This window comes from Felis catus, chromosome B2 (genome assembly GCF_018350175.1).
Source record: "Felis catus isolate Fca126 chromosome B2, F.catus_Fca126_mat1.0, whole genome shotgun sequence".
NCBI lineage: Eukaryota > Metazoa > Chordata > Mammalia > Carnivora > Felidae > Felis > Felis catus.
In genome coordinates this window covers 128,859,926-129,436,641 of record NC_058372.1, presented here as the reverse complement: position 1 = coordinate 129,436,641, position 576,716 = coordinate 128,859,926, and the positions used below count along the sequence as shown (strand labels likewise).

Sequence of the window (576,716 nt, the reverse complement as noted above, 5' to 3'; positions counted from 1 at the left end):
ATTTTAAGCCCTCTGGTGGATGTGAGGTGGTATCTCATCGTTTTCTTTTCCATTCCCTCATTGTTAATAATGTCGAGCACCCTTTCAAATGTTTCAGATAATTTGGATTCCTTTTTTTAGGCAGTACTTTTTCATGTCTTCTGCATATTTTTATTGGGTTGTTTGTCATCTTATTGATTTGTAGGAATTCCTTATATTCTGGATAAGAGTCCTTTGTTGAATATGTGTATTACACATAGCTTCTCAGTCTGTGACTTTATTGTTTTCTCTTTTAATGATGTCTTTTGACAAGCAGAATTTCTTAAATCCAGTTTATAATTTTTTTGAATACTGTGTTTTGTGTCCTGTTTAAGAAATCTTTGCCTACTCCACAGTCATGAAGATACTAATTATCCTTCACATTCAGATCTGTGTTCCATTCTGTGATTTATCTCAATAGTTTTTGTATGATGTGAGATAAGAATCTAGATTACTTTTTGTTTTTCATTATAGAAATCCACGTGCTCTACAATCATTTTTTGAAAAGAATTTCCTTTCCTTCATTGAATTGCAGTGGTGTAAACCTAGTTTCCATCCACTTGTGTGGGTCCATTTCTAAACTGTTTTTTACCATTGTTCTTTTTGTCTGCCTCATGGTTAAAGATGGCTAGCCAAGCTCTATCATGTCAGTATTCCAGCCAAGAAGGAGGGGAAAATAAGACTATGCTCCTTCTCAGAGTTTGCTATTTTCAGAATTTGCATGTAACAGTTAAAGTGCCTACATCTTGTTTGTCAGTAATATGACAACTCTTATCTTCAAGGAACATTGGGAAATGTCCTCATTCTGGGTGCCCTTGTGTCCTTTTAAAATTCAGAGATTATATCACAAAGGAAGAGGGGAGGAATGGATATCAGGAAACATTTGTAGTCTTTGCCGTAACTTCTGTTTGGAGCACTTTGTGGGTGTGTTTAATAAACATTTTATTTGATTACCTACCCCTCATAGGAACCTCATAAGCGTGCAGATGTCACAGCCCTGTGATAAAAAACTCTCCCAGAACTACTTAACAAGAAGTGTACCGAGCAGTAATAGAATCAGCTGCTTTCTAGTGAGACACATGTCCATGTCTTGTTAAAGTTCATCTCAAATCACCCAGTATTTCTTTATATGGTATTGGTGCCATCAAAACAGCTGGAAGGGAATAAAAGCCTAAATCAGGAAAGTCTAAAGAAAGAGATGGCTTAGTAGGTCTGATAATAGTGTGGACTGTGGTGGGAGGGAGACCAGTGAAACATCTGTGGGTCTTCTAAATGTCCCCTTATACTTTACATTTTGGAAAAGAAAACGTAGAGGTCTAGGTTCCAGTTTTATTTGTTTTGATTTTCTTGTTGGCTGCCATTAGTGCAGTTAGTTGGTATAGATTTTTCATTTCAAAGGATTTATTTAGTATTTCTAGACCTTGAAACAAAAGGTCTCTGATGGTTTGGGCCAGCCCAGTGTTAAATGTCCTTCCCTTTTCATGTCCTTCCCTGGGAGAGATACTTGGAAATATCCAAGAAGGGTAGATGTGTTAGTCTGCTTGACTAGTCTGCCATAACAAAATGGTACAGACTGGGTTGGATTAAACAACAGATTTACTTACAGTTCTGGAGTCTAGAAGTCCAAGATCAAAGTGCCAGCAATTTTGTTTTCTGGTAAGGCTTCTTTTCCTGGCTTATAGATTGCCGCCGCCTTGCTGTGTCATCACACAGCCTCTCCTCTGTCATGTGTGGAGAGAGGGTAGTCTCTGATGTCTCTTTCTCTTCTTGTAAGGACACAAGTTCCATTCTTATTCAATCTTAGTTACTTCCTTTTTAAAGGCCCTGTCACCAAATACAATCATGTTGAAGATGAGGGCTTCAACATAAGAATTTTGGAGGGACACAGTTCAACCGATAACGTTATGCTCTCTAGCCCCCTTAAATTGATGTCCTTCTTGCATGCAAAATACATTCATCCCATCTCAACAGGTCCAAGAGTCTTAACCCGTCCCAGCATCAACTCAGAATTCTACATTCCAAAGTCTTACCTGAATATCATGGGGCACCTGGCTGGTTCAGTCAGTAGAGCCTGTGACTCTTGATCTTGGGGTCGTAAGTTTGAGCCCCACATTGGGTGTGGAGCCTACTTAAAAATCCTCTAAATTAGGTATGTATGAGACTCAAGGTATGATTCATCTTGAAGCAGAATCCCTCTCCAGCAGTGAACCTGTGAAACTAAACTGGTTAGGTGGTTCCAAAATACAGTGGTGGGATGGAAATAGGATAGATACTCACATTCCAAAAGAGAGAAAGCAGAAAGGTCACAGGAATGTTGGACCCCAAAGAAGACAACATCTAGCCAGGCAAACTCTATTTGATTTTAAGGCTTAAGAATAATCCTCTTTGGCTGCGAGATCTGCCCTCTGGCCTGGTAGCCCTAGGCAATGGCTCCACCCCTAAGGCACTGGGTGGGGGCAGCCTGACCCACCGAAACCAGGGATGGGAGCACCACCCTCTGAAACGAAGGGAGGAAGCAGCCTTTCTCTCTGTAGTGGGAGTAGAAGTGAGGATGTCTAAACTGCCCTGGGGTTCTTTCCTTTTCATGAGAAATAAAACATGTTTGCAGCCAAATAGTTCAATGTCTAGTCCTGTTCGATCTCAGAAGTCCAAAAGCCTTCCTTTATTTCATCCTAACTGTATTCTGTTTGGGCCAAACTGTCTGTGTCTCTGTTGGTTAATCCCATCTCTATTCCTGGTTTCTGTTGATTAGGCTGACTCATAATTCCAAGGATAATCTCCTCATGGAGCTATTGTCCAGCCACAGCCTTGGTGTTTTCTCCTGGACATACTTTCTCATTTTTTGCAATATGGATAGGCTGAGAATTTTTCCAGATCTTCAAGTTTTCTCTTTCTCTCTCTCTCTTTCACTTAATGATTCCTTCAATTTATCTCTCTTCTTGCATTCTACTAAAGCAATAAGGATAACCCAGGCCACACTCTATACTTTGATTAGATATCTCTTCAGCTAAGGGACACCTGAATTAGGTCATGATCTCACAGATTCGTGAGTTTGGGCTCTACACTGATAGTGTGGAGGGTGCTTGGGGTTGTCTCTCTCCCCCTCTCTCTACCCCTCTCGCACTCACTTGCTCTCTCTTTCAAATAAACTTAAAAGAAAAATCTCTTTAGCTAAACATCCGTGACTTACAAGCTCTTCCTTCCACTGAACCCTAGAACACAATTCAGCTGGTTCTTTACCAGTTTATAGGCAGGATCATCTTTTCTCTATTTCCAATAGCACACTCTCATTTACATCTGAGTTCTCACCAGTCACCTTTGACTTCCTATTTCGTCAAGGCAGTCTTGGCTTTTTCTAGAATGCACCTCAAAACTCATCCAGCCTCTACTCAGTTCCAAAGCTGCTTCCACATTTTTAGGCATGTGTTACAGCAGCGTTCCATTTCACGGTACCAAACATGTATCTGTAGTTTGGACTGCTATAGCAGAACACCATACTGGGTGGCTTAAACAACACAAGGGTGTTTTCTCACAGTTCTGGAAACTAGAAGTCCAAGATCAAGGTGCCAGCAAATTCAGTTTCCGCAGAGGCCTCACTTCCTGGCTTGCAGATGGCTGCCTTCTTGCTGTGTCCTCACATGGCCTTCCGTGTGTGTGTGTGTGTGTGTGTGTGTGTGCGCGCGCGCGCGCACACACCTCACTTGTATATATACCTGATACATATAAGGGTAGGATGGGGCAGTTAAATGTAGTAGACTATCCCATCTAGAAAAAAGGTAACATAGGCACACTGGAATTACTGGTCCATAGCAATTCTGAAATCCCTCATGATGGATATTGGGACACCCTGGAGGAACAAAATTTGCTGGCCTGATTTTATCTTCTTGTTCATTGTTTTCATGAGGCTCTGTTTTTTTCCTCTGAGTAGTTCTTCCTTTTCTCTTCCTTGGCTCCGTATGAAATGGAGAGTGGAGGATTTGCTCTGCTTGGAACTGAGCAACCCTTTCTTCCCACTGCTTCCATATAGAAGGAGCCAAAGGGTCATTTTCAGACTTTAGCTGGTAGACTGGTTCTCTTTGGCAGCACAATTCTCTCCAAAATCTAAAAGATTTCTGTTTGTTCTATATGCTGGTAATTACATCTGTTTTTTTTTTTTTTTTCCTTTGTTGTGGTACCTGGTTCTCAGCTCTGCTGCATTGATTTGATTTCTCACCTGTATAGTTCTTTGTAGACCAAAAGAAAGTTATTTGAGGACTGACTGACTTCTATGGGAAAACCATACCCTTAATCTGATCTTTTTCCTCGTCTTATCCAACTAAAATGATTTAATGAACATGTTAATCTGTCCTTTCCCTGAGGCAGTTTAATTTTTTTTTTTAATGTTTTCCTGAGCCTATGACCTTCATTCAATGTCTCTGTTAGTATGGGAAGTAGTTAGTCCATATAACATTGCAAATTGAAAATGTCTGGAATCTTACTTTTCACTTATTATTGAAAACTGGATAGTCCTTTTCTCAGCTTATCCCTTGAATACTTGCCATATGCAGCCAAAAATAACGAATTCACACTTCAAGTGTTCCGTTTTCTTCTCTCTTTTAGAGCTGCAAGTTTATTAGGTAATATGTCTTGTGAGGTACTGGGAGTATTATAATTTATAATAGGAGTATTATAAAATACTAGTATTATAATTTATACTAGGGGTGTTGTAAAATACTTTGTCATTGTATAAATATAATACTTGTCTTTCCAGCCCTTAAGATTAATTTCCTCACTGCTTCCTGACCACTAAATATATTTTAAGTTTTTGCTAGAGAAGCATCCTATTTCTGGTACCAATTTCTAGTTAGGATGGGTTAAACTTACACTGTGCTGACAAGCTGTCCCCAAACCTCAGTGGCTTTAGTGAAGAACAGATGATTTCTTCTCCTGTTAAAAATCCATTGTGGATTTCTGGGAGACTCTGCCCTATACACTCAGGCTAAGGACTATGGGTGCACCTCCATCTTGTATGCTTTATGGAACACCTGACCTTCTTGATTGTCATGGAGGAAAAGAGAATATTAAATGGTCTTGTACCAGTAACTGTTTAATTCACAGTCTAGAACTATTTACGTGGCTCTGCCTAACTATAAGGAGGTAGAGAAGTTAAAGCAGAGATATTAGAAGGAATTGTATCATATATCTGAATAGTTAAAAGTTATAAGTTAAGCTAATAATTAACTGTAAAACATATAGTATATCATTCTTGGGCACATTTATCTTCTGTGACCTGGAAAACTAGATTTGAATGTGGAATTTTTGGAGTCTTGAGGTTTCTGCACCTCGAGAACATGGCAGCGTAGGAATGCTGGCCCATTTTCCCTTCTCTTCATGTTTCAGGCCCAATTCTGCACGATGGAGGGCACACGTGGAACCTATCTCCACACCCTTGCAGATAGCTACCCATTGGCCACTTCTTGGAGCCTAGGGCTGAATACACAGTGGCACAATCTATCCTCATAAACACAGGTCTGGGAAAGAGGCTTTCACAGTCCCTGATAGCAGGGTTGGAGTTCTTTGGACAAGAAATCCCTTTGTTCCAGGAACCTACGGCATGGTCTAGGAGGGGGAGTCTGGGCCTGAGTGGATATGTCCCCTTAGACCCTTGGCCTTCTTGCTCTCGAGGGAAGGGTTTACTGGGAACCCCTCATGTCCAACTTTAAGGGCAATACTGAGCAAGTGTAATGTCTATGTGCTTAGAAAAAGAATAGGATATGGGTGAGCATACAAATCTGTATCCTACCTCACGCTTACTGAATTCGCTTCCTAGATAGAGCTATGGAGGGAAGATGCTGTAGTCACCAAAGTTGAGTATCCTGTGTTAACAACTGTGATTCTATTATAAAGTCCAATTATGATATATAAATCAGTTTCTTACATGTTTGCTCATAGCAAATTTGCCTCAACCCCACGGTGTCTGACTTGATGGAAATATCGGGGTATGGCACACTTCTGAGTGATGCTCTTACCTTATTACCATGTAATAGGAACGACTGGGAAGCTGTGAGATCTAACCATCATGAAGGTCAGGCAGCCTGGGGTGCAAAATCTAGGTGATGAGGTCAAATGCTGGCTCTGATACTTTTCAGGTGTCTGATATTGAGAAAGGTTTCTGTTTCAACGTTTTCTTATTTGTACAAAGGGAATAGAACTACCTATTTTCAATTAAATAATATATACCAAGTGATCTACAGAAAATATTCATAGATCAAGCAAAATTCTTTCTCAATGAAAAATGATTTAAAACAATGAGGTATGTTGGAGCGTAAGTCTGAGATTTAATGCAGGGAAGATGACCTAACAGAAGAAGGAGGTGGGGTCCCTGGAAGATGAAGTCCTTAGTCTAATATCATGAAAAGAGAGCTTTGGGGCAGCTCTGGGCTCTTGCTTATCTCTAAGGGAAGATATGTCTTTACTATCTCAACCTAGTAATCTCTCTTGAGCTTCAGTGCCCTGATTTTTAAAATGAGGATAATAAGAATTGCTTTGATGACCTTGATAAGGATCTTTTGATAGAGTGGTGGAGATCAGAGCCAGGGGAATGGGTTGGAAAGTGAATAGGTGAGGAAATGGGGATTATCTACTTTTTAAATCTTTTTCAGAAATTTGAGAAAGATAGTCTGGGAATATAGTGGGAGCTGGAGGGCAGTGCAAGGTTAATGAAGGTTTTGTTTATTATAGGTTGAGAAATACCAGATCATGGTTGTATCTTGGGGAGCAGTATCTCTAGTAGAAAGGGAGAAAATGACAATGCAAAGGATGTTTTGAATGGAGAAGTGAGATTGCTGTGGTGCTAGAAGGGAAGTTTGTAGCGTTAGCATTGAAAAGATGAAATGCTCTATCCAGTAGCTTTTTTTTTTCTTCCCTCAGTGGAGCACAAAGTGGGGGTGTTAGCAGAGACATATGTGTATGTGCAAGTGTCGGGAGTGAAAACACCAACTGGAACATAACGGGCAGGGAAGAGTTCTGGAGTTGTAGCCGGGCTTTAGAACTCTGGAGTTGACAGAGTGAGTGAAGTCACTCTCCTTGTTTGTGAGAACCCTCCATCTCCATCTCTACTGCAGTAGCTTTTCCACTCTATTGTTTCTGTGCATTTTTAGTATCCCCTGAGGCCCTCTCCAGTCACACCGATGCCTACCTGGGCTGTCCAGATTAGCAGCAAGATACCATTTGATTACAGAATTGCATAGGTTTTTAGTAGTCTATCCCTATTTTTTCCCCTAGATGTGAGATTCTGCAAGAGGTTTTTACGAGATGACTATATTATCTTCATCTCCATATAAGGTCCTTGCAACGGATTGAGTGTTTATGTCCCCCAAAATTCATATGTTGAAATCTTAACCCCAATGTGATATTTAAAGGTGGGGCTTTGGGGAGGTAATTAGACGATGAAGGCAGAGCCTTCACGAATGAAATCAGTGCCCTTATAAGAAGAGACCAAAGAGCTAGCTAGTTCGCTCTTTTTTCCACCATCTGAGAATACGGTGAGCAGTTGGTAGTCTATGAAGAGGATTTTCACCAGAGCCCATCCATGTGGCACCATGGTCTAGGACTTCCAGCCTCCAGAACTGAGAGAAATAAATATTTAGTGTTTAAGCCATCAAGTCCATGGTACTTTGTTACCTGAGCTAAGAATGGCATGGTTAGTTTTTTGCATCCTAGAATTTTTAAAACTTTAGGTTAATAAGTTACATCATATTTCTAGCTGGTAAATGAAGTTTAAAGGAAAGTGCCCACTGTATTCTCTGATGCAGGGTCCTACCTTCCAGTGAAGGTCTTGACTCCCTTTCCATGTCAGAGTCCAGGTTTCTAGAAACCAGAAACTCTGGTGGAGTAGAGCTAACCTGACGTTGTCTTTGTGCTTATGATTGTGCTCATCAAAGGCTTTTCTTGGATGTTTGTGTATAGCTATTTACAAACCTACTTGTACAGGTATAGTCTCTATCCATTAAGAATTTAACAATTTTAGAAAAACAGTGAATATGAATATCAATGTTATTGCTCTGGTGACATGCAAGCAAAATAGATGTAATATTTCACTCAATTTTGTGGAATGTTTTAGAATGGAAAACCATACAAATATTGTGCTTATACTGTGTCTGCCAATGTAAGCGTGTTTAGCAACAGTGAGTAAAAAGGACATTAGTGCTTAGGAGTAATTACTGTTGCCAAGACTTACTAGGAAAATTTTCATTGTTCATCATAAAAATTAATGGTAACACAAAATGCCTTGATTTCATCATCCTAGGTTTCTTTGAGCGACCCTGTAGCCTAGATGCTAAAAGTCTAGACTCGGGTGTCCAGATCAGCTGTTTGCTAATTGTGTGACCTTGGGCAAATTACTAAAACTTTTGGTGCCTGAGTTTTCCTATGGGCTAAAAGGGATAATATGGTACATCCCTCATAGGGTTGTTAGGAGGATTAAATGAGAAAATGGTTAAAATGCCTAGATCATGCTATGGTAAGCACTCAGGTTCCTGGTTAGAAAATATTATACTCTAAAAAAAAAAAAAGAAAAAAAGAAAATGTTATGTACTTTCTATAATAAATAGCTCCATTAGGCAGAAAAATCAATAAAGACATAGTTGAACATAATATCCCATCAGTCAACTAGATGTAATTGACATCTTTAGATCACTTTATCCACAACAAAGAAGTATATATTCTTCTCAAGCTCACATAGAACATTCACTAAGACCACATTCTGGACCATAAAACACAACAAATTTAAAAGAATACAGATCATACATTGTTTGCTCTCAGGCCACCATGGAATTTAACTTAGAAATCAATAACATAAAGACAAGTAGGAAATTTCAAATTACAGAGGTTATACAACCCAATTTAATTTTTTTTAGTGGTTTCTTTTCTTTTTTTTTTTTTTTGTATATAATTGTCAATTTGGCTTCCATACAACAGCCAGTGCTTATCCCAACAAGTGCCCTACTCAGTGTCCATCACCCACTTTCTCCTCTCCCCCACCCCCCATCAACCCTCAGTTTTTCCCCTGTATTTAAGAGTCTCTTATGGTTTGCCTTATACAACACAATTTATAAATAATAGGTCAAAAAAGTATATCCGTAGAAAATTTAAAATACTTTGAGCTAAATGAAAACATGACATCAAAATGTCAGATGCAGAGACAGTGTTGCTTAAAGGAAAATGTATAGTACTGAATGTGTATATAGAAAAGAAGAAAGTCCTGACCTCAATAATCTAAATTTCCATGTTAGAAAACCAGAAAAAAAAGGAGAGCAAACTAAATCTGAAGTAAACAAAAGTAAAGCAGTAATGAGAATTAGAGCAGGAAAAAGGGTGCCTAGCTGGCTCAGTCTGTGGAGCATGCAAGTCTTGATCTTGGGGTTATGGGTTCGAGTCCCATGTTGGGTATAGAAATTACTTTAAAAAATCATTAAAAAACAGAGGGGCGCCTGGGTGGCTTAGTAGGTTAAGCGTCCAACTTCGGCTCAGGTTATGATCTCACAGTTCATGAGTTCGAGCCCTGCATCAGGCTCTGTGCTGACAGCTCAGAGCCTGGAGCCTGCTCTGGATTCTTTGTCTCCCTCTCTCTCTCTGCCCCTCTCCCACTTGTGCGCTCGCTCTCTCTCTCTCTCTCTCTCTCTCACACAAATAAATTAAAAAAAAATTTTTTAACTTTAAAAAGCAGAAATCAGTGAAATTGAAAAGAAGATATATATCAGAGAAAAGTAATGAAACCAAAATCTAGTTCTTTGAAAGATCTATAAAATTGATAAGCCTTTAGTGAGGCTGAGAAAAGGAGGAGGATACAAATTCTTAATATCACAAAAAAGAGGTATCACTTCACATCCTTTGGACATTTAATAATAAAGGAATAGTTTGAACTCAATGCCCATGCCTATACTATTAAAGAAATAAAATAATTGCATTTCAAAACAGCACCATGCCAAGATGGATTTACTGGTGAGTTCTGCCAAACATTTAAGGGAGAAATTATGCCGTTCTCTACAATCACATTCAGAGGATAGAAGCAGAGGGAATATTTACTAATTTATTCTGTGAGGCCAGCATTACTCTAATATCAAAACCAGACAAAGACATTACACAAAAACTACAGATCAGTATCTCTTGAGAACATAGATTCAGAAATCCTTAGCAAATCAAATCCAACAATCCTTTTTTTTTTTTTTTTTAATTTTAGAGAAAGGGCATGAGCAGGGGAAAGGGGCAGAAGGAGAGACAGAGAGAGAGAGAGAGAGAAAGAAGTCTGAAGTAGACTCCATGCCCAGTGTGGAGCTCAAAGCAGGGCTCGATCCCACAACCCTAGGATCATGACCTGAGCCAAAATCAAGAGTTGGACATTAAACCCAAGTGCCCCAAACCAACAATCCTTAAAAAGTCATATACCATGACTAAAAGGGGATTATCCCAAGTATGCAAAATTGGTTCAACATTTGAGAAAATCAATTAATGTAATCCATCACATTGAACAAGCTAAAGAAGAAAAAGCAGATGATTTATCAGTAGATGCAGAAAAAGCATTTGACAAGATCCAATACCCATTATGATCCACACACACACACACACACACACACACACACACACACACACACACACACTTCCAGTAAATCAGGAATAGTGGGGAACTTCCTCGACTTGATAAAGAATATCTGCAAAAGCCTGCAGCTAACATCATACTTAATGGTGAGAAAGTAAAAGCTTTCCCATTAAGATCGAAAACAGGCAAGCTGGTCTCTTATTCCTTTTCAGTATAATACTGGAATTCCTAGCTAACGCAATAAGACAAGGAATAAAAGGTATACAGATTGGGAAGAAAAAAACTATCTTTTTTCACACATGGTACAATCATCTATATAGAAAATCCAAAAAAAAAAATAACAAAAAAACCTGGGACTAATAAATGAGTAATAGCAAGGTTACAGACTATAAGGCTAATATATGAAAGTGCATTGCTTTCCTATATGGCAGCAGTTGAACAAGTGGAGTGTGAAACTAAAAACATCTTCCCCTCAATTTTGCTGTGAACCTAGAACTGCTCTAAAAGAATAAAGCCTTTTAAAATATATTGTTGAAAATATGGAATCTGAGTTCAGACAACACTCTTACCTTTCACCTTTTGATTTTTGAAGCGAGTAGTTTATGTCATGGTAACAACAAGCAAACAAAATTTTCTCTCCAGAGAATTTGTTGCTTTAAATCTTATTCTTTCATGTAGAAAAATAGAATTCTTTATTTATGATTTGACATATAACTGGGTAGTAGTCTTTTATGCACAATGAGTAAAATACTTATCACTCACAAATGGATGTTGTTTATTTTTAATGTTAAAAAGTAGATGTGTAAGAGGTTTGGGGTGCCTGGGTGACTTAGTTGGTTAGGCATCAGACTCTTGATGTCAGCTCAGGTCATGATCTCATTGGCCATGAGGTTGAGCCCCCCTTTGAGCCCTGCACTGGATGTGAAGCCTGCTTGGGATTCTCTCTCCTCCTCTCTCTTCCCCTCCCCTGCTTGCATGTGTGCCCTTGCGAACATTCTTTCTCTCTCCCAAGGGAGAAGCAAAAGGATATATAAGAGGTTGGGGACATAAGGGGGTTGTGAAAAAGGAGGTGGGGTGTGCTTATAAAAGGACATGAGGGATCCTTGTGGTGATGGAACTGTTCGGTATCTTGTATGGTGATATATGCATGAGCCTAAGGTAATAAAGTTCTGTAGAACTAAATACGTACACAAATAAGTATAATGAATCTGGGGAAATCTCAAAAGATCAGTGGATTGTATTAATACAAATATGTAGTGATTGTGATATTCTACTTTAGCTTTGTGAAATGTTATCATTGGGGGAAACAGTAAAGGGACTCAAATCTCTCTTAAAATTCACGTGGGAATCTGTAGTTACCACAGTAAAATTAAAAATGCATGTACAACTGTTACATAAAACTAATAAATGACTTTTGTATATTTATTTTTTTGTTTTTAGGTTTCTGCCTCGTTGATAAGTCATCATTGGCTTTGTAAGTTGACATTTTAATTTATTTATTCTCCACCCTCAACATTCTGTATTTTCTGATTATAAGAGTACTTTTCAACGTTTTTTGTTTTTTTTGTTTTTTTTTATTTTTATTTTTGGGACAGAGAGAGACAGAGCATGAACGGGGGAGGGGCAGAGAGAGAGGGAGACACAGAATCGGAAACAGGCTCCAGGCTCCGAGCCATCAGCCCAGAGCCTGACGCAGGGCTCGAACTCACGGACCGCGAGATGGTGACCTGGCTGAAGTCGGACGCTTAACCGACTGCGCCCCCAGGCGCCCCTATAAGAGTACTTTTCTAGAGAACCTGGAGCAAAACTTCATCATTTGGTTCTTATATTATTTTAAGGGCTGTTTCACTTTTTCTGATACCATTAGGTGATAGTTATTTTGAGGAAGTTTGCATTACACATCTTGGGCTAGGGCCTTCTGTGTCTTTGGAGTGACTTCCTATCAGGGTTATGATTAGAAGGAGTAAAGTGCCATCTGTGGAGTTGAGGTTGTGTGTATATCTCTCCCATTAGACATCACAGCCTGCACCCAGAACATCTTTGTGGCGGATGATAAGAGGGGCACAGCACCCTGGGAGAAAGCCACAAGTGTAAGTGGTTTGACTAGTGAGGAAAAATAAATTCTGCTTCATTTACCTGTGAAAATCTGGCAATTTGATTAAATGAGGGCAGGATTCTAGACTGGGAATCTGAGAATATGACTTTATTCCTATTTTATCGTTTGAAGTAGCTCTCTTGCTGTTCTATAACTTTTTCTTTGTTGTGTATTGGAAAAAAAATTGAGAGCTCCTGTTAAAATGGTAGGTTTTGGGTTTTTTTAATTCCATGAAATGCAAACATTTGAAATAGGAAAATTTGAATAAACATTTTTAACCTGGAAAAGAAATTATTCTCTGTGTCACAGAAAACATTTGACGTTATTAAATGGGTTTTACTTGGCCAATTTCTTAGAAAAGAGACTGTGTTGCCAGTATGGAAAAATAAGGTTATGAACCATAATGTGCAATCAACAGTTTTGATTTATGCATGTTGTCATTTTGATGAAGAACTGAAATATGTTAAACTAATTTTAAAGACCTCTTTGAGAAACATTGTGTGAAGATGATTTCATTTTTCATAATGTTAGCAGTGGAGGATGATATTGTTACAAGGTAACATACGGGGGATTTGCATTCTCAGACGGTGTCTAAATTAGTTTGAATCTTGTTCTAACAAGTTTTGTTTCACCTATTTTCAGGCCACTAGGAAGACATACACCTCTTAATACAGTTTTCCCCAAAGTATATGCCTTAGTATACTCATTCCTTTGGATGTTATATGGGAAAGGGACCTATAGTCATGTAAATTCAGGGGAAAAAAACCTTAGTAAAAATTAGACTTACTTCCGAGAACTGATTATCTAAAAGAGCCTATGGTCTGTGTTGTTTTTCAAACATATTTCCCAATATAACTCCATATATACTGTAGGATTGGGGCTCCATGAAACATTTTTGAGGAAATAGTGCTTTAAAATTTAGGAAATTGATAACAATGACAGGATCTATTGTACATTTTTCACAATGATAGCGGAAGAGAATAAGGACATTTGAGCTAGAACAGAAGAAATAGAACATAAAAAGACTGTTGAAGTATCTTAAAACAGTTGACATACAATTAACCATAAATAATTATAAATATAGTTATAAAACATAATTTCTAAAAATCTTGAAAGTAAAAATACGTATTTTTCCTTGTTGTAGTCACCTAATTCCCACATTACTCTTTCTCATTCCTTGAGGATTTAGCTCCTGGCTCACTGTCCTCCTCTCCAAGACTCTTGTGTCCTAATTCTTGGTGATTTTATGGCCACTTTGGGGTCCTTCCAATACTTGATTTCTCAGTGCCTTAACTTTCTCTCTTTCAGTGATCTTGTCTCCCAGACTACTTTGGTCCTGTCCTCCCCTCCCATGGTGATATTGCAAACTTAGTCATTAGCAATAACTGTTTCCCTCCATGATCTTGAGTTCAAGAATCCCATTCTCCACCAGTCCCTGCTCCCAAATTTTTAATTCCATCTAGATATTTGCTTATTCAGTGTAAATAGCCTCTACCCTGTCATTAAAATTACCTGTTTATCCCCTTCTCTTATCCTTCCTTCTTTGCTTTACTTTACCCACTTCTCTTATCCCTCCTTCTTGCTTTACTTTTTAGATACTTTGCTATCTAAACCCCAAAGTCTTTGTCTCTTCCATGCCTTTAGCTGCACAGCTAGTCATAGCTGGAGAAAAGTGATCAGCCATGCTCACTAGTCTTATTTTAACTATTTTGATTATTAACCTCAGTGGTCCCCTAATGTTTTCAGGCAATTTGGAAAATTCCTAGGAAGACATTTAAAACCTATTTCTTTATAAACTTGCAGTTCCTCTTCTTCTGTTTTCCCTTTCACCTGATGACTCTGTTTTCTTTATCACTGATAAAATAGAAATACTCAAAAGAGAACTTCCATAACTGCCCATCGTCACACATACCCCTACTACCCGCACCATACATTCTGCATTCTCTTCTTCCTCTCTGGGTGAACTGCCCAAATCCAATCTAAAGCTTACTCTTCTACTTATGTTCTTATATTCTATTTCCTTTCACCTACTCAAGGATATTGCTGTAGCAGTTGTCCCTTCACCCCCCTGAGTTATGGATTTCCTGCCTCTTTTACTTAAAAAAAAATTATTTACTTCCCATTCTCCCTAGTTACCAATCCATTTCATTTCCATTTTCTTCTACACAGTTTTTCAGTCTTTCTGTCCATTCTGTCTTGATCCCATTTCAGTCTGGACTGATTCTCATCATTCTACCAAAACTGTCTTAAATGTCACCAGTGACCTCCATGTTGCAAATCTCACAGTTCTCAGCCCTCATTTTACCTGAACTACCAGTATCGTTGACCCTGTCAGTCATGCACCTCCCTAGCGTTCTGAGTCTCCACACTTTCCCAGCTGCCTTCCAGTTACCATGACCACTCGTATCAGTCTTCCTTGCAGATATCTCTTCATTGTCCTGACTTCCAAACACTGGGTGACCCAGGACAGTTCCTACACTGTTTCTCTGCCTACACTTACTCCTAGCTAAGCTGGTTCAGTTTCATGGCTTTAACTACACATATATGCTGATATCTACCAAATTTATATCTCCATTGTGAACCTCTCTCCTGAACTCCAAATTTAAATACCCAATTGCTGAATGTCTAACAGGCATACCAAACCTAATATGTCTACAGTTAGGTTCCTCTCCACTCTCAACTAAACTTTCCTCTTCCTTAGTCTTTTTCATCTCTGTAAATGGCAACTCTATCACTCATAAATATTAACTCTGTTACTCTATTTTCTCACACCACACTCTTTGACACCATTGTCATTTCTTCTTTATCTCACCTTCTGTTTAGCTGTCAGGAAATACTGTTAGCTCTACCTTAGATATATCCAGAAGATGACTGCTTCTCACCATTTCTTCCACTCTCGTACTGGTCCAAACCATCATCATTCATCATCTTTTTATTAAAATAGGCTCCTTGCTGTTCTCCCTGTCTTTTTTTTTTTTTTTTTTTTTTGAGAGAGAGAGAGCTCAAGGGGGGAAGGGCAAGTGGAGAGAGGGAGAGAGAATCTCAAGCAGGCTCCACACTCAGTGAGGAGCCCTATGCGGGGCTCAGTCTCACAACTATGAGATCATGACCCGAGCCAAAATCAAGAGCCGATGCTTAACCTTCTCAGCCAGGCACTCCATGGTCTTTCTGCTTTCATACTTTTTCTCCTATAATCCATTTTCCAAAGAGCAGCCAGATAAATTATTTAAAACTCTAAGTCTGGTCACGTTACTTTTCTGCTCCAATGCCTCAGTGCCTCTCTTTATAGAGGTTTATCATCTTCTACATGATATGGGCCCCCATTACCTCTGACCTAACCTTCTACTGCTCCCCCTCACTCACTGCTTTACCCATATCAATATTCTTCTTCCAGGTTAGGGTTTTGCAGTTATTGTTGCCACAAGAAGCCATAAGACTTGCTTCTTTACCTCCTTCAGGTATTTGCTAAGTTGTCATCTCCTCAGCTAGGCCTTCCCTGACCAGCCTGTTTTGTTTTTGTTTTGTTAAACATTTTTTAAGTTTATTTATTTATTTGGGGTGGGGGCAGGGAGAGAGAAGGAGAGAATCCCAACAGGCTCCTTACAGTCAGCACAGAGCCTGACATGGGGCTCGATTTCACAAACTATGAGATCATGACCTGAGCCGAAATCAAGAGTTGGACGCTTAACCAACTAAGCTACTTAGGTGCCCCAGCCTATTTTGAATTGCTGTTATTTCTCCCTCCCTTTACTCTCTTAATGGTCTTTTATCTCTTAAGTACTTTAGTTTTTAATCACCATCTAATATATATTTTGTCTTCCCTTCATTCAAAGATGAACTCCACAAGTGGAACAGGGGAAAGGGATTATGTAGTAGTTACTGACTTTGTCTAATATGCCCTTCTGTTGTTGCCTCCTGACTCACAAAGATGGGTAAGTGACTCGCATTGAGGCAGTTTTTGTATCTTGTCCTTCTGCTTTTCTAGTCCTAGGATGGGCATGTGATCCAAGCCAGGCCAACTGGAATTTTTCCATGGGATTTTGATTTTTTCTGCTGGAAGTGGCAATAAATAAATAATTCATATCTTGTCATGGATCCCCTTAACTGTTAACCATTAGACGAAAGATAAGTACAGCCATACACTATAATACCTTTGGAAGACATACAAATATTGCCCATATACTAGGTTACCAAAATGTGTGTATATATGTCAGAGAAATAGAGAGGAAAATAAGAAAAATTTAAGTGAACATGATATAAAGTTCTATATAAATAAGCTTTAAAACTTTGAGTGATTAAGATGCTAAAGGTTATTTTGACTTGGTTTGCCTGTCAGATTGATTCTTCCTAATGTTCATGTAATAGTTAACTTCCATGCTGCATAACTTCCACAGCTCAGAAAGGTAAAATAGATATATTGATTTATATAACTGTCGTTAAAATGTAATGGCCAACACAAAACTTTTAAAATATTGCCAGTTAGGAGAATAAATGTAAAGTCTACAAATAAGATTTTAAAATGAACTGTCTAACCAATTGGACTTGCCCTGAGTACAAAAATGATTCAGTATTTGGGAATCTTCTGGAAAAACTACACCATATTAATAATTTTTTCAAATGTGAACTTAGAGTTTTGTGGGACATTTGACAACATTAAACACCCATTTCTGGTCATCCCTTAGGAATAGTACTTTCTTATTTTGGATATAAAATATTTGTTTTGAATCTTAACACATTTATTAATAGCAAAGGTCACAAACATTTCCATCAAAATCAAGAGTAGTGACATGATGTCTGCTAACATGGGTAGTAGAAGTTCTAGCCAGTCAGTGAGACAGACAAGTAACAAGTATAGTTATTAGAGGAGGAGATAACGCTAAAATCTGTAGGCAATATGATGATAGACCTATACAGTTCTGAAAATGAGTTATGAAACTTCTGGAATTAATGCAATTACATAAAGTAGTCAGAGATGATAAGTATACATTTAGTGGCAATAATTGGAAGCTTAAGATAATAGGTTCATTTCTTATGGCTAGCAAGAAACTGACATACTGAGAATAATGCAAATAAAAAATGTGTATTTTCAGAATTTCCTACAGTAAGTATATATAGCTTTGTTACCAGAAAATAAGTAGTAATATCTTAAGAAAGCTGAATATATTTTCAGTATTTAGAGGTAAGAAAATTCTGTTGCAGGAGCTCAAGCTCAACTGCGTTTTGTTCAGTTGTAGGCTTTCCCAGATAACTCAGGGAATTTTAAATGCTTGATTTGAGAACTTCAGTTAGATGAAACATGATTAAAAAGCATCCAAAATCTCAATCATCTATATGTTTCTAAGTATTACAGGGAGAAAAACTAGGTTTGAAATTTCTTCTAAGAACATACTTCATTTTCTTTTTCAATGGTTGTTTGATTAAAAGCTCTTTGGTAAAAATGAATAGATCTTGATACTTTTAATAAATGGCTCCTAATACCAGTTTGTTACTGAGGACTTGGAGTGTTCTATCATAATTTAGTTCCAAAAGCTCCCTTTTTTTTAAGAGCTATAAATTAGAGAGCAGACAGCATGGAGAGCACAGATTTTAGAATGAGTGTAGCCTGGCTTGAATTCTAGCTGTAATGTCAGTAAGTACATGATTGTGAGCAAGTTAACCTTTCTTAGTCACAAGTTGTCTTTTATAAAACCGAAATAATAATAGCTATGAGGATTAATTGAGGTGATAGACCTGGTCATTAGCGACATTCAGTAACAATCCTTTAATTCTATATTTTTCAGTATTATAATTTGAGATACTAGTAATTATTTTACAATGTACTTTATAGAGAAGGCAGCCTCTTATTATTTATATCCCAAATTTTGAAAACTACTCTATTTCTATGGAAGAGAAAATGACTAAGAGACATGGGCTGCTCTGTAATGTGACCCCAGACAAGTCACTTTTTGTAGTTTCTGAGCTTTTTGGTAATATCTATATCTTAGTGATGTGGAGAGGATGAAATGAGGTAATGCAGAGTTTTCAGTACTTATTTGTAAATATAAAACACTAATACAAATGTAAGCAATTGGAACTTCAAACTGAGGGGACTTTCATGACTTCCAGCCATGAGGTAGTAACAGAAACTTGATTCATTTTCCAGCCTTAAACAACCAAAAACCAAAATGGAACCAATAAAAGCCCATAAAAATTTAAAATAGGTTTTCACACATTGGGCAACTAGCCGTATACTATCATGAACACTGAGAGAAGGAAAACAAATGATGTACCCACAGCCACAGTGTAAGAAGAGGAAACCAAACACAGCTCGGTGGTCACCATGAATTGAAGTAATAGAGTTGGGAATTCAGGGAGGCAGGTGCCGCTAGAATTTGTAGGACAGAGTGCCAGAAAAGAGAGTTGCACAAAGAGAATACGGAACACTGGAGTCTTTAGCTGAGTGCTGATTAGTGCATGCATGTAAGAGAAATACCCAAGGCTGAGAAAAGAACCACTAGGAAGGCAAATGTAGTTCACAGCATAGGGAAGAATGTGTCCCAGCAGAGTAGAAAACCCTTTGTAGTATAAGTGGCATAAAGTGGAGTACTCAGAAGAATATTGCCTCAGTAGTAAGGGAAAATTAGCTGTAGAGTAAAGGTTGCTTTGATCCTTTCTTTAAAAAAAAATCCTGAAAGTAAACCATTAAAGAGGAATCATAAACTTTTTTGGTAAAGGAAAAGATAAAAAATATTTTAGGCTTTACAGGCCATATGATCTCTGTTGCAGCTTCTAAGCTCTGCCATTGTAATGTTAAAGCAGCCATAGACGATACCTAAGTGAATGAGGATGGCCAAATTCTAGTAAAACTTCATTTACAGAAATAGGCTGTGGGCCAGATTTGGCCTGTGGGCCACAATTTGCAGACTCTCCATTCTTAAAGGTCAAATTGTTTTTAGTAGTTTAACTTCATCCCAGAACAAAGCTCAAGAATATTTAAAGAAATACAAAATATCTGGCACCTAAAAAGGTAAAGTGTGCAGTATCTAGTATTCAATCAAAATTTACTAGATATGTCAAGAAACAGGAAAATTCATTGGTGAAGAGAAAAATAAGTCAATACAAATAGACTCATAGATGATAGATTTTAATAAAGATATTAAACAGATTTTTAAAGATTTAGTAAACAGCTTTACTAAACAAAGATATTAAAGTTATTTTATACATATGCTCAAGATTGTAGAGGACAGCACTGGTTTAAGGAGAGATACAAAATCTATAAAAAAAAAAAATACAAGGTGAACTTCTAGAGGCAACATAAACATCTGAAATGGAACATACACTGGATAGGAGTAATAGCAGACCAGACATTGAAGAAAGACTGTGAACTTGAAGATAAAAAGCATTAGAAATTATACAAAATAAAACACACTGTAAACACCACATCAGTGAGCTTTGGGACAACTTCAGTCAGTCAAATATATGTATAAGTGGAGTCTCCAAAGGAGGAAGGTAATAGAAAAAATATTTAAAGAAATAATGACTGAAAGTTTGCTAAATTTTATGGAAATGGTAAGCCCACAAATCTTAGAGGTTTGGTGAATACCAGCAGTTACCAAAAAAAAGGAAGAAAATTACATCAGAGTACACCACAATCAAATACTTTAAAACCAATAATAAAGATTTCAAAGGAGAGAACAGGACACTATACATTTAGAGGAACAAAGAATGACAGTAGACTTTTCACCAAAAGCAATGCAAGCCAGAAGACAGTGGGACAACATAATTTAAGTAATGAAAGAAAGGTAGTAAAAGACTGTTTTAGTCCTGTAAAAGCTGAAGGAATTCATTGCTACTATACCCACACTATAAGAAATGTTACAGGAAACCATAAGGAAGAAGGAAAGTAATACTATATCGAAACAAAGAACATCAGAAATGAGTAAATATATAAATTTTTTTCAACTTAAATATTTTTTAAAAAGATTGTTTTAACCAAAAATAGTAACAATATAGCTGAGGTTTATAACATGTAAAATGTATTGACAACAATTGCACAAAGGTCAGAATTGGAAAAATTGAAATGTAATACAAACCTTTTATACTCTATGTGAAGAGGTATAATATCCCTTGAAGGTACATTGTGTTAAGGATGTGACTGTAAACCCTAAATCAACCACTAAAACCTCAAAAGAGTTATAAGCTAAAGGAGATAAAATTAAATCAGAAAAAAATAGTCCGAAAGAAGACAGAAAAGCAAAGGAAAGGGGAAATGGAGAACAGATAGAACAAATACAAAACAAACAGCAAGATGAACATTTCAGCCTACCTATATCAATAATCATATTAAGTATAAATGGTTTAAACACTCTAGTTAAAAGACAGTGAATGTCAGCTTAGATTTTTTTTTTTTTAAAGAAAATGAATTAACTATATGCTGTCTGCAAAACAATGTACTTCATATAGCTAAAGACACAATTAGGTTATAATGTAAAGGATACAAAACAATAATACTAACCTTTTTTTAAGTCTTGACTTAAAACCTCTAAGTAGAAATGAGAGCAAAAAATACTGCCAGGTATAAAGGTGATTTTCATAATGATAAAGTGCTAAACTGAGGACATAATCTTAAGTGTTTATACACCTAATAATAAAGTTTTACTATACATAAAGAGAAATAGATAAATCCACAATTACAGTCCGATTTCAATACCCTTCTCAATAGATGATAGATCAACTAGATAGAAAATCAGTAAGGATAGAGAAGACTTGAACAGCACTGTCAACCAACTTGACCTAATTTACATTTATAGAGTACTCTACCCACCACGTTTAAGTACACCCAGAACATTTATTAAGATGGACCATATTCTAGGTAAGAAAATGAGTAAATTAGTTTTTTTTAAAATTCTAATCATACAAAGACTATCTCCTGCCCATAAAGGAATTAGTACAGAAAGGTATCTGGAAAAATATTTTCGAATGTAACAACACACTTCCAAACAACCCAGGAGCACATTCTAGGCCATACAAGATACTTTAAGTTTAAAAGAATAGAAATTATACAAAGTATGTTCTCAGACTACAACAGAATTAAACTGCAAGTTAATAACAGAACAATAGCTGGAAAATTCTCCAATAGAACACTTCTCCAATAAATAGCACACTTCTAAATAATCCATAGGTCAGAGAAGCCTCATGAAACCTTAAAAATATTTTAAACTAAAAGAAAATACAGCTTATAAAAATTGGGGGTAGGGAGGAAGCTAAACCAGTGCTTAGAGGGAAATTTATAGTATTAAATGCATGTATTAGAAATAATATCTAAAATCAATAACCTAAATTTCCACTTTGTGAAACTAGAGAAAGAAGAGCAAATTAAACTGAAAGCAAGTAGAAGAAAATAAATAAAAATTAGGGAAGTCAATAGAGTTGAAAAATAGGAAAATGAGAGAAAATCAAAACAAAAAATGGTTCTCTCAACAAGATCAAAAAAATAAAACTATAACCAGATTGGCCAAAGAAAAAAAGAAGACCTAGATTACCAGTGTCAGTAATGAAAGAGGGTTCATGACTACTGATCTCATGATATTATAGGGCGAATAAGGGAATACTACAATCAGTCTCTGCCTACAAATTTGATAACAGATGAAATGGGAAAAACCGAAAAACAAAAAAACCCACAACTTTCCAGAAAAGAAAATGCACCCGGCCCAAATGGTTGGGCTGGTGACTTTTTTTTTTTTTTTTCAAATTTTTTTTTTCAACGTTTATTTATTTTTGGGACAGAGAGAGACAGAGCATGAACAGGGGAGGGGCAGAGAGAGAGGGAGACACAGAATCGGAAACAGGCTCCAGGCTCTGAGCCATCAGCCCTGAGCCTGACGCGGGGCTCGAACTCCCGGACCGCGAGATCGTGACCTGGCTGAAGTCGGACACTTAACCGACTGCGCCACCCAGGCGCCCCTGGGCTGGTGACTTTTGCCAAATAACCCATGTGACAAAAAATGAAAAAGGAAATTGGAAAGTATTTTCAACTGAATTGGAATGAAAACATATTTCCAAATAACTAGGATGCAACTATCGCAGTGCTTAGAGGGAAATTTATAGCACTATGTGCCCATGTTAGAAAAGAACAGTCTCAAAGTAATGGCTGAAGGTAAGGGATTGTCACAATTGTCTTCAAATTTGTGGATGTCTTTTATTAAACATGTTTGTTTCATGTTGGAGGAGACAATACTGGTGGTTATAAAAAGGCAACTCTTGGCCCTTCATAGGGAAGCAATAACCATTAGACTTCCCCTGCTGGGAGCTGAGTTTCTTTAATGAGGCATGTTCCCTTAGATATACTCTATTTTGTTTTTTTTTTTTGTAAGTAATCCCTGGGTGGGGCTCAAAGCCACATGTATATCAACTGAGCCAGGTGTCCCTCCCTTAGATATTCTTAAAAGCTCTTCCCAACTATTAATTTCTGAGATAAATGGTAGTGAAGTAAAAAAGCATATATATTTCTCAATGTTAATAGGCTATACATTAACATGCACATTTAAACTGATGTATTATATAGTAGGTAATATAAGAATGACCAGTAATTTTAAAAATCACAGAACTGTAGAATTAGAGCCTTAAGTGGTGTTTAGTCAAACAGCAGTGGCCTCAACTCCCTGCCTCTTTTAATATATTAAAAAAAAATTTTTTTTTAAAGGGAAATGCATTTAAGTTTGCAAATAAACAAAAGCAGTGCATGAGAACTAAGGTACTGAAAGGCATATTCAGAGTTCAGAGAAAATTTCATCAAGCTCAGGGACAATCACTAACATTCTAGATGTGATTTTGTACTAGGTAAAATGTTGGATAAATGTCACTTCTCTCCACAGCCTTTTCTGGCTCTACCAGACTTAGTGGCCTCTGTCTTTCCACAGTATTCTGTACACTCTGTACTGTAACATCTACATACTACCAACTATCGATAAGGTGTTATGAAAAATGAGACCAAGAGTTTAAAAAAAAAAAAAGTTTACCGTTTATCACTGGCAGTCTTTGTGCTTAAAAAGTCCATCTGTTTTCTTCTAGTGAGCAGAGCAGTGTGAGGGTCAAATGAAATAATATACGTATTCTTTGAAAACTGTAAAGCAGTAGCTCTGTGTAACAAATATTCCTATTATGTATTTTTCTCTTCATGTGGCAACTGTCTGCATTTCTGCCTAGCACCAATACATTCTTGCTTAAAATAGTTAAATGGCAAGAAGTAAAGCTGATTGTACAAAAAAACCACATTGCTGCTTTATAACAGCCAGGGATTTTCTTCAATCAGCTTTTTAAAACACAATTCAATTAGTGCTTCTATTTTGTGTAGTAGAAAAAATAGTGTTTCTATTTTGTGTAGTTATCTTTTATGACAGTTTGATCTGGGTTTATTAGTTGGCCACCTTAAAATATTAGATGCGAGTGGTAAATTTTTAGTGCTAAAGAGAGCTATGTAATCCAGACGCTGTAAGTTAAATTTTATGTCTTTTTGTTGAAAAAGGAGACATGTTTTTCTCTTTTGACAAGTTTTACATTGGTTTGATTTTCAGCACCATTGATAATAGGTACCGTTATTAAGCATTTATTATATGCTAACACTGCTTTAGGGGCTTTATACTCGTTATTTGATGCTTCACAAACCCTATCAGAAGGTATTATTTATGTCTTACAGATGAGGAAACTGAGTGTGCAGATACTAAGTGCTTAATTTACACAGTTACTAAAAGGTGACACTAAAATTTAAATATGGATCTGACACCATAATCCATACTCAAGCACTGCGTCCTTGAATGAGTGGGCCAGTGCTTTGGGCTTAGGAGTAGATTGTGATTATATAATATAGTTATTGTGAGAGAAGTTCAGTGAGCAGTTGTATGCACATATGGTAGCTACATGCAGTGGAAACTGCGTGGGATTGAGAAACTGGATACTTCACAGTGACTCTTCTCCTTACCAGCTCTGTGACTTTGGCAAGTCAATTTATTACCTTTCTTAAGCCTGTTTTCCTCACTGAAAAATAGAAACTAATAAAACCACCTATCTCAGGTGGCTGTGATGAAGAGCAAATTGATGTTTGTAGGTGCTTTCAATGCTTTTGAAAGGGTATACAAATGAATTGAGGGGTGTATTTTGTCATTTGCTATAGACTTTCATTTAAGTAGTAAATTTTCTGAGTGCTTTTAAAAAATAATTTGATTTATAGGAACTTAGTGAGTTTCCAGAGCAGCTCTATTGAATTTAGAGTGATTACATAAGGAAGTTCTACTCAAAAGACTAGCGTTCTTCGATGAGATACTTTGTTTTTGAGGAATGGTTGTTTCACAATACCTCGTAATGGAATTCTTGACGGATATTTCTGTCTCCATTTTGGAAGAGTAGAAAGACAGAGGCCCAAAGTAGATCAGTGCCAGAGTCAGCTTTGAGGTTCCTAATATAGCTGTCACACTGTGCCTACTAGGAAGCCACCTTTCCTGCGCCATTTAGACTTCTGTATTTTCTAAGCTCATTTCTGTCCCAGCTTGAGAGAAAGTGAAAGTCTTCTCTTGGAGGGCTGTTCAGTACCATGTACAAAATGGCATCTTTGGCAGTCAAATGAATAATCAGTGAACGGATCCCCCCCCCCCCCCCCCACCCCGGTCACACTGAAGCTCATAAGATGGGCACGTGGGAAGGTTGTGTTCTGTGTCAAGGAATGAGTTCTCCATACCTTTCATTCCAATATTGTTTATTTTCTTTTTGGTTTAGGAATTTTCAAATTTAACCCATCCACTCCCATGTTTCCTCGGGATTAGTGACAGAAATGGAAGGGGGCGCAACAAAACAAATGCATTTTGTTACAGGCTTTCGTGAAGGTTGTGTCAAAGAAGCGGCTCAGAATTCAGCGGGGACTTTAGAAACCTTTTAATCAAATCTGTTCAACAGAGGTAACCAATCAGGAGAACCCATCTTCCTCTAGCCCCTCTTACCCCCGCCACCCCCCACCCCCAGTCCTCTCACTCCCACAGAGCTGCACAGGGCTCATTCACACACAGACTGTCACATAGGGGTTTGGATTAGCGGTTTGGGTGATTACTCCGTTCACATCAAAAGCTAACCCTTCTGTCTCTGTTCACGTTTTTTGTTTCGCAAACAGAATTTACGCAAACTGACTCTTTAGGTTGTGTGGCCTTCACTGGAAATGAGGCCTTGAAGGAAGCCCTAGTAATTACAGCTGTAAATTCACCCTATGGTGGTAGTTCACTAGGTGTGAACCGAGAAGGGCTGCCCACAAAGCCATGTTCCTATCATCATTAGAACTATTAGGTTGAGAATAAAATGTCCCAATAGTTTGGGTACGGTGACACGAAAGAAATTGCAGATTAAGTGAGACCATTGCTTGTGGGGTTGCAGGATGGAAAAAGAAAGGGAGAGTGAGCAGGCGAAGTTTATTTATGGAATGTCAGGGGGCCATTGAGGCTCAGCAGGCCCTAGAAGTGGAGGACTTCCCTCGGTGCTTGTTTTCTCCCTCTGACCTTGGATGAACTAGCGAGCAGTATATTATGCCGGGCGATTGTGCTGGTTTGTCATGGTTAGCATTCTGGACTGTCACTGGAATGTAGGAAACGGATGAATTTGAATTGAACCATGAGGTGGTCTGCCGGGCCCTCTCCTTGTCTCAAGGAAACCTGTCGCTGTTTGTCTGGGCCTGGCCTGATGGAAGCAGTGGAGGGAAAGAGAGGTGGGCCTTTGATCTCTTTGTTGCAGCTGCTCCCTGGGAACTCGCTGAAATCAATGCCCTGTTTTCCTGAAGGAATGAATGGCTCTGCCTAACTAGCTTTGTGAAGCTGTGGGGGAATTCACTGCCTCTGTTTATTGACAGCTGAAAAGGAGCACATGGGGTGGGATGGACCTTCTTGTGAAAACCAGGCGCAGGGAAAATTAGACCTCAATTTAACACAGAGGAATTTGGAAATTCACCCCAAAGGAGACGGTGGTTTCTCATGCTTACATTAGAATTACTCGAGTTTGGGGCTAGTGTGTAATGAACAATGGAGGTTCTGTCACAACTGTGTTATAAGTAGGAATATGGTATGCATAATAAATGATGTTAAGTAGAAGTTGATTCAACACCCTCCTTCTATTTTAAACACAGAAGTAGAGAAAGACAAATATTACCCATGATATAATCGAGTAATTCTTTTATTTTTGCATTCAGAAGAGGAAGAAAAAAACTGACACTTGAAATCAGCATTAATGTCATATTACTGAGTATAAAGAATGTCATTCATTTATGTTCCAGAACATCTTTGAACTTTGTATCTAAATTTCACTCATGCTGCCCATTCCTGCTGCTCTGGATAGTGTGCGTTGTGTGGAAATACATTTATTTTTAAAAACTTCTATTTGAATATTGTAACTGAAAGTCTATGCAAAGCATAAATGAAACTAATAGACCACTATTAGCACTTGCAATTAATGCATTTCATAAATCCTAAAATTACTACCTAACTTTTGAGAACACAGCAAGGAAAAAATCTTGAGTTTATCACAAGGAAACATCACCATACCTTCTTTTACATCTCCCCTCGCTTGCTTGATTTCCCAGGAAGAATTTGTGGCGTCTTCCTTTGGCCCTGAGCCCTTTGTGCACACCTCTATTCTCGCACTTAACACATTGCCCTGTAGCTCTTTGTTTAGGTGTATTCTTTTAGCTGGAAGTAAAGCAGCTGTGTCGGATTCATTTTTATATCTCCAAGCCCAGCAAAGCTCTTGGCTCAGTGAATGCGAGCTGCATGAATGGGGATTGATAGCTCCCTGTACGTTAGTTTGAATGTAATTACTTATCCAGGCTTCAACTGCAAATACTACGTTTTAGGAAAACTTGATTGATCTATTGTTACCTGATTGGTGCTATGGCTTTTTAAAATCTGTGCTCTATGGAGAATTTCATTAAACACTTTTGATTTGGCAAGTTTGTTGAGCAGTCCATCAGCCTCTGAACAGGAAGCATTAAAAAAGTGGATGGCATTGTCCTTTTTAAGTCTAAGCTCTGTTGTCTAATATTCTTTCCTAAAATTAAATCTCAACACAGGGTTTATGTATTTTCAGTATAATGAAAAAGCTTTTAATTTCGAGTTTTGTAGACTTCCACTTGACCACATTTAGTGATGGAGATGGATAAAGCTTCCATTTTACATGATTTAATTCTATGATGTAATGTTAAATAATGCAAAACAAACCATCCTTTGACAGTTTATTTAACCAGATTTACCACTGCTGTATGTTATGAACCCCTTATCAAAGGAAGCCAACACCTTCATTTGTCAGTGAAAAGTGTAAGGGAAATTTTGAGTCTAAAGGGCTAACTGCTATGATTTCACAGGGACCCTAGAACAAGCCCAATTCTGAGCTCTTCGCAAGTTAAAACCTATTTCTTTTTAAACCACAGCTTTAAGTGGGAAATAGTTGTCAACATTCTTTGGGAAACAACATCTTAAAATCGTAATGGAAAAATTTAGTAAATGGGGATGGGGGGTGGTAAGTCATCACAGAAGTATGGTAACTGGCTAATATTTTACTCTCCATGATATTTTTGTTTTTACCACCAAGATTATTTTTTAAAGAAATCTATTTGGTTGTCTGTTTTTGATTAAAGGTAAGGGTGAAGTTTAAACAGGTTTGCAAATGTGCGAGTTGCGGTAGGAATCTTGTAGAGGAATGGGTATTTGTATGGGTCATACGAATGTGGTGGACTCAGCAGTTTGTGATTCTGCTGAGATTTCAGATTTCTTACCAAATAGGAAAATTACCATGGCCTTGATCATCGATAGACTCTCGCCCCCATAAGTATTAACTTGTAGATAAGAAAGCAGTAAGCATAGCACTTAGGTTTTATAACTTGGCTGCTCTACCCTCTGTTTCTGGAAGTAATTTCATGTGACATCATACCAAAGTAGGGAGGGGTAGAGGGTGGAAGGAAACATAGGAAATCAAACCACACTTTTTCATTTTAGCAGTGAGGCATATCTTTGTCCACATTGATAGAACTACTTACAGGCCAAGGAAATAATTTCAGTAAGAATTGTGTTCTAGCTAGGTCTATAGAATCAGGTAACTCCAACTACATGATCCTCCATAAAAGCGCCTTTTCTCAGGCCTGAAGAATGCTATAATGTCTGAGAAGAATAATTTCAAATAATGTGAGTCAAATCTCCAAAATAGGTTTGGGGATCAACACATATTAGGTGTTTGTATTTGCGCGTGTGTGTTTATCTCCATAAGCAAACTTCCTTGTAGAAAGACACCAGATACTTCCCTCTTAGATGGCTTCCCGTCCATCGAGACTGACCAAATAAAGCAGCCCTAATACAGGCTTATCTAGTCATTGAAAGGGAAACATCCTCCTTCTTCATTAGATTGAATTACAGGAAAGACTGTTCTGAAATACAGATTTAAAATTACCTTCATTGGGTATGCTTACTGTCAACAAATTCCGCCTTTCAGGCCTCTCTTCTCACAGCAGCCTTGTCTTCAGGGGGTAAAAATGGAATCAAGGAAAGGAGTTTTGTTTGTTTTGTTTTGGGGTTTTTTGTGTTTGTTTTGTTTTGGTTTGGTTTGGTTTTTGGTGTTTTTGGTTTTTGTTTGCCTGTGCTTGTTTTGGGCCTTTTAATGATCTTTCCTTGCTCCTTAGAATATTCTCCTCTCCTCCCTACTTCACCTTCAGTCCTGCTCAGGGGCTGGTTTCCTTTTCCCAAAGGATAGGGTTCACGTGTGATACTTTTTAAAAGGTTCTGATTATTGTCTAATTTCTGCCTGAGGCTGTGAGGTATTTTCACTTGAACTGAGGCCTCTGGAATACAGTTGCAAATACATGCTTGCTCCTTGCTTACCAGGCAGTACTGTTAAGCACTACTCAAATTAATTCATCTAATCCTCAAAAGGCTCTTGTGCCGTAGGTACGGTTATAGTCTCCATTTTACAGGCGAGGAGGACGAGGCAGGGAGAGACTAAACAAATTGCGTGAGGTTTCTAAGTGGCTCCGGTGGCACAAGGATTTGAATCTAGGCATTCTGACACCAGAGCCCATGCTCCTAACCACATCACTGCACTGCCTCTCTAAAAGTAAGACTCCTGTAAAACTTAAAGGCACACGTGTCTCTGGAAGGCTGGAATATGGCACTGTGGCGTGTTGACGAAGAGACATGTTTGATCTTGGCATACCTGGACTAATATTCTGTATATAAATGTCTACTTACTTAGTACCAGTGTGGTTTTTCTCCATGCTTTTTTTTTTTTTCCTAACCTTTTGATTTCTCCTCTCTCCCCCCACCCCCGTTCTAGGCTTGCTCTCACGTCTGATGTGGCCTCTGTTTCATGTCACATCTAAAACTTCTCTGTACCTCAGACTTAAAAAGGTAAGTATGTCTCTGCTAAGCCCTCGGACTTCTGCCCAGTCTGCTCTCCCATGGTCAGTCGTGAGTCTGTATTCTCGTTCTTTCCTATGGTAGAGCACACACCAAAGCCTTCTGCTTTTTCCACAGTAGAGGGGGTTATGTTCCCAAAAATGCTTGCTCTCAGAGAATTTGCACTTGAGGAACTTGAGGCTTTGAGGGAAAAATAAGGTTGAGGGATATGAAAACCTATTTTTCACTGTTTAGAAAAAAATCAGGAGAATATGCCAAGAACTATCATTGATACTCATATTAATTTAGAAATAAGGGATATTATACAAGTGCTTTTTATTTATCATGACTTGCTTACTAGAAATTTGTGATCTCCCTCTCTCACATTTTCAAAAGATGTTTTAAAATTATCTTAAAAACGGACAAATACATATGGGGGGGAGAATTTGGTGTGTTAGCCTTCATGTAGAATCATACTTAATCTGTTGCCTTTGTTACAATTCAGTTTCTAAATCATGCTCTTAAAGCCATAATATGAGGTGATTCTCCATTTGCATCTATTCTGTCCGGATTCCCTAAGTTATGAAATAAGTGTGCTTCTAAATCCAGTGTTTATTTGAGAGAACTTATGGTTGGCAGGATCCTCAGTATTTATCAGGCGTTTTTATTTCTTATCATTCCCCATCATACATATGGAGATTATAATTTGTTCTAACCACCTATTTCAAAATAGCAACCTCTAATTGCAGCCTTAAATTTCATATCCAACATTTTGATGGTTTTTCCCTGTAACATGTATTAATTTTCCGTGTGAGCCCATTGCCTTCCCCCCCCTAACGCTACCCACCCACTGTTTTGTAGCTTCGGTGCTAACAGTGTTGTTTAACCATAATTCTTGGCCTCTGTCCACACTTTTTGTGTGTGTGTGTGTGTGTGTGTGTGTGTGTGTGTGTGTGTGTGTTTGCAAAATGTCCTGGACTGTAATATGCCATATTTTTTTTATTCCAGTGTTCTTTGTAAGTTTTCTTACATTACATCTTACACTTTTTTTTCCCCTAAACCCCTCACTAGATAAGTCACTTCCCAATTTATTTTGCTCTTGGGGCTAACTTCTAGAAGGTTATCCACAGCTGCCTGAGGTGGAAGGCCAGAGTGAAGAGAATGTTAGATATGTGTGTGTGTGTGTGTGTGTTTAAATTCCTGTTCTCCAAATGATTCTTACTGAAACCAGTCCACTTCCCCACCAACACATTCAAAAAGAACAATTTATCAAAATCCAAAAATGCCAGAATCACTTCTGTATATCCTTAAGTGACTTTATAGTACCTGTACAACCAATTCATGCCAATTATAATGGTTTTCTCTAGTTAAACATGATATTACCATTTAAAGCACAGCAATAATATCACACTGCTTAAGAATTCAGGAATCTTTCAAAAGTACACAAAATCTACACAAAACTTTGTAGCGTGCAGGAAATAATAGAAATTTATTTTACAAGCACATGTTAGGAAATGAAATCATGTCATGATGGTCCAAATGAAGGCAAGGTTATGGAAGTGAATCAATAATTTTTATTCTGTCACATATATTGCATTCTGAAACAAGTTACTAATGTTTCCTAATTGTGAATTTACCCAGTGTGTAAAGTCCTTCTTGAAACTTACAACAGGCCACCCATCTCTTTTGCACGTACACTTTAGACTCTGTATGAGTCTGTGCTTCTTTAGGTACATACATAATGTGTGATCTTGTAACAGCTCTGGAAAGTACATAGATGTCGCCAAAAAGGGAAGTTAGGGAACTTGCGTGAGATTCCATACCTGGCAGGTAGCAGAGCCAGTCATCACCTGGTCTTTGCGTTATACCACACCATTTTTCTATGTTGTATCTAGATGAATGCCATCATTTAATCGACTCTTTTTTTTTTTTTAACTAACTGTAGGAACACATCCTCGTGTTAAGTAGAGTATGCTGCTGACACAGTAGAATAAGGGAGGAGTGGTTAAAATACATTATTGTACCACTTTTAGGTAAGAAAAGTTATCTAAGAATTATTAAAATTTCTTTGTTTTCTGACTTCTTGGACAAACAAAAGGTTAAAATTAAGGCAGTTCAGAGATGAAGGGAGTTGGGGGGTGGTCATAATATAGGATAGTATTAAATATAAAAATAGTAAAGCACAGTTTATCAGTATGTTTAAAATAGCTCTAAGAGTTATGCATATTTATACTTTAACAAAGTGTACTTTATTGGGGGAATAATTTAATTGGTCCATTATGTGGCATTTACCAAGGTAATTTTTTCCTTTTTGTTTGAACACAGGAATTAAAAGTGATTCATAAAACAGACACACACACACACACACACACACACAAAATCAACATGTAAATTAGAACCACATTAAGATGATCATCATTTTATGTTGTTTCCCTAAAATGGTTCTCATTTGCCCTGTATGTTCAACTCAGAGTGCTGTGACGGTGTTGTTAGTTCTGATTCACGGAAGACTTAGAAGTCCCTGTGAACGGCTTTATAGAGCAACTTCAGCGTGCAGTTATTGCGTTTATTCTTTCTGTGCACATTTTTTGGGTTTTGGGTTTCTTTTCCCCCAAGGGAATTACTATTATATTGATTTTAGTGTATATGATGGTTAAATCCAGGAGCATAATCTGTACATCTGTCTGAGGTCTCTTTGGAGAACATAAGCCCGAGCATACTGCTCTCCTGATTAAAAACTTTCAGTGATTCTGATTAGTCAGGACTCTTGGTTTTAACTGACGGAAACTAATGGGACCTTTGAAGAATTCCAAATAGCCAAGTCATGTCGTGTATTTGCATGCTAGAAGAATCACTCTAGCAGCAGCATTGTGATTAGAATGAAGGGGGCCACTCCAAAAACAGAGACAGGAGCCCGAATGGACCTAGATCTCTAGCACGCAGAAATGTCCCTTTGCACTGACCTAGCTGCTCAAGCTCTTTACTCACCAGACTGGTAGCGAGTGTAAGGGAGCCACATGAAAGTTGAGTTTGGGCCCATAAAATGGGCTAGTCCTCCATTCTCCAGCATATCTCCCCACCTTCCTCCTACCAGGTTTTTAGGCACCACAGTTTGGAAAGCAGTCTTCTGCATGTGGTTGCCCACACTGGGTGATGGGGGTTGGGGATAGGCCATGTGAATGTTCATGAACTGCTTGTTACTCTCTTCCCTTCTGGGCCTCACCTATCTGGTGTGAGAAGGGAAACAATTGTCAGCAGAGGCCAGAGTGGCCCCATGCTGTGGTTGCTTTGCTTTTCCAACCCTCTGCCTGCTGGCTCAACATACCTAGCTTCCATGTTTCCTGTGAGTTCTCTTAGGTACAATTTAATATGAAATTTTCCCCTTCCTTATAACCAAAGCCAGGAGGGGGCACTGTCTTGGCACACTCTGCATGTATGACAGAGCACTTGCTCCCTAGGCAACTCCCCCTCTCCCAGTTCCGTCTTCCCACCGTCTGTGCCCCACGTTCTCGGCAGACTTAGTGGGCATCTGGGTGGCAGGAATATGGGGCTCCCTGGTTGCTGATTCTTGTTCATCTGAAGTTCTTCCAGCCAGGGCTCTTTGTTCTAAAAACTCTGATCTCTGCAGGATGGATGGTATATCTTGGCTTATCTAGAATCCTCTCCAGTTTTCATCAGGGCTTTCGGAAACCTCTTCTGAAGGTCTCAGATATTCAGCCACAGAACTGAAATGGATGGAATGTGCTTTGAGGATGTGTGACTAGTTTCAGAGTCTGAACCCCTCTTAGACGTTTCACTTGGTGTCACAGTACCCCAACATGTTTGAATCAGCAAATTTGTTACATTAAGAACTTACAGCCTTTCCCCCGGGGGGAATCTCCTCTCCCGAAAACTCCTCAGTTTGCCACACAGTCTCATTTCCATCCTATGGAAATCAGCCATCCTTCTCCTGTCCCACTTGCTGACCTGGGTGGGAGGCATGGCCAGGCTTGGGAAGCAGGGATGTCCTGTGCTTCGAGACCAACAGCACTGGGCTGTCTCTTTCCTCTTCCTGGTTGACATTGTTACTTCCTTTGGTTTTTAAGCAATTCAGAGTTTAAGATAAAGGCCTTAAAGACAACTTTCTCTGCCTCTCCCTTTCTAGGTATTTGCATAGGAATCAGAGGAGTTAATCTTGTGAGTAAACTCTCAACATCTGCACAGTTTCCTTCCTTCCTTCTTTCTCTATCCGCCCCAGGATTCTAAAGCACAGGACTGCCCCCAGGTCACCAGTGCCTTTGCAGAGACCACACTCCTGTCTGCAACAGGGGGTGGCCTTTTTTAAAAAAAACATTCTGGCTCCAGTTTTAGCAATTGAGGCTAGTCGATAGCGCAGATACGTATGAGTCTAAGGTTCTTGGCACCTTATGCAGGCACCCCGCGAGTCTGAATCTCCCTGCACAACTTCAAGTATGCAGGAAATCTTCCTTTTTTTTTTTTTTTATTCCCTGTAACTAATTCAGACTCCAGCCCCCAATCTGCTAACCTACAGGGAAATTTCATCTCAGTCATTTTTAGGTGTCTCTCCTTCCCCCATGGGGTGTGTTCTAGAACCCAGAGATTACCATGGCACCTGGTAGGTAAGGGACTGGCCTCTGACCTTTTGTGTATCTGCGTCAGGACTGAGTAGAGGCTGGAAACCGTGCCATGGGTCTGGTCTCCCAGAGCACATCCCACACTCTTGAGGGCTCTGCTCACCGCCCTGGGGAACAGAGCTGTGCAAGGGACACCTGGCTGGTGCTGACAGATCTCCTTCTCTTTTACAGGCCCCGGGGTGGGGGGTGGAGGGAGAGAGAGGGTCTTTTTCTCACCCTTGTATGTGCCCTCTGCTTCTCCAGTCTCAGGAGTCAGGCAGAATCTCCTCATTGGGTTTAGAGGTTAACAAAGACAAACTGCCTGTGCCGTCATCTGAGCTAAAATACAAGGAATTACAGAGCCTGCCACCTGTTTTAAATGAGCTAGAAAGAAAAGCTGTTGGGAGGACAAACAAAGCGAAATTCCAGAGTTGTCCTGCCGTGCTGATTTGGAGGCTGTAATGAAGGCAAAACATCGCCCAAACAGTGGTAACTATGGAAATTAAGAGAAGGAAACAGATTTGAGAGACAGTAAGCTTGCAGAATCTGTATAGCTTAGTCAGTGAGAAAAATCTAGTATGACTCCAGAGTTTCTGACTTCAGAGAGACCGGGAAGTAACACAGTAAAGAGACTGACCTGTTGATAATGTGGACTCACACCACACACTCTGGATGCAGGTCTCAGCTCCACTGCCTGCTGGTCATGTGAGCATGAGCAAATTAGTGCAACTTTTAAGCCTCAGTTTCCCCATAAGTAAAATGGGGCTAATACTGCATACTCATATGGTTGTGAGCATGACTAAAATGGTCATGACCTTCTGAGCATCCAGTAAATGTTAGCTATTATTATGTGGTGGTGCCAGTAGCTAAAATCTGTAATACTAGAGGAGGAGCCCCTGCTTTAGGGCAGGTGACCCTCAGGGCTGTGAGATAGCCAGGCTGAGAGGTGGTAGATGGATTCATCTGGACTTGGAAAGAAAGCTCGGGATTGCAGACAGATTTGGGAGACCTTTGCCTCCAAGGAGTAGTTGACACCTTGGGGTATGAATGTGGTCCCCCAGAAATGGTGCAAGAAGGTAGAGGGGCAGGTGTCAGGCCCACGAATGTATTCAGACATCGCCCCCCTATGTCATCTTTAAACTGACTTCATTGTTTTGAGATGAACATGAATATCCCATTTAGGGTCTTTGCTTCAGAGGTATAATCTCATTGTTTGCTCGGTAAAATACAAGTTAGTTGTCTGTAATCTCCCATGTTGGGTGGGCTCCTTTCTATCTGGAATTACAGTGTTTAGAAAAACACACGGACACACCTTTTTTGAAAAGCTTTTCAAAAACAAACCTTGCAATCTTCAATCGAGAGGAGGCTTTCACTGAAAACTAAGACAATTCCCAGTGTTTGGGGCTTTCCCAATTCTTTCCCCCTCAAATCATTAGAAATAAAAGAGTCAGTTTGAAGAATTGACTTATGAAAAATCAGGAGTAGCCGGAAGTGAATGAGCTGAAAGTGGAGGAGAATCCCTTTGTTTCATGGGGGTTTCAGTGCAGGCTCAGCAGGCAGCTAAACCAGGACATTCATAGAGAAAAGGGCATGTTCTTAAATGCTCCCAGAGGCAAACGCCTAGAAAGACCTACCGTGCCAGCAAAAAGTTATTCTACAAATCATATGTTCTGTATTCAGGAAATTTTACTTTTTGTCATCGAAACATCTGAGTAAGCAGATGTAAACAGATCATTTTCCAAAAAAAACATTTTCCCTTTTATTTAAAACAATGATCTGTTTACTGTGCGCCGATTTCATTCCTAGAAAACTGTGACTTTCCTTGTTACTTTGGAGCCCAGAAACATGTATATTTAGGAGTGTTTTCACCATATACTTTAAATATATATTTACATATTAAATATTAAAAGATTCTATATACATGTGTATATATACGTATATACATATATATATACATACATATATATATGTATATATATATATATATATGAATGATTAAAGCCCTTTTGTCAGATTTGAAATCTAAGTTCTGACCTGAAAAGCAGTCTGCAAGGAGCATCCTGTCAAACTTAGATGTGTTATTTTTCCTGTCTCTTCTCTGCTTTATTAAACTGTCACACACCGCGCACGATTTTTCCCCAGGGCCACGCATGCTTTCGGGTTCTCTGTTGCATTGTTAACTATTTAAGCGTTTGGCTGGTGCCGAGATGGCAGGTGGGAGAGGCAGAGGAACTTGGCCTCCTCCCCGCCAGAGTTCTCCTCTTTCACTAGTGCTGCTTACATTGAACAGCTTAAGAATAAGCTCCTGTGTGAGCCCTCGGAGGCCAAGGAGTATTGTTGGATTCAGAAAGGAATCGCTTTCTTTTAGTGATCATTTGAATATTTCGACAATGAAGCTAAGCCACTCCACTGCCTGGTTTGCGTACCTCGTGTCATGTGTGCCCTTCCTTGGGAAGAAGAGAGCCCTCGCCTCTCTGAATTTGTAAATTGGTATTGTCCGTTGGTGAGATGAGTAGAAGCAAAGGAAGAATCCTCCAGAAGAATTTTACTCTCTTGCTCAGTGTTTTTTTAAAGCTCTTTAAAAAAAAAAAAAAAATTAATACAGGCCTTTGTAGACCACCCAATTAAATCACCATGATAAATGGTGGGTATTTTGAGAAGAGAGATGGGCCATGAGATGATGTGTTGAAGTGTTTATACATGCAAAGTGAGGAATACATTTAAAACAAATTCTCTGGATAATTCAGAGGTCCTACTCACCTCTGGTTTTTTCCTGAATTGTGATGGGTTATTTTTCAAATTTGGTTGTCTAAAAATGATCTTCATTTTTCCATTTTTAACTTAAAAGGAATGCTCTCCTACAAAATAAACAGACCTAGCTTTTTTTTTTTTAATCAAACTAAGAGAACAGGCGACCAAGTGAATAAACCACATAGGTAGGATATAATTGGCTTTGTTTCATAGTAAGCTTACCTTTGTGCTGGTTAAGAAAATCCTAACAAGCTTTCCCCCTATGAGAATTGACTGGTTGGAATAGTCCTAAATTGGAAGAAGCCAAGTTTTGTAATTAATTGGTGAATAGAGATACTGGTTTCCGAATGCTCACCAGAGATCAGTGGTACAAAGCTGGCCATGGACTTGGCTCTGGAGAACTTGGTGAAAATGTGAACGCCCAGTGCCAAAGTGATGTTACGGCATTCTGTGCTGCTTTGTGCTGTGGCCTCGGAATCTGTATTTTTAAAAGATGTCTCTGGCAATTCTAATGCATAGCCAGGTTTGGTAACCACTGAATTGTGTATTCAATTTGGAGACCTCAGCCTTTTCACCATCTGATGAATCTGTATGTTTATTTGAAGCTTTTGTTGAAAATGAATGCCTGCTGGTTATTGCTTTTTTCAGTTCACAATTTGTTTCCGGTTCTGTTATTGCATAGATTTGCATACCTGTTTTATAGTATTCTAATACCGTTGCTTTAAAAAAAATACCATTTCCTCTCTGTGCTCTTTTGAATATTTGATGTAAACAATTTCATGTTTTGTTTTGTTATTTTCCCTACTTGCAGAAAGTAGGGGAAAACTCCAGGGTTTTTCTAACCCAATTGTAATATAAATACTTAAAGATCTTGGTCAAGGTAATATAAGGTTGAAAATCCTTTAAGTTACAGCATTATGAACTTCATCATACCTTTAAAATATGTCAGATGAGCTAAATGTTTAAGACTTTGGCCAGATGGTCGATCTGAGACATTTAAAAATTAATGGTTGTGTGTCTGTTGAGGTATCCTACTACAGGATTTTAACACTTAAAATTGATCTGTGAATGAAAATGCGTGAAAGGGCAGTCAGAAATCTCTGTCAGTCATCAATTGTGTGTAGTGCTCTTGAAGTCAGGCTCAAGCTGCAACATGATGGGGGGAAATGTTTTCCTAGCTTCATTCACTGAAGGTGTGCAAGATCTCTTCTTACAGGTTTGAGTCGTCAGACAAACTTCCGAGGGGACTCCATGACCACCTGGAAGCTGTTGTTTCCTGTCACCGAGTAGGTATGCAAACAATGAAAGCTTCTTCAAATTATTTCTGCCTGGGCATGTTTATTAACAATTACTTGGAAACACATAGTAAAATCAGTCAAGGAGATTCAAGGTACTTCAAAAAGCTTCTAGTATAAAGGTGCCTGGGTTGGTTAAGCATTTGTTTCTTGATTTCGACTCAGGTCATGATCTCACGGTTCGTGGGATTGAGCACAACGTGAGGCTCTGTGCTGACAGCGCGGAGCCTGCTTGGGATTCATTCTCTCTCTCTCTCTCTCTCTCTCTCTCTCTCTCTCTCTCTCTCTCTTTCTTTCTTTCTTTCAAAAACAAAGAAACATTTTTTGTTTTTAAACTTTCTGGTAGGGAATAAATACATTTCTGCCTCAAACTGCCAAATACCTTAGAACAGAATTCTAACCTTTTGTTTTTTGAGGAGCATTAGTATGCTGTACAATTCAGGGAATCAGATGATGCAGTCAGCAACTTTTCATATCCTCTACTGTCCCCCATCCATGGACTGTGGTAATACATACAAATCTGTGGAGTTTTCTGCGGGGCGCCTTGTCAGCTCAAAAGTTTTAAAGGTACCTTGCCCTAACTTGTGTACCTAAGAAAAGTCCTCTTTGTGGAACATGTTAACTGATTAGCTTGAGGACGATGCTGGTCACATACCAGTGGCACCAGGGGATCCAGTCACAGATTCCAAGGCTTTACTTGGAAACGCTGTAGTAAAATGCTGAAGTCCGCTGCTCATGCAGACAGTGTCACTAGGAAGGATGGCGAGGTATGAGTAGGAAGAACACTCAGCTCAGACCATCTGGGTTTGGCCTCTGGTCATCCTCGTCATTATTGTCAATAATGGTATTGAGGGAAGCTAACACTTCTGGGACACTCACTCTGTGCTAGGCACTCTGCTTAGTACAGAACATTACTTGCAGTATCTTGTCAGGGCCTATGGACAAACAGTGCAAGTCTCTAAACCTCAGTTTCTTCATCTATTGGATGGGTATAAAGGTGCCCTTCTATCTAGCAGGGCTGACAGAGGGCTTTAGGAGTTTGACCTAGAATATCGTTCTGCTAGGTAGTATTTTGGTTCCCTTTGAAATATAATCTGACTGAATGCTATTTTGACTTATTGGCCAAGACATTGAAATTCATCCCAACGTGGCCAATGTATCTACTAGGAACTGAGCAAGGCACTAACAGTTCCAGCAAGGGCGGGGAGGGGGACTCTTGCCATTGTGTCTTCTGTATACCGTGTGATTGACGTCGGAGGGCTGGGTTGGAAGTTGGGCGTGATGACCAGGAAGACCCTGGAATGTGTGGGCTCTGTGTCGGTGGTGAGTCTGTGGGCTGAAGAAGGTAGGGGGTGGCTGCCACACCAGGCAGTGCCTGTCTCAGGCTGAACTGGACAAGCCCGGACAGGACGGCCAGTACAGTCGCTAGGCAAGGGGGAAAGGAGGAACAACTTGGGACATCGCTACAGGCTACTGGGAAGGAGCAGCAAGCATGCGGCCGGGGAAATTGGGCTCATTGTGAGCAAGGTGCCTGGCCTCCAGGGGCCGGGAGCACAGAACCGCACACTGAAGCCCCTGGGATGGGCTGTGGGCTGGACCACACATGTGGATTACGAGGACAGCTACTTAGAGAGTTCACATTCCTCCCCATTGAACTGGGTATGATTGTAATGGTTTGTTAAACAAACAAAGGACCTAAAGCTGTGAATGGGGGGAGAGAAAAGACTTAAGGTGAAAAGGAGAGGCGGCCCTGCTTGCCAGTGTTCCTCTCTTCTGAAGCTTTCGCCCCCATTTCCCCCGACATTCCTTTCTCCCTTTCAGAGAGGCCAGTGCAAGAACTGGGACAAGTTGCCTTGTCTGTCCAGAGCCCGCGCCTTTTAAAATGGAAACCCGATGAAATGTGTATCATCTTAAAAAGAAAAAAGTCAACAACTGGAATCATTTTAAAGGGCCAGTGATACATTTTTTTACATTTCAAATTAAGTATTTCTGGATGAACAGTTTGCTCTGCATTGTTTGGATCTTTTGGATGTGATATGGAAAGGCAAAGAGAAAATTCTCACTCTGGCATTGTGGGGTCATTCTGTCTGATAAATATAGGGCATGTGTCCTCACAGGTGGGCAGACACCCTTCTAGAAGAAGGAGGAGTGAGCTCCGGAGGAGGTGTGTCGATTTTACCTTTTTCCCTGAAGTATGAAGACAGGTCATAGTAAAGTGAGTTCTGGATGCTCATTTGTTGAAAAAGCTTAGGGGGAAAAAGACTGTATGCTATCATTTGTCAACTGCGTTGTAAGCAGGGTGCCTTACGTTCGTGTCCATTTGGGTAATCACATTTGGTCCCAGGCTCATTGTGTGTAAAAAGAGCCAGGTAGAGTTTCCGAATAGTACTTTTAACTCTGCCGTTCCCCCAGGGTAAGGGAGTTGCCCCTGGTGGAGAGGAATAAGTGAGTACTTGTGAGGCTTTTCCTGTGTGAAGGAATCGCTGATGGAAACATCCTCACTTTCACCAGCCCCCAGCTCCCTCTAGGACAGCCCCTGTTGTTCTTCGGCCTGCTGCTCAGGGCACTGCCTCCTCCCTTTATCCTCATACCTGCCTTCCTGCCGAACTTCGAGCCAGGCTGCCCCTGTGCTGCTGCAGGCCTCTGCTTAGTGTTCTTCCCTCTGTCTAAAGGCCACCTCGCCCTCCTCATGTGCTCCTAGGTTCGCCTGACTGGCCAGTATCAAAATTTAGCAAGTACAGACTTTCAGAAAGAATGAACTGAAGCCATGTCTAAGTCTTCCACCCAGAGATACTTTGCTGACACGTAGGTACCTGTTTGCAGGCCTTTTTCTGTTTATTTAGAGATAGTGCTGTTTCAGGATCAAATAGTCCACCTAAGTCATGAGCATCTTTTCCAGACCTCCTGTAGCTTTTATGTTGCCCTCAAGAGATTTTTAACTCATGGATCTGGCTTCCCGTCATCAGTGTAACTAGTATGCTTTTCTTCTTTCTTTTCTCAGTGTAAGCCTTTACCCTCACACACTTCCTGGGAAGGGACCAGGCTTTTCTTTTCCCTAGAATGGTAACCGTATTAGGACAATAGGCCCTGCTGCTAATTAGGTAAGTTTTGGTTCCTCTGCGCCCTCCTCTTAGAGATCCAGGAAAAGAGATCACTGGCTGTCAGCTGTAGAAGCATACCCTAAAAAGGCCTAGCGGCCTGGCGCAAAGGGTGTGTTGGGAGGGAGGAGGGGGATCTATTTTCAGCTGTCAAAAAAGAATAGTCCCCACCGCTGACTTTAATGACTAGAAAATCTTCTCCTAATCCCAGAAGCTCTCGTCTGGATTTCAGGACTGCTGTCCGCTTCTCATCCCTACCATGCTACCTGGAGTTCGTTAGTAGTCTTTGTGAAATCAGGTCTGTTCCGTCTATGCTTGAGAACCATCCCTGGACCTCACACTGTCTCTCTGTATACACATGCCTGTTCTGCTTGTTTGTGGACATTTGATGTTTCTTCCTAAATGTTTGAATTTAAAAATACCATGTATGTGGTGGGGAGAGGAAGGGAGTGGAAGATTTAAGTACCATGCACAGTGACCCATTCTGGGGAAGTGCTTTGGCCCTGTCTGGGGAATCCCGAGCTGTGCAAGCCCCCTTTCCCCCCGCCCTTCCCCCCCCCCCCCACCCCTTTACTTGCCCTGCCCCAGCTTCAGAGAGGGGCCTCTGCAGTGATGGATCCTGGCTCCCTGGTCATCGGTCCTTTTCCCCATGGTAGTGTGGCTTCTCTTCATCTTCTGTGGCTCTTTGAGGCTCATGTTCCTAGGCTTCTGCCTTTTCCATTGCTGCTTGGGGCTTCCTCCTAGTCCAGCTGAGACAGAGTTCGAGTGGCATTTTCTACTTACTTCTACACCTTCTCTTCCCACCTTCTTCACCCCATTCCATGTAGACTCAGAAGGGTTAGCCTTGACTGTTAAATAGGTTAGATAGATTTTTAATCTGCCAAACACAATATAACAAGGAAAGGTTCCCACCTCTAAAGAACCTACTTTCTTTTAATACACTGGGCAACCAAAGACTTGAGCTATTGGGGTCCTTACAGAAGCCAGTAGCCAAAGGGTGTCATTTGCTGTTAATTTGGTCTAGAAAAGTGCCTCAGCTCCTCCTTCATGTCCTAGGTCTCCTCACGAGCCTGAATGCCCATTAGGCACCAGGAGATTCAAGATGTTTGAAACCAGTGCTCACTTCGGCAGCACATATACTAAAATTGGAGTGATACAGAGAAGATTAGCATGTCTAATACTAAGGATAACATGTCCAAAACTAAATTCCTGACGCATATGTTTTGCTGGGCTTTTCTTCTGGGACTCCTCCTTCCTTTCCTTCACCACCGCCACAGTCACCTCTTTCCTCTGATGACCTCACCTAAATCCTAATCTAACCAGTCTGTTTACTGTCATTTCAACCTACCTTCTCTTCTTTCCAGGTGACTGTTATCTCTTCTGAGATGCGGCAGAAGCTAAAATGGCCTCACTACTCCTGGTCTCACCACTCTCCAATAGATCTTCCATATCTCTGCCATTATTATTGTCACAAAGTATGATCTGATGACAAGTCCACTGCTTATAATGGGTTCCTGTTGCTCAGCCCCCTGGTATCAGCCCTGGGTTGTCCTTACTTCTTGTGGTTTGGCTCCTCTTGGTCTTCTTGAAACTTAGATTCCTATACTTATGCCCTTCCCGGTGTGAGTGGGGGAGGGGCAGAGAGAGAGGGAGAGAGACCTAGAATCTTAAGCAGCTTTAGGCTCTGAGCTGTTTTTTTAGCACAGAGCCCTATGGGGGGCTCAAACTAAGGAACTCCGAGATCATGACCTGAGCCAAAGTTGGATGCTTAACTGACTGAGACACCTAGGCGCCTCTTATTTTTCATTCCTGATTGCAGTTTTAAAGTTTTGTTTAAACATTAAGCTTATAACCTGTCAAGACTTTTTATATATGATGTATGATAGGAATCCAATTTCCTTATTTTTCCTATGGATAACCAATTATTAAGTAGTCTATTCTCTCCCCAGTGATTGCAGTCCCAGCCCTGTAATATACTGTTTCCATACAAGGGTGGGTCTGTTTCTTGGCTATTCATTCTACTCTATTGGTCCACTTGTCTAATTCTGTGCCTTAGTAGGTCATCCTGCCTTAATTATGGTAGCTTTAAAAAAAAAAAAAAAACAACTTCCATTTGTTGTATTTGTTATCTCCTACCTTTTTCTTCTTTGGGAGATACCGTGGTCTGTTTATATGTTGATGAGTATGATCCAGTAGGACTGGGAAGTTCTTGGCTGTTCTTGGACTTTTCTTTTTCCATATAAAATTTAAAATGGTAAGAGTTCTAACAAAGAATCCTGTTGAATTTTTATTAGCACTTCTTCGAATTAATAATATGGAAAGAACTGATGTTACAATAATTCTATCTATATTTCCCTATTCATGAACATGGTATATTTCTCCATTTATTTAGCTCTTCTGTAATGTCTTTCAGTATAGCTTTATAATTGCTCCATAAATATATGGTACATTTGTGATTAGACTTATCCCTAGATCTTTGTTTTGTGGCAGATGTATATGGTATTTTTAATTTTATTTTTGTTTGCTGGCATTTAGAAATAGTTCCTTTTGTATTTTGATTTTTTATAACTGAGTATCTTGCCAAGCTTTCTAATTCTATTCTGTGTATGGATTCTTTGGAATCTATGTAGACAGTCATCTATAAATAATGAAGGATTTTACTCCATTCCAATTTTACACCTGTCATCTCTTTTTATAGCTTTATTATAGGTCCACTTCTAGTACAAATGTTTAACAAGGTGCAGTGTTTAATAGGTATTTATCATATAATGAAGATAATCAGCTGTTTCATTAACTTAAAAATTACCTCCTCTTTACTGTTTCTAAGTTTAACAGTGCATATTTCAACTATTTAGCCTATGAATGGTTTTACTGTTAATTAGTCTCTGGGTTATATTAGCTGGCTTATAAAAGGTTGCTTCATGGTGTTAATCACTAGTGAGCATTAGGAGGAGCAAACATGTAAAAATAGCAGGTACCCTCAAGATAAGCCACACTGGCAAACATAAAGATATCAGAGGAGTTTCTGCAGATTCTCAGATGCTCCCCTAGCAAGTTTGACTCAAATCCCTGCCCCTGTCTGGCTCTTGCTACTGCCTTTTCTTTTGTTTTCTTAAAAAAATGTGTTTGTATCTGTGTATGTGTATTTCTTCTTTTAGGGATCTCTCTCCCTCTCTCAGGTATTTATAGTTGTTTTTTAAGTTTTCTTTTCCCCGTAGAGTCATCGTCTTCATCCCAGCTGCTTTTTTCTATTTATTCTGTCAGTTTTTCTTATTAGATGTTTTCTTCTGGTTTCTGGTGATCCTCAGCTGCCTGCTGATTTATGAGTGGAGCCATTAAAAAGCTGATGGAAGCTTTGTGTACTTCACTAGGGCTTGTTGTAGGTTAATGCAGGTAAACCTGGGGCCTGCCATTTGTCCTTGTAATTAGCTCTTTTCTCTTGGGCCGGTCAGCTTTCCCAGAGAAGACTCCTTCAGTCTCCTACCCTGGAGGGGATGGGCCTGGTTGCCAAATAGGGCAAATATACAAACTTCCCTTCATTCCCTCTTTCCGCAGAGTGCCCCGCCCCCATGCCCTCTACCGGGAGGGGGTCAGAGTGCTGCATGCTTCCCCACAGACGTTCCCACTCTTTGTGTTTGTACACCCACTCTCATCCCCACCTCCAGAGTTCCCTAGTGCCCACATTTCTGAGACTCTTAATGGGTTCTGCAGGGTCAATCAAGTTGCTTCACAGCTTTTCATGACTGGCTTAGCACTGAGCTTTCTTAGGACTGTAAAGCCAGTTACTGCTGGTTTACCTGCTTTCCAGCTTCCCATATTTTGTGGTAGTTTTCTCCTTTCCTGTTATCTTAGGCTGTATTTGAAAAACTCTCACTAATACTGTTTTAGTAGCGTTTCAGGAGAGACTAGAACTACATACTTTTATTCAGTTTGCCATCTTCCACTGGATTTTTCCCAGCTATCTGTAAATAGAAAGTTAGCACCCTGTCCTTATTGACATTTTCTTCTTCTTTTTTTGTTAATGTTTATTATTTTTGAGAGAGAGACAGAGAGCGAGCAGGGGAGGGGCAGAGAGACACACACACACACACACAGAATCTGAAGCAGGCTCTGGGCTCTGAGCTGTCAGCACAGAACCCTAACGGGGGCTCGAACCCACGAACTGTGAGATCATGACCTGAGCCGAAGTCTGACACTTAACCCACTGAGCCACCCAGGAGCCTCTTATTGACATTTTCTAAGTCTAGTGCATAGATTTGATGTTCTAAAGCTGTGGTATAGTCGACCAGAGAGCTTTCTCGTTTTTTTTTCTCTCTGAATATTAAATAAGTCACTTTGGCTTTCTTGTTTATTTTAGGCCTTGTTTCTAAGAAAATAAGAGCTGAGTCATTGAGTTAACAAAGCTAAGTCTCTCAAGATAGCAGTTTAAAAGTCAGTAGGCAGCAAACTTGATTGTTCAGCAGGTGGCCGGTGGTGCTCCCAGAACAGAACAGAGGGGCAAGGTCAGTCAGTGGGTGCTTCCCACCAGATGAGAACAAATGGTTTCCAATGTGTTAAGGTGGAGATGTCTAATATCTAATAGGCTGTTGAATATGTAATTCTGGAAGTACACAGAAGAACTTTTTGTGGAGGTAGGTTCTCACCAAACAGATTTTGCTCTCAGCCATGGTTTTCAGTGATCTGCTTTTCTCTCCACCGCAACCTCCTGAGCCCAAGTCTGTAGGGTTTCAGCTGGACTTTCAAATCCGTTCCTCTCAGGTCCACCATCTCCCTATGCAGGAAAGGAGCTCATTCCTCTGCCTGGGAGTGACAGGGAGAAGGAAGAGTTTGCCAGGTGCCAGGTGGGCAGGGGGTGGGAGGACCATTCTAGGAAGGGGCATCGTGTGGAAAACACAGAAGCGTGACAGAACGGGGCACGCTAATGAAATAGCATGTGAATCGACCTGCAGTCCTGGTAGCCATTGGGCCACTGTGGGAGAGAGGTGCACACACAAGGGGGTGACAAGCCTGTGGATCCTCCTTATGAGTTCATTCCATGTACTGGCAGCTCAGGTGTTAGTGGATTTTAGTGATAATATATTACAACATTAATGAAGATAAATACACATATTTTTTATATGAAAGATTTTTAGAGATGCTGACAAATGAACCCCTATAATTTTGAGGGTAGTCTGCCCTGTATTCAAAATGTAGCCCTGTCTTACGTGATAGTTGAATTTATCATCTGTAGCCATATTTGTTTTTTTTCACCTATTTGTTTTTTAATTTTTTTATTTCTTGAGTAATCTCTTTGCCCAACATGGGGCTCAAACTCACAGCCCCAAGATCCAGAGTCACGTGCTTTACTGAGCCAGCCAGGTGCCCCTGAGGCCATATTTGAAATGAAATTTATACAAGTTGTTTACTGCTTGAATTTTAGAAGAACATTATTATAGGACCTTTTTGGGTTTGTTTTGTTTTTGTTTTTTTTTTTTTACATTAACCTGATAACATGCAGTGATTGAGGCACAAAATATATGGCCCACGGATTAGGAAATATCAATGACTTTATGAATAAACTGAATTGATAGCACCAAGAGGGATTTCCTCTGTTTTCATCTAAGTCAGTGACCTTTAACCTGTTTGAATCTAGGACCCCTTAGAATATCTGAAGAAAGCCATGGCCCCTCCCCCCATAAGAACTCCAGCATACATGCCTCCTAATTTTATACAGAATTTCAGAGAATTCAGAGCCACTTATAACCCCCTGCTGTAGGTTAAGAGTGGAAACCCAGCCACAGCCATGTGGTGAGGTACTTATCAAGGCCTCACATCTGTCATCCTCAACCAAGTTAGTCCTGCCCCATGAGCACCTGTTTTGCTGATCAGACATATACTGAGCCCCAACTCTTCTGTCGTGCTTGCTCAGATACAGTACCTAACAAATTCTACAGTGCATGTGCGTAATAAGCAATTAACGACTACCCAGAGGTTCTGAGAATCTTCTTTATCTTGTTGATGTTTATGGATAGTTTTGTTCATTGAGGTTAGAAACTCACTACCAAAGTCCTTCAAAGAACTGATACTAAGAGAAGCGCACTCTCTACAGAGGGCTCTTAGAGCTCAAACAAGCAATGAAGTTCCACTTACCCTGCTCCATGATGGGCTGTTTTCATGTTTTGCGTGTATAAAAAGAAAAGAGAACGTTTATAGAAGCCCTTCTAAAACTGGTTTTAACTCATTTGTATAAAAACAATCCCAAGTTAGGGGTGTATGAGACACAGGGAAATGTTTGGAGCAGAACCTTCTTATCCACAAGGAGTGATGATGAATGGAGTCAAAAAAAGAGCTTGGAGTACCCATGTTAGAAGATTAAAAATGGAAATTCAGTTTCCTCTCAGAAATGGGTCTTGCATTGTGTCACTGGGGACAATGGAAATAGAAGCCAGAAGTCATAGTTTATTTTGAGAATGTTGTAGAACATTTGTCGTCCCCTATTAGATGCTTGTGTTACGCAGCACTGGGGACATCCTAGAACTACACTTGTGCTCTGACCTCTACTGTAGTATACCACTCGCTCTCAGGGAACACAGTCTTTCCTAGCTGTTGCCATATATATATGTTCTTATTCCAATCTGATCCTCACTCCTCCCCAAAATAATCAGCATGAACAGAATGAAGCAGATGGCACAAGCCTTCTTTGGCATAGTGGCAGATCTGTATCACTCACGCAGTATTTTTAGAATCAAGGGGATTGAAAATTATGTCCTGAGATGTTTTGGGGGAAGACTTACTATCTTTCCAGGGTGACAGGTGTTGAAATATTACCGTATTTAAGACTCAAATGCCATCTGTATTTCAGGTCACAGAATATAGACTGATTATCATCAGGACCATCCCTTTGTCAGTTCTGTTAGGATTGTTGGTGGTTTGCCAGATAATAGAAAGTTAATCACGAGTCTGTTTCAAGGATGTGGCCAGAAAGCGCATCAGGTTTCAACCAAAGATTGGAATCAGCGGCAGCCAGCCCGTACTGGTCAAGTACATGGTGATGGGGGACGCTGTATTATCCACACGGTTTATTTTTTTAAAAATAGCTAGGCTTTGATCCTCGGCCACAATGAATTTATAGTCTGTTGAGAAAGACTATTTTTATAGGAGTTTGTGATAGTATCATGAACACAGTGTAAATATTTATATTTGAAGGTCCACATTAATGAAATACACAGTTATGGTGAAAGAAACGTTAAAACCATTTGTGAATTTGAATTCATCGTTCAAAAAGACTTAAAGAATGTTAATTATAGTATAATTAATTCAGTTCGACATTTGAAGGCCAGTTAGTGTTGGGCTAGGCGTATTTAACACATGGACCTAAAAACACATCAGGGATTGTGAAGAGACAGTCATGAAATGAGTTAAATGTGTATAAAAATGTTTAAGTGATGTTTGTTATTGTTTGAAAGTTCCACGTGGAACAAAGTGAGGAAATGTGTGTCACATTTAAATAAAATCTGCTGTGTCTGTAAATCCCTGATTATATACCCACTGTCTTCAAAGGCCCAAGGGAAATGTAGGTAATGATGTCCATGACTGTTGGACTTTGGAATCTAGGGAAGTGGCTGGAAAGTTGATCTGGGAAAATTTTATTTAGTGCTAAAGGGCAGTCACTTTTTGTTAAGTCTAAATGGAATAAATACTACTTTTCCTTCATATTCTTGGTCTGTTGGTAAGCCATCAGTCAAAGTTGGTATCTGTTGAGGAACAAAGAATGCCGATTTTGACTTGCCAAGGTCATAGGTCTTTCTGCGTGTGTGAGCATGTTGTGTTATCCAGACTACTGGTTCCTCCCACTGTGAATAGCGGATGGTGGCTCACACAGAGGGAGAGAACGTGAGTTTTTCTATCATGGCCGTAGCTGAGTGGCTAGAACCCTGTGCCACTTGTGCAGCTGATGGCTTCTGCTCTTAATCCCAGTGTTTCATAAACAACTTATACTTGTGTGGTATGTTTTTAGATTACTGCATATTTCAGATCCCTGTTGTTCCAGTTGGTTGTTCCCAGCAGCCCATTATATGCATCAGGTGGTATCACAAATAAGGAAACAGATTCAAGATGTAGCTGACAAGTGGACAAGCTAGAATTTGAACTGGGGAATCTTTCCACTGTATTCATAGAACAAGTGGCTGGATCTACACGAATCGCTCCCACACTTCAGGGAAACACCTGAGGGTGAATCAGCACAGTTGTGTCTGAAGGAAAGCAGAACCTTGCCTTTCTTGCTCTCAAGTGTGGAACTGAGTTGTGCCGTCTCATACAGCAGCCACTAGCCACACGGGGCTATTTACATTTCAACAAAAATTTCAGTTTCTCAGAGTCACGTTTTGAGTGTTCAGTAGCCGACATATATGAGACACTTCCGTCATCACAGAAAGTTCTCTTGGACGTACTGGTCACCTCTCAGCAAGAATGTGAAGAATGAATTTAGTGTACATGCAGGGGATTGGCGGGGGAGAGAGAGAGAGCAAATCCCTCCACCACACCGGCTCTCCTCCTGAGGGACTGGTGCTATTTTGAGTTCAGCCGTCATGAGAACAGGGAAAAGATGAATTTCAAACTTCATATTATGTTTACATTTTAATCTTTTTTGATAGCCTTGGAACACAGAAATTTCAAATGAATGAGGACATTTAATGGTGTTGATAAATTCTATGCCTCTTATAGCTGGGCCAGTATTGCAGCCAGACTTTGGCTGGATGAGAAGTGGGACACGTCATGAGACCTGGCAGCAAAAACTCGGCCACGCAGGATGGCATTCCTGGAAGGAATCATTTTGTCTGTGGCCACGCTCGTTGGGGATGCCTCAGAGTAGGGCCTCAGGCATGAGCTGCAGTACTGCGCGGGAACAAGGAGTTGGGGAAGACGGGCTCAGTTCAAGTCACACTTGGTGACAGAGGAACGAGGCGTGTGCGTGCTGCCATCAGAAGGAAGTTTTGGTGCCAAGATGCTGGCTGAGAGCGCCCGCGTCCCCAGTTTTGGATCAGCGCTGAAGCTTCGGCTCAAAGCCTGCGTGTCAGCTCTGAGGGTTCCGAGCAGGCGGGGCACAGGGGGAGGGCTCTCTGCCTGGTGCTGGCTCCTGCCGAGCTCTGAGCAGTGTCTGCAAACGTCCGAGCTAGCTGATGAGGGACACAAGAAGTCTGCTCTAGGTTTTGTCCGCTGGAAAAGGGGTATCTCTCTTTCTGTGTATGTGTGCTGTGAGCTGGTAGGTTTAAAGATGGTTAGACTGTTGTTGTAATAAATTTGACCTAGCTAGACTCCAGCCTTCTTACCTGAAAGTAACTGTGAAAAGGTAAGTAAAAACTTTTAACAACAAGGAGCATCTCCAAAGACTGGGAAGTAAATGAATGCATGCAGGAAACGGGCCCTTGAGGACCTGCTGTGATTGGTCACTTTGCTGCGGGTGCCCTGCTTACTTGGCAAAGCTCAGAAAAGACTGGCCTGCATACAAGCTACTCCAGTGTGTTTAATGTAAACATATAGTACCTTTTTTTTTTTTTAAAGTATGGCAACTGAAAGGTTAGCATCCACTTGCCTGAGAATTACTCTCTCTAGAAAAGCACAGGATTCTAGGTAGCCAGGCTTTTTTTCTGCATTGTTCATGACTGCCGGAGACTCTTAAGGCTCCTCAAATGGTGGCGCATTGGTGGAAGAAGAAGAGCATGGATTTGGGTGACTTTGCCTGGGTTGGAAGGTTGGTTTGAGACAGGTTGAGGCAGCAGGCCCACCTTCTAGAAGTGGCCTTACTAACGAGTAGTTGGCCCTCCAGAGTGGGGCTGGGGAATGAGGAAAGGTCCCCAGAAACAAAAGGGGAAGAGATCAGTAGAACAGTTTACAAGAGGATGCTACCTACACCTCTGACTGCAGCCTGAGCCATCATTTTTGTTTCCGTGGGAATATTCTGTCTCCCCTCAAAGGCACATGAGTGAACTAAACTGGTTTTATTCACATTTTGTTTACATCATGCTGTTGAGATCTTCAGCATGGTAACCTTATAAACAAATTAACTTGGATGTATACAAATTATTTCATCTCCTCCCCTGGAAGTTTAAACAGGTGTGATAAACAACGTATGTTATGCTAACCATGGGTGAAGACAGCCCAAGGTTTGAATAAGCAGAGATGACTTTTATATTCTGTACCGATAAAACACTCTAACACATGGGGGAGATTTTTGGTTTTTTTTTCCTTTGAATTGGTTGGCTGAGCCTCACACTGACCTGAAGTCATGATCTGAAGTAGGTAACGCACACCTTAGTCAATGGAAAGAGCTGTCTCTGTCAAAAGGAAAGTGTGCTTCACTTACCATCAGAACACTGTGTGCTTGCCTCCTCGCCACTTGGGAGGATTTATGTGCAGAAGGACCTCCCGAAGCACATGAGGGAGGACAGAGACTCGGGTGCTGCATTGGAGCCATTGAAAGTAATATGTGGATTCTGGGTACTCGATGCTGAGCTGGGAGGAGAGGAAGAGCACTCTTGTCCAATACAAGCTAATACAAGAACACTGTTGTTCTCTCTGCAGCCAGTCTGGCGATCCAGAAGATGCCCCAGCTCTGGTGATGCTCCTGGAACCTCATCTGTGCCTCCGACATTCTCCCAGCCTGAGACTGCATCTATAAATTGGGATGTGGGAAAGCAGGAAGCAAAGCTCATGGTAACTGAGAGGCCCATGTCTGGGTAGAACCAGGCCCAGGACCACGACGCTGCCTCTCCCCTGGTCTGGAGTTCAGGCTGCCGTGGCTCTGCTCATGTGCTCAGCACCATCCTTCCATTTGTGCTTAAATGGCACAGCATTTGGTCAGCGCATCTGAAAAGGAAGGTGTGAGAAGTAAAGCCCATGGCCACCTATCCCTGCCAATTATGTGGCAAGACGTTCCTCACCCTGGAGAAGTTCACTATCCACAATTATTCCCACTCCAGGGAGCGACCTTACAAGTGCTTGCAGCCAGACTGTGGCAAAGCCTTCATTTCCAGATATAAATTAATGAGGTGAGAGGCTCTAGAAAAGGTATGTACTTTGACACATACCTTTAAGTGGCTTTGCTAGCCCTCTGACCAGAGACCGCAAGGGAAAATGGATGCAGAATGTGGATGCACATTAGCCTTGCACACTGCAGGGTTTAATGCGGTTTTCTGTGACAGTTTTGCATGTAGTGTCAGTTCGTTCATTCAGCGAGTATTTCCTGTGGTCCTACAATATGCCAGGCATAAAAACACAAAGATGAAAAGACCCGTGCTGGGGAGATAGTCATGCAAACACAATTAAAATGCAGTGCAGGTGCTTGGACAGAGGTGTACAGGTGGAGGAAGCTGTTCTCCGCTGCTCGATGAGGAGCGTCGGTAGGGCTTCTCAGAAAGACACAGCCATACGCTGGACCAGGAGGCGGACAGAGATGAGGTTCTGGGGAAGCCCGAAGCCTTGGCCTTAAGGCGCACAAGTCTAAAGGGTAGTAGTGGAGGAGGAACAGGTGAGGCTCAAAGTGGAGGCAAAAAAGGAAAGCAGCTCGTAACTGGCCTTAGCCTCTGTCCTGAAGGGTCTGTTTATTGTAATGAGTCTGAGCAGTGGAAAAGGTGGTTTTGATCAGGGTGTTAGAGGACTCTGGTAGTAATTCGGAGGCGAGAGAAGAGGCAAGTAGACTGAGTGGGGAGGTGTGAAGTAATAGTCCAGTATGAAATACGGAGCGTGTGTTCGCATCCTGACAGTAAGGATGGAGGGGAGGGAACATCTCCCAAGTGCCAGCTTTCGGAGCAGTTTCTCAGCTTGCGAGGAGTTTGTCCAGCCTCCCAAGTGGAATTCTGTTGGGAATACAGGTGTTGAGTATGTGCATTTAATCAGATTTTCAAAGGCATCCATGATACACCAAAGGATAAAAACCGTTATTTAAAAAAAAAAGTATATTTAGTCTGAATTATTTTTTGAATGCCTATTAGGTCCTCATTTCTGCAAGGGAAATGAATATACAAGTTGAAGCTTCTCCCTCTAAAGGATTTTCACATCCTAGAAAAGATAAAATACACACGCACACACACACACACACACACACACACAAAGTTGCTAAATTGCACAGTAGTCTTGAGAACTGTTGAGAACAAAGGCCACGTGTGCTATGGATGTGGTCCACATGCAGAATCTGTGCTGTTGTGTGCATCTTTTGACACCCGGTTAAGGGAAACTTATTTGCCTTTCATCTCCATGAAATGAACATTAGAGCTTCAACTTTCAGACTACTCACCTATAAATGCACAGGCGAGAGTCGAAATTTGGCAAGAGAGGATGTCCATATGAGTGGCATTAACATGGACCACATTATTATTACATCTTGGAGTGCCCTTGAAGAGAGGCACCTGAAAGTTTTAAAAAGATCTACATTATGCTCCTGGCCCCTCAGTATACCACTGTCATAATGTAATAGAATCGGGTTTAAAATAAGCCTATAAACGCTTAGGTATTTTAAAACTCAAATGGGTTCTGTACACAGGCCAGTCTTTAGTTGCCAGAAATATATAAGTACCGAGTGCCTATTGTGTGCATCAATTTTGTTGCAAAGCCCTCCTGTTTTGCAACAAGCTTCTTATGTGTGCACAGTGATTGTTCTTACCCAAACACTGAAAGCAGCATTTGCTGCAGTTAAAACCCACAGGGATGATATTAGGCTGTGAATAAAGATCAAAACACATACAGGAGGTAAATATTTGAAAAAGACTGGAGCTAACAGATTATTGGAATGACAGGAATTAGGTGGGATTACTGCGGTAAACCGCGCTGAGGAAGTTGCCTTAAGCAATATTTGGGAGGTGGTCGTTTCAAGCAAGGGAAACAGCTTGCTGGGCGAAGGGGGCAAAGTGCGGCCAAAATGGGAAGCAACGGGCTTTATGCAAGAACCGCTCGCCCTGCACGGCCCCCCGCACCTCACACCTCTCTGGCCTGAAGGAGAGTAAAGAGTGGCAAGGTGAGGGGACGCTTTAGGTTTTGTGGTTTTCGTTTTTACGGTGGGGGTAGCATTTCATCCCATTTCCCACAGCTTCAACATAAGCTCTGTTTTAGAAGCAGAGGTTGGAGAAAAGAACTTGCTTAAGTAGAAAAGAGAACGTGGGCCCCAGTACAGCAAACGGGGGATGCAGGTGGAAACAGCAAAAGGCAAGAAGAAAAGAGGATTCGGCAAGGCCGGTCAGAATTCCTGGTGGGAAGTCTTACTGTAAGCAGTTACACTTGGTGCTGCCTGTAGCACAGACTGAAACTGATGGTGTCGTGGACTGTGAGGCAAGGCGAGAAGTTGAGGGAAGGAAACCACTTGTTGAAGTAATTTCAGCTATAAGATGATCGTGTTCTAGATTGTGACTATTGCATGAGTGAGTAAGGGATCAATTAAAAGGGGAAGGGCTGGATACCAGGCAAAGGAAAGAGTCAAAAAATTCGGAGGAATGGCAGCTGGTAAAATGTGAAAAGTGGGATTGTTGCTCAAGTAGGGTTTTGTCAACCTGTGCCTTTCTCACAGGTAGTCAGGAGTAGGACAGTCCAGAGTCGTTAACTTGGCACTGACCTACCCATGGGTGACAAACCTAATCCGATCAAAGTCCTCCACAAAGAATAAAAGGGAGAGAGGCAAGAAAGAAGAGCCAGGGCAGAGCTCAGGGGGTCCTGTTCACTAGTACTAGACCACATTGAAAACTGTTTAAATGCCAAGTTTGCAAACAGTTCCCCCTCACATCTATTGCTGATGATGTATCTGTGGATATCTTGTGTAAGAATGGGGTATAAGCCTTGTATAACTTGGCTTGCAAAACCCTTTCTGCAGTCTGTTTCAATACATGCAGAACTTGGGGACACACTTCTGCATGTCCCAGGTGCCTGTCGCACTGGCTCCTGTCTCTCCACAACTGTGTACCATTACACGTATCCCTGTGTATGCTGAGCTCTGGTGTCCTGGAGGGAAGGGACGGAAGGAACTTCCTTTTCCTTCTATCCCCTGCACTTAGTTGGCTTTTTGTTTTTAAAGGAGAAAGGGAGGTGACCTAAGGTTTTGCTTTATTTTTAAGAAAATGACAATTAGACTCAAATCACCTTTATGTTTTTGAACTGGCTTCCCAACAGCAGCTACTATAGACCCCTTACCAATTCTAGAAAAGGATCAGGAGTGGACAATGTAGGTTAGAAGGTTGGGTGAAAGGTATGATGAGTATACTTTTGACTTCAACATATGGTCTTTAAAGAAATTCTTTTTTTACAGAATGAGTTGTTAGAAATTCTTTTGTACCCAAAGCCACAAGTTCAATTGCATCTCAGAGGCGTGCAGCCCGTCTCCAGTTCTTCAAGATCCCACTGAGACACCCTCAGCCTGCTTCGTGAAGGTCACTGGTAATTTCATTGGCAAAATTCAAAAGGGCTTTTTCTAGAAGGACTAAGCTTCTACAACAGTTCAACGTTTTCCTTTGAGGGGCGCGCCTGGGTGGCTCAGTCGGTGGAGCATCCGACTCTTGATTTCAGCTCAGCTCATGCTCTCATGGTTTGTGAGTTCAAGCCTGCGTGGAGCTTGCTTGGGATTCTCTCTCTCTGCTCACGCTCTCTCTCTCTCTGCTCACGCTCTCTCTCAAAATAAAAAAATGTTAAAAAAAAAAAAAAAAGTTTTCCTTTGAGCTTCAGGGACAAGCCATAGTCCTCTTAGTCGGTCTAAAACATCAAAATACCTGTATTATATTTGTAAAGCACAAATCCATTTTGGAAAACCATCACAATTCCATTTGTTGTAGTTCCACTGAGCTCCTAAAATCTAAACTCTGTTGGTTTTTTAATTTTTATTATTGTTTTTTAAATATAATTTATTGTCAAGTTGGCTAACATACAGTATATACATCACGAGAATCTACCCCTAAACTCTGTTGGTTTTAAAAAAACAAAACAACCTCGATGAGGAAATCCTGTTTGTCATCCTTAAAACTTTAAAAAGGTTCATTTTAATAACTGAGTGTATCCTGTGAAACGCCAGGTCCTGTATGTTACTTGTACTTCCAGAACAGCATCCTTAATTGCAGCTTGTGGCTTGAAGTACAACCTAGGCTGCTTCACAAATGTTGTCGTTCGAGCCTCTGGAGACAGGGGCTGCACACCTCTGAGATGACAGCTGATAGAAAATCTTAAACGGGGCCGAGGCTTGAGCATGAGGCTCAGGCTCACAGCACAGGTGGTGGGGTGGCATTCTGGGTTTTGGGTCCAACTGAACACTCTCTGAGGTCAAGGATAGACTTTTCGTGTTATTTCTACGGCCTGAACTTTTTGCCTCAATTAATGAAAACCAAGCAGGAATTGTACATAGGATAAAAACCTAAAATCTGGGAAGAGGGTGTGAGGGGGCGCATGGGGTTCTGTGTAGAAGGTTAATTGGGTCACTTTTGAAAATTGAGTAATTTCCGGAGAGTATAGAACATCCATTGAACCCCTTCCTGAAAATGACATATTTTTAAATATTCGTATTTGCTTAGAAATCTTTGCCTATATGAGGAAAATAGGTTCTCAAAGAGTAATTTTTTACAGGTATGAAAATTGTATGATACCTTTAGTGGTGCCTATTTTTTTTTTTATCACAGAGTTATATATTTGTAGAATCTGGAAAGTCATGGAAAAGTTTTTTTTTAACGAAAATAATTTCTTACACCTGCACCTAGAGAAAACTATTAACATTTTAATATTTTTCCTACACCTTTGTTGAAATTTCAGAATGGACTCAATTTTTTTTCCTTCTGTTCCTAGGCACATGGCTACCCATTCGCCCCAGAAATCTCACCAGTGTGCTCACTGTGAGAAGACGTTCAACCGGAAAGACCACCTAAAAAACCACCTCCAAACGCATGACCCCAACAAAATGGCCTTTGGGTGTGAGGAGTGTGGGAAGAAGTACAACACCATGCTGGGCTACAAGAGGCACCTGGCCCTCCACGCGGCCAGCAGTGGCGACCTCACCTGCGGGGTCTGCGCCCTGGAGCTAGGGAGCACCGAGGTGCTGCTGGACCACCTCAAAGCCCACGCGGAAGAAAAGCCCCCCAGCGGCACCAAGGAGAAGAAGCACCAGTGCGACCACTGTGAGAGATGCTTCTACACCCGGAAGGACGTGCGGCGCCACCTGGTGGTCCACACAGGCTGCAAGGACTTCCTGTGCCAGTTTTGTGCCCAGAGATTTGGGCGCAAAGACCACCTCACGCGACATACCAAGAAGACACACTCGCAGGAGCTGATGAAAGAGAGTCTGCAGTCTGGAGACCTTCTGAGCACCTTCCACTCCATCTCTCCCCAGTTTCAGCTGAAGGCCGCCCCGCTGTCTCCCTTCCCTCTGGGGGCTCCCGCGCACGCGCAGAACGGGCTCGCCAGCGGCCTGCCCGCTGAGGTACACGGCCACGCCCACAATCCCTCGGATCCAGCCTCCCAGCCTGTACAGGCGCTGCCGGAGCCCCTGGCCCCCCTCCACCCCGTCACCTCTCCCAGCTCCCCTCCCGCGCCCCTCCAGAATCACAAGTACAACACCAGTTCTACCTCATACTCCCCACTTGCAAGCCTGCCCCTCAAAGCAGATACTAAAGGATTTTGCAATATCAATTTGCTTGAGGACTTGCCTCTGCAAGAGCCTCAGTCACCTCACAAGCTCAACCCAGGTTTCGATCCGGCTAAGGGAAGCGCTGGTAAAGTGAGCCTGCCCAAGGAGCTACCTGCAGATGCTGTGAACCTAACGATACCTGCCTCTCTGGACATTTCCCCCCTGTTGGGCTTCTGGCAGCTGCCCCCTCCTGCTACCCAAAACGCCTTTGGGAATGGCACTCTCACCCTGGGGCCTGGGGAGTCTCTGCCCCACAGGTTAAGCTGTCTGGGGCAGCAGCAACAAGATCCCTCACTAGCCATGAGCACTATGAGCCTGGGCCAGCTGCCCCTCCCCCCCATCCCCCATGTTTTCCCAGCTGGCACCGGCTCTGCTATCCTGCCTCATTTCCATCATGCATTCAGATGACTGGTTTTTAAAGCGTCCTTTTCTTATTCTGGAAGATGTGTTTTAAGGAGCATGTAAGCATCAGTTATGCTACAAGGAGAGATTTGGAAAGCGGGACTGGAAATACGGCTAATTCAGTGATGACTGGCTTGAGATAAGAGAGTTCTCGAACTGCATGTATCGTGCCAATTGTCCTGAGTGTTCATGCTTTGTACCAAATTTGATAAGCAAGTATTCTTTAATGGAACTGCAAATATTGTCAGAACCGACATCCAAACGAGGGCTGCTATATATAGGTGTTTGTCAAATTGAATTTAATCGTAAGCCATGATCATAATAATGTTAACTAATTTTATGTGGCACTGCCTAGTAAAGGGAACTATGGGAAGGTTTGGCTTTCTCCAAAATGGGAGAATTTTTAAAATACAAAATAACCTTTATATTGCATATTATAACTAGGCTGTGTATTTCTTTTCAGGGATTTTTCTACCTTCAGGGTTGGATGTAGTTTAGTTACTATTGCCATAGCCAACCTGTAGTTTTACAGAAACAATTTCTTGTGGAATAATAGACGTCTCCATTTTAAAAAAGCATTTTAAATGTAGTTTGAATATTTTCCACAAGATGCTACAATGTGAGTTATCACTTCATGTATCTTAAAAGACTAAACTGGTTGTCAGTTACATCTGACAGAAAAAAAAAAAAAATCACTGTGTAACCAGGTTAAGTGGTAAAATAATCCAGGCGTCAGTCAAAAGAAAGCATTTTGCTGACTTTAATATTGATTATATTTTTAACAGGAATTTAAGAAAATATTACTGGAATTTTAAAATATATATATATATTAAACAAGAATTTTCTTTGCTCTGTCTGGCTTAAAATACTACTCTGCTTAAGTATTATTTTTAATCACCAATAAATGCATTTAAATTCATCATTTAAGTCAATATTAGTTTTTTTCAAAAGGATAACATTTGCAATGTAACTATAATCTATGTCTTGAATTTGGTATCTAATGAGTTTAAGAATATAAAAACCTAACCTTTTTTTTTTTTTAAAGCTCCTTTGTCTTTTGTGTTTAGAGGCTTTCTATATGAAGATATATCTTACATATAATAAACTCTACAAATCCTGCAGACTTGACTGATTTTTTTTTTTACAAACTACACTCGCGTAACCGTCCAGATTGGGATATAAAACATTTCCAGCTCCCTAGCTGGCTCCCTCATGCCCCCTCCTGGCCATTACTCCCCCCACAGAAACTACTATTGTGACTTCTATTCAGCATCTGTTAGAAACTACCTTTTTTGGAGTAAATTAGGATTTAAGGTGGAAGCTTAAATGCTTCAGTTAAGTTCCCACCACTGTGACTTTATTTCTAAAAATTACTGATAAAACATTTTGAATTCTGCCATAATATTATGTAATTTATTTCTGATGCGGATGTCAGAGTACTAGCTACTGAAGTGTAGTCTATCCTGGACGACCATGTTCCAGTTTTACAATGGTCCTTACCATTAATTTCTAGTACAGATTAGAAATTTGCCTATTCCTTGTTGGGATTTCTTCAGAAAGTATTAGGACCCCTCGAATCTGAAAAGCCTATTTCTGCTTTGTCTCTGATTAGGATGGGGTTGGGGGGTGGGCCGAGAAAAGGAAGCCGTGAGAACCTTTGTCCGTCAGAGAAGCCTGTTAGCCAATGTGAGAGGCCCTGGCCCGTAGCCCTTAATGGTGATGCTGATGAACACAGGGCACCAAGTGACCCAGGGCTTGGCTGCAGTATGGGGAACCCACATGGTGGATCCTTAGAGTTTAAGCTGTGGGTAGGAAATGAGAAAAAGGGGTAAAGTTTCTTCAGTAGGACTCCAGTGGGAGACCTAGCTCCATTCCTATATCCACTCTTACCTGAGAGAAGGCAATCTGCCAGAGCATGACGAGAGTACTGGCTCACCTTAGCAAAATCTCCCAAGATCCTCTTACGGAACCTTCCACAAATACTTTTACATGGCTTCGTAGTCTTCAGTCCAATCCAGAACACATACTTGATACACCTGAGCACAGAACATAGCGTTTGGTCCCAAAATACAGATCAAAACAGTTCAGGTGTTGTACTTGCCATACTACGAGTGGGAGTAGCTTAGGATTCTCCTATTTAAATTTAGACAGGAGGGGTGCCTGGGTGGCTCAATTAGCTAAGTGTCCGGCCTCGGCTCAGGTCATGATGTCACAGTTCGTGGTTTCAAGCCCCAAGTTGGGTTCTGTGCTGACAGCTCAGAGCCTGGTGCCTGCTTTGGATTCTGTGTCCTTCTCTCTGCCCTTCCCCTGCTCATGCTCTCTCTCAAAAATAAGCATTTAAAAAATAAAAATAAATCTAGGAAAAATGGGCTAATTCCTAATTTAAATTCCCTGAGTTCAAGAAGAAAATAGGAGTGCCTGGGTGGTTTTGTGGGTTAAGCGTCCGACTTTGGTTTTGGCTCAGGTCATGATCGCACAGTTCGTGAGTCTGAGTGCTGCACAGGGCTCCATGCTGTCAGCGAGGAACCTGCTTGGGATTCTCTCTCTCCCTTCTCTGCCCCTCCCCCACTCAAAATAAATAAAAGCTTTAATTAAAAATAATCCTTGGGGCACCTGGGTGGCTTGGTCGGTTCAGCGTCTGACTTCAGCTCAGGTCATGATCTCACGGTTCATGTCAGCTGTGCTCACAGCTCAGAGCCTGGAGCCTGCTTCAGATTTTGTCTCTCTATGCCTCTCCCCTACTTGCACTCTGTCTCGCTCTGTCTCCAAAAGATGAATAAAACATTAAAACAATTTTTTTAAATAAAAATTCTTACATGAAAAAGCAGGAGTACAAAAGACTTTACAAAAAGAGTGTATTCACCCAGAGGACGGCAAGGAGAAGGAAGAGTTGAGACACCACCTCCCCACAGAGCCATAGAAACCGGAGGCAAACTGAGCAGGTGACTTCTGACCTGGCCATGAGAAACAGCCTGAGGCCTCTTAAGAGCATCCTTCCCACAGGACGGGAAGGTTCTTGTATCTTGTTCCTCCACTGCAGCGTTTCCCCCGAAATTGTGTGCACTGGTGTGGGACAATTCTTCGTCGTATACAGATGGAAACTTAGGATATTTACTAATTAAAGTTTATCAGAAGAAAATATCAAAAATGGGATTTCACATTATATAGACTGAAGCTGGATAAAAAACCGATTCTCCTAGTAAGTAAATAATGCCAGTAAATAGAACTCCAAAGACTGTTTCACCAGAAAGTTCTAACACCAAAGTAACATTTCTTTAAAGACCTATTAAATGTCCGAAAAAAACCACCAAAACTTCAACCACTTTCACGCAGGCTGATATGTTGTTTAATGATACTGTTTTGAAAATTTTAAAGGGAGTAAAGAAGAAGAAAATCTGAATCTGGTTTTTACTTGTTCTACATGACGTCTCAAGAAGAATCGTGGGCTTATGGAACAGCTGTCTGCCTTTGCCCCCCCTTGGTGGCATTCCTGGGTACACAGCCACGCAGGCTGATGAGGGGACCGTCTGAAAACAAAAAAAGGCATTTACTTTAGAACTTCATTGTTTCCACATTGAGAATGTTAAATAATATAGGCCTCATTACAGTTTTAACAACAAAAATCACAATATCAAAAAAAAAAAAAAAAGTCTCCATAGCAGTCCGATTCGGTATCAATCTCAGGGAAACGGCCTTTTTGGGGGAAATGCGTGTGGAAGAAGGGACAGGGCTGTAGCCTTCCAGGTCAAAATGAGGGCTCATTCCCCTTTCCTGTGGTTTACCAGTCAGAAGCTGAACATCATTTTCAAACTATATGTTTAACAAAAGAGTATGTTTCAAGAGCATATATTTTGTTAATCCAAGGGAGGGTTTACCCAAATTTCTCTTTGGTTTGCCTGCTATGGATTCATTCTCTTAAAGGCTCAGTAACAGGATCTTACACATTAAATGATTAGCAACACCTGGATTAGAGGTTAATTTTTTTTTTTTTCCCCTTACCTGGCCTCTAGGAGTTAATCTTTTTTACAAGATTTAGTAAATCCTTGTCTGAGTTTTGCTCCAGAAGCAGGGTCCACTGCTAATCCTTTGCAGACATAAACAGATTTGTTATTATGTAAAAGCAAACATTAGCAAGAAAAAAAAAAAGGAATGATTATGAAATCCTCACATTGGATTCAGAAGTCTCTCCTTCCTTTTTGTTTTGTTCTGTTTTGTTTTGTAGCTATAGACAAGTAATCAGTCTCTATCTTGGGCCAAATAATAAGGGAAACAGGGACAGTCCCAGGCACCTTCTCTATCTCTGCCCCTGGCGCTTCCCTTTCTCGCGGTTGGGCCCTCTGGGACCAGCACCTCAGGCGGGCCACCACTTATACAATCCGACTCTCCCCACTGCTGTCCTGGCTTTCGAAATGTTCCCTGAGCATATCGTGTCTTCACAGTTCTTTGCCTGCTCTCATTCCAGAAAGGGTTTGATAAGCCTTATGGAAGCATGAGATGCCTTTCCTCCCAGGGCTTATTTTCATAGCGATGGACTCATTCCACAAACAGGATTCTTTTCCTTTGTGCCCAGCAGCATTATTAGGTATCAGGGTGGAGGAGTCTGTAGATACAAGCCTGCCATACCATGGTCTGTTTTGTACTGCATGGTATGGGACAGGAGTCTCAGATAAATCTTTTTTTTTTGTTTTGTTTTGTAAAATGGAACAATCCCCTTCTGTCCTACAGGCCTCCTTTCCACTCCGTGTTTTATGAAGGGGAGTTACCAAACAACCCAAGGACATCGTGAATCAAACTAATCAAAAGACATGGGAGTAGAGTTTTCAGTGTTCCTTTTACTGAAAGTCCTACAAGTTTTAGGTCTTCCAAAGACGCGGCAACTGACCCTTTGATACTCGTTACATCTGCTACATAATTAAATTAGTAAGGAGGGGATGCCAGTGCAGGGAACATGCTTACCTTCATCAAATCCGCTGGATCCAAAAATAAAAGCAGAGCCCACCCCAACAAAGTCGTGCAATATGATTCAGTGAATACATGACACAATATAGGTCTAGCGCCCAGAACTGTATTGACACAGTGATCTTAGTTGCTCTGTATGAAAGTCCTGGAGAAGCTTCGTTCAGCAGTACCTTCTCAGAAACCCAGTCCCTTTTACACCCAAACCCTCGAGCAAATAGCCACCGGTTGTATATTCGCTAACTAGGCTATAAACTCACTTTGTAACTGAACATCAGAATCTTCGTGTGAGTAAAAGATCTATGTGTCTTTTTCCACAACAATTTCCATACGTAAGTATTACAGGTAATGATTACAATATTATCAATGCCTATCTCCTTAATGTTTTCATTTTTGACCCAGTTTTCCCAAAGCAGACAAAGGTCTGGTCGGCTCTACCCCTTTCGATGAAGTGGCTTGAGCCAGTTCCTTAGGCTTTCTGTGCTTCCCTCACCTGTAAACCAGGAACAGGACGATTACGTGTGCGCTGTATTACTGTGAGGTGTGAGCGAGCTGATACATGACGTGCTCAGAAGACTGCTCGACGTCAGTCTGGGCCATCATCCATGAAGAAGGGAATTACTTAGCACAGCAAAAAAGTGGATACAACCTAGCTGCTCACTACCAGGAAAAGAGCTAAATAAGTAATCTGTGATACAGTGCTCGAAGACAAAACTCTTTTTGCCATAGGGAAATCTTCAAAATGTGTTAGTGAAAAAAAGTGAGGATGAGTAGAGGGGCTATGATCCCAAACTTTGATAAAAGGGGAAAAAAAAAAGAAAGTGTAAGTAGAGGAAAATGGAAAACGGTATCGGTGTTAACAGTGGTCATGTCAGGATATGGAATTATGAGTGTCTTTTATTTTCTTCTTTTTCTCCATTTTCCAGTATTTTCCACACTAAGCATTAATTTCCTACGTGATACTTTTTAAAAAATGCTCCCTCAAAAGAATTTTCTGCAGACAAACAAAATAGCTCGAAATGAGAAATCCCAGGCCATCGTGATTGCCTAACTTATGCAGCCACCAGTGACGGAGGAGGCAACATCAGCGTCTGCGTTTATCACATCCAGTCTGGGTGCCTCACTGAGCATTTATGACCCTCCTTGCTCCAGGGCCAGTCTTCCGTTCTAACTTGATTTTCTGTTCACACCCCAACTCGTTGCTATGCTTTGGGCCATTTGTTTCTGAAGTATGTCTTCTGCATTTTCCTTTTCTTATCTTTGTTTGTTCCATCTTCAATTTTTCTCCACTGGTCAAAATCTAGCTCACCCTGAAAGCTCATCCTGAATGCCTCCGCCCCCATGAAGCTTCCTCTCTCTCAGGCTGACACGTCCTCCATAAAGCCTCCTGAGCAAAGATGATTTTCTTGTATTCCCTTAGGACTTTCACTTCTAATTATTAAATACTTGACATAATTTTTAACTGCCTCTTCTCTTAGACTTTTAAGAATCTACGGGCATAAGAAATAACCATGCATAATAATATGTTCAATGAATGAATCCTCTGAACATCCACGGCAGCTGCTGTGTCAACTTCATACATCACATGCTTTCTTGAATCAGAGATCTTCCCGCACACGCTTATCTTCTCCTAAGATTGTGACTTTTGCACACGTATCTCCCCTGACTGAATTTAGAACAAAATGCTGTACCTGGAAGGTACTACATGTTTATTTTACTCAAGAGAGGTTAAGAATGAAAGCCAGAGTTTTAGAGAGTTAACCGCCAGCTACATGAAAGACAATAATAGGATTTATGTGGAAGGCGAGTGACACCAAGTGGCCTAAACTACTGATTATCAATCTAGAAATAGCAAAGCCCAGCAACCACAATTTTTTAAAAGATTCTCCTATTCTCAAATACACTGAGACCGAGCTGAACAGAAACAACGGACAGTAAGATGCAGATCTGATTCATATCAGAGCCTCTTTATATTAGTGAAAGGCAATGTTTTTCTCTAAGCCTTAAACATTTTTAAGAATTCATCTCCCCTGAGATGAATATACTTCTTATATATTCAGCATGCTTTCTCCCCAGAATGACTCCAAATGAAATGTTAACTAATTTAAAGGCATACCAACCGGAGACTTTATATTTAAATGTAAGCAGGTGACACTACAGGAAAAGACAAGGAATTCAATTTTTTTTTAAATGCTTATTTTGAGAGAGAGTGCCTGTGCACATGGGGTAGGGGAGAAAGAGAGGGACAGCGAGAATCCCAAGCAGTGTCCAGGCCATCAGCACAGAGCCCAACACGGGGCTCGATCTCACAAGCTGCGAGATCACGACCTAAGCTGAAATGAGGAGTCAGAGGCTTAACTGACTAAGCCACCCAGGCACTCCAAGAAATTAAAATTTAAAAGCATCTTAAACCTGAAATAAAACAAAAACTACCTCTTTTTTTTTTTTTTAACATTTATTTATCTTTGAGAAACAGAAAGAGACAGGGCATGAGCAGGGAAGGGGCAGAGAGAGAAGGAGACACAGAATCCGAAGCAGGCTCCAGGCTCTAAGCAAGCGGTCAGCACAGAGCCTGATGCGGGGCTCGAACTCTCAAACTGTGAGATCAAAACCTGAGCCGAAGTCGGACGCTCAACCGACTGAGCCACCCAGGCACACCAAAACAAAAACTACCTCTTAAAGCTAATTAACATGACAATTCTAATTCACATGCCAATAATTTAAGTGGGAAATTACAGAATCAAGATATCTACTTTTCTCCCATATATTTAATTCAAAAAAGTGTTTCTCAAATAGCTCATATGTGCTCTAAACAGTTCCAACAGGTAGAGATACAGCAGAATTAAAAATAGACAAAGGAGACAGATCCTAGCCTTCTTGAAACTTAAATTCCTTTTTGGTGGTGGGAGAAAAATATATATAGAATATTAAATGGTAATAAATTCTATATTAAAAAACTACAAAGGGGGAGAGCACATGGGTGGCTCAGTAGGTTAAGCATCTGACTCTTGGTTTTGGCCTAGGTCACGATCTCATGGTTTGTGAGTTCGAGCCCCATGTCAGGCTCTGCGCTGGCAGCACGGAGCCTGCTTGGGATTCACTTTTTCTCTCTCCTCTCTCTCTCTGCCCCTCCCCTGCTAGAGCGTGCATGCTCTCTTTCAAAATAAATAAATAGACACTAAAAAAGTTTTTAATAAGACTACAAAGGGAATTATGGAGGGTTTAAGTTTAAACACAGAGGTTGGGGGGGGGGGTCACTCTGAAGACGACACTCACTAAAGACCCGAAGGGAGTGAGCAGTGCAGGTCAGTGGGGGACTGTTTTGGTCTTCAGCTAAAGGAGCAACAAGAGCCCTGGGTCAGGAGTGTGCAGGCCTGTTACCGCCTAGAACAACACAGGGGCGCCTGGGGGACTCCGTCAGTTAAGTGTCCGACTTCAGCTCAGCTCACGATCTCAGTTTGTGAGTTCGAACCCCGCGTCGGGCCCTGTGACGACAGCTGGGAGCCTGGAGCCTGCTTTGGATTCTGTGTCTCCCTCTCTCTCTGCCCTTCCCCCACTCATACTCTCTCTCAAAAATAAATAAACATTAAAAAAAATTTTTGTAAAGAACACAGAGGTGGTGGTGGTATAGAACCCAGTGTGAGCCATGTTAAAAAATGTGCCTTTTACTTAGCCACATCACAGTGGTCATAAACCACCACAACTCGTCGAGAGCAAACATAATACTATTTTGCTTAGACCTACTGGCTATTAACCTATTTTCTGATATATTAGAATGGTGTCTATAACATTCTGCCTAATGTCAAGTGCTGGGACATATCACATCCCAAGACATATTATGGGATGTGTCACATACTGTGACATGAGACTTCTGAGTTGTAGTTTAGGACTTTTTCACTTACGCCTTGCTGCTACTTTGAAGAAATTACTTAGCCCAAGCCAAAAAAACCTCTTCCTTTATTTTCAACACTGTTTCATCCTGACACACTGTCTTCTCGAACCATTCCCAATCGTTTTGCAAGTTTACTAGACCAAGGAATGAAGGCCCTATCTCCACTGCTGTACTCAGACCGGACTTTGCACATTGTCAGAGTTCTCTAATCATGATGAATTTAGAAATATTCCCTCCTGGCAAGTAAGGTTCAAGCTCAAACTTAAAAGAGGGCTTTTCACTGGAAGGGAGGCAATATAATCTTTGGAAAAATTAAGGAAAGAAACTATAATAGAAAGAATTTGTCTCTCCTGAAGGACACTAATCTATAATTTAGAAAAATAGCAAGTTTTACCAAATAAACACACGTACAATTTGAATTTATTTTTCTCTAAGTGAAAACTAAAACCCCATTGTTAAGTTTTCACAGATCAGGAAAAAAATGAATGGATTGGGCTTACAGGCCTGTAGGGAATCTTTTTCAAATGTCCCATTCCATTTTTAGCTCATGATAAACAACTCATGAGGAATTTCAAAACTACAAAAGCTTTCTGGTGTGGCGACTTTATAAGCTTTAAGACTGGCAGTTCCTGGTCTGATTCTGAGAACTTCTTCAAAATATGACTTCTGGTCAGAGGCAACAATATGGTCATGAGTGAATTCATATTGCCTTCATAGCATAATGTTGATCATAAGAAGAATGCCACATTTATTAAGGCAGCTCAGTGCAGAGGGGAAACACATGTAGGTTTACGGGTCGTGTGCCTTGAACAAATAACTTCTCCTCTCCGAGCCTCTTTCCCTTTCCACAGATTAAAACATTCGGGAGATTATTAGGAGGATAAAATGAAATGGTTCTAGCACATAGGAAGTGCTTTAATGGTGGTTATGCCTTTCTGCTACTTGGAAGAAATTGTTTAGTTCTAGCAAGGAAAATTTCCCTTTTTTTTTTCTTTCCCAGCTTTATTGAGATGTAATTGATTAGAACATTGTGAAGGTTTAAGGTGCACAACAGGATGGTTTGATACACATGTATCTTGCAAAATAACTACCACAAAAAATTTTTACACATCCATCACCTCACATAGTTACTTTTGGTGGGTGTGTGTGGTGAGGATATTTAAGATCTACTCTCTTAGCAAGTTTCAAGTATATAACACAATATTTTTAACAAAAGTCCCCATGCCGTACATTAGATCCCCGGCACTTACAACTGGGAGTCTGTACCCTTTAACCATCATTTCCCCAACCCCACCTTCACCTAGGACAAACACCATTCTACTTCTGTTTTTATGAGTTCAACTTCTTTTAGATTCCATATGTCAGTGTGATCACATGGTATTTATCTTTCTCTGTCCGAACTATCTCACTTAGGATAATGATCTTAATGTCTGTCCGTGTTGTCACAGAAGGCAGAATTTCCTTCTTTTCTATGGCTACATAACATTCCATCATGTCTATATGCAACGTCTTTAACTCTTCATCCAGCAGCACTTAGGTTGTTGCCATGTCTTGGCTCTTCCATTTTCTTCTCTTATTTTCCACACCATACCTGACACACTGCTATATCCCATTCTTAACCTCTTTTCAATTTCACAAGACCAGAGAAGGATGGCTCTAGACCGTCCTGTTGTAATCGTATCTGACTCTGTATATCAACAGAGTTATCAAATCCCGATAAATTCGGAAACGCTCCTTCTTGGCAAATAAGTGTTAACCTCAAACAAAACCACATATCTTTACACCCAAAAGCAACACTGTATTTCACAGCTTTCTTTAACCGCCAACAAATCCCAAAGCCAACAGTGGTTCCCCTCTGGTCCCTCATCCGATAGCCGACTCGCTCGCTCCGACTCACCTGGCCTAGCTGGGACCACAGTCGGGGATCCCAGGGCCCTGTTCTGCAGCAACACTCTCACGGCACTGGTTACAGTTGGCTCTTTTTTTGGACTCATCTGAGCCCTAGCCTACAGGAAGAGCAAGAGAGACGGGGAACAAGTCTGTAACCTCAGGTAGCACTCAGGAGGTAAAGCTGTTGCCACTTAACCAGTAGCAGATGGGGGTCAGCTCCAGGACATGCTGCACCCACGGGGAGGGGACACACGCACACCCTGTACCCTCGTTCGCCTGTCCTTCCTGCTGGTTCTCAGAGTCACGTCTGGGTTTTGGCACTTGCACTCCATAATCAACCCGAGGGGAGTGGTGATATGTTAATCCTGTAAAATTCATTGTATGGAGACATAAGAAATCACTTAATGTCAATAAGGACAGTTATGGAACATTTTAGTTGTTCATTTTACTTGAGGATGATTTTGTTTTTAAATCCACGAACGGAGAAGAAAAACAGACGTTGGCAGGCAGCACATGTTTTAAACACAGAATTCCATCATCTCCACACCACGCCCCTCCCTGCCGCGCAGCGGTAGCTGAACAGTTACATTAATACAGAATAAGGACCCGAAGGTCCTTCGGGGGCTTCCTACCTAGCTACCGGTCCCAACATCTCCATGGCAACTACTGTATAAAGATAACCTGCTACTCCAAGTGAGAGTTCTCACGTGGGCAAGGATAGCCGCGGGGCTACAGCAGGCAGCTCATCCCCATGCAGACAAAGACAGCTATTTCCAGAGGCCCGTACTGGTCTCTTTTGGTGAAGGCTATAACACATTTTTAAAGTTGATTATGTTTAAAATAGAAACACATTTCAGCTGTGCTGTTAACAGCCCTTCAGCAGTAAGACGACCCCTCCCGTCTTGCGCCACTCTGAATGGGCCCCACTATTAGCCCGGCCCCTGAGTGGCGAAGCTGGCAGAAGACAAACAAGGGCTGCTGTTCAGATACACTCTACGGGGAGTTTCCTCAGAAAGCAGCTAATTTTTCTTCTGCGCTCCCAATCACCACTTAGTTCTGGAAAACAAGGAGAGGAACAGGGCCAAGTCACTGGTTACACTCAGGACGGCCAGCTGGCCTTCTTCAGGAATAAAAAGCACTTCCGTTTGCTGCTTCCCTGGGCTCCCTTTGGCCCCACTAATGTGACGAACTTCGTGAACTGGTTAGAACATTTCGAAGAAATGTAATGCGCCCTTCCCTGCTTTAGAAGGTACAGGTAGAGTTTCACTTAGAAAACTTTTCCGGGGCGCCCGGGGGGCTCGGTCGGTTGAGCATCCATCCGACTCTTGGTCCCGGCTCAGGTCATGATCTCACTGTTCGTGGGTTCAAGCCCCACGTCAGACTCTGTGCTGACAGCCTGCTTGGGATTCTCTTGCTCTCTCTCTCTCTGCCCCTCCCCCACTAGCGCTCACTGTCTCTTACACTCTCAGAAATAAATGAATAAACTTTTTAAAAATTTAAAAAAAAAAAAAGAAATTTTAAGAAAGAAAACTTTTCCAACTCAGTTGAATTCAAGCCCAAAGCATCATATACCCCCCAGATTGTGGTGCCTGTCCCACTGACAAGAGAGGATGGCCAGAGAGGAGGAGGAGGGTGGGGCAGCGTGGAAAGAGGAAAGGCAGAGGAGACCTGTGTGCAAGCCACTTTGCTTATGTTGTCTATAATCCTCGCAACAAGTGGCAAGGTACAGATTAAAGTGAGTCTCAAAGAATTTGTCTAAGTTTACCTACGGATAATAAATTAAAGAATTGAAAGTCAAACCCTAACTAGTGATTGCAGAATCTGGGTTCCTTCCACGCCGCACTGCTCCCGTGCTATTGCAGGTATAAAGATTGAATCTCTACAACTATATTTATCATAACCACCCTGCCTGCTCCACCAACACATCTATCTCCTGCTTCCTGTGTTTCTTTATCTAGATGTATAGTATACTACCTTCTCAGGCTCCGAAGCTAAAATCCTTGTCAACCCCGATCCTCTTTTAGCCCATATCCAATCGGCGTCTCAGACCCCCCATTCTCAAATTCTTCCTCCACATACAACCCGTTAGTCCTCTTTTTCTGGACCCGCATTTTTTATCTGTTGCTGGGACTCCTAACCGTGGCCAATCCATCTGACCACTAGTGGCAAAGGTGATCCTTCTAAAACACCAATTGTGTCACTCCAGTCTGCACTATTCAACCCGTCGACACTGCCCACAGAATGACACAGGAGGCAGGTCACAACCAGACAGGAGAGCTAAGAAAGGCGATCTGCAGAGAGGGGAGCTAGCAGAAGCATGCCAGGAAGAAGGGACAAGTTGAGAAAGTGGAGAGGACGACTTCCTGGGTTCAGGGGGGACTTTCCAGTTCCTGTGTGAGGTCCTCAGATTTGAGGGCATCTCGCCACTTCCTCTTTTCCTCCTCTCTGAACTGACTCGAGTGGAAGCCCTTCTAGATCTGATGCCCCCTCACCTGCCCCTTCCCCCTCGCACACAGGCACTCCTCGGGCCACAAACTGGACATTTTGTGTGTAATATCCTCCCCAACCCCCACTCCAGGCTGCTGAACCCATCTGATATTCAAGGAGAAATGCTGCTCTTCTTTGAAGGCTCCCATGGATCTCACTGGCCTCTTCCTCCATAGCGCTCCTGCACAGGTCAAATCCTACAGCTTCCGACTGCCTCGTTTCCAAGCCCTCCTCCACCTCTGTTGAATTACAAATGCTGATCAATCAGCACCTAGCACAGTGTCTGGGACAGAATAGACACTCAGTAACTGTCCACTGTGTATGGAGACAGAGCTCAGAGTCCAGAGTCCACAGGATATGCTACTGTTGGACAAGCTCCCACCCCCTAGTACATACTGGATTTTGTGGAAATCTTTCTCAATGTTTCATACCCTCAAGTATTCAGGCCAGTTTAATCTTTCCTTGGCATCGGAGTCATGTTATGAGACTAACAGTCTCCATAGTATATCGTAAGTTATATCCCTTGGGCCGCTGACGTGTGTGAAGCTGTTTGCCGGACCTCAGTTCTGTTTTCATTAGTCTGTTGTCTTCCGGATCAGCCCGTCCATTTACTTACCCGTACCTATTTGTAACAGCCTGTTTCCATTCATTTACTTTACCTTGCTGATTCTATGGCTTTAAAGAAAAGGCTGCAGACCCCTCCTCTATCAGAGAAAAACACAGGCGACCTACAGAACAGGTCTTCCTTACGACAGCTTGCCCACTCGGCCAGCCCCGCTTCAGGTTCGCAGTGCTTTTCTGGATGACTAAGGCTGATAGTTACTGTTGCATACATGCACAGGGTTTTACCGTAACACTACAGAAACACTACTTATATATTCAAGGCTTCATCCTGAGAAGCTTCAAACACTGTAGAAATATTTTTTTCTATAATATCCAAAGGTGCTGCTAGCTAGAAAGCATGCCTCAAAAGAAGCCAACTTCCATGAGGATGAATGACAGTGAGTAGCGACCTTGATCCTTATACTTCTGGGGATGGGTAATTTAGGTTCCCTAGCAAACCCTACCTGCTCACCCCGAACACGCAAGGGCACAGAGCCAACACCTGGGGAGAGATAGTTACCTGCACTCTGGATGCCATTTTGGCTGCTGTCTGGGCTGGATCAAAGACTCGGCGAGAAGACTGATCCTTGCAGAAATTAATATGCCGGCTGGCTGCGGTTTCATTAAACCTCCTCATACAGTATGGGCACTGAATATAATCTAAATGCAAAGATAACAACAAAAGGCAATCAATGTTTTAAAAACAACTCTGGAATGGGCTATATGAAATGAAATAAATGAGATATAACCTCTGCTCCAACATAAAAGAGCAAAAGTCTCAGACTATGGTTTGAGACAGTGTTATGCCCGAGGGAAAGGTGTACAAGGGCAGAAATAAAGGACAGAGCATGGGGAGACATCTTTCTCCTGTATACATTTATTTCAATTAAATGTGTCTCTTTAAAATGTTTATGTGGTATTTTCTTTTTTTTTGTTTAAAAAAATTTTTTTTAACGTTTATTTATTTTTGAGACAGAGAGAGACAGAGCATGAACGGGGGAGGGTCAGAGAGAGGGAGGCACAGAATCTGAAACAGGCTCCAGGCTCTGAGCGGTCAGCACAGAGCCTGATGCGGGGCTCGAACTCACGGACCGCGAGATCATGATCTGGGCCGAAGTCGGACGTTCAACCAACTGAGCCACCCAGGTGCCCCATATGTGGTATTTTCTTAGACAATAGACTCATTATATTTAGGCACTTCTCAATTAAATGAGATATTCAGTGAATCCTTATGTAAAGAAAACAGTCCTAGGATCACAGACAGTTGGTTTTGATGACGGTGAAGAACACAGAAAATAAAAAGCCCAGGCTGTGGTACTGGGTGGGATGGAAGGTCACCAGAGAGGTTATGGGGCTCCTCTTGCTCTTTATAGAAGGAGGAAGGTGTTTCAAATTTGTGGGTTTGGGGGATGGGATTTGAAGTCAGTGTCGCTGGCAGAAAAACACACTACTTTTGCAGTGGTTGATTTTTTTTTTTTTTTACTCAACTCCTAAATAAGGAGGCAAATAATAAGTTCAGGAAGGAGGTAAAGGAAAAAGAAAAAGGTGGGGTTCAAAAAGGAGAAAGGGGAAAGCAGGAGGAGTGGTAGGAAAGCTTCAGGGTCAGAACCTTCCGGACAGCTCTGTGGGCACCAGGACCCTCTGTGCTGCTGCCCACTGCTCTCCGTTTGGCCCTTGTTTGTAATGACTAACCAGTGAGCGAAATGGGATGTGCCAGAACCACGGCCTTTGTAGAATGAGGAGACGTTCATGGCAAAGCCATTTTGGAGCCCACCCCTCTGAAGTGCGCGGGAACGTGAGATTTTCTTTTTGTTTTGTTTTAGGCACCGGTAAGGGATGACAAAGTGGATAGGAGCACTAGAAGAGAGTAACATTCCCCTTCCACCCTGCCAGGAAAGATCTGAGACAGCACCGACCTTACGCTTGGTACGGAAATTTGGATTAGTATATAGTCACCCACATCCACATCTACACGGGTGCATGACTGTTTGAAGCAGTGATGTCTTCAAGATTAAGAGTCTTTTTGAAGGCATCTTCTAAAACAATTTGGGAGAGTTTTGTTGGAACAAATCATTTCCTAGAATGAATACTAGTAAAGTGTAATAATCGGCATATATAAGAAATTGGAATATAACAGATGAGCACTTAGCCTAACCTTTTATTTCACATCCTAGAAGGCAGTATGTAATCATCAATTCAATCTGTATTGAACACCTATTACGTGCCCGGCACTGGTTTATAGTTGGGGGCACAACGACTCTGCAGAAACAAAGTTTTCCCACAGTGGTAAAGGTTTTTCCCTTGAACAGAATAAAATAGGGCAGCATTGGGAAATGATGAAGGCCCTGTAGCCTGCCTGACTGGTTTTGAACCTGAGCTCTTCACATGCTACATGCGCGAACATCGGCAAGTTACTCAATATCCCTTAAGCTTCGATTTCCCCAGTCCCTACACAGCACCTATTTCATCAGGCTGTTGTGAAAGTTAACTCAGATAAGTCACACTAGGGCTCAGTACAGTGGGCAGGTGGAACATCCTATTACTATAAGGAAACAGGCCCAGCAAGCTTGCGTTTCCAACTACCAAACAGGAATGAAACTGCTTATAAAAGTAAAATTGAAAGTGCCATTACTGTGCAGAATTCGTGGTGGTGATGGAGAAAGCAAACCTAGAACTCTTCTCTTGCTTTGGTGGTTTCTTGAGTTTTACCAGCTGAGAGTCAAGGCTTTGATCAGAAATGCTGCTACCACAAACCCTACTCAGTTTGTGCAAAGACAGTGATCGTGGCAGTGACTGGATGGCTTCTTCACTCCCACTTGTTCGTTCATTGATTCACTGCCACCCTTCTGTGTGGCGCTGTATGCCATCAGGGACACAACAAAGCTGAGGTGTATTTCCCTGCCAACAAAAATCTCAGAGAAAACTAGAAGGCTATGCAAAGAAGTAGACAAGTGCCACTCATGATGTAAGCTTCTAAGGAAGCACTGGGTCCTCCAGGGGCCCAGAGGAGGGACAGGAAGCCAAGACTTAAAGGGGCAGAGGAAGGGGTGGCTTGGGTGGTTCAGCTGATTAAGCACCCAACTTCTACTCAGGTCATGATCTCACAGCTCCTGAGTTCGAAACCCACATCGGGCTCTGTGCTAACAGCTCAGAGCCTGGAGCCTGCTGCAGATTCTGTGTCTCTCTCTCTCTGCCGCTCCCCCACTAGTGCTCTGTCTCTCTCTCTCAAAAATAAACAAATATTAAAATAATAATAACAATAAAGAGGCAGAGGAAGAAAACTTCAAATACTCTGAGAATGGAAAAAAAATGGTTTTGCAACAGTAGTCTGAACACAGCATGACTGGTTTACATGGTCCACCGTCATCTCAATCTGAGTCCCCTCTTCCTCTATCAATAATGGTGTCGTGGGGCGCCTGGGTGGCTTAGTAGGTTAAGCGTCCGACTTTGGCTCAGGTTATGATCTCGCGGTTTGTGAGTTCAAGCCCTGCGCTGGGCTGACAGCTCAGAGCCTGGAGCCTGCTTCAGATTCTGTGTCTCCCTCTCTCTCTGACCCTCCCCCGTTCATGCTCTGTCTCTCTCTGTCTCAAAAATAAATAAACATTTTAAAAAATTAAAAAAAAATAATGGTGTCATAAAAGTCACTATGTGCTATTTATTTCCAAAGTAATGATCTTTAAAGTCTGACTACAGATGGGTTCTTAGGACGACTATGGGAAAGGTGGCCAGATCTCAAAAACATTCAGCAAGCATCATTTTTAAAATGTAAGCATTGTGTTGAGTGTCCATGTCTATGAAGCCTGTGAAATGGGCACTAAATGTCCCACGCCTCACTGAAAATCTCAACTGCAAATATTCTCTATCATTGTTCCTATAAAGTATCACAGCATCCTGGAAAGTTGAATGATTAGCACATTTACTTAAGTTAGGAAGAATTACAATAAATATATGCATGTCACAAAAACTGAGTCATGAAATCAGGAATCATGCTGAGAAAACAAGGAAATGATCTGCAAACTCATGCATACTAGGCCGCATTATATATAACCCCAGTTATAACTGTACATGTTTTCTAGTATTTAAGACTGAGAATATATGGACTAATATAAAATCCTCACATAGTCTAATGGAATAGTAATGAAAAAATGTGCTATTTTAGATAATTGTTTTGTTTGGTGCATAAAATTATACTAAGGGCACAGGGAAGAATTTAATTATAAAGCTATGTTTTAGCATAAGAACATGAGGGCAGAAAAATAAATTGTACATGTGATGAGACCTTACAAAGAGAATTATTTATTTTAAGGAAACAATAATCCCCACATTTTAAATCCAATGTGGAAATTAGAGAAATCCACACAGCAGGACAGCTGACATAGTTTCGTTTATTTGACTAAAGAACTATAAAGTAGCCATCAACCCTGTAGCTTCTGCTATTAACAGGAAATACTGCTCATAAAAGATTTTTTTTGTTATATAAGGCTTGTTGCCAAAGTATTATCAAAATCACAGCCATAGATCTTTCTACTTTCACATTATTTTAAGCTATATTTTCATTAGCACCCAGCAAAAGTGAAGCAATTATTAAGATTATTTTCTGGCACACCAGCACGCCCACAACAGTTGTGGCCAGGCCTCTTAGCCAGCTGCGCTGGGAGCTAATCCCACCCACCAGCACGCCCACAGCAGCTGCAGCCAAGCTGCTCGGCCAGCTATGCCAAGGGCCAGCCCCGCCCAGCAGTGCACTCACAGCAGTTACGGCCCAGTCACAACGAGAGGGCACAAGCAGCCCACAGAGAGCACACTCCTGGAGCTCCTGGTTCTGGTGACCAGGGTGGATTGCACTACTGGGTCCTATAGGCCTTCTACACAAGACATCTACCTTCCTTCAAGACCAGGAAACATAAGTGACCTACCAAATACATAGAAACAAACACAGAGAATAAGAAAAAAAAGACAGAGAATATATGCCAAACAAACAAAAAAACAGACAAAATCTCAAAAACACACACAACTAAACAAAATAGAGATGAGCAATCTCCCTGATAAAAAGTTCAAAGTGATGTTAACAAGGATGCTCACTGGACTTGAGAGAGAAGAGTGGATGAAGTCAATGATAACTTCAACAAAGACAAAGAAAATGTAAGAACAAATCAGAGAATAGAATAATGAAATGAAAAATGCACTAGAGGGAATCAACATAGATTAGAGGATGCAGAAGAATGGACCAACAATCTGGAAGACACGGTAGTGGAAATCACCCAAACTGAACAGCAAAAATAAAAAATAATTTTTAAAAATGAGGGTAGGTTGGGGCACCTGGGTGGTTCAGTCAGTTAAGCATCTGACTCTTGATTTTGGCTCAGGTCATGATCTCACAGTCATGAGATCGAGCCCCATGTCAGGCCCCATGCTGGTTGTGAAGCCTATAAGGTTCTCTCTCTCCCTTTCTGCCTCTCTCTCTCTTTCTTTCTCTCTCTCTCTCTCTCAAAAGAAAAAAAAAATGAGGATAGGTTAAGGGACTTCTGAGACAACATCAAGCATTTTAACATTCGTATCATGGGGGGCCCAGAAGGAGGAAAGCAAGAAAAAAGGGCAGAAAATTTACTGAAGAAATAAATAATTTTGAATAATTTCTTCAATAATATTGAAGAAACTTCCCTAACCTTGGGATGAAAACTGACATCCAGGTCCAGGAATCACACAGAGTCCCAAATAAGATGAACCCAAAGAAGTCTACCAAGACACGTAATAATTAAAATGTCAACAATCACAGATAAAGGAAGATTCTTAACAGCAGCAACAGGAAAGCAACTAGTTACATACAAGGGAATCCTCCACATAAGGCTATCTGCTGATTTTTTAGTTTCTGCTAAAACTAAAGTCATTTAGTCATTAAAGTTATTCTGCAGAAACTTTGAAAGCTAAAAAGGGGTGGCATGATCTATATTCAAAGGGCTGAAAGGAAAAAAACCTATAACCAAGAACACTCTACCTGGCAAGGTTATCATTCAGAATTAAAGGACGGATAAAGAGTTTCCCAAACAAAAGTTAGAGTTCATCACCACTAAATTGGCCTTACAAGAAATGTTAAAAGGACTTAAGTGTAAAATAAAAGGCCATAAGTAAGAAAGTAAGAAAGTAAGAAAATTATGAAAAAAACAGTTTCACTGATAAAAGCAAACATATAGTAAAGGTCAATCACTTATAAAGCTAGTATGAAAGTTAAAACACAAAAGTAGTTAAATCAGTTACATCTACAACATGCTACTACGAAACAACCAATGGACCAACAAAGAAATCAAAAAGGAAATCAAAACACACCCTGAAACAAATGAATTTGAAAACACAATGTTTCAAAATCTTTGAGAGGCAGCAAAAGCAGCTCTAAGAAGGAAGTTTACAGCAATATAGCTTACCTCAAGAAGCAAGAAAAATATCAAATAAGTGATCTAACCTTACACCTAAAGGAACTACAGAAAGAACAAACAAAGCCCAAGTTAATAGAAGGAAATAATAAAAATCAGAGCAGAAATAAATGAAATTAGGACTAAAAAAGCAATAGAGAAGATCAATGAAAATAAAAGATGATTCTTTGAAGAGATAAACAAAATGAACAAACTTTTAGTCAGACTCATCAAGGAAAAAGGAGAACTCAAATAAAATTAGAAATGAAAGAGGAGAAGGTACAACCAACAGTATAAAGATACAAAGAATTATAAGGAACTACTGTTGAAAATTATATACCAACAAACCGGACAACTTAGAAGAAATGGATAAATTTCTAGAAGCATGAAATCTTCCAAGACTGAATCATGAAGATATAGAAAATCTGAACAGACCATTTACCAGTAATGAAATTGAATCAGCAGGGGCGCGTGGGTGGCTCAGTCAGTTGAACATCTGACTTCCACTCAGGTCATGATCTCGCAGTTTGTGAGTTCAAGCCCCGCATCGGGCTCTGTGCTGACAGCTAAGAGCCTGGAGCCTGCTTCAGATTCTGTGTCTCCCTCTCTCTCTGCCTTTCATCTACTTGCTTGCTCTCTGTCTCTCTCTCAAAAACAAACATTAAAAAAAAGTTAAAAAAAAAAAAAAGAAATTGAATCAGCAATCCAAAAACTCTGAACAAACAAAAGTCCAGGATCAAATTAATTTGCAGGTGAATTCTACCAAATATTTAAAGAAGAGTTAATATCTACCTTTCTCAAACCATTCCAAAATACTGAGGAGAAAGACATGCTTCCAAATTCCTTCTATGAGGCTAGCAACCTGATACCAAAACCAAAGCTACTACAAAAAAAAAAAAAAAAAAAAATTATAAGCCAATATCTCTAATGAAATTTAAAGCAAAAATCCTCAACAAAATATTAGCAAACCAAATTCAAATTAATTCACATTAAAATAAGTAAGTCACAGAGAGGAAAAATACAGCATAGGGAATATAGTCAGTAACACCAATAATTTTGTGTGATGACAGATGGTGACTACACTTACCATGGTGAGCACTGAGTAATGTACTGAATTGTTGAATCAATATGCTGCACACCTGAAACTAATATAACATTGTATGTTAACTACATCAATAAAAATAACTAAATAAAAATAAAAAATGTTTAAAAGATCATATACCACAATCAAGTGGGATTTATTCCCTGGGATGCAAGGATGGTTCAATATCTGCAAATTAATCAATGTGATACAACATGTTTAAAAAAATGAAGGATAAAACCCTTCATATAATCCTTTCAATAGAGGAAGAAAAAGCATTTGACAAAATTCAACATCCATTTATAATAAAAACTCAACAAAATGGGTACAGAGGGAACATACCTCAACATAATAAATGCCATATATGGCAAACAAAGAGCTAGCATCATACTCAATGGTGAAAGGTTGAGAGCTTTTCCCCTTAGATCAGGAACAAGACAAAGATGTACACTCTCACAAGTTTTGTTCAACATACTACAAGAAGTCCTAGCCACAGAAAACAGACAAGAAAAAGAAATAAGAGACATATAACTTGGTAAGGAAGAAATAAAACTGTCACTATTTGCAGATGACATACTATATACATAGAAAACCCTAAAGACTGTTAGAACTAGTAAATTAATTCAGTAAAGTTACAAGATACAAAATTAATATGCAGGAATCTGTTGCATTTCTATGCACTTTAAATGAAGTAACAGAAAGAGAAATTAAGAAAACAATCCCACTTACAACTTCATCAAAAAGAATAAAATAAATAGGAATATATTTAACTAAGAAGGTGAAAGACCTGTACTCTGATAACTATAAAATACTGATTAAAGAAACTGAAGACAACACAAATAAATGGAAAGATATACCATGCTCATGGACTGAAAAATTTAATATTGTTAAAATGTCTATAATATCCAAAGCAATCTACAGATTCAATACAATGTCTACCAAATTATCACTAGCATTTTTCATAAATCTAGCATTTTCACATATCTAGAACAAATAACAAAATTTTTATGGAACTACCAAAGACCCTGAATAGCCAAAGAAATCTTGAGAAAGAAGAACAAAGCTAGAGATATCACAATCCCAGATTTCAAACTCTATTACAAAGCTCTAATAATCAAAACAGTATAGTCCTGTCACAAAAACAGACACAATAGAACAGAATAGAGAGAAGAAGGCAAGAATATACAGTAGGGAAAAGACAATCTCTTCAACAAATGGTGCTGGGAAAACTGGATGGATACACACAAAAGAATGAGAATAGGCCTTTTTTTTTTTTTTACACCATATGCAAAAATAAACTCAAAATGAATTAAAAACCTAAATGTAAGACCTGAAACCATAAAAGTTCTAAAAGAAAACACAGGCAATAGACTCTTGGACATAGGAGTTAGTAATATATTTTTGGATCTGTCTCCTTAGACAAGGGCAACAAAAACAAAAATAAACTGGGACTATATCAAACTAAAAAATTTTGCACAATGAAAGAAACCATGAACAAGACAAAAAGACAACCTACTGATTGGGAGAAGATATCTGAAAATGATATATCTGATAAGGGGTTAGTATCCAAAATATATAAAGAACTCCCAGAACTCAACACCAAAAAAATCTGATTAAAAAATGAACTCAAGACCTGAATAGTCATTTTTCCAAAGAAGACATACAGAAGGCTAACAGGCACATGAAAAGATGCTCAATATCACTAATCAGGGAAATGCAAATCAAAACCAAAATAAAATATTACTTTACACTTGTCAGAAGGGCTAGAATAAAAAAGACAGGAAAAAACAAGTGTTGGTGAAGATGCAGAGAAAGGTAACCCCCAAGCACTATTGGTGGGAATAGAAACTGATGTAGCCACTGTGTAAAAGAACATGGAGATTCCTCAAAAAATTAAAAATATAAATACCAGGGGTGCCTGGATGGCTCAAGCTAACTCTTGAGTTTGGCTCAGGTCATGATTTTATGGTTGTGAAATCAAGCCCCGCCTTGGGCTCAGCACAGAGCATGGAGCCTACTTGGGATTCTCAGCCTCCACTCTCAAAAAAAATAAATGAACATATATATATATATATGGAGAGAAAGAGATAGAGAGGGAAGGAGGGAGGGAGGGGGAGAGAGAAAGAGAGAGGGAGAGCGAGGGAGGGAGGGAGAGGGAGAGAGAGAGAGAGACCATATAATCCAGTAATTCCATTTCTGGATATTTACCCAAAGAAATGAAAACACTAATTTAACATGGATGGACCTAGAGGGTAATAAAACAGAGAAAGATAAATAGCGTATGATTTCACTTATACGTGTAATCTAAAAAAAAAATGAACAAACAAAAAACAGAAACAGACTTATAAATACAAAAAACAAAGTGGTGGTTGCCAGCAGGGGAGGGAGGTGCGGGGATGGGCAAAATAGGTAAAAGGGATTAAGAGGTAAAAACTTCCAGTTACAATATAAGTAAATCACCCTTTCAATAAAGGATGAATCTTAAATAATAATCCTAAACAAAGGATAAAGAAAAAAGGTCACCTCACCAAAAAAATATGTTTTTTAATTTTATAAAAGGAATCTGTAAGTTTCCTCACATTAGAAAACAAAACGAACACCAGACGCAATACAAAAAGCATTACCAAAAGCATCCTATCCTACTCCTTTTCTGCTTCCTCTGGTTAGAAAGGAAGGAAGGAAGGAAGGAAGGAAGGAAGGAAGGAAGGAAGGCAGGCAGGCAGGCAGGCAGGCAGGCAGGCAGGCAGGCAGGAAGGAAAAAGGCAGATTAAATTAATCAAGGAAAACTAACACAAGAACAGAAAATTAGGACGTGCTCTGTCAATGGGTAACAGACCAACAACACCCACAATGATCGATCTCAACACTATTATAGTGGCCCAAGTAAAATATACTTTATTTTTCACATAGAGCTCTAAAATTTCATTCATTCAGTAACTGAAATAATCTCCTGTGTTAAGAATAGTCAAGGTAAGCTCTTTTCACACTGGAAAATTATTACAGCCAACATAATCCTTTACTCCACATTCCTGTGCACTTCAGTACCAAATAGTTTCATCTTCCCCTCAAAACTTAAATAAGAAGTAAATCAGTCATGGGGATAAAAAGTATAGTGTAGAGAATATAGTCAATGATATTGTAGTAAATTTGTACGGTGACAGATGTTAATTACACTCAACGTGGTGAGCATTTTGTAATGTGTACAAATGTCGAATCACTAATGTGAACTAATTTACATGAAGTAAAATACACCTATTTTAAGCACACCGGCCAGTGAGTTTTAATAAACGTACACATTTGTGTAACCACTTCATTTAAAACACAGAACTGTTCCCCTCATGCCCCTTTTCAGTCAATATTCCCCCAAACCCAGTCTCAATCAATCAAAACTCCACTTTCTGTCACTAAAGTTTTGGGTTTTTTTGTTTTGTTTTTGAGAGAGAGACAGCATGAGCACATGAGGGGGGTGAGGGACAGAGCGAGAGAGAGAGACTGAATCTTAAGCAGGCTCCATGCTCAGTGTGGAGCCCAACGTGGGGCTTGATCCCACAACCCTGGGATCATGACCTGAGCTGAAATCAAAAGTGCGACATGCAACCAACTGAGCCACCAGGCACCCTTCCTGCCACTCAAGTTTTATCTGTTGTATAGTTTCGCATAAGAGAATACCCATGTTGCTGCTTATATAGTAGCGCTTTCTTCTTACTGTGGAGTTGTATTCTGGTTTGTAAATAATTACACAATTTTTGTATCTACTCACTTGCTGATGGACGTTTGCGGGGGGGTTTTCCCCCAGTTTATGCTATATAGAGCTACTATGAACATTAACATATAAGTCTTTTCTAAGGACACGTTTCCAGTTTTTTGCAAAAATACCTAGGTATAGAATTGCTCTATAAATAAGCGTATGTTTAACTTAAGAAAATACCAGTGCAGAGTAGCTGTCCTATTTTACACTCCCTTCAGCAGTGGGAGACTTCCAGCTGTTCCACATCCTCGCTATCATTTGTATTGTCAGTCCTTAATTTTAGCCATCAAGTGGGCATGTGGTAGTATCTCACCGTAGTTGTAATTCATATTTCCTTGACAGAAACGATGTTAAGTATCTTTTTATGTGCTTATTGGCCATTATTCTGTGATGTATCTGTTCAAATACATCCCTCACCTTTTTTCTTACTGGGTTGTCTTCTTGAATTTCAAGAGTTCTTTCTATATTCTTGATATGAGTCCTTTGTCAGTATGTATTATGAGTATTATCTCTCAGCCTGTGGCTTGCCTTTGCACTCTCTTAATGGTGTCTCTCAAGACTAAAATTTTTAATTTTGGTGAAGCCCAATTTATCAATTTCCTTTTTAAAAATCTGTACATTTTATATCCTGCTTAAGAAATCTTGGTTGACTCTTAGATCAAAGATTTTTGGTTTTTCTAGAAATCTTATTGTTGTAGCACTTATAAGGTCAATGTTCCATTGTGAATTAGTTTTTGTCAGTTAATTTTTGTCGATTAATTTTTGTATAAGGATCATGACTCATTTTCTCCAAATGGATATTTATGTCAAAAATCAATCGCCCATACATAGATCTACATCCAGATACTCTTTTCTGTTCAATTGATACACCAATATCAAATTACTGAATAACTCTAACATCATAATAAGTCTTGACATCAGGTAGTGTAAGTCCTCCAATTTTTTCCCTTTTTTCCAAACTATCTTGGCTATTCCAGATCCTTTGAATTTCCATATAATTTTAAAGTCAACTGGTGAATTCCTATGTGGCAAAGAAAACTTGCAGGGGTTTTTACTGGAATTACACTGAGTCCATAGATCAATTTAGGAAGAATTGACATGGTAGCATAATACTGAGTCTTTCAAATCATGAAAATGGTAAATCTCTCCATTTATTTTGGTCTTTTTTAAATTTCTCTGAACAGTGTTTCATGGTTTTCATTTTTCAAGTCTTACACATATTTTGTTAAACATACCCCTAAGTAGGGGCACCTGGGTGGCTCAGTTGGTTAAGCGTCCGACTTTGGCTCAGGTCATGATCTCATGGTCTGTGAGTTCGAGCCCCACGTCAGGCTCTGTGCTGACAGCTCAGAGCCTAGAGCCTGCTTCAGATTCTGTGTCTCCCTCTCTCTCTGACCCTCCCCCATTCATGCTCTGTCTCTCTCTGTCCCAAAAATAAGCAAACATTAAAAAAAAATTTAAAAAAACCTTTAAAAAAAAACATACCCCTAAGTACTAATGCTTTTTCATAATTGTAAATGTATTTTTTTTTTAACATTTATTTATTACTGAGAGAGAGAAAGCATGAGCATGGGAGGGGCAGAGAGAGGAGGAGACACAGAATCTGAAGGAGGCTCCAGGCTCTGAACTGTCAGCACAGAGCCTGACGCAGGGCTCGAACCCGCAAACCCATGGAGATCATGAAACTGAGCCGAAGTCAGATGCTTAACCGACTGAGCCACCCAGGCGCCCCAATTGTAAACATATTTTTAATTTCATTTTTTAATTGTTTATGCCTAGTATATAAAAATATAAATTATTTATGTATATTGACTTTATATCCTGAAAAGTGTGTTAAATGAACTTTTAACTCCAGTAGCTTTCTTACAGTTTCCTAAGATTTTCTATATTTACTCATTCATGGTTATGTTGTCTATGAAGAAAGACAGTTTTACCTCTTCCTCTCCAATAATTTATTTCCTTATTTCGGTGGGTACTACATCTTTAGTATAGTATTGAACAGAAGTGGTCAGAAAAGACATCCTTGCTTTTTCTCATCTCAGTGGGAAAGTGTTCAGTTTTTCATCAAGTGTAATGTTAACTGCAGATTGTTCAAAAATGTCCTTTTATTGAGGTGTTTCCCTTCTATTTCTACCTTTTCTAAGAATTTTCTTATATAAACATGTACAGGGGTTGCATTTTGTCACAGGCTTTTCCTGTATCTAGTGGGATAATCATATGCTTTTACAAATATTTTGTTAATATGGTGAACTACATTTACTATTTTCTTCCCTCTACTTAACTGAGGTGTAATTTGTTCTTGAAACGTTTTAAAGAGGAAACATATAAAGCAATTGGTTTAAACGTTTTTTTTTCTTTTCTAATTATAAGCTTTTTTTTAAAGCTATAAACCTCCTCCTTGCACTGTAGTAGCTGAATCCCACAAATTTTGATGTTTTCATTACTATTCCGTTCAAAATATTTTCCCATTTCTCTTACGATTTCTTCTTAAATCCATGCATTAAGAAAAGCTGATAATTTCCAAATATTAGGAAATTTTCTAGATATATTTTCATCATAAATTTCAACTTAATTCTGCTTTGTCAAGTAACAATCTGCATGATAGCTCAATCCTTTTACATTTACTGAAACTTACTTTGTGGCCCTACACATGGTCTATCCTGGACAAATGCTCCATGTGTACTTAAAAAGAATTATATTCTGCTGTTGCTACACGTCACATTATAGCTTTAGATATCAATTAGGTCAAACTGGTTGATACTGTTGTTCACATTAGAAAATGTCCTACGTCCTTACTGATTTTCCTGTTGCTTATTTTATTAGCTACTAAGAAAGGAACACTAAAATCTCTAAATATAATTGTGAATCTATCTAGAGTTTTGTCAGTTTTTGTTTTATGTTCTCTGAACTCTGTTACTAGGTACATAAACATTTAGGACTGATAGGCCTTCTTGATGAATATGTATGTTTAATCGTTACTCTTGTTAATAACACTTGACATTTGCTTTGCCTGATATTAATATTAGCACTCAGGTTTTATGATTATTATTTGCATGTATATCTTTCCCCATGCTTTTAACATGCCAGTCTATAGTTGTTTTGACATTGCTGGTGTTTATTTCTCCTTTTATCTTTTTATCCAAGAGGGAAGGCACAGATCGTAAATGTATGTCTCCACGAAATGTTTTCAAGCTGCACACACCCATGTAATCCAGCCCGGATCAAGACACAGAACATTCTCAGCAATGTTCCTCATGTCCACTCCTGCTCATCCCCACCCCTCCAAGGAAAACCGCTGACTGACTTCCAACCTCAGAGGTTCAAACTTGAAGTTTCTAAAACATTTGAGTTTCTGGTATTTATAAATCAGGAAATCTGCATTTCTGACATCCTTTGAGAAATTAGATATGGCCACCCTGGTGTATGTCCCCTTGAGGCGGCAGCAGCCTGCTAACATAGGAGCAGCTGTCCTGAGAGTGTGGTCTCTGTAGGCCTACCTGGGTCACCTCCTTGTTTGCTCACCTGCCTGGCACATTTATTTACATCTTTCTATTTAAAGTGTGTTTCTTGTGGAAAGTATATAATTGGACCTTGCTTTATTATTCAGTCTGACAATCTGCTTTTTATCTGAAGGGTTTAGGTCATTTATATGCAACTATCCATATGGTTGGGTTTAAGTTTACCATCTTGCTATTTGTCTTTATCCCATCTTTTCTTTGTTGTCCCCCCCCCCCCTTTTCCTATCTTCTCTTAGATTGAATTTTCTTCCATTTTATCTCCACTCCACCTATTGTCTTATTACTGATATGTCAATATTTTTGTGTGTTTACTCTAGGGTTTATAATAGACATCTTTAAGATATAATATTCTACCTTCAAACAATACTACACCTATTCATGTATAATGGGTACTAAACTTATTCATGTCCAATACACAGAAAACTTTCAACAATGTATGCCCATTTTCCTTACTTAACCTTATTGTATTGTTTTCATACATTTCACCACTTCCACATGCATAATCCTCACAATATGTTATTATTTATGTTTTAAATAGCCAGTTATAACTCTCAGATAACATTTACTCAATGGAAAACAAGACAAGGATATCTGCTTTCACCACTGCTGTACAATATAGTATTGGAAGTTCTAACCAGAGGATTTAGACATGAAAAAGAAATAAAAGAGACAAACTGGAGAGGAAGAAGTAAAATTACATCAGTTCACAAATGACATAATTTTATATGTAGAAAACCCTGAAAATTCCACACCAAAAAAAAAAACCCCAAAAAACTGTTAGAGCTAACAAAATTCAACTGAGTTGTAGGATACAAAATTAATACCCTCAAATCAGTCGTATTTCTATATACTAGCAATGAACAATCTGAAAATAAACTTAACAATTCCATTTACAATAACATCAAAAATAATAAAATAGGAATAAATCAAACCAAAGGGGTAAAAGACTTGTACGTTCCTATACCTAGTCAATGAAATGTTGATGATAGAAATTAAAAAGAAAATAAATAAATGAAAAGACATTGCATGTTCATGGACTGGAAAACAATTTTGTTAAGACGATAACACTACTCAAAGCAATGTATAGATTTAATGCAATCCCTATAAAAATCCCAGTGGCATTTTCAGAAACAACAACAACAAAAAATCCATCCTAAAAATTCATATACAATCTCAGAGGTCCCCAAATAACCAAAACAATCTTGGAGGACTTTCAACACTTACTACAAATTTACTAGAGTAATCAAAACAGGGTGTTACTGGCATAAAGACAGACATATAGAAAAACAGACTAGAGTAGCTCAGAAATAAACCTTCACATATATGGTCAAATGACTTTTTATAAGGGTGCCAAGATCACTCAATAGGGAAAGGATAGTCTTTTCAACAAACAGTGCTGAGAAAACTAGATACCCACATGTAAAACTAGATATGCAACTTCCAATGAAGCTGGGATCTTACCTTATGCCACATACAGAATTAACTCCACCTGGCTCAAATACGAAACTGTAAAAGCTGAAAATATAAAACTCTTAGAAGAAAGCACATGGGGAAGGCTTCATGATATGGATTTTGCAATGATTTTTTGGATCTGACAATCAAAAGCTAGGAAACACAAGAAAAATAAACTGCACTTTTATCAAAATTAAAAAAAATTTGTGTATCAAAGGATACCATCAAGAAAGTGTAAAGACAAAAAAAAAGTGAAAAGAAAGTCTACAGAATGGGAGAAAATACTTGAAAATCTTATATCTGATAGGGATTAATATTAATATTAATCTAATAGAGTCTCTAGCCCTAATTTCCAATTTACAGAAAAACAGAGGATAGAGGAACAAGTTAAACATTAGCCTGAGTAAAAAAAACCAGACAAATCTAGAACAAGAGATATCCTAAAAGATGTCCTAAAAGATATCCTAAAAGCCTACTGGCTTAGTAAGGGTATTGTGCAAGATTAAAGAAAAGAGACAACAACAAAAAATGCATGATTCTTGGATTGTGATTAGGGAGCAAGGAGTGAGCTTTAAAAGACATTCTTAAGATAACTGGGAAAATATGAGTCCCTATATTATGCAAGAAAATGCACGCATACTTCAGAAACGCATACTGATACAGTTAAAAGTAAAGTGTTATGATGTCTGAAACTTAGTGTTAAATAGTTCTGTCCCCCCAAAAATAAGACAGAAAACATGGCACTGTAAACAACTGTCAAGTTTCAATGGAAGGTATGGTGTATGAGTGATTACTGTACTATACCTTCCTCTTTTCTGTAAATTTGAAAATTTTCAAAATGAAAAGTTTAGGGTAAAAAGCCTTTAGGCCACTAAATTGCACAACTTAAAATGGTTAAGATAGTGAATTTCATATTATGGGATTTTTATCTCACAACAAAACCCTAACCCCCTGCCCTCCCCACCAAAAACAAACAAACAAACAAACAAACAAACAAACAAACAAACAAACCCAGAGCTTGGGTATCTGACACTGTATTGGAGAAGTATCCTGCACAGCCCCATTCTCATAGACCATGATGTGAACGGTGTCCCCTGGAGTTATGTAGTGGTCTTATGTTGAAATAGAGTTAGAAAGAAACACAGAATCTTTATACGGAATTAAAATAAAATTAGGATAAGATATATTGTATGATAAAATTACTTTTATAATTTGTTATTATTAATTTTAGAATGCAGAGGATGAAGCAAGGCATGATGATCTGGCCCCAAATCAAGCACAATTGGTTAAGAATAAAATGCCCAAAGCAAACCAAACTAGCCCCACACCTGGGTTGATGGATGGAGGAGGTGGAGGTGGGAGAGGTCGGCCTTCTTTAACGGCTAGTGTAGACTGCTTGGCTGAACGGATTGCATTAATGAAATCTTCATGCTGTTGTCTCCAGTTAGATCTCCTCACAGGTTGATGCTATAAAAAAGAAAACCAATATATACTAACCTCGACTGTACATCTGTCCCTTGCAACTTTATTTTAAGCTGGGATTTAAATTTACAGGACATAGGACTGTGAAATTTGGAGGGAAAAGAAAATTTGTGTTCAAGAGTACAAAAAGAGATTTGGAAAAATACAGTAATAAAATTTGCAAGTCACAGCAGTGTGGGAAAACACAAAATAACAATCAGAAAAACAAACGACAACACTTTACAGAAAGACTTAACTGTAAGATGAAAAGGGACTTTCTTCCAAGTTAATTGCGAGATTTAATGCTACACTAATGAAAACATAAACGAGATTCTTTTTTGCCACATCTGGAAAGTATCTGAAATACATTTCGAAATCTAAGTGAGCATGATTAAAAAGAAAACAGTAAAGGTGGATTATACTTACATGACATTACACTGCACTATCAAGCAAAAATGAAACCAGAGAGCCAAAAAGGGGCTTTAATGTACTTAAGGATGTAATCAAGAAGAACAAGCACGATACTGATAGTACCTTGGACTGAGGAGCTGTTCTCACAATGAGAATGTCAGTGCCCTGTAATCTTTGTTTCAGGGAATTGAAAGGTTTACGCTTTTTGTTGAAGAGTTTCCTACATATTGGTCCATGTCTTTCCTAGAAAAGAAACAGTGGGGATTAAAATTTTTAACATGTATAGTCACAAGGTTTGTACTCAGGCAGCCCCCACTAGAATGACGGGGTTCACCTTCGGAGCCAAGTTCATTCTCTAACTCTCAAATCACAGCAGAGCAAATCCATCTGGCTCTCTCCACCCATGTTACACATCACTAGATATTGCGTGAGGGCAAGGTCAAGAAAAGGCCTCCACAGCTACAGAGACTTATTTCGAATTTGGTTTTATACCCTGAACTCTACCACTTGGGCTGCGTGAATGATTCCAGGCATTAAATAATGTTGAGAAAGCAAACATTCTAGTTTAAATCGAAATAAATATTTTTGATATTGAGCTAGGTACTCACTGAAGCCAAGGAAATTTTCCTGTCTCCTGTTTCCTGCCTCCACGGTTTCCAAATTCCACGAGCAAGGCATCCAGTAACATAACAGGGAATCTGAGTCCCAGCAATCCTAATATTCCATTTTACCGTTCTTTTGAGATAGCCCTTTGCATACAGCAGGGGGAAACTTAGCTCCTACCGATGGAACCTTCTCAAGAAAACTCTTCTTACCACTCAGCAATTTCAAAATTGAATTCAACGGGGCCACTTTTCTACATAGAGCACGTTAAACTACTTAACTTCCTCAAGGAGTGGAGAGGTTTCAAAGAAATATTTGAGAACATCTGCAAAAGACAACTGGGACAACCATACAAATAAGTGAAGAATACACCAATTCCATTTACATTATGAAGATATTTTCCTTTAATTTATCCAAACATTTCACATCCATGAAGTCATCTATTTCAGAGCAAATCTAAACTTTTAATATTAAGTTTTAAAGTGTTACAATATTTAACACTTAACAGATAATCGGCAGGGAAAACATTCTTTACTCCAGCCAAGTAATCCTTTAAGTAGTCAACATTTCTAGTACGTAAAAAACGGCACCAACAAACAGAGCTTTGCCTGTGTACCACCCTTACAAAATCTGCTAGGGCATCACTGCTATAGAATTATACCAACAACTTTCCACTAAATGGCCTCTTCCTTGGTGGATATGGAACTCATAATGGTTAACACACAGTTCCTTTGTCCAGACCCAACAAAATACGGACTCTATAAAAAATCCTTATACTTGGTTACAAACAAGCTATACCATTTTATTTTTTTAAGTTTTATTTAAGTAATCTCTACACCCCATGTAGGGCTCAAACTCATGACCCCAAGATCAAGAGTCACATGCTCTACTGACTGAGCCAGCCAGGTGCCCTCCATTTTATTATTACCTTTTTTAAGTTTATTTATTCTGAGAGAGATTGAGAGGAAGAGAGACTCCAAAGCAGGCTCCGCACTGTGGAGCCTGGATGTGGGGGCTTGAAGCCACAAACCGTGAGATCATGACCTGAGCTGAAATCAAGAGTCAGACACTCAACTGACTAAGGCATCCAGGTGTCCCCTCCATTTTAAATTAGAGGAAAGAAAGGTATCACATCATTCGACCAAATGCTCTTTGTAGCCTGGAGATAGGCCTAGAAAGTGAAAACCAAGAAGACGCAAGACCCACTTGACATTCAGTGATTCCATTTCAAATGGAATGGTACCTCCTAGTTCTGCAACTCATCCTTACGGGGTGCAAGCCTGGCTTGGCAAAGAGCAGCACACCGGTGGATTCCTGGGCCACAACAGGCCCTGTGAACTCCTGTTTCTAAATTCAGGAAGCGCTAACTATAGTTAATCAGAACAGGTATTTCATTTCTAAAATTCCCCAGAGAAACAAAACTTACAACCTTATTATATAGTCTTTTGCCCCAAATGTAGTCAGGCATATGGTCCAAAACCTTTAAGTCTGCTTATGTCTCCTTGATCTAAAATGTTCAGTCTCATAGTTGTATTATCACCTTGTTTGTTTGTTTTTTAATCATTTTTCTTGGGCATCTCTTTAGAATACCGAGGTCTAATACCTGTTTGATTCCCCAATTTTTAAATAAATTAAGCTTTTATTCCACTTTATAGGCATCAATCAGGGGACTTGACATGCAGTTAGCTTGAATCTGATTAACAATTAAATCTTGGAACAGGCCTTACATCCATTTTGTTCAAATTACATAAAACCCCTGAAAATTGAAAGGTTCTGTCTTCATACGTGGCAAAGCAGGAAACAGAGGGAGGTTAAAGGACTTGTCAGAATTAGTGACAAATTTGAGGCTAAAAGCCAAGTTTCCAGATGCTCCAAATTCAATGTTCATTCCTCTTGACTAGCTAATTTCCCTGGTGCTTTGGCCTTAAAATTTGAATTTTTGATGCTTATAGAAAAGGCAAAAGAGCCAAAAGCTCTCAAGAGACAACGAGCTGTGCCAAAACACTTTCATCTGGCATCCTTTTTCTAAGAGTACCATGTTTAATTACACTCCCTTCTGAATGGGGTGGCATCTATCCGCCTCGGTGTCCTCCGGGCCTGCCAGCCATAGGTTATCCTATCCTCTTCCCTCGCTTTCTCTCCACATCTGTCTTTAATCTTTGCCGCTACAGCCTCCTCACTGACTTGACAGTTCATTTAACTCCAACGAAACACATCTACAAAATGTCTTTATGTTTACCAGAACATCTGCTGCAAAGCGTCTTCCACAGACTTCACAGGGAAGTAACTCCTGATTGCCATCTGTATAAGATCCAAAAGCACATTATGTTAGTTTCGTGGAACTGCCTGCCCAAGAAGAAATGACTAACTGGAGGGGACCTCAATAGCTTGATCTCCTCACTCTTTTCCCTCCCCACCAACTTCTCTTAGGAAGATATTTCATGAACTCACCCATTTTCCTCTTCTAACAGAGACTTCTCACTTCACTAAACAGGTAAATTCCATATCCTTCAGGCAACCAGAGTACATTTAATATACTCCTAAACTAAGCACCTGATAGCTTTGCTTTAGACAGAAGTACAAAGTTAATACTTTAGTATAAAGTCATAAATTAACTGGGGCACCTGGGTGGCTCAGCTAGTTGAACGTCTGACTGTGGATTTTGGCTCAGGTCAATGATCTCACGGGTTTGTGGGATTAAGCCCTGCACTGGGTTCCATGCTGACAGCACAGAGCCTGCTTGGGATCCTCTCCCTCTCTCCTCTCTGCCCATCCCCTCACTTGTGCGCACGGTCTCTCAAAATAAATAAATATTTTTTAAAAGTGATAAATTATCTAACAGTAACATCTTTGAGATTCCTACTAGAGTGCAACGTCTGTGTGTGTGCTAAATGAAGGCATGGCAATTTATCATAGGTCATATGTAAAGGATCACCTAATAATCAAATTTAAGGTCAACTTTCCTGAGAATGGCTTTCTCTCTCTCAAAGAGTTTTGCAGGAAAAACTCCTACCTGAGAGAGAGTATAAAATACTGATGAAAAGGACCGAGTAGAAAGAACTGAGGAGTTCTATCTAAATCAAGAAAGATGGGACCATTACAGTGGAGAAGCATGTGAGGATAAGCATCATCCTAGGGGTGGTGTTGGTGTCAGACCTCTTACTGAGGTCAGTGAAGAACACTCACTGCTGGCATTTTATATACAGTTGTGAATGAGTGAAGGACTATAATCCAATACGCTCACTACTTGCTATTGTTATTGATATTCAACTATAGTGTTTTAAAAGTTAAATGAAGAATAAAGTCAAATATATATATATAAAAAAAAAAGGCACGAGATTGCACCCACATATGTCCCATGTCTCAAAGTACCTGACCCATAGTAAGGTGCTTAGTAAATACTTGTTGAACGTATGGGTCAAACAAGAATTGAGTTTCTACCACAAGACCAGTCATTCAATAAATATCTGCTACATGCAAGTCTGTAGAAATATTGAGAGAAACCATACATATGTCCGGCACAGAAAAGAATGTGGGCATCAATTACATTAAAGTTAGAGAAGTGTCAAAAGAAAAGGAAAACATGGAATTCTGAGAAGATTTTGCTTCATATTACTTAAAGTTCACCTGGAGTTGAATACATAAAGATTAGAAAAGCTGATCATGGAGAGGACTTTATATTAGATTAACAATCTGGGCTTTATCCTACAAACAAGGGGAACAACCGCTGACATGAAGAAGAATCTGAACAGAGCTGTGGAAGGTTCATGTGACAAAGGTGAGGAGGGCCGAATGGACGGTAGTGGGAGGGAAGATGGGATTTCAGTTAAAAAACTAAAGGTGTAGGCTGGAACTGGAAAGAAAAGAGGAAACGGGAGACACCAGGCTCAAAGAACTGACAACATGACTAGCTGTGGAGGGAGTGGGGAAGTGGCAAAGAGAGAACAGTGCTGAAGGACACAGAACATGGTCGGGCTGTGGACAGAAACAGAATTTGAAAAGAAGGGCCATCTTAGTAAGAAAAATGACCTCAGCTTTGGAAATACTGAGTTTGAGAGAGTCATCCAGCCAGCAGGATGGAAATGAGGGAGGTCAGGGCTAGAGACACAGATGTAGGCTTTGTTTGGAGAGTGATGTAAAGGCATGATATTGCCAGGGAAGAGGTCATGGAAAGAGAAGTACAGGGATGATCCCTAGGGAACTCCGTATTTAAGGGCCAAGAAGATGAGGATGATAAGCCAGAAGGAGAAACAGGAGAGAACAGGGTCATGGAAACCAAGAAAAGGTTTGAAAAAGGAAGGACTGATTAACAGGAATCAGATGGTAGCTCATTACAGACATTGTTGATTTAAATGATTTCTTCTCACATCTGCCAGATGGTATTGTATTTGCAACACAGGTCATCCATTACAGCATACAGAAATATTACTCTTCCTCTCTGTTCTTTTGGCCTTCTAACTCTGTAAAACTGGGTCTTAAAATTGTGGGTTTTTTTTTTTTTTTCAGCAAGAATATTCCACCCTTCCACACACTTACTAGTGAATAAAAGGTACTCATCTTAATTATAAAACTGCTTTTTCTAAACTGCTAATGAAGGATGATTTTTATGATTATTACTGTGACGTTTGTGTAGTGTTTTCCGGTTTCCCAAACGCTTTTCCTATGTAATCTCCTTTACTTCTCACAGCAGCCCTGCAAGACAGAGTTGGTACCACCTTTTTTTTTAACAGATAAGAAAACAGAGATGGAAAGTTGGGGGACTTCTCGAGACCACAGGTAGTAAGCAATAACACTGAGACTCAAAACTTGAGTCTCTGTCTCTACAAGTATTAAGACTATGTATCCAACCATTACCATAAGTGCAGATATGTCAGTACTAACCTGCAAAACAAATGGAAGTCCCTGAAGGATAAATAGCCTCTGATTTAAATCCATGAGTTTTAATTAGTTCAATGAGTTTAAAATAATGAGATACAATATTCAACAGAACACCTGGAATACTGCATTCTGAAGCTTGACTATAAGGAAGGGAACACGTGCCTAAGTCACTTAAACCAAACATGGAGATCAATGAGGTCTATAGTACTTGTTCCAGAATGCTGAATCACATAGAATATATGATCACTAGAACCTTAAAATAATTTAAAACAACCAAAAGGCCTTGCAGCAGGTGAATGGTTATACTGTTAACATCCAAACCCTGGAATACTGTTCAGCAACAGAACACTATTGATATATGCAACACCTAGATGGATCTCAATGCTGAGAAAAGCCGATCTCAAAAGATCACATACTGTCTGATTTCATTTGTGTAACAATCTCAAAATGACAAAATTATAGAGATGGAAAATAGTGATTGCCAACAAGGAAGGCATGGAGGTGGTTGCGACTATACAGGATACAATGAGGGAGACCTTTGGGTAATGCAATAGTTCTGTAGCTATAATGTGGTTGTGGTTATTATACATGTAACAAAATGGTCTGGAACTATAAATGCACATTGCACCAATGCATGTTTCCTGGTTTTGATATTGTACTATAGTTAGTTAAACTGGACCTTAAACTGGGGAAACTGGGTAAAAGGTGAATGGGATCCTACTATTTTGCAATTCTTGTGCACTAATTTTATCAAAATAAAAAGTTTAAAAAAACATCTAGGGGTCAGCAAATTGTGGCCAGTAGGCCAAATCTGGCACTGTATGTTTTTGTACATAAAGCTTTATTAGTAAAGAATCACACCCATTTGCTTGTTTATATAATATCTATTGCTGCTTTCACACTACAACAGTAGAGTAGTTGTTAACAGAGACCGTATGGCCTACAAAGTCAAAAATTATACTAAAAAATAGGTTGCCAATCAGTGAATGAGAATATAGTGATTAAAAATAATCTGTGGGAGAATAACATGGAAAATGTTAATGATACATTTTTATTCATATATTTACAAATAAAGACTGGAAATAGATCATTACATGTATAGATACACATACACACACACACACACACACACACACACACACACACATATATGTGACACACACACCTAAGTGATAATAAAGGTGCACGTTTAGTTTCCTGCATTTTCAATTTTTCTACAAAGAATACTCATTATTGTTTTAAAAATTAAAACACTGACATTTTTAAAAAGAACCCTTTGATAGGAAATATTCTAAAACAGTAAGTACCAACTTAGCTATTTGTCTTTACCCTAAGAGGAGTATTACTGAGTAGACTATTAAAGTGGCCACTGTTTTTATACATTGGCTATTATTTTTATACATTGGTTTAAAATCTTAAGACAATTTTTTAAATAAGGAAAATAAAGTGATCTGGAAGCCATCAACAGTTTTGTTTAGCATGTTAACAATGAAAAATAAGCATCACAAAGATCTCAGTTCAAAAATTTTATGAGAAGCCTGGAGAGGATTATGGCTGTAATGAAATTGGAAAAAATTTTACTTCTGACTAGACCTACTATTTCTGAGCTGGAAGTTAAGAATGCTCTGTACAGACACCTACCAATCCACACTTCCTTACAAAGGCATGGTAGAAAAAAGAAAAGGAAGACATTTTCTCATTCAGTTGTCAGCGAATCAAAAAACTCTCACGTTGTCCTTTGCAGTCCAGAACATACAACTACTACCAATATCAACATCTTCCATGGCCCTATGGTGAAGGGGGTAACAACTTATTAACTTATCTCAGGAACATGAGTTCTGAAAGAAAAAAGAGGAATTAAGACAGGATGGCAGAGAGAACACCCAAATCAGTTTTTGCTTTCCCCCCAAGTCCCCAAAAAACTGCAGTAAAGGAAAAGAGACAGAGAGAGCCACAAGTCATGGAGGAAGGAAGACAATAAAAAAATTGGACTCTGGAAAACTGATAGACATAAGTGACCCAGAAGACTTAAAACTACATCAACATCCACTTCCCAACCAACACTGCAGAACCCTTCAAAGTTGTAGGAATCCCCAGAGCAGCAAGTATCTCTGGAATTAGGACGAGATAAATGAGGTAGAGCCTGCTAAAATATGGAGGGCCAAGATGAAAGAGTTCTGAAAAGAGTGGATTCCTAGACGCCCCCCCCCCACCCCCGCTCCATACCTTCTGGGTGACTGCCCTCTCCAACTGTAGCCTGTCTACTCTCCCAAAAGGATTGAAAGAGGAGGTCTGCCTACCCATGTCTTCAGCAGCGCCTCATGTTGCCTGATTATTTGTGGTAGTTACATTCTATAAAGTCTCTGTGAGCACTGAATGGGCAAATACAGACTTACTACTTCTAGGGGAAATACAGTGTCAAGGTCCTGTGAGCCTCTGGTCACCCTATTTTTATCAACCTATCAACCTATTTAAAGACACCTTGTATAAATATATATTGTTGATTCAGTAACCATGAACACACATAGCCAGCAATGCTGTAACTCATGCCTGGATGAAGCTTATCTAACAGACATAGTTTCTCCATAAGGCACATCACAGACTTCCTGTACTCAGAAACACTAGAGTACATTTCAACACTGTGTTTGGGGGTCATTTTGTACAGCAAAATCACCAAGAAAAATCGCAAAAATATGAAAAATGTGGCACAGACTGTGAAAAGGACACTTGTTTACAGGATGAGAGCTGAAACAAGAAGGCAGGGCATCACTTTGTTCTAATTTTGCTGGGAACATGCATGTCGGGTGACTCACCTTTTTTTCTTTTAAATATTTGTATTTGAGAGAGCACTGGCAGAGGAGGGGCAGAGAGAGAAAGAGAGAGAAAGAGAGAGAAAGAGAGAGAAAGAGAAAGAGAGAGGGTGGGTGGGTGACACAGGATCCGAAGCAGGCTCTGCATGGACAGTAGATAGCCAGAAGCAGGGCTTGAACCCACAAACCACAAGATCATGACCTGAGCAAAAGCTGGGCACTTAACCTTAGACTGAGCCACCCAGGTGCCCTGTGACTCAACTTTTTAACTGCTATGTGCAAGTCTGCAAATGACCATGAAAGCACCACAATATTGTTTCTAGGTTTTCAAATTTTAGCAAGTAGGCAAATTTGCAAATAGGGACTCGATTAATCAAGGTTGATGACATATGTGTGCATATATGGCGATTAACCTAGTGATTACTTTCATGAATAGTGATGCTGAAAGCAGAGAATACTCCAAATCCCCTTCCTCTACTGGCTCATAGAACTCTGCCTACCAGACTCACTCTCAAGGCAGAATGAAAACTTCCCTGAGAATATAACCATTCCATGACAAAATACTTAAAGATACCAACACTGGAAAGATACCCAAAGAGCTCACTCAGACTACAATAAAGCTCAAAATTATCAAATGTCACTTATCTATTCAGAATTTCCAGTGCCTCCTTTCTCTATTCTTAATGAGCCGACAAGAATTTCCAAAGATCTGAAGAAAAACTCTAGCATGTAAGCCCAAAACAAATAAAAAAGCAATCTAAATAAAAACTAAAACTCTTAGAAATTAAAAGTCTTCTAGGAAAAATGAAAAACTCAACAAAGTCTGGAAGATACACTTAGGGAAATCTTTCAGAAAGTAGAGTAAAACGGCACAGAGATGGGAGAGAAACATAAGCAATTTGAGTACCTCTGGTCCAGCAGGTCCTACTCCAAATAACAATTCAAGAGAAAAAAAGGAGAAAACACAGGGAAGAAAATAAAAAACTTGAACGATTTCCAGAAGTGAAAGGACATGAGCCTCCATTGAAAAGACACCACACAACAGATGAAAATAGATCTGTAACATCGTGAAACTTCAGAATGCTAGAGACAGAATTCTACGGAGATGAAAGAAAATAACAACATACAAAATATTAGGAATCAGAATGGCTTCAGATTCCCATATAGTAAATTTATAAAATGGGGGGAAAATCCTCTAAACTTCAGAGGGAAAATAATCTACAACCTATAATTTCATACCCAGCCGAGCTATTTATCAAATATGAGAGTTGAGTGTATTTTTCAACATGCAGGGTTTCAAGAAGTTGACTTCCCACATACCCTGTCTCAAGAATTACTGGAGGATGTGCTCCACAATGTGAGTAAAACACACAGCAAATAGGCAATTCAACACAAGAGGGAAAGTAACTCCCAAGATAACAACTGGAAAAACTAGAAGGCAACCAGTCCATATCTGAAGGCGTGTAATGAAAAACTGCCAGGTTGAAGGCTGCTGTGAGCAAGATATTCATTGCCTTTTAATGGGAGGACAGTATGTCCTAGTGTATCTGGCTCCCATTCTGTTCTATACTTGGCTTATTTGACCATGTCCCATTGGAGTGCCTGTTCTTCCCTTCCCAGTCTGACATCTACATGAGCTGAGGACACCCATTTCACCCCACAGGAAGGTTCTGCATTGATCTTCAGATCATGGTGACCTTAGAAGCAGAAAATATAAAATGAGCATTCAGCCACTAAGCATATTTATGCAGGAGATCCAAGATGTTTCAACTGAGGGGACTTGTGTTCCCTAGGATTCACTCATCATCTGGCTCAATGACATCTCCACCTAGGGCTCTTGTAAATTCTAGACGTGGAACTCAGGCTCAGAGACCATTCAGCTCAAGCATGCCTTCATCAACTGGTAGTAACTACTACCCTCATAAAGCCAGATTAGTGTTTCAAAACTACACTACACAAGACATTGTATTTAGGAATACCATACAGGTGATGATTAATATAATCTAGACAGTACTTAAGAGTTCCTGAGGGGAAAGAGTGGAATGAAATTGAGGATGGAACCACAGGTAGCTATGTTCTATTTCTTAAAAAAAAAAAAAAAAAAAAGAAAGGCCGTTAGAATTTTTACCTTATCCTGATTCTTCATTGTAACAACCAAGGTGGATAAAACATACTAATCAATGTGCAAGAAAAAGCGACATAAATGTCCTGATAATAGTAAAGTTACAAGCTGGCTGGAGCTGTCTGTCCTTTACCTGAGATGATTTGATGACATCGCAATGGAGGTATGGATACAATGGGCCACACAACAATATACACAAGTGGTAATAGCTCTTGATACTTAAACTTGTAAATCAACAGTTTTGAAGTATCTGAAAGTGACTTTATAACAAGTAAAAAGTAAGCTCATACAAAATAGGGGCTTCCAGTACAGCAGGCAAATTCTTCATGAATTTGCCCTCTACCTGGGATGCCTCAGGCCTTTTTTCTCCTAGCTAACCTGGAGGCTTAGGTCCTAGCGTTCCTTCCAAGTTTAAGCAGTGGTGAAATGTCTTCCCTATCCATTCATTTATATACTCCTTAGTGAACATTTATCAAATGCCACAAGTTGTTTTAGACCATGCAGATAAAGCAGCAAAAATTCCCTGCCATAGTGAGAGAACGAAAAACAAGATGCCAACACATGCTATGGAGACCATAAAGCAGGGAAGGAGGGTAAAAAATGCGGGGAAGGGATGTTGCTATTTTTAAATACGGTCAGGTGAAAGCTTATAGTTGGAGGTGACAACTGAAAACCAACCTTAAGTAAGCTTTATTTGAGGTAAGCCCTTCAAGGGGAACAGCAAGTACCAAGATCCCCATTTCAAGTGGTACTTACGTGACTTCGTGTGGTCAGATTCTGCTGCACACCCTGCCTCCACAGATAATGTGGTCTCTGAAGGCAAAAGCCCCCTTATCGCTCTGGACTCAACATTCACAAGGACCTTCTGTTAAGTTCCCAACCATTGTTTATAAATAACTCAAATAATAAATACTCCAAAATTTTACACAATAACCCAAAATATGTAAATTTTGCTCTCTAGAATAGAAAGATGATCTTTACATTTGGAGGATAACCAGCCTAAGTCACAGTAATACGTCAGCAAGATTCATGGCTTGTAGTCACCTTTCCTTGACTGCAAACTATAACATGTGCTGATTTAAATGTGTTGAATCAAGTGAAGTGACATGAGAAACTCCTAAGGTGGGGCACCTGGGTGGCTCAGTGGGTTAAGTATCTGACTCTTGGTTTCAACTCAGGTCATGATCTCACAGTTGAGTTCAAGCCCCGCATCAGGCTCTTCACTGGCAGCGGAGAGTCTGCTGGGATGCATTCTCTGTCTCCCTCTCTCTCTGCCCCTCCCCTGCTCTTGTTCTCTATCCCTCTCAAACTTAAAAAAAAAAAAAAAAAAAGAAAAGAAAAAAAGAAAAAAATATATATATAGTAAAAAAAGAGGCTCCTTAGGAATCTGAATAATATCAAGTCAAAATAATATTCTAAGTCTAAGATTCTTGATGGTTTGCTGGTTTTAATACCTTCAACTGAGATAGCTACCAAAATAAATGGTCAATCTTGTCAGGATTTAATACATTCACAGAGTTATTAACATAAACCATCACTTGACCTTGTGCTTCTGCAGACTGACACTTAAACATACACTCCCCAGTCAGAGTCTATTTCTATAAAGACAAGCTCTTCTGCTGAGTATCAGTGCTGGTTGAGTACCTAATGCTACTGGTTTTCACAGCTCTTAAAAATCCTTGAGTACCCAGATTTACAATTTAAAACAAACAGAACAAAATAACACCCACCAAGTTGGGAAACGTTGTAATCAAATGAATTATAGAAAAGCCTTTCTAATAATTTAGTTACCAAACACAGCTCACCGGCTAAAAATGCTTCTGTCTCAGCCATTCTGTTCCCAACTCAGACCAACAGCGTCCACGGATTTTTTTTTTCCCCCAGAACAGTCCAGATAACACATTAGTCATGGACACAGGAACAAGGGTCACTAACAACTCATCTGTTGCAAGGAAGTCACAGTTTACCAAATAATTAACAATTGTGATGGTGTCACTGCTTGAGCCTTGAAGAAGTTTTACAGGGGAAAAAACCGAAAACAAAACAAAACAAAAACCTCACCAAGAAAACAAGGAAAGTTTTCAACTATGTCTTTTAATCAAATATGAACGATTCCAAGCATTAAATAATGTTTGAAAGACAAACTTTCTAGTTTAAACTGAAGTAAATATTTCTGATTTTGAGCCAGGTACTTACTGAAGCCAAGGAAGTTTTCTTGATTATTTCTTCTTCTGCTTCCTGTCTTCACTGTTCCTAAATTCCAAAAGTCAGTCATCCAGTAATTGAGTCCCAACAACCTTAATATTCAGTTTTACCATCCTTTTGAAATAGGCCTTTGCATACAGCAGGGGAAACTTAGTTTCTTACCAGTGGAATCTTCTCAGGAAAACTCTTACCACTTAGCATTTCAAAATGGGGTTTATTGGGGTCACTTTTCTACATACAGCAAATTAAACCACTTAACTCCTGAAAAGGAGTGGAGAGGTTTCAAAGAAATATTTGAGAACATCTGCAAAAGACAGCTGGGACAATCATACAAATAAATGAAGAATACACCAATTCCATTTACATTATGAAGATGTTTTCCTTCAACTCATCCAAACATTTCACATTTGTGACATCATTTATTTCAGAGCATATTCTACGTTTATAATATTTTTTAAATGTTACAATATTTACAAGACAGATGGCACAGAAAACTTGGTAGTATAAATACTTGCTAGTAAAAATGGCAGATTACATAGTTTTGTCTCTTTGAAGATCCTTGTACGTTACTGAACATAACAAAGAACCCCAATGGGGAAGGCACCTTTTCCTAAATGTTCTACTGTCATAGCTTGAGACCCTCAACATTATTCTTCAAGTTCAACAACTCCTTTTCCTGCCTTCTTTTCTCCAGTTTGAAGGCTAATTTGTTAGCTTTCTTCTCCACTCTCCGTTCCTGTATAAGAATACATTAGTGTTATTCAAATCTTCAAACAAACGCAGACTAATTTTACAAAAGAAAATCTCTATGACCACTGCCCCCATAAGCTCTTTGTAAATCTTCCATTTGAGAAAAGTACTTCACCTTGCGTTCCTCTTTTATAGCTTGCTTTCTCGTTCTTTTATCTTCTTTGCTTTCGTTTTTAGATCGAGGTTGGGTTGACACCTTTGGCAGATCACTGCCATTAATCATCTGCATTCTTTCAACTTGCTTTGCTGTGAGTCCTTTCTTAGGTAAGACATTGAGAGGTATTCCTGTTTTAGAAGATATTTGGATTTGTTTGGGCTGAAATAAAAACAAAAATCATACTAAGGTCATTTCCCATTCCTATTAAAAAAGAGCTCACACACACACACAGCTCACTAATGACATATCATGTGTTGCTCTTCCCAATAGTGTTTCCAGCCACAAAAGGATACAGCTACTGTGAAAAAATGATTCGTCCACTGTTTTCTGCATTGCATACTTCAAGTAGCTCAGGACACCAAGACTTACCTTTGGTTGATACTTGATAATTTGCGGATGGTTATATAAATTGGAGTATGTACCTTTAAAAAAAAACAAATAAACACGTATCGATACGAACACTTTCAATTCAGAAAACATTACTGAGTTCCTACTATCTTCCCAACTTTGATCTTTTCATACTTTAATGAAGTCTCTGTTATTATAGCATGGGGGCCAAAATGGCAGAGTCTCTCTTATTACAGATGTTTTGAAATTTTTTGCAACTTAGTAACAGGAATATTATTTTTCTAAATCATTTTCACAGAAAACATACTTTTTCAAAATACTGATGTATTTAATACTTTAAAATCACTACCATACCTTTATCAGTAAAAAGGACACCAAAATACTTACTACAAATAGATTCACAATCCCACTTCTCTTTAGCTTCTTCGAGAACTACAGTAACAATCTCTTCCTCCTCAGACCCATCCAGTTCATTCATTAGCAGGTCCTGATCCTCAAAGGGTTCCAGAGTATTCAGTTTTACACAACTTTTGATTGAGTTTTTGAAAAAGGCAGCAAAAGAGGGAAAAACAAAACACCACCCATTATTATACTGTATGTTACTAAAACTGGTATGGATGTTTGACGAGCTATGGGAACAAGAGTATTTCAAAATTGTGTGTGTGTGTGTGTGTACCTTTATTTTGAAAGACAGAGTGAGAGCGGGGAAGGGGCAGAGAGAGGGGGAGATAGGCTCTGAAGCAGGCTCCAGGCTCTGAGCTGTCAACAGAGAGCTCTACGTGGGGCTCGAACACACAAACTGTGAGATCATGACCTGAGCCGAAGTTGGACGTCCAACCGACTGAGCCACCCAGGCGCCCCAGAAACAATGGCATTTCAAAAAAATCCCAGCTCTCCCCAGCCCCAACGTTCATTCCACTGAGAGAAAAGAGATCTCTGCAAGGTTACAATAAACAAGATGGCAGCTTTCCTAAAACATGGTCTTCTTAAAGCCTCAAAAAGTTATTACCCAATCTGTCTCTCCAAAGTGATCAAACAATTCACTCAATATATGTAGCCCTTGTTCCACTGTAGGATCTGCAAGTGATAGTGATCACGGAAAAGGAGACCCTTCCAGCAGACATAAACACTTCATTAGTTTCTCGCAGAAAAATCACCTCAATATGGATGTTGATTTGCCAAATATTTGGCCATAAAGTTATACTAATATGGCTGGAGAGACAAATTCTTATTTTTCTATGAGCCATAAAAATCAACTTCTCAGAATGCCTGGCATTTCAGAAAGATGAGAAGAGCATATATAATCAGAAGTCAGAATTCTTCAACCAAGGAGGCTAAAAGCACCACCTTATTCTCCAAGTGGAATGTGATCTTGCACCTCCCCACTCTAACCCTCAAGCCCTTCAATTGTTGACTCTCAGGTCAGAGCCATAAAGAAAGTGGTTCTCAGTATGTTCCCACCCAAAGTCACAGTCAGCTTCTGAACCTCAATATCAAAATGTGAGTCAACACTGAAGGAAACAAAACATTTTCTCAATATAGATTCTGACTGGGTGATTTTCTAGATTCAGATGTTGAACTAAAAACTTTATTTGAAAATGAAAAAAAGAAAAGTCACCCTGCCTGTCATGCCTCCGAGCTCCATACCAACTTCAGGTATGAAGTCTCCTCGTTCATTAACACTTTGTTTCTCTCAATAAAATAATCCTATCAATAAAGCTCTCAGAATGTTCTTTTGACATGGGCAGTGTTCCCCGTAACCAAGATGCTCCTTTCATTCTTGTATCCTCTCAACTATGGACTTAGAACTCTGGTCCTCTGGTACCCAATATCTAATCATCACCCTTCCTTCTATAAAAAATAGAAATAAAGACAGAAAGAATCCTTACCTACTCACTCTCTAGAGAAATTCAGCTTTACTGAATCCAATAGATTTCCTCAATTTGAAAATAATGTTTTCAGAAATCTAAAGACCATCTCTCTCAAGGATCTGACCCTTGCAAAACAATTATACTTTGGTTTTCATCTTTTATCTCTGCTATGGTTTTTAAAAACTTTTTGGAACTAAGAGCTAGAAAATACTACTTTGTCTTGAGCTGAGTCTACCCTCCATTTGAGACAATAAACACTATTTTAATGATGGATGGAAATCCATTAAGACCGTAAGAAAACATGCAGAAAAATGAAAGTGAAAAAAAAGTAAGTGAACAAGGAAGAGGCACGTACTTCTCTGCCTTCTCTTTATAGTAGTCATTCAAGACTTCCTCTAAGCGATTGCTGTCTACTTGAATGGAACCTTCCAATTCAGCATTATCCAGAGCTCCAATTTCATCATCGTCATACTGCTCATAAAACTTGTATATAAAGAGAAAAGATACCATGAAAAAAAATGTTTTAAAACTACAGCACTTAAAATGTTACTTTTTTAAAGTTTTTTTAAAGGTAATCTCTACATCCAAGGTGGGACCTGAACTCGCAACCCTGAGATCATGAGTCGCAGGCTCCACCAACTCAGTCAGCTAAGCGCCCTGGTTTTTACATTAATTTCCTTTCTACACAATTACTTAAGCACCACCATGAGATCACAAGCACCATTACAATGGTATGTGGAAGACATTCTACCCAGTACTTTAAGACTTACACTTAGATGGAAAATAGGCTGCCATTTAATGAAAGTGAAAGATGATCACTCTGTCCAGCTTAGAGAACAATGCTAGGTAGAAATCTTTACTTCAGATTCTACAGATGCTTTCAAATTCAGTGATTATGCAGACTTTAAGGGGGCTTAGTTACAAATTTCATTCTTGTTTAGATGTTTACTGTATTATTCAAACTCTGTTAAGAGTAAATGGGATGATGTGAATCCTGAAGAGTGAGGTTATTTGTAGTAACAGTTCACCTACTGGTACTTAGTGAAAAGGTAGCAAAGTTAGAACCTTTAAGATTCACTCTAAAGGAAACCAACCATCCACCCATTCATCATTTGCTGAACAGTCTGAATTCCTACCATATGCCAGATACCACATTAGACTTGGGGCTATATCAGTGAACAAACATACACAAAAAAACAGAAAAGTAATGGAATTTTGTTTATGCTCAGGCCAATGCTTGAGGAAAACAGCATAATCTTGGGGATTGGAGTCAGACTCTCATTATCAAAATATCAAACCTCTCTAAGGAAAGTCAGGAAGTTCTATCAGCTGTCTCAGATCTATATGCATTCTTTCCAGAATTAAAACTAGGATGGTTTTGTGATCTGTTTTAATAAGACAGGCGATTTCTAATGTTGAAAGTTTGGCTTTGAGTTCCGATGTCATAAGAAATTTACCAGGAACCAGTATCAAAAGGTTCCTTATCTGGGAACCTTACCTTCTCAAATCTCTCATCATGAAGAGTCAGCTGTTCATTTCTTCTCATGACTGAGGATGTTATAGAATACTCAGTAAAGCGACTTTTAGTTTCCTCTTCCCAGAACAAATGATTTTCTACAGCCCCAGGAGGTTTTCCAGGGACAGACATGGCCTCATCTGATGAGCCCGCAGAGCCATAGTTATCGTCATCTCTACCTCTTTCCTTCTCATCATCCACATCTTCCCACTCACTGTCATCTTCAGCCTCAGATTTCCTAAAGTCAGAGTCATAAATTAACTGTCAAAACAACTTGAGAAACAACAGAACCAAATGACTTTACACAAGTAAAATTTGAGGGTATTTCAGGGAGGATTCCTGTTTAAGGCAGGAACAGCTGTGCTGCCTGACCTGTCTGGTATGGCTGGAAAAGTAATGAACCAGCAATCAGGCAACTTGGACTTTAGCCCCACCTATCGTCAATTTGTAAAGACCTCAAGTCTCACATTTTCTGCTCTAAAATACAAAAGCCTCACACTAAATGTTCTCAAAGGTCTCTTGCAGTTTTAACATTCTATAGATACCATCCTACAGAAGAACCAACAGTCAGGTCATTCCCAATTTGAAAGAAACAACACGTACTGTATATCCATTCCATCTTCCTCTGTTGGCTTATTGGCCTGAAGAATAAAATCATCTTCAAGCAGATTGTCTGGATTATCAAAGTCAAAATCATCATCAAGAGCCGCAACGATGTCAGGATCAAAATCCAGTCGAGGTCCTAGAAGGAAAACAAAAACTGAGCACTAATTCCCAAGAAAACAGCATTCCTTTCTGTAACATAATCTGAGTACCTATTCTATGCCACATTCTACCTATCAATGTATTGAGGATTAAAAAAATAATTAAAAACCTTAAGCTCAGGGGCACCTGGGTGGCTCATTTGGTTAAGCATCCAACTTCAGCTCAGGTCATGATCTCCCAGTTCGTGTGTTCGAGCCCCGCGTCAGGCTCTGCGCTGGCAGCTCAGAGCCTGAAGCCTGCTTCAGATTCTGTGTCTCCCTCTCTCTCTGCCCCTCCCCCACTCATGCTCTCTGTCTCTCAAAAATAAATGAACATTGAAAAAAATTTTTTAAAAATTAAAAATTAAAAAAACTTTCAGTCTAGTGTGGAACAGACATAGAGAGGGTTGAATGGGAGGAGATGGGGAAACAATACCTCTGGTTTCAGTACTCAAATCATAAAACCTCTTGCATTACAGACTATATTAAACTTCATCTACTTATAAAATTCACAGCATACACCTGCAGTTAGAATCAGGTTTTAAATTCACCTGTAAGAAGTAACTCAAATTTGGACATCTGGGTGGCTAGTGGGTTAAATGTCTAACTGGATTTCAGCTCAGGTGGTGATCTCACAGTTTGTGGGTTGGAGTCCCACATTGGGCTATGCGCTGACAGTATGGAGCCTTCTTTGGATTCTCTGTCTCTGTCTTTCTGTCCCTCCCTGGCGTGTGTGTGCTTGCTCTCTCTCAAGATAAATAAGCTTAAAAAAAAGTAACTCTAAGTATGTGTGGCCTGTTAAACTTCTGGCCTAGGAGAGTTTAATAAATCCTGTTTCTTCAGCTATGGTCTTCTGTGTGTAAAAATAGTCTATGAAAAACCTCAAGTTCAAACTTGTAAACTGACATGGCTTCCATTCCAACCCCCCCTCATAACATGGCCCCTGCTGGACTCTCCAGCCTCATTTCATACTAATTCTTGCCTCATTCTAGGCATGCTAAAATATGGTTTCCTGTATTCATGTTCTCTCAATTTTGCACATGCAGCTTCCTGTTTAGAATATCCTCTCCTTCCCACCCCCCTCCTCATCCACCTGCCTAACTTCTACTTAAGAAATAACAGACACCATTTTCTCCAGGACAACTTGCCCACTATTACCTAAACCATTTATTCACTTGCACAATTAACTGTAATTTCTTTATTATCCATCTTTCCCAACTCATAATAAATTCCCTGAAGTCAGATATTATGCTTTATTCTGGTTTAAGCCCAGAGCCCATCATATAGTGGTAACTCAAAAATCTGTGGAATGAACGAATGAATGCTACAAGGCAAATATTACTCAAGACAATTCAACAGAAAATACCAAACATCACTTGTTTGTTCTAAAATACAATGTTGGTAGTAAAAATAAATAAAACAACTTTTCAGTGTATCTGCAACAGATGGTAAAATGGACTTCCATAAAATACACTCTTGGGAGAAATTCTGAAAGCAGATTTAGTCTATCATAAGTATGTTTGGGGGGGTTGTTTTGTTGTTTTTGAGAGAGAGGGAGAGTGCATGAGCAGGGGGGAGAGGGAGGGAGAATGAATCTCAGGCAGGTTCCATGCTCAATCCCACAACCCTGGGATCATGACCTTAGTCGAAATCAAGAGTCGAATGCTCACCCAACTAAGCCACCCAAGCGCCCCCAAGTCTATATACATGTTAAGGCTAACCGAATGTCATCGTTTCCACTGCAAGAGGCTAGGTCCAGGTTAAAATTCCCCTACTGGATCTCCAAAAACAGTTTTCTTACTTTCCTCTCCAAAAAGGAACTTCAAAGACTAAGAATTTGATGGCAATGAAAGAAAAGTATCCTGTTCACTCATCCTTTCCTAATGACCGCTAATCTGAATTTACACACATCTCAAATTGTTTCATCACTTTATCAGAGACAGAAAAACTATCATTACTATGCTTTGTTTGTAAAACACAGATCAAATCACTTGAGAAGTTCAAGAAATCAAGCACACCTGAAACAGGAGCGGCTTTATTCAACAATCCAACATCTTCCTCAAACTCTGATGCAAATACTGATGAAGGCAACTGAATTCCCGTGGTCTTGAAAGAGAAATTACACAATGGTTAGATTCAGAAATACTTCTGAACTGGGTTGAAGTGTCCTCCCCCCACCCCAAATTCTTGTCCACCCAATAGCTCAGAATGTGACCTCATTTGGAAATAGGATCCTTGCAGATGTAATTAGTTAAGATGAGGTGACAGTAGATTATGGTGGGCCCTAATTCATCAAGACTGGTGTGTCCCTGTAAGAAGGCCATGTGATGACACGAAGCCACAGGGGAGAATGCCATGTGAAGATTCAAGTGGGTCTACAAAAGCCAAGGAACACCAAGGATTGCTGGTAACCACCAAGAGCGAGGAGATAGGTATGGGACAGTGTTCTTGCCCTGGGCCCCCACAATGCAAGCAATGCTGCCGAAAGGTTACTTTTGGACTTCTGACTTCCAGAGCTGTGACAGATTACATTTCTGTTGTTTTAAGCCACCCAGTGGTAATGTGTGGTAATTTGCTATGGCAGTCCCAGGAAAATACAACTATATCCTGCATTCTCTCTCACTTATGCTCCAGTTAAATAACTTAAACATGTATATTCCATCAGCTGAAGCAACAAGCAGCTTCAAAGCAATACTTCAAAGTGTTCTCCAGTATTATTCCATTTAATGCTCATGAGATATCAGCATGTTTTAGTCAACAAAAGCTAAGAAAGATCAAATGCCATGCCTGCCTCAAAGTGCTCAAGTGAAGTTCTGGGATTCAAATCCAGATTTTGCAATGCCACTGTCCTCGTCTCAAAATTTAATCTTTTCCCTCTTAAACTGAGATAACATGCCAATTTCTGGTTAATAGCAGAGCATTTCCCTGAACTGGGTATCTTAAATCCTGGGATGGTCATAAATCATCTCTCCATCCCTAGAACCCTTTGAACTCTCTTGTATAAAGTGATTTCACATCAGTCTTTCAGGCACCATCTTGCTCATGGCTAACCAAGATGTAGATTACTACCACCACTGCTTAGCTAGTCCACACCTAATCCAACCTTCACATCACTTCCAGATTAACACTCCTGTAATATTTTATAAGGTGACCTTCTCAAACTTGTAATGGGTTTTGATTTTTCACTCCTAATTTTCAGGGTCTGTAAAATCCAGGCCTATTCTACGTATCCAAATTATTGTTACTCAGTACCTCTGGTAAGATGGCCGCCATGTAACTCAGGTCCAGTTCCTCACATCATGGGATAATTCAAAGTAATTTATGGAGCACACATGTCACACACTGATCCAACTACTACCTATGCTCCTTCTAACTGGAATGTTTCCTTCCTCTCTTCAATACGACCCACCCTTTAGTGTCCAGCTCAGTTTCTCCCTCCTCCATGAAGGCCTTCTTGATCACTTTCCCAGAACTTTCCTTTGGGTGAAATCTCTTTCATTCTTCATACCACACAAATACCTCCACTTACGCTGGCACATATAACTGACTGGTCCTTATGCTCTGTTTGATCTTTTTTCAATCAAATAGTTACCAATGTGAGGGTCACATGTTATCTGTCTCATGTACCTCATCACCCACCATATCCTCAGTCTAGTAGCAGGCAGATAGCTGAGATGTTGGTTCTCGCTGGCTCATGGAGCATGTGAAACTGGAAACCTCTGAGGAGCATGAGTAAAAGCTATGGAGTAGTGCACACCAAGCAAACTTAGCTTCCAAAAGGCGCTTCTTGGTGGCATACAGTACAGGAAAAGATCTGGTCTCTGCTACAGAGTTCTTTTTTTAAAGAAAAAACAGCTTTACTGAGATAGGATTAACATATGATACAATTCAGCCACTTAAAGTGCACAATTTAATGACTTTTGATAAATCACTTTTTAAAAATTATAAAATATGTATGTAGTTTTGTTTTGTTTGTAAGATATTCTGATTATTCTTGGAAGGTGGGATTAAAAAAAAGGATCAGGGGCACCTGGATGGCTGAGTCCGTTAAGCCTCCAACTTCAGCTCAGGTCATGATCTTGCTAGTCTATGAGTTTGAGCCCCACGTCGGGATCTGTGTTGACACCTCAGAGCCTGGATCCTGCTTCAGATTCTTTGTCTCCTTCTCTTTGTGCCCCTCCCCCACTCACACTTTGCCTCTGAAAAATGAATAAACCTTAAAAAGATAAAAGGGAGGATCAGCTTGTGTTTAGTGAATTCACCTTTGGAGGTATTTTTCGAATTTTGAAAAACAGTCAAAGAATCACAATCACAGAGTTTAGGGATTACGTTCTTAAAAAAGAAAGGTGGAGGCACCTAGCTGGCTCAGTCGGTTAAGCGCATGACTCTTGATTTCGGCTCAGGTGATGATCTCAGTTTGTGATACTGAGCCTCTTGTCGGGCTCTGCACTGATATGGCACAGAGCCTGCTTAGGACTGTCTCTCTCTACCCCTCCCTGCTCGTGCTCACTCTCTCTCAAAATAAATAAAAGTAAACATTTAAAAAAACGTGTATGTTTTTATTGGTTGCAGTAGTTGTGAACTCTGCTGAGTTTGCCCAGCTGCTTTCCACCACAGCAGGACCTCCTTTCCTTCATGTGACAATCGAGCTGCTCACACAGGACTACTTCTGTACTGCTTCATTTCCTGTTTCTAGGGTTTATTCAATATTTCTGGTTTACTCAACTTTGGCAGTTTGTTACAAAATACTTTAAAATCAAAAAAGCACAAAGGACTCATCCATATTTTTGCATCATGCTACAGAAAACAGATGGCATTTTTGTTTTTAAATAGAATTCACTCACCTTTGTAAATATCACTGAAGCGTCCATTTAAGAGCATTATTCTCTTACAAAGCCAATTAGACAGTGATTACTTTTACCCAAAATTAACTGAGGATTAAAACTTAATCTTTCAAAAGCTAATCTTTTTTAACTTTTTAACAATTTATTCATTTTTGAGAGACAGAGACAGAGCATGAGTGGGGGAGGGGCAGAGAGACACAGGATCAGAAGCAGGCTCTGGGCTCTGCAGCTGTCAACACAGAGGCCGACGTGGGGCTGAGATGCGTGAACCGTGAGATCATGACCTAAGCCAAAGCCCAACAGAGCCATCCAGGTGCCCCTTAAAAAGCTAATCTTTTAAAAGCCAATACAATTCAGCCAGAAAAATGTAAGAACTTTATTAAGACTTTTCTCCCTAAAATAAAGTTGAAGCAAGGGGCACCTGGGTAGCTCGGTCAGTTAAGCATCCAACTTTAGCTCTGGTCATGATCTCATAGTTCATGGATCTGAGCCCTTCATTGGGTTCTGTGCTGACAGCTCAGAGCCTGGAGCCTGCTTTGGATTCTGTGTCTCCCTCTCACTCTGTCTCCCAAAAATAAAGAAACGTTAAAAAAAAAAAAAAAAAAAAGATAAAGTTGAAGCACTACCAGACCCTCTTCCCTCCCTCACTGGGTCATGGAAGGAGGTGAGCCAATAAGATACCTACCCTACTCCTGATAGTAATATCACCTTGGGAAAGAAGCAGTACAGAAGCTGGTTCTGTTAGGACAGAGATGTGGGAGTGGGCTGTGGGACACAGCCCAGTGGGAGTGGGACAGGGCTGTGGAGTGGACTATGCAGCCTTACAAGAGAGCTACAACTAGGGAGTGAACGAGAGCAGCTGCAGTTATTACCTTCCTTTGGGATGATACCCTGAAATGCAACCCCTTTGACTCTCCTTAAGCAACAAGCTATAGACTGAAGGAGCTATGATCACACTTCACTGAGGAAAACAATACCTAGACCATGACAGGATTGAAGAATGAGAAGCAGGAGAAATTCGTGCCCTTTCTAACTCTTCTTTTTGTCAACAAACCCAATAAATACATAGCTTTTTTTAAGTGTCAGGTGATATAAAAGTTTCACAGGAAAATTTACTATATACTAATACTAAATAAAAAGATAAAGTCATATGACACGAGTATCCTGAACATAAACAAGGAAACAGAACTTGTTAGTAGTATTAATTTCACAGAAATATGTGCTCTAGCTTATACTTTAAAGAAAAAATTAAAGTACACCGCATTTTTGTTGAGAAGAGTATCAGAAACTTCATTACGATATCTATTGCTTCTATTCTCTTCTGGTCAGCTTACAGCTTTTCACAACTGTTAAAGATCCGAACATTCCACAAAAATTAAGTTCTACCTTAGAAGACAGTTTATGACACTACATAGTTAACGCATGGAATGTCAGCTGCTTTTCCTCTATTGGAAGGTGCTTTCTAACATGACTACATCTATTAATGAAAGGTTCCAACCCTGTCAAAGGCTGCAACTTCCAACCGCTGCCACCAGAGAACAGGAAGCCTACTGTCTCCCATGCGCACACACATACATGATTTCAAGTGAGAGCGTGGCTTATTTTTGTGTTCAGATTGACACCATTTCTCGCCCTAGTTATCTTGATTTATAAATGGTGGTTTCTTCACTCGCTCCCACACGTATTGATAAAAAGCCTTACTGAAATTTCTAAACTTCCTCCTTTTTCGTCTCTTCTGTTGGGTGCACTGAAGGCACTTGTGAGAACCAGCTCTGAGGGTCCAGATGGTTCCTTCAGGTGCTGCAGATAGTCATAGCCATCATCAAAGAACACACCGTACTTCCTCTGTTCTGCTCGCCGTTCTTCGTCATTTATCTAGGATAATAAACAAAATGGAATCAGCACCTCTTCCAAGCACAAGCCACAGGAACCTTCCAGTGAACACAGCTTTCAGAATAGGAGGCAGATGGCACACGAAAGATGTGGCTAATGAGACAAAGAATTCTTGAAAACTCAGGAAAAACAGAGATTCTGAACCCAAGTGCTATATAAAAGTTAAATGGAATGAAAACAATTACTGCTTCTACTAGACATTTCTGTGCAACAATTCAAGCCAAGGTAGAAAAAAAAGAACAAGTGTTGGCGAGAATGTGGGGAAAAAGGAACACTCGTGCACTGTTGGTGGGAATATAAACTGGTGAAGTCACTGTGGAAAAGAGAATGGAGTTCCTCAAAAAATTAATTGGAATATCATATAATCCAGTAATTCCACTACGATTTACTCAAAGAAAATGAAAACACTAATTTGAAAGAAATACATGGACTCCCATGTTGACTGCAGCATTATTTACAACAACCAAGATATGGAAACAACCCAAGTGTCCACTGACAGAGGAACGGATAAAGATGTAGTGTGTATATATATATACACATACACACACAATGGAGTATTACTCTGCCATAAAAACAAAAACCGTTGAGTTCTTGCCACTGCAACACGGACAGACCTAAAGAGTATTATGCTAAACGAAGTAAGTCAGAGAAAGACAAACATATAGGATTTTACTTATGTGTGGAATCTAAAAAAAGAAAAAAAAAAAAAGCAGAAGCAGATCCATAAATACAGAGAACAAAACTGATGACTGCTAAAGGGGAGGGTGGGGGGATGGGCAAATGGGTGAAGGGGAACAGGAGATACAGTCTTCCAGTTATAGAATGAGTTAAGTTGTGGAAATAAAAGGTACGGCATAGGGAATATGGCCAATGGTACTGTAATAGCATTGTTCAGTGACAGATGGTAACTATGCTTGTGATGAGCACAGCTTAACGTACAGACTTGTCAAATCACTATGCTGTACACCTGAAAGTAATGTAACATTGTATGTCTAACTACAGTTCAATTAAAAAAATTCAGCCATTGGGGCGCCTGGGTGGCGCAGTCGGTTAAGCGTCCGACTTCAGCCAGGTCACGATCTTGCGGTCCGTGAGTTCGAGCCCCGCGTCAGGCTCTGGGCTGATGGCTCGGAGCCTGGAGCCTGTTTCCGATTCTGTGTCTCCCTCTCTCTCTGCCCCTCCCCCGTTCATGCTCTGTCTCTCTCTGTCCCAAAAATAAATAAAAACATTGAAAAAAAAAATTAAAAAAAAAAAAAATTCAGCCAGGGCACCGGGGTGGCTCAGTCAGTTAAGCATCTGACTTTGGCTGAGGTCATGATCTCGCAGTTCATGAGTTCCAGCCCAGTGTTGGGCTCTGTGCTGACAGCTCAGAGCCTGGAGCCTGTTTCAGATTCTGTGTCTCCCTCTCTCTCTGCCCCTCCCACACTGGCACTCTGTCTCTCTCTTTCTCAAAGATAAATAAAAAACGTTAAAAACTTTTTAATTTAAAACATTAAAAATTTTTTAATTTAAAAACTTAAAAAAAAAAATTTTTTTTTTTAAATTCAGGCCAAGAAACACACACACACAGAATTTTATCACGTACTTGGAGGGTTAAAAGACCAGAGGGTCCTGAAAAGTAAGTACAATTTCTTGTATTTATATGCAAAAAAAACCCTTCCCAACATACAATACAAGCAGGCTTTACTAAAAAGCTAGATACAGTCAATGTTCTCCAAGACTTCCTATCAAATTTACCAACACTTACACTCTGACAATCAAGTCAACTTTTTAAAGGTTTCCTGGAATTTTTTAAAGCTAATTCATGAGAGAAGTGATGAGGTTATCATCACTCCAAAAGGGAGTCCGTGGTTTTGAAATGACAGGAAAGCAAAGATGTGCCCTAAATAATCATGCAGCACTGTAGCTAGTTTAGTAAATATCCACTGTTACTTTATAACATTTGCTCATTTAAACATCTCAAATAAAGATGCTTTATCCTCTCAATCAAATACCCAAGACGTAAAAATCAGCACATTTACTGAAAATTAAGTCACAGATTTTGTTTCCCAGAAGATCACAGTTGTCTGAGAATAGCAGCGGTTAACAATTTATTTAAAATCTGACAGTCTGCCTGCAAACTTATTGGCTATATAACAGGACCTACTTTCTGTGTGGGCAATAGAACCCTCTGGGGTGCAGTCTCATCCGCCGCTAAAGGATCTCGCTGGCTCCGGTGGACCAGGTGAAAAGATACAGCTTTCTTCTTCTCTATAAAAGGCTTCTTCTTCCTGTGAGGCTTCAAAGCAACGGAATCAGAATGAGCCGTTGAAAAAGAATAAAAAAGACCATAATCCACATAGGCACCTTCAGGAAGTTACATAAAGGGTCAACAGATTTTTAAAACTCACATTTCTGTGGTAAGCAACATCAACAATGTTGGAGAAAATCTGTACTTACCTTCCTTCGATAAACATTTGATGGCACTTTGTGCCCAACCTTGTTATGGGTTCTGGGGATACAGCAATGAGACGGTCACAGTCCCTACTCTTATCAAGCAAACCATAAGTAAAAAAAGATTTCAAGTAAAGAAAATAAAACACAGTAACTTACAAATGACTAACAGTTACTTTAGACTGGGTGCTCAGAGAAGGTCCCCGACAGGTGGAACCAGAATGACAAGGAGGAGCCTGCCACAGAAAATCTGGGGAAGACCATTTCCAGCAAGTTATGCACGGCGCGTACCAACTATTAAGTGAAACCAGGACTGCACAACTACAGTAAGATTCATCATTTCTACACTCTTATTAACCTACCCAACTCTGACTTCCTAAACTGAGAAAGCATCATCCCAGTTGAGTAAGCCACCTTGCTTCGGGCCCAAACTTAGACTCTCCCACAAGTTGCCTATGCCGAGAACACCCGATGAGCAGACAACTGGCATTCCAACGTCTGGAGAAACCAGCCAACTCCCCCTCCCGACTGCAGAAAGCACAGGGTGATACGTTTGTGTGTTTTGCGTTCACAGGCTTTTTCAGGCCCCTTGGAATAAATGGGGAGCCATTCTCTTCTTTCCACTCCCCGGGGAGGCCTGGCCGTGGGAGAAGCACTCTAAACTGCAAAGGATGCCCAGGGTGGTGAGGGTGACCCATACGGGGCACAGGGCCGCCAAGCCGCCTCCCCACACCTTCGGGCCAGCCGTCCCAAACCCTGGCCGTAGTAGCCACTGGCACCAGAGGAAGCCGCCTGGCGTCTGGAAAACCAGAGCGCCCCGTACCCGAGACAACGAGGCTTGCTCACCATGTTGCAGCTGCGCGGCGCTCACTCCAGAGAAGAGTGACGACGGCACGCTGCCAGCCCCGGGAAAATGACTATTACCAAAACGCCAGCAAAGCCCGAATCCCCGCTGCGTCTTTAGGCCTCTCCACACGTGCAACCCCGGAACCCATACAGGAAGTTAAGCGCAGACGGTGGAAATGGGCCAATCGCCGAAGAGCTGAAGCGGTCGCGGCCGGAAGTTACCCATAGCTAGCTCCGTCGCAACGATCGCGAGAAGCTATTGGGAGGTGGAGCTATTTTCTCCCCTGGGGGCGGGGCTTTTCCGGCCAAAATTAAGTAAGCTAGGAAAGGGAGTGTTGGGCGCTTTTGTGGCGGTGAGGCGCGAAAGAGGGGTTGCTGTTTCTAGAGGAACTTGCTTTTGTAGCGCCCTCTACCGAGAATAGAGGCAGGCAACGTATCTAGCATCCCCATTGACCGTTGTATTCCTGGCCTATTCTCACCCATAACACACACGCGCACACACACACACACACAGAAGGAAGGTGGCTACCCTCCCAGGTCACACACACACACACACACACACACAAAAGGAAGGTGGCCACCCGCCGGGTCACCGAGGTTTCAGGTTCCATCTCTGGGCCAGCGCGGAGTTGGTTGCCTTAGCAACGGAGGATCAGGGCCTCGCTATTCTAGGCTGCACCATGCTTAATCAGGTCTTTGTTCAAACATCCGGTACACAAACCCCCGAGATTCTGTTGTAAGTAGAGGCATTTGAACTAAATAAATATGTCTGGAATCTCTGGTGTTTGCATACCTTATCTTATAAGAAGGAAACTAATGTTTATTTTCTTCCAAGTCGTTCCTCAAATGTTTTAACGTGGTTTAAGCAAATAGGCTATAATCACACCTTCTTAGGAAGATTTCAGGCAGGTGCCCGCGCGCGCTTCCAGCTTTTCCTGGGAAAAAGAAAGTGTTAATGCAGTCATCGTCTTATCAGCAAATCTTTCCTCAAATATGTGTTTTCCCTTTCCAATACCTGGCGTCTTTACAATGTCTGAGTTATCTTGGATTGTGTCTCTCTGTCTTCCTATTACTATTACAAATGTTTATGGAATATTGCTCTTTTATTACAATATAAATTATAGAAATAATTTAGATTAGGACCACAGAACTTGCCTTTGAATAATGCTTTGTAACAGATAGAATATCTAACACTTGTATGTGCCAGATGTTTGATATAGTTAAGCTCCATGTGCTGTTTTCATCTGTTTTATTTACTACTGTGCCTGTCTCTTCTCAGGGCCTAGAATAGTGCCTGGCACATATACTCAATAAATAATCTGTTTAAATGAATTAATATGCTGGCACTTTGCCTCAACTGTCTCATATCTTCCTTACCAAACACTTTGAGAGGCACTATCATTTTCATCATCTTACAAATACTAAAACTGAGGCACAGGAAATGTCCTACAGGTAGTAAATGGCAGAGTGGGGATTTAAACCTGAGTCTGACTAGACCTGACCACTTAACCATAACTGGCTGGTTTTTAAATTTTTGAGTAATATTCCGTTACTGTATACATTTACTGAGGTAGTAATACACTAGACACACTATGCCGCTCACTTTGTATTCATTATGTCATTTAATTCCCTTGATAAATCTGTAGTTAGATGACACTTAACCAATCTTATAAAGCCTGAAGTTCAGAGCACTGAAGTGATTTGCCTAAGGTCACACAATAAATGGAAAAGTTAGATGCGTAGCCCATCTGGTCAAGAAGGCCACACCCTTAACCATGTGCTACATTACCACCATAAAGCAGGCAGCCAGCAAATTCTGTCCATTCTACTTTTTAAATAGCCAAAGATATCACCTCATTACCCCTCTTATCAAATTTATCATTTTTAGTACTCTAATCTGATCATGTCATTTTCCTGTGCAAAACCTTTCAATGTCTATGCCCTGGCCTCAGGATAAAGTCCAGACTCTTGCATAGCAGCTGAGAGTTTCTATCATCTGGCCTCTACCCATCAATTTAGTGTTGTGTCTCCTATTCTCCACACATCACTCTATGACTCAGCCCTGTCAAACTGTTTGCAGTTCCCAGATGAACCGAAAACAGATGGACTTTCTTGTGCCCATCTGAAAATTTCTTTCTCTCGCCTTCCTGTTCAGGTGTTAGCTTAGCCATTTCTGCCCCTAGGAAACTTATACTCTTCAAAACTAGGGCCCACCCTAAATGTTTTCACTGTACCCTGTGACTACTCAATTACGCCAAATTATAAATCCGTACCATTCTCAAATGTCTTTAGACTCAAGTTGCAGAAACCCACTTGAGGGCAAGGATTTTTGTCTTACCTAATTTACTTCCCCCAGGGCATATAGCATAGTAAGGACTCAATAAGAGTTGCACTGTTTAAAGCACTTTACATATATTTACTCTTTAAATTCTTAAGGAAGGATTTAAGAGATATACTATCATTATTCTCTTGTTATATACAGATTAAAGATTGAGGAACATAAAGTTGAGTGGACTTTGGCCCAAGAACACAGAACCCTACATGATGAAGCCAGACTGTGAATTCAGGTGTAGCCAGAGAATTGCACCCTTAACCATTACAATATACCCATTTCAAAAAGTCGACACATATGGTGAGCTTGCTTGCATTAGAGCTATACTATATATGTGTGAGCTCATTTAATATTTGTTTAATACAGTATCTAGAAAATGCATTCATTAAAGTAGTATATATATACAAAACCTTGGCTTGTCTTAACACAGAAAAAAATTTCCTATCACTAATAAATAACCACCTAGTCTCTTATTAGTATGCTCTACTAAATGGCATCCATTTCAAAATAATTAAACAGAATTTTATTTAAAAAAATTTTTTTTAAATGTTTATTTTCGAAAGAGAGAGGGAACACAAGTAGGAGAGGGGCAGAGAGAATGGGAGACACAGAAACCAAAGCAGGCTCCAGGCTCTGAGCTGTCAGCACGGAGCCTGACATGGGGCTCGAACTCACGAACCATGAGATCATGACCTGAGCTAAAGTTGGACGCTTAACCCACTGAGCCACCCAGGCACCCCAACAGAATTTTAATTAACTTAATTCTAATTTCTGGTTTAGTCTAGGCTTTGAAAAATTTTGTATTTTCTATGAGAAATGAACTTTCCCATTGAACTGTTTTTACCGTCTTAACACCATTTATATCACACTTAGCAGTGGTTCTCTGTCAGTATTGCCCAAAGACCCCCAGCACTGGGAAACCAACGCACACAAAAAGTGGAGAAAACTTGCTTGAATACAGCAAACTAACTAGACAGTGATGCAGTGACTTTAGGAGTTATAAATTACGTGCTTGACAATATTAATAGAGCTAGTGGAGATAGTTAATATATAAAAAGGGAAAGAGCATCAAGATGATGTACCAGAATGTCCACAGTAGCACTGTTTTTATTAAAATTCCACTAGTAAGGGATGAATTGAAAAAAATTAATAACCATAATCTCTTATGAAGCTGTTCTAAGAAAGAGGATGTGGACACTTATTCAGTCAGAAAAAAAGCGGGTGTAGAACGCCATGAAATAAAAAGCAGGTTGTAGAACACTATGCAAATGGCATTTATTGTTGTTAAAAATTATAAATAGAAAACATTTTACACAGAAATATCATAGTGCGTGAGAGACTAGGAGAAAAATTACCAGGTGTACTCACAACTGCAAAGAAAAGACCTCCCCCCGCCCCCCCATTCCTGAAACCAGCCAGGGTGTGCTGGGTTGTAGTCTGTCATAAAGGCGGGAACCAATCAAGTTCTGCTGAATGGTTTGAAATAAAGGCAGGAACCAATCAAGTTCTGGTGAGCGTTCAAATTTAAATGTCAACCAACAACAGCTCTGTAACGTCTAAAAAAATATCCCTAACTTGTTTGTGCCTGTCTATAAAAGAAGCTGTAAGATCCTTGCTCGGGGCCTCTTGGCGTCACCGGCAAGAGTGCGCGGGGTACCGGGTTCGAACCTGCAATAAACGACCCTTGCCACTTGGCTTTGACTCTGGACTCTGGTGGTTTGTTCTGGGGGGGGGGGTCTCTCAAATCGGGGCATATCAGTGCAAGCATTGAGAACTATCTGGTTGAGTATGTACCAAACTCGCCATAGCGATTTTCCATCAGGAGCTGGGATTACAGGAACGTTAGAGGTCTATTTGACATATTTTTTCATTGTTTATAACCGTAAACAATGGAAAAAGACATGATAGTTTACATTGTTTTATGTATTTTATTGTTTATATGTTTACAGTGAAGATTTGAAGTATTACGTTTGGTATCTAAAAAAAGTAAAGATAGTTAAAAACCAAAGTGGGGCACCCGGCTGGCTCAGCAGATAGAACATGTGACTCTTGATCTCTGGGTTGTGAGTTGGAGTCCCACGGTGGATATAGAGATTATTTAAAAATAAAATCTCTAAGGGGCGCTTGGGTGGCTCAATCAAACAGTCTGACTCTTGATTTTGGCTCAGGTCATGATCTCACAGGTTGTAGGATCGAGCCCCGTGTTGGGCTCCATGCTGACAGCCAAAGCCTGCTTGGGATTCTCTCTTTCTCTGTCAAAAATAAATACATAGGGGCGCCTGGGTGGTTCAGTCAGTTGGGCATCCGACTTCGGCTCAGGTCATGATTTCACAATTTGTGAGTTTAAGCCCCATGCTGGGCTCTGTGCTGACAGCTCAGACCCTGGAGCCTGCTTCGGATTCTGTGTCTCCCTCTCTCTCTGACCCTGCCCTGCTTGTGCTCTGTCTCTCTCTCAAAAATAAATAAACATTAAAATAATAAACAAACATTAAAAAACAGAATCTTAAAAAAAACCCCAAAATGAGGTTGAATACTAGTATAATCTTGTCCAATAAACATTGTTAAAGAATAATTTTTTAATGGTAAACCCATGACTCTCATACGTATGCATAAAGTGAGGGCACCTTTGTGGCTCAGTCGGTTGAGCGTCCGACTTCGGCTCAGGTCATGATTTCACGGTTCATGGGTTCAGGTCCTGTGTCGGGCTCTGTGCTGACACCTCAGAGCCTGGAGCCTGCTTCACATTCTGTCTCTCTCTTTTTGACCCTCTTATACTCTTGTCTCTCTCTCAAAAATAAATAAATATAAAAAAAATATATGCATAAAGTGAGCACATGTAAAGATTTTATTTAACACATTTTTAATGAGGGAAACAAAAGATGTTACAATTAGTTCAGAGGATAATTCAGAAAAACGTTTAAAGAGCAGGAATACTGAGAAGAATGTGCAAATGGAGACAAAACTGGCTTCTTTCCCAGTGACCTAGGGAAGACAGTTGAACTTCCACTGGGCAGAATTTATGTATGTGTCTGGAGCCAAGAATTATTCCACATTACTGTCAGCTTTCTACAACTTACAAAGTTGCGAAATAGCTCAAAGGCAAGGATAGGCGCAAAGTCCTCACAAAACCAGAAATGGAAGTGTGTGCTGCTCTGGAAATGCATCATTTTCCAGTGAAGCACAAATTAAATGACAGCTATAGTATGCTTGGTATACTCGCTGAAATTAGACTCTGGTTTGTTTCACTTTTATTGTGTAACTTGGGGTGGCGAGTGGGCTTCTGTTTTCTCACCTGAACGTAAAACGGGAAGGATAATATTATTAATACTTACCTTATAGGAATCGTTGGATTAAATGAGAAAACACGTTTTCTGGGGCCTGTGCCTGGCCTGTGCTCAGCACTCAGCGAAGGTTAGCATTGTCCTCTTCCAGGTTAGTGTAAGTTACTCACCTAACTTCATGATAGCCTCAGGATGGCCGTGTCCTGAAATCAGGGCCCCCAGCACCTGGGATTTGTCCAGGAACATGTGCTTTGCTTCAAATCGGATTCACATCATGGGAATCTCCCAGATTGCCTTTTAACCCAACTTGTCAGCTTCCTTCGGTCCTAATCCTTTTGATTTCTCTCAAATCCCAGTACCTTTCAGGTCCTTTATATTACATACTTAGATTTTTTGCTAGCTTGTAGTCCCCAGTAATTGTATATTTTTAAAAATCCTTTTTAACAGCACAAACTCATAATATTTCTTGGCTTTATGTTTACTGACTCCTGTTCCTCGAGTTGAAAGTATATACATTTCATTGGTGAATACACTTTGGAAATACTAATCCATTTTTTTTTTTTTTTTTTTTTTACTGTGCCTTTCTAATTATAACATGGATTTTGAGTTTTCTTTGGTATGATTCAGTTATGCTCATTCTAGCTTTGGGCTATTAAAAGCTCACAAATCATTAGTCTCCTTTAAGTGCCAACGACACTATTGAGACAGGTGACAAACTTTGAAAAAATATGGGGTAATTACATCATCCATGAGTTCAACTTATGAATTTAACTGTATGTTCTCAGCAAATGAGAAAGAAATAAGATTACCATCATTACTACTGAGTGATTCTCCCTGCCTTCCATCAATGAACTCATACTGGGAATGTGGGTGAGACACTGACCACTATTTCCTCGATTACTATATTCCCTGTGCTTATGGTATGAGCATCTCATTGTGCTGAGTGTAATTCTTATGCTTAAAGGTAAGGTTCGTTTGTTTTTTTCAGGTAAGGTTTGCTTGTTTTTTCTTTTCCTTTCTTTTTTTTTTTTTTTAACACAAGATAGTACTTAAATGTAAACTAACTTCCTCATCTGTGGCTGAATTACAGAACCAGCCACGTATTTCACTGTTGAAGTAAAAATAGTCTGTGTGAACCTACTGAAATATATGTACGTTCATTGTATTTGAGGAAATATATTTTCAAATATAATTTGCTTTACAACTTAACCCTCTACATAAGACACTACTCCATTTTACTTAAAATTAAGCTAACCAGTAAAACCCAGTTAAAATTAAAAATACATATATTCTCCAAAGCACTCAGATGATGTGTAAATGAAATGATTTTATGGTCTTGGAAACAAAGTCTGGTGAAGAAAAAATAGTTCATTGAATTTCATTGTGCTAATTTATTTAGTCTTCAGCTACATTATCTTTAGGGAGGTGGATTCATTTCCAGAGTTTCTGTTACATGTGCTAATATTCTCAACTTCCTCTATGTAGGCCAGACCTTCTTCCTGACCTTTAGACTCATATATCCACTTGAATACTTACATCTACTCACGTGTGGATGTCTCAACAGGCAGACAATCCAAATTGAATTTCACGTCCAAAATTAAATGCCTCACCTCTCCATACCTCCTCCACTATCCTGGCCTGGCTCTCTGTCCCCACACTCCCCACTCACACAACTTTACCTTTGCTGCCTTCTATTTCAGCACATGGCATCACCACCATCCACCAAGTTGCCCAAGCGGAAAACATAGGTAGAGTCTTTACTTTTCCATATCCCTCATTTACCACAGGCAACAATCACTTTTATCCTTCAGCTGTCCCTTGAATTTATGTCTCTCTCTTCATTCCCTTAGTTAAAACCTTGGTTGAGGCCACCATAATCTTCCAGTCAGATTATGGCAATAGTAATGGTCTTCATGCTTCCAACATTGCTTCCTCCAGTCCAGTCTTGTCATTATAGCCAGTGTAATCAGGGCAAATCTGAGGATGTTGCCCCTGAGCTTAAAATTCTTCGTCTTAAGAATAAATTTCAAACTCTTTTAGAAAGGTTAGAAGGACCTTCAAAATTTAGCCATTGTTAAGCTCTTTAGTCTTCCATCCCTTTATTTTTGAGAGAGAGAAACAGACAGACAGAGTATGAGGGGCAGAGAGAGAGGGAGACACAGAATCCAAAGCAGGCTCCAGGCTCCTAGCTGTCAGCACAGAGCCCAACACAGGGATCAAACCCATGAACCGTGAGATCATCACCAGAGCCAGAAGTCAGATGCTTAACAGACTGAGCCACCCAGGAGCACCTGGTGTTGAACACTTTAAAGAAACTACAATGCAATAGCTGGAGAAGACATTTGAGCCCTTCCTAGAAGGATGAGTGGATGTTAATAAAGAGGAGACAATTCTAGCTCGAGGGAATGGCAATTAAGCAAAGTTGTGATGTTGGAAGAATGCATGATGTATTTATTTGGAAAACAACGAGTTTCACTCACTTAGGCCCGAGTGAGGAATAAAAGAATAATCTGGAACTGTGGTCTATGGTGAAACCACAGAAGATGTTGAGGGCTAGCTTGAAGCACCTGGGAGGCATTCAGTAGGCAGAGGGGACTCACTGGAAAGTTCTAAGAAGGAATTATATGAGGCCTATCCTTTAGGAAGAATAATGTGGTAGCAGGATTAAGAACGGATTGGTTGGGGAAGACTCAGGCAAAGACCAAGATTTCAGAGGTAATCAAGGGGCTGAACGTAAAGAGGTAACAGATTTAAATTGACAATGGAGAAGATGACTTATAACTTAAGGTTGAGCTGCTGAGTATGCCTACTTGATAATTAGGGGCAAATTCTTCCAAATGTTGAGTGCTTCCTATTTCAGAGTGACCTGGGCTAGCTGAGGTCAAAAGTCCACCCAGGAACAAATCCTTGAGTTAACAAGCATTGAAATGCAAGTTCTCTCCACCTTAGGATATTTTTCTAATTGTGAAAAGTTATCTACAGCTTTTCTCCTTAAAACCCTAGAAAAGGTACCTGTTTTTGGCAAAAGAGCAAAAAAGCCTTCACACAAATTTTAGGTTCTTAGCCTTTCTCTAGAGTTTCATGTGTTCTACTCTTAGTGACCACCTGTTAAAGGGCAGAGTTCAAAAGCCATAAAATGAGCAAGGACTTGGCTTCCATGTGGACAGCAGCATAGTGACAGCCACTCCATACAGATGTCTGAGTTGGAGTCCAGCAAAGAGACAATCACAATAAATCTGATGCCATCACGGTGTTATGTAAAATGAAAAAAAAATTATCTATTTCTTACCTCTATTGGGTTTTAGAAATTAATGCTTCAATGTAGACCCTAGTTTAGTGTGAGCAAAAATGGGAAGTACTTGTTGAACTATTATACTTACCTTGGGGATGTATAGCTAAGTTTTAATAGCATACTTAGGGACAGTTTTTCAAACCTACTTCACAAATTTTTAGTCCCAGGGCGCCTGGGTGGCTCAGTCGGTTGAGCGTCCGACTTCAGCTCGGGTCATGATCTCACTGTTTGTGAGTTTGAGCCCCACATCGGGCTCTGTGCTGACAGCTCAGGGCCTGGAGCCTGCTTTGGATTCTGTGTCTCCCTCTCTCTGTGCCCCTTCCTCACTCATGGCTGTCTCTCTCAAAAATAAACATTAAAAAAATTTTTTAAAGAATCTTTTTAGTCCCAGTCTTCTCTTATATATCTTCTATCTAGGATAATGATACACAAATTGCTTGTCAACTTTCCTCTCATACCTTTGCCCTTATCCCAGAGTTGAGGGAGGCTAAGTTACAATTTGTAACCACTGTTGAAAAAGTGATAAATATATTCCAATTCCTTTTTTGGCCAAAATATGCTGCCAACCTCTCTTTGCTTATAATACATTAAATAGTAAGCATAATGAGGAAGTTTGTTTATTTTCTGTATTATAAACTCTAAAGGGACTAGCTTTTATTTTTACACAGTATAATGTCAATAAAAACATCAACATCAAATATCCTCAGATATAAAAAAAAAAGCAAGTTTTAAAAATATACTGTAAGTTGCTGTTTCGCGCAGTAATTCTTAGATATTTTAAATAAAAAGTACAAATCACGAGACCTTACATACAGAAATCTTTGAGTTAGGTGCAGTTGGAATAATAAACAATTAGAAGAACTATCTTATTCTTGCTTTACAGGGGAGAACTCAGTGAGCTTTTAATTAAAAAATACCGAGCACTATCTCAATACAATAGAATTGGAAGAAACTAAAGTTGGGGATTTCCCAATGATTTTATTGAGGTAACTTTTCCCAATTTTATACATATATGCATTTATATATACTTAAGAAAGCTAAACAATGTTCTAAGGCACTTGGAATTGTGCACAGCAAAGTATCCTATAATATTATACAACTAAGTAGAGCATAATTTTGCTTTTTAAATAACACAAACACCAGTAAGGAATAAAAAAAGATAATACATAGTCTGTCTTTCAGGTTGCAATAGTGGAATACATATACATATCTGTGTATACTTGGAGGTATTTCTACCCACATACTATAATACAGTACAGATCAAGAACAACAACAACAAAAAGAGAAACTGTCATGTTAATCAGTGTATAGTTCCAGTTATTTACAACTCACAGATATTGTACCTGTGTCATATGTAGAATTAGATCACTCACTGGAAATCAGGAATCATTCAGTCAGTCTGATAATGATCACAGCTTACCACTCTTAACCACTTAAACCAAAGCTTGAAATAACAAAAGAATGCATATAGTGCTTTATTTGAAGGTCACTATTAACACAGAAAAAAATGACAGGTTAGGTTTTTGCTAGGTACTACATCTGGTGAAACTGGTGCAGAATGTTTGGAACACTGGCACATTTCTAAGCCATAGAAGAAATATTAAAAAAAATAAAAATAAAAATTAGTGCCTATATTTTAAGTAATGAAAGTGGTTTGACCCTAGATTTATTCGGATTGTTTTCAAATGCTAGTTAGCACTGCAATGGTGACATCTCTTTGTGAAGGCTCTTGAAGCAATGTAATGATACAGTCAAACTATAATAAAAGCATCCAGTAAGGGAAAAGTCCCCTAAATTGGCAAGTGGCACAAATATTATTGGCATTTTAATATATCATGAATTGACCTGAGTGGCATTCTGCCTCATTTACTCCCTTTAATTTATTCTTAAAAAGAAAAAAAAAAACACTGGTATTTAACAAGCTAAGAATTCTTAAGCACCATCTAAATCTTCACAATATAATCACCTTTATCGACTCTGAGTTGCTCTGTCTCGAAAAAGATTATTTAGAAATTTTAATATTTAAAAAAATTTTAGTGGCTAAATTATTCCATTCTATAAGCCACCATTCATGCATATTATTTCAGGACATATTTACTACGCAGTTTTGGTGATAGAAAGTGACAGAGAATAAGTATGTTTATGTATTGTTCGCATAGTTTAATAATGTTTCACCTAGGTAAAATTCATCTTGTTTTGTGTATGACCATCATCGAAGTAGGAACAATACATATGCCATCCAGTTAATCCACGCTTCCTTCATACTTCAGAATTTTAGTAAAATTGAACTGCATGACTGTATTTATACAGGGAGAATTCAAGCATTCGCATGTAGATTAAATGCTCTTTTAAGAGGGGAAAGAGGTGACTACTTTGTAACTCAAGGGATCTACCTTACCAGGTGAAATCTACTGGTGATTTTCATGGGCCACAGGCTTTGTTTATGTGGATTGTTAGTTGTGTATTAAGCTGTACAATTCAATCCTCATGACACTGACAAAGATTGTGATCAACAGTGTAGTTCTGAAGTGAAACTGTGAGACCAAAACCGAGAAGAAACTTTGCTTCATCTGAAATTTCTCCTGAACAGAAGAGGGACCAGCCAAGTGACTATGCCCGCTCGAACTGCCAAGGCTGCCAGACAACCTCCTCCCTGAAGAACTGGCAAACTAAAGCTTCCCTGGAGCAGAAGCCTTGAAAAATAAAAGGGAAGGAAACTATTCAGGGCCCAAAGTAATGCAAGGCAGTCAGGACGATATTTGGAAATAGGTAGTTTCCCTGTGTGTCCTCAAACCACACTAGACAGGGGTATTCATGGGAGGTGGTACGGCCTTAGGAGGGCATTTGAACACTGGGGAGGGCTTCTGACTTTTGGTTTTACAGTGACTGGGCATGCTACTGGCATTTAGTTAGCAGGGGCTTAGGATACTAAACGTCTTGCAACGTGGGGAACATTTCTGTAAACAAAGAATTGCTCAGCTCCAAATGTCAAAGGCACCCTCACTGAGAAACACTGATCAACAGTGCTCTGCACATAGGGGCACCTTGCACGAGCAACGTGACAAGCTGGATGACATTTTTTGTGCGGTAAATCCTAGCATTGCTAAAAATGACCCTCGCCGGTAGGGTTGGTTTTTGGTGAGAATAGCTGCCACAGGATTCTCTTTTTTATTTTATTTTATTTTATTTTATTTTATTTTATTTTATGCCAGAAATCTTGCAGAATGTATATGAGATTTGTTAATTTGAAATGACCTTATGAGATATGCTTCCATTGGTTTCTAGAGATGTGATGGTGGTTCCCATTTTCATATAAAGCTTATGCTTAATTATTACCGAAAGTAAAAGGAAAGTGAAAGTGAGAATGGTTTGGGAGTATTCTACCTTTGTCCCCACCAGCCTTTGGTCACTGCCAAACTCTTGGAAATCTGAATTTGAACTACCTAAAGATAAGTTTTCTCTCAGAAAAATGGCCCTATTAATTTGATGATGACTTTTGCCATGGCATTCCCCTCTAGGACATATTTCAGTTCCAGAAGTTCATTCTGCTTTGCCAAGCAAAACAGTGTGATACATCCTGCCAATAAGAAGACAGCAAATACTCAATAGTGGAACATGACCCATTTCAAGAGGCCAAGGGACAACTCTGCAAATAAATTGCATCCTAGTGGCTCCTTACTGCTCACAACATACTCCAATGATGTGAAGAAATTAATTCCTGTCACAAATTATATACTTTCACTAGTAAGGTTAGGGGTAATCATATGGCTGGAATTTAGAAAAGCTTCAGCTGCCATATTGATGAAAATGACATAATCGTATATTTCTTCCATCTCACCTATTTTTGAGGAAGGCTTCTCACTATGTTTAATGTGCTGCTGGGACCACTTAAAGAATAATAAACTGAAGAAATTTTTGAGCAAGAAAGGAGGAATAGAGCATTTTCACTCTTTAAATGTGCACCTACAACTATGTGGTAGGCAAAGTTGTCTTCTATTGCGAATACAGTATCATTTTTGCAAGCTGTGTCTGACTATTGAGTATAAACACAACGCCTGTTACGTGTTAAAACGTGGTACGTATCAGGATACGCAGCGTTAATGCAGACTGTTTTCTCTTTTAAGTGTAAGCTACTGTATGTTTTCAAAGTACCAATGCAGCACTGAATTAACTGCAGGGTGTGAAACCCAAATTATAGGTTTTAAGAAATTATCTCTCATTTTCAATATTTGATGACTTTCAAGGGGGCATTCAATTCCTTTACTGTCTTAAATAGATTTCCACTTACATTTCAGAAGTTTCTAACAGAAATATATTTACTAACGTTAGAGAAAGATAAGTGACTACAATCATTATGCTAATAAAGGAGATGAAAATGAAACCAGAAAGTCTGCTTTTCTGGGTAAATCAGAGAAGATGGATGAGTTTGCTTTTTCTTCCACTTAGAACAGCTATTCAGATACCCAAAATGGTCCTCTGAATATTATAGATTTAGTTTAAATAATTTAAGGAATTAACGTAAAGGTAAATCATATCAAACATAAAAAATGCAAGACATTTCACATACACAGGGAATTATCAGGCAGGGCTGCTTTAAATTCACGCTGATCACCAGAGGACTAATTTTGTCAGACCATGGAGAAGCTGATAAAGCCCATGGCGTCTTCTCACAACCTTAACATTAATGCTCTTTTGCTTGATTTTTCAAAAGACCGAGATGGCCCCTTTGTGTTTTACAGTCTGTCTTGTTCTTTCCTGCCTGGGATCTTCCTGGATATGGGTTTGTTTGCTTCCCTAATCATATCTTGGGGACTCAGGAAAACTCATTTCCTCTATGTCAGCCTAATGTCTCACGTTAAGTAGGGAACAGCCTGGTTTGTGTTACAACAGCCCGATTCGTGCACATATTTACTTTCTTCATAGAATTGCAGCTTATTGGTTGGACAGCAGAAGTGCTGGCACTGGGCATAGGGTGGTCCACAACTTTGCATTCTTTTGGGTCTTCCAGACAAGAGACCTCTGGATGGGCTGCCAGGTGAATATGCAGTGTTTCCGTCTCCTCAAATTAGCTATTAATATAGAACCTTATTCTGCAAAATACAGGTTAGCTCATAACCCTTCGATTGTTTCCACAGCTTTTTATTTAAAGAATCATTCTCATGACATAATTGGTGGTTCTTAAATATTAGACTAGCGGTGCTAGTATTTTTGGCTTTTTCATTTCTCTCTAACTTGTAAACTTTTCTCTAAATGTGTCAATCGGTATGAAGAAAAAGTATGAGTAGTTCATAAATCTGACCTATCGTACTAGCGAGACAGTATACTGAAGGACCAGAGTGCCATTTTTGAACTGGGTGCATCTCATTGTAGATTATTTAAAACTGCATCACAGGCACCACGAATGGGGAAAAAATTGTTCCTTTTATCAACCAAATAGAGACTTGCCATGACCTGTATCTCGAGTGCCAAAACAGTGATAAATGTCTTATATTTAGCATTTTTTGGAGGCCTTGTGACTAGAAATTAAGGTAATATTTAAAGATTAGAAAATTAAAATAACATTACATTCCTTGGACTTTTTCCCAAGACACAAAAGTGATCATCTCATAATATTATAAGGAAAGGGAGGACTTGGGCAAGAATCAGCACTAACTTAATGCCCATGGCTGGATCGAAGCACCGTGACATGGGCAAAGCTTTCAGCCAGAAAGAAAAAACACTTGGGCATGCAGAATTTTTTTTTTCTTCAAAAGCAAAAGTTCACCTTGCACTAGTACTAAAATGACAACAGTGAAGAATCTGGGTTTTTTAGTGCACACAGCTGAGTGCAGCAAGAAGTGCAACTTCTTTTCTTGGTTATAAAATGGTCCCAGCTTTTTGTAATAGGCCAACTGGGGCTAAAAGTTTTTATTTGTAAGCAAAATCATTCAATTTCAAGTGGTTCTGTAAAATACAAATGAACGACAGGATCCAAACTTATCCCCCAGATTAAATGTTTGCTATTTTGGTTGAAATTGCAAATTACAGTCTTCCATATTATGAACCAGAAACATTTCAGAAAATTCTAGCCTGAGCGCTGAGAATAAAATAAAGTCTACCATGTCCTGTCTTGTTATTATATGTCTCATGTGTTTTTAATACAAGGAGCACAAAACAATCATGAAAGAACAATTGAATGCAAGGGGTATTTACATCTGATCATATGTGTTTGGGAGCAGAAGCCATGCTGTGCCTGTGACTCCATGAAAAACGGCAAGATGGCAATTGAGGGTGTCTCAATACTGAGTGTAGACTCCCAGAGAAACCTTCCATGACTTCCAAACTTTAAGCTCACTGATTCTTTTGCACTGAAAGTCAATGCTATATTTACGGATGCAATCTGCAGACTCTCAAAATATAAAATGAGGTCCTCCTCACTTGCCACTTAGCGGAAATTCCCTGTGTTCTTTTAAGCCTTTGGACGAGTATTTTTTTGATCCATGTACTTAATTTTTTTAATAGCAGCAATCCAACTTAATGCAGCCTTGAAAATGAGTAGTCCTTTCCATGCCCACTCAGACCTAACTGCTGGCAGAACACTTGCATTTAAGTTTTAACTTTGGATTCAGAATTTTTTTTTTTTGAAAAAGGTGTTGTGATTGTCAATATTATCTTCCTTAGATCAAGCATGGTTGCTTTGACTTTGAAGATAATCAAGCTAGGGAAAGACCAAAAGATTTATTTCTAGAGCTTCCTACAGATTTATAGGGTCACATTCATCTGACTTTATTCCCAGTCCTGTTATCCTTGTAGAAGTCTGGTACATTAGATAAGGAGTATAAAAAAATAAAAAGTGTGTATATAGCTACGTTACTTGAAACATGCAACAAAATTTGGGCAGGCATGCTTGTTAAGAGTCAATAAACGTCTCTTGCATTTAAGAAAAAGATGCATGAAAACACTCAGACTTATTTCTGGCAATTGGATTCACTGGCACAACATAAAATAATGGTACTATACTGCACCAACATAACGGTGAAACGGGAAGATTCTTCTAGGATCTGGTCTTTAAGGAATCCACATTGGGTGATTAGATTCCAAAATCCCTTAGTAAGTTCTCAGCTACCAAAAGCCTACTTCAAAAATATTTATGCCTTGATTTTTTTTCTTTTCTTCATTAACATAATGAAATATTTCTCTTCTTTTCTGATTTTCAACCCCTACCCCTTTCCAGTGCCCAGCAATTCCAGTCCCCATTTCTCTTTAACCCGCACTCTACAATTTGGCTTTCTGGTAACAGGGACCCAGCGATTGTCTTCTGCTCATCTTCCTTGATTAAAACTCCTGGTGGAGAATAACTGGTATAACCATGGTGTTGCTTACCATCAATACACATGCTGGACAGCAGAGTCACTGCACCTGTCCCTTTGCTTGTTGGCCCTATCTGGGCTGTATAGGTGGGGAGCACTTTCCATACACTTACTTCCCCAATTAAACGGAAACACACACATTCAAATCCCAGTGCAATATCAGGTTTTCAGGAAGAGAGGCTTCCCCCAAAGATGACCAGTCTATGTTTCCAGAGTCTCACACTTCTTTATGGACGGTGAAACCTGACAGAAGAAACAGAAACTCTGTGAGTCTATGGTATAGAAATACACTCTGCAGTTGGTAAACTGAATAAGGTACAGCAATGTTTATATTAAAGGGAGCTCTAGACATCTCCCAACTGAATTACTGTTATAAATTACTGGCATAACAGAATACTGTTACAAATGTTAGGCTGGAAAGCAGAGACAGCCCCTCTATAAAATTTTCTGGTTATATCATCAAGGATACAGAGCAATCAGTATACAAAACATCGCAAATCTTAAGCATCATGCTGTGAGCTGTACTGAGCTGAGTGGGATGCTTCATACAGGATTTGATTACACCTGGTTCTTAGTTATAGAAGGAAACCATCAACAAATAGTCACTGTTTCATTATCTTCAGCATCTCATCACCTCCCACTGAAGACACTAAATCTACTTTCTTACCCTGAATTTCCGAATACCTGCCAGGCATTTCCATCTAAATGTTCCACTGAACATATCCACAACTATACAAATGGTCTTTTCTTATAAATCTGCCCTGGCACGTTCCATCTTGTTAAACAATCTACCTTTTAAAAGATTTTTAGTCTAAGACCCTCAGATTTGCAACTCATTTCTCTTCTTCACCCTCCACATCCCATCAGTTACCGAGTCTTGCCTCGACTGACGGTCTTCGAGTCCATTAAAGTGTCCCCATCTTTTGCTAGTGCTGTTTTAATGGCATGCTAGCTAGCTAGTTAGCTGGTTTCACATCCTTCCATGTGAGTTCCTGAACCTCCTTGTGTTTTTGGAGCCCTGTGCTTTTGTGCACATGCTATGTTCTCTAATATTGCAATCCTCTCCCTTCGTTTCCCATCTATGTTTTCATATTCCAGATCAGAGTCAAAACTCATCTTCTCTACAACATTTTATCTCATCTACCTCTTCAGCCCATTTCTGTGGTCCCACACAGAAAGTTTATGCAATTCCATTTAGTATTTCATTTGTCTTGTCTAATCTAATGTTCACTGGTCCTCATAAATGAGTCTTCTAATTCATTTTCCTGTCCCAGGCTCAGAGATGTGGAGATCAAATCTGTGCCCCACATTGTCACTAGCAATATCATCATAAACACTAATCTGATCTTTCCAGTTCTTTGTTAACATCATTGTATTGTTCACCTTCCCCTATGAAATAAAATTTAAATTTCTTACAGTAGTGATTGAAGCCTTTCAGGATGTGGCCCAACCCATGTTTCTAGCTAGATCTCTGTTACTATTTCCAAAATACCCTAACTTCCGGGGACGCCTAGATGGTTCAGTCGGTTGAGCATCTGACTTCGGCTCAGGTCATGATCTCACGGTTCCTGAGTTTGAGCCCCGAATTGGGTTTGCTGCTGTCAGTGCAGAGCCCACTTCAGATCCTCTGTCCTCCTTTCTCTGCCCCTCCCCTGCTCTCTCTCTCTCTCAAAAAACAAAACAAAACAAAAACCAACCAACCAAACAAACAAAAAAACTTTAAGCCCCCAAATACTTTCCACTTCTGTGCTCTGCCTTTTGTCCTATCTTCCTTCCCATCTCCAACTCCTGCAATCTCACTCTGTGAGTTCTCCAAACTCCCTTTCCTCCATTTCTCAAGGAAGCATTAATCACCTTTCTCTTCTGTGTTCCCATAACCCTTGGTTTATACCAGTTACTTATCACGGTATACAATCTTTATGTAGGTGTGCCTCTACTAAGATTGTGTGGCATGGAGGAAAGACTTGCTTTTCATCACTTTCAATCATGGAATACGATATCTGGCACACTGGACAACTTAAAATATGTGGTCATGTAAAATCAAAGCATGAAAAAAGTGAAAAATTAAGCCATAAGAACAGTTGAAGCAAGATTGGCTATAAGTTGATAACTGGAAAAGCTGCATTATGGATGCATGGGGCTTGCTATATTATTTTTGCGTGTTCGAATTTCCAAAACTCAAAATAAAAATAAGATATACCAAGCTTTCCAAAGTTAGCAAACTTGTTGTGACCAAAGTAGGGATGTATCCACTTTGAGTTCCATTCCTACTGCCAGCCTTGGCCATAACTTTGGGAGGTACGTGAATCTACATTGGTTACAGGGAGACAACGTTCCTGTTTTAGTCACCTGGGTGTTGTTTTTGCCTTCTGGTCATGCAAAATCCTTACCAACTCAGGCCCTTTGCACTAGCTATGCCTTTGAAATCAGCTGGTTCCCTTTGGGGGTGGAATGTTTTTCTCTCCCCCAACAGTGCTGACAGCTTCCTCTTGTCATCTAAATCGCACAATAGGTTTTATTCCCTTAGACGCCCCTTTCATTGTCATCCTATCTATACACCCGCTCTTGTCCCTTCAATAGCATCCTGTTAGATTCTCTTTTGTTTAAAAATGTTATTTATTTATTTATTTATTTATTTATTTATTTATGAGAGAGAGAGAGAGAGAGTGAGAGAGCAGGGGAGGGGCAGAAAGAGAGGGAGGGAGGGAGGGAGGGAGGGAGGGAGGGAGGGAGGGAGAGAGAGAGAATCCTAAGCAGGCTCTGTTAGGATGCTAACACATCCTACAGAATGCTCCAAGTCACGAACCGTGAGGTAATGGCTTGAGCTAAAATCAAGAGTCCGATGTTTTAACCGACTGAGCGACCCAGGCACCCTTACATTTTCTTGATAGTACTTAGCACAAACTGAAATTATCATTTTTATTTATTTGTTTACTTGTAATGGTTTGTCTTCCTCAGTAGAACATAACCATGTGAGAGTGAGGACTTTATTTGACATGTTCTAAATTCCCAGGGTTCAGAACAGAGTCTGACTCACTCTATGTGCTCAATCAATACTTATGGAATGCATAAAAACCTGAATACATCTATATTGGCATTTAGAAAATTATTTGATAAACTTTCTTTAAACAATTCTTATAAATGAAGAGTCCAATCATGAGGCTCCCCCTTAATTAACTACAATTACATTTATATTAATCTACAATACCCAATATGGTAGGACATTCCATCATGCTTTCTAGGAAGAGTCAACCATAACCTGAAGAAAAACACAGAAATTCTACAAAAATATTTCAAAAGAGTAATTGAAAACCTCTTAAACCAGGCTTTTTATATAAAATATAAAAGACAGGTAGATAATAACAGCTGAAAGTACTAATGTTTACTTTGTGCCCAGCACAAGTCCAAGTGCTATACATATTATTACCTAGTTTCATCTTCAAAACAATCCTATGAGGTATGTACCTCTGTATCCCCTCAGTACGGATGTGGAAACAGACACAGAGATGCTAAGTCATGTGCCCAAGGCACGGAGCTGGTAAGTGGAGGCTCCAGGCTTCAGACTCTATTATTAACTAACCTACATCAGACTGTGAGAACAAAACATGCCTTCACTCATACTTTCACTCAAAGGGTCTTCTTGGTGCCCTCTGGGTGGAATGTAATGGAAGAGGCAATCAGTTAGATTTCTACATCTGTCCGTTAGTTCTGATCAATTTTGACCAGAGAAAAGTTCTGTTCCCCATCCCAGGCTACACTTTGATTGCCACTGTTCTCTCAAAAACATCTGCCTTTTGCTACAGAGGGAACTCGAGGACAATGGGCTCAGCACAAACTTTTTGCAATTACTAGAAAAGCGAGTCCAGTGATGTCCTTGGGGTTGAAATGAGCAGTACAACCTCCCTCCTCACAGGACACACAAGCACTGTCCTTACCACACCAGGGAAGCGGGTGCCCTGGGGGCCGTGACAATACAAATAGACTACACCTGCAGGACCTTCACACCTTGAGCCATCAAAGTTCAGCTTTTCTAGGAATTAAAGACAAACTCATCGAAGTGAGCAATTATTTTAGCCCTCTCCTAATTTGCTGGGCTTTGTACAGCAGACATTCCACAATGCTCTCATTTTCACTGGATTCAGAGGACAAGCATGGGGAAACATGACATGACGGGCTAGGTGTTCCCACTGGTAATGCCTGTGGGATGAAGTAGGTGAATTAATAATTGAAATGCACAACAAAGTGAGTAGTCAGTGGACCAGAAGAGATGTAAAACCTTCTAAAGCCCAGCATTTTCCTAGAAAGCATTCTGCTTTTAATTTCCAGAAATTAGCAGGACACCATAAAGCTTTTTTGTTTTTTCCTGCAGGCACTATTTGCCCATGGGTCCCATTAGAGAATGAACTCCAGGTTTGCACTGCATGCAAGGTCACAGGCCATCAGCATGGCTCCCAGGTCCAGCTAAGAGAAGAAGCTGACCAACCAATTAGAGGCAATAATATGCTAACAAAGCCAGGGGTCAGAAATGTACCCTCTCTGGGGCGCCTGGGGGGCTCAGTCGGTTAAGCATCCAACTTTGGTGCAGATTATGGTCTCACAGCCTGTAAATTCAAGCCCCGCATCAGGCTCTGTGCTGACAGCTCAGAGCCTGGAGCCTGCTTTGGATTCTATGTCTCCCTCTCTCTCTGCCCCTCCCCCACTCATTCTCTGTCTCTGTCTCTCTCTCAAAAATAAATAAACATTAAAAAATTGAAAAAAAAAAAAGAATGTACCCTCTCTTCATATGGACTGCCAGATCTGGTAAAAAATAAATAAACAAACAAATAAAACAAAAACTAAAAACAAAACCTCATATATTTTCTTGCACTATCCAATCAGAAAAGGAAATTTATATTCCGGGTTTTTTTAATTTATTTTTTTTTAATGTTTATTTATTTTTGACAGAGAGACAGAACATGAACGGGGAGGGGCAGAGAGAAAGAGAGAGACACAGAATCCGAAGCAGGCTCCAGGCTCTGAGCTGTCAGCACAGAGCCCCATGCGGGGCTCGAACTCACAAGCTGTAGATCATGACCTGAGCCGAAGTCGGTCGCTCAACCGACTGAGCCACCCAGGCGCCCCCTATATTCTGTTTAAAGGCGGCATCTTTTCTTCCAATTCAGCTCCAAAATTCTCTGGTTAGAGGTACTAAAAATGCAAATTGCTCTTACGTTTGTTACAACTCAATGGTTTGCATTCATTTTTGAAATGTGAGAAGTTCAGCTTTACCTCCTGAGAAGTCTGCCTCTCTGACAAGATGACAGTTTGGCTTTAGGCTTCCAACTGATGGAGCAATAAATAGATTTATTGTGATTGTGCCTGAAGTACACTGAAACTCCTGGTCCACTTTTTTTTCTGAGCTCTCCTAGGACTCAAAATTGAAGTTACCTACATTTTTTTTCTTTTCTTTAAAAAAATTTTTTTTAACGTTTTTATTTATTTTTGAGACACAGAGAGACAGAGCATGAATGGGGGAGGGGTAGAGAGAGAGGGAGACACAGAATCGGAAGCAGGCTCCAGGCTCTGAGCCATCAGCCCAGAGCCCGACGCGGGGCTCAAACTCACGGACGGCGAGATCGTGACCTGAGCTGAAGTCGGAGGCTTAACCCACTGAGCCACCCAGGCGCCCCCATGTTTTTCTTATTAAAACTGGAATACATTTTTCTTATTTTCATACTGTTGAGAGGAAGTGAATGAGAGGGGGTGTTATTTAAAAAAATATTTTTTTAATTTTTTTTTTTAAACGTTTATTTATTTTTGGGACAGAGAGAGACAGAGCATGAACGGGGGAGGGGCAGAGAGAGAGGGAGACACAGAATCGGAAACAGGCTCCAGGCTCTGAGCCATCAGCCCAGAGCCTGACGCAGGGCTCGAACTCACGGACCGCGAGATGGTGACCTGGCTGAGGTCGGACGCTTAACCGACTGCGCCACCCAGGCGACCCTAAAATAATATTTTTTAATGTTTATTTTTGACAGAGAGAGGGAGAGAGACAGAGCATGAGTGGGGGAAGGGCACAGAGAGAGGGGCACAGAATCCAAAGCAGGCTCCAGGCTCTGAGCTGTCAGCCCAGAGCCCAACCTGGGGCTCGAACCCAACGGACCGTGAGATCATGACCTGAGCCGAAGTCGGATACTCAACCGACTGAGCCACCCAGGTGCCCCAAGAGGGGGAGCTATTTTTAAGTCATGGGATTCAGGTAAAGATCATTCTTTTCCATAAAGGTAATTACTCCACAAATTAATACATACAAACTTACTCACCTTCCTGTAAATTCATTCAGATAATAGAAAATAATAAAATTACTCACAAATGTAATTTGTGTGTACTTTTCCTATACTTCCGTGTTTGATATATACAGAAATCCTGAATAATGCATTTCTCCTTTATTTAAAAGGGTTTCAAGGTCGTGGCACATATGCTTTAAACATGAGCAGGTTCTCCTAAACCACAGCTCTTAGTTCTACCTGAGAAGCCAGATCACATGCTGGATGGGCTTTTATTGTTCCAAATACTGAGCCAATTGCTTCCAAACCTGGTGGTTAAAGCTGCATTTCTGCAGCTCTTTTTAGGTTCTGTCCAGGTAAATGGAGCACCCACGGAAGAGAACAGCACTGCAAAAGCAGCTTTCTCAATCCTCAGTGGAGGACCCCTTATTTAATTTGATTTTTATTTTCAATGTTTAGTTTTGAGAGAGAGAGAGAGAGAGAGATAACGAGCACACGTGTGAGTGGGGGAGGAGCAGAGTGAGAGGGAGACACAGAATCCGAAGCAACAACAGGTTCCGATCTGTCTGCACAGAGTCCGATGCAGGGCTCAACCTCACAAACTCACAAACTGTGAGATCATGACCTGAGCTGAAGTCTGAGGCTTAACCAACTGAGCCATCCAGGTGCCCCGCCCCTGATTTAATTTTGATTGGGGTCCCACGTGTAATTCTTGCCGTGTCACATTTTGATAAGCGTATCTAAAAGTTGAAAAATCAGTTTACTTTATCTGTAAATCTACATAGGATAGTAATCACTCAAAATGGTATAGAAGGAGATAGTCACTTTATTTTTTTTTTATTTTTTTTATTTTTTTAAATTTTTTTTCAATGTTTTTATTTATTTTTGGGACAGAGAGAGACAGAGCATGAACGGGGGAGGGGCAGAGAGAGAGGGAGACACAGAATCGGAAACAGGCTCCAGGCTCTGAGCCATCAGCCCAGAGCCCGACGCGGGGCTCGAACTCACGGACCACGAGATCGTGACCTGGCTGAAGTCGGACGCTTAACCGACTGCGCCACCCAGGCGCCCCGGAGATAGTCACTTTAAATATACATGCCCACACCCACAGACATACCTCAACCTAACCACATTAAGAGTGTTTGAAAAGTAGAGAAAAAAAAAAAAAAAAAGCCTATAACCCCATTCTGTAATAAACAGTTAAGAGTTTTTGGATGTTATTTCCTATTTTTTTTTTTGCATCTGAATTTTAAAAAAAATTTTTAAGTTTCTTTATTTATTTTGAGGGAGAGAGTAAGCAGGATAGGGGCGAGGGGAGAGGGAGAGAGAGAGAGAGAGCGAGAGAGAGAGAGAATCCCAAGCAGGCTCTGCACTATCAGCGCAGAGCCTGATGTGGGGCTCAATCCCATGAACCGTGACATCATGACCTGAGCTGAAATCATGAGGCAGATGCTTCACTGCCTAAGCCACCCAGACACCCCGCTATGCACCTGAATTTTAAATAAAACATACTATTGCTATTCATAGCTTTATCAGTATCCCGATTTTCCACTTAACAATATGCCAATGATCTTGAGACTAACTTTGATGCTAAGACTGTCAATTCAATGATTCTTTGCTTTAATAAAACAAGTAAATAATTTATAAGCTAATAAAATCACATACATGGATTTTACACTTCACACTCTAAAAAATACTCTTACTTAGTAAATTTAAAGTTTACTTTTTAAAAGTAATATTCTCCCTTGATTATAAATCTAATCCATATGGATACAAAAAAATTCTGGAAAAGAGAATACCCAGAAGAAGATTACAATGACTCATAATCTTACCCCTCAGCTAGCTGTAACTATTTTTTTTTTAAAACGTTTATTTATTTCTGAGACAGAGAGAGACAGAGCATGAACAGGGGAGGGTCAGAGAGAGGGAGACACAGAATCCGAAACAGGCTCCAGGCTCCAAGCTGTCAGCACAGAGCCCGACGCAGGGCTCGAACCCACGAACTGCGAGATCATGACCTGAGCCAAAGTCAGACACTCAACCGACTGAGCCACTCAGGCGCCCCTATAACTAGTTTAAAATTTAGTTTTCAACGACAATTTGACCTTTCATACCATTTGTCTTTATAATTTAGGAAATCATTTTAAATTTAGGAAATGCCATTTACTCTGGAAAGGGAAGCAGCTTTATTTCGCCATGGTGGTCTTCTTCCAGAATGCAATAATCCTATTAAATAATACGCAGCCCTTCAAACAGTCTTCTGGATTTTGAACAGTGACCTGGGCGGGCAGCTGCTGGTGGCAGAAAATAGACGATGTGGCCAGACAAGTAGCAAGTGTTCTAAGAAGCCAGTGTGAGAGCTTGGTACCTCTCAGGCCACAGGATGAATTGTCTCAGGGATCACTAGTCCTCCCCCTTGTCACATGGCCCCAGAAGGCATTGCAATGCCAGAGAGCCATCCAAAATACACGGGGAGAAATTTGGGGAATTAGACAAAAGAGTGAATCACTGCAATTCTTTACCACTACAGATCCAACATGTCACAGAATATATTCCATGATGGAGGTTTCAGAGGTGTTTTCTGGGTACACCAATAACAGGAATGTCACAACGAATTTAGTGCTAGCACATTATTCAAGGAAAGCTACCATGATGGCATCCTCACTTACAGACAGAGAACTTAGGGAATGGAGCTTTCATTTTTCTTTCAGGTATTTGTTTTTGATAATAAATTCTTGAATTTCAAAAATTCAGAGTGAATTTTTCCCATGCCTGCCCCTACCCACCAATCCTCCGCCCCAGAGGCAACCAATGTTATCAGCTTTTTGTGAATCTCTCCAGAGATACAGAAGCAAAGGAAGCTCTCTCTATGGGAATGGATCCTTCCAGTGTTGACTGATACATCACTGTGGGGGAGATTATCTCTGGATAAAAAGGTGCCCGGGCAGAGGGTGCGGGGCTGTCTTTTATTAACCACTCTAAATCCACAGGGAGTTAACAGATTTAGGTTTTGAATGGCAGGCTTACTTGATATAAGGAGATAATGTCTGCCACTAATAAGGAGAGCTAATAAGTGAGCTGCTCTCTATCTAGATTGCATTTAAAGGGCTAGGAAATGATCAGCAGCATGTATGCTCCCTCCAAGGGTGACTGCTGCTAAGAGTAACACCATCTTCTACATAAGCGATTTTCTAAATGTAAAACATTATCATATTTTGGCATTATTTTGATTAAACTCAGCAGTGTTTACCAAACCTTTTTCCTCTTAAAAGAAATACTGAAAACAATGTGAAAATCATAAGCAAGATTTTTTATAAGTCTTAGAGCCAAAATTTTTCTCTATTGGAATGTAACTCTAATGATGTAATACAAATTAATGGAAAAATAGCAGTAGACATTTGCTTTGCTGCCAGGTTTTAAAGAGTACTTAAGCAAGGCATATTTATCTTACTGCTATGAATATTTAATTTTTCTTTATCTGGATAGACATTTTAAAGAGCGTTAATCAATATATTTTTTGGAAAACTTTTAAAGCTTACCTTTGTTACCGTAAAAAAAAAAGCCTATAATTTTCTCTTGAAATGCAGCTCATCCCTATTTACATCTATTAATATTTGCTTAAACAATAAAGATATCGATAGACTTTTATAGTATATAATAAGTACACTCTAAATTTCTGTAGATGAGTAAATACAGCAAAGTAGCCAATGGAATTTTAAGGTGAAAAAATATGCCATCAGATATAAAAACACATCACAGATCTATTCTAATTAAACAGTGTGACACAGTGCAAAGATAGACAATAACTCACTAGAGCATAGTAAAGAATCTGGGGGCACCTGGCTGGCTCAGCCAGGGGAGTATGCAACTTTTGATCTCAGGGCTGTTAGTTCAAGTCCCACATTGGGTGCAGAACCCACTTAAAAAAAAAAAAAAGAATCCAGGAACTGATCCATGTGTATATTAAAAGAAGACTTTCACATCAAGGGGGAAATAAATGGGGCAACTGACTACTGATTTAGAACAAAGTAAAGTTAGTTACTCTCTTGAATCATATATCCAAATAAATGCCCAATGGATTAAAGATCTAAGTTAAAAAAAAAAAAAGGCATATATAAGAACTGAAGATAATAGATTTCTAATCTTGGCCTTTGTCCATAAGACACAGAACAATGAAGTAAAAGTAACAATTCAGACATATTTGAATATGCAAAGATTTAAATAAAAGACCATTAAAAAAAGTTAAAAAGTTAAGAATAAATTGGGGGAAAGTATAGTAACATATGTAATAAAGAGCCAATATCCACAATATCTAAGTAATATCTAATTACTAATCCATATGAAAGAGACACCCAAAAGAAAACTCGTAAAAGTAAATAAAAAATGTAAATGGTCAATAAAGATATGTAAAGATACCCAACCTTATAGAAATCAATGAAATAAGATATTATTGTTCATTCTTTAGACTATAGACCCCTCACCACCACCCCTGTCCTGCCCCACCAGTGCTGATGAAGGTGATACACCAGGTATGCTCATAAACTGCAGGTTACAGAATAGCATCTTCCAAAATGTAAAAAATATATCGCCAGTGACCTAGCAAATCTACTCACGGGACTATTACAGAAATACTGGCATCTATGTGTGAGGATATATTTACAAAGAAAGTCAAGGCAGCATTGCTTTCCTAATGAAACACTACAAATTCCTTAACATCCATCAATAGAATAATTGTTCAATAACTTATGGTATATTATCTACAAAAGGCCATAAAGTCATTCAAGTGAATGAGGTACACAGTAATATGGAAAGATTTTCTAGATCCTGTTTTGTGTGTGACTCAGAAGGGATACATAAAGGCATATGTGTATGTACACATAAATCATAAATATCCATACGTGTTTGCAAATGCACAGAAAAGTGACCAGATGGATCTACCTACACCAAACTTTTCCTGGTGATTACCTACGAGAATGGGAATGAAGCTGGGGAAGGATGGAGCGAAGGGAGTTTTCCTTTTTCATGGATGGATTTTTGTATTGTTTGAATGCTTAATTAGAATATATTGGTCCATGACAAATACATATGCAAAAAATAAATGACCTTTACTCTCTTTGCAGCCTCCTTTTTAAAAACTTGTTCATAGCATACAATAGAAGAGAAAGGACCTCCTTCAGTACAAATTTTTATTTTTTATAAACAGAACTTCCAAAGAAATGCATTTTTAAAATTTGGTTATTTTCCTTTGTAGTTTATTCTTCATATAATGTCATCAAATAAAAATGAGGTAATCAGGATTTCTATGATTTCTAGGAAAAACACACAGAAGTAAAGCTATCCTGAATGATAAAGAATAGGTTGAGTGTAGTCACTATATCTCGGGGGTCAGGACTCAAAAACACAAGTACATGTGCATGCTGTCCTTCCAGTTACCCGGAGGTCCCAGCCAACTAGATGTCACCATAAATATTCAGCCACCTTATTATGATCAACTTTACTGGAGAAGTATGGCCACAGGTGTCAAATATCAGCATGAACTTTCCCTGACCTCAGAGTGGAAGGGAGAAAAGGAGGGGACAAATAGGTCTGGCTTGATACGGGCGTGTGACTGGCCCAAGAGTAGATCAGGATAGGATGCAGCCCTCAGATAGAGGCAAATCCTACACATTCAGATGGCTAAAAGCCCCGAATGCATTTACAAATAAACATGATATGGGAGGAACCAAAACAAATAAACCTCCCCTAGGAGAAAGGGGGAATTTCTTCTGCACACCAGACATTATCACAGAAGCAATAGCTTTGGAGCAAGGAGGCCCCCATCAACTTTAGGGAAGGGATTTGCTATTAAATTATGAAGTTGTGCCATGACTTCCTTTATCGTAGGACATGCTCAGCATGGAACAGCACCACCGACAGGAGCCACTGCAGACAGAGCAGCACCACAATATATGGCTGTCCTGCAGAAGCTGTTCTAGCCTAGGGAACCAGTATTTGCTTTCCAGAAAGACCTACTGTGGTCTTCTTCGTGTAATCATCTGTCTTGGTATGTTTTTTAACAATTCAATTTTATTTTAATGTTTTTATTTATTTTTAAGAGAGGGAGAGAGACAGGGTGTGAGTGGAAGAGGGGCAGAGAGAGAGGGAGACACAGAATCTGAAGCAGCCAGGGGATGCTCAAACCCACGAACCATGAAATCATAACCTGAGCCAAAGTCAGACACTTAACCAACTGAGCCACCCAGGTGCCCCAACAATTCAATTTAAAAAAAAATTTTTTTTTAATCTTTATTTATTTTGAGAGAGAGACAGAGTGTGAGCAGGGGAGGAGCTGAGGGGAGGGAGACACAGAATCAGAAGCAGGCTCCAGGCCCTGAGCTGTCAGCACAGAGCCTGATGCGGGACTCGAACCCATGAACCATGAGATCATGACCTGAGCCGAAGTCGGATGCTTAACTGACTGAGCCACCCAGCCGCCCCCCAATAATTCAATTTTTAATTGGCATGCAAATTTTTACGAATATACGTGTTATAAAAAAAAAAAACAACACACCAGACCACATAAATCCATTACAGAGAAATAAACAGAACACCTGTTAAGTGGTGGTGGGGGGGTGTGGGGGAGGGAGGGCAGGTAGTCAGACTATATGATCACATTCAGGTCTCTTCTGGTTTCAGCAGAAGAATAAACTGAAACCGAGGGGGTACTGGGAGTTACAAGAGTAGGATTATTGCAATCTTCCACAGCACCAGTAAAAACTGGATTCCTAGTCTAAGTTAAATCTTCTAAAAATTGAGTTTCTATCTTCTCTAGGTTATGTCTACTGTGATCCCAAAGCAGACACAAGGTGCCCATAGTGGCTCTTTCCAGCATCTGTTCTGGGCATAAAACTTCAACTAAGTCTCTTTAAGGACAGAATAAATGATTCTAATGCGTTTCTCCTGTCCCAGAAAATAAAGCTAAGAAAGAAACCCAAACATAGCCCTTTGGAATGATTCAGACTTCTGTAGGAAAAAAAAAAAAAAAAAAAGACTTAATTTTAGAAATGTTCGTTAGATGGTGTTAGGCTCAACTGTATTTAAAAAAACTTGTAGGGCTGCCTGGGTGGCTCAGTTGGTTAAATGTTCGACTTCAGATCACGTCACGATCCCACCGCTCGTGGGTTTGAGCCCAGCGTGGGGCTCTGTGCTGACAGCTCAGAGCCCGGGAGCCTGCTTTGGATTCTCTGCCCCTCCCCCACTCACATTCTGTCTCTTTCTCTCTGTCAAAAATAAACATTAAAAAAACTTAAAAAAACTTTTAATTGTGGTAAAATACACATAAAAAATATGCTGAATTGCATTTTGCCCACCTACCTTGTAAACTGTCGACTCTCTTCATGAACTTCCATTTCTGTGCTTTTAAATTCATTTAGTTCCTTCCTTATTGCTGCCTAAATAGGAAAAAAAAAACAACAACAACAACAGATAAACAGAATTGTACTTAGGTCACATATTTTCTTAGCATAACAGCATCAACAAAGCAGACATTCTTTTAAAAAATGTCTTGCAAAAAGAGATTCCTAATTTCCACTAGGTCTTTACCTGGTAGAGGTACGATAAATGTAGTATCACACTATAGCCAAAAAAAACCCACGTCAGATTTCCTTCAAGTGTCACTGACAAAGAGGAGAGGAGAAAGGCCTTTGCTAAACTCATCCTGGGACCTAGTCTGTGAGTCACACACATCCCCCACCCTCGATGACCACAGGATAGCATAGGTCATAAGACTTTCTCAGAAACAATTATCATTTCCCTATGAAAGTTCTGCATTGCACACCATGTGCAGCGACATGGCCTTGACTAGCTGCCATAGAACTGCTGAGAAGGCAGGTGCTATTTATTCTCAAATTTTGAAAGTTCAGACAAGTAGAATGAAAAGTTTCAGCAGAGCACCTAAAGCCACTCGGAAAATGTGTACTAGAATGTCATTACTATGACTATTTAACAAACACATAACCCATGTCACGTAAATGTTGGGATTTGGAGAGATGCTTATGTCTCTCAGGTTGAAATGCTGAAATAATCACAAAAATGTTAATGTGAGTTATCTATTAACAATAGTGACTAGATCATGGATGGTTTCTGCTTTCAACTTTGTGCTTATCCTTTTTTTTTTTTCACTTTAATTATTTATTTTGAGAGAGAGAGAGAGAGAGAGAGAGAGAAGCCCAGGCAGGCTCCACACTGTCAGCGTGCAGCCCGACATGGGGCTCAAACTCATGAACTGCGAGATCATGACCTGAGCCAAAATCAAGAGTTGGACACTTAACTGACTGAGCCACCCAGGCACCCTAACTTTTGCTTATCTTTATTTCCTAATTTCTCTACAAAGAACTTGTCCCTCTTGTAAATAAAAACTATTAATAAAAATATCTCCATACCCTAACCTCTATGATAAATGGACTCTTCAGCCAAAACACAGAATGACACTACAAACCACAGAGAGTGATCTGACTGAGAGATAAGAAAATCTACTTTGTGGTTGGAAAATGATGAATTTTAAAAAGGGAAGAGACAGAAGGAAGCCTGGAGGCCTCTCTCTGGCTTTCTCCCATCACTGACTGTCTCTGCAATATGCAAGCTTTCCTCCAACAGGCTTTTCAGTGTTGTATTTAAATCCCGTAGTCATAGAGTGTCTCATCTCCCTACATGCATCCCTCAGCTGCTCTAGTTTCTACAGGGAACCTGTGGCTGGGAACTGTGGAAGTAATTCTTGCTACTGAGTTCTGAAAGGGATGAAGCAAGCAGAAAGATATTTGTGGGCCTGAGTCCCCTGTGGTAAGACCATACATCTTGTCTCACAAGAGAAATCAACACTGAGGGTACTTTGTTGTACTCACTGTAAATACTGGTACCTAAACCAGGAGCTGAAATAGTGAACATACCCTATACAAATTGCCAATTAGCATCTATCGGAAAGACTTCCTTGAAAGGAAGTATTTTAATATAGAGAGTGGCAGAGAATCCCGTCTCCATGTTCATTTTCATTTTCTCCTCCAAATTTAAGATTTCAGTAGAGGAAGTACAAAGTGGTACACTTGGTGTCAGAAGTCATGGGTTGTAGTCTTGCCCTTATGCCTTCAATAGCAGTGGCCCTCAGTGAATTATTTTGCTCCAAAACTTGTTTTCCCCTCTGGGGAATGGGAATGGGAATTCCTTACAGTATTACAAGACTCAATTAAGAGCATACGTGTGGGGCACCTAGGTGGCTCAGTCAGTTGAGTGTCTGACTTCTGACTTCAGTTCAGGTCATGATCCCAGGGATGTGGGATCAAGTCCTACGTCAAGCTCAATACTGAGCGTGGAGGCTGCTTAAGATTCTCTCTCTCTTTCTCCCTTTCTCTCTCCCTCCATCCTTCTCTGCTCATGCTCTAAAATTAAAAAAAAAAAAAAGAAAACAAAAAGTTCTGTCTTCATGGAGTTTATACTTATAGAATATACTTAAAATTATATACTTAAAAAAGAGCATATGTGAAAGTGCTTTGCACACTAAGTATTCAATAAAATGTCATTATTGTGAAACTTCTGAAAGATGAACTAAATTTTAGTTTATGACTGTGACTAACAGTTCTTTCACTGTTATTTGGAGAGTCTACTATGTGCAAGATAATGTCACTGAATGAGACTCAAAGACAAATAAGGCAACGTCCTTATTCTCAATAGTAGGTTGGCTACCGATCTAAGAGTCTGGCAAAAGTCAGTGAAAGCATTCTTTTAGAATCAACTGGGATATAGAATCTACAAAAAAGAGTACCATATGGTTTATTTTTAATTGTAAATTGTATGCTACACATCCCTTACATTAGTAACATTTACAATTCACTTATAACCATATACATATGCATTTTTCCTGAGAAATTCAGTTTGAGACTCTTGGGCATATCCCATATGCACATCTGCAATGTGACTTTGTCATTCCCCCATCAAGAGGTAGAGTCTGTCTCTCCAGCCTTGAATCTGGATGAGTCCTGCAACTACTTTAAGCAACAGAATACAGAGGAGGTGAGGTTGTGCTAGTCTGGGATGTAGCCCTTGACTGGTTTGGCATCTTTTGTCTCCTTCTTCCTGGAAGTCAGCTGCCATGTAAAAAAAAAAAAATGTGACCACTCTCAGGAGACCATACTGTGAGAAAGCCAAGGTACAGGAAGAGGCCAGGGAGATTGGGGTGCCATGTGGGTGCCTACAGAGGCCAAGAAGCAACAAGCCACAGATGTGACAGTGAGGGAGCCATCTTGGAAGTGGTGAGCAAAATAAGATGGTTAAGTCACTAAACAGTTGATAACCCGAACACTATCTCATCTTACAAATGATAAAATGGAGGCCTTGAGAGATAGGGTGACTTGCTAGATATCGAACGGATGTTAAAGGGCAAAGATGGGGCTCATACGTACTTCTTACTTCAAGTCCCGCAGTCTTTCCAATGAAACGAGCATCAGAGCCTAAGTCATCCAGATAATTGCCTCAGGTCTCTATGTTGTGTGGGCTGGTTTGTAATTAGGAATAATGAGTCAGTTATAGGCAATGGATATGATGTGAAATTCTAGGGACTGATTATTTGGAAATATGTTATCAGCAAGACATGACTACAGTCAATTAAAGAAATGCAATACTCCTTTCAAAAATTCACTGCAGGACTAACACAATTATATTCCAAGAATTGCTTCCTCTTACTATTTAAAGAAGGTTATGAGAGGAAAAGAGTGATTAAAGATGCTTTGTGTTCAGAAAATACAAGTACAATAATCTTAACTCCTTTCTATGCAAATGAGGCCAGAGTTTAGGCCTAATGGCTTCTCTCATAAATGTAAATGGAACTGATTGTGTAGAAAGATACACAGGCTAGGCTGCTGTAGTGAGATTGGAGCCTGAATGGTGCTGAGCTGGACCCAACACTGGTAAGTCACTGAGCCAAAACCAGGTATTTCTAAGACTGGAACAAAACAAACCCCAGGAAATAGCACTGAGAGGAAATACACAGCATTTTTTGGTACCATGAGAATAATAGAGAGGAAAGAGGCAACAAAAATGACTGAAATGAAGTTTAAAATTGACTAGTGATGACCAGCGATGGAAGGTCTGCTTAATCTCTTCCAGTCAGCTCCGGGGTCATCCTGGCCAGGAGCATCAGGTAATTTTTGAAAATATGGGCCCTGCTGCCTTCTCAAATAGCATGAGCGGTGAAGCCAGGATTAACTAGAGCTCCCATCACTTGATGTCTTCTGCTTATTTCTTTGGTAAAAATCTGATGTGGAACAAGGAGGGAATTTCTTGACTACTCATCAAGCTCGATGCTATGCAGAGGTAAGTGTACTCTTCTTTGCTGCCAGGACAACCAGGAACAGGCCAAGAATATCTCGGCAGAGAATCAAAATCTCAGTCTTTCCTGTGACCTGTTTAGACAGTGCATTCCTGGAAGGGTAGTACGTTCATCTTTATGTCCCCATTATCTAGGACAGTTCTATTTTATTCTCTTCTTTTATTATTTTAAGGTTATTTATTTATTTTAAGAGAGAGAGAAAAAGAGAGAGCACTGTCAGTGCAGAGCCCTATATGGGGGGGCAAACTCACGAACCATGGGATCATGACCTTAGCAGAAAACAAGAGTCAGATGCTTAACCAACTGAGCCACCCAGATGACCCTTTCTTCTTCTTTTTAAGTTTATTTATTTATTTTGAGAGAGAGAAAGCATGTGAGCAGGGTGAGGCAGAGAGAGAAGGAAAGAGAATCCCAAGCAGGCTCCTCACTGTCAGCACAGAGTCCGTTGCAGGGTTCAATCTCACAAACCATGAGATCATGACCTGAGCCAAAATCAAAAGTCAGGCATTTAACCTACTGAGCCACCCATGCACCCCCTAGGACAGTTAATTATTACAAGGGTTTTAATATATAAGTAATTACTGAGTAACTTCTAGGGCAAACCATGTACTATCTGCATTTTCAACTCTCTTTCACTGGATAATTTCATTCATCCATTCATTCACTCATTCATTCATTTATATTTTTTAAGACAGAGACAGAAAGAGAGACTCTGAAGCAGGCTCCATACTCAGCACAGAGCCTGACACAGGGCTCAATTCCACAACCCTGGGATCATGACCAAGAGTCCAACACTCAACTGACTGTGCCACCTAGGTGCCCCTTCACTGGATAATTTTCAACTAGACTGTAAACTGAGGTTTCAAAGCATAATGAAAAAATCACCAATGGGGAACAAAGCTTAGATTATCAAGCCTGCCCATGAATGTAACACTGGTAAGCACTACCATTTATTGATGAGCTAGAACTTCATGAATACATTACCTAATTCTCAAGATGGATATAATTGGCTCTACAAGTAAGGAAACTCAAGTTAAATGATTTAGCCAAGGTCAAACATCTCCCAAGTGGCCAAGTCAGAAATCAAACCCTTGAAAGCCCAGCTCTAAAACCTGTCCTCTCCTCTGTACCATGGAGCTTCATAGCCTACCCCAGGGAGATGGCAACTGTCAGGTTAACCTTGATCTTCAGGCCAAGTTGATGGCCTTCTCTGGCTCTGCCTATTCTGTCATCTTAAGGCTCATTTATCCACTTCAGCACAGATACAGATAGACATCATCTGTATCTTTATGTTTGTGTATCTGTTTCTAGTGCTGTACTCAAGTACATATATTTTAAAATTGAAAATTGTATTTTATTTAATTTTTAAAATGTTTATTTTTGAGAGAGAGAGAGAGAGAGAGAGAGAGAGAGAGAGAGAGAGAGAGAGAGAAGGAGAGAGAAAATGAGTAGGGGAGGGACACAGAGAGAGGGAGACATAGAATCTGAAGCAGACTTCAGGTTCTGAGCTGTCAGCACAGAACGTGACACAGGAGCTCGAACTCACAAGCTGTGAGATCATGACCTGAGCTGAAGTCGGACACTTAACCAACTGAGCCACCCAGGTGCCCTGAAAGTTGTATTTTAAAGGTGAATTAAGCTCAAATTCACAATTAATAAGGCATTTCTCCCACCACTTGTCTTTCCCAATTTGAGCAATTTAATAAGGCTACCGGATTTATGAGATTCTCTACAGCATTCTCCACAGTGTTTTCACAGAATGAGATTTGATTGGTTATTGACTGCCTCCCAACCCCTTCTCTTTACACACTTGAACTTCAAAGATTTTTTTAAATGCAAAGTCGTATCTTAGTGGGGCCAAGAAATAGTAGGACGAGAAGAGACAGAAGGATGGCCCCTTTAGGAGGCAGGAAGTCCAGTGTTTATTTTGAGAGCAGAGGTGGAAATACTTGATTCCAATATTTGTTTTTCTTTAAATGGGATTTACAGTTCAAAAGTGAAAAAGTAAAACTCTTTTTTACCATCAAAGTTAAATTACAGATTATTATACCTAACTGGTATAAAATACATTACTTATAGAATAAAATATATACTCGTTGAATAAAATACATGATCTTTAACCTATCATTATATATCATGAAGAGTTTTATTTTAAGGTAAAAAGCAACACAAATCCAGAAATGCTTGTTACAACAATGGTGTTCGGCACGTATTATTTTCATTCCAAGATGACAAACACACTAAGACCATTAATAGTATCTCTGGGCAATAAGTAATGTTTCATTATATTCCTCTTTTAACATGTAGAGAAAATAAATAACTATTTTTTTCAGTGTTAGGTAGGTAGAAAATAATATTCTTAGAAGTTCTTAAAAGTACCATGCACTGATACGCACTATAATTGTTGTTTCTTCTTTTTATATTTTTGAATATTCTGATTTTTGCTGACAAACATGAGTCATTTGTGTATACACAATATACTATACATTAATGGCATTTTAAATTGTTGTGTTTTTCTATCTTCTATCTTTAAAAAGCATGGAACATTTTTTTTAATCTAAAAGAAATGATTCTTATTTTTCGTCAAGGAAAAATATTTTACAATATAAATCCAGTTCTAAAAATGCTGTCCTTTAGAGCTTCACAAGTGTCAGGAGAAATGGGAGAGACAATGTCACAGGAAAAATAATGAGCCTCATATGTGAGGAGGGAGGGGTTCTGGCTGAGCTCTGGGGCTCAGAGTTTGCTCTGCAGGGGAGATGCCAGTCATGTGCCTTTAAAGTGCTCTTGAACTGACACTAGGCCTGCAGAAGAAAAACTGACCAAGTAGACCTCCCCTGCAGCCTAGAAATCCGGCACAAAAATCTATTTTTGTTTCAACACAAAATTAAAAAGAAAAATCCTCTTATTATAACTAGAGATGAAGGAGTTTAGCCTTCCAACAACAGACATGAGTTAGAAATGACTATTTCTAGGGTATGGAAAATTTAATCATTTAGACTCCCGCTGCTTCCATACTTTGTACCTGCTGTGATCTTTACTCATTTCCCAGGCCACTCCCTACCTGCCTTTGTGAAATTCAGCATTTGAATATCAAGCCAGCTGGGAATGGTGGATGTGGCAATTACATTTGTAAAAGATGGCAGCAATAACACCTCCAGCTCACATGTTCTTCTGCAATATGACCTTGCCAATCCCTCACTGAGAGGTAGAGCAAATTCCCCTCGCTCTGAGGCTGGGCTGATCTTATGACCTACTTATAAGTAATAGAATGTGGAGGAATAAGGCTGGGTGTCTTCTAAAGTAGGGTTAGATAAAGCCATACGGCTTTTACCTTGTTCTCTTGGGCCACTGGCTCTGGAAAAAGCCAGCTACCGTGCAATAAGTGTGACAAGTCTGAGGCCACTATGCAGAAGAGGCCATGTGTAGGTGTTTTGGTGGATAGCCTCAACTGAGCCCAGCTTCTCAGCCATCCTCTCTAAGATAACAGACATGTAAAGAAGCCATCTGGGACCCTCCAGAGCAACGTATCTGTCAGTTGAGTAACACTGAGTAACCAGAGTCAACCTCATGAAAAGCAGAATTGCCTAGCTGAGTCCTGACTAAATCCCCAACCCACAAAATCTGTAAGATGGAATAACATAGTTGTGATTTTCAGTCACTAAGTTTTGGGAAGTTTACTGCACAGAAATGGTGACTGGAGCAGGGACAACTGAGAGTCATTAAATAAGAGGTGAGTGACCAAAAGCCCACAACTAGGGGAGGAGAATGTAAGAAAACTTATACAACAGTGTACACAATTTCTTTCATTTTTTTAAAGATTTTTTTTAAAAGTTTATTTATTTTTTTTAGTACTCTCTATACCCAACATGGGGCTTGAACTCATGACCCTGAGATCAAGAGAAGCAAGCTCAGGGCACCTGGGTGGCTCAGTTAGTTAAACGTCTGACTCCAGCTCAGATCATGATCTCACAGTTTGTGAGTTCAAGCCCTGCATCGGGCTCCACGTTGACAGGGCAAAGCCTGCTCGGGATTCTCTCTCTTTCTGCCCTCTTGCTGCCTGTTCTGTGTGCATTCTCTCTCTCTCTCTCAAAATAAATAAAAAACTTAAAAAAAAAAAAAGAGTTGCATGCTCTTCTGACTGAGCCAGCCAGGCACCTCTATACTATTCTTACAAAACGACGTACCTTGACTAGCCCTTCTACTGAAAAACCAAGTAAAATGCTGTATATAACATTAAAAAATTATCTTAAGTGTACTAATTAGCTGGTAAGAAAGTAAAAAATACTTCGATGGAAAATAATAAATGAAGATGAAGCGCAGAGAAATGGGGTAAGCAGAGCACTGAAATTGCTTTTGACCTTGAGGGCATTTGCTATGTGGTGACTCCAAGCGGTCATCTTCATAGCTTAGTGAGATACTGAAGACCAGAGACAAAACCTGCCCAAGGTGGAAAGTCTAATACATGATCCTCCTGCCATAGAGAGGAGCCCTTATGACATAGCCTCAGTGAAGGCTATGCTAGAATGTCTGATCCCAGAGAACCGCACAGAAAGTGTCATGCTGATGCTTAGTGGGTGAGGGAGAATGAAATCTATCCTAAATATATGAATCCATAAGTAGCCCTCACATGGGTTTACAGTGTGAATTCACTGAACTAAGGTGGTCTAAAACAACTTACCTTTATGTCAAAATAATATTGGATAAAATAGTCTTTACAACAGAAAGCATTTCTTGAATAGAGTCTCATAATAAAGGCTTCATCCGGAAAATGTAATTATTCTAAACATATATATCTATTAACACAACCTCGGAATATAGGAAGTAAAATTGATAGAATTATAAAGAGAAGGGAAGATCCATATATGTATTGGGAGAGATAACATATCCCTCTCTTGGTATAGGATAGACCAGGCAGACAAAAAAAAAAAAAAAAAAAAAAAAAGCAAGGATAAAAAAGCCAAGGATACAGAAATCTGAATGAGACCAACAAGATTTAGTTTCAGACATATTTTAAATGCCATACCCCCAAACTGGACACACACAGTTTTCAAGGATATATGGAACATTTTATAATTACTGACCATATACTTTTAAAATCCCAGTATTTAAGGCCACACCTCAGACCAATTAAATCAGGATCTTTGGAGGTGGGTCCCAGGGATCAGCATTCTTATAGCTCCTCTGGGTGAGTGTAATGTGTAACCAAGGTTGGGAACCACTGACATACAGCGCCATATATAGCTTTCGGTGCTTATATCAGAAAAAAAGGAAAGAAGAAGGTTAATGATTTAGAGTCCATCTTAAGTTAGAAAAGAACAGCCAAATAAAGGCAAGAAACTTAGAAGAAAGAAGACCAAAGAGCAAACAGCAACATAGAAAACATACTAGAGATGATCTACTCTACAGAGTTAAAGGCATATCTTATATCTTCTAAAGACATCAGCTCTAGGTAAATGAAGAACTTAAATGTGAAAAGCAAAACTATACATGTTTTGGAAAACAGTATAGCAGAATACATTTTGGATTTTGGTATGGGAAGAATTTTTTCAAGAAACAAAATCACAAGCCATAAAGAAAAAGTGGATAAATTCACTGTATTAAAGGTAAGAATCTCTTTTGTCAAAACATACCATAAAGAGAATACAATGTTATAAGTCGGGAGAAGATAAATATGTATTTACAATATAGATAACTGAAATATAGGAAGGACTCCTATGAATCAACAAGAAATTGATAACCCAAAAGAAAATAGACAAAAGACAGGCACAAAAGTAGAATCCGTATGCAGAATAGGTATGACAATATGCTCAACCTCATTAGTAATTAATGAGAGGCAAAGTATAAGTGCAATGAGATATTATTTCATAACCACTAGGTTGTCAAGTAAAAAAAAACAACAAAAAAGGAACAAAAAGCCTGACCATCACATGTTGGCAAGAACATAGAACCATGGGAAGTTTTAACCTTTGCTGGTGGGAGGGTAAACCACAGCAATTATTTTGGAAAGCTATTGCCACTGCCTAATTTAGCCGAACATTCCTACATTCTAGGACCCAGCAATCCCATTGTAAGGAATATATGCTAGAAAAAAGTCCTGGATCCGTTTCCCTGAAGATGATACACGAATCTTCATAGTATATAGCTTGCGAATGTAAAATCTAGAAACTAAGTAATCAACAACTAAATGGATAATTACTTTGTGACTGATACATATGACAAAGTATTATATTTCAGTGAAAAAGAAAAATGATGGCCTAGTGCGTTAACCCAGATTCTTTGGTGTTGACTGAATGATGCAACACCCAGTACAGCATATGACGTACTTAGCCTCCAAAACTGGCAACACAGCAAATATACAGCTATTGTTTAGAGGTATAAATAAGGTGGTTAAACTCCTAAAAAGGAAAGAAAGGAAATAATTAAGACAAAAGTCAGGGTGGTGGCTATTCCTTTTTTTTTTTTTTTTTTAATTTTTTAATGTTTATTTATTTTGGGGGTGGGGTATAAAGGGCAGAGAAAGAGGGAGACACAGAATCCAAAGCAGGCTCCAGGCTCTGAGCTGTCAGCACAGAGCCCGACACGGGGCTCGAACCCACAAACTGTGAGATCATGACCTGAGCTGAAGGCAGATGCTCAACCAATTAAGCCATCCAGGTGCCCTGGTGGTTATTCCTTATGGAAGGGAGAGAAATGCAATTGGGAAGGAGCACACAGAGCTCTTTTCAGGTACTAGTAATATTCAGGGATTAATAAAACAGGTCTCTTCCTTTTATTAGTTAAATGGTACATTTGTTTCACACATTCTTCACCATGTGATATAATTCACAACTAAAAAAAAAAAAAAAAAAACCAAAATGCCAGAAGAATGTATACGACCAGAACTGAGATAGGGTTAGGGTTGAGAAAGAAATGTTATCTGTTGTTAACACTCACCCTAAAGACTGCACCTGACCTCAAGCCTCGTGTTTCTTTGTGAGGTGTCAGACAACACATGAGGTCATAAGTGAAGTCTACTGCGGCTGAACAGAGAGGGGAAAGTGCAGGAAGGAAGGCAAATAAAGCAGTGGAAACCACTCAGAATTACGTGTGAGGCAGTAAAGGGAAGAGCAAAGGGCTGCTGGTTGAGGGCTGTGATTAGGATAAAACACACTCAATAGTCTTAGCTGTGTTTCACATCAGCCCAAGAGGGGCTCCCAGGGGGAGACATGTTTTTCACACCCCATGACAACTTGCCGGAGACCTGGATGTGAGGAGTAGGCAGCAGGCAAATGGCAGGCTCCTGCTGTCCACACCGTGCTTAATGAGATACCTTCAAGGCTCACCTCAAGGGTGGGAGGGGCTTGCCCCCAAATCTTCCCACCTTTCCCCTTACCCTCTCTCAGGACTCCATGCACTCTGCACTCACAGCACTTGTGTCCATGAGTATACCCTCTGACTAGAACACAAGGCTCTCAAGGCCAGGCATTCTTCTTCTTGGTAACCTAGGGAATAGCACAGGGCTGGACTTTACACAGGGAGCCTTAGGGGTGAGGGCAAGAAACCACAGTAAGTAGTTTACAGGCAATTCTTTGTAACCCATAACCTTAACATCTCCTTCAAGAAACAAGGCACTGATTAGCAGTGAGCTTGACACGGACCTGAGTACCAATCTTCTTCATCCCCTCTGGCTTCCCTCAACCTGAGTGATTTTACCTGCCTTGGAGAAGCCTCTACGTTTAGGGCGTTCCTCAGCCTGTGCTCTCCATTCCAGCCGCAAGGGTCTCCTCCTTGCCTTTTCTACAAACATACATTCTCCTGCTGCTCCATTGATTATGCCCTACTATATCAGTTACTGGCCTTTTCTCCTATGTATTCAACCTTTCTTTTTCTTTTGGCCCCTTCTTTGTGGCATAAAAGATTGCTCAGGTATTTCTCGTATATATAAAAGCTTGCAGCCTCCACAATCATCACCGCTCAAGTGATTACCTCCTTCTATGGCTTCTCCTTCACAGCCAAGACTTTTGAGGTTTTATTTTATTTTCCTTTTCTCTACTAGTCAGGCTTCCACCCACCAGACTGCTAAAACGTCCCCTCTAGCCACATGACTAACCACTTGTGACCTGATCTTCTCTTTCCTAGGCTATTGGGCTACGTCTTCTCCTCTTTCCCTACCTCACAGACATTTCTTTTCTTCATGTTCGACTGCCTCTTCACCAATGTTGGGTCCCTTGGGTGCTATTCTTAGCCTCCCTCTACTCTCTATTCTCATTCCAAACATCCTTCCTTTGTGATCATTTTCCTCCCTCATTTTCATTTCTTCTTATGAGCAGATAATTTCTGATCTATATCTCTGATACGTGCTTGAATGCAGCAGGTGCTTTACAGAATGAAACCTATTAAAAAGCTTCAGCACGGCATATAATTAAAATACTGAGCTCTAGCATTAAGACTGAATGTGGCATGAGTTTATTTGATACCAAATTTTGCTTAGAGACAAAAATTAGAAATCATTATTTGGGATATTAGGAAAACCCTAAACTGAAGAATTTGAAAACAAAAGGTTAGCAAAATTGTTTGGCTTTGGAACTATATTACTCATAAAATAGTTTTTCTCCATGATGGGACTCACTATACATTTCAAGTTTTTCTGGACTGTGAGCTATGATATAGATTAAGAGTTGGTAAACCATGGCCTGCAGGGGAAATCTGGCCCACCACCTGTTCTTGTAAAAAAAGTTTTATTGGAACACATATACATCCATTCACTTACCTGTTGTCTATGGCTGCTTTCAGACTACGACAGAGCTGAGCTATTGCTACCAAGACTATATGGCCCACAAAATATTTACTCTCTGGCTGTTTGTAGAAAAAGTGTGTCAGCCTTCATATAGATCAATAGCTTTTTCACTATTAACATATCCCTTGAAAATGATAACTTGTATAAATTATATTTTCTAAGAGTAAGGAAAAATCATGGCTGTGGAACTACCGTGCCCTCAATCCAGGTATGAATGCAGGCAGGTTACACAGTAACTAAGAACTCATTTTTTCTAAGACTTAGCTGAAAGAACTCCATTGCTATTCCTAAATGGATCACTTAAGTGGCTCAAATAACTAAAGGCAGAAAACTTTTGAGTTATGTGGTAATACCTAGCCTCCTGGGACGACTGAGTATGTGTGTGTTTGCGGGGTGAGGCCACATGGATATTGAAGCTTTGAGAAAAGCAATAAAATCATAAATAAAATCACGGCTAAAACCATGAGGATTTCTTGCCTTGTCTGCAGGTGTTAACCTGGCCCAGGGCTTGTCTGCCCGGCGATCGTAGTCAGGAGACTCGGTGACTTCCACATACTCATTAAACCGCAGGATCCTTCGAGCTTGGAGCTCGGCCACTGTAGGTCTCAGGCTGAGCTGCAGGGGGATAGGGAAAAAAGGACAAGTTCAGGAGACCATTTACAGCCTCATGGTGGCAAGTTGTCTATAGAGAACTTCAAAGTTATGGTTAAACAAGGTCACTTTCAGATATCCAAAAGAGAAAAAAAAGGCAGCAGCATCTTGGGAGTTTCTAATGAGAACCAGAAAGCAGTGTGCCCTAATTCTGAAACTATAAAAATCATCATTGTTAGATAGGTCACAGGCGTTGGCAGCCATCTGCGTTATGCCATTTTCCCCAACTTGCCTGGCATTGCGATAAAGGCACCTGTCATCCCTGACACAAGGAACACGAAGCCACGCAGACACAATAGCAATCCAGATATAGGATGGCTGGCTTGGAGACTGAATCATCCAGACAAAAGCACTGCAACTTTTCGAAATGAGATCTCTGTTCCTATTATATTAAACCTCTATATTCAGAAATGCACAAAGTTATGACAAAGAAATGGTCCGGTGAAGGGCGAGTCTATGGTGGTCTTCTGGGAAAGACTAGAGACCCAGGCCCAGATTTGACATTATCCTGGTGGGAAAAGCTGCTGTGCAGAAATGCACAGGGACACGGAGTACATTCAGTGGGCCTTAACTGCTTAAAATAGGCTGAGACCTTTAAGACACTTCTAATAACTTGGATTCCTCCTATGGTCTTAGTCAAATTCAAATTTACAGTTATATTTAATCCACCCAGCCCTGTGTATTTGTTCTCCTCTCTTGGTCCTTTCCCAAGCCCAAGAATAAAGAGAGATGGCTCTGAGAGACTAAAGATTGCTGGGCCCTAGCTGACAGGCATGATCTACTCTCTGCTACTAAGGTTCATGCTTCTGTGGCCTCTCTCAGTCTGGAGATGCCATAGATCCAGGCCTCTTTTACCCATGGGGTCCATTTCCAGTATCTTTTTTACCCATAGATGTACTGTGTATACAGCCAAGACCATTCATTGTCTAAGTGGTCTTCTTTGGAGAGGTTCCTTACGCATACAACTTCAATTAAAAAAAACTGAGCACCTTGACACACAAAAATGATGTGTTTGTGGAAAACAAACAAACAAACAAACAAAACCCCAAAAAACCTTTCCTGAGCCTCAGTGTCCTCTTGAGTAAAATCAGAGGCTGAAGCAGGTCAATGCTCTAACATTCAAGTCACTTGAGCACTCCTATAAGGGCCTGGGTCTACACTCTGAGTTCACTTGAGCTGGGGTATGGCAACCGTGACTCCTTCTAGCTTCATAAAGCCCTGGTAGGCAATGGACAGAGGGAGGAATGATCTAAATGGTTCCCTTATACTCACATGTTGTTCAACCTATATTGCTAGCTTCTTACTGCCTCTCCAGGGCATGTGGGGGTAAGGAGGTAGAGAAACCACTGCCTCTGGGGAGTGCCCAAAAGGCAAGGGACCAGAGGCCACATGGGTCAGAAATTCTCCATCCAGTCTTGCCCTTTAGGACTGTGTTATTAGTGCGATGGAATGTTCTGTACCTATGGCAGAGAGCTCTGTAGAGTGGAGGGAAGCGGGAGTCAGGGGGTCAGGCCAGGCTCTGTTGCCTCCCGGTGGGGCCCAAATGGATTGACAAAAGATGACTGTGTATGGCAGGGGTGAGCATGGACAGTGAGGAGGGGCTATTCTTATTTGTAGCTGGTAACATAACAGCCACCGAATGCCACAAGAGCCATCTCTAGCAATTCAGTTTACAGGAACTCTGTCAGCTTGATCATTACTTGACATGTAGGATCTTTGAAAAAAAAAAAGAGATGAATTAAGGATCTTTTTCCCTAAAAATGAAAACCAAAATCTCTCAAAATAGTCTCCAACTTTTCCATGGGAATGGAGTTTCTTCTGTATGCCTTAGAGTGCTTTTGCTGTGGACTCCCCAGCCATCTCAGATAAACGTGGGTCAGGTCACACACTTCACTGCAGATGTCATATTTTACTTATCCTGCCTTATCCAGGTGTGAAAGGTATAATCTGAAGAATTATAAGTAAATCTTTATATATTTGTATAAAGATTTATAGTGAAATATAATGAAAGATAAACTCTGATAGTGCTTAATTTTTCCGAAGACTATTGTTATTCTAACACAGAAAAAGCGATGACCCTGGTGTCAGATTTATGTTTTTATGAGTGGGTGGAAACAACAGTCTGAGTTTTGGAGGTAAGCCATTTGTCAAGTTAGGTAGCCCAGCAGCAGGCAGGTTGGGTACTCAAGTTCACTTAATAAATTCCTGACCCAGCTCACACATGGACTAGTGGCAGATCTTCAATTTAATATTTATGTAATATTTCCAAGACTACACACAGAAAACGTGAGCATTGTATATTGAAAAAAAATAAAAATAAAAAAAATAAAAACTGTATATTGAAATGTTAATAATGGTTATCGCTGAATAAAAGACATTTGTGTGATTTTCTTTTCTTTTTTGTTCCTCTTCACATTTAAACAAGTACTCACACAGATTACATGCTATATTCGTAATTGGTAAATGTAATTTAAAACTTTTGATTGTTAACTTTTCAAATTAGCATATCATGCAATCGTAAATATAAACATAATCCATATTATATGCATTCCATTGATCTTAATGTCTTTGATTAGGTAGTGAACTAATCGGAGTAATTATTCCTCAGTATCAAATGTAAAGGCAGAGGGCTGATCTGCATTTAAATAATGAAGTATATCTCAAAACACACATGATCATTAACAGTCATGTTTTCATCACCTTTCTGCTGAGTCTGCGCTTAAGTTCCATTTTTGCTTCTTGTTCTTCCTCTTCATTCTTTTCTGTTTATGAATGAGGGTGGGGGAGGAAAGGCAGGAAGACTTAGTTACTATAAATGATTTTATAATCAGAAAAGTAGATCAGGCCACAACTATTGGACTTAGATAATGATCAAACACTCTGACATAAAAAGTTGTCAAAAGATTTTGCAGAAAGATCGATCATTAATTTATATATTACTTTTTCTCTTTATGGGATCGGTTTCCTTACTGACTATAAACCTTTTTGCTTCCTGACTTCATATTGTGTTCTGAAAAAAAACTATAAGGGTGTCCACACTCTGGTGAAAACCTTTCATTGCTGAACATCTCATGGGCTTATAAGCACAATTTATCAGAAGGCAGATAAAAACTTACTTCTGGATCTGGCCTTCACATAAAGATCTGAGACATATCAAAAGAGCAAATTAGAACCATCTGATGCATGTCTGAGTTGATTTCCATTCAAATCCAACCAAAATACTTGATTTTGTCTGCTTTGGTTTCCACAGTAGCAGAATGCAGTCATTTCTTTGGAGTCTGACTTCAAACCAGAATGTTCTGAATGGGGTTATTATGGTGTACTGTTGATGGAGATGATTTATTTTCTTGTGACTTGACTTTCCAAAGTCTTTTTTTTCTCTAGTGCTTCACCAAATAGTAAAATTTAACGGCCAATTTAATGAATGCTGTCCAACGGATGGGATTAAGAGAAAAATGACCAGGGATTTTAAAGAAATAAATACCCCTTCAGATCTTAATCATTACTTATTTGATGAACTTTTCTCTGTTGCTTCCAATAGCTCATCGTTTGTTTGATAACATGAGCATAGATTTTACTTCTTGGACACCAACGCGTACAAAAGATCTCTTAGAAGATGCTGTTACGAATTGTATTGAAGGAACATCACACAATACAAAAAGGCTCAACCAAAACGTTGAAAAAGAAAAGTCTGTTCTATGAAAAGATAAATTTATTTTAAAAATTCAAATAGACTTCTTACTACTAAGATTGTTTTTATAATGAATAAAACATCAGTATTCAATATTTGCACCGATTGTATTTGTTAGTTGAACAGGCTAAATTCTCTATTAACTTCCCATATCTGGACAGAGAAAAGTTTCCACATTCTTCCAAAATAATAATTTTAATTCATAAGAAAAGGAATGCTGAGTCTGGTTATTTAGACAAAGAGTAAACATAAGCTGAAATCACCCTGCGAGATAAGAACCAGGCAGTTAGTACACTTTCAGGAAGTGCCTGTGTGTCAAACAAATTTTGTTATAATTCATATTTCCTCCTATGAAAATACTGTGGGTTTTTCTAATTGCTTCACAAAATATATATCCTTTGATATCCTTAAAATATGTCCTTAGGGTCAAATATTTACTTTATATGAGTTGGGCAAGGCATGTAGGTTATAAATTATACAAAACAGACAAAAGCTAAATTTGTGGTTCATGTGATTCAAAGGAAGGCTTTACAAGGTCAGCCTTTAATGATATTACTAATAAAAAGAAAAATATAATCTTCAAAGCATTTTAGTCAATTCTTCCTATAAAGTGATTGTGCTATATTTTTAAAGGTACTTTTTTCAAAGACAGAAAAGTGGATATCTAATATGACTCAAAGCCAACAAATGCTTTAATTTTTGTGAGGGAATATTGGATAATTTCATATTATTAAGCATACTGTACATCTGAGTGATAGCAAGTTACCTATTTAAAAAAAGAAGGGCCAACTGCAGTTGAGGAAGTTAAATAAACAGAATTCTACCATGTGGGAATTTGTTTTTAACATCAGGAGCTGACTTCCTTACATATTTCCATATTTGAAATCATGCTTTTACCTTTTTTATTTTTTTAAGTTTTTTAATGTTAATTTATTTTTTGAGATAGAGACAGAGTGTGAGCAGGGGAGGGAGGGAGACAGAGAGAGGGAGACACAGAATCCCAAGCAGGCTCCGAGCCATCAGCACAGAGCCCGACGCGGGGCTCGAACCCACAAACCGTGAGATCATGACCTGAGCTGAAGTCAGATGCTTAACCGGCTGGGCTACCCAGGTGCCCCTGAAATTGTGCTTTTAAAGAAGTTAAAGAAGGTAAGAGGTGGAGGGAAGTCAACATGACTGATCTTCTGAATCTTTTTAAATACTCTTAAAATCTCTTACAAAGAATCAAGGTCAAATCTTAGTTTAAAAAAACTCACTGAGTTGAAATGAAATGAAATGAAATGAAATTTAGTTATTTCTTTTTTGAGAGAGAGACAGAGAGAGAGAGAGAGAGAGAGAGAGAGAGAGAGAGAGAGAGTGAGTACTGGTGAGCAGGGGGAGGGGAAGAGGAAGAGGGAGAAAGAGAATCTTAAGCAGGCTCCAGGCCCAGTGCAGAGCTGACACAGGGCTTGATCTCACAACTGTGAGGTGAGATCATGACCTGAGCTGAAATCAAGAGTGGGACTGACTCAGCCACCCATACGCCCCTCACTTTTCTTTTTTAACGTTTTCGTTGTTTCTCTGTTTAGTAAAGGACTAATTATACAGTAGGATGTACACCTTTCTGGTCACTCTAAATAGACTGGAGGGATATTCATGAAGGAAGTGACGTGACTCATTGACAAACCTTGCCTTTAGTAACTCCATCAAAGCAGGGGGGTGGATATTTCAGAGCAGTCACAGGAAGCATTTGCCATAAACACACAAACAACACATGTGGTTTAATAACCATGGGCACTACAGGAAACCTACCCAGCTAGCAAATGTTGCCCAGAGCATTTTAGGGATGAGCTAAAAGGAGAAGACAGAAAAGCACCAAAACATCAGCAACTGGAATATTATATTCCTGAGTCATCGATTCAGATAAACTAAGTTTAATAAAAGCCAAATATCTGCGGCACCTGGGGGGCTCCGTTGGTTGAGCATCTGACTCTTGATTTTGGCTCAGCTCAGGATCTCACGGTTTGTGAGTTCAAGCCCCACATGGGGCTCTGTACTGACACTGTGAAGTCCACTTGGGATTCTCTCTCTCCTTCTCTCTCTGCCCCCCCTCACTCTCTCTCTCTTTTAAAATAAACAAATAAACTTAAAGCCAAATATTTTTTGTGGGTTTTACATGGTTTTATATGAAACCATGAAAATGAAAACGTATTTATACACTTACTTTGAAATGCATCAAAAAAATAACATGGATCAATGTAAGGACAGATATGTGATAAAGCAAGATGTGATAAAATGTTAATAGTAGATTATAAATAGTACATGTATGGGTGTTTACTATAAAAATTTTCAACTTTTCTCTATATTTAAAAAATTTCATAATAAAATGTTGGGAAAAAATACAGCACTCAATGGCCTAATATACTTTTTCTCTAGAGAATATATAGCTATTGTCATAGCTAAACAGATCTGCATCTCCTATGCCTGCCCTGTAAAAGGTGTTCCATGAGTATCTCTTTTTCTGGTAGGCAAAAGTTGACCTTTTAAGCACCAGAACTTGCTTTCTATTTTAATAATATTAAGGACTTGGTTCTAAAATGTACAATTAAACCTAACTTTATAGTTTTGTTTTTTGTTTTTTGTTTAAAAAAGCCTAGATGCAGTAAAATAGGAAAGAGATGGAATAAGATGTGTTATGGCGACTGATAAATTAAGGAATAAAATGTGCCCTTGGTCTCCACTGAAAGTGAGATCTGCACTGACTGCCACCTGACTCATGTTTAATAAACTAATGATGAGCTTGGATTTGACAGCTGCTGAATTAGTTTACTCTGTGAATGAATTCCCTAGTCTGTCAAGAAAAGATGACCCAGTTAAAATAAGTGTCCTTAAAAACAAACAAACAAACAAACAAACAAAAATACTGGCGGTGCCTGGGTGGCTCAGTCAGTTAAGCGTCCAACTTCGGCTCAGGTCATGATCTCACGGTCCATGAGTTCGAGCCCTGCATCGAGCTGTGTGCTGACAGCTCAGAGCCTGGAGCCTGCTTCGGATTCTGTGTCTCCCTCTCTCTGCCCCTCCCCCGTTCACGCTCTGTCTCTGTCTCAAAAATAAGCAAACGTTCCAAAAAAAAAAAAAAAAAAAAAAACCACACCATCTCACACACAGACTTTTTTTAAATAGCAGTCAATCATACTGCTTTTGAACAAAAGCTGGAGATGAAATAAACACACAAAAAAGAGTCATCTATGTGGAAGAACCCAGAGGCACACAGGGGCTGAACACAGTATTGTAAGCTATGCCATTCAGTTCCCTGGGACCGCTCAGTGGATTGCTCTGGATGACCTCTACCAGTTCTCTTTTCTGCTTCCCTTGGCCATACAATATTATGTCAGGAGATCGTAAGCCAGTTATCAGCCTCTCCAGACTGGAAATGTGTCTTTTGTTTCCAGAATAAGCATGGTTAGATAAACTAAGAAGGAAGTAAAAAAAGGACTGGAATCAAATCTGAAGTTGACTTTGGCGTTTCCCTCTTCCCTGAACCTCCAGGAGAATGGGGTATAGAAGCCAAGACAGCACTTAAGATCAATGTGTGATAAATTTCTACATCTATGAAATAGTTCCTCAAATAACCAAACAGCAATGTGGTTTGGCACCATTTGTCTCACAGAAGCAGAAAAGAATTACCCAGAATTCGCTCCTCCTTTTTTTATCCCCCCCCCAGGTACTGCATCAGGCATCCAATACGGCATAATCTTTGTGTTTTAGGAGCTTACGGTCTGCTCTTGAGCTTACCTAAAATTTAGTTCAAGAAATATTTTCCAGGGACCTGCTATCAAAAGCCATGAGCTTTTTTGGTTTTGTGTTGTTGTCAAAATTAAATGTGGCTTTCATCCTTCCTCAGAAAACTAAAACACAATTTTATTTGCTTTTCTACCCATGACTTTTTCCATCTCTGTACTGGCTCTTCTACATACTGATGGTCACGTTAAGCCCTTCTTTGGGTTCTATTCCAGTTTTGCTCACAAACGGCCAGAAAAAAGCATTCCAAGGAAAGAATCCCATAGACTCAGTTCCTCTCACTGTTCAGTCTTCTTTGTTGGGTTGTCTTAGTAATGGCAAGTATAGTATAAACGTATCATTAAAATCTTTCATTCCTGGGGTACCTGTGTGGCGCACTCGGTTAAGCACCTGACTCGATCTCAGCTCAGGTCAGGATCTTGAAGTTCACGAGTCTGAGCCCCGCTTTGGACTTTGTGCTGATGGTGTGGAGGCCTGCTTGGGATTCTGTCTCCCTCACTTCTCTCCCCGCCCCTTTCTCTCTCAGAATGAATAAATAAACTTAAAAAAATTCTTTCATTCCTTAGGGAAAGAAAACAACTCAGATTGAAGAATGGGGATCATCCAGACAGGAATTACCTCTAAAAGCCTGATCGAAAAAGATTTCCAGCATGCCCGCAGTTCATTGCTATTGTAGTACTATCCGGAGCTCTGCCCAGCCCTGATGTTTTTATACTTCATACAATAAAAAGCTCTTCTGAAACTGGGTTAATAATATATAAAACTGCAGCTAGGCTCAACTTAAAAATATCCATTACTTAAGTCACTGTGGTTGGTAACCACATGGAGACAGTATATAATGACAAACTGTGCTTCTATTAGTTTTATAGCTTTAACATACGAACTCCAATGAAGTTCTACTGGACTAGCGAGTAAGAAGTAAAGTCAAAGAAAACAGAAGGGAGAAGAGAAAGGGAAAATGAAGTAGGAAAATGAATGGAGAACTCCTTAACTCCTGAGAAATTATAAATAACTCAAAAGGGAAACAGAGTTATCAAAACAAAGGAAAATGAAAAGGGCTCAAGAATTTCTTTTACCATAATTCTGTTTTAAATGGAGTCATTTGTTAAACCTGGCAACAAACTGTATTATTAATAATAATATAGGAATGTTTGATTTATTTCCTTGGGGATTCTTTGGCTTTTTCTTTGACATTTATTTGCAAGCAGACTAGAGCATTTTCTTCTATGTAACATTTGGGTAAAAGAATACATGGATATATTTCATCTTTCTTAAAAACAACTGTCACAACCATGACTCTGGTCTGGGGGATATCAGGCTCCAAGCCATAAAATGAAATACAACTTTCAAGAAATTATTTTTTTAATTCCACTTATTTATTTTTAGAGAGCTAGAGAGAGAGAGAGAGAGCGCACAAGTAGGGAAGGGGCAAAGAGAGAGGGAAAGAGAATTCCAGGCAGGCTCCAGGCTATCAGCATGGAGCCCCACATGGGGCTCGATCTCACAAACCGTGAAATCATGACCTGAGCGGAAATCAAGAATTGGGTGCTTAACTGACTGAGCCATCCATGCACCCCATTTTTTTAATTATCTGGAAATGTGATCTAAGCGGGCCATTTTAATCATTTGTGAATAAACATGGAGGTTTCCTATTGATAAATGGATCATCTCTGAAGGGAGCTTGTTAATGGTTACATGAGAAATCACCAAATAAGATAAGATACTCACGTTTTAGGATATTTCTTTGCTCTAATTCTTCAGTTGTGGGCCTCTGGCTAAGTCTCCTATGATGACAAAAAGGATATATTGTAGGTTACAAACAAGACCTCCTTGATGTGAAATGTGAAATAAAATAACAAAGAAAGCTTTATTCTTTTCCTGTTTGGGGAAACACAAATCCATTTTACACCTACAAAATAAAAGTCTCCTTTCTGTTAGTTTGGAGACTAAAGACTGTCTGAGACTGCTACCTACTCCCCTAATCCAGTCTTCCTCCTCTCTTTTAGATACAGAACCTCCTGAGCTGTGGCTGTGGTCCCCCAACTACAGACTTCTGCCTCCCCAGCCGCAATGTGCGGTTTTGCGACGGAGTCCTTGCAATGGGATATGAACAGAGTGGTATCTGTAACTTCTGCTTTTTACCCTTAAAATGACTGTGTATTTCCTTTTCTTTCTTTCCTTCTTCCATGGGCTAGAACTCAAACATGGTCATGTGAGCCAGCTTGGATCACGCAGATGAGAATATCCATGGGGATGGAAAAGCAATAGGACAGAAAGAATCTGAGTGTCCAGCTAACTATAAGGAGTGGGTGGGGAGTCCCACGCATCCTGGAGAGTCCACCTACCTCTGGACTGTTCTGTGGAAAGGAAATAAACATGTGGAAGTGTCTTATTTGGACCACTGCACTTTTTGGTTTCTGCCAGAATAGCTTAGCCTATCTCCTAATTAACATACAGATCATTAGAATATAAAGAAGTCTTCTGCTGAAGAGTTCATACTAACTCAAAAGATGGTTGATCCACACTAGACAGTGCAGTAATTCCCGTGAAATACTGCTTTTGTGACCTCAAATGGATTTATAATACATGTAGTAGAGTTATTTTAAGATATATGGACCCTTCCCACCTGCTTTTGAGAAAAGCAGGCTCATTTAAAAAAAAATTTTTTTTTGAGAGAGGGAGCGAGCGCATACATGTGCATGCAATCGGGCGAAGGGCACAGGGAGAGGGAGAGAGAGAGTCTTAAGTGGTCTCCATGCCCAGCAAGGAGCTCAACTCGGGGCTCGATCTCATGACCCTGAGATCATGATCTGAGTGGAAATCAAGAAGCAGGTGTTTAACCAAATGAGCCACCCAGGTGCCCCAAGCCAGGTTCATTTGTGACTAGTAGCTACCTATTTGTAAACAAAAGCTGAATGTCCTAAGGACTCTTTATACCTTTTCTTCGTCTTGTTTACAAGGTTAATTTGTTGTTAATTACAGAAAAAATTTCTTCCGGATGTAGGTTGAGTTTGTACAAATTAAACTAATGTATAGGAGATGTAATCTTACTTAAAGATACCATGAATTATAAATGTTCCAGCTGTGGCAGAAATGGCGTGAGGAACTGAAATCAATGTTATTTTAAAGACCTCATTAAAAATTTTGTTAAAGTTTAATTTTCATCAGAGCTACCTTGGAAGTAACTTGCATAATTGAGCTTACAAAAGAACCCAGTGAACTACCATGCCAACCAGCCATGTACCCTGTTACACATCTGCACTCTCTCATCCACCAAAGACATCATCCTTCTTTTGTTTATGGGGTTTCCTCCCTCAGGAATACCTTTCTCTCTTTCTCTACCTACAGAAATCGTACAAATGACTAAAATAGTACCCTTCGGTTGGGTGTTTGACCTGTCCTATCCTGTCCTGTGAATTCTCTGCCCCTATACAGCAGTCATACAAAGATTACACCTCTATTAGAGCACTTACCACACAAGTAATAATAAAGGTAAGATGATAATCATAGCTCTTGTCAGTTCATACTCTTAAAGTCCCAGGTGCTGTGCTAGGTGCTTAACTTACATTATCGTGGATCCTCAAAACAGCTCAGCAAGGGAGTAGCCAGTTCCCATTTTACAAATGAGGAAATAAGAGATTAAGTCACTTGCTGAATATCAGGTACTAGTGAAAGTTAGAGCAAGGTCTCACACCCAGTTCTCTTGACCTAGATGTTGGTGCTTTTCACTGACCTCACCAAGGAGTATGTCAGTCTGTCTCTTCCACGACACACGGAGTCCCCTAAGGTAGGGACTATGGGTGATTTATCTTTAACGGCAGTGATCAGATGTGTGATATTTGTAAAGAAACAATTCTGTAAAATTTACATACTTAAAACTACTCGGATAAAATATTTTCTGGATGTGGTCTACGTGCATACTTTCAGAGGCTCTCAAACTTTTAGGGGTGGGGGTAGGATCCTTTTATCAAACAGACAGAAGAGGCTGTTCTGGTTGGATGGTTAAGCCTGGGATGAAGGAGTCCCTCCCGTCCCACCCCAAACACACCCACAATGCCCTGGATCCCCCCCATAGAAGCCAGAGTGTTCCCTCCAAGAAATCGTTGATGAGGCAGTTGGAAAATCACTGCTCTCTGCTTACTTCACAAGGTTCTCCATCAGCGCCCTGTTTTTGAGCATTTGGTTTGTTTTAGTTGTCACTGCTATAAATAGCCTTGAAATAAACATCTTTGTAAAATATATAGGTTTTTTTTTCCTCTTCTAGATTATTTCCTTCTTGTATAGTCTCTCAAATGATCTCACCATGTAAAACAATTACCATGTAAAACAATAGACTGCTACACAATTCCTTTTTTTTTCTTTCACACTGTTAGGTTGTTCCTCAAAAATACTGAACAAAGTTGCCGCTTTTGGGTTTAATTTTTAAGAATGTTTTACCTGTTTAACATATATATAATTATTTAAATCAATAATAAAAATATTTAATTTTATTCAGTGCTTGCTACGATCCAGGCACTCAAGTGCCTTCAGCGTATCATCTCATTTATCTACCCCAAGCCGCTGCTTGGTCCCATCTGCCAAACAGATAACAGCCTCAGAACCCCCACATACCAGCCCTGTAGGTATGACACAGTCACAGAAGTCTTCCACTTCTAAGCAAGGAGAGGGATTTCTTCCACCTCCAAATCCTGCCCTGGGATCTCAGACTACTCCCTTCTCCCAACTGACGCAGAGTGAGAGAAGTCAGCAAAATAGCTCATACTTAAATATGCTTAAAGTGATCATGGAAAACAAGGCTTTGGCACTCGCTTCTATTAAAGCTGCCAGTTAAGGGCGCCCGGGGGGGCGGGGGGGCTCAGTCGTTAAGCATCTGACTTCGGCTTAGGTCATGATCACACAGTTGATGAGTTCTAGTCCCACATCGGGTGAGCACGAGCCCCTCTTTGGGTGAGCTTGCGCCCCACGTGTGGTGAACATGAGCCCTGTTTTGGGTGAGCATGAGCTCTGGGTGAGCTCCGCTTCTCTCTCTCTCTCTCCCTCCCTCTCTCTGCCCCTCGCTCACTTGTGCCCTCTCTCTCTCTCTCTCTCTCTCTCTCTCTCAAAACAAAAACAAAAAAGCTGCCAGTTAAATGGACTTCCAAAGTCACTGGTAGCAAAAGTAGAAACCCTACAATGGCTGGAGGCAGAAAGAAAAATCAGATAACCATTTTTTAAAAAAATTTTTTTAACATTTTTGTTTTTGAGAGACAGAGACAGAGACAGAGCATGAGCAGGGGAGGGGCAGAGAGAGAGAGGGAGACACAGAATCTGAAGCAGGGTTCAGGCTCTGAGTTGTCAGCACAGAGCCTGATGTGAGGCTCGAACCCACAATCCGTGAGATCATGACCTGAGCCGAAGCTGGACACTTAACTGACTGAGCCACCCAGGCGCCCCAGATAACCATTTATTTCAAGTTAAAAGGGGGAGGTTTTGATAGGAGGGGCTATAGTTACCTGGCTTGGATGGAGCTGGACATTGAAGCTAACTAATATTTCTACAATCTCAAGGCCCACAGGGCAGAACCTCATGGCAATCACAGGAACGCCAGAGAGTCTGTGGATTGGGCCAGGAGTTGGGCAAAATATGACCTGCAGGCCAAATCCGGCTCTCTGCCTGTTTCGGTGAATAAAGTTTTATTGGAACACAGCTGCATCCATTTGTCTATGTATTGTTTATGGCTGCTTTCATGCTATAACGGCACAGTCGAGTGGCTGCAACAGAGACCTTCTGGCCAGCAAAACCGGAATTGTTCACTAACTGGTCCTTAACTGCAAACGTTTTTTGACACTTGGCTCGGGCTTTGGTGACTCCAAAGCCACTGACTGGTTGGACCAAAGGGCAAGCTCTTTGAGTGGTTCACCATCAGGACCAAGTTTAGAAAACCACATAGGCCATGCGCGCCCTCACCCAAGGAATTCACAATGATCCCTGTCGGGCAGGAAACCGCAGTGGGGAGAAAAGTATGGATTGGTCAGTGCTGTACCAAGATTTCAGCCATTACCTGACGAGCTTGGTTCCAATCTGCTGCCGGATTTCCTGCCTCTCCTCTTCAGATGTGCGCTGCAAGATGTTTTTGTCTTCTAGTTCCTTTTTAGATGGTCTGTTGCCAAGTTTGATAGCAAGAGTATCCCTTCGTCGTATTTTACTTGCCAAAGCACCTGAGGATTGGAGAAGGAAGAAACGCAGAGAAAGAGGCTTTTAGCAAGCAGCACTCAGGTTACACATGGCGTGGACTTTAAACAGAGTCCAGAAGAAATTCTTTATCCACATGCAAGAGTGGAATTTTAATTAACCTCAGGAAAAAGAAAAAAAACAAACAAACCCAAACCCAGTTTTGAGTTGGATGTAGTTCATTTTGGAAAACTGAAGGACTATTTTTAAAAATGTTCTGAAAAAAATGTTGGGGCACCATGAAAAAACTCGCAAGCGTCACCTCATCATTTGGAAAGTGGTATTTGAAGTTTATTTTGCTGAGATGGCATATCGTGGAAATTACTGATTGCATAATGCTTTCTTTTTTAAGTCTTAAAAACTTAGCTCCTTTATTTGCACTGTAAAGTCTTGTCTTCTTGCCTCCACTCAGAAATCACGCTGGAGACGGTTTACTGATGGTAGCAGTGTCTTAATCCTTAATTAGGAAGAATCCCTAATGTCTCAACAGAGGAGAGTTAATACCAGGTGGATGACGAGGATTTTGTTGCTATTGTTGTTTAGTACAAACTAGAAGGAACTTGACAAACTGATGTTCAATCATTAATAGCTTTCCACGATGTATAAATTCAATTCCATAGTGAATTTCTCCTAAGTCATGATGCTCAGAAGTTTAAAACAAAACAAAACAAAACAAAAAAGCACTTTCTAGTTCCTGAAGTTATATATGAATGGTTGGCTTAATCTACTGTAACTGGCATTCCTTCTTAGAAGGCATCCTATCTCATCTACTGTGGAAGAGTGATTATTTTTAATTCTTCAAAGGTATTTGTCATTCTTGACTCATTCCTCCCTCCCCTCTCTTTAAACCCTAGTATAAAACTGACCGGAAGTCTCAAACACCTCCAATAAGTAATCCAGTGAATCCTGAATTTATGCTCTCTATTCGAGAAAGACCTCAGGGTGGAAGGGCCATCTCTGATCATTTGGAAACTGCCTCTGTCATTAGAAAGCTTTGATTCCTTGTACAAATACAAATGTGCATATCTTCCTCATAGACAAAGACTTGACCCTCTGGCCCCCGTGGAATCCTCATCTGGAAAGGCCTGTCATCAGCAGTTAAACCTTAGAACATGGACATTTCTAATACGAGAAAAGAATATGGGGGGAAAGAAAACACCAGATGTCTGATCGCCCATGGCTTTTGTTCTTTACAAAGTGCACCTGCTTCTGCCCATCGCTCAATTTCCTCCCCACCTCTTGAACACAAGTCTTACTTTCGCCACTGCCATCCTCGTCCTCATCCTCTTCATCATCGTCATCATCAGTGTACAAGACAGGCCCATCGGAGTCAGAGTCATTGGCCTGGTATTCCCTTTGGCCTTCATCCTCCGGGGCACTGAAGGATCCGGAAGATTCTCCCATCAGCCCAGGAGTCAGCAGATGAGGTGCCGCCTTCCCCGGCTCATCTTTGGTTGTAAAACTGCTAAAGGCACAACAACACAGGGGTGGTGTGAAGTTCAGAGCAACCCTCAGGGCAACACCAATACCACGAGAAGGAGCTCTAGTTTCCTGAGCATCTTTCGAGTTGCGAAAGCAGAAAGCAGGCATAGGCAGCTAAGGACAGTGAAATGGCAGATAGCCCTGTATCACTTCACTCTTGGGGTTTGAGATTCTTCATCTGTAAAATGAAAAGGAATGACTACGTGACATCTGACATATTTAGTACGTGAATATGGTAAAACTGTATTTTGCAAACTGATTTGGCTGTAGCAATGGGGGTTCAGCGGAAACAACAATGCACTAGAAGTTCCTGGATACCTGACTTTGCACTTCTCCTGTACCTGTGACTCCTACTCATCCTTCGAGTCTCAGCTAAAGCCGTAGCTTCTTCAGGAATCTTTCACTGGCCGTCTGTCTAGATCCTTGCCCCGCCTCCCGGCTCCTAAGGTGACCTGAGGACAACCCCATTGGAGCACTGAGTGCACCTCGATCACCATTCACTCGTCTGCCATCCCGACCCTAAGAGTTCCTTCGCAAGTGGGATTCATTCATACTGATTTGTAGCCCAGCACCTAGAAGGGTGATGACATATACCACTGATACATGAATTTTCCTACTTTTATCACAGCCAATGTGTCAAGTCAAAAAAAATCATAGATCCTCTCTGAGATGCTTTAGTTTCCCCATTTGTAAAACTGCCTCTCACAGGAATATGTTAGTAACACGAGATGGAAAAGGTGGAAGCTAAATTGACTCTATAGAAGAAAGGACTCTATAGAAGATGTGTATGGACGTAATAATTTTCTATTATTTAAGCTTGGTAAGAGTCTCTGATTTAAAGTTACTATAAATAATGCTCAATGTCGCTTCTCATCAGGGAAATACAAATCAAAACCACACTCAGATATCACCTCACGCCAGTCAGAGTGGCCAAAATGAACAAATCAGGAGACTATAGATGCTGGCGAGGATGTGGAGAAACGGGAACCCTCTTGCACTGTTGGTGGAAATGCAAACTGGTGCAGCCGCTCTGGAAAACAGTGTGGAGGTTCCTCAAAAAATTAAAAATAGACCTCCCCTATGACCCAGCAATAGCACTGCTAGGAATTTACTCAAGGGATACAGGAGTACTGATGCATAGGGCCACTTGTACACCAATGTTTATAGCAGCACTCTCAACAATAGCCAAATTGTGGAAAGAGCCTAATGTCCATCAACTGATGAATGGATAAAGAAATTGTGGTTTATATACACAATGGAATACTACGTGGCAATGAGAAAGAATGAAATATGGCCCTTTGTAGCAACGTGGATGGAACTGGAGAGTGTGATGCTAAGTGAAATAAGCCATACAGAGAAAGACAGATACCATATGTTTTCACTCTTACGTGGATCCTGAGAAACTTAACAGAAAGCCATGGGGGAGGGGAAGGAAAAAAAAAAAAAAGAGGTTAGAGTAGGAGAGAGCCAAAGCATAAGAGACTTAAAAACTGAGAACAAACTGAGGGTTGATGGGGGGTGGGAGGGAGGGGAGGGTGGGTGATGGGTATTGAGGAGGGCACCTGTTGGGATGAGCACTGGGTGTTGTATGGAAACAAATTTGACAATAAATTTCATATATTGAAAAAAAATAAAGTTACTATAAACACATGAAGACTGTCAATTTTCACAGACTCGAATAAAAAAAATGCTTTACATCAAAAACATATCATATCAAAACCAACGTAACCTTCATTTTAAGAAGCAGAAAATCCCCAAATTGCCTTCTGATATAAATAGAATCTCTATTTGGAATGTCACACTTCAGAAAGACTGCTTTGGGCAAAACACATTTACTGTTTACATTAACTTGCAAAACCAAAAAGCAGTCATTTAAGTAATAAAAAAAGGTAAACACTGTCAGAATCTAAGGTACTGACAGGTACTCTGTGGTGAGAAGTCTAAGCACTCTAAAAGTCCTCTATTTTGCACTTGTTAGAAAACTCCAACAGCCAAAATTCTCATTTTCAAAGGGGAAAATGCGACATTTCATTTTTTATTGTGTAAAATATGCATGGCATAAATTTGCCATTTGAACCATTTTGAAGTGTATACTTCGGTGGCACCTAGTATATTTACACTGCTGTGTAAACATCCCCACCGACCGCCTCCGAACCTCTGCCATCTTCCCAAACAGAGGCTGTCCCATTCAACAACAATTCCCCATTCTCATCCCCTGGCCCCTGGCAACCACCATTTGACTCTCTGTCTCTATGAATTTTGCTACTTTAGGTGCTTTACATAAGTGAAATGATGCAACATTTGTCTTTTTGTGTCTAACTTCTACTTAGCCTATCTTCCAGGTTCATCCATGTTTTCGTATATGCAAGAATTTCTTTTCTTTTAAGGCTATTCTGAATAATATTGCACTGTGCCACATTTTATTTATCTATTCGAGCACCTACTTTTTTTTTTTTTTTTTTTTGGCTACATGCACAGTAGTAAAATTGCTGGATCACATGGTAATTCTAAGTTTAATTTGTTGAGGAATCATAGTGTTTCTACAGTGTGAAATCTCATTTTAAATATGGGAAAACTTTTCCCAGCCTGGAGGTCTACTTGATTGGCACTGGAGGCCATCCCTATTTGAATGGTCTGCCATTGTGGGTGACCACAGCACATTCAATAGACATGTCAATTAATAACACATTCTGAAGAGCAGAACAAAAGATACTTTAGGGCTGAGGCTTGATGTTTGCTCATGTCATTCTTCACTAATTGTGATATCTACCTTTTTAACGTCATCATTTGTATTTTATAGTGGTTTGTAATTTTCAAAGACTTCTGCATACATTCACAACTTACAACTGTTCTACAGTATAAGGGGCCAGATAAGTTATGATTCATGGAACCCAAGAAGACCATGGGTGTGTGTTGCCCGGAACAAGGTATCAAGTCCAGTCTAGAACTCAGACTTATGACTCTTAATCTACCTATTAAATGTTATGTATACTTGATAGTGTATGTTACATTAATATCGTATTATGTAGATTATAATTAACTTAATATTAAATATTAAACTCCAAATTTGTATCAGTCAACTCATGACGTGGCACTCATTGCCCCCTAAGTTTCTTGGGCACATTGGACGAAACAGTGAAGTCAAAAAGTGTTTGTGGAAATGGACTGAACACAGTCAAGTCCCCTCTGGTTATGGGCTCCAGGTGGGCGTATTGGTGTCTGCCTTAAATTATCCCAGACCTATATGATACTAATGAAGTTGCCAATAAATAGAAATCTACCACATGGTTACTACCCAGCAATATGTGAATAGAGAAAGATATTTTTACACATAGCCACTTATCTTCCTTGAAGCTTTGATATTTGTATTCCAAACAGAAGCCTCTTCATGAGATGACAGGATTTTCACACATTCGTTGACTAAACATAACCGAGGGAAAGTTCTAAGTAAAGCAAGTGACTAAGAGCTAGAAATTCTAACTGAAATAATCAGTTAAACACAGAAGAAACAAAGAAAAAAAAAAAACGGAAGAAAGAATTTGGAAAAAAATTTGAGAGACTACTTATTCCAGGCTCATTAACTCAAGAGCAAACAAACCACCCCTGTGGGATGAATTGTAATTTAAAACTTTAACTTTGAAGAATAGACAGAGAAGAAAATCTTGATGTCCTCTTCTAGGAAAGGATTACAGTTATTTGGAGTGACAGGAAAATCTATTATAAATACCTAGATGTCTAATGATGTCCTAAGCTTGCTCTCTGATCACAGGTCCAGTGGAAATGGAGAACAGACACTCACCTCTTTTGTCTGACGGTCTTATGCATACTTGGGCTGAAGACTGACATTGAGCACCCCCCGCATGCAGCACAGTGCTTAGCACAACATAGGACCTTCCCTAAACGTTTGAGGAAGTGGACTGGACAGAGTCAAGTCGCATCTGTGTGTGCACTCTCTCACTGCCTGAGACTATCTAAGGAGTCACCTTGTTGCACCTTGTTCTTTAGTTTATTGAATAATAAACCCATACACCCAATCTATTCAGACCTGTCTTAAACAATTGTACTTCCTGTGTGTTGGACATTACTTTGGTAAAAGCTAATTTTAACTATAATGTCTTGCTTACTTTTGTGTCTTTGGTGCTGAGTGCACTGCCCAGCACATAGAAGACAAGCAGAAAATATACACCGAAAAAGAGATTCTTGAATTCTAAAGGTTGGAATTCACTGCAGTGCTGGAAAACACTCACTGTAAATAAATGAAGAAATCTACTATGTGCTGGAAGTATTAAGGACATCACAGTCTTTCACTTCAATGTTTTCTCCCATATTGTTTATTAAAATGTCCAACAAATAAAATAATTGGTAATTTAACATTTGTTTATCTTGCCTTGGCTTTCCTTCCAACCACGCTGCTCGAAAGGATAAAAACAAAAACAAAAAACAAGAAACAAACACAAATGAAACTGCAGAAGTAGAAGCAATTGCTTTGGAAACGTATGGAATTTCTTAGAGCATGGAATTTGACATGCAACTCTGAGTGTGTCTGCTGGTTTTGCCACCTACTGAGTGGGGAATCTAGGGCTAACTCTGCTACGTCTCTCAGAGTCTGTTTTCTTGTCTATTAATCAGAGATATTCAGAAGACTTATGTGAACTAAAGGTAACTTGACAGTTCCTGACATTAAATAACTATTCAATAAATGAAGGTGATTATTATCAGCAATTGAATAATTAATGCTGATAGTCTCTTGATCCAAATCAACTTAATTAATGTACTACTTTTTTTAAGTCCTAACATGACAGGTTTTTTTTTGAAAGAGAACATACTAAATTAAAATGATCACAAGAGTGAATTTAGGTCTTATTCTCAGAAATAGGAGAGAACAGTTTGGATTTAAGAGCTTTAACGCTTCCCTGGACAGAATTGGTTATAACGTCTACTATACCCAGACAGCCCTCCCTTCATACCCGAGGGACAGGAGAGCTAATGTGTTTTTTTGTCTTTAAGTAGAAAACGTATAGGACTTTGTGAGGGATTAGATGCAGGGAACGAAGAAGAATGAGGACCCTTAGGATGAATCCCAGGTTTCTGGCTTGGGCAACTGGATGACGTCATGTCCGTGGCATACCAGTTTCTGCACTGGTTGCTGGGGATATACTGGCAAACAGATATACGGTTTAGTCCTGGCCCATGGGTAGGAAAAAAGGGCTGCTGGAGGAGAGTAGCTGCAACAACGATTCTGTCTGGATGAGCACTGAAATGTGTCAGAGGGGAGGTTAACATGTGAGTCGGGCGGTGAATTGAGGAAGCAAGAAAGGGAGCCCCCTCTGAGGCTAGAGGAAAAGGAGATGGAATCTGAGAGCGTTCTTACCTGATGGTCTTTATTTTCTTAGAGGAAGAGAAGGCTAAATGACTCGTGGGCAGGAATGGGTGAGCAATCTGGACACAAGTAGTCAAGACTTAAAGTAACCGCTTTTAGGAAAGCAAAGGGAACTGTCCAAGGAAAAGAAAAGGGGCTGCTGAGCAGGGATGAAGCAGGCTCTAAATATACTTAAAAGCCAAAGATCTGAAGTGGTGCCTGTCATGAGGACAGTTGTCATTTTCTCAGTTGCCTATGACGCTCCTGGGGCAGGGCTATGAAAAACATGTGTGTTTACCTAACAGTCACCAAGTCGGTTCCACGTTCATCTCCAAGAGAGTGGTTCAGTGATCTTCAGTACTCAACTTAACAGGGGATACAGACAGAACATGGGGGTTTATGCCCCGACTCACCATTTTGCATTTTCTCTAACACTTAAGCCAGTGCCTGAGAGGACAGTGGTTCTGTTGGTTGGCTCTTCGGTCCAGAGAAGCTGACTTGGGTCTAAGGCAGGGGCGGGCAGGGCAGCTCCATCGTTGACCAGGACCACAGGCGTGTCTGGGGCAACAGTGCACTGCGCCTCGAGAGTACGTGGAGGGGCGGGGGGAGCAGGGGGTGAAGCCACAGGGGGTAGAGGCACCGCAGACTCGGGTTTGCCTGTGGTCCGCTCATCGGTCCCAGGGACGGTCTGCTCAGGTTTGAGACTCTCCACCCTCGTCTCAGAAGGGTCTCCTCTAAGGTCGGACGTGCCCGAAGTGGTTGCCTCTGAGGACGGTCGAGAGGTTGGCTGCTTGCCGGTTTTTTTCTTGCCCTTTGTGATTCCCACTGTCCCTGTTTTGCTAGAAAGTGTCTCCTTTGAAGCTCTAGGACGAGATGAGGTGGAGGAAGTCGATGGTGAAGCTGATGCTTTGGACCCAGTTGGTTTTTTTGAATGAGAGGAACCAGCTAAAATAGAGAGATTTTGCATTAAAAGTCAAAGAAGCCTTTTAAATAAACGAACGAGTTGCAATTGTCAAATCATGATGTTCTCCTCAAAATGTGAACATTTGTTGAATACAAGAAAATAGGCTAATAATGATAAGTTTTACTTTCTGCCCCCTCCCTACCTCGAATCTAGGAGGGAGCCAGTGATGCTGAAGGCAAAACCCTAGGGGACAAGAGTCCTCTCCTAAAGAGACCAAGGAGTTCCTCTAGTTTTTTTTAGCTGGGCCCAGCCAAAGGGAAATGCTCCTTGTCCTACAGGTCACCTGAATAAGCCCTTGTATGCTCCAAAGAAGGAACATTACAGTGTACAGAAGACAGACAACAGCTGTCTGGGTACAGACAGCTTGTACTCATCACAAATTATACATGTTCTGTGATGTCTATTTGGGAGTGGAGTGGCCCACATTCACAAATGGCCCCAGTATGTGCCTCTAGCTCCTTTCTGGACCAGAAACAAATGTACTCAACTCCAAACCAGTTATCCCCATGGCTCCAGAGAGAGAAGCTGGCCAGGCTGGCCCACACCTCCGTCTACAGTGGTGATGGGGCAGAGTAAAAACATATGGCCACATATGAAAAACAAGTCCTCTTCAAAATATCAAAAGGCAGAAACGATGATTTTTTGCAAAAAAAATTTCTAAATGGGGAGCATTCGAATAACGTGAAGAGAAAGAAGTGTCGTTCTCAGATCTTGTGACACTTTCACAAATCCAATCTTCCTTGCCACTTCTGTTCCTAGAAGGTCTTCAGCAGAGGATGGTTGTGGCCATTAGAAGGATAGTCTGACTTTTGGATGGGACTGCCTTCAACCAAACCATTTGCAGGAAAACAAAGCTTAACTCTGCTTTTTTTGGGTATCATTTTGGGAGACACAGTCTTCTGTTTCATGACCTTTACTATCTATAAATTTCTCCTAATTGCTTCTTCCATTGTAATGTGATGTGTTCTTTTCCGTGAGGGGTTAAACTATTGTCCGTAGAACTATTAGAAAATACCTCCTTGTTAGCATTATGGAGCCCATCCACAACAGATGTGACTGTAACTTACCTTTATGCTTATAACTTTATTGAAGTTGGCTGGGAGGGTCAAGAGATAAAGAACAAATAAGGGAATAAACAATGAGATGTAAGACGTCATCAACTCTGATATACTTTAAAAAAGTGAGTTTCACTTGGTGACAAGATCCAGGCTTAAAAGAAACCTCTATTCCTTGGGGGCTTTATTATTTTAGATACACACAACTAGAATTCATACTACCCCAAGTCTGGGCATGCTAACACTACTTCTTTGAAGCTAACAATCTTCACTTCCTAATAAGACAAAGGTATTAAGCATATTTTTACTATCTAAGTCCATTCTAAATGTATTTTTCCCAACAAAGATCTAAGGATTTGATGTCTAAACATGTTCAATTTTCTTAGGTAAACCGAACAGAATCCATTTCACATATCAATGTGTATTATATAGATAGATAGATATAAATATAGAGATAGATACCTCTCTCTCTATATATATAGATATATACACATAGAGATATATATGTGTATATATGTGTATCTATCTATCATATATATATATATATATATATATTTTTTTTTTTTTTTTTTTTTTTACAGAAACTTCTTTCTTTTGTAACAGCCAAGGTAACTTTAGCTGCACTTAAAGGAAAAGACAGGTTTTGCAATGCCTGGAGTAGAACTTCAAGTCACACTTTTCAAGATACTTCTTTATGTGTCTTCTAAAATGACAAGACTTTGCTGAAATCAACCGTGTTACAGAAGTTACCCTGAATTAAGACCATGACTAAAAAAAGTAAAGCTATCTCTCCTCCGTTAAATACTTCTGTGTTTACACTGTGTGTAACAATGAGAAAGAAAAAAATACCAGAGATATGACCTTATTTCACTCACCAAGCAGGTGAATGTGCTAAGCCAGTATCTGGTTATCTGGAGGTCTATACTAACTTAGGAATTGAAGAAGAATCTTAATTGATAGCTTTTACAGGAACTTAACTCATCTGACTACAAATCAAGAGTAGTATTTGGAGTTACTTTTCTGGAAGGCCAACAACATTATTCAAGTAAAACAAAGGTGCCATGTAGACTCTAAAGGGTTACAAATGGAGTATCAGCTGGATTCTGAAGGAGTTTAATCAGCAGTTGATGAAAGTATCCTTGCACAACTGGCTTGTTGGTATAGTTCAATGCAACTTCTGTTTCTCTGTGATGGCCTGAGAGAAGAGCAACGCTGTTATTCACACTATGGGCCGGTGGAACCTCTTTTAAAACAATGGATAATAATATGACTGTAGTATTCTCCTAGAAGATCAAGAATCTATAAATAAGCCTTCAAGTACAATATCTGGAAATAAGTCAAAATCTCTCATGCAAGCTGTCCCCTGCCCTGGCATTAGTCACCAGCTTTCTTCTGAGAGAAGTAAGTCGAGTCAGTCGTGAGCTGCTACCACATGGGGCGCAAGAAATGGCAAAGTCTGTGCAATTCCCAAGCATGGGGTGATTTGGGCTTTTCTTTAAGAAGTGGATCACTGCCTGCCTCATTTCAAGCACTGCTTGCAGGGTTTGCAAGGCAGTCTGGGAAACACAGAGATACCAACAAGAATGGACGCTGACCTGGGAAGGGCAGCTGGTGCCTGAGGAAATGGCCCATAGGCACTGTGAGCACAATGTTCTGAGACATATCATTTCAGAGCTTTTTAGCAAACACTCAGACACTCAAGGTCGAAGGCTGAAGAGAGGAGCACAGGTAGAGAAATACCTATTTGTATTTGGAGTTCCGTTATACTGTCAACTAAGCCCTTCTCCGCATTTGAGCATCATGGGTATAAACGATGGAGGGAAAAAGATCAATATGAAGGCATATTCTGGTAGCCAATGGCAAGAAAGCTGCTGCCGATTTTAAGGAAAATAAGGTTTGCTACCACAGGAGAATTTTTTGCATGTGTTAATGGGAAAACCCATTTAGCGTGTATACTTTGATGACTGTCCTTTTTAAAGCTGGTGGACCTGGAAGCTTCTTTACTCTACTTCATGGGAAAACTGGGAGCGCCACTTTGCATTGAGCGTCTCTGATTTGAACGGAAAGTGGGACACACATTACAAGCAGTTACCGTAGGTCCCCCACACCACCTCTGGCAGTGTGCTCTAGTGACTCGTAAATGGACTTCTAGGACGCTGTTGCTTACAATACACTGAAGTCTGGAAAATAGCGTGGAGGGTGGACACTGAGCCGGTGGCTCTCAACTCCACTGAAATGGCTGTGACTGCACCGTAGAGGGTGGTGGCGTGGGGCTGACCGGATAGGATCCTTCAGCATTTGTCAGTAGAGAAATGACTGTGTGTGCGGAAAGACTTAAGATACTAAGAGCCAGCAGAAACGTCAAAGATGTAAGTGTCGTATTCTTCTGTGCAACTTAAGATAATTTGGAAGGAAAACTCAAGCCAAAAGGCCACCCATAAACTGAAATAGGCAGAAGGCCAGGCGATGTGTACATAATGTGCTATCAGATCACGGCCATTCATCAGGCATATGACGCCCTGAATCCTTGCACTGGTTCTTACACAGATAGTGGATCGTTAGGATGAAAGAGGTCTCTTCACCCAAAAAGTAATGAGGTCAACTAATCAACTGGTTGACTTTCCTTTGGTAGAGATGGCAACAAAGGAAATTCCTGTGTACTGTCTATGTCAAAACTAAATCCACCGGTGTTACATTCTAAGACACCAGACACCGAAAAGTCCATCATTTCTGGAAGCAATCAGCCCCACCCAGAGCCAAACACCCTAGACTCGAGCCCCCAGGGGGCATACTCACCAGCCTCTCGGGTCGTGTTTCGGCTTGCTGGCTTGGGTGGAGGGACGGGGGCCTGCTTACCAGGAGCCTTGGTAATTTTTTTAATAGGAGGCACTTCGTCACCCTTGGGGCTTACCCCAGCAGCAGCCCCTTTTGGAGGCCCCGGTGTTTTTTTGGGTTTAGGTTTGGGTTTAGGCCTAGGAAGAGCTGGAGGAGGTGGAGCAGGAGCCGGTGTTTCAGGGTGGTTTTCAGTGTTCTCTATAAATGAGAAAGTGAACAGAAGCACACTGATACAGACAGACACCATATAAACGGAAGGAGCAAGACATATGGCGACAGAGATACAAACACGCGGCTGCTTGGCCCTTGGGAACCAGTGTGGGTTCTACACCGGGGGGGTACAGCTGGGGGGAAGAAGGACCAAAGGTACCAAGGCCGAAAGCCAAACTGGGGCGCACTGTCTGCGTACATATACCATTCCTGTGATAAAACAGGTTGCCCAAGTTACTCTGATGAAGTTGTGCTGAGGAGGAGCGCCAATGTCCACTGCCAGGGGCTGACACCTGCCGTGACACCGGAGGCTGCCGGGTGAGGATACGGGCAGGAGGGCTCAATTTAAACTTAACAAAACGGAAGGGCACCTGGGTGGGGCTGGTTAGCCCACTGCATGTGACGCCAGGGGGCTGACAGCGAGGCAATGACTGGACTCCACGACCTTCATACCCTTTGAGGAGAGACCTTCTCTCAGGAGAACTCATGCCCTCAACCAGAAAGGATTATGAGCTCTGTCTCATTGTGGTCAAACATCAGTAATTTTCTAAGCTAAGGGAGACACTGTAGAATCCTTTCCGGGAAGCACAACGCACTGAAGAATACACTACTTTCTACTATTAAAATACTCTCAAGCTCTCCCAGGAACACAATTCCCATTTCTCAGTAACTTCCTCTGACCTTTTCAAACAGTGTCACAACTACAGGTACAGAGGGCACAGAATCCCCCCAAATATCAAATTTGTTTTGACATGTAAACACAGGTAACAATTTTGAAAAGACAAAGGTTGGAATCCATTAAACGATAATTCATACCTAAGAACAGAAGCCTCTCACAAGATTTTGCCTAACTGGAGGAGAAACGGTCGGAGTCTCTCATTATCAAAAGTGGAGAGGCTGGGTGTTCATTCATGTACTCATATCTGCATTGTTTCTAATAGTGGCTGACTGAAATTAAAATAACTTAAAATACAGTTCTGGTCCAAAGAGCTAAGCAGCATTTCTTTAAAAATGGAACACAATTAAAAAAAAAAAGTAAGACAGTGTTAAGACAAGACCAAGCCTTTACTGGATATAGCCTCCCATTATTGAATGATCAAGAAAGGGCTTTGATATTAGAATGCATCCTATTTTATTATGATCTCTTTTGTTTCATTTCTCATTCTCGTGAGTAAAAACTGAGAATTCCCCCCATTTTTTGGACTACATCCCATCCATCCACATATATAACTGCCATAAGAATGATTAAAAAAATTATATATATATATATATATATACATATATATATATATATATAAAGAGGGGCACCTGGGTGGCTCAGCCAGTTGAGCATCTGACTTCAGCTCAGGTCATGATCTCACAGTTCGTGAGTTCGAGCCCCGCACTGGGCTCGCTGCTGTCAGTGTGGAGCCTACTTCGGATCATTTGTCTCCCTCTCTCTCTGCCCCTCCCTGCTTGCACTCTCTCTCTCAAAAATAAATGAATTATTTTTTAAAAAAATTAAAAAAAAAGAATGATTCGAGTTACAGTAGTTAATCAATAAAGCTTTTATTTTATCTTTTCCCAGCCATGAAACCTACCACAGTCCCCTCCTGCCACTGAACTTTTCTTATATTTATGGTCTGAGCTACTTACTCAGTATTTACCAGAGGCTACTTTGTATGTGTGTCTTTGTGTTGTATGTACAACAGTGACTCTCCTAACCTACCTGGTCTGAAGCAGAAGGCCACTTACTCACAAAAGTCAGAGGCAAGAACAATACAAGTTGATGGTACACGCAAATCACTTCATTTTAACATAAAACATATAAATCTATGTTGACTTGTGATGTGGGGCAACGGCCTACTCTTTACATACTTCTTGAGATTATTCTTTGTAAGATTAGACAGCTGCATAACGCAAAGAGATCAAGTCCTCTCCATGGTGAGAGCCCATGAACTCATCTCCAGCACCGGGCATCTCCATTCTCTCTCACGCTATAAACTTTTACAGCTCTTCGCCTGTCCGCACAGGCCTATCACCAGAGATCTGACTTCCTTCTGCCTAAGGTTTCAAATTCTAAAGCTGTGTCCCGAAGAATGCGGTTTCTGGGTTTGGGAGGGAGGAGATGGTCACTCTGTGACAGCTGGGAGTGACAATCCCACCTAGGCTGAAAGTGAACCCGCTGAGTGTGAGCTCTTCGTGTTCGTGGACAAGCACCATCCAAACCTCTGTCCTCTGTGGACTCTGCCAATGTTCTGTACGTGTTTGCCAGAGGGCCAATATTTATGTCTAGTCTCTGGAGAACCCTAAGTGGGGTGTATGTCTGTATGCAAACTGTATGCTCTTCTGACTGAACTGAAAATTCCTTTTGTCTAAAATGTCATATCCCTTGGGACGCCTGGACGGCTCAATCGGTTAAGCATCTGACTTCAGCTCAGGTCACGATCTCGCGGTTCGTGAGTTCAAGTCCTGCGTCGGGCTCTGTGCTGACAGCTCAGAGCCTGAAGCCTGCTTCGGATGCTGTGTCTCCCTCTCCCTGTCCCTCCCTCACTCGCTCTCTGTCTCTCTCTTTCAAAAATAAATAAACATTAAAAAAAACTTTTTAGGGGCGCCTGGGTGGCTCAGTCGGTTAAGCGTCCGACTTCAGCTCAGGTCACGATCTCGCCGTCCGTGAGTTCGAGCCCCGCGTCGGGCTCTGGGCTGACGGCTCAGAGCCTGGAGCCTGCTTCAGATTCTGTGTCTCCCTCTCTCTCTCTGCCCCTCCCCCATTCATGCTCTGTCTCTGTCTCAAAAATAAATAAACGTTAAAAAAAATTAAAAAAAATAAATAAAACTTTTTAAATGTCATATCCCATTAAACACAATGCTTTAAACACGAGGTCTATTCAACGAACGTGACTGGCCGATAGTTATCAACAACACCTTAGTAGAGAACAAACTCTCTACTTGTATCTGGGAGGTATGAAGGAAGCTATTGTATTTTTGATTATTACCATGTGATCTGAAGGCATGATATAAACTGATGGTGTATATGAGTATTACTTTTCCAAGAGGAGGGTAAGGATGGGGTGCCTAGTCACTCTGGGTTGATACAGATACTGTGCTTCAAAACAATATGGTCTGGAGGAGAGCTATTTACTATAATTCCAAGTGTGGCTCCTTCCACCCCATGGAACGTTCAGGTCGGCACTTAGAGCGAACCTGAGAACAGCATGTGGCCCTCACCTTACCTAGAAGTCACCTTTGCTCCTATTCCTCTCCTTCACATGACTACCTCCTTGTCTCCTTCGGCCTCAGTTTGGAAATATCTGCTTCTAAGAACCAAAGGTGGTTCTCACCGCAAACTCTTTGGCTCCCTGTACTCAGGTGTTTTGATGCTGGTCTCCCGGAGGCCACAATCTGCTTGCAGTCAAAGGGCAATTCTGACTCACCATTCTTTTTCTGGTCCCAGCAAAGTCTTACCTATGGTAGACGTTCATTCTTGTTTGTGAAACAGATGCATGTCAATCACTTGTTACTTCATTGAAAGTGCTCTCTAATACCTCAATGGATATAGTATCAAATAATTTTCAGATTTCTTACATTTAACACCAATGTATCTTTAACACAATACAGATCAGTTTTTCTTATGTATTTAAAGGCACTTACTGAGAAAGAATAATGGGAGACTAAAAGCCCTGAAGGTTTTAAGGGAAAAGTCAGCAGTATTGGGCATCAGAGGCCCAAGTACCAACTCGAGATTCTGGTGAGGATCAGAGACCCAGGAACACCCAAGTGTCCTGGGCAGAACCCACACATGGTGTAATGGAAAGGGCACTTGCCATTTATTTTGTTTTCTTTGATCTTCATGTTTCAACTATTAGAGTACGGACACATTATCTTAAAAAGGGATACAAGCATTTGGGACTGTAAAGGCACATGATATGGTTTTGCAAATATAACTAATCGATGGATCAAATAACACTCTTGGATAAATTCGTTTCATGTGAAAGCAAAGGGAGCATTTTACCCCCCAAAAAAGGAATTAAGAACAGCCAAAGGGTGAATTAAGGACATGGGATCGTGGATTTGCATGACAGTGAGACCATGAAAGGAGCAGAAGGAAAAGGGAATCTTGGGTGGTTGTTTGGAATTAAATGCTATCTTTCCAGAGAAATAAATGGTGATCTTGGCGTATGAGGTATTTTCTATTTAACGTAATACTATGTAACGTGAGTTATGAGTGACGTTCTTTTTTGCTCTCAGGAAGCAGCGTCCACACCAAATGCTTCCCCCCACTTTCAGTGTGGCTCTGGCAGGTGCACCATCCACACTGTGAGAGGGAGGCTTTGCTGCCTTATTAGTGATATGGCAGCATGTCCAGCATTTATTTCTATCTCTTTCAGTACAGACTAGCTAAGCAAGACGCTATCTTGGACCTTATTTGACCGAAAGGAACTGAATGTACTAATTCTAAGTAAAGAATAAGAAAGCAAAAACACTCTCAAACATCCGTGGACCTATGACTACGAGGTCTGCCATCTTTTTAGAACATCAGGGCCTGCTGGCTTAATGAACATAAAACTGTCAGCAACACTTTATTAGGTTGATAAGGGAAACACTTCCTTTGAAGTTAGGCCAGCCCAATGACTGACATGCCACACGGACCAGACAAGCACTAATGATGGACTGTTCCATAATGACGGGTGTGATTTTTCTTTTTTTTAAGGGTGTGATTCTTGAATGTTGAAAAGACTGTATCAGGGACAAACCACAGATGGATTTGAAATTCAACAGTTTGGTGAGACAGGACAGTTGGACTTAAAAAAAAAAATCACTATTTGCACGAATACTTTCAAATTAATCCCCTTGAAATCTATGTAGGTCTGTTCTCTCTTTATGTTCCAGGGATATTATCATTAAAAATATTAATTTCTTATAGTCAGTACTTGTAAGTTTAACCAGAGTCTTTCAATGGAGCAGGACTAAGGAAAGCCCCGAATACTATGCCTAATATTGAATAAAGCAAAACAATAAATTTCTAACAGATTGTTAATAGGGCTTCTAAAACTTCTGCAGGCTAATTAAATGCAAACAAGGGGTTATGGACTTTCAGAGAAAGTAATTTTAAGTTACAATATCTGTCAAATGCCCTTTTGTTTCTTTGTTTTTGTTCTTTTGTCTTTGAAGGATTTGGGTCAAGAACAGAGGAAGAGAAGTTTGCTTTCAGCAGTTTCTAAGAATTCTCAAAATGCCTACAGAACTTAAGCTAGGTCTGACAAGTTTTTGCCATTCAACTCATAGGCAGACATTATAGAACAGGAAACAGTCTGTCTCCTAAGGATTCATTTCTATGCTGCATGGAATCATCTAGAACCAGTGACCAGGAACTTGTGAATGTCTTGAGGGGTCCTTGTTAGTCATATATTTTGCTGGTATCTTAACTGACCATAGCATATTCACTCTAGAAACCAAGGTCTTTAAAGAAGCCTTCAGAGAATAGCATAATTGCCCCTGGCATGTTTTGAAATTTCTAATTGCACAGACAAATCATAAAGCAGGTTTCTGTGGTTAATACAGTAACCACAGTCCCTAGCATCTCTGGGAACTATTCCTGGGTCTCTCTCAGACATGTCTAGAACCTCAACTAGGACCTACAACATTAAGTATCTGGATGCCACCAGCCAAGCTCCCACTAATGGAGACAGTGCTATGCTGAAACATCTTGGTTTTGATGTCCTACCATGCTGATATGCTCACAGGGGTCAGTTCTAACCAGTAAAAAAGATATTCAGATTGATACCATTTTTTCTAAAAAAAAAAAAAATAATAAACATAATACTGACATGAAGTTTCTGAGGAGGCGTCTGGATGGCTCGGTTGGTTAAGCATCCGACTCTTGATTTCAGCTCAGGTCATGATCTCATGGTTTATGCAATCAAGCCCCACGTCAGCTCTGTGCTAACAGTGGAGAGGCCCTGCTTGGGATTCTCAATCTCTCTCTCTCTCTCTCTCTCTCTCTCTCTCTCTCTCTCTCTCTCCCCCTCTCTCTGCCCCTGCTCCGCTTGTGTGCTCCCTCTCCCAAAATAAATAAACTTAAAAAAAAAAAAAAAAAGCTTCCAAGGAAAGGATAACATTCCCAGATATGGGGCGCCTGGGTGGTTTAGTCGGTTAAGCATCTGACTTTGGCTCACATCATGATCTCACGGTTTGCGGGGTTGAGCCCTACATTGGGCTCTGTACTGACAGCTCAGAGCCTGGATCCTACTTCAGATTTTATGTCTCCCTCTCTCTCTGCCCCTCCCCCACTCATACTCTGTCTCTTTCAAAAATAAACATTAAAAAAAAATTCCCAGCTCTCTAATGATTGAAGAGAATATCCCTTCTGATTATCACTGTTAATTAATGCTTAATTGATTGTTAATTAATTAAATAAAAAAATAAATCATGATGTGCTTACAAAATGGACGCATCTACCTAAGAAAATCATCCTATTTCTCTTCACTAGTTATAATTTCTCTCTTCTTTGTATTTGCAAACCTGCTCTCTCTCTAACTAGTCCTAACCTAAGAATCACTGTTTGGAGCCTAAGACCTGGTTCTCAATATTGAGCTGTATTGAAACAAAAGAATAGGGGGTTTCTCTTGATTTTACCTTTCTTATCTTCTGCCTTTTCCTCCAGAGGTGGTGTTTTTTCAGCTACACAGCCATTACCTTCTTCAGATTTTACTACATTTTCCTCTCGGGTAGATTCCTCTCCGATGGGTATCATGTGCCCGTTTGAATTTTCAAAGTTAACTGTTACATCTCCATCTAAAATGGGGAAAGAAACACCTAGATGTCTAACTTGATGGTTTTCTTAAAACCCAGTTTTCCAGTTATTAGGACTATAGGGTTTGGGTTCATGTATCAGGCCCTGGGAACCAAATACATCCTGTATTGTTTCACCATGTTTTACTAAACATTTCATTCAAACAAAAGAGCTAGGAAATCCTTAGTCTTGGGGGAAAAACAGTAATGGTGGGGATATCCATGTGCCCTTTTAGGACAGTAGAAATTATTATCCTAATTATGAAATATCCCAGGGCAGCACAGCCCTTCTCTTCTTGCGTTTGGTTTTGTTGAAGTCAGGACTTAGGAGTCTCTGTCATTCAGACACTGAACGGTAAAAGGAGAAATCTGAAAAATGGAATAAACATTTTAACAAGCACTAAAAACACAAGGTGAATATAAGTACACAAATAACATGAAATGTAGTTACACATACAAATGATAAGAGGGATAATATGAAATTTTCCAACTGCCACTGTCTCCAGATTGTTGCATCTATGATATGCTAACTTTACATAGAAAGATAACTGCCACTCTGTATTCAGGAAAAGCTAGTAGTGAGGCTAATTTTATTTTCATTTTCTTACTTATGGAAATATTAAAATGTATTCAGATCATTGTCACATATAACTGACCAAAAGCCTTTAATGTGACCTAATAATAATTTGAAAACATTAGGGGGAAAAACATGTAATTAAAAGAAAAAGTAATTGCAGAGGAACTTTTTAAAAATCACAACTGAAAATAAAATTTGCAATATGTTATCTAAATCAGAAATAACTAATTTTAATCTCTGAACTTTCATAATTTTTAGAAGCTTCAAAAGTGAATGAGATTTTGCATAAACTCTTAACTCAGTGATACTTGAAAAGATTAACTTTAGGTCATATATGGAACATTTGAAGAGGCTTTGCTACCATTGTAAAAGTAATAATAATAATAATAATAATAATAATAATAATAATAAAGTTGAAGTTTTGACTTTGCAAACTTGAAGAAATGCATGATTACAGCTATTCTTATGCAGTTTTTTATTAATCTTATTTTGGCAATCGTTACAAATAAAACTTGAGATCATCTCTCAAATTTTCATTAAATATGACTGAAATGCTTTGGCTCAACAATAAAATCCATTGGCCTTCTCCACAAAAACAGGCATGACATTTTAATAAGAAAAATACATATCATGGAATTCTGTCATGCTCAAAATGAAAATGAAATTGTTGCTGAAGCCATATAACTTCCAAGTACGTATAATCTGATTCCTGTATAAAAGTAAAATAGACAATAATTGAAGGTAATGCCATTGCAAATAAATCTTAACTATTTCAATAAAATTAAGGTAATACTTTTCGAAGAGTATAGGTCAAACCAAAATGAAACCAAAAGACTCTTCATTCTTATTATTAGATCCCAAGGAATTCACTATTAAAAACAAGGGAGGGGAGACATAATGTAATGTCCAGGTATTAGACACAGGAAAACCAAAAACTAATGCAAGAATGGAAAATTCCAAACAAAGTAGAAAACCACTTCTTTATATAAAAAAACCCTCAATTTTTAGGCAACCCAAATATAAATTTACCTTTGAGTTCTCTGGCTTTAGTTGATAACAAAAATATGCTGAAGTTATGTTAATGAAAATTTAATTCTGTTTCAACCCTTATTAAGCTAGAATTCTATAGTAGGTTAAAGAACCGATTTTTTAAAATCTAGAACAAAAAAGCTAGAGAGAAAATTAATAGTCAAGGTGCAATAAGAAATTGGATTATCACATAAAGTCAACAAAGTGGAAAGATACTTACTTCGAGGTATGAAATAAAGCTAGCGCATATGAAAATAACTGTAGAAAAAGGAGACACATATGTGATAAATACAGAATTCAAGAATAAAACACAGTAGAGATGAAGTTATTAATAACTAACTGGCGTGTGTATTGAAAAAGTTTTCTAGTTTTGTACGTTATTGTAGAGTTAGAATAAGTTAAGTCCTTGATACAGTTTACGTATGTAAGTAAAATACACACACACGTGCTGGCAAAAGACAGCAGGGAAAGACGCTGACGTTATAGCAATAAGAGCATTCGTGTGCAAAGGCAAAAGGCAACTCAAAAAAGGTTGTAAGCTTAAAGTGAACCAAGAGATACACAGACGTCTGGGGGCTTTACCTCCTTCTGCTCAAACAAGTGTATCTGGGATATAGTTCACAGAGAAACAGAGATAAGGAGAAGGCTGTGAGACCAAAAGGTGAGTGACTCATCAGAAGGTTAAAAAGTACACCACAGGAGAGAAAGAAAGGAGGCTGGAAGGCAGGCAGAAACATCTCCTTGCCCTCGTGTTAAAGCTACGGGGAGAGATGGAAGGAAAGAACCAGAAATAAGGAAGGAACTTGGACTAGACCTTGGAATTCTCAGGAGAGAAGGCCAATTGTTGAACTTTTAGCTGAAGTTAGATCTTACTGTAAAAAAGATCATCTAAAAGGAATAATAATAATAACAATATAGCTGAGAGTGAGGGTGTGGGGTGGGGTGGGGTGGGATGGTCAAACCTAGGGGAGCTGGAGGGATTCTAAAAGCCTATCTGGCTCACTGAATAAAGGGCAAAATTGACAGTAAGTGTCAAGAGAGCTGAGGCAAGGTCAAGCAGATCAAGGCAAAGAATGAATCTTCACTGGTAGAAGACAGGAGGCTGTCACCAAGCACAGCAGCCTCCAGTCTCTGGCTAGAGCTGAAAACAGACCGAAACTCTCAAGATAATTGTTTTTGGAAAAATGACAGAAAACTATTTTTTTCCAGCCCTTGGTTGAAAAGGGGAAAAGACTGTTTACTATAGGCATCACCAGGAACTTTCAAGGTTTAGGTCATTTCTATAGGTCTACTTAGGGGCCACAAAAAAGGCAGAAAGTACAATTCAGTAACTTATGGCTTCCCAAACATTAAACCTAATACAGTATGTTTAGGTGAAAAATTGTTTTTCTTCTTTTATGTTTTAAAACTTGTAATGTTCAGCTCACAAAAGTTACAAAAAGGTCAACCAGTGTCCGATTTCTGGGAAATAAGTATATGATATCATAAGCGATCAAGTACATAGTTTACCAGATTAGGCAGAGCAAAAACCAATCAACACTAAGGATTTCTTTAAACTGGCCATTGCCACTTGTTTTTAGAAAAAGTAAACTTTTTTCTAGCTATGATTTTTTAATCAGATTAAAAAAAGGGGGTCTTTATATCTGTCTTTCATACTCGGTAATGGTTTCATCATAAATTTTTCCATTTTTCCTTTCTTTAAAAAATTTCCAAATTGGGGTGCCTGGGTGGCTCAGTCGGTTAAGCATCTGACTTCAGCTCAGGTCACGATCTCACGGTTTGTGGGTTTGAGCCCCGCATCAGGCTCTATGCTGACAGCTCAGAGCCTGGAGCCTCCTTCGGAATCTGTGTCTCTCTCTCTCTCGGCCCCTCCCCTGCTTGTACTCTGTCTCTGTCTCTGTCTCTCTCTCAAAAATAAATAAAGATTAAAAAAACCTTTTTTTTTAAATTTCCAAATAAACGATACCAAACAATTACACTGGCCAACCCCAGAAAGGGTATTACTCTCCCCAGAAAGGGGATTGATTGCTCAGTGGATTTGTAATTTTTCTCCTGCCTCCCAAGAGATTAGAGGGGAGACAGATTTTAACATTTCAAGTCTACCTTCAACTGACAATAAGTTAGGGATGTGCATTTTTTTTTAAGCCCCAGACAGGAAATAAATAGCTTCCTAGTAATGGAAAACTAGAGAAGACATAAAATTCATTCATAAAACAGAATGAGAAAAGTATAATAGGTCAGAGATTGAAATCAAATGCCTAAAACTGTGAGAGCTCAAGAAAAATGGTATTATTCATTCCAGACTTTTCCCTACGTTCTTTGAAGCAGGAGTAAAATAGTAAAGCATTCCCTAGCCCTGTTCAGGAATTATTCAGATGTTGGAAAAAGTGTGTCATTTGGGTTTATAAATAGTGAATTCCAAAAGATATTCTCTGCAAGGCACATTTATCAGAAAAAGAGAAGTAGTATGATTTCAATTCCAAATTAATAGTACTTTGTTTCATAAAAGTACAGTAATACAACTTTAGCCCAGTAAATATCCAGGGGGTGGGGCAAGGGAAGGCACGAGGTAAATCAACAATTTTGCAACAAAAATTCCCTTTAGTTTTAATAGTAGTGGGAGCAATGAAAATTATTTGGCATTACTTATTTGGAGAAATAATCAATCTCGGTGTCTTCTTCTGAGGGTCTATCTTGGTTTTTACCTAATCCTTGTCTTTTTGAGCAAGACTCCCTCTTGGGAGGGTGATAAAAGGGGGCAGGGGAAGATTAGGGGCAGGGGAAAAATACTTGGAAATAGTAATTGTTAGTGAAAAGGTGAAAGACAATTAGATTCAAAGAAATGAAAAGAGCACAACAGTAGGAAAATTACTTGAGAGAATGCATAAAGCAGATTAATTTGTCTATTCATGCCTTACTGATTGAACATTTGAATGTATTATAGAGAACAAAGGACAAGAGGTACATTGACATTTCTTTTCTCTCTCTTTTTCTTTTACTGGTAGATTGAAGAAACCCAAAGGCACCAGCCAAGCTAAAACTTTGCATTTACTCAAACAATTGAGATAAATTGTATAGAAAGACTGAAGCTCAAGAAAAGAAGAGGTGTCATATAAGCATTTGTATCTTATCTGTATCTTCAGCCAGTTCACCTTTGGAGAGCTTTAGGGTTAGTGACATACGGTGAAGGACTCACCAAGAAGGTCATTGAATTTCTTTTCTAGAATACCTTCGATCCTCTGCAGCCCACAAAGGCATTGTGAATTAAAGCAAGACTCTCAGAGGGCCATACTCACTGCTTTATCTTCCAAAGACCATGATCATCTTAAATTTCAAAAGAAAATGAAAGAAAGACCAAAGAATGAGGGATCAAGTTACTTTAAATGTATGATTAATTTCCTCACCTTGATCAGGCAACTCCTTAAGAACGCCCCTTCTTATCAGCTCCTCTCTACTTTGTCTTGTGGATATCTTCCTTTCTAATACTTTTAAAGAGAATAAGCATAAGTAAGAATCAAGTCATTGCTTAAAATAATTATGAAAAACATTGCAAGTAGAATCGAACACATTTATTCTGTTCACTTGAAGGCTCAAACCCCAGTGTTTCTAGTTGTCTCGGAAAACATGTGGTTGGAGTCAGTATCATTAGGACAAAGGCAAAGGACTGCAGCCCATGCTCTGAAACCCAGCCCCTGGGCCTGGTCCTTCAAATGACGATGTTTGGCCAAGAATCCAGACACATGATTTCCTATCAACTAAAGACCACACAGTTTGAAATATTCTTTTTTTTAGGCATTCTAAAACCGGCTTTTGTGAATATGCAATGTATGTAAAGGATATGTATGCTTACATTTAAACCAAACAAACAAACAAACAAACACTCAGTAAATATTCAGGTAATTCATCTGAATCCCAGTGAAAAAGGACTACTCTTCCTCCTGCCATCTATCACAAAAGTCCAACACATCAGATCTCTGTGACTCATTTCCTTGCCATACTCAAAAGGTCTAGCATGTTTCAGTATATCCCCTGACAAACCCCAAGTCTTAAGAGGATGGAATGAATTCATGCTTTCACAGGCATGTAAAGGGATGGGGATCTCAACACTGCCTCTTCCTTCTGGAAGAATTTAAATTCCTGTTACAACTTCAGAGTGGAGAAGCTCAGGGTGGGACTTTAATAGTATTCACTTTATGTGTATATAATATCAGTTTCCTGAACCCTGCAGGTCTGACTCTACTCCCCACTTTGAGGGGCCAAAGAGGTGTGTAAAATTAATACAGAGTCACGTCACCTACTAATCCTCTGAGCCGACATTCTCTGACGTGTGTTCTTATACAAGTCTCTTCCCTCTAGATGCCCTGTTAGAAAAAGCATCTTGACACAGCACAAAGGGGCCACAGAAAGGGCAATTTAGGTAGAAGGAAAGGTACGTTTGTGGAGACTGGGTAGCCACAGCAGGACTGGATTCTGTTTCCCCCTAAAATTCCTATTCCTGGCCTCAAAATTTGCAAATCCTGGAACCACATGAACAACATCATTTCAAGATCCAAACTAAACCCCATTACTGCAAGCCCTACTCTGACACCCAGAAACAGAACTCGTACTAACACTAAGCACATGTTTTCTGGGGGTGCCCCAGGTGGCCTAAAGTAAGGACACTTTGAAGACAGAGAAGGGAAGGGAGAGGTGTGTCTTGGGCCAAGAGCTTTGGGCCAAGCACCTGCACGTCCTCAGTAAGTGTTTAGTAATGGCATGAGTCCCAGAATACCAACACTTAGTCTCTCTTGAAGAAATTGAAATATTTTTTACCTTTTCTGATAACCATTAATTGTGTATTCCTCTTTAATCCTGGTATTCGTCTTTTATCCTGACCTTTATCCTGACAAAGGTCAGAGTAAAATTTGATATTTAACACAGATTTCATACGACAACTCCGACGAAATCTGTTTCCTCCTTCTTAGAGACCTGAATTCATTTTTATTTTATTTACCGCATATGTGCCCTTTGTTCCTGGTTTTGTCAAACATAGTTTTGGATAGAATCAGAATATAAACAAACAAGACAAAGAATAAATGAATGAGTGAATGAACAAATGGTCAAAAAAATAATCACGAACATCTTATTGGTTCCAATGGAGACACACACACACAACTTCCTGTCTTCCTTTAGATTACCACCCACCCTCACTCTCCACCCTCTTCCAGAAGCAAGTAACAACAGCTCCCGCCAATGTTGGTCATTTCAATGGACAAAGTTAACTGGGTGGGGGAAGGGGGGGCAGCCAGAGCTGTTCTTTGATGGGAGTTCTTTCATCTAAAAAGAGTGCTGTTATTTCAGTACAGCTTCGATTTGTTCAGGCTTTTGTCAATGAGAACTCCTGTCAGCACAGGAAGCCAAACAACACCCACAATGACACCATGGGGCACTGCAAAGACAGTGCAGGTGGTTCAGAAGGACCCTGACCACTGTGGTTCCCCAAGGATTGTACAAACCCATTCATGCTTGACTGGGGCTCTGAGGAGACCCAGTCCCGAGACAGATTGGGGCAGAAGACGGATGGGGCTAAATTTGTCCAGGGAAGTGACAACAGGACTTGAGGTGGGATAAGACCATAGAATGGGGAACAGATGCCAAGTTTAGGCAGCCGCACCGGGGTCTGGGCTGCTGGTCGACCTCTTTGGACCGCAGAACGGCTCCTGCCGCTTGCCCCGGCCCCCAGGCCTGGAGGTGGGCCCAAGGATTCCAAGCTTGAGGACACAGGTGGCAATTGCAAGAGCAGGTGCCATTAGCCACATTCTGAGGGGCCAAATGCAGTCGATTCAGAACATAGGCCTTGTGGCTGTCTGCCCCTTCACCTTAGGAAACAACTTTTCATTGCTGTTTCTGCAGAGTGATCTAAAACATGAAGTGGTTGTCAGGGGTCCTGGATTCTAGTCCCAGAACTTCCACAATGAGTTCTGTGAGCTGTCTCTTCAGGTTCCAGTGCCTCTGATCTGTTATCTGTAAACTGAGGGACGCGATTCAGTGATCGCTAACGGACAACTCATCCAGCTCAAATGTTGTGTGATCCAGTATCATTAATCAAAGCCATTCTGTAATCACTGCTTTGGGCGCCTTTAAAAGCTTTCACTCTTGTACTGAAAGATCGCCTGAGAGCCCAAACCTATCTTTTGTTTCTGCCTTTCCATTATGGATCCCTGAGGATGCTTCAGTTTTAAGTTTTAAGCTTTCTGTTGCTTTAGTTCTAATTTAATCTCAGTTAAAAATCCCTCATCTTTCTTCCTTGCAAATTCTGGAGCTTTGAAGCAGCTTGGCTTCCTGCCAGGAACTGAAACCGACAGCTTTGTTCTTTGCTTTACCTCTTATAAACGGGCCCTGATAGGAAAACGTCTTGGCAATTTGTTTGGTCTTTGGCTGAGCGGATTTTTAACACGTAGTGCAGATAACTGTGTACGGGGCCAATGAGAACACACTGCAGGCGACTGAGCATGGAAAGTATGTTGCTGGGGCACAAAGTTCCAACCACTGCTCTCCCAGAAGAACAAGTATCACACTCTTCATCTTTTAAAATATTTGCCTCATGTTTATATAGTGTCTGTATATTTGCAAAGCACATTCACTGGACACTTTTTCATAGGCTTGGAAGCATTCTGCATCGGAATGAGTCTGAGAGGTCACTCCCGTCCAGCATGCCGCCCAAAGCAGGAGCCATTTCAGGAACATTCCTGAGATGTGCTCACCTGCTGAAAACATTCAGAGGCAGGATGGCCCTCTCCAGGCATCTGTCACCCTCGTTTTTAGGAAGATATTCCTCATAAGGAGTCAGAATCCCACTCCCTGTAATTTCACACGTTCATCAAACCCGTGCTCCCCATAGCTCTAGAGTAAAGTAAGTCATCCATGATGGGAAAATAGTCTGAGTTACCTTTGTGTTCACTGAGAGCAAAGTGGGTTGTTGCAGCCCCCTAGAACCTGATGCCTAGTATCCAACCAGCTGTCCTTTGACTCTGAAGTTCACACTAATCTGTGCAACGATAGCAATAATGTTGGGGGCCTCACAAATACTGCTGGGGAAGAGATTTAGCAGGGAGGTCAGATCATTGGATGCAGTAGCTAGGTCTCTCCGTGAAAAGTATGGTTACCAGTTGAGTAAACAGCTCATGGTTACTTACTTTTATCCCAATTAAAAAAGCGTGTGTGGTTTTTTTATGAAGATCAAAGCAAACCCAAGGCTTCTGTTTTGCTCTCTGGATTGGGTGAATTCAAGTTCTGACAGTTCAATTCTGGTTACAACAGCACACACTTTGCTAAGCGAGGGATGCACTGTGCCCCATTTTCCTGCCTTCACGCTTATACTCTGGTGCTACAAGTATTTAAAGAGGACTGATCTTCCAAAAACATCCAATGGCTGTCCATCCATCTCACTTTGAATTCTCTCTCTACTCCTTGGCATGGTCTCCACCATGCCCCCCAGAGGCTGCCCCCCCACGATGCCTCCCCGTCCCCCCATGGGATCCTTTCCTCACCTCTCCCTCCTGGCTCTCTCTGCTCCAGCCCCTCCAGCCCTGCTTCTTGTCACCTGATGCAAGCAGCAAGCTCCTGCACGGTGGCCTCTGTCCTTACAGGATGGGATTTCCCCAGACCCCCACACGGCTCATTCCACCACTTCCTTCGAGTCTTTGCTCAAATGTCACCTTATCAGAAATCCCTCCATCGCACAGCCGTGGAATAGCTTGTTCGTCTTCTCGCCTCTATCTACCTTATCCTGCACGGTATGTCACCCCCTCCTGAAATGGGACCCACTCCTTAAATGGAGTTTCGATGGGAACCAAAGCTCTTGTTTTGTTTACTGCTGTTTCTCCAACAGTGCCTCACAGGTTGTTGGAACTCAGAAAACATGTGCATTTGTTGCATAAATGAATAAAAGAAAATAGGCTAATAATGCTAACAGTTTCGTTTTCTGCCCCTTCCCCCCCTCCAGTCTACGAGAAAGCAAACGAGGCTTGTGGCAAAACTCTACGAACAGGAGTCTTCTGTTTTCTGCCCCCTCTGCTACTTGGCTGGGCCCGCCAAAGGGAAAATCCTGAGCTGTCTGTCCTATGGCTCATCTGAAAAAGTCTCTGTGTGCTCTGAAGAAGGAAGGCTGTAGTGTGAGGAGGACAGACGGCAGCCAACTAACAGGATGTAGCACACGACCGGGCTCATCATAAATTTTAAATGATTTATGATGTCCTTCTGGGCATGAAGCCTGCATTCAGGAGAGGAGGCCGGGGCACATGCTACCAGCTCCTTGCTGTGGACGCTCGGCCAGGATTTTATATTACTCTGGAAGTATCTGGGAGAGTAAATCTTGTAGTCAACAAGCCACTTGTGTTTTCTTCTGGCGAGGAAAGAGAGTCCTAATTCTCAATTCTAACACCGTTTAATGACGGAACAAAACAGAAGAGCAATTAGACTACTAAATAAGCGTACCGTGTTATCTTCTTGGTGCTGAGTGCTGAATGGCCTTACTGTAAAACTGTGACAGAAACAGAGAACTGCTTGTCTCGTGTTGAAAGCGTTCTAGAAGAGCCTGGCTTTGCTTTACCTCTCCTCAATAGCAGTTACAGAAAACAGAATGTCAGAAAACGGCCTCCTTTTTAAAAGACCCTTCACGAAAGCGTAGCAAAGTCATTTAAAGCAACAACCACCAAAATGCCACCCAACGGGACATTTGCAAAAACCTTCCAAAACATCTCAAGAACATAAGGCGGCGGAATAAAGCCAACGTCCCCCACTAAAAATACTCAGGGGTCTGGCCATTTTCTTATTTATCCATACCCTTCTTCTACTTAAAAATCCTACTGACTACAGAACAAGCCCGACTCATCTGAACCCGGCCAGGCTTTACCACCGGTCCCGGGGAACCACTCTTCCCCTCCCTCTGTTCACCTCCCTTTTTCACAAGCCCCATGCTAAAGTCAAACCTTGCTCCTCACCATTTTAAAGACTTTCTGTACCTCCTCAGCTCCACTCCTTTGTTGTTTCTTTCTCCTCGAATCAGACCTTTGCCCTCTCTCCCTCTCTGGTGGAATCCTCCTAACATTCTAAGATCTCTTCACACAGAGGCCCCTGCTAGGGATCTCAGCATCCTGGCTGGCGAGATTCAGTAACAACTGTGTTCCTGACACACTTCAGAGTAACTTCTCTGTGCCTCAGCTTTCTCATCTACAAAATGGGAAAACAGCTGCTACCTTTTCTGGCTCTTTTGGAGGCTAAATGAGTTAAAAAGCTAACGTGCTCAGACCAGTACCTGCAATCTAGAAAGCACTGAATAAATGTTAGCTATTACCAGTACCTGTGCTCTAGCACTTCTCTACTTTTCATTGCTACACGTGTACAGGGATGCATATTGACATGACTCTAAGCCCTATGAGAGATGTCTTGTTTATCATTTCATCCTCATAATGCCCCAATACACTGCATTAAGTTTCTGCATTTGTGTTTTGAGGGGAGGGAGGGAAGACATGTCTAGCACCCTTTGCTAACCTTTTCTACTTATTAAAAAACATTTTTTTTAATGTTTATTTAGTTTTGAGAGACAGAGAGAGACAGAACCCAAGTGGGGAAGGGGCAGAGAGAGAGGGAGACACAGAATCCGAAGCAGGCTCCAGGCTCTGAGCTGTCATGTCAGCACAGAGCCCGACGTGGGGCTCAAACCCACGGACTGTGAGATCATGACCTGAGCGGAAGTTGGCTTCTTAACCGACTGAGCCACCCAGGCACCCCTGTACTTATTTTAGACATAGCTTTGAGGAACCACCTTCCTCCTCTCTCAGTCCATGTGATCTGTGTGAAGCTAACCCCAACCCTGGGCTCCAAGACTGCCAGGCTTATCCAATCAGAGCCTAGTATCTTCCTGGCATTGGTGATTGGTTACAAGAGAGGCTGTGTCCCAACTGTACCAATGACCTCCAGCATGAGAATTTCTGGAACAGGAAAAGAAGGCTTTCTCTTTCTTTTGTATCTGTTGAAACTAGCCACATATGAGCCTAGAGCCCCTAGTAGTCATTTTGCCTCCATAAAAGGAGAGTCTAACTTAGAACAAAACAAAAAAGCCAATACTGAAGAACAGGCTCAAAGAAGGAGATGGATTCTTAATCTTAGTTTTTAAGCACCTGGATCCAACCATACCTGAAGGTTGATGCCCCTGGTCTTTTCACTTTCATGAACCAATAAATTTCCCATTTGCTCAAGTCTATTATTATTCATCAGCAATAAGGAGCTTTTACTTTTGAACAGCCAAAAAAAGGTATTACGTAGATGCTTTTTTTAAAAGTGAATTTTCTCCCAACAGAAGACAAAGATTCTCTAGATTTTCAAGGCAGAAATATGAAAGAAGAACTACATAGACCTTCTTTATCCCCCTCAAGTTCAAGAATTTGAACGCTGACCAGACCTTAAAAAAGAGGAAGATGGTGAGATCTATGTCCCTCCTCCTCTTTGGAAATCGGTGCCACAACTTCCTCCAGAAACCTTATAGTAATCATCCATTTATTTGCTGCTTAAATGGCATTTTTATATTTACTTTCTCATCCTGCTTCCCAGTATTCCTGAAAGACAGGCTAAGCAATTCTTTTTAGTTCCCTCAAATAGATGAGGATATCGGGATTTAAAAAGGCTAAATACATTTTCCAATCATATACGCAGAATCCAGTTGAACCCAAGTGTGTCTAACCAAAAGCCTACTGCTTACATTCTCCAAACTGAGTTGCTAATTATAAACATTTCAACTTCCCCGTGACAGGTATCATGCTTTCCAAATTTCCCTCAAGATATGAGGCAGAGAAACTTTTTAAAGTTAATTTTCAATGAGCACTTTTTAGATGGTAGTACATTCTCATAGTTCGAATTATAAAAGGATACAATAAAAACTCTCACTCTCACCTTCCCCTCCACCTATTCAAATCGAACCCCAGCTGTACTCCACAAGTAAATAACCACGCTTATTAGTTTCCCATGTATCCTTCCAGACTTTCTTAGGCAAATGCAAATATTCATTTTTATTATTCTCTTTTCGCACCAAAGGTAAGCTGTTTTACAAATTGTTCAGCATTATGCTTTTTCATTAAACACTGTATGTAATACTTCTACAATTTCAGGCGATGGGGTGACAGACAAAGGCCAGGTTGAGGAGGAAAATGTGATGATCTTTGTCTCGTGGAAACAACAGCAGCTGAAATCAGTGCTGTGTGCAGAGGGGGCGAGCTGGGAACAGCCATGGGAAGTGAACCCCAGGGACTCCTGGATTTTATTCCCCAGGGGTAAGATTTAGGCCTAGAACAATGAGCAAGTCCCCGATCCCAGATGGGCCAGGAAGTACAAATAATCCTAGGAGACTCATCAGAGGCCAGGATGTGTGAACTACGTGAAACACTGCTTGTCTTTCTTCCAGTAGGACTCTCACCGATACGTGAGCAACACAAATGTTTAAGACAGGCGCTTCTGGATTTATCCTGTCTTTCCATTTCTTGTTTCTTCACATTAAAAGATGGTAAACTCAAAACAGGGTGACACCACAAATGTTACAGAAGTTTCGAACAAAGAGAATGATACTCATCCTTAGAGTAATTAATTCTAACTTCACACTATGAACAAGCTGGAGACCTGATATAAACACGAATCTCATCTCTAAATGGTGAAGAGGTTTTTCAAACTAGAAGATCAGACAAGAGTGGGTATGAAAGAGACCTTAGTCCTAAACGAAGACATGCCCACTTGTTTAAATATCAAATTCAACTGAGTAGGATTCAAATTCAACTGTGTCAGAAATTATTCATATCTTAAGCCAAAATGCTTTGAAGGGGTTAATATGTAACCTTTAAAAGCCTGTTTTTATTTAGTGAACCTAAAAACAATACATAATAAAACATCATCAACTCAAACCAACAGGCGTGAGTAACCAGCTGGAGTAGTAAGGCTGAGCAGGCGTTCCCCCAAATCCATGGTTACCACCTTCATATACATATCTCATCAGACTAGGATTCTTTTTTTTTTTTTTCCAACGTTTATTTATTTTTGGGACAGAGAGAGACAGAGCATGAACGGGGGAGGGGCAGAGAGAGAGGGAGACACAGAATCGGAAGCAGGCTCCAGGCTCTGAGCCATCAGCCCAGAGCCTGACGCGGGGCTCGAACTCACGGACCGCGAGATCGTGACCTGGCTGAAGTCGGACGCTTAACCGACTGCGCCACCCAGGCGCCCCCAGACTAGGATTCTTAAGGTGATTAAATTTTTTTCTGTCTTTTTTTTCTTAAAGCGGCTAGGATTTTAAATAATTTTTTAAAATATTTATTCATTTTTAAGAGAGAGAGAGAGAGAGGGGGAGCATGAGTGGGGGAGGGGTAGAGAGAGAGGGAGACACAGAATCCAAAGCAGGCTCCAGGCTCTGAACTGTCAGCACAGAGTCTGATGCGGGGCTCGAACTCATGAACCGTGAGATCATGACCTGAGCTGAAGTCTGACGCTTACCCAGCTGAACCACCGAGTTGCCTCCAAAATGTTTTCTTAAACAACCTAAGCGTCCATTGATAGATGAATAAAGAAAGTGTTTACATACACACACACACACACACACACACACACACACACACACACAAACACACGCACAAACACACACACACACATGGATTGCTCAACCATAAAAAAGGATGAGATGTTGCTATTTCCAGCAACATGGACGGACCTAAAGGGTATTATGCTAACAGAAATAAGTCAGAGAAAGACAAATATAGTATGATTTCACTTATAGGTGGGATCTAAAAAACAAAATAAACAAATGAACAAACAAAGCAGAAACAGACCCATAAGCACAGAGAACAAACCAGTGGTTACCAGATGGGTGGGGATAGGAGGATGGGCTAAGGGGTGAAAGGAATTAGAAGATACAGCCTTCCATTTATGGAACGCGTAAGCCACAGGGATGAAATGTACAGCACAGGGAATATAGTCAAGAGCATTGTAACAGCATCACACGGTGACAGATGGCAGCTACAGCTGCAGTGAGCCCAGCAGAACATACAGACTTGTCGAATCACTACGCTGTACCCCTGAAACTAACATAACATTGGGTGTCAACTGTACTTCAATCAAATAAGATTAGCAAAGAAAACATTTGGAAAGCTGGTATGAACTTTCTTGGATTAATGCAAAAAAAAAAAAGTTTTCTTGAGCATGTTAACTAAACATTCCTCTCCTACCATCTTGCCTGTATTACACAATGTACAGTATCTATAAAGAACAGTATTTCTTTGGCAAAACTGGTCCAGACCTACACTAAAACAGGATGCACAAATGATACCCGATTCCTGTTGGACCCTGCAGTGAGACGACCAAGGCTAACTCTACTAAAGTTTTTATTTTCCAAAACAAAACACCAAAAAATATTGGGGGCTTAGGGAAACGTACCTTTTCATTGTAACTCAAACTATAATGTTTAAAATTTCACAGCCGTGCTGTTTCCACTTGGACATAATCTCCCTTTCAGGAGTCTCCCCGCCTGCTCTCTATTTCCAAATCTCTGATTGTTAAGATGGTAAAGGAGTCTCATCATTCTTCTTTAAGACTGAAAAAGCTACAAAATCGGGGTGCTTGGATGGCTCAGTCAGCTAAGCGTCCGACTGTTGATGGTAGCTCAGCTCATGATCTCACAGTTTTATGAGCTGAAGTCCCACGTTGGGCTATGCATATGGACCACGAGGAGCCTGCTTGGGATTCTCTCTCTCTCTCTGCCCCTCCCCTACTTGGGCTCTCTCTGTCACTCTCAAAATAAACAAGCTTTTTTTTTTAAAAAAAGAAAAAGCTAGAAAATAGAAAATGAATCAGGAAGGATATGTTCTAGCCTTTTTAAGAATATATCTTAAGCTTAAATCCATACATTTCAACTTATTAGCAGGTGATCATATAGTCAAGCTCCAAATTCCTCCAGGCCTTTGTTTCTGTATATGAAAACAGAGATAGGAAAACCTGACTTGGATGGACAACAGGATGATTGAAACATTTCATAAAGTATTTGATACAAAGTAGGGAGCTTATAAATATTAGTTTCTTCTCCCCTGTGTTCTATTTTCTCTTGTATATATACGTAAATCTCTTTGATAATATTCTGTTGGTATTTTTACCTTGATATGGTTACTGATCTAGAAGGTGGTGTAGTACAGGGATTAAAAATGAAGACTTGGGACACCTGGGTGGCTCGGTCGGTTAAGCATCGGACTCTTAATTTTGGCTCAGGTCATGATCTCATGGTTCGTGTGCTTGAGCCCCATGTCGGGCTCTGTGCTGACAGCATGGAGCCTGCTTGGGATTCTCTCCCTCTCTCTCCCCTCACCACTCCCCCCCCCCCCCCCGCCCTTCCCCAGCTTGCACTCCCTGTCTCTCTCTCTCAAAGAAAAAAGAAAAGAAAAAGAATGAAGACTCAAGCCAGGCTTCTGAGGGTCAAACATGAGCTATGCCACTCACAAACCCTGAAACCTAGGGCCAGTTATTTAACTTTTCTGTGCCTCAGTTTATTCATTAGGGAAATGAGGGTTATAGTTAGCAACCCACCTCACAAATTGGGAAGATACTTAAAACACCATCTGGCACACAGTAAAACCTCAACGAGGGCTAGTTATTACTTATATCCATGTATCCTGTTCCTACTTTAAGTTTAATCCCAAATAAAACTTGAAATGGGTAACAGAAATCAAACTTTGTCTACTGTTATTTATTAACACGTTACTTCACACGCTCCACATATAGCAAACTATGCAAATTATTCAAAGGGAACTTCTTCAAATCTCATGGGTAGTAACTAAATGGAACATTTTATGTTTTTTAATGCTTATTTATTTATTTTGAGAGACAGCGCTCACACACACACACACAAGCAGGGGAGAAGCAGAGAGAGAAAGAGAGAGAGAGAAGAATCCCAAGCAAGCTTCACGCTGTCAGCAGGGACCCCGACACGGGGCTCAGTCTCATGAACCATGAAATCATGACCTCAGCCAAAATCAAGAGTCAGACGCTTAACCGACTGAGCCACCCAGGCGCCTGTATATGGATCACTTCAGCACTGAATTGTGAAAACAGCAAAAAGAAAGGACTACATAATGCCAGCCATATATCAACATCAGATTTAAATAGGTAACTAAATTTTAGTCCTAATGTTTTACACTTGATTCACCTAGGTGCACTTCAAAAACAAATTACAAGGGCTAAGAGTGAGACACAATGAGGAATTATTGTTTAATGGTAGAGAGTTTAGGTTTTGCAAGATGGAAAAGTTCCGGAGATCTGTCGCATAACAATGTAAATATACCTGACACCAATGAATTATATACTTAAGAACAGTTATTAAGATGGTAAAATTTGTGTCATGTGTTTTCTACCACAATTTTTAAAATAAATTACGTTGTAAGACGTTTTTGGACTACATTAATGCGAACAGCCATTTATCTAAGGTGAAAAATAGATCAGAAGGTATTTTCAAAGAATTTTAACCACACTGATGGTTACGGCGTTCACCATCTATTCTCCAGTACCCAGTGTTCTCTCCAGCCACGCTTTTTATTTTCTTATATTTCTCACGTAGCCTCTCATGCCCTGCCTTTCCGTGGGTACTAAGTAAACACTTATACTTTGGAATAAAGAAAACCTCAAGAGCATCTGTTTCAAAACCTGGAGAGTTCTGGGTTTGGGAAAGCAGGTAAAGAAAATTCAGCACAAAATGTCATATGCCTACATGAGCAGATTCTTTTCACTTGAAAAAAAGAAGTAAGAATTAAGACTGCAATTTATTTTCCAAGTGGGAAACAAATCAGGAAAACACAGAAGCCAAAAAACAGTCACTTTTCAGGACTTAGCCCTTAGCGATAAAGACCGGATTCGTATCACAGGATGAAAAAAATCAAAACAAAACCACCAAGGGAAATAATATGCAAAGGAAATAAAATAATGGACTTTCCTGACACGATTCTCTGACCCAGGCCACAAAGAGTTCTGGAGCACCTTTAAAAAGTATTTAAAAAGTGGCACCACTCCAAAGGAAAATGAAATTAGGAAATTATCCACCCAAGTAAGGCTTATAAACAATCAGACTGTCTCTTAAAGCAGTACAAACTGACTATGTCTCATCTCAGTGTAAGTTTTTTTTTTTTTTTATTAAGAGGCCAATGGGAACATAGTTCCTTCTCCTCCACCTCCCCCTGAGGAAATTAAATGTGGCAAAGAAAAAAAGAAATGCAAATTAACAATTCTATATTCCATTCTAGTGGGTGTGGCTCTTAAAAAAAAGTCATTTATAATCAAAAATCAGTAAAATCAGTAGTATGCATGGGTCACTTGGTAACAATTTCATAGGATGCTCAGTGAAAATGCCTTGCTTATCTGAGCCCTGGGAGAACCTAACTCCCCCCGGGAAAGACTGCAGGTCTGAGATCTTAGTCTGCTCTATGAGTCAACGAATTTAAATCTAAAACCCAGCTTGGTTTAAACAAACCATATCACATCTTCTAGAATGGGCCGGAAGCAAGGGAGTCTCCTCAAGTCTGTTTAGAAATAAGATTTTATGGTTTCTGTTTATCTAAGGAAGGTGGGTCCTGATGATTTGGCCATTCATTATGTAGCTGGCTAACTTAAACCCGTGCTAGAAGGTTTTCCTATTTATGAAACCACCAATTTCACTTATGAAAAATACACAAAAAGTTAGCACTCATATTACTCTTTCCCATAAATGGGTTTCATCCCTAGAATAGATCTATAATGAATAATAAATGCTCCATAAATAAAAAGGTGGGGCCTTAATGATTCTTTCCATCCATCTATATGCGGGAAGACTGAAACAAGAAAAATTCATTCTACTGGGAGAAAAAAAACTGAAGAGGAATATTTAGTCTCCTTCATTTTTAATATATAGAGAACAAATTTGTTTTAATGCCATTATATGTCTTTAGGAAAAAAAGAATAAAAGAATTAAAAAAAGGAAAATGTATATTTATGTATATGTATGTGTATATGTATATATATGTAAACATGTATAATTATTATATGGTCTCTTATCCACAGAATTTTTAACACTCATTTGGTCTAATTTGGTTAATTTATAAAATACACAGGTACACAACTGGCCGAACTGAAACACAACCCAGACCTTCTTTCTGTGTCACTGATGCCATCAAAAGGCTGTTGCCATACAGAACAGAGAGTACCCGTTACTTAAGTTTATTATTCATTCGTGAGGGAATGGGGGGGCCCTAACCTGTCCATTAAGTTTGGTGAAATATTAATTTTGTCTATTTTGGCTTCTCAATTCCTTAAGGCTCTTAAGCAGCTCTCAATGACACGAACACTAAGAAACAATGGAACCCCCCACCCCCACCCCATTCCAGCACTTTACAAATCACATTCACTAGCAAAAACCATATATATGGAATAGGATAAGGCCTATCAAGAGCCTCTCACTAATTCATTCAACAAACGTTTACTAAATGCTTTAACATAAGCCAGATGCTATTCAAGCTGCTTTTGGATTTTACCAAAGAAGAAATCAAAAATCCCAGTTCTCATGGAATTCATAATCTAGTGGGAGGGGGGACCAGTTAATAAAAAATACAAATAATTTATAAATGTTAGAAGGCTAAGATGTGCTGTGGAAAGAACAAGGTAGGGCAGAAAAAAAGGAACCAAGGGTGCCAGGGGACCTACTTTACACCCACTGGGATGGCAATAATAAAAAAGCAGATAATAACAAATGTTGCCCAGCACGTGGGGAAATTAGCACCCTCATCCACTGCTCAGGGGAATGTAACACGGTGCAGCTGCCTTGGAAAACAGTCTTGGCAGTTCGTCAAAATGTTAAACACCGAATTACCATATGACTCAGCAATTCCATTTCTAGATCTACAACCAAGAGAAGTGAAAATACGTGTCCACGCAAAAACGTGTATACAAATGTGCACAGCAGCATTATTCATAAAAGCCAAAATAGAAACAGCCCAAGTAAACGTCCATCAACTGATGATGGATGGATAAATAACGTGATATATTCATACCCTGTAATATTATTTGACAATACAAAGAAATTAAATATTGATAGGTGTTACAATATAAATGAACCTTGAAAACATTATGCTAAGCAAAAGAAGCCAGTCACAAATGGCCATATATTTCTTGCATGATTCCATCTACAGGAAACATCAAGAATCGGCAAATCTATTAAGACAGAAAATAGAGGTGGGGGGGAATGGGGAGTGACCGCTCAACAGGGTTTCTTTTCAGGGTGATGAAAATGTTTAAAATTGACTGTGGTGCTAACTGCACAGTTTGTGAATATTACTAAAAACCAGTGAATTACACATAAAATGGGTCAACTGTATGGCATAGGAACTATATCTCAAAAAGGCTGTTAAAAAAAAGAGTGCTGGAGGAGAGGAGAGATTCAGTACAGAGACTGAAAGCAGACCTCATTGAGAAGTTAGCAACTGAACATGGACTTCACTGAAGGACATGAAGTAGTTGGTTAACCATAAGGAAAGCTGGAGGAAGAACCTTCTTTCGTTTTCCATTTCAAAGCGCCAAGGGTCCTAACAAAACTCATCCAAGATAAAAGAGATAACCTTAATAATCCTATACTGTTAAAGAAATTGAATTTGCTGTTTAAAATGCTTTTATTTATTTAAAAATGTTTTGTGATGTTTATTTATTTTTGAGAGAGAGACAGAGTGCAAGTGGGGGATGGGCAGAGAGAGAAGGAGACACAGAATCCAAAGCAGGCTCCAGACTCCAAGCTGTCAGCACAGAGCCTGATGCAGGGCTCGAACTCATGAACCATGAGATCATGACCTGAGCCGCAGTCAGATACTCAACCAACTGAGCTACGCAGGTGCCCTTAAAATCCTTTTAAAAAAGAAATCTCCAGGCCCAGGTTGTCTTGTTGGTAAACGCTTTTAAACATTTAAAGAGGAAATAACACCGATACTACAGAATCTTTTTTTTTAAAATTTTTAAATGTTTATTTATTTTTGAGAGACAGAGACAGAGAGAGAGAGAGACAGAGAATGAACAGGGGAGGGGCAGAGAGAGAGAGGGAGATACAGAATCCAAAGCAGACTCCAGGCTCTGAGCTGTCAGCACAGAGGCCGATACAGTGCTTAAACTCACAAACTGCAAGATCATGACCTGAGCCGAAGTCGGAAGTTTAACAGATTGAGCCATCCAGGCACCCCAGAGAATCTTTTCATAGAATATAATGAACTCATTTTATGAGATCAGCATCACTCTAATACCAAAACCAAAAACAGTACAAGACAATAAAACCAGAGACCAATATCACAAATCCTCCACAAAATATTATCAAATAAAACCCAGCAACATATGAAAAGAATACCACATGACAACTCAATTGTGTTTACCCCAGGGATGCAAAACTGATTCAATACTCAAAAATCTATCAATGTAATCTATTATAATAACCATCCAAAGAAGAAAAACCACATGGTTGTATCAATTGATGCAGAAAAAGCATCTGAGATATTCAACATCTGTTCATAATAAATACTCTCGTAAAGTCAGGTAAAAGGGAACCTGCTCAACTTGATTAAGTGCATCTACAAAAAACCTTCAGCTAACACCACACTTCTTTTTTTTTTTTTAAGTTTATTTAGAGAGAGAGAGAGAGAGCACAGGCAATAGCGTGGGGGAGGGGAGAGAAACCCACGCAGACTCCGTGGTGTCAGCAAGGACCCCAACATGGGGCTCAATCCCATGAACTGTGAGATCATGACCTGAGCCAAGATCAAGAGTCAGAGGCTTCCCAGGCACCTCCAACTAAAACCATACTTAATGAAAGCTTCCTTCTAAGAATGAGAAAGAGACAAGCAAGTCACATTTACCAGTCCTATTTGTTGTACCATACTGGAAGTCCTAGTCAGGCAAGAAAAGATATAAAAGGCATATAGATCGGGAAAGGAGAAATAAAACCATTCCTAATCACAGATGACATAATCATCAATACAGAAAATCCTAAAGAATCTTCACTAGAACTAATAAGTAAGTTTAGCAAGGTAGCATGATACAATTGTACTTCTGTAAACTAGCAATGAATAATTGGAAAACAGATTTTTAAAAACATATATCATTTATAATAGTTTTTTTAAAAGAAAGAAAAGAAATACTTAGGTATATGGGGCACGTGGGTGGCTCAGTCGGTTAAGCATCTGACTTCGGCTCAGGTCATGATCCCACGGCTTTTGAGTTCGAGCCCCGTGTCGGGCTCTGTGCTGACAGCTCAGAGCCTGGAACCTGCTTTGGATTCTATGTCCCCCTCTCTCTGCCCCTCCCCCGCTCATGCTCTCTCTTTCTCTCCCAAAAATAAACATTAAAAAAAAAAGTTAAAAAAGATAGGTATAAACCTAATACTGTTTTCTAAAGACTTCAAAATGCCAATGAAAGAAATAAAAGGGCTAATTAAATGGAGAGACATAGCAGTTCATACACTGTGACAGTCAACATAGTTAAGATATCAATCCTACACAAATTGCAATATAGATTTAATATAATTCCAATAAAAATCCCAGAAGGATGGGAATGCAAGCTGGTGCAGACACTCTGGAAAACAGTATGGAGGTTCCTCAAAAAACTAAAAAGAGAACTACCCAACAACCCAGCAATTTTTCACTACTAGGCATTTATCCAAGCGATACAGGTGTGCTGTTTCGAAGGGACACATGCACCCCCATGTTCATAGCAGCAGCACTATCAACAATAGCCAAAGTATGGAAAGAGCCCAAATGTGTGTGTATATATATATATATATATATATATATATATATATATATGTGTGTGTGTATATATATATATATGTGTGTGTATATATATATATGTGTGTGTATGTATATATATATATATATGTGTGTGTATATATATATATATATATATATATATATATATACACACACAATGGAGTATTACTTGGCAATCAAAAAGAATGAAATCTTGCCATTTGCAACTACGTGGATGGAACTGGAGGGTATTATGCTAAGTGAAATTAGTCTGTCAGAGAAAGACAAAAATCATATGACTTCACTCATATGAGGACTTTAAGAGAGAAAACAGAGGAACATAAGGGAAGGGAAATAAAAATAATATAAAAACAGGGAGGGGGACAAAACAGAAGAGACTCATAAATATGGAGAACAAACTGAGGGTGACTGGAGGGGTTGTGGGAGGGGGGATGGGCTAAATGGGTAAGGGGCACTAAGGAATCTACTCCTGAAATCATTGTTGCACTATATGCTAACTAATTTGGATGTAAAATTTAAAGAATAAAAAATAAAATTTTAAAAAAAATCCCAGAAGGAAAATTTTGAGAATATAAACAATCTGATACCAAAATGTGTATGGAAAGGCAAAGCAACTAGTCAAAACAATTTTGAAAATGAAGAATGAAGTTGGAAATACTGTGATATCTAATTTTCAGACTTATCAAGTTACAATAATCAAGACAACATGATATTGATAAAGGATCAGACAGATTAAGAGAACAGAATAGTGAGTCCAGAAATAGACCCACACAAATGTGAGTCTTAATTTTTGACAAAGACCATGTGGCCAATTAATTTTTGGCAAAGACACAAAGGAAATTCAATGGAGAAAGCATAGTCTTTTCAACAAATGCTCTTGAAAAGTTCTTACGAATGACGCCAAAAACATGATCCTAAAAGAAAGGAGTAATAAATTGTATTTCACCCAAATTAAGACCTTTGCTCCATAACAGTCACTGTTAAACACTGAAAGACATTGCAGCGCCTGGGTGGCTCAGTCAGTTAAGCATCTGACGCTTGATTTCGGCTCAGGTCATAATCTTACGGTTTGTGAGACTGAGCCCTGCGCTGGGCTCTGCACTGAGAGCATGGAGTCTGCTTGGGATTCTCTCTCTCCCTTTGCACTTTGCCCCTCTCCCCTGCTTGTGCTCTCTCTCTTCTTCTCTCTCAAACCAAACTTAAAAAAAAAAAAAGACAAGCTACAGTGTGACAGAAAATATCTTTAATAACATATCTAATAAAGGCATTATATCTAGACTACCTAAAGTACTCTCAAAACTCAGTATTAAAAAGAGAAACAGCTCAATAAAAATTGTCCAGGGGCACCTGGGTGACTTAGACAGTTAAGCAGGTGACTCTTGATTTCGGTTCAGGTCACAATCTCAGTTTGTGAGTTCAAGCTTGGCATTGGGCTCTGTGCTGACAGTGTGGCCCCCTGCTTGGGATTCTCTCTTTCTTGTTCTCTCTCTCTGCCCTTCCTGCTTGCTCTCTCTCTCTCAAAAACAAGTAAACAAAAAACTCCAAAAACACAAAAACAAAAAAACACCCACACACAAAACTGGCCAGAAGAGTTGAACAGATCTTTATCAAAGGGGAGTACATGGAAGAAAAATATGTTTATTGATTTTTAAAATGATACAAAGGTGATTGAATGGGGGAAAGGATAATCTTTTCAACAAATGGTATTAAAATAACTGGGAACGAACCTTGACCTAAACCTTGTATCTTAAATAAAAATCAACCCAAAATTGATCATAGATCTAGATGTAAAATGTAAAACTATAAAAGTTTTAGAAGAAAACACAGAAGAAAGTCTTTGCGATCCGAGGTGAGGCAAAGAGATGAGACACAACACAAAAAACATGACATGTGATGAATAACTGATAAACTGAACTTGACCAAAATTATGAATCATTACTCTGCAAGAGAGATGAAGAGAATAACAAGACAAGCTACAGTGGGAGAAAGTATTTACAAATCACATATTCAACAAAGAACTTCTACAGAGAATATATAAAGAACTCTCGAAATTGCACAGTAAGAAAACAACCCAATCACAAAATGGGCAAAGGACTTGAACAGTACCTTTACCAGGGAGGATATACAGATGGCAGATATGTACATGAAAAATAGTTGAGCATTAGTAGCCATTAGGGAAATACAAGTTAAACCTATGACAACATGCTACTACATACCTACTAGAATGTCTAATATAAAAAATAAGGACAGCATATCCATGTTCACAGGGGCACCTTTTATAACAACCAAGAGGTTGAAGCAGCCCAAATGTCCCCTGACAGATGAATGGATGAACAACATGTGGTAGATACATACAATAAAATATGATGCAGTGAAAAAAACAAAGGAAATGCTGACGCACGTTTCAACACGAATGAAGCTTGCAGACATTTTATGCTGCGTGAAATAAACCAGTCATAATAGGATACCTACTGTATGATTCCATTTATATGAAATATACTACAGTAGTCAAATTCATACAGGTAGAAAGTAGAATGGGGATTACCAGGAGATATGGTGAGTTGTTCAATAGATATAGAGTCTCAGTTCCGTAGGGTGAAAAAGTTCTAGAGATGTATTTTATAACAGTGTAAAAATACTTTACATTTCTGAAGGGTTCATTTAAAAAGGTTTAGATAGGGGCGCCTGGGTGGCTCAGTCGGTTGAGCGTCCGACTTCAGCTCAGGTCACGATCTCACAGTCTGTGAGTTCGAGCCCCGCGTCGGGCTCTGGGCTGATGGCTCAGAGCCTGGAGCCTGCTTCCCGTTCTGTGTCTCCCTCTCTCTCTGCCCCTCCCCTGCTCATGCTCTGTCCCTCTCTGTCTCAAAAATAAAGAAACATTTAAAAATTAAAAAAAAAAATAAAAAGGTTTAGATAGTTTACATTTTAGGATATGTCTTTTTACCACAATAAAAAATAATAATGACAATACCAAGTGCTGGCAAGAAAAGGGAACAATGGAACTTTCTTACATTGCTGGTAGGAATGCAAAAGTCCAGAAAATAGTCTGTGGCAGTCATTTATCAAGTCAAACATGCACTTAATGTATGGCTCAAAAATCTCACTCCTACCTATTTTCCCTAGCGAAATGAAAACTTCTGTTCACATACAAGAAAACCTTTACATGAATGTTTATAGCAGCTCCATTCATAACTACCCCGACCTGGAAACAATCTATGTCCTTTGACAGGTGAATGGATAAAGAAGCAGGGTGATTCTTCTCAGAGCAGAGAAGACTACCCAAAAATCGTAAGGAATGACTCATACATGCAGCAACCCAGATGAATTCAAAGCTGAACTGGTGAGTGAAGGAAGCCAGGCTCAAAACATTTCACGCGAATGATTTCAATTTTTGTGACATTCTTGAAACAACAAAGTGATAGTGAAGAACAGAGCGGTGGTTGCCAGAAGTTAGGAGTTGGGGAGGTGATAGTGAGGGGGTAGGGTGTGATTATAAAAGGACAGCACAGCAGGACTGAGGAGAGATAAAACTGTGACAGAACTAATAATGGTGGCAGTTACATAACACAAACATATAATGAAAGTCACAGAACTACACACACACATACCCCATAGAAAAAGTATTAGAGTAGTGAATGACCAAGAAGATGACCTCTTTTGAGAAAGTCATGACCACAAAGGCAGTAACAATGAACTAGTTAGTAGTTCCTTTGTATATATGCTTCCAGCCTTAGCCAGTCACAACTACTTCTGAGAAAATCTCAGCAATCCAGCGTCAGACTTGTCAGGAAAGACAGCCATATTTTTCTGTGGACTATCGGCTCATTGGCCCATGGCTACAGTAAAAACGAGACGCAAGGCAGAGAAAAGTTTTGGAAAAATCAAAACCCTATTTGTGTTTTCTGAAAGGCCTAAGGTTTGACACAGCAAGCACAAGCCAGTGCTCAGTGAAAAGCTTCATCCCTAGAGCCCCAGTTTGCTGGGGGTAGTTTACAGGAAATGATTCCAAAAGGGGTGCCAATAAAAGACCACAGGTAAACTTGAGGCTATGAGGTCTGGGGGCTCCTGGGTGGCTCAGTGGGTTAAATGTCCTACCTCGGCTCGGGTCATAATCTTGTGTTTCGTGAGTTCGAATCCCACATCGGGCTCTGTGCTGACAGCTCAGAGCCTGGAGGCTGCTTCAGGTTCTGTGTCTCCCCCCTCTCTCTCTCTCTCTCTTTCTCAAACATAAATAAACATTAAAAAAATCTAAATTAGAGGCTATGAGGTCTGGAGTGTGCAAAAACCATTCCAGTCATCCCTGGGCTGTGACCTCTGCTTTTCTTCCTCAGAGAGGAGCCACCAACAGGCAAGCTATAAATATAAACCAGTTTTCCCCTTAAAAGCAAAGGTGAAAGGAGTTGGGAAACATCTCTCTTTGCTCTGATCTGGAAAAGGTAAAAGATACCCAGAAGGAATGGAAACAGTACGGTTAAGGCAGTTACAAAGAGAAATGTCTTGAGAAAGAAAAGAGGAATCAAAATGACAGTTAAGAGGTTGCTGGGAGAAAAACAGGTAACACAAGGAGAAGGAAACGGATGCTGTGCTTGATGTGGATCTGGAAACAGGCAGACAGACGGCCGAGAGGAGCGGTACGCCCGAGACACTGACGGACAATGCTCTCGAGCCTTGAAACTTTCCCCCTTTGTTAACAACTGTACCCCTGGAGCATAGAACGACATGTAGGCTCATGGTAGGAGGCTGGTGAATATTCGCTGTGCGAATGAACAGCAAGTGAGTGTCAGCAGGAAGTCAAACAGTGGTCCCTGAGGAGCGCTTACTGATGTGCGTGCTCAAGGTGGCGCCTCACATGGAGACCTGGGTGTGGTCAGAAGGAACGCTGTCTTCCCCTGTGTGTTTCTCAGGACACACAGAAGGACATGCCAAGACTCCTACTCTCCTGATTTTTAGCAATAGGAATAATTGTCTTCCCCAGAAATAATCAGACAGCCCATCTAGTCAGAAGTCCTGAGCAGGAAACAGAAAGACGCAGAAGGCTGGGCTGTGGTTTTCTTCTCTTCTGGCTGAAGGTCATGGGATAGAGAGAGTGGACAATAAAAGTGAGTGGCTACTTGAACTGATGGTCTCAAATCAAGGTCTGATTTTCTGGACCATACATTTGTACAGAAATGCTAGGCCTGGCAACTTACGGGGTCCCTTCCGTGGAAAAAGAAGTAACATGCGGGGCAGAGACTGACTGGTTTGGCCTAGTGAAGTGAACCTTAAAGCTGAATTAGAGAGGGAGGAAGGCACTTGGATAATGGTACAAAATCAGGTCCTTTGGAGGACAGCAGCTAGGACAGAAGACACAGCAGCAAAGACTTCCAGTGCTTTCAGAAAAAACAGCATCCCAGAAGTGTGAGCATGATATGAACAGGTGCAGAGGCCGAAGAGAATACATCGAGGAGAACCAAGGTGTCCACACAGTAAAGTAACTCTTTGAGATGTGGTGGGACAGGGTTTGTGATAACTGGAAAGAGACCAGTCTGACCCAAAGGGGAGGTCTAATGTAGGAGGGAGCTCACCCGGCTGGACATTGTCAAGAAAACACACAGAATTGAGGAAGACATATGTTGGAGAATATGCAGAAGGGTACAAAGAAATGACATAGAGCACATTGTTGTACGTACGTAGGGGGTAGAAATGGATCACCCAGCTTGAAGGATTTGGCTGTTCTTCTATATGTAGAACATTAAGTGAGCAGAAGATATTTAATTCCTAGTGATAAATTCTTGTCATTTTAATAACAAGATGAATTCCTATTCTGGATGCAATTCTAAATATAAAAAAATGTGGCTGGCAAAGTACAATCATAAGAATTTGGGGGAAGTCCCCATGTTATCTTGGCATTAAAATAGCCAAGAAAGGGTGGCGCCTGGGTGGCTCAGTCGGTTGAGAGTCCGACGTCGACTCAGGTCATAATCTCACACTCACGGGTTCGAGCCCTGCGTCGGGCTCTGGGCTGACAGCTCAGAGCCTGGAACCTTGCTTTGGATTCTGTGTCTCTCTCTCTCCCTGCCCGCTCCCCCCCTGCCCTCGCACTCTCTCGCACTCTCTCTCTCTCTCTCTCAAAATAAATAATAATAAAAATATAAAAATAAATAGCCAGGAAAGGGAACATGAAGTCTAGCTACACTGTGGGCTATGTGAGAGGAAGGACCTTGTCAGGCTTGTTCATCAAGTGTCCTCAGAACATGCTGCCTTGGGCCAGGTACTCAATAAAAATGTACTGAATAACCTGGACAATTTAGTATGGCCCCATGCTGAGAAACTCTGAATTGAGAATACATCGATGGGATGAAAGAACTTTAAGAAAAGAAGCAAGGACCATTATGTAACACTGTGATCAGGAGATCTGTATAAATACACATACTAGTGCCAGGGGGTAGCTGGAAACATTGGAGAGAATTTCTTTCAAGTCGACGTAAAAGAAAAGTTCCTCAATAATTAGAGTGAGGAATTAGGAGCTCAGAAGCTGAAGGAACCACTTCATCTTGTCAGGTTTGCCGGGGACAGTGGGCATTCCTGCCTTGGAGACAGATCCAGATGACTGGGAAGGCACTCTACAGCCCTAAAATTCTTAATTTAAGTGTAAAATTCGGACGATATTTTCCTATAGTTTCAAGAAGTAGTGTTTGGCTGTATGTGAACAAATCCTAATTGTAGCCAGTTTCAGGTATATTGTGGATCAAACTGAATTTTGTAAATTAGTTTTGAAACATACTTGTCATCCCAAGTAATTTAGCAAAGCAGTATTGCAGACAGCATTAGCATGTAAGCAAAGGACCATTTACCCGAGGAGATCATACATGAATTCTTTCAATTTATAGAGGCATTCTCTGAAGAACTTGATATCCAGACCCACCAAAAAAACAAAACAAAACAAAAAAAACCACCAACATATGAAGGTTCTAAACTTGGACTCCATGAAGCTCTATTTCTGATACTCTGTCAAAATCTGGCTCTTAAATTCTAACTTCAGAAAGAAAGCTGTAGGGGTGCCTGGATGGCTCAGTCGGTTGAGCGTCCTACTCTTGATTTCAGCTCAGGTTGTGATCCCGGGGTTGTGGGACTGAGCCCCACAAGGGGCTCTGTGTTGAAGGTGGGGCAACTTAAGATTCTCTCTCTCTGTCTCTCCCCTGCTGCCCCTCTCCCCTACTCACATGCATGTTCTCTCTCTAAAATTAAAAAATGAATTTAAAAAAACATAGAAAGGAAGCTGTAACAAAACGTTTATATTACGAAGTTAAATTCCTTTCCTGGATTCTCGCTTCTCTTCTAGAATTGTATCGCGTGAAATTACATGGTTTGTCAGGAGCCATGGTGTCAGCAACAGATATCAAGATTAACAACCAAGAAGTTCATGAATGTGAGGTATTTTAATTGTTAAACGACTGGATAAAGTTTATAACGGACTACATTCAGTAGGTTGACACCACTGTTAGAAGGAAATACATGCTCTCACTCCTGTGATTTCTTACTTAATAGGATTTCCCTGAGTGCGTTTCTTCCCCTCCCTTGTGTCTTTGTTCAAGTGTCGCTTTCCTAGTAAAGTTTCTCCAGGGGCGCCTGGGTGGCGCAGTCGGTTAAGCGTCCGACTTCAGCCAGGTCACGATCTCGCGGTCCGTGAGTTCGAGCCCCGCGTCGGGCTCTGGGCTGATGGCTCAGAGCCTGGAGCCTGTTTCTGATTCTGTGTCTCCCTCTCTCTCTGCCCCTCCCCCATTCATGCTCTGTCTCTCTCTGTCCCAAAAATAAATAAACGTTGAAAAAAAAAAATTTAAAGAAAAAAAAAAAAGTTTCTCCGGCCACGGGCATCTTAAACTGAAACTTACCTCCCACATTCCCTATTCCTTGCTTTATGTTTTTCCTTCGCACTTTTTAATATACTAACTTTGGGGGTTTACTTTCTGCCTCTTACCGCTACTAGAATATAAGCTCCATAGGGGAAGGCAGCATTGTCTCCTTTGTTCCTTGCTGTACCACTCTCTGTAACAGTGCCTGACACAGAGTAGATGTGGATGCTGAGCAAACATCTGTTGAGAAGACAAATGAGTGGAGGGCTCGGCAGACCTGGTCGGGCTGTGTCGTTTTTGGCTTCCTTCTGTATATAACTTCTTTCTGTAACTTCCTGTGGGGAGATTCTCTTCCCTTCCTCCAATATGGTGCTAAGGTAAATGATACACAAAAGTCCTTCCATCTTTTAGATGGAAGAAGAACAAGACAGATGGTAGAACAAGACAGATAAGATCAAAATGCTGCCATTTATCAATGCAATCAGACCAGCCCTTAACAAATATCGTCCTAGGAAAACCTTCTACTTTTGCCCTACTTTCTAGATAGAGAAAATAATCCCAAACAGAGACATTATGCTGCTATGGTTACAGAGAGCATTATCTTTAATAGGACCAAACATAAATTTTGACCCTTGTCAACCATTTTTCTGTGCCTACACTGCTGAAATTAGGCAGGTAAGTGGAACCTAAATTATTCTTCCGACCAAATCCTTCTCACAGCAAAAACTCTAGTATATGAAGCAAACCCACAAAGTAGGATCACCTTTCAGTGCTCAGTCCTCACCGATCCGGGTATGAAGTTATCTTCTAGAGATACAACATAGTGCGACGGTCAAAGGTACTGGCTGTGGCACCATATTGCCTGGGTTCAGACACCACCTTTGCCTCCGTCCGGGTGTGCCTCCTCGGGTAAGTCATCTGAATTTTCTGGCCTCAGTGTCCTCATCAGTAAAACTGGGACAACAGTAGCAGTGACACTTCATAAACTTAGATGATTAAATGAGTTAACGTGAAGAAACTGCTTGGAGCAGAACAGAACCTGGCACGGTGATATTATTATTAATAGGGAATGCAGAGTACCAGTAAATTAAAGCTTCGACCAGATGCCTCTCTACAAACCACTCTCCATTCGCAGAATGCTGATAACTTGCAACAATGTTATCTAAAAATCTAGACAGGCATTCCTTCTGCATTACTAACAACACAACTCTGGAAGCCATGGTTATGATGAAGATAAATTTCTTTATTTAGGAGTATAACTTACTTTTAAAATAAGGGCAAAAGAGAGGAAAGAGAAATTTTCCTTTATTATTTTATTGACTTCTTGAAAGTTGTACATGGTTCTAATTGAGAGTACCTGCTTTTGGTTAGTATTTTATTTACTGTCTTTCTCTTTTCATTATGATTTTTCAGTCTTCAATTTCTTTTACAAAGTCCTAAGCATCCAGTGCTGTATTTTTATAGTGGATATTCAATAAATAAGCAATTCAAGGCACATTCAAGAGTACATACTAGGTATAAACTATTATATAAAGCACCTGAAGTGAGGTAAAAATGAGGGAGCAAGTCTCTGCCCTTAAATATTTTACATAGCAAATTAAGAGCAGACACATAAATTAGAGAAGTCAAACTATACATATTTTTAAAGAATCACAAGAAAAGGAGGGAAGGTTCATATTCAGCTGATACAAAATCAAGGTGAAGAATGTGTTTAAGAGGGGCACAGTGGCTCAGTCGGTGAGTGTCCTACTTCAGCTCAGGTCATGATCTCCCGGTTTGCGGGTTTGAGTCCCACATCAGGCTCACTGCTGTCAGCAACAGAACCCACTTTGGATCCTCTGTCCCCTTGTCTCTGCCCCACTTGCACACTCTCTCTCTCAAAAATAAATAAATGTTACAAAAAAAAAGAGTATCTTTAAGAAAGAAGAGATGTGTCATGACCCTTGTATGACACAGTATTTCCCCCAGGTGTAGCTGTGGGAGGAAGAAAGGCCTGGAGACAAGAAAGCTTAGGGGCACGTTCAGTAAGTGACCCTGCATGACTGAAAGCCAATATAAGTGACTATTTGAGAAAAATTAGGGGAAATGTCAGTTTGGGTTACACTGAGGACAGCTGCAGAGTCTGGAATTCACTTAGGAAACAATATGGGGTCAGTCATACTTTTGAGCAAGAAGCAATGGGACCCAAGTTCCACCTGAGGAAAATTCCTTCATGGTGGAATCCAAGATGAGCTAGAGGAGAGAGGGCGAAGGTGGACAGTTTGCCTACCTATTTCCCCGAATCCACAAGAAGCCTCGCTCTTTCTGGCCACCTCGCTCTTGAGCTATGCCTTTCCAGCAACAGGAGCTCCTGGACCTGAGGTTTGGGGTCTGAGGGGACCCCTCCCCAAAACCCATACACTGCTTTCCACTCTATACAGTGAGTTTACGTCCTCAGTCCTCTGGTAACTTCCTGTCCTAGTTACCAGCTCTATTTCCTGGTTCCTGGAAAAACAAGGATGGGAGTTCTGTGAGTTTTTCTATTCGCATAGCCGGCACCATCTTCCCATGAATACTACCACCTAGTAAAGAACGCCCTGGCTACTAAGGCCTGCCCGGATCCCCCACTCTCACTCTCCGGGATGCTCTGTTATTCTACTTCATTGGTGGAACACGTGACATTTTGGTCTGAAATACCCACTGTTCTATTTGCCTGACCTGAGGCTTGGGAAGTTATCATTGTGGTTACTCTGGGATTCCTGGCAGCTCCCGGCATCCTGAACTTTCTGTCAGCCTCACCAGCCGGGTCAGGTCCTCCTGTGGGCAGGTTTACTGCCAGAACCTCACCTCTCCCTACCTTCTCTAGCATTCTGTAGGTTTCTACAGCTAGTACAGCTAATACCTAAATACAGCAAAGAGGCTACCTGCAATAATAGAGTGATAAGGATCAGACAATGGGGACTGAGAAGAAAGGCTAACGGTAGAGACCTTGCACTAGGAGAAAACATGTGAAAGGTTTTGGAACCCTTGGAACGTAGAAGATGGTAAGAGGCAAGGAAAAGTCAAAGGACTCCATGGTTCAAAGTCAGGATGCCAAAGAAAGCCATGTCTGCAACAGCATGGATAGCTGGGATTGGCAAGGATCTGTTTTGCATGGGAATGTATTCTGTACGTAGTACTTTCCCACTGCCTCTTCCCTCACTCTGTGTTCATTCACAGCATCTATCAGCACGTTACCTCTTTAGAATGAAAGCTCCAGGAGCGGCAGGAACCTTGCTTACTCACTCAGTGAAGAATACCCAGCTCCAGAACAGTGCCTGGCATGCATCACATTTTCAGTGATATATGTAGAACTTATGAATGGATCTGAGGTTAACATGCACTCCTCAGGCACTGCTACCCATCAAGTGCTTGGGTAGATGTGGCTAGGTCTTGGGTGGAGGCTTGGTTTGGAAGATATGAGAAGAGATGAGAAAAGCACATTCAAAGAAAGAGACGGGTTAAGACACATAGCAAATTCCTTAAAAGGTTTAGGGGATATGAGAAGGGGGCGGGGAGAGAAAAGAAGAGAGAGAAAGGAAAGTCAAAGACAACCAAGATAATGACATCTTTTGTAAATCAAGGAAGGACTAACCAGTGATGGCTAATGTTGCAGAGTTTGGAATGGATGGCAATGAAAGAATGACACTGAATTTCCTGGTTGGGAGGCTTGGAATGTCATCAGAGGAGCACTGGACACAGGGGCAGATGGCAGAGGGAAAGGAATGACCCCGTGGAGAGAACGTGGAAGCAGTGACACAGGCTGTATTTTCAAGATGTTTGGTCTTTTCCTTTTTTTTTTTTTTTTTAATTTGAGAGAGAGAGAGAGAGAGAGAGAGAGAGAGAGAAAAGAGAGCGGGAGAGAAAATGCAAGCAGGAGAGAGGGGCAACAGAGAGACAGGAAGAATACTAAGCAGGCTCCATGCTCAGTGTGGAGCCCAGCATGGGGCTCGACCCCATGACCCTGGGATCATGACTTGAACAGAAATGAAGAGTTGGACACTCAACTGACTGAGCCACCCAGGTGCCCCAAGATGTTTCTCTTGATGGTAACAGACTATGCAGAAATTAGAGGAACAACTGTGTTTAGACGGGATTTGTTTGTGTTCTTAGCTTTGGGGAGATGGAAGCATATTTAAAGATCCAGAGGGAGGAGCCTCAGCCACTACCCACACCCCACCCCCAGAGAAAGTTAGAAAAAAAAAAAAAAGGAAGAAATTATTGTGTAGGAAAATAAGTATAAATGACCTTTGGAGTTCTAAAGATACAGAAGGGATGTAACTATAAAGACCAGAGAAGGGCCCTCGCACCCAGATGATGAAAAGAGGCCCCAGGGGAAAGTAAATGCCAAGAGGACTGTTTTCCTATCCTAGAAGTTGACAGCCTACGGACCAGCCTAAACAGAGTTGAAGATACAGGTAACTTTCCACTTTAAAATAAGGCCAGAGAACATGAAGTCAGGGCACAGTCCCAAACAGGACGGCCCTCCAAAATATAGCTGACACTCAAGGACCACCAAAGCAGGCAGAGGACAGGACCCTTCTTCTTTTCTTTTTTTTTTTCTTTTTTTAGATTTTTATTTTTAAGTAATCTCTACACCCAACGTGGGGCCCAAACTCACAACCCCAAGATCAAGAGTCTCATGCCCCATGCTCTGAATAAGAGCCTTCTTAACTACCACCACCATATGATTACAATGGCATTTATTACAATGGCATTGATAAATCACTGTTGCATCCTATCCATTACCAACTAAAAATCCTACAACAGAAACCCAGACTAGGAAAAGCAGTATTAATCACTATGTAGTGAAACACAGTAAGATCCACATCCAAGCGACTATAATGCCAGGAGTTCAGAAGGAAAAACAGAGAAGATTTACTTTTTTTTGAAGAAATGCATCTTCTTTCGGATCCCGACATATTGTGGGATGTGCCTACGGTGTACTTTATAGTTTGCCAGATAGCACATGGCCTGGGTCATATCCAGACAATGAGAGCTCATTGTTTGGGACAATTTATTAAAGAAGAAAACACCTTTCTCTTGGTTATTTCCAAATGCATCAGTTTTCCTGAGGACGTGACATCTTTCCTCAATGTGAATAAAACATATGTTATACCATTTTGTGCCTCCCTGTATTTTAGCCTTTACTGATACACTTCATAAAGTTCAGCATTAAAATAAGCATATATATAAGGTGATAATAAAATACTTTATAATGGGACACTTCATAACATGAAATACAAGTAAAATATTATTAAGAATATGGGTTTAAAAAGAAAGGACAAAAATAAATGTAGCAGATAAATTCACAAAGATTTGTTAGCACATCTACTTGGCTTGTTTTTATTCTGCTATGCCACAATATTGATGCAAAAAAAAGAGAGAGAGAGAGAGAAAGACATCAAATAACTTTTTCAGGTTTTTAATGCACTTTGGTAGCTTTAGGAGCTAGGAATATAGTATCCACAAATAACTCCTTGGAGCTACATACACTTCTATAAAATCCTGTGTGAATCTGAAAAGAAAACAGAAGACAAAGATGGGGAGGCTATCCTCAATAAAGATGGGATAACATAAAATAATAATGCTGTTTAAAAGGACTAATCTTAAATATTCAGGGTTACAGACTATCTACTGTTAAAATAATTAAAAAGGGATGACAAAGAAAAGTGAAGGAGAATTTCTTGGTAGCTGCCTTTCTACATTAGGGAGAGAGAAGTTAGCAGCCTAGATTCAAGTAAAGGGCAAGCTACACAAATGAAGACACTTCTTTCCACCTTCCCTTCTCAGTATCTTCTCACTGCTACTCCCTGGAGCCCCACTCCCATCTTGGGTAGCCATGGTCGCCTGAAGAGCCATATTCTCTCAGTGCTTAGGGAAATCCAAGAGGGGGACAATTAAGAAGACCAGTATGGTTCCATTCGAAACTGAAGAACAAGGGAGAACAAGATATCCAGCCAGGGGTTAGAAGGAGACAACAGAATCTGGAACTGAAAGCACTTTAGAATTCAACTCCTTCAACTCTGATCTGACTTCCCCAAGGTCACATGGCCCCTAGGGGGCAAGGACAATATCAGAACCCAGGTGTCCTCACTCAGCACAGCACTCTGTCCACTTCCCACTGCCTCCTCATCCCAGAAGTCAATTAGAAACTACAGAAAATTTAATAACCAAGCTAATCTCATTGCCCCTAAACCAAATCTCTCTTTTTTTCTATCTTTTCGTTATAGAAATTTCGAATATCTCCAAGTAGAGAGGTGAGAATAATAAACCCCATGTTACCCATCGCTGAGCTTAAACAATTACCACCTTGTGGTCAGTCTTCTTTCATCTATACTCACCCCACCTCCAGGATTATTTTGACATGAATCCCAGATACAGTATCATTATATCTTTTTAAACATTAAGTGCTCAAAGAAGTTATAGAGCTGCAAATGCATCAGAGACAATTTTGTTAGGAATGTCCCAATTCCATACCCTTGTGCTATCTGATGTATTTTCTTTCTTTCTTTTTTTTAAAGATTTTAAGTAATCTCTACACCCAATATGGGACTCAAACGCACAACCCTGACATCAAGAGTTGCATACTCTAACGACTGAGCCAGCCAAGGGCCCCTAAGGTATTTTCTATTTTATTTTATTGCCCTAGAACTAAAGGCCAACTCTCATGTCAGCACAGAACAGTAAGATATGCTCTGTGACCCTGCACATACAATGACAATATTAACCTTGGGGCAATGAGGAATTCTGATGAAGGGACTGTATTAGACAACAAGCACAGAGAAAGTTGAACTTCTATCATGAGATAAATGGCTTTCTACCTTAAAGATCATCCCACTGATACTGGACACCTGTTTAAGTTAGGCTTAATTCTGGCCCGAGATCTAAAGCCCATTTCTTCCGTGAGTCCACATGAAGCTTTAACACGAAGGTTAAATAATGTCTAACATGAAAGGTGCTAAATAACGTAATTCTTAAAGTATAACAAATCCACAAAATAATTATAATAAATTTTCACACCAGCAGTGTTATGACTCCCTTAGGAAAGAAACCATTTACTTGTCCTAAAGGCATGATGGAAATTTTAAATTTAACAATAAATACAGCAACCTTTTTCCTTCAAACAGCCATTTAGATTTTGCCCACAGAACAAATACATTCAAAAAAGACATTAAAAAGTTTTTTAAGTTAACAAACAGGATTGTACTGCTGGAACTCAGTAGATAGACAATAGTGCGTGTGTGTGCATGGATACTTCAGCTACAATGTTGACAAATAACATTTCTGCTTCTAATTTTCTATTTCACCTCTCCCTTCCTCCACACTAGTTTTCTGTATGAATTTACAAGTATATATTTAAAAATAAGAATATATTTGAAAGTCAATGAGTGGAAAAGGAGGCAAATCAGAACTTTTAGGTTGTTTCATCTTTAAATTAATTTCATTTCAAATATGGATTTCCTTTTCTGGGAGAAAAAAGCCTTATACGACACAATTGGTTATCTTTTCAAAGATTTAACAACTCATCTTTTAACAAAGTTATGATATTCATACCTGCTGAGGTTTCTCTGAATTTGTCACTGGTCTTCTTTTTCCTCCATTTCCAAGGCTTAAAGATTTTACCGATGGTGGAGAGTTTCCCCTTTCTCTTGAAGGGAGGTGTTTGGGAGCCTGCTGTTGGGCCATCTGAATTTGCTATGGAAGCTTTGTCGAGTCCATCAACTGTATAAAGAAAAATAAAGTCAGAGAAAAGCTGTAATAAAAAGTTGAAACAACATCATGTGTTTCTTCCTGTACTTTAATAGCAAGCATGGCCACTTTAATTGGAATCTCACATAAAGTTTATTTTGCCTCACTTCCCAGGGGCATAACTCCCCTGATATCAGTCAGTAAATCAATCAATCAGAAATTACAGTCCCCTCAGATAATCATTTTGGAGAAACAGAAGAGACGCAAGAGACTTACATACTAGCTAGGGCCAAATAAAGGCCTGCAAAACACAGCTGATTTTATCTGTAGCAACTACATCGATGTTTTGTGAAGGAACAGAATATTCTAAGTAGTAAAAGCCTAGTTTGCGAGCATAATTCATTCCAGAAAGAAACATGCTTGTAATCCAAAGCACTTGTATATCAAAGCGAATTTCAAGAACCATTGGCTCAGTTGGGATCATGTGACATCTAGTGTCACATTCTACTCGTATTACGAGACATCGCTCGTTTTTCAAGTTAAAATTTATTAGAAATGTTTCCTTGTCTTGCAGAACATTCGCAGAGCAAGTTACTCGCAATCCAAGGTTTTAGTCTATTCCTGAAATTGGATGTTCCTCCAGAGGCTAGTATGGCAGTCTCAGTAATGAATATTATAGTTATGGTGTAGTAAAAACCATAGTTTCTCCTTCACAAAATAAAACTTAGTGCCAAGAAGCTAAATTCTATTTAAAAAAAATTTTTTTAACTTTATTCATTTTTGAGAGAGAGAGAGAGAGACAGAGCATGAGCAGAGGAGGGGCAGAAAGAGAGAGGGAGACACAGAATCCAAAGCAGGCTCCAGGCTCCCAGCTGTCAGCACAGAGTCCAACACGGGGCTCAAACTCACAAACTGTGAGATTATGATCTGAACTGAAGTCAGACACTTAACTGACTGAGCCACCCAGGTGCCCCTAAATTCTAATTTTTATGGTGCTAAAATTATCTTTTGCTCCTATTGCATTAAAAAAAAAAGTTTTCAGCTTCAAATAAACTGGTAATTTTCACTAACAATAAGAAATGTATGGAAAGGTGGGTATTGTGTGTGGTAGAATGTATCTTTAGTGACTTAATCATTTTATTAATCAGAAAAAAGGCCCAAAACCCTAAGTTGCCTTGCAGGAAGTTCAAAACAGAAGGAAGACAATGATGGCTTATGTTATTCCAACCATTAAATTTTAATGACAAAAAACTGGAAGCAGCCCAGAATGGATAAATTATGGTACTGTTCATGCAATGAAATAACACTCAGCAGTAATAATAATGATAAAAACCCATTGATACATTCATACAAAAAGATGAATGTGTCTCAAAAACATTGTGCTGAGAAAAATGCCAAACACAACAGAATACATACTGTGTGGTTCCATTTATATGAAGTTCTAAAGGAGCCAAAATGAATTTATGACAATAAAAAAAAAAAAAGGCACAGAGCCTGCCTGAGATTCTCTCTCTCCCTCTCTCTCTCCACTCCTTCACTCTCTATGTCTCTCAAAATAAACTTAAAGTTTTTTTGTTTTTTTTTTAAAATCACTTGACATACCAGAACAAGAAAAATCTTAAACTGAATGACAAAAGACAATCAACATACACCAACCCCTAAATCCTTATGGGCTTCTTCCAAAAATGGAATGATAAACTCCATTCTTCCCTCCTGCAATATCTATCCTAATTTCAGGTAGAAATGCAAATCCTGCAGTGACATATGTTTCCTGACCCTACTTTACCCTGCTCATACTGGCCAAACTGCAATAGGCAGGAAGAAATATGAAACAGACTGATTTTGAAGCTAAGCCACAGTGAAAATGTAAAATCCTTCTTTACTTCACTTCCTCAAAGAAGGGGTAAGCCGAGGGAGGAACTGAATGTATGGTGTTTCTTCTTTTTTTGCGATTTTATGCTGAAGGGCTTAGTTTTGAACAATTTAAATGCTGCGAAACATATAAGGGCTGACTGTCACAGATATAGGAATGAGAGTCTAAATCTCAAATCTGTCTCTGTGGCTAGAGACACACATCCACTTCCCATTTTCTTTCCAGCCACATATCCAGTTCCCTGACACTCCATAAAAATTCTGCTTTTGATCCAAACCCTTGAAGAATAATCTACTTTTTCTCCTGAAAACAAAAATAAACAAAACAAAAATTACATAGTTCTCTAGGTGACAGATGGAGAGATTGAGTGAGTGAAGAATTAAAGCCTTAATGTTAAATTCATAGCTGCATAAGAAATTAACTGCTGTTATCTTTCTTTATTATGCATTTACAGTTCCAGTCTTTACCTCTACTCTGGAAAGGGCCTGGGCCAGTGCCAAGGACCAGAGCAGTGCACACATATGCATATCTTTTTTTCTGACTGAATGAATTCACCTGTAATTTTGTAATTGTTGGGTTAGTAGAGCAAACCATATTTGCAATCAGGAACCATATGTCGGCACAGTTGGCCACACCGCCATTGTACTTCTCTTAAATCATGAATGTGTAGGGGATTTTCACTGCTTTTGAGTAGTATGCACATAACATAAACTCTCCTCTCCTCCCAACACCCAGAATACTGCCGGTTCCATTGAATTTTGCATTTCCATGTAGATGAGAACACATTGCTAGGCAAATCCCAGATGAAAGTCTAAATTTCCTGACTGTTTTAAAGGCTAATTTGGATCAACTTTCATGATAAGAAGAGTATCCTGTTCTTCACCAGAAGTTTCTTTTTCACACTTGAGATCAACATTTTAAAATATTTCAAAATATTTTAGATCGTTAAATATTTTAATATTGTGAAATACAGTCATTAGCTGTTCTAACATAGACATTTTAAATGGCACAGCTAAGTCAATTTTCCTACCGAATGAGCTCACACCTAATAGGACTTCTCCACATTACCAATTGTTGAGAATTCAGAGAATACGGGCAGGTTTTATTTTTCATTTAAACAGAAATTTACCAAATAGGCAGTTAACAGTAATGTACCAATCCTCTGTTCCATGGCTGTAACAAATTTATTCAACTCACACATGAGATGAACAACAGAAGAAATTAAGTAGGGGGATATGTGAGAACTCTCTCTCTCTGCACTATCTTTACAACTTTTCAACAAATTTAAAACTATTTTAAAGTTGTATTCATTCATTTATTCATTCATTCATTCATTCATTTATTTACAGAGCTTGCTTACAGCGGAGGGGCAGAGAGAGGAGGCAGAGAATCCCAAGCAGGCTCCCACTGTCAATGCAAAGCCCAACATGGGGCTCAAACCCATGAACCACGAAATCATGACCTGAGCCGAAATCAAGAGTCAATGCCCAACTGACTATGTCACCCAGGTGCCCCTAAAACTATTTTAAAATAAAGCATTCATTTTTAACTTAAAAAAAGTTAATTTATTTTTGAGAGAGACAGTGCATGTGTGCGTGCATGCATGCAAGTAAGAGAGGGGCAAAGACAGAGAGGAGACAGAATTGAAACAGCCGCTAGGCTCTGATCTGTAAGCCTAGAGCTCGACATGGGGCTCGAACTCACGAGCCATGAGATCATGACTTGAGCCGAAGTTAGATGCTTAACCGACTGAGCTACCCAGGCACCCCTATTTTTAACTTTTTGAGGAATTTCCATACTGTTTCCCAGAGTGGCTGCACCAGTTTGCATTCCCACCGGCAGTGTAAGAGGGTTCCCCTTTCTCTGCATCCTTGCCAACATCTGTTGTTTCTTGAGTTGTTAATTTTAGCCATTCTGACAGGTGTGAGATGGTATCTCATTGTGGTTTTGATTTGTATTTCCCTGATGATAAGTGATGTTGAGCATCTTTTCATGTGTCTGTTAGCCACGTGGATGTCTTCTTTGGAAAAGTGTCTATTTGTGTTTTCTGCCCATTTCTTCATTGGATTATTTGCTTTTTGGGTGTTGAGTCTGATAAGTTCTTTATAGATTTTGGATACTGACCCTTTATCAGATATGTCATTTGCAAGTATCTTCTCCCATTCCGTGGTTGCCTTTTCACTTTGTTGATTGTTTCCTTCACTGTGCAGAAGGTATTTATTTTGATGAAGTCCCAGTAGTTCATTTTTGCTTTTGTTTCTCTTGCCTCTGGAGACGTGTTGCGTAAGAAGTGTCTATGGCCAAGGTCAAAGAGGATGCCGCTTGTGTTCTCCTCCAGGATTTTGGTGGTTTCTTGTCTCACATTTAGGTCTTTCATCCATTTTGAATTTACTTTTGTGTATGGTCTAAGAAAGTGGTCCAATTTCATTCTTTCACATGTAGCCATCTAGTTTTCCCGACACCATTTGTTGAAGAGACTGTCTTTTTTCCTGCTTTGTTGAAGATTAGTTGACCATATAGTTGTGAGTCCATTTCTGGGTTTTTTATTCTGTTCCACTGATCTGTGTGTCTGTTTTTGTGCCATAAAGCATTCATTTTTATAAATGTGGCATTAGCTAGCATGGAGGTGCATGAGGATGAGGATTTAAGAGCTGCTTAAGGATGAGGATATCAGCTGTAGGGAGACCTTAGAGGGTACTGCCTTTTACTAACAGTAAAAATTTCTGCACAAAGGAATTTTGGAAGTTACTATGCTTTAGGATTGCCCATCTTTCTCTTTAAAATCTCTTTTTATCAATATTTTCAATTCCTAGTATTTTATCACTAAGAGGTATTTACAGGTCATTAAATTGCTATTTCAGCACTTTTTTACACACAATGGACCCAAATAAGGTAATTGATACTCAACATCTTTCAAAGGGTAGATAATGGGACTTGAAAAATGGTGTCAGGAAGTATCCACTCCCACTTACTGTGAGGCCATACAGAGAGAGGAGATCCAAACATACCCCCAATACTCTCTCTCTCTCTCTCTCTCTCTCTCTCTCTCTCTCTCTCTCACACACACACACACACACACACACACACACACACACACACACCATGCTGGGATTAGAATCATGTACTGCTAACATAGAATGACAAATCTGGGAATAAAAAGTTCTTTGTTCTTTATTTTTAAATCATTAAAGCTGAACTGTTTTCAATAATAGAATTTTATTTGGGAATCAAAGTAGATTTAAAGAACTGAAACTTATTTCATGACAACCGAGGATGTATTTCTTATCCATTTTTTCCCCTGCACTCCTGGGGATGGGACAAGAGCGAACGGCACAACTCAGGAACAGAAATCCCATGGCTCATGCCGGTGTGAAAGGGCTGATGAACAGGTACCCCGCAAGAACCAGCCACTGACCCGCCATGAGTTTCATCCCCTCCTGTAAGCAAGAATTAGTAAGCACTAACTGATAATCAATAATATTCACTGAGCATTTACTGCATGCCAGGCACTGTGCTGAGTACTTCACCTGCATCTGCTCATGCTAATTCTCACAAGAGCTCTGAGACAGAGATTATTATTAGTCCCATTTTGGAGATGAGAAAGGTGAGATTCCCAGAGACTAAATATCTAGCTCAGTATTTGGCAGTGTGTGTGTGTATGATAATGAGTAAGTGTCTTCCTCACGTGACACACTTGTGTGGGTGGCGGAGCTTGGATTTTAGGCAGAGACAGCCCGCTTCACCACGGCATGGCAAGGCCTGCTTTAACTCGGGGCTATAGAACACACCATGTAAGGTCCTGGGAGATCACAGACAGTGAGACAGGATTTTCACCCTTATGGAGCCTGCAGGATGGTTGGGGAAGCAGGTGTGATCAGTGCTCAGCGATGCCAGCAGGTGGGGAGGCAGTGAAACAAGGAAGCAGAGCCCAAATGTGGGAGCCCAGAGGGGAGCAGTAAACGCTGACTGAGGTGACGGGGGACTGTTTCACAGGGAGTAAGAGATTTGACCGGGGACCAAAAAAGATCAGTAGACATTTTGGTGGAAATCAAGGAGGGAACGGCCTGAAAGTTGACCAAATCAAGGATGGCTGACCTTTTAAAGTAAAGCCAAGAAAAACGTTCTCATTGCCATTCTGCTCTGCTCAGAATAGACCCATGATATGTCTTTATGGGAAAAAAACGAAAGCAAACTCAGAAGGTCATGTCTGAACATGTGAAATGGTTAAACGTGAACATTTTTACAAAGGAACTAGAGAATTAGTGAACTTTCTGTATATCAATGTATATACCATTACTTAAAATCATAGAATAATGCAATTTTAGAGTTAGAAAAGATCTTGATTGGTGTGGGGAAAAAATTGCTTTTCATCGGCTGACAGCTTAAAAAAATAATCAACATTAAGGTAGTAATCATGGCTAAAAATAGTTTTTAAATTATTTAGCCATCATCTTTTAAAACCCATTTAGAGCAAAAAGAATAGACTGTAAACAAGAAATTATATTTAAAGAAAAAGAATAGAATGTGAAAAATGCTGCTATCAATAGAGGAAAAAGAAGGAATATTAATCCCCCTGGAGGAAGACTGCTCTCATAACTTGACCCTGTATTTGCCAATTTCCAGAAGCTATAATGTTATGTCAAGGGACCTGGAGTAAGATTAGTCATTCAAATTAATACTATGGAGCTCTTTCAAAATAATTTTTAGGTACACATACAGGCAGGAAAAGAATTTGTATAAGCAGTCACCATCCAGATCAAAGTCTAGAATCATTTCCAGACCCGAAAACCTTTCTTGTGCTTCTTGCCAGTCAATACCCATCCTCTCCCATCCCCCAAATAACCCGTTTTAACCCCTATTACCACCGATTGGTGTTATCTATTCTTGAACTTCAACTTAGTGGAATTATGCAGCATTACTCTTCCGTGTCTGTCCTTTTTCACTGAACTTTATGTCTGTGACATTCATCTAAATACATGAGCTATCCAAAGCAAAGCTACCTAGCCACAAAATGGAAATGTGCTATCTTAGCAAGACCCAAGACAACAGAGCCCTTGACAACGACGAGCTTTATGCAAAGCTCTTCTATGTATAAAGGATATCATTACTAATTTCTTTATGTGGAAAACGCAAATAGCACCTCCTTTCCTTTACCAGATCTGCGGGAAAGCTAATCTATCTTTTTGAGATGGACCTGAAACCGCTAAATTGGAAGATCCCCTATGCAAGATTAAAGGTGGAGAAGCAGTGTATTTTCTGGAAATAATGACAGCTTTGTGTTTATTTTTACTCTGCATATTAGGGTATGCAGCAGTTCTGAGCTATGCAATCCACAGAAACACTTGAGTACAACAGTGTTCGTTCTGGGAACTACAGCTGTGTTTAACACAGGAGTTCTACGTTATCCTATGTATATTAAAAACCTATGTGTGAAAAAACTGAGACCTAGGAAGACTATGTGGCTTTCCAAATCATTAACTAATGGCAAAGACATAATCTAGGTCATGTGATTCCTGACCCAGGCCTTTGTCCCCACTCCATGATCCTGTCCTCCTTGGAATATGACTGGGGAGCCGGAAGCACCTCCTGGTAGCTCTAAAAGAGCATTAAGACTCTTTTTGCAGAACAAAAAGCAAAGACAGTGCAGAATTAGAAAAGACAATAAATTTCAGTTAACGTTCTGGGTTTCAACGATCCAACTGCAATGGTTAACTAACTGTAAGTGAAGAAGAGGGTTGGGTCCCAAGCCCTGTGACCTTCGGCAGGCACCCCAGTATTTCATTGCTGAAATTAGGAGACTAAGTTACATGATCTCTAGGCTCCTTTCCAACTTGAAAAATGCTATGATTCTCATACTGATTTGTGCTGAACGTATCGATCTTTCAGGCCACATTAAGACCAGTTCTAAGTGCTTTATGAATATTGCCTCATTAACTGTCAACGCAACCCTGTGAAGCGGGTGCTATTAGCATTCCCCCTTTATAAATAAGGAAGGTAAAGCCCAGAGAGAACCAAGTAATGTGTCCAAGGTCACAAAGCTGGTATTTGGGCTTTAAAGGAAATAGTCTGCCTCCAAGAGTATCCTTTGTACAAAATGGAACAGAGGGACATAGGTGGGAATGGAGAGCTAGTTTAAGAGAAGGCAAGACATAAACCCTAACGAACAATAACTCAGTTCTACCTCTGGCTGCTTCCCTGGACTATTCCAAAGGATGACGGCAGGTACTGTTTTGTCTCTTAAACAATCCCAATGTCTTCCCCGGTAAGTTCATGCTGGTTGCAGACAGAGTGTGCTCTTCACCGATGCTAACTATGGTCTTCTGATTGCCCGTAATCCTTATTCATCATAGTATTAGTTTTAGGAATTTGATATCATCAGTTTTTTAACTTGTTTTTCTAATGGAGGCAGCCATTATTTTTAAACCCCCACGGGGAAAAGCTACTAAAGACTTCCATCTGTCTGCAAGCACTGACAAAGAATTTCAGAGCTTAAACTTGTGGCCGATAGGCCTGAAGAATGAGTATGTTTGTGCAGCTGTATGACATCCTCATGCTCTGACATGCACAACATCCCCTAGACTTGCTACAGGATATTTAACAGATTAAATAATATCACTTGTATTGGGGCCCTGAAGAAACGTGATTGAGTAGAACAAGGATCACTTTGCAAACGGAAAATCACTTTTATTGTAAAATAAATGCATTTCAAGTTTCAAATACCACTGGTATCACAATAAGCAAAGAGTACTATGAACAGATTTGATGGCTCTACTTGGGAACAGCAAGAATGCTGCTGCAGAAGTGAAAAATAAGAAAAAAGGAAGCAATCAACATTCTACCTTCCTTCCCCTACCCTAATCATCTCCTATAACTCCCGAGTCTGAGTGGGGAGCAGGTCATGGCGTGTGGAGATTATACTGTGTTTGTTAAAATGAAGAAAAGGTTGACACAGCTCCAGTGGGCAAACCACCAACCAAGAGAATTTCACTTCCTCTATGTTAAAGATAATGACCACTCGGTTTGCTGAGCATAGGCATAAGGATGAAACTTAAGGGGGGGTGCCTGGGTGGCTCAGTCGGTTGAGCGTCTGACTTCGGCTCAGGTCCTGATCTCACAGTTTGTGGGTTCAAGCCCCGCATCAGGCTCTGTGCTAACCGCTTGCTCAGAGCCTGGAGCCTGCTTCAGATTCTGTGTCTCCTTCTCTCTCTGCCCCTCCCCCACCCACACTTTGTCTCACTCTGTTTCTCAAAAACAAATAAATGTAAAAAAAAAAAAATTTTTTTAAAAAAAGGACGAAACTTGGGGTGCCTGGGTGGCTCAGTCGGTTAGGCATCCGACTTCAGCTCAGGTCATGATCTCACAGTCCGTGAGTTCGGGCCCCCCGTCGGGCTCTGTGCTGAACGCTCAGAGCCTGGAGCCTGTTTCGGATTCTGTGTCTCCCTCTCTCTCTGACCCTCCCCCATTCATGCTCTGTCTCTCTCTGTCTCAAAAATAAATAAACGTTAAAAAAAAAACTTAAAAATGGATGAAATTTAAGGGGAGAAATTGGCGGACCTTATGTATAAGGTATAAAACCAAATCAAATGAAATTTCTTAATTATTAAGTAAGCAGCTAAATCCTGCCTGAGCAAAATTATGAAAAATTTCCCATTGTGAATGAATGTAACAGAAGTATTAATAAAATAATCCATTAAATTTGGGCCAATTATCTTTAGGTTAAAAAGCTGGTGAAGAAATAAGAGCCTTGAAAATCTACATATAATGTGATAACTCTGTCTATAGTCCAACAGTCTCCTAACAGTCACACCAAGTCACCAAGGCTGGTATCTGTGAAGAGAACGGTGGCCACATGCAGAATTCTGGACTATCTACCCTACAGGCTTATACGGTGTCAGGCAGCCTTGCTGGGAGGAGAATTTACGTCATAAAGAATCCCCAGGGCTCCCAGATTTATATCCTTGTAGTTCAGTTAAGAGGTGACTGCAACAACCAGGCATCTGAACTTGGAGAGCAGTGAAAATGAATTAGAAATGATAAATGGATCCAAGGGACATTGAGGAAAAAGAAGTGAGGAGACAGGGGAACTATCTGGAGAAGTCACGAAGAATTCTACAGCTTGAACCTCTCTGAGGTGTGGTGGAATGTCAAGAGGCGACTTGGAGAAAGACCTATGGCTTGTGTTCAGGCACCATGAACTTCAGGTGTTGGCAGGACATTCAAGGGAAGATGGCCAGTAGACAGTCAGAAATACATTATTGGCACACGAGCGGGAATTGGATGTTGAAGTTATCTGGGGGAGTCTTCCAAACAAAAGCGGCAGCTGAGGGCCAGACGTAAACTCTTAGAGAATGATTACATTTAGAAGGCAGTAGGCTGTACGTAATGAAGAAGCTTGGACTTCTCTTATACTGAGAAAAAGTTTAGTTTACTTGTTTTAAAATCACCAAGTGTGGGGGATACTCTGGCATGTTTATGGACCGAGGGGAAAGAGCCTAAAGGGAGAGAGTGTGGAAATCTAAGAGCGCGCTGACTAGCCACGTGGGGATGGGCTTCTCCTTCATCCAGGATAAGGAGACTCCAGGTGGAGAAGGAGAGCCTGACCCTCATCTGATGAATGTGAGGAAGTGAGCTAGGAGTCAGGATGTGACAGTACCAGAGACGTGAAGAGGAACTCCACAGGACAGCACGCACTTCAAGTGAGAATACACGCACTACTGGAAGCCAGGCAGGCAGGAATGGCAGTCGGGAGTGGATCAAATGTCAATGGTGAGGGGTGAGGGAGAGCAGAACCTCCATCACAGAGTTACCACGGAAGTGTTGCCAAGGAGAGGTGGGTTTCAGACCAAAAAAAAAAAAAAAAAGGAGGAAGGAGAGGTCTACAAAAAGATGAGGGTGTCAAAAACTGTGCATTGTGGAATATAGTCATCCATTCACAATTAATGTATTTAGCAACTATTACAGACAAGGTGGTGCACTGAGACTATAATGGTGAGCAAAATGGATTGCAACTCTGCCCTCAGGAGGCCTACAGTCTATGAGATGGGCTGACATTATTCAAGTAACCATTATTCCAAAACAGAAACATGGCACACAGTGAGAGCACAGGGGATGTAAGTGGCTAGAGGGGCCCAGACTGTGGCAGGTGAGCATTAGTTCTTGGGACAGGCATGGCATGAAATACTCTCTACATTCTGTGTTAAAATTCAAGGCAAGGCCATCTGAGGGTTATGGAGATTTAGTCTAGTTTCATAACGTTGCTTAAAAGGTAGAAATACCCTGTCCAAATTAGGCAGGAAACCATTTAAAAGTCACTGAAAAGCAACGGATTAACATTCCTTAGTTTGTACACCTAATTCTCTAGAGACAGAGAAAGACAGGAAGGGATTGGGGGCAGGGGGGAGGGGAGAGAATTCCATTAGCTGTTTTTTTAAAAAATAATTTTATAGTAATGATGCCTTTAGGGCTGATTTTAATTTTTTCTCCCATACAGTCACTAAGGATCTCCCACTTACAAGATGTTCTATTTTGGTTTCTTTCTTTAAAACGCCATGTGTGGCAAGCAAGCATTCTCGAGAACGAGTTGTTCTGGCGGGACGTGGGTACAACACCGCAAGGAAAGCCTCTGAATCCAGTGAGGGCCCCATCAAGCCAACCTGCTTATTCCAAAATTCTTCTCTGATATAATTTTTATTAAGATTTGCAATGCTGGCCTGAAGGAATGTTCGATGTGTACTAGAATGATGGAAAAAAAAAAAGCCCATGACCGAACTTCAGAAGTAGCTAGTTGCAATTCATCAACTTTTCCAGAAGCCATAAAAATAACTTTTAATTGTTGTTGTTCTTAAGCGAGTAGGGGGGGGGGGGGGAAAGATGGTCTCTTCAGGGAGCAAGTATATGAAGAAAAAGGAATAGTGCTCCCTACTAGATCATGAGTCCCATGAGGACAGACACCAAAAGAGTTTTATTCCTGGTGGGACCCCCACCCTGTACCCAAGGCCACAGAAGGTACTTACTAAATATTTACAAAATGAATAACTAAGTCATAGACAAATGTTTGTTAATAATGTACAAGGCCTGGCCTAACTAGGCTATGATTTATTTTAGCAGGTCTTTAGATTTTTCACACAGAGGAAATTGTTTCCAACAGGGCCTTCCTGCAGAGCTCCAAATATTTTGAAAGATAACATAACAAACACTAAAGTTTGAAATTGAGAAAATATCAAAGCCAGCAGGAAGGATGATTAACACTCATAAGAATGGTACAGACATTGTTGACAAATTTTTCAGGTGAACAAAGCCTTACTTGCTGCTTACTGTGTAATTTTAAAATGACAATCCAGCAAAGACAAACAACTGAAAAAAAAACAGTTGGAATGATTTATACGTGAAATAATCTTTGAAGAATTCTGTATTTTTAGATAGCAGCGAGTGGCGAAAATTAATGTTTTCACGAGCTACCCCTCCACACACCCCACGCTGACATTTCCTTCTTCCTTCTCTCTAAACACGTTAGGCAATTCAGATGTTTCCTCAGTCTTCACTTTCTTTCTCCTAACTGGAAGAGTCAGAAAGCCAATTTAGTTTCATGGTAAAGAAACTGGAAAGGCACCTTGTCCCACTATACTGACACTAAGTCCAAACTGCATTTGTTTTTCCATTCTTTTTGGGCATTCCATGTGAGAATTTGAATCTCTTAGAAAACATGAAACCACACAGAAAACTCTAAAGCCGTATTTTTAACCTGAGATCAAATTCTGTCAAAATATAACATTATGAAGGTTTAGCCCTGTATTGATACTTCAGATGTTTGCCTCACTAACTACATCACAAACTGATAGAGCTACAAGGCCCTTCACACAGCAGCCCAGCGTTGTGGTGGCAGAGACCTGACCACACAATGTAATGTGCTCAATGACTAGGAATCATTTTTTAAGACTGGCAAGCAGCAGCAGCAAGGTTTTGTTCCATTCTAAACAGAAAATGCCACCTCTCCTATCTCACCTTTCAACCTCACCTTTCAAGGAGAATCAAATGTCTCCTGTTATACCAGTATCTTAAGGGGAGCAAACACAAATGGGGAAATGAGTGGCTCTTACCGTGCTCTGTATTAAAGCTCTGAGAGAAGCACAAAAATGTTTTCTTTTGTCTTACTCTTTAGCTTATTTGGCACCCTGGTGACATCTAGTATATGCTAAAAGAGAGGAAGGAAGGAAGGAAGGAAGGAAGGAAGGAAGGAAGGAAGGAAGGAAGGGAGGAAGGAAGAGAAAGAAAGAAAGAAAGAAAGAAAGAAAGAAAGAAAGAAAGAAAGGAAGAAAGGAAGGAAGGAAGGAAGAGACAAAGAAAATCATTTTAAGTATAAACATAGACCTGTAAGTACCATTGAGAGAAAACATGGGCCTTGGGCTCAGAAAGACTTGAATTTAATAATCTGTTCTTCCATTTCCTAGCTGGTAATCTTGGGCAAGGTCATTCAACCTTGTTCATAGGCTCTTCCTCAACCATAGAAGGGGATAATACAATTTACCATTTGGGTTGTTGCTAGGGTTAACAGAAAAAATATCCGCAAAGGGTCATACTGAGTCACCAATATTCAAGAAAGGTGAATGTCTTCCACTACTTTTTTTCCTCCTCCTACACAATCAGGTGGAAAGGGGACTCTTAAAAGGTTTTGAGGAGAATAAATCATAGAAAGTGGGTTATTTACAATTTGGAGCAACTGGGAGAGTGAAATGTCTTTGAAAGCTATTTTCCAGGTCTTCCAGAGGGCACCAGAAAAACAAAAACACCCTGTACAAAATGGACTCCTGCACAGAGCCACCTGTGTTCTCCACTGGTCTCAGGACAATTGCTGAGAGCTGCAGAGAACCAGCATGCACCCAAGGGAAACTGCCATCAGCCCACAGCAGAAGTGCCCTGGGGGGAGTCACAAAGCAAGAAGGTTGACATCACCTACAAGACTGGGAGAGAATCACTAGAACTGGATTTGGCTCTATTTCCCACCAGCTGGGAAGTTGCACAGTTTATTTTTACGCTTGTACCTGCAAAAAATAAAAAAGTAAAGTAAAAAACTAAAAACAAAAGAACCTATTTTATTCAAAAGACCTGTTGTTTACTTGGTGAATCCTTACTGAACCATGCTGAAAATTCACTTAGTGAACTGTCTACACCTAGTTGAGCTACACGTTGTTGTTGCCTTTACTTTTTTTTTTTTTTTTTAAGTCTGTGCTGTTTAAGAAGTGTTGCTATAGTGGCCAAACACAGGAAGTTGCGTTTTACTCCTGTTTCCAAATATGCCTAATGTCAGAATCTTAGGAGAAAAAAAAAAGTTCCGTTTCATGACTCTGTTAACCTCAGATTCTTTAGTGTTAAGGCCACCTTTAAATTCAACATAGTTCCTAAGTCCTGAAGGACTCATATTTACTGAAAATCATCATCTACTGGTCTGGCTAAGAAATCACAATCAAGGGGACCTCTGTTTATTCTGCACCATCCCCTTTTTGCGATCTAACAGGAACCTTATGCTCTTTCTTTTTGCCCCTGGGACGAGATACCCAGCAATGAAAACAACGTAGGAATGGCACTACCAACACCATAAGTCATTATTCCTTAAATCCTTATTAGTTATTTCCATCGTGTATAGTAAGCCTTCATCTTTAGACCTTAGGATACTGAGCTTTGAATCTGAAATGCCAAGCTTGAATCCCACTGAAATGTTCTCACTTGGAAGAACACCATTACTCTGTGACTTGCAAACGTTGTTAGAATGAGTGTTTGGCCTATTCTGATCTGCTAACTATGTTAAAAAACCAAAGTGACAGGATCACAACCAATGGGTGTGGAGTTTAACTGAAAATTCCTGCACATCCCAACTCCTACTCCGTCACCATTTAGATTCAGATCAGGGCCCAAAAGATTATTGGATCTGGCATGCAGCTTCTTAGGAATGCCCCGTATCTCAGCCATCTCAAGGTCTAACTTACTTTTAGGAAACTCCTGCTCCAACAGCGGCCAAAAAATTAAACACAGTAATCTCTTAGGTGACTGGAGAGTTTTAAACCCTTTTAAGGGAGAATCTAGGTTTGTAGGATTCTGACGAACCCATCTTACTGGTGTGTTTACAGGGCTCGAGGGACCTGTTCCAAGTTAAATTAAAGAATTTGGGACCTCAAGGAAGTGGGTGTGTTTCTGAAGCACTATCTTCATGTCTTGTGACAAGACGAATAAGTCCACCCAGTCTGTCCATCCCAGTGAAGACTTTCCTGTGAAATTTAGCAAGAGATAGGAAGCCATTATTGAAAGCTGGCTAGGTGCTTTGCAAAGTGTATGGGACATAATATAAATGTTTTTAGTCACATGTGAATCATCCTTGAATTACCAACCTGATTCAATGGGGCTGCTGCATTTTCTGGCAAGAACATTCTTGCTCTGGCTTTACTTTGACAGGTGTTTTAACACTATCTTTCTTTAGCATCCCTATTCATTTTATTTCTTATTTTAGCAGCTTTTTGTGAAGAAACATGTCACTCTGCAGGATATCAAACACATCTAAGATAATAAAAGCATACAGAGTAAGAAAAAAAATCAAACACAGAAAAGAGGAATATATATATGTAGTGACATTTGGGAATAAAGCATTTCTCTAAATAGTGTGCCTCACATTCAGGGATCTCAAAGTAGATTATAAAAAACTAGTCAGGTGGTACTTATATAGTTGCTGACCACACTGGATTAGCATCTTCATAAGCATTTTTTTTTCTTAGCATTACTCAATCAATTTGGTACTCCACTCAAAGGTAATTATTTCTTATACAAGTATGGCAGAAACACAGTGTTCACATAGACTATTTTCTAATTTTACCACTTATTCTCTTTATATTCCATGCCTTATCTCCTAAGTGGCACTGCCTAGTGACACTGATTGGCTTCCATTGCCAAAAAACACCTTCGATGCATCCTCTTACTCGGGCCATATCTAACTGAATATGTAGCATCGTTGAAGACGAGCAGGAAAGAAGCTATAGTCTGTTGAGAAGTACAATTGAAGAAACCAGAAAAAAAGGCAATGGATCCAATGTGTTTATGGGCCACTGTGAATGGATCTCAGTTTGTAAACTTGTTTGAAGGATAATTGCAATGGCTGAATTTTGTCCCCCAAAATTCAAATATTGAAGTCTTTGTTCCAAGTACCTCAGAATGTGACTGTATTTGGATAGAAGGTCTTTAAAAATGAGGTCATATGTGTGGGCCCTAATCCAATTACCGGTGTCCTTGTAAGACAGTAAGACTGGATAGATGTGTGGGTTCACAGACCATATGGGGATACTGGGAGAAAGTGGCAAGGAGAGAGACCTTAGAAGAATCCAAACCTTGACCTTGGACTTCTAAGTGCTAAGTGAGTTCTTAGACTCCAGAACTGTGAGAAAATGAAATTCTGGTTGAAGCCAACCCAGTCTGTAGTAATTTGTTATGGTAGCCATAGCAAACTAATACAGACTTTTCCTCTTATCTGTTACAGAGTCTATTCGTACACTGAAGGTAGAGTGAAAACGTCACACAGCTTTCAACCCCATCTCTACCCCGCCCCGCCTAACAGAGGGGAAAAGAAAAGTTCTTTAAAGGCTTCTGCTAGGATCATTTTATAATGGCCTTATTAATTAAAACACCATCATTTGAAAATGAGGTGTCCATGTGTTGTGACATTCCATGGTCTGATGACTAAAGGGGACTCGGGTTTTTTTTTAAGTGTGCAGTTCTAGATCCTTCTTAAAAATCTCCAGTTTGATTTTATTCTTTTCATGTTTTCTTTAAAAAACTGGCAGCCAAGTACTTTCCAAGCGACAGAACACTAGTTGCGCACATATGTATATAATTCCATTTTAGTAGACTTGAGGAAAATGAAACACTGCTCTGTTAGGCACACAGAACATTCAACATGAGCTCAGTTAACTCGTTCTGGCTTATTCCAAGTTTCCATCCTCAGCTGTCTCCTCCAGCCTGGCAGGTCAGCACAAGTTAACTTCACAGATGTAGAAGAAATTTTGAAAAACACAGAATCCCTTTAAATAGATGGAATCGGCAATTGCGATCCTGAATCATCCTGTCACGTTGCCCTTCTCAGTCCTGTGGGCTACCCAGCTGTGTGGTCAGAAACATTCTTATTCTGGAAGGAAGGTCCAGGGCAATGCTCAGCAGGCCCTCCTCAGAACACCTTGGGCAAACAGTGGCCTTTCCCGGGGGAGGCTCAGAAACCCTTCAGAAAAAGCCTGTAAGAGACCCCAATTAAGACTGGAATTTACTTCACACTGGGCAATGTACTGCAAAATAGGCACATCGTTGAAAGGAAAAAGACCCCTGAAATAAAAACAGGCAAAAATAAAGAGTCAAACGTTTCCAAAAGGAACATATGAAAAGAATTTCTAAATAAATGATTGCTTCCTTTTGAAGTTTTCAGGATTTGCTGCCCACATTTCTAAAAGAGAAAAGGTCTCGGCCTCCTTTTTAGAAAATATATTTGACTAAAATCTTTCTTACAGTCCGTCCCACGCATTATTAAACACCTGTTCTAATGCAGCCCCTGCTCTGTCGCTTTGGTTCCTCCTTAATTAGCACACAGCCACCTCCAATGAAGTTTACAGGTGTCTTCCTAAAAAGGCAACTGACTCAAAATTCTGGGTCCTTTCCTTAAACAGCAACTGTCATTCTACCGACAGCTTCTTTCCCTTTGAATGTAACTGTATTTACCTCAAACCCAACTCTTGCGGGAAATGAATTATTTTGCAGTTTGTAATATTAGCAAAATGTATGTAAGAGCAAAAAAACTTCTGGCAACGTGATTTTGCCAAAATTGTCCTTGACAATGGGAATACTTGCTCAGGAATAGGACATATTAATGACCAAATTCATCAAGGCATTGGGTACAGAACATCAGTGTTTTTGAACTGGACATTTTGTAACCTCTACTTCACGTCAAGAGAAGTCACACATTGTTAATGAAGAGAGAAAGCCTTCATCTGAAGCCACTTTTTAAGACACTGCTAACCTCCAGAGGATGTTTCTCACATTAAGAGCCTTCTGGAATACTTGCTAAAAATGCAGATTCTGAGACCCCACTCCAAGATGGATTTTGCTATTCTAGAATATGTTGCCCAGAAGAGAGTATTTTTCCCAAGCATACTAAGTGATTCTCACAATCAGGCAAGTCTGTGAAATATCATTATTACCTCAGTAAACATATTTTTAAATTAGTCCATTCAGCTATAAAACGTTAAACTTTCATAAAATATTTTTTTAGACTATAATAACAAGAGCACGTCAAAGTTGAGTTCTCGTGTGACAACTGTTCAAGAAAGTCTTTTGCAATTAATTCAAAGCTATTTGCTGAAGAGAAAAAAATTAATCTACATAAAGAGAAAATGTTAATGGTGATTAATTATAAGTGGCAGTGGATATTTTTACATATTACAGTAAGTTTGCCTCGCTGCCTTACGACCCAGCCAAGCTACTGAGCAAGTAGAAAGACAAAATAAAGATGCCTTCTTATATAGTAGGTCTCAAAAAACCCATGCCCCATGAGCTTTTCTCAAGAAGCTACCTGTGTGCTCTGTCTAAATAAGGAAATAGACCCAGAAAAAAATAGACGTTGATCTAGGAATCTAAACGTCCAACACCAGACGTAAGTGGAAAGACTCCCCAGCCTGATGTGAAGAGAGATCCAGGGAAATAGGCAGCAAGCTTAGAGGAAGCCACAGTCCAATTTGGTTACAGTTCTTCAAGATGAACTTGACAGAATAACAAAAGTGTTTGAACATGCCGAGAAGAGATTTACATAACTGGGGGAAGATTTAGGGATGAGTACGCAGGACCCTTAGCAAGCAAACAAAAATACCAGTAAGGAAAGCAAAAGCCATGCAGGAAAGAAAAAGTAATCATGGTTTACCACAGGCTTAGCTATCATCAACTTTTTACACAGTTACACAGAATACTGTTCTAATCAAAAGTACAGTGGAAGAACGCTGGGAGGATGAGAACAGTAGAGAAATGTGTGATGGAGGGGGGTGGGTTGGCAGGGGTCAGAGAAAGGGTGAAAAACGAAGCTGTATCTTCAATTTCCAAACTGTGAGTTCAGTGACAATGTGTCAAACTGAACAATCGATAATTGACAAGTAAGCGTGCTATTTAGAGACTGGAGGTAAATACTGAAGAATCAATTTAAACAGCTGCACATTTCTTGGACACTACTTAACTTTTCACTCAATGCCTATCACTCTACTAATATCCGAACTGGCCAAAAAGGGCTGTTCATTTATTCAATAGTTGTGTCAAGCATATACGTCAGAATAAGGCAGATTAGGGAACAAGATAAGGTCCCTTAGCTTCTGGAGCCTAGGTTCTAGTGAAGGAGGTATTCAAAAAGAAACATGTAAAGAAGCAGGATAGGGGCACCTGGGTGGCTCAGTTGGCTAAGAATCTGACTCTTGATTTCGGCTCAGATCATGATCTCATGGTTCCTGAGATCTAGCCCTGCATCGGGCTCCCTGCTGAATATGCTGAATAGCTTGGAGCAGCTTGGAATACTCTCTCTCTGCCCCTCTCCAACCCCCCCCCCCGGCACCCACCACTCTGGCTTGCACGCAGGGCATACTCAAAATAAACAAATAAACTTAAAAAAATAAAGAAAAAAGCAGGATTATCTGAGAGATAAAAGCAAGGAAGGAGAAAGAACTGTGGCTTGAGGAGCTAGGCAGGCTTCTCTGAAGAGGGCTGGACAAGGAAGGTCTCCATGAAGCTGGCAACTGAAGGAGTAAGCTTTGGAAAGAGCTAGCCAGAGAGTGTCCCTTTCATCCCAGACAAAGAGGGAGCAGCAACTCCCAAGGTCACAGGTAAGAACAAGCAAGGCTTGTCTGGTGACTGGAAAAGGGAGTAAGACTGTGGCACGAGGAGGTGTGGGGGGAGGGGCAGGGGCCAAGGATCAGAGAGGATCCTGCGGCCTCGTGGGCCAGAGTAAGAAATCTGGATTTCATTCTAAGGGCAATGGGAAGACGCAGGAAGGCAGTGAGTAAGGAAGTGATGTGATTTATGTTTTAAAACATTACTTTGGCTGCTGTGTGGAACATGAATTGCAGAAGGCTGAGAACAGAAGCAGGAGACCAGCTCCAGCTCACTACGGTTGTGCAATGACTGTGGTCAGGGCCTGGATGGTGGCAGTAGAGATAGAAGTGGGTGGACTAGAGAGACATTTGGAAAGGAAAACGTATAGGACACGTGGATGGTTCGGTGAGGAGGGGAAGGGAAAACTCAAGGAGGCCTCCTCAACTTCCAGCTAGAATGCATCAGGTGGCTGGAGGTATCATTTGGTGACATGTAGAAAGTTCAGGGGAGAAGGGATTTGGCGGGTAAACCCAAGCCTTCTGTCTAGACCTCTTACCTGTAGGATGCCCATTGAGGACCCAAGCAGACCTGCCCCATAGGCTCTAGCATATCTGAGCCTAGAGTGCAAGGTGAGAGCAGAGTTGCAGATACAGATGTGGTCATCGCCCCGCTCCCATTTCTCCAGCCACCCCCCAGGTCGGGAGTTCACTCCACCTTGCTGGATTATCCTAGCGGACCTCTTGGCCGTGGGGAGGTCTCCCCCAGGAAATCCATACTGTGTGCTCGGCAGGCAGATTCATCCCCTGGGGCAAAGCTGTAATCATTTCTCATTTGATAAAAAACCTTCAGTGCTTCCCACCGCCTGTGTCCTTCTTGCCTTTCAGAGCCAGAATTCTTGTCCCCATTCTGTACTTTCTGGACTCCCTCACTTGTCCCCACAATTCTCCAGGGGTCCCTTTCCTCCCACTTTCCTTTCTGCCCATCTCCACTAAGCACAGACCCTTGTGGGCAGGGGCTATGTATGATTTCCCTTTGAATCTTCCCCCATGGCCTAGCACAGAATCTTCCGTGTAATCACTTCACTTTTTTTTAATTTTTAGAAATGTTTATTCATTTTGAGAGAGGGAGAGGGAGGCGGGGGGGGGGGGGAGTGAGAGAGAGAGAGAGAGAGAGAGAGAGAGAGAGAGAGAGAGAATACCAAGCAGGCTCTGTGCTTTCAGCGCTGAGCCCCTATGCGGGGGTGGGGGTGGGGGTGGGGGCTGGAACTCACAAAGAGCGAGATCATGACCTCAGCTGAAATCAAGAGTCAGTCCACGACTGAGTCACCCAGGTGTGCCAGTAACACCTTACAAAATGAGCCAATTTGCAGGAATATATCCACCAAGCACATACCGGCACAGCTTTCCAGGTTATTCCTAAGCAAAACACCACTTAAGTCCCTCCTTTGTCAACCAAAATTCCCTTAGTGTTAATGGCTGAAATGTTATACTTGCCAGAAGGTTTATATGAATAAAAACATCCAGCCCCTTGAAACAAAAATAAATGGAGGCGTAAGCAAATATAAACGATAACAGAGCAAACTTTTAAAAGCAATGTTATTTGCCCATTCCCTTCTGGGGAACAAAAACTGTTGTTTTTGGTTTGGGTTCCCCTGCTCAGATAGCGGTGGGATAGAGAGTGGACCAGAAGTGTTTATTTGCTTAAGACTATTTCTACCTCAAGAACACTTTTACATAAGTTGAGTCCCCACTAAATATGAATCTTTACTCCCAAGAATATAGACTCCCAAGAATGGGCAGTTAGCCCATTACACTGAAGTCCCTCAAGACCAGAAAGGGTGTTGGAACTTCTCCTTTATTCAAGTTAAAGAGGCTTATTTAGAGGATCAACAACCCAGAGTCCTTATCTCCTGCCCTCCTGCATTAAGTAGGCAAAAGGTGAAGTCTGACTCCCCCACTGATTGTTATCCTCTCAGACTTTGGAAGATAAAATATATTTAAGCTAAAAATATTTGGAATATTACTCATTGACCAGACCTGATGAGCTGTGGACCAAAGAGAAGTAAATGAAATTCAAATTTTTGCTCATTTTCTCTCCAAGTGAGGGACATTTGCATTATGATCAAACAGACTAAGAAGAAAATTAACCCCCAAGTGAGGATGGCTATAAGGACCTATATTTTTGTTTTCATCATGGAATTCACAAGAAAAAATAAAGTGGCTGCAAAACAGTCAATGATTTTAAAACGGAGTCTGATTTCATGCCAGCTAGAGAAAAGCCAATACGGTTACAGGGCAACTCATGGCTTTAATTCCAGCGGCGGTCCAGGCAGACCCTGGATATGAAATCCCTGGCCACGATCACGTCCAAAGCAGATGAAAGCAGAAGCTACCACACTATTCCTCGTAAATGAATTTCCTCTCTCTCTGTGTAGATTTTTCTTCATGCACATATTTAAAAAACAGAATCATTACTTTAAACCTGCCTTTTTATATTATGTTATTTATTATATAAATCACTTTTCAAAATTATGTTTTACACCATTTTTAAGTAGCTTATTCCATCGCATGATTGTTTCCCACATAACTGAAAACATTTCTTGGTGTTCAACTGCTATTTCCAATTTTTGGCTTTCATAAACATTACCCCAGTGAGCAAGTAATTATTTCCTTTACAATATACTCCTAAAAGTGGAACTGCTGGGTCTGGGTGTATGCACATTTTAAGGTTTTTAATCATCAAGCTGCTCTTCTGATAGGTTGTACCAATTTAAACTATCACAAGACAATCATCTGAAAATCATTCTAATCCTTGCTCAGTGCATACATGATCGATAGCATCTTTTCTTTTTTTTTTTTTTTCATTGAATTGCTAAAACTATTTCATATACCAATTGGTAAATTATGTCTCTTCTCTGGTTAAGTAATGTGGGCAAGGTAACTCTTGTGCTTTAGTTTTCCTTATCTGGAAAATGTATTAATAAAATTGATGTTGTGAGGAGATTAAAAAGTTAATTTTTAATAGTTCCTACAGTGAGTTCAGTTTCTTATTGATTTCTTTTTCTTACTGATTTTTAAGGGCCTTAGTCCATAAAGATATTAATTATTGTTTTCAATATATTTAATGCAAATATTTTGTCAGGTTTATGATTTGCTTTTTCAATTTTCTGATGATGGGGCTCGTAGCTATGCATACGTTTTAAAATATCATTAAAGTGGGGCGCCTGGGTGGCGCAGTCGGTTAAGCGTCCGACTTCAGCCAGGTCACGATCTCGCGGTCCGTGAGTTCGAGCCCCGCATCGGGCTCTGGGCTGATGGCTCAGAGCCTGGAGCCTGTTTCCGATTCTGTGTCTCCCTCTCTCTCTGCCCCTCCCCCGTTCATGCTCTGTCTCTCTCTGTCCCAAAAATAAATAAACGTTGAAAAAAAAATTAAAATATCATTAAAGCATTCACTTTAAATCAGAATAAGTTACAGAGATCCAATATTCAAATACAAGAAAAATAGAAAAGGAAAGCGTGACTCTAGTTTGTAAAAAAGAAAAGGATTGATAAATTTGACCATGTAAAAACAGGAGTTTTTATATGAAAAAAATAAATTTAAGAGGTAAGAATAACATAGAAAAATATAAGCACAAGGCTAATCTCCTTAAAAAAAATCTCCACAAAAAGCTGCAAGAAAACATAAAATAAGGCTATAAACAATTCAGAGAAAAAGAAATACAAATACCCCACTTCACTCATAATCAAAGTGAGATATCCCTTTTTGCATATAGACTGACATGGGTTTTTGCAAATTAATTATGTATAACATTGTGGTCAGGTACAGTTGTGTAGAGTGTTCACTGCACAAGGACATCTAGGCAAGGAAGTATGTTGGGACTCAATTCCTGCTAATGTTCCACTTGTTAAATCATGTGCCTGCAGGGCGGCCTCAACCAGAGGGAGGGACTTCAGTTTCTCACAAAGCACTATACGGTCTAAGAGAAACCCTGATACTCCTGTGGTGTTGGTGAAGAGTTCAAAAATGGAATTCTCATATACTAAGCAGCCTCTTTGAGAGTAATTTGGCAAAGTCTACCAAAATGAAATATACAAATCTTTTGACTCTACAATTCTAGGATTTTATTGGTACACGTAGTTCAAGATGTTCAGATAAAGATGTGCATTTCAGCATTTTTCATCATAGCACATACATAAAAGAACCCCAAAACAATCTAAAAATACAAACCTAAAGTATAAAAACATTAAGTTCTTTTAAAAAGCATGATATACCTACAGATTATAAAATTGCTTGTTTATAAGATTAAAGAGATTCGGTGCCTGAGTGGATCAATCCTTAAGCATTTGAGTTCGGCTCAGGTCATAATCTCACAGTTTGTGAGTTCGAGTCCCACACTGGGTGATCTTAAACCCCACTTTGGGTGAGCCCTGTTCTCTGTCTCTCTCTCTCTCTCTCTCTCCCTCCCTCTGCCCCTCCCCGCACCCACGCGCGTGTGCTTTCTCTCAAAATAATAATAATAATAATAATAATAATAATAATAATAGATTAAAGAGATTGATATGGAAATATTTTGAAGTTGTATTACATGAAAAGCTCAAACTCTAGAGCAGTAAATGTAGTATGTCTTGCTTGTGTTTTGATAAAGATAAATACTTGAATGAAAACTGTCTGAAATGGGGGGAAAAGAGTTGTTCATTCCAGGTTATAATTGGTAAGAGATTGAGGTCTGGGGGGGGGGAGTCAAACTCACTTTTAGCCTGAATCACCTTGTAAAGTTTGACCATGTGGCATGTTATTTTCATTAAGGAAATTAAACTCTACCCTTTTTGCTTTCATGATTTCTTCTTACAGAGATCCAGGTTTACACAGAAATGGATAAGTATTCTAGGCAGAAAAAATATAAATCCCTGACCAAAATATGAAAACCTAGAAACACAAATACATATAGATTCCATCATGGCCTAGATGCGATGTGCAAACTTTATTCACTCATTCCTTTGTCTCCCCAAAATCAAAGAGTGGCTTTCTCTGCCCTTTTAACTCAAGGGCTGAGGCGGAGCCTCAGGGGGTGGGGTGGTGCTGAAGAAACAGCTACTAGATTCAGATACCACCCTTCAGACAACAGAGCCAGAGTAACAACAAAATTCTTGATGTAAAAAACAAACAAACATAACTCTCATTCATATGATCATTGGCTTAAAGCAATTGGGCTGTCCATTGACAATATCGTTGATTCAGTCATACATTCAACAAACATTTATCGTGTCCAATCTAGCATGCCTTATACTTGGCGAGGGGAATACTGAAGTCTCAATGCTTCTAGGGCATGAGGCCAGAGGGTACTAAAACCACCCTATTTGGTGACATATCTGTTTAGCCTGTGCTTAGAAATAATGGATCTAGTCCTCAATGAGATACTAGCAAACCAAATCCTGCAACACATAAAAGGATTATACACCATACCCAAGTAAGCTTTATTCCAGGAATGCAAACTTGGTTTAACATCTGAAAATCAATTAATGCTATATTAATAGAATGAAGGACAGAAAACACACAATCATCTCAAGAGAGCCACAAAAAAAAAAAAAAAAAAAAAGTCTTTGACTCTTGCATGATAAAGATGCTCCCAAACTAGGAATAGAACAGAACCTTTTGATAAAGGGCATCTATGAAAAGCCCACAACTAACATGACACTAAATGGTAAAAACTGATTGTTTTCCCCCTTAGATCAGGAAGAAGACAAGAATGTTCACCCTTGGGCTCTGTCATGGTGGGTTTGCTATAAAAGACCATCAGCCTTGTGGGACTGGCTATATGTCAGAGTCACATGAGAGGCTAAGAATATTGTAAAGTTTCTCAATGTTCTTCAGCAAATTCCTAAAAATACAGCATATAGAAAGTATACAGAATAGATTACAAATGAGAAGCTGAATATGGTTAAAGCAGAATCAGGTGTTAAGAAATTCAAAGACCAACTTCAGGGTGGCCAACTATAGGAGTGATTCTTCAGGCTGAAAATGAACTAAGTCTGGCAAGAAAAATGATACAGTGGAAATCAAGGTAGCCTTTAGAGGAAGAGCCTCCTGCCAACCAATGCAAATGGCCAATATAATCATTATTAAATGACTAGTGTGGTGATAGAAAACCAATGTAATTAAATGTTCTGTTATATTAAAAAAAAAAAAAGAATGTCCACTCTTGGCACTTGTATTCAACATGATAGTGTATAATGAGTGAGGGCAATTTGACAAGGAAAAGAAGACAAAAGATCTTCAGATTGGAAAACAAGAAGAAAAATTATCTCTATTTGCACATAAAATCTTATATATAGAAATAATAAGGAATGTACTGAAAAACTATCGGGACCAAAAAATGAGTTCCACAAGTTTGTAGGGTATAAGATGAATGTATAAAAATTAATTTTTGTATATTATATGCTAGCAGACAACATTCTCAAAATGAAATAAGAATATAATTTCATTTATAGTGGCATCAAAAATAATAAATATGCAGGGATAAATTTAACAAAGAAGGAGCAAGAGTTCTATGCTGAAAACTACAAAACACCGTGGAAGGAAATTAAGGAAGATTTCTAAGTAAGATCTAAACTTCTAAATAAGATCTAAATAAGGTCTAAATAAGATCTAAATAAATGGAAAGATGTTCATGTTTACAGACTGAAAGACTTCACATTGTTAAGAGAACAATATTATTCAACACAATCCCCATCAAACTCCCAGCTGGCTTTTTTGCAGAAACTGACAAGCTGAATGTGAGATTTATATAAAAATGCAAGGAGATTAGAATAGCAAAAAAATCTTGCAAAAGAAGAACAAAGTTAGAAAACACTTTTCTGTTTCAAAACTTGCTGCAAAGCTATAGTAATCTAGACAGCACGGCATATTAATAGACATGTAGATCAACAGGATAGAAGTTCAGAAATAAACCTTACATTTACTGTCAGCTGATTTGTGACAAGGTGCCAATACAATTCAATAGGGAAAGAGTCATCTTTTCAACAAATGGTGCTTGACAACTAGATATCCACATGCAAAAGAATGAAAATTAGAACCCTACAATACACCACACATAAAAATTAACTTAAAACAGATCACAGATCTAGGGGCACCTGGGTGGCTCAGTCTGTTAAGTGCCAGACTTCAGCTCAGGTCATGATCTTACAGTTGGTAAGTTCATGCCCCGCACTGGGTTCTCTCCTGTTGCAACAGAGTCGGCTTTGGATCCTCTGTCCCCCCTCTCTCTGCCCCTCCCCTGTTCAAGCGTGTACATTCTCACTCTTTCTCTCTCAAAATAAATAAATAAATAAATAAAAGTTAAAAAAAAATGTATCACGGACCTAAATGTAAGAGCTAAAATTATAAAACTCTTAGAAGAAAACTTAGGTGTAAATCTTCTTGACATTGGTTAGGCAATGGTTTCTTAGATAAGACTCCAAAAATACAAAGAGAAGAAAAAAAGGTGAACTGGAAATAATCAAAATTTCAAAATTCTGAATTGCAAACCATATCAAGAAAGTGAAAAGACAACCCACAGAATGGGAGAAAGTATTTGTAAATCACATATCTGGTAATGACTTATCTCCAGTATATAAAGAATTCTTTTATCCCAATAACAGGAAGTCAAGGGGCACCTGGGTGGCTCAGTCAGTTGAGCGTCCGACTTTGGCTCAGATCATGGTTTCATGGCTTGTGAGTTTGAGCCCTGCATCAGGCTCTGTGCTGACAGCTCAGAGCCTGGAGCCTGGTTGGGATTCTGTCTCTGTCTCTCTCTGCCCCTCCCTGACTCATGCTCTGTCTCTGTCTGTCTGTCTCTCTCTCTGTCTCTCAAATATAAATAAACATTAAAAAAAAATAGGAAGTCAAATTACCTAATTAAAATTGGGCAAAGAATCTGAATAGACATTTTTCCAAAGAAGACATATGGATGGCCAACAGGTACGTGAAAAAGATGCTCAATGTCATTAGTAATTAGGAAAATGCAAATCAACACCACTATGAGATACAACTTCACATTTACCAGGACGGCTAAAATCAAAAAGATAAATAACAAGTATTGGCAAGGATGTAGAGAAACTGGAAACTTCATATACTGCTGGAGGGAATGTAAAATGGTACAGCTGCTTTGAAAAACTGGCAGTTCCTTAAAACATAACATAAACATAGGATTACTATGTGGCCCAGCAATTCTACTCCTAGAAATATACCAAAAAGAAATGAAAACATATGTTCACCAACAACTTGTACATGAAGTTCATAGCAGCACTCTTCATAGAACCAAAACCTAGAAATAACCTAAATGTCCATCAACTGATGGAAAGAGAGAGAAAATGTGGTGTATTCCTGTAGTAGGATGTTACCCGGCAATGAAAAGAAATGAAGGACTGATACATGCTACAACATGGATGGCCCTTGATAACACTATGCTGAGTGAAAGAAGTCAGTCACAAAAGGCCATGTGATGTTATGATTCCATTTATATGAAATGTTCAGAATAAGCAAAGAAGATTTGTTATTTAGGGCTGGGGGTTGAGAGGGATGGGAAAAGAGACTGATGGTTGCACAACACCGAATATACTAAAAAATAATGAAGTGTACATTTTCAGTGGGTGAGTTTGGTATGGTATGGTAATTATGTCAATACAGCTGTTTTTAAAAAATAGAAATAATGGCTCTAACTGCATGTTTTCAGAAATAATGATTAATGGTCTTCCTAAAACTTCGAGAAACAGATGCAGCCCTAAGCTGAAAGGTTCAAGAGCCTAAAATCAAGAGTGAAAAGCAAGCTAACTTGTGGCCTGTAATGATTATTTTACAAAAGCCCAAATCAAACATCTTCTATGGTCAAGCATAACTTTTTATTTTAACTCACTTTCTATATAAATCGGTTGAACAATTTCTCAACATGATTAGTCATTTTATAGGGAATTATACAATCTGGGCATTTTTCGCTATACTGGGTAAGAGCTAGAACAGTCATATTTTAAGATTCTATTCTGCTTCTTAGTGATCAGTTATGCAATATTCCTCGCCCTTTGTAAAGGCAAAATTCACTTTTCTAATATTAATCCCAACAATATTTTGCAGCAAAAGAACTAAGTCCTGGGCGTACTTTATAGCTGTTGTATATGAGTACTGATTCAATTCTATGCTTTACCAGTGCAGAAATATAAAATATAAACTCTTCCTTACAATGAAAGAAGCCACACTGTTTTTTAAAGTAAGACAAAGGAAACTAAGCGTCATTTGCACAAGATAGTTTACTAAAATTAAGATCCTAATCAACACCCCCCCCCCTTCCCCATCCCACCCATCCCATTCCCAAAGGCGTCAATACGAAGTCTCTGATGTTCTGGTGCATTGTATAACCCTTGTCATTAACAAGAAGGAAAGGTGTGATCTATTCTTGGATTTTGATTTCTCTCCTTTGTAGAGGGTTCCTCTTTTGGCGACATTAACATAAGCCCTAGTAAAGCTTATGATTTTTCAGGGTGTGAAGCAGCACAGTATAAACAAACCCATGTGGGGGTAAGTTGGAATGATAGAATGCTATCTAGCTGGAGACATCCTGGAGCTGATTAAAAAAAACCTTCATCTGTGCCCTGTCACTTCCTTTCAGCAAGATCCTGTTAATGTTTACACAATTTTAAAAGTGTATCAGATATCTCAAGGAATAACGTAAATGGCCCCTTTGAGGTTTTTTTTTTTTTTTTTAATGTTGATGGAAAAAATATCAAAATAATACTTTTAAATTTATTTCATTATCCAATTACAAATAACGCCACCAAAAAGTTGTTTATCCCTACCCTGCTGGAGAAATGCCAAACGTACCTTCCTTCCCTTTTTTTTTTAAGAAAATGGAAAAAAAAAAAAAACAACAAAAAACCAACCCAACTTAAAACAGAGGATTGTAACTTAGAAACGTTACACACGATTCCTTCCATAAACTGAACTTTCAGCCCTCGGCAACTGAGTTGGTGAGGTATGTTTCCCCCAGTTTTGTAGCTTTGGGGTCTAACATAAAACAGATTATCTTTTGAAACGATTAAGCCTTTTTAAAGTTAGTTTCTAAGTATTCAGAGTTCTGCCAGGATTAGAGGAGGCAATCAGCACGTCTACTCCGAAAACAAACCATAAATCAGTTGACAAGCTTGAAAGAATTCGGTTCTAGTCTGTTCGCAAGCCAAGCGTAAATACAGAAAAACCTGTTGGCACGTTTATCTAGCTCTCTAAGTTTCCCGTTCTAAAAACACCGCAATACGCAAATGGCGTTTCTCGTAACTTTCAGGCTCCGAAGAAATTCAGATAAACACCCAGGCGAGGCATCTCGTGTGGAAAATGGAGCCTGTGCCTTTAAGGTAAAATCGGCTGGATCCCAAAACGCATTCCACTTCTCCACGACAAAGAGTTTGGGGGAGCGCTACCTCTCGGGTTTCTCCGACGGACTTGGCGGGTTCGGGCACAGCCCGACGTGCCGCCGAGCCCTCGGCCGTCCCAGCTGCCCTGAGCAAGCCCAGCGCCCGCGCGGCCGGGGCGCTCCGTGCGCCCGGGACTCACCGCTGCTGGGCTGCGGGGACAGCGTGGAGACCGAGGTCTGGCCCATGTCTGGGGTCGCGGGGCCAGGTCCGGCGATCACGCGGCTCCTTTGGTCCTTCGATCATGGGTCCGCTCGCAGGCAGGTTTCCAAGCGCTCATTTTCCGGGCTGTGCGGAGCTGCCCGCCAGATCCCCTCACCTTCTCCCCGGCGCGGGTCTCCCAGCCCGGCCGGCCGCAGCCGGCGAGGCGGATCCTGCCCAGCGGATGCCTGTCATTCCTCTATGCAGATTAGCTGGGGTCAGGGGTCACGGGGGAGGAGGGAGGGGAGAGGGCGAGGGGGAGGGGAGGAGGGGAATGGGCGCAGGGGGACGAAGTAGTTGGGAGGAGAGAGGCCCCCGGCGGGTCCCGCGGCGCCCGCGGGGGCTGTGAGACCGGCACCCCCCCCCCCCCCAGGGTGGTAGAGAGTTCAGGCGACTCCCGTTTAACTTAAAAGGTTCAATGTCAAATGATCCTTTAGGGCTGGAAGAAAAGGAATTAAAGTACTTAGTCACGGTACTTAATTTAACAAAATTTGTTTCTTTAAAGTTGGTTTCGTCCTCACATTCTGTTAGCAGTCTTGCAGCACTGTTTGATGTCTGCTCTGTGTAGGGCTTTTCTCCTTTAAAAAATTATCTTCCTTTTAACAAACACAATAAAAAAAAGTTCGTGTCCTCAGTTATGGAGAACAATAAATCTGAAAGATGGATCTAAGTGTGAAATCAGCTAAGGATACACTTTGCTGTCTACCATCCAAGCGCCAGGATGCTCACCCCTCCTACGTTTAAAAAGAATCACTGTGGGGGCACTTGGGTGGCTCAGTGGGCTGGGCGGCTGACTTCGGCTCAGGTCATGATCTCACAGTCTGTGAGTTTGAGCCCCGCGTCGGGCTCTGTGCTGACAGCTCAGAGCCTGGAGCCTGTTTCAGATTCTGTGTCTGCCCCTCCCCCACTCACACTCTGTCTCTGTCTCTCCCCAAAATAAATAAACATTAAAAAAAATTTTTTTAAAAAAAGAATCACTGTGAACTCTCTGAAACCTTGTGGTAAGGGGTTTAAAATATACAAGGGGTATAAATATACAAGGGGTATAAAATATACAAAAGGTGAAAACACCAAAAACAATGGGTAATTTATTTTAAAAGCTAATACTGCCTAGAAGTCGAATTAAATCCTCCCATAATTAAATCTGAACCCCCAACTTCTTAAAAATATGAATACAGGTAAATACTCTTGGTATTAACAATCGATGTGTAATCTATAGATTATATGTATATGTAGTGCACTGCATATATATGTATATAATATATGTAATGCACACACATGCACACATAACCATTAGACGGGGTGTGTGCTGGTCACATAAATGTGTTCACTTTATAAAATTTCACTGAGCTGTACACATGCATAATTTGTGCATTTCTCTGAATGCATGTATTTCATGAAAGAAAATAACTGCAATACATTTAGGTCACTTGCCACAGCTTTCACTTTTTAGATTATCCTAGATATTCAACTCTAAACTATTAAAAAACGATATAACATATATAATATAAACTAATAAATTTAAGTTATTTAATACCTTAAACATGAAAATCTTTTTTTAATATTTATTTATTTTTGAGAGAGAGCACTAGCGGGGTAGGGACATAGAGAGAGGGAGAGAGAGAATCTGAAGCAGGCTCCGTGCTATGGGCCCAAAGCCTGATGTGGGGCTGAGCTCAAGAACCATGAGATCATGACCTGAGCCGAAATCGGATGCTCAACTGACTAAGCCACCCAGGCGCCCCCGAAAATCTTTTTTTCTGAAGTTTGTTTTATTAAGATCACACACAGCCGTGCTTAATTTTTTGAAAGACATTTGCTTGTCTGTTTAATCGCAATTATGTAAATTGCCCTATTTTTTTTCACACCCAAACAGCTGTCTATTGTGGAGACTCCCCACCTCCCTAGAATAGTGTGATCAATTATCTACTTCTCTTTGCCTAATGCATTCTTAAGAAACCTGAAGTTTTTTAAAGAAATTGAGGATTAACCTAGATGTGAGTTCTAATTAGTACAATGAAATCAATCAACTAAATTTCTTTATAATGTGCCAAACTGTTGTATTTTGGGAACACATCCCACCTGAGGGGCTCATCATTGAGAGCAAACAATTATAATGGCTCTTCCATTCCTTTGCCTTAAAACAACAACAAAAATCCACGGTTAAGTGTTTTCTCAACTGAAATTGAAAAGAGGGAACTTCACACTCTTCCTTCCACTAATAGAGCCTAATTGATAAGGGAGGTCATTGGTTAGAAGAAATATACAGTAAATTTTGCACATTAAAATATGTAAATGTAATGATTTTTTTTGAATTGACAAAGGTTAAATTTTGAGGCTGTTTTTGCTATCATTACTCCTTTTCCTTGAGAAACAATAATGTCTTTCTTTTTATTTCTTCTACAAATTCTTATTTCAAACATCAGAGGGGTACTCTATAATTCTCTTCTTTCAGGATTTGCTAAATCCGTCCATATTTACCTTATTTAAAACCTTTCAGGATTTGCTAGTTAATATAATCTTAGCCTCATCTGAGATTCCTATAATCCCCTGATCAGGTTACACTCTTCTCTCTGAAACTTTTCCAGTTCCATTACATTATCCTTGAAGCATGTCAACCAAAATTGCAGTGTGTATCCAGGTTTCTTTATAAGGGTGGGACAGTTATTCTATTTTGTTGCCTTTTTGTCACAGCTAACAAATTATACTAATGAACATAGAAAGTCTACAGAAATCCCAAAATTCAATTTTTAGGACATCATGTAAAGGTTATAAGTTATCATCTAACAAGAGTATTTTAAGATAATTTCCCCCCAAATTGCCTTTTTTTTTTTTTTTTTTTTTTTTTTTTTTTTTTTTTTGCCTTACTTGAGATGTGATCTATAAGTCAGCCAATTAACAGTCTGACTAAGAGCTCTGGGTGTTAATCCTACAGTTTATGGTTTAACTGTAGGAACATTTAATGTCATCAGAAAAATATGGACGTTTCTCTGTATATCACCTCTCTCCACAGAGTTTATAAAAATGCTAAACAAAATTAGTGCCAACATCTAATTCTGAGGAAACCATCTATTTTTATAATTCTCCAGCATTTATCCCATTGATCCTGCTCCTTGGTCTATATTTCTAAACCAAACTCTTATCCAGCGATATCCTGGTAAATACTCAACACTCGGGTTTGTCTGGGGATGGGGACAAGATTGATTTGTGACTTGTATGTAGTATTTGCTTATTTCCTTAATGTAAATACTCCTACAACGGCCAATTCAACAAGCAGTTGACTGGCTTGCAAAATGTATGTCAACTAGTTTGCAAAATTCCTGGAAATTTCACAACTGGTCTATATGAGCTGCCTTCAGCAAACCACTACTTTCATCTTTTATAATATGCTGTCATCAGATCACACCATGACTGAAATTGAGGGACAGTCTATGTTAAGCCTCCCTAAAAGTATAGAATGATGGCATCTACTGATTTTTCCACCCTGCAATCTAAATATCTTTCAATCCCTGAAAGAACTGTGATTTATTCATTTACTTCCAGAAAGAAGTTAAATTGAATGGATTAGTTAGATAGAATTTCCCCTTCCTGAATCTGGTTGGCCTTTTGACAAAGGGGTTATAGGTACATATTAAGGTTTTCAAGCATTTTACATTTTCACCCAGATTTCACTGGTCTGTCTGATTTGGAGTTACAAAGTTCTCCTATCTGGGCTAACCAGAGTTACACCTGCACCCCTGGTGGATGAAAATTACTATATCTACTAGACAGAAGTTAAAAGCATAAATAAACCTAAACTTAGGCACCTATTTTTTTTTTAATTTTAAGTTTATTTTTATTTTTGAGAGAGAGACAGAGAGAGTGGGCAGGGAAGAGGCAGAGAGAGATGGGAAGAGAGAATCCTAAGCAGGCTCCACCCTGTCAGCACAGAACCCGATGTGGGGCTCAAACTCATGAACTGCGAGATCATGCCCTGTGCTGAAACCAAGAGTCAGACCCTTAACCAACTGAGCCACTGAGGCACCCCAACTTTAGCCATCTACTTGTGAAAAAGTCCCTACCCTACCAGGTCAAAGTCCAAATTGTAGATGTAGAGGTACAATTTGGTGGCTAGAGAAGATGGTTTACAATTAGAACAATCACCACTACCAAATGCTATCATTTAGGTGACTGCCAGCCTTTCTAGGTGGCCTAATCTAAGCTTGGAGTGGGAGAGAGATCTCACTCTTTTTCCCTCAAGAGCACAAATGCCATGAATACACATCCTGGGTGTCTGCTTTGCCCAGATGCTGCAGGACCCATTTTGAGAACCAGCAGTTGTGGGGGGAAAGAAAGGTTAGGCAGACTCCCAGGAGATGAGATGGTTGGTCAGAGCAGTGGTGGCCCAGGAAGCAATATGGCTGATGGTGGCCATGTCAGAAGTAGATGAAGGTTCTCTTAATTGTCACCCTTATTTCTGGACTTGCCCATGAAAATCCAATGAATTACTGACATTTCCCTGAGTAAGGGGAATTATAGTCAAACAAAAACTCTTTCCTAGTGAAAAGGAAAGGAAACTTAGTAATTAAAACTTAGTAGCTTCCCAAATAGGATATTTTTTCAATGTATTGCTTTGTTTTCTAGAAGAAACAATAGAAATTCACAGGTCATCTAAAACTATTATTTTAGCCAATTATTTTCTTTCCACCTACCATTCATTGTCAGGTTTATTAAAAGGCAGAAAACTTTTTTCTCCCTTCCTCTGATGGAGGTGCTAGAGGGCATTTTTTTTTTTTTTAAGTGTATGTCCTGCCAAAGCCAGCACACTAGAAGGCAATTTTTAAAGTTAGAAGGCTATTTTAACACAAGGCATTCTAATAATCAGGTAAAAGAATACATAACTCAGAAACTAAAAACTAACATGCAAAATTTTTTAAGTATTAAGGTACTTTTTTAGTAGAATGTCTGCCAGCTTTTAAAAACTCTGTATTACTCCAAAACTTGGCTACATTTTGTGAAAGGAAGCTTACCTAGAAAAACAGAACTACTAAAATGCAGATAAAAGTTTTATTGGATCTTATACTTTCAGCTGACATTCTGTACATGTAACTAGTGTTTACTTTTTTAAATGCTATTCTAGGGGCGCCTGGGTGGCTCAGTCGGTTAAGCGGCCGACTTGGGCTCAGGTCATGATCTCGCAGTCCATGAGTTTGAGTCCCGCGTCGGGCTCTGTGCTGACCGCTCAGAGCCTGGAGCCTGTTTCAGATTCTGTGTCTCTCTCTCTCTCTGACCCTCTCCCTTTCATGCTGTCTCTCCCTGTCTCAAAAATACATAAACGTTAAAAAAAATATTAAAAAAAATAAAATAAAATGCTATTCTATAGCATTGCAGCCAAATGCTTCCTATGTCTTTTACGTGGACAATTCTGAGAGATTTTAGTGTTAACATGATAATATAAACAGACAAAGGAGAATTTTGGTTAAAAGAATGACAACTTTGGGCGTTCTAGTTATATTAAGCATCAGTAGGACAGAAAAACACATTCCACAAGTATTAGAACAGGAAACAAACCTGTAAAACAGGCTTTTCTTTCCTATTGTTCTCATATTTTTATATGTTTTATTTCCTGAGCTCTCCTTCTACTGCTTGCTCAAGCTAGGATTACCAAAATACCTTGCCCCTGCCTTGCCCAGAGCGAGTCTCTGCAGAGGGCGTGCTGTGTCTCACGTGTGCTTACTTAGTGATTGAGTCGGACAGTTGGAAGTTTTGTTCTGGAAAATAAAGACCTTATGGGGTGCTCCTGGAACTTCCTTTTCCAAAAATTTTCTCCACCCCAGGAGAAATAGTGTGAATTTGCTACACTTTGTTTCACCAGGAAAACAAATGACTCATCCACAGTATCTAAAACTCTGACAACTGCTATAAAATTAATATTCTTTACTGATCGAAATCTACAGAGACGAATTCTTAAAGACATCTTTAATAACTACTATCCAATTTACAGAAAATAATTGCCCAAAGTAAGGTCCAAATCTTTGTTTTGTTAACTGTCACATCCATCCCTAAGACCTAACAAAATATCTAGTACATAGAGGGCATTCAATACATAGGCAATGAATAAAAGAATAAGAATTTACACTACCTCTGTAATTATGGCAACTTGAAGTGTGGATTAAAAAATCCATCTAGAACTATAGGAATGAGTTTGATAATAGTATGCGGACTCCAGAGCAAAATAATAACAAGTCTGTCAATGACTGCAAATTTGCTTTTATATTCCGTTCTCTAAATAATTGCCTAGTCATTCAACTACCTCGGCTGAGCACCTCCCAGTGCATGGGATGTGAGCGAGGTGCAGAACCCACAGTGTCTCCATGTATATGTAGATGGTGGAGGGTGAGTACTGTGGCTTACAGGTAAATGATTATAACAGTGAGAACTATGATAGAGATGTGTTCTACCAGGAGTTAAGGATGAACAATGGGCTGCTACAGAGGAGACTCTGAACCTTATTAATTGCCAAAGCCGCATCTTTCTAACACACAGTCAGCAATTCATTCTGAAGTTGCCCCCAAATTGTGACATGCTTCCTAAATCTAAGAGAGATTAAATTCTGATAATATGTGGTTAGTATTAAGTGCATCTGTTTATTACTTACAGCTGTCTGAAGAATAATTTACAAACTCTAAAATCTCATCACTTTATGTAAACAGTTCAAGGAGTTTTGGTAAAAATATTGTGTAAGCACCACCACAATAAAGTTTTAGAAAACTTTGAGAATCCTCAGGAGTTCTGTTAAGTCCTGCAGTTAATCCCCATCCCGCGCCCTGGCATCGGGCAGCTACTCACCTGCTCCCCATCTCTAGAGTTTTGACTTTTCTAAAACTTCACGTAAATGGGTAACACCATATGCAGGTTTTTATATCTGGCTTCTTTCACTTAATGTTTTTGCTATTCATCTGTGTGGTATGGATCAGTATTTTGTTCCTTTTTTGTTCAGTAGCGTTCCATGGTATGGCTACACCAAAGTTTGTTTATCCATTTACCAGTTACTTGGTATTTGGGTTATAACTTTATCTCATTGTATTCCTATACTGTGAAAATATGGAAGATCTAAGATCTATATTATATTATATGTATGATAGTTCTGTATCAATAAAAATTCATGGTTCATTATTCACCTAACAAATATTTATTATGCTGCTTCTTTGTACTAGGCCCTGTTCTAGGTATTTGATGTACAGAATTAGAATCTGGTTTTAATTTATTTATTTTTATTTTAAAGAGAGAGAGAGCTTGTGTGAGCGGGGGAGGGAGCGGGGAGGGAGAGAGACAGAGAGAGAGAGAGAGAGAGAGAGAGAGAGAGAGAGAACCTTAGGCAGGATCCACTCTCAACATGGAGCCCGATGCAAGGCTTGATCTCACAACTGAGCCACCCAGGCATTCCTGATGTACAAAATTAAACAAAAAGTAAAAATAGCTGCATTCATAAAGCTTATATTTTATCTTTATTTTATTTTACTTTATTTTATTGAGAGAGAATGTGCCCACACAAGCAGGGTAGGGGACAGAGGGAGAGGGAGAGAAAATCACACCAGAGTGGAGACAGATCTCATGCCTGTGAAGTCATGACCTGGGCCAAAATCAAGAGTTAAACACTTACCCTACTGAGCCACCTAGCTTACATCTCAATAAAAGGACAGAAAATAAACAATGAACACAACAACTCAGTAAATTTTATAACAATTTAGAAGATGAAAAGTGCTATGAAATAGAGAAGAGTAAGAAAGATTGGATTAGCATGGATCAAGCAGACGAAATATTTTTAAGGTTATGGATTTGAACAATCCAGTTGACAAGCTTGATGAGAGATGTATGTGGAGACTTGTACTCAAGAAATAGCAACTATACAGTGAGTTAACACTGGATCATATGCAAAATCTCAATAAATTTTAAAGACTTCGTATTAATCCACAATCTCTGACCATCGTATAATTAAATGTATTGATTTCTTAGAAATCAATAGGAAAAAGTTAAAAACAGAAACAAAAACATCTTCCACATATTTTTGGAAATTAAAAAAAAAAATGCACTCCTAAGAAACACAAGGAAATCCATTTGTAACTTATAAAATGTTTAGGACTAAAGAACAGTGAAAGTATCACAGAACATGTGGGATGATGTTAATGTGGTAATTAGGGGTATATTAAAAGCCCTAACTGCATTTATTTAGAAGGAAGGAAGGAAGGAAGGAAGGAAGGAAGGAAGGAAGGAAGGAAGGAAGGAGGGAAGGGAGGAAGGAAGGCAGGAAGGAAGGAGGGAAGGGAGGAAGGAAACTTGGTTGTTTTAGGGAACAATAATGTACTCACACAAATAAATTAGGTAAGTACTAAACTGATGTGGCTGAAAAAGAAAAGAGAAAAGAAGAAAAAGAACAGAGAAGAAAGGGAATTTTTAAAAGGTTAAAAAAAAAAAAAAGCTGAGGGCCCAAATGAAAGAACTAAAAATCAAGAGAGGTGATTCACTGCTTTGGTATATTCAGTACCTTCATTCATCCATGTGAAAAGCAAGTGCTGACTCAAGGAGAGAAGGCTCTATACTTTTGAATGAAAAAAGTCATTGGAATGTAAGTCAAGACAATTCAAGATGAAAAACAGAACTACCTGGAAGTTGCAAGAGCTGAAACATCACTACTAAAAAGGTGAATTTAAAATTTACTATTTTGCATTCAGGGGAAAATACCGATGCATTTTTAGTATTATTTAAACCACTTTCATTATTAAATAGCTCAGCATCCTATAACTAAAAACAGATGAAGAACTCCTATCTACTGCTTATTTTTGTTTCCTTTAGAGTAAATATCTCTCTGTAATATTTTTTATTTGTAGTACAATGGTATCTTTAAAACTCCAAATGGCATCGTAAGGGAATCACAAACAAAATAAATAGTTTCCCATATGTAACAGGCTTAACTTCAACTGTTCTTTACTTTTATGCTTCTGGTACTTAAAAACAGGAAAAAACAAAACAAAACTATAAGGTTGGTTCTTTAAAATATATTTAATTTTATTGAAACTTAAATCTAAATCTAAGAAATGCCTCCAAGTAACGTAACCCTCTAGGGAAAGTTATACGTTGAAGAGGCTTTATGATATAAAATGGATTTCAGTAACTGCAAATTACTTCTCAGTTAAGGGAAGCTGACACATTCTCCAGACAGGTGATGCAGATGGAAGCTGAGAAGGTGGGTGAGGCACCTGCATGTGTTCAGACTTCATCTTTCATCAAAACAAGATTTATTCAGGGAGAAATCATACAATCACACAATTAATAAGTAGACATTCAAAATGGGCTTGGGATATTCCATTTTAAGTGTACACACCCCTCTCCCAAGCAATGAGGTTCTTTCACTAAAGTGTTATGAGAATGCACAAAGAAAATTTCTACAGAGGAAAGGAGAACTCAGTATACAAAAAGAAGCAAATTTAACCTGAAAGTTTTATTGTTATACTTTTTTTTTAATGTTTATTTATTTTTGAGAGAGAGAGAGCGAGAGCGCACACACACAAGCCAGGGGGGGACAGAGAGGGAGGACAGAGGATCTGAGGTCTCTGCACTGATGGCAGTGAGTCGGACTTGGGGCTTGAACTCAAGAACTGGGAGATCATGACCTGAGCCCAAGCTGGGCGCTTAACGGGACTAAGCCCCTCAGGCGCCCCTACTGTTATACTTTAAAAGACAAATATGTAGCAGGAGAAAATGCTGTGAATTTTGTTTTGCTGTAAAGTATTCCAAAGCCCACATGAAGCCCCCAAGATTTCACTGTTCTTCTGATTATTTGGTTTCTACTTCATAGGTGTATATGCAGTATGGTTTTGTAAATCAAGGAGTCATATGGTGATGTATTTCTTTGAACCAATGCTGAATACAATATTCAACTACGTTTATTAATAAAACAGTCAATATTAACATACATTTCCCATTTGAGTCTGTGACTTTAGGGTGATAATTCTTGCTTTGTTTCCATGTTAAATATTATTCTATTTCATCTAGACATGCAAAAGCACTATGAATATTCAGTAGTATTCCCATTACTTATGGCAGTATAGAAATACCTGGTACCTTACTCTGAAAACTGATATTACCATCTGAAGAATGGTTCTTTCATAGCTTGATAACACTGTACTTACTAAAAATTCATAGCTTATTTTCAACCCACATTCTATCTAGGCTTACCTAAAGCTTTGGTTCTCAAATCTCTGTGTGTCTCCCTCTTTTATTACTATCAGAGGACTCATCTTCCCTTCGATTTCATTTTCTGTCTCCATGGGTTGACTTAATTCTCAAAACCTCACCTCCAGTTCTCCTATATGTTATGCTCTAAGAGACATGTTGGCTTATATGTTGAATCCTCTGGGACCTTAATCTATATATTTCTATAGCAACTTTCCCATGGAATCTGTCAAGGTTCTCTCCTCATCAGTCTCCAACACTGGATTGAATGTCATTTAGAGGCCGTGTTGTATTTACCATTGTAACAGCAGCACAGAGTCAGCACATGGGTAAGTGCTCAGGAATTTTATATAGGATGTATTTTATATAGGAAAGGGAAGGAAGGAAGGAAGGAAGGAAGGAAGGAAGGAAGGAAGGAAGGAAGGAAGGAAATGGTAGGAAACTATGGAGCTGCTTCATTCATTCAACAAATATGTATTGATTGCCACTGATATGCATGGGGGAAAGATAGTAAACCAAAAAAAAAAAAAATCTTTTTCTTCATACAGCTTACTTTCCAATAGTAGGAGATATAGAGAGGTAGGTAGGTAGGTAGGTAGGTAGGTAGGTAGGTAGATAATATGAGCAATTTCACTCCTCTTGGGCTTTCCATCCATATTTTTTATTTGGGATAGTCATTAAGAAATGATACAATGGGGGCGCCTGGGTGGCGCAGTCGGTTAAGCGTCCGACTTCAGCCAGGTCACGATCTCGCGGTCCGGGAGTTCGAGCCCCGCGTCGGGCTCTGGGCTGATGGCTCAGAGCCTGGAGCCTGTTTCCGATTCTGTGTCTCCCTCTCTCTCTGCCCCTCCCCCGTTCATGCTCTGTCTCTCTCTGTCCCAAAAATAAATAAACGTTGAAAAAAAAATTAAAAAAAAAAAAAAGAAATGATACAATGTATACAACCTACATTATTCTATATTACTATATTACTCTATATCATACAATACAATAGGCACCTCCAGCCAGATATCTTATAGTTGCAGATGATAGGTCCACAGGTATTTATTTGTAGGTCAAGAATGGATCACAGGTCACAGTCTTTGGGAGCCTAGACTTACACTTTGGTCTGTCACTGATTTAAGTGACTTCCTAAGAATTGCTTCTACAGTTCAGATATGCTGGGTGGAAGTGGACAATTCAGCTTTGCCAGTATAATATATTTTTAAAGTAATCTCTATGCCCAGCGTGGGGCGTGAATTTATGACCCTGAGGTCAAAAGTCTCATGCTCTACCGACTGAGGCAGCCAGCCACCCCTCCACTATAATCTTTTTGAATGAAATATGCTATAGGTTCATAAAGGCCATATATTTTGATATACAAACTACATTTCTCCTCAGTTATTGCTATAGTGTATTTTTCTGGCGCTGGCCCTCTCTCCACTCACCAACGGGGAAAGTGTTAGTTAGCTTAACCATCTGGATTTTTTCCTCAGCGGCTAAGGACTCTTCCTGTTCCTCTTACACCTCTCCATCAATTCAAATTAAATTTCACATATATTCTGCTTCCTGTAGTTCTCCATTTTTACTGAATAGATCTTCCTTTCGAGTAATCTGTGTTCCCACTCGTATTAGTTATCTATTGCTGCATAACAATATTACCACAAATTTAGCAACTTAACACAACACAGAGTATCTCTTAGTTTTTGTGTGTCAGGAGTTAGGGCACAACTCAATGGGTCCTCTGCTTAGAACTCAGGACCTCACAAGGCTGCAATCAAGGTGTCAGCTAGAGCTGTGGTTCCTCTAAGGCTTAACTGGGGAAGGCTATGCGTCCAAGCCCGGTGAGGCCGAGGCAGCATCCCATTCCTTGTAGAATGCCAGACTGAGGGCCTCTGTGTGCTGCTGGCTGTGGGCTGGAGGTTGCCCTCTGTTCCTTACTTTTTGGCCCTCTCCACATGGCAGCACACAACATGAATTTGCTTCTTCGAAGCCCGGAAGAGAGCGTCTCCTAACAAGGCAGACATCGTAATCTTACGTAACATAATCACACACACATAATCGCACACCTCCTTGCCATCATCTATTGATTAGAAGAAAGCCCCAGATCCCATGCATTCTCAAGGAAGGGGGCTTGCACAATGGTGTGAATATCGGGGGGTTACCTTAGTATCTCTCCACCATACTCTCAGTGTTAAGCAACGTTTCTTGCATGACCTCAGTCAAATGTTTCCTTCCTGCAAAAGCAGAGTAACTGAGAACTGTCCCTTCCAGCTTGTTAACCCGTGTACAGTGACTTGTGGGTTAATGGACCTTTCTGTCGGGGCTGCTTCACAGCTTCACTTCTCCCACTGCTCAATCCTGCTGCTTTCCCCTCCCTTCCAAAGCTGTAGATCCCAAGAGGCCTCCTTAATAAATGCCCTGCACGCTAAGCTTTGTCTCTTTCTAGGGAATCCAACCTGTGAGAAACTACTGATAAACCCAACAAAATGGATGACCCTCAAAACCATTATACTGAAAGAAACCAGACACAAGAGCATATATTGTATGATTGCATTGATAGAGTTTTAAGACTGAAAAAACTAATGGACGGTGAAAGAAATCAGAACCGTGTTTGCCTCTGAGAGAGGACTGACAGGAAGGAGGCATGAAGGATCTTTTTGTGGGGATGGGAATAATCTATATCTTGATATAGGTTGCATGATGTCTGCATCTGTCAAAACTCACTGAATTGTTCTCTTAAAATCTGTGCATTTCACTGTATGCAAATTATATCCCACCCCCTCCCCCGAATGTAAAAAAGAAAGGTAACCACATCAAATTTGGTTCAAGTTCAACTATGGTCATCCAATATTCGAAATATTTAAAGTTTCACTATGCTCAATCAAGCTTCTTTTTATTTGGAATCTGGCAGTTAATTTTTTGTTTGTTTTTGAGTGACAGAGGACAGAGTGTGAGCAGGGGAGGTGCAGGGAGAGAAGGGGACACAAAATCCAGGCTCCAGGCTCTGAACTGTCAACACAGAGACTGATGCGGGGCTCTAACCTGTGAACTGTGAGATCATGGCCTGAGCTGAAGTCGGATGCTTAACAGACTGAGACACCCAAGTGCCCCTGGCAGTTAAGTTTTTGAATTGAAGTTTAGAAATTAACATGTCTGTTGTGTTCATGTTTTTGTGGATTGCAAAATTAACAGACAGGATCTTTCTGTTTGAATCATTAATTTAAAATGATACACTAATCAGCATTACAGAGGTCTGTTGAAAGCCATGAAATTGCTTCTTCCACGATGTCATTTATTCGGGAATGAAAACATTGGGTGCAATATTCATTCAACTACAGATTCATCTACCTGAATGTTCATTTAGCATTGATCTCTCAGAGAAGTCTAGATCAGCTTATGTAATCATAAAATCATGTACCTTTAGGGCTGGTCTTTCCCAGAGACTTGAGATCTGTCAATCTGCAGACAAGGAAGCTTAAGCTCACAGGAGATAACTGAGTTGCCAAGGTCAGTTGCCTTGGTCTAACCTGAAGTAGACTGACTTCCCAGGGCACATCCCACCAGGGAACCCTGCCAAAGTCTTTGTGCCCATGCTCTCTTCCACAGCTTGGCTTGGAGAAGAAAACAAATGGATTTTATCTTGTGATTTCCTCTTTCCTCCACTATGTTTCTTGCTTTAAAACAGTTGCCTCAGTAATGGGCTTAGGATGACAAGTGCAGTTGGTGGAATAAAGGACTCTTCCTTGATCTTGATAGAGACGTAATTTTTGCCAGAAAGTAGGGGAAAACAGTGCCTCTGTTGCCTCCTTGCTTTCTCCTACCTTTTATGTGGCAACTCGCTGGGAACAAGCTTGGTGAAAAGTAAACTACATTTGATTCTCAGTAGACTAGTGTGACCAAGAAACTGAGGACACTTTATTAAAAATTCCAGAGACTTTCCATCTCCAAGGAGAGATAACAGCTAGTATGTGGTAACAGGTGCACAGATTAGAACTAAGGCTGAAACATGAACAGCAGGTAAATCATAAATGTAAACACTACATTGCAATCACCTCTTTCTCTCTAGCTTTTTCTCACAAATTCAATGGCTTCCAAACAATGAGTTGTAAATCTTTGCTTCGGATGTTTTCAAAGCAACACCCAGGAAAGCAGATAAAGGCCAAGGGAGAAGAAAAATACAGAGAAAGCCTATAGTTAATGACATATTCCAGCCTCTCTACTCATCTATTTTTTTATAGTTGTTTTATTGTAACACTTTAAATGAGATCTAATTCCCATAGCTTACAATTCACCCATTTGAAGTGTACAATTGAATAGTTTTCAGGATAGTCACAAAATTGTGTGACCATCACTACAATCAGTTTTAGAATTTTTTCTTAGAATTCTTTCAGCAAGAAACTCTGTACCCATTAGTATCCCTTCCCATTTCCCCCAAATCCCTCCAGCCCTAGCCAACTACTTATGTCCTTTCTGGCTCTAAGAATTTCCTATTCTGGACATTTCGTATAAATGGAATCATATAATACATGGCCTTCTTTCACTAAGTACAACGTTTTCATGGGCCAACCATGTTTTAGCATGTATCGCCACTTCATTTTGTTTTGTTGCCAAATAACACATATAATATATATTACATATATATATATATATATACATATATATATATATGTATATATATATATATACACACTGCATTTTATTAACCCATTTGTCAGCTTGATGGACACTTGAGTTGTTGTTTGCACTTTGGGGCTATTATGAATCATGCTGCTTTGAAATTCATGGACAAGATTTTGGTGAATGTATGTTTTTATTTCTCTTGTGTATAAACCTAGGAGTGGAATTGCTAGTTATATCATAATTCTCTAATTAATTGTTTGAGGACCTGCCAGATTGTCTTCCAAAGTGGCGGCACCATTTTACATTTCCACCAACAGTGTATGAGGGTTCTGATTTCTCCACATTCTTGCCAACACTGGCTCTTATGTGTCTTTGATTATAGCCATTCGATACATGGTCTCTTACTATGGTTTTGATTTGCATTTTTCTGATGTGTAATGATGTTGAACATCTTTTCACGTGTTTACTGGCAATTTGTATATCTTCTATGGAGTTACGTCTATTCAGATCCTTTGTTCATTTTTAGTTGGGCTGTCTTTTTTTATTTGTTTTTAATTTTTCATGCATTTTTATTAGTATGCAGTCTTTAATATCCAGTTTGTAATATTTGTTAGTGGTATTTGTTGCAAGACCATGATTTTTTTCATTTGAAACTCAAGATGTCTTTCCTAAATATGATTACCAAAAGAGGGAAATAGAGGCACCAGGTGACGTCTGTTTCTTAGCTGAAATGATCAGTCCTACCCCCCAGTAAGAAGATGTATTTATGAGAATTTGACTTGGAAAGAGTCTTAGAGAGATTGCCTAATCCATTTTACATGTGAAAACTGAAACCTGGAAGATTTAAACTTGTTCAAAGTCACAGAGTGAGCTAATACTTACTGTATGACTGGATTGAAGTCTCTCCTAACTCTTTGTCCCAACTCTTTTTATTATTGTAATGTAATAGTTCTTTATATATTCTATATACAAATCCATTATCAGATAAATGATTAACAAAAATTTTCTCCCTCTCTGGATTGTCTTTTCATTTTCTTCATAGTGTCCTTTGAAGCACAAAATGTTTTCCCTTAATAATGTCCAAGTTATCTATTTTTTCTTTTGTTTCTTATGCTTTGGGTATTATGTTTAAAAAACCATAACCTAATCCAAGATCTTGAAGATATACACCTGGGTTTTCTTGGAAGAATTTTACAGTTTTCTCTCTTACATTTAGATCTTTGGTCAGTTTTGAGTTAATTATTTTGCATATGGTGCAAGTTTGGGCTCCCATCTCATTCTCTGCATGTAGATATCCATCTGCCCTAGCACCATGTGTTGAAAATATGGTTCTTTCCCCCATTGAATTGTTGGGGCAATCAATTTATCTTTGTTGAAAATCAATTTTCCGTAAACGTGAGGGTTCATTTCCAGGCTCTCAATATTCTTCTATTTATTCCATATATAAACTACTGCCCCCAAATACACTTGGCATATGGAAAGCTGCCTTAATTCTTTCAGGTCATTGGTAAACAATGTCCTCAAAGCACCATAACAAATAGCATAGAGACGTTATCTTCATCATTTTACCTTTTACCTTCATAGTCTATTAAGGTAAAGGAGTTTAGCAGTAGCAGTGCAGAAACATCCCATTGTCCCACTTCCAGGCACGAAGGTGGTGTCCACAGACAGGAGTCAGAGAAGACTTCATCCTATGAAGGTGGAATGACCACGTCCCTTTGTAACAGCTTTACCAAAATCCAGCGTGAAACCTCAGCGCAGCCGGTCTCTAAGCAAGAGTGGTCCTGTGACTGGCCTGGTCTCCAAAAGGCCAACATTTAATTATACGGGACACCTCTGAGACAGCTGGGTGCAGAGGCATCCAGGACAAATGCTTCTGTAGTGAGCAACCGTAACACCATGTGCAACCAAGGGCGCCTCTCTCCCTTTGGGAAATTTGCCAATCTCAACTTTTAAGGGAGAAGAAGATTGCTGCTGAGAACACCTGGTGCTGTTCTATTGTTTGCCAGGAGCTTCCGGCCTAAATCTGGCCGGAAATAACATGGATGTTCCTGAGACAAGGCTGGGTGCTATGCCTGCCCAAGGTTCCTGAATCATCCTACTTACACTGGCTGCTGGAAAGTAATGGAATTTCACAGTGCTGTGAGACTATTGTAGAACACACACACACACACACACACACACACACACACACACACAGTGTCTACCAGACCAGACAAACAGTCCACGTATGGCAGTATGTAGGCAGTCGAGGCTTAAGGTCAGGTGAGCATTCGGCTTTAATTCAGCCCCTGGGTGTGAATAGTCACTGTTTGTGGTAAAACCGACCTCAGCTCTGTTTACCTCCCAGGTTATTCAGGAGTTGTGAGGGCTACTCGCCTTCCCCAGCAGGAATTAGCAGCACAGTTGGATTCCCAAAACTCTAAGCTTTGTAATAAGAACTGAAAACTGACCCAGCTTAGAGGGAATCTATCTGATGGGAAAACAAAAGCAACGCACACCCATGTAGTCAGTCACAGGTAATTCGTATATCCCATGGGGAGAAACATGGCCCGAGTCAGTGGGAAGAGATTTTCGTCTGAGAAATGCTGGCTCAAATGTCCTTCAGCAGATACAGGAAAAGAAACAGGTGATCCAGTATCCTTGTTTAGCTCAAGGCTGCTATCTGATGCAGCTAGGTAGAGTTTCTTTTCCTTGGAAGAAGTTTAAAAAAAAAATTTTTTTTATTGTGGATGCTATGTTTAATCACAACAAACAAACAAACAAACAAAAACAACCCACAACAAGGTAGTTTGTTCTTTAAACAAATACATTTCAAGACATGAACACATCAGGTAGTGGCTTTTAATCTTTTTTGGTCAAATATCCTGAGGTTCTCGAGTAAACCCTCCCCCCCCCACACCCCTTACTTTTAAAAAGCTTATTTATTTATTTATTTATTTATTTATTTATTTTTTATTTTATTTTTTTTTTTTTTTGAGAGAGAGAGAACGAGCTGAGGAGGGACAGAGAGAGAGTGAGAGAGAATCCCAAGCAGGCTCCGTGCTGTCAGTGCAGAGCGGGATGAGAGGCTCAAACTCACAAACCGTGAGATCATGACCTGAGCCCAGATCAAGAGTCAGACGCTTAACCAACTGAGCCACCCAGGCACCCCACACATGCCCCTTTTTAACTATGAATGTGCATCAACAAAGTTTACCAACATTTTAAAGCCCAGGCAAAAATTTCATTCTGGCACCTCTTAAACTTTCCTTGATTCAAGCCCATTTTGCACCCTCCTTCCCCCCTCCATCCTTACCTGTTGGGCTTGAATGTCACTGTTTACAGACATACACACAAATAGGAAGGAACAAGGGAAGGAAAAGCTGCTGAGTTTGAACGGTGGTTGGTGGAGCACAGGCAGTTTGGAAGCTAGGAAGGGAGGCCGGGTCTAGCTGGCTTTCTCCGGCCCACACACGCCTACACAGGCCAGCATGCACGCACGCATGCGCACACGCGCACACGCAGGTAGGGGGCAGAGAAGCAGTTCCAGGAATGGAGAGCATCCCCAGTCGGCCTGTCTCAGGAAGAGGAGGAGCTAGAGGGCACCTTGCACTACGCTAACCTGCCACGTTTAGAGTATTAGTCTTCCGATGCTTCAAGACTCCCCTCGCCCTGCCTTCCCTACTACCCGCCCCCCTCCCCCCACTACAGCCTCAGTGAGCGCCTTGGGGTTTCCTGACCACTCTGCGCCTCCCCCTCCCGCCTCTCCTCACTCACTCCACTGATCACAGCATTCCCTCCAAACCTGCCACCTTCTCTGTACCTCCCCGCAGCCCTCCTCCCACTTGTCCCCATTTACAGACAGATCCCTTTACTATGCTTTTGTCCATTGGATCGAATTCTTTTGAGAAACCTATGAGTTACGATAACCTAAGAGTTATGATAAACTCGTACTAATGAATAAGGCACACTGGTGACTAAGCCAACCCTAAGGGAAATTCAAATGAGACTGTAACAACCTGCCCCCCCCCCACCATGTCAAAGTACCTGCTGTGGTCATCAACAGGTCAGGTCCACGTGCCCCAAACAATAGGCAGGAGAAACAGGGAAGAATTTGCAGCTCACAATGCATTCCTAGTGGGACGTTGTCTTTATTGTTCCACCCTTCTGGGGTTTATTTGTATCGTCTGCAAGATGTAAATCCCCTGAATCGTTGAATAGACCCCCATAGGCGATCCCTCACCAGTCTCCCCCACTGCTGTCTGTCCACCTAAGCCACCACTTCTCTCTGTGGGCCTGGCCACATCCTCCCTATTTCAGTTATGGCCCCTCCACTGCCCATTCTCCATACAGCCAGGGCCAGTAAACCCTGCTTTTTCCTCTAAGGCCAACTTTTCATTGGTGTCCTATCACACATGAAAAAAATAATAGTAGGGGCACCTGGGTAGCTCAGTCAGTTAAGTGTCCAACTTCGGCTCAGGTCATGATCTCACGGCTTGTGAGTTTGAGCCCCACTTCGGGCTCTGTGCTGACAGCTCAGAGCCTGGAGCCTCTTCAGATTCTGTGTCTCTCTCTCTCTCTCTCTCTCTCTCTCTCTGCCCCTCCCCTGCTCACATTCTGTCTCTCAAAAATAAAACAAACATTAAAAAATTAAAAAAAAAAAAGAAAAAATAACAATAATGTAAATCCTTCCCATGGATTAAAGCCTGCCTAAACTGTCCCTGGATGTCTGTACTCACTTTCCCTCATGCTCTCCTTCACCCTCCCCTTTCCAGCCACACTGGCCTCCTTTTGTTCCTCAAACACAAGCACACTCCCAGCCCAGGGCCTTTGCACTCGCTCTTTCTTCTGTGTCGAATGTTCTTCTCAAATATCTGCAGGGCTTCCTCCTTTCTCGTTTCATCCAAGGCCCCCCTTCCACTAATAAATTTTCACGGAGGCCTTCCCTGCCCCTAAAGTCATACCTCCCATGACTCTCTGTGTCTTTGTTTCCCTTTATTATTCCCCATTATGATTTAACTGATAATAAGCATGCATCTGTTTTATTTGAATGCATGCCCACAAAGTCAGGGTCCTAGTCTGTCTTCATCACTGTACTGGAAGAGTCTAGACTGGGGCCTGTAGCACCAAGGGAGGTATAAATGAATGAATATAGGTTAGATTGCTTCCATGTATTGTAGGAATTTGAGAGGATAAAAGGTCCTTGATTGCTAGTAGGATTTGGAGTCGAGTTGTTCTGGGTTTGAACCTTGCTGTTACTCGTTAGCTGTGTGACCTTAGCAAGGTTTTTAACCTCTCTGACTCTCAGTTTCTCATCTGCAAAATGGAGATGATGTCACCTAGTTGCTAGAGAAGGATGTAATGTGCATATTACAACAGATATCACTTAGTACTGGTTCATAAGTTCTAATATTTCCGATTACTATAGCAGTTATCAGCAACTAGTCCCCACGGAACGTTCCACAGTTTAGTGGAGATCTAGAATAATTCTATGTTTGTGCTTTTTACCCCTTAAAAAAATATTCCTGCTGACAAGCATGGTAGAAATTCAATCTTTACATTCCTGCTGAAATACATTTAAAAATCCTTTAGAAGCAAGCTTCACCCCATCGTAGGCACTTAAGAAACATTGACTATAGAGTGTAAGAAAAATGATCACAAGACTGTTATTTTAGCACAAACACTACAAAGAATAGGCAAATATTGTTCTTTGCTGCTCTGAAACTAAGCTGTGGCGTTACAGTTAGCATGCTGAGCATAACTTCATGTCAAGAGAGAATAAGGTTTTTCTTGCATATTTTGGGGGGGGGGCTATTCAGATATTAGTGCTTAGGGGAAATTCCTTAAGAAGCATGTTGAACAGCTTCAAACCCTCCATATTCTTGGTTAAATTTGAAGCTGAGGTCAGAGTGCCTCTTCCCTTCCTGACATTTCAAGAAAAGTGGAATTCTAATTATTTTTCTATTTGCTCCATGAACACAGGAAAGGGAGCTATAGTTCAATGATAAATCATGCAAAGTGGGACACCTTTCAGTTATATTGGAAAGACTAGGTCATACCTAAGACATGCTCGTATTATGTCAAAATGCTTGTATGTGTATTTGCAGGTGTCTATAAAATAAAGTTAATTAGATCTTAGAGGTCTGTCATTCGTTATACTATGGTTATGTGGGAGCTAGTTAATTTAGTTATTTTAAAAAGTCAATAAACTTTAAGGAACTATGTTACAAAATTAATGTCAAGTAATGCTTGTTCTATTTAGAGGCTTTAAGGTAGAATATAGTTTTATAATTTAAAAACAACCATTTACTGGAGCACCTGGATGGCTCAATCGGTTAAGCATCCAACTCTTGATTTGGGCTTAGGTCATGATCTCATGGTTTGTGGTTTTAATGGAGCCCTTAGGCTCCATGCTGACAATGCAAAGCCTGGTTGGGATTCTCTCTCTCTCTCTCTCTCTCTCTCTCTCTCTCTCTGCCCCTCCCCTGTTCCTGCTCTTTCCCTTTCTCAAAACAAATAAACATTTAAAAACAACAACAACAAACAACCACTTACTGACCCAGACACTCTAACAACATGGAAGTAGAACTCTAGATTTGAGGCTTTTCAAAGGACTCTAGATTTGAGTCTAATCTGTATCTCTCTGGCACCCGGCCTACGACTTCAGACATTATGTTCATTTAAACATCTGTTACAGGACTGAAGACCACACATTTTAATATAAAAGGTTTAAAAATGTGTCTATGCCTCTGTTTCTGACATGTTTACCTCTACATAATTTTCCCCCAAATTTAAAAAAAAAACTTACATTTTCTTACAGAGAATGGTTTTACATTTTTAGGTATTCATACATTTCAATTATTTATTTTATGGTTTTGGATATAAGTGTTGTATTAAGAAATGACTTCCACACTCTGATGATATAAAATTACACTTTTTTGATATTTTTCTTTACTTTTTATATTTTGCAGGTAACTCTTTAATTCATCTTTTTCCCCCATATACTACATGAGATAGGATATGTATAGCTTCCTCCAAATTGCTCAATAATAATGCCAAACACAACTTATCTGTCCTCTTCCTTCGATTTAAAGGACATAACCATAAAACAAAAACTGTATCATATAACATATATCTACATTCTCAAGAATGGAAAAGATAGAGAATTACCAATGCCTTCCCTAAGGAGAGAAAAAAGAGAGAGAACAGAAAAAACCAAAAGCAAAACAAAACAAAACTTCAAGGTAACCTGGCTATGTGCCTTCATGACAACATCCCTCATGACCTTGTAAACTGAGACTACTTAATCAGACTACATGCTTGTATGTATTACCATATATGGGAGACAAAGAAATAGAAAACAAACATATGAAAAAACTATGCCACGGGACGTTCAGGGCTCAGTTCTTTGGGTATGAACCCAACTGAGAGGTGCTGGCAGGAATAAAGTTGCTTCCTGGAAAGAAAAGCCTGGGGGTCACGACTCTCTGTGCAAGAATCCTGCTATACCAGCACAATCATTCTTTTTTTTTTTCAAGTTTATTTATTTATTTATTTTGAGGGAGACAGAGACAGCATGAGTAGGGGAGAGGCAGAGACAGAGGGAGAGAGAGAATCCCAAGCAGGCTCAGTGCTGTCAGTGCAGAGCCCAATGTGGGGCTCGAACTCACAAAATCATGAGATCATGACCTAAGCCAAAACAGTTGGAAGCTTAACAGACAGTCACCCAGGCGCCCCCAGCACAATCATTCTTAATATATTCACCAGAAGTTTTTCCCTTCCGATGAGAAATTCACCCTTCAGTAATGCAACCTTGCCAAATTCTTTCACTATATCCACACCTTCCTTTTAGCTTGGAGATGCTGGACCCATAACATAAAATTAGAAACAGCACTTGCCAACATTAAGTTTAACTTAAAATAAACAACCCATACCCTTTATTATGAAAAACCAAGACTGAAATATTCAAGGGTCCACACAAATGTCATTCAGAGTCACTTGGGTTGAAACATGTTATAATAAAACAGATTGACAAGTATAGCACTATGCAAAATGTCAGTGTATTTTCAATATTCTTCAGCAAATAACTTGGAAACAGTACGAACGTTTAATAGCTTGAAGTATCAGCTATTTAATTTAAGGAACATTAGTTCCTTAAAATTGCATTTTATTTAGAATTCTGCTGAGCCCCTCTTCTTTATTGAGAAAAAAATAATTGTAATTTGAAATCCCTGGGGTAGGCAGATGTTTATTCTTTGATCTGAAATCATGCTGCCTCTAATCTCTTTTGATATCCAGCAAGCAACATGACATGAGGTGCATATAGGGGCTTGCACAAGGGAGAAACAAGTGTAATAGATGACTCCTTTCCAGTGCTTTATTTAATAGTGATGCATCATGGAAACAGAACACTAAATTGCTACTTGTAAACTAAATGTGCATTTCAAGTAAAACATTTAACATTCTAAAGAGCTGGATTAAAGATACCTAGTGGTCTGATTTTAAATGTGAAGCAAAGGTGGAAATTAAATATCATTATCTAGATCTGATCATTTATGAGCCCCATGCACAGCAAACTCTCTACTTTAACGTCTGTTTAATCTCTAGTGATATCGCTGCTTTGTGAAACTCAATTTCAAACTTCATGGAAGGTACATCATCCATGAGTCAGATAGATATAGATGGATATAACACTTTATTATGATCAATTGATGGAACGTTGTTATAACCAATAGCCTGCCTCCCAAAAGGGATGTTACCAAACGTCACTAAATTCCAAACTGAACTGAGTTCCAAATGTTAATTATCTTTGGAATATCAATCAACCAGTTTTCATAAGGAACCTGTTCACAATGTGACACAACCTGTTGATTTTTTATTTTTTTTAATGTTTATTCATTTTTGAGAGACAGAGAGCAAACAGAGGGGGTGCAGAGAGAGAGGGGGACACAGAATCTGAAGCAGGCTCCAGGCTCTGAGCTGTCAGCATAGAGCCTTGATGAGGGGATAGAACTCACGGACCAGACCGTGAGATCATGACCTGAGCTGAAGTCAGATGTTTAACTGACTGAGCCACTCTGTTGATTTTTTAATCTACTGCCCCCTCAACCTGTTGATTTTTTAAACTACTTCTGAATTGGCCCACTAGAATATTTTCCGAATAGAAGTGATGTTAAATTTGGTTTGAGAGTGTATCTATTCCAATATATTTCTGAAGCCAATCAAGGATCAGAGGGTAAATTATTTGTGAAATATCGGCCCCCCAAAAAAGACCTGTTTGAGCAGAAATTTGTATTAATTGCTCACCAGTGTGTCTGTAAAATAATGATGTATTCAATTCATTATTATATATTCAATATATAATATTGTTAATATTAATTCTAAAATAATTTAGAACGAAATCACCTGAAATATAATAATTGAGTATTTTCCTTTCTATGTCCTGAGTCATCTTGGTGCCCCTGAGTAATCCTCAAGCAAAATAAATTTTTTTTCTTAAGATTACTTTGAGAGAGAGAGAGACTGTGCAAAAATGAGCAGGGAAGGGGCAGAGAGAGAGAGGGTGAGAGAATCCCAAAAGGACTCTGTGCTGACAGTGCAGGGCTTGATCCAATGACCATGAGATCATGACCTGGGCTGAAATCAAGAGTCAGATGCTGGGGCACCTGGGTGGCACCATGGTTTGTGGGTTCGAGCCCCACGTTGGGCTCCGTGCTAACCGCTTGGAGACTGGAGCCTAGAGCCTGCTTCAGATTCTGTGTGTCTCTCTCTCTCTCTCTGCCCCTCCCCCACTTGCGCGCACCTCTTTCTCTCTCTTTCTCAAAAATAAATAAACATTAAAAAAAAAAAGTCAGATGCTTAACCAACTGAGTCACCCAAGCGCCTCAATTCTCAAGCAAATTAATAGGGAACAGACAAAACTGTGTTAGTTTTCTAGGGCTGCTGTAACAAAATGCCACAAACAGGGTGGTCTAAACAACATAAATTTGTCTCTGAGTCCTGCAGGCTGGAGACCTAAGCACAAGAGGTCCTGGGACAGAGGACCTGTTTCCTGTCTCTCCCCTAGCTTCTGCGGGTTTGCTGACAATCTTTGACATTCCTTCAGGTACAGAAGCATCACTTCACCTTAGCCTTCATCTTTACATGCTGTTCTCCCTGGTTGCCTTTCTGTGTCCAAATTTGTCCTCGTTATAAGGACATCAGTCATAGTGGATTGGGGCTCACCCCAATGACCTCATCTTACCTAACTGCATCTGCAACAACCCTATTCCAAATAAGGCCACATCCTGAAGTATAGGGAGTAAGGATTTCAACTTGGGAACTGTGGAGGAACACAAGTCAGTCCATAACCCAGTCAATCTAACACACCATGCCCAAACCAGAACCTCAGATTACCATTCTAATAAGTGTTGTGAAGACAAGAAGGCTCAAATCCTTGACTCAAATGAAATGTTTGTTTTATTTGTGAATTTTATTCACTCATGTTGACATAACTGTTAGTCTGGCCAACTCAAAGTCCTTCCAAAAGCAAGCCTATTTGCAATTCAGACCATAAAGAACTTCTCTCTAATCAAAATGTGTTACAGAAACTAGGTCTTTAAAAATAATAGGACTTCTTTTGAAAAAGGATTTACTCTAGAATAGAATCACCACAATGCCAGTGTATCTGACCTCACCTCGGGTTTTGAGGTTATAATATGTGAGATAAAAAGACATTCTGAATCAAGGATCTCGTGACAGAGTGATGCCCTTGACTGTATGTAGCTATATTCACCTTGCCTGTGTGTAGCTTTGGCCACGCACGAGTAGGGAAAACGCTATTACCCATACACATAAGGATCTAGGCCTTCTTTAGTGCTGCAGGAAGAAAAGTAAAATGCAATTTCATCTAAGCAACATGTACTAGTTTCCTGTGACAGTTATAACAAATGGTCACAAACTTAGTGACTTAAACAACAGAAATTTTTCTTTCTGGAGGCTACAAGTCCAAAATCAATGTATTGGCAAAGCAATGCTCCTTCTGAAGGCCCCGGGGGAAATGCTTCCTTGGCTCTACCAGCCCTCTGGAAGCTCTAGGCACTTCCTGGCTTGTGGTCACATAACTCCAATCTCTGCCTCCGTTTTCACGTGACTTCCCTTCTGTGTGCCTGGATCTTCTTCTGTCTTTTCTAAGGTCTTATTATCAGACTTAGGACCCATCTGGGTAATCCAGTAAGATCTCATCTCAAGATCCTTAACTTAATTACAACAGCAATGATCCTTTTCCCAAACAAGGTAACATTTACAGGTTCTGGGGGTTAGGACATGGATATATCCTTCTGGAGATCACTACAGAATTGCCCAAGAATATCCCTTGTATTTTAAAATTCCACTAAGCTTTTATAGGCTTTGAGCAGTTCTACTAGGTCAGTTTCACCTTCCAGTGTCATCTCCTGGCTCGTCTCTCTTCCATTTCTGCACTTCAGCAAATTGTTCTCCTTGTGTCTCTCTTCAGGGCTTTTGCTGGAGAATCTTACTCCATTCTGTTAGACTCTGAGTCTCCTGGTTAATCTCACTCATCTGTCCATTCTTTGGGTTTCAGCCCAAGAGCCATGTTTTTAGGAAGTGTTCTGACCCAATAAATCTGTGTTAGATGTATTGGAACTCATGGCATATGTAATAGCAGATCCATATAGACAAATATAAAATGAGAATCAATGGAGCAAAATGAGGACATTAATAACAAGTTATCATCCTGTCTAGGAACCAGAACATACTATCATTATGGAAGCCATGTTGAGTTCTAAGCTAACTACATGGTAGTTGTCAGAGAATGTTTACTGCTCAAATCAATCTTCTAAAGTTCTGAACATATCTTTTGTGACTTAGTTAATAGTCAACATTTGTATATGTTCCATGTGTGCTTAAAAGGAACACACACACACACACACACACACACACACACACACACATATATACATATACATATATACCTATGCATGTATATTTCATCAATTAGATGAAACTTATCAATCATGTTACTCAACTCATCTCTACCCTTACTCATGTTGGAGTACTTTGTACCCATCATCAGCTGGAGATTTAGTCATCTCTCTCACTATGATTCAGGTTTTATCACCCCAAAACTCAAAGATTTTTCCTCCAGAACCATCCATTCTTTTTAAAGGGCCCAAATATCATTTAGGTATCAAAAGTAAAAATTGTTGATCTACATGGGCATAAAACAAACTGTGAATTCAAGATAATTCTCTTTTCCTTGTATCACTTATAAAGGGGCACTGAATATATTTTTACTTAGTAGTTTTTTAGATGTTTTGAGCAATGCTAACTCTGTTGGTATAAATACAAACTCCCAATGTGATGAAGCTAAATATTAAAGCTCTTTTGACTACGTAAAGTTCCATTATGTTTGTTTTACAATGTTACATTACTATAGGCACATCTCATCCATTAATTTGTTTTTGAAAGACAGATGGTACTTCAGAGTACTTTGCAACACCAGTTGTTTGAAGAGCCACATAACTGATGGCTCATAAAAGCAGAAAGACACAATGATTCAAAAGTTATTCACTTAAACAGTGGACACAGTTTTAAAAGCCATTCATAATTATGTAGATTCAAGACTGCATCAGGCCTTGGCTGAGGCTTTGGATGTTACACAGAATAATTTTACTTCTTACACGTAGGCAAGAAGAAAATTATAATGTAAGATATAGTATCATTCATAGTTGTTGGGGAAACTATAAACTGTCTAAATTACAGAATAAATTATGTAAACTACTGATTATTAAGGACAATTATGAAATCAAGCTAGGAAACGGACAGAGTAGAACATAGGGATTTATCCAAACTCCAAGAAAGAGTAATGCACGGTGATACCTGTACTCCCCTAAGCAAAAACATGGTCTGTGGATTGAGTATTCTTAATGTGTTTGGAGGAAAAGTGTGGCAATTCTGTCTGCCTAAGTAAACTTTCATCTTCTAACTTTTCTGGGCTTTTTTTATGTATGTATTTTGTATATTTTTTCTTAAGCTAATGTATATTTGAGAGGGCTACTTAATATAACGGAAAACTCAAAATTGGTATAAAACTATCTTAATCAGAGTTTTATTTGTAGCATTTGAGATAGGGGCCAAAGTATCGTGTGTGTGTGTGTGTGTGTGTGTGTGTGTGTGTGTGTGTGTGTGTGTGTATATCTCAGATGGTCTGGTGCATATTCTATCAGTTTTATGTAAGAATCTATTATAAGTGTATACTATAATCTGGGACTCCTTTTGAAATTTCTGTCACTTATTATTGTCAGAACTCTTATGGAAGCACCTCATCAAAACTTTGCAATGACTTTCCATCTTACCCAGAGTAGAAGTCAAAGACTGCCTAGTGACCTGCAAAGCCTTACGTGAACCCCCAACCCTCCATCTTTTATTCACATCTCCAGATCTCTGCTCCAGCCCCAAAGCCCTCTTTGCTGTTCCTCAAAGAACACATTCTTCATTTAGAGATTTTCCACTTGCTATTCTCTCTATCTGGGAAGCTCTTCAAATTAACAAATCACCATACTTATCATCACGGTCATTAGTGATAGCAATGATCTTTTCACCAATTTTCACCTTGATCAGTATAACTAGTTCGATCTACTTAAGCAATCGATCAGCAATGTAGCAACTGATACATTTCTGTTCCTTAATTTGTTTCTACTTGGTTTGCAAACCCAAGCGCACAAGTATAAGTCACTGGGAATAACAGCAAGTCTTCCATTCCTCTGCCAAGTGGTAGCAGATATTAAGAACAATCATAGAGCCAGGAATTTTGGGATTTCAACTTCTCTACCAAAGCATTGTCATTTGACAATTTTGATAAAGGAACGTTTAAAATACGTTTTTTTCTGCTTTCCATATTTTACCATGTAAATAGGCATTATTTCTATAATAGCCATTTTTACAGCACTAACCTTATGCAAGTCATTATTTCTAGAATTTTTTCCCTGCTCCTTTGCAAAGCATACCAGTGATTATTGAATTTGTGACTGGCTATGAAGCTCTCAAACGTATTATAACTATGTCTTTTTTTGCTACAAGGAGAGCCTCTGTACTTGTGGGTTTTTTTTTTTTTTTTTGCCACTTTACTGAAATAATTCATCAACTGTATACTAAAAATATTATTTTGACCTTGTTCTGGAAACATTTGATTATTTTAATAGAAATACCATTGTCTTTGTTTGAAATTGACATACAAGTTTTGCTGGCCTTGAACCACTTGTGGTGGATGGGTACGAAGGGGTACCCCATGATGGCTGCCTCCTGGTATTCAAACCTTTGTGTAATCCCCTCCCCTTGAATATGAGTGGAACCAGTGACTTTCTTCTAATGAACAGAACATGGCAAAGATGCTGGGTACCACTCCCATGACTATGTTATCTTTATGGCAAAGATGGGGTGTTTCTACCATGATTATGGTACGTTCTATAGGACTTCTGCCTTGACAGCAGATTTTTCTTTAGAGTCTTGTTCTCCTTACTGGCTTCAAAGAAGTAAGGTGCCACAGGTCCCATAGCTGCAAAGATCTGAGTTCTGCCAACAACCAGGTGAGATTACAACAGATCCTTCCCCATTTGAGCTTCCAGATGCAAACCAGCCTTGCCTGATGAGACCTTGATAGCAGCCTTGCAGAGGACCCGACTAAATTGTGCCTGAACTCTGGAGGCACAAAAACTTTGAGATAATTAATGGGTTATATTATTTCATTTTTTATTTTCTAAATATTTTATTTTTAAGTAATCTCTACACCCAAAATAGGGCTTGAACTTATACCAAGATCAAGAGTCACATGCTCTACTAACTAAGCCAGCCAGATGCCCCAGTGTGTGTTGTTTGAAGTTGTTCAGTTTGTGGTCATTTGTTACGCAGCATAGAGAATGAATACACTACTGTTGTGCAAAAATTTATCACTAAGAACATACTGAGGACTAGAAATAGATAGGTGACCAACCCAAGAAACTCTAAACATTATTGTTATGTTTCCTTCAATGGTTGTAAACAACAAAAATGGCTAACTTAAACAGGAAAGTAATTAATTGGAAGGATATTGGGTGGCTTATGGATCGAGGTTAGGGCAAGAACGAAGGAACAAGGCACAGCAAGGATCCCTTAGAAGAGCCACCTACTTAGGACACTGCTCCCTGCAATGCCACCACAGGACACTGCACTGATCTGTCATGCTGCTGAACTCTGCAGCCTTTGGACCCTCCTTATCCACCACTGGATGGTCAACTGTCCCAACCACCATGAAAAATCTCTAACAAACCTTTGTCTTTATGGCAACCCTCAGGGTTAAAAACCTGGAGGAGGTGCAGCTGATGGTAACAACTAGGCCACATGTCCAAATGCTGACAGCCAGAGGATGGGGGTATCTAATCCACATTCAGCTAGAATCTAGTTCCCCCCAATAAGGAAGTCACTAAGATAGAGACAGCACCAAAGACTTGAATTTATACTTTAATGAGTTACTCTGGACCCATTCATCTATTTTTGTGAATTGAGTACATATCATAGCCTTCTTATATCAAGATATAAGAGGCAAATATCATAATGAAAACAATAATTCACAGACGACCTGCAAATTCATTGTCTGTGACAATATATAGGCCTACCTCGTTTTATTGTGCTTTGCTTTATTGCACTTTACAGATAATTGTGTTTTTTACAAATTCAAGGTTTGTGGGAACCCTGCTCTGAGCAAGTCTATTGACACTATTTTTCCAATAGCGTTTGCTCATTTCATGGCTCTGGGTCACATTTCGGTAATTCCTGCAACGTTTCAAACTTCTTCCTTATTATTATATTTGTTATGGTGATCAGGGATCAGTGGTCTCTGATTTTCCTATTGTAATTGTTTTAGGGTGCCAGGACCTGTGCCTATAGAAGATGGCAGACCTAATCATTAAATGTGTGTGCTTTGGCTGCTCCACGAACTGGCCATCGCCCCATCTCTCTTCCCCTTCTCGGGTCTCCCTACCGAGATAACAACATATTGAAATTAGGCCAGTTCATGGTCTCCAAGTGTTTAAGTGAAAGGAAGACTTGTGTGGCTCTCACTTTAAACCAAAAGCTAGAAGTGATTAAGCTTAGTGAGGAAGGCATGTGGAAAGCTGAGACAGGCCAACAACTAGGCGTCTAGTGCTAAACAGTTAGCCAAGTTGTGAATGCACAGGAAATGTTCTTGAAGGAGATGAAAAGTGCTATTTCGGTGAACATACAAATAGTAAGAAAGCAAAACAGCCTTCTTGATTGAGAGAAAGTTTTAGTGGTCTGGGTAGAAGATCAAACCAGCCGCAACATTCCCATAAGCCAAAGCTTCATCCAGAGCAAGGCTCTCACTCTTCAATTCTATGAAGGTTGGAAGAAGTGAGGAGGCTACAGAGGACAAGTTTGAAGCTAGTAGAGGTTGGTTCATGAGGAAGAAAGAAGTCATCTTCATAATATAAAAGTGCAAGGTAAAACACCAGTTGTTGGTATAGAAGCTGCAGCAAGTTATCCAGAAGATCTAGCTAAGATCATTAATGAAGGTGGTTACACTAAACAATAGACTTTCAATGTAAACAAAAGAGCCTTATGTTGGAAGAAGATGCCATCTAGGACTTTCCTGGCTAGAGAAGTGAAGTCAATGTCTGGCTTCCAAGCTTCCAAGCACAAGCTAACTTTCCTGTTAGGGACTCACACAGCTGGTGACTTTGAGTTGAAGCCAATGCTCATTTACCATTCTGAAAATCCATTGGCCCTTAAGAATTATGCGACATCTACCTAGCCTGTGCTCAATAAATGGAACAGCAAAGCCTGGATGACAGCACATCTGTTTACAACATGGCTTACTGAATATTTCAAGTCTACTGTTGAGACCTACTACTCAGAAAAAAAGATTCCTTTGAAAATATAACTGCTCATGGAAAATGTACCTGCTCACCCAAGAGCTCTGTTGGAGGTGTACAATGAGATTAGTTTTGTTTTCATAACTGCTAACACAACATCCATTCTGCAGCCTATGGACCAATAAGTAATTTTGACCTTCAAATTATTATTTTAAAAATATATTTTGTAAGGCTATAGCTGCCATAGATAGTGATTCCACTGATGGATCTGGGCAAAGCAAATTGAGAACCTTCTGGAAAGGATTCACCACAAGAGATGCCCTTAAGAATTTTTGTGATTTGTGGGAAGAGGTCAAAATAGCAACATTAACAGGGGTGTGGAAGAAGTTGATTCCAACCCTCATGGATGACTCTGAGGGATTCAAGACTTCAGTGGAGGAAGTAACTGCAGATGTGGTAGAAATAGCAAGAGAACTAGAATTTAGAAGTGGAGCCTGAAGATGTGACTTAATTGTTACAATCTCACGATCAAATTTGGGATGGATGAGGAGTTGTTTCTTACGGATGTGCAAAGAAAGTGCTTTCTTCAGACGGAATCTGCTGGTAGTGAAGATACCGTAAAGATTGTTGAAATGACAACAAAGGATTGAGAACACTACATACACTTAGTTGATAAAACAGTGGCAAAATTTGAGAGGATCGATTCCAATTTTGAAAGAAGTTCTGTACATAAAATTCTGTCAAATAACACCACATACTAGAGAGAAGTTATTCGTGAAGGGAAAAGTCAATCAATGTGGCAAACTTCACTGTTGTCTTATTTTAAGAAGCACAGCCACCCCAACCTTCAGCAACCAGCACCCAGACCAGTCAGCAGCCCTCAACATGGAGGCAAGACCCTCCACCAGCCAAAAAGATTACAATTTTCTGAGAGCTCAGATGATGGTTTGCATTTTTTAAGCAACAACGTATTTTTTTTTTAATTTTTTTTTCAACATTTATTTGTTTTTTGGGACAGAGAGAGACAGAGCATGAACGGGGGAGGGGCAGAGAGAGAGGGAGACACAGAATCGGAAACAGGCTCCAGACTCTGAGCCATCAGCCCAGAGCCTAACGCGGGGCTCGAACTCACGGACCGCGAGATCGTGACCTGGCTGAAGTCGGACGCTTAACCGACTGCGCCACCCAGGCGCCCCAACAACGTATTTTTAATTAAGGTATGTACATTGTTTTTTCTGTAAATATAAAGTTACTGTACACTTTGTAGTCTAGTTTGTAGACTACAGTATAATGTAAACATAACTTTTATATGCCTAGGGGAACCAAAAAAATTCATTTGACTCACTATACTGTGATAGTCACTTGATTGTGGTGGTCTGGAACCAAACCTACAATATCTCTGAGGTATGCCAATATACCATGTTCAACACATGTTAGCCAAGATGAGCTAACATGTGAGCAATGTTTAAAGACATGACAATTATTAAGAAATAAATGAGATTTCTGTGAAAGTTATATTTAACCTTATAGTTTAAACTGGTGAGTCAGATGGTATAATCACACTTTTCTTGAAAACCAACCACTTACAGACTGCCTGATGGACCACAGATGACCTTAAGTGATATGCTGATTGCACTTTAAGAAACACTGACAAAAACCATTCAGAAATAGGTTGCAACATACACGGCAAAGTAATACATAGTAGAGGTGATATAGTTCAAATGAATCATAAAATTAATGAATGGTGTGTAGAAATATATTGGCAAAGAAAATAAATGGGGATCCTAACATCATTCTTTACCTAAAAATGCATTCCATATATATAACAAAATACATATAACATTTCATATTTAGCAATAAATATATAAAATTTCATATATATAACACATGAGAAATCACAAAAACAATAGAGAAAAGCATGGTTCAATTTTTAAAAAAATAAATTAGGAATGGGACAGCTTTTCTAAATGAGACACAAAACTCAGAAGATTTAAAAAGTGTTATGAAAGTGATTATAAAAACAAAGAAGTTCTGCATTTGCACCATTTGTGAAAAGGCATAACATCCTTAATATAAAGAGCCATTATAAATTAAAAAGAAAACACTAGAGTAAAATGGGCGAAAGCCATGAATAATGAAGAGATTGGCCACAGAAAAGAAGTACAGGTAACCAGGACTAAACGAAAACAAATTAAAACAATAATTAGAAATGATTTTTCACCTTTTGGGTTGCCAAGAGATTAAAAATTTGATAATATTAGTTGTTGCTGAGGGTGAGGGGAAAAGGGCACTCTCATAAATTGTGGAAGTAGAAATTGACAGAATTCTTTGGAAGGACAACTCGGCAGTATCTGTAAAAATTTAAAAAGAATATACCTTTTGATCTCACAATTCCACTTTGAAGAATTTGTCCTATAGACATATTTAAGTTAACAGATTTCTGAATATGTGTGCTTTGTGTAGTATTTTTGTAATAAAACCCACACACAGATATCCTAAACGCCCTCCTCCCCACTGCCCCAAATGAACTGGTTAAATTCATTTGGGAATGTCCCAGGAATGAAACAGTATTTAAAATATCCATACACCTACAGTTCTAAAATAAGTAAGTCATAGAGACAAAAAGTACAACATAGGATATATAGTCAATAATATTGTCATGACTTTATACGGTGACAGATGGTAACTACACTTATCATGGTGAGCACTGCATAATGTACAGAATTGTTAAATCACTATGTTGTGTACCTGAAACTAGTATAATATTGAATGTCAACTAGACGTCAATAATAAAAAAAATTTTTAAATCCATACATATCAATACAGATAGATAGCCAAAAGATGTTGCTAAGTTAAAAATTAGTGTTATGTGGGGCGCCTAGGTGGCTCAGTCGGTTAAGCGTCTGACTTCAGCTCAGGTCACGATCTCGCACTCCGTGAGTTCGAGCCCCGCGTCGGGCTCTGGGCTGATGGCTTAGAGCCTGGAGCCTGCTTCCGATTCTGTGTCTCCCTCTCTCTCTGCCCCTCCCCCGTTCATGCTCTGTCTCTCTCTGTCTCAAAAATAAATAAACATTAAAAAAATTAAAAAAAAAATTAGTGTTATGTAACAATAGGTATGATCCAATTTGGGCTAAAAAAAGAAAAGATATACTATATGTAAGTGAGTAACACTTGCTATTTGCAAATAAAAAGAAAGTAGAGAGGATAAATGCCGTGTGTTTGAATATATCATGACTCTGTCCACCATTTTAATGATAACAGTGAACCTTAAAAAGGCTCATTTTCCTTATAGCAATAAATGTTCTGTGCATAAAAATTACTTACTATCTAAATTAGTTTGTTTTCTCTTTAAAAACTGAGAAAAATATTTAAAATATTGGTGCATTAAATTTATGACCTGTTAATTTGTGACTATAAGATCCCATGGGGACAAGCCCATGTTTTATATCTGCTGCCGGCCAGATCCAATGAGCAAATATTTGTGGCATGCAAATCACCCAGGATTTGCCTGCAGCAATCGGCCCATGCCCAGCTGCACAGTCATCAGCTTGACACCTTATAACACAGATTCTGTTGGCCTTTATCATCTTTGGCATGAATCCAAGGCTCATTCTCCAATGGAATAGACGAGATAAATCACTGAACTGGCTCAGCCTCGCTATCATCAGACTCCTTTGTTGTGAACACTTCTCATACAGTGAACGCAAACTGATCACAGCTGGCCCCAAGACCTCAATTTAAAAATCCAACCAGTTCTTCTTCAATAGCTTCTGAGTATATAAGTACCATCTTCAAATATATAGACTATTACATATCAAAATGAAAAAATGCAAGTTTCAATATTAGCAACGTTGCTCTCTCATCAAATGGACAGGACTACGTGTTGTTATTCTAGCAAGATCAGACAGCAGGAGAATATATTTGTTTAATCTCTGAATAGAATAGTAGATTCTTAGGTGACAACTTTCTGGAAGAGAACTTAAAACATATATGAAGCCTTTCCTTTCAAAGAGTTCTCATTCAATAATTATATTGTTATTGCTGGGTTATCTGCAAGGAAAAAAGAAATCTTGTTCCTAAAATTATCACATAGAATAAGGGGAGCATGAGACTTGGAATTTACAAGTTTTTAGGCCATTTTTCTACATAAGCTTATTTTACTCTTCTGGGGAAGGCCTGTTCTAGTACAGTAAACAGTGGATCTGTAGACACCTTTGCAGTCACTAATGTTTTCTAAAAGTAAAATGAAATATAATTGTCGTAGTCATTTCATGACACTGCCATGATAGATAAAATATTTCCTTCTAAGCCAAGACTGTTCCTATTTCAATCTCAAACCTGTATTTCATCTTAAAGTTCATCCATATGCACAACAAAAAATCTAGGCACAGATCTTATACCCTTTGCAAAAATTAACTCAGAATGGATTATGGGCTTAAATGTAAATCACATAACTGTAAAACTACTAGAAGAAATATAGGAAAAAATCAAGGTGAGCTTGGGGACGGCAATACTTTTTTAGACACAGAACAAAGGTATAACCCATGAAAGAAATCATTGGTAAGCTAGATTTCATCAAAATTAAAAACTTTTGCTCTATGAGGGTCACCTGGTTGGCTCAGTCAGTGGAGAGTGCAACTCTTGATCCTGGGGTCATGAATTCAAGCCCCAGGTTGGACATAGAGATTACTTCACAAAACAAAACAAAACAAAACAAACCTATTAAACTTGTGCTCTGTGAAAGACAATGCCAAGAGAATGAGAAGACAAGCCACAGCCTGGGAGAAAATATTTGCAAGGGACATACCTGATAAAAAACTGCTATCCAAAATATACAAAGACCTCTTAAAACTCAGTAATACAAAAAAGAACAATCTGATGAAAAATATAGGTAAGAGATCTGAACAGATAACTCTCCAAAGAAGATGAACAGATGACAAGTAAGCATATGAGATGATGTTCAGCATTATGTGTGACTAGGAAACTGCAAATTAAAACAAGATAGCCTACACACCTATTAAACTGGCACAATCCAAAACACTGACAACCTTCGATGCTTTCGAGGGTGGGGAACAAAAGGAACTCTCATTTGTTGCTGGTGGGAATGTAAAATAGCACAGCCACTTTGGAAGGTGGTTTGACAGTTCCTTACAAAACTAAACACGCTCTTACCACACAAGCCAGCAGTCATGCTCCATGCTATTTACCCAAATAACTGAACACTTATGTCCACACAAAAGCCTGCACATGGATGTTTATGACAGTTTAATTCATAATTGCCAGAACTTGGAACCAATCAAGATGTCTTTCAGCAGGTGAATGGATAAATGAAGTGTAGTACATCCAGACAATGGAATGTTATTCAGTGTTCAAAGAAATGGGCTATTGGGGCGCCAGGGTGGTTGGTTAAGTGTCCAACTCTTGGTTTCACCTCAGGTCATGATCTCACAGTTCGTGAGTTCAAGACCTTCACTGGCCTCTGCACTGACAGCATAGAGTCTGCTTGGGATTCTCAGTCTCCTTCTCTCTCTCTCTGCCCCTACCCTGCCACTCACCATCTCTCTCTCTCTTTCTTAAAAATAAACAAATAAAAATTAAAAAAAAAAAAAAAAAGAAATGGGCTATCAAGCCATGAAAAGACACAGAGGACACTTAAATGCACACTACTAATTTAAAGAAGCCAATCTGGGGGCGCCTGAGTGGCTCAGTCGGTTGAGCGGCCAACTTCGGCTCAGGTCATGATCTCGCAATCCGTGAGTTCGAGCCCCGCGTCGGGCTCTGTGCTGACAGCTCAGAGCCTGGAGCCTGTTTCAGATTCTGTGTCTCCCTCTCTCTGACCCTCCCCCGTTCATGCTCTGTCTCTCTCTGTCTCAAAAATAAATAAACGTTAAAAAAAAAAATTAAAAAAAAAATAAAGAAGCCAATCTGAAAATATGACATTCTGGATAAGGCAAAACAATGGAGACAATATAAAGACTAGTGGTTGGTAGGATTAAAGGAGAGAGAGGGATGAATAGTAGGAGCACAGAGGATTTTTAGGGCAGAGAAACTATTCTGTATGACACTGCAATGGTGGATACATGTCATTACACATGTGTCAAAACCCATTGAGTATACAACAGCAAGAGTGAATCCAAATGTAAACTGTAGATTTTCAGTGATAATGATGTGTTAATGTAGGTTCATCAATTACAACCACTGTAGCACTCTGACCGGGTGTGTCTATAGCAGGGAAAGTTGTAGTATTCTGTCCTATCTGCTCAATTTTGGTGTGAATGTAAAACCATTCTAAAAATAGATCATTAATTTTAAAAAGCCAAACGCTCAAAGCTCTTTATTTGCCAATACTTATAAATTCTGGCTAAACTTTTAGTAAATTGGATAGAGGCCTAAATAGTTTTTTTAAATATAAATATTGAGGTAAACTATAGATACTCAGAACAGGGTATGAAAAACATACTTATTGTCCCCCAAATAGAAACTATCTAAAGAATAATATTATGCAGACTTCAAAGAAGCAGCCTTTTCTAGGTGAGTTTTTTAGCGAGTGCTTAAGATGGGAAAAGGAAACACTGTAAGTTTGTCCTTTTGGTGGTTAGTGTACTTTTGCTTCTCCAGTTCTGGAAAAATGCACACTGAGACATTGAGCATTGGCTTAGCATCAGGTCAAGGCAGGATCAGGCTAAGGTACTTTTGGGGGTTGGGGTAGGCCCAGGAAGTGAGTTATCTCAGTCCCTTTCTCAGGCTTCAAAGGTCCATCTGTGCCAATGTGTTTCTGGTTTAGTTCCATCGCTACTTATTTTCACATATTAGTTTTATCTTTCCAGAATAAGTGGCATTGTACCATAACAGGGATGATTCATAATCCTAGAAATGGAAGAGATTTGATAAAAAAGAAAATGGCCCTGCAGGGGCTCCTGGCTGGCTCAGTCGGTAGAACACACGACTCTTGATCTCAGGGTTGTGAGTTTGAGCCCCACATTGGGTGTAGAGATTACTTAAAAATAAAATCTTTAAAAAAAATGGCACTGCAGAATAAAGACTCTCAGGGCTTCTATTATTTTTGTCCTTTTGCACTCACTCTGTTTCTTAAAAATGCTTTATAGAGTGTGTGCCCTTTATGAGAAACTCAACATTTCTAAGATGTACAAAGAGTTGGAAGGACCAGGCTGCAAGCTTGCCTTTGTTGATGAGACCCCGTTTGTGAGCTCTGGAAATGAAGCTGGACATTACAAGTCAAGACCCCAGTAGATTCATGACCTTGTCTTTTCCCTATTACAGAGAGAAAGTCTTTATTTCAATTTAATACATCCTAAATAGGTGTACCATTGGCATAGCACCAATGCAGGTGACATGGATGGAGCCAGGAAGGAGTCTGGGACCCACTTTCCTTGTAGAAGCTTAAATCTCCTTGAAGTGATGCCATGCGTAGAGAATTAGATACTATATAAGCCCTCCCCTGCCCCCCTTATTAAAGTCTAACATGGGTGTTCATGTGTGAAGTACTTTAATTCCTTAGGGAGAGAAGGAAAGGTTTGTGGTACAACGCATTGCTACAGCTTGTTAGCTCATGTTGCTTAAAGCAACCATTAAAAACATGATTTGCATGGGCATTAATTATGAAGAAGACCTAGGAGTACCTTGTAAGAGAGACGTAGAGTTGAGAAGATCTCTTCACTGCCACCCCACGTGAATCAAGTATGATACGGAGCTGCTCCATGAGGTTTTGCTTCAACAAAGGAATTTACTTTGCCTTACCAAGAGTGTTGTATAAGTGGCATTCATTCTTACGATCTTCACTTATTTTAAAAATGATTTGTTGGGAATGGGGCTTCACAAATATTAACTCGTTTAACCTATGTAACAACCCCATTAGGGGTTAATGACAGTTATTTACTGAGTCTATAATGGTTATCACAAAATTTTTAACTTATTTTTGAGCCATAATAGGGAATAAATGTTTCAGATCGGGAAAAAAATTTGGATAAAATTAGAACTGCATACACACTATTTACAGAGATCTTTAATTTAAATATGGCACTAAATCAAAGATTTGGTATATTAATGTATTCTTTATTACGTTTCCTCTAAAAGGAGACAGACTTAATATGCTTGAGTATGGCTTCCCAAACATATATCATTTCCTGAATGTTTATGTCCACACAAAACAAGAAAACATTTTAAATGATAGTAAAATAAAGACTTCAACTGTTTAATCTTAAATAAAGAATATTTATAAAAACTCATCTTAATATAAGAAAGAAAGACTCAAGATCCCATTAGTGAAGTTATTTTGGTCATTCACCCAAGTCTCGCACCTTCCTCTCGCCACAGAGGTTAACTTAACAGAAAATGCAAACCACAGGAAGGTGGAAATGTGCCAGGAGAAATTCTCTCGACTGCTTTTCAGAGGTCAGCTCGGATCATGCTGTCTGCTCACTCACAAGGCCTGTGATGCCACGTATTACAGATGGCACACTTTACCGGTTGTTCCCGGCAATGAAGAACACATTACAGAGAACACTCCAGATGAATCTGAGCAGCAGCCTGAGCGCTCCTTTAATTTGAATTTCATTATCTCCGGGCTGAGAATTCTTGTTCTGGAAGAGCACACTGCTCTGTGTTGGGCTCCCTTTCAATAAGCGTCTCCTTGGAATTTTTTCTTCCCCCTGGCAGCACACTCAGCAAGTAAACAACACCACAGTACTTACGTGCAGTGACACAACACTTTAAGCCAAAGGCCACCTACACAAGGGAGCCCACTCCTGCCCCATAAAATGACTAGTAAACTCTTGAGTCTCCTCATACCCACAGGTCTCAGTGATTTGGATCACTTTCCATGCCAGTACTCAAGGACATTTTGTGGAGGTACCATTAGGATGCCAAACTGTATTTCTCCATCACAGAGAGGTACTGGGTACTTTGGAATAAAGCCCAAATTACCTAATTTAATATTTAGCTGATTCCTTGCCAAAAGTGGGGCTTGATATAAATTCAAATGCTGAAATTTCACTTGTTTTTAAAAATACCACTGGAAGGAATATTTAGACTGGGTACCAGAAATATATTCTGCTCTTTCTGAGATGGTAAAATTCTGTCCCTCTCAGCAGAACTGGATGGCCACCTTCTAACTTTTTCTTTTTCCCAAACAGATGTCTAGGGAAAGGATGTATAATCAATGCAATTGTCATGTAATAGATCAATATTCATACTTGGAATTAGAGAATCTTATTATTCTATGGGCATCTTTAAGACAACTATACATGAGGCGCCCGGGTGGCTCAGTAGTTGAGTTCTGACTCTTGATTTCAGCTCAGGCCATGATCCCAGGGTCATGGGATAAGCCCTGTGTCAGGCTCCACATTGAGCGTGGAGGAGCCTTCTTGGGATTCTCTCTCTCTCTCACGCATTCTCTCTCTCTCAAAAAAGAAAGAAAGAAAGAAAACTATATAATTATATCCTCCTTCATTTTATGATGCAACCGTCACCACCACCTTTTATATTGATTGAGCATGTGCCCTGACCTCTATTTTAAGCACTGGGGATAAAGAGATGAATGAAGCCATCTTTGCTCTCAAGGATTTGTGGTCCAAGAAAACTATCATGCAAAACTTTTGCCTTCTTTCCCATTGGCCAGGAAGTGAAGAGAAAAAAGCTGACTAACCAAAATACAGCCTGGTGGGGGATGACACCAGCATGGCTGAAGAAATCAGGAGCACCTGGGTGGCTCAGTCAGTTAAGCATCTAACTCTTGATTTCGGCTCAGGTCATGATCTCATGGTTTGTGGGATTGAATCTGGTATCAGGCTCTGCACTAATTGCACGGAGCCTACTTGGGATTCTCTCTCCCTCTCTCTCTGTGCCACCCCCTGCATCCTCTCTCTCTCTCTCTCTCTCTCTCTCTCTCTCTGACTCAAAATAAATAAACTTGAAAAAAAAAAAAAAAGAAACCAGATGCCTCCAGCAAGAAAGGCCACTCAGTGGGCTGAATATGCTTCCCCCTCCACTCCCAGATGTATGCATCCTAATCTCTGGAACCCGTAAATACCTTACCTGGCAGAAGACCCTTTACAGATATGACTGAATTAAGGATCTTGAGGTGAGATCATCCTAGACTATCTGGGTGGGCCCCATCCAATCACCAGTGCCCTTGTAAGAGCGAGGCGAGAAGGTTAGAGTTGGAAGAAGATACAGGGACAGAGCAGATGTTGGGATGAGAGCATGCTATGCTTCTGGCTTTGGAGATGGAGAAAGGAGCCATGTGCCCAGAAACGTGAGTGGCCTCTACGTACCATTTTTAAAAAGATTTTTTTCATGTTTATTTATTTATTTTTGAGATGGGGGGAGGAGCAGAGAGAAAGGGAGAGAGAGAATCCCAAGCAGGCTCCACAACATCACCGCAGAGCCTGGCGCTAGGCTCGAATCAACCAACCGTAAGATTGTGACCTGAGCTGAAATTAAGAGTCAGACGCTTAACCAACTGAGCCACCCAGGTGCCCCTACATGCCAGTTTTAAAGACAAGGAATGGATCCCCCTCCTAGAATTGTGGAAGGAATACAGCCCTGCAGACACATTTGACTTCTGACCTTCAGAACCATAAGATAAGAAATTTATGTTGCCTTAAGCCACTATGTTTGTAGCAATTTGTTACAGAAACATTAGGAAATGAATAGAGACACTCTACCCACCCAGAAGCCAGAACTGGTTCCCAGGACAGGACAGATAAACTGGATCCTTGCAATTCTGAGTAAGTCTTTAGCACTGGCCTATTTTAAATGTTTTTTTTAAATTTATTTTTACATTTATTTATTTTTGAGAGACAGAGACACAGCACAAGTGGAGGAGGGGAAGAGAGAGAATGAGGCACAGAATCTGAAGCAGACTCCAGGCTCTAAGCTGTGAGCAGAGAACCTGAGGCAGGGCTCGAACCCACGAACCACGAGATCATGACCTGAGCCGAAGTCAGATGCTTAACCAACTGAGCCACTCACGTGCCTGATTTGTTCATTGTAGTCACTCTGACCGGTGTGAGGTGATATCTCAGTGTGGTTTTGATTTGTATTTCTCTGATGAAGAGTGACGTTGAGCATCTTTTCATGTCTGTTGGACATCTGGATGCCTTATTTGGAAAAGTGTCTATTCATGTCTTCTGTCCATTTCTTCACTGGATTATTTGTTTTTCGGGTGTGGAGTTTGGTGAGTTCTTTATATATTTTAGATACTAGCCCTTTATCCGTTATGTCATTTGCAAATATCTTTTCCCATTCCATCGGTTGCCTTTTAGCTTTGTTTATTGTTTCCTTTGCCGTGCAGAGGCTTTTTATCTTGATGAGGTCCCAATAGTTCATCTTTGCTTTTAATTCCCTTGCCTTGACTATTTTTTGAAACTATTTCCTGCCACTCCCCTTTGAAATCATGGCACTTCAGCCACATTCAGCCACGCTGTCCCTCAAATGGGTAAGACCCTCTCCCTCACACTTTTTTTTGTTTCTTCCTGTATCCGTACTTCCTCAGAGAGGCTTTCCTTGACCACCCTGTCTCTTTGAACAGCCTTTCTTCAACAGCAGCCCTCTCACGCCCCTTATACCATGTTTCATTTTGTTTCACAAAACTTACAACTACCTTACTTATTTGCTCATTACCCAACCCCCAAAGAATGTAGGTTCTACTGTATACCTTCTCAGGGTTTATACAGTTCCTGCAACATTATGGGTGCTCAATACAAAATTTTTAAATACATGAAAGTACTGTGGGAGGTATTGGGGTTTCTCTCTCCAGATGAAGAACATTAGCCTTAGCCTTCCTTGTCCTGCGTGTTTACTCTTTGTGTTTATATGGAGTTATAAGGAAAAAGGAGTGGCAACTTCCATTGGAAATATTAGAAAGATGCCTTTCAGTTTCTAGAGAGTTTTATTGTTGGTGAGGCGGTAATATAAATAAATAGGGTGTATTGAATCATTGACATCTAAGTTCAGTATTCCGCCTACCCTTAAGACTCTCTCTAGATAGATGAATAGATACATCTAATAAATATATACAGTAAATTATATACTAGTCAAATATACACTTTATGTAGCCAAATTTTTGGTTGGTATGGAATTTATGAAACTTTATCCCAAAGGCAAAATCTATATAACGACATCTCAAAATGCTATGAGAAATGGGTAGACTATAAATCTGATTCAAATTCAGTAACTTCTTATAAGACCTGAGCTATTGCAGAAGATAAACTAATGCTTATGACTGAGAAGATACCCACAAGTTCATATTCAAACCAATTTAACAGTTGCATATAATAGTTATAATAAACATGAAATAATAAGATTGGTTTTTGACCAATTGGGCCATAGTTTACAGAACCAAATGAATACTGTCTGCCTAAAATCAGTCCTACTGTGAGGTATTTCACTCACTGCTCAAAACATTTTTATAAGTTCTTTTGTTTGGAATTGCCATCAAAGATGGGGGAAGGAAGATATATAAATGGCCAAGAAGCACAAGAGGAAAGCTCACCATCATTAGTCATAAGGGAAATACAAATAAGAACCCCAATAAGATAATACTTCATATCCACTGCGATGGCTATTATTCAAAAAACAGAAAGTAACAAGTGTTGGTGAGGATGTGCACAAATCGGAATCCTCATATATTGCTGGTGGGAATGTAAAATGGTGCAGTTACTGTGGAAAACAGCTTGGCAGTTTTTCAAAAAGTTGGAGTAATAACATATGACCCAGCAATTCTACTTCTAGGTATATGCCCCAAAGAAGGGAAAACAGGTACTCAAACAAATACATGTACATGTGCTCATAGTAGCACTATTCACAACAGCTAACTGGTGGAAACAACCCAGATACCAGTGGATGAATGGATGAACAAAATGTGGTATGTCCATACAATGGAATATTATTCATCCATAAAAAGACATGAAGTACTAACACATGCTACAATGTGGATGAATCTCAAAAACATTATACTAAGTAAAAGAAGTCAGAAACAAAAGGTCATATATTGCATGATTCCATTTATGTGAAATATTCAGAATGGGTAAATCCATAGAGACAGAAAGAAGATTGGTATTTGCAGGGTGGGGGAGGGGGTAAGGGGGTGGAGATAGGGAATGACTGCATAATGGGTGTGCAGAGTTTTCTTTGGGGTTATGAAAACATTTTGGAACTAGACAGAGGTGGTCATTGTACAACATTGCAAATGTATTAAATCCCACTGAATTGTACACTTTAAAATGACTCGTTTTCTGTGAATTTCACCTCAACAAAAAAGGACGTGTTTTTTAAAAGTTGAAGAAAGACTGTCTTGACTTCTCCACGGCATCTACATAGTGGCATAGCATACCGCCTGTGGTTAGGTGCTCGATAAATATTTATGAAACTGAATGGTGGAAAATATTCATGTCCTGCAAGTAAATTTATTTTTGGGAATTAGTCAAGATCATTCTAGGCCAAGTCAGCTGAATGAGATGGGTTATCAAACGGAGTGTAACCACAAAGTAAAAGACTGCTGTCAGAAGAAACTCACATTTCCCTCCACCTAGCAAACCAGGAGTGAACCTGGTCTTCAAACACTCCAGACTAAATGTCACCTCCTCTTGGAGCTTCCCCTACCTTGCCAAGCACAGCTTACCTCCTGGGCCTCCCACCTTAAATGGTTCCTAGCTACCTAGGCACGTCCAGTTCTATAACTTCTCTGTCTCCTCGTACCAGGGTAGGCTCGAAGGAAAGCCATGGCTCTAATTTATTGACATACACTTAACAAGAAGCACCATGTTGGCAGAGAGAAGGCTTCACAAATGTTTGTCCAACGACAGGATGAATGAACTAATGAAAAACTGAATGAATAAAGTTTTGTTCTGGCTTGTGAACTGGCTCCAAAGACAATTCTAAAATTAGGATCCCAAATTTGTTTTGAGTAATACCAACATGCCGAAATGAATGCGATTCTTGAAGGAAAATCTCTTTGGTTGTTTAAATTCTAACGTCTTTGCTAAAACCCATCCTGTCCTTCGTTCATTGACACGCCTTATACATTCTCCCTGGGATATCTGGGGTATATAGCAGTCAGACAGATGCTGTTAAGACCAAAGCTTTTTATTTTATTTTATTTTATTTTTTCAACGTTTATTTATTTTTGGGACAGAGAGAGACAGAGCATGAACGGGGGAGGGGCAGAGAGAGAGGGAGACACAGAATCGGAAACAGGCTCCAGGCTCTGAGCCATCAGCCCAGAGCCCGACACGGGGCTTGAACTCACGGACCGCGAGATCGTGACCTGAGCTGAAGTCGGACGATTAACCGACTGCGCCACCCAAGCGCCCCGACCAAAGCTTTTTAGAATGAAGGTGCTAACTTACTCTCTATAAGGGTGAACAACGGGTCTTTGTCATTAAGGAAGAAATGTTTTAATATTTTTGTAATCAAGCTGCCACCACAATTCTGGCAGCCTTTCCTTATCTCATGGGAACATCCTCTGATAACAATGTAGTTTTGTGCTAAATTTCAAACAAATCTGGGCCACTGCAGGTTTGTTGGGGGTGGGGACAGTCATGTAATTATGTGCCTTCCTTCTGTTGCCACACAAAACAAGATGAAATTCTTAGCATTTTTCTTTGACCTGGGACCACTTCTTGAAACTTGAAACAGCATGAAACTTAAAGGATTTGGGGAGACTGAAATCAGGAAAAATAGTGTTCACCTGAAACTACACCAAACTAATAAAAGAAGATTTTAATTGTTTTTTTTTTTTTAATGTTTATTTATTTTTGACAGAGAGAGAGAGGGCAAGTAGGGGAGGGGCAGAGAGAGAGAGAGAGACAGACAGACAGACAGAATCCAAAGCAGGCTCCAGGCTCTGAGCTGTCAGCACAGAGCCTGATGTGGGGCTTGAACCCAGGAACTGTGAGATCATGACCTGAGCTGAAGTGAGACGCTTAACTGACTGAGTCACCCAGGAGCCCCAATAAAAGAAGATTTTAAAAAGCTATGCTTACGGATCTCAGATGGCCAATCAGTGGGATGAAATTCGCATTACCCAGAATAGTATGCCATCAACCCTCTCAGTCACTCTGCTTTACCTTTCTTCATGTGCCTTCTCGCTACCTGGCCTTATGTCAGGTAGTTGTTTATCTGTTTATTTTCTGTTGGTCCCAATAGAATGGAAACCCCATGGTAGCCCGACTTGCTACGTTCTCTGTTCTCTGTGTTCTCTGCAGCTAGACGAGCTTAACACTGTAGGGACTCCATTCGTATTTATTCACTATGTCTTTCATCTAAGTTATATTAAAAAATTGTGCTCATTAAAGGAAAGAAGAAAGAGGTATTTCGAAGTAATTGAAAACGATTAGCTTCACCCACTGACTTCTAACAGTTGCAAAACTTGCACCCTCACCGGTGGAACTAAATCTACTGGAGGCACATTGGTATGACACACTATATCTCCTCGCCCAAGGTGAAGTAGAAACCAACACGTAGCACAGACTGATCTGACAAGGTATCAAATATTATTTGAACAAACGGTCTAGGTGGCAGTCACCAACTAAAACTGTGGTTATCTCTCAAAGTAAACACAATTCTGGCACAGAAAATATCCCATCTTATTGTATATATGTGACCATATTTTTAAAAATATTTTTAAGTGTTTATTTTTGAGAGAGAGAGAGAGAAAGAGAGAATAAGCAGGGGAGGGGCAGAGAGAGAGGGAGACAGAAGATCTGAAGCAGGCGTTGTACTGACAGCAGAGAGCCTGACATGGGGGTTGAACCCACGACCATGAGACCATGACCTGAGCCAGCCAGATGCTTAACCGACTGAGCCACCCATGTGCCCCAATGTGACCATATTTTTTAACATGGGACAAATAATGCACTCAGCATATATTCATAACACAAGATTGAGGTATTAGTCCTAGATTTGCTCTGCCCTGTTTCTTTTTTTTTTTTTTAATATTTACATTTATTCCTGCAGCAAATATTTTTTTTTAATTTTTTTTTCAACGTTTATTTATTTTGGGGACAGAGAGAGACAGAGCATGAACAGGGGAGGGGCAGAGAGAGAGGGAGACACAGAATCAGAAACAGGCTCCAGGCTCTGAGCCATCAGCCCAGAGCCCGACGCGGGGCTCGAACTCACGGACCGCGAGACCGTGACCTGGCTGAAGTGGGACGCTTAACCGACTGCGCCACCCAGGCGCCCCATGCTCTGCCCTGTTTCTTGACTCCTGGTTCATTATAGTTGTTTCAGCTCTTGACTGTGGTTCCCAGCTCATTCCCACCACTCTTCTTCCAGTCTTAGACTCAAGGACAAACAGCTTCGCCTCCTGGGCTGCACCTGAACACATCCTCTGCTCCACTTCTCTTCGGAAGCTCCTCACCTGGTTCAGTATCACCCCATGGCCCTACCTTCTGACCTGGAGCCCCTCAGGGCCAGGGTCCCCACCCAACAGACACACGGTATTTACCCATCTAAACAAACCACATACCAAGAAAAGAAGCTGCTTCCTCCAACATTAAAAACGACTGGAGATGCATTCCCAAATTGCTGATTTTACCCACAAACTTCAAGTCTACTTTCAACAGAGAAGATAGAAGACAATCCAGTTAAAGCGTTCTCATTGTGGTACTACTGTATGTAAGTTAATCACTATGAGTCCTGGTCATAAGAATTAACAACCTAGCACAAGTTCAGTAATAGTGTGTGTTGGGGCAGGGTGGGGAATGGGCGGGGAAGCAGGGCCTGCAAACGATTCATCCCAAGTTACTGTGGGGTTGGGACCCATGTCATTAGCATCTGAAGTGCACCCAGGGGGCGCCTGGGTGGCTCAGTCAGTTAAGCTTCTGACTTCCGCTCAGGTCATGATCTCCCGGTTCGTGGGTTCGAGCCTTGCACGGGACTGCTGTGCCGACAGCTGGGAGCCTGGATCCTGCTTCAGATTCTATCTCTCCCTGTCCCACTCATTCTCTCTCTCTCTCTCTCTCTCTCTCTCTCTCTCTCTCTCTCTCTCTCTCTCAAAATAAATAAATAAATAAATAAATAAATAAAGCATTAAAAAAAAAATGAAGTGCACCCAGGATACAGTGTGTCCTATGTGCTAACGCAGAGTATGTGCTGCTTTCCAGGTAATGGATTGAAACATAATTAAAAAAAAAAAAAAAAGAAACATAATTATTGGCTTTTAGACATTTCTAAAAGCAGTACATACTTACTGTGAAAACAAAAACAAAAAACCCCCACAGAAACAAACAAACAAAAACAAATAGAAAAGTATGAAGTAAAATACAAAATTCCCTCTTCCATTTTCCAGGGATTAAGATCTGCCAACAGCTTGGGATAGAACTCCCCTCAGACGTTGTTCTTGCCACACAAACCGATTTGATAAATACAAACAAGCTTTACATGCCATAATCACATTAACTTATTTTCAACAATAGTTCAGAGTTATTTCCTTCTCATTTGGGTATTATTACTAAGTGTTTTCCCCCCTCCACATTTTAAGACCAAGGAATAATTTGGGGCACCTGTGTGGTTCAGTCGGTTAAGCATCTGACTTTGGCTCAGGTCATGATCTCACAGCTCGTGGGTTCGAGCCTCGTGTTGGGCTCTGTGCTGACAGCTTGGAGCCTGGAACCTGCTTTGGATTCTGTGTCTCCCTCTCTCTGCCCCTCCCCTGATCACACTCTGTCTCTGTCTGTCTCTCTCAAAAATAAACATTAAAAATTTTTTTAATTGTTAGACTGATCCCTTTTCTGGATTGAAGCCTGGCTCCTATGTACTCTGCACTTATGACCAAATTTCAAGTGCCTCATTTCTTTAGTATAATCAAATCCTCCTTGAGAAAAAAAAAATTTCTTCTAGATATATGGTACTTCCTTCTTCATGAGATATAAAGTTCAACACACTTGTTACTATAATTATTACATGTTCTATCTTCCCCTGCAAGGAATCCCTACAAAAATATACATTTAAAAATTCTAAATTTGGGGCACCTGGGTGGCTCAGTCGGGTAAGGGTCCGACTCCTGGTTTCAGCTCTGGTCATGATCTCCCGGTTCGTGGGTTCGAGCCCCACGTTGGGCTCCACAGCTGGCAGAGCAGAGCTTGCTTGGGATTCTCTCTCTTCCTCTCTCTCTCTCTCTCTCTCTCTCTCTCTCTGCCCCTCCCCCACTTGCACTGTCTGTGTCTCTCTCAAAATAAGTGAATAAACGTAAAAAAATAAAATACAACAAAATTCGAAATTTGATTTAATGACGATCAAACAGAAAAAAAAAAAAAAGTGAGATTCCCAAGAACTATTTATGGAGGTTTCAGGACTTTATCAACATCATCAAGCAGGCAGCTGTGTTTTGCATTTTTGTATCCAACTGCGTTTCCTTCAAACCCTCTTTTTCTCCTTAAGCTTTTCAAAAGGTGTATGAGGAGAATGTACAAACGCAGCATGAACATTTTACAGCTTGGCCACAATGGTCCCGGAAGCGAGTCAGCCAGGATGGAGATTTTGTTTTTTTAAGTTTATTTATTTATTTAGAGAGAGAGACAGAGAACAGAGCGAGGGAGGGGCAGAGAGAGTGAGAGGGACAGAGGGAGAGAATCCCAAGCAGGCTCTGCACTGTCAGCGCAGAACCCGAACCCACAAACCCTGAGATCATGACCTGAGCAGAAACCAAGAGTCGGGCGCCTAACCCACCGAGCCCCCCCAGGCGTCCTCGCCAGGATGGATGTGGTACCTACTGTGTGCCACACAGTGTGTGAGGCCTTAAGGTTACGTTGCCCTTGGGCAGGTCCCTGGTGGATGGGGGAGCTCAGGGAGTGACTAACCCTGCACTGGGGTGCAGAGGGATGTCCACACGGTGATGGCTGAGCCACGTCCTGAGAGACAAACAGGAATTCTGCACGTGAAGAGTGGGGGAGGACTAGAGGGCGAGAAAAGCATGTAGCAAGTAGAACACACATAGGAGCACACAGCGCTGGGTATGAGATGAAGCATCTGGGACGACGGGGCCAGGCTGAGGCAGAAGGGGGGCCCGGCACACAAGATCTTGACCTTTCCTTTTATCCTCAGGGCACGGGCAGGACTATTGATGATTCAGTCCAGAACTAGCAGATAGAATGAGCTGCCACTTAGTCCCAAGTAAACGTAAAAAAACCCCTGACCTCCGGCTTGTACACATGAATCGCTGGAAAATGACTCAGGCCCTCACTGGGGTCACTATGATCGTGGACACAAGAATGACAATCTTGATTCTCTGGTTTCTCAGACCAGAGAAGGGCAGAAACAGCGCACGTAAGCTTTTTCGTATCCATACGGTGTGACAGGGCGTTAACTAAACCTACTTGGGGGGATCATTTCACAATATACGTAAGTCAAGTCGTTATGCGGCAGACCTTAGGTACACACAGGGCTGCGCGTCAGTTACATCGCAATCGGACTGAAGGAAAAGAAGCAACACGTGGAAGGGGAGGGAAACGGGAGCTGCCAGAAGCCAGTGCAGTGACCACAGCCGAAAGGGACAGCTGAGGTTGGAAGGCACAGACAAGAATTCGAGGCGGGGGCGGGGGCAGGGGTGGGGGGGGAGTCGGGGCAGGCTGAAGGGGGTGGGCCTCACGACCACCGGAGGGGTAGCTGTCAGGATTAAATTAGTTAATGTTTGTAACAACTTCAAATTCACGTAAGAGTGAGACCAGTTTGTTGTGACGCTCTACTTCTGTTGGAGCCGAGTGTTAATCAACCCAGACTTGGATGAGGCGAGTGGGGCCCGTGAGTAAGCCCAGGGACCCATGCCAACAAGTGGAAGGGACTCAGCCGGGAACGTATCTTCCCTTTTCTGCCTCTGCGTCTAGTTTCCCTGCAGTTTTCCAAACGGTAGAGTATATTCGATTTCAGGAGGCAGGGAACTGTGACTAAATAGAAGCAAGAGTGGCAATTTCAGAATGATTCTCACGCAAAATATAAAGTGACACGTTGGGAGTGGCAGGGTGAGTGTCCTGACGGCTGCTGGCCGCCGGGGCCGGTCCAGGGTAAGGCGCTGGGCTGTGTGACAACCTGCCCTTCTGTGCCGAAGGGGCCTGAGAGGGCTCGTGGTGTCCCTCCCTGGTCTCCTGAGTTTTCTTTGTTGCCAACTCACCCCAGATCGAATAAACCAGAATAAAATTTGCACAGTCCTCCCAACATCTTCTGTCAACCTGATTCATAAGCTAGCATCTACCTTGGTCTGTCTGTCTAATTTGCCCAAATGCCCTGTCCGATACTCCAGTCCCTACGTTGGGACTGGACCTTCACACTCAGTCTCTGCGGAAAATGCCAGGGCGTCCCTAATCCTCCTACTCTTGTCCCTTCCCTGGGGATTGTACTGTCCCTCCATCTGCTCCCCCCTGCCATATAAACATATGTCCTTTGTACACTTGGTCCCCCAATTAATGAGCCTCAACTGGAATTTCCAGTTGATTTCCAGTCCCTGATCAGCTGATTGCATATCCTAGTACAGACAGCTTCAAGATAAGGGATTGGGACAGTTGTGTTTCGTGGACACTGTGACCAAAGCCATTTGGCGGTCCTCCCCAGAGATAGCCTTTGTGGCCAGAACAAAAATAACGCATTCCCCTGAAAAACAATCTTGCATGCAACCCCAAGGGTAAATTGTGTTTGGCTTTCCTTCTGTGTAAAAGTCAATGGGAATCAGATTTGGCATGGTCCACGCCTCAAGAGTTGGCAAATGGCCAACTTTTATTGCTTTTATATGTCAATGCAACATTCTCCATGTGCAGTTAAGCTGTGCATGGAGCTACTCTCTGAAAATAAATAAACAAGTCCACTTTTTTTTTTTTTGCCTTAGTTTCCTATCTGTAAAAGCAGAACTGATCATTTCAAATGTTTACATGATTCACTGGCAAACTGTGAGAAATGAACTATATTTGCAAGCATTTTTGAAGGTGAAAGGGATATTATTGAAGTATGTACGGAATTCTAAAAAAATAAATCACTTATCTCTAGTCCTATATTTAAAACATAGTTTTGTGGACCTTGATTTTGTTTTAAAATAACCCAGGCACCCAAAAGTACATTAGAAGTTTTTATAGTTTTGAGGCTTCATGAAAACCTTCTCCGGGATTGCTGGGGACAAAGCCCATGTCTGTTAGTATAAGAGACACCTTTGTTTATAGAACCTTAGGGTTGTGACAAAAACTGACACAAGCCAGGAAATGTAAAAGTTAACGGTGGTACTTTGTGCGAAAGCGGCTGCAGGTTTTCCACAAAGTCTGGATTTTAAGGACAAAGTTGGCTTTAATTTCCAACTCTCTGGCTTTTTTCAACAGAGTCATAGTCATACAGCTATTTAAACAAATGTCTTTGAACTTCCTTAACTTAAAGAAGTGACCCTTAGGTTAATGAATGTTGTAAAATGCTTATTGTTTGAGCAAATGAGTTGGTTCCACCTACTGATGTCTGCTCTCTAAGTGCCACAGAAAGGCAGGAAGACTAACGTCTCACACAAGAAACCCAAGATATTTTCACTCTTACCCCATGCTGACTATTCTCTGAGGTCAAGAATGGCCATCTTTCCTTTGATCCCCTTATGTAAAAAAGGGATGGTTGCCAAATTTCCCTGACGGAGCAACTAACACCCAAGTACATGAAATGCAAACAGAGGCCTCCAGCAGGTGATAAATTAAAGGCAAGTTGGTGGATGAAGTTTTAAGCCGGTCCTGGTCAATGCTCTGGAACCTACGTGGATGCCTCTCCACAGGAAGTGGATGAAGGGAATACAGAACTCGCCACCACACCACACAACAGTCCCACCAAGAGACGCTTCACTTACAGGTCAAGGAAGGCCTCCAGTAGGATAGACAGAACACTTTTGTATATGACACAAGATCTTTGTGGTTCTAATAATAATGTACTTTCACAACAATCAGTTCTCTTAGTAACACATAGTAACACACAAAGCAAAGGAAACCTGCTTTGTCTGAGCAACTTCATTGTATCTCCCTCAGGCCGACTGGGTCTTAACAGGGGTGTGCGGGGAATCATCTGGGAAACTTTTTTTTTTTTTAGTTCTGCTATCCCTCTTTCCCCATGGGAGATTCTGAATTAGGAGGTGTAATGTGGGGCTGGGATGGTGATTGATAGATACATACATACATACATAAATGTATAGGAAGAAAGACAGATGATAGATAGATAGATAGATAGATAGATAGATAGTAAATGGTAGATTTTAATTCTAAAGTGATTTTGATGGGTTCTACTGCTCTCTTAAGTGATATATGGCCACATCATTCAACTGCCAATAAAAATTAATTCATACTTAAAACAATTTTTGTAACATTTATTTATTTTTGAAAGACAGAGAGAGACAGAGCACTAGTTGGGGCAGGGGGTTGGAGACAGAGAGAGAGGGACACCGGAATCCAAAGCAGGCTCCAGGCTCTGAGTTGTCAGCACAGAGCCCAACACAGGGCTCGAACCCATGAACCGTTAGACCACGATCTGAACTGACGTCAGACGCTTAACCGACTGAGCCACCTAGGCACCCCAATTCATACTTTTTTTTTTAATGTTCTGATTTACTTTTGAGATAGAGCATGAGCAGGGGCGATACGGGGGCGGGGGGTGGTCAGAGGATCTGAAGAGGGCTCCACACTGACAGCAGAGGGCCTAATTCATACTTTCTACATAATTAGAACACAATAAAAGATACACCTCGGGCTTTATTTCAGCCAGTTTATTCGTTTGCCCTCTTACTGAAAATGTATCCTCTGCCAGGTGCTGTGTGAGGTCATGAGCTCACAAAGAAGACGTGGCCCTGTCTTGAGGAGCATGTGGCCCTAGTCAAACAGGCAGACAGATAAAATAACACTACGGTTTACCTGATACGTGCTGTCATTGTGTAGGAGAGTGTTCTGTGGGAGTCGAGGGAAGGGAACACTAATTCTATGCAGAATGACAGAAGATTCCACAGATGAGGGGACACTTGGGCGGGGTCTTACTCAAAGAGGAGGCTTTTCAAGGTGGTGACAGGGGAAGAAGAGAAGCCAGAGCCTTCCACAGAGAAGGATCAGAGCGTTTGAATTGTGGGTGTTTCTAGAGTGTCTGGGGAAGTTCAGAAGGGCCAGTGCACCGGATGTGTGAGTAGGGGGATGAGAAGGGCAGTTAGGGTGGGGACTTGAGGAGGGTGTGTGCAGGGGAGATGGTAGTGGCAAACCAAGAAGGGGGCTGGACCCTTGGAAGTCCCCTTTGTCATTCTGAGGGAGGGGGGAGGCTCCACCCAGTACTTGATGTTTTGTTTGTGAAAACATTTAGAGTTAAAAACCCTGTCACTTTTCCAAGTGATCCTCACACAGCCACATGACACAGTTAAGTGAAATATTGCAAAAGATGGCTTTATTGAGTGTTATTGTTTCCATTAAAAGGTACGCATTAAGCCTAGGGTAAAAAGCACCATCTATTAACCAAAATATTCAGAAAACCAGCTTATCAAACCTTCCCTTTGCTTTAATATTTAAGATCAGCTCAAAATGATCTTAAACTCATTCTGAGGGGTGTGTGTGTGTGTGTGTGTGTGTGTGCACGTGTTTGGAGGGGAGAAGTATAAGGTGGAACAGGACCTATTTCTCTATCACTAAAAAGCAGGACGCCCGTGGTGAGTCACATGATATCGCAAATATAGCACCGGTGTCTAATAGTGGCTCTGACCCAGCCAGTCGGCACAGATACGCAGTTAGTGATGATTAAATCACAGCAGTGCTATTTGGGGTCTAATAATGTACCTCTTTTGTTATATAAAACTTGACAAGGGATGTTTAACATCTCTTATTAGTGAAAACTCACACATAAACGCTCGCTAGAAATAGTTTCTGCCACTGTAGTGAATCTTCACTCAATATTTAATTTACTTGGGAGACACTGGAGGAGACAACAACCTTCCTGATTAGGAAGTAGGTGATTAAGTCTCTCCAGAACGGCCAGATCATTCTCCAAAAGGTTGTATCACAGCAAGCCTGGATTCCGTCTGCTTTATTAGTATCCTGATATGTCATCCAGAAGCATGCTTTTGCCTCTGCTTTTTCTTTCAGCTGCATCCTTGGAGGTTTCATTCACTCTCAGAGCAGAGAAGTCCCCAGCACAAATCCTCAGCTAGACTGACCTACTCAGGGAGAGGGAGAGGGGAGGGGTCAGGGAGAGGCGGAAGGGAAGGGGAGGAGGGGGAGAGGGAGGGGGAAAGAGGAGGGAAAAGGAGGGGAGAAGAGCTGGCTTCTTACTCCTACTAGGTAGGTACTGTTGTGGATCTGTAATAGTGGTTCTCACTCCCATTTTCCATTCGAATATTCTGGGGAACTTGCCAGCAAACACCAGTGTCCTGACCCCACTCTGGGGACTCTGATCTAATTCGTCCAGGGGCAGGCCCAGAGATCGGTATATTTTAAAAGCTCTCCAGGTGATTCTAACAGGTGGCCAAATTTGAGAACAAGCACTCTAACTCTTTGGAGGACACAACAGATGGCTCTGATGTGCCAAATGGCCTCAAGATGCCTATAGTTTGGTTGGGGGAAAAAAAACAACAACCCTCAAGTGGAGAGTAATCTCACATAGACTACCATTAAGTACAAAACTGTGTGGTGAGTTCTGTTAGTGCCCTGAGAAAAGACAGGGCTCTAAGACCAGTCTGGAAGACATCACGAGGATGGCGGGGATGGCGTGTGCGCTGGGCCTTGAAACGGGGCTGAGATTTCATTAAGTTCCCTCTTCCCATCCCCACTGCCACCACCCCAACCAAGCGCCTTCTAAGAGGATTTCCTTCTTGGGAGCCTCCATCTTGCCTCTCTTCTCTCCCTTCTTCTCATTTTTATGCCTTGAAATCCTCAGTCCTACCATGCCATGCCTCTGCGTAAAACCCTTCAAAGGCTCCCGAGAACTTGTGGAACTATGTCGAATCTCAGACACTCCATGATTGGCCTGGTGCTCTTTCTCATTACCACCCCTAGCAAGATGGCCTTGCCTTTGTTCCTCAAATGTCCCGATTCCTTTCTTGCCTCGGCGCTTCTGTATCTGCCGGTCACTCTGCTTGGACACTTGTTCCCTGGCTCTCAAGGGACAGATTCCTTTTCACTCCTTAGGTCTTGGGTTACGTGTCATCTTCTCAGGGAGGCTGTCCTTGACCAGCCAGTGGAGAGCAGCCCCTCCACCCCAACTTCATTCTCTATGCATGTACCAGTTTATGAACTTAACAGCACTAATCACAACCCAAGTATCTCATCTATTCATTATTAACTTTTGCTTTCTCTGCTAGAACAAACTTCTATAACAAGCTCTGTTTCATTCCCTGGTATCCATGCTAATGAGCACAGTGCCTGGTACAGAGTGGGTGATAAAGAAATAGCTGGATTTATGGGGGCGCCTAGGTGACTCTGTCGGTTAAACGTCCGGCTTCGAATCAGGTCATGATCTCGCAGTTCATGGGTTTCGCGGAGCCTGGAGCCTGCTTCAGATTCTGTGTCTCCCTCTCTCTCTGCCCCTCCCCCACTCATGCGCTGTCTCTGTCTCTCAAAACTAAATAATAAAAAAATGTTAAAGAAAATCTTTAAGTAAAAAATTTAAAAAAGAATGATTATAAGTATTAATGATGTAACACATGTAAATACTTAAGTATTTACATAATAGGCATTCAAAAAAGGTAAGTATTCTTCCTTTCAAGATATTTATTTATTTATTGAGAGAGACAGAGAGAGGATGCTCACAAGAAGGGGAGGAGCAGGAGAGGAGGAGAATCTTAATCTTGAGCAGGCTACATGCCCAGTGTGGAGTCCAATGTGGGGCTTGACCTGGTGACCATGAGATCACGATTTGAGTCGGAATCAAGAGTCGGATGCCTAACCAAATGAGCCACCCAGGTGTCCCTCAAGACATTTAATATTTAGCTAAATATGATTTGCCTTTGTTATATATGTTCTTGATGCCTGATGTATAAAACAGAACTTTGAAGTTAACTTTTTCCATATAAAAATCTCCTAACATCCATTTTTAATATATAAAATGTTAGTTTGGATGAATAAAATTTGCACATTATTCCTAATTTCATAGATGTAATTGGATTACGAGGCTAAGTGTAGCTTCCTTTCCTTCTTTTCTGCATCTGATGGTGATGCTAATTTGCAATGAAATGCCCCAAAGCCTAGAAACAAGGAAGGAGAAATCCTGGACAGAGATGACACAGACATTTAATTTCAAAATAATCAAGCTTTGATATTTTTACAAGTGAATAGTGTGCTAGTTCCCCAAAATGGCTTATATATGAGAAAACAAAGAAGAACTCAGGAGTGGAAGAATAAGGCAAAAATGAAAAGCAAAAATGAAAATGAAGAGATTTTAAGTGGTTCCCAAATTTGAGTTATACACCTGTTACTAGGCATCCCCTTGGGGCCTATGGTTAGTACGACTGGGAAATGCTACAATTTATATTCCATCTTGGGAATTCACAACAAATATTAGCACAGGCAAGGAATTATGTGCTAATTCTATGAGCATGTTAAGAAAATCTGTTTAACAGTGTTAAACTCAGCAATTCCCCAAATTGCCTGAATACTTAATTCTCTGTGTGTGTGTGTGTGTGTGTGTGTGTGTGTGTGTGTATGTGTGTGTGTGTGTGTGTTTATGTGTGTGTGTGTGTGTGTGTGTGTGTGTGGGTGTGTGTGTGAAAAGGGACTGAGACTTAATTAATATCCTATGGCATTAATGTGCAATGGCATATAATTTAGAAAATGTTGGATTACTGATTTCTCTTCTCTGCCACAAAAATACTTTCTTGTTGTTTCTCCATAGTTTTTCCAATGCTCTTCTTGACCCAAGCAAGCCATTTGACAAGAATTCCTATTTTATCTTATGGATATTGAAAAATGCATTTTGCCTTTGGAATGATGAGTGGTTGCAAAGAAAAAAAGAAGACACTCAGACCTAGGGTGCTTGGGTGGCTCAGTCAGTTGAGCATCTGGCTTCAGCTCAGGTCATGATCTCACAGTTCCTGAGTTCGAGCCCCACCTCGGGCTCTATGCTGACAGCTCAGAGCCTGGAGCCTGCTACGGATTCTGTGTCTCTCTCTCTCTCTGCCTCTCCCCCAGTTGCACTCTGTGTCTCTTTCTCTCAAAAATGAATAAGCATAAAAAAAAACCCACTCACAACTAATTCTAATGATGGGGTGGTGAGGGGACAAAAATCCAAAACTTTGTTTTAGAAACAATGACTTTTGTCTTCCTTCTCCACGCTCTTAAGCCAAGACTGTTGGTTTATTCCCAGGAGGTCAAAGTTAATCCAAAATTAGAGTAAAAACTCGGAATCAGACCTATAAATACAGAGAATAAACCAATGGTTGCTAGAAGGTAGGGGGTAGGGGAGGGGCAAATGGGTGGAGGGGAGTAGGAGACATAGGCTTCTAGTTATGAACTGAATAAATCACGGGAATAAAAGGTACAACATAGGGAATATAGTCAATTATACTGTAGTAGCAATGTATGGGGACAGATAGTAACTGCACTGTGGTGAACGCAGAGTGATGAATAAACTTGTGGAATCACTATGTTGTACACCTGAAACTAATGTATTATTGTCAACTATATTCAAACAAAAAAATCTAAGAAAATTTAGTGCCACTTCTTGGGACTTTAATGTACATTTTATGTACATGAACCTGTATTTCCTTTGACGTTTTTGTTTTAAAGGACACTGATTTCTATAATAATAATAGCACTTTGAAAATAGACATTCCAAAAAAGCAGATTCTTTATTAAATCTTAAGCTATCCCTGAGAAAAATATCTTCATATGAATCTAAGGTGCTTTTAGACTCACTTATAGTTCACCTATTTGATGAACTATAAAATGCTACAACAGCACAATGGACTTCACAATAAACTCAAAGAAAAATACTGTAATTACCTGCTTTATAGTGAATAAAATATTCAATAATTATTTTTAGGATGTAAGAGGCATTTCAGAAAATAAGAATCAATTCCTTTTTTTAATTAAAAAGAAAAGCTATTCTAAATTTTTATTAAGTTTGTTAGAAGAGCTAGCAACATGTCCCTACATTGAAGCTTTTAATCCCAACCAAAAAAATGCATACCCAAGTACACATATAAAATGCAATATATGCATGCAAATGTATGCATTTGTATGTATATATAACATTATTATATTTCTAAAACATTGCAGTTGACAAAATTATAGCTACTAAGACCAAGATATCATGAAAGTAGGGGATTAGAGGGAACAAATTTAAATTGCACCAAATATAGTTTTCAAACATAGTCAAATGTCCTAGAAAGCATTCATTTCCAAAACAAATGAATTCACACAGAAATGTTGCTCCATTAGGTAATCATTCTCCTCAGTGACTGCCTTCAGTTGTTCAGGAACTTGGCTATGGCAGCCTGAAGTAGATTTTCCTATGAAAATTTTTTGAATCAATTTGAAATAAAATGTGTTTGTGCTTACGTTTTCTTATATAACAGCCTGGCCTTTACCAAAATTATTTCAGTGCTTAGGGGCATGTTTCTCTGGGCCTGGTCTTATCTCCATCTGTGTTGAAAGATTGTCAAGTAGCATTTGAAAGTCTCCTTTCTCTCCATCACCTATGGATCCCCCACAGGCTGGGGGGAAGGAGGCAAGGAAGCATTAGTTGCTGTTGGGTTTCCTGAGATGAACAAAAATAAACAGATTAAAATAGAAAATATTTTAAATTGGGGCAAAAAACAAAAAACCTTGCATTATCTCAAATCCATGGTTAATAAGGAATTTCGTGTGTGCACGTGTGCCTGTATACATGCATGTGTGTGTGTGTGTGTGTGTGTGTGTGTGTGTGTACCTTTTAGTGGATGAAAAAGTCATCAGTGAACAACTACTAAGGCAAATGGGTAACACAGAGGTATTTCAAACTCAGCAAGTCAAAACAGAATTCATTGTTTTTCTCTTAAAACTCCTCTGGTATTTCGTAGTATAGGATTATTACTATTATCTTAGATTCTCAAAGTAGAAACCTCAAAGTTCTGCTTTGATTGGTCTACTTCTCTCTGCCTCCTTATCCACTCATCATGTTCTTTTGATGCATATCCAATGCACTCTTCAATCCTAGTCCTGGTTTCACCACACACATCAATTTCCAGCTATGTTCTTGGGACAGCCACCTGACTGGTGTCTGATTCTAACTGCCTGCCTTCCCACTCCATCATCACACTGCTAGCTCCTTACTGCTAGAGCATATATTTATTCACAAAGCAACGTCGCTTCAATTTTTTGGTGGTTCTTTAAACAGCCAACATGCATTGGGAACTACCATATGCCGGCCATTGTACCAAATTTTACATGTAGTATCTAATTTTTCTCTTCATAACATCCTATGAGATGGATACAGTTATTGTTGGCACTTACCAATGAGAACATAAAGGCATAGGGTTTATATACCTGGTTTGTGGTTCCGGTAGGTGGCAGTGCTAGTGGTCATCTCAGATTACCAGATGCTCTTGATCAATCCATTATGAACCTTTCCTCAATGTGGTTGCCAAATGACCCTCCAGTCTTTTTCACAAGGAGCTAGCAGACTGTGAATTTCTCATATTCAGTAATTGTACACCAAGGGTCAAGAGTCTTTAAGCCCCTGGGCTAGACAGAATGTAAGGTGAGGGCACGGTGGCTCTCATAGCTTCCAGCTCCCTTTCCCAACTAGGGTGCCCCTCAGGACCCACAGATGGTAATGGAAGTATCTTGATTGCAAGCAATGAAACATTCGCCCAACAAATGCTGCAGAACTTTTTATAATACTCTGCCCCTGTGGGATATGGAATGACATTTCACAAACAATGTTTTTCAGACATAATCACACACTACGAATCAACTTTGTAACATCTCTTTCCACGACTCATTCGACTCATTCGTGAGACCACTTGAGGAAGGGTAGAGAGGGGAGCAGTGAGGGGATACAAAGGCAGGGACAGGATAACTTGGGTCACAGCTGTCGTCACAGACTTGTTTTTATCAAGGACTATCATTTGAGTTGTTACCAAATTTATAAGAAGAAATAGTTACATAAAAAACAGGAGAAGAAAAGGTTAGACATTGCTAAAACTGCCCTGACATATTCCACATATGCTGTTTGATAAATATTTTATTGTTATTCCAGGAAAAGCTTTTAAAGGAATACATAAGCCAGCAATTATGGGGAAGGGATGTCTCCTTCTCAGAGATAGTAGGAATGCCAAAGACAGCTCTTTGCTGCGAAGGAAAGGGTGGACAGACTCACAATGGCATGCTTGGGGAAAGGTGCACAGACGTACTGAAGGAGCCAAAGTCCCGGGCAGTAACTCTTCCTTGCGTGTGAACAACAAAAACCACACAAACATCTCCAGTGCAATGTTCTGTGTGATCTGGATAAATCAGAGACACTTGGCTTTTGTGTGTGTGTCCTCCTAGCTGTGTTTCTGCATAACAAGTATCTGAACCCTGACACAGAAAGCTGTGAGGGAGGAAGGCCTGGCTCCTTGAAACTGATGGTTGAATGGTTAGGACGATGCCCAGCTCTTAACTGCTAGCCTCTGATAGATATTGAAGGCCTGAACCCACTGCTGACTGGAAAAACTTAGGCAGATATTCAAAGTCATTATCTTATTTAAATTAAATTGGAGACATTCCCGTGCTCCAAGCTAACTGGGTGTCTTGGTATAATGCTAAACACGTTTCCAAGGGTTTTGTTTGTTTGTTTTTGTGGGTGTTGTTTTTTTTTGGGGGGGGGGGCTACTTATCAGTACTATCTTAAATGCCTTCCTTAGAGTCAATACAATTTATTGAAGTGTATGTGTCTGATGGATGTTTACATTTCCCTGCTATAAGAGAGGCTGTTTACGTCATCAAAAAATTACCATGAAAAGTGATCACTGACAGCCAATTGGCCATTATAAGAAGACGTTATTTCTGAAATATTCGAACAATGTAATTTAAGAGCCTGTTCTTCCACTCAAAGGTATACATGCCTAGATTGGAGATTTCACCTAAAATTCAAAATGATATGGAAACTTCTCCTTTAAAAGCCACTTGACAAAGTACACACATATTCTTCAGTGTGTCAGGGACAGAGGTATTTTATTAATGGCATTTAAAAGCATAAACGAATGTAAGTGCAAACTGAGAAAACATTTATCCCCCTAAGCTATAGTTCACCAAAAAGTAAATCATAACCCTCAGCATTTTTGAAACCTATAAAAAGGCTCCTACAGTAGCTTCTCTTCTTTTCTTAAATGGCCTTTAAATAAATATATGAGTCAGTTAAGAAAGCCATTTACTTGAATTGAAGTGATAATTCTGCCAGGACGTCAGTATAATTAATTGTGGGTAGCAGAAGTTTTAAATGAGGCTACATTAGAGATTCTAGGTTTGTTTTTTTTTTTTTTCTCACTCTACCTCTATAATTAGAGAAGTTTTGGGTGGATCTTGAAATTGTGACTTGTCACGGAATATCATGTCTACACGCACTTCTGACAAGCCTTACGGCATATTCTTTAATGACCACAATGGGGGGTATGATGCATAGACATATATATTGTATGCATATACAGCAATCCAGCCTCCTTCCTACTACTACTATTGCTACTCTACACATACACACTCACACTCACACACTCCCAACACACGCATACTCCCCCTCACACTTGTTCTGTTTCGTTCACAACCCTGAAATTTTCATCCCTAAGATTGCACTGTTCCAATTTACTTCAACGTCTTCCACATCAAATACAAAGTTATTTTAGTCACAGACTTTTATTCCTGGTAAACTATTTCATAAAAGAACTCAAACCACCCTGCCTTCAAAATTTCTGCTTGCCTATGCTACCTGCACCGAGGACTGAAATAACCACATTTCATAAACAAATACGCTTTCCTACAAATGGGTGGTCTTCCTGTGTAGGATGTGTTTTAAAGGGTGCATCCTGTCAGCAGAGCCGACCGTGTCTCGAGGCACTGTAAGGCATCACTAGAAAACTGACACCAGCTGAGAAACTGAACGAGTGAGTTTCAGGAGACAGAGAATCCATAACACATTTGGGAAAATTCTGCATTTCGTGTCAATAACATTGAAACGAGGGGTGTCTACCTTCTAAAAGTTCACTATGGCAAAGAAGAAAAAAGTTCTACACAAGGAATCGTTTTATGCTAATCATTTAGCTGGCATTAGAATATTCCAACAGTTATATCTGTCTAGCCGTCAAGTAAAGATATTGAAAACAAATACAGTTTTAAAAGGTACGCACATGATCGGCCACTAATGTCTATACTCCAAAATTAAAATCTCAGAGGATATTGAGACATTTTCTACATTTTCATCCTAATGGGAAGATAAAGCATAAGACACAAGAACGTGTCTGCTGGGACACTGGGCATATTGTAACGCTGAACAAAATGTTTGATTAGCTCATTAACTCCATCCACCTTTTGTCACCCCTTCCTAATAGTTTTTTCATTAGCCAGATGCATTTTTCACCCTCTGTTCAGAGCACAAAAGGATCAAACAGCACAATTCCTGCAGCCTGAGATATGCTAAATATGCTAAACGTAACAATGCTAAATAAAATAGCAGCACAGTCTTGGAATAGGTGAATGGGGAATTAGGATCTGCGTGCTCAATCTGAACTTCAAAGCAAACACTGCTTGCCTAGTGGACAATGCAGCAGGGTTAACACATTACACATCTCCAGGTCTTCAACATTTAAGTGCAGCACAAGACCAAAAAATAAGCAAACCTTTTGCAGCAAAGGCTGCAGATCGCAAAGGAGCCCAGAGGCTATGAAGGATTCACGCTTTACCTACCGGCATTGTCCATGTCTCAGGAGTGGCGAGGCGAGTTCTGTAGCCTGGCAGCCGGGGAGCCCCAGCTCTTCTCCTGGCTAACGAAGCACCCTGCCCTTCTGCTGATTATCAGTCCTTGCTGGCACACAGAGCATACTTCATGCACTGTCTGCAGGAGACACCGCCAGGAAATTTATATCTCCAAGGATGACAAACAGCCATTAGCTCCATTACAGGCTGATTAAGAGAGACTGAGCCTATCAAGTGGATACTTGAATCCACTGGGGTTTTCACCTCTGTTCCAAGCAAAGGCGGGGGGTGGAAATCACCGCAATGTGGAGAGTACTGCACATTTCAGAAAAGAAGTGTACATGCGATGCAGAGCACAGTGCTTTTCCAAAAGATGCCAGAGCAAACACGAGCCGGAAGAGGCACAGATAATTAAAAGGTAAAAAGGGATCTTTACAACTATAATAAATTCTCCTTTCTTCGGGGCTGATCTAAATGTGGTCCAGCCTTTATCACTGACATCACTGAATGACTGGGCAACTTTTCAATGTAGAATTTTAAAGTTTGTGGTGGTTGTTGTCCCTGTCATTGGGGTGAGCAAGGAAGAGCAGAAAAACCACCTTAAAATAAAGGCTACCTTTAATATTTCTGCACTAAATAAATGCTAAGAGGCCAAGTATTGTCATTCCATTTTGATTCTGTTTTCATCATGACAAGTGTCCCTATTTCTGGTCAGAATTTCTGCCCACCTCTCCTCACAGAGAAATTCACTAACCATCACCAAGAACACTAGAAATAACTGTCAAAAAGATGGGGACTCTATTGTATGTTACAGTCCATAGCCACCTAAGTAACAGAAAGCTGGGGATCAAGAAAAATGCATTTACTAACGCAGGAATGTGCATGACTTGTCTCTAATTTGTGCAAAGACGCACTCACCTGAAACTACCTACGATACCAAGGCATAAGGAGGGGCAGAGAAATTGTGTGCCATGCTCTGTGGCTGTTGTGACATTCGATTTTGGGGACAGCACAACTCTGTTTTCTGCATTTTCTAAGATAGATTAAACAAATTTATAGTGGCCTCATTTGACCTATGATACAAGGAATCCATACTACAGCAAGGGCCTACAGGTTTTCTAGTCGACAGGATTTCAAAAAACAGTTCATGGTGTTGTCACACCCTCAGGGTTGTTCAACTGGAAACGCAATTCATTTATTTGGCATTTCTGTATGCCGTTGGAATTCCTGATGACAAAGCACGTGCAAATTATTTATAATCCTGTCTTCCATTTTTACAGCTTTTAAGTATTTCTGTTTTTAATGTCACTTTTGGCTTTCCTATAGATTTGAGATCCCTTCATTGTTTAAATTTTTTTTAACATTTGTTCATTGTTGAGAGATAGAGACAGACCGTGAGCGGGGGAAGGGCTGAGAGAGAGAGAGGGAGACACAGAATCTGAAGCAGGTTCCCAGGCTCTGAGCTGTCAGCACAGAGCCCGACGTGGGTGGGGCTCCAACTCACAAACCGTGAGATCCTGACCTGAGCCGAAGTTGGACGCTTAACTGACTGAGCCCTCCAAGCGCCCCGGAGTTCCTCTGCTGTTTAAACAAAATACTCCATTTGTGAGATCAGCACTAGTACAAAAATATTTTCTTCAAAGAAAAGTTGAAGTTCTCAGGGATTTTACACTGAGATTTTATCCCCATTATTTTAAATTCCGTCACACAATCGTGAGGATTATTAATTTTAAAAAAGCATTCTTCACATATTTTTTAAATGCTTGGATCCCTTAAGACTGAAATCACTGTGGCTTCCATACCTCATCCGCTTGCCCTGATTAAGACTGTCAAGCACCCAGAGTGAGTGCCATCAGGAGAAATCTAGGGCAAGCTAACTAGGAGTTAACAGGGAAGTATGAATGACAAAAGGGAGAGAAACTATTTCATGAAGTCTGGGATTTTGGGAAGGAGGAGATAAGAAGTGTCACGACCTGACAGTGCACATTGACTAATATGAATATATTTATATTAGCTCTGTACACAGTTCAAAACGTGGCTCTTGATTATTTTCATTAATACAGTCACCAAATTGTAAATGGATTGTGTGCCAAACGTTTGTTTTGTCGGTCATTTGCAAAACACTTGTTCTCATAAAACACTGATTAGGTTCCAAGGACAGAGCATTACATGCTGCTTAACTCATGATGTGATTTCTATAATATCCATGATCTCCTACACACAATCCTAAAATCCAGAAGGTTCTGAAAATCTTAAGGTTCTTTCTTTTCTTAAAGTTGGGCCCCAAAATGCATACGTGGCACCACATGACTTGAAGTGATAGGAGGCTATTTGAAACATTTACTTGTCTCGTTTTGAGTGAATAACATGTTTTACAACAAGAATTTTAACGTTATAGCTCTACAAGGGATGGGCGACAAGGAAAGATGGCTAGATGTAACGAAACTAACATCGTGTCTATTAGGAGTGAGGCTATTCACAAACAGCATAAATTGCCACGGAAGAATCTGCTCTGTGTCCCCCTGCATTCGCCACCAGCCCACCGCTGCCCCTCTTCCGTTCCCACCTGGCATCAGAAGATGGCAATGTACACTGTATGTTAACTAACTAAAATTTAAATTAAAAAAATAGATAAAATAAAATAAATTTTAAAAAAGGTGGCAAAGTAACGATGGAAAAGCACAGTGAGTGGAACACTTTCCTCAAGCTCCAGGGAGAATGCACTCCCTCCCTTGATTTAATTCAGACCTATAGTTAATATGCTCTAGTTGGGGAATGTCTGGATGTAAAATGTTTACCACGCCCTTTCTAAGTGTCCCTGAGGTGCTGTGCAGCACAGTAGTAGCATCAATAAGTCTCAAGTTCTACAGCATGTTTTAAAATCAGTTTTAACGTTTATTTGTTTATTCTAAGAGAGAGAGAGAGGCAGAGAGAGAATCCCAAGCAGGCTCTGCACTGTCAGAGCAGAGAAGGATGCGGGGCTCAGTCTCACAAACTGTGAAATCATGACCTACGCCGAAATCAAGAGTTGGAGGCTTAACCGACTGAGCCACCTGGGTGTCCCGTTACAGCATGTTTTAAACATAAATTTTAGTTCCTGTTTTTATGAACCTTCTAATATGTATATTCCTTAGCTCTCTTCAAAGCACACGAATATGCTTGAGGCCACTGGTAATTTGGAGCACCGGCATCCAAAACACCCCCAGCGCGATCCCACCTACAGAAAGAAGGCTATAACCGGTCACCAGGGTTTTGTTTTTGTTTTTTGTTTTGTTTTTTAAAGGATTGTTCACCCGAGGTTGGTCTCAAGAGTTCGTGACTCCAGGCCAGACCAGCTAAGGTAGCAACTGCAAGGTTACCAGTGGGCATCCAGTACTTCCAAATGCATCACCAAGCACCTGGTGATAATCTGGCCATTATCACATCTTTCCTCAAAAAACCCTATTAGTGACTCTCTTTCGATTTCAGAGAAGAAAATATCGTGGCTTCCTAGAAAAGGAAGCTTATTTCATATTATTTCTTAACTTTCCCATGAGACGCTGTCACGTTGGGGACACAGAAGAGAGCTGGTAGCAGTCGTGCTCTACCTTTTCTGGCGGTAATCTGACTGTAATCCAAGCCCAGGTAGACCAAGAGGAGTTCACATGGATACTATGGGGCACAAGAAGCAGACATATTTTTCCAAGAGGTGTAGCCACTGCAGAATCATAGTCTAAAAATACCATGGTTTGGCTTTCAGGGGACCAACTGAGATACTTCTCCACAAAGTTAGACTTTGTTCCTTAGAATGGAAAAATTAAGAGAATGAATTGTCCATGTAATTAAATTACTACATTGCTTGGCCCAGCAGATCAGACTATCTGATCTTCTTACTTTCTGATTTACCTAAAGAAATAAAGCAGTGCTATTGACCACCTATTGGCTAGACTATTGACTACCAATTAGGAAGTAGTTAAGGCTTGCTCCCAGTTACTTTGGGAATAGGTTCTATTGGAAATCTGTTCTGAAAAGATTTCAGATGCTGTTTTCATAAGAACAGCTATTGTATATTGATAGTGGCAATGAACAAAGTGTTTGGGTTTATAACTCTCCCAAGTACTAAACCAAATCCCTGAACTATTAAAAAAAGAAAGTTCACAGGAGGGAGTTCTGCGACAGATCATATTTCCAGGAAGATCAGGGCAAAAAAACTAGACATTTATCTAATGTTCTATTATCTGGATTTTAGGACAATACTTACTTGACATGCTTATGTTCTCCATTATTCCTAACCATTCTCCTTTGAGATTTCTCTTCTGGTGGAAGGTGGAAGGGAGTGTCTCCTGAATTAATTGTTAACATTTGCTTCTCTTCCCTTGTACACAGTCCATAGAAAAAGCCTTCTAGTCAAACAGACTTAAGTAACACCTTAATGTGAAGCCATGACACTTTTCAGCATACCCGGAACTTTGCTTGGAGTCTAGACCATAATGAAACTATTAACTCTCAGACACGGTCTTCTGACACGTTTGGACTTTTGGTCAAGGTGGTTTTCTGAGTCCCTGCTTCGACACTACCTTTCTGCTCCAACACACAGCAATGGTAGACAACATATCAAATAGGGTAAGTCACAGCTAGGCTTAAAAAAGCTAGGTAACCACTTCCATGAATCAGAAAGGAGCCCAAAGCCCAAAGCAGTAATGAGGCGTCTGCTGAGGTTGCTGTGTTCAAGGTACAAAAGAGAGGCTGGAGGCCAGTGCGTGGCTTCTATGTAGTGAGGGGTTTCAAACAGCTCTGCGTGAGAAGGGAGGGGGCAGAGCAAAGCTCTGCTTCAATGAGGCCTCCTTGCTCAAGAAAGAAAGTTGTTGGGGGCTGAGTGGCTCAGTTGGTTGAGCGTCCGACTTCGGCTCAGGTCATGATCTCGCGGCCAGTGAGTTCGAGCCCCGCGTCGGGCTCTGTGCTGACAGCTCAGAGCCCGGAGCCTGTTTCAGATTCTGTGTCTCCCTCTCTCTCTGACCCTCCTCCATTCATACTCTGTCTCTCTCTCTGTCTCAAAAAAAAAAAAAAAAGAAAGAAAGAAAGTTGAAAAAATAATGGCTGTTGACTCATTTCCAGAAGCCACATCTTTATAAAGCCTGGATGGGCATGAGGAGGATACATCCTCGCAACCAAGAACAAAATCAGCTTCTTAGTGGCTTCTTTAATACTAGATCAGCAATATCTCCCTCGAAATCATGAAGGAACCCCAAGATATCACTTGAACACCCGACTCTAGATCGGAGGATCAGAGGGTAAGGTGGGGCAACTTCAAACCATAAATCTATGAGAGAGGGGGAGAGCAAGAGAGTCAAAACCAAACCAAAGAAGCAAAAAACAAAACAAAACCTTCCTCCTAAAATGATTGCACAAGCTGAGTTCCAGATTGTTTAAGATTCTGAATATTTAAACAGCAAGTAAGTGAAATAATCAATAAAACATAATTTCAGTCTTGATGGTATCAACGTTATGGAAGAGTCTCATAAAGATTTTTTTATGTTTATTTATTTTTTGAGAGAGAGAGAGAGAGAGAGAGAGAGAGCGAGCGAGCGCACAAGCAGGGGAGGGGCAGAGAGAGAGGGAAAGAGAGAATCCCAACCAGGGTCCTTGTGCTTAGTGTAATTTCCTGAGCTGAAATCAAGGGTCAGACACTTAACCGACTGCGCCACTCAGGTGACCCATGATTTTTTTTTATAACAGATGCTGAAAGAAAATAATTATAGACCTTGAACGTCACGTTAGGCTATAGTCCCATCCTCCAGCAGCACCCTGATGCTTACACAGATACAGGCACAGACACTAAAAGCCACTAAAGAATGCACTTTAGCAAGATGAAAAGGGAACCCAAGGAGAAGGCAGAAGATGAAACACAATGAGTAAGAAGTTGACAAAATGTATTAGTATATTTAAGTAACTGTTGATGGTGAAATAGTAATTTCAAAATTAATAAAAACATTTACAAAAAGAGGTCAAACTGGGTAACTGTAACAAAATACAAGGGGGATGTTCAATGAGAATTCAAAGTGTGAAAGGAGAAGAGACACATTGAATAGCTTTAGATTTAGATTCAGACATAATGAATAGTTGTAGGTTTTAAATTGGGAGATATATATACCTTTTTTATTTTTATTTTTTTAAGAATAACCACTCAAAGAATAGGAGTAGTTTGGTCACATACACTAATCGTCTTTAAAATGGATTGAATGTACACCAAGGAGGGTGTAAAGTGATCCACTGATGTAAGGAAAGAAAATATTAGAACTTCTATTAATATTTACTTTTATATATAAAAGATAATTTACCGGGGCGCCTGGGTGGCTCAGTCGGTTAAGCGTCCAACTTCAGCTCAGGTCACGATCTCACGGTCCGTGAGTTCGAGCCCCACGTCGGGCTCTGGGCGGATGGCTCAGAGCCTGGAGCCTGCTTCCGATTCTGTGTCTCCCTCTCTCTCTGCCCCTCCCCCATTCATGTTCTGTCTCTCTCTGTCTCAAAAATAAATAAACGTTAAAAAAATAAATAAAAAAATAAAAGATAATTTACTCATAAATGAACTTAAAAAAACGGGGAGCCTGGGTGGCTCAATCAGTTGGGTGTCCAACTCTGGATTTCAGCTCAGGTCATGATCTCATGTTTCGCTGACAGTGGGGAGCCTGCTTGGCTCTCTCTTTCCCTCTCTCTCTGCCTCTACCCCGCTTGCACACTCCCTTTCTCTCTCTCTCTCAGATAAACTTTAAAAAAGATAAGTTATTAAACTATAATAATACTTAATATACAGAGTTCCATGGCACCTTCACTTTTCCAAATGCCAGACTTGAAACATATAGTAAATAGTTCCATAGCATGGAATTGACACAAATTAGGCAATGGAATTCTTTATCTGGTTTTAAAAGCTTCAAAGGAAGGATTTCAGGGAATTTTCTTTTCCTTTTTTCTTCCTTTTTTTTTTGTGTGTGTGAATTTTCAACTCATTTGCTAAAATCCAAAACCGTACCACATATCGATTAGTTTTTGAAAAGAACCAGTGACAGTGGGTGAGAAAGCTATTTACTAGCTGAATTGCAACCCAGAGTTTTGCAAGAAAAGTTCTCAATGAATTATAATTTTGTAAGCTCGAAGGTGCACTTCTTCAAAAAGGTCTCTCTTCAACTCTGATCGTCATTAAAGCCAGGTATCAAGACAAAGTCATAGAGAACCAAACCACGGGATTGCTGTGTCTTAAAACATTAAAGCATTAAATTAATTTAATTAATTAATTAATTAAAACATTAAAGCAAGATTGGAAAATTAATAATGCGTATTCCGTCTTCACCTCATTAAAGAAATTAGTAACTTTTGCCCATAGGTAGGACTTTAATCTTGTTAAAACAATAAAGTCTGTTGTTTTTGAAATATTGTTTATTTATCTTGATCTTGACCTTAAAAGTGTTTTATCTCTATGCCACATACTATACATGATATATTCTTACAGTGGTCCATGTATATAATAATTTCTTTTTTTTTTTTTTAATTTTTTTTCAACGTTTTTTTATTTATTTTTGGGACAGAGAGAGACAGAGCATGAACGGGGGAGGGGCAGAGAGAGAGAGAGGGAGACACAGAATCGGAAGCAGGCTCCAGGCTCCGGGCCATCAGCCCAGAGCCTGACGCGGGGCTCGAACTCACGGACCGCGAGATCGTGACCTGAGCTGAAGTCGGACGCTTAACCGACTGCGCCACCCAGGCGCCCCAGAACTCCAAATTTTAACGGCAAAGAATAATTTCTTTTAAAGCTTCAGATTTGTCTCGATTTGACTAATAAAATGTTTAAAGCCACTCTTCTCTGCCTTCGAAAAAAAGAAATCTCTTTTCAAATCTCAATGGTGTTGCTATGAAAATAAACACAGTAGAATTTCCGCCTGTAAAGAGACACAGAGGTCTTTCTAAATTCCAGGAGATTAACTACATTTAAAAATTATTTCTGAAGGGAGACTAAATTATAAATCTATAAATCAAAGCAGGATGATATATGCTTACCATTATCCAGATCAATTTATTTATCACTTCAAGGATTTTTAAAAATAGTTTTCAGGAACTTTGCATACACTTTATTATGGCCAATGCCCAAAAAAATTATTGAGCCTGAAGCAATACAACAGGGTCACCGGAATGCCGAGGAAGGCGTCTGTCTGATTCGGTGCTGAGTAACTGGCAAAAGAGAGCTCCTGTCTCCATCCATCAGCCAAAAGGTGGCTTGTTGCTTAAAGGGCAGTTACAGCTGTTTGTGGATGAGTCTGCTGCAAACCAGCAAACAGAGGGAAAAGCAGGTTCACGGAATCTGCCCCAGGAATATACAGCCGGAACAAATTCTCTCCGCAAGCCATCACTTGGCGAAAAGCATGATAGATGCTCATCCCAACCACATTGCAAGGTCCCCCCAAGTGACAGATGGCTGACAAGTGCGTGCTGGCCTGACTGAGGGCAGCCTGTCTCTAATAGGCTTTCAGAAAGGGTCAGACTACTGTTTTCTCAGATGAGGAATCAAGGGCTGCCACTTGCCAGTCTCATCAAATCTGGCCCCACCATGAACATTTGGTTAGGCCAGACCTTGAAAGCTTCAGGCAAGGGCGATGCTCTCAATTTGCCAAAGTACCCATTACTCCCTACTGTCTTCCATTGAGCTGCACACACCTATACGACCTGCCCGCCTCCTGAAAGCATATGTGCCCAAGTCAGCAGAATGGACTGATGACCTCTCACATCCCTTCCAGACTCACGATTCTATAAAGAAACGGGGGGATGTTTTAATTATCTATATAGCACAGAAACAGGAAAAGGTTTAGGCTGGATCTTAAAGAGCTTTTCCCACAAGGAAAGTATCACTCTGCAACCAAGAAAATTTCCTTGATGGGGTACTTCTCTGGGATTCATCAAACAAGGTATCCTGGGCTCTGAGCGACTTAAGTAGCTAAACATTTCTCTAGTAACAAGATGTTTCTTAATTTGGATAATTCCTTATCAAACATGTATTGATTAGCTCTGCTACAATATACAGTCCACGAAGGTAGGGATCTGGTCTGTCTTCAAAGCTCTGAGAACATTAAGTGCTCGGCAACTGTTTCTAGAATGAATGCATGATAAGTGATGCATGAATAAATAAACAAACATTGTGGTCTGGGCAAGGCCCAGACCTTCACTTCGGCCACGTCACACTTCACCAACAGGAGAATTCCGTCATGCCTAAAGGGTACTGGTGGGGCGCCTGGGTGGCCAAGTCGGTTGAGTGTCTGACTCCGGCTCAGGTCATGATCTCACAGTTGGTGAGTTCGAGCCCAGCGTCGGGCTTGCTGCTGTCAGTGTGGAGCCCGCTTAAGATCCTCTGTCCCACTCTCTCTATCCCTCCCCTGTTCACGCTCTCTCTCAAAAAGAAATGAACATTAAAAAAATTAGTTAAAATAGGATAAAAAGTACTGGTCACTCTTTTCACCCATTTCATCATTTCTGCCTGGTCTCCTTAAATCGTCCAATGAAAATTAAGTTTCCTCTTACAAAAGGACATTTTGCCATCTATTAGTGAAAAATGGTAATTACTAACACTTACTTAGGCTTCTGATTAATTGGGGAAATGACTTTTTCACCATGCGGCCTTTGGCTCTTTACGCAGACACTCATTGCAGGAGGAAGTAGACTACCTGAATTTCTCTCGCACAACCCAGGGCACCTAGAGCTAAGTGCTGAGTACACAGAAGGTAATCAATAAATGCCTGGCTGGTTTAACTGGAGACTAAGGTCTCAGAATTTTCCCACTAAGACCGCTGCTCTGAGGAAATGAGGGATGAGACCCCAAGTTTAATTACTAGGGTCTGCTCCCATGTGCTTACTATTCACACCACTAAATTTGGCACAGACAACAATGAGCATCCATACCAGCCATCTAAAAGGTTCTAGAAGTACTTATTAGCATCACAGCAAACATCTAGCTACAGTCTTTCAAGAACATAAGGCCTCCAAGATGGTTGCAGAAAAGTTCCTGAGAGCCATGGAGAAAAAGGAGATAAACATTAGTCTCTAGGGGCACCTGGGTGGCTCAGTCAGTTGAGGATCCGACTTCAGCTCAGGTCATGATGTCACGGTTTGTGAGTTCGAGCCCCGCATCAGGCTCTGTGCTGACAGCTCAGAGCCTGGAGCCTGCTTTGGATTCTGCATCTCCCTCTCTCTCTGCCCCTCCCCTGCTCATGCCCTGTCTCTCTCTGTCTCAAAAATAAATAAAACATTAAAAAAAATTAAAAAACAAAACAAACAAACAAAAATTCGTCTCTGATATGAGGGTCAAGACAAGGAAAGGCCCTGGATAGCGACCAGGGTTTGCCCAGGTTCTAATTTAACAGCAGGGAAAGCAGCCAAGATGGGGAGTTGGTATGGTTGCTCTAAAAGAATTGGCCCCTCTGCTTTCAATTTGCTTTTTGCATTGTCTTTTCATCTTGATTAGTTTTCTGTTGCCACTGTAATAAATTACAAAAAATGTAGTGGCTTCTAACAACCTAGATTTATTCTTATAGTTCTGGAAGTCATACACCTGAAATGAGTCTTACAGGGTTACAATCAAAGTATCAGCAGAGCTCAATTCCTTCTGGAGGCTCCAAAGAAGAATCCATTCCTTGTCCCTTCAAGCTTCTAGAAGCTGCCAGCCTCGGCTTATGGCCATATCACTCCACTCTCTACTTTTGCTGTCACATTGCCTTTTTCTCTTCGACCTCCTTGTCTTCATCTTATAAGGACTCTTTGATTATACGGAGTGCGATTAAATAATCCAGGATAATTTCCTCAACTCAAGATCCTTGACTTAATCACATCTGTAAAGTCCCCTTGTCATGTAAAGTAACATGTTGGCAGGTTCTGGAAACTAGGATGCAGACCTCTTGAGGGGAGGGGAAAACACATTATTCAGCCTCCTACGTCACCATTGTCTTATCAAACTACATGTCATCAAGCAAATCATTTTAAAAGTTCTCTTTTCCTGGGAATGTGCTGGAAGACAGCCCCCTGCTGCTCCCCTAGGTGCACCTGAGGTCTTGAATGTGGGGTAAGAGGTAGAAGATGTGGCAGGTGTGGGGGGGGGGTGGATACCAGAAAAGGCACCTGTAGTGCAATTTGAGCAGGGAGTAAAAGGGTATTTAGCCGGAGAAAAGAGCAGAGGAATTATAAAAAAGAATGGCAACACCATGGACTTGGGGGTGCAAGAATCTGACTCTATCTGGCATTCAAACAAACTAGGTCCAGGATGCCCCCGAGGCTAACACCAAAAGTGCTTAGGGCAATGCTGGATTAAGAATTTAAAAATCTCTGGGCACCTGGCTGGCTCAGTCAGTGGAACATGAGACTCTTGATCTCCAGGTTGTGAGTTCAAGCCCCACGTTGGGTGTAGAGATTACTTAAAAAAATAAAACCTTGGGACGCCTGAGTGGCTCAGTCAGTTAAGCGTCCAACTTCAGCTCAGGTCATGATTTCATGATTCGTGAGTTCAAGCCACACATCGGGCCATCGGGCTCCGTGCAGACAGCTCAGAGCCTGGAGTCTGCTTCAGATTCTGTGTCTCCCTCTCTCTGTACCCTTCCCCCCACTCACACTCTGTCTCTCTCTCAAAAATAAACATTAATATATATATATATATATATATATATATATATGTAATAACATCTTTAAAAAGAAAAAAGAATTTCAAAATCTTTCAGCAAGTGCACAGCTGAAACGATGTGTTCTGTGAGGGAGGTACCCTCGACCTTCGCAGCGCTCCTTAAAGGAGGGAACAGCTATCAGCTCAAATGCGGCATTTCTTCGGTTTCTCAGAGTCTTGGGTGAGTAACTATCTTCCTGGAATTCACTGGGTTTTCCCCACGACGACAATGCGTTTTCCCAAGGTAAAAATGAACGGGCTCTTTTGACAGTATGGAGAGTGAGAACGTGGGAGGGGGAAAGATATGTCAGAAGTAGAAAGAAAGATCCAGAGTATAGAGTAGTATGATGTGGCCTGGATATGGATGCTGGTAACAAAAACAAAGGAAGAAGGGCGGCCCCGAAGGAGCGTGGGCCAGCTGAGTGAGTTCACAGGACTTGCCTCAAAGGCTGCAAAGCTCTAGAAACAGCCTCGTAGTTGAAGGCTGTGATCCTTACAGAGACATTTGGTATTCCTGTAGCAAAAACCATTCATCTGCTGAAAACCTGCTGTGTTATCTATTCAGAAATGTTTGCTGACACTTATTACTGACGCTTTGTTTGATGCGAGCATAAATAAGACAGTGCGTCTGCTGGAGAAGCTTGGGTGGGCACTAGCCTCTGCCACGAGAATAACCACCAAGAGGCAGATCTTCTGAGAAAGGATGACCAGCACAGTCAGTCACCCTCAACTCGGAAAATGGAACGTAATGCTGAAAAGACATGGTATCCAGACAGAGGAGACAAAGCATACAGTGATATGCAGATCTGACTTGCTGGGGGCAGGGACAGTATTTTCCACGGCCAATTTTGCAGGACTATCAAGATTCAGTTACCATTTGCATAGTGCTATACACTATCTGCAATTCACTAGAGAGAAATTATTAGTAGGTGTGCTTATCCATAAATTGTCCTAACTTCATAGAATCTCTGCAAACTGAATAATTCTCCAATATGCTCTTATTCTCTAAAGTACTATTTTAAGACCCCCTCCCCCCCCCCCCCCAGTAGCTAGTGCTTATATCAGAAATAGTTTGAGCCATGGGAAAACCTAAAAGGAGTTTGACGGGAACAAACTCTTCTCTAAGTGAGATTCTCTAAGTGAGTCTACCTGTAACCCACCTACTCAGTAGACAGGAAGTGAGTAGGAAAAGGTTACAGAATTAATGTTAAAATAGTAACATCGGCACGCAATGATTCACCAGTGTGTTTATCTTTAGAGGGCTAAATTAAGTAGAACATTCTGGCAACATTCTTCTTTATTCTAACAGCATCCTTTCTCCCTTTAAAAACAACAAGAAAACAAACTCTAGATCTCTTCATGAAAGCCTTCACTCAGGACAAGAACTAAAGTCAGGCTTCCTTGAAATTGGGATCAAATTTTAAGTATGTAATCTAAATGTCAACAATGAAGTAAGATACACGGCATGGAATGTTCAGTTTGCATCCACTTCTCAAGGCATTCCACACCGTTGGCTTTGGGCACATCTTACAGCTTGCTCTGTGAAAGCCTGAATTAAAAATATGTTAGCTCATCAGTCATTTGAGTCTGGAAACATTTAAATAATTAAGCTCCAAACCCAGTCAGCACCACAGAATGTTCATGACCCTGGAGATGTCCCGGGCTCTGTCCACTCTGCCTCAATCGATCAAAAAACTCCCCCAGAGCCAGGTAAACGTGGCACAAAACCCCCACCTAGTAAATGTGGCACAAATACCCATCTAGTACCGTGTGATAAAACCCTCCAATTTAGTCTCATGCAGAATAAGGTCAGGAGAGCTACCTCCTTCCTTCACCCAATTATCATTTAGTGTGTCGTTTGACATGCTTCCCTGAGCTCATATAAATTTTAGTGGCCATCATCTCACTGCACTTATCACTGACCAACATCATTCCTTGTCCATCTATATTTTGCATCAAATGCGTCACACCTGATGAAGGTCCCTAGCTTTGTTCTTACTACAAGAATCTAAAATTGGCTTGCTTCTAAAACCTGATCTGAGAATGTAATAGAAAAAGACCTGTAATAGAAAAAGCCATGTGTTATTCATAAAACCATTATGTAAGAGGCTTCACTTCAGAACTTCATCCCTCAGCTGACGTGCCTGCAAGGGAGCTCTGCTGAAACAAGCTGATTGGAAGAAGGGGGTCAGACATCACCACAGAGCCGGGTCGCCTCCCCGATAGCCTGGTTAGTTAGAGCAAAGCAGGGCCAGGAACTCAGTAGTGGTGTTAGCAGAGTCTCTGAGCACAGGGTAGGAGCCAAGTCCTGCTTGCCCAGAAGTGCGGGCTGTTGGCTCCACACCAACTGATGGTCAACTCTAAAGGAAGCCCACATGCCGGTCGACTGGGTCTAGCCGAGGCCAAAGCTGAGGCCAAAGCCCAGGCTTGCTTCCTGGACCACAATCAAGTCAAGGGCTTCTCCTACGCAACTTCTTCAGAAGCAGCAGTGACACCCCATCTTCATATGGAAGAGAATTAGTGGTGTTCAATCTATGCCAACCTCCTCGTACTGTTTCCAAATTCCACCAGAATATTTCCATGGGTTCTAAGCACAAGTAGTTAACCTTTAATGGGTTTTTGGGGGAACACCTATCAAAAACACACATTTGTTTTCCAAATCCACTCAGTCAACACTCACTGGGAGCCATCCTAGGTCAGGCGTGAAGCGGAGCCATAGGCTGACGCTCTGGGAAGTCACAGTGCGGCAGGGAGATGAGACATATACAAGGATCCAAACGGAAGCCCACATTCCATATGCCTAAACATTTAGGTTGTAAATCAGGCTAAGAAACTGTTAATTAAAAGATGTTGTATCCTCAACATTAGCTGATACACCTTCGTAATGACCTGGAATGTGGCTGCTCTGAGAGTCGGCTTCTGGCCTGAGGCCCACCCTTCTCTGCCTGCCCCCAGGCCTGCCCTGCACTGTAAGAGCTATGTGCTCTTACATACTCACATATGCACTTTCTGTCAACACACCCTGCAACGGCCACCCTTCTGGCCTAGGGGTACAAACACCAGCAGTATAGTTCACTCTCACCCTCACAAAGTTGGGTCTAGGGAAGCAGCTCAGGCAGGCCCTGGAAGTGGCCCGAGGGCTCTTTGGACCAGGAATTCCAGGACCCCAGTTACCCACGGAATGGCCCAGAAAAGGAGATCTGGGCTCCAGACAGCACGTTCCCTACCCTGTAAGAGAGGGTAACCGGAAGAGGCCAAGCCCAGAGCAAAGGTAACCTTGTGCCCGAGTCTAAGGGCAGCACTGGGGTCATCCCCTGTGTGTACTAGCATTCTCTGAGAAGTCCTTACACCCGTCTGGCCTTCACTGGCCAGAGACCCATGGAGGCCACTGCTATGTCCTGCCTCCTTCCTGAACTGTCCAGCCTCCTCAGGTCTCTGGCCTCTCTGTGCCACGTTCATGCCATTCGTGGGTGCTTGGGAACATTCTGCTGCTCTCACATAACTCTGGGCCGGGAAAGACAACCTCACTGCTCTCCTGGACTCACAGGCTCATTCTCTGCTCATGTGGCACACCGGGGGCAGGAACTTGCTGCCACTCTCAGGTAACCTGCCTAGACTGCCACACAGCTGTTACTTTTTCTTTGTCAACCTGCTTGATGCAAGGTCACTCCCACAGTGTCCTAAATGGGTCTGGGTCTGCCTCCTTGATTATCTTCAAGCAACCTTTCCAGCCTTCTGCCCTATACCAGGCCTCAGCTTCTAAAACTCCCAAGCAAGAGCTGGCTTCGCTGTTCTCTGCATGCTGCCCAGTCATCCTGTCCTAAAGAAGTGAATGCAGAAGGCCCAGCTCCCTGGGCAAGAGGAAATGTCACAAGGCATAAAGAATGACAGGAAAAGAATCTAGTAGTACTTCAAAATATTGTCTCAAAAACTTTGATAAAATTATTGCAAGAAATGCTATCTTTCATATACAAATGCAATTATACTGGTCCACTGTCAGCATGATAGAAATGTTGAGTTTTTCTGGTGGCAGGTATGGATTTGTTCTACTTCATCCATGGTTTCAGCTGATGCACCTCGTGACAAACACATACGTCGGCAACATGGCCATCTGGAACTGGGGGACAAGACAAGGCCACACAACAGGGCCAATTAGTCCATCCACATGAAGACATCATAACAGACCGTTCTCATGACCTGCATTTTTCTTTTTTTCCTTATTTTTTTTAACACAGTGACCTCAGCTAATGAGACACGAGGCCTTTTCTTTCTTAGATCTTCAAATACAACATATAAGACAGCTTGTTCATGTTACTAAAGATATACACAAATAAGCAAATAAATAGAAAGTCTTTGAACTCCTGGAGTGATATTTAAACCTATAAGGTTTCCTGAATAGTCTTTGTTTGATGGCATTTTCTTTATTTCTCTTCTTCAATAGCACCCACTTACGATCACAAATGCCTATTGACTGCAAAATCCAGAATACCGTAATTAGCTTTCCAACACTGATTTTATATTAAGGCACACAAATAACATAGGGGAGGTGAAATGCTATGTTCCTCTTGATTAGTGTCTTAAAATAACAGATGTAAACAGCCACACACTGATAGACATTCTCTCCAAAGTACATTTGAAATCAGAGGCTGGCATTCTTCTCTGAACAATTCAACCGGAAGCTCATTAGGACTTGCATGAAAACTACCATGTTTTTTTGAATGTGGGTCCATCAGCTCCATGGTGGTGTTCTTGCAAGGGCTCTGCAGCACATGAAAAGTTCTAATGAACGTAACGGAGAAGGTATCACAGTAAAAATCAGCTTTAGAGAAGACCTGTAGATTTTAAAGAATGTATGACCACCCAAAATTCCAAGTGTTATTTAAATCAAATTTACCTTCATGGGCGCCTGGGTGGCTCAGTCGGTTAAGCGTCTGACTTTGTCTCAGGTCGTAATCTCACGGTTCATGAGTTCGAGACCCATTTAAGGCTCTGTGCTGACAGCTCAGAGCCTAGAGCCTGTTTAGGATTCTGTCTCCCTTTCTCTCTGCCCCTCCCCTGCTCACTCGCTCACTCTCTCTGTCAAAAAATGAATAAAAATTTAAAAAAAAATTTACCTTCAAATAAGTACATTTTCTTTCATCACTAAGTACCAGTAAACTAATCAATTTTAAACTCATTACCATGAATTGTAATCGCTGAGCATAGTTTCACTTATTATAATATTCTGTACTAAACTCAACCCTATGATCATTATTTTTTTTAAATTTTTGTTTAACATTTATTTATTATTGAGAGACAGAGACAGACAGAGCATGAGTATGGGAGGGGCAGAGAGAGGGGAGACACAGAATCTGACAGGCTCCAGGCTCTGAGCTGTCAGCACAGAGCCCGGTGCAGGTAAAGTCAGACGCTTTACCGACTGAGCCACCCAGGCGTCCCTGATCATTATAGTTTTACATACATTGTTGGGTTAGGTTATAAGTATTTTGCTTAGAAATTTTCCATCGGCTCTTATGAGTGAGATTGGTTTGTCATTTTCTCCTCTGGCCTTAGAACGAATGACATGTGTTGCATCATTTTCTGTAATATAAAGTAGTTTGTGTAAGATTAGTGTTGTGGGCTGAATTGTATCCACCGAATTCATATGTTGAAGCTCTAACTCTTAGCTCCTCAGAATATGACTGTATTTGGAGCTAGGACTTTTAGAGATGAGTAAGTTAAAATGAGGCCCTTAGGGTAAGCCCTAATCCAATTTGACTACTGTCCTTATAAGAAGAGGAAATTTGGACACACAAAGAGATGTTCTTGCATAGAGGAAAGACTTCACGAGGGCATAGCAAGACAACGGCCTTCTGTAAGCTGAGGAGAAGCCTTGGAAGAAACCAAACCTGCCAGCACCTTGATCTTGGACTTCTCCACAACTGTGAGAAAATAAATTTCTTTTGGTCAAGCTATCCAATATGTGGTGTTTTGTTATGGTAGCACTAGCAGACTAATACAATTAAGATGACTTGTTTCTTGACGGCTGAGTCGAACTCACTTCTAAAAATTTCAGGGTCTGGTGAACCATTTTGATTGTTGGTTCTAATTAGTTAATAATTAGAGGATTTTTCAATTTTCTATTTCTTCTTGAGCCAGTTTTGGTAAATTAAAGTTTTTAGGAACATGTACACTTAAACTGTTCTCAAAGTTATAGATAGCAACTTGCCTATAATATCGTCTTGCTGTCTTTTAATCTCTGCAATCTCTTTAGGTGTGTTCCTCTCCCATTTCTAATATTGGTTATTTGTGCTTTTCTTCTCTCTTTCATGGGTGTTTCCAGGTACGTCATTTTCATTAGTCTTTTCAGAGAACCAACTTTTGACTTTGTTGATGCTCATATGTTTATTTTCTGTTCATTAATTCTGGTATTTATCTTTATGCATTTCCTTCTTTCTGCTTTCTCTGGGTTGACTCCAGGAAAGCCTTACTCTCATTTGGAACATCTAGCATCAATGAGTGGTTTTCAAATTCTGCTCAGCAAGACCCTGGGATATTCTTTGGTGGTGTCTCAGAGATTACCTGACTCCCATCGAGAAAGCTTACCTTCTTGAGTCAAAGTAGCTGTATATCTGTCAGTTTTACATGTGGGACTTCCATAAAGTTTAGGGGAAAGATGGTTGCATTCTCTAAAAATGTTTTTTCAAAAATTTGAAGACTTCAGAGGGACTAGGCTAATGAGACCTATCTCTCCTGTACCATAACTTTTAGTACTTATAGATACACATATTTCTATTGACAATGTAGTGAGTTACTAAGTACCAATTTATAGCTAGGGAAATTTGTCCACATTTGTCAATGCCAGAACCCTTCTAAATTGGGATTCTGTAATTCTATCTACTTATATAAGATCAATGATCTTAAGTATAAGAGGTTTTACAAGATCTTTCACTGCCAGTAATACTTAGAATTTGTGCTGAGTATTGGACTAATTTTTTTACTCTAAATAACCCTTCAGGTAGAGTTCCCACAGATGGAAGAAAGAATAGTGTTTCTCAGTTTCAAAACAGACAACTTTCTTGCTTTCAAATGTCTCATTATTTTGTTACGTGTGTCCCTGAAAATGTATCCCAGCTTTTTTTTCTTTTTTCTTTTTTTTTCTTTTTTTTTTTTTTTGGTCAACAGACTCTAGACTTAATCTTTTCATTTCATCTTCCATGAGTTGCTAACAGGATTTTGGTACAACTATTCCATTATTGATCACTGCCATAAACCATTTCAGGCTCCTGAGAAATGAGTCAAGAATAATGTCAGGCTATATTTTTTTAATATAAAATTCTGGATAACATTAATTCATCTGAGATGGGCCTTTGATTTCATGGACAGGAATACTTTATGGACTTACCTATGTGATTTGGCATAGATAGCCTATGAATGTTTCTATAATGTCTTCTCATATATCATTGTCAAAAATTAAAGTGTGGCTTCTTAGAAAAATAAATTAAAAACTCAAATGCTACAAACCAGGACTGAGTCTTAGTTACAATTCCCCCCTCTCTTTACACTTGCAGCTAAGCAATCTGATTTAAAATTTAAAATAATTATCATGTCTTTCCTTCGTGGCAAATAGATGATTATCTGTCTTCATGCAGATGATCTGGGTTTCACAAACCAAGAGCAGTAATTAGCTTTAACCTGCTAGCTAATTACCATCAGGAAAAAAAAATGGTGTAAAATCAACAAAATCCCAATCACTGGTTTAGACAAGCTTTAATATTGTAACACATAGTGTTAACATCACTGAATATGGGCATACTCTCAGAACTTTAGGGAAAGACATTTCAGCTAACTCGGCGTGATGGGCCCATATCAGGTTTTACCCGCAACTAGACATCCTTTGAGTTGTGTGGCCAGTTGGTACTATTTACCCTTAAAATTCCCCAAATAGAAACTTCTCTTCCATTTTATATGATAGAGAAGACCCAGGTCTCATCCAAGCACATGATAATGTGTTTCCAAGGCTTATGTTTTGTTTTAAAGAAAAAGGAATCTGTCCCTTCCATGAATCGCTAGCAGCCCCAGCTTAAAATCCGCTGCTGCTGGGTTCACGCACCCATATTAAGCCTTCAGTACAACATTAATTTGCTAGCCAAATCTAATTGGAAAAGAAGCTCATCATCTACATCATTTCGAGGAGCTTGAGGAACAGAGTCACTCATGTAGTTCAATCACACATGAACATTTTTTGAGCACCTTGATAGGTGCCAAGCCCAGCGATAGCCAGGAAGATACCTGCCTTCGAGAAGCTTGCTTTCTAGTCTGCTTAGTCTTTTCAGAACCCAGTGTTTCCAAGATGATACCATCAGCTTCCTATATTGCTCCCTGAGCTACAGGGCACCCCTGTGGTTTCCTGCTTGCTAGGAGCTCTGGTGAGTCTGGTTCTGAACCTGACTTCCCACTCCTTAAGCCCTAGCTTAACAGTGAACATGGTTCCCTAGTTCCAAACTGTTGTCCTTGCCCTGTTTGGTATCTTCAGTTTCCACTCTGAATGAAGATTTTGCCTTGGTTAAATCAAACTTACTGCGATGCTGAAAGTCAGCTTCCAACCCCTTCCTAGTAGCTGGAATCCCGCTCCAGTGGACAGACCTGCTTCCTGACGGTGACTATTGAGCTGGGTTTCCAGCATCCTCCCCCAACGTTCCCTCTCATGTCGGTGCAAGGGCAGTTCCCACCCAGCTGAGCCCCACTGTCAGTCCTCGCAGATCATTAAGACCTTGCACTGTTTCCCCTTGGTGTGCCAGTCTAGTGCTGTAGCCTGGCCCTGCCCATAAACCACCCCATAAATGCTAATTAAATATCATGTGTTTCCCGTAGAGTACGATTTCCATTTAATCCATATAATCCATGACACTGAGGTCAGGAACTGTGCCTTTTAAAACTCTGTATCCATAGCACTTAGCAGTGTTTGAAGTGTAGTAAATTTCAGATCCAATAAACGCTTGTTGAATGAAAGAATGGAGGCAGACTGGGAACATGCTAGCCCTTGGCTCTCACCATTATGATACGCTGCCTTCCAATTAAGACAGAAGTGTCTTAGGGCTCTGTTAGTGCTCGATTTGATGAGATTCATATTCTGTAGACCTCTTTTCATAAGCACTTGCCATGTTCTCTGCCTTTGTCGTTGAGCACAGTGAAATAGATCGTTGTGTCACTTAGCAACTTTAGGATAAATCTCGAGAGTGTAAACCAATGGTCTACCGATCCTGAAAGTGTTTTTTCATAGAAGGTTCTGTGCAGAGGACAACCTTAGGACAGCTGCAAGCACGCACCTCTGTAATCCATCCCCGTGTGATGTGCTTTCATTAACTAAATCACTGTTTCATAAAAAAAATATTCAATCTTCTCAATTCATAGGGATGGAAAGATTATGGAAGCACGTTCTTCATTGCTACTGAGAAATGTGAAGTTATGGTGAAACCATTGGTACCTAAGTGGCCCATATCCTGGCTCCTGTGGCATAAATAGTTGATACATAATTACATTCAAAGACAGGAACAGAAATTTACTAACTCCTAAATTCTCTGAGAAGTTCTTCTATCCAAAATAGAAAGATTCAGTATGGTGTTTCTAATTCAAGTGTGTGAATGTGGACTGCATTTTCAAGTGCAGAGTTTGAAATTAAAGTCTGTCTGTGCAAACTATTATTTATACTTCTTTATACTTAAATTCTTTCTAGACTTTTCTCTTTCAGTACAGCTGAATCCTCCAACAAAATCTTGGCAGGACCGTCAACTTCCCTTTCTGCCACTGATGAATACATCAAATACCTATTTGAACAGAATGAAATATTGTTGTGTAACTAAATGATTTGGAGAGCTGAACACTGCCGTATTTAATAAGCAATTTTTGATCTTGCTCTTATCCCTTAATATTATGTTGTAAGCACACTCCCATGTCACTAAAAATGTTCATAAATATGAACAGTATTGCACAATTTCTAGCATTTACTTATCCACTGCCCTATTCTTGGACATGGAGATTATTTCCAAGTGTTTTTTTTTTACTATTATTAATATCACTATGATGAATATCATTATATGCCCACATCTGATCACTCTTTAATAAAAACTTGCAGGAATCAAATTGCTAAATGAAAGAAAATCAAAGGTTTTAAGGCTTTTGAGTAAACAGCCAAATTGTTTTCCCGGTACCTGCCACAGAATCAAATTACCTGCCTCCTCTCTTGCCGGTATCTGTTGTCTGTACGGATAATTTGGCATCTAATTTTCTTTACCTTATTTTCCTTCTGATTCCCTCTCCTTGTTGCTTGTTTCCTGGTGTATTTTGTAATTTTTATTTGTGAGCCCGTGTTCAGTTGAGCGTTTGTGAGCATGTGGGCCGAGGTTCCACTTCCAGAAAGGATCGACTCTGGATTGTAGGTACCAGGTGCCTGGGGTTCTCTGGTCCAGAACCACTTTGTTTGGCTTGGCATTTATAGACCCAAACAAGTAAACTGCATGAGGATGAGACTATGGTTATAAGTTTCTATGGGAGGTTTTTTTCCACACATAGCCTAGGAGGAAAAAGGTAAGTTTCCCGATGTCTCTTTCATATCAGTTTGGGTTTTTTTTTCTAGCTTTCCCTTTCAGCAAGAGTGCAGCCCTTCATCCAGAATCTACGTGACACACCCAGCAGGAAACCCAAGGCCCAGGAGGTGGCCTTGCCGTGTCCATGTCTGACTGCAGAGAACACTGCCTTCGTTGAAGGGCACTCAGTGCCCAGGCAGATGAGGGGAGAATGGCTTGTTACAGTCTTTTTCATACCTCCCACCCCTATGTTCTGGGTCAATTAGACATATTTACAGAATTTATGCCATAGTCAATAGAGGGAACCAGGTGACCTGATCCTCTGTCCACCTGGAGACTAGAGAACTTCACCCAAGGCTGTAGAATATTGATAAATCGGTTGTCAGTGGCTTCGCTGCCTATTTATCACTCTGGGGTCCAACCCCATCTGGTTCTGGCCCCAAAGGACGTCTCACGTTTTTTGTTTTAATTTCACCAATACATTTAAAGGGATGTATTTATTTTTGACCCTCTGATCTGTGCGTATTCTGTAGTGGGAGCATTTTTCAGGTTATTTTGTCCGCCATATTGCCGGAAGAGGTCCCGTTTGCAAACTTTAGACCTCTTGTCACCTTCCCAGAAGTGTTAGCACCCAGTTTGACTTCCAATCCATGCCTCTCATTGTTCTGGGCCACTTCAACATCTATGTGAGTGACCCATCCAACATCTTGGGCCCTCAGTTATTTGATCTTCTCATCTTTAGTGACCTTTATCTTCTTGTTCCTTCAGCTACCCTTGCGATGGGCCTTTTCAACCACATCAGTGGCACCACCCTTAAAACACTTTAATTCCACCATCTCAACTTTGGGCCACAGTTTCTTATATTCCTAATTCTCTCCTTCAGTTACCTCTTTGATACTTCCAGGCCCATGATTCCTCCTTTCTCTGTATCTGTTACCTGGAGACCTCCTTTTCCTCCCCATCCAGTCTACATCTTAGAGTAAGCTCTCAATCCACCCACCTTCCCCCACTACCCTTCAGTTGTACCTGCCTAAACAAAAAAAACAAACTCTGTGAATCCAGCAGCCTGAATTCACACCTTCCCCTGAGCCGCTGGGAGAATCCACACAACACATACGAATTGTGCCACTTCTGTTCAACTTCTTCATCCGGTTGCTTTAAACTGCTTAGTGATTCAGGACTCCTGCCTGGCTCTTTCAGTAGAGCATGTGACTTTCGATCTTTGGGGTCTTGAGTTACAGCCCCACATTGGGTGTGGAGCCTACGTAAACAAACAAACTGCTTAGCGATTCTTGTAAATATCCATACATGGTTAATTCTCTCTTCTGTGATATATAATACTAGCTCAAACCTTCTCCAGAGCCCTTAACAAAAGAATTGTCCTCCTACCTTAGAGAAGACATGGAAGCCATCAGAAGAGAACTTCAGCTTTCCTGCCACCACATTTCAACCTAACTAACTGCACTGGTAGGCAGTCTTTTAGGTTGGTCCCTGATGATTCCCACTTCCTGGTATTCACACTCCTGGGTAATCCCCTCCCTTTGAGTGTGGGCTGGACTAAGTGACTCCCTTCTAATTAAGAGTCTAGCAAAAGTGACAAGCTATCACTTCTGAGATGATGTTACACAAAGGCCATGACCTCCATCTTCCTTGCCCTCTCTTGCTTCCTCTCCAGCTCGCTCTGCCATGTTGTGAGTTGCCCTATGGAGAGTCCCGTGTGGCAAGAAACTGAGGGTGGCCTATTAGACAACTGCCAGTGAAGAACTGAGGTCCTCAATCCAACAGCTCACAAAAAAATTTAAAAAAATTAAAAAAAAAACAAAAAGACAAAACACAGCATCGTGCCAACAACCTTGTGAGTGAGCTTGGAAACAGATCCTTCCCGAGCTGAGTGTGGAAATAACTACAGCCAGGCACATTTCCTGATCACAATCTGAGGCAGAAGTCCCACCAAAGATATGCCTGGACTCCTGACCCACAGAATAAATGCACAACAAACGCATTGTGTGAAGCAGCCGCATTGTGGGGTAACTTGTTACATGGCAATAATGAATATACACACCCACTCATCCTTCCTGCCTCTTGTTGCAATGCAAGAGAAGCCTCCCCTCTACTCTAAAGCAGATTCCACCATCTACGCATGAGGTCTCTTCCCTTCTCATCCTCCCAGGTCTCATCCACAAACAGGTCCCTCCTCCAAGACCTTCAGCGCACTTGTCCACTCACAGCTCACCTGGTCTCTCTTTGTCCCAAGGGATTAAAACCAGTGAAGACAGAAGCCAAACTAATCTGGTTCACTGTTTCATCCTCAATTTCTACCATCATCCTTTGAACACAAAAGGCTCTTCATAATAATATGGTGAATGAATATATCAGGAATGGATATTTAAAACATTTTTGGACAGTCCAATGAAATTCCATTGGTGTTGGTTAGCATTTGTATATCAACTGTTTTAAGCCCTACCTATGAAAATCTAGTTAAAAACCATACACATAACAGAGTAATTTGCTGAAATTGGTGTTTTTGCTGGATTTTTGTTGTTGTTATTTTCTACTAATGATGACTCAACCTCGTCTCAAATGAAAATATTTTCTTTCCTGCAACCAGGACCTCTGTTAGCCAATAAGACTCTTTTATGCAAAATTTTTAAGAATACCCTTTCCTCTTGGCAACTCGCCCAGCTTGGCAAACCCTGTACAGGCTGAATTTCCAGCCGCATTCTCTCCCACGGCCAATGCTCTCATACAATGAACAACCTACATATCCTTACATTGCTACCCTGCTCAGTCCTTCTACCAGGGAAAGCCTCGGGCCAGGTATTTGCTGTGTTGAGTTCTGGGCTCCCTCACCTCCCTGAGGAAAGTCAAGAACCAACAAGAGTCGAATTAAACTAGATCATCCAAGGGGCATCTGGGTAGCTCAATCGGTTAAGCATCTGACTCTTGATTTTGGTTTAGGTGAAAATCCCAGGGTCGTGGGATCAAGCCCTGCATCGGACTCAGAGCTGAACAAGGAGCCTGCTTAAGATGTTTACGATTCTCCCTCCCCCCCTCCCTCTGCCTCTCTCCATATTCACAAGCTCTCTCTCTAAAATAAAATAAATAAATAAACCAGATCATCCAAGAAATGGAGATGGATGATGATGCTTTGCATTGGAATGGGGGAATGGGTACATCTGGCCATGATTTCCCAACAATAATGGCAGGTCTGGGGGCCCATCTCCAGCAGCCACAGAGCCCCACACATGACTGTGCTGGCTGGTGAAGGAGCAACCGTAATGGTGACCACAAAGGGCAGGGAATGAGGCTCCTTCCCCTCTTGTGCCTGCAGGGCTACTGAGGAAACCTGCAAAAGGGGAGATGGCCTGGCAAGTAGATGGATTCTGGAAGTCTCACCAGTGCCGGAAAGTGAACGATGAAGGATGATGTGCCTCGGACCAGACTTCGATTAATTAGACTTCAATTAATTTAGTAAGATGAATAATTAGACCTCACCTGTGCAGTATATATATTATAACATTACATCTCTATCCAGATTTCCCTTACTGGACCTCACATGTACCCTTTGTTTCTAGCTGCACTCCCTAAACCATTGCTGAGGCTCTAATGATTCATATTTAAGCTACTTATATGGGTGTTTCATGGCTCTCCCTGCACCTCTCCCCCTCACTTCTTTTTCCCACTATTCCATAATAACCTACTTTTAAAATTTTAATTTAATTTAATTTAATTATTTTAGAGAAAGAGTGCAAGCAGACAGAGGGGCAGAGGGAGAGAGAGAGAAAGAGTCTTAAGCAGGCTCCACAGCACAGAGTCTGATGCGGGGCTCGATTCCATGACTCTGGGATCATGACCTGAGCCAAAATCAAGAGTCTGATGTTCAACCAGCTGAGCCACCCAGGTGCACCCAAATTAACCTCTTTTCAACATGACTTTCAGAATATCACTTTGTCACACAAACATTTTCCACTGCTCCCCACTACTTAGAAGTTGGATTTCAAAGTCTTGGCCTGGGGTTCAAGGCCCTGCACAATATGGTCTCAGTATACCTGTCTGGCTTCACCCATAACCTGTGATTCCAGCCAAACTAAAAATTCTCATCTCAGTGCCTCTGCCCACCCCAATTTTTCTGGCTAGGGTTTTCCCTACACCTTCTTTTTTTTTCTTTTTCTTTTTTTTTAAACCCAAATCTTACATAACCTTTAACACATTAACATCAAAATTCTCCTTTATCTGGAAGTATTTCCTAACTCTTTAACACCTAGAGTCCTTTTCTTGTCTTTTATATTGTTTGTGGTCACAATTTAATTTCCCTGTGTTATATAACATTTGATTTTAAATATTGACTTGACTGCGAGTTCCTAGGGGGCAGGAACCAGAGCAAGCTGTGTACCTTCGCATGTTTCCATGGTGCCCAGCACAGGATTCTGCGCAAAAACGAACAAAATGATTGACTGGTTGATGCTTCCTTTTACCTGAAGATCCACCATTAACAACATTTTTGCTGGACTTAAAATACAACTTTTAAAATTAAAAAAAAAATTTTTTTACATTCCATTCAAGTTCTCAAAAAAAGTTCACCTAACTATAAAGTTTAATCACAAACCCGAAATGTCCATGTTAGCAAGATTAAAAGACATAAATATATAATCTGATATAGAAGTTTTCTGTTTGGGGGGTACAGTTTTAAGCCAAATATACCTACGATATAAGCTATGTCATAGACAATCTGGTCCTCTTCAAAGAATAGTATTAGGTTATTAACTTTAAAAGAACAAATCTTACCTCTTTAAACTTATGTTTTAAGACTGAAAATATTTAATTCTAATATTTAATTAGAAATAAACCTTCAGTTGGGGCGCCTGGGTGGCGCAGTCAGTTGAGCGTCCGACTTCAGCCAGGTCACGATCTCGCAGTCCGTGAGTTCGAGCCCCGCGTCGGGCTCTGGGCTGATGGCTCGGAGCCTGGAGCCTGTTTCCGATTCTGTGTCTCCCTCTCTCTCTGCCCCTCCCCCGTTCATGCTCTGTCTCTCTCTGTCCCAAAAATAAATAAAAAACGTTGAAAAAAAAATTAAAAAAAAAAAAAAAGAAAGAAACCTTCAGTTGGGAATGCAAGCTGGTGCAGCCACTCTGGAAAACAGTATGGAGATTCCTCAGAAAACTAAAAAGAGAACTACCCTACGACCCAGCAATTGCATTACTAGGCATTTATCCATGGGATACAGGTATGCTGTTTCGAAGGGACACATGCACCCCAATATTTATAGCAGCACTATCAATAATAGCCAAAGTATGGAAAGAGCCCAAATGTCCATTGATGGATGAATGGATAAAGAAGATGTGGTATATATACAAATGGAGTATTACTCGGCAATCAAAAAGAATGAAATCTTGCCATTTGCAACAACGTGAATGGAACTAGAGGGTATTATGCTAAGCAAAATTAGTCAGAGAAAGACAAATACATGACTTCACTCATATGAGGACTTTAAGACACAGAACAGATGAACACAAGGGAAGGGAAGCAAAAATAATATGAAAACAGGGAGGGGAACAAAACATAAGAGGCTCTTAAATATGGAGAACAAACTGAGGGTTACTGGAGGGGTTGTGGGAGGGGAGATGGGCTAAATGGGTAAGGGACACTAAGGAATCTACTCCTGAAATCATTGTTGCACTATATGCTAACTAATTTGGATGTAAATTTAAAAGAAAGAAAGAAAGAAAGAAAGAAAGAAAGAAAGAAAGAAACCTTCACTTGAAGCCGTTTGAGTAGTAATGAACTGTATTTCTAAAAATTAATGAATGTAAAGTCTGTTACAGGTTTTGTTTTCTTGTACTTTTAAGCCCAGTTCCTTCCTGAATGAATGAAATTCAACAAAATCATTCACAGGAATAGAAATGACCTGTGACTTGTAAAATATATAATCCAGAAAATACAGGACGAAAGAAACCTACCAAGGCCAGGTTGCGAGAGTGAAGTGTCACACAGCAGTCTGTCTCACTAGTCATGCTCTGGGTGTTGTGGGGCTTAAAGGTGCCTAAGAGAATCGGTCTTGGACCTCAAGTCCTCTCACATACACAATAATTTAAATTTGGCGATCCTCCAAATTTCCGGCCAACATAAACAAAAAACGTATAGATGCAAAGATTATAACCTCTACGTTAGCTCTGTTGGACATCAATTCAAAACAGATCAATTTAGCCAAGGGCATTGGCTTTCTCTGACATATCTCATTCCGAAAATGTGATTATGCCCTATTAGCTGAAACAGCAATGCCTAAAAAGTGGCTAATTTTTTTTTTTTTTAAACAATTGTTCACAGCCTGGACACAGACTGGTTTTCTTGTTTTTTGTTTTTTGTTTTTTGTGTTTTTTTTTGTTTTTTTTTTGTTTTTTTTTTTAAGTAAAAACAAATGTCCACTTAGGAAGACTGAGTGTACTTAAGAATCAATTGTATCCTGAAAACAATTTACCCTAAGAGGGACTGGATTTTTATTTAACAAAACAGTCCGATAATGGTTTTAATAGATTGGAAGATAAATAAACATTAAGTAGTTAGAAACAAAAAGTAATTCATCTAATATTGCTTCTCAGGGACTACAGTACTTTACGGGAGAAAAAAATTCAAACACCATCTTTATAGGTACATCTGTCTTTTCAATAGAAGCTATTAAGTGGCAATAGCAAGTCTCCTGTCTCACAGCACAGTCTGCTGATCAGTATAACCACTACGCCATCTAGTGTCCAAACTGCAAACAGCAACTAAGGAGAGTTTCCTGCAAGTCCATCTTTCTGAATGCTATTTTTTTCCTTTTACTGGTGTTTGGAAAGTAGTTTATTACAAGGAATATAGAGGGCCAAAATTTAAAAAAACATAAAATAAAAACAAAGAATATAAAGGACAGACTGTTTATATGTAAATTATTCGGCACTATAACTTTTCTCACTGTGTTGAGGAAATTAAGATCTGGTGCCTATAAAATGTCACACAAACTATATAAAACAATTTTTTGAACACAGGTAAAGGCAGGAATAAATATTTTTTTTAAATATTTTTAAAGTCTTTTTAAAGACCTTGTAAAAGAGAAAGTTAAGGGGCACCTGGGTGGCTCAGTCAGTTGAACGTCTGACTCTTGATTTTGGCTCAGGTCATGATCCCAGGGTTGTGGGATCCAGCCCCGTTTCAGGCTCCATGCTAAGCTTGGGAGTCTCTCTCTCTCCCTCTGCCCCTCTCTCCTCCTCATATGCACTCTCTCTCTCTCTCTCTCTCTCTCTTAAAAAATTAATTAATTAAAGGAGAAAGTTAAGATACTGCCTTGAACTGTGGCTAGGAATCGTGACATTCATAGACTATATAAACAGAATGGGGGAAATAATTGGCAGATATAAAGCCAAACAAAAAGTATGTAAATATGCACAAGAGAATAATTGAATTTATTGGTTGGAAATGCTTTTGGAGTTGTTGATGATTATTTGTTTATTTGCCTAATTATAGCTCTTAGTTATTTCTAAATGGATATTTTGTTGTAATTAACTAGCCAAGTAAATATTGATAAATCTAATGTGACAGTCACATCTAGCTATTCTCCAAGATGAGAATAGAATCTGGTCAGATTCCACAGGTCCCCATTAAAAGCACTAATTTTTACATTTGGAAAAGTTATATATTTTTTAGCATCTTTCTATTAGTAAAAAATAAAAAATGGCAGAGGCCAGCTGTTAGATTTAGAACTGAAATACTATCAGAGAGAGAGAGTGTGCATCATTTGGGGGGTTCTTTTCAATATTGCTATTGAAGAGGTCCTGGTTTGTTTGGAAAATATTTACATCACATTTCCAATGCAACCATTGGGGCTGCTGCTTTTTATTTTTATTTTTATTTTTTTTTCAACGTTTATTTTTATTTTTGGGACAGAGAGAGACAGAGCATGAACGGGGGAGGGGCAGAGAGAGAGGGAGACACAGAATCGGAAACAGGCTCCAGGCTCTAAGCCATCAGCCCAGAGCCTGACGCGGGGCTCGAACTCACGGACCGCGAGATCGTGACCTGGCTGATGTCGGACGCTTAACCGACTGCGCCACCCAGGCGCCCCGGGGTTGCTGCTTTTTAAACATCATTAAAATATTTGGAAATTTTAAGCATGCCCTCAAGAATAATTTTATGATTATCTGTCAAAGGATTCAACCTAAAAAAAAATGCAGGTAATCATAGAAAGAAATTTCAAGTAAATGCAACCTCTCTCCAGAGATGAAAAAGAAAATGCAGCTGTAATTTAAAAAATTTAACTGAATTCTATAGGTGCTAGCATAGAGGTATAAAATCCACTTATGGAGTTAAAGAAGACACTTTACAAATGAACATTTAAGGTAATACAGAGGACAGACCCTAAGGTGAGCCACATGATTTGCCACCCCCTGATGTCCATACCATTGTGCAGTCCCTACCACTGAGTGCAAACGGGACCTGTGGATGGCTTTTAGCCAGTAGAAAATGGCAAAGTGGATTTGTCACACTACATAAGACTCCGTTTTAGCAGACTGGAGCAAGAGCGTCTCCTTCCTGGCACCTCCACTGCCGCCTGATGAGACCATGAGCAGAGAACCTGGTTGAGCTGTGCCCAGGCTTCTGACTCATGGAAAATGTGACTTGTTTTACCTGCTAAGTTCATGGTAATCTGTTATGCAGCAACAGAAAATGAATATAAGCAGTATGTTAAATAAAATTCACAATTCCACAATTATTGAAAACCAGACCCAGGTCTGAGCCTGACATAGACTATGTCCTCAGAGCATAGCTGAATGGATGTACTATATCCTATACAAAGATCTGAAAGGCAAGTAGGAGTTTAATGCACAGTTCCAAGGACATCATAATCTATTTGAGGAAAAATGGACATATAATTAACCCTAATGAGTCACTAAAATAACATGATTCGATGCACAGAAAAGAGTCTGCATTAATAGAAATCTATCGAGCCACAGGGGCAGCTGGGTGGCTCAGTTGGTTAAGCGCCGACTTTGGCTCAGGTCATCATCTCATAGCTTGTGAGTTCGAGCCCTGCATCAGGCTCTGTGCTGACACCTCAGATCCTGGAGCCCGCGTGGGTTTCTGTGTCCCCCTCTCTCTCTGCCCCTTCCCCACCCATCCTCTGTCTCTCTCTCTCTCAAAAATTAACACTAAAAAATTTTTTTAATAAATCTATCAAGCTATAGAAAACTCAAATCAAAACTACTTAGCAAAAAAAAAACAAAAAAAAAAAAAAAAAGAAAAAGGACGGAGGAGGACTTCATTGATTCACAAAACTGAACTCTGGAAGTAGGGCCAGCCTCATGCTTAGTCGCATCCATCCTCAAGGCTCCAAAATTCTCTAGGCTCTTTCCTCCGAAGCATGTCATTTTTAAACTTGGACAAACTGGCCCTATGCTGACAAATATGAACACAGGATTATAGTATACCATCCAAGGGCTTCCATGGAATAGAGAAGAAACTTCTCTCCCATAAGCCCCAGTGAAAGTCTACGTTTCTCACTGACCTGAATTGGATCATGCACAACACCCTTCAACTGAGCTCCACAGCCAAAATGACCATCCAAAGCAGTTGGCGCCCAGAACTAGAGCAAACAATGGGTCATTCCCTCTAAGCCACACAGTTGATGATGCCTCGTAGAGATGGTTTCCCCACAGGAAATCTGAAGGTCATTAGTGGGAGTCAAAGCAAACTGACGTTAAGGTGGTCACCAATAAATGTTGGCCATAGAGTCATACTAATTCTGAGTGGGAAGATCAGTGATGTAAAATATAATGAAATATAATGTATAAAGAAATTATGTATACACCCAAGTGAAGGATATATGAGAACACCTTGTACTAACTTCACAACAGTTCTGTAAGGGTGAAATTATTTCAGATTAGAAAGTTAAAAACATTTCATTTATTCTGGCTTAGATATGATGGAGGCCAAACTTCCATACTTGATAAATTAAAGCAATTAGGTTTTTGAAATAGGATAATAAAAAAAATATGTGTAGTGGTAAAATTTGTGAATTTCAAAGGAAAATAAACTATTATTTGTTAGTTTTTGAGCCTCAACACACACACACACACACATACACACACACACACACACACACACACACACACACACAAATTCTCTCTCTCTCTCTCTCTCTCCCTCTCCTTCTAGTTAGAAAAATATATACATACTTGGGATGCATTTGATGGAAGCATTTAGACCCTCTAGCTTCAGCCAAGAAAGTATCTAGTCCACTTCAGTGTTGAGCTGGATATATTGACTGAATTGACTAGAAAGTTGGCACAAGGTTCAGGGAAAGAAATACTATACCAGGAGGTCAGCAAAAAGCTGAGGTGTCAGGATAAGATATGAGAGGAGTAAGGAATGTAGGCTAGTGAGGAGCTAAATAGCAGAAGAGCAGTATCAGAGAAAATCTTTGAGGGAGAAAAGAATTTTTTAGCATTAAGCAAGGAAAAGACTAAAAGGTATTGACTCTGCAGTTAGGTGCAAAAAGAAACAGAGAACCAAGAAAGAGCATAGACGATCTTTTGGTGAAGACCCTAATTGTGACATGTTGATGGACCAATGTTTTATAATCAATCAAGTACAAAGAAATCATCTATCTCTTAAATATCTCCCCCAAGATAAATATTAATTTTCAAAGAACATGAAGAGAATATTATGAACAGAACATTAAAACGATACTGAAATGAACACTCCTAGGAGAAATGGCTGATTCCAGAACAGGGACAGGAAACACAAGATGGGCCTGGAACATTGTTCAGGGCCAGAAAATAAGGAAACGATTTAAAGAAAGGATGGGATGGGGCACCTGGGTGGCTCAGCCAGTTAAGGATCCCACTCTTGACATCCACTCAGGTCATGATCTCAGGATCATGAGATGGAGCCCCGCTTCTGGCCCAGCTTGTCTCCAAGCTGAGCATGGAGCCTGCTTGGGATTCTCTCTCTCTCCCACTGCCCCTCCCCACATGTACACAGTCTCTCTCTCTCTCTCTCTCTCTCTCTGTCTCTCTCTCTCTCAAAATAAATAAATAAACTTAAAAAAAAAAAACAATGGGGCAAGTCAAAAGGATACAGGAACCAATGTGAATGAGCTCTCAATAGTCAAATAGACAACAATCTGGGCAACAAAGTAAGTAAAGATAGTAATGGAATAAATGTCCATGGTCCATAGTGATACAAATAAATAGTTCAATGAATAATAAATAACTCGGAAGAAACATCTCTTCCTTACAGTGGAATTCCAATGAATAAACGTAGAAGGAATGCTAGAAATAGAAAATCACCATGAAGCAAGCACCACAATAATTGTTGCAGGCAAAAATTATGTAAGATCATTCGTGCAATAACTGGCTAAATTTGAACAAGATCTGTAGATTAGTTAGTAGTATTTTATCAGTGTCATTTCCTAGTTCCATTAGTTGTACTACGGTTTTGTAAGAGGTTATCATTTAGGGAGGCCAGGTGAGGGGTATATGGAACTCTATGTACAAGTTTTGCAATTTTTGCAACAGTTTAATATGGCTGACATTGTTTTAATTGATTTAATTTAACTTCCTCATTTTTTTTAAATTTTATGAAAATGATATGAACATAGTTTGCCTCTTCAGGTCTCAGGATCACTAGGATAAATATCAATCACCATTTTCAGAGCTATTCATCACTTAGGTTAAGAAAATCAGGGCCATCTTCCTCAACCTGCATTTCAGAGTAAGAGGTGGAGTACGAGGGAGGACTTTGTGGTAGAGAAGACTCAGAAAGGCACCAGCATAGCAATAAAGCTGACTGTCAGCTGCTGGAAGTAGTTGCAATGACACCCATTCAGCACAGACGTCCCCCTACCAGAACAACTGGATGGATGTACCAACATCTCCACTGATTGAAAACGTACCTCTCTCTCACCTCCATTTGGTGGACTTTTTTCCACTGTAGTTGTCTCTCTAAAGCTGCTGCTAAAGGGGTTCATCCCCATAACAATGCGTGGGTCTTTGGGAGGAAGAGCAAAGGGGGGAGAAGGAGAGACAAATGGGGAGAGTGAGATGCCAGTCACCTCCTCAGAAACAGCTCTGGTAGCTACACTGAAAAAGCATAGAAACGCCAATCAGTAGAAAGCTATTGATAGAACATCTTGGTTCCATTTGAAATGCGCTATGGGAAGCTACCACACAAGACAGTGTTCACTGTCCATGTCGCTGATACACATGCGACTTCTCATCTCACAGTTTAATGTGCGGCATAGTGAGAGAAGGCAAAGTACCACACTACACAGTATGACCATGAATACAAAGCCATTTGTGGATAGGACCCAGGGGACGGCAAAAAGGAAGAACCAATGGGGCTCCACTTGTGAATTTAGACAAATGGCAATATCCTTCTGACAATAAGCTCGACAAATCTCCATTTTAAAAATGTCAGCTACGCCCACGAGATTTTATTTTTTATCTCTATGTTTTTAAGCCTTTATTTTTAAGTAATCTCTACACCCAACGGGGGGTGCAAACCCACAACCCCAAGATCAAGAGTCACATGCTCTACTGACCAGCCAGCCAGGCGCCCCTGCCCACAACATTTTAAATTCTTAAATGTCATGATACCACAAATGCTAATCTTTGGTCAAATCTGATGTGAGCCTAATATACTTAATGCAAACCTCTTAAAGAACAGAGAAGGATGAGAAAAACATTCCAACTGACCTCAAAGGGTTGGGTCGGGGCTTTTATTATTTAAGATCCTGGATAAAAAAACTCCTTCAAGATCATTTCCTAAATTTAATGCTAAGCACTGGGAGTAAAAAATAAAAGTCTCCCTGTCTGGTGGAGAGCTTCTTTAATGACATTCCATCAAATAATTTACCACATCGGTGTCCCCCAACCCTTCAGCCATTTGAATAGCACCTCTTTTGATTTTTGCCCTATCTGCCTGCCAACTATACTTTTACCTATTTCCTATTTCTCTTTAAATCACTTCATTTTCACCAAAGCTACCTTAGAGGAAATATTTCTGTAGCCACTATGAATGGAAAATGAGAATCACTTGCCACATATAGAAACAAACTATAAATGTAAATAAATATCTAAAATACAAACAAGTCTATCTATGTCCCACATAAAATTATCTCACACACCACTAGTAGTAAGCATACTGCAGTTTGGAAAACACTTGAATATAGTCTAACACAAATGTAGATACATCAAATTTTTAAAATATAATTTATTGTCAAATTGGCTAACATACAGTGTGTACAGAGTACTCTTGAGTTTGAGGGTAGATTCCCATGATTCATTGCTCATATACAATACCCAGTGCTCATCCCAACAAGTGCCTTTCTCAATGCCCATCATCCATTTTTCCCTCTCCTCCACTCCCCCATCAATCCTCAGTTTGGTCTCTGTATTTAAGAGTCTCTTATGGTTTGTCTCCCTCCTTCTCTGTTTGTAACTACTTTTTTCCCCTTTCCTTCCCCATGGTCTTCTGTTAAGTTCCACATTTCTGTCTTTCTCTGACAACTTATTTCACTTAGCATACCTTCCGGTTCCATCCACGTTGCTGCAAATGGCAGGATTTCATTCTTTCTCATTGTCAAGTAGTATTCCATTGTATATATAAACCAAATCTTCTTTATTCATTCATCAGTGGATGGACATTTAGACTCTTTCCATAATTTGGCATTGTTGAAGGTGCTGCTACAAACATTGGAGTACATGTGCCCCTTTGAATCGGCACTCCTGTGTCCTTTGGATAAATTCCTAGTAGTGCTATTGCTGGGTCGTAGAGTAGTTCTATTTTTAATTTTTTGAAGAACCTCCACACGGTTTTCCAGAGTGGCAGCACCAGTTTTCATTCCCACCAATAGTGCAAGAGAGTTCCCGTTTATCTACATCCGCACCAGCATCTGTTGTTTCCTGATTTGTTCATTTTAGCCACTCTGACCCGCGTGAGGTGATATCTATCTCAGTGTGGTTTTGATTTGTATTTCCGTGATGAGGAGTGACGTTGAGCCTCTTTTCATGTGTCTGTTGGCCATCTGGATGTCTTCTCTGGAAAAGTGTCTATTCATGTCTTCTGCCCATTTCTTCACTGGATTATTTGTTTTTCAGGTGTTGAGTTTGGTAAGTTCTTTATAGGTTTTGGATACTAACCCTTTATCATTTGCAAATATCTTTTCCCATTCCATCGATTGCCTTTTAGTTTTGTTCATTGTTTCCTTTTGCAGTGCAGAAGCTTTTTATCTTGATGAGGTCCCAATGGTTCTTTTTTGCTTTTAATTCCCTTGCCTTTGGAGACATGTTGAGCAAGAAATTGCTGAGGCAGAGGTCAAAGAGGTTGTTGCCTGCTTTCTCCTCTAGGGTTTTGATGGTTTTCTGTCTCACACTTAGTTTTTTCATCCATTTTAAGTTTATTTTTTGTATGATATAAGAAAGTCGTCTAGTCTAGTTTAATTCTTCTGCATGTTGCTGTCCAGTTCTCCCAGCACCATTTGCTAAAGAGACTGTCTTTTTTCCATTGAACACTCTTTCTTGCTTTGTCAAAGATTAGTTGCATACATTTGTGGGTCCAATCTGGGTTCTTCATTCTATTTCATTGTTCTATGTGTCTGTTTTAGTGCCAATACCATACTGTCTTGATGATTACAGCATTGTAGTAGAGGCTAAAGTCTGGGATTGTGATTCCTCCCACTTTGGTTTTCTTCCTCAATATTACTTTGGCTATTTGGGGTCTTTTGTGGTTCTATAGAAATTTAAGGATTATTTGTTCTAGCTTAGAGAAGAATACTGGTGCAACTTTGATTGGGATTGCATTGAATGTGTAGATCGCTTTGGGTAGTATTGACATTTTAACAATATTTATTCTTCCAATCTTTGAGCATGGAATGTTTTTCCATTTCTTTGTGTCTTCTTCAATTTCCTTCATAAGTTTTCTATAGTTTTCAGCATACAGATCTTTCACATCTTTGGTTAGATTTATTCCTAGGTATTTTATATTTCTTGGTGCAATTGTAAATGGGATATATTTCTTGACTTCTCTTTCTGTTGCTTCATTATTGGTGTATAGAAATGAAACTGATTTCTGTACATTGATTTTGTATCCTGCGACTTTGCTGAATTCTTGTATCAGTTCTAGGAGTCTTTTGGTGGAGTTGTTTGAGTTTTCCATGTAGAGTATCATGTCATCTGTGAAAAGTGAAAGTTTGATTTCTTTGCCAATTTTATGCCTCTTATTTCATTTTGTTGTCTGATTGCTGATGCTAGAACTTCCAACCCAATGTTAAACAACACTAGTGAGAGTGGACATCCCTGACATGTTCCTGATCTCAGGGGGAAAGCTCTCAGTTTTTCCTCATTGAGGATGATATTAGCTGTGGGCTTTTCATGTTTTTATGATGTTTAGGTATGTTCCTTCTATCCTGACTTTCTTGAGGGTTATTATTAAAAAAGGATGCTGCATTTTGCCAAATGTTTTTTCTACATCTATTGACAAGATATGATTCTTATACTTTCTTTTATTAATGTGATGTATCACATTGATCGATTTGTGAATACTGAACCAGCCCTGCAGCCCAGGAATGAATCCCACTTGATCATGGTGAATAATTCTTTTTATATGGTGTTGAATTCTATTTGCTAGTATCTTGTTGAGAATTTTTGCATCCATGTTCATCAGGGATATTGGCCTGTGATTCTCCTTTTTTGTGGGGTCTCTGTCTGGTTTGGGAATCAAGTTAATGCTGGCTTCATAGAATGAGTCCAGAAGCTTTCCTTCTGTTTCTTTTTTTTTTTTTCAATATATGAAGTTTATTGTCAAACTGGTTTCCATACAACACCCAGTGCTCATCCCAAAAGGTGCCCTCCTCAATACCCATCACCCACTTTCCTTCTGTTTCTAATTTTTGGAACAGCTTGAGAAGGATAGGTATTAACTCTACTTTAAATGTCTGGTAGAATTCCCCTGGGAAGCTATATGGCCCAGGACTCTTATTTATTAGGAGATTTTTGATAACTGATTCAATTTCTTCACTATTTATGGGTCTGTTCAAATTTTCTATTTCTTCCTGTTTGAGTTTTGGTAGTGTGTGAGTGTCTAGGAATTTGTCCATTTCTGCCAGGTTGTCCAGTTCGTTGGCATATAATTTTTCATAGTATTCTCTGATACTTATTTGTATTTCTGAGGGGTTGGTTGTAGTAAGTCCAATTTCATTTGTGATTCTATCTATTTGGGTCCTCTCTCTTTTCTTTTTGAGAGGTCTGGCTAGGGGTTTATCAATTTTGTTTATTTTTTCAGAAAACTAGCTCTTAGTTTCATTTTACTGTTCTACTGTTCTACTGTTTTTTTGGATTCTATATTGTTTATTTCTGCTCTGATATTAATTATTTCTCTTCTTCTGCTGGCCTTGGGGTTTCTTTGCTCTTCTGCTTCTAGTTCCTTTACGTGTGCTGTTAGATTTTGTATTTGGGATTTTCTTGTTTCTTGAGCTAGGCCTGGAATGCAATGTATTTTCCTCTTAGTACTGCCTTTGCTGCATCCCAAAGGGTTTGGACTGTTGTGTTTTCATTTTCATTTGCTTCCATATATTTTTTAACTTCTTCTTTAGTTGCCTGGTTGACCCATTCATTCTTTAGGATGTTCTTTGACCTCCATGCATTTGGAGGTTTTGCAAACTTTCCGGTGGTTGATTCCAAATTTCATAGCATTGTGATCTGAAAATGTGCATGGTATGATCTCAGTTCTTTTGTATTTATTGAGGGCTGTTTTGTGACTCAGTATGTGATCTGTCTTGGAGAATGTTCCTTGTGCACTCGAGAAGAATGTGTATTCTGCTGCTTTTGGATGAGAAGTTCTGAATATATCTGTTAAATCCATCTGATCCAGTGTATCATTCAGGGCCATTGTTTCTTTATTGATTTTCTGCCTAGGGGCGCCTGGGTGGCTCAGTCGGTTAAGCGTCCAACTTCGGCTCAGGTCATGATCTTGCAGTCTGTGAGTTCAAGCCCCGCATTGGGCTCTGTGCTGACAGCTCAGAGTCTGGAGCCTGTTTCAGATTCTGTGTCTCCCTCTGTCTCTGACCCTCCCCCGTTCAAGCTCTGTCTCTCTCTGTCTCAAAGATAAATAAACATTGAAAAAAAAAATTAAAAAAAAAAAAGATTTTCTGCCTAGATGATCTGCCCATTGCTGTAAGTGGAGTATTAAAGTCACCTGCAATTACCGCATTCTTATCAATAAGATTGTTATATTTGTGATTAATTGTGTTATATATTTAGGTGCAAAAACATTTATAATTGTTACCTCTTCTTGATAGATAGACCCCATAATTATGATATAATGCTCTTCTTCATCTCTTGTTACAGCCTTTAGTTTAAAATGTAGTTTAGACACATCAAATTTTTAAGAATTTACTATCCACATACAGGAAAGACTTAACAATTAAAGAAAAGGTTGAGGCCATTTTAGAGATGGAATGTGCTGTAGTCAGGAGAGACTAGAGTGTGCCACAATAGCAAAAAATTCCCAGACCTCATTGGTGTGACACCACCAAAATATATTTCTCAATCACACAAAGTCCACGGTGGGGCCAGGTGAATACCCAACAAAATTGTCCTCATGTGGTAACTCAAGGTTGAGGCCAATGGAGACTTAATCATCATGTGGCTGCAATATCCTGAACATGGGGCCTCCCAGCTGATGAGGTGAGGAAAAAAAGCCTGGAAAGTTACATACAAGCTTCTCACCGCCTCAGCCCTTAAGTGACACACATCTTTCCCCCACAGCCCACTGGCTGGAATTAATCGCACAGCCTTGGCCAACTGCAAGGGAGGCACAAGAGTGCCATTGTTCTCATGGACACAAGTGAGCCCTAGAAGTCCACACCAAATATGGGTTGGGAAGATTAAGAGACTAGCTCAGAAGAAACAATCTCTAGGGAGAAATGTATCTGTGAATAGAAATAGAGGAAAAATAGAGGAAAGAGGTTAACAAAACTGAATGGATCAGAGGTATTTTTAGACCACATCTACAGCTCTGATTAATGAAATCCAAAATCTACATATTGATCTGTTATACTGTAGAAATGCTGTAATCACTTCTTCAACGATAAGAGAAATGTAAATAATTACTTTATCGCATATGTAGTTGTCTTCTGTTTATACCTTAATTCAGGCCACCATGTATTTCCTGGTTTCCTACAATGTGCAAGAAACACACTAGGCTCTAAACACATCCAATCTAAAATATAAAAATAAAATGACATGCAAAGAAGGAGATTTCACAAGTCTTCATGAAGACATCAGAAACATTCTAGGTCCTCGGTTCCATTTATAAAGAAATCAGAGAAACAATTCTTCCAGTATTTACTGCATTCTGGATTTAACCCGTCAGGTATGCTTTAGCAAGTCCCCACTGCTTATATATGGGGAGGGAGGGGATGTGGAAAAGAGCACTTCTTCCAGAAAGTGAAGCTCAGGAGCCACGTGCTGAGCCCCTACTCTGAGCTAATGACTGGGGCACGGTCTGAACAAGCACTCCTGTCTCCCTAACCTTTAGTCTCTGCTTTCAAGGTCCAACCTGTGGTCATCAGGGAGAATAATGGTTTCTACAACCTCACTCACTGCATTTAAACCTCGATATGAACACATTGTTTCTGACCATTTATTTAGAGTTTACAGAGGCCCTGTAAGTTCATTATTTCATTTCATCTCTGTAACAATCCTGTGAAATAAATATTTAATTCATGGAGGAGAAAACTTAGAGAAGTTAGGGAACAGACCTTTGGTCATATTTCTAGTTTAATGGCAAAGCCAGGCCTGAGACACAGTTCCCCTGACTCAAGTGTTCCTTTTTACCACCCAGTAGACTCATCTTCCTCCCCAGAAAAAATTCTTGGATATAATGGATGTTTAAGAAATTGAGATAGAGGCACCTGGGTGGCTCAGTCAGTTAAGCATCCGACTCTTGATTTTGGCTCAGGTCATGATCTCACAGTTTGTGGGTTCGAGCCCCCCCATCATGCTCTGCACTGACGGTGTGGAGCCTGCTTGGGATTGTCTGTCTCTTTTTCTCTGCCTCCCCCTCTCAAATTAAATAAATAAACATTAAAAAAAGAAATTGAGGTAAAGGAAAATATGTAATAATAGAAAAGGGGCATTTATGATATCGTAGTGAATGAAAAAAGAGTAAAATTTTATATGTGATCACAATTATATGAAAAGATGCCCAGCAGACTATAGCAAAATTCTCCAGACGGTATTGAGAGGGCAGTGGGGACAGTGGACACCTTTCTAAAGGTAAGGCTTGACACTTAGTGCTTTTTTGTTCATGTTTTGAGCCCCCTTCCTTCTCTCCACTCCTTTCGACCCAGAGCCCACCTTAAATCTCAACTCAAATTAATTTGCAAAAGCCAGATTCATGTAAACCACACCTGCTGCTTTCAAAATGACTCTGGAATGCCTTCTGCACGAAAGCCACTTGGGTGCATAGAGGCAGTGAAGGAAATAAGTGAAAGTGTTACAGTGATGAGACAAAGGCACTTGATTTGGTAGAGACACAATAATGAGGACAATGCACAGACTAGGAGGAACATAGAGAGGAGTGTTTATTTGCTAATAGCTTTAGACAAATAATCCACAGATAGATTTCAAAAGGAAATTCTAAACCAAATGGATTGATCAACCTTATTTAGATTCTGACTCAAGCCATCATTTAGGAGACAATTGGGGAAATTTGAACACTGAATGGTTAGTGATATTAATGTTAATTTTTTTTTTAGTGCAATAATGGTATCGTAGTTTTGTTTTTTAAAAGACTTGTTGTTTCTTAATGTTACATACTGAAATATTTACAGGAAAAATTATGTGATGTCTGGAATTTAAAATATTGGGGGGGGCGAAAGAAATAGGCACACAAAAAAATTGGACTAAGGATTAGTAGCTGTTGAAGGGCAGGTGATGGATGGGTACATGAGGGATCATTAGACAAGTCTATCTAGTTTTGTTTATGTTTAAATTTTTCTAAAAAATATACTTATAACAATTCTTTTTTTTTTTAGAGATAGAACTTACACAGGGGAAAGGGGCAGAGGTGGGGGGAGGGAGAGAGAGAGAGAGACAGACAGAGAGAGAGAATGCCAAGCAGTCTCCATGCTCAGTGTGGAGCCCGATGTAAGGCTTGATCCCACAACCCAGGGATCATGACCTGAGCAGAAATCAAGAGTCAGACACTCAATGGACTGAACCCGCTGGCACCCTAAAAAAAAAAAAAGCTTATAAATAGAAGTCTGCAGTATCTTTAGTGTAGCCATTCCATTCTTCTTTCTAGAAATAACTCCCTCCGCATTTACTAAGGAAACTGCCCCTCTTCCCATTCCATCTGGTTCTCTTGGGACCAACAGTTCCCATGCACATACCATCCTTGTGACTTAATCAGGCTTTAGCAGAGCTCTTGGGATTTTATGTGTGGCCCCCACAAGAGAGAAGTTCTGACTTTTCTCCAGGTTTCTCACCAAGATGACTTAAGCATGGAGTTACTGGCAACCATACATGATCCCACAGGAGGAGAAAATGAACCCATCCCCGAAAGTGGGGATGGGGCAGGGTGGGAGAGAGGACTAGGGGGAAAGAAAGAGAAAGGGAATAAAAGGATGGGATGACAAGTTTTCAACCCCTGGATCCAGTGTCCACTTCCGCCTTCAGTTACATCCCAAGCAGGGAGCCACGACAAGAGCTTTAAATGCCAGAGACTTACTTCAGTCTAGAGCTCTTACCAGAACTCCAGACTCAAATAACTTCACAGATGTGATTGACCGCAGGATCCAGAGATGGGAAGATTACCCTGGAGAGCCAGGTAGGCCCAATATAATCAGAGTAAGGAACGTAAGGAGGAAGCAGAGGTTGGAGTGGTGCGCTTTGAAGATGGGGGAGGGGCAGAGTCAAGAACTCAGGTGGCCTCTGAAAGCTGGAAAAGGCAATGAAACAGATTCCCCTAGACCCTCCAGAAGGAACACAGCCTTGCCAACACGTTGATTTTAGGACTTCTGACCTCCTCCAAAATCGTAAGATAATAAATCTGTGTCATTTTAGGTGACTAAATTGGTAGTCACTTGTCCCAGCAGGTATAGGAAATGGATACATCCATGGTCTACTCAGCATCCGCCCCATGCACATCTCACACTTGTGTCCAGAGCGAACTCCCAATCTTCACCCCAAACTCGACACGTGCACAGCCCTCTCCCTTCCAGCCTATGGGAAACTCCATCCTGCCATCGCTTCAGGCAAATGCCTCGGAACCGTCCTGGACTCCTCTCGGGCCAGGTCACCTCCTTCGAAAATCATGCTAATGTCACCTTCAAAATGTATCCAGATCAGGACTCCTACTCAGCACACGTACTGTACTGTCACCAGCCCGTTCCAAGCTACCACCCTGTCTCCCCTGGAGCGTAGGAGTAACCTGCACACAAGTCCTACTTCACCCTGTGCCTCTCCAGTCTTCCATCAACACAGCAGCAGAGAGGATCCTTTTTAAACTCTTAATCAAGTCAGCTCACTCTGCTGCCCAGAACCCTGCCCGGACTCCCCTTTCCACCTAAAGTGAAAGCCCATGAGCCCTCCTCTCCTGTCATTCTCTCCGGCTCCCACCCCTCACCCCCACCTCCACTGACTCTGCAACCACCACAGTAGACTTGAAGCGGCACGGCTTGCTCCAGCTGTGAGGCCTTCAAACCACCCTTGCCTGGAATGCTGGTCTCCCAATTATCTGCTGAGTCCCTGCTCCAAGCCTTTGTCCATGGATCGCCGTGGCCATAAAGCTTACCCTGACCCCCCTAAGGTAGCTATCCGCCCCCACGCACACTTCCATCAGCACTCCTAAGTTTCCTTTTCCTCCTCTACTTTTTCTTTTGCTATAACACTTAACCACTTTCTGACATATATAACGTACATATGTATGATGTTTATTCCCTATTTTCTGTTTTTCCCTGCTAGAACATAAGCTACATGAGGGCAGAGAATTTGGTCTTGATTTGGTTCACTGATATATTCCAAGTACCTAGAATAATGCCTGGCATATAGTAGTTGCTTATTAAATATGAGTAGAATGAAAGAATGAATGCATGAAGCTAATTTTAGCCCCGGTCCAGCCACCTGCCACCAGAAAACTCTTCATACGCAGGTATTGACCTGAGTTGTCATTCTCGCTAGACGACTCTGCTAATGGTGATTGATGCTTTACACCACTCCCCTTTGGAGGAAAGGTGAGCATCTCTGCTTGCGATCACTATTCATGCATCTGGACAAATATACCAATCGATACATTTCCCATTATTCTTCCCACATATAAAGGCTTCCATTGTGCTGGGGTGGCATTTGTTATTTTTAGGGCTTATTACTGTCTGTGACTTTGCCATTTAGGTCCTGCCAAAACCTCTACTTCTGATCAGCAGCCCTTCTGAGAACTGCCGTCTGCGGCATTTATCAGGCACCTTCTCCCAGCATTCCGCCTCTGCACGACCCAACAACACACAGCCACCGGCCTCGTCACCAGCTCCAATGTGCTTCCGCGTGTTCCGCACAACTTACCTCTTATTCTCTCTTTCACGGAGGGACATTTTAAACACAGGCTTCCCCCTCTAATGAGTTCCCATAAATGTGCGTGAGAGTTAGAAACACAAAATCCAAGCAACAGATTTATGTGATATAACAGAGGGTTCCAGTCCCAGGAGAATAAAAATATATAAAATCACCGATCATGTTATAACTGTTTATTTAATTTTCATTCTGGAGTTATTATTTGGATCTATATAATGTTGAAACATAGATTAAAAACTAAAATTAGCCAAGGAAATTAATTTTCGAAGGCATTTCAACACTCCAAGTTTGAGTTATCTCAGCTTCTTGTAATTAACTTTATAGCTAGAAGTTTAAGTCAAGGTTGGGAAAAAGCACTTGCTGCCAATGATATATGTTGCAAAAGAATAGGAGCATATGATGCTGACTTTGATAGAATCCTACTGACTTTCCTGAAAATAGTGTCAAGAGAAAGAACCCATGGGGCGCCTGGGTGGCTCGGTCGGTTAAGCATCCAACTTCGGCTCAGGTCGTAATCTCACGGTTCGTGAGTTTGAGCCCCGTGTGGGGCTCTGTGCTGACAGCTCGGAATCTGGAGCTTCCGATTCCGTGTCTCATTCTCTCTCTGCCCCTCCCCTGCTTGCGCTCTGTCTCTCTCTGTGTCTCAAAAATGAATAAGCATCAAAAAAATAATAAAAAAAAAGAGAAAGAATACAGTTTCTCATCTTTTGCTAAAATCTGTAGTGAGTCGTATCCCATTTAACTTGTCTACATTTGAATTTGCTCTGCATTTGTGTCATTGGGACCTTTTACTGTTAATTCTTTTTATGTATTTCTTCTCTACTCACTGCCTTTGTTTTAATTGTGGTAAAATATACATAAGACTTACTATTTCAACCATTTTTATATGTGCAATTCAGTAGCATAAGTGCATACGCCGCTATTTCCAGAGCTTTCCATCAACTCAAACAGAACACTGTACTCGTTAAATAACTCATTTCCTCTCTTTCCTCCCAGCCCTTGGCAAACTCTAATCTGCTTTCTGCTTATGAATTTGCCCATTATCTCATTTAAGTGGAATCATACATTATTTGTCTTTTTGTATCTGGCTTATTTCACTTAGCATAATGTTTTCAAGGTTCAGCCATGTTGTAGAAAGTATCAGTATTTTATTCCTTTGAACAGATGAATAATACTCCATGGCATGCATATATCATATTTTGCTTATCCAGCTACTCACTACCTTCTAGAAAAAAATGAGGTTGATCTTTGTGGGGGGGGGGGTGACCTGTTTTTAATGCTTTGGACATATTCCTTAATTTTGCTTTTATTTTTTTTAATGTTTATTTATTTTTTTTGAGAGAGAAAGAGAAAGAGCATGAGTGGGGGAAGGGCAGAGAGAAAGAGGGAGACACAGAATCCGAAGCAGGCTCCAGGCTTTGAGAGCTGTCAGCACAGATCCTAACCCGGAGGTCGAACTTGTACACCACAAGATCATGACCTGAGCTGACATCTGATGGTTAACAGACTGAGCCACCCAGGCACCCCAATTTGGCTTTTATCTTTCATTACCAGATATTGTGACATGAAGAAGGAATAGGCACTTTTTAACACGAGATTTTTATCCTTGAAAACTCAGAGTCCCAATGGAGAGACAGTCAACTAAACAGATTATTCCAGAGGCACCGGGACAGACTGTGAGACCACAATGGACAGCAAGTAACTCCAGCCAGAGGAGCTAATTTAGTTTTCAGTGAGGCAGCAATGTCTGATCAGGGTTTTGAAGGATGGTTGGAAGCTCTACATCAGAGAAAGAAGAGACAGGAGGCCCTCAAAGCACAGGGAATCACATATGTCAAGACAAGGGGAGGGGCACCTGGGTGGCTCAGTTGGTTAAGCGTCCAACTTCGGCTCAGGTCATGATCTCGCGGTTTGTGAGTTTGAGCCCCGCATCAGGCTCTGTGCTGACAGCTCAGAGCCTGGAGCCTGCTTCGGATTCTGTGTCTCCTTCTCTCTCTGCCCATCCCTCGCTTGTGCTCTGTCTCTCTCTGTCTCTCAAAAATAAATAAATAAATGTAAAAAAGATAAAAAAAAAAAAAAAAAGACAAGGGGAGTAAAGAGAGGGCACGCTTGGAGCACAGGGCATAACTGAGAGACCACGATCAGACAATATGCTCCAGAAGTTCAATTACAGTCTTAGATGGAGGTTAACATCCAAAACAACCCGAATTTCCTCAGACTTGATGAGGCAGTGGTTAAGGGTAAGATCCCACGAGTGGTAATAAGGCAGCTTTCTCTGCCTCACTGCCCCACTCCTGATGCAGGCCTCCTGGTCCCCAACAAAGCTGCCCCAGGACTCTGGGAGTCTCTGTTCCCAATCTTCCACTCCCCTCAGATATCCTGCCTTTGAGGTCACTTGATGAGGCCGTCTCGCCACTAAGGCTGTGCCGGGGTACCCACAGTCCTGACCACACCAGCACTCTGTATCTATCCTGCACTCTGGGCCCACCTTGGTGCTTATAAACCCAACCCATTTTATTATTTTTTTAAATTTGTTTTAGAAAATTGGTCTTTTTTAAAGTGTATTTATTTTGGGAGAGAGAGAGAGCATGAGCAGAGGAGAGGCGGGGGGGGGGGGGGGGGGGGGAGTCCCAAGCAGGCTCCATACTGTCAGCACAGAGCCCAGTGTGGGGACTTGATCCCACGAACCTGTGACATGATGACCTGAGCCGAAATCAAGAGTCAGATGTTTAACTGACTGAGCCACCCAAGTGCCTCAAATTCAGCCCATTTTATTTAAAAAAAATTTTTTTAACGTTTATTTATTTTTTTGAGACAGAGAGAGACAGAGCATGAATGGGGGAGGGTCAGAGAGAGGGAGACACAGAATCTGAAACAGGCTCCAGGCTCTGAGCTGTCAGCACAGAGCCCAACGTGGGGCTCGAACTCACAGACCGCGAGATCGTGACCTGAGCCGAAGCCGTCCGCTTAACCGACTGAGCCACCCAGGTGCCCCTCAAATTCAGCCCATTTTAGCCTTACAGCTCCTTTCTCCAAAGGGCTGAGACCTAAACCATGGGGACTGATGGGTGCCAACCACAAAATTTCCTCCTGAAAGTTCTTCTCCAACAATCTCTCCCATTCAGTTATTCCTTCAACAAATATTATTTGAACACTGACTCATTTTTGAGAGACAGAGAGACGTGGCACATGGGGAGGGGCAGAGAGAGAGGGAGCTACAGAATCCGACCCAGGCACCCCTCCTTCAACAAATATTAATTGAGTAACTATCTAATATTCTAGTAAAAGACAGAGTTAAAAGGAAGATGACAGGTGCCTGATCTCATGAAGCATATTTTATTTTCTGGCCTGTGTCTGTGTGGAGGGGAATGTAAACACAACACAGCAAGCTAGTTTTAGTGGGTGAAAAATTGAATTCTGAAGGGGAGGGAACACAACACAGGAGCATGAGGAGTATGAGTGATGTGGAGTGAATGGCCACGGAAGATAGTTTGGAACTGGCCTCAGGTGCTCAGCTGAGGTGTGACCGAGCACTCTGAAAACAGCAACTCTGTGTCCTTCCATCCACCCCACCGAATTCTCACCACGTGGCCTTGTTTTGTGTGCATAAATTTGTCTTTTGACCAGAAGCTCCACAAAAACCATGAGAGGATTGTCAGCAACTCAACATTTTATTTGGATGTCACTTTCTCAGAATAACAGAATTAATCTCAGAACAGTTATGAAACTCTTTTTAAATAGTAACTAGTATTTAAAAAAAATTTTTAATGTTTATTTATTTTTGAGAGAGAGAGAGAGAGAGAGAGAGAGTGTGAGTGTGTGTGTGTGTGTGTGTGTGTGTGTGTGTGTGTGTGAGAACAGGGAAGGGGCAGAGAGAGGGAGACACAGAATCCGAATCAGGCTCCAGGCTCTGAGCTGTCAGCACAGAGCCCGACGTGGGGCTCAAACTCATGAATCGCAAGATCGTGGCCTGAGCCAAAGTCAGTCACTCAACCAACTGAGCCACCCGGGCACCCCGTAACTAGTATTTTTTTTTTAACAACATGCTGCATATTAATAGTATTTCAGGTTCAGATTAAACTTAAAAAATTTCCACATTCATTTTTATCTCCATACATAACAAAAGCAGTAATATGTAAATCATAGAAGGAAAATCTTTCAGTTAGTCATTATTTTAAGGGCAACTCCTTCCCTCCTACCTGGTGTATGTCTGATGTGAGGTCACCCAGTCTTTTTGGAAGAGGCCCCACTGTGAAGTAATCAGCTCGAAGAAGTACAGCCTTGGTAGAATCCCGGGTACCCGAGAACTAGCGGGTTGTAGTGTTGGAGGATCTGGGGGTCTTCAGACCCACCAGGCTCAGAGAATTTGTAGGCACTCTATGAACGCGTTGCTTGGACGGTACTGGAACGGGCCCCCCCAATTACTGACAAGACACAGCAGCCCTAAGGGGAACCAGAACTTCCCCAGAGGCAGAACGGCTCAGCCGCAGCACGCACATCATGCCAAGGTCAGAAGGAGGTCAGTCCTGCTGCACCTCCTCCAGTCCTTGCCTGTGCCTGAGGTGTGCTGGGCCTGGGCCACGCTAGCCACCCGCTAAGCTGAATTGGGTCCAAGACTGATTAACCCAGTCTGGCGGCCAGGTTCAGGAGTCTGGCCAGATCGTCACTTAAAGTTCCCTAGGGTCCCGATTGGTCCTCAGCCTGGAACTCCTGTCAACTCTTGACATCACTCCCCTCCCACGTCTCACTTTCTCTCTCTCTCTCTCTCTCTCTCTCTCTCTCTCTCTCTCTCACACACACACACACACACACACACACACACACACATCCTGCACTTTATATTTCAACCATCTTCCCACAGTCCCTATACTCCCTCTCATTCGTGTACCCACACTGCTCCCCTGGCCCGGAAAATCTCTTCTCCCTCACCTGCTGAATGCCCATTCAATCCTTCCTGACATGGCTCTGGTATCCGTTACCTCCTCTGGGTGACCTCTCTGGACACAGCTGCAGTGTAGGGCAGGTCTCCCTCCCATGAGACTCCATATTACACTATGTGGAAAGGTAACGGAAATGAATCAGTCAGAGGTCCTAACTACGCGGACTAAAGATATCCTATTCATTTTTCCCTATAGCCCCTTTCACATAGTAGATTCTCAGTCAGGGTTAATCAAACGAATAACTGAGTAAACGGTAGAATCTAAGTAAGTCAGCTCAAGACAGTTGCCCAAATCTGAATTGGATTTCTGGTCATTTTTAATTGGCTACTAGTCACGTGGTTCATAGATGAATAAGCCCAATTTAAGACGTAGAATTGAACACTTGCCTCAGTGCCTAATGAATCAATTGATTGATTAGATCAATTGGAACTGCAGAGCTCTTTTTATAAAGATAGAAATCCTGCAACATACTTTTCCCCAGAATCTCTCTCCATGAGTACAGTCATTTAATCATGCGATTGAATTTAATTTTTTTAAACCAAGAATTGTATTTTAATTTTTATTTTTTAAATGTCTATTTATTTATTTTGAGAAAGAGAAAGAACATGTGGGAGAGGGTCAGAAAGGGAGGGAGAGAGAGGGAGGGAGGGAGAGAGTCCCAAGCAGGCTCCACGTTGTCAGCATGGAGCTCGACTCGGGGCTCAGTCCCATGAACCATGAGAGTATAACCTGAGCCAAAATCAAGAGTCGGACACTTAACCTACTGAGCCAGTCAGGTGCCCTAAGAATTGAATATATATGCAATATATACTAAAAAGATTTTTTAAATATCAAGTTATTTATTTTCTTAAAAGAATTTCCATACACAAGAACTCTACGTCTTGACAGTGTTTTCATAACAATCCTCATAATCCCTGATCTCAATTTTTTGTTTTTGCTATGGGAAAATAACTGGCAACAATTGTTATATGGCAAAGAGAGGGAAGGAAAGGTCTATCCTACATGCTCATGAATGAATTATATTCAGTTCCTTCCTCCATTGTCTCTTCCTACTTCAGACCCAGGAAGAGTGAAGTGTGGAGGTGGGAGGGAGAGATGTCAGGATAAAGTTACCATTGATATACATAGTATCACAAACTAATAAATAACTCATAAGTCTTCTGCCTCTTCCTTTCTTCCCTTTTGACACTTCCTCAGTAGGATCAGTGACAATTTCGAAACAGGCTGGTCTCATATTAGATCCAGGGAACTCTGGCTGTGAATTCACAATGACCCTAGAGATGTGGTTGGAGCGGACCCACTTGACCAGGTGCAAATAAAAAGCAGATGCCTGCAATGATAATGTTTCAGCCTAGATCTAAGGCTACCCCAAAGAAGTAGAGGACAAGGACACTTCCTCGACTGGAACAGTCATCTATATGTTACAGTGGGGGAAAGCCTTGACCCCATTCCAGCAAATTTTCACAGACCATTCAGGACTAAGTCATCCCTCATGTGGCCCAGCAAGCCTCCACCCACCGCATTTGTGAGAGAAGCCAAAGATGGGCCGGGAGAGGCAGAAAGCGACTCTCACCAACAGTCCCGCGCAAACTTTTCTTTCCCTGGCCTTTGTAACAGATCTCCCCTCCTCCCCGGGACTGAGGGAGGGAGAAGTAAGCCAAACCCATGCATGCCAGCCGCTCAATCATCAGAGAGTTTATGCATCGCCAACCTACCCGATCACCACTATTGGTACACAGTTTGCAACAAGGGGCTGAAATTCTCTTCAAAAGTCTAAAAATCCAAACATACCTGTCTACTCAAACACCAGTTTGTAAACAAAGCATTACCTAGACTTTGTAAGAGGACTTCTACCTCTGCCCATCGTAAAAAAATCTACCTTGCCCTACAGAATTCATTTCTATGTCCTCTTTTCCTTCCTCTGCCTGGAATATTACTAAGAAAAATTTTGAAGATGATAAGAATAAGGAAAATAGTGAACTTCCTGGTCTCTCTACTATGTGGCCCATCGAGTGAAAATGAACATGCAAGCATTTAATTTGGTCTTTATAATAGATGCGACACTCATGACTTATTTTTTTAAGACCAGGCACTATTACGACATATGAACTTAGAAATTTAAGAGTTCTGATGCCAATAGAAGATCATTTATATGGTAAAGAAAAGAAACTAGGTAAGAGTGATTTAAACATTCTGGAAAAAAAAAGGGTGGATAACTTTTTTCTCCCCATAATATTGTTAAATGTAGGCAGAGGGAGGCCATTATTTTTTTTTAAACACATTTCCACATTATCCTTCACACCTACAAACAATTAACATTAATTCCTTAACATCAAATATCCAGTATCACTTTTTTGTAGAGTTTGTTTGAACAAGAATCCAAATAAAGCCCATTCGTTTTGATTGTACAATGTTTCTCTTCATCCTTTCCGTTTGTACCTTCCTGATCTGGGGCAAAGATGAAAACACAGGACAGGAGGTACCGAGGAAGCACAGTGGATGGACCCAAGGCAGGTCCCGGGATAAAGGGCTCATGCTGGTGGGGCTCCTGAAGTAGGTGAGGCTGGACTGGACATGAGGGATCCGACCCTTCCTCCCAGTGTGTTTCTGAGGGAAGCGTGAGGAAAATGAACACCGCACTGGGGAAGGGTGGTTCTGCCAGCAATGTGCAAATGGCACTCAAGGGTGGAAGATGGTTCTAGCTTATTTCACGGATCATGAGCCTAAATCTGACCGGTTTAAGAACATGACTTAGTTTCCACTCACGAGATGTCACCTTTATGTTTCTTTCAGCATCCGGGCAAAAGAAACTACAGGTCTGTGTCTCCAAGGTCGCAGCATGTTAATGAGGATGGAGGGAAGGAGAGGGGGAGGGGTGGGAGTGGAGGTGCAGGCAATTGGCCTGAACTGAGAGCATCTGGAGGGAGAAGTTGGCAAAGGCAGAACCACCAGAGCCTGGAGGAGCTCGGCCAGGACGCGTGGCGGGGTCAGTTCGTGGGACACGAGGACCCTGTGCCGTGACAGCAGGGAGCTGTCTCACCATCAGGCCACACGTGCCACTGCTCAGACTGCCTCTGACTCTTCCAAAACCTTCTCTTTCCTCCTCCCCCAATCCCCAACCAAAGCGCTTGTCCCCACAGATGTGGGAGTGGAATTAATCTGACTGCTTGATGTGGCAGCAGCAGCCCTAAACTTGGAATCACAAGACCTGGATTTGAGTTCTGCTGGGCCTTCACCGGCTGTATGACCCAAGGCCATAAACTCCCTCTCACTTTCCTCATCCTTGAAAACGGGTAAATGAGAGTCCCAGTGGATGCACGCAGTTATGAAGATCAAAAATGTTAACAGTGAGCTACTCTATGATACCACAGCGGTGATGATGGTGATGATGGTGATGGTGATGACAGTAATTTACATGACATGAGTGTGAGTGACCATTAAATGGCCTCTATCCATCAGGTAAGGTTCATTCTTTAAAAGGATATGTTGGCCAAACCCAATGAATCTCTTATTGGTGAATTCTGTGGAGAATGTTCAGTCAGTTCCTCTGACGCCCCCTTTAAGGGAGACTGGGGCTGATCAGGTCCTTTCTTTCTGGCCTCATTTTTACTTCAAAGACAAATGTGGTTTCTAGAAGGAATGAAGACAGGCAAGCAGCACATCCGTATCCCTGGGCATCATTTCCATGAACTCTCAGCACCTGGGAGCATTGGAGGTATCCAGAAGTCCACCTGTAACGTCTTAAAATGAATGCATTTAAGGACTAAAGTCCAGAATAAGCAAGTGTTAGACTGTATAGCACCTCATGTCATACAATTCTGTGTTGAGAAATTCTAATAAAAGCTGGAGAATTTGGTAATTGACTAGAGAACAGAAACCTGCCTGAGGTCCCTGAAATATGTTCCTTCATTAATTCCTTAAACATCATGAAGTTGCACTGTCTCTTCTACTACTAATTTCAATGTGATATGACAAAGAGATTAATTATTAAAAGTAAAAAGCTTGGGGCACCTGGGTAGCTCAGTTGGGTGAGCATCCAACTCTGGATTTCAGCTCAGGTCTTGATCCCAAGGTTGTGGGACCGGGCCCTGAGTTTAGCCCTGCATTGGGCTTTGCACCGAGTGTGGAACCTGCTTGAGATTCTCTCTCTCTCTCTCTCTCTCTCTCTCTCTCTCTCTCTCTCTCTCTGCCTCTCTCTTTACCTCTCTCATTCTGCCCCACTCCGCTGCTTGTGGTCTCTCACACACTCTCTCTAAGGTTAAAATAAATAAATAAAAATAAAATAAAAATTTAATAAAAAAAATTAAAAAGCTTTGGTTTCCTCTTCCTTCCTTCCCTCCCTCCTTCTCTCCTTCCTTCCTTCCTTCTCTCCTTCCAACCTTCCTTCCTTTCCTCCTTCTGCTCTTTCTTTTCTTAAAATTGTGAAATAAAAGCTTTCATTTTTTTAAGTTTATTTATTTTTGAGACAGAGTGATCGAGGGAGGGACAGAGAGAGAGAGAATCCACGTTGTCAGTGTGGAGCCTGATACAGGGCTTGAACCCACGAACTGTGAGATTGTAATCTGAGCCCAAATCAAGAGTCGGATCCTTAACCAACTAAGCCACCCAGGCACCCCTGAAATAATAGCTTTTAAACATCAGTTTAAATACAAAATGAAAATCAACAAACACGCAAACAAACCAATAAATATCATGCTGCCCTAAAATCTTTAGTGCTTGAGATTATACTGCAGGACAAGAACCCACCTTGAGGTGATAATTAGATTTTATCTACAAATGCAAGTGAGAGGTGGGAAAAGGTGATAGGGTCAACATTTCACCAAAACAACAAGGCAACTCACGTCATTAGTTAGGAAAACAACTACTCAAACAGTTGGCTAGGGTCACTGTCTGATCAAGTAAATTCTGACATACAGTGAGGTGGTTTTCCATTTTATTTGCCTCTCTCTGACCAGAAATTTAGGAATGCGAACTGAAGCCAGAGGAAAAGCAGAAAATAAACGGATAAAGCACACGTAAGAACATCTCTGTTGGGGATCATCATGGTGGAGGACAGAACACACAAGAAAGACCCCCATCCTTTGTTCCACACAAGTCTTCGCAGATGGCTCTATTAGTTGCTCCAGAACTAATGAAGGATGGGGGTTGGACGCAGGGGAATATAGCAGCAGGGCTGGTGCAAAAGTGATAAGGCTTTTGGCTCCAAGTAACACCTTCCAATCTGCACAGAAACAACAATAGAAACTTGCTTCGGGCAGAGTGGTGTCCCACATTTTGACCGGCCCCCGAGAAAATAGCTCCGATTTGCACAAATGTTCACAGTAATCTGACCTGAATGTAAATGCATTCTCTTTTGAATCCGCCCCCCCCCCTTGGTTAAATGAAGTTCCGCAAAACCAGCACAGAGCAGGCAAAAGCAAAAGCAAAGCAGGAAGCCTCCCACACTCGAAAGGGAAGATAAGAATCACAGAAGCCGGCATGGCTTTCATTGAGGGGCATTTCAAAGCAAATAGAGACCTATGTGGCATGTTTGTAAATCCTCTGTATGTGTATAAACATGTACCTTCACACATCAAAACTGGCTTGCTCCTGGGCAACAGAAGGTCCTAAGAACAAAGTGAAAGCTAATAAAAAGCAGAAAACACTTCCAACGGATACAACAGAAAAAGGATCAGGGCGCCTGGGTGGCTCAGTAGGCTAAGTGTCCGACTTTGGCTCGGGTCATGATCTTACATTTCGTGAGTTCAAGCCCCACATGGCATACAGAGCCTGCTTGGGGTTCTCTCTCCCTCTCTCTCTCTCTCTGCCCCTCCCCCACTTGCTGAGCACGCAGGTGCTCTCTCTCTCGCTCTCTCCCTCAAAATAAATAAACATAAAAAAACCCACAGCAGACAAAGGATCATTACCCTTGATACACCGAGAGCCGAGAAAGCAGTGCAACAGAAAAACAGGCAGAAGATGTGTGCAAGAAGATCCCAGAGGAAAAACGACAAATGGCTAGTAATATAAAATGCTCTCTAAATTCAATAGTGATCAGGGAAACGTATGATTAAAGACATAATTTACACCTCTTAAACTAGCAGAAGTCAAAAACTGTTCGCAATTTCCAATCCTGGCCTGGGTGTGGGGAAATGGGCACTCACACCCTGCTGGGAGAATAAATTCATACAAACTTTTGGAGGAAAATACAGCAGTACCTATTAGATCTTAAAAACTGGCATATCTCAATAAAACTGGGAGGGGGGACCAATAACCTTTGACTTGGGAATCTTCTCATGGAAATACTCACACATATGCAGAAAGGCATATATGTCCAAAGTTCACTGAACATCGGTTGTAATATCAAAACTTTAGCGGGGGGCACCTGGATGGCTCAGTCAGTTAAGTGTCTTGATTTTGCCTCAGGTCATGATCTTGGGGTTCGTGGGATGGAGTCCCTCCCATCTGGCTCCGTGCTGACAGCACAGAGCCTGCTTGGGTTGTCTCTCTCACTCTCTCTGCCCCTCCCCCTGCTGGAGAGGCACACGTGCTCGCTCTCTCTCTCTCTCTCTCTCACAACGAGTAAATAAACTTAAAAAAAAAAAAAAAGCTTTAGGGGAAAACAGAATGTTTGCTGCAGACATTGAAAGATACAAAAAATGGATATTTGAGTTTGGATCATGCTAAAATCCCTCCTGGAAACTGTGAGAAATCTGCTTTAAGTGTTTAAATAATAAGTAAATGTACTTTACTGCACAAAGAGAAATACTTTTTTAAACTTTCTGTAAAGGTAAGATTAAAAATGAGGGGCGCCACTGGGTGGCTCAGTCTGTTAAGTGTCCGACTTTGGCTCAAGTCATGATCTCACGGTCTGTGGAATCAAGCCGCAAGATTGGCTCCGTGCTGACAGCTCAGAGCCTGGAGCCTGCTTCAGATTTCTGTGTCTCCCTCTCTCTCTGCCCCTCCCCCACTCACGTTCTGTCTTGCTCAAAAATAAACATTAAAAAAAAATTTTTAATGAAAACCTTATGATTCTGAAGAAAGGCAATCTTTTTTAAAGCTGCAAAAAAAAAATATGGAATGTTGATCAGAAGGGAAGTACTTATACAAAATATGACACATGTAGACTGCAAAGTTTTCTCCAATCTTTAAAATGAATACATGAGAATCATGCATCCTGACATGAAAGAATGTTTAAGAAATTTTTGAGTAGAAAATGTAGTTTGCAGTTGCACAGCAATTTTAAAGCTGAGCCGCTCTAGTAAATAAACTGGGCATTCTTGATAGTTGAATATGGAGAATATACACGGGGAAAGGCAATAATATTGCACTCTATAAGCACATTATTGTCATTGCAATGTCTTAAATAAAACCATATTTTAAAGTGACACCTTGGGCGTGTGAGTGGCTCAGTCGGTTGAGCATCTGACTTCAGCTCAGGTGGTCATGATCTCGTGGTTTGTGACTTTGAGCCCCACGTCGGGCTCACTGACAGCAGTGATCACTTAGGATCCTCTGTCCCCATTTCTCTCTGCCCCTCCCCAGCTCACGCTCTCCCTCCCCAAAATGAATCAACATTTCTTTAAAAAAATATAGTAAATTGGGCGCCTGGGTGGCTCAGTCAGTTAAGCGGCCGACTTCGGCTCAGGTCATGATCCAGCGGTCCGTGAGTTCGAGCCCACGTCAGGCTCTGTGCTGACAGCTCAGAGCCTGGAGCCTGTTTCAGATTCTGTGTCTCCCTCTCCCTGACCTTCCCCCGTTCATGCTTTGTCTCTCTCTGTCTCAAAAATAAATAAACGTTAAAAAAAAATTAAAAAAATATATAGTAAATAAAAAAATAAAATTGGCACCTTAAAAAAAGTGTAGGTTGCAAAGAGCATGCACAGCATAATCCCAAATTTGTGAAGGGAAAAAAAAAATTATTCCAGTGTTATGTGCATGTGTTTCCACAGAAGTGGCCTGAAAGAACACAAGCGGAAGACAAGGGAGGTTAGGGGAATGTGACAGGAACTACACTTTCATCTTATATATATTGGTTGAACTTTTCTTAAAATTTTATTTATTTGTTTATTTATTTATTTATTTATTTATTTATTTATTTAAGTAATCTCTACATCCAACGTGGCACTTGAACTCACGACGCCAAGATCAAGAGGCCCATGCTTCTCTGACTGAGCCAGCCAGGCGCCCCTCGGTTGAACTTTTTATATTACAAATGTATTCTTTTAACGATGGGGAAAATCTAAACTGAGTTTGCTGAGGCTGGAAGAGTGGAGAATTGTTGTGCTTTACTGTTCAGTGTCAAGGCGAATCGTTGCAGGTTAGATGACATTCTGAGGGTTATTGATTAGCTGAGCCGCACCGCATAGCGTTACCTCAAGAGTCTCCACTAATCTGCTAATGACTGTCCTTTCACTAATGAACGAACGTGGGAGGAAGAGGCAGACACCATCGCCCTGTCACTCGTGTGCACTCACTCGTACCTTGGTAACTGTGTGAATGAAACAGTTCTCTCCCCAGCTTCGCCTTCCACATTTTCGTCCAAGGTGACAGCCCTCTGCCCCAAGTCCTCCACTGATTTCCCACCTCACAGAAAAAGTCTACACCGTCAAGACAGTCCACACAGGCCAGTGGACTCCTGTCGCCCGAGTGCACAGCCTGCTGCTGTTCCCCTGCTCACTCCGCCCTTTGGGCCTCCCTTCACTTGCTGAGACACAGGAAACATCCCTGCCTGGGCCTCTGCCCTGCCTGGGCCTCTGCCCTGCCTGGGCCTCTGCTCTCGCTCTTCTCCCTGCTTAGAGGGCTTTCCCTCAACTATCCCCAAAACTCTCACCACCACTTTCCTCAGCGCTTTATTCAAATGTTCCCTCTAACCCAATGCTCCCTATCTTCCTCCCCAACTTTATTATCACCATCTAATATTCTTCATTTATTTTTATTGTATCTCTCACCTGACAAAGATTCCCTCCCTAGCCATGCTCCTCTGATCCCTCTTCTTGACTAGGCCTCAACCTTGGCCTGTATTTGAACAACACTAACAACATAGTTTCTAACAGCTCAAGATCACATCCCTAGGAGGACCTGGGATCCCCCCTTAAAACGCCTGCCTGAGAAAACTCACGGCTGCCAAAAGAATTTATTATTTGTTCCAACCAACACCCGAAGACAGGGCCCCTGTTTCCCAGCCTCTGCGGGAAGGTAGGCGCCTGACCTCGACGAGCACCCGTTAACAAACCCGGATGGGTTTCCCGTGTACCACCCCCCACTTCCCACTTCTTGTCATTTTTCACTTCCCTGACTCTACTGAACCCCTGCTCGCTGCACTCCCTTTCTCCCTCATCCTTCCTCCCTTTAAGCTACCAGTCACCTCTGTACACAATGAAGTTTATGGTGGACTCTTCCCCACTGCGGTAGTATGTTACTGATTAAAATCTGACCTTTCCATTTAACTACTGTCCAGCCTTGTTTATCTTTGACATTCTCCACTGTCATGTGAGCTCCCTGGGCTGAACGTTGTTTTCTCACCAGCACAAAGCAGAGTATCTCCAAATACCAGTGGAACACGATGATGAATCAACACCTGGGCATGGATTTCAGCCCCACAGACACACATCGAGGCTGGGACAACTACACCTAAGCTTTTGTACGAAACAGCACTGCTCACTCCTTACCTAAAAATACCCGGCAAGCGACAGGTGTCTATCCCAGATCATGACAGCCTCCCAAGACCGATCTTCAATTTGCTTTTAATCCCGATAGAGCACTATCTCCTACATGCTTGGTATCATCTATGAACACACACGACCAAGCACAGAATACCATGCTAGTGGAAGATTACTGAAAGATGCTGTACGGAAAGTATTTGCTTCACCAGAAGACTCTTACTATTGATGGTGACTTCCTCTGCTCCCCGCCCTTCATTGCCATTCGTGGTCCTGGTCTTGAAACTCCCACTTCACCTTCAGCTCTCCCAGTGTCTCTCTGGGTTTCCATTCCCAGAACCACACTGAAAGTGTTTTGGCTGTGAATTCTACCACCTTTCTTCAGCTGCAATCCAATGATGTCTTTTCCGTGTTTATTCTTTAGATTCTCTTAGGTGAGCTAAGTGTTGCTAACCTCCCTCACCACACCCTCCCTCTCCTATTCTTCTTATTTTTTTTTTTTATCTGTGGCTTCTCAGCATTTCTAAGAGACTACAAATAGTCCCAAGTGTAACCTGTCACATCCAACAAGTGCTTTTCATAAGTAACTGCTATGGGTGAGGCATTATGGAGTTTACAAAAGTCTAATACTCAAATGCTGTGCTCGAAGAAAGGGACACCATACATACTCATATGAAAAGTTCAAGTTTCCTGCACAGTGGTTGCTTTAATAATAGTTTGTGGAATGAAGCAGTTGTGTAGGAATATTCTTGTAATCGCCAAGGGAATAATAAAGTGTCACATGACTGACACAACCAATAAATCAAAGTTCACCATTTAGAACAGTAGCCTCTCCTATTGCTGTATCTCTCACGTCTACAGGGTGTTTCCCATGGCTATTCTTTTTTTTTTTTAAGTTTACTTATTCATTTTGAGAGAGAGACAGTGCACGAGCAGGGGAGGGGCAGAGAGAGACAGAGAGAATCCCAAGCAGATCACGAGCCATGAGTTTGGAGCCTGTTGCCAGGCTTGAACCCATGAACTCTGAGATCATGACCCGAGCCAAAACCAAAAGTTGGATGCTCAACCGACGGAGCCATCCAGGCGTCCCTTCATGGGTATGCTAACACTAACCACAGCTGACAAAACTACTGTATCTTCTTAGTGCATCCTCAAATCTACCTATTTTCCAACATTCCCATGATTATCAGGGGCAGCACCAACATTCTGATGCTCAGGTATCCCTTCGAGGGACGTGCACGCCCAGTCCATCATGGCCGAACCTCCTGAGGTGTCACAGCCTGGTCTGGGCATCAGTAACCTCAACTCCCCTCCTTCAGCTTCTCCCTCTTCTACAAAAAGCATTGCAGACACTGAGGAATGAAGACTTGAAAATTCTCCACGGGCATAAAGCTTTTCAAAAGTGTGTATTCCTTTTTTACTCTTGTCTTTTCATGTTTTAGGCAATGCTATCTCAAGAAATAGATTTCAGTTTTGAGTTTCCAGTGAATAAAGTGTTTTAATCTTTTTTTAAAAAGAATTCTAGGTGGGGCGCCTGGGTGGCTCAGTCAGTTAAGCGTCTGACTTTGGCTCAGGTCATGATCTCACGGCTTGTGACTTTGAGCCCTGTGTTGGGCTCTGTGCTGACCTCTCAGAGCCTGGAGCCTGCTATGGAATCTGTGTCTCCCTCTCTCTCTGCCCCTCCCCCACTCGTGCTCTGTCTCTCTCTCTCAAAAATAAATAAACGTAAAAAAAATTTTTTTTTAATTCTAGGTGAAGGTAGTCAAAGGTACAAATTTCCAGTTATACAATAAATAAGTCCTGAGAATATAATGTCTGACAGCCTGGTGACAACAGTTAACAATGCTGTATTGTATATTTGAAAGTTGCTGAGAGAGTAGATTTTAAAAGTTCTCATCACAAGAAAACAAATTGTAACTATGTGTGGTAGTGGATGTTAACTAAATTTATTGTGGTGATCATTTTGCAATATACACACATATGTGGTACAGCCGAAACTAACACAATGTTATGTCAATTATATTCCCCCCACTCTCCCCAAAATTCTACTTCTATGTCTCACTCCTACTACCTACCAACCCTCTGGACACTAGACATTAGAGGGTTTTGCAGATAAAGTCTCAAGAGTCAATTCACATGGGCATTCTTGAAGCAAAATATCCTACATAAGTGTAAGTCCTAAACACTCCCTCTCTCTAAACCTTGAAGAGCTTCCAACTACTATAAATAATATACAGTAAGGCTTGCCAAATAGGAAAGCAAGGGGAGACTTTCACGCAAGATGGAAGTTTCCATGGATGGAATTTTGAGGTCCATCAGTGTTAAGAGAAATGCATCCTTAAAGCAGTTGACAAGCCCAATTAAAACTATCCAAAGAGGCGTGCTCCTCCAAGTGTGGTTCACAGACCGGCCACATCAGCAAAACTAAGATGCCTATTAGACAATGCAGAAGCTCTCTACCCCAAACCTACTGAGCTTCAGTAAGATCCCCAGGTGATTCAGAAGCACGGTAACATTTGAGAAATGCTACATGAGGTAACATAACTGTTATCCAGATTGAATGTGAACTTAGATGAGAGCTCTGGTCAACAAACCATTACAGCTGATTTGAGTCAGCCATTTGATGCATTGAAACATCACCCAACACCCATCTAGAAGCAAATGGTGAACTTGGTGCTTTCTGGTGTGGCTGACTAGGACTTCAATTTTCCATCTCTCTTGGTGTGCCTTTGCTGTCTGTTGACTATTAACAGAGCAACAAGGTGATAGTGGCTGAAAACCACAGCCTAGGATTAAGGGCTTCCTTCATGGGGCACGGGGACCAGTTGAATCATATCGAGACACCTCCACCCCCAGTCCTCGGTAATACTTTAACACAGGTAAGGGCCTGCAAACATGATCACCAAGGGGAGCCTTGGGGGAAGAGGGCTCAAAGAGCAACAGTTAAAGTAGGTGTGTGTGCAGGAAAAGAAGGGAGCAGTGATATAGCCAGGCTGTCAAAGGTAGGACAGGGACAGTTGCATGCAGATTTTGATGGCCAAGGTAGATTTTTCAACACTAGAAAGTTCAAAACACCTCTTTCTCCTGTAGCGGCTGTTTATCAGATGCGGGTCCCTCCAAGTGTGTTCCTGGGCCTGAGATAAACACGTTGCCATTGCCTGAGGCCATGGACTTCTTTCTGATCCCAGTCCTCAGGGAATTTGTCATCCAGTGAAAAACTACCAATCTGGATCTGGACAATTGCATGTGACCTCATGCCAACTCTAAACCCAAGCTGAGAAGTGTTTAATCAGATCAGGTCTGAGGAATGCCATCCCACAACCCAAATAGGCTCCAGAAGCCAGGGTCACCATCTGGGAGAATATAATCCCCAGAGAGCCAGGATTTCAATCATACTCATTACCACAGGGTTCTATTTGAGAAGAGGCACGGGAGCCTGATCTTCTGTGTGAGACCCATTGTTAACGTTCCTAGAGGAAGGAGGAGGTCTGGTAAAACATTCATGGAGGGCTGAATGGAAATAAAAGGGGCTCACGTGGCCAATGGTAATGTATACCCTGCAGCTGGTGTAGATGACCCATCAGGTTTGCCACCAATCAAGTGGGAGAGAAGACTGTCTTCATGACCAGGCCTTCTTGCCATATTCTTCACTCTTCTTGCTCCCTGTGGCCCACCCCCAACATGCACCCACCCCGTGCCCCAGCCAATAACTTCCATCACCCTCGCTGTTCCTCAGGAAAATCCCTCCTCCTTCCTGCCTTCCCCACAAGTCTAAGACACCCCACTGTACTACTGAAAGCCCACTTCACTATAGTTTCCTTATTCTTTTTATTTTTATGTTTTATTTATTTTTGAAAGAGAGTGTGTGAGCAGGGGAGGAGCAGAGAGAAAAATGGGGACAGAGGATCCACAGCAGGCTCTGCGATGGCAGCTCAGAGCCCCATGTGGGGCTTGAACTCACAAACCACGAGATCATGACCTGAGCCGAAGTCAGACGCTCAACTGACTAAGCCACTCAGGCGCCCCTATGTTTCCTTATTCTATGTCACTTTCTTATTCCATTCCTTCTCTTCTTTCTCACCTTAACAGGCACTTATTTGGCTTTTCTCAGTGACACTTTAGCTTCCCCAAAGCTCAGGAATGCCTCATCTCGCTGGTCTTCTGGTACGCTAAGGTAATGTAACCTTTGATGTGTTTGCCCATCCCCCTTCATCTGTTTTTTTATTTACTTTTTTTAATTTATTTTTTTATTTGAGGGAAAGAAGAGGGGAGGGGCAGAGGGAGAGAGAAAGACAGAGAATCTCAAGCAGGCTCTACACTCTGCACAGAGCTGGATGTAGGGCTCGATCCCATGACCCTGGGATCATGACCTGAGCCGAAATCAAGAGTCAGAAGGTTAACAGACTGAGCCACCCAGGCACCTGTCCATCTTTTATCTAAGAACTATCTTCTCCACACCTATGACAGTGCACGTGAGCAGCCTCACTTGTCCTGCACAATGGATATAACTAATTACAGGAATGGCTACCTGGCCCAGGCTGGGCGTCTGGAATCGGGATCCAAGGACACTGAGGAGTCTCTCTGCTGTCTTGAACTAAAGATGTGTAAATTTGGGAACTCTGTGGTAAATGTACTCATAACAACAGAGAAATCTGGTAGGGGAGGATGGACGGAAGCACAGATGTATGGGAGGAGATAGATAGACAGACAGACAGATAGATGGATCCCTGGAAAGAAAAAGTGCAGGAGCGGTGGAGAGAACTCCCTTCTTGGCCGCAGGTTAACTTCTCAGTTCCTGGTTCTAGGCCTCATGAGACCCAACTCTGCTTCCTGGTTTCGGAATGCTCTTACATCCTTATTTAAAAAAAAAAATAATTTTAAGGGGCACCTGTCTGACTCAGTTGGTGGAGTGTGTGACTCTTAGTCTCAGGGTTATGTGTTCAAGCCCCATGTTGAGTGCAGAACTTACTTTAAATAATAATAATAATAATAATAATAATAATAATAATAGCAATCTCTCAGATTGCTCAGACAAGGCGATCTCCATTACTGTCTAAGGAAATGTGTTCATTTGACCAAATCCTTGCTATTAATTAGTAATCCTCTCCTCCATCTTACTTAGCACCCCCCGCAAACACCACAGTTGCCTTCTTTTCTTTCATAATCCCAGAGTCACTAGACTAACAGTCAAAACTGGCCTGCTTAGTTAGTGTACATTTCTTTGCACAGTTATACATTTGGGGGGCATGATGCATTACTATCAAGTAATATGAATGACTTAAACGTCAAAATGATTGCTGTTCCCTCCAAAGTAATCATGCTGGGAGACGACAAATATATTCCCGCAATGTGGTCACCATCCCAGCCATTTCCAGAATGCCTTTTCAAATCTGCCCCAGTGACGTAAGTCTATGTCTCTGAAAGACAAATATGATTTTTAAAAAGAACTACAATTGTGCCATCATCAGGGCAAGTAGCTAAAATGAGGGATCCAACATCTTAAAAAACTTTTGTTAAACAATGTTTTATACAGTAACATCATAATTGGAATAAGCACATACCCTTCTAGTATGACAGCTCTAAAACATAACATTGGTTTGAAGACATAAGTTCTATTACATTTTTAAACTATAAATCAGATTCTTCATCATAATCACACATTTCTATCACTGTCATTCAGGCATCTGGAACAGGAATCGGAGATTTGTAATGCCCAGTAGATTGGGCATTACAGTAGATCAATGTTTAATAGCCTGTTTAATTATTATTTAATAGAACTTATACCTCAAAAGAGGATATGACAACATTCAAGTAGGTTAAAACATACATGAAGACAAAACAAGATTATGGACATGGCGCGCCTGGGTGGCTCAGTCAGTTAAGCATCCTACTTCAGCTCAGGTCATGATCTCGTGGTTCATGGGTTTGAGCCCTGCACTGGGTTCTGTGCTGACAGCTCAGAGCCTGGAGCCTGTTTCAGATTCTGTGTCTCCCTCTCTCTCTGCCCCTCCCCAACTCATGCTCTGTCTCTCTTTGTCCCAAAAACAAATAAACATTAAAAAATTTTGAAAAAAAAACAAACAAGATTACAGACCAATATTGATGATGTGAATCATGGCCATAAATTGCCACAAACTTAAAACATGTGAGTTGCTAATCCAAAATTGAAGCATCGTATCTGTGACATTCCTGCCCTGGTCATAGTCCTGAGCTCTGGATATAGATAACGTACTATAAGTCACAGTTTTCTTCTTGTTACAAGGGATAAGCAGTAGCTGTTTTTTCTCAAGCCTTCACAGAGGCACCAAGAAACTGCAAAGTAAGGCATATAAATGTCAAGGTTTACCCAATAGGTCACAAAGTGAGCTAGGTCTCAGAACCCTTTCTAAGGCAAGCTGGTGCAACCTATTTCTCTGTGCAAATTTCAGCTAGCATGATCAAAGATAATGAGTCACCTGGTTATGGTATTTTTAAAACACTAAAACTTCTTCGGTGTTTTTTTCCCCGAGCTTCATAGTCACTGAAACTAAACTTGTACTTTGAGACGAAATATGGTTCGTGTGCATGTGTTATACACCTGACTCCAAGATTGAGTACTTTTGGTTTAAAACAATGCACTTAAATAATGATCACTGATGTGTGCTTGCCTGAAAATACTAACTCCCAGAATTTCGTCCCAGTTCATCCAAATTCGCTATCGATATGAGAAATTTGAAGTGTTGGAGAGACTTTAAAATAGATAATTGGTTGGGGCCTTAAAACGAAAGACTGAGAGAAAGAGATGTTTGTTACGACAATCTCTCTCAAGATAGTATTTGTAGAGTGAAACATGACACAATTTCCTCCCTGTTGGTGGATGTCCATGTGAATGGTTTTCTATGAGAGGCGATGGATACGCACCCAGGAAGCGTGCAGTAGAAAAGAGTCTGAGCTTTGAGGTCAGAAAGATTTGAGTATTGGTTCTACTACTCCCTGCTACCTGCGGGACTTGGATGGGTTGTTCGACCCGCACCAGCCTCCTTGTCCAAAAAGTGGAGCTGATACATAGCGATGTCACGGGGCTGCCATAAAGATGAAATGTGATAGTTCGTGTAAATAATGCAGGGCCAGATCACCATGAGGTTTCACATCCCTCTTGGCCCACTGGCCTACACTCTCGCATCTAACACCCAGCACCACCTTCCAACAAGGCTGCAGAATCCCTGTTGCTTGGATTGCATCATCACCAGGCTGAGGCTGGAGTCACATGCACAACTTCCCTTTCACAAATTTCTCCTATAGATGTCACAAGGTGAAGGTTCCATGATACCCCAAAGACGATTTGATTTTCTCATGAGCGGCTCTTCAAAAACACTCTGGTTGGGTGCCTGGGTGGCGCAGTCGGTTAAGCGTCCGACTTCAGCCAGGTCACGATCTCACGGTCCGTGAGTTCGAGCCCCGCGTCAGGTTCTGGGCTGATGGCTCAGAGCCTGGAGCCTGTTTCCGATTCTGTGTCTCCCTCTCTCTCTGCCCCTCCCCCGTTCATGCTCTGTCTCTCTCTGTCCCAAAAATAAATAAAAACGTTGAAAACAAAATTAAAAAAAAAAAACAAAAAACACTCCGGTTAGTTCATTTTTTAATTTTAAAACATTTGGAAATCATAGCTTCTATCCAATGGGCCATTTTATTAATTAGTTGACTGATTGCCTAATTTTCGATGTAGAGTCTTGAGGTCAAAAGAACTGACTTTTAAGTAATTCATACATTAATTATGTAAATATCTAGTAAGCACCCGGCATATATATAGCCGGCCCTGAATTAGGCACTGAGCATGCAAAAATAAAGAAAACATTATTTTGGGGTGCCTGGGTGGCTCAGTCAGTTGGGCATCTGACTTTGGCTCAGTCACGATCTTGCAATTTATGGGTTTGAAGCCCCGTCGGGCTCTGTGCTGACAGCTCAGAGCCTGGAGCCTGCTTCGGATTCTGTGTCTCCCTCTCTCTCTGCCCCTCCCCCTGCTCACACTCTGTCTCTCTCAAAAATAAACATTAAAAAAAATAATAATGAACTTAAAAAATAATAATAAAATAAATTTAAAAAAAGAAAACATAATTTTCCTTTTCAATGACTATACAGTATGAGGAAGGAGATAAACCTATCCATAATTGTCATATACCACAGTAAGTCACATAATAGAAGTATGCAAATGATGTCACCATTTTATTGGCACTTTCAAGTTCAAGTTCAAGTTTTCACATGTTTCTGCCTTACGAAATCCCACAAGCTAGGTGTTACCGTTACTAGTCGCCTCCAGGTCAGATATAAAGAAGTCAAGCAGAGGAAAAGAAAGTAAGTTGACCAAGGTCACACAGATAATAACCATGATTCTGTGTCTCAAATCTCAGTTGTCTGGGCTCTTCAACCAGTGTCCCTCAATATCCATGTCAGAATACACTCAGAACATACAAGCTCTGTCAAGCTTGCAAATGCCTCACAAATGTCACCCAAATTGTGTATCTCCCAGGAGATTCACTCTCTGGCCTTGGCCTAACACCCAGTCTTCCTCTCTACCCTCTCCCACAGGAACCCTCCTGAGAGCCAACCCAACTGTTGAGTGTTTCCTGATGACACTGAGTTGTTTCAGGCCTGGTGCTTTTGATTTTACTGTTCCTCTCTCCAAACCCTGCTCTGCCCCCTCACCCAACTCCATCTTCTAGTTCCTCCTCTTGCATGGAGATAACACATCTTCCTCCTCCAGGAAGTCTTTCGTGATTGCGCTGCCCTAAGCCATTTCATGTAGCTAAGCCTCCTGGGTGCTCCCCCAGGCCTGGGACAGGGCACAAGTCATACCTCATACTTTATTGCACTGCAGTTGTTGGTTTATTTGCCTGTCCTTCGCCCACTAGACTGTGAATTCCTTAGGAATTCACAGCCTGCGTTTAGCCCATTTACTGTTTGCTAATTGAATGAATAAAAGAAAAAATCAAGATATGATCCCTCGCCTAGTGTAACCCCTTCAGTAGCTGGAGCTCAAAATAAAGCCACAGCTTTGCCATTGGCTTCAATGTGACTAGTGAATGACTGAGACCAACTAGAACTTGTCCGGTTTGGGTATAATTAGCTGTTCATGCTACCTTTCGAAACAAGAACAATGGCTATCATCATCATCAGTCCTTTTTTTTTTTTTTTTGCATAATCATGGCAAATAACAATGGCTTAGAGGACCAGACATGCTACTGTACCTGGTCTGCCACATCCTGTCTGAACGGCCTCCGCTTTCAGTGTTACCCCCACAACTGCAAACCCATATCTATTTAGCTCCGCACATCCAATAAATATTAGATGAAGGAGTGAATGAATGAATGAATGAATGAGTAAATGAATGGAAACAGTCCAGGCTCAGTTCCTTCTAAGTGGCTATATTGACATCGTGTGACCCCCACCGCCAGGCCACAACTGGCTTGCGCTTGGGTGGGTATCAGATGAAGGATGGACAATCCATAGGCTTCTCTAGGACCTATGATCTATGGCCTACTGTGAAAAGGTGGCTGCAAACAGTAGATCTCTTCCAGGAAATGCAAGCTAAGAAATATGAAGAAATGTTTCCAGATAAACATAGGGGCAAGAGTGAAAAGGAAGCAAAAGTAAAGTTGTTATAAGGCAGGTAGAAGCTCTGGTGTGGTGTTTGTAAGTAGATGGATGGGGAGGCACCTGTGAGGGTGAGGAATCTGCTTGGATGAGAGTGAGAAAGCTGGCCGGCAGAGGGGCAGAGAGAACCGCAATGCCAGGGGAGACCGTGCTAGCTTAGCAAGAGCAAGAGGAAATTGTTCCAGGCGTTGCCTCAGTTCCTGACAAGTTTCTGGTCTCAGCCCCAAGTCAGGTGCAACCTGACTTAACAGGTAAGTCCTTACCTAAGAGGTGAAGATGATTTTTAAAGTGTTTCGGCCTCTGCTGCAGGGTAACAGGTGAAGTCAAATTTAAAAACGTGCCGGCCTCAGGTATGGGACACCCATCAGCTTAGGTGGCGCCTCTGTGACTCACAGGAAAAGGCACCCGTGCTGGGATGAGGCCTGACCAAGGGTGGCTCCTAGCTGGATGGGAAGCCCAGGGCCTTTGTGCAAAGAGAAATGTTCCCTCCTAAGGGAGGGGTGTCTGTGCATGTACACCGGGGTACACGGCTTGATCAGGGCACGGCACGGGCTGGATTTGAGCACCCCCCGCCGTCTGCTGTGCCCAGCACCCATCTGCGCTGCCCAGACTGCCCTGGCTTTCCCAGCAGGACAGCTTTGCTCTTCTGTGAGTAGGCAGAGACAGATAGTAAACTTAGAGCCAGATGGTCTTTGTCTGGTAAAAAAATCACTCTGAGCAACACAAATGGAAAGTGAGCCGGCATCCATTGTTCCTGGCCTGGGGCAGCTCCAGCCCAGCTGTGAATGGGGCCCAGGAGCCCCTGGCAGAGCATTAGCCTGGCAGAACAACAGCTGAAAATGCAAGCAGTGGCCCAAATAGTTTTATCCTCGGGGGTCCGTGAGAGGCGCTCTGAGAGCACAGGCCAAGTGTAGACAAGCAAGGACTTCCCCCAATGGGACGGGTGACCATCGGCTGCAGAGCCCATCCTGGACAGCAGCACCTCGCGCTTGTGGCCAGGCAGCTGTGGGTATGGGCTGAAAGAACATCCAGGTTTGCTAGATTTCTTGCTCCCTCTTCACTGAACACACCAGAGATCGAAGACTCCAGAAAAAGATCCTGCATTTCCCTTACCTATACACCTAATTACACCAGGACAAGGAATGCTGGAGAGATGAATCAAGGTACCAAAAGAGCTGAGGCTGTTTCTGTGCAAGTTTTATTAAGTGGTCCATTCATCCATACTTCCCTTTTCTGAGATGCCTCACAGGGTTCTCTGCTCTGTGCAGCCCAACATGTAAGACTGAGAGTCATCACTTGAACACAGCCTCTTGGTCCAACAGGTGCAGTACAGTACCTGGAACATAGTACTTGCTGAAAGATTACAGAAGGAATATGCCCTATGTTGTATCCTAAGGCTCCTTATTCACTAAACATTGGGCTTATCAGAAGAGCACATCAGAACACTCTGAAAATGTTATAGTCACTCGTGCAGAAAAAGATCGGTCTGAAAATTAAGGGAACACCAGTCCATATATCATGAAAAGCTTACTTCAGGATTTTTTTTTAATGGATAAAATACTACTACATTTACAAAGAAATGTTAGATTTTCAATATCCAGAACTTTTGCTGAATTCCAGAACTGTGAGTTCAAAAACCATAAAGCAAAATCAATCTGCATTTTTCTAAAGCAAAAGTCTGTTTTTATAAGCCCAATAAAAGGGCTTGCGTGTCAATTCTAATGTTATTTAAAGTATATTTTTAAAATGTTCTTTCTTATTTGAATATATTTGGTTTTCTTCGCATTTTATATGGATTTTAAAATATAGAACTATAGCTTTTGTGAAACCAATGCATTTTTATCATGTGAAAAAAAAACCCTGCTCAAATCACAAGTTAAAAGCCCTTGAAGTCTGAGATGCTTTTCTTAACAAAAATCTAGTAATGAAACACAGACAGGAGGGGCGCCTGGATGGCTCAGTGGGTTAGGCGTCTGACTTCTGCTCAGGTCATGATCTCGTGGTTCTTGAGTTTGAGCCCTACGCCAGGCTCTGTGCTGACAGCTCAGAGCCTGGAGTCTGCTTCAGATTCTGTGTCTCCCTCTCTCTCTGCCCCTCCCCTGCTTGCTCTCTGTCTCTCTCTCTCAAAAATAAATAAAACAAAAACAAAAACAAAACAAACAGGAGAAGTGGAATCTCTTGTGATATTCCAGCAGCATCAACACAGTCTCTCACAGAGGTCTTTAAAAAAATATGCTTCATGGGCACCTGGGTGGTCAGTTAGCTAAATGTCTGACTCTTGATTTCATCTCAGGTCATGATCTCACGGTTCGCGGGTTCGAGCTCTGCATTGGGCTCTGTGCCGAGAGCATGGAGTCTGCCTAGGATTCTCTCTCTCTCTCCCTCTCTCTCTCTGCCCCCACCCCCGACCCTGGCTTGTGCTCTCTCACTCTCTCTCAAAATAAATAAATAAACTTTATAAAAAGAAAGAATTTAAAAAAATATATATATATGCTTCATACTGGACTGACTCGTATCGCCATAGCTGGCAAAATTTTAGAAGCCAAGTTTCAAGTTTTCAGTTATTCTTTCAAGGGAAGAAACATGGAGAGGAAATGAGGGACGGGGTGACAGATGGGGTAGCCTGGGAGTGGATGTTTTTTTGGAGCGAGGTTCTTTGATAACCCATGACACCTCACAGTCTTCTCCTCCTTCCCCTCTTCTGCTCCCTCACATCCATACATCTTTGCAAAACAGGACGTCCCCTCCCCACTCAACACTCTCTCCAGGTGAATTAACCCATTATTAGAAATTAACCCTTAGGAAGGACTTAGTGACAACCAGCTAGAATCAAGAATGGGAGTGAGAGGTGCCATTTGGGAGGTGGCCACAGCAGAAGAGAGTTCTACTAGGACGTGAGAAGGTACTGAACCAAATCTTTCAACCTTACACTTGCCCAGGCCAACCCTGGCCACAGCATCACAACAGACATGGCAGCAAGCTATGTGGACACACGGTTCTCAAAGTCTGCTGCACAAGAGAATCACCCAGTACTCGGGCTGTACCTGGTGCCAATTAAACCAGAATCCCTAGGGGGAGGGACCTAGCCATAAACTGTTTGTTGTTGTCGTTGTTGTTTTAACTCCCCAAGTGACTCTAATGTGTAACTAACTTTGAAAACCAGTGTCAGAAAATAGTGCGTCTCAAATGCTACGTGTCTAAAAACAACCTGAGAATCCGTGAAATGCAGATTGGAAATAAGCTGGTCTGGGGTAGGGTCCGAGCTTCTGAGGTGAGACCCATGCTGCCCGTCTGGGCCAGTTCTGGCAAGACCACATGCGATCTAGCTCCAGATACTGCCCACATGTGTGCAGAGCTCCTGAGGAAGGCCTGGAAACTGGGCTGCCCTACACCAGGCCAAGCAATGTTTCCACAAGGTGGTGTAACCTTCCCCTTGTGCCCCTAAGACAACTCTGCTATCCCAGGCCGGTCACATCTTGCTGACTCTCTGGCATCCATGCAGAGGCTGCAGGATTCTAGGGAAACACTCTGTGTGTCAGTGAGGGGCCAGCTCATTCGTTACCTCTCTGACTCTAAGAAATGCAGGGAGCTCCTGGTGACACTCAGCCTGCTCTTAAATAAATGCAAGACTCAGTTCTGAAAATGGGATACAGTAACTTAGAAGACATTCACTCTTTTACACGTGGGTCAGTATCCCAGGGTGCAGGGGACAAGTCAGCTGAAAGTTGCCCCTTCCCAAAGTCCTCTAAGAGCACACTGAAGATACAGAGTTCTTGGAAGTAAAATAATGTTACAAATGGAAGTCATAGTTCACATAATGTATACTTTGCACACTCACATTTGAGAGTTCTTTACTGCCCTGTGGGGCACAGTCGGTTAAGTGTCCGACTTTTGATCTCGGCTCAGGTCACGATCTCATAGTTGGTGAGTTCGAGCCCTGCATCAGGCTCTGTGCTGATGATGGCAGGGAGCCTGCTTGGGATTCTGTCTCTCCTCTCTGCCCCTTCCTTGCTTGTGTGTGCTCTCCCTCCCTCTCTCTCTCAAAATAACTAAGTTAACATTAAAAAAATTATATAAGAAAAAATAAAAGTTCTTTACTGCCCTTCTTTTGCACACCTGCCTTAATTTCTAGCTATGAAGATGAAAAAAAAATTTTATCTAGTCACCAAATTGACTAATTCTTAGTTGGTTCTTTAGAGTCATTTGAACGGCTAATCTTTGTAAAATCCAATCAAGATTATCCACTGGTCAAGTTCAGTTTGGCCAAGACCTAAAAAGCAGGAGGTAAATCACATTCAACTCAGTGCTTTCACCATATGAATTTGGCAGAATATTCTTTTCTCAAATACCATGACCCACATCTCACTACCTGTATTTAACAATTCTGAGTGGCTTTATCCAGCATGATCTGCAAAGTCAGATCAACAATACCTCTGATACTAAGTATACACGTTGTGTGGCGAAACGATATTACAAGCACAGGAAGACGGCGGGTTCTGATGGAAAACAGAGCTAGCTAGCTGGAATGTAGTCAGAGGTATGGAAATGTGCCTTTTTTGAACAAGACACTTGGCCTCAGGTAGCTGTGAGGTTGAGTCACAGCTCAAAGGCCTGACCTCGGAGCGCCGCACCGGCCTTGGACTGCTGTGGGTAGTTTTGATGTTCGCTTTCGTTTCCAGCTTCCCAGCTTCCATGCATCCTCCTTGGATGTAAATCGGAAAGCAATCCCTGGGCAGTTAACAAATCCGTGGACTTTTAAAAACAGTTCTACGGTTCCTAAACTGATGCTTTGTTCAAGAGCATTTAAAAATGATGAATTATTTAATCCTCCGTGCGGTAGCTCCACACTCATTCCCACTTTAAGTGCCGAGATACGAGAGACAAAGGTAAGTGGTTTGCCCCACGTTACCCGGCGCAACCACCCGCCCTCGGCCGAGTTCCTGGTTCTGCCGGTCGCGGTGCACAGACCGCGCCGAGGAGGGACCAGGGCGCTAGGCAAGCAAGGGCCAAGCGAATCGGCTGCAGACGCGGAGGTGCTGGATCGAGCCTCTCTGTCAAATAACAGTGAGAACCAGGGGCGCAAACAGCCTGGCCAAACTCTCAGTACCACCTGCACGGTTTTTACAGGGAGGAAAAACTCAGGCCCTGAGTCCTCTGACCAGCACCACCCCCCCCACCCCCCCCGCCACAAAGAACCCTTTATTTCAAAAGCACGAGCAGTTAGGAGGGTTTCCAAGACCTGCATTGGCCCTGGCCCCCATCGTGAGGGGGCCGCACCCTTCCGCGGGATCAAAGTCTCTTTCTGTCCCGCACGGCCGCGCTCGCTGACCCAGAGGGCTGCACCCCCGCTCGCAGAGACGCGCGCCCACCCGGCGCACCGACCGCAGCCCTGCTGGAGCATCTCCGGCCGAAGGAGCCAGCCGCCGGCAGCAGAGCAGGAGGACCGCGCGGGGAGCTCCGTTGCGCCCTCCCCTGCGCTCACCGCAGCCCCTCCCCTCCCGCCCGCGTCCCGGGCCGGCCGGGTCCCGCCGCCACCTGCCCCGACCGGCCCTCCCCTGGCCGCCCCAGCGCCCGGAGCCGCCTTACCTGAGCCGGAGATGTGGACCCGGAGCGGGCGGCCCCTGCTGGAGCACGACGATAGGTCACTCTGGGAGCGGCCGCGGGGGCTCGGGTCCCCGGGCAGCCAGCGCTGAGCGGGCGCCGGCGGCGGGGCGGCCGCCTGGGGCTCGGGGGCTGCGGCCGCTGCCTGCTCGGCGGGCTCGCCCGGGGGCTCCGCGGCGCGTCTGCCCGCCTCGGCCATGGGCTCCCGGCGGCGGCCGGCCCGGAGCGCGGGGTGGGGCCGCCTGCGCTGCCGGGAGCGGCGACCCCGAAGCAGCGCCGAGGGCGGGGAGGCTGGACGCTGGGCGCCGAGAAGCCGGTGGGGAGGGCAGGAGGAGGAAGAGGACAGAAAAGTTTGCACAGGAAGGAGCCGCCTACAGCCGGCTCTCGCTCCGGCGGGCGAAAGCCGCAGGGCTCGGAGCGGGGCCGCCCTCGGTGCCCGCGAACCTCCCGGCTGCTCCTCCCCCAGGCCCAGGCACTGCCCTTTGCGCGAGGGCAGCAGCGGGGTCCGCTCCGGCCGAGCGGCTGGTCACCCAGCAAGCCGACCCCAGAGAAGCGGCGTCTGGGCTTCAGGAGCTGTGATGTAAGGTCAAGGTTAACAATGCATTTTCATTTCTTTGGGATGGGGGGCGGGGGGGGGGCGGGGATGCCAGATACACGCTCTGGGGTCGCCGTGGGATGGAACAGAAATGGCCATACCCAGTTGACAGACACGAGACCGCGGCGCGAAGGACACCAGACCTGCCGGTGGCTTAGTGGCAGATCCAGGACCTTCTGGCCCTCAAAGCCCTTCTCTGCCCTCGACCGTTGGCCACATTCCTGGGTTTCTGTCTACTGGGTAAACTCAAAGGTCATGTTTAAAAGGCCAGTCTTCCGAGAACTGAATAAATAACACAGATTTGATTACTGAGTCTACACTTTCTAACGGAAAGACAGGTTTCCTGGCCGCCGTGGACTGCAAATATCTTTGTTGATATACCATGCCTTGTCGGATTGTGCAAACTGGGCAAGTGGAGATTTCGCTGATTCGGCGGGGTATTTCTCAGGATAAGCTTTATCAGGTTCACATTAGGCCCCCAAGTTGTGACTTGCCCAGAAGAGAAAGGCTGTAAATCAGGCCCAAGAGTCACCTGAAGAATCATTCCTGAAAACTCATGGCAAGAGAGGAATGTCCCTGGGTTCAGTCACGGGCCAAAGATAGGCAGCAGGAAGGGGGGGGGGGAGGGGGAGAGGGGAGGGATTAGCCATGAATGAACATTCATTGAGGCACCATGTTTCAGGTGGATGTCAGACACTTTGCACATATTTTATCCTTTAGTAAGAAAACCAACCCAGCAGAGGAGGTAAGAGAAAGGAGGGACAGAAATGAGGGGTGCCAGCTAGGGAGGTCCCTTACTACCCAGAAAGGCCTTTGTAGCAACTAGGTCGTAATAATAGCAATACCTCACCCTTAACAATTTAAAATGTCTTTCACCTAGAATTTTCACAGCAACCCTGTGCAGAGGGTATGATTATTCCAGCTTTGCTGTGAAAACCATCCAAATACAGGTACATTTCCACCCAGTCAGCCACGCTCACCTGGTCCTGCTCTAAATATTTTCTACTTTTCCACCTCTTCAAATTTACTCGCCTCCAAATGTGACTTTACTTTCTGATACCTCGGAAGTGTAGGACAGAAAAAAGATGTCCCTGCTTCTGAGCATTGACTTGTATTGTTTTAGTCGGTGGGTAGCTCGATGGGTTTCTCCCTTTTCCCGAATGATCATCATTAGGTTACAGTGGTGATTCTCATCAGCATCATCTGCTACCCCGTGGGTTGTATCACCCAGTGATGCTGTCTGACTCCTTACATCCACTTTCTCAGCAGTTAGCCGCCCCCCCCCCACCCGGCCGCCGCGAGCTGCCTGATCTTTGGGGCACACATCCCTGTTCTCTGCAGGTAGGGGTCCCCCCACTTTACTCCCCATGGGTTACAGCATGAGAGCTCCAGCTATCCTTCCAGGACTCCTGCTTTCTCTCCTTTCTCTGCTTTCTCCTCTGCATCATCTCTTGTGAAGATAAATAAAGGAGTGATTAAATACTTCAGAACACAGAAGCCTTCCCTGGTGTATTATTCAGTTATCCAGCAATTTACCATTTCAGCTATTTTTCCATAAATACGTATTTGAGTGTCTGTGTGGGCCAGGCAGCATGCTAAGCACTCCATGCCTTCAAGGAGCCCCTCAACCCTATGTTCCTCCAGTCATTTCCCCCTCACAGCCCAGCTTCTAGAGAAAGTAACATCTGCTTGCTAATCCCCTGTTGTTCCCCATGCATTCCGTTGTTCTCTGGGTGTGTCGCTTCTGTCCCCACTGCTGGAGGAGTGGGGCCACTTGGGCTAAAATCACTTTTGAGCACCTAGGTGTCCACTGCAGTGGGAACCTCTCAGGTCTGACTTAATCTGGCCCCTGCCCCAGCTTCTGACACTCTTGACCGCTCGTCCCCTTTCTGGATTCTGCCTCCCTGGTTTCTGGGACATTCATCTCACCGGGTGTTTGTCCAACCTCTGCCTCCTTGCTCCCTTCTTCTCGGGGTCTCTTTTTCCATTTATTCTTACCCAATGTTCCCCAGCGTCCATCCTTTTTCTTCACACTTGACATGTTTTCCTAGGAAATCCCACCCTCAGTTCTGAATTGCACAGACTCCCACACCTCTGTCTCCAGCCCAGCCCTCTCTCCTGGTCATCAGAGCCCAGTCTTGATGCTTCCTTGATGCATGGCAGTCAACATTCCCAGAGCTGAACTCTTCCCCTCCCTCCTCCTCCTCCTCCTCCTCCTCCTCCTCCTCCTCCACAAATATCTAACATAAATATCTCCAGGGGTGCCTGGGTGGCTCAGTTAAGCATTTCATTTTGGCTCAGGTCTTGATCTCACAGTTCGTGGGTTCAAGCCCCACGTCAGGCTCTGTGCTGACAGCTCAGAGCCTGGAGCCTGCTGCAGATTCTGTGTCTCCCTCTCTCTCTGCCTTTCATCTACTTGCTTGCGCTCTCTCTCTCTCTCTCTCTCTCAAAAATAAATAAACATTAATAAATAAATAAATAAATACATAAACAAACAAATAAATAAATAAATATCTCCAGAATCTGTTTCCTCCCTGCTCTTCTCCTACTGCCACTTCTTTAGATGGAGACTCATCTTCTGTTTTCTCCTAAAGGGAAGGCCTCTGCCTCTAGGCTCCCTTCCTCTCACTCTGCCCCTCTCTCATTCCTAGAATGATCTTTCCAAAATGCTCACAAGATTGTGCAGTTCCTCCATTAACATCCCTTTTAAAAAAAAGAAAAGTTTATTATTGAGAGACAGAGAGACACAGAGCATGAGCAGGGGAGGGGCAGAGAGAGAGGGAGACACAGAATCCAAAGCAGGCTCCAGGCTCCGAGCTGTCAGCGCAGAGCCCGACGCGGGGCTCGAACTCATGAACCGTGAGATCATGACCTGAGCCGAAGCCAGACGCTTAACCGACTGAGCCACCCAGGTGTCCCCATTAACATCTCTTCTAAATGAGTGTCCGTGATACACATCGAAGTGTCCGTTCCTCGGCATGGCAGATCAGGACTTCTATCACTTGCCTCTACTCTTTCCTCACTATTCTACACACCCTGCCCTGCGGTGTGCAGATCTCTTTGTGGCTCCCTGTTCCTCTCCTCACAGCGCCTTCACACCCCCATTTCCTCTGCCTCGAGTGTGATTCCTGCCTTCCTTAACTCACCAACCATCACTCATCCTTCAAAGCTCACGTCAAGTATCCCCCCTTCCACGAAGCTTTCCTGACACCTCCCTCACCTCCAAGTCAGGCCAGGCCCCCTCCTAGTGTCCGAATGTCCCATGTGTGTCTCTGTTATGTCACTTTTCACACAGGGTTGTAGTTGTTGGGGCACTAACCTCTGTCCCCTACTCCCTGTGAGCTACCTGAGGGCAGCAGGTACTGAGACCGGCCCTTGTTCTCTCAGAATGCTGTGTGTTCAATGAATGAATCAATAAATGAAATCTGTCTGGGGAGACAGACATTAACAATTACCAGGCAATTCATGGCAAGTGACAAAGCTGAGAAGTATGTGGAAGGTGCTATGGAAACCCAAAGGAGCAGGCACCTAACTTGTCCGAGGTGAAGGATCAGGGAAGGCTTCTCAGAGGAAGTGGTTTCTGAGATGCAGAGGCACCCAGGATGTCTGAGGCACAGACGCTTGAGAAAGACACTCCTCAGGACGCTGTAATAGATGGTTGGAGAACAGGAAGTCTAGGAGGAGCAGCTAACTTTTGAGTCTAGAAAGGTGGACAAGAAGTGGATTAGAACTCACTTCAAATACCCTTATGTTTGTGCAATACTAAAATAGTTAGACATCATATTTACTTGGGGCTTGTTTATTTCTGGTTTTGTTTATCCTGTCTGACTCCTGCTATAAGATTTCCGTTTTCTTAGCAATGTCCTCTTGGCATCTAGGACAATATCTTGCCCAGCAATTAAACCTACTTGACAGACTGATAAAAAGAGGCAGATGGTTCCATTTTTCAAAGCAAAATGTTTCTAAATGGTATTAATCAGTTTGTTTGTTTGGCTTTTTTCATTAAACATCATTTCTGAGAGGTTAGAGACAAAAACTGAAGATGTGAAAGGAACTACTTTTAATTATGCAGTACTGTAATGGGATTTAACACACCAAAAACATAATCTCATTGTTTGCCCATTGTCTTTAAAATAGTGGTTTATGAAGCATCTGGATGGCTCATTTGGTTCAGTGTCCAACTCTTGATTTTGGCTCAGGTCATGATCTCACGGCTGGTGAGTCTGAGCCCCATGTCGGGCTCGGTGCTGACAGCATGGAGCCTGCCTGAGATTCTCTCTCTCTTCCTCTCTCCCTGCCCCTCCCCCACTTGCCCTCTCTAAATAAATAAATAAATAAATACTAAAAAATTTAAATAAAATGATGATTTATGTAAGAATATAAAAGACATAATGAAAATGTATCAATTACTTTGATCTACCCATTAGAGCCTAGGACACTCTAAGCTTTCAGCAGGAGCATGTGAATGGAGTGCATGTCCTTCAAGGCCACTGTCTTCCTCCTCCCTCACCAGGCCACGTGGGCCTCTCCTAACGTCACAACTGACTTCAACGGTTCTTTGTATATTATAGTTTCACTTATGGAAGGAGGTCTTTTTATTCAAAGATTTTAATACATAGTGCAAGGTGCTGGCATTTGCGAAATTAAACATGCTAGGGAGCTGAAGGATATTTAGTAAATCATTGATACTTCATAGTGTGGTAGTGTTTAGATATGAGTGGTGCCCAACACCTGTACTGCTCAGGTTAAAATCAAACTCCCTAAAGACATTTCTTGAAGACAATACCAATCCCCTTGTAATTTGGATTACTTTTATAATGTAAATTTATTGTGCTGTCTCCCCCTGCCCCCCCCATATACAGAAATTTCCATTTATGAGATTTTCTATATAAAGCATGCACACAGCAATATAAAAGTTTTCTTAGGAAATACCATTCCAGAATACATGGCATCAGACATGGGTATCTTTCATGGACAGTATTATTTCCTTAATACATGTAGATAAAATCGCCAGGAGTGAAGGAAGGGAAATCAAAGTAATAATATCTGAAAAGCAGTGTCATAGATCGGAATGGATGATACACAGTCAAAATGAAATAACAGAAAAGCAAGGAATCCAGGTAATGAAAAGAGCTTGATAACAAAACAAACAAAACAAAACAAAACAAAAAGGAAGATAAAGGACCATGACATGTGAACATAGGCCTGCGTTTGAGGTTGCGCTACACAGGAAAAAGAGGAAATGGAAACTCTTTATGATGACCTCTAGGGTTTCTTCTGGTCTGAGATTTGATGGTTCTACAATAATTTTTTGTTTGAGTTTGTTTTAAAACTGAAGATTAAATTGTTTTATGGGAGAGGCCAAAGCGGGTTCACAGCGGGTTCACCATTTCTCTGTGGGGTATAAGGCTGCGAAAGTAAACATCTTTCTCTTTTTTCCCCTCCCCTCTCTTCTTCCTCTCTCCTTTTCTTCCTTTCTCACTCTACATTAAACAGCTACTCTGTCCTACTATGTGCAGGCTCTGTGCCAGGCATAGAGGTAAAGGAATCTCTCCAATCTCAGACCAACAGCCATGGACACAGGGTATACAAACAACAATGGCGAGACAAAGGAGGCAATTGTTGATCCTCTTTCATGGGTCAGGAAAGACTTCAAGGGGGAGAACATAAGAAGGAGGTCCTTAAAAACTGCGTGGGGATGAAAAAGAGAAAGAGGCAGGGAAAGCACGGCTGGCATAGAGAATACCACCACAGCAGCCCAGGAGGAGAGTGGGGAAAGAGGATATGGAACACAGAGGGTCATCAAGGGATTTAAACAGTGTTGCAACATGATCAGAGTCATCTTTCGCTTCCATTTTGATACCTTGATTTGATACCTAAGTGATACATATACTTGATATGTTGAGTTGTTTTAAGGAGTTGAAATAATGCACATGAAGTGCTGAGTGTAATGACTAAGCATAAACAGGTACTTGGAACTCAATACGATGCTCTAAGACAGATAGGATATGCACTAGATTTCTTTATTTCTACAAATTATACCCAGCCCAGCTGTATCCACAAGGTGGCCCAAAAGACATTTTCCAGAATTCCTTCCTTCTCCTTGAAACAAACAAGAAGTATTTACAGCTTTAAGAAGATAGGAAGGGACTGTCCCGTGGTTCCCAAGGTCAGCTACAGGGTCCTTCACCTAGACTTCCAGACATCGGCATGCTCCCATGACACTGTCAACACAGAAGTCACCCTTTCCATGTCCTGACTCTCCAGAGACTGTTAGAAGGGTGCTAATGTACCCGTCACTAAGATATCAAAAGTCTCAACCCCATTCCCAGTTGGAGGTGGAGGTGTCCAACACCTCTGGGGATTGGATCCTCCTCAATTCAACCCTCAAAACACTAAAATCAGTTTGTTGGTGGGAATGCAAAGTGGCACAGCCCCTTTGGAAACCAGTTTGGCAGTTTCTTATGAGGTGAAATGCACACTTACTCTGTGACTCAACGCTCCCATGCATAAGTATTTACCCAAGGGAAATGAAAACTCACGTTCATGCGAAAATCTGAAAGCAAGTTTTATAACAGCTTTATTCATAATCTCCAAAAACTTAAAACAATCCCCAAAAAGTACATCCACACAATGGAATACTACTCAGCAATATAAAAGTATGAACTACTGATAGGTATGGGATGCAGGAATCTCAAAAGCATCACAATAAGTAAAAGAAGCCAGACGTAAATTACTTCATGCAGTATTATTCCACTTCAGTAGTGTTCTGGAAAAGGCAAAACTATAGGGACAGAAGAGACAGCATGCTGGGCATATGAAGATGGGAAATTTTTTTTGGCTAATGAAATTGTTCTATGTCTTGACTCTAATGGTGATTGTGCAACTGTATTTGTCAAAAGTCATAGAATAATATGCCAAAAACAGGAAATTTTACTGTGATTAAATTATACATCAGGAAAAAAGAAAAGGAAAAAAAAATCCCGCCACATCGCCCTCCCTGTCCTTCCCTTTGGGGATTTAACCAAACCAAAGGAGAGTTCACCCACCTGATGCACAGCAAGCCAATAGAAACTGACATTGGGCTTTAACAGTGGAGGAAGATAGGCTATTTATTGGTGTGGTGCCATCTAGAAGAAGGGGAGCTAATCCTCAAGTCCCGGATGCCCTGACAGCTTACAAGCAGGAGTTTTTGAAGGGTGAAAAGTCAGGATAAGGGTTTCATGCTCTTGGATCTTGGATCGTGCTGATTGATTAGGCGTAATCAATGGCCAGCTACGATATTTCCTTTCTTGATCATCTTGTCCCTTCCGGTGACTCTCTGGTTTCAATGTGATTGTAGTGAGGTGGTGGTTCCGCTTTAGGGGCCTGGAACTGTAGGATGTTCCGGGCAGATGACATTAGCGATGTCATCTCTAGAACAGAAAGGGAAAGGTTCTACATCCTGTGACTACTATCGCTATTTTCTTGCAAACACGGCACATTATGTTTGTTATCTCAGGCAGAACAGCATCCCACAGACCTTTTGGGAAACAACTTTATATGTTATTTCCTGAGGCAATTTTAGAGGCTTCTTTAACAGTCACTAAGGGCTATGTGACTCTGGTCAGAGGCAGGGAGGAGCCATAGGTCTGAATTGTGGGATCTGGGGGCGGGGGCGGGGGCGGAGGGGGGGAGGGCATTGCATCCCTGGTTTCAGGGACAATCTGGCCAAGTTTCCTTGAATGGCCAAAATTTCCAGCAAACAGAGACCTGCTTAAAGATTTTTTTTATGCTTGGAAACTTCTCTAGCTTGGAGGCCTTGTAATCACATGCAAAAATAAATGTTAAAGTGCTATTATGTGGCTCCCACAAAACAAAGGTCTATGCTTCTGGAAGGGAGACAAATTGATTCATCTGCAGCTGCACCAGGTGGTGATGGTCGGGGGCGGGGGGGCCCAACAAACAAAACACAAATGTCAGTATAGGAGTCTTTTGGACTTGGTGATTTCAAGTTTGTTTGTTTTTAAGCAAATAACTCCCGAACAAATTGAACTTTCAGAAGGGGGGGGGGGGTGGCAAATAATTCCTCGATGAGATGACCCTGAAGAAAAACAAAGACAATAACACCTCTTGAACTATTTTCTGTTCCATTCTCTCTCAGAATAGCATCCCACCACAGGATTTGTTCTTCAGGCTGGGTCTGCTGGAGTGAAGGCGGGGAGATGGAGACAGCAGGGGTTCAAGAGAAACGGGGAGTGCAGAGGGACAGGTGGTGGGGGGGGAGGCCAGGAGTAAATAGAGAAACATGGTCAATTCTCACGGGTATAATCCTTTCAAGGGTGCTCTAACAGGAAACAGCTGGAAGAGAGGGTGCTTTAGCTAGGTTGGCCATGGGAGGCCTTTCTGAAGATGGGACCTGTACACAGATCTAAAAGATGAGGCATCATAGGTACCAAGGCACAGAAGCCACGATTCCAGGAAGAGGGACCAGCAGATGGGAAAACTCTGCAGGAAGAATGAGCCATGGAAAGGCAGCCAGGGAGGCTGGGAAGTACTGAACAAGCGTGAGCTGCAGGTGGTAAGGGTGATGCAGAGAAGAAGGGGGGCGGGGGGATCTAGGGCCTCTGCTACTCCACGTGGAACAAAATATATAAGATTTTAAGCATGAGAGTGAGATAATCTGAATTACACCATTTTGGATTTATTTATTTTGTGTGTGTGCACGCATGGATGTGTTGGAAGTGGGAAAGCCGTGAACGGAGGTCACTCTGAGAGTTTTGGCTTGGAAAAAAGTGGTTAAAACTTGCTTTTTTTTTTTTAAAGAAATAGGAAACTGGTTTTATTCAATATTTAAAAAATAAGCAAAGCTATAATAATTAAAACAATGTGGTACTAGCAGATTAACAGCTGTTAAGATTTATTTAACATATAAAATGTATCAGATATCATTCTAAGAACTTTATATGTATAACCCCCTCAAGCCTCAAAAAACCTTACAAGACAAGGACTTTGCAGCACTATTTTAAGGCTAAGGAACAAAGGCACAGAGAGATTAAGTAAAATGTCCCAAGCCCCAGTGGTCTTACATGGTCTGGTTCCAGAGCCCATGCTATAACCACACATCATATGACCTGTTGGCACCAATGAGATGGCTAAGCTCATGAGACAGAATATGGAATCCTAATCAGTCCCCAATATACCTAAATCTTAGTCTATCATAAAGGCACCATCACAAATCAATGGGAATTAATCAATAAACTGTGCTTGAAATTTTTCCAAGACATTTGGAAACTCTTTTGTAAAACTTCCTTTGACACATTCACAAAGAGACATTAAATAAAGATGGATTAAAGAATTAAATGACAAAAACACAAACCATGAAAAGTTAGAAAAAAAATGGGACAGAAAAGCACTTTCTAGAAAAATAAAAAAAAAGGAAAAGTACTTTCTAGAAATGAAAGTAATGGAAGAAATCGCAAAGGAAAAAAATCAAGAGGTTTGACTTCATAAAAATTAAGGACTATAATGTAAAACAATTCAGAAACAAAATGAAAAGAAATTGCTTTCCAGAAATATTGTATCCAATTTTCATTATGGTTCACAAGATTGCATCAATTTATACACTTGCTTGCAGTATTTGAGAGCTCTCCTACTTTATCAGCATTGGCCATAAAAATTTTAAAAACATTTTCTAAATTGACAAGAAAGGAAATGCTAGGTTTCTGTTATTATAATTAGCATTTTAAAAGTCTTGTGATTTGGAATACCTATGCGATCTCTTTATTGGCCATTTGTATTTTGTTTGTGAGATCGTTGCTCATGCCTTTCTCTGTTTATCTGTGGGGATTTTATTTAGCCTTATTGATTTGTGGGAGCACTTTATGGATTAGGAGAGTACAGGGTTTTTTTCTTTTCATATTTGTAGAAAACATATTTTCCCAGTTCGTTGTTTACTTTTTCATTTCTATTTTACATTTTTTTTGCTATTGTTAATGGATTTTTTTTTCAAGCCAGTTGTGTATACAGAAAAGCTATTGATTTTTACATCTTTGTGACCTGTTATCTTATTGAACTCTTTTTAGCTCTAGGAGTTTTCAGTTTATTCTGTCTTGTTTTTTTGTTTTTTGGGTTTTTTTGGTCCATAATAATATCATCCACAAAAACAAGGGAGGGATAAAGTGAGGAAAAGAGAAAAGGGGTGGGGGTGGAGATCATGGGGAGGATACTTTCTCCTCCTTGCTAATAATAAACTCTTATTTAGGCTTGATATGCTATTTCTTTAGCTCGAATTTCCAGCAAATATGGTCGTAATCAATTTGATAGCTTTTCTTTATTCTAATGGGAACGTCCCTAGAATTTCACTCTTAAGTATGAAGTTGGCTCCTGATTTGATATAGAAATGAATAAGTATCTTAGGAATGATTTTTCCAGTCTAAATATTGTAGCAGGATATAATTCCTATCAAAGATGGTAATAGGAATAAAAGCAAAACTTTAAACTTAATGCAGAAAACACAGTGGCAACACCATACATTTCTGAGGGCAGAACAAAAAGTCCTTCTCAACTATTTTCTCTCTTATGGGACAATTAAAAACAAACAAACAAACAAACAAACAAACAAAAAACCAGTCCCTTGATTTTCCTTTGGGCAATACTCCTCCTCCATTTGTAGAAATCAACCCCTGGTTGCTTAAACTGAAGTTTAATTTATATACATTATGTCAATTTAAATGTACAATTTGATGAGTTTTGACAGATGGACACACTAGTGAAATTACCACAATCACAATGCTGACAATTTCTATCACCCCCAAAAGAGTTCTCCTGCTCCTTTGCAGTCCAACTCTCCCTCTGCCCAAAACCCCAGGCAACTACTGACCTGCTTTTTTTGTCATTATAGATTACTCAGCATTTTCTGGAATTTTATGTAAATGGACATACTGTATGGACTCTTTTGTATCTGTGTGATTTTTGTTTGTTTGTTTTTAGTTAGCTCCATTCCTACTTCTAGAAAGGTAGAGATGGCCCCTTGAGAGGTAAAGAAATGTGGTGCTACTAACACATTCCATTTCCTGGAATGAACTGTAAGGTCCCCTGGAACCACAAAGAATAATCTTACTTTAGGAAATTAGTGAGAAGCTCTAATATTAGTGGTCAGAGAGGATCAATTAGATCCTTTGCATTTTGAGGATTTACAAGGAAAAGTGTACTTACTCCTGGCATTGATGCTTACTCCTTGGAAGGGAAAGGGGAATAGATGTTTTGAGTCCACGAAGGCTTAGACTCCAGAACCAATCATGACCCAGTGCTCTGAAATTCTGAAGATGACCATGTGTGTAAACTGAAAAGACTCACCGAGGCACTCAGAGAGATGGCCACTCAAGTGTGCCAAAATGCTAACCATGGAGATGTCTCATCTTGAAAACCAGATATGGACCCCTACGCTATCTGGGGTGCAAGCCAAAAGAAGTGATCATGGAGAGCAACCACCTTGAAAACCCAGTACCCTGGGGATTTAGGGAGGTCATATGTGTACATTAGTTTCTCATTCTCATACCACAAACTTAGTAGCTGAAAACAAAACAAATGGGGGCACCTGGGTGGCTCAGTTGGTTGTGTCTAACTTCCGTTCAGGTCATGATTTCATGGTTTGTGGGTTCAAGTCCCGCATCAGGCTCTGTGCTGACAGCTCAGAGCCTGATCCTGCTTCAGATTCTGTATCACCCTCTCTCTCTGCTCCTCCCCTGCTCATGCTCTGTCTCTCTCTCTCAAAAACAAATAAACATTGAAAACAAAACAAATATATTATCTTATATTTCTGGAGGTCAGAAGTCCAAAATGGGTTTCACTGAAGTAAAATCTAAGTATTGGCAGATCTGTGATCCTTCTGGAAGCTCTGGGAATGAATCCAATTCCTTACCTTTTCAGCTTCTAGAGACTGCAAGCATTCTTTGGCTCCCAATTCTCTTCCATCTTTAAAGCTAGCAATGGTCAGTCAACTCTTCTTCATGATGCCATCCTTCTGGATCTGACTCTTCTGCAATCCTCTTCCCCTTTTAAGGACCTTTGTGATTACATTTGGCTCAGCCAACTAATCCAAACTAATCTCCTTATTTTAAGGTCGGTATTTTAGCAACCTTAACTCCACCTGCAATCTAAATTCCCCTTTGCCACATGACGTATTACATATTCATTAGAGGTTTTGAGAATTAGGAGTGGACATCCTCAGGGAGTGGTGCTGGTGGTATGATTTTGTCTACAACAGTTTGTGAACTGAAGGAGCTACAAAGAGCTACCACTCTGAGAAACACACACCAGCCTCCTGGCTAGGCTAGAGAGGGCCATCCAGGTGAGTTCAATTTTCTAGCTCACCATCATGAGAGCCCATACACAGTCATCCTGGGCAACCAGGGAAATGACCGTGAGTGGGAAGGAAAACCTGTGAAGAACCCAGGAGGCCAGCCCTAAATGTACCACAGCACAGAACCAGGATTGCTTGTTCAATTCTGCAGGGCAGTTTGCAACAGTCTCACCATCATGAGAGCCCATACACAGTCATCCTGGGCAACCAGGGAAATGACCGTGAGTGGGAAGGAAAACCTGTGAAGAACCCAGGAGGCCAGCCCTAAATGTACCACAGCACAGAACCAGGATTGCTTGTTCAATTCTGCAGGGCAGTTTGCAACAGAATTCACAATCAGGTTGAGGAGCAGCAAGAAGCTGGGCAGTTGTGGATGGTCCCACACCAGTGCTCTCCCCACTGGGGATGTGGAAGTTGGGACTTCCTGTTTTTTAAAACAGACTTTTTTTTTCTTAGAGAGAGAGACAGAGAGCATGAGCAGGGGAAGAGGGGCAGAGGGGCAGGAGAGAAGGAGAATCTTAAGCAGGAGCTCAGCTTGGAGCCTGACTTGGGGCTCAATCCCATGACCCTGGGATCATGACCTGAGCCAAAATCAAGAGTAGGATGCTCAACCAACTGAGCCACCCAGCCGTCCAGGGACTTACGTACTTTTTTTTTTTTTTTTTTTTTTTAAATATCATCAGCACCTACAACAGCTCATGTGGAAAGGGAGATATATTAGGATATTAAGCCTTCTGCCAAGAAGATAAGTAGGTATTTGAGGCAGAATTACTGAAGATAAACAAAACACAATGAACAAGGAATCAAAAATTGAAATCAAGATAAGATCCAGCACTGTACGTAAGAAAACAAAAAGAGTAAATGAAAAAATCCCGTTATTCTGAGGATGAATCCATACATGTAAGATCATGTTTCATCACTTTACAAAAGTAAGGCAGTCCTGAGAGTTCTTTATTTGTTATGTTGCCCAGTAGGTGATACACAGAAGGATTCAGATATGGATCTTGCCTTCAAAGTTAAGCAAGAAGGTTGCACAGTAGTTTCTGAAAAACTAAAATGAATGTTTCATTTTTATAATCCCATTTTACCTGTTGATGAATAAACTGCACCAGTTAAATTTTCTGTGAAAATTGGGAAAGCAAAATATAGAGAATCAATCTTATATAGATGTTTGAGAGATCCTTCCTGTTTAGAATGAACATTTAAGCAGTTTTGTGGTCAGATAACAATGTGGACTGTACTGATCTTTGCAGAATGAAGCTCTTTCTGATAAGTTCTCAAGGTATCAATATCCATGGATGAAGATAATGTATTGTAAAGGGAAGTGGGTTGTAGTCTCCATCTAGAGACTTTAAGGGATTGTAGTCATGTACATTACATGTTGCCATCTTTAATTCCTTGATAAGAGGGTGTACAGACAATAATATGAGAAAGGGGTCTCTGCATGGTGCCTGTTTGCAGGGTATGGCATCTCTTCAGGTGAGCCAGCCATCACCTTACCACCGCACACACTTTATTTTGACCACGGTGTCATGATACAATCCTTGATAGTTCTCTAGGTCTCACCTATTGTAGCCTCACATGGGGCTCTGGTCTTTTTTTTTTTTCGATTTTTTTTTTCTATTCCTATTTTTTTTTCTTTTTTTTTTTTTTTTCTATTTCTACATCTCTACACCAATGTGGGGCTCAAACTCACAGACCTGAGATCAAGAGTTGCCCACTTTACCAACTGAGCCAACCAGACACCCCAAGGCCCGGGTTATCTTATGAGAACATCATAGGAATTTCTTCTTAGATTTTGCCTGCAAGACTAACTCTTCATATCTTGAAATGTCTTCAGCTACTCTAGTAAATAGCCCTCAGTGTTCTAAAAGGGATAAGACCCTCTTCCTCCCTCTTATGAAAATCGCTTGAGGCTTTTCTAATCTTCCTTACAGGTCTTATCTATAGATTGTCCTCAGAAGACTCTCTCCCCCTGGTGATTTCCCTCCCTTTACTCAAATACTCTACACATCTCTCTCACAGCAGTCCTTAATCACTGCTTATCTCTGTGGCTACTTTATCTCCTCACTTGAGACTCTGGCTTTTGAGGGAAACACAGTTCTTGGAAGCTTTCTGAGGTCTGGCTTTATATCCTGGGCACCTGACTTATGCTGATGGCCTCTGCCTAGAACACCTTTGTTCCCACTGTCTGGCTAACTAAATTAACTTACTCATCCTTGAGACCTCAGTTTGAATTTTAATTCCCCAAAGAAGCCTTCTCTGCCCCCAGACTAGATCAGAGGGTCTACAATATCTGTAATATTATATTTGGGTGGTCATTTTTGTTTGTTTGCTTGTTTTCTTTTGTTCGGGTGGCCATTTGTTCAATGTCTTTACTTTCCACTAGAAAGTAAACCATATGGGTTTCCTTGCCATTGCCACTGCTGGGCCCAGCTCAGTGCCTGGTACAGAGCAGGAGCTGAATAAATGTATTTTGACCTAATGAAGTAAAGGAGTAATGACCGTCAGGGCAGCTCTGAGTTTAGCACGGCGGTTGAAAACATGGGCCATAGTCTCTTTGGGCAAGTTATTTAGGCTCTTTGTGCCTCTTGTAGAATGGGGCTTAGAAGAGAGGCCAGCATAGAGTGAGCCCTAAATGGTACGTACCAACACCTTAAAAACCTACCTCTCTGCAATCACGGCATTTTCATGATCACCACATTCAATTGTTGCTTTTCTAATGCACTTACCCGGCTCACATCAATATAAATATTTCATCTAATCTCTTTGTATATTTTTAGAGCTTACTATCCTGTTTCCCTAAGTTCCCAGGGCTGACTTCTCTATCAGTGCAGGAGGCACAGTGCCCAGGGCCCACAACACTTGTAGATGCCCACAGAAGTGTTTTAATTTCTCCTAAAATTTGAGAGAGGGGGGAAAAACACCTTAAATTTTAAAGAAAATGTTTACATATATAAATATATATTGTAAGGGTTAAATTGTACTGTAAAGCTAACGCTTAGCTTGAAAAATAACAACTTTGTTCTGACACTGAAGGTCAAAAGATAACAGCCTTACTTTTACTCTTGTAAATCATACTTCATACTCTTGTGAATCAGCCTTTACTAATGAAGAAAACAAAACCTCAAAAAAAAGCGTCAGAGACAAGGTCAAGGAGATCCACTAGTTGCAACTTAGCAGCAGAAAGTCTAAAATAATCACCTCATTCGATAACTGTCTCTGACTCATCTGGCAACTATTACTAACTCATCTAGAAACTGTTTCTCTGTTCTGTTCCCAGATAATGATAAAACGATGTGATCGGCTTTAAAAACTCTGTACCCCGGCTGTTCAGGGCCACACTCTTTTCAAGAGTGTTGGTCCCGATCGGTCAGCCTTGCCTAAATTTTTCTAGACTTAGTTTGCTATACCCTAAGATTATAAAAATACTTACTAACCAGCATTTTCTCGCTTCTGTAATCTTGCTTGCTTAACACATTCCTCCCCTTCCCCCTTTTTCTCCCGCCACAAGTAAGGGACAAAGCCTTCCCGCCAAAGGACAAAGGACGCCCATTCAGAGAACAACAAATGTCCTTACTTTAAAATCAACGAATCAGGCCCCTCATAATCTGAAACCTCCCCTATGCTATTTGTCTCTGTCTATAAAGACGCTGTACCAACCCTGATCAGGGCCTCTTAGCGTCACCGGCAACGAGGGTGCAGAGGTCCAGGTTCAAACCTGCAATAAACGACCCTTGCTGCTTGGCTTTGACTTACGACTCTGGTGGTCTCTTGTGGGAGGTTTTGCAATTCGGGCATTACATTTGGAGGTTTTGCAATTCGGGCATTACAATATGATCTATATTTTATATATATTTCATATACATGCCATTTATATATGCTTTACACATGGCTTTTATGTAAGATATATCAAATATATTTGCTTTTTACCAACAAATCTATTATATATATAACATATATACAAATATGTATATATTACGTATTATATATATGTGTGTGTATCTGTGTATCTATGTATGTATGTATCTATCATCTGTCTGTGTATCTATGGAGGAGGAAGGATGCCATGAAGGCATCAGGCCTGGCGCTCCCAGCCTGCCACTCTATGTATCCGAGTCTTCCGGGTTCAGTAAAAAGAAAGAACTGAAATACCAGTGCAGTGGCATCACAACCTCTGAGCACCATTGAGTGGTTTAGTGCAAGGGCAGGCTGCTCAATGTGAAAGGCCACCCAGCAGCAGGTGATCTCTCCATCCCAGCCCTTTCCTCCGAAAGAATGCGCTCCCCCTTCAGAACCTGCCGTGGCGAGCGCTGGGCTCCCCTTCCTCACCAGCCGGTCCCCTGCCGCTGGGCTGGTCCCGGGTTCCTCAGGCAGGTTTCCTGCCACACTCATCTTTTCCCACCCTGGTGTGCCCCGCGGGACACAGCCTCCTGCCCCCAGCCCCGTGCTGGTCCCCTACCTTGCAGTGGTTTCCTCTTCATCGCTCACCTCTCTCCTCCTCCCTTCCTCCTCTTCACTCATGGTTCCTGCACACTGTCTGCTTTCCTCGACATCGTGGGTTGTTTTTGATTCCAAATTTCAGGCACTCTGTTTCTCTTGCTACCTTTCTATTTTCTTTTTATTAGCTTCATGGTGTTGTGTTCTTTTTATTATTATTATTTTCTCACCTTTCTTTTCTTTACCTGAGTATAGTTGACACACAGTTACATTAGTTTCAGGTGTACAACGTAGCGATTTGACAAGTTTATACATCATGCTGTCTTCACCACAAGTGCAGCTACCATCTGTCCTGTTACATCTCTATTACAATATTGCTGACTGTATTCCTTATGCTGTGCTTTTTATTCCCGCGACTTACTCTTTCCATAACTGGAAGCCTCTAGCTCCCTCTCCTCTTCATCCAGTTTGCCCGTCCCCCACCCCTTTCCCCTTTGGCAACCAGCAGTGTGTTCTCTGTATTTATAGGTCTGATTCTGCTTTTTGTTTATTCCTTTTTTAGATTCCCATCTAAGTGGAATCACATGGTGTTTGTCTTTCTCAGTCTGACTTATTTCACTTAGCATAATACCCATTAGGTCTGCCCGTGTTGTCTCAAAGGACACAATCTCATTCTTTTTTATGGCTGAGTAATATTCTGTTACATATACAAATACAAACACACATACCACATTTTCCTTATCCACTCCTCTATTGACGGACACTTAGGTTGCCTCCTTATCTTGGCTGTTGTAAATAACACTGCAGTAAACATGAGGGTGCATAGATCTTTTTAAATTCGTGTTTTTGTTTTCTTTGGGTAAATACCCAATAGTGGAATCATATATGGCATTTGTATTTTTAATTTTTTGAGGAGTCTCCAAGTATTCTCCATAATAGCTACTCCTTCTTTTCTTTTCTCCTTTTCTTTTCCTTTCCTTCTCTCTTCTCTTCTTTCTCTTCTCTTCTCTTCTCTTCTCTTCTCTTCTCTTCTCTTCTCTTCTCTTCTCTTCTCTTTCTTCTCGCTTTCTTTCCTTTGCCCAGCCCCCTTTCAGACTTCTCTTAGTTCTTTTTCTTTTCCAAGCTCTCTTTAAAAAAAAAATTGTCCCTTTTCTGTTTTTTGCTTCCTCTTCCTCTGAGGCCTTGGCCGTTCCCTCCCACTGCTAACCAGGGCTGTGGAAACTCCACCCCTGTTCTGACTGGCAGAGCCCTGGGGACATCAGCTGCCTCAGCCGTGAGGACCACTGGAAAGGAGACTTCATGTGTGGCACAGACCTCTTCTCCCAGAATTGGGCCTCCATGCACAGGCACTAATTAGACCATTCACTTTTTAATGAAGACATTGGGAAGGAGAGAAATAGGAGGCAAATGTGTTGCGCATTCTGATGTTTGACTGTGTATCATGGTCTAAATCACTGGGTGCTACCCACTGCTGTGCAGAGAAAAGGTAGTTTGGATGGGGTGTTGGGGTGTTGATGGGGGTTCAGAGCCGACAGCCAAGAAAGAATTCTTGAGGATGTCTTTGATGCAAAAAGGTGATTTTATTAAAGCACGGGGACAGGACTGTGGGCAGGAAGACCTGCCCTGGGGTCCTGCAGAATGACTGCTTATATACTGTGGGATTGGGGGAGGTCAAGTCAAGAGGAAGGTTCTCAAAGGGATTTCCATTTGCTGAAGAGGATTTACACATTGCTGGAGGCCCAGCTATTGTTTTTCCCTCTACTAAAGCATTATGATTAAGATAGTAGGGAGTTCATGGAGACTAGGCTCTTGATGAGATATTTGTAAACTGATGGAGACACTAGCAGTTTCACCATTTGTTTCCTGTCCTTTCCTTTGTTCTTGGGCAGCCAGGAGTGCCTGAGGAATACCACAAATCCTACCTGGGGACAAATCCCACCTGCTTGTTTGCAGGGTGTCAGCTTGCCTTATGCTCCCGCATCAGTTTCTTTGTTTTGTTTATATTTGCCCTGCTTGCCTTTGCAACCCAAAACATTTTTGCTCTCCCCCAGACACACACCAGTTCGTCGTGGGGCAAAATTAGTTGTTCAATTTGGACAAAATGTAGATAAACCCTGTAAATTAAACAGTCTCTTTAGCAAATATTTAGGCTTTACTTTGGGTTAAAGTGTCCGGAGTCTCCGAGGCTTTCCTCTCCCCTGCTTCTTCGTAATGTGGAGGGGGGTTGGGGGCAGGGAGGCTTAGGCGTTGTCCTTCAGGTGCTGGCTGGTGAGGATCATGGTACCTCTGCTTCTTTTGATCCTGGGGGTGTTCCCAGATGAAGACTGAAGCTGCTAGAATTCATGATCAGGTCTCTGTTGGACCCACATCTGTTTTCACTGGGAAGCTAGAGTCCTCTGAGCTATGGCTACAACCCCCACATCCTTGGCATAGAGAACCAGCCACAGGGAACCACTCAGGCCAGACTTCCTGTGAAGTTCTCAGCTACTTCTGGGTCCTGTCTGTATCACTCAAGTATCAGGGTCACCCAGGAAAGCTAAAAAGCAGCCTCTCCGTCTGCCTAACCACATGGCTCCACCTAGTGAAATTTGCCTATCAGCCTAAGACACTCCCTCTGGAGTCCTAAGTCCCTCACCTTATTTATTTAACACATATAATGATACTAGTCTATAAGTAGAGGCTGAACACATGCTTTGCATGATTTAATTCTCACCACAACCCTGTGAGGAAGATGTGCTATTACTATATATATATAATATATATATTAATTACATATATAATATTAGTATATATACACTATTTATACTAGAATATATATTATATACTATTATAGATATTATTAGTATAATAAATTAATTAATATAATTATTAATTAATATAATATATATTAGTAATCTCTACACCCAACGTGGGGCTCAAACTTATGTCCCCAAAATCAAGAATCACGTGCTCTTCAGACTGAGCCAGTCAGGATCCCCTGTCATTCACATCTAATAGGAGTGAGGCACAGAGAGATCGAAGGACTCACCCAGGATCACACAGACCTGTGGTGAAGGTCTGCAGTCCTGCCAGCCTGAAGAATCTGGGCGGGACTCTGGCCTTTCCTGCTTCCTTCTTCTTCCTCTGAACTCCTCGGCTTCCTCCCTCCTCCTCCTCCTCCTCCTCTTCCTCCTCCTCCTCCTCCTCCTCCTCCTCCTCCTCCTCCTCGTTCCACTCCCTGCCCCCCAGGCCAGAAAAAGGCAGGATTTTATTTCACTGATGTCTTAAGCTCTCTCTAGCAAGAAGCTGGTTTATTTACCATATAAAGAATGGAGTAGGTTGTTTGTTCTCAAAGCTTTTCTTCTGCATTTCCCAAGAAAGACAGTGTTGATGTTAGCTGTGAGGCAAAAGTTTCACTTCTTCCACTGTCCACTCTGGAAGTGTCAGTGAAAAGAAAGAAAAAAAAAAAAGCCAACCTCAAAGTAGGTTAGTAAATGCTTTATTCATTGTCCTCCTGAGGACGATAGCTGGGTAGCCCCGGAGACCGTCTTTCAGATTGTCCTGAAGAACAGCACTGAAGTTCGTTTGCTTACAGGGAATTGTATGTGAAAGCGGAAGGGGTATACAAGCTTGCAAACAGTTCTCCAAATGACATGACAAAGTATAATTTGTTTGGTTATAAATATTAAGGTCACTGATTTTCACTTAGACACCTGAAAACCCTTAGGTCATCTTAATGAATTGTTTCTATCCTATCTGTTCAAAAATATTGCCTGTATGCCTCCACTTAACTGGTTTTCTGGTTCTCGGTTTTGGTTTCTCCTTGAGGTCACTTGAGATGGTCATTGGAGGCTGACAGTCACCTACCGCAGTTTTAGTGCAAAAAGACTTCTGGGAACTGCTGAGGCTGGCTGGTGGCAGTCACCCAGCTCCCATATGGAGATCCAGACTGTCCCGCGAGACTCAGACATCAGCCTCACCCTCAGCAACTAATGCTACCCCAGAGGATACCGAGAGCATGACTACTTCCAACTACTTTGTTGTTGTTGGCAGCAACAAGGAAGTTGTCCGGGGCTGGCCTCCTGCCTTCTCCCACCTGGGAAATCAGGAGCAGTGACCATCGTAAGCCCCTGTGTCCCTGCCGCTGCCCAACATATGGGGGTTGGCTGTCGTGACTCCACAGTGACACACATCTGTTGCTACAGGGACAAAGACTTTGTCCTTCTACTTTGGCACATGAAGGTGACCTCAGGCAAACAGGATGTGATCAGGACTCCTTGACAGGGTTCCCCATCGAGACCCAAGGTCCTTACAAACAAGCCATGTGCCCCTGAAGAATCTGTTGTTTCTCAGTTATCTGGATCCTCTATTGAAACCTTTAAATACATAGTTTAAGCCTGTTAAATAATAAAAATTCATCTGAGTACATTTGAAGATCGCATTGGCTTTATTCAATGATTCCTGAATTGAGCAACGTCCCACCTAGAAAAGTCTGAGGAGTTGTATACAGTAGTTCTGCAGAAAAGAGGGTGGGGCAAGGAAGTTATTAGCAAAAGAAAAGAAAGGATGGTTTCAGGCAGGTCACCTTCCCTAGGGGGAGAAGCAGGAGATCTCTTCATGAAGATGACTTCACTGGCTGAACAAAAAATTCCAGACTGACTGGTTTAACTCCACTCCCTGGAGAGGCAGAAACTGAAGTTAGTTAGATATTAAGTCTCGGTGGAGTTTAACATAAATCACTCCATTTGGGATCTGTTTCCTTTTAACAAGCCTTAGTGCAGGTGTATTCTATTGCTCAATTAGCAGTAGCTTTAAGCGCTAAAGACTGCAGCTTTGTAAAGCATTATCTTATAAAATGTAAAATGCAATCTACTCCATGCAGTTCTCTCCTTGAGTGATCGTGTTCCCAAATATTTTAGAGATTTCACTCTTCAGTCATTTAACAAGTATAGTTTGAGTAGAATCTCTTCTCTTTTTTCATTTCCAAATAAATCTATTTCCTATTTATTCCAAATCCTGTATCAAAGTTTACCCACCTGCTATCCTAGGATTCTTACATGTCCTCCAGGGCACTAAGAAAGGCCTTTCATCCATTTTCAGTATTTCCTACAGAATTTGTACTTAAAAAAATTTTTTTTTAGTTTATTTTGAGAGAGACACAGAGAGAGAGAGAGACAGAGACAGAGACAGAGAAACCCAAGCAGGCTCTGAGATGTCAGCCCAGAGCCCGATGCAGAGCTTGAACCCACAGACCCGAAGATCATGACCTGAGCCAAAATCAAGAGTCAGACGCTTAACCAACTGAGCCACCCAGGTGCCTCCAGAAATTGTACTTTTATGATAAGGTTGTACTCATTAACTAAAAAAAAAAAAAAAAAGTCTTTGCCTTCAAATGAAACAATCCATGACCCAAGTGACATTTCTGCGGATCAGAAGATCTCTTTAGCATTCTTTAACTGAAATACATGGAAATGTAAATAGTTTATGACATGATAAAAGAAATTTGTTTGGAAGACGGACACTTTCAAAATGTGGGGTTAGTATGGGCAAACGATGTTTAGTGAGAAAACAGCCCCATGGCTGCATTGTCACCATAGCTATGTCTACTGTCCCTTTGCTATCACAGCTTCTAACTCAGGAAAGCTCGAGAAGCCCAGCACGCTACTGGGGCCAACTGCTCCACTGGGGACTCCCCAGAAGGCTGGGCAAATTGAAATCATAGCTCCCTGCTGGGTTTGCCAACACTGCTGCCCAGAAAACTTGGATACACTCATCACAAGAGCAGCCACTAACTCAAGAGACAAGGGTTTGGAAAAGAGAAAGGAAGAAATTTATTTTCGGTGTCGTCAGCTGTGACAGGCTCAAGCCTTAACAACTCTACGGGCAAGAGGGACACCTAGAGTATTATAAGAAGAGGTTGGGGTGGGGGGACAGGCAAGAGGTCAGGCAGAGAGTTCAGTGATCATGGGTGGGGCTCAGTATGTGTTCAGTCCATTATTATGGATATAGTCTTCTAGGCATTCCATTGCTATCAGGGCTTTTCTGGTGTGGTGGTTGGAAACCGTCTTCAATGCCTCAAGAAAGTGTGGTGAGAAATAAACACAATGGGTTTCAGTTAGAGCATGAGTTAAGTGGTCTTGTCTATTTCTGGTTTTAACTGTTGTGGTCTGTAGTTGAGCAAGAGAGCTCCCTTGCCAACACGGTTGAAAAGAAAAATTTTTCCTTCACCCTTTAAAGGTTCTTCTGGCTGGTTTAAGAATGAAATTGACAGGAGACATATTAACTGGAGAAAATCTAACTTAATTTTGTATGTACAGGAACCCTACACACATGAGAGATTCAAAGACAGAAAGGTAAAATGAGGTACATGCCACCCTAAGCAAAGGAATGGGAGAGGGACCTAGGGATTCAAAAGTGAGGGCAATTCACAGGCCAATAAGAAGAACAAAGGTTTGGAAATTAGATGTTTGCCTTGCTACACAGATGGATCACTCAGATAACATGTATCTCTGGTAATAACTCTTATTCTGAACAAGATCCCCAATTAAAATTTTTTTTTTTGGGAGAAAACCTAAATTTTTTTTTGTTAAATGATTACAAAGATAAAAAACAGTTATCATCTGAAGTACTTTGAGGACTTCATCTCGATTTCACTTGTTCTGTTACAGAAACTGACCTAAGACATTAGAAATTCAAGGATATAACCCAAGAGGTTATAAAGGAACAGATTGGTGAAACATGGTGGAAGGAGTAAAACTAGTCAGAAGTACTTGTGTTAGTAGTTATATGTGTGGCTAGGATGTTTCCCAACAGGCTCCCTAAAGATATGTGAGTGAATTAATCTTGGTCCCAAGTTAGTAAAAAGACACTTGCCCCTGTGGAGAATGAGCAAATGCCAGGATTTCTCGGAGATCTCTTTCTTTTTAAAGGTGTCTTAGGTATTTTTAGCCCCTCAAGGGGTAGAATTTAGACTCAGCCCCTCCCCTTTTCCTCCAGTGTTCCTGTACCTTCAAGCACCTGCAAGCTTATAGTGAAGGCAGGAACTACAGGCCTGAACAGAGGGTCCCCATATACAGAAAGTTTGGGGGGGGTGGTAAATGGAAATCTACAAATACCCTCTTGGTTAAATTAATGCACCTTTTAAAATAAAGATCATAGTTTCTTCTGCTGGTGACAACTTGTTGTCTCAGTATGGTCTGTTTCAAAAAAAAAAAAAAAGATGGGTTCAGGTAAGTTTTAGAGAAGGAAAAAGACTTTCATCAACATCCACTCCACAGTGGAAGAGGCACCAAGGTTTCTTCTATATTTATGACAATTCCAAAGCAGCATAAATCATTTTCAGTGGTGAGTATTTGCATCTCCAAACAGGCCAACAACTGTCGGTGTAGTATCTACCTCCATCCCATCTTTATAATCTCTTATTGAATCTTCTGTCCATGCTCCAGCCATGTTATATGGGCTGCACAGACTGAGAAAGACTTCCTTCTAATCTCTCCAATGTAGCTTGGCCTTCTGCTGTTATATGGAATAAGCTTTTTTTTTTTTAAACACATATTTATTTATTATTGAGAGACAGAGAGAGACAGAGCATGAGCATGAGCAGAGAGAGGGAGAGACACAGAATCCGAAGCAGGCTCCAGGCTCTGAACTGTCAGCACAGAGCCCGACTTGGGGCTCGAACTCACAAACTGTGAGATCATGACCTGAGCCGAAGTCGGACGCCCAACTGACTGAGCCACCGGGTGCTCCTGGGATAATCCTCCTTCATAGATATAAAATGTAGGGATGTCCCCTGCCCTTGCTCATGTGCTTCTACATTATATTCTTCCTCATAATCATCTGAATCTTCATCCTCAGGATCTGGACACGAAGCCTGCATTCACACATTGCAGTGAACGCTGCCTCCAACCCGGTTTATCATGAGGCACAAATCTAAATTCAGCAATAGGTTCAGTGTCCTCATCACTGTCTTCTTCATCAGCAACAGATTCTTTTGATTCTTCTCCCAATTTGGCATTCACTGTAACATACAAATGCTCATGGTGGATAGACTCTTAGGTCCCTGGATACCACATGCACACTAACGGCGGAGTATTCCAGTGAGAATCCTAATCAGAGCTATCTAACCAACACATGCAGCTTTTGGTGTTGTCAGGGGTGCTAATGCAGAGGCCCTTCCCCAGTCTGGGGAATCTGACTATTGCTGCTGGAGCCCATCCGCTGACTGGGGCTTCAGTAAACTGAAAAAAAAAAAAAATGTTTTTAATGTTATTTATTTTTGAGGGGGAGAGAGACAGCATGAGCAGGGGAGGGGCAGAGAGAGCGAGGGAGAGACAGAATCTGAAGCAGGTTTCAGGCTCTGAGTTGTCTGCACAGAGCCCAGCGTGGGGCTCCAACTCACCAACGGTGAGATCATGACCTGAGCCGAAGTCAGATGCTCAACAGACTGACTGAGCCCCCCTGGCACCCCAGGGATGCGGTAAACTTTTGAGGAAGCTCATTGCAGCAGAGAGCTCAGAGACATAGGCTCAGTGGAGCACAGCAGCCCCTCAATTTAGATTTTTCTAGGTAGTTAAGGGAGGGGCAAAAGTGCCTCTTGAGCCTGCAGGATCTCAGTTGCCTTCAGCTCAGAATAATCTTCATGCCACAGTGATTCATCTTGGGGCCACCTGGCTGCGGCCTCTACGGTTTCTGAACTGTAACTTCCCTAAAGTTTCACACATTAAAATTTGAGCTGGTAGGTTGTTTCATCGCATTGGACTAGTCTGCTAGTCCCGGCAGTAGGTTAGTTTGGTCAAACTCATTTCAGGTGTATTCTCAAAGTTAGGCCTATGGTTCAATAATCACATGTTAAGTAAGAGGCATTTCTATGGAAACAAAAGAAAAACACCGGCTAATGGCTGGATCAACTGTTAAGCCAGTTTCTGAGTTGTTAGGGGAACCAGTGGAGGAAGCTTGTAAGTGTCAGATTCAAGGATCTTCAGATAGAGTGAGGGCAGGTGCTGGCAATCCGACAGAGCTGGTTTGTAGATCAGATGTCTCTAATGTTCTTTGAGCAACAGGCATGAAGATTGTCTATTCATGAGCTGTTATGGCAATTTCTCGGAAGTTTACATCACGTCATTTATATTTAGTTTGTAGGGCTTTTGGGAAAAGGGCAGTTTTAGTTTTCAAGTGATTCCAAGTCAGAAAGGTGGGAGAAAAAGCCAAATGCTAGTTTGGAGAGTTGTAGCCAGCCATTGGAGGGCACTAGAAGAAATCTAGGATTTCTAGTCTAGTTTATACTGAGTAGTATTAAAATGGAATACCTACAAGGATGTGTTTTTGAAACACTTTTTTCTCTATAATCATTTTTATCATTTTTTACCAAAATAGTGAAATTATCAATAATTTGCAAAATAATTTTAGTTTTAAGAAAGAACTTGGCCTGATTCCTTACATACATGCAGCAAGAATAATGGTTGACCATATAGACCGTTTAAAACCTGCTTTGCCTGGAGCACCTGGGTGGCTCAGTCGGTTGAATGCCTGACTCTTGGCTCAAGTCATGATCCTGGGGTTGTGGGGTTGGGCTCCATGTTGAATGTGATGCCTGCTTAAGATTCTCTCTCTCTCTGTCTCCCCTGCTTGCATTCTCTCTCTCTCTCTCTCTCTCAAATAAAAAAAATAATAATAAAAGCCTGCTTTGCTGAAACTTTTCATTAGATCTCTAGATTGAACTTTTAATAGTCTCTTGAAACTAGAAGCCAAGCCAAACACCTGCTATCAGATCTTGTCGTAAGATCTTTGAATGGGGATGAATTCCTCTCTTCTTTAAAAAAAAAATTGGTTTTTAATGTTCTTATTTATTTTTGAGAGAGAGAGAGAGAGAGAGACAGACAGACAGACAGAGACAGAGCGCAAGTGGAGGAGGGGCAGAGACAGAAGGAGACACAGAATCCGAAGCAGGCTCCAGGCTCTGAGTTGTCAGCACAGAGCCCGATGCGGGGCTCAAATCCATGAACTGCAAAATCAAGACCTGAGCCAAAGTCAGACACTTAACTGACTGAGCCAGCCACCCAGGCGCCCCTGAATTCCTCTCTACTTAAGGTCCGCCAAACATGAGATTCTTGCTCCTGCCTGGAAGTGATCTCTACTCACTTGGTAAGGCTGCTGGGAACTCTGTAAGCAAAGTATCAGGCTGATATTTCCAAGAGGCTTTATTGGCTCCATAAAGTCAACATTAGCTACCTAAAGTTGTCTGGTCAGATCTGAGTCTATGCATGTCTCTCTCAAATAGAACATTCCAGTCAAAGCCCTGGTAATATAACCAGTGTTTCCAATTGTGTCCTGTCATAAAGAGAACAAATTCTTAACTGGACTTATGTAAATAAATAGATCGCCACAAAAATATAAGAATACTCACTGAGACTTTCTGAATTCTGGAGGGTTCAGGTAGAGAGAAAAGAAATGTTTCCATTTGTCCACAAAGGTATATTTTATCTAATTGCTGTAAATCAGTTAGCTTAAGATGAACATTTTTCTTAAATCTGGAAAAAACAAAAACACTTTAAAAAATGTCAGCAATGTTTCAAATAAGAAGTCATAAAAAGTAAGATTATCTGCCTCAATTTATTTGCCCCTCCCCCGCCCCATGTTATTAATTCTCGTTCTGATTGAATCCGGTTTTTCTATTAGTTCTGGAAATTTTTACCTAGTTCAGTTTTATGATCTAAGATTATCAGAAACCTGTATTCAGAGGTTTTGTTTTGCTTTTTCACGAGTCCCACTGAAGATGAAGCACATGTGCAGGAAACTTACAAAGGCATCTTAGTGAAAGTATAACTGTCTGTAAATGATAGAAGACTTAAAAATGGCCATGGCTAAAGATCTCATTAGAGTTCATTACGATGCAGTTGACAAGGAAATTTGGTTATTTTTGTGACATACAGCACTTCAAGATAATAACACAAGCAGGACATCAGATTTCTAGATGTTTCATATAATTTTTTGAAACTTATTTTAATAACATATCTATATGAATATTATAAAAGAGAGTTTAATATCACATATTTGACAATATTTCCCATGTAATTTAACATACCAAATAAGTCTCATTAGTTTAATTTCTCATAAAAATTTTTTTTTGGAATGTTCCAGGGGCTCGCTGAAAAGTTTCAGCTAGATTGTGGTTAACAGACTCCATGTTAGAATTTGATTTTGGGAAGTATATATAAAAAAATATCAAAAGGTTTGAACATTCGATTAAATGGGATTACGGATCATTATGAAACAATATTTAATTATCTATTTAACCAAAGTGACAAGGAAAGATTTCAAAGGCAAAGGTCACATAGTTGTGAGCAAAATTTAGTTCCTTTAATATTAAGGCTAATGTTCTTAAGTAATCAAAGAGCAGGAGCACCTGGGTGGCTCAGTCGGTTGAGCATCCAACTTCGGCTCAGGTCATGGTCTCATAGCTCCGTGAGTTCAAGTCCTGCGTCGGGCTCTGTGCTGACAGCTCAGAGGCTGGAGCCTGCTTCAGATTCTGTGTCTCCCTCTCTTTCTGCCCTTCCCCTGCTCACATTCTGTTTCTATCTCTCAAAAATAAATAAAACATTAAATAAATAAATAAAATAATATATATATGAAAGGATTTAAAGAAAAAAACTAAGTAATCAAAGAGCTAATAAATATAGGAATTATTTTGGCAAATGTAGAATCACTGTCTGCCAAAAAATAAAAATACTTCAATGGTAAAGAAAAACTTTTGTTTACAATTTTTTATGAAGAGCAGACCAGTGGTTCAAGAAAACTCTGTACATATAACAAAGAGAAAACAAAACTTTGTACCAGTGTACTTTTGATGTTAAAACTCATTTACTCACTTAAATTATCCTAATCTTTTTTTTAAGTTTATTTACTTATTTTGGAGCGGGGAGGTAGTTGTGGGGGAGGGCAGACAGAATCCTGAGCTGAAATCAAGAGTCAGATGCTTGGGGTGCCTGGGTGGTACAGTCGTTTAAGTGTCAGACTTTAACTCAGGTCATGAATTTGTCCTTCATGGGTTCTAGCCCCACATTGGGCTCTGTGGTGACAGCTCAGAGCCTGGAGCCTGCTTCAGATTCTGTGTCTCCCTCTCTATCTGCCCCTCGCCCGCTCATGCCCTGTCTCTCAAAAATAAAGATTAAAAAAAAAAAAAGAGATGCTTAACCGACTAGCCACCCAGGTTCCCTTAAATTATCCTAATCTTAGCCAGTACTGAGCACACATAACATTTCTTTCCAAAGATTCTTTCTCCATAAACCTACAACAATTTTTTTAAATACATTTAGATTTTGTCCTAAATTTTCCCTCTTTAAAATAACCAGCCTTACTTTAGGACAAAACTATTTTTTCCCCCTCAACAAATATATATTTTTTATTCCTCATACTTTTTCTTACCAAAAACATGTATCTTACTTTTCTTGCATAGAGTTGTTTCCCTTATTTTTCTAGTAGTCTTAATTACATTTATTAGAATTCTTAATGCTTAGCAACCTTAATAGCTAGTGAAAACTATGTAATAAGCAACTGTGAACTGTGAGCAGAATTCTTTAGATTGACAAATTTATTAATACATTTCATAATTTTTAGAAACGTTTTTATAGTACCATCTTTTTTTAAAATGTTGATTATTTAGAGAGAGAGAGAGAGCGAGCACGTGTGCATGTGAGCTGGGGAGGGGGAAAGAGAGAGGGAGAGAGGGAATCCCAAGCAGGCTCCAGACTATCAATGCAGGGCCCGACACAAGGCTCAGTCCCATGAACCCAACCATGAGACCATGACCTGATTTGAAATCAAGAGTTGGATGCCACCCAGGTGCCCCAGTACAATCTTTCAATAAAGCATAAAACATATTTACTAACAGACTCAAATTTGTCTTTAGTTTCTTTATAAGACAAAAATAGATAAACATATATTCATTATTTTATCTTTTTTACATTTTTAATTTACTTGTTCTTAACAACTATGTTTAGACCACCTATGAAACTTCATGAGGCATTAGACAAAGTCAACCATTATATTGTTTTGTTTTGTTTTGTTTTGTTTTGTTTTGTTTTTTGGACAAATTTTGCAACAGAGATACTATGAACTTATGTGACTTAAAAAAAAAAGTTTATGTTGAGAGAGAGTGTGTGTGCATGCATGCACGTCAGGGAGGGACAGAGAGAGAGAAAGAGAGACAGAATGCTAAGTAGGCTACATGCTGTCAGTGAGGTGCCTGACTCGGGGCTGGATCTCTTTTTTAAATTTTTTTTTTTTCAACGTTTATTTATTTTTGGGACAGAGAGAGACAGAGCACGCGAACGGGGGAGGGGCAGAGGGAGAGGGAGACACAGAATCAGAAACAGGCTCCAGGCTCTGAGCCATCAGCCCAGAGCCTGACGCGGGGCTCGAACTCACGGACCGCGAGATCGTGACCTGGCTGAAGTCGGAGGCTTAACCGACTGCGCCACCCAGGCGCCCCATGGGCTGGATCTCACAAACTGTGAGATCATGACCTAGGCAGAAACCAAGAGTTGGACCCTTAACCCACTGGGTCACCCAGGTGCCCTGGACTTATGTGACTTTTAATAAACAAGAGCAGAATAAAACTTTTGTATTTAATGCTGATAACTCTAAAGATATGTCTATTTTAATTAAACCAACAACCTTAAATTACCTTTAATATTGAATATTTTCCTGGATCATGTGAACTCGAAAGACATTTGGGTTAGTTTCTATCGTTCTGAGTTTTAGAATGCTCAATCCTTACAAGTGTGTGCCTTCAAACCAACTAAATAAAGCTGTTTTACAAATTAATTTTAGCAATACCATCCAGAGGTAGAAAAAATATCTCACGTTTACAGCATATGTGGACACACACACACACACACACAAAATACACAGACAAGATGCATACAAAATCTTAATTTTGTTTCTACTAATATTTGTGGAGAAGACATTGCAGGCCCAATTTTAAAATACTTTTCTCTGTTTTTTTTTCTTCAGTCTCAAGAGATTGTGGGCTGTATTTACATTTCAAAGACATGATAAAGAATTATCATTTCTAAATTTTTTTTTTTCAACGTTTATTCATTTTTGGGACAGAGAGAGACAGAGCATGAACAGGGGAGGGGCAGAGAGAGAGGGAGACACAGAATCGGAAACAGGCTCCAGGCTCTGAGCCATCAGCCCAGAGCCCGACACGGGGCTCGAACTCACGGACCGCGAGATCGTGACCTGGCTGAAGTCAGACGCTTAACCGACTGCGCCACCCAGGAGCCCCAAGAATTATCATTTCGAGGGACAGAGAAAGAATGTAAAAACTTTTTTCTTGAGTTTCTGGGTAAATTTACTTTTTTGTTTTATCATTTCGAGGGACAGAGAAAGAATGTAAAAACTTTTTTCTTGAGTTTCTGGGTAAATTTACTTTTTTGTTTTTTAAAGTACAGAACAATTCTGTTCCAATATCCTCATCTTTTATAATATCCACAAACGTTTTGAGAGGAATAGGCAAAATTTGAGATTGGTAAAGATAGGCGGGCTTTAACTTGTTTCTAGAGTTGTATTTCTGGTTTTATAGAGAGTTGTAAAATAAAGACAGCTGTCCCTAATTCCCCAAAGACCTGATTACAGCCTGACTATCAAGGGATTGGCCCACCTTTTTTAAACTGAATTTGCTTCTTTATATCAGGGAGAATTTTAACTAAAATGGGAACCAAAATATTTATGCCTCTGTAAAATCTGTATAAAGCATTTCTAACAAAAGCCTTTTTTTCTGGGTACACAATTTAACCTTGGCTTCTATTAGCCCCTGAATATTGCAGACCATATTTAGGAGGACCTTGGAGAAATTTTGGTCGTCTATTTCCTCAGTGAAGGGAAGGTTGTGAATATAGTAAAATAATCTCTCTAATCAGTCTCTAATTTGGTGTGATCTTTTGAAAGTAGAGGTAAAATGGCTTTATAATTTAAAAGGTCTGCTGCAGTCCAGGAGACACAGATTTTTTTCATGGTGGTGGGGTCGGGGGGGGGGGGGTCTAGGATACACCGGTAACTGACATCGGGTAGGAATGTCTAAAGCAGGCAGAACCTGATTATAGAATCCTGGAAGGTAAGAGCAAAGCAAGCCTTATCACCAGTTTTGGATGCTTTTGTTAAAGTTATTTTCTGGCTTTCAACATTTATGTGAGAAACTTATAAGAATCTAGAGATTAGGCCAGAGTAATCTTTGTAAATTTTATAGGAAAAGGAAGTTAAAATAGGCAGGTGATATATATAAAAAATCATATATATATATATATATAGAGAGAGAGAGAGAGAGAGAGAGCCAATTTAAATGATCCATCAGCCAGCCATTGGCAAATAGCATCTACTAATAGCAACTCAAACCAATAAGGCTCTTAATGGCTAAACAAGATATGCAAGAGGTATCCAAAGAGGGCCTCACGATCCAAAAGTTTATTTTAAGAAAGCAAAGGCCTTCACTGCATAGGCAGTGAGGATGGTCTACTGAAAATGGTGTCTTTGGTCTCCCACGAAAATGTGAGATGCCTCCAGCCTCAGACCCATTAATCTGTGACACCGTATGTGGGGAATAAGCTTAGGAATTCCTTGAGCCTGCACTGATGGGTTAACAAGGCATAAAGAATCACAAAGTCATAGGATGCTCACACCCAGACTTGGGTGAACAAGATTAGGCAAATAAGGATAGAGTGGATGGGGGGGCAAAGGCCCCCAGGCTAGAAGTGGGGCAAAGGCCCCAATACAAAGGTATATGAGGTAAGCAAGATTAGGTATTCCGGTAGAAAACGCCCTCCAGTTTAGTGCTATAGAAGAAAGCTGCTTTCACAGAAAGGAAGGACCAAATTAGGTAAAACAGGTAAATAGGGCTATAGGCCACTGCAGGGTGAAGCTGCCCAGAGTGGAGCTAATTAGCAAAAGAAAGGTGCCTTGTTGACCCTGCTGTTACAGGCTTTATCTGTCTTATCCCTCAGGCTGGCTAAGATGCACAGAAGTGGAGCCTCATGTCTGCTGTTAACATTCATCTGCCCGGTGCCAGGATTTTGGTTTATATTGACCCAAACCCCTAACACCATACATCTTCAAAACCCCCTTTCCCTCATGCCCATGAGTTAATGTTCACAGATTCATTGTCTCTTTGTACATGCCTGTCACGTTTTTAAGCCTTCTGATCTTAATAAATATGGAGCAAGGACCCTTATACAGGGCTCTTGTCTTTTCCCAGACATTAGCCATCTCTTGCATTTTAATTCTGTGCCAACTCTCTTGCTGGACAAGAGAGAATTTTAGACCCAGAGTCTACAACAACCATACAGATGCTTGTAGAATGAGACTTTCTAGCACTACCAAGCAACAAAGGTTGAGGCGACAAAAGTTCCTATGAGCTAGAATCTCTTATGATAAACACCCCTAAGAGCTGGCACAGCCAGAGAGAGAGATAAGGAGAGAGAGAGAGAGAGAGAGAGAGAGAGAGAGAGAGAGAGAGAGATTCTTGGATCCCCAGTCTATTCAACTAGCCATGAAGGTACACCCTGGTAAGTACCTGTGGGTAAGTACACTCTCCAGGTGGCAGAGACCAAAGAGAATATTCTTGCTGGTCACAAAGCCAAGCTCTCAGGACATAGAACAAGACTAATGGAAAAATCTAACAGCTTTAGCTAAGCCTTGGATCCAAACTAATACCTTGGATCCAAACTAATACCTAGGAGGGATATGCCACATGGTTGGGATTATATGTTGCTTTACCATGGACCTCACTGCATGGAAGTTTTCTTGAAGTTGGTGGGTGATCTAGTGTCAATCTAGATCTAGTGTCATTCTGTGGCCAATATATCCTACCACGGGAGTCTTCTTGAGGTGGCGAGTGCTCTAACAGCTTTTAAGTGTTCAATCTATGCCCACTAATTTTGCAGCTTTAACTTCCAAGATGTCCCTTAGCAACAGATGACAAGCAACATAAAAGACACAACAAAGGAAAACAAAGACCATCTCTGGGAGGAAGTGGACCAGTAACCAAACAGTATTCTAGCAAATTTAACCAAAGAGTCGCCACACCCAAGAGACTGGTTCCACAAATATTTTCTCCTGCTAATCTAGACTTAGAAAAAGGACTCTGACAATCTTGCTCCATTGCCCTCCATAGATAGAGGTTCTGGGAGGCTGACACGGTAAGAAATCTTACCTTCTGCTGGCTCTATGTCAGATGCCCCAGGGTCCCTCAGCTGCAGCAGTATCAGAGTGAGCTATGCCCAGCGAGTTAAAGTGTCCTACTGACTATGCCAGAGGTCAGGGAGCAAGAATTCCTGTCCCCTCAAGGTGCGTCTAACTGGACTAAGGAGCAGATTGACAGGTTAATAGCAGAAAACTGAGTTTAATAGTGTTTGTATGGAGAATCCACACAGACATGGAAATTCCAGAGTCAGGCGAAATCAAGTATATATGTCATTCTGTACCAAGGAGAAGGGGGCAGTGGTCTGGGACTTTAGAGGAAAGAAGCGCACTTCTTCACAGGGCAGTAAGAAGCATGTTTGGTAATTAGAAGTCTGACCTGCCAGACAGATGGGTCACTCAGATAACATTTATCTCAGCTAATAACCCTTATTCTGAGAAAGATCCCCAATTATGTAGTTTAGGGAGGGTCAAAAGTTTCTCTTGAGTCCCCTAGGGTCTCTATTGCCTTCAACTCAGAATAATCTTCGGGCCACAGTGGCCCATCTTGAGGAAGTCTGCCCTCTGCCCCTAGAATAATAGAAATTATCACCCTACTTTATCACTAACTGAGGTTATTGTAACTGGTAGTGCATATGCAGCAGGTTCCCTGAACCCTCTCTTCCAGGAGCCCTTCACCCTGGGAAGACTGGGGACCCTCATGGGGAAGCTGTGATCCTGGGGAGCCATTAACACGGCACCAAGAGGCTAACTGCCCTTTTCCCTGGGGTGCTGCTCCCGTGTCTTTGCAGAGATAGGTTAGTATCATTTCCTTCTCTGTTTTTTCATAACGCTCAATAATTAGAACCCCAGTTCATTGAAGGACCTCAAGAAGTATGTGTTAAGGCTGCTCCATGCCAGGCGTTTTTCTTTCTTTCTTTTTCTTCCTTCCTTCCTTCCTTCCTTCCTTCCTTCCTTCCTTCCTTCCTTCCTCTTTCTTTCTTTCTTTCTTTCTTTCTTTCTTTCTTTCTTTCTTTCTTTCTTTCTTTCTTTCTTTCTTTCTTTCTCTCTCTCTCTCTCTCTCTCTCTCTCTCTCTCTCTCTCTCTTTCTTTTTCTTTCATGTTTATTTATTTTTGGGGGGAGGGGCAGAGAGAAGGAGACATAGAATCTGAAGCAGGCTCCAGGCTCTGAGCTGTCAGCACAGAGCCTGACTTGGGGCTCTAACTCACATGAGATTGTGACCTGAGCTGAAGTTGGAGGCTTAATCCATTGATTCCCCCCAGGTGCCCCCAGGCTTTGCTTTAAATTCAAGGGTTACAGAAATGGTTGCCACACCCATCCTCTGGAAGCTCCCGGCCTAATGGGAAATATCTGTGTCCTCCTAATTACAAAATGATCAACGGAATCCTATAGTAGTGGTTGGAGTAAGACATTAACACACAGGAAGTAGTAAAACATTTGGCAGGGAAGGTGGTGACAGAAAGCTGGGAGGAGATGACCTTTGAACTGGCCCATTCATGGCTAAGAGAGGTAGGAGGAGAAAGGATTCTGGTTTTATTCTAAAATCATTTACGGAAGGGAGATGTTGTCCCTCGTGATGTTGTCCCTTGATTAATCATTCCAAGTTTTGGGCTGCTTTTCCCAAGCCTGCAGATTTCTTAAACATTCATGCCACTGGCGCCTTGTTCTCGGATGCAGTCGTTCCCCAAATTTGGTGATCAGGGCCAGCAACATCAGTAACATCTAGGACTGGGTTAGAAATGCAAATTCTGGGGCCCCTAACTGAACTGGAAACTGTTGGGATTTCACACGACACAGGCTCCAGGTTGACAGCCACAGCCGTAACACACCCAGAAGTTTGGGGGGTGGATCAGAGGCTGAGAATGATCCGGATTGTTTCTGGTGGTTGGACCTGGAAGGCACTGGATGACCCTGTCGAGGTTCCTGCCTCGGCCTCCGCGTGCAGGGTTCCACAGGGACGGTCACGGAAAGTCCGTGAGGGTTGAGTTTTTCCAGCAAATAGGCGATCCCACAGGTCCCTGAGCTTGACTCCTTTGCCCCCCAAGGAGCCTTAGCTAAGCAGCCTCGGGGTCAGCTGAGGGCTACTTCTGGCCACCTGAGTTTCGCACTCGAGCGATGCAGCAGCCCTCCTGGGGTGTGCGGACCCGCCAGGGACCGCAGCCACTCACACGCCTAGTGGGGAGGGCGCCTTCTTCCAGACAGCGAGGTCAGGTGACAGAGGCCGCGCTTACTTAGCGGGAGCCGCGGAAGAACGAGCGCGCAGAGCGGCCGACGGGGCGGAGGGCGGCGCGCGGACATGCGCCCCTCGGCGCCTCCCGCGCTCCCCGCGCTCGGGCTGGCGCTCCCGCTGCTGCTGCTCCTGCTGCCGCCCGCACCCCGCGCCGCCTACCGCGCGCCGCGCTTCGACCCCACCTGGAAGTCCCTGGACGCCCGGCCGCTGCCCGCCTGGTTCGACCAGGCCAAATTCGGCATCTTCGTCCACTGGGGGGTGTTCTCCGTGCCCAGTTTCGGGAGCGAGTGGTTCTGGTGAGCGCGCCCCCCTCCGTCGGCCCCGACTCCGCCTTCGGCCCCCGGCCTGCAGCCCCCGCCCAGCCCGCGGCCCCTGCCTGCTTGCCTGGTCCCGGGTCCCCTTCGCCCGCCGCCGTTGCAGCGGCACTTCCGGGTGTTGACTGTAATTCGCTGTGTCTACTTGGACCAACGTGGACTTTTCCTCCGTGCGGCCGCGGGAGTCGTCGGGCAGCGCCAGCCGCTCGGCTTCTCGGCGGTCGCAGGGCCCCAGCCCTAATGATCACGTTCTAACCGCCGAGCCGCTCAAGCGGCAGATCCTCGTGCAGTTGTGTGGGTCTTGGGCCTAAAGTGGTGTCGGTGGAGACCCACTCGAGATCCCAACACGGTTCTGCCCTACAGCACGGTTAAAACACACATTGTGCGTATGTGAAACTTACGTTCATTCGGACAGGCACTGGCCCTTTAATGTTAAACTGTTACCCTGTGTGGCTCTAGGAATTTAAAAAAAAAGGTTCTAGAATGTTACCCTAAAAAAACTCCCTTATTATTAATAGACTATTCTGTAAAAAGTGCTGCACAAAAAAAATTGCTCTTTAGATTTTACCTTGAGATCTATGTAAAAATGTGCATGTGCGTGTCGTCTCTTACAACTTTGAACTGTTTCACATACCTTTCCTGAGTAAGTAGTTCGGTGTTAAGTTCTTCAAGATAGAAGTGTTGTCAAATACATACACGTAAAGTGCTGCACACATATATAATGTATTCCATAAGAAAATAAATGAGTATTTACCTCTATTTTATACTGTATACCTAGTGTGCATCAAATTTAATATATACAATATGTAGTACAGTAGAGTATAAACTATTATATTAACATTGTACCACTTTCAACAAAGAGCTTGACTTTTTAAGTTTCTTTCTTTTATTATTTATTTATTTATTAGTCATTTCCTTTGCTGCTTTTTCATAATGCTCAATAATTAGAACCCTGGTTCATTGAAGGACTTCAACAAGTATGCATTAAGTGCTGCTCTGTGTACTTAGAGACAGAGAAAGAGAGAGAGACAGAATCCCAAGCAGCCTCCCCCCTGCAAGGGCGGAGTCCAGCTTGGGGCTTGATCTCATGAACCCTGAGATCATAACCTGAGGTGAAATCAAGAGCCAGAGGCTTAACCCACTGAGCCACCAGGCGCCCCAAGCAGTAACCTTTCTTATTAAGTTAGGCCGATTGATGTAAAAGAACATTGTAAGCTACAGAGTGCTATTCGTATACTCTTTTGAAATCTGCTGGTAAAACAAGGGACTCCTTTTCCCCATATTGTGTATTACCAGATACATTTACTTCAGGATATTATATATCTTTGTAAGTTTTGTGCTGTAAGACATTTTGAGTTTATTTTTGAAATGTTTCAGATTAGTATAAACTAACCGATTTTCTTCCTTCCATATTAAGATGTAATAATTTCTTCCATATTAAGATGTAATAATTTATACTTTATCATTTTGTTCACCCAGGAGTGTTTGGTAAATATATATCTGGTGCTGGAAGAGGATTTGGTGCTCTACCAAAAATACCTAGTTTTGAGTCATATTGCTCTTTGCAGTGGTTAACTTTTCATTTTCTACAAACACACACAGAATTGTTTGTTTTGACCTAGAAGGATAAAGATACTGCTCATATAAAACTAACTAGAATGTGGGGCACCTGGATGGCTCAGTCGGTTAAAGGACCAAATTCAGCTCATGGTGTGGTGTGTGAGTTCGAGCCCTGTGTCAGGCTCTGTGCTGACGGCTCAGGTTTCAGGTTCTGTGTCTCCCTCTCTCCCTGCCCCTCCCCCACTTGTGCTCTGTCTCAAAAATGAATAAACATTAAAAACAAAAAGAAGAAACCTAACTAGAATATATTTCGGATAGTCTGGAAGTACATTAAGCCTGTAGAAGATTCTTTAATTACCTATGGTTTCCCTTTGTGTTCCCTCTAAACCTCTGCTCTGCCCTCCAATTTGACTCGGGACAGTCAATGGTAGAGATGAATATATTTGAACTGTCCTTAATCGCAATTCAAATCCAGATATAAATGATGGACTCTTTACAGTAAGTGCCTCTTTTCACCTCTATTAGTATGAAATTTGAAAAGTAACTCGAGACTATAGTAGAGAATGCAGGCTCAAATTAAACAGTGCTGGGAGAAAGTAGAAATCTCTTATCTATGTTCAACTTTCTGACTGTCCCAGTTTGTCTTTTATAGCTCAATTTAAAAGGCAAAAATGAAAAAAAAAAGGCAAAAATTCATCATGGATCGGTTAGGAAGCTTTCACTTCAAGGTACAGAACCCCCAAATACATGATGTCATAATAGGGGCTCATTACACCAAATAATGAGAAACTTAGAGGCAGCTGTCTCATTGATAAAATCAAAGAACAAACCTATTTCTGTGGTCCTCAGCCTGTTGACTTGTCCCTTCATGTCACCGGATGGCAGCCAGGCATTGCTTCACACAACCTTATCCAAAGGCAGGAAGGCCTTGCTCAGAATGAATGCATACAAGGAATCCTTAAAGGCTGAGTCAATATATTAAAATAACAGCATCTTCTTAATTTTACTGTTGCCAACTCTCCCACTTGTTCTTTGCTGGTGAATATAAAAGATTCATGTTGTTTTAGGCATGTGGTCTTCCTCTTGAAGGCTCGCACTTGTGTTGCAAAGGACTAACTATCTAAAGGTACAGACTACACCTTGTGATTTAAAAATGAAGAATTAAATGTTGTATGAAAGGAGAGAAGGTTAGCACTCCCCTTGACAAGGATGGAAAAGACCCTCGGGCCTGACAACACGCATACGGTTAAGGCATTGCCACCTACTTCGTGGCATCTAACCAGCGTTTTTTACTAAGTTTAATGCGGACAAATTTGAAGACACGGTGGCTGAAAAGCGGCTCATCCCAGATGGCTGTGGGGTCAAATACATCCCTAATCGTGGCCCCTTGGACAAATGGCAGGCTCTGCACTCATGAGAACCTCAGCACTGCCCTTTCCCATTCATGCCCACCAATAAATCCTGCTTCCTGTCTATAAATAAATAAATAAATGAATAAAGAAATAAATAATGAAGAATTAAGAGCAAATAGGTGGCCGTGTTGTCTAGAATGTTCTAATTTATGAGCCGAGGGGATTTCACAGAGGGGCAGGTGAAAAATGCAGAAAGTTTACATAAGCTTTCTTTAAGGCAAAGTCAAACTGATGGGGAAGGGAGAAAGAATCTGGGTAACACTCGAGTAAGGGGGAATCAGTAAAGGGAGCTGGGTTTATGCGTATGCTATTTATGTGTTCTCTCCTTCCTTTAGGTGGTATTGGCAAGAGAAAAAGATACCGATGTATGTGAAGTTTATGGAAGATAACTACCGTCCTGATTTCAAATATGAGGATTTTGGACCACTATTTACAGCACGGTTTTTTAATGCGAGCTACTGGGCAGATGTTTTTCAGGCTTCTGGTGCCAAATACACTGTCTTAACTTCCAAACATCATGAAGGTAAAGAAGTGTAACATTTACAAACGCTGGTGATAGTTATGAAATGTAGAGTAAGTAGTTCTTTTGGAAGAAGAAACTAAAACACATCAAATCAGTTTTAGGAGCAGTAGTCAAGTGGCTACTGACATTTGCCTGTAATTTAAGGGACCATATATTTCATCCAATTGAGAGGCATTGGGTTCATAGAAAGATCATACCCCCCCACACCCACACACATAAAAACAACACAAAGAAAGGAAAATGATCGTATTTTGTTATGTGCATATTTAAAAGTATTTCCAAGATTTCTTTTGAAGCTATTTGAAGTGAGATGTGCGTCGCAGCACAAAGTTTTTGATTAAATTTGCCTTCTTCCCTTTCACTGCACCTCTGTAATGCATTCTGGGAAGGCTCCACCACCATGGGGATTGTACTGCTGTAGTCTTGTGTCATTACCAACACCTTGCTGCACTTTTGGCCAACTCTTAGATAGCCAAATGGTGGGCAATTTGTTGGTGACGAAAGCAACATAGGTCACCTGGAGGGAAAAGGATTATGGAACTGTAATGGTGCCCATAAATGACAGAGATGGTGGAAGAACATCTGAAAGGAAACACGGTGTATGAGTCAAGGTTCTTCAGAGAAACAGAACCAATTGGAAGTCTGATACATAAAAAGAGATTTGTTAGAAGAAACTGGCTCCTCCAGTTACGGAGGCTGAGAAGTCTGGACCCAGGAGAGCCGGTGGTATAGTTGTAGTCTGAGTCCAAAGGCAGGAGAAGGTGTGAGCTCAGACAGGCTGAGAGGGAATTCTTACCTAGCCTCTTATTCTGTTTAGGTCTTTAAGGGATTGGCTGAGGCCCATCCACACTGGGGGGAGCAATCTGCTTTACTCAGTCTATCTATTTACATTTTTTATTAATATTTTATTTTATTTTGAGAGAGAGAGAGAGAATGCAAGCAGGGCAGGGGCAGAGAGAGAGGGAGACACAGAATCCAAAGCAGGCTCCAGGCTCTGAGCTGTCAGCACAGAGCTGGACGCAGGACTTGAACCCATGAACCATGAGATCATGACCTGAGCTGAAGTTGGACACTCAAATGACTGAGCCATGCAGGCGCCCCTATTTTTTTTTTTTAATTAATTTTTTAAATCAGTCTACCTATTTAGATGTTAATCTCGGGGTACCTGTGTGGCTCAGTCTGCTAAGTGTACAACTCTTGATTTTGTCTCAGGTCATGACCCTGTGGTCCAGTCAAGTTGAGACATAAAATTATCCATCACAGTGGTCTTACATTAATAGGATAGTTTCCACCCATTACCATTCCAGTATCCAAAAGATCAAGGAAGTGTCAAAAAATTGTTACTGTCTCAACCACATGTTAATTCATTTGATGATTGCTTTTGCTATGACCATTTTTGCCTCGGCATGAGAAATTATGCCTTGGTATTTTCCACAGGGGTGGGGAGGGAAATAAGAGGGAAGAACCAAAGCCAAAAATCTGTAGTTATCTTAGAATACTTTTCCCTTTGGCCACATTCAAGTGGCTTAATGATTTTCTCCTATAGATGTTTCTCCTATGGAGGTGGGTATTTAGAAAGTGTATTTGCTTGTGAACATGTTGTTGATTTCCTGATGTCTAGGAACCCTCTAAGCCGTATGGCACAAAGAATTACATAGTGTGCATTTTGTTTTAAAACACTTTGTTTTAAAAATAAAACAAAAATAGCGTCTTTTTTAGATCTTTCAAAGCATTTATATAAACATAATTTATAATACTTCTCTTTTTTCCTTTATGTACAGTCACAAAGCTATAGTTATACATCTAGAAACTCCTCTGCTGTGCCTCTACGGTGCAATCTGTAGCAATCAGTTCTCCAGCTTATAGTAGGGTCCCATAATGCCGACAAAAAAAAAAAATGTATATTGTCGTGGATTCACAGATGAACCAGGCTACTGCATAATCGAGTTTTGAAAAACACTGTGTGCCACCCTGAAAACCCCTGAGTTGAATGTAGTCAGATATAAACCATGCCAGGCAATGACACTTGAAAAACACAATAATATCCCATCTGAATACATGGTGGGCTGCCCATCCAATAATTAAACTGGCAACAAAACACTCCGAAATTGGCTCACGAATTACTGTAGCAGGAAGCATGTTAGTTTGCAGTTTGGTCCATCTGATCATTCTGGATTGAAACTGGGAAATTGAGTAAGAGCCAGAGTTTTGCATTGCAACCTGAGTGGACTTTGCAAACTTCCAACCTCAGTCAGCTATGGCTTTGGCCATCAAGTAATCTTCAGCAATGTATTGAGGAAAAGCTATAAGCCCTTCTGCTTGATCTAACGCATCCTTTCTCATTGAACAAGACATTCCTGTCGCATATTTGAAGCCAGTCACATTGGCAGAGACATAGCACCTTGTATGGGAAGTTCCAAAATATACCTGTTCTAATGTGGCAGCAAAGCCCTGTCTGTCTGCTACACAGGGCAAAACAAAATACTTTTTTTTTATTTTTTTTTATTTTTTTTAAAAAAAAATTTTTTTTTTCAACGTTTATTTATTTTTGGGACAGAGAGAGACAGAGCATGAATGGGGGAGGGGCAGAGAGAGAGGGAGACACAGAATCGGAAACAGGCTCCAGGCTCTGAGCCATCAGCCCAGAGCCTGATGCGGGGCTCGAACTCACAGACCGCGGATCGTGACCTGGCTGAAGTCGGGCGCTTAACCGACTGCGCCACCCAGGCGCCCCCAAAACAAAATACTTTTAATCATACTGTGAGGACAGATACTGAAGCCGACATTTGTAAACTTTCTAGGACTCCCGTTTTCAGATGTTTTCATTGCTTTTTGGAAAAAGTCCCACTGAGGTTGCTTAGGCAGGAAGATCTTTATGTGAGCTTAGGTGGTGATGAAGATCCATGTGGTTTCAGTACTGTCTGGTGTTAGAGCCTGTCGATTTGAAACATTTTGAATAGGACGTTAAATATTGCTGCTTTGAAGCTTACCACAAACACCTTTGACAAGAGTGAACAGTTTTAGAAGCTTTTTAAAAATTAATTTATTTTGAGACAGAGAGAGAGAGCAAGCATGAGTTGGGGAGAGGTAGAGAGAGTGAGAGAGAGAGGGAGAGAGGGAATCCAGATGTGAATCCCGATGTGGGGCTCAATCTTACGAATTGTGAGATCATGACCCGAGCTGAAATCAAGAGATGGACTCTTACCCGACTGAGCCACCCCAAGAAGCTTATATTCTATGAGGAAAAATATAGGAGCTAGATGAGATTATGCAGACCTTAAGGGGTACCCAGAATGTTACTTAAAAAAACCTTGGTTCCACCTGGTTTAGATTCTCATTTATTTCTCATATAAAAGCAGAATATGTGCCATGAAACAAAGTTCCACAAAGCAGTTGTTGTAGAAGTTTTTGTATGTCACATGCACTATTTTGGTATTTGTATAGGTGGAAATGTCCTAAAGCAGATTCACATTCTTACAAAGACTCTTACTATAATTGTGCAGGCTTTACCTTGTGGGGCTCAAAGCATTCATGGAACTGGAATGCGGTGGATGTGGGGCCCAAGAGGGACCTTGTCAAGGAGCTTGAGGCAGCTATTAGGAACAGGACTGACCTTCGCTTTGGACTGTACTATTCCCTCTTTGAATGGTTTCATCCACTCTTCCTTGAGGATAAGTCCAGGTCATTCCATCAGCAACAATTTCCAGTTTCCAAGACGCTGCCAGAACTCTACGAGCTAGTGAACAAGTATCAGCCGGAGGTCCTGTGGTCGGATGGTGATGGAGATGCCCCTGATGACTACTGGAACAGCACGGTCTTCTTAGCCTGGCTGTATAACCAAAGGTGTATGTGCTATTAGATCGCCATGGTGACCCAAAATGTCCCTCATACATGTGTTCCCTTGCTTTGTGAAATATTCCCTTTTGGGCTTATCTATGGTGTGAGGCAGAGGGAAATCATTGTAAATAATGCTTATTAGATATGTCAGGTCTTTTTAATGTTTATTTTTGAGAGAAAGAGAGAGGCAGAGAGACGGGGACAGAGGATCTGAAGTGGGCTCTGTGCTGACAGCAGAGAGCCCAATGTGGGGCTCAAACTCACAAACCATGAGATCATGACCTGAGCTGAAGTCAGATACTTAACTGACTGAGCTATCCAGGTGCCCCTAGATATATCAATTTTTACTCCAAGTAATCAGTCAGTAATCAAGACTTACAAATCAGGAGCCAAATACAACTCAAATCTGATTTTGAAATCACTAAAAACCACTAAAAATTTGAAATCACTGAAAAAAAAAGATAAAATCACAGAATCAAGAACTTTGAAGATGTTAATTTGTGGGTCCCCCCTTTCCCCTTCTGAGACAACAATTCATCACTGTTTGCGATTATGTGCTTGTGAATTCCTCTAATTGCTTCTTGTCATCTTTGATATCTTTGCTGCTCAGTCACTGTCACCCTTGTCTGCCTCCTCTTTTCCCGCATCAGCACCACCTGTTGCTTTCTAGCATGTTCCAGACTGCCCCATTAGAACAGGGGGTTCTGGCTGAGCTCCTCTGTTAGGCTTGAACCTTGTGACCAAATTTATATTTGTAACTAGAAAATACTCAGTGTTGTGGTATGAAATCAGGGAGTGTTGTACTTGTGTTCCCTGGACACACAAGGGGTGTGCATACAGATACTCTGGAGAGCTCTTGATACTTAAGGCAGCAGTCTGCCCAGGTATGTCCAAGGGGAAAGACTGGGAACCATCCACTTCAGTTTGTAAATCATGATAATATCATTGTGGGGATTATTTCATGCCACAGTGATGGCAAGTTAACTTCCCAGAGATTTTCAACATCAGGCACAATTGTAATAGAAAGGCTATATTCAGTTATAGGTGAGAAGAATGTTTTTTAAAAAAAAAAATTTAATGTTTATTTTTGAGAGAGAGAGAGTGCGAGCCGGGGAGGAACAGAGAGAGGGAGATAGTATCTGAAGCAGGCTCCAGGCTCTGAGCTGTCAGCACAGAGCCCGACGCAGGGCTCGTTCCCACGAGCCGTGAGACGGTGACTTGAGCCAAAGTCGGATGCTCAACCAACTGAGCCACCCAGAAGTCCCCCCCGCTTTTTTATTTTTTTTGAGTGTAAACTCAATTCTGGCTATCATTCATAATACATGGGAGAAGGAGCTTCAAATTACAGTGTGATACTCTTTTAAGTGCTGTATGTGCTGGGTACTGGGCTAGGACTAGGTGTTTTACATAAATTCTCTCTTAAAAAAATTTTTTTTAACGTTTATTCATTTTTGAGAGACAGAGAGCGTGAGTGGGGGAGGGGTAGAGAGAGAGGGAGACACAGGATCTGAAGCAGGCTCCAGACTCTGAGCTGATGTGGGCCTCAAACCCACAAACTGCCAGACCGTGATCTGAGCCAAAGTCGGACACTTAACTGACTGAGCCACCCCAGCACCCCTACATAAATTATTTCTGATCTAATAACAGATGAGGAGATTATTCAGAGGAGTTAGGTCACTGACTCTGGGGCGGGGAGCTTAGAAAGTGACCGAGCCAGGATTGCAACCAACCCAGCTCTGACTTCAAAACTATGGGCTTTGCATTATGCTAGTATGCTGTGATGATTTTTCAGGAGTGGATTTCAGTTAGACTTCTTTTCAGTGACATTTCCTTTTATGTAAAATGTTTTATTCTTTATTAAAAAAAATTATATTTCAGCCCCGTTCGGGACACAGTTGTCACCAATGACCGTTGGGGACTCGGTACCATCTGTAAGCATGGCGGCTATTATACCTGCAGTGATCGTTACCACCCAGGACATCTTCTGCCTCATAAATGGGAAAATTGCATGACAATAGACAAGTTTTCCTGGGGTTACAGGAGAGACGCCAGACTCAGTGACTATCTTACAATCGAAGAACTAGTGAAGGTACAGTAAAATGTTAGGTGACTATTAAGGTAATATTCTCAGTTGTGTGGATGTGTGAGAATTACTTTGTATAATTTGTAGAGCTCAGGGGCCTGTAAACACAGGACATTATTCTATTTGCTGTGTTTGTTCTTCTGGACAGTGGTTACATATGAGTGTGTAAGCACACAAATAACAGCATATTATTAACACATTGGCAATGGAATCGTTTCATCTCCCTAAGAACTTTATTCTTAATTTTTTAGGAACTTGTAGAGACAGTTTCATGTGGAGGAAATCTTTTGATGAATATTGGGCCCACATACGATGGCACAATTCCTGTAATTTTTGAGGAGCGACTGAGGCAAATGGGGACCTGGCTAAAAGTCAATGGAGAAGCTATTTATGAAACCTACCCTTGGAGGTCCCAGAGTGACGTCACCCCAGACGTGTGGTAAGTTATTCTTGTTAGCAAGTATTATTTGATGGAGGAAAGCATTTAAAATTTCTGAGATACAAAGAGAAAAGTAGGATAAAAAGGAAATTGGATGCATGCCTGTTATACAAAGCACTTTCCAAGCTATTTACTCTAGAAGAAATCAGCATGTGTTTGAACACTTATTGTTTATCCAGTCAAGCTTAAATCCTATCTAGAAACTTCCTAAGAGTGGGCAAATTTTAGTGAAAAATAGTCAGCTCTTATAAAAATCATAAGCCATTCAGAAAAATGAAAGATGCTGAGTGGTTAATCCGAAAGGAAGACTTTGATTTAGTCATTTAATTCTTATTTCTGCAGATGTTCCATCGTATGAAATTAGCAAGGAAGAGTTGCCAAAAAAAATTTTTTTAAAATCAGCCCAAATAACAGCATTATTTTAATTGATAAAAAACTGATAATTTGTTCATATTATTCTAATAAATCTAAACCTGAAGTTTTTTTTTTTAAGTTTTTTAAAAAAATGTTTACTTATTTTTGAGGGAGAGAGAGCACGAGCAGGGGAGGGGCAAAGAGAGAGGGAGACAGAGGATCCGAAGCAGGCACTGTGTTGATAGCCCACTACCCGATGTGGGCCTCCAACTCACAAAGTGTGAGATCATGACCTGGGCCGAAGTCAGATGACTAACCGACCGAGCCACCCAGGTGCCCCTAAACCTGAAGTTTCTTTATAATTAATTATTTTAGAGGCACCTGGGCGGCTCAGTCAGTTCAGCGTCTGACTCTTGGTTTTGGCACAGGTCATGATCTTGCGGTTTCATGAGTTCGAGCCCGCATCAGGCTCTGCTCTGTCCACGGGGAGCCTGCTTGGGATTTTTCTCTCTGTCCTCTCTCTGTCCCTCCCGCACTCATGCTGCCTCTGTCTCTCTCAAATAAACAAACTGAAAAAAAAAATTAATTATTTTAACTTGCTTATTTTTCTCTTAACTAGAATCTTCTTTAAAAGCTTTGCTTATGTCTGCACTTTGGAAGGTACCACATGCCAATGAGTATCTGAATCACATTCTGCAAATATGATGGTTCTTGATGTTGGGTCTTAACGCATATAAATAAGAGTAGTATAGGGAAGCTCTAAAAATTCACCCGTTGTTGTCACCAGGTGAATAAAACCTGATCAAGTATAAACCAAAAATTAGACTAAATCTTCTCTGACTTTACTTATGACTTAAAACTAATTGTCAACTCATCGAAGAAAATAAAGTAAAGCAATCTAGACAGAAGCAACTCATTGTAGAATTTTAGAATGTGTGGGAGAAGCCATAGTTGGAACCCAGTACCAGTCCTTCATTTTACAGAGACTAGTTTAAATCTGGTTTTGGGATTTGCATCTGGGCATATATTTGACAGGGGGGTCTGGTCATGGATTTCACAATCATCAACTATTATTCCATGAAATTTTATCTCAATAAATAAAAATAACAGCCAAAATATTTAATAAGGTCCGTGAAGCCCCCTTGTCTGGCTCCTGCTGACCGCACCAACCCCAAACCCCATGTGGCCCTGCTCCCCCCTCACAGCAGGAGTTCTTCAGCCTACCAGGCATGCTGCTGTCCTTGCCCCAGTCATCTGTAGACTCCCAGGTCCTTAGAATCCTTCAGGATTTCAGCCCTAGCTCATGATCACTGTCCCCAGAACTACTCTTAACATCACTCTTAGTGATTTGAACACCTATATTCACATTTTTAAAAATTTGCCGCCCCCTGAGTTCTTGTACTCTCTGTTCTGAGCATCTTGTGTGTTCTACCTTTGCTACCTCCTTTCTGGGTCATGCCTTAGATCCTGTATTACCAATAATTGCACTTATTCCATGATCTCAGTTTGAAGCATTATGCTGTCTCCCAAACACCTTTTTAAAACAAATTTTTTTTAATGTTTTTATTTATTTTTGAGACAGAGCATGAGTGGGGGAGGGGCGGAGAGAGAGGGAGACATAGAATCCAGAGCAGGCTCCAGGCTCTGAGCTGTCAGCACAGAGCCTGACACGGGGCTCGAACTCACAGACTGTGAGATCATGACCTGAGCCGAAGTCCAACGCTCAACCGACTGAGCCACTCCCAACCACCTTTTAAATTTCAGCTCACTCCACATAGCACTTTGGCTTCTGAAAGGATCTGTAATCCACTGATGATACCAATCTGTGACCCCCTCACTTTTTTTCTGTTCCTCAGCCCTTTTCCTTATCCAGGTCAGATTCTGTGGCTTGTCACTCCATGACATACACTCTTTCTCTCTCATACTCACTTGGCTTTGATTAAAAACTCAACTCTGAAAAAAAAAAAAAAAAAAACAAAAAAAAAACTCAACTCTGGTTAAATTTAGCTCTGCTCATTCCATGCCTGCCCACGGGTAGCTAAAATGTGACTAGAAATACACAGACACACAGACACACACAGTACCAGATTATTTTTCTTTTGGCTTTAAGGTCAACCCTTGTGTCCTGGGTCCCATCCCAAATTATCCACTCGAGGATATTTTTCTAGCAGTTCTCTCCTTTGCTCCTTATCTTCAACTTTCCCTCTTTATTAGAGCCTTCCTGCCAGCATTCAAACGTGTTATTTCTTTCATCTTAAAAAAGTACTCTTTTGACCCTTAGATTTCCAGTTACCTCCCGTTTCTCTCATTTCTTTGATAGTAAAACATGTTAAAAGTTTTTTTTTAAACTGGCTATCTTTAATATCTTGCTCCAGTTTTCTCTTGCACCCACTCTGGTCAGGCTTCCGCCCCCACACTTCAGAAAATTGCTGTTATCCAAGCCCTCCGTAACCCGTCCTTCACCAAATCCAGAGTGACTTCGTGGTCCGTTTTCTGAGTTTGTGGCAGCATGTGACTCTGTTGACGCCATCTCTGCTCGTTGGCTGCTCCTTCCTAGTGTCTTTTGCTGATTCCACCCCAGGTTCCCAACCATTATACCGTGAAGTGCCTGGGGCTTAGTCCTTGGGCTTCTGTTCCTCCTCTTTATCTTTATTCCCCAGGCAGTCACATCCATTTTCACAGCCTTAGATGCCATACCGATGACCTCTACAGTGCCCACCTTTTCTTGAGCTCCAGACTTACATTCGCTTTCCTGGTCAACATCTCCTCTTGGAAGTATAAATACCTTAAACCTGTTATGTCTAAAACTGAGGTCCTAATTTTAAAATTTTGCTCTAAACTAGCTCCAAGCAGTCTTCACAAACTCAATTAATGACAGCTTCATCCTTTTAGGTGGTTGTGAGGCCAAAAATCTTGGGAGTCTTCAACTCTCCTTTTATATTTCACGGCCAATCCGTCAGCAAGTATCATTTTTCTCTTTGAAGTATATCTAGAATCTGACCATGTCTCATTCTTTTAGTCTCTATTGTGTCTCCCCTGGATTATAAGCGTCTTTGACTGATCTGTTTACATCCATCCTTGCCCCTTTCATCTTTCTGCCACAAAACCTTTGAAATAATAAAGCCAGGTTATGTCACTACTATGCTCAAATTCCTCCAATGGCTTCCGGTCTCAGAGAACGAGCCAGATCTTGTAGAGGCTTATAAGGTCCTATAAAAACTGGCTCCTTGCTGTCTCTGATCTTATCTGCCATCATGCTTTCCCTCACTTTCTCTCCTGCCATGTCACCAGGCCAAGCATACTCCTGCTTGCTGTTCTCTCTTCCTCTGGATAGTCACATGCTCTTCCTCACATTCTTCAGGTCTCCTCAATGCCACCTCCTCAAAGGTGGACTATTAGATTTAAAATAACAACCACATCCCTCCTTTCCAACCTTGCATGCTCTGTCCTCACCTGGCTTCAGTTTTCCCCATAGGACTTAATCATCACGTGCTTATTCTAATTTTTTCCACTACCACATAAGCTCCATAAGGACAGGGACTGTGTTCAATGCTGCGTCTCCAGCTCTAAAACAGTGATTAGCATTTTAAGATTTCAATAAACGTTGAAAAACTAAGAATGAGTGAGTTCTGTTTTGTGTAGAGCTTACTCTTACCTTTTTTCTCATTCATCGTCTAAGTCTCAGATGAAATGTCATTTTTTTTTAGGCTTCTGCTCATGGTCTAATCTTTTTTTAATTTAAAACATTTTTTTAAAATATTTATTTTGAGAGAGAAAGATAGAGTGTGAGTGAGGGAGGGCACAGAGAGAGAGAGGGAGAGAATTCCAAGCAGGCTCTGCACTGTTAGCATGGAGCCCAATGCAAGGCTCAAACCCACAAAACCACTGTGAGATCATGGCCTGAGCCTATGAGAAGTAAATGAAATGATTTGTTTTGAGAAATACCAAATAAAAGCTGTGCTATAGAGTTACCAATAGGTTTACAACCTATTGGAAATATGTACCCCCCCAGTGGAGTCCCAAACTTCACTTCACTTCCTGATTCTTCTTCCCCTCGCCATTTCGTGGGCTTAGTTTTCGCGGGTTTTGTAATGGGCATGTGCCAAAGAACTGAAGTCTCTGTGTCACCTCAAGGAATGTATGTTTGTACAAAAAGACTAGTTTTTGCCTTACGTGGGCATAGCTGACTTCCGGGTAAGGCTGTAACCTCTGTAGTACTCAGCCAAATGAGGAATCGGGAGGGACTTCACGCTAGGAGATAAATTGCCTGCTGTAACTGCTCCGAGTGTGCCTGTCCATCAGATACCCGCTCTTGCAAGAATGTTGATTAAAGCCTCGCTTCACTTTGCTCAGAGTCTCTGTGCCCGTCCTTTGATTGGGTCAGTGGGCTTATTTCTTACAGAGCTGAAGTCAAGAGTTGGAGGCATTACTGACAGAGCCACACAGGCACCCTGCTGATGGTCTAATCTAAGAGGTCCCTTTTTTATAATCTTTCAATTTACTGTTCTTTCATTGTGCTTATCAAAACTCACACTTTGACATTATTTGTGTGATTATTGAATAGAGTCTTCGTCACTCTAGTCTAAGTTCCATAAGAATAAGAATTGTTTTGTTTTCTGTTGTATCCCGAACACCAGCGTCAGTACTTGGCCCAGCATTGACACATATAGACTTTTTGATGAGGGAGTATGAAGATTTGAATCAGCAGGTGGAAAGCCATTTACTCCTGCATCTTACCTTCTTTGCTCATAATTCCCTCCTATTTCCAACTCCATGGGAACAGTCTGATGAAGAGTAATATTAGAAAAGTCTCTGGGGCGCCTGGGTGACTCAGTCGATTAAGCGTCCGACTTCAGCTCAGGTCATGATCTCACAGTTTGTGAGTTCGGGTCCTGCATTGGGCTCTGTGCTGACAGCTCAGAGCCTGGAGCCTGCTTCCGATTCTGTGTCTCCCTCTCTCTCTGCCTCCTCCCCCATTCATGCTCTGTCTCTCTCTGTCTCAAAAATAAATAAACGTTAAAAAAAAAGAGAAGTCTCTGTTCTTTTTGGTATAGGGGAAGTGGGGGAGGGAGGTGCTATGATATTATGATTTATGATAACAAGTATATATTTGGTCTTGTCTCCATTTCTGGCACAGAGCTCCTTAAACTCTTGGAATCTCCTGAGTGATGAGAACTATACAGATGTCTTTTGTTATGTTAATGAGGTGACTTTTCCACTTCACCAAGGGTGAGGCTGGTTGCCTGGAGACTTTCAGTCGCTCCCTCCAGGAGGAGAGAGGCTGAAGGTTGAATCAGTCACCAATGACTAGTGATTTAATCAATCATAACCATGTAATGAAGCCTCCATATAACCCAAAAGCATGGGGTTTGGAGAGCTTCAGCGTTGTTGGGAGAGGGGTGTGCCTGGAAAGTTCATGGAAGCTCCATGCCCTTTCCCCATACCTTGCCCTATGCGTCTCTTCCCTTTGGCTGTTCCTGCGTTTTATCCTGTTATAATAGACTGGTATGCCAGTAAGTAAAATGTTTGTGTGAGTTTTGTGAGCTGCTGTAGAAAATTAATTGAACCCAGGGAAAAGGTTGTTGGAACCTCCCATCTGTAGCTGGTGGGTTAGAAGACCAGGTGATACCTTGGACTTGTGACTGGTGTCTGAAGTTGAGTGGTGCAGGCAAGCAGTCTTGTAGGACTGAATCCTTGACCTGTGGAATCTGACACCATCTCCACGTAGATAGTGTCAGAATTAAGTTGAATTGTAGGACACCCAGCTGGTGTTGGAGAATTGCTTGTTGGGGGTGAGGAACCCCCTCTCCAGCCCCCCAAAGACACACTGGAATTGGGAACCCTCTTTGGGTGTTTTTTACTCTACCATGGAGCTATTTTTTCCTTCTATTAATGAAGACATGGGTAAATATTTACTGCATGAAAGTATCTCTGTAAAATAATCCCAAACCTAACACATGAGGAATACCACTATGCTCTTTTCCTCCTTTTAACCAGGTACACATCCAAACCTAAACAAAAGTTGGTCTACGCCATATATCTTAAATGGCCCACATCAAGACATCTGTTTCTTGGCCAACCCATCGCTACCCCGGGGGCAACAGAGGTAAGGAGATTTGATCTTTATTGTGTCTTTAAATTGCTAACTAGCATATCCTAGGGAAAAACAGAATGAAACTTTTAACTTCAAGGAGAGCCTTAGTATGTTCCATTTATACCTCATGAGAGTATGGGTTTTCTCCCACTACATCCGAAAGCAGAGCATTCCTATGAAATCTTTCATAAGCTGAAATGGTATAAAACAAAGAAGCAATTACCATTAATTTATGTGGAAATTTGTTTGAACAGTCCTAGACCCCCACAATAACCTCTCTTAGAAGAGCTCTTCTGATCCCTTAGAACACATCTTGCTAACGGATGCACAAATTGAATGGAGACAAAGCACAGATGCTCACAGACTCAGTTCAAAGCTATGGCGGCTTGATGCTGAAATGCTGAGTATAGGAAGGAACTTGGAGTTACCACTCGCTGCTGTTGGGGTGTGCACTGCCTCTCAAACGGCTCTCTGCAAAACAAACACTAAATGCTATTTTTACTTTTCACTTCTTTTTTTTTTGTAAAAGTGAAAGTCCTCTTTAGATTTCTTTCAGTTACAAAAATAGGTACTACTCTAGGCCTTTTATAAAAGTGAAATGGCGTAACACTGACTGTAGGGGATACCTGTAATTTTAAAATGAACTTCGTCAGTGGCAATGTTTGGCCAAACCTTTGAAAATTTTCTTTTCATTTCCCAGAAAACTAAACTTAAAATACAGCTATCTCCATGCATATCAATGTAAAATAGATATTCTTTTTTACAGTTATTTTATGTTGTTCAAGTTCTGGAAGCATCCAAAATGATTCTGGAATTTATAAATAAATAAATGAGTAAAGCAAACTCAGGTTCTTTCCCAGACATCCCATCCCAGAATACATTAGAATAAAAGTAAGATGTTGTAGTTGTACTATTTTAAGGTCATTAAAAAAATCTGGAGGAAGTTAATCTAACAGTTGTAGGCAACAGATCTGGTATTGAGTTCATTTTGATGCATTTTATAGCTTGTTTTTAAGAAACAATTTCTTTGGATGTAGATTGTCCATAAGCTTCTCCTTGTATCATCTTTCCACATTTCATTTCTAACACTGTGGTTGATCTGGCAGAAAGGAAGATGGAGTTCACATTTGATGTTTAATTACAGCTTAGTGGCGTGGGTATGACATCATCTTTTTATTTTATCTATATTTTGTCTGGCCCCATTAATACTGTAATCTTAAAAGTTCATGGGTTTTGTTTTTGTGTTGTTCCACATGATAGGCAAAGTTTTTCCGTTCAAAATAACCATAGATATGTAGAAAACATATTTAAACCCATTTAGTATAAGAGTAAGGATATAAAACAATTACAGTAGTAATTGATCAGACTTATGTATTGTTGATCAGTTACTGGAAAACCTGGGGAGAAAGGGTAGCTTCCTAGATAAGGGACATTCTATGCAAGAACTATGCAAGTCTTACATTGGGCAGATTGGTCCAGAGTCATTTTCCCTGGTCCTCTCTTCAGTGTTTTCCCTACTCTAACACTATTCAGCCTTTACAGTTCTTCTCTTCCAACTCTTGGACACTTTTACTTGACAGGAATGTAGGAGTAAGACGCACGTATGCACTCATTTGGACCAAAGGTTAAAATAACTTGTGAACCACTAAATAAAAGCAAAAGCTGAGTTTCTTGTCTACAGTGTTTTAAAGAAATACCAGCCACTCTTTCGCAATAAAGTGGGTGAGTCAAAGAGATACGTGTGAAGACATTTCTGTGTATGTTTTTAATTTCAGATTAAACTACTGGGACACGGACAGCCACTTAACTGGACGTCTTTGAAGCCAAATGGCATACTGGTAGAACTGCCACGTCTAACCTTTGATCAGATGCCCTGTAAATGGGGCTGGGCTCTAGCACTAACTAATGTAATCTAATTTTCAGCAGAGTAGTTCATGCTGTGGGTACATCGAAGACTCGAAAATATCAGGTTTCTATAATTGTAGCATACAGAGAAAGCAAATGTAAAATTGGTCAAGGAAAGTCAAAAAATTTAGGCAATTCAGGCCCTTTCCCCTCTTACTGCTTATGTTTGTTCCTAAATTACCCATGTAATTGTTTTACCTCTCCAGTGTACTTTGCCATTGAAGTCTCTTCACATTGAATTTATTTCCATGTGTGATTAAGAGGTGGAAATTTTTGTTTTATGGTAGCTAGGAACTGGTGGTGGTAAGGACTGAATTAAGTCTCCTGAATTGTGTCTCAAATTCCTATGTTGAAGCCCTAGCCCTCAATGTGACTGTGTTTGAAGACAGAGCCTTTGAAGAGGTAACTAAGGTTAAATAAAGTCATAAGAGTAAGAGCCTAATCTGTACGACTGGCGTCTTTATAAGAAGAGAAAGAGATGCCACTGATGCAAGCACACAGAGGAAAGGCCATGTGAGGACACAGGGAGAAGGCACCATCGGCCAGCCAAGGAGAGAGGCCTTGAGACAAACCCAACCTGCAGACACACTGGGCTCTCAGCTTTCAGGATTGTAAGAAAATAAATTACTGTGCTTTAAGCCACCCCGTCTGTGGTATTTTGTTATGGTGGCCCTAACAGACTAATACAGGTGGCAGAGATATAATAAATTTGGCCTAATTCATACTTCCAGTGCTCATAGTAATTGTCTTTTCATAAAAAAGTTTTTTTTCGGGGCGCCTGGGTGGCTCAGTCGGTTAAGCGGCCAACTTCGGCTCAGGTCATGATCTCGCGGTCCGTGAGTTCGAGCCCCGCGTCGGGCTCTGTGCTGACAGCTTAGAGCCTGGAGCCTGTTTCAGATTCTGTGTCTCCCTCTCTCTCTGACCCTCCCCTGTTCTTGCTCTGTCTCTCCCTGTCTCAAAAATAAATAAAACGTTAAAATAAAAAAATAAAAAAAAAAAGTTTTTTTTCCCTCTTGGTAATAAAACTGATATAGGTTTACTGTAGGTATTTTAAAACATACTAGGGGTGCCTGGGTGGCTCAGACGGTTAAGCTGCCAACCTCAGCTCAGGTCATAATCTTGCAGTTCAAGGTCCGTGTTGGGCTCTGTGCTGACAGTTCAGAGCCTGGAGCCTGTTTTGGATTCTGTGTCTCCCTCTCTCTTTCTGCCCCTCCCCACTCTGTCTCTGTCTCAAAAATAAATCAACATTAAAAAAAATTAAAGTCATTGTTTAGATCACCATTATTACGATTTTAGTACATATTCTTTCAGGTTTTTTGAGGGGGTGTGGGATTGGACCTATGGGCCAATTTTTGTAGGTGAGCTCATATGAGCTCCAATTTAAATTAATATATATGTTTTGGGCGCTTGAGTGGCTCAGTCGGTTGAGCGGCGGACTTCAGCTCAGGTCATGATCTCACAGCTCGAGTTTGAGCCCCGCGTTGGACTCTGTGCTGACAGCTTGGAGCCTGGATCCTGCTTCAGATCTGTTTCCCTCTCTCTCTGCCCCTAACCCACTTGCATTCTGTCTCTGTCTCTCTCAAAGGTAAATAAACATTAAAAAAATTAAAAAAAAAATTTTTTTAAATGTTTATTTTTGAGAGAGATAGAGACACAGCATGAGTCGAGGAGGGGCGGAGAGGAGATACAGAATCTGAAGCAGGCTCAGGGCTCTTGAGCTGTCAGCACAGAGCCCGATGCGGGGCTCAAACCCATGGACTGTGGGATCATGACCTGAGCTGAAGCCAAATGCTTAACCAACTGAGCCACCCAGGTGCCCCCCCCCCACAATTTTTTTTTTTAATTAATGAATATGTTTCCTACATTTGTCTTCAAGCAAATTGAAGTTGAAAACCTAGTTGATAATTAGGAATTCTACTCAAATCTTCCCTAAGAATGAAGCAAAATAATGAAGCAGCAATACAGATTTTGATGTAAATTTAAAGAAACACTGATTAGAGAAGTCGCTCTCCTCAACAAAAGAAGTTTAATATGGCCAGATCTTTATTTGTAGTACTGTAGGTTTCATTTGGTCACATTAATCAAATGCAGACATCTGTTTCCAAAAAATGCTTCAGGTGGAGAATGAAAAAGAATACTATTCATATTCCCTAAAATCATGCTAAAGTTGAAAACCTTTTAAAAAATTACTCATTGTTGAAGTTCCTAAAACTACCAAATTTTCAAAACCATGCTATTTACATAAATAAGTATGTTAATAGTTCTAAATCCCAATTAATATTTTATTCGAGATCCAACTTGGACAGATTTATATGATCCCAAACACTAGACTAAGAAAAACCACAACAGGAGTAAAACCCAACCAAAGCCAAGGAAACAGTGTTATAAGAATCTTATCATAAAAGTAGGGTCATTTGTTTGTTTGAAGAAAGTCATTCTGAGACTGAAGCCTGTCAACCACTTAAATTCCTATCCTGTCCATCTTTACCTTTACAAATTGATATGAAAGGGGAAAAACAAATATTTAAGCAAATTATAGGGTTTGGTGACTTAGTAGCTATGAAGGAGCTACATGACAAAATACAGTTCAGCATTCTGAGGTGCTGATAAAATGCTTTTAACCCAACTCTAAGAAAAAATATGACCCCAAATTTAAATTTATTTAAGGCATATCTTGCTTATGTGTAAAATGTACTACAATGGGGTTTCATAACAAGGATTTAAAAATATTCCAGCAAATTCTTGGAATTATCTGTAGTATGAGGGCAAGAATTATAGTAAGGATAATTAATAATCAGATCTCTCATTAACTATTTTAAGCCAATAGTTTTTATCCTCCAATCAAATAATCCTTTTCCTAGCATTATTAAATAGGTATAAAATGCCCTGAATTGAATTTCGGTAACCTCTGATTTTCCTTTAATGACTGGAGAAATATTGAAGGCAAACCAAACTAGGTTACTAGACTGAATAGTCTAGATATTGATATTAAAACAAAATTTTTTAATGTTTATTTTTGAGAGACAGAGAGAGTGTTTGTGAGCAGGCGAGGGGCAGAGAGAGGGGAATTCAAAGCAGGCTCCAGGTTCCACACTGTCAGCACTGAACCTGATGTGGGGCTCGAACTCATGAACGGTGAGATCATGACCTGAGCTGAAGTCAGATGCTTCACCAACTGAGCTGCCCAGGTGCCTCTAGATGTTGATATTTTAAATATGGATATCACTTTAGTAAGATTCTATCTCATTTTCTCATAGGTGTCATATGCAAGCAACACAATTACTGTAAAAGTTCAGGCTATTCAAATAAATATGAATCAGGACAACAGAAGACAAGACCGATGTTTTATCTTCTGTTTTGCAAGTGAAAGATCTGGTTAGATAAAATCTTCCAAGCAAATAAAATAAGTGCTCATGTAAAATTTTTATATATACACAGTAACAGACACATTTATACAAGTTTGAAGGAGAAAAAATAGAAGCAGTTTTAAGTAATCTCCATGTAACCAATTCACGGGATAAACTGATGGTCTTCATCTCCTCAGAAAAGGAGGTGCCTAGGGCAGGCTGCAGGCTTTCAGTTAGTAGGCGTCTATCTGGTGCACCCTTCATTTTGATTTCCACTTGCTGCAATCTGTGTTTACCAAGTCGCGTAGAGTTTGTTACTATAGGGGCTGAAGAGTATTCTTCGACAATTCACATCTGCTTAGAAGCTCAGAAGGTGATCTTACTTGGAAATGGCGTCTTTGCAGATGTAACGAAAGTTAAATATTGAGACAAGATCATACTGTACGTGGGTGGGTCCTAAGTGAGAGTATTCTTATGAGAGAAAGAGCACAGACACACAGAGAAGGCCATGTGAAGACAGAGGAAGAGACGAAGACGAAGTTTGCTGCTACAAGCTAAGGGACACCTGGGCCACCAGAGGCTGGGAGAGTCAAGAAAGGATTGAACAGTCTTCCCTAGAGCCTTCAGAGGGAGCATGGCCCTGCTGATACCTTGATTTTGGACGTCCAAAATCAAGAATGGTGAGAAGAGAAATTTCTGTTAAGTCACCCAATTAGCAATAATTTGTTACATCGGCTCTAAGAAATTAATAGTTACCAAACTGATTATGCCAGTTGAACTTGCTATCATGAGTATATAAACTGATGACGTGAGTGCGAAGAGCTGTAGTTTCTGTGAAAACTAAGCTGAACTTTGAAAAGACTCGATAAAAGTGCTGTTTTTTTAGGGGCGCCCGGCTGGCTCAGTTGGTGGAGCATGAGACTTCTGATCTCAGGGTTGTGAGCGTGAGCCCCATGTTGGGGGTAGAGACTACTTAAAAATAAAATCTTAAAGAAAAAAAAAGTGTGTTGCTGTTTTAAAATTTAAAGATATTGGCTAATTGTGGGCAAAACAGTTCTAAAAGATTGGAGGAAAATATAGCAAAAACCTACAAGCATTCTGTATCGGTGGCTCACAATTATATAATGGAATGTAGTGCACGTGATCTGCATAAGAAGGAGTTAGGAGTGCCTCAAAGCAGACCCATACGAAAAAGGTAGAAAAGACCTGGTCCCTAGATTAAATAAGTGGCAACTAAAGAATATTTATATTTTAAGTTAAAATATCTAAGAATAAGTTTTTTTGTGTGTGATAGATACCCTGCTTTATTTAAGTGACCTTTGGATTAACCAAACTATTGGTCCCAGACAAGAGGGGTCCTATTGTACTAGTTGAAGACACATTTGTAATATCTAAGGCCAGTTAGCTTCAAATGCATGTGGGTTTTACCTGATCATCTCTTCAACTGCCACGGCGCCACAGACGCAGGTGACTCCAGGTGAAAATTGTCAGCTGATCAGAATACGATCCTTTTTTTTTTTTTTTTTTTTTTTTTTTTTTTTTACAAGGCCACACCTGTTCAGTCTCAAATATTCCTTGGATGAAATCCTGGGTTAATACTGCTGCAAGAGATGCAGGCCCTATTACATACACATTCACTAATTTTCCAAAATGCAGTTTTTCCTCCACCCTATTAGAAAATAACATCACTATTTTCTGTCAAATTTGGAAGAGAAATATTTGCTATCTGCAACACTTTTACATCTGTTTTTCTTTTTTTAAACATTGTAGACATTACATTTTTTTAAACATTGTTCCTCTGTTGGAGGAACATAAAGCGATGTCACTGACAATATTCTTATGTTACCGAAAATATATCTAATACACTAATGATATGCAACAATTCATTTATTTCTGCCTAATTACCCTTAATTATAAATACAGAATATAGATTTACTAGAGAAGATGAATTGTTTCTCTTCAGAAGGGAATGCTATTCATTTTTTCTAAACAGAAAAACTAAAGCATCAATTATATTACTAGTTAAAATAAAACTTGAAAACTAGCATATTCTCCCAAAGTAACAGCAAAAATGCTATAGGACAAATAAATTAATGGCTGTAAAGTATTAACTCAACAAAACCATATTTTACTAAAATATTTTATTGCAATAAGATATTTACTGTGCTCAAAATCAATACAAAGTAAGTTAAAATTATTTACATACAAATGCTGAAACTATAGCTAAAAATAGCCGCTGAGTAACAATAACAGCACAATTTCAGCCTCTAAATCAAATACGTAATTTTCTAAGGATTGTTAACAATGGTAACGAAAAATTACTGATCATGGTTGTTACATTCACTGGTTTCCATAAAAAGAAATGTCCTTCATCAGGTTTATCTAAGGTAAATAACTTATTCCTTTGAAGAGTAACGGGAGAAAAGTCTGATTCATTCATGTATGTTATAGTCCAGTGAACTTTATGATTAAATAGTACATTTTCTAAACTTCACAGCTATTTCTCAAACAGATTTTTCCTCTGTATAAATGTCAATGTACACTACATTTCATATTATATATATATAAAAAAAGTATCTACATTAGTTTTTTGTCAGTTTGGAACTAATATCCATGGTGTAACAAAGTATTAACAATTCTGATGTCTGCACTGTGTATGCTCAGATATGCTCACAAAAACTAGTCTGTTGATGACTTTAAAAAAATATATTAAGATGCCAAATAAATCTATTTTATTACGAAATGAAGACTTTGATTAAGAATATATTTTTATTAGGCATTTCGGTAACAAATCATTACCCTATATATAGTTGATTCATTCAGTGTATTTTTAAAAGTAAATGAATTCCATTGTAGTTTTTCTTGAAGGAAAAGAAATCATTTCTCCAGTTGCTGAGGAGTACTAAAAGCTTCATACACATTAGCAGCAAAGTCTTTCACTTGCTCCATCATCAACAGATCCTAGCAAAGATGACAATAAAACATTAGTTTGTAAGAAGTATAGATAATTTAAATCCATTTCTGCAATCAAGCAATAAATTTAGCTTTAAGTTTTGTGGCAGTAAGGCCAAAAAGAAAATCACTTAATGCAAGGAATATTTTTCGCATAAGAAATTCTAGGAGATACTTATTGCTTAGGTTCTTGTATGAGGAATGGTGGGTGTGGTAAGTATTCAGTGTGACTTCGAGAAGAAGACCCAGAACAGTCTTCAAACGGACTTGTGTATGCCATGTGCTGGGTAAGTATTTGTTCCATAAATGATTACAATACTAACGATACAAGTGTAAAGTACCTTGGCTGGAAGCTGACATAACATGGTTGTAAGGCATGTTACTTTTTAGAAGATCTAACCTAGAATGTATGTAGCATGTCATGGGTTCTGCATACACAAACATAAACTACATACATATACTTCAGAACAAGGGTTCTTAACGGATTTGTGAATGTAAAAACAAGAATTACATTTTTATTTTCATTAACCTTTAAAATCTAGCATTTCTTTCAATTATGAAATTGACAACTGTGACAGCAATAACATGCTATGCATTTGTCTTCAGTGGAAATAAGACATTGTCACATCATATGATAATTGTGGAAGATACATGAACTGCCATTACATCTTGTTATCTAATGCATGAACAAAGAGGCAATACTGCTACTTCATAAATTTGATTTTAAAAAGTATTTTGAAAACTGTATGTAATTAATTGGCTTTCTTTAAAACCTATGTATTTTATGATACGCATTTACACACATTATTCTGAGAAGGGGTCCATAGGCTTCACCAGATTGTGAAAAGATCTATGACACAGAAACATTTAAGTGCCTCTCTGGGCATCAGAGAAACAGTAAATGAAAAATGAATCTATCCTTTGTGTTCTCTGTTTCTTAAGTATCAGAAAACTCAAGTGAACTTTAGACCAGTCTTGACCTCAACAAATTCATGGTTAAAGTCTCTAAAGACAACTTGGCATTTTATAGTTAAATGAGTTAACTATAGAGATACTAGAGATTATGCTTAAAAGAACTTGTCAATCAATAGTGTAGTATATAACCTACATTCAGTCACACTAAAAATCTTTGAACATTAATATCAATGGTATTTTTATTAGATTGAACTCTTTTGTTTTCATTATCAATTATACAGATTTTAATTACTGTGGTACATAAATTACTTAAGCCTTCAAGCTGCAGGTGGTGTATTTTGCCTGGTTGTATTTCCCACTGGCCTGCCAAGATGAATAGCCTACAGATGAAGCCAGACTCTTACGAAACTGGAGAAAGGTGAAGTTAAGGTTTAAGTGCCAAAAGTTACAAACTTTTTTCTCACACTGATATACATGTGAAAATTAATTTAATATGAAATTAAAAATTTTAAACTAAGTTTTTAATAAAAAAAATCTGAGCTTAAATTAAGCGAAATGAGATTAGCCTTACTCCCTCTTCCTTCTGCAATATGAATGCCTGTCATGGGTGACAGAGATGACAAAGACAACTGAAGAGAACAGTGAGGCAAAATAAGCATGTAAAGGACACAGTAACGACACCATATAGAGAAAGAAACAATCTGTAGTCTTAGTTCCTTTCATGTTGCCAAGCAGAAAGTACACAGAAGATAATCTAACTTGTCTGAGACACATGGTACCAAGAAGATGCCATCTTTACACTTAGCCTGCAGTCTCCTCCCTGTACATTTCTGCAGTAGTTTGGAATTGAGGTGTATTGCAAACACGTTTCTAATTCTAATACAAGTTTTAGTCTTCTAAAAGTATTGCAACTTGGTTGCAGGTGACCCAGAAAAAACTGTGTGGGTCCAGAGTTCTTATTTCAATAATATTTGCCTTACTTAATGCATTCCAAAATGGTTTTCTAAGGAAGGATTGAGTTTTAGGTAGTACTGTCTACGGAACTTTTCATGAGCAGATTATTGGTGCATTCTTAATAGTCATATTTATTAATACAAAAATGCTTTACTTCTCCAAGACAATTTTTTGGTTTTCCTCAAAATTTGAGGAACTAGATCACGGTCTCATAACTCAATCTTATTACTAACATAGTTTAATGCCAACCAGAATGTATGTAAAATGTGGTTTAACTGGTGTTGGACTAGAATATGGGGAAAGGTATTCCCAACCTCATAAATTTGCTATATTTTTGTTCTCATGAGGCATTCTACCACACTCTACATGTGATTTAAGTTTTGGTTTCTTTGAACAAATACCACAGGAGAGAAATGTAATTTTATGTCAGACCAATATAACCACAACCAAAAATACAATGTTTTTAAATAATACCTCCAAACTTTCTTCTTACCTGAACAAAATGACTAGGTGTTTCACTGCAAACTGAATGGATCTGTCCATTTACTATTGGAATTATCTTAGCTAATGGCAGGCTGACACTGGAAAGACTGAAAAATCATCATAGTAATAATTATTTTCTGAAATTATCTCACAGGATCTTAACATTTTAATTATAACGCAATATAGTAACTGAAGAGTATTCACAAAATGTATTAAGAAGAAAATAAAAACCATGCGTAATTCTACCCCTTAGAAATAACAACTGCAACTGACATCATGGTTAACTTCTTCCAGTAATTTTTATACATATCTGTGCTTTTTAAAAAAAGCTTATTTATTTTTGAGAGAGAGCGAGACTGAACATGTGCCTTAGTATGGGAGGGACAAAGAGAGGAAGAGAGAGAATCCCAAGCAGGCTCTGTGCTGTCAGTGCAGAGCCCGGACGTGGGACTCGATCCTGGGAACTGTGAGATCATGACCTGAGCTGAAATCTAGCGTCACTCAACTGACTGAGCCACACGGGGTCCACTTTTGTTTGTTTTTTTAAACACAAGACTCTAACTTCCCAGCAATATTGTTTTGTATTTCTATTAAAGTTATGAACATTTTCCATCTTATTAAAAGTTCTTCACCAAAGTTTTAATCTATTTTTTAATGATTATAAAAAGTAATTCATCCTCTAGCTGTGACAATTTATTTATTCACTTATTAAAAAAATTTTAATGTTTATTTTTGAAAGAGAGAGAGAGAGGGAGAGAGAAAACAAACATGAGTGGGGGTGGGGCAGAGAGAAGGATACAGAGAATCCCAAGCAGGCTGCCCACTGTCAGTGCAGAGCCCGACACGGGGTTCAATCTCACAATTGTGAGATCATGACCTGAGCCAAAACCAAGTCAGATGCTTAACCAACTGAGCCACCCAGGCACCCCAGACTATCCTAAAATTTCTTAAAAAAATTTTTTTTTCAATGTTTATTTATTTTTGAGAGAAAGAGACAGAGTGTGAGTGGGAAAGGGGCAGAGAGAGAGGGAGACATAGAATCTGAAGCAGGCTCCAGGCTCTGAGCTGTCAGCACAGAGCCCGACGCGGGGCTCAGACTCACGAGCCGTGAGATCATGACCTGAGCTGAAGTTGGACGCTTAGCCAACTGAACCACTCAGGCACCCCATCCTAAAATTTCTTAAGTGTGTCTACTTCTCCCCATTGTCAAACCTAGTCAAGGCTAAGCATTTTCTTTTGTCTGGACTATAGCAGTGACCTAACTTGTAAGTGCTCAACAATCACTTACAGTAAGTTGGGTGAATAAATGAATAAATGTTGGTGTGATTATGTGTGATACAATGACTGTTAAATGATGAAACACTTTGGAAACAAATATGAAATAATTTTTATGTGAGTTATACTCAGGTTTATTATGTTAAACATAATACTTCACACCTCAGGCTACCCCAGAAATTTCCCTTCAAACATCATGAAAATGCTGAAGCTATGCTGTGTAACCATATGCTAATCTAACCAGTGTTCTATGCTGAGATTTGAGGCAATGGATAAAAAAGAAAACAGGAGTGCAGAGATTTATGCATTCCTGAGAAAATTAGGCATTATTCTCCTTCTTGGTAGCATTTTTCAGAATGTCATGTTTTTGTTTACATGTTTGATGTCTCTCTTTGTATATTACTTTTTCTTCATTAGAAACTGAAGACACCACTACCGTACAAGGTCTGTGAGGTTAGGTACAGTGGCTATTTTATCCCAGCACTTAGTAAAGTTTCCTTCTCCATAAAGCAATCTAAGTGATTCTATAATGTAAGTCCCATCATATCACTCTCCTGCCACTTCTCTAGTGGCTTCCCAGCATTCTCAAGCTGACAACCATGATCTGTCTGTGCTGAATTCTCCAACTTGGTCTCACATCACCCTTCTCCTAGTTCCATCTGTTCAGCTACCACACCAGCTTCTTCCAGGTCCTCAAGTGTACCTCGGTCCTCCACTTTTCAAAGTCTTTGCCCTGTGGCTTCTGCCCTAAATGTCAACTGCCTCGCTCTAGTCCAAGGCCATATTTAATGCTCATCTTTTAATTCTCAGTTCAAATTATTTCCTCAGGGGAACTGCATGACATTCCATGTTTGTTCAAATACTTTTATCATATGTTCTTTTCCTTCTAATACTTATCATAGTTTGTACACCTGTTTGTCTATTTCTCCTACTAGATTGTAAGATCCATGAGGACAGAGACCTAGTTCAGTGCTTGATACATAGTAGTTGTTCAACAAATAGATGCCAGATGAATGGACAAACTGGCATCTCTGTCTCCTCTCTTCTGAGTTCATGTCTATGGCCATTTCTTCTTTGTGTGTTTCCTTCCTTAACTGATATGTCCACAATGCTATTAACCTCTTTGTATAATATACACAGTTTGCAAACATTTCCACCAACATATCATTTGCGTTCAATAGCAGTTATAAAGCTAATAAAACCTGTTTGATCTGTAAGTTTAAAGTTTTACAGCCACACCTATCATTTTCTTTTGTAAAGTTCTTTACTTTCATTCTTGGAAGAGCTCTTCTCCATCTTGAGCTCTGACAAATATTCATCTGTTCATTTATGTTTTTTATGTTTATTTATTTTTGAGAGAGAGAAACCAGGGGAGGGACAGATAGAGAGGGAGACAAAGAATCTGAAGCAGACTCCAGGCCCCAGCTGTCAGCACAGAGCCCAATGTGGGGCTCGAATTCATGAACCGTGAGATCATGATCTGAGCTGAAGTAAGACACTTAACCAACTGAACCACCCAGGTGCTCCATATTCATTTATGTTTTTATCGTTTAAACCTCTTGAATTTTTTTTGGCTATCTGTGTGGTACCAAAGAGTCTAACTTTATTATTATTATTATTAATTTACATCAGTCGTTGTAAAATGACCAATCTGTCTTACTATCATTTGCTAAATAACACATCTCTTCCTCACTTTCATCATGTACTAATATCCTCCTGTATATTTTTGAGCCTGTTTCTGGATTTTACATCCTGTCTCAATGGTTTATCTATTATGAATAACATATTATTCTAATAATTGCACCTTATATATTTTATAGGGAAAGTATACTTATCGTTTGCTTTTCTAATCATTTCTTGAATATATTATGTGCATATACTATATGTAGTATATACAAGAATACAGTAAAACCTTAGTTTGCAAGCATAATTTGTTCCGGAAACATGCTTGTAATCCAAAGCACTCATATATCAAAATGAATTTCAAGAACCATTGGCTCAGCTGTGATCATGTGACATTCAGTGTCACGTACCATCTCTCGTTTATCAAGTTAAAATTTATTAGAAATGTTTGCTCATCTTGTGGAACATTCTCAGAACAAGTTACTTGCAATCCAGGGTTTTACTGTATACACATATATAATACATACACCCATATATAATTTGTTTTTATTAGTTAGCATCACTTTTCAGTTGATTCTCTTGAATCAACTGAGGGTTCTGCATCATTAACTGGAGTACGCATAATTAATGATATTTTGTCTCTTTACTGATAATTGGAAATATTTTTTCTTAGCTTATTGTAATGGCTAGAACTTTCACAACATGTTAAACAATAGGAACAACAGTACGCATAATGAAAATATTTCTAGTATTAAGTCATGGAGTATAAAGTAGGTTATCGATATAGAAAAGAAAAAAACTTAAGCTAGGAAATATCTACTGAATACTTAGAGTATGTAACGAAATATGAAAGGGCATAAAATAGTTTCTGACTTTGTGAGGAGGCTTAAAATATAACTGAGGAATACGATTCCCGTTCTAGGTGAAAAATGTAGGTTGTACAGGAAAGTACAGTAGTGAGTACTATAGGGAGTTCAAACAAGAAGACTACAATGGCTATGTGGTTATAACACATTTTTTATAACTCTTCAGTGTATAAAATCAAGTACTTGTGTAAAACAACTGTTATAATTCTTTATCACTACTCAGGAAATAACTAATACCTTGCTAGGTAGAGATTATAGTGAAGTTTTATTAATCAGAGCACCTTGATTTAGGGAAGTATATAGGGGCTGAAATTTATTTTTGTATCACTTAAAAGAGTTCCTAAAAAAGATTTTAGGGTGATATTTAAGTTGTCTCAGAAAATACATTTTATGGCTGTAAGCATTCCAAATCCTCAATGCTAATTGGAAATTATTCTTTTTATACAACAAAGAAGGGTTCCAAAGAAATGAATAATTTCTTGCCCTATGTATTTAAGAACTGAATTGGATATTGCACATACATACTTCATATCACTTACTGTTTCTCTTAATTTTAATGGACCAATTTATAGTCAGTTAACATTGATTTAGTAGCTATTATTTTCTGAGTTTAATATAAAAAACTTCAAAGCAGGTTATTAAAGAGTATAAATTCTAATAGGAGAGCCAAGGTACTCATGCTGAGATAAGGATATAATAAAACCATATGATACATTTTAGCAGAATGAATGCATGACTTAGAAATAATTATGATTAAAATTACTAACAATTACACTAAATACTCCCAATCTTACAAGAAGGGCTAAAAATGAATACATTATGTTGTTGTAAAAGTAGGAGATAATTCATGAAATAGGAATCTATAACAAGAATGCCTGCTTATCATAATGGCCAAACCACTGAATTACGTAGGCCAATTATGGCTTGCAGTACTTAAATATGTTTTCAGTTTTATATTCTAAAGAGTTAAAAAAAAACCCAACAATCTAAGAACTGGGATTTGGCCTACAGAAAGACAGCTTGACAACCTAAGTATTTCTATATGGTGGCAAAATTTTGGGAAGAAATGAGGTTTTTAATACTAAATTCAGAAGGAGTTTCTACTAATGAAGGAGTCATTAGTTTAAGGGAGTTTAATTTGTTGAAAATGATCAACTTTATCCTCTATGATTTTTTTATTACCTGGAACAAAAACACATCCAAAGCACTCCTTTGTTAGAGCCTTCATTACTCACAACATTTTATGTCATCTTACCTACTCATGGAGTTGCTACGCTGCAGTTCCTGTTCAGTAGGTCGAAAGAACTCAGCCATGTTGTCTAGCAGTCTGCTAAAACCTCGGTTTAAACATGTATTCAAAACTGTACTAAAATCTGGACTACACAAAAAAAGAAGGATAGATTGCGTTTTAGATTCTCAGTGGAAAAGGAAATAAATTCAATAAGTATGTTGTTATCTTTGACAGCCACCAACATTTCTAGTCACAACCTACTTTTTGTAGCCTAAAACGCTGTTAAGAATATATCAAGGGGTTAATCTTTAAAAATTAAGCATAAAAAGGAAGTTTATTATTTAGCACAACAAAACGAGAATTTGCATCCATTTTGCTAGATTTTCTTTTATTATTCAGCACTTTGTACAATGTGTTTTCAAGAATTTCAGTAACAGTATTACTTCTCTTCAAGGAACTCCTGAAGAAGAATCATCTTATAGTCACAGATACTGGTTTGCTTCACATATTCTATCATGACATCTCAGAAAATTTTGGCATCATGTACAGGTGAGAAACTGGATACTTAGGGATGAAGAGATTTGTCCAAAGGTATATATAATTAGTAAGTGGGGAGCTAGAATTTGAACCCAGGCCTTTCTGTTTTTAAAGTTCAAGCTCTTTTTGTTATGCTACGTTAGTATCTCACAAAACCTCTTTGATATAAAGAATAATATACATATGCTATTAAAGTTAGAAAATGCCTACTTCAGCAGATTAGTTTGATCTTTGAAATGCAGAAATCTTAAACCAGACCAGCTCATGGGAGTGGTGGGCTAGGGGCTATCCATCTGGGAATTATCAGCATACAGACAGTAGTTAAAGCCGTGTATGAAACTGCTTAGGGCAGCTGAGGATGAAATAAGAACAAATACCTTGGAAAACGAATGTTTACAAGAAAGACGGACATAGAGGAAACTAGAGAAATAATCTGAATACAGGGACAGAAATCAGGAAATGACACTTATGGAAGCCACACGAGAAAAGAATTTCAAGAAAGGCTTAATCAACAGTGTTGATCATCAGAGAAAAGTTAAAAAAGGTGAACATCACAGGTTGATCAGTTTTGGCAAAAGATCACTGATGACCTTTTCTAAAACTTCGTGGAGTGAGGTGGTGAAAACCTGAGTAAGAAAAAATGTGAAAAAAAGAAGAAAGAAAAAAGAAAAAATGTGGAGACGGCGATCGTAGAAAGTCTGAGTTAACCTTTAAATTTGTTGATTTTCATCACATTATGAAAATATCTTAGAAGCAGAGGGTATAATTTCCTCAGAAAACAGAACTGGAGAAAGCGGTCTTAAATTATCCTTAGGATAAAAGAAATTTCCAGATTCTCCAGTGATAAAACCACCTCGAAGAGTTAAGTGGCTCCACCGAGGCTGAATAGCTAACAAACAGGAAAGTCCATCTTCAATCTAGGTCTTCCAGTCTCCTAATGCATAGTCTGGTGCTTCCTCCATTGTTAACACCCTAGTTGTGTTCTGGGTGACTTAAAATAGTAACACTCAATTTAGGGAAGATGTGAGATTTTTATCACTCACAGTTTTAGGAACATTATAGTCTATCCTGAGAAGGCCAGGGGGAGTAACTCCCGAAATTGAGTGTGTGTGTGTGTGTGTGTGTGGTGGGGGGGGGGGGGGGAGAGGGGGGAGCAGTGTACATAGATCAGCACACGTACACATGTGGTACCATGAGGATTAGCTGGAGCTGGCTACCTCCAGCTCACAAGTGCATTTCTCCCCAACTCCCCAACTCCTCAAGTCAGTATCAAGTGATTTCAAGTTGGTAGTCAGAACGGCTGCAGCTACAATTTCAGTTTCTGCTCTGTTTTATTTTTAAATGCTAGTTGTTAAACATTTCCTTACATACTGGGTCTACCAGAATCACCTCTGAAAGCTTTTTTTCAAAATATAAATGCTAACTATCTTCCAGTCCCTCAACTAGTATTTCAGATTCTCTAGCCTAAGGAAGTGGGTGAGGAAGGCATGGGCATCTTGAAAAAAATCCATTTTTCTCATTACCTTAATAAAAGAATTAGGAAATCCTACCTAAATGCAGGGGAATAGATTCAAAATGTAATTTTCACAAGATACCATGTTGCATATGTTCAGGAAAAACTAAAAAACGGTCATAAGTACATTCAAATAGAAACACGTTTTCTGTTACAAGTAGTATACATACCTTTCCAACATGTCTCTGGTTTCATTGAGTAGTTTAATAGTGGTGACATCTCTAGGAGAAAGCCCACAGGCCTGTGAAATTAAAATGCCATACTTTAGGGTTTCAAATATTAGTACAGGTATGATGACAGTAATCATATTAATAAACCCCGAGAGTTCAGAAAATCTACAAGTCTATGTTCTATCAACAATGAAGAAATGTTAAACTAAGAAAAAACAAACTGTAAAAGTTCATGTGTACAGTTAAGTACTATTTAAAACATGAGTTAGTATGTTAGTTATTGTAAATAATGTTGCAATGAACATAGGGGTGCATATTATCTTTTCAAATTAGTGTTTTTATTTTCTTTGGGTAAATACCCAATAGAATTATTTGCTCATACAATATTTCTATACATACACACAATGGAATATTACACAGCCATAAAAGGATGAGACTGTGACACCTGAGACAACACAGATGGACCTAGAGGGTATTATGTTAGGCCAAATAAGTCAGACTAAGAAAGACAAATACCATATAATTTCCCTCACATATGGAATATAAAAAAATGAATAAATAAAAAGCACAATCAGACCTTTATAGAGAAAAAACTGACATAAACTGAGACCATATAGGGAACAAACTGATGGTTGCCAGAGGGGAGGGTGGTGAGGGGCTGGGCAAGATGAGTGAAGGTCAGTGTGAGATATAGGCTTCCAGTTATGGAATAAGTAGGTCACGGGAATAAAAAGCACAGCATAAAGAATATAGTCAATGATGCTCCCATAGGGATATATGGGGACAGAAGGTAGTTACACTTCTGGTGAACACAGCATAACGTATAAATTTGTGGAATCTCTATGCTGTACATGTGAAACTAATGTAACACTGTGTGTCAACTGTACTAAAAAAATGAGTCAAAGTAAAATTATACTTTATAAGATCCTTGTTTATCTGGCCCCTCTTGAATACCTTTCTAGAATATATTTACAATGAAAACGATTGTCTTTTCAGGTTGCAGAGGCCTGGCATTTTTTTTTTTCTTTTATTGGTAAAACATTTTATTAAAATGTGTGTCTTTTTTCATCAAGTCTAGTCTAGTCTGGAGCTCTGTGTGCCCTTTTGATCTAAAGTTTCAGGGTTTAATTCAGTGCAGGTAAGATCTGGTCTGTCATTCCTTTCTTCAACTGTTCTTTTGAATCTTTTTTTTTTTAGTTCCACTGTTGAATTTTAAAATTTGTAAACTGTTTTATCATTCCAGAAAGTTTTTTTAATACTCTCATTGCATGTCCTTGAGATTCTAATTTGTAAGTAAGTTTTCTCCTGTTTCTTTCATTAATTCTGTTCTATCCATTCTGTTTGTTCAGTTTAGCCTCTATCCTGTAGGTCACAGGGTTCCCTCAAATGGCAGCAACCTTTATTTGGCCTACTCATGAAGGTAGGGTCTCTGAGCACCCGAACAGGTCTACCTTTGGGGTATCTAGGGGAGGGAAAAACAGCAGGCAAGGAAAACCATGGCAATATTTGTTCTAATGGAGTCTCTAGGTTAAGGCATGGCTTAGGAGCCTCTCTGGTTTGTCAAATAAGATATCCTTCTCTTAACTGTAAAGAATGGGTATAACCCAATTACATATGAAAAAAAAACCCAATAATTATTAAAAAAACGAGATATTATAACCTGCAATCTTTGACATTTTTCTTGTTTGTTTATTTTGCACACAAGCTGGGGAGGGGCAGAGGGAGAAGCAGAGGGAGAAGTCCAAGCAAGCTGCGTGCCCAGCATATATCATGACCTGGGAGGAAAATCAAGAGTCAGATGCTCAAGCGACTGAGCCACCCAGGCACCTCTTTCTTATTCTTCGTCTATGAGTAATTTAAATCACAACTTCCCAGGACACACCAGTGTGTAGCAACACCATAAATGGTAACTGTCAGAGTAGGCCTTCTTTGTTTCTCAGTTGGATGACTAGAACTCCCTTCCGTCTATTTTGATACTGCCATCACTGCTTCATTTTAAAAAGCAGATTGTGTAATTGTGGTAGTGGCCTGATTAAAATGGATCTTTGTCTGGAATACTACGTGGCAATGAGAAAAAATGAAATATGGCCTTTTGTAGCAACGTGGATGGAACTGGAGAGTGTGATGCTAAGTGAAATAAGCCATACAGAGAAAGACAGATACCATATGGTCTCACTCTTATGTGGATCCTGAGAAACTTAACAGGAACCCATGGGGGAGGGGAAGGAAAAAAAAAAAGGTTAGAGTGGGAGAGAGCCAAAGCATAAGAGACTGTTAAAAACTGAGAACAAACTGAGGGTTGATGGGGGGTGGGAGGGAGGAGAGGGTGGGGGATGGGTATTGAGGAGGGCACCTTTTGGGATGAGCACTGGGTGTTGTATGGAAACCAATTTGACAATAAATTTCATATATTAAAAAAATAATAATAAAAAAATAAAACCTTAAAAAAATAATAACAAAAGAATAAAATGGATCTTTGTCTATAAACTGAAGTTTGGACTCTTCATCTTGGCATACAAAGCTCTTCATGATCTTGCCCCAGCTATCAGCTATATCCTCCGTTACTGCATCTCTTACAAATACGGTTTAGCCACATGAACTGAGTTTGTCTCCTGTATTCCCCAAATATAATGAACATATGTGTCTTGTTTATTTTATATATGAATCATCCATCATCGTGTCTATCACATAATACTCAATAAAAATCTGCTGACTATCTAATCTAAAATTATGTTTCTAAGTAGAAATTAGTCATAATTGCTGTTTGTTTTCTAAATTAATGAAGTTTGAAGTAAACGAAATACAGGGCTTTACTTATTTATCTTTTAAAGTTTATTTGTTTATTTTGAGAGAGACAGATAGCGCTAGTAGGGGAAGGGCAGAGAGAGGAGAGCGAATCCCAACTAGGCTCTGTGCCGTCAGCGCAGAGCCCCATGCGGGGCTCAAACCCACACAACTGTGAGATCATGACTGGAGCCTAAACTAAGAGGTAAATACTTAACTGACTGAACCACCCAGGTGCCCCTGAAATACATGGTTTTAAATCAATTACCTTTCAAGAGCCTCAGAATTCTAAATTTCAAGGGATAGTAGAAAACTTTTAAAAATTCAGAGTAACTGGTTTAGTTAAATGGTTATGAATTAATCACCTGAACTGCTAATGGAGTTTCTTCATCTGGCATCATATAATGGCATAACAAAGATTTGGATCCGTCTTTATTAACCCAAGAAGAAGGTTTATGCTGCTCCACGAGATCTCGGATTTCTTTTAGTTTTTGCTCCAAGTCCAAGAGGGACAAAGAATGTTTAAGAGAAACACTAGAAACAGAGAAGAGGGAAATAGGATAAAGTGAAACTATACACTCTTTTCTTAACAGGTTGCTCTCTGAGATCTAGTCAAACCTGAAAGCGCTGACTGAAATCACTACCGTATATTACAAAATCAGCCATCAGTTCAGTGTCATTATCACAGAGCCACATCAAATCTTGTTGCAGATTTCACAAGAATCTTTAAAGTATCATCACTTTGAATATATTTTAATATGTATTTGATGTTTCAGCCCACTGTAATTATAGATACTGCTAATATAAATGGAAGACAAAAGGCTCAGAGGCAGATTTGAAAGTAGGTCTTTTATCTCTGACCCAAATGTTTCTGGTTTGTTTGGAAGTCAACCAATAAACAATGAAACATTAAAACTTTCCCCTTAGTATCAAAAGATTGACACTAACAAAGAAAATGGATTCACAATGCAGTATCCCAGGGCTGTGTCTGTATCAGGTTACAAAGAATTTCACAAACCACCATTTGTCAAATCACCAGCTTCACTAGAACAATTCTAATTTTTCTTTTATTCACCAGAATCAGGAAGTCAGAGAAGCCACAGCAAAATGCCTTACCTTCCTAAAATCTTCTGCACAGCTTGTTTAATGACAGTGATCAATTCTGTCAGGCCTATTAAAAGAAAAACAAACATAAAAGGCTTGTTCACTTTTTGAATTCCTCAAAAACACAAATGAACAAATTAAAATTATTTTCCAGGTCACACATAAGAATCTTACCATCTCCAAGGAGGTGTTGAATACTTGATAAATACTGCTGTTGGACATCTGGGGGAGCAAGAACTGTCTGTACAAAACAGAAATAAGGTTAAATCACCCAATATTACTAGTAAATAAATAATATAAAAGTTTACGATCACATGAAACATAAGATATGTATTTTAGAGGGGAGCCTGGGTGGTTCAGTCAGTCAAGTGTCTGACTCTTGATGTTGGCTCAGGTCATACTCTCGCTGTCATGGGATACAGCCCTGCTTTAGGGTCCATTGGGCTGAGTGTGGGGCCTGCTTGGGATTCCATCTTTCCCTCTCTCTCTGCCCCTCTCCCTCCAAAATAAATAAATAAACTGTTTGAAAAAGAAAAAATATATTTTATAGAAATTATCAAGATAAGTAATATTCAGTAAAATTTTGAACCTCTTGGGAAAAAGGGCAGTATCTATGAAGGTCTATTAAACTTACAGTGCCATTTTTGCCAACTGCTGCATTATCCAGGTAAATATATCCACCAATTATGTTTAACTGGACTCGCAAAAGAACAACCAGCATACAAGTACTGTACACTGCTACGATACTTCTTGTGAAACCTTCACAGAGAAAAGAAAACCATTTGGTACTATTATGAAAACAAACATGTGTAAAATGACAAACTAACTCTATGGTTATTTTCTCACAACATGACTTTAAAAATAGATTTGTAAATGTTTTAAGGACAAAAATATATCAATTCAAAATATTCATAGTCTATTTCCTTACAACTTGGTTGCTTAATGTAAATTAGATATGATCTCTTAATTGAAACAATAACCAATATATTAAGTGAAAGGTTATATATATATATATTGTTAGCTTAGAAAGGAGAACAAGGAAGGACTGGGAAACACTAAGAGTTGCAGCCTCAAAGCTCTGAGTGGTCCCGGGAGCTAGCTGAGAGTAAGAGAAGAGGGCTGTGTATGGAAGAACTCCAGACGGCAATGCAGGTAAAGGAGGATGAGCCCATTTAACGGCTGGAAAAAGGTATAGATGGGGGATACCCAGAGACTAGGCTTCACAGCAGCCTAGGACAGAGTGTTCAAAACAGAGGAAAGAATAAGTTTATTGACTGTTGCCAAGAGGTCTAGAAGGAGGAAAGTGTCCAGTGGATTTAGTAACACAGAAGTTACCGCTGATGCTTGTGAGATCTGCTGGGTGGAGACACAGAGGTGGGCGCCGGGCTGTAGTGTGTCAAACAATGAGTGGAGAAAAAATGAGTGGGAGTGAAGAAAAGGGAATGTAGAAGTCTTTGGTAGTATATAAGGGGTGGCTGAATAAAGGTCTAATTTATTTTTAAATAGGTAAAGCTTAAGCATGATTCAGTCGAGAAGGATTAGATGAATAGATGGGAAAATGTAAGAATAACTGGTGGCATAAAGTTCTGAGATGTGTGTGTGTGTGTGTGTGTGTGTGTGTGTGTGTGTGTATATATATATATATATATATATATATATATATATATATATATATGTAAGTAGGGGCCCCAGGGCAGCTCTTTATTTCAAAGTTTCATCACTAATGAAATTTTGCATACAATGTCAAAGTAAAGTTACTATCTGGATGAGAGTAAAAACTTCCCTTAAAACATATGTTTTCACTCTTATATGGATCCTAAGAAACTTAACAGAAGACCATGGGGGGAAGGGAAGGGGGAAAAAAAAGAGAGGGAGGGAGCCAAACCATAAGAGACTCTTAAAAACTGAGAACTGAGGGTTGGTGGCGGCTGGGGGAGAGGGGAAAGTGGGTGGTGGGCATTGAGGAGGGCATCTGTTAGGATGAGTACTGGGTGTTGTATGGAAACCAGTCTGACAATAAATTTCATATCAAACAAACCGTAATAGTGCATCCACCAGTACCTAATGTAGGCATATGCAGTCTAGGACAGGTTTACGTACCATAACAATATCAACAGTAATATTACAACCACCACTAACATTTACTGAATACTTTCTATGACTAAATATTGATCAACTCGCTTTGGGAGAATTATTTAATACGGGCAACAACTCTGTGGGGTAAACAAGAGTCATCCATGTAATAGAGTATAAATATTTCCCTTTGTAAATATATTAATAATGTGCTGTCACATAGAATAGGTAGACTTACTTATTATCTTTAGATCCTCCCATATTTCTAACTTGTTTGAAGGCCTAAAGAAGTAAATCAGAAAATATGAAAACAGTAATCAGGTAATCTAAAGGAAAACTTAAAACTTCATAGCTTTATATTTAATTATATTTTATTACAGGATAACTACAGGAAACAAACCCCATGAAATATAATAAAAGAACAACTGTAATTCCAGTAACCAAAGATAACAACCATTTCACTAGTATGTTGGTATATATCCTTCCAGTCTTTATCTTCCTTCTGAGCATATGCATATATGTATTGTGAAGTTATACAGGAAAATCAAGAATAACGTTTATTTCTTTCCTTTATTTACCATTTTACAAATAACAAAGCACATCAGTAATTCTTCAAAGGTAAATAATGAATTTTTTTGTTTTAAAGTATCGTTACTTTAAATATATTAAATATATATTTGATGTTTCAGCCCACTGTAGCTATTATTCTTATTAATGTTCAAATTGCCCATCTTTGACCATTGGGGATACTATCCAGGTTGGTTCCTGAATCCTTCTAACATCACCCTATTAGTCTTTCATAGCTTCCTTGCTTACTGACAAGAAAAGCTGTTCTGGGTTCATCTTGTTCAATTCTTGCTATGGACCGGACATCACCCATTTCTCCAAGAGTCCTGGATCCTTACAGCAGAAAATGGTAGTCTGTGACTGGAATCTTCGATTAAGGATATTCATTGCTGGGGCACCTGGGTGGCTCAGTTGGTTAAGCATCCAGTTTCGGCTCAGGTCATGATCTCAGGGTTCATGAGTTCAAGCCCGACATCGGGTGAGCTCGAGCCCCACTTCAGATGAGCTTGAGTCCCGCTTCGGGTGAGCTCGAGCCCTGCTTCAGGTTCCGTGCTAACAGTGCAGAACCTGCGTGGGATTCTCTGTCTGCCCCCTCTCTCTCAAAAATAAATTTAAAAAATTAAAAAAAAAAAAAAAAGAAAAGGATATTCATTGCTACTGGAGACATCACTGTTTCTAAGCCTTTCTGGTAGAGTAAGCTAGTAAATATTCAAAGAGATAAACTATGTCATGAATTTGTACTGATACTTTTTAAAAAATGTTTATTTATTTATTTTGAGAGAGAGAGCAAGTGTTATAGGGCAACAGAGAAAGGAGGAGAGAGACAAAGAATCCAAGCACGTGGGACTTGAACTCACGAACTGCAAGATCATGACCTAAGCCGAAATCAAGAGGTGGATGCTGGATGCTTAACTGACTGAGCCACCATAATGATACATCCAATTCAAAATTAGGACGACAGGGTTTTTAACTTCATCTCCTTGATCTTACATCTGTATTTTTTTTTCCCCACACTAGCAATCAGTGACACCAATGTAATTACCAATTTGCTTCATCCCTCACTCTATGCACAAGAGTCTCAGAATACCAATAGCAACATTGAAGAGTTTTAAGGGTTTGTTCACCTGGCATAATTTCTCTTTGTGGTTAGAACACCAACTACATATTTAGGTGAATTTGATTTTACCATCTCTTTTTTGACATGGCTTTGCAAACACTAAATACAGTTTTATAAATATGTAAAATATCTGCATGGTTCCAAAGTCAAATTCACACAGCAATGTACCTTCAAAGAAGTCTGTTTCTATTCCTCTTTATTCTCCCCCTTCACAGGCAACTGTTAAAAAAATTTAACTTACCATTGTTTTGCTTTAAGTTTATTTATTTTGAGAGAGAGCACGTGAGCATGTGCACAAGTGGGGCTGGGGAAGAAAAGAGAAGGAGAGAGAGAGAGAATCCCAAGCAGGCTCCATACTGTCAGCACAGAGCCCAACATGGAGCTCAAACCCATGAACCGTGAGATCATGGCCTGAGCCAAAACCACGAGCTAGATGCTTAACTGACTGAGCCACCCAGGTGCCCCACCGTTGTTTTGCTTTATATAAGCAAATATGCATAAAGATTCCTATCTGCCCCCTTAGATAAATAACATAGTATACACCTTTGTCTTTACTGTTAAAAAAAATATATCTATATATATATATAAATATATATACCATCAAATCCCATCAAATCCTGGAAATCATTCCACTGAAGTACACAAATAATAGCCATCTCTCTTTCATTTTCTTCTTCTCTGTTTTTAACCTTGGCATAGTGCTCCACTGTGTGGAGCTATCACGTAGATGGAGTTCAGTGCTTCTCAAACCACCTATATGGAAGGACCAGTTTTATTTTTCTTTCCTGTTTCCAATCTATCACAGACTGATACTTTTGTAAAATACAATAAAAATAAATTCCGAGGAAAATAAAAAAAAAACCCACAAAGACATACAAACTACAAACCCATATTCTTTATTACTATTTCAGACATAAATTTACATTTCAATAAGTTGAGCTACCAATACAATTGTGGGATATTACTAGCTTCTTATCTTTCTTTGCCACTGAACTGACCTTAGAGCTTTAGTTATCTCCTCCCTAGATGACACAGGTTCAAGACATATGGTGTAAATCCTACAAGGTACCGCTGCAACCTTAAGCTAATGTTCAAGCCTTGTGGTGGAATATATTCTGAATAAATTGGAAATTAAACAAAATACAAAGGTCAGGTATTTTAATGCAAATAAACCACTTTTTCTTTTGAATGTCACTTCAAAAAAATTTCAAAGTGCTTTTTATAGAAATCTAAATAAAACAACATAAGAAAACGGCAGTTCCAAAAATTTCAACATAGGAAGTACTTAGTGGCAGGGCAAATTAGGTATGTGTCTTGAAACTATATTTATCTGGGGGGACTGAGGTGGGATGGGGAAGAGTTATAGTCACCCAGGACATTTCTTCATGTTGACATCACCATCATTAGATGTCAAAAGTAGATTTAAACTTAGAGTTATAAGATGAGTAAGTTCTGGAGAGCTACTGGAGAGCATGGGGAGTACAGTTAATAATATTGCATTGTATGCTTGAAATTGCTAAGAGTATATCTTTAGAGTTCTCACTACAAAAAAGAAAATGGTAACTAGGTGAGGTGATGGATATGTTAATTAGCTTGACTGTGGTAACCATTTTTTTTTTTTAATGTTTACTTATTTATTTTTGAGAGAGAGAGTGCGCATGCACAAGTGGGAGACATATCTGGGTATTTCTCTTTCTCCAATGTACATCCCTCTGAGTAAATGCACACAGGTCCCTTTAGAAAAATATCGTGGGACTCATTACTTTGCACACTTGCTGAAATATTGCAGGGATCTTTTCCCTGGGAACCCAACCATCTTTTCAGTCAGTGAGTCTTGGGTCTGAAAAGAGGCTCAACTCTGGAAACTGGGCATGGGATTACAGTTGTGGGGAAGGGGAGATCTCAGCCCCCTGCTTATCTTTTCTTGCTCTCTTTTGATCATGTATAAAGGATTACCCTTGTTGGCTACCCGATCTATTTCGTCCCTCCAGATGCCATGTTCTATTAACCATCTCCATAAGACTACAGGTTAGGTTCCCTTGGCTGCCCTTTCTTTTCTTTCTTTAAAAAAAATTTTTTTTCAATGTTTATTTATTTCTGAGAGGGAGAGACAGAGTGCAAGTGGGGGAGGGGCAGAGAGAGAGGGAGACACAGAATCTGAAGCAGGCTCCAGGCTCTGAGCGGTCAGGACAGAGTCTGTCATGAGGCTCGAACCCACAAACTGTGAGATGGTGACCTGAGCCGAAGTCAGATGCTTAACTGACTGAGTCACCCAGGTGCCTCTACAGTGGTAACCATTTCACAATGTATGCATTTTCAAAAAATGAAACAAAATTTTTTTTCACATTATCTTTTTTAAAGATTCCAATTCCAAATCTATGTAGAATAAAGTACTTTTTATGCAATGATTCCTTTCATATGAGTTGTTTGATAAAAATCATCCCTAAATTAAATATGAGACTCTTTAATGTCACTAAAACATCTGTTTAAGAATTAAACCAGGGGTGCTCAGTAGGCTAAGCATCCAACTCTTGATGTCAGCTCAGGTCATGATCTCAAGATTCATGAGTTTGAGCCCCTCGTCCAGGCTCTGTACTGATAGTGTGGAGCCTCCTTGGGGTTCTGTCTCTCTCTCTCTGCTCTTCTCTCTCTCTCTCAAAATAAATAAATAAAAATAAACTTAAAAAAAAAAGAGAATTAAACCAATCCTGGGGCACCTGGGTGGCTCGTTAAGGGTCTGACTCTTGGTTTCAACTCAGGTCATGATCTTACAGTCCTGAGGTCAAGCCTGTGCTGGTTAAGATTTGAGAGAGAGACCTCTTTTTCTGCTCCTCCCCTGCTCTTTCTGTCTTAAAAAAAAAAAAAAACCCAAAAAAAACCCCAAGATTCTTTCCTGATGAAACGTCATGGCCATTATCAATCTTCAATAATAATGCCAAGTGTTGAAAACACTGATGGATGTTTACTTGCGATTTATAAAACTGATGGAATAAGATTATCAAATCACTTATTTATTTCTGGTTAATTATTATCATAATTAGTTCAAAGAGAAACTTAACTTGCCTGACAGGCTTATATAAGACCAAAGTTGTCTGAAAACCAATACAAAAGCAGTCATAAGATTGGAGGCCTTATTTAAACACACTTTGTAAGGGCTCAACCCCTGTTTATCCAAATATTTTTCAAATGGACATTTTCCCCCCAAAATTGCAAACAGTAATTCAAATCAAAAGAAAGGCCAAGAAAAAGTACACTGAGATACTTAAAAGAGGAAACACCGAGTAAGGAGAACTATCACAAACCCTTAGGAACTGAAGAAATTCTCTCTGTGTACTGAGTAAGAAGAGAGGAATGACACCTCATCTTGAAAGCTGTCCAGGGCTATCCAGAAAAATAAACCCCTTTATTCTCTGGTTTCCCAGATTTGGCTTTTACTTTTTACCATAGACTAAATACAATATGTCTTGAATTTATATCATATACTTCTTCTTTGGGTGGCAAAGTCTTAAAGGGAAAGAAATCTTATCTTAATTATCCAGAATCCTCTAAAACATAGGGAATTCAGGGTCTTGCAGCAAACGGTAACCAAGAAGGAAGAATGCTACTATATTTATTGTGTCTGTTACTATGTTGCTTTTATAAAAAGTGCTATTTGCTTATTTCATTTGTCTTACTTCCCCAATAAAACCAAAACTTAAGGCAATTAAAACCTATTTCTCTGGGGCACCTGGGTGGCTCAGTCAGTTAAGCATCTGACTCCTGATCTCGTCTCAGGTCCTGATCTCGTCTCAGGTCCTGATCTCATGGCTCATGAGTTCAAGCCCCTGTAGGGCTCTGCACTGACAGCACAGAGCCTGCTTGGGATTCTCTCTCTCCCTCTCTCTCTGCCCCTCCCCCACTTGCTCTCTCTCTCTCTCTCCAAATAAGTGCTTTGTGCTCAGTAAACTGTCATGGTGAGGTAAATTATCATTATTGTACGCTTATATTTGCACTTTATTTTGTTAATAATATAAAATGTAAATTTATATGCCTTGTTCAAAATGTATGTCCACATGCTTTACCTATTATACCACCAACTCTTCAAGCAGCTTCACAACATCTAGTTCAGGAACACATTCCATAAGCACTCAGTAATTAAATTTCTGAATAAGGTCAAAGTGATATAAGATCTATTTAAATGGAAACCAAAATACACGCAAATATTGTTGACCTAAATACTTTGTGCATCAAAGTAGAGGACAAAATAGGATGAATTCAATGACAGTTACTGAATATTTTTCTAAACAAGTCTATATATTATGAGCTTTAATTAGAAAAATAAGGAAACAAAGATGTTTTAAAAATATTTTAGTGTATTCTACAGATTTAAGTGCCCCCATATAAACAAAAAATGATGTTAACTTGCACTTACCTGTTTTTTAGCAGAGCCGTGAGGCTCTCGGAATTGAGTTGCTGCATTAAGGCCTCTCTCAGGGTTGGAAGCATGGACAGCACTGTAATGCAAACAGGAGATAAAACAGGTTCCAGGTGATAGGACTGCCTTCATGAGAAATTCACATTGTTTTAGGCTATACGATAGGACTAGTGACTAGCAGGGGTTGGGAGGGAATGTCAAGGCTAGAGTTTTCAAATTGTTATTATTTTGAATAATAAAAACTGATTATATACTAATAAATCATTTATCTGCTTATGTTAAGTGAGCAGGATTATATATATATAATATATAGATATATCATGATCATAGCAATGTAAACAAGTACACATACAAGAAAGAATGGGAAGAATTATTCTGAGATATTAACAGTGGTGATCTTTGGGCTATGGATTATTAACAATCATCTCTTTTTCCTCTTCTTTTCTGTACTCTCCAAATGTTTTTTACAATGAATTTATTTCTGATATAATAAAATGATCAAAAACATTTTTATCTTTAGCTATATTTTTGTTTCATATTTTATTTGTAATTCTAGAAAAGTTTATTTATTAAATATTACAAAGCAATAAGCACTTATTGTAGCCAAGACAAAAGTGTGTCAGGCCGGGAATTAAGAGCTGCTAAGTTGTAGTTCTGGTTTTACCAATGGTTATTGCCTCTAACTCCCAAGAAGTTGCGTGAAAAAGTTGTGGAAAAAAGACTTCATGTAATTTATAAGAGTTTATTTATGGCTCTATGTATGGTGTAAGAAATACTGGAGAAATGCACATATACAAATTAAAAATTAGTTTCTAACACTAAATAAGTAATGATAACAAAATGAAAAAATATCAAGAGATCACAAATACCACATTCTAAAAGGGAAAACTTCAGTGTATAATTTTTATTTCTTGACTAGGTAAGACATGTTAATTATAAAATGCATAATTATTTTTTTCTATAGAAAATTTAGCTGTTAGTCTACTCTAGACATTTATTCCAGTGCTACTCTATGTAGCTTTAGCATATTTCCTCAAGTTGTATGATTGAATCGCCTAAGTCATTTAGACCATTAACTAAAGTCGCAGCTCAGAGCCAACATAAAAGGTGGCTTATCTCTTAGTGTAGTCGATATATACCTAGCTCAAATGCGAGATGCTACCTTACCAAGAAAAATCAAGGCTAGAGTCCTACATTCAGAAAACAGAGTTAATAGGGAACTAGTTTAAAGATTATGTGGTAAAACAACATGATTTAAGAAGAGTCTCTTCACCAATTCTCCTGATAAGAGCCTTTTACTTTCCCTTTAAGCTTATTGAATTCTTCTCTTCCAGGCATTTTTTTTTTTTTAACAGTGAACAAATATATTTCTGTATCTAGTTGAATACAGCATTCATGTTTTTCTTTAGCCATCCGGTCTCCATGATAAACACCCCTCAGTCCAACCACAAATCACAAAACAACCCTTCACCAGTTATGAATCTGTGTGACCCTGAGGAAGTTATTTAACCTCTCAGTGCTTCAGTTTTCTCTGTAAACTCAGGATAACATTGGATCTACCTTATAGAATTGTTGTAAGGACTGATTGACACATATAAAGGATTTAGAACAGTGCTTCTTTGCACATGAGAATGCTTGGTAAGTGTTAGCTCTTATTATCATCCTTATTTGGCCTCTTCTGGCACATTCCAGTTTGTATATTCTTCACATGTGAGAGTCAGAAATGGACCTGTACTCCAACTACTCCAGAGCATGTGTACTGTAACTACCTTTGATCTGAACCACAATTTTATTACTGTAGTCTAAGATTAATTTAGTATTTCTAGAAGTCATATCAAACTGCTTATAACAAGCTTATGTTCAACTAGAATTCCCAACCTTTATTCATGTATCTTGCTTGCAAGCAAACTTAGACAATTCTGCATCTGTACAACAGACTTTTAATGCAGAACAATTCATTTATCCCAGCCTAGCACTGTGTCATGCATAAATTTCATAAGCATCTCTCCTAAATCTTTAGTAAAATCATGAAGAAGATAAAGCCACTGGGCAGAACACAGAAGCATTTCATTAGATGCTATCTGTCAAGTTGGGGCCAACTTTTTGGGTAAAAAAAAACCCAGCTATATTTACCTGAAAGTACTAAATTTTTCTAGTATACCCATTACATATTATTCAGAAGGATAAAAACTTAATCATATGATTTGCAACCCCATTATCAATGCATCCCAGAAAGCTAATTTGGAAAGTTTTTCAGTGGACCTATATTTGGCTCCTATCCTATTTTATTTTTAATTACCTAAGCAGCTATTTATTCATCTGAGGGTTGTGATGATCATGGAAATGTGCCACCAAATCCAAATCTGCTAGGAGGACCGTGGTGGGCTGGCAGCCCCTGCTGCCACCCCTCTTGGGTCCATTACCAGATCTGCACCACTCCCAGACAATGAGAGTGCTTCATGGAGATACTAACACAGATCCATTCCTGTAGGTCTTGTCTACCAGGGAACTTGGGCTTAAGGACTTCCCACTGGCCTGCTAAAACTTTCTTGAAACTGTGCTGTAGACTTGAGACTTTTTTACCCAATCTTCCTTCTCCCTTTCCATTCACATGGAAGACCTGCACTATGGTCTAAAGGCTTTCCTTGCCTCCTTCTGCTCTCACTCCTTTATCCTTCACAGCTGTTTCCCCTAATATATCTCTTGATAGCTAATCCCATCTTAGCATCTGTTTCCCAGAGGACCCAAACAGACACAAGGGTCCATGTCAAATTGAAATATATTTTGAGACTCCAGACTACCTTATTCAATTTAAAGAATTATGTAATTTTTAAAAAGTTATTTTATTTACAGAGTATTTATTAAGCACCAAGCACTTTACATGCATTATTTCATCACATTCTACAAAACATTTATGAAGTGGGTTTTATGATGATTATTTTACAGAAAAGAGAACGGAGATTTGGAGTTGCCCAAAGACACAGACATTACAAGGAGAAACTGGCAACCGGACTCATTGTGCTTTATCCGAGTTGTCATCACACACAGTGTTTATGATTACTGTTTGCTTTATAGAGTGAAGTATTAGCATTATACTAAAAATAAAGTCCTTTAAACGCAGGGAAAAAATTTACTTTCAAAACTAAACAAAGAGAATCTACCTTTATAAATTCTTTCTAAATTAGCTGTTCTTGAAAGAAGCGTTAGAGAAAAAGTTTTAACCAATAAAAAAGAAAGAGGGGGGCACCTGGGTGGCTCAGTTGGTTGAGCGGCTGACTTCGGTTCAGGTCATGATCTCGCGGTTTGTGGGTTTGAGCCCCGCATCGGGCTCTGTGCTGACAACTCAGAGCCTGGAGCCTGCCTCAGATTCCATGTTTCCCTCTCTCTCTGCCCATCCCCTGCTCTTGCTCTGTCTCTGTCTCTCTCTCAAAACATTAAAAAAAACAAAAAGAAAGAAAGAGGTTTGACATGGATTTGAGAACTAATTCTTGAAGCGTTATGCCAGTTATAACAGAACACTCGTTCTCTTCAAATGTGGGCAGTTGACTATGTTACAGCATTCTCCCAGTAGGCTTCCGGGTTAAATTACTACCATTAATTCATGTTGAGTAGTATATACTACTGTGCTACACTCATGGGTCTGTAGTTGCCTACTGTGCATTTAACACACTTAGGACTCTTTACTACGCATAGGAGGCCCCATGAAATCAGGCCTATCCTTGTAGACTTACTTCCCACTGCTCATTCCGCTCTAGCTACTTGGCCCTTTTGCTATTTCTTGAATGTGCCAAACTCATTTGCCACCATAGCATTTTGCTCCCTCCACTGTATCATTTAGTTCTCAAGGAGGCCTGACTCTCCTGATTGCCATTTCTTAAATCCCCACCTCTCACACAGCTTTATTCTCCTTATAGGAGCTATCACTACCTGAAGTTATTTATTTGTTCTATTATCGTTTGTTACTCTCACTAGCATATAAATTCTAAAGGTCAGGGATTTTTTTTTTTTTTTTTTTTATTGTTCACCTTTTGTTTTCCCAGTACTGGGTACAGCAAGTATTTGATGAAAAAATAAGTGAAATCAATGAACCTTTACTGTATATTGTATTCATTTATATTGATTTTTAAAATCCACGTTAAATGATGGATTGCAGTTAAATCATATAAATATTTGCTAGACTTATCGTTCTCCTTTCGCCTTTTCCTCTAACTTTGGTCCTAGAGGTATGCAAATTAGTATAAATCATCAAGGAACTTCACACATGTAGAAATGTTTCTCTTTGCCTTACCGGTCATATTGCAAGTCCTCTGGTTACTTTCAAAATGATACTGTCGTCGTGCTTGAGCAATGTATTCTGCAGCCTCTCTTTCTTGTATTTCTCTGATTTTCTTCTGTCCATATTTTCCCAGGATATATACTCCTAAAATTATTTTTTTTAAAACAAGCAAGTGTATTAATCTAATTAGACTGTTAAAAGTTCCAAATAGTATTTTAAACCTGCTTCATTGCTATAAGGCTTATAGCAATGAAAAGCTAAAAATCGTAACATTTAAAAACCTAAGTTAAAAAACTTGTGTAAGAATTGTGACCTAAATAGAAGGAAAAGGAGACTGGCATTTAACAGCCAATGATGGATGGATGGCCAATAAGGACTAGGCCTGAAGAAACAGAAACAAATTAAATGTACAAAGTCTAGCAGTGCCTTTAATAGTGAACTGGAGATATTTCAAGTGTCCAGCAACAGGGGGTTGTTTAAATAGATTATAGTCTATACATACAATAATCTTATGAAATCTTAGGTAGCCATTAAAAACCACATTGCTAAAATAGTTAATAATCCAAGGAAATATTCATATTATATTGCTAGATTTATAAAATAAGATCCTGGATGTTTCCCTTTTTAACATAAGTAGATACATAGAAAAACAGATGGGTTTTAACATATAATAAACAATGATCATTACTGAATAGTGGGATAGCAGCTGATCTCTTTCTTCTATTTGCTTCTTGGTATTTTCCATATTTTCTTCAGTCAACATATTTTTTTAAACTTAAGATAAATATTTATGTATTTATTTATTTATAGATAAAAATTTTAAAGAATTCAAGAAAGGTAGGTTGTCAGGCAGACATCTAGAAATAGTAACTTCAGTGGAAAAGAGAGATGGAAGAAGATACAGAAATTCCTAAATTACAACACTACAGCATAAAAATATAGGTGGGATCATGAGGCCTATAATTTTGCTGAGCACATTTCAACACAGACAGTATGATACAAATGTGCACATTTTATTCTATGCCCCAGGGGCAGTCAATTGTCCTAACTGTGAATGTGAACACTCCAGAGTGGTTAGTTAGCATTTGACCAAAAGCCACACTCCAAGGTTTAAGTACTTCACCTAACTTTTATCTAGCATAATGAATATCAAATGGATTTTCATAGATTAAATCAGTGGTGTTTAAGATACTGGATTAGCTAAAACTATTTTAGTAATACTCACTTGAGCAAGAATATAAGGATCTAGCCAAGTCCTTCTTCCTAGGAATGGTTTAGCCTTGAAACCTCAACTGCTAGTTAAGTGGATTCTTCTTAGTGAAAGGAGTTAACCAAATGTCAAAGTTGCTAACCAAATGGCCAACAGAATCCTACCACTGGAATACTGCTGCATTTGCTTCAGGCTAATCTTTCATGCGCGGTTCTGTTGCGGTACCGAAAGAGGACACGAACTTCAATAAGCTCATAAAACGTAGTTAGGATACTGTTTTATTTATCCTGGCTAATAGAGTGTTTTTATGTGTGTTGGAACTTGTTTCCTTATAGCCTGGCAACAAATTTGTAAGGGAGTAACGAATCCTCACCTATCTCCAACTGTCTGTGGCCCCCAATATCTGCCAAAAAGAACCTAAGAACTTTGCAAGACCTAAATCATTGGATTTGGTCTATTTGTCACAGGTGGGGATAAGGCAGCCCTTTAAGAACTGCAAAGCAAGCACATATCCTGAAATATTTTCACTAATATAAACATTATAGATAAACTGATAACATATATATTCTAAAAAATAATAGTTCAGTAAAAAGTACGTCCTGCAAATAATTAGAAATAAAGTATGACTGTTATATTTGTATGCAAATAAATGTATTGTAATTATGTTTAAAGAGAAAATAAATGTCATATAAGTGGCTTCATAACTACTTTTCTTGTAATCCTTTCTCAATAAACTGATGATAGTGCCATAATACCAACAGAATGAAGAAACTGGCTTATGTTTCACTAACTCTTTGACAGGCAATTCTTATGTAACAACTAATTCTCAATGAATTGTATTTTATTTGCACAACTGATTGCTTAAAGTTATGTGTAAAATTACCATTATTTCTCAAATAATAGTAATGATGTAAAATGAAACACTGCAATGATGCCCTCTGTGTAGCTAAGAATTTTCTGGAATAACAGTAAATGACTAGCATATGTGTTTTTCTGGGAGAAAAGGTACACTGCTTTCATTAGATTCTCAACAGTATCTGATAAAAATTTTTCAGGAACTACTTACCATGTTTGTTTGATAAGTGTAGTATATTCTAACGAAAGCTAAAAGAAAATGAGTTGTTGTGGATTGAACTGTATCACACCCATCCTTCCCAATTCATATGTTGAAGTCCCTTTACTTCAGAATATGACCTTATTTGGAGATATGGTCTTTATAGAGGTAATCAAATTAAAAGAAGGTCATTAGGGTGGGCTCTAATCCAACTTGACTGGTATTCTGAAAAGAGGAAACTTGGACACAGATGTGTAGAAGGAAGATGATGTAAAGACACAGAGGAGATGACCATCTACAAACCAAGGAGAAGGGTCTGCAAAAGATCCTTCTCTTATGACTCTCAGAAGAAACAAATCCTGCCAACACATTGATCTTGGGTTTCTGGCCTCCAGAACTACGAGACAATACATTTCTGTTGCTTAAGCCACTCAGTTTGTCGTACTTAGTTATGGCAACACCAGCAAACGAATACATAGAATTAGGATTAAATGCCACAGCTCATTATTATTATTTTTTTGAGTTAGCACTGAAGTCAGTTCCCATAAACGGTGAAATTTAGCCAGGGTCTCATTCCTAAAATTAACATATTCTGATTTTTTTTTCCCTAGGAAAATAAAAACGAAGACAGAGAATTCATTAGCTAAAATATGGGGCTCAGGATCATCTATATACTCGACTGGCTGCCTGAATCTGACTTGAAGACAGTAGGTATTGATGGTTGTGGCACCAACTAGGTAGGTAATTTTGAGCAAGACTCTTCCTCTCTCTGTGTCTAGATTTTTTCATCCATAAAATGAAAGACTGGGTTTATAAGGTGCTTTAAAAATTTCTTCTGTGCTATGGTTTTATTTATGAATAATGAAAACATTCATGAAATACCTCAAAACTAAATATAAATGTTTTGAGGTTTCCTTTCAGTACACTCCTGGTAAAGCAAAATATCTTCTAGTCTTCCCACATCATAAATTCAGTTTTGGGGTGCCTGGGTGGCTTAGTCAGTTAAGTGTCTGACTCTTGATTTCTGCTCAGGTCATGATCTCATCTGGAGTTGGGCTCCATGCTGACAACGTGGATCCTGCTTGGGATTCTGCTTGGGATTCATTCTCTCTCTCTCTCTCTCTCTCTCTCTCTCTCTCTCTCTCTCTCCCTCCCTCCCTCCCTCCCTCCCTCCCTCTGCCCTTCTCCCATTCAAGCTTACTCTCTCTTTCTCTCCCTCTCGAAACAAAGAAGCTTAAAAAAAATAACTACTCGTCATGCCCACTGACTAGAAGAGCTTAGCACAGTGCCCACTGGGCACCCAACAAATGGTAGCTATTACTATTAAAAATCTGTAACTCTTGTAATCATATCACCTTCAACACTACAGGCACTTGACAACTGTGTCTTATATTAACTGAAATGTAACATGTTGTAGAACCTTTCCCTTGAAGATACAAAACACTAGGATTATTTTCTCTTTCTATCCCTGTGGACTCCCCCCCCCCTTTCTCATTCCTCTTAATCTGTAATTATAAAGCTCTCAATAGACTTTTCAAAAAATTTATAACTATCTCTTAAGTATACTCTTTTGCTCCTTGTTCCATTACATCTAATCTACCATTAGGTTATTCCATAAATCTGAAGGGGTATGCTATTCTAAGATTGCTAAAGAGAGATTATTTTCCTTCCTTCAGTAGTGCCAAAAAATATTTTATTTATACTTCTTCCATCATACATATATCTTTAACTTGTACAAATAAGATAGATTTAGTAGTCTTGGCATAAGAGAAATATACAGTCCCTGAATTATGAAAATTTCAACTTCGTGATGATACGAAAGTGATATGCATTCAGTAGAATCCATACTTTGAATTTTGATCTTTTCCTGGGCTAGCAAATATGTGGTACAATATTCTCCGGTGATGCTGGGCGGCAGTGAGCCCCACTCCCAGTCAGCCATTCCATCACTGAGAGTAAACAACTCTTACGATCATTCAGTACTCATTCAACCATTCTGTTTTTCACATTCAGTACAGTACTCAATAAATTACATGAGGTATTGACACTTCATTATAAAACAGGCTTTTGCCCAACTGTCACCTAAAGGTAAGTGTTCTTCAGATAGACTAGGCTAAGCTATGATGTTTGGTAGGTTAGTTGAATTAAATGTACTTTTGACTTACGATGAGTTTATTGGGTCATAACCCCATTGTAAGTTGAGGGAGCTCTGTACATTAGATGTTAATGGCTGAAGATACTGGAAAATATACCTTATTGGTAAAGGATTTCTCAAAGAATGCTGTAAAACTTTACCTAAAAACTTACTGATTTGTGATACACCTCAGAGATCAGGAAAAGACTCTCCTCACCATCAACAAGCTGATTTCAAGCTTTCAAGAATCAACGGATCTGAGTTATTGATGTCAAAGGTATTGTTAATTTCACATTGTTTGGGGGGCAATAGAATATAATCTAATAGAGAGAGGCAATCAAATTGTTTGGAAAACTGCTGTTCTTGTTTTTAAGTACTTCTGTAACCGAAGCATGTAGTTAGTGATAACTGCTCAAAAAGTCAAATTCTAAAAACTCCCTCTTAACATTCCTATGCTTCCTTCTCCTGTATCTCACATGGCTCTTTATTCTCTCCTTCAAGTCCCTGCATATTATGGCATGACTGTCCTATGGGGCAAAAGGCTCTCAGGATTATCTTCCCTGTTTCCAAATCGCCTCTCAGCCTGTGCAACTCAGTTACACCAGCTGGATGGGCACTGATCCCAACCTTGAAGATCCCCAGGAAGACGGCACAACATCTCTCAAACATTTCCTACTGCATAATTTGTATTCTAAAGAAGCAGAAACAGAACTAAAACTCTGATTTGTGTTTGTCTAGTATATACCTCCCAGTCATTTAGAATAACTGCAGTTTTCAAAAATTCAAATTAATTTTTTTTTTTTTTTTTTTTTTATTGAGACAGAGAGAGAGCCCGCGCAGGCGAGCTGGGGAGAGGGGCAGAGGAAGGGAGGAGGAGGGGGGATAGACGGAGAGAGAGAGGAAGAATCCCAAGCAGGCTCCAGGCTCACTCACTAAGCCGCCCAGGCGCCCCTAACTTAAACAACGCTGGAAGGGCAGGCTTTAGGTAACTCTCCTAGAACATTATGAAACTTCTGCGAAGGATGAAAGCCAAATAAAATACGGAGAGTGCCAAAGAGAAACGAAGAATCTCCCAGGAAAACAATTTGAAATGTGTTCGTAAGAGAATGATTATCTTGAAACAGAAACTTAATTGTGGTGGGTTCTCCCAAGGTCCGCGAGAAGACAGGGGAGGAGAGAAACAGAGTAAGGGGCAGCTTCAGCACAAAAGATACAAATCCGACAACCGCAGAGACAGGAAGACCCTTAGGGGTTCGTCACCCAGCGCCCCGTCCGACCGGCGAGCGAAAGCCCCTCCACATATCCGGGACTATGGTCGCCCGGCCTCTATTTTCCAAGACAGTCACCTCTCTTCCGCCCCCTTCTCCCAATGTCCCTTTCCGAGGACGCTGTCACCCACCTCCGAGCACTGTGCCCAGGAAGATGCATTTCTTTTTGTGACGTTTTAGAAAATTCCACACAGAGCTCAGCATCTTCAGACCCTGAAGGTGCGGGCTGTCTAAGGGCGGCGGGGGTGGGGAGGGGCTGTTCGCCAGGAAAGCGTTTCTTCGTCACTTGGCCCCAACGACCAGGCAGCACCTCCGTAGTCCCGCTCGGTGCTCTCCAGAAATCACAAACGCGACTTTCCGCAGAGACTGTCACCGGGGCGGGGAGGGGGCGTGGACTACAGGCGAGCAGCTGCGCTTTCTGCTGCTGCCGCCGCGCCGCCGTCGCCGCTCACTGGTCCGTGCCCCCCGGGTCCGTCTAGAATTCGCTCCCGAGTGCGTCGCCGTTCGACTTCCCTGGAAACCGCGGCTCGCGTCCGCCGCGTTCCGTTGCCGGCGCTCCGCTGCTGTTGCTTCAGCCTCGGGCGCTGAGCGCCACGGCCTGGGTGCAGGATGGAGGCAAAGGCGGCCTCCACGCCGGCTACTGGTGGCGCCGGGTGCTCGGTGACGGCGGAGGAAACCGAAAAGTGGATGGAGGAAGCGATGCAAATGGTGAGGAGCCCAGGAGGTGCGTGCCGTGGGTGGGAACTTTTCTTTGGTCCCTCTTCCCGACCCGGGCATTTAAGCAAACGTCCTGCGTGTGCTTTCTCGTCACCATAATCTCGATGGCGGTCACATTTCTGGGTGAACTGCTGGCTTTACTCCCCTGAAGTTTTCTTTAGTCCATTCGCACAGTGCTGTGGGGGAAGGAGGAGAGGAAATACAAAAATCATTTCTTTTTCCACTGGTATCAAGTATGAACCAAACACCCCCATTCAGCTGCTGCTGGTATGTACGTGCTGCGTCCCCTTCTTTCCCCGAAGACACACTCGCAAATCCGGAAAGTTACGTTATTGTGTATTTATGACCTCTTGAACCTGTCTAGTAGGAGAAAGGACAATGAGGATGTATCTGATAGAGAGCAGGGTAAAAACAAGTCCCTGTACAGTCAGATCTACCATTCATTCATTCATCCTTCCATGCTACTGCCCTGTTTTTTTTTCACTTCCCTCTCTCGCTCCGTTCAGGACTGCTGATTAAGAAGAGCTCTAATCAGATTTGTGTATAATCTAAGCTTTACCCATACTTATGAGGACCAGTGAGCTCTTTAATAGGGATAAAAGTGTGTGGCTTATATACGTATATGTATAAAAATATATGCACCTGCACACATATACATGTGTAAAATGCCCTTCAGTTTTACATTTCTCTAAGGCTGCTGTAAATCTTTTTTTCATACATGCTTTTGATTATATTCTTTTTTTTTTTCATATTCCTATCCTTAGTGGCTTCTGGTCTCCAATAGTTAATTAGTTCCATAATTATTAATTAACTCCATACATGTTTATTGAGTACACTATGCTTGGCATTGGAAATTTAGTACTGCAGCTGATTTTGGTATATTCTTTGTTCTCCACTCATACTATTACCCCTGCATTCATTCTCTATTACAACCAAATATTTTTCTCTAAGCCATGATGTATTACAGCATCTCTCCATTTGTTTCTGTTACTTACATAATGTTCTTTTAAACTTGTTTCTCATACTTTTTTGGAAGTGACTCACAATAAAAAAAGTCTACTTTATATTACAACGCAATAAACTCACACATAACTATAACTGAAATAAAAGTTTCACAGAACAGTATTTAACTTTCCTATGTACACTTTTCCTGGTACTTCAATTTCATTGAATTTTTTTTTTTTTTTTGTGGGGGTTAGTATTTATGACAAATGTTCCATCTGCGAGCCTCTCCAGTCAGAAGTTCTCTGAAACGATGCTGTTGGCCTTGGCTAGTAGGAGGATGGAGTCATCTGACTCCCCCATCCTGTTAACTGGTCCACAGATAGTGTAGGTTTTAAACTGGCTGTTGAACCTACTTGTCACCTGGTCAACCTCAGCCATGTTCATCTGGATGGGCACATGGTCCTCTTGGCCCAGATGATGCCCTTGCTGGTAGAGCGTTACCATGTCAAATCCACATCCACAAATTGGCCGACGTGGTACTGCTGGTCCTGATCCACTGACTTGATTTTAGGACCTATTCTTTGAACACATTTCATAATTTATTTCCTCCATTAAACTTACAAGATACATAGCATTCTGATACTTTGATTAGTGTTGACATACACATTTAAAAATTAATTTGTAACTTGTAATATGGATGTTTGTCCTGAACTTCTTTTACATATTTCTAGTAGGTTGTAGACCTATTAGGTTAACTGGACAGCCCAGCTTTTATTTAGTATTTCTGAAAATGAACCATCTCCTTTACTTCTCACAATATCAAAATTTCACTCTTCCCCAGATCATTTCAATAATATCTTAGGCAGCTTCTTACAAGGGAGGATGATAATATATACACAGGAAGCTAAAATATCTTAAAGTAAGCTCTCACCCTTCCATAGGTGAGAGCTCTGGAGGGCAGACGATGCCTGAATGCTAGGAAGTCAGAATTTGCGGGCCCTTTTGTCTACTTTCATTTGCTTCATGAGCTCTCTTCAAAGTATTTATGTCTGGAGATTTTCCGAGATGCTACCATAGAGGACTGAATGGAGGTTTTCAGAAACAGCAGACTTTAATAAGTCATTGAGCATTCCCACTCCTGTATCCGAGCTGTGTTTTTTTTTTTTTTTTTTTCATCCTTTCATTTTTTGGGTCTTTATTTTCCTTTAACCTTTAAGTGTCGTTTGTTCATAATATATTGGGACATTTCATTCACATACCTCTGCACTATTCTCTAGACTTCTGGCCTAAACACTTAAGTCCTTTTACTACCTTTTGCTGCCTCCCCCTGGGGTTTCCCTTCCTACTCTATAGAAGGAGATGGATCCAAATAGTTTCCAAGATCTCTCTGGCCTTGACATTTTTGTCTCTTAATTGGATTATAAGCACTTGGGGATGGGATTGCCTAGTTTACCTATTCCTACACAGGGTCAAGGAGGCCCTTGTGGTTTGGCCGGTACATGTTCTTGCAGGCCTTAAACAAAGGGGAGGAAGTGCTTGTCATAAATCATGTTCTTTGTTCAATCATCCCCTCCCCACTATGGAAACTTCAAATCTTAAATCACTTTGAAGATAGTTGAGGTGATTCAAAGTACACTACGTACTTATGAGAAGCGTTTAAGATGAAACCAGAAACGTATGTAGGGCCAAATCTGTTAAGCTCTGAGGAATTTGAAAGTGCAATATGCCGTATTCATGTAATAGGTAGGATACTAGCATTTTCATAACTTTTGTACAGAGTAGACATATTTATATGGCCAATACAGATAGCTAGAATGTCTGGCGCTGACGATCTTGGTCTTACTCTCTTCGTGTTTAAAATAAAGTGTTTGGGGGGCGCCTGGGTGGCGCAGTCGGTTAAGCGTCCGACTTCAGCCAGGTCACGATCTCGCGGTCCGTGAGTTCGAGCCCCGCGTCGGGCTCTGGGCTGATGGCTCCGAGGCTGGAGCCTGTTTCTGATTCTGTGTCTCCCTCTCTCTCTGCCCCTCCCCCATTCTTGCTCTGTCTCTCTCTGTCCCAAAAATAAATAAACGTTGAAAAAAAAAATTAAAGTGTTTGCACTAGGAAATTTCTATCCTAGTTTGTGATTTTAATATACCAACATAAGCCTGGGTTATAAGAGAAGGGAAAATGGTTTTGAGAGAGCTTAAAAATGTATTTTTTTTAAAAATGTCATCTAAAATTAGTGAGTTTGTGGGGCGCCTGGGTGGCGCAGTCGGTTAAGCGTCTGACTTCAGCCAGGTCACGATCTCACGGTCTGTGAGTACGAGCCCCGCGTCGGGCTCTGGGCTGATGGCTCAGAGCCTGGAGCCTGTTTCCGATTCTGTGTCTCCCTCTCTCTCTGCCCCTCGCCCGTTCATGCTCTGTCTCTCTCTCTCTGTCCCAAAAATAAATAAACGTTGAAAAAAAAATTTATGAAATTAGTGAGTTTGTACAAAAATCAATACAACCCTACCAGTCTAATCATTACAACATTTTTGGAAGGCAACCTGGCATAATGTAATTAGCAGCCTCAAAAAATAAATGTTCATATCATTTGACCTTGTAATACAGTTGTGTGGCATTTATCTTAAGTAAATAGTTTGGGAGCATAAAAGCAATCCTTGTCATTTCAGGGTTTTATGTAATAGGGAAGACTAGGAAGCATTTAAAACTTCCAATGAAGGGAAATGGTTAAATTGTGGTATATGACTGTGTTGAATAATGTGCTGTTATTGAAACGATTATGAATACTAGGTACAAACATGACATTAACTATCACAGCTACATGTGATATTCAACATTAGGCAAACAGAAATACAAATTATTTTATATTATATGGGTATGTTTAAAGTTTGGATAGGCATATGTTCAAACCCCAGAGTGGCTACTGACAGCCAACTAACTTTGACAGGTTCTTATCCTTTCAGCCACAGAGGCCTCTTCTATAAAATGGGTATATAGTATCTAGCTCACAGAGTTGTGTAGATTAAAAGAGATTGTTTGTAAAGCCCTGACATATTATCCTCAATAAATAAAAGCTTTTTTTTTTCATCAAATAAACAAAGACTAAAGGAGAACACACACAAATAATTAGCTAACATGGTAAAGATATGTTTTTTTGTTTTGCTTTTTTTTGTTGTGTGTGTGTGTTTTTTTTTAGACAGAGAGCACAAGTGGGGGTCAGGGGCAGAGGGAGAGAGAGAGAAGATCCCAAGCAGGCTCCAGACTAACTGAGCCACCCAGGCGTCCCAAAGATTTGGGTCATTTTAAAGAAATTCAATACTATGCTTTTGTTTATTTATTTTTTATTTACTTTTTTAAAATTTTATTTTTTTAATTTACATCCAAATTAGTTAGCATATAGTGCAACGATGATTTCAGGAGTAGATTCCTTAATGCCCCTTACCCATTTAGCCCAACCCCCCTCCCACAACCCCTCCAGTAACCCTCTGTTTGTTCTCCATATTTAATTTGTCCCCTTCCCTGTTTTTATATCATTTTTGTTTCCCTTCCCTTATGTTCATCTGTTCTGTGTCTTGAAGACCTCATATGAGTGAAGTTGTATATTTATCTTTCTCTAATTTCGCTTAGCATAATACCCTCCAGTTCTATCCATGTAGTTGCAAATGGCAAGATTTCATTCTTTTTGGTTGCCAAATAATACTCCATTGTATAAATATACCACATTTTCTTTATCTGTTTATCCATCGATGGACATTTGGGCTCTTTCCATACTTTGGCTATTGTTGATAGTGCTGCTATAAACATGGGGGTGCATGTGTCCCTTTGAAACAGCACACCTGTATCCCTTGGATAAATGCCTAGTTGTGCAATTGCTGGGTCGTAGGGTAGTTCTACTTTTAGTTTTTTGGGGAACCTCCATACTGTTTTCCATAGTGCTGCCCCAATTTGCCTTCCCACCAGCAGTGCAAAAGAGATCCTCTTTCTCCACATCCTCGCCAACATCTGTTGCCTGAGTTGTTAATGTTAGCCATTCGGACAGGTGTGGGGTGGTATCTCTTAGTGGTTTGGGTTTGTATTTCCCTGATGATGAGTGATATTGAGCATTTTTTCATGTGTCAGTTGGCCATCTGGATGTCTTCTTTGGAGAAGTGTCTATTCATGTCTTTTACCCATTTCTTCACTGGATTATTTGTTTTTTGGGTGTTGAGTTTGATAAATTCTTTATAGATCTTGGATACTAACCCTTTATCTGATATGTCACTTGCAAATATCTTCTCCCATTCTGTCGGTTGCCTTTTAGTTTTGCTGATTGTTTCCTTCGCTGTGCAGAAGCTATTTATTTTGATGAGGTCCCAGTAGTTCATTTTTGCTTTTGTTTCCCTTGCCTCGGAGACGTGTTGAGTAAGAAGTTGCTGCGGCCAAGATCAAAGAGGTCTTTACCTGCTTTCTTCTCGAAGATTTTGATAGCTTCCTGTCTTACGTTGAGGTCTTTCATCCATTTTGAGTTTATTTTTGTGTCTGGTGTAAGAAAGTGGTTCAGGTTCATTCTTCTGCATGTCGCGGTCCAGTTTTCCCAGCACCACTTGCTGAAGAGACTGTCTTTATTCCATTGGATATTCTTTCCTGCTTTGTCAAAGATTGGTTAGCTTATTACTGTGCTTTGTAAGTTAAAATGTAAAAGTCTAATTGAAGAGATAGCATCAGAAGACTAAAACCAGAAAGGAGCCACTGGTAAATAAATGTTCGTGTTTGTTAGGAGAAGATCTGGAAGACTTGGAATGAAGATGGTTCTTTATACCACCAAAGGGAGAAAACAGAAGAGAAAAATTGATGTGTTTTAATTACATAAATATTAAAAACTTTTGCATGTTAAAAGGACAAGGTAAAAAGTAACAAAGCAAATTCGTAAAGAAATGATTGGGCTTGACAGAAGAGTTGATGGGAGAGTTCAAAAGTAGGAGATGGGATGGATTGAAGATTATGTGAATTAAGTCTATTTTGAACTTGACAGCGAAGCAAATATGTATTTTATCGGTAAACATTTCACCTAAACTCATTTCTGTGGGGTTTTTGGGTTATTCTCGCCACCTTCTCCTTAACCCACCCTTCTCAACTGCTCACTTACTCGCCCTCATTATGGTGGGCTGGGCTATTCCTCATCAATAACGTGATTTCCCCTTTTAAATACTCCCACCACTCATGTTTTTCTCTCTCATTTGCACAGTAATTGAAGACTCTTCACAAAATACACATTACTGTAAGCAAATAGGAAGATAACATTGAGAGGTAGGACATGGAGTAAAGGAGGTAAGTTTGCTGGAACAGGAAAAAGAAACGCTGAAGGAAAGAATGAAAGGCACAGGCCCAGTCATCTGGAGGCCTGAGTGGAGGGAGGGACAGCTCTGTGCAGCTACCCCTGCGGCGGTCGGGCATCCTTCCAGGTGAACGGGACTTGGAACCCCGTTGGGAAACATAGGTTCTCTCTGTATTCTGCCACTGCTTCTTCTCCACTTGGTCTCGAACTCTCTTCTACATGCTTGAAATAGCTACATGGCCACACGTAGAATTCTTCAGAAGATAGTTTTACAGAAAATCTTGGTCACACGGCCCCCTCCATCATTTATTCTCTTGCAGTTTTTTTATCCTTAAACTTTCTATGTCTCACTCTCTTAAGGGTTCCTTCTCCTTCTATCCCTTGAACTAGACCTATTTGGAACCCCAAAAGTGATAAAGTAACTGATTGGTGGTGACTAGAGTAGAAATTTGAAGCTTAATGGCCAGAAACCTGACACCTGGTAGGTGTTCCATAAATATTTGTTGCAGAAATGAATGCATGGAAGAGACCGCCTGGATTCTGGTCCCAGGCTCTCACATGAGCAAATTCCCTAAATAGCCCATGTCTCTGTTTACTCGTCCATAAGATGGAGAGGCTCACTGAATCTGTCTCTGAGTTGTGAACTAAATGTGTTAATACTTATAAAGTGCTTAAAATAGTCCTGGTTCAAAGTAAGTGTTTCAACAAGTTGTAAGCTCTTAGCATTTGCAAGCTCAGAATCAGAACACTTGTTATGTAGATGTAACAAACAGTCTGTTGTAATAGTTAGAAGCTAGAAATTTAACCCACAGATAGATCACTCTTCAAGCCACTGGTTTCCATTTCCATCATTCCGCCCAAATTGCCTCTGTGTCACCTACCTTTGTCCTTGGTGCATTTTTTTTCTGGGATCTTCCTTAACACCAGACACTCCTGGTTTTCCTCCTGTCTTAGTAGGCATTTCTTCTTAATCTCCATCACAAGCTATTTCTAGTTTACTCCACCTTTATTATTACTTTTTTAGCTTCTCCTTTTGAAATAAGTATAGATTCACAGGCAGTTGCAAAAAGTATAGGAGGGAGGCTCATGTACCCTTCACCCAGCTTTCCTCAGTGATAACATCTTACATACCTTGAGTGCAATATCGAAACAAGGAAAACGACATTGATGCAATCTGCAGAGCATATTCTGATTTCATCAGCTCTGTGTGTGCACGTGTAGTTCTGTGCACATTATATCAAGTTTCGTTTTGTTGCCTCGCCACCAGAACCGCTCAGTCACCACTAAGCTCCCTCATGCTACCCTCTATAACCACCATTCCTTCTCAAGCCCTTAAACCCTGGCAGGCACAATCTGTTCTTTGTACCGTGATTTAGCATTCATTTATATATGTGACTATGTAACCTTCTGGGGTTTGGTTGTTTTCATTCAGCATGATTTCCTTGAGGTCCATCCAAGGGTTGAGTGAATCAGTAGTTTATTCCTTATATTGCTGTGTAGTATTCCACGGGATGGATATATCACACGTTTGCTTTACTGTTCATCCTTTGAAGGACATTTGGGTCATTTTCAGTTTTTGCCTATTACGAATAAAACTCCTGTGAACGTTTGTGTCTCTATATAACTATATGTGCTGTATGAACGTAAGTTTCCAGTTACTTGGGAGAATGCCTAAGAGTGCCATTGCGGGGTCATATGTTAGCTGCAGGTTTTGCTTTTTAAGAAAGTGCCAAACTAGTTTCCAGAGTGGCTGTACCATTTTACAGTCCTACCAGCAGTCTATAAGTGATCCTGTTCCTCCTCAGACTTGCCAGCATTTGGTGTTTTTACTTTTTATTTTAGCCAGCCTGATAGGTGGGTAGTGATAACTCATTGTGGTTATGATTTACATCTCCCTAATGGCTAATGATAGGAGTATCTTTTCATGTGCTTATTTGCAATCTGTATGCCCTCTTTGGTGAAGTGTCTGTTGATGATTTTTGCTCATTCTCTAGTGGGATTTTGTTTGAATTTCTTTTTTCTTTTTCTTTTTCTTTTTTTTTTTTTTTTTACCATTGAACTTTGAGAGTTCTTTATATAGTCTTGATAATAGACCTTTGTTGGATATGTAGTTTGCAAATATTTTCTTCCAGTTTTAGCCTGTCTTTTCTTCTTAACAGAGTGTATTAGTTTCCTGTGGCTTCTGTAACAAAGTACTGCAAACTTGGTAACTTAGAACACCACAAGTTTATTCTCTTAGAGTTCTGGACGCCAGGTGTTGGTTTTAAATTCATTTCATTGGGCTAAAACCATAATGTGTCAGCAGGGCTCTGTGCCCTCTGGAGGCTCTAGAGAAGAATATGTTTCTTACCTTTTCCAGCTTTTGGAGCAACATTCCTTGCTTGGTTCATGGCCCTTTTGTCCATCCGTCCATCTTCAAAGCTAACAGTGTAAATCTTTCTGCCTAATTCTTGTAAGGACACTTGTGATTGCATTTAGAGCCACCTGAATAATCCAAAATAATTTCCCTATCAAGGTCTTCAACAAATGTTTGTTAGATGATTAAATGATTTCTCTCTCATGTGTACCTGAGGTTATGTGTACTCCTAATCCTTTTTTTTTTTTTTTAAGTTTTTATTTTAAGTAATCTCTGCACTCGACATCGGGCTTGAACTCATGACCCTGAGATCAAGAGTCTCATGTTCTTCTGACTGAGCCAGCGAGGAGCCTTGTAATCTTATTTATTTTTTATTTTTAAAAAAATGTTTATTTATTTTTTTAATGTTTAATTATTTAGTTTGAGAGAGAGAGGGAGCATGAGTGGGGGAGGGGAGAGAGGGGGAAGAGAGGGAATCCCAAACAGACTCTGTGTTGTCAGCACAGAGCCCAGATGTGGGGCTCCATCCTGGGAACCCCTGAGAACCGTGAAATCATGACCTGAGCCGAAATCAAGAATCAAATGCTCAACCAACTGAGCCTCGGAGGTGCCCCCTACCCCCAATCTTACTTTAAATAACATTCTTTGTGTGCTGATTGCCTTAACTGCATGGGTACTCAGGATCTCCATCTTCCCTAGCTGTCAGTCCTCCCCTGGCTTTCCTTTCCCTGGTAGCCAATGGTGCATTTGTATATTTATTTGTATATATTCACCAAACCTTGGAACTCTTCAGACTTTGAAACTTCGCATAAACTGGGCATGCTTTAACCATTGTTACAGAACTAGATAGAACCAGCCCGTGGGTGGTTCATGACACAGTTCTGAAGAATGCAGTCTTCCTGCTTCAAACACTGTGCCCTTACATCTATGCAGGCCCTGGCTCTATCCCACCACCCTGAAGGAGGAAGGAGAGGTACAGTTTCCTACCCCTGTGGGCCTCTCCTTTCACCTTTATTGACCCAATGAAAAGGTAAGGGTCAGTTGAGCATGGTTGAAGTGTCTAAGGAACCCGTATTGGCATTATGATGGGAAGTTATGGCTACTCTAAATTAAGCAGAGCCCGGAATAGGGGGATAGTGCAGGAGATAGAACATTGCTGTCTTAAAGCAATGTCTTCAACTTTGCACCACATATCCCTTATGCTGTGTGTGAATACCTACACTTAATTGGTAATCTAGTCTTCCAAGGTGTCTTCAGACCTGCCAAAATAAATGCCATGCCTTTTTAGAAACAGCCATACTTGGATTTTCTTGACTGCAGTACATGGAAATGCTTGTACGCTAGGTTCAAGGGTTGTGTTCTTCCTCTGTTCTCTCTCAGCGGCAGGATCAGGAGTACTCAGATATGACTTGCTTGCTTCTGCTCTCTGTCCAAAAAAGTACTCTTTAACTGCCTTGGGTCCCAACTGGTCCAGTCAGTGACAGGAAAAAAAAAAACAAAAGCCTGTGATGGGGCAGACTTTGCGAATATAACCATTGGTTTGCCATTTCCAGCGTGGTGGTGGTGGAAATATTCTTAAGCTTATTTTTCTAATTTATGTTTTTCAATTGAGGTGTACCTTATGTACAATAAAATGCACAGGCCTTAAATGCATTGTCTATTCTGTTTTGACTGATGCTAACGTCTGTGTAACCCACACCCTTTTCAAGATAGTTTTGAACACCCTGGGAAGGTTCCTTGTGTCCCTTTCCAATCAGTCTACACATGCCCTCCTGTGCAGAAATTGCTCTCACTGGTGTTTAGTTTTGTCTGTTCTAGTACTAAACCTGAAGGGAATCAGACAGCATGTATGCTTCTTTTACTCAGTGAATCTGAGATTCACCCATGTTGTTGTGTGTATCCCTAGCATTTTGTTTTCATTGCTCAATAGTATTTCATAGTGTTACTATGGCACAGTTTGTTTATCCATTCTTTTGTTGAAGGACACCTGTGCTGTTTCAAGATTTGGGTATTATGAATCAAGCTATTATGAACATTCTTTTTTAAAATTTTTTATTTTTTAAAATTTACATCCAAATTAGTTAGCATACAGTGAAACAATGATTTCAGGAATAGATTCCTTGATGCCCCTTACCCATTTAGCCCATCCCCCCTCCCACAACCCCTCCAGCAACCCTCAGTTTGTTCTCCATATTTATGAGTCTGTTCTGTTTTGTCCCCCTTCCTGTTTTTATATTATTTTTGTTTCCCTTCCCTTATGTTCATCTGTTTTGTCTCTTAAAGTCCTCATACGAGTGAAGTCATATGATTTTTGTCTTTCTCTGACTGACTAAATTCACTTAGCATAATACCCTCCAGTTCCATCCACGTAGTTGCAAATGGCAAGATTTCATTATTTTTGATGGCCGAGTAATACTCCATTTCATATATATATATATATATATATATGAAATACTCCATTATGAATGGATATATGAATACTCCATTTCATATATATATATATATATATATATATATATATATATATATACCACATTTTCTTTATCCATTCATCCATCGATGGACATTTGGGCTCTTTCCATACTTTGGCTATTGTTGATAGTGCTGCTATAAACATGGGGGTGCATGTGCCCCTTCGAAACAGCACACCTGTATCGCTTAGATAAATGCCTAGTTGTGCAATTGCTGGGTCCATAGGGAAGTTCTATTTTTAGTTTTTTGGGGAACCTCCATACTATTTTCCAGAGTGGCTGCACCAGCTTGCATTGCCACCAACAGTGCAAAAGAGAGCCTCTTTCTCCGCATCCTCACCAACATTTGTTGTTGCCTGAGTTGTTAAAGTTAGCCATTCTGACATACGTGCGGTGGTATCTCATGGTGGTTTTGATTTGTATTTCCCTGATGATGAGTGATGTGGGGCATTTTTTCATGTGTCAGTTGGCCATCTGTATGTCTTCCTTGGAGATATGTCTGTTCATGTCTTCTGCCCATTTCTTCATGGATTATTTGTGTTTTGGGTGTTGAGTTTGATAAGTTCTTTATAGATTTTGGATATTAACCCTTGATCTTATATGTCATTTGCAAATATCTTCTCCCATTCTGTCGGTTGCCTTTTAGTTTTGCTGATTGTTTCCTTCGCTGTGCAGAAGCTTTTTATTTTGATGAGGTCCCAGTAGTTCATTTTTGCTTTTGTTTCCCTTGCCTCCAGAGACGTGTTGAGTAAGAAGTTGCTGCAGCCAAGATGAAAGAGGTTTTTGCCTGCTTTCTTCTTGAGGATTTTGATGGCTTTCTGTCTTATATTGAGGTCTTTCATCCATTTTGAGTTTATTTTTGTGTCTGGTGTAAGAAAGTGGTTCAGGTTCATTCTTCTGCATGTGGCTGTCCAGTTTTCCCCGCACCACTTGCTGAAGAGACTGTCTTTATTCCATTGGGTATTCTTTCCTGCTTTGTCAAAGATTAGTTGGCCATAAATTCGTGGGTCCATTTCCGGGTTCTCTATTCTGTTCCATTAATCGGAGTGTCTGTTCTTGTGCCAGTACCATACTGTCTTTATGATTACAGCTTTGTAATACAGCTTGGGGTCCGGGATTGTGATGTCTCCTGCTTTGGTTTTCTTTTTCAAGATTGCTTTGGCTATTCAGGGTCTTTTCTGGTTCCATACAAATTTAGGATTATTTGTTCTAGCTCTGTGAAGAATGCTGGTGTTACTTTGATAGGGATTGCGTTGAAAATGTAGATTGCTTTGGGTAGTATCAACATTTTAACAATATTTGTTCTTCCAATCCATGAGCATGAAATGTTTTTCCATTTTTTTTGTATCTTCTTCAATTTCTTTCATAAGCTTTCTGTAGTTTTCAGTGTATAGATTTTCCACCTCTTTGGTTAGGTTTATTCCTAGGTATTTTATGGTTTTTGTGCAACTGTAAATGGGATCGATTCCTTGATTTCTCTTTCTGTCGCTTCATTGTTGGTGTATAGGAATGCAACCGATTTCTGGGTGTTGATTTTATATCCTGCAACTTTGGTGAATTCATGGATCAGTTCTAGCAGTTTTTTTGTGGAATCTTTTGGGTTTTCCATATAGAGTATTGTGTCATCTGCGAAGAGTGAAGGTTTGACCTCCTCCTGGCCGATTTGGATGCCTTTTATTTCTTTGAGTTGTCTGATTGCAGAGGCTAAGACTTCCAATACTATGTTGAATAACAGTGGCGAGAGTGGACATTCCTGTCTTGTTCCTGACCTTAGGGGGAAAGCTCTCAGTTTTTCCCCATTGAGGATGATATTAGCATTGGGTTGTTCACATATGGCTTTTATGATCTCGAGGTATGATCCTTCTATCCCTACTTTCCTGGGGGTTTTTATCAAAAAAGGATGCTGTATTTTGTCAAATGCTTTCTCTGCATCTATTGAGAGGATCATATGGTTCTTGTCCTTTCTTTTATGATGTGATGAATCACGTTAATTGTTTTGCAGATATTGAACCAGCACTGCATCCCAGGTATAAATCCTACTTGGTCATGGTGAATAATTTTTTTAATGTATTGTTGGATCCGGTTGGCTAATATCTTGTTGAGGATATTTGCATCCATGTTCATCAGGGAAATTGGTCTATAGTTCTCCTTTTTAGTGGGGTCTCTGTCTGGTTTTGGAATCAAGGTAATGCTGGCTTCATAGAAAGAGTTTGGAAGTTTTCCTTCCACTTCTATTTTTTGGAACAGTTTCAAGAGAATAGGTGCGAACTCTTCCTTACATGTTTGGTAGAATTCCCCTGGAAAGCCATCTGGCCCTGGACTCTTGTTTTTTGGCAGATTACTCATTTGATTTCCTTACTGGTTATGGGTCTGTTCAAATTTTCTATATCTACCTGTTTCAGCTTTGGTAGTGTATATGTTTCTAGGAATTTGTCCATTTCTTCCAGATTACCATTTTATTGGTATATAATGGCTCTTAATATTCTCTTATTATTGTTTTTATTTCTGTTGTGTTGGTTGTGATCTCTCCTCTTTCATTCTTGATTTTATTTATTTGGGTCCTTTCCTTTTTCTTTTTGATCAAACTGGCTAGTGGTTTATCAATTTTGTTAATTCTTTCAAAGAACCAGCTTCTGGTTTCATTGATCTGTTCTACTGTTTTTTTTGTTTTTTTTTGTTTTTTTTTGTTTTTTTTTGTTTCGATAGCATTAATTTCTGCTCTAATCTTTATTATTTCCTGTCTTCTGCTGTTTTTGGGTTTTATTTGCTGTTCTTTTTCCAGCTCTTTAAGGTGTAAGGTTAGGTTGTGTATCTGAGACCTTTCTTCCTTCTTTAGGAAAGCCTGGATTGCTATATACTTTCCTCTTAATGACCACCTTTGCTATGTCCCAGAAGTTTTGGGTTGTGGTGTTATCATTTTCATTGACTTCGTTATACGTTTTAATTTCCTCTTTAACTACTTGGTTAGCCCATTCATTCTTTAGTAGAATGTTCTTCAGTCTCCAAGTATTTGTTACCTTTCCAAATTTTTTCTTGTGGTTGATTTCGAGTTTCATAGCGTTGTGGTCTGAAAATATGCATGGTATGATCTCGATCTTTTTGTACTTAGGGCTGATTTGTGTCCCAGGATATGATCTTTTCTGGAGAACGTTCCATGTGCACTGGAGAAGAATGTATATTCTGCTGCTTTAGCATGAAATGTTGTGAATATATCTGTTAAGTCCATCTGGTCCAGTGTGTCATTCAAAGCCATTGTTTCCTTGTTGATTTTTTGATTAGATGATCTGTCCATTGCTGTGAGTGGGGTGTTGAAGTCTCCTACTATTATAGTATTACTGTTGATGAGTTTCTTTATGTTTGTCATTAATTGATTTGTATATTTGGGTTCTCCCACATTTGGCGCATAAATGTTTACAATTGTTAGGTCTTCTTGGTCTATGGATCCCTTGATTATGATATAATGCCCTTCTGCATCCCTTGATACAGTCTTTATTTTTAAAGTCTAGATTGTCTGATAAAAGTATGGCTACTCTGGTTTTCTTTTGTTGACGATTCACATGATAGATGGTTCTCCATCCCCTTATTTTCAATCTGTAGGTGTCTTTATGTCTAAAGTGGGTCTCTTGTAAACAGTGTGTAAATGGATCTTGTTGTCTTATCCATTCTGTTACCCTATGTCTTTTGATTGGAGCATTGAGTCCACTGACGTTTAGAGTGAGTACTGAAAGATATGAATTTATTGCCATTATGATGCTTGTGAAATTGGAGTTTCTGGTGATGTTCTCCGGTCCTTTCTAATCTTTTGTTGCTTTTGGTATTTATTTATTTATTTATTTATATATATATTTTTTCATCTCTTCTCCCCTCAGAAAGTCCCCCTTAAAATTTCTTGCAGGGCTGGTTTAGTGGTCACAAACTCCTTTAATTTTTGTTTGTCTGGGAAACCTTTCATCTTCCCTTCTATTTTGAATGACAGCCTTGCTGGATAAAGAATTCTTGGCTGCATATTTTTCTGATTGAACACACTGAATATATCCCACCACTCCCTTCTGGCCTGCCAAGTTTCTGTGGATAGGTCTGCTGCAAACCTGATCTGTCTTCCCTTGTAGGTTAGGGACTTTTTTTCCCTTGCTGCTTTCATGATTCTCTCCTTGCCTGAGTATTTTGTGAATTTGAGTATGATATGCCTTGTTGATGGTCGGTTTTTGTTGAACCTAATGTGGGTCCTCTGTGCTTCCTGGATTTTGATATCTGTGTCTTTCCCCAGGTTAGGAAAGTTTTCTGCTATCATTTGCTCACATAACCCCTCTATCCCTGTTTCTCTCTCTTCCTCTTCTGGGACCCCAATGATTCTGATGTTGTTCCTTTTTAATGAGTCACTGATTTCTCTAATTCTTAAATCGTGCTCTTTTGCCTTAATCTCCCTCTGTTTTTCTGCTTCATTATTCTCTATAAGTTTGTCCTCTATATCGCTGATTCTCTGTTCTGCCTCATCCATCCTTGCTGCTGCTGCATCCATCCGTGATTGCAGCTCAGTTATAGCATTTTTAATTTCATTCTGGCTATTTTTTACTTCTTTGATCTCTGCAGAAAGGGATTCTAATGTATTTTCGACTCCAGCTAGTATTCTTATTATTGTGATTCTAGATTCTGATTCAGACATCTTGCTTGTATCTGTGTTGGTTAAATCCCTGGCTGTCGTTTCTTCGTGCTCTTTTTTGGGGGGTGGATTCCTTTGTTTTGTCATTTTGAAGGGAGAAAAGGAATTAATGAGGTAGAAAAATTGAAATAAATTAAAATTAAATAAATATTGAAATTAAAAATTAAAAACACACACACGCAAAAATTGAATAGATGATGCTAGATCCTAGGTGTGTTTTGGTTGGGATTTGAAAGTGGTTTGACAGATTAGAGAAAAAAAGAGGGGGAAGGAAATTGAGAATTTGAAAAAAATAAATACACTGAGGTAGACTAAAATGAGATGATGGGGGTAAAGTAGAATTTGAAAAAATATACACAAAAGTAAAGAATGTAGTAGAAAAAAATTAACGAAAAATATTTTTAATAAAAATTAAAAATAATTATGAATTTTTTCATTTTCTGTATTTAAGAAAAAAGAAAAGAAATGAAAAAGAGAAAAAAGATAAAAAAAGAAAAGAAAAAAAGTCGTTTGAAAATTTGAAAAAGTGAATACACTGTAGTAGGCCAAAATAAAGTGATGGAAGTAAAATAGAATTTGAAAAAACTTACCTAACAGCAAAAAATAGAGTAATAAAAATTAAATAAAAATATTTTTAATAGAAATTGAAAGTAAAAATGAAGTTTTTCTCTTTCTGCATTCAAGAAAGGAAAGAAATGAAAAAGAGGAAAAAAGAAAAAGAAAAAAAAAGGAAATTGTTTGGGAATTTGAAAAGGTGAGTACACTGAAGTAGACTAAAATAAAATGATGGAAGTAAAGTAGAATTTGAAAAAATTTACACAAAAGTAAAAAGTATAGTAACCAAAATTAAAGAAAGATATTTTTAATAAAAATTGAAAATAGAAATGAATTTTTTCTCTTTCTGTATTCAAGAAAAAGAATTATAAAAGAGAAAAAGGAAAAAAAAAGAGAGAAAATTGAATAGATGAACCTGCTCACAGATTGAAGTAGGACTAAAATTGCTTCGTTTGCCCCTAGAAGCCAATGTAGCTTTTTATAGTCCATAAATTACGTAGGCAGTGAGACTTGTGTTCTTGAAGAGTGATGTTGGCCCAGTTGAGTGGGGCTTAGTGTAACAGCTCCGCTCTCCACTAGATGGCGCTGCTAGCCTACTGGGGTGGATTGTTGCGAGGCTGGTAGGTGCATATGTGCATGTGCGGGAGCAGTGAAAATGGCGCCACCAGCTACCCAGTCTGTTCTCCCGGATCAGCAATCGCGCACCCGTCCTCCGTCTTCAGCTCTCGTCCACTCCCCAGTTCTTCACTCTCTGTGACCAGGCCCCAGGTGGCATCTCTCTCCCAAGCCTTGTCTCAGATGCGGCCATTTTCCCTGGCCCCCTACTTCTGAGGGATTGAGGCTTTGACCCGTTATGCCCTGCTGCAGGAGCGTCTCACCGAGCAATGGCCAAATGAGCAATGGCCGAATGAGCAATGGCCGAATATCGGCTGTACACAGGTACACCCACTGGACCCTGTTGTTGCCAGTGCCCCAAGACTGCGGCCAGGTGCCAGCCCATCCCAGAAGATGTTCGCGAGACTGTGTAGCAGCAGCATCTCAGGGATTAATGGAAAATCACAACACACATCTGGCACCAGGATTCACCCTTAACAACCTTGCCCCAGCACCAGTGAATGTGGCCACCTTCTGGGGTCTTCTGGGACCAGGTGGCTTCAACAGTCTCTACCAAATGTCCTTCCAGCAGTGGAACTGCTTTTCCCCATGTGGCCCGAGAACCTCCCGGACCCCACTTGTTCCTGGGGATTCGCCCTTCCCACCAGAGCACTGCCATGTATGGAGCTGCGGAGTTGCAGCCTTTGCGCTCCCCTTGTTACAGTCTTAATGGAATTTAAACCCTCTCCTTTCTCCTTTCTCCCTTTTTAGTTTAGTCCCTGCGGCTGTTTCCAGTTTTCCACTTTCTCTCCAGCTGCTTTTGGGGAAGGGTGATTTTCCCATATTCTCCCCCCCCCCCCCCCCCCCGTCTCTGTCCTCTCTCTTCCCACAAAAGCAGTTCCCTACCTTTCAGGTTTTCTTGCTCCCCAAGTTCAGCTCTCCACGCCGCGTACCTGCTGAATTCTGTGGTTCAGGTTGTGCAGATTGCTGTGTTAATCCTCCAATCAGTTTTCTAGGTGTGTAGGATGGTTCAGTGTTGATCTGGTTGTATTTCATGGATGCGAGACACACAGAAAGCTTCCATGCTGTCCTGCCATCTTGGCTCCTCCTGAGCATTCTTTTACAAGGGTTTTTTTTTTGGACATATATTCCCTTCTCTCTTTTTTTTTTTTTTTTAAGTTTATTTATTCTTGAGACGGAGAGAGACAGAGCATGAATGGGGGAGGGTCAGAGAGAGGGAGACACAGAATCTGAAACAGGCTCCAGGCTCTGAGCTGTCAGCACAGAGCCTGACACGTGACTTGAACTTATGGACCGCGAGATCATGACCTGAGCTGAAGTCGGCCGCTTAACCGACTGAGCCACCCAGGCGCCCCTTCCCTTCTCTTAAATAATTACTTAGGAGTGGAATTTGTTCATAGGCTCTATGCATGTTTACTTTTTAAAGAAATTTCCAAAGTGTTCTCCAAAGTGGTTGTGCCATTTTAACACAAAACACTCTTAGGCTTTTCTTGTGTTGAAACAGAAATTGTGAGCACAGAGAGGCATCCAGTCTGGTTACTTTTATGCTATTAGAACTCAAGAGGATATTTTCTATACTGTTTAGAGAAACAAAAACATTAAGCAAGTAGAATTTCAACAAGAAATGGATGTTATTATTTATACATGTTATTCTTTCCCTTTGCAAACACACACACACACACACACACACACACACACACACACACACACATATGATCTCTGAAAAGTTGCAGAGACCCTGCCAGTTTAAGAACAAGAGTCAATAATAGTCTTTTGCTCACTTCTGCTTCCAATGAGAAGGAAAAACTAGGGGCTCAGAACCTGTAAAGGGAGTTTGTTCTTGAGTCTCCTTTAATATGGAAAGAATGGAGAACAAAGGCACTAAGTACTGAACTGAATTTGAGGAGAGGGAGAACTCTGTGGTATTTCTTTGTTCAGTGCTTATACGTGTGTGTTCATGTTGCATCTATTTCTTTCCTATAGTCTTTTCAAGTATTGAGCGTTACATCTTAAATTTTCCACTTTGTCTTTTAGGCCAAAGAAGCCCTAGAAAATACTGAAGTTCCCGTTGGCTGTCTCATGGTCTACAACAATGAAGTTGTGGGGAAGGGACGAAATGAAGTTAATCAAACCAAAAACGTATGTCAATTGAATAGTATAATTGCAAACATCCAGGTAAAGGTAGGAGTGCCCTGAACTTCATCACAGTTGGTGAGAAGATGGGTCTGTGTAGAGACTTGTAGATATCAATGGAAGGGTAGTTTCTCTTAACATTTCTTTTTTTGAATGCCTTTTTTTTCTGATTATGAAAGTAATACATGTTGGTTTTTTAAAATTGGGAAAATTCAGAAAAACTTAATGGAGCAGTAGAATCTTTGCAGTTAATTTTCTATGTCATGGAGTTTTACTTTAACACTTGAGTGAAACTCAAGAGGGGGTTTTATTACATTGGAGCTTCAATACTAAAGAAATGACTCTAATCTCCATCTTAAGCAAATCTAATATATAGAAATTCCACTTTACAAAACATATCAATTTAACTCGTATCACATTTTTTAGTACCTTGAAATAATGTATTCCTCCTGGTAAATTAAACAATCACCTTTAGTTTATATCTTTGGAGGTATAAAAGGACTGTATAAAGGAAACTGTGTATTACAGAATTCATGGATAAAGTCTACCACCTGCTGTCTCTAAACCTACATGTACACTTTAATAGCTTGTGTGCCTTTATATTATTGTGCTTAGGTTGAGGAGTTCATGAATTGAGGCAATATTTCTTGATATCACAACAGTGTGTCATAATTTTATGATTAAAACAAAAAAATTTTTTTTTTTTTTTTTCTTTTTTTTTTTTAAATTTTTTTTTTCAACGTTTATTTATTTTTGGGACAGAGAGAGACAGAGCATGAACGGGGGAGGGGCAGAGAGAGAGGGAGACACAGAATCGGAAACAGGCTCCAGGCTCTGAGCCATCAGCCCAGAGCCCGACGCGGGGCTCGAACTCACGGACCGCGAGATCGTGACCTGGCTGAAGTCGGACGCTTAACCGACTGCGCCACCCAGGCGCCCCTAAAACAAAAAAATTTTTAAATGTTTTTATTTATTTTTGAGACAGAGAGAGACAGAGCATGAGCAGGGGAGGGGCAGAGAGAGAGGGAGACACAGAATCTGAAGCAAGCTCCAGGCTCTGAGCTGTCAGCACAGAGCCCGATGCAGGGCTCGAACTCACGGACTGTGAGATCATGACCTGAGCTGAAGTTGGACGCTTAACCGACTGAGCCACCCAGGTGCCTCTGTCATAATTTTATGACAAGAAGTACTAGCTGGACTCATGGACAGGTTATAACCATAACATCACTCACACAGACTTTGATCTTATTATTTGATCTTGGGAGTTAGAGAACAAGCTGATATTGGTAATGGTGCTGTAGGAAATTTAAAGTTTATCCATCATATCTATAAAAAAATAAAATAAAATAAAAAAGAGCACATGCAAACTAGGAACCCAGATTCATCAAAGCAATTATTATGTGGCTATCAAAACATTTGTGAGAGAAGTAATAAGCATAATGTAGCAATTAGTGAATATACAGATACTTGTCTAGGAGTAGAATTCTGTATTTTAAATGATTGTCCTATCTCCCTAATTACATTTTGTGGTTCAGTATCGTATCTTTACATGAGAACTTTGAATGCCCTAACATCATCCATCTATCCCTCCGATGACCTGGGTTTCTTCTGTATCTTGAAATTAGCCTGCATTTATCTTGGTATTCGGTGTCCTATAGAAGATTACCCTATAAAGCAGCATAGAAAAACTCTTGACCCCCAATGAGGAGACCCGAGTCCTACTTTTGGCTCTCATACTACCACCACGCCTTTCACTGCCATCACCTCTTCCAGCGGTGTGTTTTCTACTTGTCCTGACTTAGCTTCTGGCTCTGCACACTAACAGAGAGGTTGATTGCAGTGATTCAGTTTAACGGTTGCTTACAGAGAATTCTGGGGAGACTTGATTCAGTAATTCTGAATTTGATTAAAAAAAATTTTTTTTAATGTTTATTTATTTTTGACAGAGAGAGAGAGAGAGACAGAGCATGAGTTGGGGAGGGGCAGAGAGAGAGGGAGACACAGAATCCGAAGCAGGCTCCAGGCTCTGAGCTGTCAGCACAGAGCCCGACGCGGGGCTCGAACTCACAAACCGTGAGATCATGACCTGAGCCGAAGTCGGGCGCTCAACCAATTGAGCCACCCAGGCACCCCTGAATTTGATTTTTGAAAAAGCACTGGAGTTGGGGAAACTTTTTAAGCTCCCCAGTTAGGTCTGGTATGCAGGCAGGTTTGGGAACCAGTTCTCTAAAATACCTTACACTCTGAGTTCATAATTCTGGACCAGCATAGCTTCCACTTGCTTCCAGCTTCCACGGCACCTTGGGCCACTGTGCCACCATTTTCCACACCCTACTCTGTGTCACAGGTTAGCAACTGTTTGCCTCACCAGATTTTATACTTGTTGAGGACAGACTCTTTAACCTCACATAGGATTTAGCACAATGACTTGTTCTTAGCAATCAGCGTAAGTTTATTGACAAGTGTGATCATCTTGAATGTTATTAATAATCACTGCATAGCAGAGTACATATATAGCGTGCAACATCTGCTTCATGTAATTCAGTGCTTTATGAGGTTTACATGCCAGCATACGTTGTTTTACACATGGTGGACCCAAGGCTTAGAGAAGTTATGTAACTTGCCCAAGGCCACATAATGAGTGAGGCCACAGTCAGGATTCAGAGTTAAGTATGGGTATTTCCAAATGCTGTGTGATTTCCCCTGCATTCTCCTACCACCCATGAGGTATCCAAGACTCATACCAAATCTCTGGTTTTCTCTAGAGTCTGCCAGAATATTAAATCTCATCCCAAAGAAAATAGAAGTGATGACATTCCAGTAAACTAAATATGGATTCGCTTAGAGTTAGGTGAGGGATGGCCTTGAAAATATCTGAAATTGGAGCACGTGCTTGTGAAGACTTCAGGCTTCCCCTGGAGTATTCACAAACCCTGGACTCTTTTTTTGTTTTGTTTTGTTTTGAGACTTCTATTCTCTGCGGCATTTAATTGAAAGAGCGTCCCCTGAAGTTCTTAGGTACTTAAATAGAAATATAGCATAAATCACATGGCATCTCAGATTCGCTCTCTTGCGTTGGTGAAGCTATGGTACTTGAACCGGGGAATACATTGTCAACTGCTAAGAGTGTCCCTGAAACCCTTACTCATTAAAATATTGGCAGAAACATTAGGCCCATTGTGGGTACTTATTTTTGAGTGTTTGTAAAACACAGTTATGTGTTGATGCAAGCACCTCTCTTTTTCCAGGCTACTCGACATGCAGAAATGGTGGCCATCGATCAGGCCCTGGACTGGTGCCACCAAAGTGGCAAGAGTCCTTCTGAAGTATTTGAACACACCGTGCTGTATGTCACTGTGGAGCCTTGTATTATGTGTGCAGCTGCTCTCCGCCTGATGAGTATCCTTTGACTTTGTGAGTTCCTGTCTTGGGCCCTTCCTATAAACTTGAAAATGGCCGGACACATAACCTGCTTTCTAATATGTGAAAGCAGACTTATGAAACAAGTTATAAAATGTTGTGCCCCTTGGCCAAAAAATATTTAGGAAAGATTTTTAAATAACAAAATCACTTCATTTTATGTCAATAGACGTAAAACTGTTAACCAAATGAACTAGAGAAAGAAACTAAGAGCTAACAAACTGCTGTGGGAGGATAAATCACAAATTAAAGTAGATTATAAAACTGTGTGCAGAGAAAGATCTGAAGAATATGCACCTTTGGATAATAGATTATAGGTGATTTAAACTTTTTCTTTCTGTTTATATGTGTTTGTTTATTTTTTCCATGAGTACCTGTTACAATGTATGAAAAGTATTAAGTCAGAGTAAATACCAGGTAAAAAAACACATCACTTATGATACTATAATTATAAATAAATGGGGAATGAAAAACTCTTTGAATTGTGTCTTTCATAGTAAGCAACATAAATACTGAGTGTAGCAAGTTTGTCTCTAAGATCTTTAAAAAATTATTTGCTAGTTCAAAAACTTAATTTCATACATGCACATTTTTATGTGCTTATTTTGCTATGTATGTGTGAAAAAATTCATCACTTTAAAAATAACAGAGGGTTTTGAGTATGATAACATGTATGTACAGTCTTTACTTTGTAAAAGGGGAGTTAGAGTCCCCTTACTTACTTAGCCCCCACTTACTAGAGTCCCCTTACTTAGCCCCTCTCCCCAAGCTGCCTTATGGCACGGCTCAGCCTTAGTCTGTTTTATATTGGGGCACATGTTGCATTTTATTTGAGGAAAGAATAGGGAACAATCCCATTTTTATGTATTTATTTATTTTTATTATTTAAAAAAATTTTTAACATTTATTAATTTTTGAGAGACAGAGAGAGCAGAGCATGAGTGGGGGAGGGGCAGAGAGAGAGGGAGACACAGAATCCGAAGCAGGCTCCAGGCTCCGAGCTGTCAGCACAGAGCCTGATGTGGGGCCGGAATGCACAGACTGTGAGATCATGACCTGAGCCGAAGTTGGATGCTCAACTGACTGAGCCACCCAGGTGCCACCAACAATCCTATTTTTAAAAGGTGCAAATCCCTGGATTAAATTCCTACTTCCTTTCTGGCTCCAGTTCCCTAATGATTCACAGAAAGTAGGTTAGGAAAGACTAGAGAGAATACCAAACTGTGAATATTTAGTAACCATGTATTCGGTTTTTATTATTTGCAGTTGTGAGATGTTAGTTTCTAAATCCTTTAGACCTCTTTCTTTTGTGTAACTGGATTGTCTGATTTTTAAGACTAAGCCTACGCTTGACTTTTTAAAAGTAGCCTGAACTTCCCTCTCCCGGCTGGCTGGTATAAACCTACCCTGGTCTTGTCACTGTACACACTTGAACTGCACATTGGCTTCGGGACCTTAATTCTTTCCCATAAATTCCGCTGGTGGTATACGGCTGTCAGAACGAACGATTTGGTGGTTGTGGCTCCGTTCTAAATATTGCCTCTGCTGATTTACCAAATACTGGGAGACCATTTCAGGTAATACGACCTGCTAATGTTTCCTCTTTCTTTCTCATTCCTTTGATTTCTGTATGGGCTCGGGAATTGTTCAAGTGTGGTCAGTATACCAAAGAGCCATGCTAGGACCAGGCAGACTCTGGGACCACTAGTCAAGTTCATTTATGCCTCAGTATAAGATGACAGGTAATCATTTCCAGGTAAGTGCTTGGCTCTCTTAATTAACAGAACCTTTCCAGAAGGAAAGTCCCCAACCTTCCAGGGTGTCTCTCCTGACAGTCTTTACCAACACCTTCAGGGATGTTTGGAGACGTGGTCACTGTTGGCATTTTCACTCAGTGCGTGTCCCCAGCTCTGTGCTGTACCGAGTTTAGGAGAAGCTTGGACTCTGTCAGTAACAGTACTGCTATTTACAGTGCACACACAATATTTTTGCACTTAGCCAATCATTTTGCTTTATCACTATGTACTATTTTTGGTGTGTAGCAATTAATACCTGTGTTTTCATTATTTGTTCCCCCTGCCTTTTCAGTACTGAAATTTCCCCCAGGCCCTAGGATCCACATTGTTTTTGTTTTCCCTTAAAAATTCTACTTTCCCTTTAATCTTGCCACCTCTCCCCAAGTTTTTATGTTTAAGGCTATGAGCAGTGGGAATTTGTATTTCCGAGTTTGGCCTGTAGATACATATCGTTTTTCATAAACCAGTGTGATTTTTTTTTTTTTCTCCAAAGTTAATCCTGAAGTATTATGTTTTAAAATGAAAAGTATTTAACAAAGGCTTGACATGGTGGGCAGTTAACTTCAAAGACCTCAGATATTCTTACAAGACCTCAGATATTCTTAGGAGAATACCAAGTACCTATGAAGGGCTAAATTTGGCTGAATCCCACTGAGAACAAGTTTTGGAAAACATTCTATTTTGAGTTTTTCCAGCTGAACATTAGCTTTCCTAACGACTTCTGTATATTTGAGAATAGATAACTTTTAACATCACATTGGAAAAGAAATTATAATTGAACAACAGAGAATAAATAATACTATCAGCTTGACCGTTAAAAAAATCTTCAGGGTGCCTGGGTGGCTCAGTTTCGGCTCAGGTCATGACCTCACGGCCCATGAGTTCAAGCCCTGCATGGGGTGAGCTCGAGTCCCACTTCGGGGGAGCTCGTGCCCTGCTTTGGGGGAGCACAGGCCTCACTTCGGGTGAGCATGAGCACAGCTTCTCTCTCTCTCTCTCTCTCTGCCCTCGCTCACTTGCATCCTCTCTCTCTCTCTCTCAAATAAATAAAATAAAAAATAATGTGCAAAGTGATTTGATTTTTCCCAATCGCTTCTGTTAGTAGCTCAGATTTTATTTACATAACTCTTTGCAAGTAAATTGCTGACCCTGTACTTCATTTATGAAAAAGATCTAAAGAATTTCTCAAAGCTCCTGGGCAGAACAAGGATGAGCCTTTGGATATCAGACATAGGTAGAAAATTTCTCTCCAACACGTCAGTGACGCTGAGTGCCCAAACAGTCCTCTCTTACACGTCTCTGCACAGAGTTGACCTCTCTGAACCAAAGAATAAGATCATAGTGTGTGTACTTGGACTAATTGGTCCCAGTGAAAGGAGTGACCAGTATTTGAAGCCGTATCTCCAGGTCTGATGCCAAATTATGTTGTTTTTGTTTTTAAGTGTTTGAAATTCTAAAGAAACATTGACACCCTAGGCTTCTGGATCCTGTGTTTTCTTCCTTTATTTTGTTGGTTTAGGTAGGGGGGCAGGTGTGGGAGGTGGGATACTGTTTTTGTATTGCAGAATCATTGATCCTTTAATGCTATATTATAAGCTGAATTAAGCTCATAGAGGAGACCTACAGAACTATTCTTTTCAGAGAAGATAGTGATTGTTTATAATACGTACCTGCTCCATTTTTAAAAGTTTATTTTAATAAGAATGTGTGCTTTTTATTAAAGTCACAATTTATTGCTATAATGAATAGTTGAAAATATTGTCTTGGTATCTTAGAGTGATGCAGTTTCCTTCTCCATCTGTAACTCAGTGAGTCTCATCCCAGACTGCATATTGTAGAGCTTTTTAAGTGTGCCTGTGGGAGGTCCCTGCCCCAGACCAACTGTATAAGGTGAGAGGGTGGAGGAGGTGGAATATTAGCATTTTCTTAAGAGAGTTCCCAGTCGATTTCACTGAGCAGCCAAGGTGGAGGACCACTGCTTTGACCTCACAGGAGGGGAGAGTGCTTTGTGCTTGTTTGGTGCTCATGAGAACATGAGGAGAGGTGGGAGCTCTGAGGAGCACAAACAGTGTAGCGTGAGGAGAATGGGACTGACCCACCGTGGTTAGAATGGTCTGAGAAGGTTGTGAGAACAGAGAAGCCAAAGGAGGAGAGAGCTCTAAAAAGAAGCGAGAATGGTCAGTAGTCTCCACCATTGCAGAGAGTTGAGGACGATGGAAAGGAAACCAGTGTTTTGGTCAGTAGGGGCCCTTGGGAGATCTGGGAGCACAAGCCAGCCTGGATGAGATTGAAGAGGAAATGAGAGCCACGCAAGTGACGGCCAGGAGTCTGTGGGAGCAGCAGGGTAGTCGGTCTCAGGGAGCAGCAGGGTAGCAGCAGGGTAGTAGCTTGCTGGAGGGGCAGGGTCAAAGGAAGGTTATTGGGATATTTTTCCCCCCAGCTTTACTGAGATGTAATTGACATATAACATTGTGTAAAGTTTAAGGTGTACAGTGAGATGATTTGTTAGACGTACAGATTGTGAAATGTTTACCACAATAAAGTTAGTTAACACACCATTCACCTCACATAATTACCATTTTGTTGTTATGGTCAGAACATTTGAGCTCTATTCTCTTCACAGCTTTTAAGTACACAATACAGTGTCGTTAACTATAGTCACTGTGCTGTTCCTTAGATCCTCACCTTATAGAACTTACCTTATAGTTGAAAGTTTGTACCCTTTGCACTGTCTCTTCATTCTCCACAACCCCCACCCCTCCACCCCTGGCAACTACCATTCTACTCTTTGCTTCTATAATTAGAATGTTCTCTCTCTCTCTCTCTGTATATATGTGTGTGTGTGTGTGTGTGTGTGTGTGTGTGTGTGTGTGTATACACGCACATATATAATATATAATAAATATGTAATATATATATTTTAATACATATGCAATAGAATATTATTCAGCCGTAAAAAAGAAGGAAATCCTGCCATTTAGGACAACATGAATGGACCTTGAGGGCATTATGCCAAGTGAAAGAAATCAAATAGAGAAAGACAAATACTATATGATCTTTTTTTTTTTTAAGTTTATTTATTTATTTTGAGAGAGAGAGGGTGTGTGTGTACAAGTAGGAGGGGCAGAGAGAGAGGGAGAGAGGGAATCCCATGCAGGCTCTATATTGTCTGCACAGAGCCCAACGAGGGGCTTGAATTCACAAACCATGAGATCATGACCTGAGACAAAGTCAAGAGTTGGATGCTTAACCCAGGTGCCCCTGACGATCCTTCTTATATGTGCAATCTAAAAACATTAAACTCGTAAAGGTTTTCTTCTGATGGGGAAGGTTTATTCAGGCTTCATAGGTCCAGGTAAGAGCTGACTGAAGGCAGAAGGGAAAAGGAGGTTCATTCTGAGCAGCAGACCATGCTCGCCAGGGCCTTGTGCTGGCACTCACTAGCTGCTTCCCCTCCAGTGGCTGGTTCTGGGTATGCCTCCATGGAGTCTCTGTTCATTTTTTCATTTCGTGCATCTTAGAAGGATGCAGCATATCGAGTTCAAACTCGGGTAACACACCTTCAAAGCCCTGTATATTTTGACCTCATTTTCTCTCTTGAATTTCTTTACCTATAGGCCCCCTACCCCCCATTAGTTGGATTCCTCCCACAACCCAAGCTCATTATTACTCTTTCCCTGAAATGCTGTGTTCAGCCTCTTTAAATAATTGCTGTCTTTAAGGCAAGTTCAAGTTTCATCCTCATGTAGTGTTTTATACATAATTTCACTCCTTACCATTATCGTAATTTCTTATTCTTTCACTTAATCGATCTTTTCTCTCTAGTTAGATACCAAAGATAGATCCAATTAAATCCTTTTGAAAACATCCACTACAGTAAAGGTCAACACTTTTTTTTCTGTAAAGAGCCTAATAGTAAATATGTTAGCCTTTGTGAGCCACTCATGTCTGTGTCACATCTCCTCCTCCTCCTTCTTCTTCTTCTTTTTTAAATTTTTTACAACCCTTTAAAAATATAAAAATCATACTTAGTTGATCATTTTTAACTGCGGACTACCAACTGTAGCTCTATAGCATCAAACGCTTAATGGGCCAACAGTGAATAAGGGTCGAAAAACATAGCAGATGCTTAACAAATTCTTATGATGTGTCAGGTATTTAACAGGTGTTATTTTATGTAATCTTATTTACTCTTCATGAAACCCTTCTGAGGTAAGTGCTGTAATTACCTACACTGTACGCATGAGGCAGCTGAGGCACAGTACCCAAGATCACATAGCTGGTAACTTCAATAGTAGTTGATTGAGAAATAATAGTTGACTGGAGCGCAGTTTGAGTCTGTACTCGATTCTCTTGGAAATGTACTTCCTTACCTGCATCACTGCTGTCCCCCAATTGCTGTTTGTATGGGATACAGGCCACAGTTTCATTGGGCGATATTCATCCTCAATCTTCTCATTTCAACAGTGCATTCCTGGATATCGGGCCGAGGAAGCAGTGGAAATGTTGAAGACCTTCTACAAACAGGAAAATCCAAATGGTCAGTTTTCCCTTTGCTGTACATGATGTAACCTCACTTAAGACAAAGCTGTGTGAACAGAGTCTGACATGGGCCCTCCTCTTCATTTTCTCTCTCTCTCTTTTTTTTTTTTTTTTGCTATTCTTTTCACAGCACCAAAGTCAAAAGTTCGGAAAAAGGAATGTCCGAAACCTTGAACTTGTTCTGAGGGAAGGCTGATGCCCCTTGACGACATTCTTGGACTGAAAGTTGTTGACATCATTGAATCATACATTCATATGTGCCCTCAGCCCCTGGGAAAATTATCTCCCATTATTTGCTGTGTTCAGGGAACAAATTAGCACTTTTTAAAAGTCTGACAGTTGTAGACAATGGTTAGCTTTTCCATAAGCTTAAAGAACATTGTAAGAAGGGGATAAAAATAAAGATTGAAATTTTAGAAATTAGTAAGCAGTGCATGCTCTTCCTGCCAAAATCATTGTGCCTGGGCCAGGAAAGTCCTGAGTTTCAGTGAATGTGTATCCAGACCCAGTTACCTGGCATGTGTCCGGACTGGAGTGTGCCACACTGTGGACACCTGCTTTCGGCCTGGCTTTTCAGAATCGGGTCCTTCATTCTTTGCAGCTACTGTGTCCTCCCAGGGTGTTGAGGGCCCGTGACTTTCTACACTTGATCTTAGCCAAAAGGCCAAGAAGCGATGAGGGCCCGTGACTTTCTTGGAATTTGTCTATGAGTTGTATACATATAGATTATGATTGTGTGTGCCTCAGAACTGATTTCTTTTTGCTTTTATAAAGCAGTTCGAGAAAATGCATACTTTTAAAAACAAGTACGTGTCATTTTTAAATTATAGCATATTGCTATAATAAAACCTTACTTACGCCTTCTTTGAAGATGAAGATGAATATTTTCTTAAAAGATAAAAGCAGAAATGAGACAATTCCTTCTTTATTAGCAAGCGGCTACACTATGCCAAGCTCCATTTGTTCATCAAATCAGTGAGCAAAAGGATGAATCCTGCCCTCATGGAGCTGATATTCTAGCAGGGGGAGACAGACAATACGCCTGATAGATTATACAGTACGTTAGAGGGTCTTAAGGGTCATGGCAACAAGGAGAGAACAGGGGATGGGTGTGCCATTTGGTGTTGGGACTGCTGGTTGCATGATTAAATAGAATGGCTTTATTTACTCTGAAATCAAATTGTTATTTCTTTTTATAAAAGTCCAGACTTAGAATTTAAAACCTAAAATTGAAAAATGGGCACATAACCCTGGGAAGGGTCTCCCCAGCCGGAAGTCCCAGACACTCAATACTTTCTGACCGTACTAAGGGTTGGCGCCCATGGAAAAACAGCTCTGTAGAACCACACTGGGGTGCTCTGCGTCTGCCCAGAAGGGGGCCTCACTGTTCCACCAGAAGCCCAGCTCCAGGCTCCTGTTGCATTTCTTCAGTGGATTCATTTCCTTGATGCAAAGCATCTGTATTTGTTGGTTGTGCCATTTGAGTGATGTCTGACTTGTTTGTTTTGAATTACATTACAGGCTGGAATGTAATTGTGGTGAAAGTATTTTTATATTGCTGAGAGTAGCAGCTAATCACAGTTACATGCTTCAGAAGATTTATAATTGCTTGGTTTTGTACGTGTGTGTTTTTAACTGCATTTGAGAAATTTGATGGAGAAGAATATGCATGATTTTTAAATTTATAATAATGTTACATGTAACTTCTCTTCAATTTCACCTACTTTAAAAATTATCTTCTCATTAAACTTTAGTGCTTTGACTAGTTGATTCCTTTTTGCAGTTGGTCATGATTCATTTCTGGCTTCTTATGCTTTTCTGCAAGCAGACTTGATTGCACTTACTGTGTTCATATCATCGTTTTCTCAGGGATTATTTGTAGACAAAAAACCTGGAATCTTTCCTCTGGTACCAGTAAGTACCAGTAAGTCTGGCTATCAAGTAGGTTCTTGGTAAATATTTGTTAAATAACTTTATTGATTGAAATTTGGAGAAAAATGAATAATAAGGGGAATATCTAGGATAAAAAGTCAAATCTAAAACTAGTATATGGGTATCTTAACTTACAGATAGTTAATACTAAAAGTCCCAAGAAAGTAATAAAATGGGACCAGGAAGGATAGAAAAGACTCACCAATATATGTATATTTTGTCTCTACTGTGTTTTGGAGAATGGTTATTTCCTAATTCCTAAGCATGGCTGGAAATTTTAATTTTGGTTATAACCTTTTTGATTCTGTCTCCAGTGATGGCCTTATAGAAAAGTCTTTCCTATGTTTTTGGCCTTAGGCATTGTTCCCTCTACTGCTTTTGGGGAAGCAATCATTTTAGATGGCACATTGCGGGTTGGAGGTCAGCACCTCCAGTGCTGATATAGGAACATTGTGAGGTCATGGACATTGAGACTATGGGATTCTGATGGCAGTTTCAAATTGGTGGAGAGTTGTGGATATATGATGATGTAATGCTGCCTCCTGAGTTCCACATCTCCAGCTACTTAGACATGGCTTAAACTATTGGGATGGTCCAGTTCAAAAGATTGAATCCAATTGATTGACATTAGTGCCTGTCTAGAAGACTAGCTGAGAGACTTGTTCTGTGCATGGGATGATTCTGGAAGTTGTAGGATATGAGAAGGTTTTAACTGACTGACCTACCCAGGCACCCACTGGATATGAGAAGGTTTTAGAACCAAGGCCCTGTTTGGAGGAATTAGTAGGAAATGATTGCATCTAAGTTGCTAGAGTAGCCAGTGTTTGCTGGTCTTTGCAATGGACTCAGCGGAGAACGGATGGTGTGTAATGCTTTGGCAAGCTTCAATCACTGATAAAAAATTATGTTAAAATATCTTTCCACTTTCTTGTTACTTGGCACAAGCATCTCTTCCTGTGTTGCATTTGGAATATTATGGAGGGAAAACAGATAGCCAAGAATGCCAACTTAGGCGTAGGCAAGAACTGTTAATTTTTCTTTAAGTTTTCTATTTGCAAATAATCTCAAACTTACCAACTAATAATTTAACAATTTATACCTTTAGCTTTATCATTGGCTGTATTTATTCTCACTCTTTCCCAATCTATTTATCTATCTATCTATATGTATGTATGAATGTATATAATTGTTCTTCTGAGCCATTTGGTAGAAAGTTACATCACACATCATGACCCTTTGCCCTGAAATGTTTCTGTATTTCCTAAGCATAGGATATTCTCTTATATAATCATAGTATAGTTATTGGCTTCAGCATATTTAACATTAATACAATACTTTTTTTTTTTTAATTTACATCCAAGTTAGTTAGCATATAGTGCAATAATGCTTTCAGGAGTAGATTCCAGTGATTCATCCCTTATGTCTAACACTCAGTGCTCATCCCAACCAGTGTCTTCCTTAATGTCCCTTAACCATTTAGCCCAGCCCCCCACCCACAATCCCTCCAGTAACCCTCAGTTTGTTCTCTATACTTAAAAGTCTCTTATGTTTTGTCCCCCTCCCTGTTTTTATATTATTTTTGCTTCTCTTCCCTTATGTTCATCTGTTTTGTATCTTAAATTCCACATATGAGTGAAGTTATACGATACTTGTCTGTCTCTAATTTCGCTTAGCATAATGCCTTCTAGTTCCATCCATGTTGTTGCAAATGGCAAGATTTCATTCTTTCTGATTGCTGAGTAATACTCCATTGTATGTATGTGTGTATGTGTATATAGCACATCTTATTTATCCATTCATCTGTTGATAGACATTTGGGCCCTTTCCATACTTTGACTATTGTTGATAGCACTGCTATAAACATTGGGGTGTATGTGCCTCTTCAGAACAGCATACCTGTATCCCTTGGATAAGTACCTAGCAGTGCAATTGCTGGGTCATAGGATAGTTCTATTTTTTAACATTAATATAATACTTTTATCTAATATACTGTTTGTATTCTAATATTGTCAGTTGACCCCATAGTGTCCTTTAGAGAATTTTCCCCATCTCTCCTGCCATATTGGAAGATTCTAGGGTCAGATATCTTATTTAATTGCCATGTATCTTCAGCTTATTTGAATCTAGAACACTTCCATGGCTTCTCTTGGCCTTTTATGACACTGACATTTTAAAAATCATTCTGCCCTGCCCCTATCAACTTTTCTCTTTAAAAAAAATTTTTTTTTAATGTTTATTTATTTACTTTTGAGAGACAGAGAGGGAGCGCAAGCTGGGGAGGGACAGAGAGAGAAGGATATACAGAATCCTTAGCAGGCTCCAAACTCCAAGCTCCAGCACAGAACCTGATGAGGGGCTCGAACCCACAGACTGTGAGATCATGACCTGAGCTGAAATCGGACGCTTAACTGACTGACCCACTCAGGCGCCCTTTCTCTTTTTCTTTTTTTTTTGTTTTTAAATTTTTTTTTCAACATTTATTTACCTTTGGGACAGAGAGAGACAGAGCATGAACGGGGGAGGGGCAGAGAGAGAGGGAGACACAGAATCAGAAGCAGGCTCTAGGCTCCGAGCCATCAGCCCAGAGCCCGACGCGGGGCTCGAACTCACGGACCGCAAGATCATGACCTGGCTGAAGTCGGACGCTTAACCGACTGCGCCACCCAGGCGCCCCTCCTTTCTCTTTTTCTAATAATGGTGTTTTCTCGTGATTGGATTCAGGTTATGTGTTTTAGGTGATGTTATATTCTCAGAATATCACATCTGAAGACACCCAAAGGCCATGAAGTCCTCACTGGTGATGTTAATTTTGGTCACCTGGATAGTTTTGATTACCTGATTTCTACACTATATAATAATTTTTTTTTCCTCCCTTGCAATGAATAATAAGTCCAAGGAGAGAAACTTAAATTTTTTTTTTATGTTTATTTTTGAGAGAGAGAGAGAGAGAGAGAGACAGAGCGTGAGTGGGTGAGGGGCAGAGAAAGGGAGATACAGAATCCAAAGTAGGCTCCAAGCTCTGAGCTTCCAGCACAGAGCCTGACGCGGAGCTCGAACCCATGAACTGTGAGATCATGACCTGAGAGAAGTTGGGCACTTAACCGACTGAGCCACCCAGGTGCCCTGAGAAACTTAAATTTGTAAAAGAAAATGCATTTGACATTAGTGGAAAGAAGGAGATGAAATCAGTGATCTCAATTGCAAAGCAACTGTTAGGTTATTTGATTGCAATCTTTCTTTTTTATTATGTCTGCTGAAATTCACAAAATTCTTTTTGTAATAAGAATGTTTTATTATTTTTTAAAGCTTTATTTATTTATTTATTTATTTATACCCAACGTGGGGCTTGAACTCATGACTCCAAGATCAAGAGTCACATACTCTGACTGAGCCAACTAAGCACCCCAAGAATATTTTAAATGAGGACATCTTACTAAAAATTAAAAGGAAGCCTCAAATAAATAACTTCTTTCTCTCCTGATCTCAGTAAAACTAATACTTAGATCCATTTAATTATATCTGATAAGAGAGATTTCTGGAAAAACAGGTCTGAGATGTTTCTGGTTTCAGGGATTACCTGTAGTGATCCAATAGGTTGTATAATCTAGGTAGGTAGTCATTGGCCATAAAAGCAGAATTCTCTTGGGTTTCCATAGAGACATCTAGACTTAAAATGTTTTAAGCACTGCTGCTTTTAAAATGGGTGTCGGTAAAAATAGCAAAAAACCAAGGCTCTTAAAAAAATCATTAAAAAAATTTTAAAGTAGTAAAGTTCCTGGTTAAAAATCCACGTGGAAGCCAAAGCTTGTCCTCAGTCATTCTGCATCAACTGGCCTTGAATAGCCTTGGGGAAAAGAGGCATCAAGAACTGGTTTCTCTGCCTTTTGGCAAAGGGGTGAGACTACACTGACTTCTAGAAAGACAACTGCCAACTATTTTCTTATTCCGTAAATTGTTAATTGTGTGTGGTGAAGAAAGGGGTGATGGGTGATGTTATTTTTATGGATAAGACTGGCATTAAGTTCTGGTGAAAGTTTGACATCTTTTGGATCTTATGTTTTTTCAGGTTGAGCTAATAAAAACAGGCTCCTGGGATTGTTTCACACCTTATTTTTAAGTGAATATTGAGCTAAACACCGCTTGTTGATGATTATTAGGGAGATTTGTTGTGTGGTTGAAGAAGCATGAACTTATGAGTCTAGAACAGGAGTCAGCAAAATATGGCTCGTGGGTCAAGCCCAACCTGCTGCCTCTTTTGGTACCACTAACAAGTTAAAAATGGTTTTATGTTTTGAAATGGTTGGGGGGGGGGGGAATCAAAAGAAGAATGTAGTGACCTGTGAACATCGTATGAAATTCAAATTTTAGTGTCCACAAATTAAGTTTTATTAGAACACAGTCATGCCGTTTTGTTTTCGTGTTGTTTGAAGCTGCCTCTGTGCTACATTGCAGAGCTGAGTGATGGTGACAGACACCTATGGCTCCCAAAGCCTAAAGCATTTAAATATGTCTGGCTCTTTAGGAAACTGTTTGCTACCCCTGGTCTAGAGGATATAAAATGTTGAGGTTCATTCTCTAAGGTGCTTGTTACAGTTCTCTGACATTGGAACTGAATAATGTGGCTCATTGTGTAGTGGTGGTTAATTGCTTTAGTACCATTTTTTAAAAATTATTCATTTATTTTTTAATTTACATCCAAGTTAGCATGTAGTGCAACAATGATTTCAGGAGTAGATTCCTTAATGCCCTTTACGCATTTGGCCCACCCACCCTCCCACAATCCCTCCAGCAATAGGGAGGGATACAAATACAGTTTGTTCTCTGTATTTAAGAGTCTCTTATAGTTTGTCTCCCTCCCTGTTTTTATATTATTTTTGCTTCTCTTCCCTTATGTTGATCTGTTCTGTGTCTTAAAGTCCTCATATGAGTGAAGTCATATGATACTTGTCTTTCTCTGACTAATTTCGCTTAACATAATACCCTCTAGTTCCATCAATCTTGCAAGTGGCAAGATTTCATTTTTTTTGATTGCCAAGTAATACTCCATTGCATATATATACCACATCTTCTTTATCCATTTATCCATCAGTGCACATTTGGGTTCTTTCCATACTTTGGCTATTGTTAATAGTGCTGCTATAAATATTGGGGTGCGTGTGCCCCTTTGAAACAGCATTCCTGTGTCCCGTGGGTCATAGGGTAGTTCTATTTTCAATTTTTTGAGGAACCTCCATACTGTTTTCCAGAGTGGCTGCACCAGTTTGCATTCCCACCAGCAGTGCGAAAGAGATCCTCTTTCTCTGCATCCTTGCCAAGATCTGTTGTTGTCTGAGTTGTTAATGTTAGCCATTCTGACAGGTGTGAAGTAGTATCTCATTGTGGTTTTGATTTGTATTTCCCTGGTGATGAGTGATGTGGAGTATTTTTCCATGTGTCGGTTGGCCATCTGGATGTCTTCTTTGGAGAAGTGTCTGTTCATGTCTTTTGCTCAGTTCTTCACTGGACTATTTGTTTTTTGGATGTTGAGTTTGATAAGTTCTTTACAGATTTTGGATACTAACCCTTTATCTGATATGTCATTTGGAAATATCTTCTCCCATTCTGTTGGTTGCCTTTTAGTTTTGTTGATTGTTTCCTTCGCTGTGCAGAAGCTTTTTATTTTGATGAGGTCCTAATAGTTCATTTTTGCTTTTGTTTCCCTTTCCTCTGGAGATGTGTTGAGTAAGAAGTTGCTGTGGCCAAAGTCAAAGAAGTTTTTGCCTGCTTTCTCCTTGAGGATTTTGATGGCTTCTTGTCTTACGTTTAGGTTTTTCATCCATTTTGAGGTGTTTTTGTGTATGGTGTAAGAAAGTTAGTACCATGATTTTTTGAAAAAGTCTGTTTATAAATATGAAAGAGAAATCCAAGATCCTAAAATACTTACTCTGATTTATGATATTTTGTGTGTGTGTGTGTGTGTGTGTGTGTGTGTGTTTAGCTTATTTATTTTTAGTTAGAGGAAGTGCAAATGGAGCAGGGGCAGAGAGGGAGAGAGAGAATCCCAGGCAGGTTCCACACTATCAGTGTGGAGTCCGACGTGGGACTGGAACTCATGAGCCGTGAGATCATGAACTAAGCAGAAGTCTAACACTTAACTGACTGAGCCACCCAGGTGCCCTTGACTTAGAATATTTTGTTTCCTTACATATACTTTAAGAGAATGGCAAGGAGAAAAGACAATTTATCAATTTTGTGGGGTAAGAATATATATTTTATTTATGATTGTCATGTTAAAAATATTACCAAATACTTATTTGTAAGAAGTTACTCTAATGGCAGAATTGGACCCTTTTAAGTATTTATTTTTGAGAGGAAGAGAGCTCAAGTGGGACGAGAAGGCAGAAAGAGAGAGAGAGAGAGAGAGAGAGAGAGAGAGAGAGAGAGAGACTCTCAAGCAGACTCTGCACTGTCAGCACAGAGCCTGATGCAGGGCTTGATCTCACAAACTGTGAGATCATGACCTGAGCTGAAGCCAAGAATCGGATGCTTGAGCCACCCAAGCAACCCCGGACCCTTTAAAAAAACCAAGACTCAAATAGAAACTATCTTCATACCGTTCCCATCACTGTGCCTTCCCCGGTTTTCTCTGTAACAGGCTTGGTAACCCTTTGGTACTAGAATTACATACACTGAGTTTGAAGAAAAGACAAAAAATAAACACTTAATAGGAATTTTGGTTTTTTACTCACCATTGAGCTCAGGACAAAGCCTTTCATGTAACAGACAAATACTATGTGTAAATTCTACGTTGCATAGGAAAGCAGGATTTGGAGGAGATGTGGAGAAGGAGGAGAGGCTGGGCCCAGAGAGGCTGGTGGGGTTTGGAAAGTAGGTGGGAGGGTGAGGGGCAGGATATGCAGTGTTAGAATAGAAGATGACAATCATGTGAAGACACAGGGAAGGGATGCTTGGGCCGAGTTATCATGAGTAAGATCTACTTTCCTCTGAGAAGGGGGTAATTTTTCCTTTCTTTTTGATGTGTGATTTCATACCTGTTCCCGGAGTATGTGTGTTTTGGGGTGGGGCATTGCCGGCGACAAACGTCTTGACACTATGGTCACTGAGGTAAGGAGACAAATTACATCACTAGGCCAGATTTGAGCTAGGGGGACGGAGTGTGTCAATAATAGAAGCTAATATTCTCTTAGAACTTGCCAGGTTCTATTCATCTGTTCCCTTATTAATCCTTGTAACAACCCTCTGAGTCAGTACTGTTATCATCTCTGCTTTACATCAAGGAAACTGAGGCACAGGGATATTATGTAACTTGCCCAGGGTCACAGAGTACTAAGTGATGATGTCAGTTGGAATGGATTAGGTTATGCCATGGTAATACCCCTCAGGGTTTTAGTGCCTTAGACCAAAGTTTTAATTCTTTTATGCTTCACTTGTCTGTCTCCAGTCAGGCCAGGGGTCTAGGTTATACTGTACCATCTGGAATGTGGTTGAACACCCTCAGTCACTGTGGTGGGAGAGGAGAAGATAGTGAATAATGCTCTATGTCTTCAGTCAGGGCTTTGCCAACTTGATGCGCATATGAATGACCCAAGGAACTCGTTAAATGCACATTATTATTCAGGAGGTCTGGGCTGGCATTTCTAGCAAGCCCCCAGGTGATTCCTACACTGCGGGACCTGGGACCACTCTTGAGTAAGGAGTCTGACTGGCTTTTGCCCAGAAGTGACACGTCATTTCTGCTGACGTAAGGCACATAGCTATGCCTAATGTCAAGGTGGCAGGAGATGTAATCTACCAGCTACCTCAGGAGGAGGCGAATTGAAATATTTGTGAATAATCTCAGCGAAGAGCAGAAAATGTGAAGCCAGGACTCGATTTCAGACAGGCTGTCCCCAGAGTGTGTGCTCCTAGTCATCATACCGTATGTCCTAGATGTTGGTCCCCTCTCTACCGAGAAAGGACAGCATGATGGCACCTGCCATACTTGGTGGCCACCAGTCAGAGTAGCCCTTGAGACTGATCAGTTGCAGTTGACTCGTGTGACACCGATGCTGGGTGTCCCAGGCAGCTTAGTGTCAAAGGCAGCAGTTGTCAACATGATGTTGCAACTCTGAAAATGTTTTAATTCGTTTTTTTCTTAATAATTTGCTGACGTCTATGAATTATTTCTTTTTGTTCAAAGCATACCTTAGTGCAGAATCAAGCCTTTCCCTCTTAACTCTCTCATCAAATATTCTGCCATGCTTTCTTGTTTTGGACAAGGGGTGTGGTTAAAGCCAGCATTCAGGGAATTGTGCATGATCCTGGGAACGCCCATGGGTGTGTGTCTGCACATGCACACCATTCATCATGTATGTTTGCCGGAAAGCACTGGAGTGGCCGCCCTGGAAGTGTCCTAGGCTTGTGGTCAGCATAACAAACACACTCCCAGATGGTGGTGGCTCAGAAGCAGCTTCTTTGCGACTACGTCCTGTCCGCCTAACTGGGAACTTCTGATGGATCATAAACAATTGAGAACTGGAGGAGTGAGTGGTAGATTCCAGGCTTACGCTAGCGTCTCTAAAAGGAGCACAGTGGACTGGGTTATGCACTTCCTCTGACCTTCCAGCGCCCACTCTTGTTCCTACCACAGCCCCCTTTGCTTTCGGTTCCTAGGCTGAAGTATAGACAAACAATTCAGAAATATCGGTTTAGGGGTGCCTGGGTGTCTCAGTTGGTTAAGCATTGGACTCTTGGTTTCATCTCAGGTCATGATCTCACGGTTCATGAGATCAAGCCCCGTGTCAGGCTCTGTGCTGACAGCATAAAGCCTACTTGAGATTCTCCCTGTCTCTCTGCCCCTTTCCTGCTCATGCGCACGTGCACTCTAAACAAACAAATAAATAAGATCGGTTTAAGCAAGACCTCTCTCCACTTTATGGAAAACCCGATCTGCAGATGATACTTGGAATGATATAAGATTGTTGTTCTTCCATTAAAAAAAAAAAAAAATCTTCCCCCAAAAGAGAAACTGAAATAAAGGTACATTTCAGTTTTACATAATAATTACAGTGAAGATTTCAGAATTAACCCACTATGCTAGTTGCTTCAATCAGCAATTTAGTTAAACATGAGGGAGAAAATGGACCTTGACAGTTTTTCTTTTGGTAAAATCAGGCCTGCCATGTTGAAAAATGCTTGCACCCCTGTCCACCTGTTCTGTTGTTCATCTTGGGGAGAGCTGGATAAACCCATTTGTTCCTCCAGAGACACTTTTGTCATGTAATGGACGTAGTTCAATTAAAATACGCAGACGAATGCCAAGTTAATAATTAAGGGAAAATAGTAAAACAGAGTATTGCTATTTTTATTAACTACTTGGACCAGAACCCACAGTATGTTTTTTTTAGATTAATGGAACAATTGGAATTCTACTGCTTGTTGTAATCCTAATCCCAGAAAGTATTGCCGATGATCTTTCTCGGCTTTGCATACCCTTTGGAAAAAGCCTTATCACTCCACCAGTAAGCCTGACTCCACATGAAAGTGCTTTCAGCTTTTATTTTTTTGTTTTATTTTTTTTAGCTTTTAATCTAGCCTGTACTGGCATTGATAGAAAGTCATTTCTCTCAATGACATTTCTATATTGGAGGGCTAAATAAGTTAAGGATGTCAGCTGGGTTTTTATATGGTCAATGTCACCATCCTGATTCAAATGCTAAACAATTTCAGGAAAGATTAAATTTCTTCTTGACCTGAGAGAAATCCCATCTTCTTAGTGAGAAGCTATGCTGGCAGGAAGCCAAGGGGAACGCAGCTCGCCGCTTTGAAGGATCTTCTCCTTAGGTAAGCCCACTACACTGCGCTGTGTTCTTTTATCCTAAGCACATCTTATCTACTTCATAAGCCTCAAGCATTATTTTACTCTTCCCTTCAAAGTCCTGCATTCTCCATGAAATCTTTTCCAACTCCTCCAGCCCACAACGATCGTTTTCTTCAAACTCCTACTTAGTGTCACATAGTTTAATCTCAATTGGTCTCTAATTATAGTAATTAGATCATAAGCTCCTCCAGAGCGAGGATTTAGCCCAATGCTAGGCCCAGAGGCGGTTTCGTGATGGCTTTGCGGTTCTGGATGGTTTCCAGTCAGCAGGACAAACGGGCGAATTAGCGCTACCAAGAGAACGCTGTCTGGGCTTCCTGAACCGTACAGACCTCAGTCTATAGGCACTTTTGCCAGGGCCAGGGCTGTCACTGCCAGATAGCCCGGCAGCCAAGGGAAGCATGACTTTGAGCCCCTGTGTTTTCCTCCAGCTCATCTCTTCTCATTTGGAAACTTACGTTTTGGACGTGGGCTTTGCGATTTCCCATTTTCAGGTTTGAGAAATCAAGAAGCAGTAGAGGGGCAGAGGTAGAAATTTTGTATGTGCTTTGCTAGGACCTAACTTTCTTGTGGAGGCATAACAAATAAAAGAGAGGACACGTTGCATATTTCAGAGCAACTGAAATGCTGTGTGGAGATTGATTTATAGAACTTTCTTGCTAGATTAGTCCAGAAACTGGATTAATATTTTAATCATATTCCCTTGAGAGGAAAAAGCAGCTGGTGAAATTGTTGGAAGTGACATGCCAATCTGCAGAGAAACCGAGTGTGGTTTGGAGACCACCATGGAAATAGTAACTTCAGTCATTAAGTGGGGAATGAAAGGAAGAAAGAAACCAGATAAGTTTTCCAGGATCAAGAAGTTATTTTTATTATAAACTAACCTTAGGGAGACCATAAGATTTATTATTATTTTAACATTTACATTCAAATACTGATGGCTTTATCGTTTCACTGCTGATTACTCTTGGCAACAGCAGGGCTCAATGGGTGCGTAGAACATCCTTCATCTTTTTATTTTGCCGTTTGTGTATACAGGCTCCATTGTGCGGGCAAAGGGCAAAACACGGCACTGAGCACACGGTGGCACAATTCATGTCTTGATACAGGATTTCTCTTTCCCTGTGAACCTGACTTCCCAAGACCTGAATTCTAGGACGTGCTACGAATTCACTGGCATCCTGAAATCAAAAGGAAGAGGTCTTTTTCTTCTTTTGCTCCCTTGCAGACCTGGATGACACCAAATCTTTACAATGGTCTCTAGCTGGCACGAGCAACAAGCATCTGGCGTATAACGTGTTGGGCTCTGGGAAATGCAATCTACTGCTTGGGAACTGCCCTCAGATGGAAACTGATGTTTAGATTATTACTGGGAATTTGTTTGTGCTTCTGAATTCTGTGGGATTAAGGCTGGTGCTGTGATATTCTCATGTGTTCTGTTGACCCTTAGGTATTTCTTAAAAAGAGGGAAATGAGAGTCTCAGGGCTGAAATAATCAAACTTTGGAGGTGCTAAGTAAGGCTCTACTCCGATTATACTGGCAGACGGCCCAGGGTGCAGCTGCTGATGAAGAATCCCAGATTCCACCCGAAGGCCCAAATACCACCTCTTCTGTCTGGAACTGAGTCAGTAAAAGGAAATAGGGTAGGGCAGCATTTTGGACTGAAATTTCTCTGTGGGAGCAACAGATTGAATTGATAATGGGAGAAAGTTTGTATTGTTAACTTTTATAAGGTGGCCCAGTAAATTTCATGAATTTTATAGGACTGGCATATTATTCGGCCCATATTTTCATCTGGTGCTCATTCTTCATCCTGCTTGGTTGGATAGCATAGCTGAGCAGGGTCCAAGATGAGAAAGAGAGGTGAGGCTGACTGACTGTGGCATTGGGGCTAATGTAAGTAATGTCCTGACCTGTTTCAGCCCCTTCTGGAGGCCACAATAGAGAGGCATTCATAAAAGCCCAGAGGGGATGAAGTAGCCATCTCTTTGACACCAGGAAAATATGGGGAAAGAGAAGGTAAGAGAAAGTATGGAGAAAGTAGCTCCATGAAGGAGAGGGTTCTCTCCCATTCTCCCTTCCTGATGAAGACAGCATCACTGTGGCTCTGATGATTAAGTTTACCAGATTAGTAAGAGAAATAGAAAAAAAGGGAGGAATTTTGGTGTCTAAGGGAGGGCGAGTCACTTCTCTATTCATGCTATTCGTTAGTTAAGTGAAGAGCGTTGATGTGTGTCTGTGCTAATGGACAAAACTACACTGTGAAGTTAGAAGGCGCTTTGGAGTCTCATAAGAAGCTGGGGAAGATGGCTTGGAAGCAGCTGAGAAACACCGCTCTTGGCATTTGTCCGAACCCCGTGTCCTCTCTCTCATAAGTGACTTTTCCTCACATTGGAATGGAACATCTGAGATTCAGTTTTTGTTTTACACTGAGGTTGGATATGTGTTGTTCAATACCAAAGGGCTGTTTTGAATCAAGGCCTGGAAGCTCACCTCCCTTAGATAGTGTTCTGTATGGTCTAGCCTAGTTAGAAATGAAGCTGACAGAACACCTGCTCGTTTGTTAGACTAACCAGTAATGGCTAATATTCATTGAGTCTTTATTGCATGCCGGGCACAGCTGTAAAGCCTTTGCACCTGTTACGTGATCCTCGCAGCAAACTTCGGACGTTACTGTTCTTTTTCCCACGTAAGGAGTGAATTAATAGAGGTTCATAAGGTTTAATGTGCTCAAGATCACAGAGCTAGTCAGGGGCAGAAGCAGAGTTTAAACTCTGATTTAAATTCCAAGTAGGAAAAGAACCAGAAGGATGGTGATTGTTGTTCCCGGCTCATCCCTTCACTGGAACAAAATACTAAAACTTGGGTTTATTCATGAGGCCAGCCTTTGGCATTTTTCGGTAGGTAGTGAATTTGCGTGTCTTTTTCTACCCTGTGTGTATGTGTTTGTTTTGTATTTAAAAAAAATTTTTTTAACAAAGTGAATCTTCTCGAAGGAAAAGAACTGTTTTTCTTGTGAGAATAGATCCTAGGGTACTTATAAGATTAAAAAAATATAATTGGACCATTAGCTTTGTTCTTTGCAAAAACTGGAAGTAAAATTGCATGATTTTGTAAAAAAATTTCAATGAGACACGTCCTGTGAAGGATCCACAGATGAACTGCCAATACCTTTGCATATTCTGTATTGTTTCTTCAAAATAATAGCACACGTTTTCACTACTGTTGTTATTATTGTCACCAGATATTGTGCTAAGTGATTTACATGTGTTTTCTCAAATTAATACGTATGTGATAGGTTTTGCCATCATATATCACGTACCTACTATCACAGCAATGCTCCATCACAAAAACCCACGAAAGCTCAGTGGCATACAAAAATAACTGTTTGTTTATACATCTAGAGCGATTGGCTAAACAGATCTGCCAATCTTGGTGCACTGGCTCGTGACCCATAGCATTTGGCTGACTGAAGACTGATCCTGCCTGGCCCTGGCTCAGATGAATGGGGCAATGCAGCTCCTCCATTTGTCTCTTATCCTCCAGTGGGCTGGGCTGGGCATGTTCTGGTGGTGATTACAGAGCTGCAAGCTCTGAACAAGCCTGATTGCATAAATCCATTTCAACCTTCTGTCTGCAGTGCGTCTGTTAATATCTCATTGGTCAAAGCAAGTCATGTAGCTGAATGTAAGGATGTGGAATTCTGCACCCCATCCCTTGGAGGGGGGGAAGCACTGGAAAACATCATGGCAAAAGGCATGGGTATAGGCAGTGCACATATTTAAAAAAAAATTTAATGTTTATTTATTTTTGAGAGAGAGAGAGAGACAGAGTATGAGCGAGGAAGGGGCAGAGAGAGAGGGGCACATAGAATCTGAAGCAGGGTCCAGGCTCTGAGCTGTCAGCACAGAGCCCAATGTGGGGCTCAAACCCTCAAACCACGAGATCATGACCTGAGCTGAAGTCAGATGCTCAACTGACTGAACCACCCAGGCACCCCCACATACTCTTTTTTAACAGAAGAACCTGAGACATGGGAAGTAAGTGGCTTACCTAGGGTCACATAGCTGTTAAATGACAGAGCTTGAATTTGAACCTGGGTTTATCTTTTCTCATAGCTGGAGCTTTTAATAATGGTCTAAGATTTAGAAACCAGTTCTGCCTCCACTTCCTTTACAGATATGAACAATTTTTTCACTCCCTTTTAATGCATCTTCACCAATGAAGACAATATGCAGCTGTTGCTATTATAGAAATGAGGCTGTGAGGAGTAATTAACATGAGCAAATTCTCTGAACAAGTGCTAGGTATTATGATCAAAGAAATACATAGACTTTTAAATCAGTGCTTGACCTCATTCTACATTTTGTAGTCTTTCAGATCTCTCTCATCTGCCAGTTTGGGAATGTACGGAGTGTAGAATCTCTTAATGCTCTTACTCCTCTCCCTCGCAAACCATCCTAGCAGTGCCCCAGTCGGCCTACATTCGCAGTAACTGTACATGAAGATGACACCCTGTACAGATTGCTTTTTCAAAAATCATAGTTGACAGTAGCATCTTTAAGTTGTCCAGAAAGTTGTACATCTTAGTAATTGGCAAATGTGGACTCTCAACTGGTAGAAAATCCAGTCTTTGTATCAACTGCCCTTTCTTTTTTAAACATTTTTTTTAAAGGTTTATTTATTTTTGAGAGAGAGAGACAGAGCATGAGGAGGGGAGGGTCAGAGACAGAGGAAGACACAGAATCTGAAGCAGGCTCCAGGCTCCGAGCTGTCAGCACAGAGCCCGACGCGGGGCTCGGGGCTCGAACTCACAGACTGTGAGATCATGACCTGAGCCGAAGTCGGATGCTCAACTGACTGAGCCACCCAGGCATCCCATCAACTACTCTTTCAATAGACCTGTCCTAGCCTAGTTTTGCTTTGTAACCTGCTGCTACTATTGTTATTCCTTTCATTAAGTCAATTTCATGGCAAGCGTTTTGAAGAAAGTTGAAAACTTTAATATACTTCTGTTGACCCTAGAAGCAAAACAGCAGGTGGGCATATTCAGACATGCTGCTTGCCAGAAATGCATTCCTAAATAAGAAATTCCATGGTGTACCCTTTGACTCTTGACCCCCTAGTCCTGTCCTAGAGCATTGACAATATAACAGAGACAACTTTCTGCTTTCAAAAAATTGAAAGCAAATCTTCTATGGAGCTCTGAGGACTGCTGACAGTCCATCAAGATCTTTATGAATGCCCCATGGGTCAGAAAGGTGTTGGGGGTCTCTTTAGAAATTCAGAATTTGGAAGGCAGACCATAAATAAGAAAGGGGAAAAATTGGAGAGAGGCGATACTGTGTAGATGAAGGGACATTGGCTCTGAAATAAGGGAACAACCAAGGCTGATCAGTTTCAGTCAAGATACAAATGATTGACAAAGACTGAGAAATTCAGTTCAGATTCTTTGTGAACATAAAAAGTTTAGGAACTTCAGTATGTGCTGTATTCTCATCCTGTCACCTATCCCATATATGGAACTTACCTATTCTCCCACAAGACCATAAACCCAGTGAGGGCAGGAACTGTGTGTGTCTTAACTGGTGTTATTATCACAGGATAGCCTGATGCAATGCACTGGTGTCCACTACAGAAATGTTTGCTAGTCATACTTTTGTTGTTTTCCTCTAGCAAAAACTCAGAAACTACCTTTATCTTGTACAACAAAGGAATAACCTATGAGTTGGATGTAATGTGGGAATTAAATAAAATATCGTACCAGCATTTAATTGTGTCCTGAAGGAAATGTTTCTCATTGTGGGGGAGAGGGAAGGAATATCACTGTAAAACAAGGGACTTGTCTTCTCATTGTAGCCCTGGTTTTGATCTTGGTCACATGACCAAACAGCAGCTTTCCCACGGATCTAATCGGAATAACAAATGATGTGTTGTATTTGAAAATGCTTCAGAAGTACAAATTAATAATAGGTAGTATCATTGTATAAGACACAAGTTAAACTGCAAAGTGGAAGAGCCGGGGAAGTTGCCCTGTCTTTTGTCTTTTTCATCTTGCACACAACTCCTGTCCCTAACTTAGTGCTTGGTTAATAGTTGGTACTCAGAATGTGCTTATGGAGTGAATGCATGATCTTCAACTGCAACATGGAGTCATGCAGATGATCTCAGGGGGCTATTCCTGTTTCTTTGTTTATAGATGAGGATTTTCGTATATTATTGCCATGCAGTTGAGTTGTTAAATATTTATGTAAGATACATAGAGTCATAAGACAGTGTTTCTGTCCTTGGTTCACAAGACTTACTTAGCCCCTTTCTCCTCAAATTAAACAGTAATAAAAGGCAACAGGAGAGTTTATTTGGATGTAAGGGAGAAATATTTACTCTGGCCAGCTTAAGGGGGAAAAATGTGCAGCTCACAGAAACGAAGGAAATGTGAAGAGCCAAGTCCATCCAAATCTTGTACCTCCCAGGATCCAGGGGGTGCACTAGGACACAGGCTTACCAGGACTCTAGAGCCTGGCTGGTTTAGTTCCATCCATTTTCTCCTTCAGTCACTCCATTCCAGATTTACATTCCTGGGAGACAGAGTCCAAGGGGCATGATGAAGCATATATACTCACACCTTGGCCAAGAAAGAACAGCTAGGCAAGACTGCATGTGGTGCAGACTGTGTAGCTCCCTGAAGCACAATTCAGGTCCCCCTCTGGGATGCAATGGGTTCTATTGACAGTATTACAAGAATTCAGAGAAGAGAGATTCTGGTGAGACTTCACAGATGCAAAGGGGCTCAAGCTGGACCTTTAAAGATGGGTAGGAGTAGGCGTGCTTGGGTGGCTCAGTCGGTTAAGCATCTGACTCTTGGTTTCAGCTCAGGACATGATCTCGTGGTTCGTGAGCTTGAGCCCCGCATCGGACTCTGTGCTGACAGCACGGAGCCTGCTTCGGGTTCTCTCTCTCTCTCTCTCTCTCTCTCTCTCTCTCCCTTCCTCTCTGTCTACCCCTCCCTTGCTCGCTCTGTCTCTCTCAAAATTAAACTTGAAAAAAATTTTAAAGATGGGTAGGAGTGAGATAAATGAAGAAGAGGAAAGACTTTGGGTGGGGCCACAAGAGGAGTAAAGGTTTCGAGTTAAGATTGAGGCCAATGTGTTCACCAAAGGCAGAAGTGACGGAGACAGAGAAGACAGATGTTAATAACCTAGCTATTTCTGTGGAGATGTGAGGATAGATAGCAGGTTTAAACAATAAGCCAGTGATTCAGGCAGGGAAACAGTAAGTGTAGAGCTAATTGTACAGAAAATATTCAGGGAAAGCATAAGGGAGGCCTATGTTATTTTGAAAGAAGACCAGAAAAGTAAATGGTACATTTACTTATCAGGGTATGAGATTGAGAATCCAAGTGAAGGGGAGAATCTTGAAGGAGGGAGTATTTGTACAAAGGCTGAAGGACAGGATGGGGACTGGATGGGGGTGGAGACACCAGCATAAGGGTTTCGATGACACTTGTTCTAAATATACTAGATCTTAGCAACATAAGGTAGTGAAGGGAGCACTGTTAGATGAGACTCAGAGATGAAGACGCTTTAGAACAACCAGTGTGGCCCCGGGCACAGTGCTTAGGAATTAACAAGGGGTCAGTGAACGATTACAACAACTTGGTTAAAGTTAGCATGAATTTGAGCAAAAGTTTCCAGATGACTGGATGGAAACTCCTTTTGGTTAACATTCAAAAGCTAGGGTTTCTGAAACTTTGGAGCAGATTTTAAAGATAAGAGAATTTATTCAGGAATTTAACTTTTGTTCCTAGACTTAAAGGATTATTGGAAATACTTGGAAGACAGCAGATTGGCATACCTCATGATGATTTGCACCCCTTATTTACTTATGGAGCAGTTGCCACAGAAGCCTCTTGATCTTATATCCTTTTCATAAAATAAATGTATTACTAGAAACACCAGACGTTTCAGTGTTTGACTTAGCACTGAAATAGCCCTGAATAGAGTACGTTTAGCCATTTTCAACCTTCTTCTGTGCTTCTCCAGTATTTATGCTGGAGTTACCTCAAAAATGGATTCAAGGAGAAAGCATGAATCTACAAGCAATCCTTAACCTCAAATATTTGATTTATGTCATCACATTTAAGTAGTTCAGAATCTGCTTAGAAAAGACAAGCTGGGGAGTTTGGCTTCTCTTTACCCCTTTGAAAGAGTCAACCTTTAAGGCTTATTAGTGAGCCAGATTCTCCCCACCCGTAAGCCATTCAGCAGTGGCCCTTTCTCAGTTTGCTTAAGGCAGTGTACAAATAACTGCTTTATGTCATAGACCTGCTTCTACAAAATTAAAAGTAAACCAAATGCTATTTGCTCCAAAAAAAAAAAAAAGGCCCTGTGAATCATGTCTTCATAAAAATAGTCACTTATTATGTATCCGTTTTATAAGTTTAACATTTCGTGTATTGGATTTACTTACAGTGAGGTACATCAAAACCTTATAGACACTGTCTATGGGGTATCTGAGTCGTCTTAAAGGGGACCTTTAGTGTGCAGCGTTTAGTTGCTCACAAGGAATAATCTAGTTGTTGGTGGGGCTGATCATAACCTCAGTAACAACTACTGAGAATTCTATAAGGTAAGTTCTCTACAAATATTGTTTATTGAATATAATCATAATAGAGATAGGAATGTAAATAATCAAAAGCAATCATATACAGTAGGTATTATTATGGCAGCCTACTTTACATATGAATAAACTGAGATTTAGGAAGATTAGGACATCACACAACTAATAAGTAACAAGGTCAGAACTGAGCTCACATGTGGATGGTTCCAAAGCCCATGCTTTTACCGCACATTATCATTTCCTGATTTATTAAGTGCTCCCATATGTGACATTATGCTGGGCTCTCTTCACCAGCAGCCTGCACCCTTCCTTGTTGGTTCCTTTAAGTTTTCCTTCCTTCCTTCCTTCCTTCCTTCCTTCCTTCCTTCCTTCCTTCCTTCCTTCCTTCTTTCCTTCCTTCCTTCCTTCCTTCCTTCCTTCCTTCCTTCCTCCCTTCCCTCCCTCCCTCCTCCCTCCCTTTTTCTTTCTTTCTTTCTTTCTTTCTTTCTTTCTTTCTTTCTTTCTTTCTTTCTTTCTTTCTTTTTCTTCTTTCTAGGAAGAAAGAGAGAATGTGAGTGGGGGTGAGAAGCAGGAAAAAAAGAGAGAGAGAGAGAGAGAGAGAGATTCCGTGCTCTGTGAGGAGCCCAATGCAAGGTTCAATCCCATGACCCTGGGATCATGACCTCAGCCGGAATCAAGTGTTGGTTGCTCAACCTACTGAGCTACCCAGGTACCTCTGTCTTTAATATATATTTTAAAATGTTTTATTTAGTTTTGAGAGACAGAGAGGCAGAATGTGAGTGGGGGAGGGGAAGAGAGCGAGGGAGACACAGAATCCAAAGCAGGCTCCAGGCTCCGAGCTATCAGCACAGAGCCTGACGTGGGACTTGAACTCAAGAACCGCAAGATCATGACCTGAGCTGAAGTCGGACTCTTAACCGACTGAGCCACCCAGACACCCCTTTAATATTTTTAAATTAAAAACGTTTAAACTTTTTATTTTAAATTAATTTTAAGCTTAAAAGTGTTGCACAAACAGTACAAAAAATTTCCTGTATATCCAGACTCCTCAAATGTGAAAACTTACATAACCACAGCACAATGACCCAAATCAGGACATTAACATTGATACAATTCTATTACATAATCCATAGACCTTATGTGAATTTCACCAGTTTCTCCATAAATGTCCAGGATCTAACCCAGGCTGACATGCTGTATTCAGTTGTCCTGTCTCCTCGGTCTCCTTCGCGGCCAGCCCTGTACTCATACGACCCTGAGAGGAACATCTCTTCCCATTTGGCATCCTGGCCACTTTGCTTGATTCATCCCTTCAATCTAGAACAATTCCTTAGTCTTTTTTCATCTTTCATAACCTCAACACTTTAAAATAAAGTACTAGTCAGTTATTTTTGCAGAATGTCCCTCATTTGGGCTTGTCTGATGTTTCTTCATAAGTAAATTGGGGTTGTGCATTTCTGGTAAAAATACGATGGAAGTTATATTGTGTTCTTCTCCGTGGGTCAGACCAAGAGGCACATGATTTGTCACATGATTGGTGGTATTAACTGTGATCATTTGGTTAAGGTGGTATCTGCTAGATTTCCCTACTATGAAGTAAGTATTTTCCTCTTTAATTAGTAAGTATTTTCTAGGGGACTACTTTGCAACTGTAAATATCCTGTTTCTAATAATACTTTCGCCGTGAATTTTTATCACTCATTGATAATTCCTGCCGAGAACTGTCATTACTATAGTATTTTAAAATGGTGGCATTCTTTTTCCATCATTACTTATACATGTATTAGTTAGACTTTCATTGTAAAGAATAGCTTTCTCTTCTTCCCTGTTTACTCAATTATTTATTTATATAGGCATGGACTCATGGATATTTACTGTATTCTGTGGGGTGTATTCACATCATTGGTTATTTTGTTTGTTCATATTGTCCCCTATTTGGCCAAAAGAGCCCCTTCAAGTTTGGCTGCGATCCTTTTGACATGTTTCCCGTCATTTGTTTTAAAACACTTACTTTCTGGCACCCCAAGATGTTCTAGGCTCATCTTGTACGTTCTCTGCTCAGCCATGGCATGACCAAGCCTTGGTTCCTTTTGTTGGAGAATGGTATTCAGAGACCCAGATCTGGGCACCAGGTGCACTCATTGCTTGGAATTTGTTACTATGAAGTCAGGTTTATTGTTTGTGTTCTTTGCCAGTTATTAATATATTGTCCCTTACCTAAATTCACCTTTTGTTACCTACACTGCAATGGCGGAGCTGGAAATTAAGCATTTCTCCTTCACAGAGAGCATGATGTTATGATTTCCCAGGTAAGGGCACTGGAGGGACATTATAGGTGAAAGGCGCTTCTCCTCCCGGCTCTACTGTGCTGCTGTTTTGTTATCTCCTCACTCCTACCACATGGCTGCCAGCAGCATGTGGAAAAATCCAGTGCTGCTCTGCCCCAGCTACTTGTCCAGACCACATAGTCACTGGGTGAGCTCACAGCCTTGGCCCCAGCCCAGTGACCACCTCACTGTGGCGCTCCCAACGTGGACATCACCCTGGGCCTCATGCTGTTCTTCTGGTGAGTAGGCTTCCAGTAGCCCAACACCTTCTGTGTGCCTGTCTGTTGTCCTGGCCACATCTACCCCAGGGGAGTGCTTTTGGCTTGTCGGCCCTGGCTGCAATTCCTTCCTGCCAGCTTCGGCCTGCCTGCACCCCAGAAGGGTATTTCCTGCTTGCTTGGTGACTGTGGAGCTGCTCTGGCCCAGGCAACCCACTAATTTTTAGCATTCACTGAATGTCTCCATCTACCACACCCTCTCCAGTGAGATCTGAATCTCACTCACCCTTGGGGAGAGGCCCCTTCCAAGTTTGTTCATTCCTCAGGCTGTCTCCACCTTAGAGCATTCTTCAGAGTTCTCTTTACACCTTTACAGTTGGAGTTTATATTAAATTTCCCTGTTCAAATCACTGCATGATTTCTACTTCCTGACTTGACCCTGACTGATACACACTCCATATTGGATTCTCTTTCCCATCCTTGCTGATTTTATTTATCTACATATCCTGAGTAAGTGAATCACTACTCTGGTCGCCAAAAGTCCAAACTATATAAAAAGACTTACTAAGAAAAGCCACTCCCCTGTCCTTACCATCCATTCTATCCTGTTCTCATTCCCCCATCCTTTCCAACTCATTCCACCTACTCCTTGTTTCTATCTCACTAGTTCTTCTTTGCACTATTGAGAAGACACCTGCATAATTTCTTATTTCCTTGTCCACAAAGGGAAGCATCCTACTGATACTCTTATATTTTGCTTTTTTTTCACTTAACAATATATCCTAGTAAGCATACCACACCAGTTCATAGGAACCTTTTCATTCTTTTTATAGCTGCATAATACTCCATGGCCTGAGTGTACTATCGTTTATACAACTGTTATCCAGAGGATGGGTATGTAAGCTCTTGCTGCAGAATGCTGCAGTGAATAATCTGTGCATATGTATTTTTGTATTTTTGGGGATGTATCTTCAGGGTAGATTCCTAGAAGTGGGATTGCTCAGTTGAAAAGTAAGTCCATGGATTGCTTTGTTAGTCATTGCCAAGTTCCCCTTTCAAAGGGCTGTGCCAATTTGTATTCCCACCAGCCATGCGTGACGGTGCCTGTTTTCCCCAGCCTTGCCAACAGGATGTGTTGTCATACTTTAAAATTGTTGCTTATCTGATAGGTGAGAAATGGTGTAGTTCTAACTTGTGTTTCTTTAATTATGAGCTATTTGAATATCTTTTCACATGTTTAAATGCCATCTATATGTGTTTAAGTGAATTTTCTGTTCCTGTCTTTTTCCCATTCTTCTGTTGATTTTGGTTATTTCCCTCCTTTTTGAGAATTCTTTAAATATTGAGGGTATAGCACTGTGTCTATGGTATAAGTTACACACATTTTTCTCAGTGTGTCGGTTGTCTTTTGACTTTGTATATATGGTGCTTTTGCCATGCAAATGTTTTTATATTTTTATGTAGCCACATGTATTGATCTATTCTTTCATTTTGTCTGGATTGTAAGTTGTGGTTAGAAAGACTTTCCTTGTACCAAGATCAAAGAGGAATTCACCCATGTTTTTTCCTCATATTTATATCATTTATTTATTCATTTATTAATGTTTTAGTTATTTATTTTGAAAGAGATTGAGAGTGTGAGCAGGGGAGGGACAGAGAGAGAGAGGGAGAGAGAGAGAGAGCCCAGACAGGCTCTGTGCTGTTGGTGCAGAGCCCAATGTGGGGCTCCAGCTCATGAACCATGAGATCATGACCTGAGCTGAAATCAAGAGTCAGATGCTTAACCGACTGAGTCATCCAGGCGCCCTCTAGTATTTATATAATTTAAATGTTTACATTTGGATTCCTGATCCTTTTCAAGTTTTTTCTTATGTATGATGTGAGATACAGATTTTTATCTCTTTTCAGTAAGTACCCAGGTTTCTCTCTCTTTGCTCCAGCAATTTGAGATGCCTCCTTCATCACACACTAAGCTTCCCTATGTACTTAGGTCTCTTTGGGGACTTTTTATTCTACCCCACTGGTCTGTTTGCCTAATCCTGTGCCAGTTCCAGACTGTTTTAGATAGACAGGCTGTAGAGCAGCATTTAGTCTGGTAGAGGTAGTTTCCCCCAGTCATGCTTCTTTTTTTTTTTTTTTAATGTTTTACTGTTTTTGAGAGAGTGCAAGAAGGACTCTCGCTCTCTCGCTCTCTCTCTCCTCTCTCTCTCTCCCTCTCTCTCTAGGGGCAGAGAGAGAGAGACAGAGGATCTGAAGTGGGCTCTGCACTGACAGGTTGACAGGCTGACAGCAGCAAGCCCAAGGTGGGGCTCGAACTCATGAACCCTGAGATCATGACCTGAGCTGAAGTCAGATGCTCATCTGACTGAGCCACCCACATGCCCCTACAGTTGTGCTTTTTAATTGATTTCTCAGCTCTTCTTGTATGTTTATTTTTCCATACTGACATTCATAACGACTAGTCCTTGACAGTTAATATGATTCGATTACGTGACCCTAACACATTGAGGAAGCAATTTAGAGGCTCAGAGGTACATCTGCATTAACAGTTAATAATTCAGCCAATGGGAGCCTTCGGCAGTGACCTGGGCCCTGGAAGAAGATTGAGTACTAAGTATTAGACCCTAGATAGGATGAGGAATGTCATAGATGTGGGAGACAAACCCTAGATAAGACTCTATTCTGGAAGTCACAGTTGCCTAGAGCATCACATATGAACTTCAGAAGCAGTGGTCAGGCCCAGAAGAGGTCAGGGAATCATGACTTTTTACAGTGGTGGCAAAGAGCTAGCAGGTTTGATATGGGAGGCTATAAGTTCTGAGTCTGCAGATGAATTGAACTTACATTATCCATTTGGTAGGAAAATTCTCAACTCTCTTATTCAAACAGTCAAAAATGTGGCTTTAAAGAGTTTTGTTTAAGTGTATTTATGCCTGACATATTTCAGAAGTAAACTTTGTTTTATTTTGTTCCGGGGAAATCTAAGTCCCTTCTTTCAGAGTTCGATAATTTGAAACTAAAAGTTTTAAATGAATTTTAAACAGCCACTTTCCCTCCCCTACCCACACATTTACGAAAATAAACAGGGCCACCCTACCAGCCGCTCTCTGATTTGCATAACAGCAAGAGCTGATGCAAATCCTCACACTTGGGGCTATTTCAGAGTTTGTGGAGATGGCAAAGGGTTCCTTTCCTTAAATAGTCTTGAGTGTGGTACCTTGGATTAATATCTGCAGAGCATCGACTTTGTCCAAAGCAAAAACTGTTTAAATACCTTGTTTCTTCTACTTATCCTAGCTTCCTATGGGCTGAGTAGTTATTTTTATTTTTTACAAGCTAGCAAATAAAAAGAAGAGATCATTTATTCTGCCTTTGTACAAACTATTCCAAGCAACTAAGTAGTTGGTAAGGAAAGGTTTCTTTTTCTTTCTTCAAAACAATTTTTTTTTGAATGGGGCATTTTTACCATCATTTTTCACTGTGTCATTAGTTGAGCCAGGATTCTCTCTTGTGGTTGTGTCCTCTCCCTAAGAAAAGAAAAGAAAAACAAAAACAAAAACACGTGAAGGCAACCTGGCCATACGCATACCTGACAACATCCCTCACAACCTTGTAACATGAAACCACCTAATCAAACTGCATGTTGGTGTGTTACCATATGGGAGACAAAGAAGTAAAAAATACGTAAGAAACTAAGCCACATGGCATTCGGGGCTCAGTTCTTCAGGTATGAACCCAACTGAGTGATGCCGGCATGAATAAAGTTGCTTCTGAAAAGAAAAGCCTTGGTGTCATGACTCTGAGCAAAAATCCTGCTATGTTCTCACCTTTGTTTGATCCAGAACCCATGCTGAATTATGGTGCCTTTTGATTTTCTCAAAGCCTAGGACAGTGTTCAGTGCATAGTAGGTACTTAAAAACCTTGTGGCTGATCGTGGACTTTCAGAGATTCAAAGCATAATCCCCAAATCATAACTTTCAAAGTTTCAGGCACTAGCAAGGATACTTTGGTAGATGAAGGGGTTTTTTTTTTTTGGTTTTATCCCTTTATCCCAATCACTGAGCTTAGCAGACTGTCTTGTCTGACCCTGAGTAAGATTTCTCTGACTTCTTTGATTCTGTTTCTTCTCTTTTCTGTGCCTTTGGCTGACCCCAAATTTAGAAAACCTCATAACATAATTTGGCCCTCTAGATTTTCTCAAAAGTAAGTCTGTCCCTAAGGACCAAGCTGACTCTACAGCTAAAATTCCAGCAAAGTCTGACCTCAAAAACACTGAGTCTGTTTTTTCCTAATTGAGAATGTCATTCACATTTCTTCTGAGGATTCTTCCCAGCACAGGAGTATACTTCAAGGGGCAGCCAAATATAAATGACCAGTGAATATATGTAAACATGCCTGACTTCACAAATCATCAGAGAAGTGCTAATTAAAATTGAGAAGCCATTTTTCCCCCATCCAACAGATGACCACAATTCAGAAGATTGAAAACATCCAAAGGCAGCATGGATGTGGGAGGATCTACATTTTGATGAGAGTGAATATTGATGAACATCTTTGGATGTCCAAGTAAGAACGTTGGTCAAAATTTGACATGCGCTTATTAGTTCACTTTTGGTAATGATTTTCTAACGATTTTTTGAAATCTTTTCTTTCTTTCTGTATTGGTTGGGGTTCTCCAGAGAAACAGATCAATAAGAGATTGTACCTATATCTAGATATCTAGATCTATATGAGATTTATTACAGGAACCAACGGATTCATGGTGGCCAAGAAGTCCCACTCTCTGCCATCTGTAGGGTTGGGAGCCAGCAAAGCCAGTGGGTGATTCAGTCTGAGAGCGAAAGCCCCAAGAATCAGGGGGCCAGAGACGTAAGTCCTGGTCAGTCTGAAGGCCCGAGAACCAGGAGACCTGATGTCCGAGGGCAGGAGAAGATAGATGACCCACCTCAAGCAAAACCAGCACATTTTTCCTTCCTCCTCCTTTTTGTTCTATACAGGCCCCCAGCAGACTGGGTGATGCCCACCCACACTGGTAAGGGTGGATCTTCCTGTCTACCTATTCAAATGCTAATCTTTCCCGGAAACACTCTCACGGACACACCCAGAAATAATGTTTTACCAGCCATCTGGGCATCTCTTAGCCCAGTCACATTGGCACATAAAATTAACCATCACACTTGCTTCCTTTTTTGTTTTTGTTTTTATTAATTTTTTAAAAATGTCTATTTATTATTGAGAGACAGAGAGAGACAGAGCATGAGCAGGGGAGGGGTAGAGAGAGTGGGAGAGACGGAATCTGAAGTAGGCTCCAGGCTCTGAGCTGTCAGCACAGAACCCGACGCGGGGCTCGAACCCACAAACCGCGAGATCATGACCCGAGCTGAAGTCGGATGCTTAACCGACTGAGCCACCCAGGCACCCCTTTTAAAAAAAAATTTTTTTTAACGTCTATTTATTATTGAGAGACAGAGAGAGACAGAACATGAGCATGGGAGGGGCAAAGAGAGAGCTTCCTTTTTTGTTTTTATCTTTAGAAATCTTGCTAGTTGGAATTTGTTTCCTTAGGAGAGCATTCTTGTGATGTATGCTCTTCACCTGCTTTCCCTGTGTTCTTTTTATGCTTACTGGCCTAGAGAGAGAGAAGCATCTACAAACTGGTTATTTTTTATTTCAGGGACTTGGCTGAGAGCCACCCTCCTTCTTGGAGCCTGAAAATAAATAAGATATATTTCCAAGGAAAGGAATTAGCAGTTAGAGGGAGACTCCCTCCACCCCTCCCCCTCCGCCCCCCCAGGGCTGGAATGTCATTCTAGGAGATGGAATCAGGTTCTTCTCAGACATTCTCCCCTTTATCCGTGGTCTGTCGGACTCCTGGATCTTCAGTCTCTAACTGGACACAGGGCTGTCACTAGCCCACCCGGGGCCCTGTGTGAATTCCAAGAAGGCATCACTTTGGATGAGAGTAACCCCCTTGGCCAGTACTTGGTGAGCAGATGTTGTCTTTGTGTGATTTTGGAAAAGAATTGATCTCTGTTTGTGGAATAGAGTGAAAACTTGATTCCAGCTCCCTCCAGTCACCCCCTGGGCCAGGCATCCTTTCGCAGGGCACTGCCCACACAAGCTTGCCCGAAGCCCTGCCGAGGATGCCGGATTTGTCTTTCGGGTCTGTCACTTGGCAAATTGGCGTTTTGCCTGAGCCCTAGGGTATGGCCCTCAGCCTCCTTTGCCACCTCAGTCTGGGCTTTAGAGCTGTTTGGCAGGGGGTTCTGTAGTTTTGTTTGAAGCCTGGTCATTTCTCTGTTTCAGTGAGTTTTAAGAGAGGAGGTAAAATGAAATCCCTACTTCCTCCACCATGTTTAACTGGAAGTTTAATTTCGGAAGCATAACATCATGACTTACTTGAAATTGTCTTTCGTTGTACACTTCCTTGCGGTGATCACTCGCTCACTCACTCACTCACGCATGATTGGCTTCCGCTAGTCATCATAATCTCCACCGAGAGAGCAGGTTCTGAGATTGCTGCAGTGACACAATACTGTTCAAAAACACCTTTCCCTTGACTTTTGTGCCTCACAGTGTTTCCCAGTCGCCTTCAGTTCCTGTACTGGTTTTTTGTTTTTTGCTTTTTTTTTTTTTTGCAATTTTCTCAAGAACACAGCTGCTGGAAAAGCATACTAAAGGGGTCAACACTTAGGTCATGGAATAATTCACGCATTTCCAGTAAACAGCACCAAACCATGCATTACTTGTGCAGAATTCCAGTTGACTGGGATGAGCATTTTAGCTAAACTCTCAGCTGGTGGCAGGATTGGTGGAAGGGTTTCAGTTAGGCTGTGGCTGCTTGTGTGTCCATCTCGGCGAGAGGCAAGGGGAAAGAAGACACTAGTCCCTAATGAAAGGCCAATTCTGTTGAAGGCTTTTTTTTTTTTCCTGCTTGTTTTACATTTTTCTTTTACTAGATTGTTCACTCTGATGGGAAAAAGACCAGTTTACATTTGGCTAGATAAGTAAAGAGTTGAATGCGGAAATCCAAATTAGTTGGTGCCATATTTTTTCTATTTTATTCTGATATCTTACAGATTGCCATCTTGGGCAACTGGTTTTGTTTGGAGACAGCCATAGTGAAGAGGGCTCTTCAACACCTTTCTTCCCTGGAGGCTGTCTTCCACCTTAGAACAATTGCTGATGCGTTCTTGTTGCAGGCCAGACTCCTCTTGGGCACAGAAGCTTTTCTACACACTTAGATTTTGTGACCCAGACACCAGGGTTTGAACAACAGCCCTGCTTGTAAATAGCTTCAAACAAACAAACAAACAAACAAACAAACAAACAAACAAAGGACCTCAGTCTCCCCAGGGTTACATTGAGCCACTTTTTGCTGTTTTGTAACTTTGGTGGAGAGCAACGATTTCCTCAGGAGAAAGTGTTTTCTTTTAAAGAGCCTTTATTTTAAAAATAATATTCTTTTGGTGTCCAAGTTACATTTTATGAGGAGAAACCATAAAAAACATATTCATTTGCGAGGAGGAGTGGGTAAAGGGAGCCTGAGAGCGATGCATGCTTTAACAAAACAGCTGTGACAATGCTTTAGCCCAACCAGCATGGTCCCAGACATTGGGAAAAGAAAAAAAAAAAATCTCAGTGCCAAACAAAGCACTCTTCAGGGTGAAGGGGTTGAGAATGGTGTGTATGGAAGGCATGTGGTTTAAATGGAAACCGTGCAAGGATCAGCCTGCCCATCAGGGTTTTGCTGAATGCCACAGATAGAGCCAGAGCTGTGATGAGCATTGCCTCGAACATGCTCACGGTCCAGGTCGTTTGTAAATTGCACCGAAGTGTAATTGAAGCTGTTTTCTCAAGTTATCGACATTCCTTACTGTAAAAATAGAGGAGTCAGCACACAATCTCCTTGGCCGGCTGGGGCTGGATATTCAGGGGAGGCTAAGGAGAAGAGAATCAAGCGTCAGGAGCACCCCAGCCACACGAAACCTCCGGGGATTTTACACAGCTGAGGAGCTTTGTGTGTTCACACCCTTTAAACAATATGGTCTTAACAGTTCTTGCCACGTTAAATAAGAGCCTTGCCAGTCTTGCTAAGATGGGTCACACTTTGCTGTTTCCTCAAAGCATGATGAACAAAACAAAACCTTTCTTGATGTTTCAATCAGGGATAACTTTAAAAGCATTAATGGCTGCACTGAGCCTTTGGCACAATTTGTACCAGGGCCCCCGGAGGTTTGGGAGAGAGCCCAGAGATCATCCTTCTGAATAGTGTGTCTGCTTTCTTGGTGGTGTTTCAGGCTTTGCTCTCCGGGGCACCTTAGAACTACCAGGGTCTGGCCTGTGGCTCCTGGCCCATCGAAGCTTCTTTTCTCTTTATCTGCTTGCTGTTCCCAGTCTTCTGGGAGCTTGAAAAACCTTCAAACAAGCTTGTTAAAGTTATTAAATTGGAGTCCAATTCACCAACAATGGCCCATGGGGACTCACCCACATCTTTACTGTAGGCCACAAGGGGCGCTATTTTTGCCTTAGAGATGCCCTTTTGCTGACTTCCTGATCTTGAGCTGTTTCGTGTAGATGAGGGTTTTGTGTAATTTAACTTAAGATAGATTAAGAATCATCATAATTTGAAGGAATGAGATGAATATGGCAAAGGCAATATTGTATTTGGAGTTTGTGTTCTACTCTGACCACTAAGGGGGCATCCCTATCCTGCTTTAATGCCAAGTGGCTGAGCATTAGGACAGCTATCGCCAAGTCTGGACACTTGGGGGACTGTATAACACAGCCAGTTTGGGTAGCTTTGGGGGAATTTGGCAGAAGAAAATGTGACTTCCTATTCTGGTTCTGTTGCTACCTCGGAAAATTAACTATTCACCCTGGATGTATTTCCTTAACTGTAAATTGAAAGATTTAAAACAGAAAGTAAGATTCTTCTAGCTTAACATTTTTAGTTTTGTGTGTGTGTGTGTGTGTGTGTGTGTGTGTGTGTGTATTTCTCTTTAAAGTCCTTTAAGATGCAGGACTCATGGCAGATAGCCAAATAGCAAATACCAGATCGAATGCTATCCTGAGATCAGGTATCAGGATAAGGTGACAGAGCAAACTACCTGGCCCTCTCTCCTCAACCCTGACTTGATGGAACAAGGCAGACAAGATTAGAGATGGGACCAACTTTTCTGCATAGTAACCTTTTAACCAGCATCTGTTAATCAATAGAGCATGAGGTGGTGTCTCTCCTGGGGCCCAGGACCCATCAAAATTGAATAATACGAACAGCTATGACACAGTCCTGGCCAGTTGGGCTCTGGTTGGCGTTTGCTGTGCTGTCTGAATTTTCTAATCCTCTCGATCCAAAAAGGTTAAATCTCATTTTGTATGTTCCATGATGATCTATGTTTAATATTTTTTCTGCCCCTTTAGATCTTGCCATCTGCATGCTGCTGTGTGAAGGATTATCTCCTTCCTAAGATCTTGAGCAACTTTTGCTCCTAACCAAACTGCAAACTTCGTGAGTTTTAAAAGGCAGGAGGAGGACAGGGAGGCACGCTTTACTTTCAACATGTTGTCAGAGATGAGCAAGGTACAGTCTGGAGACAAAAATCCTGGTCCTGAAATGATGACTGCTAACCCGTGATTCTGTCACAGTGATGAGAGCAGGCAGATTGGTTCTTCCCGAGGGTCCTGGGGGCCTCCTGACAATGGGGGCTGGTCTGGAGTGAGACCTAAGGTTTCCTTGCCTCCCTTTCAGGCTGTGTTCGCGGCATGCTCACCAGACAAGGATTAGAAGAGCCACTGACAACACTGTATGCAATACATGGAATTCATTGTATTTTAAAGTTGGATATCATTCAGGACCACACGCATGTTTAGGAAACGGAGTATACATATGTTATTTGAATACTCATGGTTCAATGTATATAGTTGTGAAAGTTCCTCTCTGTAAGGACAAGAGTCTCCTACAAGGTCCAAAAAAATCCCGTGTGGATCTGCCCATCTTAGAGATCGCAGGTACACATGTGATCCCCAGTCAGGCATCCATTCACGCGTGTCCCAGGTACACGGACAGCTTCTGGGATTGCCTGCTAGGACCTAATTTGTACACTATGTTTACATGTTTAGTTATAAGCCTATTCTACCTAAATCCCACCCCCCTTGCTTTCCTATTACATATAACAGTAAAGTCACATTCCTTGCTATGAATTATTGTGATCTGGCCCCTGCCACATCTCCTATCTCCTCTCCTCTCCTTCTCCTTCCCTATCACTCTCCTCCGCTGGCCGCCCTGGCCTTCCTTCTGTTCCTGGCACACACCAACCTCCTTTCCTCATGGCCTTTGCGCTTTCTGTTCCCTCTGCCTGGAATGCACATCTCACTCTTCAAGGTTGGCTGCTTCTTTTCACTTATGTCTCTGCACAAATGTCATAACTGTGGAGAGGCCTTTCCTAACTGCCCTATCAAATACTACCCCGTACCCATCACTTCATCACACGAATGATTGATTTTTCTTGAGACATGTATCACTCTGAGGACTGACCTCTGTTGATTGGCTTGATAGCTGCCCATCTGCCAGAGTGTGAGCAGAGTGTGAGTGGAGAGTGTGAGCTCCATGGTGGCAGGAACAATGCTGGTGTTGTTCCAGGCCCTAGGCCAGCTCCTGGAAGAGGCACGGAGGAGTGGCTGGACACACAGTGTGGACTCAGTGACCATACATGTGCTAGCTGCGAAGTGAGCTTTATGCCTTGAGGGTCAGAACAACAGACTAAACTACGACAAACAAGAAAAATTCTTCTGAACAGTTGTCCCTACCGTGTCGTAAATCTGTGTTTCCTGGTAGATTCATGTCACTTTGCTTTTGGAGAGAGAAAAAAGTAATTCTGTTATCCTGTAGACTTTCCCGCATCCATGGCTTCCATCCTGTCCCTTTGGAGCTCCCTTTCTGCTTGCCAGGCTCCCCGGCTCCTCTCATGCCGGATCCAGAGTGCCCCCCAGAAGGTGCTGGATCCAGAGCGCCCCCCCCCTTCTCAGCAGCCTGGCCCTCCGCCTCCCTTCCCACTTCCGGATGGCATCTGTTGTGTCAAATGGCATTGGCTTACACCCTTCCCTAGAAGAGTTACTTTATTCAGCCAGGTGTGCAGCGGTGGGGAGGGGACAGGCAAGAGAACTTTGCAATCGGATTTTCAGGTATTTGAAAGGAAAGCTTTGTGCTCTTTTTTTTTTTTTTCCAGAAGTTTTCTTACTCTGATGGAAGAGGCCATCTGGGTCTTCTATTAACTGGGTCTGCTGTCATCTGGAGAAAGGTAGCTTGTTGCCTGAGAGAAACAACAAAGTCATGTTTGTCTACTGCCTAAAATTTAAAACACCCCATGAGTGCATTCGTTAGTGGTCTCATCCTTTCCAGTAATAAAAACGTGCAATTCCATGGTCCTTGACAGTGGAATATCATGCAGGGCTCTGAGTCCTGTGAATCACAGGGTTGAAGGACTTTGGAGGTCTTCTCTGCCAGCCTCCCACCCAGGAGAGACCCTGAGTGAAGCCACTCAGCTGGTGTGACACAATCAGAGGATCTCAGGGTTAGTCATCTCGTCCTGTCCCCTGTCTCTGGGCAGCAACACAGCTAACCCACTGTAGTCAAGTAGAGAACTTTTACAAGATACACACACTCTCTCCGGTGTTTCCCAAGGCAGAACCCGTGGTGTGGTGGCTGTGGTATGAAGTGACAACACAGGAAGTCGGTTGTGGGGCCAGACCAACGGGGGATGCTCAGTTCTCTCTCCCAGGCTCAGAGACCAACCCACATTCCTGCTGTTTCCATGGAACTGAAATGTTTGTGTGGGTTTAGTAATCTTCAGGAGAAGCTGGTCATGAGGTGACGTCCTCCTTCTCTAGTGCCAGGATGAATCTGGTGACTTTATACAGCAGGCTTTTCCCCCACATCCTCAACCGAATTTCTGAACCTTAGGTTTTCTAACTCAACCAGACTCAAACTGAGGTGTTGTATCTAATTAAATGATAAAACCAGGGTACATAATTCACTGTGTTCACACTTGTGGGATTTTGAACTACAAGAGGGAGAGAAAGAGAAAGAACAGAGGCTAGTGAACCCCTATAAATCATTTTTATTTCTCAGCACCCCTATTTCTGCAACCCACGCGTCTCTCATTCTACCACTTTCTCCTCACTGAGACCTCACAGCTCAAGGAGAGAACAGACAAGGAAAAGAATCGATGGGCATGATCAAAGGAAAACATTTACTGGGAGAGGGAGATAGTTGGGTTCACACCTCCTGTCTTTGTCCCCATGGGGCTTCACTGCTTCAGTCTGCTGGGACTGAAGCACACACCCAGGTTGAGCAAGCCCCTCACCTGGGATTGAAGGGTCTATGCACTCACGTGTGTGTGTGTGTGTGTGTGTGTGTGTGTGTGTGTGTGTGTGTGCACGTGCGCGCACGCGCATGTGCTCAGAGTGGAGGCCCATGGGATGGGGAGAATAAGAAAAAGACTTAAAATTCTACCTGTAAAGAGGATGCTTTAATTTAAGAGAGTCCCCACCAAGAAACTCTAGTACAAAACTAGAGACAAATGCATGCTTTTTTCAAACGGTGTTGCCAAGAAACATGTTGAATACTTGTGCTTTTCATTCAAACTTAGAGTTAAGTCACATTTAACGTGCTCATCAAGACGGCTAAATAAAGATTGCAGCCAGACTAGAATTATCTAGAGCTCTGCAAGAAATCTGCCATGTGCTGTCTGTCACTGGTTCTGCTGATGTCACCGTGTCCTGAGTGTTCTTCTGAACTTGTTATAGCCCCTGTTTACACTGCCTCTCCATCCCTCCACCCTCAATCAGTCGTTTTATTTGATTTCTCGTGTGTCTCTTTCAAACAAAAAAGAGGGAGGTATCACTAGTGCCCTCTGATGGAGTGTCACAGAACCATGGCTGTGACATCTAAATAGTAGCACTCCGTGACAGAGCCAGAGTTGTTCTTGCTTTGGTAAATGACAGTTTAGGAGGGGCACAGAGAGGACTTTCTCTCAACCGCCAGCTGTTTCAAAGCATTTTCAGTCAGGTTACCCAGAATTGTTAACATTTTATAGCACATTAGAAAAGTGATTTCCAGGTCACTTTCTAAAGCCTGAATTTTGTCACCAGCTCACCTGTTGACCTGGGAGAATAGAACCCTCTCAATTTTCACATTTAAGAAGAGAGGTAAATGGAATCAACCTTCAATGTACTTTCAAAAAGACATGGTTTTTAGAGTCATTGTGAACAATTTAGAAATGAACACAATGACTTTTTCTGTCCCTCATAATAAGGGAATTGGGTTTTTGGAACTAAGATAAGGACTTCTAGAAAAATCATGAGCTCTGTGGCTCTGGATACCTCCCAGTTGACTTAACAGACGGTTCAGGTCTGGGGCGGGATCATGGCTAAGCCGGGCTTAAACAAATGTGGTGGTGGGTGCAGAATTCAAGAGGTGGTTAGGAGGGCAGCCTCTGAAACAGAACAGGTGAAGTTCCAATTCCAGCTGCACCACTTGTATGTGTGAACTCGGTCAACTAATTTAACATCATTCTGGATCAGAATGATAAGTAAAGCCATGATGTTATATTATGTTCACCATATTTACAACAAACTGGGTCCATTTTTGAGTTCTTGGATTGCACTTAACTATTTTTCAAAGCTTGGGGGAAGTTCTTACTGAAAATGCCCTAGAAATTGTAGGATTACATTACAGAAATTTCTTCCCAAAGCACACCTGAAGAACCAGTTCTATAAACTGTTAGATAGAAGATAAATAAGGGGTGTGGATCTAATATATAACACCATGACTATAATTGATAACACTGTATTATGTAATTGAAATTTGCTGAGAGTAGAACTAAAACATTCTCACCAAAAAAAAAAAAAAAGAAAAAAGGAAAAAAAGGTAAATATGTGAGGTGATGGCTGTGTTAATCAATTCATTGGAGGAAACCGTTTCACAATATATATGTACGTCAAATCATCACGCCCTGCACTCTAATAATCTTACAATTTCATTTGTCAATTATATCTCCGTAAGGCTGGGGGGGGGGGGGGGGGGTGGCGGGGAGAATAAATGGTTCTACCTCATCTGAAATGAGGAAAGATCTTTTTTGGCCAAGAGGAGAAAATTTACTTTCCTCGCCTCTCTTCCTGCCAATGCAACCCCAAATCAAAATTATTTAAATTCCCAAATTTTCTTAACAGTGGTCTCCTAATGCTTATTCACCCATGACCGAGCTTCTTTCGCCTCAATTCCTTAAAAAACCAGAAATTAAGTGAGGAGCAAAGTACCTGCCTGTTAGCTCTCTCTGAGTCCAAGATGAATAGAGGGATAGAAATTTCAGTGAGGCTTTCTGCCCCATGGGGCAAAGGGGGTATGTCTCAGCAACAGCAGTGTGTAGAAAGGAGGTCTCGAGACTAGAAAAGCCAGAGGCTGCTCCTTACAAGTTTTGTCTGACCCTGGGATCAGAGAGGAGTAGCCTCTGGGGCCAGGGTCCGTGGCCGCATCACCATACAGGCTCCCTGACATGGGCCTGGCCCAGGGACCTTGGCCTCTGCTGTAATGGCCCTTCCTCCAAGTCCTCCTCCTCCCTCTTCCCCTGCTCACCTGGGCTGCCTTGCATTTCCCCAGCATGTCTCCTTCTGCCCACTGGGGACCATTCTCTCTGCCCTTAATGGTTTGGCAACAAGAGCAACCCCAGGCCTGGTGGTGGGGGTGAATTCAGGACAGGCTTTGCACCATTTCTGAATTTCCTAGGTTTTGTCAATGGAAGCCAGACTCTTAATGCTATTTTAATGCAGTTGTTTTGTGTGTGAATAATATGCTCTTTTTGCCAAACCTCAAGGCCTGGAACTAAGATCTCATAAAAATGCCTAGAGTCCAAAGCTAATAGCTGTTATGGGGTAAGGCCTGAAAAGCTTCATATTGCTATTATTCTTACCTGGGCAGCGGGTGGCATGGAGCTACCGAGGGGTAGCTGAGGCTCCAGATGCTGGAGGATTGGGGACAGATGTGTCCCATCGGGCCGCTCCAGTTGCCCCCCCATGTGGAGGTCTCTGGTGGAGATTTTCGTAGTTCATTCTCTCTGCAGTGCCTGGTCACAGCTTCCCCTTTGGGATCCTTAACTCAATGAAGGGCTTCACTTCCCACCCCTCACCTCCACCACCTGCCATTTTCACCATATACACCTGATCATCGCCAACATTCGTTCAACAAGAACTTTCTACTAAATCGAAGTATAGTTGCAATGGTACATTTAGGTGCACAATATAGCGATTAGACAGTATTACTCATTATACAGTGCTCACCATCACAAGTATCGTCAGCATCTGTCACCACACAAAATTATTGCAATATTGACTATCTTCTATACTGTACTTTTCATCCCCGTGACTGAGTTATTTTTATAATTGGGAGTTTGTACCTCCTTATCCCCTTCACTTATTTTGCCCAGCTGCCCTCTGGCAACCACTACTTTGTTCTCTGTATTAGTGAGTCTGTTTTGTTTGTTCTGTTATTCTGTTTTCAGATTCCTCATATAAGTGAAATCATACAGTGGTGTTTTTTTTTTTAATGTCTGATTTATTTCACTTATCATAATACCCTCTAGGTCCATCCATGTTGTTGTGAAAGGGAAGATTTTATTCTTTTTTTGGGGGGGGGGCTGAGTAATATTCCATGATATTCGTCTACCACATCTTCTTTATCCATTCATTTATTGATGGACACTTATGTTGCTTCCATATCCTGGCTATTGTAAATAATGCTGCAATAAATGTAGGGGTGTATATGTCTCATAGGGGTGCATATATCTCATTTAACACAAATTTACTGAGGGACTGTTATATGCCAGGCACTTTACTGAGTGTGATGATAGCATGGAAGCCTGCTTGTAAGAGAGATTAGAAAGTCATGAGTAAGAGCATGGACTCTGAAGCCAGGGGTTACACGATGGCTCTCCCACCCATTAGCTATTAGCTTGGGGACCTTGGGCAAGACCTTCCTGTCTCCCTATGTACAACAGGGATAATAATGACACTTGCTTCACAGTTATTATTTTTTTTATTAAAAAAAATCTTTTTAATGTTTATTTATTTTAGAGACAGAGAGATAGAGCACAAGCAGGGTTGGGCAGAGAGAAAGAGACAGAATCTGAAACAGGCTCCAGGCTTTGCGCTGTCAGCATAGAGCCTGACGTGGGGCTCGAACCCATGGACCATGAGATCATGACCTGAGCTGAAGTCAGACACTCAACCGACTGAGCCACCCAGGCGCCCCCACAGTTATTTGTTGATACATAAATGGGTTGATATGTCTAATTCAGTTCCTGGCACGTGGTAAATACCATGTAATCGTGTAAGTTGTTTGAGGAGATGGGCATTTAGCATTCACACAAACATGGGAAGTGACCCCTGGGAGAAGGCAGGGGCCTGCGAGGTCTGTAAAGCCTGGCTGGGATGTGAAGGATGAGCAAGCATCATGTCCCAGGGGCTCCATCTCTTGCCACTCTCATGGTCACCTCTCATCTGGACCACAGAGATGTCCCTGTAAGTGGTCTTCCTCCCTGTACCCCTCCTTTTCAGACTGCAGCCAACGGGGTTTTTCTAAATCTTAGAGTGTGATTGTGTCCTTTGCTATATGGCATTCTTCAGTGGCTCCCAAGTACCCTCAGGTTTCTGTCCAAACTCCTCAGCAGACTTGCAAGGCCCTGCATCATTCCCCTTCCAGCGTCATCTCTGCCTCCACTCACTTTCCTCCTCCGCATAACACTCAGGATGTACCCTCACCACCATCCTCGAACCCCGAGGAAATGCTCTTAGTTCTCCCTGCTGGCCACAGTCTTTCTCCCCTCTGGGACTTTCCTCTTTTTGTCCTCTCCACCTGGAATATCCACAGGCTCCACTCCACCTTTTCCCTGGCCGGCTCCTGTTGTCCTTCAGGCTTCCGCCTCTACCTTGCTTCCGTGGCGCAGCGTCCCTGGGTCCCATGGCTGGGTTTAGTGCTCCTCCGTGTTCTCCCACAGTCCCTCCTGGGGCCCTATTGCAGCATCGTTTACTGATTGCGTAGTTTTCCTTCTTACTCTTTGTAATCTCGACCAAGCTCTGGGAGGGTAGAAACTGCCTTTCGTGTTCAAGAGTGTGTCCCCAGAATTCATCACAAGGCTTGGCATGTGGTAAGCTCACAACACCTACTATGGGTTGAATTATGTCTCCCCTTAAATTCATTTGTTGAAGACTTAATCTGCAGTACCTCAGAATCTGACCTTATTTGGACATAGGGTGGTTGTAGATGTAATTAGTTAAGTTTAAGGTGAGGTCATAGTGGAGCAGAGTGGGCCCCTACTCCAATATGGCAGATATCATTATAAAAAGAAGGCCATGTGAAGAGAAAGACATACGCAGAGGGAAGATAATGTGAGGATACACAGGAGAAGGCAGTTGTCTACGATCCAAGGACAGAGGCCTAGAACAGATTCTTCCCTCTTAGCCCTGGGCAGGAACCAGCCCCACCAACCGCCCACCTTGATCTCAGACTTCTAACCTCCATAACTGTGAGGTGAGTATTTCTTTCGTTTAAGCCATCCGGTGTGTGGTTTTTTTTGTTACGGCAGCTCTAGAAAATGAATATAACATATTTTTTCATTTCACAGACTGGGTTTCCAGCTCTTTTAAATGTGCTCCTATAAGTAAAGACTTCGCATGTACACAAATACACCCTAAACAGCTCCATATTCCACAAATAGATGGATCCATGAGAATGGCAGGCCCAGGTGGCTGTTAGTCATCACAGCAAGCAGCCAATTTTAGCTTCGAATGACCCCCTCTCCCTGGGTATTCCAAGAACTTCACCCAAGTGGGCAGGGGAGGTGCCCCTCTCAGCAAGCCCCCACAGCAGGGGGAATGTGAGATGATGGGCAAGCAGGTGTTTGTTTTTTCTCTCCCTGCCAGGAGAAGCAGCTGAGAAGGAACCAGGGGGTGGGAGTGGGGAGTGGGGCAGAGCAAAGTGCAGGGACGAGAAACAAGAGCAGGAGTGTGGGGCCAGAGCCAAGTCCATTTTGGACTCCAGAACCACACCACAGGAAGTCAGTGCAGCCTGGTCAGAAGCCAAGGTGTCAGGGAGGAATTTCCCCCCTTCTCAAAAAAAAAAAAAAAAGTCTTCATTTGATTGCAGCCTCTAATAAGCAATTCTTCCAAATTTCTTCTGACTTAAGAAGTTCAGAGTATGTTGAGCTAAAGAAACACTAGGATCATAATTACGGTTATTATAGGGAGTTGTTGTCTGCCCATCACCACAGCATCTGGCTGTAATCACATGCTTAATGGAATGCAAGATGACCCACTGCTCATAATGGGTACTTTCCAAGCCAGGCAGCCACCAAGTGCCCACCCTCCCACTTGGAGGCCCAACAGGACAGATGTTTGTGGAAAGAGAAGATGCTTGTGCCTGTCTGGAGGGCCAGTGACCTCAGGACAGTGCTCAGGGAGAATCAGTTCCATAACCAGGTCTTGGCGCTTGTATGATTCTGACCAGCCAGCAAGGGCAAGATCTCCCCCAACTCTGGGTAGGAGGGGAGGAGCTGGGTGGGGGGCACCCCAATGATCAATCACACTGAGCCTCACAGATGGTGAAGTGGAGAGGTGTGAGGATGGGCGTGGACCTGTATTTGCTCCTGACAACCACAAGCTTCTGGTCCCATTCTTTAGCAACTGGGATGCTTCAACACACTGAGAATGCCAGTGGAAATCCCTCTCATCAAACAATTCCTCTGAAGGACAGTTGTCTTATCTTGTGCTGCCACGACAAAACACTAAAGTTTGGGTGGTGTAAATAACAACATTTATTTCTCACAGTTCTGGAAGTTGGAAAGTCCAAGATCAAAGTGCTTACAGATTTGTTTCTTGGGGAGGGCCCTCTTCCTGGCTTGTAAATGTCCACTTTTGCCTGTTCAGTGTATCCTTACATGGTAATAAGAGGAGCCTCTGGTGTCTCTTCCTCTAAGGGCATTAATCCCATCCTGGGGGCTCATGATCTCATCTAAACCTAATCACTTCTGAAAGGTTCTGCCTCCTGATACAGTCATATTGGGGGCCTGGGTTTCAACATATGAATTTGGTGGTGGTGGTGGGGCAAACATTCTGTCTATAACAATAATCAAACTTGTCAAATGTGTGTGTGTGTGTGTGTGTGTGTGTGTGTGTGTGTGTGTGCATGTGAGTGTGCTACCCATTTCTTTTGTCACACCTGTTTTGAGAACTGAGAAGTCACAGATGCCTGAGCACACCTTATCCCCTACACCTACAGATAGGGCCCCTGCTGTCTTTTGGCCTCATTCTGCCCCAGCCTACCAGGTACCCTGTGTTGGCCGTATCAGGTTTTGACATTAGTGGAGTCTTAGCTCATGTCTTCCATGAATTCCTTTAGATTGCTGCTGTTAGGAATCCCGAAGCTACTTGATGGTACTGTGCCATACATTTTAGGTATCTTTGTTGACCTCCCCTTCCCCAAACATAAAACCCTATAGTCATATGACCTCTCCTATATCATCATGCTCTGTCTGTATGCTTCTTCCCTTTTATTCTAGTTTTCTGCTGCTGTCTTTCTTCTGCAGTTCCGATGCAAATAAACTTCCCTATTTCCTTAACCAGTCCCATATCCCAAAATCTTCTGCAGGCCTCCAGGGACATCGCAAATTCAACATGGTTAACGATGGACCTTTAATATCCCCTTGCCCAATCTACCCCCTACAAACCTATGTCTCTGCCATTGACTAGTTCAGTTGGTAACACCACCACCAATCCAACTGAATTATCCTTTTGTTTCATTCAACATCCTATCTATCAAGTCGTCTAGGATTTACTCTCAAAATACTGCGTGTATTAGAATAGAAGGAATAAGCATGTAGAATAGAGCCCCCTGGTTTTTTCAATTAGAAGATCATCCCCTGCCAAAACTCAACCATTTTTCTTGAGGGTGGCTAATTTAATTGATACATAGTCAAATGTCTATCTATATTTTAATTATTAGTTACACACGCACATTTAAAATAACACATAAGGGGCACCTGGGTGGCTCAGTCGGTTGAGCGTCCGACTTCGGCTCAGGTCATGATCCCGCGGTCTGTGAGTTCGAGCCCCGCGTCGAGCTCTGTGCTGACAGCTCAGAGCCTGGAGCCTGCTTCGGATTCTGTGTCTCCCTCTCTCTCTGCCCCTACCCTGCTCATGCTCTGTCTCTCTCTCTGTCAAAAATAAATAAACATTAAAAAAAATAAATAAATAACACATAAAATACCAGATATTACTTTAGAAATTAATATCCTCACACATATTTCATGAAAGTTTTATTTAAACTCTTCATGTATAATTTTAACATCAGGGTTTTTGTGGTGCTGGAGCCACTTGTGTAATTTTTTTTTTTATTTTTTTTTCAACGTTTATTTATTTTTGGGACAGAGAGAGACAGAGCATGAACGGGGGAGGGGCAGAGAGAGAGGGAGACACAGAATCGGAAACAGGCTCCAGGCTCTGAGCCATCAACCCACAGCCTGACGCGGGGCTCGAACTCACGGACCGCGAGATCGTGACCTGGCTGAAGTCGGACGCTTAACCGACTGCGCCACCCAGGCGCCCCAGCCACTTGTGTAATTAATATGGTTTTCTAGAGCAAATCATGGTCAGTTCTGTGGTGTTGGAGACATGGCATTTTTAGAATCCAGATGTGATTCTGTCCCCGAAAACATTTCCTAAATATCACAAGAACTCATGAAACAGCTGGTTTTTTCAACTGTGTATTGTAATCCTCTCTATGTAATCACTTAATATATTTGTTTTAAAGTAACCTTTCAGCTGCTTTTTTGTAACACCATCTAACACTTGGAATTGTGAGTCATAATCCCAGGAAAAATTACTGCCTCTCTATTAATTGACTTTGCCTTTAAAATTTTTTTCAACTGAGTTAGAAGACTTCTCTAAGAACCCAGACTAGCATTGATTCAAGTCATTTCAGGCCAATGTGCCTTCTCCAAACAGAGGGCAGCTATATGCCCAGTTGGCCTGGGACAGTCCTAGTTTAACATGTTATCCCTGTGTAATTGTCAATAAAACCAGTTCAGATAATTAATCATATCATCAAGTACCAGTGTGTTGTACCAACTAAAGTAAGTGAGAGAACTCCCTTAATAAGAATTTATAAAGATTCAGATAGGATGTCCCTCTGCTTTTTCTGAGGGACCTGTGTGGGTGGGGGGCACTATTTCACCTTTGGGCATAAACAGCATTCCTCATGAGTTTTCACAGTACCCTCCCAAGTGGTCTTTCTGCTTTCAACATGTCTCCCTCAGTCCAGCTTCTACTGTGCTGTCTTCTCTCCTGCTTATGACCCTATAATTGTTCCCCAATGATGGCAGGATTCTATCCAAGCTCCTTATGTGGCTTATAGTGCCCTCTTTTACTGGATCCCCTTTTGCTTCCTAAACTCATTTCCTGCCATTCCTTATGTGATAGAGTGAAACGTAGTCCCTGCCCCCCCCCCCCCCCCGCCAAATATGTCCACGTCCCAATCCTTAGTACTTTTGAATATTACCTTATACAAAGGGACTTGGCAGATGTGATTAAATTAAGGATCTCGAGATGGGGAAATTATCCTAAAATTACCTGTGTGAGCCTCAGGTAATTACAGTGGTCCTTTCGAGAGGGAGGCAAGCAGGTCAGTGAGGAAAAAGGAAATGGGAGGGAAGTCAGAGTCACAGGAAAAGGTGGTATGATGACAAAAGGAGAAACTGGAGTCATTTGCTTTGAAGATGAAGGAAGGAGCCACAAGGCAAGAGATGCAGACCCACAGTAGAAGACGAAGGCAAGGAAACAGATTCTTCCCTCCGAGCCTCTGGAAGGAGCCAACACGGCTGACACCTTGACTTTAGCCCAGTAAGACCGAGTGTGGATTTCTGACCTCCAGGACTGTAAAGAAAATAGATTTAAGTTGTTTTAAGCCACCATGTTTGTGGTAATATGTTACAGAAGCCATGGGAATTACTACGCCCTACTCAGTACTTTGTGCTCCAGCAATCCCTGTCTATCTGACTCTCACCACCAGTCATGCTTTTTCGTGCTTCTGCTATTTTTCTGCCATCCCTGCTGCTTGGAATGCCCTTCTCACCATCTCCCTTTCTCCCTCCAGCCCCCATTTGCTTGGTCAAATCCTATTTGTTCATCTAACTCAGCTTGGACATTCCCACTGATCTCTACACCTACATCCACCTAGGAGGGATCAGTACCCTTCCTCTGGCTCCCATGATCCCATATACATTTCTCTAGCATTTCCTTGACAATAGTTTACCAAAATTGTCTGATTGTCATCTCCAACAGTACAAGAAGGGACTGTGTGGAGGGACGGTGTCTTTTTTTTTTTTTTTATTTTCTATCTCCATATTGAGTAGGCGCTTGATAACTATTGAATTAAAAAAATTTTTTTAAATAACTTAATTAATAAATATTTCTTGAATAAGAAACATTGGGCTATTCCTTGCCCATTTCCAAGTGATTTGAGGAAGAACTGCTTATGTTCAGTATTGTATTATGTATCATCCTAGAAGAAATTGTGATTTGCTGCCAATTGGAGAGAGCCTAAGAATCAAAATGGAAGAGTTCCGGGTTTCTTTCATCCCCCATTGAGATGGTTTTCTGGAATCCTGGCTCAGTGATAGATGTTTAGTGTATCAGAGGAAGCTTTCCCCTCAGACAAACTCATTCACCAGGGTCTAGGGGTCCAGACTCTAAGCTCTATTGGGTAATGCATGCTTAAGTTCAAATCTCTATGTCCCAGAAATGTCTGACCCAACACTTTAGCCTAACTGGACTGTGCTTCTCCTCAGACAGGTCTTTCTGTCTTGACACCTTTGCTCACTTCTTTTCCTCCTCCTAGGATGCTGTTCTCTCTCAATTTCCATGTTTTCAACATTCCCATCCACTGAAGTTCAGCTTCTAAAGCTATCCCAAATCCTCATTGGCCATTTCACAGTTCAGATGAGAGGATGTGAGTAAATCAGCCCAATCCATCACTATCATAAAAGCAACTGAAGATCAAGTTCCTCCAAGATGGAGCCAACATCTTTTTCTGCAAAGGAGAGCACGTTTTCAGAGGAAAGCAAGCCCAGCTTTAGAAGGGTGGTGAAACCTGCCATATAGGCCTCTGAGCATTCTCTTGCGTATATTTTGTGGCCCATTATGGTAATTTCTTTTCCTCTTTACCTTCTTTGTAACTGGGTGATTATACTGCCAATCCCTGGGCACTATAATTTGCATTGCAATATGAGGCTCTATTTGATGCTTGCAAATTATGGACCCAGGGCTGAAGCTCTGATGTGGGAGTTGCTGCCACATAAGTCAGAAAAAGTTACATATACATGAGTGCAGCTCTGGGAATAAAGGACCTCTTTTCATAATCGCAATTTAATATTTAAAAATAAAAGCTCAGTTACAGAAAAATAATAGGAGCAGGCCCACCATAAAAGGAAAAGAACCAAAATGAAGTACTCTCATAAAAGTTTCATAAAATACAACCACACACATATTATACACTTGGGAGAAATACCATAAAATTTCTACACTGGAAGAGGCAATGTTCCCTCAATCTCCTTTCGTGTTCAACAAGGATTTGTTCTGAATTCTGAAGTCCCTTCTGGAGAGTGTTCACAAGCATCATGGCATTTTGGAAGAAAGAAGTTACAGTCACTGGGTTGGGAAGATGGGAAAAGAGCGATGGGCTCCATCCAGGGAAATCATAGTGTATTGGTATCAGAGGACAAGATTTTCATATAGATGTGTTCTTCCTTACTTAGGTTTTAGAAGAATGCATAGTTTCTGTTGATCATGAATTCAGAATAAAGCATGGTAGGTTGAAGAAGGGCACTTTCTCTAAAGGCAAGAGGATGTGAGTTCTAGTCTCATTTTGCTGCCTAATTGTCTGACAACCCTTGAACAAGACCTTGGTTTCTTCATCTATTTATTATGTAAATTGAATGAGGATATCTTCAAAGTCCCTTCTGTGTTTAATATTCTAGGCCTATCATCCAGTGCTCATAGTATATGAAGACTAGTTTAATCAGGGTCACAGCCATAGCCACCCAGGCCAGATTTTTATCTGGGAAATATTATTCCAGCATTTGATGTACATAAGGGAGTTAGTGAGACACCAAATCCAGTCCGGTAGTTTCCCCATCTCTGTTATGTTGGTTTGGGCAAAATGCATTTTATTCTGCCCCTGAAATCTTCAAATTAATTTCTCTATAGAAGACATGAATGTATATGTGAGTGTGAGTGTGAGTGTGAGTGTGTGTGTGTGTGTGTGTGTGTGTGTGTGTGTGAGAGAGAGAGAGAGAGAGAGAGAGACAGAGAGACAGAAGGAGAGACAGAGAGACAGAGAGACAGAAGAAGAGTGAGTGTACTCTTAGAAGTAGAGTTGAAAGACATACAATTCACAAAACCAAGGGCAGAGAGGTGAAAATGAGGCAGTTTTGAGTCAGTCTGTTAGGAGAAAAATAGCAACAAAAAATTACCAATAATAATAAATAACACTCAGGTAATGCTCTGTTCTCTGCACTTTAGCTATAGTCTCTGTTTAAATAAGGTTTATTTGGAGAAGAGCAATTTCAGGTCCTAAAAAGTTCATTAAATGAAATTATTTATTTAAAAATTATGTATGACAAAATTCTTCTAATTTTCAATTAAGATCTACTTATTTCAAAAAATATCTAATAAAACAAGTTATGGTAAAAATTCCAAGGCTGCTGCCCTAGGACACAGAGGTTCTCTTGACTTCTATTATGAAATTTGACCCATGTGGAATTTTACATAAAATAAACTGGTAGGAACAATCTATAATGACAATTAAATCTTATTTTCTAGTCATTTGACCTATTTGGGGGCAGCATGGTAGAAGACGAGGAGTTTAGACTTTGCGGTTAGGCAATCCTGGCCTTAATCCTGGCCTTCCTTCCTCATGGAGGAAATGCCATTACTCTCTAGCAGTCACCCCATGGTCATGGGTGACCAGGCTAAGATGGGCTCCCTCATTGCCATTCTAGCCCCACTGTCATTGTGAACGTTCCCCACCCCCTACAACTTTCTGTGTTCTCATTGGAAAGTCTAATGGCCACTTCTGAAGGAAGTCCTTACCTGCATGAGGTGGGAAGCTGGGATGGAAGTGTCTAGAATCACTTCAAACAATGTACAGAATTTACAGAGAACCCAGTCTGGGGGAAGTGATAAGAAATGTACAAACACAAAAGCGCTGGCTGCTGAAAAGAGGTCGTGTCATGCCCCTCAGAATACTCCAACAATTTGTCATCATTTTGAAAACAGCAACAAACAAATAGACAAAGAGAAAGACATGACAATGCCTCAGTATGGTCTACGTGCTCAGACAGGATCTAGTGCCTGCCTATGTTTCCCACCATTCTCTCGTCACTCTTCTCTGGCTATACTGGTCTTCAGGTCCTTGCATTCCTGTTCCTTCTGCTTGCAAAGCTCTTCTCTGGATCTTTGCCTGGCTTACTCCTTCACTACATTCAAGCATCTTTTTGAAGAGGTCTTCTCAGGCTACTCTGGGTAAAAGAGCTTCTCCCACTTTTCTGCCCTTCCTCCTTTACTCCTTCCCTACCTTCCTTCCCTTCCTTCCTCCTATCTCCCTATCCCCAGTTCTCCCTTATTATTGTTATTCATTGCAGTTACCGTTACTGGGAATTTATTTATTTATTTTCCTTATTTTTCTTTAATTGTCTTTCTTGCCCACATTAAAAAAAAAAGTTTATTTATTTTTGAGAAAGAGAGAATCCTATGAAGGCTCTGCACTGTCAGGGCAGAGCCCAAGGCGGGGCTTGAACTCACAAACAGCGTGATCATGGCCTGAGCAGAAATCAAGAGTCAGATGCCTAACTGACTAAGCCATCCAGGTGCCTCTTGCCCACATAGTTTTTAAGTCTTACTAGAATAAAGGGTTTGTGTCCTGTTCGTGGCTGTATCTTGATTGCTTGCAACATTATCTGATATGTAGTAGGCACTCACTCAATATTTGTTAGATGGATTAATAAATAAACAGAGGGGCAAGTGTTGGGGAAGGTCATCAAAAAGATGTGACTGCTGGTTGACCCATAAGCTAGACCCAGGTGATCCATGGCTCCTCATTCCCTCCCCTGTCCTTGGGATATGGGTTCAGCCTGCTTTTTCTGCTCCCAGAGGCTGCTCCAAGGACATGACCTTGAGATAATGATGTGGTATTGAGCACACCTGCACAGGATACTTGCCTAAACCCAGCAAAGGCCTTTCTCTGTCTCTGCAAACTATTAACATTTGGAAGGTGGGTACAGGGATCCATTCGTCTTGCTATCACCCAAGACAAGCTCCATCTGTAAGTTCCCTTTGCTTAGTAAAACTACTGCTTACCAACCTGGAGTGGCCTGCCTCTTTATTTTGGTCTCTCTCTGCCTTCTGAATGTGGGCTTCAATTTCAGATTATACCGGAGAAGCTCCCGAGAGAATTGCAAACCAACAGCAAGAGAAGCAAGAGACTGGATTTTCTCTCCTACTAGGTCATAACTTTCCAAATCTAGGGTGCTAGAATTTTCCAAGTGCATTTCGGTTTGGAGTTTTAATGAATTGCTATATTCAGTTTGCAGATTTACGTTGTTTTAAGCCACCATGTTTGTGGTAATGTGTTACAGCAGCCATAGCAAATACTCTGCCCTACTCAGTACTTTATGCTCCAGCAACCCCTGTCTGACCCTCACCACCAATCATGTGCTTTCCTGCTCTTGCTATTTTGCTGCCATTCCTGCTGCCTGGAATGTTCTCTCCCTTCCTTTCTTCCTCCAGTCAGCGTGAACATTCCCACTGACCTCCACACCTACATCAGCCTAGGAGGGGTTAAGTATCTTTTCCCAAACCACCGCAGCTAGTAAATGACAAAGCCAAAATTTAAGCATAGATGTATATATTAAAGCTATCATATGTATATATTTACTTCTGTCATGTAAATTATATGATAAATCATTCTCACATTATTGTCTGTCTTTCTTTCTTTCTTTCTTTCTTTCTTTCTTTCTTTCTTTCTTCTTTCTGTTTATTTATTTTGAGAGGCTCCCCACTGTCAGCACAGAGCCTGACATGGGGCTCAATCTCACAAATCGTGAAGTCATGACCTGAGCCAAAATTAAGAGTCCAGTGCTTAACTGACTGAGCCACCCAGGTGCCCCATTATGTTATTTTATTTTTAAGAATGGTTTTAATTAAAATATAACCTTTTTCCTTTCCATATAAAAGACTGACTTTTGGGAGAAGAGATGACAATCGATGACAAATGTCACTTTTTAGAACTAAGAAAGAGATTTCATTTGTTATAAAATGTAAACTCAGAATACTTATTTAATAACAGTTTAATACAACTATATGAGGATGTTAGGAGAGGGAAAATGCCTATAGGTGAGGAATTGTAAGTGTGAGAGGTCTAATTCCTCATTACCATGGTAGGAAGTCAATAGAAAAAAGTGGGAATATCAAGAAACAATGGTTAGGGGCACCCTCTCTCTCAAAATAGATAAATAAACTTAACAAAAAAGAAAAAAAAAAGGTTAAAACCTGTGTTAGAAACATGGAGGTAAGTATCAGAAGATACAGGGAAAAGAGCTGAAAGTAGTCATTCATGTAGCAGGGCTTGGGGATGGGGAGGGTTGGAGGCTGACACTACACTTGACTTTCAATATTTAATTTGAGTATTGTCCTGATGCAAAATAAAATAAAACAAATGCATGCACATTGTAGATAACTTACAAAATAAAAATTAATATAGGAAGAATGAAGATTGTATCTGAAAATTTCACCACCCAAATTTAGCTATAATTAACATTTCAATCTGTTTTCCTCCAATAAATATTTTTGTTAAAAACTTGGGGCACCTGGGTGGCTCAGTCAGTTAAGCATCTAACTCTTGATTTCAGCTCAGGTCATGTTCTCATGGTGGTGAGAAGGAGCCCAGGGTCAGGCTCTGGGCTGGGTGCAGAGCCTGCTTAAGAGTCTCTCTATCCTTTTCCTGCTGCCCCTCTGGGTGTGCTTTCTCTCTGTCTCTCTAATAAATAAATAAATAGATAGATAAATAGATAGATAAACAAACAAACAAACAAATACCAGACACCCCCCCAAAAACAAAACTAAATATATTTATGTATATTCACATACCTCTCAAAAAAAATTCTTTTTAAAGGATACTTAATATAATAGGTATTATTTTATGTGATTATATAACCTTTTCCTATTTTTTTTTTGCTTAATATTCAGTTGTATGGATATTGTGTAATTAGCTAGTTTCCTATTGTTGGCATTTAACTTTTAAAATGTATTACTTCAAAAAATGTATTACTCATTTAGTCATTATAATAATGTTATGAGTTACTTCTCATTATCGTCCTCTTTTTAATCAAAGGAACCTTGAAAAGATTACATAATGTGCTGTTATGGGCCGAGTATGTGCCCTCCCTTCATATGTTGAAGTACTAACCCCCAGCACCTCACAATGTGACTGTATTTAGAGACACAGCCTTTAACAAGGTAAGTAAGTTAAAGAGAGGTCATTAGGTGGATCCTAGCCCAGTATGACTGGTGTCTTTATATAAGTAGAGGAAGTCAGGATATAGACAGGAAAACAAGGAAGACCATGTGAGGACAGAGAAAAAAAGAATGGTCATCAACAAGGCTTCCAATCCTGCCCACATTTTGATCTCTGACTTCTAGCCTCCAGAACTGTGAGAAAATCAATGTTTGTTGGTTACGCCACTGAATCTGTGGTACGTTATTTTGGCAGCCCTAGCAAACCAATGCGTGTGCTATGGTCATGTCACCATTGAGGTCTAAATCCGGGTGCAAAATACAAGTCTTTTGAATCCATGCATGTATATACATGTGGATATGCATTCAGCTTCTCTCATAGTCATGATCATTATTGTATGCAAGCTGATACTTTCATCTTTTCCCTTCGCTTTTATTTCTACTCTTCTCTCTACCTCTTCTTATAATGTTTCCAAGTTCTCCTTCTACTTCTTTACTTTGTTTTATTCTTTC

At 40.6% G+C, this 576,716-nt stretch overlaps 7 protein-coding genes, 3 long non-coding RNA genes, 2 other non-coding genes and 3 pseudogenes across 42 annotated transcripts; 7 read left to right on the top strand and 8 right to left on the bottom strand.

Moving 5' to 3' along the window:
- LOC123385565 overlaps positions 1–8,635 on the top strand; it is a 13,218-nt pseudogene extending 4,583 nt beyond the window's left edge.
- A 34,310-nt stretch (positions 8,636–42,945) lies between these two features.
- On the top strand, positions 42,946–43,054 carry LOC111560674. The gene has a single exon (XR_002742669.1). It is a non-coding gene; the product is annotated as a U6 spliceosomal RNA (small nuclear RNA).
- Positions 43,055–52,390: 9,336 nt separating this feature from the next.
- Positions 52,391–59,974, top strand: PLAGL1 (PLAG1 like zinc finger 1). Of its 6 annotated transcripts, none has more exons than XM_045058159.1 (3): positions 52,391–52,522; positions 56,097–56,217; positions 57,614–59,974. In XM_045058159.1, the coding sequence occupies exon 3, from the start codon at positions 57,618–57,620 to the stop codon at positions 58,857–58,859; it is 1,242 nt and encodes a 413-aa protein (XP_044914094.1). In that variant the 5' UTR covers positions 52,391–52,522; positions 56,097–56,217; positions 57,614–57,617; the 3' UTR covers positions 58,860–59,974. The 6 variants fall into 6 exon arrangements, with proteins under 6 accessions (XP_044914094.1, XP_044914093.1, XP_044914092.1 ...); XM_045058158.1 differs by having other exon boundaries at positions 56,097–56,224; XM_045058160.1 differs by lacking the exon at positions 52,391–52,522 and adding an exon at positions 52,720–52,857.
- On the bottom strand, positions 53,385–61,113 carry LOC123385566. The gene is made up of 2 exons (XR_006598358.1): positions 60,790–61,113; positions 53,385–54,213 (listed from the first exon to the last, which is right to left on the bottom strand). It is a non-coding gene; the product is annotated as an uncharacterized LOC123385566 (long non-coding RNA).
- A 1,063-nt stretch (positions 61,114–62,176) lies between these two features.
- Positions 62,177–103,429, bottom strand: ZC2HC1B (zinc finger C2HC-type containing 1B). Of its 5 annotated transcripts, XM_003986619.5 has the most exons (8): positions 102,978–103,429; positions 93,602–93,663; positions 90,883–91,002; positions 90,216–90,354; positions 73,202–73,341; positions 69,599–69,707; positions 62,853–62,937; positions 62,177–62,380 (listed from the first exon to the last, which is right to left on the bottom strand). In XM_003986619.5, the coding sequence occupies exons 1-7, from the start codon at positions 103,003–103,005 to the stop codon at positions 62,867–62,869; spliced, it is 669 nt and encodes a 222-aa protein (XP_003986668.1). In that variant the 5' UTR covers positions 103,006–103,429; the 3' UTR covers positions 62,177–62,380; positions 62,853–62,866. The 5 variants fall into 5 exon arrangements, with proteins under 5 accessions (XP_003986668.1, XP_019686904.1, XP_044914090.1 ...); XM_019831345.2 differs by lacking the exon at positions 62,853–62,937; XM_045058155.1 differs by lacking the exons at positions 62,853–62,937; positions 93,602–93,663; positions 102,978–103,429 and adding exons at positions 97,882–98,078; positions 101,179–102,466.
- A 142-nt stretch (positions 103,430–103,571) lies between these two features.
- LTV1 (LTV1 ribosome biogenesis factor) lies at positions 103,572–118,944 on the bottom strand. The gene is made up of 11 exons (XM_006932075.5): positions 118,779–118,944; positions 117,646–117,777; positions 115,308–115,481; positions 110,781–110,868; positions 108,623–108,761; positions 108,002–108,257; positions 106,859–106,986; positions 105,020–105,159; positions 104,654–104,706; positions 104,243–104,443; positions 103,572–104,113 (listed from the first exon to the last, which is right to left on the bottom strand). The coding sequence occupies exons 1-11, from the start codon at positions 118,779–118,781 to the stop codon at positions 104,003–104,005; spliced, it is 1,425 nt and encodes a 474-aa protein (XP_006932137.1). The 5' UTR covers positions 118,782–118,944; the 3' UTR covers positions 103,572–104,002.
- A 9,697-nt stretch (positions 118,945–128,641) lies between these two features.
- On the bottom strand, positions 128,642–402,473 carry PHACTR2 (phosphatase and actin regulator 2). Of its 8 annotated transcripts, none has more exons than XM_045058152.1 (13): positions 401,934–402,473; positions 232,277–232,444; positions 199,452–199,532; positions 194,286–194,444; positions 187,422–187,658; positions 183,020–183,551; positions 177,022–177,230; positions 175,596–175,752; positions 171,284–171,339; positions 164,785–164,846; positions 161,911–162,048; positions 148,652–148,728; positions 128,642–135,275 (listed from the first exon to the last, which is right to left on the bottom strand). In XM_045058152.1, the coding sequence occupies exons 1-13, from the start codon at positions 402,145–402,147 to the stop codon at positions 135,260–135,262; spliced, it is 2,106 nt and encodes a 701-aa protein (XP_044914087.1). In that variant the 5' UTR covers positions 402,148–402,473; the 3' UTR covers positions 128,642–135,259. The 8 variants fall into 8 exon arrangements, with proteins under 8 accessions (XP_044914087.1, XP_044914082.1, XP_019686891.2 ...); XM_045058147.1 differs by having other exon boundaries at positions 177,022–177,227; positions 401,934–402,252; XM_019831332.3 differs by lacking the exon at positions 401,934–402,473 and adding an exon at positions 327,297–327,703.
- On the top strand, positions 257,921–258,265 carry LOC109499936 (annotated as a pseudogene).
- Positions 402,474–422,272: 19,799 nt separating the features above from the next.
- Positions 422,273–442,179, bottom strand: LOC123385564. The gene is made up of 3 exons (XR_006598357.1): positions 441,930–442,179; positions 435,595–435,597; positions 422,273–422,284 (listed from the first exon to the last, which is right to left on the bottom strand). It is a non-coding gene; the product is annotated as an uncharacterized LOC123385564 (long non-coding RNA).
- LOC101095581 lies at positions 424,647–430,772 on the bottom strand. Its single transcript, XR_002157523.2, has 3 exons — positions 430,710–430,772; positions 429,711–429,834; positions 424,647–427,545 (listed from the first exon to the last, which is right to left on the bottom strand). It is a non-coding gene; the product is annotated as an uncharacterized LOC101095581 (long non-coding RNA).
- Positions 438,733–457,895, top strand: FUCA2 (alpha-L-fucosidase 2). Of its 4 annotated transcripts, none has more exons than XM_023254459.2 (7): positions 438,738–439,028; positions 442,354–442,541; positions 446,045–446,384; positions 448,257–448,467; positions 448,713–448,900; positions 455,252–455,360; positions 456,929–457,084. In XM_023254459.2, the coding sequence occupies exons 1-7, from the start codon at positions 438,799–438,801 to the stop codon at positions 456,980–456,982; spliced, it is 1,320 nt and encodes a 439-aa protein (XP_023110227.1). In that variant the 5' UTR covers positions 438,738–438,798; the 3' UTR covers positions 456,983–457,084. The 4 variants fall into 4 exon arrangements, with proteins under 4 accessions (XP_044914081.1, XP_023110227.1, XP_011280973.3 ...); XM_011282671.4 differs by lacking the exon at positions 456,929–457,084 and adding an exon at positions 457,124–457,895 and having other exon boundaries at positions 438,740–439,028; XM_023254460.2 differs by lacking the exons at positions 438,738–439,028; positions 456,929–457,084 and adding exons at positions 441,454–441,732; positions 457,124–457,895.
- LOC111560711 lies at positions 441,772–441,897 on the top strand. Its single transcript, XR_002742705.2, has one exon. It is a non-coding gene; the product is annotated as a U6atac minor spliceosomal RNA (small nuclear RNA).
- Positions 444,162–445,327, bottom strand: LOC102900978 (annotated as a pseudogene).
- A 2,762-nt stretch (positions 457,896–460,657) lies between the features above and the next one.
- On the bottom strand, positions 460,658–495,512 carry PEX3 (peroxisomal biogenesis factor 3). 3 transcript variants are annotated; one of them, XR_002157518.3, is made up of 13 exons: positions 495,252–495,512; positions 489,467–489,598; positions 485,176–485,257; positions 479,319–479,362; positions 477,642–477,766; positions 477,182–477,248; positions 477,020–477,074; positions 476,269–476,437; positions 473,120–473,190; positions 470,924–471,046; positions 465,915–466,011; positions 463,400–463,561; positions 460,658–462,201 (listed from the first exon to the last, which is right to left on the bottom strand). XR_002157518.3 is itself a non-coding variant. In XM_003986617.6 (12 exons), exons 1-12 carry the CDS (start codon positions 495,322–495,324, stop codon positions 463,478–463,480), a joined length of 1,122 nt encoding a protein of 373 aa, XP_003986666.1. In that variant the 5' UTR covers positions 495,325–495,512; the 3' UTR covers positions 462,725–463,477. The 3 variants fall into 3 exon arrangements, 1 of the variants encoding a protein (XP_003986666.1); XR_002157519.3 differs by having other exon boundaries at positions 460,658–462,198; XM_003986617.6 differs by lacking the exon at positions 460,658–462,201 and having other exon boundaries at positions 462,725–463,561.
- Positions 495,513–495,586: 74 nt separating this feature from the next.
- On the top strand, positions 495,587–560,327 carry ADAT2 (adenosine deaminase tRNA specific 2). Of its 10 annotated transcripts, XR_006598353.1 has the most exons (9): positions 495,587–495,828; positions 514,773–514,877; positions 518,120–518,270; positions 519,762–519,868; positions 524,555–524,627; positions 536,317–536,383; positions 552,049–552,152; positions 557,010–557,169; positions 558,815–560,327. XR_006598353.1 is itself a non-coding variant. In XM_045058142.1 (7 exons), the coding sequence occupies exons 1-7, from the start codon at positions 495,730–495,732 to the stop codon at positions 544,332–544,334; spliced, it is 708 nt and encodes a 235-aa protein (XP_044914077.1). In that variant the 5' UTR covers positions 495,587–495,729; the 3' UTR covers positions 544,335–544,787. The 10 variants fall into 10 exon arrangements, 6 of the variants coding, with proteins under 6 accessions (XP_044914077.1, XP_044914076.1, XP_044914078.1 ...); XR_006598352.1 differs by having other exon boundaries at positions 557,010–560,327; XM_045058142.1 differs by lacking the exons at positions 552,049–552,152; positions 557,010–557,169; positions 558,815–560,327 and adding an exon at positions 544,229–544,787.
- The last annotated feature ends 16,389 nt before the right edge of the window (positions 560,328–576,716 follow it).

What these genes read in the sequence shown, in the direction of transcription:
- PHACTR2 (XM_045058152.1), bottom strand. Translation starts at nt 402,147, where the DNA reads ATGGCCGAGGCGGGCAGACGCGCCGCGGAGCCCCCGGGCGAGCCCGCC. An exon ending in GTTAGAGAAAATGCAAAATG is followed by an intron (nt 177,231 to 183,019) that starts GTGAGTCGGGGC and finishes TTGTGCCTTTAG; the next exon opens with CAGTTTTACAACCAAAGATG. An exon ending in GCAAAGAAATATCCTAAAAC is followed by an intron (nt 164,847 to 171,283) that starts GTGAGTATCTTA and finishes ATTCATAAACAG; the next exon opens with AAAAGAATGAAGAGGAAGAA.
- PEX3 (XM_003986617.6), bottom strand. Translation starts at nt 495,324, where the DNA reads ATGCTGAGCTCTGTGTGGAATTTTCTAAAACGTCACAAAAAGAAATGC. An exon ending in CCTGGGCACAGTGCTCGGAG is followed by an intron (nt 489,599 to 495,251) that starts GTGGGTGACAGC and finishes AAATAATTTTAG; the next exon opens with GAGTATATATCCTGGGAAAA. An exon ending in AAACTCCATTAGCAGTTCAG is followed by an intron (nt 473,191 to 476,268) that starts GTGATTAATTCA and finishes TTAATTTCACAG; the next exon opens with GCCTGTGGGCTTTCTCCTAG.
- PLAGL1 (XM_045058156.1), top strand. Translation starts at nt 52,706, where the DNA reads ATGGCCACCTATCCCTGCCAATTATGTGGCAAGACGTTCCTCACCCTG. An exon ending in TCCAGATATAAATTAATGAG is followed by an intron (nt 52,858 to 57,613) that starts GTGAGAGGCTCT and finishes TTCTGTTCCTAG; the next exon opens with GCACATGGCTACCCATTCGC.
- FUCA2 (XM_011282671.4), top strand. Translation starts at nt 438,799, where the DNA reads ATGCGCCCCTCGGCGCCTCCCGCGCTCCCCGCGCTCGGGCTGGCGCTC. An exon ending in TTCGGGAGCGAGTGGTTCTG is followed by an intron (nt 439,029 to 442,353) that starts GTGAGCGCGCCC and finishes TCCTTCCTTTAG; the next exon opens with GTGGTATTGGCAAGAGAAAA. An exon ending in GACGTCACCCCAGACGTGTG is followed by an intron (nt 448,901 to 455,251) that starts GTAAGTTATTCT and finishes CCTTTTAACCAG; the next exon opens with GTACACATCCAAACCTAAAC.
- ZC2HC1B (XM_019831345.2), bottom strand. Translation starts at nt 103,005, where the DNA reads ATGGCTGAGACAGAAGCATTTTTAGCCG. An exon ending in GACAGAAGCATTTTTAGCCG is followed by an intron (nt 93,664 to 102,977) that starts GTGAGCTGTGTT and finishes GATCTTATACAG; the next exon opens with ATGGCAATCAGGAGTTACTT. An exon ending in TGTGGTCCCAGCTAGGCCAG is followed by an intron (nt 62,381 to 69,598) that starts GTGAGTCGGAGC and finishes TTTTGTTTTCAG; the next exon opens with ACGGTCCCCTCATCAGCCTG.
- ADAT2 (XM_045058141.1), top strand. Translation starts at nt 495,730, where the DNA reads ATGGAGGCAAAGGCGGCCTCCACGCCGGCTACTGGTGGCGCCGGGTGC. An exon ending in AAGTTAATCAAACCAAAAAC is followed by an intron (nt 514,878 to 518,119) that starts GTATGTCAATTG and finishes CTCTTTTTCCAG; the next exon opens with GCTACTCGACATGCAGAAAT. An exon ending in TTGAAGGATCTTCTCCTTAG is followed by an intron (nt 536,384 to 537,458) that starts GTAAGCCCACTA and finishes TTGTGTATACAG; the next exon opens with GCTCCATTGTGCGGGCAAAG.
- LTV1 (XM_006932075.5), bottom strand. An exon ending in ATGATGAGAGATTTGAGAAG is followed by an intron (nt 106,987 to 108,001) that starts GTAAGGTTCCCA and finishes TTTATATACAAG; the next exon opens with TTTTATGAGCAGTATGACGA. An exon ending in GGATTGTGAATCTATTTGTA is followed by an intron (nt 104,707 to 105,019) that starts GTAAGTATTTTG and finishes TTTTTTTTAAAG; the next exon opens with GTACATACTCCAATTTATAT.